Genomic DNA, 509938 nt, shown 5'->3' on the forward strand with positions numbered 1-509938 from the left:
GCGTGTTTTAGGTACTTTGTCCCGTGAGCACTTACCGTGTTTTTTGATGCAGTTTTCAGTTTTTTCATTATTTCATTACCAAGGTCTGAATTGATAAAAAAAAGAAATATAGGCCACCGGCAGGCCCGTTGCTGGGGGGGGGGGGCCCAAGGCCAAGAGTTTGGTTTGACTTTTCTTTAATCATTCATTGGAGGGCATTTTTCAGCCCAGGACAAACATATGACTTCCTCTGCTTATCAGAATAGGGACTTAACACAGAGTACAAAATTTAAGATTTAATAAGATTAAAGGATAACTTCAGTATTTTTCAACCTGGGCCCTATTTCCCCATGTGTATGTGTGCGCATGATTCATGGGTACAACTCATTTTAAAATTGGTTAAGAACTGAGGGATGCAGATGCAGCCGGCAGCCGCGAGGTAGATATGGGGGCAAATGCGTCCCGTATAAGTTTGCCCATTAAAAGTGCTTTTTTCGCCACTGACCGGTTCAGATCGCCAGTGCTATCTCTGTAAATAGCATACTAAGCATTTCCCTGACCCTTCACCTCCTCTGGGCTGTGTGTGACGTCATCTCGCGAGAGCTTTCCTTGTTGCCGGAGGAGAACAATAATTCTAGGTATCAGTATTACATGCATAAAGACATATTTGTTATACTTACTTGATGGATAGTTGACCATTTGGTCCCTGTGGTTTTGGCCGCCTCCTCCAATTTATTTTGGGCACAAAGGTATGCAGCACTGCCCTGTTGTTCAGAGGGGGGAAATCCTCTTACATAGTTAAACAGCGTTTGGTAGTTTCTGTATCATCCCAGGACACATCGAGACCATGAATATTGGGCAACAGGTCCCACTTGTTGCAACACAGACATTCTTCCTCTGTGGGCATGGAGACACAGCAACCACAGGAGCACCACCAGTCCTCAGAGATTCGCGTTCGTGCAGCCACTGCTTCAGCCTTGTCTGCTCGTTGGCCCTCTCTCTCTCTATCCTCATCTGCTCTTCACTTTGTAGGAGCTCCACGTCTGTATACTCGGGCTCAAATAAGTATGGGCGGCCATCATAATAAAAGGGCTCATCTTCATTCTCAAAATCGGGTAAATATGCAGCCATGATACCGATGCAGTAAAACTCTCAAATGTACTCTGGGACAACCAGCGCCACTCTGAGTGGCGCTCAGCATGGCTCCTCTGTTTTCTTCCGGCAACAAGCAAAGCTCTCGCGAGATGATGTCACACACAGCCCACAGGAAGTGAAGGGTAAGTTAAACGCTTAAAAAAGTATGCTATTTACAGAGATAGCACTGGCAATCTGAACCGGTCAGTGGCGAAAAAAAGCACTTTTAATGAGCAAACTTATACAGGACGCATTTGCCCCCATATCTACCTCACAGCTGCCGGCTGCATCCGCCTCCCTCAATACTGAACCAATTTTAGAACGAGTTGTACCTATGAATCATACGCACACATACACATGGGGAAATAGGGCCCAGGTTGAAAAATACTGAAGTTATCCTTTAATAATTAATGATTAACAATCTCACTGTAAAGATTTGGAACTCAGCTTACGTTTACTTGCTAGCAGACTTTTACCCCCCTGGCTTTATTGGTGTTAATTTTGAATTAACAAATTAAAATTGACAGCTGTTTTAGATTTAGTTGTAGTCTTGAGATGAAAAAGCATTTTAGTCATTTTTATCCTTCATAGTTGTAGTCTACTTTTAGGTTTTAGTGAACTTTCAGTCATTATGTTTTCTATATGCTTTTAAATATTTAAACAAATCCAGTTAGGTTAATTTGTGTATTAGAAATTAGAATCAAGGTGACAGGTTTTATAAAAATTTCATTCAGACATTTTATAGACAAATAATTTGTACACACATACAAACTGTTATTTCTCCAGCAGTTTTTGACAGGTTTAAGGGGCGATTTTATGAGCACACACTAACTGATCGTCATTTGAAAAGATCATCATCTCTCTGTTTATGATCTCAAAAACTTTGACACCACAAATAACTAATCTGAGACAACTAGGATTTGTATCCAGGTTCATTGTAAACTCTGACTTATCCATCCCACTGTTAGGAAGCGGAGAAATAACTTTACTAAAGCCTGAATTCAATCAATTTCTTAATCTGCAACATGTTATCCTGGAGGTTTAAACTTATGTTCTCTTACAGAGTCAGTGATTAAAACTAAACATTCACCTCTGTCAGAGAAAACTGATCTGAGTTCAGACTGTTTACCTACAGCACAGCTACATACAGCTGCCTCCTTCCTGCCTGTCAAACAGCTTCAACCCATAAATCTTCTCGAGTCCGAATTGAGTCCTGTGGGGATCAGCTGTGAAGTCCAGCAACCGCTGGCTTCTTGATCCGCTGCCATTCATTGGCTAACGAGTGGCACTAACTGCTAACAGCCACTGCTACAACTAACAAACTCCACAAATCCATTCAGCAGCTCCACCATCCACAGGCAGGCACACACAGATGATAATTTACTGCCAAATTACAGCTCACAACTCACACAAACAACACATTCTCACTCCGACCTCATCACATATTGACGTTTTGGTCATGGACATTCCACATCCACATACAACGTGCAAGGGGGTGCGTTGGTTTCTGACATTCTGGGACACCATGTCAAGTTCTCCCCTTTAAGATACACTTCTGTTTTCAAGGGAAATTTAATGTTTACACACAGTCTCTTTCAAAATAAATGCACTACGTTGGTACAAACAGGGTTAGCTTTTGGTAACAAAATGAAGTGGTCAGGTTTTGGAAAAAAGAACAGGGTTTGGCTTTAGAATCTTATGGGACGTGAACTATGCTCTCTCGGGTGAAAGTTGGTGTTTGTTGGATCCATCCACCTGCCGCCCCATTCAGACTTTTGCCGCCCTAACTTTTGTCCCTGTCCTGCCGTGTTTCCCCCCCAGGTGCCATCTGTAGCGGCAACCAGCTACGTATCATGCCGATGCTAAAGGGTACCTTTTTTCATTGGTTTCTGACGTTGCAAGTCACTACCAAAGCACCAGAGTTTGACGACTCTAGAGTGAGACCCTGCTCCCACCAACGAATGATGCTGCTCTGGTGTGAGTGTTTTTCCTGGCAAGTGAAACATCCTGGCTCAGACTATTTACTGGAGTTTACCAGCCTGTCACTCCTGTAGCATTAGAAAATAATTACAAGCACAGCCTTTCTCCGCTTTCGATGTCTGATAGTCCACCACTAACATCTTTGTCCCGTCTTGACAATGAAAATGAAATGTAGATTTCGTATTAGTTTTTAGTATCAAGATCTATTTTTAGCTTGTCATTGTCTCGTTTTCATCATGGAATAAAGGTCATTTACGGAACATTTTCTTCAGTTTTTAACATTGCTAGATACTCAGTCACAGAAGTGAAACCAAATGGTTGTTACATTGAGAACGGTTGCTTAAGCTGACCTTCCTGTCCACTCATATGTATCTACATAAATCTCAGTTGTTATATGTATGAAAATCATTGTTAAATTTATGTAAGATAGGCATATTGTCTGTTTTTTGAGTGGCTCTAACTGCTAACAGCCACCGCTACAACTAACAAACTCCACAAATCCATTCGGCAGCTCCACCATTCACAGTCAGACACACACAGCTGATAATTTACTGTCTCCTATGATCAGCAAGCTCTCAGAAAACCAGCACAAATGTGGACAAAAAAAATATTTAAACACACCATCTTCATGGAGACATATGGAGTGAATCACACAGCACATGGCTGAGTCAGGGTTTGTTTCAATGCTGGATCTTTTGCTACCATAATATATCATACCACTATCTCTACTTTGTAAAACAAGCTAGCTTTCTAGCAAGCTTTACTGAGCATCCCACACAACAATACTTACCAGAAACATTCAGCTCCCTGTGATCTCCCTCCAGCCAGATGCCAACTTATGTAGGTTTTTGTAGTGAAATGAGGAGGAATCATACAGAGAGCTCCTCGTTTTAACCTCCTGAATCAGCAGTTCCTCATTCAGCATGAGCGACAGGAGAAAAACGGAAATGGGATGTCCAGTAAAAGTTTTGCGTAAAACAGTGCTCCACATTGGGCTGTATTGCCCACAGGCAGTTAGGAAGGTCCAATAAAAAGCAATGCAATCAAACAGACTTAGTCACTGACGCTCATGTCGCATCCAATTAGGACACAGTGTGACACTGTGAGAGTGATTTCTGACAGGGAACTGAAGCTGTCATATTACTGTCTTTACAGCCAGACTCCATTGAGAAAAACAATAATTTAACATCGCTAAACACAGGAGTCGCAAGTCTATCTCTGTCTCAGTATGTTAGCTTGTGTTATTGTGTGACTGTGGAGTTTTGGAGGTTTAGTTCGGATTACTTTGATTACTGTTTTTGTCAATTACAAAGGTAAAGCAGTGACACTATTCTCAGTATAGAGTACACATAAACTGATATTGATTTTTTAGGAGATCAGAATACATCTTGTTGCTGCCCCCATCCACAGCAACACATTGCTTAGCTTCTGTGTTGCCACTCTGTGTCGCCACTCTTATCAAACTCACAACTATAGCTGGCTTGCAGTCTCTCCACCCGTGGAACAGGTGAACAGAAACAAGGGATGTGGATGGACAGCTCTTGGTTGACAGACGAAGCAGGAAAGTCAGAGACAAGCAATGTCGGCAATGAGAAAGCAGTTTGGGAAAGTCTTGCATGGGTATGACGTACAACAATCTGGCAACGTGACCCTATGAAACTTGAGTATTCATAGTGGCACGGAGTAATGGGCCACAGGTGAGTGGAGGTGGCTTGATAAGGGTAGTGCGGTGGACCGGCAGAAGCAGGAGATGTGTGGACAGGCGATAGGCTGGCAGGTAGGTGTGGTGTAGAGGCAGGGAAAATCCACTAGGCAAACTATTGGGTTAACTGAGAGAATGGCATGTGTGACAGGTCAGAAGTGCACACTGTGACAGTTATGAAGGGCAATTGTGACCAAAAGGTTGCCAGTTCAGTCCCTGGACCAGCAAGATAAATCTGGCCCCTCCCTCATTTCCACTATTGAGGTGCTCTTGAGCAAGGCACCTAACCCCCAGCTGCTCCAGTGGACATTAATATGTTGGCAGATGGTCTTCCAGATAATTTCCATATAAACATAAACGTTGATAAAACCTGTATTCTTGTTTTGCAGTTTTCTAACACATTTTTTTTTAATAATGTGATTTTAAGAGATTAAATTACCATGCACAAATGTACAATATGCTGTACTATGTGCAATGTACAAACCCTGCATTAAAGCAACCATCATTTAATACGCAGACATTGTATGTTCATGAAAAAGGCTTGTAATAATACATTTCCTAAAGTACTGCTTCTCCTAGATGACTTTTTCATGTGATGCCTCTGTTGCTGATGTAGACTCACTCACTCACTCACTCACTCAGGCCTCCCTGACTTTATTACTGAAGATAAAGAAGACATCAGAGTTTCTAAAGTGGTTTAAGCGAGGAGGAGGAGACAGATTTATCCCTCAAAAGAAAACAATAAAGGCCTATCTCTCAGCAGCAGTGGACAGCGTCTGGAAGATTTGGTCAATTACAGAAGAAGAAGTGGAGAGCGAGGCGGCTGCTGCTCCTTCTCAGCACAAAAACATAAACAACAAAGCATGTTCATCTGCACTCAGTCCATACAGTCCACACAGAGAGGGGGAAAGACAGGGGGGTCTAACATACAGACATGAACTCCCCTGAGTCTCTTCCATCTGTTTCTGGGTTTCCAGACTCTAGTCAAGTGGAAGAACATGGGTCAGGTTCACACTGCGTCTTTTCAGCCCTGATAAACAGATTGTTGCTCTGTGTTGAGCCACTAACGTTCCTTAAAATTCCTGAGAGGAGACAGACGGAGGTGATGGTGCCACGTTTTAGTGCCATGTTTCATTTATTCAGTTAGGTCTGTACAGTGCGTCACCTGGGACAAAAACTGTCAGCCGTCCAATCAGAGTGAATGTTTTTTACAGGCGGGTGTCATAAGAGGATTTAATATGAAGACAGGATGGCTGTAATCCCCACATTAACTGTCAAGAGAAACTGTTTATAGAAGACAATTTCACCCTTCATCTCTCTAAATCTTTTCATTCAGATTAAACTACAGAAGGATTTAGAAGTTATCTATGAGTCCATGTCTGTGCTCTGGTGTTTGCAGACAGACTGAAGCCTAAATGCTGCAATTAAGGACACAATTAAGGCAATTTAGTAACTGATTAACAATGGTTCAGTTTATTGTTGCACTGGAAATTACAGCAGATTATTTTACACCCTCACAGAAATGTCAGCATTTGCAGTGATAAAAAGGTAAACAAACCCTCCACCACTCTCAAAAACCTTTAAAGGCCCATTTATGCTCCCTTTACGTACGAAAATGTATACGTCCGTTTCAAAAGATGTTACCGTCACTGCCCACATACTTCCATGCGTCCCTTACGTTGGCATGGATGTTAACCAATATATCCACCAGGGGGCAGCCCAGAGTCAAAAGTTTATGACAACAACAAACTCAAAAACAAACATGGTGACTGTGGAGGAGATACTGATAATGTACCTCTTGCATAAAAGACAAAGTCTCTAGTGCTGCCGATGAGAGAAATTGACGACGAGCGTCATTTCCAGTACTTTAGGATGTCTGCTTGTACTTTTAGATTGTTTGAAACTGATGGATGTTGCAGCTTGTTTTTCTTCTTCCAGATATATTATAACATTTTCACAACAATTCAGGAAAAAGATACATAAAATAAATACATTAAACCAGTCAGTTAACATAATGAATGACTAAATCTGACATTTAACCACTCTTGACACCTGCATTAGTCTGGTTGTGATCTGCTGTCTGATGATGTCTATTTAAAGGTCCAGTATGTAGGATTTAGGGGGATATATTGGCAGAAATAGGACATAATATAATGGGTACGTTTTCTTTTGTGTATAATGACCTGGAAATAAGGATTGTTGTGTTCTCCTTACCTGTTAATGACCTGTTTATATCTCCATATGGAGCAGGTTTTTGCTAATTGAGATTGCCATGTTTCTACAGCAGCTCAGAACAGACATATCTAACATTCTTGTTTTTGTAGTTTCGTGTCAGCCATTTTTGTAAGAAGCCCAACTGCAATGAGCAGTGCTGGAGTTATACTGATTTGTAAAGTGAAACTGCTTTATTCAGTGTTTCTAGTGGTTTAAATCAATCACCTGGTCTGTTTGTATAGACCCTTTTAGGGCCGACGTCACAATGATGTCATTTTATTAGCTGAAGGCAAAACATGACTTACCACCACAGGGCTGTAGCTACACAGGAGTCTTAAAACGTCATCTTGTTGTGTTATTGGGAGCCAGAATAGAAGGAGTTATGGCTCCAAACCTAAATTCTATTGCATACCAGCTGCCACTGCCTGTCGAGAAAAACAAAGACAACTACTAGAGTTAAATGCGATAAGACGAAAGGACTGGACTGTGGCGATCATCAAAAATGCTCGCATGTTCAGCACACACTTCATATCAGGTGAGGTAAAAAGTATTTACTACTGTAGGGATGAATAAAGTTATATGCATTAAGAGGTACACTATAATGGGAGCCCTGCTATATTTCTATATGAATTAATGAGCGGTTAAGTTAATCACACTTTCAGTCCGCTTGGCACTCTGCTGCAGGGTTTCCCCAGACAGAGTGCCCAGAGAGCGCTCTGCCTCTCCGAGAGTGCGGTGTTCTGGATAACGGTACGGTACATTCAGTCAGTAATGTAACGTACTGACATTGGAGATTGACTGATTTGTAACGTGAAACTGTTTTTCTTTTCAGTGTTATGGGGGTTTTTAACTACCTGGTCCATTTGTTTTGGAGAGGAACAGGCCTCTATGGCTAATTCAGCTCCTGAAAAAAACCTCCTAAGCAATGAACACTGAAGGAATTCTATCTGCTTGCAGTTCACTGCTAGATGCCACCAAATCCCCCTAAATCTTACACATTTTACCTTTAAAGAAACTGGAAGGAAGACGACCAAATATTCACACTCTCATTTTGATTTCATATCATCTCTGTCAACTGTTGAAGTGTTATTGGATCTTACTATAACTGCCAGCAATGTTTGTTTTGCTGCCATATTGTCTGCAGTTTGACTCTCTGTAGTTCTTTTTAACAACCAGGAGGTCAGCCTTATAAACACAATAGTCTGTCACTGAGTTACCCCACTGGTCAGAGTGAGTGATAAAGTTACACCACCTCCCATATTTATTTGGTGTTGACATAATTTGATGCATATGTCATAAGAGTAGCATAGTGTGTAGGGTGTAGAGGGTGTGTGGTCAAGTGAGAGCAGTCCTATTTTGAACATTTCATGTGATATGCTACTTCAGTACACTTTAAGAATGAATTTTACTGTGACCGCTACACAAAATTGCAGATGAACATTTAAAGAGGAACTACACCCATTTTCAAAATTCATTCATATTTTTTCGATGGTCAAGACAGTCCAAAAATGTTGGTAAAAATGACCAAATCAAAAAACTAGAGTGCTAAAACCCAAACTTGTGATGTCATATGGTATGAAATCTCGAGCTGCTCCATTGACAATAAATGGTGAAAGATATTCTAGATGAAACTGAGAGCAGCCAGGGGAATGTTCTATGGCTACATTTTCAGTTTCAGAACTGAGAACACAGTGAATTCATTTGTGAACTGGCCTCTCTAGTCCTTAAGCTTAATTACTTTTCCTTTCCCTACCCTTTCTATTTACAGCTAAAAGGCACATCTATGGGCTCCACCTTCGCTCCAGATTTTGTCAACCTGTATATGGGTTTTTTTGTGAACAACTTTGTCTTTAATCCTGACAGGAATCCTTTTTGTCAAAAAATCCTTAAATGGTACAGATATCTTGATGATATATTTTGCTTTTTTCAAATAAAAATGGAAGAACTCCTGGAATTTGCATCATTTCTCAATGGTGTTTACACTGATTTAAAATTCTCTCTTGAATATGACCTGCAACGTGTGTCTTTTCTTGATATGTACATTGAGTTAAAGAATGGAGGCCTCATTACCACACTGTACAGGAAACCTACTGACTGTAACACTTTCCTTCTAGCTAGCAGTGCCCATCCTAAAACCCTAAAGAATGGCTTGCCTAAAAGTCAGTTTTACAGACTGAGACTTCTTTGCCATTCTGATGAGGATTACACAGAAATCAATGAAACGCTTTCTAGAAAGGGGTTACTCTGTTCAGTGTGTTGAAGAGGCCTTCCAGGTTGCTTTATCTAAACCTAGATCTGTCTTATTGAAAAAGAGTGTCCAAAAAGAAAAACCTTATTCAGTAACCTGTATCACCACTTACACTCCTCAGGCCCACATGTTTAAGTATACTATCCTCAAATATTGGCATATTCTGACCACAGATCCAGCGCTCACCCAGCATTTTAAAGATCCACCACTTTTTGTCTATAAAAGAGGACCTAACCTACGAAACAAATTGGTTAGAGCCAGTATACTACCAAGTCCCAGACAGTCCCTCCTGGCCCTTGCGGTAACTGTGCTCAGTGCCACAATACATGGAAAACTAATGCTTTTACACATCCCAGAACAGGGAAAACATTTCCAGTAAGAGGAGTTCTCACATGTAATACAAAAAATGTTGTATATATGCTAAAATGCACCTGTGATAAAATCTACATTGGTAAAACCATTCGTCCTCTCAAACAAAGGATTAGTGAACACAAAAGTTCAATAAGACGAAATGATGTTAATTACCCTGTAGCCTGTCATTTTAATAATCACTCTCATCCCATTTCCTCCCTTAGGTTCCAGGGAATAGAGCAAATTACTCTTCAGAGAGGGGGTGATGTTGACAGGCGACTATGCCAGAGAGAGCTTTATTGGATCCACACCTTAGAAACTTTACAACCACTAGGTCTCAGTGAGGAATTTGACATGAGCTTTGTACTTTAAACATATCACAATAGATTTTATGCTCTAATATGCTTTATGATGGCCACTACCTGATGTTTGCATAGATTTTGTTGCTTTTCTCTATTGTGTTTTTGTACTCTTACTTTATGTGTACATATTGTAAATAATTTCAATGTATTGGTGTTTCCTGTTTTCAGTAGACACTTGTGTCCAAGGCTATTAGAATAACTTTATCTAGGACTACAATTCCTTTTTATTGGGACTACAATTCCCATGATGCTTAGCCTTTGCCATATTTGACACAGGTGTCTGGCATTTTGCAATCAAGTGATGTTACTGCCTGAACCCTTATGTACAGCTGCATTCACTTGTCTTGTATGCCTGAAGAAGGTCACAATGACCGAAAGCTTGCGTGAAACTGATATATGCAGTGTTTGAGTGTGCGGCTGCTGTTTTGTTGTTTTCTAAGAACTGAGAACACTACAATAGAATAAAGCTGATTTGGGTATAAAAAACAAAACAAAAAACATTCCAAGGGTCCACAAAATCAGACTCCATAGACTTTGTCTATGGCTGCGATACTCAACTTATGCCCGTAGGTCAAATCTGTCCCCAGTGCTGGGTAGCCCCCCCAATCATTTTCTATTTGACAATGAAAATTAATTGATTCACACTGGGGTTTTTTTGCACTGTTAATGTGAATACAGTGCCAGAGTGCATAAAAACCCATCAAAATAGAGCTTGTTTATCAAAAGTGCCAGGAGAGGATCCCACAGACCCCCTGACAGAGGTCAGGTCTACGCTCCAAATGTCCTCCAAATCCTAGAGACACCACTGCGCACACCTGACCTGTGTCGGGCTGCTGCGTTTGACCCGTGGCCTCCAGTCATTTTGCAAAAGTGGCCTCCAGGCAAAGCAAGTTGAGTATCCCTGATCTATGGAGCAGCTCCAGACTTTATATCATGTGACATCACAAGCTTGAGACTTAGGTCTCTGGGGCTGTATTCACAAACATTCTGAGAATACTCCCAGAGAAATCCTAACTTCTTGCTTAGGAGTGATTTAGGAAAGGTCTCAGCAACTCAACTCTATGCAGCTCCAAGCAAGGAAGGGACAGAACTTTTATCTCAGTGAGAAGGTGCGGTTGACCCTGTTGCTAGGTGTGATGCATTCTTTTATCTGATGTTAGTGGTTGTCACAGACACACCCTTCTGTGAGCCTGTAAGGTGGAGACACCCAGTGGAAATGAAATGAACAGCTGACTGTGAAAGTGTTCTCATTTATACTGTGATCACTTTAATGATGGAAGGTGTGATAGACCCAAGTCATCACCGCTGCGCTGTTGCATTTTTCCAGTTTTTCAAATATGTTGTGTTGTGATCATTTTATTTCTGGCACTATAGCATTAGGCAGGAAATGTGTGTGTACCCCTGATGAGATTGATCACAAATATTATCCCTACATGACCTAACCTTTAGCATTTCATTTATTCACTGTCATCCAGCATTGGGAGAATATTTCTCCTACCTCTTTGTGTTTCTGCCATTCTCTCCCCGCTTAAGAAACACTTAAGCCTCTTTAAAGTCCTCCTCTCTGATCCTAACAGTTTTTCACCTCTGGACCTTTTAAGGTCTAGGATGCTCTGTGAATAACCTTTATCTTTACAAGGACCTAGTCCTAACTTTGAGGGGAAATTCTAAGGAAACATCACAATTCTAATCATTTTTTTTTTTTAAGAATTTTGTCACTGGGAGCAACTCTTAGCACTAGAAGGCTTTGTGCATACGGCCCCTGGTTTCTGGCTTTGAGAGAGAGTAGCTCATGTCAGTAGATATCAATTGAGTGAGGCCATGGGAATAACGTATTGGAATTCTTAATTTAGGTGGTGTTCCTGTTTAATATCCAGGAATTCACATTATACCACTGACTATACCTGTAACAGTTTGGCCACAGTTTAACACATTCACCACACACGGTCTGGTCCAGCTATGTACTAGGTTTAGACCATGTCTTGTTACCTGCTGATCAGAATCAGGCTGCGTCTTCAAAGTTATTTACATGATCTTCTAAATGCATTCTGTCCAGATGATTATATTTTGATGAAACCAATTTTATGCCATCGTGTCCACACTGTGTCACTCTGCTCTGCTCTTCTTCTCTGCTGTAAGTAGTATGTTAGGGCAGTCTATAAAAATAATGGATATCTGTGAGAACACAACAATTTAACTCCCTGCTCGATAGTATGTAACTGGTAATTTTTTTTCTTTTTCTTAAGGTTTGTGTTCTGAACTCTGAGTAAATCACAGATCACAAACGGGACTAACTCTGTGTAAGGCAGCAACTGAGAGTATTTCCAGAAATTTCAGACTGTTCCATTAACTCAGATTCTTAACTAATCTCCAAGAGCTATTCTATTATCCTATCATATTATTATTCTCTAATGGAATCCTAAAAATGCCCCCTTGGTTTGGAGAAACAGTAGAATTGAAAACTGAAACAGATCTGTGCAGTTTAGAGAAAAGATCAGTGGGCATTGGTGTGGTTTCTCTCAGCAGTCTGACTGTTGGATCTGAGTGTTTTCTGTGTGCTTGGCTGTGATTGTGATGCCTGTTTGGCTCCCTGCTGTCAGATATCTGCTCTGCTGTATTGTTGTGTGGATCAGTGCCCAGACTCCATAAACTCTTGTATCTATTTAGTGCATTTCTCACACTATTATACAGCGAAAATGGTTTGAGTCTGCTGTTGGAATGACTCATGTAGAATGTGTGCATGCATATCAATCAGCAGCTTTTAGCTAATTAAAAAGACAGGACGTGAATCCTAGATGTACAATGACGACAGAAGGTATTCTGCATAGTTTTTTTTAGAAAATTTAGATCTAGGGCTATTATCTGAAAAATTACTTTTATCTATGTTTGTTTTCTTTGTAATAAACATGAAATTGATTAATTACTATGATTCTGTAAAAGCTGAAAATACCTTTACATGTATATAACCAACTAGGGATGTACAGATTTGTCAGCTGAATATTAATATTGGCCTTGTTGCTTGCCATCGGCAAATAAGATTACATTCACGATGTCAGTAGCTGATATTTTTCTGTTGTGTCACATCAATTTTGTGCAGGCTAAGAAGCAGAGCTTGAAACGAATGGCAACAAATTTAAATGAGCAGGTACAAGAAGAATACAGTGACTGGGTCTGTGATCTTACTGTTGCATGACAAGATGGGTCATAGCAGCCTGTCCAGTCGTCCTGGGGATGACAAAAAATGTCCTTTCCCAGAAGAAAGGACGCAATAAAATCGCTATTGACACATCAGAGGGTGTGCCAAATTATTTCCCTGATAATGCTACATTGTGAACAATGAACTAACTACTAACTTATCTGTAATCACAGAGCTAACAAATGTTGGCAAACATTATGCTGAATGATTCAATGTAAATACTGTAGCACCAAACTAATGGAGAGACACTCTTGGTAAAGATGGTAAAAAGGCCGTTATCCTTTTCTCATATTCTGAGCCAAAAACCTTAACTTCAGTGGCACTTTATCTTGCTGTCTTTGATGGCGACGGCAGCGAGATGCGGTTCACAAGCTTACACTGTGACCTGTAAATTTTGGCTTGTAATTTAAGCTTTTCATCGACCTTCTCAACAATAAAATGATGAATATATCCCTCCAATGCGTAGTTTAGGCCCTTTTAGTTACTTCTCAATGACATCTGATCCGAGTGAGTGGAGGGGGGCGTGGCTTAGCCATAGGTCAATTGCCCGCTCCAAGACACTGGGATAGACTGTAAAAATAATGGACGTAGCTACCGTGATCCCACCCATTGGTCTGTGGACTCCTGTTTTGAGGCCTCGAGTTTGGCAGCACAGCCATTGCCATCTTGTTTTTTGGAGCCAGATGTGACTATATTTGGGTGAGAGTATGCAAACTGTCATATGTCAACGTGGAAAGTACTTGACCAAACATCTATGTTATGAGGCAAGTATGCCTTTCTGTGAATGTGTAGGTTTTTTTCGGTTTGTTATGTTCCATGTCATGGACAGGTCAAAAAACAGGTTAGTAAATAGCAGAAAGCAGAATAGAGGCCTGTGAAAATGTTACGATGGTTACTTCTGTTTTCATCTCTTACTTATTCAGTCTCTCTTTCAAAGTTGGTGCAGACTAATCTGGATCAATGTTTGAGTGCTGCTTGGATGGAGACAGATGGTATTTTGTGGTGGCTTGTCATAACAACTCACTGGTGAAGGAGCTAAAAAATAGCATCTTCACCAGGGTGTTGTGCTTCCATCAATGCTGATTAGAGCTGGAGCAGATAAATACCTGTGACTACAGCAGAGTCATTTGACCTGGGTGTCAATGCTGATCGTAACCTTTCCCATTACATTAAAAAGCCAGATGTTAGTGGATGTAAGCTTTTTTTTTGTGCAGTGGAAAAGGGGCCTGTGAAAAGAGTAGTGATCATAATTTTGGGTGCAGTTAGATAAGCTTGTATCTCCAAATGTCAACCTCAGGAACATCCTAAGTTTAAATTGAAGAACACCTGTACTGACTCCAGAAATTTGCTTTTGGAAAAACTGTAGGTGTCAAAACTGTACTGTGGTTGCATATTTTAACAAAAACTCAGTTCTTTTTTGTATTTTCCCACAGTCAGTCAGCTTGCCAATGACTCATGTGCAATGAATTGTTTTCCTACAAAAGAAATTTCAGCTGCAAAAAACACTTTGAGCTATGTCACAATGATCAGTGTGTGATGCTGAAAGCAGCAGATTAATTTATTAATAACAGCAGGCGTCAGAATATTAACTGATGTTTTTGTTCCAGTGACTGCAGGTTATGATTAAGTCAAGATGATAATAACCTGCAGTGTGCTGATAAAAGTCTTCCTGGACAAACAGCAGGGCGGTGCACTTTCTTCTTTTCCTCTATCCCCTCCAATTTCTGTTTTGCAGTCTCTTCCCTGTTTTTCCTGTTAAGTCTTCTATCACTTCATCTCACTCTGTGCCGTTCTCTTGCTCCCAGAGGGGTTGAGTGGGCACATTTTCTCATCTCCATCTTTGTCCTCCCTCTGGAGGAGGCAGAGGGGGTGGAGACTGAAGCAGACCAAATCTAAAATGTTGCAAATAGGTTTTTGATGTGCTAGTTTTGGGGACAGATGTAAGAGGAAATGATCCATCTCTATTTCACTGTTTGGAATTTACCTTATTGGTGCATCCACTTTCCTAGCCTGGCTCGCCGTCCACATCTCAGATTTTTATTCAGTGATTCATATGGTCTGGTGAGGAGCTCAATGACGGCTTTTTTCTCAATGGGAAAAATGACCAAGCCAATCTGAGCTTTGTAAAAGCCTCAAAAATACTTCCAGACAGTGAGAGGTTGCTGCTGCCACCTCTATTATTTTCAATGTAGCTTGCTGTGTGACCATAGCAACCAAGGAAAATGATGCAGGAGCTACTTTTGCTGATAACTGTGCACGGTGAATTATACACCTCCTCACCAGCAGTGAACAGACATATTTAACAAACACAGTTTTGGATCAGTTACAGCTCACAGCTTTGACTATCCGATCTGGGCCAATAGGCCATGTTTATAATCTTACTTAATATGTATTTTCTTATATCATCAGTGTTGGAGCTATAATGTACTTTTTGTTTATTTTTTATGTTTATATCACAGGTGACCATTTGCATTGTTGTATGTAGTTTTCTGTTTGAACACTGGGTGGAGCATTAGCTCAGAAAAGGCATATAGGTAAGCCGCAGGTGATGAGCAGCAGGTGTGGAAGGGGGAAGCATATAGTTTTTGACCGTGTCAGTATCAGGGTGACAGCGTCTCAACAAACAAACTGATGAATGAAACTTGCCCATCTTTAAAGTTAATTTAATGAGGGAAAACTTACCTGTGGATTTACCTGTGTTTTACCTGTGCTAAGGTGAGCATAAAAAGAGAGCAAATAAATGGGTCACCGCACTCAAAGACAACTCAGTATTGGACATTGGTTTATTGTTTTTGCCCAGAACACGTGTCCACAAAAGATCTCCCCGTTCGCCTCTCAGTGACTCATAAAGGTATTCGTTTTATTGGAAAGACTATACAGTCAGGGCTTCTCAGCTGTTTCAGCAGCATAGCTGAGTTGGACAAGTTTGTCACTGTGGTGATGTTCACTTGCTCAGGCCATCACTCATGTCTCTTGGCCAGAGGAGCATTTTACTGAGGAGACCCACCACAAGTGGATACATGCTTTTCACTCAAAGCCAGAAACAAAAGTCTGGAAATCCCATACACATACTGGGCCCAGCAGTGATTTTCACTATTATGAACATATTGAAGCTGCCTCAGTCATATTATCCAGAAGTTTGCCTTCAATCTTATGAACAGGCCTACTTATGGGGGTTTGCAGCTATCTGATGCAATGACTTGGGCTAACTGCAACCTCATGTACTGTATTACAAACTGTGTTGCCAACATGTATGTTGAGCTTTGTCTCTTTCACTTTGCTCTGATACACTTCAAAATGTGAGTGGGTAGATTCTGTATGTTTTACCAGTACCACCACTGAGTGATATGTGTTAGTTCACTGCAACTGTTTGTGTTTACTTTATTTTTCCTTTCTTTTCAGTTTATTAAATATTAGTTATCACATAGCAGCAGGATCAATTTGTGCATCTCCACATTGACAGAGGCACTGTGTGTCTTTTATGCACATGGTGCAGCACCAGTAACTTCATTAATTAGACCCATTCAAATCAACACCAGGATCAGTGAGGATCTAATGGTAAGTGGCCCTCAGAGCTTTCTACAGTCAGACAGTTTTACTGTTACACACAGAATCCAGGTTAAGTAAAAACATTTGGAACACATCAGCTGACCTCAGGATGAGTCCACCTCCCTCTGAGCTCTCAAGACATTAGTATCATAAATAGATAAGTAATTTAAAAATAAAAATTTAATTAAAAAAATAAAAATAAAAATATAAACTCAAATTTTTGCAAATGCTTTTGTTGTCTGTCCTGTTCAGGTTATTGTAATGGGGAGTTTTTACTGGTGTCTCTAAAATCCAAAGTCAATGTATGCTCTAACGCGCACCATCCACACTGTAACACACCTACTGTGGTACTTTGCAGTGGGCCTGCAGGTTCTTGATTTGACCGACCAGTGTTGTGTTACACATATATTTTGGTGTGGATGCTCTGCAGCTGTTTTTTTGTTTTGTTTTGTTTTTAACATAAAATATAATGTACAATCTGATGCTTACAAAGACCATCAATTTCAAGTGTCAACTGTTAGTTTTTGGATCTTTTATTAAAGAACCTTCCCCTATGGAAGGATCATTTCCGCCACTTGATGGAAAAAAATAAGATCTATTAACTCAAAATAATGAGATACTAAGTCAAAATTATGAGATACTAAGTCAAAATTATGACTTACTAAGTCAAAATAATGAGATACTAAGTCAAAAATAATGAGATACTAAGTCAAAATTATGACTTACTAAGTCAAAATAATGACTTACTAAGTCAAAATTATGACTTACTAAGTCAAAATAATGAGATACTAAGTCAAAAATAATGAGATACTAAGTCAAAATTATGACTTACTAAGTCAAAATAATGAGATACTAAGTCAAAATTATGACTTACTAAGTCAAAATAACGAGATACTAAGTCAAAATTATGACTTACTAAGTCAAAATAATGAGATATTAAGTCAAAAATAATGACTTACTAAGTCAAAATAATGAGATTCATTCATTCATTCATCGTCTAACCGCTTCATCCTCTTGAGGGTCGCGGGGGGGCTGGAGCCTATCCCAGCTGACATCGGGTGAGAGGCGGGGTACACCCTAGACAGGTCGCCAGACTATCGCAGGGCTGACACATAGAGACAGACAACCATTCACGCTCACATTCACACCTACGGACAATTTAGAGTTATCAGTTAACCTAGTCCCCAATCTGCATGTCTTTGGACTGTGGGAGGAAGCCGGAGTGCCCGGAGAGAACCCACGCTGACACGGGGAGAACATGCAAACTCCGCACAAACCGGCAACCCTCTTGCTGTGAGGCGACAGTGCTAACCACCACACCACCGTGCTGCCCAAATAATGAGATACTAAGTCAAAATAATGAGATACTTAGTCAAAATAATGACTTGCTACGTCAAAATAATGAGATACTAAGTCAAAATAATGAGATACTAAGTCAAAAATAATGAGATATCAAGTCCAGTAATGAGGTGAATGAGTACAGTTACAGCCTTCGACATACTCTTCATCTCTCAGTCACGATGGATAACATCATTGAGGGATACTAACTCAAAACAATGAGGTCATAACTCATGTATACATCAGATATGCCACACACTACACTTTGATGTGACGTATGGGGTATGTTTGGCTACTTAAGTAGTCTACAAATTACAAAATGTAGTAAAATAGTGTTGATTTTAAGTGTTCTGTTTGGCTAAGACATAAAGTTAATTATACAACAGTTAGTTTAAGTTGCACTTAAATAGGTCAATAACATGCTCATCAGTGAATACGAGTGTTATTGAATCAAATTGTTCGCCACTTCGCTCCTCCGCGAGTTATGAGTTATGTGAGTTACCGTATATTTCCAAATAGTCGCCCAGTGGCAAATAGCCGCCGGGCACCTAATAGCCGCCGGGCACCTAATAGCCGCCGGGGTTTGACACCATTTTGCGTATTAAACGCAGCTCCGATTAAACACCATGGCGATTATTTCCTCATTCACTGCCTCATGGCTGTCCCTACGCACGGGTCGGTGGTGAAGTGGTGCACATGACTCGTGCTACAGACGGACGGACAGACAGCCACATACTATCTAAAACAGGTAATACATCTGGTTACATCTTTCCCACATCAAATATCCATGATCGCCTACACCCGCGTGCGTAAAAGCGTACACAATTCCATGTCTTCTCACCGCGGATGCTGTGATTTGATGGCCCGGTACTCATTGTAGCTCACTCTTATAAGACCCAATAATAATAATAATAATGATAATAATAATAATAAGTTACTGCGGACCTATATGCCATGCCTTTTAACAAAATTACCAGAAGAGTTCGCTGAAAAACAGGTAATGTCAGCCTGAATTACTCACGTGCGTCCCCGGTGAAAATCACTGAAATGCATGGGGAATACAGCTTCTACAGGCTCGCCATAGTTTACTGTCGGGACTCAGGGACCAGAATTCGGGATGGCGGACTGTCGGGATGGCGATATTTCGGTGTGGCGGCCTCTAACTGTTGGTTAAATGGCCCGTTCGGTTGGTATTCGGGTAACTGGGGCTTTACTGGTATAATGCAATAGCACCACCCAGCGGTGAAACCCGTGTACATAAAAAAAATGACCCACTCTAAATGTTAAGAGATTTTTGTACACGAACTCACCCCTACATTATACAGTATTTTTGCACTAAAAAACATACTGGACAGGAACTGTAACCAAATAACGGCCTGGTGCAGGTCGGTGCAAAAAAAAAAAAAAAAAGCCTTGAGCAAATAGCCCCTGGTTCTTTTAAACGCCTGGGGTCAAAATCGATTTTGTGAAATAAACGCCCGGGCTGCTATTTGGAAAAATACGATATCTATGTATTGTAAAAGCATTTTGCTCTGCTGCTGTAGACAGCCTGTCTAAATGATGTCTTGAAGCCTGTCTGATTGTATGTGGGATTTTTTTCTTCATGTTGGCATGTTGAGCTTGTATTTTCGGTCTCTGGAGACACTCCAATAAATTCGCCTATACAGTCTTGTACCAAATTGGCCTTTGTTTTACTGTGTTTCATACACCGGGCCCCTTGGTTATCTTCTAGAAATGAGCTTGTAGTTAATTTATTTTCTTTATTTTCTGTGAAGTTAAACACATGACTAATGATAATTAAACGTCCGCTCGCTGTCCGTGGTGCTGAAATATGCTCCGAAATAGGTCCGATGTTTTCACTGTTCTCACCAAGTCGCGCATTACATGCAGACGTGAGGTATTATGAATGTGAGAAACAGCTTCATGTCCTTTGAAACAGTTTTCAATAGCATAGTATGTACTTCTGACAGGTCAAAGACCAAAGTGAAGTTTTATATAAGTTCATATTTTTGAAACTCCATCATCAGTAGCTCTGTGACGTCATGTCATATTGCCATACCTTAGCTTTTGCTGAAACGACGCCGCTGCCTGGAGGTCTGCACAGAAGACTCCTGGCTCTCCTGACGACCACTCATAATTTAATTCAAATGTAATTTTGGGGAAAATATCCATCTTCTTGGTTTAACGCTAGTGTCACTTTGCATCAATGTAGCGAGCGTGACAGTTGGTTAATTAACGGTTGTATTCATATTTATAACACCTATGAGCGGAGTGATTTTACTGTTACAAGTCCCAGTGATGTTATACTCTGTATCAGCGCTCATGGAATGCTTCTCGTCCAATCAAATTACTCGGTCGGAACTAACTATTGTATAATTAACTTTATGTCTTAGCCAAACAGAACACTTAAAATCAACACTGTTTTACTACATTTTGTAATTTGTAGACTACTTAAGTAGTCAAACATACGTCACATCAAAGTGTAGTGTGTGGCATATCTGATGTACATGAGTTATTACCTCATTACTAGCGTTACAGTTGGGAAAATATGATCAAATTTGCCGACATTTTACTTGTATATAAGAGTCTTCATGGCCTGGTACCCCCTCCACTCAATGAATTCATTAAACAAATTCAAAACTCATCTACCAGATCTACCTCCAGGGGGACTGTAAAATACCATACAGGAACAGTGCCTTTGGGTAGTCAGCCTTTTCCTATCAAGCAGCACACACCTGGAACACAGTACCCATAGAACTCAGGAACATCACATCTCTTAACTCATTCTCCAAATCAATAAAACAGTGGTTACTGGACAATCAAACCTGCTATTATGATCTGAATTAGTGGCTATGTCCTCATTTTCCATAATATATTTTAGGATTTAGGTGCTCTGTATAGTACGTTCTCTCACTGTCTTGCTAATCGTGCTCATGTGCTGTGGCTTTTGTTTATGTGATTTGCTTTGTGCATTTGTGTGTCTCTTTTTGGCTGTGTGTTTTGGTCTGTGTTATGTTTTACGTTCTACTTTTGTATAGTAAGTTTTTAATGTTTTTGTTATATGGTTAGGTTACTTTATTAATAGGCTTTAAATCTTGCTGTTTCTGCTATGTGCTTTGTTATGTGTATTTGTCTGTGGTTAATTAGCCTACTTGCTCTGAGCTTACAAGCTTTCTATGTGCCTTTCTATGGACATGCCATCAATTCACTTTTTTCCGTGCTTATGTGCTTTTGTACTTCTGAACGTTATTTTAATGCCTGTTCATATATATATGTATATACCATCAACCTGCCAGGGACTGCAGTTGAAAATTTGCCTGTATGGCTAAATCTGGCACATTTATGTGACTTAAGTGATCATGTTAATTAATGTGCACTGTCCCTTCTTAAATAAAATAAACGTAAACATTGTTTTGAGTTAGTATCCCTCAATGATGTTATCCATCGTGACTGAGCGATAAAGAGTATGGATTGTCAAAGGCTGTAACTGTACTCATTCACCTCATTATTGGACTTGGTATCTCATTATTTTGACTTAGCAAGTCATTATTTTGACTTAGTATCTCATTATTTTGACTTAGTAAGTCATTTTGACTTAGTATCTCATTATTTTGACTTAGTAAGTCATAATTTTGACTTAGTATCTCATTATTTTGACTTAGTACCTCATTATTTTGACTTAGTAAGTCACAATTTTGACTTAGTATCTCATTAGTTTTGACTTAGTAAGTCATAATTTTGACTGAGTATCTCATTATTTTGACTTAGTATCTCATAATTTTGACTTAGTAAGTCATAATTTTGACTTAGTATTTCATAATTTTGACTTAGTAAGTCATAATTTTGACTTAGTATCTCATTATTTTTGACTTAGTAAGTCATTATTTTGACTTAGTATCTCATTATTTTGACTTAGTATTTCATAATTTTGACTTAGTAAGTAATAATTTTGACTTAGTATCTCATAATTTTGACTTATTAGATCTTATTTTTTTTCCATCAAGTGGCGGAAATGGGCTTCCATACCTTCCCCTTTTTACTAATGTTTCTTTTTTTTATTAATAAAACATAGTAATTCATATAAGAAGTAGGCAAACTGTGAATGAACATCCCTCAATTATTGATGATTAAGTGTGAACTAATCACATGAAGTCATAGTGACTTAATCATTCATTAAGGATTAGCAATGGGAATTCACAACAGCCAGTATTGATTCATGCATTAAGTCATCATGAGTGTTATCGATTTTGATTTTTACACTCTGATATTGCTACTTGCTATGAGTACAAAAACAAAAAACAACAAAAAAAACTTGCTATGAGTACTTCCTCCAGCACTGAGGGAGAATGTAGCCTAACGGCCTCACTGCGCGGTGTACTGGCCCTTTAATTGTTAAAAAAACAGAAAGAAGGACAGAGGATATGGACATGCGCGCTCCGCTCAGTGGAGACATAAATGCGTCAACTTTAGTTATGAGGAGTTGATTCCTGCATGTATTGTGTGTTTACAGGACATGGTAAGTAAATGAAACTTTTGACTTGTTGTAAAGTTGTGTGAAGAGAGACAGTGTGCCTGAATAAAGACTGTCGAGAGTGAGAGGAAGTTCATGGCGAACAGAGGAAACAGCAGGAAAACTGGGTTTGTGCAGAAAACAAGAACATAGCCTAGTTTGACAACACTGACAGGGAGACTTTGGTTATTCTCTTCAACTATCTGGGCCATTTAGTTTGGTTCAGTATTCAAGTCAATAGCCTACGACAGACAGTTGCTGGGTCGTGTGACGCCGCGGGCCGTCACACGACCGAAGTTTATTTCATATCTTTTTAATATTTACTGTAAGATAACATAACGTTAGATTAACTTGCTGTGTGCAACAACTGAATTAATTTTCTCTGCTTAAAACTGAAGCACTTAAACGTTACTGTCCTGTGACTGTGCTCTTCTCATGTCTGCTTATTGTTCCACACGTTTCCTTTTTTATTTATGTGTTTATGCACGAGTGTGGGCGCGCGTGCGTGCGTGTCGCCAGAACCAAAGTTATAGCCCTCCTTTTTAACAGTACCTACAATATCACGTGATATTATCAATAGCCTACAATAAGCTTAAAAGTTTATCAGATGTTTCTGAATTACAAATGATATACTGAGATGTTTTTTAGTAAACTAAAACGATTGTTCCTCGTTACCGCCCAGCAGTGTTACACTACTTAGGTAGGGTATTCGTAATTAAATATTGATTTACTATTGAGTAACTGATGTCCAACCCTGTCTATTTAATATCAATTAATCATGGCCATATTAATTTGTCGATATTACTATAATCAAATGAAACTGTCAGTGTTTACATTGAGACCCACCAGCTTAGAAAGTCTGCTTTATGGTGAAATAATGTGTATTTATTTACTTATCTATGTATTTATTTATTTATACCTGTAATTATTTATGCGTTTATTTTTTCTGTATTTATTTACACATTTCTTTATGTAGCCTATTTTGTGTATTTATTTATTCAATCATACTATCATTTTTTATTTCAGTATTTAATTTTACATTTGTTATTACATTTTTGTTTATTTATTCATTTGTTTATTTGTGTATTTATTTATTCTTTGTTTTGTTGTTGTTTTTTGTACAGCGTCTAAGTATCCAGAGAAGCGCTATATAATCCAATGTATTGTTATTATTATTATTTTATTATTTTTTTTTTACACAGATGAGAAATACTGCCATAATGGGGACAAGTGATCCCCACCTTTGGGACATTAAAATTATTAATTATTATGGGTCAGACTGAAGGAAAGCTGTGAAAATGAAGACCAAAGAGCATTCTCAGGAACTTAGAGATAATTTAGAGAAATTTTTTTTAAAAAAAAATACCAAATAATATCCAAGTGTTTGGGTATCCCAGTGAGCACTATTGCCTAGACAAGGCAAAAACTTTCCTCAATACATTGCAACTGAGCAGGAATGAGGGAAGTCACCAGAAATCAAACAGTCACTTTAAAGGTAGGGTCTGGAGGATTTTCCAGTTGCTGTTTGTAAACACACATTCAAATTTGGCCCCTCCTATCAGGCTCAACTCTCCCGGGTGTACGGAGCCCGGAGGTACGGAAGAAGGCTTCACAGAAGAGATTCAGGCAAGGCTCGCGCTGGTGCACGCTCGGACATGCTCGGACACGCTTGGGCACGGCACCTGCGCTCTCTCATTGGCTGGGGAAATCTCCGCCCAGAAGTGGTCCGAGCTCACAAAAACATCAAAATACAGTTAAAGGGCAGGAGCTCTGCAAACAGAGTCACCACCACACATGAGTAGAAGCCCATAGGTGATGATTAAGCAGGATTTCATTTGTATATGTCTATATTTTGTTTTGTTTGAAAATCCTCCAGATCCTACCTTTAAAGGAGCAGCAGAGATCACTGAGAGTGAAGTGAAGCTGCAGAAAGAGGCCATTACTCAAGAAAAAAACATAAAACACAGAGGGTTTGCCAGAGTGCACGAGAATGACCCAGCTCAGATGTGGGACAAGGTTTGGCCAATATTCAAAATGCTATGTGTGGTGTAAACTAGTGCTGCACGACTTGATAAAAATGTGCGATTTTGGTGGACAATATGACGTTGTCACGTAAATGACAAATTCCAGCATGTGAATAGGCCATAGCACAACACAGCAGCATGTCATGTGGGCCAAGCAAAATTGCTCAATTTTTCATAGTTTGTTATGGAGTCCGTAATTTTCCCTGTGTCTCTTTGAGGTCTTGTCGTATGGCGTGACACTTACGAATGTATGCGTAATTGTGCTTTGTTGTTGTTTTATGAGGCTCTGGTGGCTTTCAGTTGTCTCTTTGTCTTTAACGTTACTCGGCTTAACTTTCTCTCGCATGCATTCTTCATACTTTTCTCTGTGCTGTCTCAAGTGTTGATATAGACTGGTCGTGTTGCCGTGGGACATGGTGACTTTAACTTTTAAAGTTTTACACAGCAAGTCTTTCTGGTCAACATCACGTACCTGAATCCAAAGCATCACCATATAGGCGTTGGGTTATTTTTTGCCACCAACTCAGCCTGTTTTTGGTCTTGTTCATGCTCTTCTTCAGCGTCTATGTTGGTCACTGCTGCAGGCCGGGTGGTCACCTGACCATACGTGCTGCACACACCAGGATAGCTTGTGGGCTTAATGTCAACAAACTCCAAACACTACAGGAAAGGTAGTCACGTCCACAGGCACATTCAACATTCATTTACATTAAATCGCAAATCGCAGCCTTTTATGCGGTTATGTAAGTGCACAGCCTGACATCGCAATTGCAACTGTGATTTCATTAATCGTGCAGCACTAGTGTAAACTGGCCATGCCCCAACAAAAACCATCCCCACAGTGAGTAATAGTGGCGGCAACATCAGTCTGTGGGGATGCTTTTCCTCATACAGGACTGTACATCTTGTTAAAATGTGGAGTGGACTGGAGTGTCTCTTTGACATGTCCTCACATTTGTGATGACAAGACAATTGATAGACTGGAGAAGGAAAGAGCTGGACAGAAATTGCTGCAGCCCCTGAAATCCCCAGCAGTACATATGCTATAGCTAGCTAGCTAACCACTGTAGGGGCTACTTGCAAGTTTATGTTAGCTAATGGAATATTTGCTAGCAGCCTATGAGCTAACTGTAGCTGGCTTCAAAAATTACATCATGTAAACATTTATATTATTGAAGTAAGAAATCCTCAGCTGAAATGTACGGGTAGCTTGTAGGCTATTGCAAACATTCCAGTAGCTAACGTTAGCCTACATGCAACCTTGTTTGAAGTGGGGAAAGCTAGCTAGCTAGCTATCTCATTTAGCATACTCACTGGGGATTTTGAGGGCTGCAACAATTTCTGTCCCCTTTTTTCTTTTTGAAGCTAACAATCTTGCAAATAGTGACTCTGCAAGATGCCTGGTTTTTGTAAAATCTTATTTTGTGACTAAAAACTCTGTGACTCATGACACATTGTCTTTAGATGTGAGAGGGTGTCAGACTTTATTTAAAAAGTTTTTCAAAGTACTCTAGTGCATGATAGACACTAATTACTTATGAAGCAGCATAGATTTTTTAAAAATACATGAAAATGCATCACACTTTACTTATCACCAACAATGAAACCTTATAATGAAGCATACATTATACATCAATGTTTGTCACTTTACTTAACACATACAATAATAAGTTATTATACTGCATGGACTATTATAACATATTATGAGTCATTACTGCAGTTGATTGTTGAGGTGTGTATTGGTGAGTTTAGGTATACATAATGCATTCTAAGCCCCATCAGTCAACCTCTGGTTTATAACTAGTCAAGAACATCCATAAGATACCTATTATTCAGAAGTCACAACTATAATGTTTTATGATTGTTGACATAGTGCATTAGGAAGCATTATGTGTGTTTATGAGTGCAGTCACACAGCATTATAAATGCATTATAATTTACCATGAATAGCTTTATAATGCATTATAGATATAGTCTTCATAGAAAGTGTTATGCAAATATCTGTAATAACAGAACAAAAATTGGCAGGTAATCACTAGCTATGTTTCCATCCAAAAGTGATTCGAATCACTGGGAAATGCGCATTAAAAGAAATACGAATCTTGTGTGTTTCCATTACATGTACGGACTTTGGTGAAAACTACGAACTCCCGCGGGTTTCCGCAGAACCGGAAACAAAACAAGTCTCGCATTCTTCTTCTTCTGCGTTTTCTGGCGGAACCTTGGCAACCAGCTTGTAAATGCATTACCACCTTCCCGACCCGGAGTGTGGATATCACCATGGAGAGAGGTGCGATACGTCAGACTTAATTCGAACAAAACTATTTCCATCCCCCGTTTTGCGAATCAACATTTTTTCAAATCAACCAAAACCCGGCTAAAGAGAGTGGATTTTAGTTTGTGCGAATCAGGGGATTTTAATTTGAATTTTGCCATTTCCATCATAATTTTCCGAGGCGATACTTCTAGATGCGCATCTAAACAGGCTGATGGAAACATGGCTAGTTTTATCTGTGGTTTTGCTATTGCTGTTTCCTTCTATTGTGCATTGTGTAACACCCTCTGTTGATGACACATCCCTGATTACAGTAGTTCGCCACAAAACTGGGCTGGTTCACTAGATTGCACCAAGGTTCGAAGAATCAGGTCTGAAACTGAAACCGGATCAAGAACCAGAGCTAAGTTGGTGGAAGAGTGATAAGAGAGATACAGCAAGAGAAGCAGGACAATGGCCATGAGCACAAGGCCAAAGCAACACAGGAGTGATAAACAATAAAAAGGTGAATGTTCTACAATGACCAAGTCCAAATCTCTATTCCAAACTCCAAACTCCATCCACAAGCAACAGCCAAATAACCCTAAACAACCTGGAGCAAATCTGCCAGTATGAATGAGGAAAAATGAACACTCACCCAAACAGTGTGCAGTGTGTACAGATACTTACCCCAAAAACAGTTAAAGCTGTCATTGCTGGTAAGGGTTGTTCTGCCAAGTACAAATGTATAAGGGTTAGATACTTGTCCAAGCAGCATTTTACAATTTTAGAGTTTCTTTTAAAGGTCTGCTGATGAATACTGTTAGAGAATATGGGTTTTCAATAGAAATACTAATTGAAAAACAAACATATGTCTAGGTATCATTTGTAATCCCAACATATCTGATAACATTTACAGCTGCATTTAAAAGTTTGGGCACCTCTAGTCTGTTAACTGTGAACAGCTAAACAAGTATAAGATGACCTGATTTCCAAAAGCAAGTTAAAGATGACACATTTCTTCAACATTTTAAGCAACATTACTCTTGTATTTCAGTCTTTTACAGCTTCAAAATAACAAAAAAGGAAAAGGGCCTAAAGCAAAGGTTTGGCCACCTTACGTGGTCAGATCATACGAGTACCCCCTTTGGCAAGTATCACAGCTTCTAAACACTTGTGGAACCAGCTAAGAGTCTTTCAATTCTTGTTTGGGGGATTTCACCTAATCTTCACTGCAAAAGTCTTCTAGTTTTGTGAGATTCTTGGTCCGTCTTCATGCACTGCTCTTTTGAGGTCTATCAATAGATTTTTAATGATGTTTAGGTCGGGGGACTGTGAGGGCCATGGCAACACCTACAGCTTGCTGCTCTTGAGGTAGTCCATTGTGGATTTCAAGGTGTGTTTATGCAATGCAATGCATTCTTCCCTCTACTTGTGAAATGTTCCTTGTGCCACTGGCTGCAACACATGCCCCAAAGCATGATTGATCCACCTCCGTGTTTAACAGTTAGACAGGTTTTTTCTTTTCATGAAATGCTGCACCCTTTTTTCTCCGAAAAATACCTTTGCTCATTGTGTCGAAAAATGTATATTTAACTTCATCATTCCACAGGACTTGTCTCCAAAAATCATCAGGCTTCTTTAGATGTTCCTTTGCAAACTTCCGACGTTGAATTTTGTGGTGAGGACAAAGGAAACGTTTTCTTCTGATGACTCTTCCATGAATGTCGTGTTTGTACAGGTGTTGCTGCACAGTATAACAGTGCATCACCACTAAAGTCTACTAAATCTTTCTGCAGGTCTTTTGCAGTCAAATAGGGGTTTTGATTTGCTTTTCGAGCAATCCCATGAACAGCTCTCTTGAAAAGTTTTCTCAGTCTTCCAGACCTCAACTTGACCTCCACAGTTCCTGTTAACTGCCATTTCTTAATTACATTACGAACGGAGGAGACAGCTACCTGAAAACACTTTGCCCTCTTCTTATAGCCTTCTCCTGCTTTGTGGACATCAGTTACTTTAGTTTCCAGAGTGCTAGGCAGCTGTTTAGAGGAGCCCATGGCTGCCGATTGTTGGGACAAGGTTTCAGGAGACAGAGTATTTATAAAGCTATGAAATTTGCATAGCCTGTCCTTTCCTAATGATGATTGTGAACAAGCCATAGCCCTAGTAAAACCTGGAGCCAATTTAAAAGTTGTCTGACTATTTGCATGGTTTCCTTTCCTTTTTTTCACTCTAAAATTGTACAAAACAGAAATAACACAGTATTCTTGCTTGAAACATTGAAAAGCCTGTTTAATCTTTAACTTCATGACATTTGGAGATCAGTTCATCTTCTACTCACTTAACTACTCACAGTTAAAGAAATTTTGACCAGGGGGCCAAAACTTTTGCATGCCACTGTAAGGTGGTTGATCATTTTACAAACCACTGCATATTATCATATTGAGTATCTCTAAATTACAATGACGGATGCTGCAATTCATCATTTTCTCTCCTGACACTGTTTGTATCTGCGAGTACCAATCTGACACCAGTGCCCCCCTTTCTTTCTCTAAATTTAACTATCGTAGACCTCACTGGGCAAAATTCATTGGATCATTTTTATGGAAGGTGCAAAACATCTGTAAACCTAAACAACACAACATTTAATTTTCATGTCACATTCTCCTTGCTTTTCAAATTTACATTTATGTATGTATTGTAATATACATATATTTATGGAACTTTGGGAATAACAAATTAAATTGAATGACTAATATGTTCGGACAATCAAGACTGTATTCACTGTTCTCTCTTGACCCTGCAGTCAAAGACTTCAACACTAATGACTAATAAGCACCAGCAGTTGACTCTAAACTCTGTCTGAAAGAAAAAATTGGTGGCGCATTGCCTGAAGTAGGTTATGAAGGAAACACACACACACACACACACACACACACACACACCTCTTTCCTTTTATACTGTTCAGGTCTGACAGCTTTTAAATACACTGGTTACACTGGGGACCATAAGGGTTCCTACGGTCAAGGAAAACCTGGAAAAGTCGTGGAATTTCACAATCTTGTTTTCCAGGCCTGGTAAAGTCATGGTATGAGTAAAACCCTTGAATGTTGTTGAAAAGTTGTTACATTTTGTTGTGGTTAATGGAATTAATTTTTAAAGAAATCTTCCATGAATAAACTTCCGCATGATGCAAAGTGATGGCAAAAAATTTTCTGTAGATGTTGACGTAACATAGCTCTAATACATTTGCGATGGATTGTTACTAGGCCTGGGACGATCAGCGATCAAATCGTATATTGGCGATTGGAGGGTTGCCAGGCTTTTGCTGGATATCAAGGCGACTTTGGGGGAAAAAAAAAAAAAACGGCACTCTACCGTGCATTAAGAGATGTTTTTTTGGGAAATACATGACTGTTAGAGAAGCCCCGTTTACAAACAGACCTACAATCCATCTCCTCTCCTCTCCTCTCCTCTCCTCTCCTCTCTGTCTTCTCAGCGGAGGGGCCCTGTCAGCCCTGCGCTGACAGTGACAGGGTGCATCTCTTTGATCTGAAGACACAGCCCGTTTGCTCATGCTTCGGGGTCATTCAATAGAGTAATTGCAAATAAATATTGTTTTAATGTGTAACTATTGAAATGTTCACAAGGGCTTTCAGAAATTCCTACAATGTTGCGGCACTGCCGCCTTTGCAGGTTAAAAGTTAATGACAGCGACTTGAAATGAGGAGGAGCAACACTTGACAACTCGGAGACGCTCACTTTTGCATGTGGTTCAAAATATTAAAATAAAGTGGTAGTGATCGACATAAGACATGTGCCAAGGCAGTAACCCCGCACGTGCCAAGGATGTAACTGCCATTCATCATTATATAGTAAGATGTAGGGTTGTGAATCCCAAACTTTCCATACATGCTATGCCCTACTGTAATGTTCATATTATACATTGTAAATTTTATTATGAGTCCTTAATATGTTATGAAGAAGTCTTCAGAAGAACTTTGTCCGTGACAATATGTGGGAACCTTGGGCCACTGTGAAACCAACAGCACCCAGCTGTACCTCAGCACAAAACCATCCACCCATCTCCCTCCACAGTCCCTTGTCAACTGCCTGCAAAACATAAAACCATAGATATTGTTGGGATCAACATATTAGGCCTCACCAAGGGGCACCAAATATGTAGGGATTTAAATTCGGGCTTCACATGGAGGCACCAAATATGTTGGGAACATAATTTTAGGTCTCACACGGTGGCACCAAATATGTTGTGATCAACATATTAGGGCATCACACGGAGGTACCAATTATGTTGGGGTCAATTGGCTATCGGAAATAATTAATAATTATTAATAATAATTAATAATTATGTTAAATAATGTGACTTAATTAACATTAAATCACCTTGTGGGGCACCATTACCGTAAAGGGAAAAATGACAGTTAAAGATATCAATCTCGTAAAATACGCTAAACTATTAATTTAGAGTTTTGATTAATAATTAAATTAATGACAACAACCAAAATTAACAGTAACGTCTGAAGGATTTCGGAGTTCTTGACACAGCAGAGGTTGACTATTCATTCACTCTTGTGCAACATTAAACAGACAGCAGGTATGATTCCAACGAATTATATTTATTCTCAACTAGCAAAGCAAACCAAAACACACAAATTCTAACTAACTATATACAAGCTTTGTGTGTGTGTGTGTGTGTGTGTGTGCGTGCAAGAGAGAAAAGGGAAAGACAAAGGCGGGTGTGGTGATCAAAGAGCCGTTTGGCCTACAAAACAAAATGGCTGACAACAGAGAACTACAAAATGGCAGAATCAAAGCTGGCTTCAGGTCGGGGGAGGTGTTTGTCTGACCATGTGGTCAGGACAAAGACAAAGGAAAAGAAGCGTGAACTTTGAGATGCCTGTTTGGGTGTAGCTCTGTTGAAAGCCTATTTGTTGATGAGTCTATGTCAATGTGACGTATGTTGCAAACAGTCCTGATTAGTGCAGAGATTATTTAGTTGTGTGCAAGAATCTGTTTGTGAACAGTATTAACAAACTAAACACTTAGCTTTGGCGAAGCCAACTAATCAATGACCTAACTGCAAACTATCACAACAATAACTCAATGACAGCATTAAATCACATACAACAAGTTAAACAGTCTTGCTTAGCCTGTAAAGCTGTGATAAAGCTATGCCCAGTTGTTACGTTACCGATCCTTGAGTGGATGGGAGAAAGAGTCACTTGGTGGTGTGCTGCTTTGTTAGCCAGCAGAAGAAGGCTGGGAAGAGCTGTGGTTCCAGCTGCAGTCTTTGCTGTGTCCTTGTTCCAACGGTTCTGATCCGAGGAAGCCAGTCGCTCGGGGTCCTTGCAGAGTTAGACGCTGGGTGCTAACTCACTTAGTTCCTTGTTGCTGGAAAGCTAGTTGCAAACCTTGTGCTTGCACCTCTAACTTTCTGGTTCAGGTTAGAGAGTCTGTGATCAATTGCCCCACCTTTGATGGTTCAGGGCAAGGAGCAAGGGTCTGAGCATCTGGACTGTTCCAGGCCCAGCAGGAAAAAGGTGTGGGCTGCTCCGCAGTTCCTGAGTAAGAGAGCAGAACTGTCTGAAGGGAGCAGACCTTCTACAGATGCCTGTGACATCACAGAGTCACATGTCACTGTAAAAGTCCTGCCCAATTAAGTTGTGAGACTTGTGTTTCACTGAGGTGTGAGGTGAGACCTCCTGTGGAGTTGGGTGTCACATAGCTCTCTTTGTTTGAAGACAAAGAGCATGCAGAGGAAAAAGCCTTCAAATGTCCCGTTTAGATTTTAAAACTGATCTCTGTGGTCCTTTGAATCCCAGCAATATCATCCTGCTCAAACTAAACAGCAATACAACTGAGCTGATGGCTGCGGCTTCTAAGCTGCTGCTCCAGAAGGTTGGTGATCCTCTCCTTGATGTGGACAGCTGCATCATCTGCCTTTCCCCAGAAGTGTGCAACCCTGGTGTCATACTGGACTCGACCTTCTCATTCCAGTCACACATCTAATCCATCACCAAATATGCTTTTAATCACTTGAGAAGCATCTCTAGACTCCGGCCATAATTCACAGACTGTGTGGCAGAGACCCTCATCCATGCAGTCATGGCCTCCCATATGGATTGTTTTAATGGAATCCTGTCTGGGATACTCACTAAAGCTCGGGACAGGCTCCATGAGGGGTCTGCCACATCACAATAATTTTTTATATGGTATGAAAAATTCATATTGTGATGCTTGCAATATTTTGACTTGTTCACATATTGACGTCATCCTGTTATACACAGCAACAAGCTTGGCTGAAAGCAAAATTATCACAGGTGCTGCGGTGGTTCCAAAAAGAGGAGCAGCTCCAGTAGTGTGGAACTAACTGTGGCGTTGTTAGGCCTAATCCTGTTATCCCCAACAAACACTGCTACCATTTTTTTTGTTTGCGTTATTTGTCCTGCTTTCATATATGTAAAGAGTTCTTGGGTCCATTGAAAGGTGCTATATGCTGTTAAATTAATTCAAATACTGCAGCAGCACAAGGTTTTATATACATAGATATTAAATGTAGGGATGTCATGATTATAGATTTTCTTGGTACGATTATTGTCAGAGAAATAATCACGGTTTTACGATTATCACAATTATTATACATTAATTAATTTCACACTATAAATGTGTAAAATCACATGAACACTCCTTATAGATCTTTAAGTTTCATTTATTTCCATGCCAACATAACAAAAATAATATAGCAACAAAGAAAAGTAACCAAGAAGTACAAGATTTAATGACAATAATCCCATTGGAATTAAACAAAAATCACCTCTTTTAAACATCCACAGCATTATTTCCCTTTTGGGAAAAAAGGTTTCAAATGCTACATGTATTTCTTTACAGACTTTCTGTAAACTATATTACAAAAATGTTTCTGAACATTTCTTTTGGACCTGAGAAGAGAATTTTTAAACAGGAAAAAAAATCTAGCTAGCTTTTGATTTATAGATGCCCTTTGAAACATAAATAATCCATACTTCATCACTTGGAGACGCCTATTCACCTGTACCACTTGTTTAACTTTGTTTTCGTTCCGTGAGAGTTGCGCTGATCTGCCTACTGTATGTGGTTCCGCATCCCGGCATAATCTTTGGAGAGTGACGGTGTTGAGGAATCTTTATGAATAATTAACCGTGGTGTTTAAAATCGCGGTTAATAGTGAAATCAAGTAATCGTGACATCCCTAATTAAATGCACGTTTACCTCAAGAGCACTATATTTATCATTTAATGTTCATCTGTTATGCAGAAAATAAAATCTTTTTAATATACTGATGTGATCTCAGGTGAACTGGACTTCGGTTTTCTTTGTTTTCTGTCTTAGAGTGAAGATGAATGAGGATGCATTTGAGGTCCCAGAGAGGACTGAGTACCGCTACCTGGTGCAGGAGGAGGACGAGGAGGAGGTGCAGTATGTCCGTCACAGACACTACATCAGCCCCCTCCTGGTGCTCTCCAGACGCTGTATCTTCCTCATCTGCCTTGGTGTGGTCGCTCTGCTCTCTCTCGCCACATACCTGGGATACGTCGCCCAGACGCTGCCACCGGGTATTGCCCAGGTGTCGACGGACTGTGGAGAGTACAGAGGAAGACACGTGAGTTTAGACATGGACTCAGTGTTTCTTTATACAGTCCATCAGATGGACATGTGTCCTTAAAATAGACATAATCATACAAGGTATACAAAATAATATTACAGTCAACATGAGGAGGGAATGTGCATTCAGCATGAAATCTCTAAATCTCTGCTATTATTAGTTTAAAGCAGATTCCTGCATCACTTTTACATGTTGTTATTTTTATAGATGTAACCATCCTTCGTCTCAGTAATGATAACAATTTATACACCATATTTATTACAAGTACACAGTTGATATAAACACCAACAGACAGCACAGAGCCAGCACGAGCCATCACACAGATTTTAGATTTAATCATTTTGCAGTAGTAGTTGATCCAAAATACAAAGAATCTTTTAAATGAACAGTCTTATTTAATAATTCTAATGTTCACAAGTGTAAGTAAGTTGGACTGTTGAGGAGTTGATACACCCCTCTCTTCCAAATCTCTACACAAGGACTTGAATGATTAATTAACAGGACAAATACAAATATCAAACATTATATGGTTCTTAAATGTTATGATTTTCCCTGCTTTATATCTTTGTAAAATGAGTTTTGGACTGTTGATTTGACAAAATGAGACATTTGAAGATGTCACACTGAGGTGATGAATTGTTATCTTTATGTACAGCAGGTTAAAACAGAATTAGCATATTCAATTTTCAATTTTATTCAATTTTATTTATAAAGCCCAATATCACAAATCACAATTTGCCTCACAGGGCTTTACAGCATACGACATCCCTCTGTCCTTAAGACCCTCACAGCGGATAAGGAAAAACTCCCCAAAAAACCCCTTTAACGGGGAAAAAAAAAAAACGGTAGAAACCTCAGGAAGAGCAACTGAGGAGGGATCCCTCTTCCAGGACGGACAGACGTGCAATAGATGTCGTACAGAACAGATCAGCATAATAAATTAACAGTAATCCATATGACACAATGAGACAGAGAGAGAGAGAGAGAGAGAGAGAGAGAGAGATGCAGGTAATGACAGTAGCTTACAACAACATTAATGAAAGTAATAATATTATAGTTATAGTTCTGGCTACTGTGGTACAATATGTTGAAAGTATGTATTAGTATCAGACAGTATACTTGTGTGACAATAGTCATATGTGTATAATAACAGTAGAAGTATGACTAATGACTAATGATGGCAGCAGCAGCAGGAGGCATCTGGCAGGACCACGGCAGCAGCACAACCACACACGTCACACTGTCCAGGCACCGCTGCGGTATGAGTTATTCTGAGAGACAGTGGAGCACAAAGGCTCCGGAGAAGAAGCCGAGTTAGTGACATCCAGAATGGCCGAGTTAGCAAGATGCAGTAATAGGATGAGAGTGAGAGAGAGAGAGAGAGAGAGAGAGAGAGAGAGAGAGAGAGAGAGAGAGAGAGGGAGCCCGGTGTATTATAGGGGGTCCTCCGGCAGACTAGGCCTAAGTCAGCCTAACTAGGGGCTGGTACAGGGCAAGCCTGAGCCAGCCCTAACTATAAGCTTTATCAAAGAGGAAAGTCTTAAGTCTAGTCTTAAATGTGGAGACGGTGTCTGCCTCCCGGACCGTAACAGGAAGATGATTCCACAGGAGAGGAGCCTGATAGCTGAAGGCTCTGGCTCCTGATCTGCTTTTGGAGACTTTAGGGACCACGAGTAACCCTGCGTTCTCAGAGCGCAGTGTTCTGGTGGGATAATATGGCACTATGAGCTCTCTAAGATATGACGGAGCTTGACCATTTAGAGCTTTATAAGTTAACAGTAGGATTTTAAATTCAATTCTGGATTTTACAGGGAGCCAGTGCAGAGAAGCTAAAACAGGAGAAATATGATCTCGTTTCTTAGTTCCTGTTAGTACACGTGCTGCTGCATTCTGAATTAGCTGGAGAGTTTTTAAGGACTTACTAGAGCTACCTGATAATAGAGAGTTACAGTAATCCAGCCTTGAGGTAACAAAAGCGTGGACCAATTTTTCTGCATCTTTTCGGGTCAGGATAGGCCTAATTTTCGCAATATTACGCAGATGAAAAAATGCAGTCCGTGAGGTTTGCTTTAAATGAGAATTAAAAGACAAATCTTGATCAAATATTACTCCGAGGTTTCTTACGGTAGTGCTAGAGGCCAGAGCAATGCCATCTAGAGAAACTATGTCATCAGATAAAGAGTCTCTGAGTTGTTTGGGGCCAAGAACAATAACTTCAGTTTTGTCTGAATTTAACATCAGGAAATTGGTGCTCATCCAATTTTTTATGTCTTTAAGGCAGTTATGGAGTTTATTTAATTGATTACTTTCTTCTGGCTTCATCGATAAATACAACTGTGTATCATCCGCATAACAATGGAAGTTTATAGAGTGATTTCTAATGATGTTACCTAAAGGAAGCATATATAGAGTAAATAGGATATGTGTGTTTACTTATTGTAGTGAAGCCTCATTCACACTGTTTCATCCAGTGGTGGTTCTGGTCAACTGTAAAATACCACCACCCCAACCATAGGTTGGTTTTTCAGAAGACTAAAGGCCCTGACACACTAAGCTGAAAGTCAGCCTTTGGTCAATGTTGCGCTGTTGGTGAGCATCTGCCGCCCTAGGCTTTGGTGTCCCATGTTTTTTGCCCTGGTCACACCTTGTCTGCTTTTTATTCAGCCAATTCAGCAGTGTTGAATAGGCCTTGGGAAATGATGTAGGTGTGGACATCTCCAGTCGCCTCTCTGTCAACTCTGCTAAATTTAGGCTCTGATGTCAATTTTGTAAGTCTCTCCTAATGCTGACTTCTAGCTGGCTAGCTTGGTCGAGGTTTTTAAATGTAAATGTCAGTAAACGTTGAGAACAGATGGAGAAGGCTCTGACTGGGCCTGCAGAGGTGACAACAGTCAGCCTTTGTCACCGCTAGTTTTATTTGTTGGTTTGGTGTGTCTGGGCCTTAAGGATACACAAATAACAAACATGCGAACACTCATTCAGTGTTAACATATGTTACATTTATCACTGCCCATTAATAATTACAATTTCCCCCTGTGTGGGGATAAATGTGAGGTGATAAATGTACAAAAATATTCACCATAATTAGCGGGGCCAGAGGGGGCTTCAGGCATAATATTATAGGGGCACTGGCCCCTCCATTGGGAACATCTGGTTTTGTATTTCTGCTCTGACTGTAGGGCTGCAACGATTAGTCGACTAATCGATGACTAATCAACTATTAAAATAAGCAGTGACTATTTTAGTAGTCGACTAATCAGTTTGAGTCATTTTTCCTTGAAAAGAACTATAAAAGTACCTCCAAATACTCTTATTGCAGCTTCCTACGTTCAAATATTGGCAGCTTTACACACTCTCCCATGACGGTCAATTAAAAACCCTTTGGCGTGAGTATGAAACAAGACATTAGATGACATAATTTTTGGGTTTGGTAGAGACAGACCGACATTTTTCAACATTTTAACACATTTTTCTATAAAATGATTAGTCGTCTAATTGAAACAATAATCGACAGATTAGTCGACAATGAAAATAATCATTAGTTGCAGCCCTATCTGACTGGTTTATTTAAAGTCAGTTCTGAATTTTATTGTTTTAATTTTTCTTTTTTTCTTTTTTTTCCTCAGAAAAATGGAGCCTACTCCTTTAAGGGCATACGCTATGCTGCTCCACCTGTTGGTAATCTGCGTTGGGCCCCTCCGGCTGAACCAGTGTGCAATGGTGGGGTAACCAACGCAGGTCGCTTCGGCAACATGTGCCCTCAGGTGCGGCTGATGACAAGCACAGGGAAGGTGATGGGCCAGGAGGACTGCCTCTTCATCAACGTGTGGACACCAACGCTGCAGCCCGAAGCCAAGCTGCCCGTCATGGTCTGGATCCATGGAGGATACTTGCACATGCTCAGTGGAGGAGAGCAGGGCTACTCACCCACAGAGAAGCTCGCCGCTGACACAGGAATGGTATACATCAGCTTCAACTACAGACTCAACGCCTTCGGCTTCATGGCACTGGAGATACTGAGAGAAGGTTCTCCAAAAAACACTTCAGGTCAGTCTGTAATACACACTGTGGGCCAATACATACAGTATAAGTCTATATAAGTACATATACATACAGTATATGTATTTCAGAAGACGAATCTGAGGTTATGAGTTTGATTTAACTGCTTTGCTGAAATCATTGTCAGTAATACTGGAGCCACATAATCTAAATCAGGGGTTAGCAACCCTGGGCATGTGTGCCACCATTTGCACGCCGTAGCTTAACTAATGGCACACCAGCAATATGTAGACTATGCAAGAAAGTTTTTTTTAAATGTTTACAGACAGAACTTTCACACATTCATTATCATTTGTGAAGCCTGTCAGAATAACTTGATATATATATATATATATATATATGTAAAGCCTACTGCTCGGTTATTCATTGTGTGTGTACTCTGGGCATAGACAGAGCAGCAGACTGCCAGGCTCAGTAAAGGGGAACTTAACTGGTCCTTGTGCTGGGTCTAAAAGTTTGATTTCACTTTCAAACAGCTGGTCTTCTTATCCATTGATCTGATCTGATCAGCTCTGATCAGATTGACTGATCAATTATCCGCCCCTCAACTCAGACTCAGCCCCCCCAGGAAGTGTGCTGCCCTTTGAAGCCAATTTCTGCAGTGGCCAAACGGTGGAATTACATCTCCCAAGTCCATTACATGATGCCACAGGGCCCGAAACACTTTTTTTTTTTTTTTACACATACTTAAAGGGATAGTGCACCCAAAAATGAAAATTCAGCCATTATCTACTCACCCATATGCCGAGGGAGGCCCTGGTGAAGTTTTACAGTCCTCACATCCCTTGCGGAGATCGGCGGGGTGAGCGGCCAGCACACCTAATGGCAGACGGCGCCCCAGACTAACGTCCAAGAACACAAAATTGAATCTTATTGAATTGAATTGTATCTCCATACTGCTCATCCGTAGTGATCCAAGTGTGCTGCAGCCGCGACATAAAAAGTTGTTTCGAAAAACGTCATATGAACTCTGTTTTTAGCCTCACTGTAGCCTGTAGCTCTGACTGCTTCTCTGTGCTTCGCGCTCACGTGTGCGCACTCAGGGTGATCGGTGATGCACGGTCTCTGAAGAGCAGCAGTCTCGTTAGTACTGATGTCCAGATTCTCAAGTGCAGACATCGCCAATTCCCAGTCTGAGCAGCAAAGACTTTCCTCATCTGTTGGCATTGCTTTGCATTTGAAACAACTACACCACCAGGTTTCCAGTGCTCGACTCCGGTATTCTGCGGCTGGCTGAGGCTCATGAGCTGCGGCGGCTGCTTCGTCCAGTAGCCTGAGTTCCGTCCGTATACTCGGGCTCAAACAAATACGGCTCAACAAAGAAATGCTGTTCTTCCTCAATTTCAAAGTCTTCAGACATGTTGGGCTGTACTTTGCTAAAAGACCGTAGTGCAAATTATCTTTTAGCGACTGTGGCTACCGTTGTCTCTCCCTGCGGTGCACGTGTCACGTGATGTAAACACGGGTGAGCATTGAGCAAAGCTCATGCTTTCGCTGGTCTCGCGCAGGCGTGCACACGTGAATGCGGAGCACAGAGAAGCAGTCAGAGCTAACAGAGTTGATATGACGTTTTTCCAAACAACTTTTTATGTCGCGGCTGCAGAACACTTGGATCACTATGGATGAGCATGTTGGAGATACTTTGTGGATTCAATTTTGTGTTCTTGGACGTTAGTCTGGGGCGCCGTATGCCATTAGGTGTGCTATCCGCTCCGCCTGCTGATCTCCGCAAGGGATGTGAGGACTCTAAAACTTCACCAGGGCCTCCCTCGGCATAGGGGTGAGTAGATAATGGCTGAATTTTAATTTTTGGGTGCACTATCCCTTTAAACTGTGAAAGAGACATCTGTCAATTAGTGGATACGTTTTTTTGAGTGTCACAACCCCCACAAAATGATTCGTTTCACTGTCAGGATTTGATTCATTTGGTACAATAACATTTGGAAAGTCCAGAAGAGCTACAAGATTAAATCCTTAAATCACAGAGTTAGGGGAGCACTAAACCAGAAGTAGCTGGCTTGGCTGGCAAAATCTCTACTGCACTTGCTCTATGGCCTCAATGATGTGGAAGCAGAGCTGATTATGCGGGTAACTTTATACAGTGGAACTCAAGCTTTTTTGGCTTTGTGTGCCACTGAGCAACTTTCATAGGAATGAATGGGCCCTTGCCTTCAATGCTGTAACCATGCTCAAACCACTGTCAAGAAAGAAAAGAAATCGTGAAGAGTTGCACACTGCATTCACAGACCCGCAAAAACCTCTGACTTTACAGAGGGGACTCTGGGAATTTTGCAAAGGGACACAAACACACTCATGGAAAGTTTGCAACTTTAGCATTGCAAATGATGAGAATGTGGATGTAAATGACATACCACATTCAGCGGCAAAAGCAAGAAACTGATAGTCGTGACTCTGCTGCTTATTAAAACCAATGCGTCAAACAACAAAAGGTCCTCAATTGAGCATTTTGATATGGCACACTGATTAACAAGACAGTTTGAAAAGTTGCACTTCATATCAAAAAGGTTGCCAACCCCTGATCTAAATAAAACTGTGGAATTAGACTGAAGTAGTATGAACAAACCTCAACAAGCGTCAGCAGCTGATGTGATTGCCTGGGACACCTGTCAGTCAAACTGACATGCTCCCAATCATACCCCTCTCTTTGCTGCAATACCTTGTTAATGCAACAATAATTTAACAAGATCAAGGGGGGTATTAATTTAGAATTTGTGACCCCTTTTAAATCTATAACTGTCAAATGATGGGGTTTTGCAGTGGAAGAAAAACTGTACAGTGGAAAATGCTCCACCTATCTACCTACCTGCCCACCTACACACATCAAAAGAGCCCACCATCAGACTGAGCTGTCACCGAACGCATCCAAAGAACAATGATGAAACACAACATAAACACACCGGTCAAACCACACACAAAACTACAGCAAATTCTGGTACACCCAAAAGACAAGATTGAACAAAACAATAAATGCAACACCATATACGAGATACCATGCCAATCATGCAATAAAACATACATCGGGGAGACAGGGAGGAGCTTCAGCACACCTAAAAAAGAACATAAAAAGGAATGCGAGAAGGATACGAAAATAAGACAAACAAGATCAATAAAAGAAAAGGCACAACAAGAAACCTACAAATCAGCCATAACAGATCACTGCAAAAGGGAAAATCATCTTATGGACTGGTACAAGGCCAGAGTCCTAGGCACTGAGGACAACAAATACTGGCGCTGGATCAGGGAGGCCATTGAAATAAGGAAGCGGGGCCCAGGGACAATGAACAGGGAAGAGGGGGCATACATGCTCTCCCACACCTGGAGCAGCATCCTGGAGAGGCGGCGGACGGACAGCAGGTGGCGTGACCGTCCTGTCAAAAACTGACAGGACGGTCACGCCTCCCTAATATCGGCTGATTTGAACAGCTGATAAAGACGCCTCACAATCACCACCAAGTGACACGTGACAAGTTTCTGCTGAAACATGTCAAGGCATGTAACATCCTAACATGTCTGAGATAAAAGAACAACTAAAGTCATTATCAGAAACTAAAGACATAATGAACACCATTGAACAGTCACCTGCTTGCCTGTGTGGAATTTAACCACAGCTTGAGACTCATTTTCAGGACTCATTGTTCTGTGCCACCAGAGGTCAAATGGGAGTGTTTTCACTATTAATCGTGTGCAGTAACAGTCCTTTAGACAGTCCTTAAATCAAGAAGTGAAATTGTAGTTGTTGTGCGGCTCCAGGAAGGTTGTAATAGCTGACAGTGGCATGCAAAAGTTTGGATGAAGTTAAAGATGACACATTTCTTCAATATTTTTTATTTTTATTACTTTTTTATTTCAATCTTTTACAGTTTCAAAATAACAAAAAAAGGAAAAGGTCCTGAAGCAAAAGTTTGGGCACCCTGCATGGTCAGTACTTAGTAGCACCCCTTTTGGCAAGTATCACAGCTTCTGAACACTTTTTGTATCCAGCCAGTCTTTTAGTTCTTGTTTCGTGAATTTTCACCCATTCTTCCTGCAAAAGTCTGGTAGTTGTGAGATTCTCGGGCTGTCTTGCATGCACTGCTCATTTGAGGTCTATCAACAGATTTTTAATGATGTTTAGGTCGGGGGTGATGGGGGCCAATGGCAAAATGTTCAGCTTGCTTCATTGTCCTGTTGTAGAAGCCATCTTCTCTTCTTCTCATCAAAGTAAAACAGTGCACCACCCCTCTGGAGTCTTTGAAATCTTCCTGCAGGTCTTTTGCAGTCAAGTGGGTTTTGTTTTGCCTTTCTAACAATCCTTCGAGCAGCTCTCCTGGTTTTCCAGACCTCAACTTGACCTCCACAGTTCCTGTTAACTGCCATTTCTTAATTACATTACGAACTGAGGAGACAGCTACCTGAAAACACTTTGCCATCTTCTTATAGCCTTCTCCTGCTTTGTGGGCATCAATTTTAGTTTCCAGAGTACTAGGCAGCTGTTTAGAGGAGCCAGTGGCTGCTGATTGTTGGGACAAGGTCTCAGGAAATTTATAAAGCTATGAAATTTGCATCCCCTGGCCTTTCCTAATGATGATGATTGTGAACAAGCCAGAGCCCTAACAAGCTAATTATGATCTGAGACCCTGGTAAAGGTTATCTGAGAGCTCAAATGTCTTGGGGTGCCTAAACTTTTGCATGGTGTTTCTTTTGACACTCTAAAATTGTAGAAAACAAAAATAATACATTATTCTTGCTCAAAATGTTGAAAAGCTCAGTTCATCTTATTTAACTGTTTACACTTAAAGAAATTTTGATCAGGGGGCCCAAACTTTTGCATGCCACTGTATATTAGATCATTACAGTTTGTTGTGTCAAATACGTTATAGCTTAATTGATATAGTGGCCAGTGTCTTATTAGCTTTTTACCACTTAACCAAACTATTCAAATATTTATGGTGTTTACATTTTGTTCCAGTCTGATTGAATGCTGAAAAGTCTTTACCTTTCCTTTAAGATGTCCATACTTAATGAATATTAATGTGAGTTGGATAAATGGAGCTAATTTCTGAGGTTCTCTCTTCAATGGTAATGTTTACATCTTTGCACACTGTGGGACACAAATTAGCATGTTGCAACCCAAGCTGTGTAACTGTTACATAATCCAAATACGCCCGCTGTGACCCTGATGTGATATGACCCATTAAATGAGTGAGCCTTGCATGACATGATGGCGTGATGGCAGGGCACACGAGTCCTTTTTCATCTTTCGGGAGCTGCTTCTCGCTCACACTCACATTTCTAGTTGTGAATACTCCTGATTCCACGACCCATTTCCTCGCTCCCTCAGCTTGAAAAGAGTTAAATTTAGTTCAAGCTGCCAGAGCGGCTACAGTGAGATGGTTTTGTTTCTGACGGAGAAAGTGGGACACTGGAAACAAGGCCACATCAAAGCAGGTTTTCGTCGCTAAACGACCCCCCCACTTTACTCCTCCACAGGGAACTATGGCTTCATGGACCAGATTGCAGCTCTGAAGTGGGTCCAGAGGAACATCCACGTGTTTGGAGGAGATCCTGGGAAAGTCACTATAATTGGACAAAGCTCAGGTATGAAAACAATGAAAAAAGCACATGGAATGTGTCAGTAGGTCCTGCTGTGATAAATACGGTTTGTCAAACCTGCTAGAAAAGTTTTGATATTTTCCAACAGCACCAGCAGTGATTAATTCTTAGCAAAGGTTTGCTGTAATCAAAGGGACAATTTCTCATTTTCAAACGCTTTACCTACACTCTGAAATTGGTAGAGCATGTTTCCTTCAGGTGTTGTGATTACAGGCAGTAAAGTTAAAGAGATAGTTTGGATATTTTAAGTGTTATATGAGGTACTTATACATAGTTAGTGTAATACCTACAGTAGATAGCAGTCGGCATTAGTGGTGAAAATCACCAGTTTCATCACAATACAATATTATATTGATTCTTTGGACAACAATACAATATTTGCCAATATTACAAAGTCTGCCAGGATACCATTTTGTTTCAGTGAGATTCAGGGGCCTGTGATTGACATGAGACGATATCATCTGCCTATTTAGCACAATCTTTCTTTACTGTTTTTGGCCATTGAAGATAAGTGGAGTAAGTTTAGTTTAACCTCAATCCACTAACACACATATAAAACAGCACCTGGGATCAGTTAACCCACAGGGCTCTCTGCCGGAAAGTCCTTTCTGGAACTGTTTTCATATTAACCCAAACCATCATCTTTTTCATAAAACTTGAGGTCTATCTGGGTTAAAACCCTGAAGGAATTTGAATTTCAGTCGCATGCATGTTTTTTAAAGCAGCTGTGTGGAACTTTACGTTTTCGTTGATTATAGTGCCCCTCTGAATTTCTTATAAACTGAGGACAACTGCCTGCTGTATATTTGTGTTTATGGTCACAGTCACAGATAATTTTGTGGCGTTTGTTGTAGACTAGACAAAAGCGGTTCACATCATTTAACATTACATTTAGCTTGCTTATAACTTCCATGTCGTTATATATTGAAGTGAAACAACGTCTGCTGTTCAACAGTGACATAGAATTTTAAAAATAGATGGCGTAACCTAAAGATGATGATATGGATTGATGTTTTCACTTTGCTTCAATGACATTGGATTGTTGATCATTGAATCTCAGTGATCACTTGGGAGTAGCAGGCTGGAGTACCACCACGGAAGTTAAGACATTTATACCGCCTATGCATAACCTAGGAATCTGTAAAAGAAGGAAGGGTCATAAGAAAACAAAGAGTGTCTGACGTTGATTGATGTTTTTTAACTAAATTTGTTTTCTGTGTTATTGGTCTCCAAACAGATCACGGCTCTGTCTAAAGACCCTGTTTGGTCCAGAATAGCTAACAATATATCATGATACATGACCAAACCATCCTGACCTGTCTGATGATTATAACCAGAACAATTTATTAATGGCTCTGATAAGTATTTGGCTGGCATCAAGATTCTGGTAAATATCCATCAGCCTTGACCATATGCTGTAATGCCTTGCAGTTTGCTGTAGTGAGTTACATTCGTACTGACGTTGGTCATCTTACATTAGTATGTATTATTAACTAGCTGCTAGCACACACAGAAATCATGACCACATCCATGGTCACTTAATCCAACGATTAAGCTTGAAACTGTCACTCACCAGCACCATAGCTCTCTGTCTGTTTGTTTTACACCTTCGCAAGCATTACTTCTTACTAACTAACTAACTAACTCTTACTAACGGTTTGCTGGGTAACAGTAGCTAAACAAAGTGCAAATGCTAGCTTAATTGACCAACAAAGAAATAAGCCCCACATTAGTCCCGTATTTGGTGGAAGCATTTTTATGTCAAATGTGAAACAACACAGATATGATGTCTTATAGTGTTACTTGTCTTTCCCGACCCAATAATAGAAGAAGCACCAAAGCATGGCACCAATGCAAAATTGAAATTCTGAAAGTCCCACTCTTGGCAGCAGTACCAGCTAGCTTGTGACCTTTCTGGGCCTCCAGCTTCCACACAAGATCAGTCTCTCTCTGTTTCAGCTTGTTCACTCTCCCTCCACAAAAGTTCTTTTTCTGTAAACTGTGGTTCATTAAAGGATCCTTTTGTCTCCACAGTGAACAGTATTTTTGTTGTTGCTGTCATAGTCACTCATTATTATTTTATACCTCCATGTCAGCGATAGCTGTAGGAGGCATTATGTTTTTGGGGTGTCCCTCTGTCCATCCATCTGACCGTATGTACATCCTTCTGTCTGTCCCATTCTGATGAACCCAGTATCTTAAAAACAACTTGAGGGAATTTCCTCAAATTTAGCACAAATGTCCATGTGGACTCAACAATCAGCTGATTAAAATTTGGTGGTTGAAGGTCAAAGGTCAAGATCACTGTTACCTTACAAAACTGAAATGGTGACTCTAATCTTGGGCGTCCACCTTGAAACTGCGCTGATTATATATAGATTATATTATATATCTTCTGTACTGTGTGGGTAGGATATGTGTAAAGTATCCCTGTTTTTGCAACTTGATGGGTTCATGGAGGCATATAACTTTGAGGCGGTAATTTTAATCTTGTATTTGTTGTTGCCTTTATAAACTAGTGAAAGTCTGACCCAAACAGCTTCTCTGCAGTGTAATTGCGCTTGTGTGTAGTATTAAGATGGAAGTTCTGCGGTTAAGAAAATACAGCGTCAAAGGAAAGGGCTGTCTGACATCAAGGTATAGAGGTGAAAACATTCTAAATACATAGTACACTCAAACTGATATTGATTTTTTTTAGGTGGCTAAAATACATTTTACTGCTGCCCCTATCCACATTAGTACATTTTTTAGCTTCTGTTCCAGTACTCGTGCCCACTTCTTCAAACTGGGGTGTGTCGACTGCTATCTACTCTCTACACTGAATACCTCAAACAACCCCATTTCAAAAAATCCAAAGTTAGAACCAGACCGTTGAGTTAAACCAACACTCCTGATCTGGTGCTGAAATATTTCACCTGCTCTTATTCTTTGAACTGTGGAAGGTGGGACATCAGTTTGGACCATGATGATGTCTCCGCTGGCAAAGGGTCTCTTCCATATGGCGGTGGACATGAGCGGCTCGTACATCTACAATGCGACACTTGAACAGGCTGAGTCTGACAACTTAGTTTTCCTACAGAAGACGGGCTGCAAAGACCTAACCTGCCTCAGACGTCTCCCTGTCAAACAGGTCCTACAGGTAGGAGACAGACCACATCTCCACTTTCTCCACAGCTGCTCTCAACGTAGCAGTTTTGGTGTAATTAAAGTCATTAAAATTCTAATAGCAGAAAAAATACAGCACAGTACTTATTCTCGTTTTAATATTCCCTTTAATATTTGAGGATTTCATAAAATGTCTGATTCATAGCTCATCATTTCAATATAATGAGACATTTTGATGGATTATAAAGTCACATCCAGGTATTAGAGCACCTGAATGAAAGTTTCTAATTTTACCGTGAGAGTTAATGAAGAAATTGGACACTAAACTTAATGGAAAGTTTTTAATTTTTAACTTTTTTACTGTTAAACTTCAGAAGGTAGAATCTGCAGCTATAACTTAACAAATGTATTCTACACCTTCACTCTGAAACCCCATTAAGATTTATTCAATAAAAGATGCTCTGCAGAGAAGCAAAACTAAAGTCATTTAAAAAAATGAGCTCCCATTCTGCATGTCCCACCATAACCTCGGGATGAATTATGAATAATGTATTTTATGAAATGAAATAACATACGAGCCCAGTCACTAAAAAGAATGACTACTGCACTTTAATAAGCACAGCAGTCATCATACTGTTATTACTGTTATTAGGTTTTTAAAATGTCACATTAAACTTTTCTAGCTGCCACTCAGGTTGATTCTCAGACCTTGAACAGCATGTTTAATTTTTTTGCTTCCTCTTCTTTTTATTTGAATGTTTTTTTATGCCTCTGTGCTGGTAATAGCCGTGGCTGTCTGTCCAGCGGTCCCATTATTGTGAATGGGATATCTTAAAAACACCTTGCTGGAATTTTTTTTCAAATATGACACAAATGTTCATTTGGACTTAACAACAATCTTATCATTTTTGGTGGTCATAGGTCAAAGGTCAAGGTGACTGCAACCTCATCTGTCTCATTTTCGTGAACACATTATCTCAAGGAATTTCTCCAAATTTGGCACAAACATCCACTTTGAGACAAAGATGAAATTATTAGAACCTAGTGGTCAAAGGTCAAGGTCACTGTGAGCTCATTCATCACATTCTCATGGTTGTGGTTTCTCAAGAACACCTTCAGTGTATTTTCTCAAAATTGGCAAAAACGTCCACCTGGACTCAAGAATGAACTGATTAGATTTTGGCGTCAAAGGTCACTGTGACCTCATTGTTTCTGGCCATAACTGGGGGATTCATACAGTATGCTTATAATGACAAAATTTCACACAAATGTCCAGTAGGATAAAATGATGAAGTGATGACATTCCCAAAAGGTCAAAGGTCAGCTTTAATTTGACATCATAATGTTCTGCAAAAACACATTTCTGGCTTTTATTCAACGTCATATCTCAGGAACAGAAGGGGAGATACAGTATTTGGTCAGATACTAAACTGGTGACTCTAATTTGGGTGTCCCCCTTGAAACTGTGCTGATTGTATAGCTCCTCTGTACAGCCAAGAAGATGTGTTTGAAGCATACACATGTTTTCACAGACATGGATATAAACTGTAAGTGCAACTTGAAGGGTTTGTGTAGGCATACAACTGTGAGGCTTTTGTTTGTTCGTTTGTTTTTTGCAAGATTTGTTTGATATACTGGCCTCTTTTTCTTTATTTGTCCCTAAAATAAGTGAAATTTATGTAATAATTTAGCGTTCTTGATCTTTAATTCTTGATTTAAAGGCAGTACAGTAAACCTACAGTGTCACAATTAATGTATCTACTAACAGGTATTGTGTTTATCAAAGTCTGTTATATTTTCTTCCTCTGTGCCATAGAGCTCCATAGTTGTCCATAAACTATGAAAAAACACATCAGTGAGCCATACTGTCACACTGGGTGACATATGCCTTCACTACCATGAACACACACACTGGTATTTATTTGAACTCAAACCCATATACACGGTCCTGCCGCCACAAATAATCACTAGTGCCCCAAACGTGGATTTAATTTGCCGCTGAGAATAGTCCCCAATATATGCACTATTTTCTCCTGTTGTTTGATAAAAACTACGATGAGCAGCTGTTTCAGTGATTTACGGAACCTTTAAAAAGCTATTATATTTGTGAGTTGTTTTTAAAGATTCACATCTTCATTAGGAACCAAGGGGCTAATTAAGGGTTCACAGACATGATGTTTCTATCTTCAGATCATTAACTTCATTCTGATGAACATTTATAGATCAGTGCAATAAAAAGCTGCAGTCATATGGCTAACTGAAAAGAAAAATAGAAAAACTGAGGCGTTAAAAGATAAAATGAACAAGAGAAAGGTATGTGAAATAAATGAAGTTTTACTAAGGGATGCATGAAAGTAGATTTTTCGCTGATATCCGGTATCCGATATGCCAATATGTAACAACTCATTTGACTGATGACCTATACCGATATCGATATAGCCATTTTTTTCCCCACCTAATTTTAGTGATCATCAAGTCTCTTCTGTAGGGGAATTAACATCATATTATGCATGCATACTCTTATTGTGACAGCCCACCAACAGATGGAAACATGAAATAGAATGCTATTCAGTGTATGTAATATTCATTCATTGTGCAAAATAAGAAAAGACATGTTGGCTGATTCCAATATTTCATTTTAAAACCAATATCAGCCAATACCGACGCTAATATTATCATTAGCATGCTGGTTTTCATTTATTTTATCAACTTATTGGTGGTAAAGGTAAAAAATGAAAAGACTTTGTCGCTTTTTATCAACTTATAGAAAAAGGAAAAGTGTAAAGCTTTTTATTTTTCTCATACTCCATTTTCATTATTTATCTAATAGTATTATTTGTTAATGTAGCCTGTGGCTAACCCCAAACAGCATGAGAAATGCTACATAGTCGTGATTTCAATTTTGACCAGAAATAATCGTGATTATGATTTTTTTCCATAATCAAGCAGTCCTACTCCGCAGTGTGCAACACAGAGAGCAGAGGAGGATTGTAAACGTGCACCGTGTAGAGACAGAAAGGACATGCCGCCCCCCCAATGTAATGGTAGGGGAAACACTGCCGTATGATAAGAAAGGGGCCCGGTGGAAAGTGATCACGGATGCAGTCACGATGTATATTGCAAAAGATATGGTGCCCATATATACCTAGGAAAAGTCAGGGTCTATTCACATGCTGAAAGTTTTGGACCCCAGGTATGTGCTACCAGGCCGCAAATATTTTTCTGAACATTGATTTTAAGCAGGGGGAAAAAAATTGATTTAAATCGTCAGTCGGATTTGTTGTGAAATTTTTTTTTTTTTCCCCCTACTATGTTTATACTGTAACACTAGTGTTGTTTAAGACATGTGGGACAACTCGTTTTTTTTTTTTTTGTTTTGTTTTTTACTGTTTTTTTGTTTGTTACGTTGTATGTTGACGATGCATCCCTAAAGCTCCAAGGTCAAAAAAGGAAAATATTGTAATTTAATAATCAGTCAAAAAAAACAGTCTGGACAAAATACTGTGTGTCTGAACTTCCATGGGTATAAACATCAAATCAGTCAAATTAGCAGCTTTACTTTCTTCTCCCAGCACTTTTTAATCCATAAAATATTCATAACTGCCTTCTAAAAATCAAAACTCTCTCCCCCTCCCAGGCTATCCCGTGGCAGGAGTACCCCTCCTGGGCAGCAGATGAGATGACAGACCTCCCTGTCAAAGGTCGCTTCATCGGCCCGGTTGCGGTGGTGGATGGATATGTTGTCGAAGCTCCACCTTTTGAGGTGTGGGAGAAGAAAGGATACTACAATGACGTTCCTTTTGTCATTGGGACGACAGAGCAGGAGCCTGACTTCAGGTGAGGGTTCATGTGTTTCAGGTTCATCGCTGTCAGCTGTCACTGTTTATTTATTTATTTTATTTATTTAAGTTAGAAGGGACAGTGCACATTAATGAACATTTGCATGTAAATATGCCGGATTATAGCCCCAGGCTAATTTTCATCCGTAGTCCCTTGGCAGGTTGATCTTACAGAGTAGTAAAAACGTTAGAAGAAAGGAAAGGAAGAAAAACATGTGATAGTGAATACATTAGATCACCGAGGACAAAAGGAGAAAAAAATACATACCTTATAAGAGAAAACATAACAACATGGTGTACAAACATCAAAAACCGGGGCCATTGAATTGAATGTCTATCCAGTCCAGTGTATGAAATTGAGTCCAAATAAAGTGCTATGTGCTGTGGTTATTGCATGATGCCCATAATTATGTATTTTATCTAAAGTGCAGATGCTGACATGAATATATAAATGCCAGCAGTCATGAAGTACAATTTGAGTCCATATAAAATACTGTACATTTAAATTATTGCACAATGCCCATGTGGATATTAAAAAAAAAAAAAAAAAAAAAAAAAGACAATAAACAGTAGCTAATTGAGTCCACATAGAATTCAGTGTCGGAGTTATTGCACAATGCCCATAAAGCACAATTTTCAAGTATTTCCGCTATAAGTGCTAGTGCTGATACATAATTATACAGTCGCGTTTCACAAAGTTCTAAGTGCAGGTGATATTGCACTATGCCCATGAAGTGCTACATGCTGGTATTTAAGTGAAGAATATACTACCTATGATTACATATCTGATTATTTCTGAGCCACATTTTTAAGTGACCCTTGAAAATAGCAAAGCTGGAGCTTTCTCTGATTGAGGGTGGTAAGGTGTTCCATAAAGTGCTTCCTCTGAAAGACAGAGCATTTTGACCAAAGGTGGTACGTCTCAGTGGCACCTCGCAATCACCTCTAACAGTGGTTCTAGTAGTTCGAATTGAGGAGTTATCGATTGTCATTTGTTTAATGTGTTCAGACAGTGGCGGTGATGCAACTGTCTTCTGTCCTCTGTGTTTCCTCTGCAGCCCTCCATTTGCAAACATCTCCATGTGGACCTGGGGGGACTACGAGTGGTTTGTAACAGGTAACAGCTGCTGTGGGTACACTGGTTACTGAATGTAAAATAGTGCTGATGTATGACTTATGTTAAGACACTTTCATTCACACTCACTCAGTCACATAAATGTCTCAATGGTCATATTGCAAATGATGCCAATTTTTGTTGGCTCTGCTCCACTCCTGAGGGTGGTGGTACTGTGGTAGCTCCTTAAGCTGGTAACTACCAAGAATGTCAGAAGAAGAATAACAACAGAAACAACACACTACAAATAGGCTAAAAGGCAAGCTAGCTCCGTTGTGTTTGATAACATTGTTGTTTTTGTTGCCATTTGCGGAGCCTGGGCTGCCTACAGAGACCAGACTTTTTCAGATCATATTCAGAGGACATGTAGCTAGCGGATCGTGAGGAGATGTTTGCTGTATGTGACAAAAAGTTTTCAAGCTTAGGAAGACTTAGAGAGCCTTTAAAGAGAACTGTATTCTTTCATGCACACATGCATGCACACACACATACACATTAAAAAGTATAAAATGTAAGTACATAAAACAGAGCAAAGTGCAGTGTGCTTGCTTTTGAAATAATTTAATACTTATGCAATACTTATGCAATACTTATTGCAGCTACAGGTGACTGAAGTTCAACTCTCCCCCAATATTGTAAATAGGACTTAAAGCATTCATGTTTTCTCGCAGGTGAGTTTTAATTTCTCCATAAATACGATACGATATTAGACCAATCATAGCCCGTCACAGCATTGTACATTGTCGGCTCGGATCATGAATGACAATGAGTGCCATGTGATAATCCATTGTTTCAACTCATGTAGATGACAGCTGTAATTTTAAACTCAGCACTTCCTGTATCCATTTAAAATTAAATGCTCTTAATAATTTCAGTTTAGAGAACTCCTTCATCTTCTAAAAAGGCTTTTATTGTGAAACATTTGCAGGAACTTGTTGTGGAGGATTAAGTGACTGGCATAATTTGCATGCAGTACTTCAAATGTAGCTCCTGCCATCTGGTGGCACTTTTTTGTACATTACTACAAAAACATTTTGGCTGGCACATGGACAGCCACAGTGACTAAAATAACAGTAATAACAATAAAAATTTGACAAAGAAAGATGACCGTGGATGACTGGTAACGGACAAATGTGTCATCCGTTTCATCTGTTGGCCAGGTCATGGCCAGACAAACATCTAATCTGACACAGTGACTGTCGGAACAGACAAAAATGTTGTGTAGTCTGAACCTGGCACTAGTATAAAAAAAATAACTTAAACTGTTTTTTTTCTTCCCGTTTAAATTTTTTTTAGGAACTTAGAAAGTTTATGCAGCTAAAACATGTTGTTTTCATCTGCACAATTAAGATCAGACCTAGAAAATGGATCATCGGGTTCATTTTTTCTCGCTTGCCTCTCAGGGCTTATGTACTGTTCTGTTGTTTGCAGCAGTGGTTGTTTTTGGATGCACAACTATAATTGAGGACATTGGTTGAACATTTCTGTTTATAAAACTAAAATGCTCTCACTAAATATCTTGGACGATGCTAGCTGCCTATGGTTATTAAACATGCTATGTACATTATTTCTGTATGTATCTCCAGTCCTGTCTGTCACTGTCCTGTCGCCTCTGTGCTCCACACAGATAAACTTCAGTCCTTCAATGAGAGTCTCCCCAGAGAGGCATTGGAACTGTATCCGAGCACTGCCCCCTGCCCCACCACAGGCCGCTGTCCAGAGAGGGCCTACACCACCATGGTGTCTGACCTCAGGGTCACCTGTCCATTGAATGACCTGGCCTGGCGGGCTGCAGGTAAACTCATAAAGCACGTAGCTGTCTACATGTAAAACAGATCACTAATTGCTGATGATCGAAGTCAACTCAATGTTTATTTATGTATATAAAAGGGCCCAGACCATGGATATCTTTGGAGGCAATCTCCATTTATTCCTGACAACAGGTGGTAAAAACAAAATCCTCCGTCACACTAGCCTGAGTGTCAGACTGAAGCTCCCAGAGCCTTCAGTCTGACATCACCTCCATTGAAGGCAATTTACAAATGGGAGGGAATTTGATTTTTCCCTAACCAATCAGTAGAGATCAACGACTCACCCAGAATCTGACGTCATTAGTATCCATGCCTCGGGGGTGCCGAAAACAAGCGAGCATTGCCCGTTTAAAATGTCTCCGTCGTCATGCGCGCCCAGCTGCATCGCCGTTAAATCCAGTTTAGCAGCTTCCTTAATTTGGTCCTCCATTAACGCGAGTAGTGGCAAAATACCTCGATAGCATCGTTAATGTGGTCTGTAGGATCTGTAGCGGTCGCCATTGTTGCTATCCCACCGGCGTATAGCTTGACATCAGCATGGCACTGATTGGCTAATCGCTAGACCCGCCCCCACCCCCGGCATTCATTGGTCCGTCGATCGTTTGGATGAGATAAATCGCAAATTCATTGCAGTATGCCAGACCAGAGATGTAAGCCTACTCAGTTGAGTGGGCGGGGTCTATGGTCTGGAACCAGGCTACCATCACACACAACCATATAAACTCCAGCCCCTCTCCCACAGAGCACAACAGCAAAAGGGGAGAGGCAGGGCAGGAGACAACCCTTTATAGACGGGGTACCCCCAAAGGTGAACGTAGGGGTACAGAAACTGGTTATCAAACATTCCCCATATTGTGTATGGAGGCGTAAGCATGTCAGGTAACATCTGAAACAAATTTTGTGGAATTATAATACTTAATATTACAAATGTACATTTAATTTATCACACATATCGCTGCAGTACAATTGACCCTGTTACATATATGTGTGTGTGTGTGTGTGTATGTGTGTGTGTGTGTGTGTGTGTGTGTGTGTGTATGGCCCAATGTCACAAATTTGTCTCAAGGGGACTTACAGTCTGTACAGAAAACCATACCCTCTGTCCTCAGAACCTCAATTCAGATAAGGAAAATAAAAAACAAACATATTAACGGGGAAAAATGGAGGAAACCTCAGGAAGAGCAACACTGGAGGGAGTTCTCACAGGAAAAAGATATTGTGTACCAACGTAATAAAAGTGCAATGTGGTATTTAGAATCTCAAGATGAAAAAAAAAAAAAACGAGATTATGAACATATATGAAGAAGATGGACCTAGAGGATGTCAAGCAGCTTCCAGGTGTCTCAAATAGAGCCTGAGCCACACGATCTCTCCTCCACCATGTAACCAGGAAAGGGAACAAACAACACCAACACCCAAGAGGCCAAACTAAGGCACAGCTCTAATATGAAAACCATCAGTGTTCTGGGTCCTATGGAATCGAGACTAGGATAAATAATTTATAATTAATAAATAAATTCAGTCAGATATGAGTCAGATGATTTGTTTCAAACATCAGGAGGTGCCCCACCTTTTCACTGAGTGTTTTTGACCAGAGTAAGGATTGTACAGCAGCTTTAAAGGCGCCCTGTGGAGGCCTCTGGTAAGCAGCCAAAAGTTGTTTTTAAATTCAGTCAGAGGATACGGCCGCTGCTATCTTGTTTTGGAACCAGTCAGTGCAGTTGCAATCTCCACTGTTATCAAGTTCCTTTGAGTTCCTTCCTTGGGACACACAGCTGTCAATCATGACTTCAGTACCACGCCCCCCCAGGGGGTGAACAAGATGTTTTGGCCTCACATTTGGGGTTCTGTCCTCTTGTCATCCAGTTTTGGGCAAGCTAAAATGTAGTGAGCTAAACTACCAGTTACATCACATCAAAATAAAGTTTCACTACATTGAAGCTATCCCCAGAGAAATGTAGCAAGCTAAGCTGTGAGAAAACGGCAAAAGTAGCTTACTACTTTTATTTTTTGACTATATATCAAATCAGCGTTTTCTCAGTGATAAGAAAAACTGTCATCTAACAAATAGACAGGCACAACAATGTTCAGTTGAACAGTTTACTATAAAATAACAGACTTAAATTAAAACTTTCCTCTATTTTTATTTTTATTTTGAAGACTTTGTGACATTTGAATATGTCCTCCAATAACATGACATCATCAGTCAGCCTATCACTCTCTCTCTCCTCCTCATCCACTTACTTAATTCATTTCTCTGTCTTGGCTTCTTTCAGTAGGCTCTCTGGCCCTGTCAGTAATTCAAATACAGAATTCACTCAATAAAACTATAATAAATAAAGTGTTGTTATATAATCAATAAAAAATAAAAAACAGACATAAATTAAAACTTTTTCTTTTTTGGGGGGACATTAGAACATGAACATGTCCTGCAAATAACACGTGACATCGGTGTGTCACTCTCTCCTCTCCTCCTTCTTAATACTGTTCTCTGTCTCTCGCTCTTTTCTCGGCCCTTGTTGTGTCTATTTCTCCAGTGTCCACTGTAGATCCACTAAATATATACAATCTATGGACAAGACACATGAGAAACATGTAAAGAAGTGCCAGTAGCCAATCAGAGGCAGAGAAGGGCAGGTCTTGCCAAGAAAAGCCAATAGAGAAAGCAGCGAGTAGAATAAATTGAAGGATTATTACATGATGTCATATGGAAGTGCTTCCTTTGTATGCTTATCCTCAGTTTGATTATCCTTACTTTTATCCAGACCTCCATTAAAAAAAAAAAAAAAGTCTGCTGCACTTCAGAGCTTTTCCATGGAAAAAGAGCTTGTAACTTTTGTGGACACTACTGCGCTACTCCAGCAACTAATCAGCTTCACTACTGAAAAGCTGTTGACTCACAAAGTAGTGACATTACCGCCACACAACTGAGAAATTTAGTTAAGTTAGTAATGTGGCTACTTGTAGTGATGCTACTGCCCAACACTGCGTGTTATGGACAGTCCATGACTAAAACACATTGTATGTATCCTTGAGCTCTTACGTGTTGAATGCATTTCTTTCCTCATAAACCATTTCCAAAGCTGTTTTTAGTAAGTATTTCTAAGTACAGCATTATTTACATCCATGTTTTCTTTTCTTTGCTGGCACATTGCAGCACATCTTAGTGTGTCACCGCCACCTGTACATCATAGGAATAGTGTGAATGCATGTCCTTGTGTTTATGCACGAGATTAACTAAACTGATAGAAACACAGTGCCACAGTTCTCACACTACAGTGACACTAACATCATGGAGTTATTTGATGCAATTAACAATTTGACAGTTTTTGCAAAATGCATCTTAATGTTTTGACAGCTTTTGATGATTACGATTTAATATTTGCAGTCATCGTGCAGACTTTTCTCTGACATTCTTTCAATTATAGCATATGTGTTCAATAACTGTTCATTAGAAAATACGACAGAGCATGTCCAAATACTGCATGTGTTATGAATAGTCATTTATATTGACTGTAGTTGTCCCTGCAGAGTTTATTAGTCTGACTTAAGCTGGTAGTGTTTTCTAAATTAAATGACCTGCCTCCACGCAGTACATTAGTATATTGGAGCATTAGTATACATTACAAGTTGTTTTATTTGGAATAACAAATCTAGGTCCACTTCTCTCTGATTAGCTGCTGCAGCTCCTGAATGAGTTGCACTGCAGCAGAATTGTGCTTCTTGCAGGTTTTGTGCCTGTGGGGCTTGTTAAGCTCATTCAGTGAAGCTCAGAGTAAACTGACATTTAGCTGTTGTGAGCAGCAACTGCAAGGCATCCTGGGTGATTTTTCTTCATGGTTCATTGGGGTTTTTTTATGTTCCACAGCCTGCTATTTCTGTTGCAGAATAATGGTCGATCTGGACTGATGATGAATAAAGAATAATAAGGCTCATAGCAATGTTATTTTCACCAAAAAGCCTCTCAAACAGCATGAACTTTTTGACTCAAACATTCAACAAAAGCCAAATTCAGCAAAGCCACGTATAAAGGCTGGAGATGTTCTATATATTTCTTAGAATATCTCCTGAAAAGACCAACAGTGAATGTATACACTGACAAGTATTGTGTGTGTATCACAGCCTGTTATATCCTCTTCCTCTCTGCCATAGAGCTCCATTGTTGTCAAAAAACTATTTAAACCACAGCAATGAGATGTTTTAAAAAATTTCCATCCTCAGTAGGGGCCAGTGGGCTTGGAACTTAGAGCCACAGATGACAGGTCAGGAAAAGTTGAGAGACAGACACGTTGTTGATTTATTTATTTATTCACCATTAGAAAGTTCAAGAATATCACAAGATGTATCCGAGCTGCAGGACTTTGCACACCATTTCATCTACTGCAGTATCTGTATGTCTAATTGCCGGCAACAGCCGTGGCAGAAGGCATTATGTTTTTGTGTTGTACATACGTCCATTTTCATGAACGCAGTTTCCCAAGAACACCCTTAGGGAATTTCCTCAAATTTGGCTCAAACGTCCACTTGGACTAAATGATTAATGAAGCAGATTTTGGTGGTCAAAAGTCAAAGTCACCGTGACCTTGTGTCAGTCTCATTCCTGAGAATGGGATATCTCAACATTACTTGAAGGAATTTCCTCAAATTTGGCACAGTCGTCAACATGGACTAAAGGATGAACTGATTTGATTTTGGTGGTCAAGGATCAAGGCAACTGAGACCTCACAAAAAATGTTTTTGGCCAAAACTCAGTAATTCATATGCTAGTTATGACAAAACTTCACACAAATGTCTATTAGAATAAAATGGTGAAGTGAGGACATCTTATATCTAAAAGGTCAAATGTCAGTTTCACTGTGATATAATAATGTTTTGCAAAAACATCATTCAATGCCATAACTCAGAAGAGGAGTCATTTAGTCAGACACTCAATTAGTGACACTAATCCTAATAGTGTTTGTTTTAATGTTCCAGAGTTATTTTGCATCACACTGCCTGTTAAACTAAATGTGATGAACCTCTCTCTGTGTGCAGCGGCCCTCCACAGTCCAGTGTATCGATATGTGGTGACATACACGCCATCAGGACCGGTCAATGTGTCCAACGACCTGCTGCCATTTCCTAGCCGCTTCTCCTTCCACTGTTTGGACAGCATAACTTTCTTTGGGGGGCTGGAGTCTATCCTGGGGAAATCTCTCTCTGATAAAGACAAGAGCTTCCAGGATCTCATCACACAGCACCTTGTCAACTTTGCCAGAACAGGTAACGATGCTTACTGGTGCTGTACATGTGTTAACTTCTGTTTTTCTAGACTAGATGTTGCAAAATAAAGCATATTGAGCATATTTGATGTATGGGAGAGGGTGTATCCACTTACTATAATTATCGCCTTAATCTATGCTAGCTACAATTTTTGTGGCAAGGTAGTTAACTTTTTTAAGTGGGAAGATGTTGCCCTCATTGTTTTTTTTCCAACCTGTGGATTCAGAGGTCTGAATCAAATATGGAAGTAACATTACCACAGACAATATTTTATTATTATGTGAAAAGGTTCTTTTGGATCACACCATGTGTGATATTTTGTGCAGGTCTTGAAAAAAAGCTCCTTCTCTGTCTTACAGGTAAGATGGGGAATGAGTGGCCAGAATACCCAGCAGCCACTGCTCTCCTGTCCGACAGCCTGTCTGCAGTCCAAAACTACTCAGCAGAGCGATGTCAGCTGTGGGAGAAGAACGGCCTATACGCCTACGCCTGGATGAATTGACCACAGACTGAAGGCAGCGTTCATCTGAGCACTCAGTTATACACCGCTACAGTAGGCTTTATTAAAATCACTGCTTTGTTACATTGAGGTGACTTCATTTAGCCAGACATGCCATCTGACTTTTTTTGTTTTTTGTTATGAATGATTAACAACAGCCATATATGCATATAAATATCCCCAGAACTCCATGGACTTCAAGATTTAGTTCACCAAAATGACAAAATAATGTCACTTAGCCTTTAGTGGAGCCAGGTTTTCAGATATCTGTCTTCACTAGAACCGCTTTCCATTGAAGAAAAATAAAACCTTAACTGTCCGTTTGGCTCCATACCACCAGAGCAAAGTGAGAAAATGTTTTAATGCCTCTACACCAGTGATAGCCATAGCCAGAGGCATTACGTTTTAGGGTTGTCTATCTGTCCCATTCTACGCCTTGAGGGGAATTTTTTCAAATTTGGCACCAACATTTCCTTGGACTCAACGATGAACTGATAAGATTTTGGTGGTATAAAGTGAAGATCACTGTGACCTTGTCTGTCTCATTCTTGTTAACTGGATATTTCAACAACACCTTGAGGGATTTTTTGTTTTTTTCAAATATGGCACAAAAGTTCACTTGGACTCAACAAGAACTAATAAGATTTTGATGGTCGAAGGGCGAAGGTCAAGGTCACTGTGACCTTGTCTGTCTCATTCTTGTGAGCACGATATCTCAAGAACACCTTAAGGGAATTTCTTCAAATTTGGCAGAAACATTCACTTGACCTGAAGAATAAACTGATTAGAATTTGGCGGTGGAAAGTTAAAGGTCAATGTCAGTGTGACCTCACAAAACATGTTTCTGGCCATAACGCAAGAATTCTCACACAAATTATGGTAAAACTTCACACAAATGTGAACATCTTTTATCCAAAAGGTCAAAGGTCAACTTCACTGTGACATCATAATGTTCTGCATAAAATACTTTGTTGGCCATTCCTAACATCATATCTCAGGAACAGAAGGGGAGACATTTGGTCAGATTTAGAATTAGTGACAACTTGGGTGTCCACTTTGAAACTGTGCTGATTGTATAGATCCTCTGTGCTGCCGGGGGGGAAGATGTGCGTGAAGCATTTGTGTTGTCACAGACATGGAGGTAAACTGTAGGAGAGACTTGACAGGTGCGCAGAGGCACACAAGCACAGAGTGGTAATTGTAGTTTGTTTTGTCATTTGGGTGAACTGAGCCTTTATTAAGCTGGAAGCCTGGTTGCACAGTGCTGAAGTAACATCAAACTGGGAGTCAGGTGAGAGTGAAGGAGCTTGAAGGAAGCATGTAGACCAAAGTGACTGACAGTGAACTGTACAGTCAAAGATAAAATGATTCTGTGATTGAAAGACTGATATATAGCTATGTTTATGTCAGGTCAGTGTGAAGTGTGAGGAAAGTAACAGCTTCCTGCCAAGGAAAGCTGAAGTTGATTTCTGAAGTCAGAGAAATGATTGAGGTAAGAAGGGAGTGTGAGATATGTATGACTGTTTTTTATTTTGTTTGATTGTTTGTTTAGGTGATTACCTTCGTGTTTTTATAACCTGTGAATATGTCGTTGAGTCATTTTGTTTTATGAACTTGTGAAGTCCTGCTGTTTGATTCATAACCTCAAAGCTCAGCCACTAAGTCTTGGCACTTTTCTGTGAACACGTTTTATTACATTAATATTTGATTGCAGTCACGACTGTGGTTGGTTGAACCAAGTATAACTTTGTATGGTTTGCAGACAGTAATTATACCAAACATGTACTGCAGTATCATGCTCTGTTGTGTTGATGCAGCAGTGACACTATCACTCTTTATATGCTGAATAAATTGATGCCACATGAACTATTTCATTTTCATTTTAAAAAAAGGTAAACATTTGTCTAGTATACTGACTGTAGTGTTCTGTCTCCAGGATTTTATTTTTAACTTTAAGCCAGTCAGATTGAATGTCATTTTGACGGTTGGTTTCATTTTGGATCCAGTTTCAAGTTGGTAAGGAAGTAATTACAAATTAAACAGAAAACAATAAGTTACCATACGCTAGACTTAGACCAAACGTATCTTAAAAACAAGTAAGCACAGTAACAAGAAAAATACATTCACAAAAGTTTAAAGGGACAGTTCACTCCCACATCAAAAATATATATTTTTCTTCTCGCCTGTAGTGCTGTTCATCAATCTAGTTTGTTTTGGTGTGAGTTGCAGTTTGTTGGAGGTATCAGCCAAAGAGATAAATGCCTTCTCTCCAGTACAATGGATCTAGGTGGTACTTGGCTTGTTGTGCTCAAAGCAGGGAAAAAAATTAAAAACTCAACATCAGTGTCTCTTTCCAGTAATCATGACCCGGTTACTCAAGATAATTCACGGACCTTGTCGTCAGCAGTTTCATGTAGGAACTATTTCCTTTCTAATGAGCTACAATCGCCAATGGTATCCCTGCACAGAAAAAAGTGCATCTACTGCTAGCTCACCGAGCTAGCTGAAGTTACAGCTCAGCAGAGGACCTCATTAATGTTAACATCTGTCATGAGCCTCTTGTTCATGATTAGATGCACATTGCCTTCAAAGATGAGAGAAACTTAAATCGTAATTCGTGTAACTTCACAATGTTTCAGTACATTTCTTAGCATGCCAGACTCCATCCTGCTTCTCCTGATCGAGGGCTTACCAACTGACATCTACTATATGTAATAAACTTACTATGGATAAGTAGGCCTACGACATACAGCACGACTTGAAAAAATCCGAACTATTACTTTAAGTAAAAGTTTAATTCACCTTCTGGCTCGGGTGTGAAAGCTGGTTTGTGGAGCGTCATTGCCAGTTCCTGCAGCAACGTATCTCTTCAGCAGATGGCGGCAGAGGAAAGCCTTGATTGTCCGCTGTGTTTCTTCATGAGTGTCGGGGGGGCAGCTGCTCCTCCTGGAGCTCGTGTTTCTTTAAGGCCGGATCTTACAGCTCACACACGGCTGACTGGTGCCACGCTGCGGCGCCTGCTCAGTGCGTCCCCGCCGCTGCTGCTCGGATCCTGGACGAGGGGCTTCTCTGTCTTTACGTCTTCTACACTCTGTATGTGTGTGTGAGACAGAGCGTGAGTGTGTATGTGCTGTCTGATGATATCCTATGGATTGACGGAGGGAGGCTATTGTTGTCAGCCCGGTGGTTTATTCTGCTGGAGCTGCACTTTCACCGGAGAATGCCCAGAGGAACCGGAGCTGTGTTACTGCACGGATAGCGCAGAAATCCACCCGAGAAACACGGTAATCACACTCTTATTTATTCCCATTCTTATGCTCATTTATCCTGCCTTTGTTTATTATTCTCATTAGAATGAAGGCTCTCGCGTGAGGCTGTAGCGCCGTCATCACGGCTAATCCCACCAGAGACTGTGGGTTTGTTTACCATCTGAAAACGATACTTTGAGGTGTCAATAAGCCCCGGATCTCACTTAAATGTCTCTGTACCATCAGCAGACTGATGAGCATCCTTCAGCCATCACCGCTCGGCTGTAGGCTACATGTCCCTGTGATGGGAGCAGCGGAGGCAGCGGCAGCAGTCGGGCCTGCTGCTACAGCTGCTACAGCTGCTGCTGCTGCACAACCATACTGAAGTTGTCTTAATATTTCTAACAACTAAAATCTGATTTACAGCCGCACTAGTGAGCTCAGAACACACACTGCTGCTGCAGCTGCAGGGAGCCCAAGGTCGGCTGTAAAAAATAATTCCTAAATTTGCTTTATATCATTGTTTAAAAGTCAGTAGGAAGCTGATAATTACACGTTTTCTGCAAACAGTAAAAGCATGTCCTATTGAATTAGAAAAAGGCTCCAGTCAATTTTTCCATAAATTTCAGGTATCTTTTATCATGACATTATTGGACATAAAGAAATGAAAAGCTATTTTGTTTTCCTGAATGAAGCATTAGTGAAAATACAGAACTGTTTTTACTTGACACATTTAACTTAAAGCGAACAAAGCTTTATTTGAAAATTCCCTATGCAACAAATGATTATCACATTCATCATCAATAATCAGCACAAAGAAGCCATCATGTTTTCAGGGCACTAGACCATGTCTTCCAACAGTTCATACCCCAAAGATTTTCAGTTTATTATTGTAGAAGACCAACTTAACTAGAACCAGAGAACTGTGTCTCTGCCAGCAACTAATTTAATAATCAACTAATTGTTTTAGGACTACAGAAAATATTAATTATCTTGTCACTGTGGTAAAATACTCCAGATTCCAACCCAGTGTTTTGGATTTTGGTGGTGTGGAGCAAAGAGTGTTCCCTGAAGTCTGTCCAAGTCAAGCTTTAATTCATTCCAGTCATTCAGACAAGTCTCAAGTCTTTCAAAGCCTTGTGAGTGTAAGTCTGTCAGGTCTCTGAATGCTTGCCATGTCAGTGAAACAGCAGAAGTTCTACTTAAAGCTGTCATTTTATTTAAAAGGTCAAATCTCATCAAGGACATGAGTCAAGTCTCTCATCAGTCCAAATCAAGTGGTAACTTAATGAAGTGTTTGATTATTATTTCAAATTTGAGATTTCTTATTTTAAATAGGAGAGAAAATAATCATTTTAAAGGGAAAATGTGTAATTTCTCAAGCTGGACCCTATTTCCATGTGTTCTTGTGTCATAGTGATTGACAGGAACAACAATTTATGCAATTGGTCCAGTATTGAGTGAGAGGGCTGAATCAGTCTGCAGTGTTATCCTGTGGGGCAATAGCACACCGTCGATGTACGTCCACTGAGGGTGCTTGTTTTTGCTGCTGGAACTAGCCTCACGTCACCAGGCTCTTCATGTACGGCGAAAAGCCTGGTTTCCATTCACTCTGAATTTTGTCTGGATTCTGGTTGCGGTCTAGAGAGCTATCTGGAATTCACCAAATTCACCAAAGTAAAAGTGCTCACCAAAGTAAAACTTTAAATTCTGGCACACCATTGATTTCCGTCTCCGGTTTAGTACCATATTGTTGTTGTTGTTGTGGTTGTTGTTGTTGCTGTGGTTGATAGAGCATGCTACATGGCCAGCATCACGCAGTTTTCCTCTCTCTTCCGTCCCCACTGCCCCAAACTTTATCGAAAAAATGCATTTACAAACTACAGGTATGATGTACAAAACTAGGATCAAGTGCCTATTAAATAAAACAGACAACTGAAAGTGACAATAACTTGTAATACAATTAAATACAATAAAAGAAAAAGGTTAACTTAATGGCTTGGGGCTTTTCTTGTAAATTATATTCTTTAAATTAAAAAGTTTCACCACATTTTTATTAGCTTGTTGCCTTTATTTTGACGGAAAGGCGCAGCCATCGAATTCCCTGTCTCTCTCGCCCTGGTTCCGGTTGCTTACCAAAACAGCCACTAAACGGCCCCAGACTAGCTGGAACAGGAATGTTATGTCAGTTAAACATAACTTTTTTGTTCTTTGAGCATTTACTTCTGTCATATGAACATAAAAATACTGAGTCACATTTTACAACAGTTTTTTTTTTCATGTGATTGAACTATTGAACATACTGTGGCTAATTAAAGTTTAAATTGTTAGAATAAGGTAAGGAGAAGAACTCCCGGAAGTGCATTTTATTTCACCTTTGCACAAATTTATGTTAGACACTAATATTCACACAGGAAGCAGGTCACTAACTGTGTACGACTTAACTCATGGTGCAAAATTCTTTAAGAGCAGACTGTACACTCCTTATGGCTGAACCACCTGGATGGTGAAATGTAACTGACATAAGTACGTGCATTGTGCTTATGCTCTAAGCTAGGCTGCTTCTTGGGTTTTGGTGATGACAGCTGAGCGTGTGCAACTGCAGATGGATACAGTCGGACCAGCACCCGCTGGCTTAAAAGCAAGTGTATAGAAGCATGCTGGCTTCTGTGAAGTCAAAGGGAAAAGGGACCTGTACAAGAACTACACGATATGCAAGCAAATTCATCTGTTTATTTGAATTATGGATTATTACAAATACACTATGCTTTAAAATAAGCAAATAGTTCAGTGAGAAAAATACATCCAAATACATTGATAATCATTAATTGCATCACAGCTGTTTGATTTGTATTCAAATTGTGAGGTGCCAAGAAATTCCAATCTCTGTCAATGGTCTTTTTTACCAAACGTTGTTCCCATCAGTCACTTAGACACAAAAACATGGGAAAATAGGGTCCAGGTTAAAAAGGCAGAAGTTTTCAGTTTCTGCTGATGATGTTACACAATGTTCAATGAACACAGCTGCTGGCACACTCAACGCTTAATATTCCTTTAACAAGACAGTAAGCTTTGATTTAACATGGCATGATTTTTATCAAAAGGTGTAATTTGTGAAAACTAAAGGTATCTGGTGTGCCTCAGCAGCCAAACACTTTACCGCTGTTTTTCCAACCTTAGCAGCTTGAATTCACAGAGGTAAAACAAAGTGACGCATTTCCCACTTTTATCATCCCACCTCTGGCCATAAACCACATGTCTGACTCAAGTCCAAATCCCAAGTCTTCACTTTAGGGACATTTAGTTTTTACATGTGTCCTACCTGTGTGCCGACCAGAGGAAACTCTATCTGTCAGGTACAATTCAGAGCCAGAGTCCGGTTTCTCTGCTCTCCCCCAGTTGGGCCTCCACCCTTCTTACTGGGACTTCTGCCAGAGCTGCTCTGTGATTTAGTGCGCTGACCACATGCAGCCGCTGCCATATGCTTCAGATGACAGCTCATATTTAAAGCTTTTGTAGGCTTCAACCTTTCTACATGAACCTCTGCAGCTGATCTGAGACACTGTTGGATTTGACTTTGTGCTTTTTAACAGATTTCCCAGATGTATGATGCATTAAAATCTTGGCTGACAGAATTTAAATGCAGTATATGAAGTACCTCAAGTATCTGTGTGAATATTTAAAATGTCAAAATCCAATTGTCTGAGGTCCTCAGTGACCCAAAGGCACTGACACTGATGTTTAAAATGATTACAACTTAAAGTGGAAAAGTCTCTGAAATACAGAAGCATGAAGACCGTCATGAGAGTCAAACTCTCTCCAAAAAATGAAATTCTTTCAGTCTTACCAGCTCCAAGATGTAAAGGGACACTCTGGGAATATGACTGCCTTTATAGAAAGAATTATGACAGTAAAACATCATGGATGGAAGGTACAATCTTAGGGAATCTATGTCCCTACCTCACTGGAGATGGACAGTACTGACTAGATTACTGCTGAAACAATCAGACATTTTAACTGTTAAGAACCCCCATCCATTCCAATGGGCATAACTTTTTTAGGATTTCTAGGTACAGTACAGGCCAAAAGTTTGGACACACCTTCTCATTCAATGCGTTTTCTTTATTTTCATGACTATTTACATTGTAGATTCTCACTGAAGGCATCAAAACTATGAATGAACACATGTGGAGTTATGTACTTAACAAAAAAAGGTGAAATAACTGAAAACATGTTTTATATTCTAGTTTCTTCAAAATAGCCACCCTTTGCTCTGATTACTGCTTTGCACACTCTTGGCATTCTCTCCATGAGCTTCAAGAGGTAGTCACCTGAAATGGTTTTCCAACAGTCTTGAAGGAGTTCCCAGAGGTGTTTAGCACTTGTTGGCCCCTTTGCCTTCACTCTGCGGTCCAGCTCACCCCAAACTATCTCGATTGGGTTCAGGTCCGGTGACTGTGGAGGCCAGGTCATCTGCCGCAGCACTCCATCACTCTCCTTCTTGGTCAAATAGCCCTTACACAGCCTGGAGGTGTGTTTGGGGTCATTGTCCTGTTGAAAAATAAATGATCGTCCAACTAAACACAAACCGGATGGGATGGCATGTCGCTGCAGGATGCTGTGGTAGCCATGCTGGTTCAGTGTGCCTTCAATTTTGAATAAATCCCCAACAGTGTCACCAGCAAAACACCCCCACACCATCACACCTCCTCCTCCATGCTTCACAGTGGGAACCAGGCATGTGGAATCCATCCGTTCACCTTTTCTGCGTCTCACAAAGACACGGCGGTTGGAACCAAAGATCTCAAATTTGGACTCATCAGACCAAAGCACAGATTTCCACTGGTCTAATGTCCATTCCTTGTGTTTCTTGGCCCAAACAAATCTCTTCTGCTTGTTGCCTCTCCTTAGCAGTGGTTTCCTAGCAGCTATTTGACCATGAAGGCCTGATTGGCGCAGTCTCCTCTTAACAGTTGTTCTAGAGATGGGTCTGCTGCTAGAACTCTGTGTGGCATTCATCTGGTCTCTGATCTGAGCTGCTGTTAACTTGCCATTTCTGAGGCTGGTGACTCGGATGAACTTATCCTCAGAAGCAGAGGTGACTCTTGGTCTTCCTTTCCTGGGCCGGTCCTCATGTGTGCCAGTTTCGTTGTAGTGCTTGATGGTTTTTGCGACTCCACTTGGGGACACATTGCACAAGTTTTTGCAATTTTCCGGACTGACTGACCTTCATTTCTTAAAGTAATGATGGCCACTGGTTTTTCTTTAGTTAGCTGATTGGTTCTTGCCATAATATGAATTTTAACAGTTGCCCAATAGGGCTGTCGGCTGTGTATTAACCTGACTTCTGCACAACACAACTGATGGTCCCAACCCCATTGATGAAGCAAGAAATTCCACTAATTAACCCTGATAAGGCACACCTGTGAAGTGGAAACCATTTCAGGTGACTACCTCTTGAAGCTCATGGAGAGAATGCCAAGAGTGTGCAAAGCAGTAATCAGAGCAAAGGGTGGCTATTTTGAAGAAACTAGAATATAAAACATGTTTTCAGTTATTTCACCTTTTTTTGTTAAGTACATAACTCCACATGTGTTCATTCATAGTTTTGATGCCTTCAGTGAGAATCTACAATGTAAATAGTCATGAAAATAAAGAAAACGCATTGAATGAGAAGGTGTGTCCAAACTTTTGGCCTGTACTGTATATGATTACTGTCATCTGACTCTACAGAAAAGTGTCTGTCTGGCATCACGTGACGGACCCCGGAAATTGCAATACCACTGTTTGGCTGCTGAAGAAATTGTGTTCAAAGCCTGGTGCATTGGGGCCATGGAGGCAAGGAGGAAGTGAAAGGCATGTTTCAGTCTATTGGCCATATTATAAAATACATCATTTGTGTTAAAACAGTTTTAAAGTAAACGTGAAATGCTATATTACTTATACATGTCAGAAAATCATATCAAGGATTTATAGCTTCAGCTCAGGATTTTTTCAAAAATATCCATCCATTGGAATAGACAGTGAATCTGAATGTCACTGAAGAATAAATACGGGGAGGTACTGTTTAAACGGGGAAATACTATTCTGATGTGATTTTCTAATGATACAATCAGCGTATAAAGGCTTCTATTGATTATGTTCACAGAATATTAATTTCAGGTGAATTTCAACGTGCTGTACTTCAGAATATTTTTTGTGTGTGTGTTTGTAACATAATTGGGTTCCAGGCAAGTTAACAAAAAATAAATCATACAGAGGTCAAATAATTTAAATAATAACTTATGACATCCACATTGTTTTGTTGTTTCAGAGTGTTTTTTTATGCCTTTTAATAAACAGAAAGCTCTCATGTTTGGGATGGTTGCGGCCAAAAGATATATCTTGAGAAATGGGGGATCTTGTTTGTTTGCCTACTTTGAAACTGCAGCAGACTCCAGTGTGATAGAATCGCTGATGGTTTGATCGTAAATCAACAACAGTTTTGACAGTTGAACACTTTAATCATTTATAACGCAAAAAAGAACAACAACATTTTCCTGTTCCAGCTGCTCAGATGTGATCATCTGCTGCTCTGCTCTGTTTTATATCTCAGTAAACTGAATATCTTTGGGTTTTGCCTGACATATGAAGCCATCATGGTTATTTGAAAAATAAACAGCTGAGTAATCAGTAATGTAAATAATCATCAGTTGCAGCCCTAGCCTCCTACGACCCAGTCATCCTAACAGGTGAACATTACATTGTTGGATTACTACACCTTATACTTCATTCTACTTACCTTAGACCTTTTGTCCTCATTCATTGACACTTGACCATCTATAGCAAACAGCACAATACACTAATCCATGTAAAAACAAGATGACAGCCATCTCTGCAAAGTCAATCTACAAATGATCCCAACAGAAAAGTGGACAACGTATAAGACAAATTTTATAGATGAAACTCGTTTATTTATGCTAGTAACATTTGTAGTTTGATATGGCGTACAAATTTAACCAATTTCAGCAACAGTAACATGCTAAGACACAAAGTACTCATTTGAGGACATTGAGACTTTATTACTATATTTTCACAGCATTTCATAAAGGCCAGTTGAGTGTGACAGACTGTTCCAAAAAGCATAATCCTAGCTTGGAGTATGGAGCAAGGAAGTCATACAGAGTTACAAATCGAACATATCACATTGCATTTAGATACGTTGCATTTTTTTGCATGTTCAGGCATTGAACAGATTTGAACAGTTTATACTTGAACAGTGACCTCTAACCCAAAGACATACAAAACATTGAACAAATGTTGCACGGTTTGCAATTTTGCTTTTGCCTGATTAAAATAATCAATTTTATAATTCATTACACATTTGTAACTATTAAAAACAGACCTATTGTTCCTGTTTAAGGACATCATTTCTTTCAAAAACCTCTTCCTGTTGAAAGGCAATTCTCAGTTTTTATACTTATCAGGTCCTTTTTTATCCCAAATAGATAGGAGATTTTAAAAATGCATACCAAACAAAAGCTTGGGTTTTAGGAGGCTAGAACAGATGATATCTGGCTCACTGATGTGTCAGTCAGCAGAACAACAGCCAACTAACCCCACCATCATCCTCAATATTAACTGTGTCACTGACCGTCTACCAGACAGGACCTCAATCTTCCACCTTACTGAATTATTCAACCTGGTTAACCCACATTCAGACTCACAGTCTGGGACAATTCTCTGATGAGAATGGAATAAAGTGAGGATGAAACTCATGACATGTCTCTGCTTGCTCCAGCTTCTGTCTTTCTTTTTTTTTTTTGTACCATCAGCATGCTATGACTCATTATACAATTTGACATGTTTCAAAACTGATATCATACAATAAGACAGATTGCGACTGATATTCTTGTTGTTAGCACAGTCTGTAGGCAGTTAAATTTTAAGCCAAATATCCCGCATCATCAGCTGCTCAAACGATCAGCAATATCTGATGTTACAGATGAAGCATCTCAGTGTTGATAAATAAAGTTTATTGGATAGGGGATGCATAGGATCAAATCAGCCAGAGGCTTTTTGTAGTTATAGACCATTGAACCAGCTATGTCTTTATGGGACCACACTGCTGTACTTTAATGCCTTTAGATAACATGCAAATTAGAAATTAACCCATCACTTGTCTTTGGTGCAGCTTTAGCACCCTGCTGTCTGCTGGTTCGCCTGCAGATCCTTTGTTCTTCTTTGTTCCTGCTTTGGGAACAACAGACTTTTGTTACATAATCCCGCTTTGGAGATATTCCTAATCCAGATGGTTTGCGCGTCATGTTGTATGTCCAGATTACCACTCCGGGTCCTGCCCTTGGTGTTGATCCGTACAGAGAATGTAGATGATAAGGATTAAAACCCTCACTGCTTTGTTTGGAGGTGATTTAGCACCAAACCCCGTGGCTCTGGCTGGGATTGTGTGCATTGCTGTAAAAAACACAAGAGTGGCCCAGATTGATGTTATAATATCATCACCCACCATGCCATGCCATGTCACGCCATACTGTTAGATGTACTGCACTGTACAGTCAGTGTTCATCAGCCTTTAGCAAGTGGAAAGCTGTGGGGTGCGTCTCTACAAAACAGCCTACCCTTTCTCTGTAAATTCTGGGATGTTTTAGTAATCAGTAACTGAAGTACAATCAGACGAGTCATCAGAGGTTTCTGGCAACTCAAAAGCTGGTTTCTTATCACAGCACCTTAGTGTAGGTGTGAGGCAGATGTCATGTACAAGGCTGGTGGGTGGTGGGTATAGTTTGTAGGTTGATTACTTCCAGGGGGCTTATATTACTGCAGCCTGCAACACACACACAGCTTTGTGGTAGAGTTCTAAGATTACCCATCTCCAGCTGTCTGATAGACAAACCTGCAGTACGCTGCTCAACTCGCTGCTTCCAGACCTCTGAATCAATGACCAAATGTTATTCGCCATTTCAAACAGGTCTGGTGTTAGTCCTGGTTGAAAACCAACTTAGCCAATAAGCTGTAGTGGGCGGAACTTAAGTTTTTGACTTAAGCAGCTTTATTTTTCAGTCCAAGTTTGGGACATCTTAAACACATCTATGGGTGCGAGGACCCTGAGCATCAACAAGTGCAAGGACCCCATTGTAATGCAAGGAATTATTTAGGAATTATTATTATTTATGCTAATGAATCACATATTTTGAGGGACTAAAGGTGCTTGAAAAGTTATGAAACTTTGTATATGGGTTATAAGTAGTGAAAATGTATCTATTTTATGGGTCTTGTCCATTGGTTTGGCAGAATGGCTCAACAGCACCCCTACAAAATTTCAGCAAAGTAGCCCTTGTGGTACATTTCCTAGATGTACTAAATTAGGTAGGCACATGTAACATTCCATGCCTTGAAAAACATCTCCTGGTGCCATGACCTAAACCAAACAGGAAGTTGGCCATTTTGAATTTACTGTGCAATTTTAATGCATTTTTCACCATTTAGCCTGCAGGTGCTGCACTTTAACAAACTCCTCCTAGAGATTTAAAGGGATAGTGCACCCAAAAATGAAAATTCAGCCATTATCTACTCACCCATATGCCAATGGAGGCCCTAGAGTCCTCACATCCCTTGCAGAGATCGGCGGGGGCAGCAGCTAGCACACCTAATGACATACGGCGCCCCAGACTAACGTCCAAGAACACAAAATTGAATCCACAAAGTATCTCCATACTGCTCATCCATAGTGATCCAAGTGTGCTGCAGCCCCAACATAAAAAGTTGTTTCGAAAAAAGTCATATGGACTCTGTTTTTAGCCTCACTGTAGCCTGTAGCTCTGACTGCTTCTCTGTGCTTCGCGCTCACGTGTGCGCGCTCAGGGTGATCGGTGATGCACAGTCTCTGAAGAGCAGCAGTCTCGTCAGTACTGATGTCCAGATTCTCAAGTGCAGGCATCGCCAATTCCCAGTCTGAGCAGCAAAGACTTTCCTCACCCGTTGGCATTGCTTTGCATTTGAAACAACTACACCACCAGGTTTCCAGTGCTCGACTCCGGTATTCTGTGGCTGGCTGAGGGTTAGGCTCATGAGCTGCAGCGGCTGCTTCGTCCAGTAGCCTGAGTTCCGCGTGTATACTCGGGCTCAAACAAATACAGCTCAACAAAGAAATGCTGTTCCTCCTCAATTTCAGAGTCTTCAGACATGTTGGGCTGTCCTTTGCTAAAAGACCGTAGTGCAAATTATCTTTTAGCTACTGTGGTTACTCTCCCCCTGCGGTGCACGTGTCACGTGATGTAAACACGGGTGAGCAAAGCTCATGCTATCGCTGGTCTCGCGCAGGCGTGCACACATGAACGCGGAGCACAGAGAAGCAGTCAGAGCTACAGGCTACAGTGAGGCTAAAAACAGAGTTCAAATGACGTTTTTCAAAACAACTTTTTATGTCGCGGCTGCAGCACACTTGGATCACTAAGGATGAGCATGTTGGAGATACTTTGTGGATTCAATTTTGTGTTCTTGGACGTTAGTCTGGGGTGCCATCTGCCATTAGGTGTGCTATCGGCTTCGCCCACCGATCTCCGCAAGGGATGTGAGGACTCTAAAACTTCACCAGGGCCTCAGTCGGCATAGGGGTGAGTAGATAATGGCTGAATTTTCATTTTTGGGTGCACTATCCCTTTAACTCAATCAACTTCAGATTTGGTCAGTGCAATCTCAAGACTTGGCAATAAGAATTTGAAACAATGGAACAGTGTTGCCGTTGCATGGCAGCCATTTTGCACGTTTCAAAATGAAACAGGAAGTTGACTTTCTGACAGACAACAGGTACTAAGGGTGGGTGGAAATACCTCTTACCCTCTCATGGTTTGAGATCCCTCATGTACATACACGACTGTGTGGCTACTTTCAACTCCAACACCATTATCAAGTTTGCTGATGACACAGCTGTGGTGGACCTGATCACAGACAACAATGAAAAGGCCTACTTAAAGGAAGTAGAGGACCTGACTCACTTGTGTCAGGACAACCACCTACTGCTGAACATCAGCAAAACTAAGGAGATGATTGTGAACATTGGGAAGGAACTATGCCCTCCTTAATATCAACGGGTCCTTGGTGGAGAGAGTGGACAGCTTCACAAACCTTGGTTTCCAAAATCACTGAGGGCTTGACCTGGGCACTGCATACCAACTCAGTTGTGGAAAAGGCAAGGCAGAGACTGTTTTACCTTAGGCATTTGAGGAAATTCCAGATATCCTCTCAAATACTGAGGAATTTCTACTCCTGCACCATCAAGAGCGTACTGACAGGGAACATCACTGCCTGCTACGGAAACAGCACTTTACCCTCAGGTCGCAAGAATCCTAAATGAAGACACTGCTTTAGAGCTGCAGCTATCGATTCTTTTAGTAATCAAGTATTCTATCGATTATACTTACAATTGATTGAGTAATCAGATAAGAATTACTGCTTGTTTTCATTAAATTGCTTTAGCTTTATGTAAGGGCAAGAGTAATATATACAAGAGAAAATAATAAAAAGTCTGAGAAAGAAATGAGAGAAATTAGCAACAGATTTGTTTCCTTTTTTTAAAAAAAAAATCAACATTATTATTGCTTTAATTGCAAAAACATTTGTCTGCATTGTGCACTTTAACAGTTGTGATGGATCAAATTATGCATCTGCTGTCTGTAAACTCAACTGCTTGCTCAGTTGAACATGGTGGAACCCTCTGTGCAAAGCTGTCCAAATTAAGACTCTGCGACTTAAGAGTAAAATGACTTTTTTTTTTTTTTTTTAAATTGATAATCATTACATGGCTTTCATAAAAATCATACTTTAAATGGTCAAGGGGTACCTTACACCTGCTGACCCTAGTTACTGAAATCCAAATGAATATATCTGCGGTACTTGATTTGCGCATTTAGGCTCCATTTCTACTCTGTGTGTGCGTGTGTGTCTGAGAATGATTGAGGGGGGGGTGCATGTGTGGTAATGTGTGAGTGACTAACATAATAACATGAATGGCTAAGGCTTTAACAAATTGACTACAGCATTTTATTTTCGGTGTGGCTATTTTCTCTAGCAAAACTTGGCTGATGCATCACCAGGTAACATTAGCCACCGCATTGATTTATGTTATTAATCAGCCATTATAAAGCCATAATACACGTACGGTCTTCACATGTGTTATGTATCTCAGCTAGCAATCACTGATTAAGGTTAAATGCAATTATAAGTGATGTTGACATTATCTTGTTGTGTCAGGTCTGTTTGGCGAACTTGATGCATATAGGGGATGTTTCTACTTAGATGTTGTAGCATTGAGGATGTGCTGTTGTGGTATGCTAACTCAGCTTTGCAATACACACTGCACTGTTTTGTTTTAACTTGTAATGATCCCGCAGTCCACACTTCCTGTCATTTTCTTTGGTGTGTCTCCCCTTTTTGTGTCTTGCTCTTTTATTGTCCCTCTTCCTCCATCATTTTGCAAACCGGGCTACATCCATGTTATAGCTCGGTAGACTATCAACAGCAAAAGTGACATAAGCGTATCATGCAACAGAAACAACCACCCATGCCAAACACAGTTCTTTGTATAGTGGCAAATAATTTGCCTCAAGGCTTTTTATTAATCAAAAATCCTTTCAGCCCTACACTGCTTAGGACTGCCCAGTCTAATACTCTTATCCTCACTATTTCATTTTTTTTAATGCACAGATTGAAGAAATAGCAGGGTTTCATTTCACTGTCCAGGCCTGAGGACATTTACATGCTAATTTTAAGTCAAAGTAATTGCACTACCTACTGGCATTAGAAGTAGGCATTGTATGACAAACATCAAATGATTTACATGAATTTTGCATTTTGGCCTATCTGTGCTTTAACTGCAGCAGTTACAAAGATACTAACAAAAAACAAGAACAAAAGAAAACAACAACCAATGAAAGCTTTAAACATAACCAGAAATGGTCTGGTAGTAGAGTTACCACATTTGATCTATAAAAAACCGCGACATTTGGTTTGTGACGCCGGGTGTTAAGCCATATTTGCAAATATACTATGTTAACAGTTGTAGGACTCCCTATTGCCTCTCTTATCTCTGTCTGTCCAGAGGGATATTGCACAAAACCAAAATAAGGGATTAAGCCGGGATATGTTGGTTATCCTGGCTGAACTTAGCCTCAAGTCAGTTGCATGAACGCAGGTCAAATTTAACCCAGTCAAGTTACTATGGCGATTTATTCTCTGCAGCTAGCCTGCTCCAGACCAGGCTAACAACCAGGCTAAGATTAATCCTTGGGATTCATCTGGTAGTTTTACTGTCAATCCTGTGACAAATTCATGTGTTTTACAGCATTTCCATGGTTTTTCTAAATATGTTGCATCATTTTTCCACTTAGGTTAAATCAACAAATTTAGCCTGTCTTCAATAAAAGATCTTGTATGTTAATTTTTGCTGTGTATGTGCATTTTATCTGGCATTGGTAGCACACAGTGTGTGGTTATCTTTTAAATTCCACTTCACCAAATCAGTGGTATACCGCACATTCACGAAAAAGGGAGGACACCACAATGTTTTGTCGTTCAGTTGTTTTATTTCCCAGTCCTCTGTTGTCTGCTTGGAACCTGAAATAGAAAGCAAAAGTAACAACTATTAATACAGTGTATTACAGATATGGTTACAGTGTGCACTGAAATACTCTCTTCACTTTCTGATTTCTGGATTTCTGGATTTTTTTTTTGACTGCTGCAAAATACAGACATTCAATATGTCAGCAAACAGCTAATCTCATCACCTCATTTGTCTACACTAAAGTCACTTACCAGCCTGCAAAATGTTCTTGTATTTTATTTTCACCTGCTGCCACGTCCTTTTTTGCCCAGACAAGTTTGCTCTTTATGAAGAGTGGATACATAAAATAGACAAAGTGCACAACTTTTAATTAGTGGACTTGAAAAGTAACTAACTCCGTTAGTCCTTTAATTGTAATTATAACAGTTCCAGTTGAGTAGGCTACTTATACATTAAGCCGGTCCGCGATTGTTTGCCAGGCTTTCTTCCTTCCCTTGATTAGAGTACTGGTGTTGCCTTTTTTTCTTATAATGTGTTTCACCTCCTCATATGACTCCATTATGAGCTGCTGCTCAGCGGCTGTAAAATAGGAAGCGTGACTCTTATCCATTTTCCACTCTGTGATTTTGTGATCAATCTTGTGGTCTATTTTAGGGATGCACCGAATATTCGGTAACCGAATTATTCGGCCGAATATTGCAAAAAAACACACTCGGTATTCGGTGGAATAAGTGACAAGCAAGGCCGAATAATAGCGGCGTGTTTTGATAACGCAATCAAACAGCGTGCGGTGACGGACGGAATAAAATGTGTGGCGATATTTTCCTCCGTCCATCACCGCACTCGCATTTGCAACTAAAAATAGTTTTGTGCGAGCAAAATAAATCATTCAGCATGCTGTGCGAGTACAGATTTCAACCAGCAGCAGAAACGAAAGGCGAATCCTGCTGGTTGTGGGTTGAACGGGGGTCACAGACACAGACAGGAATGTATTCCTGTCAAATACAGCAGCCACAGTGCTCCGCGGCACAAGATAACGGCTTACCGGCAACAGAGAAGTCCGGCTCCAATAATATCCTCTTCTTGGCGTCATGACTGCCCAAAAGTACCTGGACAGCTGAGCCATGGCAGCACACAGGTATGTGACGTGTCAGAGGAGAAATGAGCGTTCACATTTCTCTCTTTGTGGCAGGTAACGGCCCACAAACCTCACCGCCCTTTAGGGACTGTTCTTTGCTTGTCAGGGGAGGAGGGTGGCTGGTTGATTTTTATTTTATTTATGCGAAATGCATTTAAATTGCAGTTAATTATTTCTCATAGACAACACTGTAAAAATTATATTGACAAAAAAATAACAGTGATTAAACAAGGCTTATAGAAATGGATTTAAACTTGGGCCAATGAAAACTAGACAACAGTATTCAGTATTCGGTACTTGGTATTCGGCCAAGCGTTTAATTTTATTCAGCTTCGGCTTCAGCCACAAATTTTCATTTCGGTGCATCCCTAGTCTATTTAAGAGTGCCGTGAACGTGCACTTATCCCAACTATCTACACCTGGCTTGACATAGCTGCACCTTTTCATCCTGGCTCAGCAACCAATTAATCCAAGATGCGCCGATTAGAGTAGGTCAAGCCGCGCTTGGTCCGTTATCCTGGATTTCTTTATTCTACTTTTGTGTAGTACCCCTCTGATGTGCAGCCATGCTGTTAACAGAAACAGCGGTTGCTCTTCTCTTTGACCATTTATGGATATAAGCTTCACTAACTCCACCTTACCGTTTTCTGAAGTCATAAGAAAAGTTATTAATGTACGAGTAATGTGAGTGTGCTGGGTTTATACCATGTCCAAAAACAGGAGCACATAATCTTCATTCAGTCTTTAATGGGTTAAAGAGACTGGTTGCCATGGACACCGATGCACAGATTGAGTACATCAGTGGCTGAAAACTGACTGATCACTGATCATAAAGTCGAAATACTTACAGAAACCTATAAACCCTTTGGTCAAGTCGTTTCAGAGCGATCCAGACTTTTGATTTGTCAAAACTGACGTTAGACATCTTAATCATCCCAACAGCAGCACAAGACATGAGTAGCCTAGCTGTGACATGGGTCAGGGGCTTTCAGAATAAAATCATCTCTGCACTCCAATGTGTGAGGTGCAAAGCTCTGACAGGAGGGGAATACCCTCTGACATTCTAGATTAGAGGTGCATTTCCACAAAAAACTGTGACAATTTCTGTACCGGGAAAAAATAGTCATTTTTCAGGGAATTCGCTCAAAAAAGAGAACAATCGCAGGAAAAACAGAATGTGTGGCAACCCTATCCATCAGGGTTTTGATTAGAAATTAGGGAGAAATTAACATTTGCAAACAAGATTACATGTATACCTAAAGTCAACATGTAGCTACATGTAGCAGTGTATGTAATGTGAAGAATTGCAGTAGCGTGCCTTTGGGACAGATGATCATACAAAGAAATCCATCATGAGATGGTGTCAGCTTGTAACCAAAGCAGAAAAAACAGTGGAAACAGAATATTCAGATCGGTCTGAAGCCTGAGGTTTTTCTTCACAGGGATTACTTTTATATACATTTACCTCATTATATTGGTCATGTTAAATCTGACATTGTAACATTATATCAATGACAGAATTGAAGGAAAAGCATTGTAGGCCACCTTTAACTTAACCTAACAAAACTTATATGTCACTGTTGAGTTTTTAAAGTAATGTGATTTTATTTCCTTTTACAGTAGATAAAACCATATCCATTTATTTGGTTTTCTGCAACTCTGTTTCAAGCAAAATGATAAATTACACTATACACACCAAGTCCTGATAACTGTTTTTTTCCCTGTGTGATGAAGTCATTATAAACAAAGTGTGCTTCAGTTTCACAGTGTTGCCAGCTCATCCCGTTGGTTCGGAGGCCAACAGTCGCCCACATCTATCAGCTGTGTTCCTTTTTTTTTTTTTTTTTGAGTCAGCTTTGGTTATTGTTGTTGTTGTTGTTGTTGTTCAGCTCATGCAGCTCTTGCTTTCCTTTTCTCTCTCTGCAGATATTGACATGAAGAAAGACATTGAGACTCTAATAGCAGAGGAACGTGCTGATATCATCTTGAAATATGCTACGGTGAGTTTGTGCTTTTAGCACACAGAAACAGTGTCTTTTATTCAGTCCAGATGGATCATGTGGTTAAATATTTTCTACAGCATCGTTTTAGATTTATAATGGAGCACAGATGTATTTGATTATTTTGGATACATGAACTGTATTCAATTAAAGCAGCTGTAAAAATAGCTATTGAAATGTGTCTCTGATTTTATTGTGAAGTATTGTAACAAGAAGTCATATCATCCCAGCTTTAGTTAGCATCTATTGTTGATAATGTTATCTGCAGTCATCAGCGTTTTGTCGAATGAAAACATTTGTTGTCAGTGTTTTATAGTACTGCAGGCTGAGGAGGATTTGAGAAATGTGCCAGACATATGGCTACATTATCTCCTGTGATGTGTGTTGTTATTCTTTAGGAGCAAGAGTTCACACTTGGTTGATTTTGTGGTTAACAGGCACACTGAGATGTACGAAAGCGTAAATTCAAATGTGTGCAGTGTGGTTTGTGTGCAGTGCATTTCTGTATGTGTGGAGGACAATACTCTGTGAATGCGTGTGTGTACTGTAGTGTGGGTGGATGTGAGTAGTACACTGCCGGGGTACATTAATAACACATTGTGTAATAATATGTTTGTGCCTGTGGTTTAATGGGATTGGAGAATGATGACCAGAGATAGGAAATCTGACTGAAACTGAAACTAGCATTAAAACCAGGAATGAAAAACAAAAAAAATTGGTCAATAACTAAAACTAAATGGAGATGATGAAGTTTGCCTCCTTTCTTTTCAGTTTTAGTCTTGAGCCAGTCGCCCCAGTGAGTCTACTGTGTCCCATGTGTCCTACTTGTTAACGTGCCATCCTTCTCCATCCCCTGGGTCCGGACCTAGATGCTGCTCTATCCGGACCCAGACCTATAACCAATACATTTTGAGAATTATTAAATGTTGATAATGCGTTTCTTTTTTACCAAGTGCAGCATTGTAGCAATGCAGACCAGGAAACTCACAGACCACTGGCTTACTACTCAGCCAAATCAAACCAAATCTTTGCATTCCAGTAAGCACTGATGAGTGAGTGAGATACACACACAAGACAGAGCTAGAGATAACAGTAAGAGACAAGTGAGTCGGAGCAAAGTAATATCACATGGCCTGTGTTAAGTAGACGCTGAAAACAGAGCTTTTAATCAAGAATAAACAGACTCTAACATGTTCATTCTTTCTTTGGGCAGTTCAAATCTAGTATGTGTCATGATATGTTTCGAAACTGTGGCGATTATTAAAAGCAGTAATGTGAAGTGTCACCATGAGACAAAGCGCAGAGCATTTTTTCAGCAAACATACTCACTGAGGGCTCAGAAAATAAAATATGGCACTGAATCAGTGAATTATAACGCAAGTTAGCATTCAGAGGAGGGTGTGTTAGGGGGTTGTCCCCACCTGTTATAATTTAACATATTGCCTACTGAATATCTGATACTGATGTTGAGCCAATCACAACCAAAAACATCACCCTGTTTTTAGATTTTAAATAGCCTACACCTGCCCACACTGCACCCATCTTCATATCGATCTCACACTCTATGTAATCCTCAGTCCTGATCAAGATCCTGAGATGCTTAGACTCTTTCACTCATCAGTCCATCCAGGATGTTATGATGTTGCAATTGCAGTGAATAATGCAAATTCAGACAATCCCTGTGAATTCTGTGCAACCTTGCAATTTTGTCTAATCACCACAACTTACCCACAAATCTGACTTATGAAAAACGGGTAAAATCTCATTTCATTGGGGAGCTGCATGCAGCGAATTGATTTACTCACTGTGTTTATCATGAGACTACTGCTGCGAGACCAGAGCTCTGTGCCTGAGAGTCACACACACACTGTGACAAGGCTAACTGTTAGCATCACACGGGACACGGCTAATGTTACCCAATGGTTATAAGCAGGTTTAACAACAGAGTTAAGCAGTTTTGGTATCAGTGTGAGATTAGCGGCTCTTTGTCAGAATTTAGCTGCTGCTGCGGGACCTCTGCCCAGACGGCAAAATATGGGATGTGGTGCCCCACCTCCCCACCATCATAAATAGATTCTAATTCTGGGAGAAACACTGAAGGCAGGGAGCAGCAGCAAAGACCCCCTGGGAACAGAACAGAGCAGCATCAATGACAAACAGAAATGACATTGATAAGTCAGACACAACATGAGAAGGAGGAGCTGGGGTGGAGGCGGGTTGCAAAGCAGCTTGTAGAGAAAGCAGCAACAGTAGGCAGGCCAAAGCAGTTTAAACAGGGCGCCCCAAATGAGATTTACTAATTGGTTACATAGAGAGGAATCATGATATATCAGCTGACTCCCATCTATCAGTCAGCTGATCCATCAGTTGATTGGGCTGATTGAGATGAGCAATAGCTCGTAGCTGGGATGTGTGCGGTGGTTGACATCATGTCCTACCTGAACTAACACTATGTTCAATTAACCTTAATTTGGGGCAGAATCACAACTTTTTTTGCAATTTTACTTGCCCCCACAACAGTTCCAAAAACAGCCTGCACAATCCTGGAGGGACTGACTTTTGGTAGCTACCATAGACTGTATAAAGGTAGCAATCCAACCACAACCCAACAGTATCATGGCTTCAAATGTTGAGGAGCTGACTAGGGTTGCAACTGTATTTTCCTGATAGGAAAATTGATAGTTATCATACTGTGTACATTAGCTTATCTGTGATATTGAAAAAAATTGCAACTAAACAGATAATCTCAATTTTATTTTAGTTATTTGCAAAAGGGAGACTTTTTACACGTAATCCCTTAAAAAATCATTTCAAGTTTCAAAAATACTACTAAAATGTTTGTTCAACCAAAAATAACCCTTCCATTTTAAGTCCTTTAAGGGTCATTCAGACTGACAATAACTGCTATATTTTCTGAGACGGTTATTGTACTGTGAAAATCTCATACCATTGCAACCCTATAGAGCTGACTCTCATCCCAGCTACTTTACAACTCAGCTTACTGTCAGAAGCTCTTCATCTGCAAAAAGCAGTGATGCCATATTGAGATCACCATACTGGACACACTTTCCACAGGTCGACTGTGTCTACAGATTCATGAAAATCATGGAATTAGCATCAGTAGACACCCTCAGCACAGTCCAACACCTCCTCAGGATGCATTTGATTTGGACCAGAATACGCAAACACAACTCTCACTTTGGTTACTGTGAGCCATTCAGTAGTGTGCAACAGCCCCAGCATCCCACACTGTTACCTCACAAGATACAATGGAGGACATGTAGACTATATAGGCAAACTCTTGTGACCCCTCTGGTACCTGTAAACTGGAAAATCTTATAAAAAAAGTGGTTATTTTCTGCACATTAACAGCATGTAAGCAGCTACATTTTGGTTGGTTTGTGCGGGGGTCTGTCTTTTCTTCATTACATTTATGTTGGATCTCTCAGGTGTTTAGGCTGTTCTTTGTTTTTATACTTTGTACTGTAATACTCTGCACCTTTCTTCGACAGTTTTTGCACATTTCGGCATAAACTACCACTAATAAATGCATAGCTCTTTCATTTTAATTCAGAAATATAGCACATATTTTTTAAAATATTTTTCACGTTTTTATTATAACTTTATTAATCCTACATTTATGTCCCCTGATTTTTGCTATATATATATATATATATGTATATATATATATATATATATATATATATATTTCATGTTTTTTTAAAATATATATACTTTGTTTATGTTATGTCCTAATGCACCAAAGCAAATTTCTTTTATGTGAAAACCTACTTGACAATAAACAAGATCCTGATTCTGTTTTTATACATGTATTTAAGATGAGCATGAAAACAGATGGAAACATACTATATGTGAAAACAGTGACATGCATTATTTCTCTGTGTTTCTAGGTGTTTTGTCAAAATCTGCCAAGCAGCATCATGTTATCATGCATGACAGAAACAAACACTATCATATTCCATAATAAAAGCCATGATGCATCTTTGCTCGGAGCTCACCATGGTGAACATGCTGATGCAGAGTTGAACGGTGGAATGGAGACAGTGGCAGCCAGAGGTTAAATTGAGCTCAGCAGCTTGGGGCAGAGAGGTGGTATGGGGGGGTAGTGGTGGTGGGGGGTTTACTCTGTCTAGTCACAGCAACAACTGTGACACACTGTGTAGCGATTGACTTGACATTGACCTCTGGGGGCTGGCTGAAGGCCCGGTCATCGTGATTTCTGTGTCTGGATGCTGTTTTCCGGCCACATGCACAGCACAGTGCAGAGAGGAAGAGAGAGCAGGGCTGGAGAAAGATCAACCCCACACCACTGCTGTAAAAGCCTGCCACAGATACATGTAGGTTCAAGTCTTTTATGCAGGTTTCAGAAAGACCAAGCTAACCTTGCTTCACCTGTCTTGCTCTGACGCATCCTGCTCTCTGGCTCCCTCTTATTCTGCTGAAACGCATTCAAGGCCAGCAGATAATTTGAACTGTGAGTTTGTCATACACATATTAAACAAAAAAACAGAAAAGAAATACATTCTCTGAAAAAAAAGTTGATTCTTAGCCTTTTAAAATGGAGTGTTATGGCTTGAAAATGAATGCATTTCTTCAGTTATTAGCAACGCTGGACTGGATCTTTGCCCTATTTTCCCTTCTGAGCTTTTCTTACTGCATAATAGAATATCAACTGATCTGAAAACACTTAATCTGAAACTGCAGATGAAAGCTGAATGTCAGAAAACTAATGTAATATTAGATGATATGCATCATTTGCAAACATTTTGTCAAAGGTGTATATCGTTGGATTTATTTTTGCACTAGTCCTGATACACTACCTGAGTTTTAATGCCAATACATCAGCAATGTCTTTTGCAATGCCTTACCTTAAGATATAATTCAGTTTGTTTTTCTACAAAAACCTTTTCCTTTAAACAAAAGATGCCAAATTGATGCCAAATTTATGAAATGCTAAATGTTGTCTAGACATATGCAGCCTTACCTTTGACTATGTAAAATACAGTCTAAAACTGGCAAAATTTTGAGCTTGAAGGTTCATTGTAGTTGCAGGATAAGCAGTTTGAAAAAAGGGACCTTTTTTTCTGATGTTATAAGCAATGTCACATGACTACTAACCTCTGCTAAGAAGTTTTGGTAAAACCAGGCAACTGGACCATGACATTTTTGTCAAAGTTTGATTTAAATCCATAATTATTTGACACAGGTCAACACACATGAAGATGCTGCCTCTGTGCAGGCTTACATATACTCCTTTTCCACCCAAATTAGTGTGTGTACACACATTTTTTAAACACAGCAAAGCACGCTAAATATAGGCTACAGACGCCTTTCCTAATGCCAGCAGACTTAAGCCGGGTACACAGCTCTGCAGCAGACAAGCATACCTTTCTGGTTTTCTAGCTGGTGTGTCTTGTTTAACATCACGGATAGGCCGGTGTTGTGTCGAGGACTGTTTATCCCTCAAAATGTGTTTCCCCTCCGCCTAAACCTGACCCAAAACCTGAGGCCTATCATTAACCACCAAGGGGGGGCGCTACACATTAACAGGGGGGAAACACTATTTGATGGGGGACTGAATTTCAATTTCAACCCAAAAACAGGTTAGTAAACAGTAGAAAGCAGCACGGGGGCCAGTGAAAATGTGGTTACTTTGGTAAGTATATATATATAGGAGACTGATGGTATTTCGCGGTGGTGCGGCATTGCATCTTGCTGGCAAAGGGGCCACAAATAACTCACGTGGGTGTTGTATTTCCATCACTGCCGTTGGATCCGGAGCGGATAAATAATACCTGTAACTACCGCAGAGTCATTTCGCCCGGGTGTGAATGCTGATTGTAACCTTTCCTATTACATTAAAAAGACAGATGTTAGCAGGTGTTAGTCGGATTTTGTGCAGTAAGAAAGGGGCTATAGACGCCATGGGAATGTGATATCTTATCTGTCCTTCACCTGACCAGACATTTGATGCCAACCTTTGGTACTGGACAGTTTTTGATACCTATGTTTGTTACTGGAGAAGCATTTAGGTTTTATACCTACACCCAGCCCAAACAGCCATCCAGTTCTACAGAGCAGTGATACTCAACTTACAGCCGGAAGTTTCACAATGAAAATAACGTGAATTACACTGGGATTTTTTTTTTTTGTTCTATCAATGTAAAAAGGTTCCAGAGTGTAAAAAAAAACATAAAAATAGTATTTATTTATTTATTTATTTTAAACCACTGGAGGATCCTCTCGGTAAAGCAAGTTGAGTATCCATGCCACAGAGGCGTCTGAGTCCATAGCTAAAGGTTCAGTTCAAGAAAAATGACATTTAGTTTCTTCTTATATCTTAAACTGTGAATTGATTTATTTGTTGAATTCTATTTTTGAATTCAGTAGTACTAAATCATCATGACAGATTTATATTTATGTGGCATTGATCTCCTTCTGTAACACTCTGTGCCACTCCAAACACCCTCAGTGAGGAAGTATTTTTAGTCCTCTCACTTTCATGACGGTGACATCACTTGCAGTGCCTCCAGGGCTCAGAGTGCCAACTCAACCATGAAGAACCTGAACAGTTTGTGTATGCACACTCTGACCCTCTCTCCCCGTGCTGAGAGCAGGAGGCTGATTGGCTGCCTTCCAGACATGCAGCCAACCATGCAGCAGTGTTGTTATGCAGAGCGGTGTGAGAAGACCTCTGGTAGGCTGTCGAAGGATTAGTCCCCCCTCTGTTATGTCAACACTGGGACCACATTGAAGCCTAAATGGATTTTCCATGATACAGACATCACTCCTAAACTTTGTGCTGCTTAATGCAGATTCTGAATGCATGTTTGGGTTGGACGGTTCTACTGTAGAGAGCTACTTGCTGATACAGTTTGACTTATTACAGATGTTTATGTTTAAACCTTTTAGGGTTGTCAAAACTGTCACTGCTGCATTTAAGTATGCCTCCTGTTTTTGGGTGTGCATGTGCACTGTTATAGGTGTCTGACTGTGTGTAAATCTTAGTAAATGCAATGTAAATGGATGTGCATGCAAAAGCATATGTGCCAATGGTAATCAAAAAAATCGTATTCTTTTTAGCCATAGAGATGGCAGTGGTTTGGTGTGTCCACCTCTTTGATCATGATACATTTGACAACTATTGGATAGATTGCCATGAAATGTGGCCCAGACATTCATGGTCCCCAAAGGATGAATCCCAGAGACTTTGTGACCCTCCTACTTACCACTACCATTAGAGCAACATTTACACTTGCTCAACACTGCAGTTCATGACAAGATAGCTAAAACTAATGACCAAATGTCACAAGCTAACCATATTCATCACTGTTGTTACCATGAAACATAGCCTTGTAAAAGGATAGCATTAGCATGTGCTAACTGTTGATGCTTAACATGGTAACACTAACATTGTTATGTAGTGGTAAAATACACATCTACATTGCTGTTGTTAACATTAGCATGCAAACATGCTGAGCAGAATGGCTGAGCCTGAGTAAGAAGCTAAGGCTGATGACAGATGAGTTGAACCTGAGATGTCCTAAAATGGCTACCGTAGAGAGGATAAACCCTTCAGAGGAACAATAGCCTATGGCCTTTCTTTGAGCAACAGCATCAGGAAAACCCTCTCATTCTCTCCTCATTATTCATCAGAACAGCAAAATTGCCTTTTAATTATTTACCTACCCATCGAACAATAAACCTGCACAAATAAAACCAAAAAACAAACAAGTGAAAAAAAGGCATTTGCAGGTTGAGCCCGTTTTTTTCGGCCCAAACGGTATGTCTAAAAGTAATAACCACCTCACGTTGTTTCAGTCACATTTGCACACTGAATCCAAACTTTAGTCAGTCATTAAAGTTTTGGGAACAGGGTGGATTTTCTGTGTGTTTCGCATCCATCAGAAGCCTTTAGAGAGCAGTTTGACCAAGAATCAGGGAAGAAAATATGGCAGCGGGACACATCTGTGACAAGACAGAGGAGCAGGTCGCACAGTATCCTTTCATAACTCAAATAGCTCACTTTCAACAGGTCAGATAGTATTATTCAGGTGGATGATAATGAGGAGGAGGAGGAGGAGGAGGAGGATGTGGACCTGCACAGACACAGAGAGAGACAGTGTAGAAACAGAGACGGAGAACAGCTCAGCCCCTTCGTGTAGCTTTGGTGCCAAATGGAAGACACAGGGAGAAAGAGTGGCGACAGATAAATAACTCCAGTGGAGAGAAGCAAGAGAGGAAATGTGTCTTTCCATTTTGTCTTGCATTGTAAATTTTCACAAGGCATAGAGCAAAAAAAAAAAAAAACACATTGGACTCAGTGTGCAGGGTTTTTTGCATTTTTGGGATCTTTTCAGATGATGGATTAAAAAAACACATCGGAAAAAAAACACAGTGTGCAAAGGCCTTGATTCTTAAAGCACCTGCAAAGGGTCAACTGTGCTGCCAAGCAAATAGCATCTCGGTGCTCCTGTGCTATTTGAAATGTTTTTTAATTGGGTAATATGCACACATTAGGTCAACAGTCTTTATGCAAATGAACCTCACTACAAAAACAGTCCAATTCACAAAGATTACTGTGAATAGCCACACACAGTTACAGTGAAATTATTAGCTTCTTTGGATAGTTGGTGCTAACTGAAGCACGTTTACTGTGTAAGAGGTGTCACGCCCAGACTTAGGGACTAACAGAAGTTAGCTTTGGAAGTGGGTGTCACTGAGGCTACAAAATTCATTTTTTGACAGGAAAGTTCAGTTGAACACTTTCTACTTGTATTGTGTGCATGCATATTTTTCTGTGTGTAACGCTGTGTGTGTTTGTGTCTGCAGGGCAGGCAGGGTGGGGTGGAGATTGACCCGTGGGAAGATGCTGACTACAGTATCTACAAAGTCATCGACCGCTTCGGCTTCATGCAGTAAGACTGGGATTGTTTTCCTTTTCACATTGGGGACAGCAGTCCTTCCAGTTGGTGGATCCATGTGGTGATCACTGATGGTTTGTGTCTTTTACTTTTTTTCCAGCGAAGACGAGCTGCCAGCCCTGACTGCACATGAAGAAAAGGTAAAGAAAGAAACAACACAAAGCTCTAGAGCTAATGGTCATAAAAAAAACTCTGTTCAGTGAGCAGAGATGGAAGTCAACTGCATTTAAAGTAGAGCAGCAGCAGTAGGTTGCCAGCAATGTATGTGCTCACCTGTTCCTCTCTCCTTCCCAGAGGAAGCAGCTTGAGATAGAGAGGGCGGAGAAGTGGCTGAAGATGGTGAAGAAGTGGGACAAATACAAAAACAGCGACAGGGTGAGTAACAGGCCGCACGTACCAGACCAAATACGTCTGATAATTCTGATTTAAATTGGCTTCATTGCTGGAGAGTTGCTGACAAGTATGTAAAGTGGGGGCTGGTTTCCATGTGGTCAGTGAGACCTGTAACTATTAGGTCACACAATGAATCACAGCAGTACTGTTGGTGTTGAGTCCAATTACAGTTCACTGAATTCCTACATGCTCACTCATTCTAACGTAACCTCTAAAATATGAGGCAAACTAGAGGATATTTGGAGAAGGAAACCTCCAACCACACTCAATAGTTCTCTAAATCTCACTCAAAAACATGACTATTCTTACATTATAAATTATTATCACTGTCTAATACATTAAAGCTCCACTAATATTTCTCAAATTAGCTCCTTTCAAAGTATACATAAACCCTATGCAATGTGAATTAGTTGCTTGTGACAAGCCCACAGTGGAATACCAACTCTGCAGCTCTGTAGAGCTCTTTAGCCTGTTTAGGCTGCTAGATTTGGTTTTGTTTCAATCTCAGCAGCACTCTCACTTCCAACAGCAGCAGGCAGCTTATTTTCAACACAGCAGCCGCCCTCTTGGTTTCTCGGATAAACTGACTGAACACTACCTGAAAGTGGAGCATTTAGCAGCTAAAGAGCCCGATATCTTTCACAGGAAACAGAGCTATAAGGAGAATTAGATGTATATTTTTCTAATGATCATGTGTGTGTGTGTGTGTGTGTGTGTGTGTGTGTGTGTTGTAGATGAGTATATCAGCATTTTGATGAGCTGGACAGTCAGAGGACACAGATCAGGGATAAGTCATCCAGAAACTATAGATTGACGAGGACAAAATAGAAAAATAATATTTTTTTCAATGGTCTATTGAACCAGTTTCTCCTCCATTGTTTACCAACTGTAAACTTGTTGCAGTGACCATTACAGAAGACCTGCGTCTCAAATCATCTGATTGGACAATGGGAAAAGAGTGGAGATGATGTGGGGCACTTTTCTGCTCTACTTTTTTCAACTTGGGTTCAGAGCGCTCCGGCACATATGCTAGTTGCCTAGGGTGCAGAAACGCGAGGTGCAAGCAAAAAGTTTCAGTCTTTTTAAAAACAATTGCAAAAAGCCGCCTCCAGCTGCTAAAACACTTTCTGCATGACTGGGGCTTTATTCAGTGTTTTTAAGGGTTTAAAATACTGGGTCCATTTGTTTTGGAGAGGAGGGGAGCTCTGCTCATAATTTAGCCCCTGGTAAAAACCTCCTGAATGTCTGGATCTTAAGTTGTCAGAGAAAAAAGGTGAGCAGTGACTTGATCCAAGTTTGACATACACATACAAACCTGCTCATCTGTATGCTCATTGAATATGTTTCAAATGTGAAAAAGTTTTGCTTTGTTCCTGTGAATAGTGTCGTAGGCGAACCGTAGGCGGTTAAACTTTCCGGTGACTCACACTTCACAGCATCAGCTCTCTCAAAGACCTCTTGGCTTTTTTATTCACTCCGTTTTTATGTCTTCTCCTGCTCTCTGCTGTCAGATGGTGAAACGGGTGTACAAGGGCATCCCCCTGCAGCTCAGAGGCCGGGCCTGGGCTCTGATGCTGGATGTGGAGAGAGCAAAAACGGAGAACGAAGGCAAATATGAGGTGTGAACTCCATAATGTCAAACAGCCTGCGCAAAGTTTGTGAAATGAATCTCTGAGTCTCTTTGAAAATACAAATAATGTTCTCTGTGCATAAAAAAATGTCTGTTGTATTCATGCACACTCCAAACATTTTTTTAAACTATTAGCTTTAAACATTAAGCCTCCCTGTGGATAAATGTGGAATGAGCTACTAAAAAAGCTACATTTCCATCACTTCCGCCAGGACTATATGTCTCTGATTAGCTTGCCTGGCAGATGGGCACTTCTGAACACATCTGAACTGACATGTATTTAACCTTCCACCCATCACAACACTAGCCAGATTAACAATATATACAGACAGACCTGGCTTTTCACCAAAGTGGACTGGATTATGTTAGTGAGAGGAAAATAAACACAGGGAGATGTGATGGAGATTAGGAAATTATTAAATCAACATGTTTTGATATTTTATACACGTTTTAGCACATTTTTCAGTTTTTTTATCTAAGGTAAAATAAAAATACACTAATGCTCTAAATTTAGAGGTGCATCAATTTATTACCCAATATCACAAAATAAAGATTACTTTATGTTATATCAAATTATTTTGATACGTGTGAGACTTAAAGGAATACTTTACTTAATACGTGTATAGATCAGTTACTCACCCTGTCTTACACTGAATTTGTGAAGAAAACACAAATCTTGCATGCCGCCATGGTGACCGAAGAATCTGAAAACTGAGAAAATTCTTGATGAACTGCAGTAAAAGCAGTCCACTTGTAACAACAGCAAAACTATATCAAAACATCCGTTTACAGACTCTCACACAACTCACACAATGTAATCCAAGTCTCATTTATGCAGTTGTATGCTCTGTACTTCACAGACAGTGTATTTCAACGTGGAACTGAATTAAAAGTGAAAGTTATCTATACTCATTTCAAAACCAGACTCCACTGACAAAAACAGTAATTTAACCTGAACATGGAGGCTGCTGGTTTACTGCTGCCATGATCAGTTAGTTTTCTTTTTTGCCTTTAATCGATAGGAAAGCAAGGTGTGGGGTGGGTAGAGAGGGAGGGAGCGACATGCAGCAAGGGGCCACTGGCTGGAATTGAACCCGGGCCGCTGTGGCAACAGCCTTGTACATGGGGCGCCTGCTCTATCCACTAAGCCACTGATGCCCCGGCAATTTGGATCAAGTAAAGTCACAAAATAAAACAAACTAACATACTGATTTAGCCAGCGGAAGAACAGCAACTCCCATGTTCTGCAAGTTTAAATTATTGTTGTAGTCAATAGAGTCTGGCTTTGAAGAGAGCATAGGTAAGTTTCACTTTTAGTTCGGTTTCTCATCATAAAGCGCTGTTAGTGAGATACTGTGCATATGACTGCATGAGACTTGGATTATACTGCACTTGTTGTTTGATATTTATAACACATTTTTTTAAATACAGATTTGCTGTTATTAAATAAATATGTACCCCTTTTACTTAAATTCATATAAAAAAAATTCTTTATGACTTTAATGTAAAACATGGTGAATATTTCATATGCAAATGATCATTTTTAGGGTTAAGTGTTCCTTTTATGTGCAGACAGAAACTACTGAATATAATACATTTCTGGAAAGTGATATTTTTTTTCAAATATGAGATACATTCTTTTAAGTCTGTAATTAAAATTTAATGAGGTACATTATTTTTGAGTCACTAGCTCTTGTGACTGTGTGAGCCGTCCTTGTTGACTTAGCTCTTTGTTTCCACTCAGACAATGAAGGAGCAGGCCAGACTGTACTCATCTGAGATCAAACAGATCGACCTGGACATCAACAGGACCTTCCGAAACCATATCATGTTCATGGATCGCTTTGGAGTCAAGTAGGTTTCACAGTGTACAGATGCAAAGCACTTTTCAGTCTGATTTTCCATCTTTAATTGATTACCATTAAAGATCTCAATCACTTTACTGAAAACATGTTTGTTTCTTGACTGCTTTGCTTTGACATCAGTGAGGTTTAACTCATAAGGAATTAAAAGAGAGCAGATCAATTGTCATAGTTCTGGAATGTCTTGTTGTGTGTCCACGTACTTTTGGCTACATTTTGTATATCACAGTGCTCATTTCCAGGTCGCAGAGTTCACCAATTTGAATTTAAAAACACAAACTGTTCCACATCTGTGGTGGAGACTTTGATTCTGTGACCTCAATGTGAACTGAGTGTGAGAGAGGTGGGAAGGCTGTGTTCTGGATGGCGTTGGGTTTGTGTGGAATCTGATCCCGTCACAGAGTGATGTCACTGACAGTTTAACAGACCACAGGCCTGTTCGGGAGCGGCAGTGGAAAGTCTTGGGCAGCAAAATGTTTCAATATTTAACAGGAGTGGAGCGGCCCTGCAGAAATGAACCTTTTTATAGAGACAGAGAGTAGCGTCTGTGCTGTAGAGCTGTGTTCTCTGTTTCTGTTCTTTATGTTGTATGTGTTCAGTGCTCTCTGTGTCTGTTTCCTTTGGGTTCGCTGTGTTCCCTACACACTTTGAAGTCTGTGTTTTGTTGTCTTTTCTTTCCTGCTTTCTGTTTTTTCTGTAATCTTTGACTTCTACATGCTCTGTTCTATTTTCTGTTTTGAGTTCTCTATCTTCTGTTTTCTCCATGTTCTTTGTGTTCTCTCTGTCATTTTTTTACTCCCTACTTTGTGTTCTTTGTCTTCTGTTTATCCTGTTCTGTGTTCTCCTAATCATTCCATTGTCTTTATGTTCTTTGTCTTCTCTGTCTTCTTCTCTTTTTTCCTCTGTGTTTTTTGTTCTCTGGGTTCTGTTTTCTGCTATTTGTGTTTTATATGTTAAGTTTTTTTTTCTCTCTAATTTATATTATTTATGTTTTTTTATGCCTCTGCACCGGCAATAGCCACGGCCGGAGGCATTATGTTTTCGGGTTGTCCGTCCGTCCATACGTGCGTCTGTCCTTCATTTGCATATCCATCCTTCCCATTCTTGTGAACGTGATATTCCAAGAAAACTTTCAAGAAATTTATTTTAATATGGCACACATGTCCAATTGGACTCAATGATGAACAGATTTTGGTGATCACAGGGCAAATGTCAAGGTCATTATGATCTTGTTTGTCTCATTCTCGTGAATTGAATGTGATACCTGAAGAACACCTTGAGGGATTTTTTTTTTTTTTTTTAAATTTGGCACAAACGTCTACTTGGACTCAATGACAAACTGATTACATTTTGTTGACCAAAGGTCAAGGTCACTGTGATTTTGTATTTTGCCTCATTGACATATACACAGTATCTCAAGAGCACCTTAACAGATTTATTTTTTTTAATTTGGCACCAGCATCCGCTTTGATTCAAGGATGAAATGATTAGAATTTGGTGTCAGAGGTTTTCTGACACTTTTCTGGCTATTATTCAAATTCATATCTCAGGAACAGAAGGGAAGGAGAGACATTTGGTCAGATACTGAATTGGTGACTCTAATCTTGGGTGTGCACCTTGAAACTGTGCTGACTGTATAGATCTTCTGTGCATCCATCACAGACATGGATGTAAACTGTAACTACAACTTGATGAGTTCACGAAGGCATACACCTACAAGGCAGTTCTGGTTTCTCTGTGTTTTGCAGTGTCTGTGTTGTGTGTTCTTCATGTTTTCTGCATTTCATCTTCATTTTGTCTCACAGGGTCACTGTGTTTCAGATAGTTTGTCTGTTTGTAACACTGTCCTGTTTAAACAGTGCAGAGTGACACCTCCTGTGGACAGCACTACAATCTGAACTGCAGCAGTACATCTGAAGTCTCTGGCTGTGTCTGAATCTTTTCACATATTTACCATTTACCATTCAATACACAGGGAATCCTGTATACAGTAGAAGACTATATACTAAACCCAGTTTTTACTTTTACTTATACATGTTGTATTGTCGCAACACATTATGGTAGTTAGCTTTTAGTAACCATAGAACATTAGGCACTACTTTTTATTTTTCACTGTGGGATAATATCCCACTATAAAGTCCACTGTGTGTGTTTAATAATTCTCTCTAGACATGTGGACAACAATTAAATGGCAGACACATGGGCCAAACTGGACACAAATATGTGTCTCATCATTCCAGAATTTTGTGAATAAGTCACTCTAACTCACTCTCAAATCTTTCTTCTTCTCTCATCTTGTTTCCTTGTCATTCTCTCTTCTCTACAGGCAGCAGTCTCTTTTCCATGTTCTTTCTGCATACTCGGTCTACAACACAGTAAGTAGCTGTTATTCCTTCCTCACAGAAAACACTGAAATACCAGTTTAATTTGATTTAACTGATAAAAATCTGGATTCTATTCTGAGTTTTCTTTTCCTTAGCCGAGCAGAGACTTTATGTGCTTGTTTCCCGCGAGTAGCTCATTCTGTGACAGTGTTCAGCTCAGTGTAGAGAATCAAAGCCTGCTGATACAGTGCTCTTACTGTATGTATCCAATTACCAGCCTGCTTTCAGAGACTGCAGGCAGGACTTTATTATCATGGCACTTTGAAATCAACAGCTGGTGGGAAACAAATCGCATGGAAGTGGAGAGAACAGGGTTTCTACTGGAGGTGGCTTTAAAATCATGCTGGTTATAATTTTCAGCTATTGAACGGTTCTACATATGAGATTCTGAACATTATTATGTCACCAAACCAGTATTTGCTATATAGTGGAGTGATGGCATCCTGAGCAAAGAATGACATCACACTCCTTCTGTGTGTGTTGCAATCAGAGCTTTTCTGTTCTTTGCTTTGGTAGCCGAGCCAGCTGCCCACACACAGTAGTGCATTTGAGTCCCTGCTTTGAAACTATTGATCTTCCCCACACTTATAAAGAGAATTAGGGCTCATTTATGCTTAATGCTAGATATGGAGATGGATGGAGCCTTCTGTGTGTACTCTGCGTTCATTTTGTCAGTATTTGTGCACGTTTTCTGAAAGCTTAGGGATATGGATAAAATGGAGCAGCACTGCTGGAGATCATGTAGGCAGTGTAACAAAGGGAGATATGGTCGTAGGAGATGACGAAGAAATACAAATAATAGTGGAATGGAATGACTTGGTAACACAGTGAAAAAAATTATCTGTCCACATGTTGGGATGTGGACAGATGTGGACAGCCATGTAACAACCATGTATATTTGTTGTTCATGTTCTGTGTCAACTTAAGCCTGTTACATGCATTATCTGTTTTCAAAATACACTGCCGTTTTCACAGGAAATGCACAGTTTACATTTTAAGATAAAAGCACTAACACAGTGAATTGCCTTTTTTTTTACTTTCATCAGCACGTGCACATGGTTACTATTTGCCTACACGCGGTGTGTGGTTGAGTTTAGGCAACAAAAGCAGTTTGAGTTTTGGCAAAAATAACAGGGTTTGGCTTTACATTCATACAGGAAGTGAACACCGGCCTCCCAGGTGAAAGTTGATGATTGTTGGACCCATCTGCTACCCCCCCACCCGCCCTTCTCAGACTTTCACCGAGTTAGCATTCGTTGTTGTCCCAGCACGTTTCCCCCGACACTGCTGTTAAACAATAAGAGACTTGACTCTGCCCTCTAGTGCCATCTATTGGCTGTCTCTATGACATCATAAAAGACAAATGGATGTATGAGGGCCGTGATGTTTACAATGCTTGAAAATGACATATCTATTTTCATACATAAAGGTAGTAAATGAGCCTTAAGAGAGTGACCCTCTGCACAGCAAGATGGCAGAGCGCAGTTCAAAGCTCTCAGCTGAAGAGTGAAATATACTGCATTGCTAGTGGTCTAAACATTCAAATCATCAAACTTTAGCTACCTTGAGCTTATTTTACTTGGCATTAGCAGGACAGCCAGCCAGCTTAAAGGTACATAGATTTCATTCGGCAGGTCAAAGTAATATCCCCGTACTAAGCTGAAAATTGTACTAATGTTACTAAAATCTGTACTCTGAACCCTAAGTTAATATTCCAACCAACTAAACAATAGCCAAGATGTACATCCTCTTGTCTGCCTGTTTTAGAGTATTTGTCACTTCTTATTCTTTCACTCAGAGATTTTTTTTCACCTGTAATATTTTCAGCTAGATAACCTACATGTGTGTACAATCAGAAACCACTAAAAGTTTATCAATAGAGAAAACTTCTCCTTCCAACCTTTCAGGAAAACGACGATCATCCTAATACATGCGCCCCAACAAAACAAACAAACAAACAACAAAACCAGACTGAAAATGGAGAAAATCTGAAACAATTGCATAATAAGTCTGTGGAGCATAGGCGAGTAGTTGTTGGACCCTTATCAGAGCTGGCCATTGCTACGCTATGATTGGCCAGGCTGCATTTGAGGGGCAGGAATCAGCAACAACATCCATATTTTGAAACATTGTCAACTGTCATGGCTACACAGAAGTCTGGACAGACATGGATGTAAATGGTTAGTGCAACTTGACTGGTTTACGGAGGCATACAGCTGTGAGGTGGTAATTCCAGTTAATCTCGTTGTGTGTTCAGGGGTCGCTTTCTCTCTCTTTGTTTTGGTTATGCTGGTACTCTAGTGCAGCATGTAGTGAATCTAAATCTTTTATAAAGAGCCTTTAACTGAGAACCAAGAAAATTGTACCATCACGCAACATCAATAATATTGGTACAAACTGTGGTTCAGGCCTGGGGTGAGGTGGTTTATAAAAACATGATACTTTTAGTCTGTCCCCAACTTGAAAAGCTGCTACAAAGGATAATAACACAGACTCTCCACCAGGAATTTGTATACCAAAGGTGATGAGTCACCAAGATTCTAATACATCTCATCTTGTGATCAATGTACAATAGTCAGCACTCAACATTGGTTGTCAGGAAACGCTGTCAAACTCAGCTCACATCCCAGCTACATCAGTTGATCTCAAGCAGCCCAATCAACTGATGGATCAGCTGATTGATGAAAGAGAGTCAGCTGATAGATCACATGATTCCTTTCTGTGCAACCATTTGGCAGATTTCATTCAGAGCACCCTATTTAAACTGCTCTGGTCTGCCTACTGTGGCTGCTTCCTCTGCAAGCCACTTTGCAACCCGCCTCCACCCCAGCTCCTCCTTTTCATGTTATGCCTGACTTGTCAATGTCATTTCTGTTTGTCATTGATGCTGCTCTGTTCTGTTACTGCAGGGGCTTTGCTGCTGCTCTCCTTGCCTTAGGCTTTCCATGTAGGTGCATGGAAGGGCAGTGAGGTTTGCTCTCTCTGCCTCAGGCTGTCTTTGTATGCATGTGGAAAGGCAGAGAGGTGTGCTTTCTCCACCTTAGGTTTTCTGCACAGGCCTGAAGAGAGACACAGAGGCCCCAGAGCAGAGTTATTACTATATGTAATACTGCAAATGGAAATAAAGTTTTCTTTGACTAAAATGGTCATGACTGAACTTAGATTGTTCATCTTTGTTTAAACAACTTGAAATGTCAGTACATTTAAACCCAACTTCCCCTTTAAAAATACTTGTTTTTCATTACACAAAACAAAAACAATACTTCCTGTATGTAGCAAACATTAGCATCACCCTATGCTATGTAGATGGTGATATAGGAAGGTGCACAGCATGCAGAATAATTCACAGAGGTTTCCACAGCTACATTACCACAGTCCCTCTTTTGTGGACGACAGAGAAACACAGCTTTGCTGTGAATAGGGATGTCCACTCTGTACATTTTATTTCCATGAGATAACTAAAGGTTACTGATCCTGTGCCACACTGTGTCAACTCACAGCCAGTTCAGTCAGGAGTAAAACAGTTCTGCAGCAGTGGAAAAAGCCCAAGTGGGCTTGTCTTTCATTTTATCCTGTTGCCTGCAGGAGGTGAGCTACTGCCAAGGGATGAGTCAGATCGCTGCCCTGCTGCTGATGTACATGAACGAGGAAGACGCCTTCTGGGCGCTGTCACAGCTGCTGACCAATCAGAAACATGCTATGCATGGTAAGACGTCACAGTCAACTGATCTAACCATGAAAATAAAGGCATGTTTTCGGGACGAAGTGCTACTAAGAAAAATAAATAAATAAATGTTGAAGTCATTTTTTTCTCTCAGGGAAGTGTAACTGATTACAGGCAGCTTGTCGAGCATGAGTTGGACTCCTATTAAGTGGGATTAAGAAGTGCCTCTCTGCCCTCTCCTCTCTTTCCTCTGAAGGATTTTTTGTTCCCGGATTTCCCAAACTTCAGCGATTCCAGGCACATCATGATCAGATTATTTCCAAACTCATCCCCAAGCTAAAGAAACATCTGGTGAGGACACAGTCACACGAGAGTTTCATAACAGACCATGAGGGCAAAGAAACAACAATGCAGCAAGGATTCAAATTTGGGGTGACATTAAAGTGATTCACTGGCAGTTTGATGCCTTGTAGATATTTGCTGATTCTTTCTCATTTTATCAACACCTCTCTGTCTCTCTCTCTGCAGGACAGAGAGCAGATGTCTGCAGGGATTTACAGCACGAAATGGTTCCTGCAGTGTTTCATTGACAGGGTGAGGAACCTACTTGATTGATGCATTCTATCTTCATCCACTTCCCATCTGTCACTGTGTGTCTCACCTCCAGTTAATAACACAATTACATCACATTTAAAGTATACAATTGGACGGACGCTCAGAGCAGCTTGTCAGGCCGGTCATCTTACTTCATTATCTGAAGATAACAGTGCTAAACTTTAAAGTGTTTGATTAAAATAAATCTGATGTTTTGATGATATCAGCACCTGAGACAACTCTTGCCATATAATCCGAGTCTCATTTACTGAATAGCAGATTGCAACCAGCTAAAAGACCCAGCTAGAATTCCTTCAGTGTTTGTTGTTCAGGAGGTTTTTTCTGGGAGCTAATTTATCTGCAGAGGTCTCTTCCTCTCCAAAATAAACAGACCAGGTGATAAAAACTGGTAAAAAAAACACTAACTAAAGCAGTTTTAAGTTACAAATCAGCGTATCTCTGATGCTGTTTGGCATCTCGGTAGATGGGCAGCTCGCCCACCATATGCTATCGTATGCTCACCTTTTTCTGATTCATACATTCAGGAAGTTTTTTTACCGTAAGCCAAATTATTATCATTCCTCTCCAAAACAAACGCGACTGGTGATTTAAACTGGTAAAACCACTGAATAAAGCAGTTTTATGTTAAAAATCTGTGCATCTCTGACATTTTTTGGCACGCCGGTGCGGGCGGCTCGTCCACCATTTGCCAATGTGTGCTCACCTTTTTTTCTACAATAACTTCCAGAAGATCAGGAGGTTTTTACCAGGATCCAAATTATCCAGAGGTCTCTTCCTCACCAAAACATATAGACTTAATGATTTAAACAGGTAAAAATACTGACTGAAGTAGTGTCACATTACAAACTGGTGTAACTCCAATGCTACTTGTTGCTGATGGGCTTTTAACTACAGTGGCCAAAGGGAAAATGGCCCCATCTAGAGCCAATGCTTGATTTGTCCATTCTGGGCAACAATAGAAACATGGTGGTGCAATATAGCAGTCTCCATAACTAAGGACCCAATTCACAACAATTCATTCTAAGCTAACAAAAACACAATGATTCTTATTTTAGTGTGATAATACAATAAAGAAAACATACATATTATATTATATAACATTTCTGCCAATTTATCCCTCTAAATCCTATACACTGGACCTTTCAATGGTAAGGTTTTAGCGAAAATGCAGAGGTTTGTGAAGTGCTGCGCATACGACTGGTTAAATGAGACTTGGAACATACAGCACGAGTTGGGTGATAGCTTGTAAACAAATGTTTTTTTTTGGGCTTTTTAGCCTTTAATGGATAGGACAGATAAGTGTGAAGGGGGGAGAGAGAGAGAGAGAGAGAGAGAGGGAGAGGGAGTGACATGCAGCAAAGGGCCACAGGCTGGAGTCGAACCCGGGCCACTGCGGCAACAGCCTTGTACATGGGGCGCCTGCTCTACCACTAAGCCACCGACGCCCCGTAAACAAATGTTTTGATATAGTTTTGCTGCTGTTAAACACAGCCCCCTATGAGTCCAATTCATCAAGAATTTTCTAATGTTTTTGATTCTCCATTCACCGAAGAGGCATGTGTGTGGTTGTGCTGCTGCCGTGGTCCTGCCTGATGCCTCCTGCTGCTGTTATCATTAGTCATACTTCTGCTGTTATTATACACATATGATTATTGCCACATATGTACACTATCAGATATTAATATATACTTTGAACATATTGTACCACAATAGCCTGTAATGTTAATTATATTATTACTTTCATTATTGCTGTTGTAAGCTACTGTCATTATCGTCTGTCCTACATCTCTCTCTCTCTCGCTTTCTGTCTCATTGTGTCATACGGATTACTGTTAATTTATCATGTTGATCTGTTCTATACGACATCTATTGCACGTCTGTCCGTCCAGGAAGAGGGATCCCTCCTTAGTTGCTCTTCCTGAGGTTTCTACCGTTTTTTTTTCCCCCGCTAAAGGTTTTTTTTGGGGAGTTTTTCCTTATCCGCTGTGAGGGTCATAAGGACAGAGGGATGTCATATGCTGTAAAGGCCTGTGAGGCAAATTGTGACTTGTGATATTGGGCTTTATAAATAAAATTGATTGATTGATTGATGTGGAAAAAACAACAGAATTTTCACAAATTTAACACAACTCAGGGTGAATAATTGATATACAAATTATCATTTTGTGGGTGAAGTATTCCTTTATAATCCTTATTTCTGTTGACTATTGCTTGAAAACCAATCTGATATATACAGTAGCTGTGATTTAACCAAAATCCAGATCATGAAAACACATATACTGTTGCTGGAAAAAGGTTTCCTCAGAAAAACCAATTCTCTTTGTTATCATTGTACACTTTCAATTAGTGTGGATAACTGTTGAATGGATAGTTAACATTAGCAGTACCTTCCACCAAAAAGAAAAGATCCTGGCCTACACTGATGATTAATAGGTCATCTCTGGGATCCTAAAAACACAATAGCAAGTCATTACCAAGAATTACTACAATTAATATGTCAAATTGCCTTTTAAAAATACTTTTACATGATGTCTGCATTATTTGAGCTCAGGGATATTGCATTATAAGAGAGCATTAAGAACTGTTAAGTTAAACTGCTATTAGTCTCCTCCGTGCATGCCCACAATCCTGTGGTGGTGGTCTGGCAGGATTGAGCCGCTGTCAGCACTTCACTGTCCCGCTGAGTCACTCAGCTTAGAGGGGCCTGTGGGCCTCTGAGGTCTGGGAAGGAACCAGACAAACCTCCTGACTCCGGCCAGGAGGAGAACTGCAGATATGTGAAACCGCTAGCATAAACAAATTCAAATAAGCTGCAGCCATACAGTGACCGGTTGTGTTTGTGTTCCTGCAGACGCCGTTCACGCTGACTCTTCGACTGTGGGACATTTTCATTCTGGAGGGAGAGCGGCTGCTCACCGCTATGTCCTACACCATCCTGAAGATACACAAGAGTAAGGACATGACAAATAGTTCACCATGTGAAGATGAATCTTTATCCACTCAAGCTGTTTTTAGACCACAAACACATTGCTTAGCCCCTTTTATCTATTTCAACTTTTTAATATTTGAATGAAATAAAGAAATTTTGATGCTTTTCAGCTGTTGTTATGTTGCAGATCTGCAGTTGCATGAATGCTGTCTAAACATAAGCAGCTGTTCAAATGAACTTTTTTCAAAATAAAACAATCTTAATTTTCCATCAGGAATGGTATGATTAATGAAAACATAATTATTACAAAGCTAAGCAAAAAGCATTTGAACTTCACACTTGCCACATACACATTTCAGTTGGTATCAAAAAGTATGAGGTTTGATAACTGGTTGTTGTTCTACACACCACCTCACAAAAATTAAAACATTCCTTACAGGAGAAAGAAGAGAAATATATGAGTGTAATTACACTGAAAACATGAAAAACCCCTTTATGAGGCTTATCCTGGTTATTATCATTTTCAGGATATGTTGTTTACATGAGCACAGTGTTAGTTCTGGCAGAACTCAGTGCCAAGCTCAGCTCACATCCCAGCTACATCAGTTGATCTCAAGCAGCCCAATCAACTGATGGATCACCTGATTGATGAAAGGGAGTCAGCTGATAGATCACATGATTCCTTTCTGTGCAACCAAATGGCAAATGTCATTCAAGGCGCCCTATTTAAACTGCTTTGGCCTGCCTCATGTGGCTGCTTTCTCAGCAAGCCACTTTGCAACCCACCTCCAGCCCAGCTCCTCCTTTTTGTGCTGTGTCTGACTTATCAGTGTCATTTCTATTTGTCACTTATGCTTGCTTGCTCTGTTCTGTTCCCGGGGGTCTTTGCTGCTGATCTCCCTGCCTTAGGCTTTCCATGTAGGCACATGGAAGGGTATAGAGATTTGCTTTCCTGGCTCAGGCTTTTCTCGTTTGCGCATGGAAGGACAGAGAGGTGTGGTCTCTGTGCCTTAAGGCATTTCACATAGGCACACGGAAGGGTGGAGAGTGCACACCTCTCCACCTCAGGCTCTCTGCATAGGCCAAAGGAAAGGCAGAGAGGCCCCCACCAAATATAATACTTAATTGGAATTTTTTTTTTTTTTTTTTTTTGACGAAAGTGGTCAAGACTGAAATTGGGTTATTCATATTCCCTACATACATCCAGGTTTCTTTTGGAGTACTCCAGCTAGCATATATTCCGGTTTCTTATAAACAGAATATGGTGTTTACATGCTGAAAAACATAAATAGGATACTCCAAAATCCCAATCATAAATGGGTTATTCATGTCCATGTAAACACACTCACTGATGACACTTAAAAGTCCACACTAGAGATTGTTTGTATGACTTAAACATATAAAGTGTGTGTGTGTGTGTGTGTGTGTGTGTGTGTGTGTGTGTGTGTGCAGAGCGGCTATTGAAGATGTCTCTGGAGGAACTCAGAGAGTTCCTGCAGGAGCGAATTGCTCAGACTTTCTTCTACAGCGACGACGTGATCATCGAGCAGCTTCAGGCCTCCATGACTGAACTGCGAAAGATGAAGCTGGACCTTCCTCCTCCAGGTACACAGCTGCACCGAAAGTACCTAATTTCCTACTGTCCTGTTTAGAATGACTGGAAAGAAATGGCTAGCCATGGCCACACACCACTGGAAAAAATAACTGGGGTCTAATATTACTGTATTTGGGTGGCTGTGACTAGGGTTGGGCGATATGTTAAAAATTTCCAACCGGCCACCGTCAGCCCATCAACCGGCGGTTGCCGATATATTCGGCAGTTGTGTGTGTGGCGGAGAAAAAAAAAGAGGGGGGATGTTGCATTCATGTGATGTCGGAAAGAATCGAAAAATGACTTTCAGAATGGGATAACTCACATTAACGCCACCTCATGTCAGAAAAACAACTCGGCATCTCGGATCTCCCGACACCACATGAATGCAGCAAAAAAATGCAGCGTGCTTCTCATGTCCAACATGGCACGGAAATATCTGTGCATACCGGCAACAAGCACGCTGTCAGAGAGGGTGTTTAGCACGGCTGGTAACATTGTTAACCATGTGCGCATATGAATTAACGTTACGGCCGGGTTCCACTGGCTGCAAACGTAAGCATCACGTCAAGTGTCTTGTTTACCGTTTGCTGAGCCATGATAGTTAAAGCATTTTCCACCTAAGTTATTAGCTACATATATTTATATATGTAGCTATATATTATATATATATAATTATATTTTTTATCTACATGTTTACTACTGTTTCTCATCTACTCGCTTTCAAATGTCCGCCACGGACATTTACACAATGTCACGGATAAACATGGGTAAATGAATGAAAATGAAAATCATCACATATCACCTCTGATAATGGGTTATTCATTTAAAAACGCATTGTGCTCGTTTAGCACACTATTTCATGTAGTTTTTATCTGCTGGAGGGTCGCGTAGGGGAGCGTAGCGCGACAAAAATAGAAGAGCCTCCTAAAATAGAGAGTTGTCGCGCCGCTCCCGTTGCCGGTGCAGCAGCTGTAATTGATTAACGGGGCGAGCTGCTACGGGACTCGCGTTGCAGACGTGTCGCGCCGCTCCCATTGCCGGTGGACCCCGGCCGTGACTTTAAGCTCCGCCATCACTGACGTGTTTTGTGAAAGACTCGTCAGAAATCAGTGTGAAGCTGCCAGTTCCAATACGCACACACTTGAATTGTGCTCTACATAGTTATTATGGACTATGTGTACCGAGTTTAATTCTGTGGAGACAGACCATTCATTTAGGAAAATAAAATGACAAAAATCGCCCAAAAAATCGCCAAAAATGAAACCAACCGTGATGGACTCAGCCGATGGGCGATTGGCGATATATTCGTCCATTCGCCCAAGCCTAGTTGTGACACACTCATTCTTTAAGCTTTAAAGAAGGTAGTGGTATATTGTGAATCTAGACAACGTAAGGCATCTATTGGTACCAACTATTTCAGTATAGTGTGTCGGTGAAGGGGATAAATAATGCTACAGATTTAGGCTACATTATGGTAAGGGGACAGCTGGCATGGCCTTTATCAAAGGGTTCCCTTGAACGTTTACCTCAAGATATCTGAATGAAAATGGGCTCTGTGGGCACCCATGAGTCTAAGCTTGTTCCCAGTAAATGTTTTGTTCCTGACAATCAATGTACTCCTTCAAATAAAGCTGTATATTTGTCTTTTTAAGGAAAAGGACAACCAGTCTGTTTGAAGATTAATAAATCAACAAACATGTATGCATTACACATTACAACAGGATTGTCGTGGAACCCAAAATGTTAGCTGTATTAGTATTAGTATCAGTCTGTGCACAATGCCTTAGCTCTTCTATTGACATGGTTTTCAAGAAGTCTTTGTAGTTCAACAGCAAAAGCAAATTCTTAAAATTCAGTTATGGCTTTTGATTTTGGTGTGCCATCTCAAGATTTTCAGTGTCCCTGTCTGGCCACCCCTATGGGAATTTTCTGGTGGCACCACTGAAATTTTTGCAACTCATTCTACAAAATCTAAAAAGAACCACTAAGGCCAGTGCTTTATATTTTTATGCACCTGCTTTGTTCTCAGGGAAGCCTGATGAGTTGCCTCGTAAGCAGCTGGGTCAGGAGCTGCCGGTGCTGTTGAGTCCAGTCCAGCCCTCCAGAGGGAAGCAGTCCTCAGCCAGCGGGTTCCCCAGAGCAGGTCTCAGCCTCCACATCATCTCCCACCAACCTGACTCCATATCCCCAGACCAGAGCCCCTCCAAGGACCCCAAGGATCTCGATGTCGTGGACGAGGAGGAGGCCCCGCTGCCTTCCCCAGATCCCATCATCATCCACAGCCAGGCCCCGCTCACTCCCGACGGCTCTCCGCTGATGGGGCCTCCGCCTTACCAGCCCCCAGGGAGTGAGGCAGTGGTCATAGAGGCTCACCCCTCACCACCAGATCAGGGAAGGGATGAAATGCAACCGCAGATTGCAGATGCACTTTCCCTAGCCTCCACAGACGACTCCTCTGTGGTCACTCGCTCAGCTGGCAACACCGACCAATCCTCCTGCAAGGTCCCACGGACTCTTTCAGCTCCTGTAGCTCAGGCGGCTTTGCCAGCTTCTGGACTGTCTCAGTCAGAGAGTTTGTCTGCAGCAGAGAGAGCTGAGGACAGTTACCTGGCCCAGCTGCTGGAGCAGGCCTCAGCTCTGCCCACCAACAGGAACCTGAACCAGGACTTGAATGAAGCATCAGAGGAAACACAGCAGGCTCTGGACATTTAATGAAATGAGCACTAGTTTATTGATTATATGCCCTCTCCATTTCTTGGATTGTGTGTCAGTGGCATGGATTGGCTCTGCCTTTTTCAACTGTTTGGTACATTAAATGTTCTGTATGGGTCAAGCTCAGGCAGTTCAAACAGTTTGGTGGATGAGGATACTGTTAATGAAGTGAAGAACTACAGAAGTAGGATTTATCAGTCAGAGTATAAATGTCAAGCAATAAGTGCTTAAAATATATTAACAATTTAAGGAGTAGTATGAGTTTTAGTAATCTAATTTGTCGATTTTTAAGAGACAGAGATCTTTTGAGAAGACCATGAACTTCTTTCCTGAGTTTGTAAAATCAATTCAAACTCAGCAGAGCACTTTGTAATGACTGAAATGCAGTCTGAAGCTCTTGCACTGCTTGCACTATGGAAGGAGCATGCGGGTATATGACAGTGTCATCCACATATACGTGCATTTTTGCTTGAATGTCTTTACACAAATCATTTATAAAAACAGAAAACAAAATAGGCCCCAAGATGCAACCCTGGGGGACACCTGTAGTTATCTCAAGAAATATGCATATGTGCACTGGGCTCTAACTAAACACTGGCAGCCACTCACATATAAAAATGATTCAATTAACAAATTAAAAGAGTAGGAAATTTGACTTAGCTGCATAAAATTTGTGACGTGGGGTCTGTCCAATCACATTGGTTTATAATGCCTATAATAGTGCTGTATCTCATCTATATTGTGCAGTATTGTGCAGGTAGCAATAATGTTGCAACCCCACACTGAATCCTGGAGGGACAGCATGTGTTCTTTTCATCCAGCATAAGTTCAGTCACAAAAATGCAATCACTGCGCATTCACAAATAATTTCTCCTAACATAGGTTGTCTCTGCCTGAGTGCCATCTCCCACTGCTGCTGATAGGTTAAAAACCTCTGGAGCTCTCCCCAACATCAACAGAGATGGAAGTGATTTCCTCTTGAAGGGATAGTTTGGATTTTTGAGGTGGGGCTGTATGAGGTACTTAACCAGAGTCTGTGTATTACATACAGTAGATGTCAGTCAGCACACCCCCAGTTTGAAAAGCAGGCTGGAGTCAAACGTAGAAGCTAGGCAATTTACAGCTGTGAAGGGATCAGCAACAAATCTATTTTAGCCACCTAAAAAAAAAGTCCCACCTAAAAAATTATTATCAGTTTAAGCGTATGCTATATTGACAGTATTTTCACCACTTGACCTTTCCGTTAGACAGCCCATTTTCACAAGGAAGCTGCCAACAGCCACCAGGCTCATTTGAGAAAAACAGTAATTTTAGCTTGCTGGACACAGAAGCTGCCAGTCCACTGCTGCTTCGAACAATTAGTTAGTTTGTGTTATTGTGTGACTTTGTTAAATATAGACTAACTTTTTAACTAACCCCAAAGTCACACAATAACACATACAAACTAACTGATTGAGGCTACAGTAGATCGGCAGCTCCTGTGTTCAGCAATGTTTAGGTACTGTTTTTCTCAACAGAGTCTGGCTTTGAAGAGAGCAATACAAGGGCTCAATTTTCCCAGTGAAATCACTTGTCTGACATTAAAGTAAAACTATGAAAATACACTCAGTGTTCCATACACTTAAACTGAAATTAATTTTTGTGATGGGACTTTTTTAGATGGCTAAAATACATTTTGTTGCTGCCCCCCATCCACAGCAGTACATAGCCTAGCTTCGGTGTCAGACTCCAGCCTGCTTCTCCAAACTAGGGGCGTGGTGACTGACATCTGCTCAATGCAGTGTATTGTCTATGGATAAGTGTTCCATACAGTCCCTTCCAAAGATCTGAAATATCCCTTAAGATAATGTTTCTGCTTCTAGGCACAAAGGTAGGATCGCATGTGTCACTAGGAATTTGTGGCAAGTAAGGACTGATTTTCTACTGTGAGATGCTCAATACATATGGACCCAGTTTGTCTTCCGTTGCTCTGCAGGAGCTTTGTCAAGTCTAAAAAAAAACAAAAAACCCTGATGATGTAATGCTGATGTCATCATAGTTGTCTCGAATCGAGTTTAGAGACTACAAATCTCTAACAGAAGTCTTAGTCACAAACCGGGAATGTAGAGTTTAACAGATGTGTGTAGTTTCCAAGCAGGGAGGGGCTAATATAAGATGCTATTGAGTTGACTTGATGGGAAATGTCGGATCTAGAGGTTCTGGAGCTTGACCCAAACTAGGGATTAAAGTTTGGCCATTCTGTTTTTAACCTGTCTTTCACAAACCCGCAGCTTCATGAAGGTGGAATACTCTCTAGTGCAGACAAAATGAATGTGTTTTAAATCTCAAAAATATTGGTATTGGATGAAAGAAAATAGAAATGATCAAATTACTTTAACAAAATACTTTTAACACTAGCTAAAACTCTGACCTGTGCAGAGCAAATGTACCTCACATTGTTACCTTCCATGGCACAACAATCCCTTCAAGAACACTCCTCTCTTGCTTTTGATGCACACCACGTGTTATTTTTATTTTGAGAAATTGTGCTCATTTCCCAGATTTTGAGGGACCTGGTTCTCACAGGAGAAGTAGGATGATAAGGAGACACAGCTACACTGACTGTCAAGACACCTCTGAAGTATTCAAAATCACATGCACACTGTTTCCTGTTTGGCTGAAAAAGTCTGAATTACCTGGATAGTGACTTTGATGGAGTTTTACTGCTGCAGAGAGGAGTCTGAAAGCATACAGAAATCTCTGAGGCATCACCCTTTACAATAAAAGAAACATTTTTGTAGTTTTGTAACGTTTCATCAGAGAACATGTTGCTCAGTCAGCCTTTGTAAAATGTTTGCTAGCAGAGTTACAGTTTTATTTTTTGTACCAATGTCTTGATGCCTTATTTGGATCAGCTTCAGTTCTTCTGTGGACGTTGTTGATGTTGAACCGTGCACAACAACAGAGGAAGTGAGGTCATTTGACACAGCACGAGGACAAAAAACAACTTTCAGGTGTTAGACTGAACACGAAACCTCTGACATGGTGAGCTGGCTCACTGTTATGATTGTACACATTGAAACCTATTAAGCTCATTTGAAATAAGTGGTTTTCTAGCTCAGTAATTTATTGTTTTATCTTCTTAGAAAGACATCCAGGTCATTTCACTGCTCTTGTGCTCAATCTTCTCAAGAACTGGAATATTTGCTGCATTTCCACTGAGCTCCTTGAACAGTGAAAATACCCTTTTGTTTTTTAATCCTACAGAAGAGGATCTGGAATGGATTTAGACTTGTCAGATTTTAATAGCTTTGTGTTTGTACAGTATTGTAGAACCAGTGGGTAAGAAGAGTTAAAGGCAGTTTTCCCATCTGAGGGTAGAAAAAACATTTCTTCAGCTTTAGTGCTTAGAAATAGTGAAAGGTTGACATCTTGTGGTTGCTTTAGGTTAGGCATGACTCTATTTAGATCTAGCACAGAGGAGTAGAAGTGTTTTAGAAAGACTTTTGAACATTTAGAATTAATCCAAATGACAACAGATTCGACTGGAAATATTTTAAGTTTTGCAATTTAATGCCATTATTTTGAATTTTGTGAACATACTGTGGCTATTAATGACATTTGACTGTATTTCAATCTAAATGTGGTTTAAATAGGCTAATTGTGTATAAAAGTAGCCACAGTTGAACCAATGGACCAATGTGCAGGAAGTTTTCTTCAGCTTCTTTGGAGGTTGGGGTCTTTAAATTAGATGAAGTTACAGTATAGTACTATGTCATTGTTGTGCACTTCAGGTCAGATTGTGGAGATAAAACAAAGTGTTTGAGTCTTGGCTTGATATTTGTTGTCTACATTGAAACCTACAGCACCTTTTGTTATAAGAAATTGATGAAACCCTGGAGCTGAAAAAAACAAAAATACAACTTTTATCTTCCTTGATTGTCTGTGTGTTTACTGTCTGTCTGTCTGTTGGAGTGCAGATCAAGGTGAGTGTGTCCAGTGGTGGGTAGTGTGCTGAAAATCTATACTCAGGTAAAAGTCCAATTACTCCTATAAAAAATGACTCAAGTAAAAGTGAAAATTACCATTTGAGAAAACTAACTCAAATGGAGTGGAGAGGAGTTCTACAAACTGACAGATAACTTGTTGATTGGACAGTTTTGGCGTTTGCCATCCTGCATCATCGGGACTCCGGTGGGGAATCAAATTCTGGTGACGTTTCTGCAGCAGCTTTAATGCTTCTGAAGTGTTTATATTTCTGTTCTTTGGTTTCACAAAAAGCTCATAGAGAAATAACTGATTGTAAGCATTATTAGTAGGCTATCAAATCAATAACATGTTATGAATAATGACTAACAGACAGGATGAAGAGAAGGCGTCCTGTACAGTAATGATTTGGGGCTTAATACTATGGGATCACTGTCACACACCTTTTAATAAACAGACAAAGTACACAAAGTCGGATACCATCATACATTCATGGTAGTTTTAATCAGGTAGTTTTAATCAGGGAAAATACCTTCACTGACATGCATATGTGTTACCATGGTTACATGTATGCATTAGCATACATTGGTTGTGGGATATACATGGCCTTTATCAGGATCAATTATGAGATCATGGACACATTTCACAATCAGCAGATGGATTTATTATTGCTTTAGCTGTTGAAATAACGCTAAAATCACATATCTGTTATAAAATCCTGTGGTTGGTTCCTTTTCTTGCACACCACAGATGGACCTCACCAGAGTCTGTTTTGGAAGGAGACGGAGACTCACCTTTTTGAGAGGTCTCAGTTTGGTTGTTTGGTCTGCACCAGTGTTAGAACCAGTGTTAGACTGACAGCTGTCACACAAGTCCAAATGAACCATTCAAACCAAACGCACCTGAGTTCCTTTTAACCGATCCAAACAGGTTAGGTGTGAAAGCACCCTTACACTACTGAAAATCAAGAAGGCCCTGCAACTCCTAGTTAAACTTTGACGATCCCTAGTGGGGTGAGGCCCCCAGGTTGGAAACCAGTGGGTTAGTTGACTGTGATCATGACTCAGTCATGGAATTGCACTGGACTCACCTTGATGGTACGTGCTCCCAAACATATTTCAGCCCTAACTGTAAAATAAGAAGAATTACTCAACCAATTACTTATTAAAGAGATGGATAAGGAAAGGATGAAAAAAGAGAAAAGTAATAGTTAAACATTTCTAGGTTAGGAAAGCAATATCGGTTAACTATAGCCATTTCCAAACAGTTTAAGATTATACTAAAGAGGTCTAGGATCAGATAAGTATTTATGAAATATTTTAACTTTGAAAAGGGTCAGATTTGACCCAAACACGAGCGTTAATGTGTGTAAACAGAATTGGGAAAATAGGACCTTGGAAACAACAATTTATGCCAACATATGCTAAGCTAGCAGAATGGACATAACATGACAGTGAAAAGTTGCACATTTCCTCTGATTTGTTAAAAATATTCTACACTAAAACAAGCAATACATAAGTCTAATGTGGTTTTATTTTGAAAATCCTAACCAGAAGTCCCATTCGTCCCTCAGGTCAAACCCTAGCTGCCTCAAATACACGTGCAGTTTACTGGGACAATTGCTCAGCTGCAATTCTGCATTGTGGCCACAGAGGGGAAGTGTAGGGCAGCAGTACACTCATCTGTGTTATTACTTGAGTTGTGTATGATTGGTCCGTGTGCTTAAAACACTTTCCATCACTTCACGATTTGGTTAGTTGTGTCTCAGCAGGACAGTCTTGTGCAGCTGTCTCGTCTAGGCAGTTGGACTTTTTCCAAACTGGGACTGAAAGTTGGATTTAATGGAAAAGTTTTGGTCTGTTCTTTACTGTGCGTCAAGTGATTTAATCTAAAACATCTCAACAAAATGTCCAGCAGTCTTTTGGTGAAAACTCTGGAGGACATGACCCTGGATCCGGGCTATGTGACCGGGGATCCCTGCCCGTCCCTCAGCCTGTCGTCCTCCGGCAGGTCAAGGCAGTCTCAGCCTCACACAAGCACTCCTCACCGGGGTACCTGGTGGCAGCACGCCGGCTCTCTGCACAGCAGGAATGGCAGCTGGGACACGGTGATCACGCTGCCGGAGGACGCTGCGGACATCCTGGTCAAGTGTCCCTCCCTGCCCGATGTGGAGGAGTATCCCTGGACCGAGCAGGAGCTGAGAGAAATCGTGCGTCGAGTTGCCGATTCGGATGCCTCGTTCACCGGAGAAGCTGTCCACAGGCTGTCCAGTCTGCTCCGGAGGGCTTTGGTGCGGATCTCCCGGGAGGCACAGCGACTCAGTGAGCTCCACAGGCGGTGCACGCGCCTGGAGGTCCAGAGCGCGGTGAGGCTGGTGCTAAGCTGGGGTCTGGCCGAGAAGTGCATCTCCTCCGCAGTGAAAGCCGTGTCTCTCCACTGCATGAGCTCCGGGGACACAGCACGTCAGCGGGGCAAGTCCGCGCGCTGCGGTCTGACGCTCTCCGTGGGCCGCTTTTTCAGGTGGATGGTGGAAACACGCGTGTCGGTACGCGTGCATGAGTACGCCGCTGTCTGCCTGACGGCATGTGTGGAGAGTTTGACGGAGGAGGTGGTTGTACGAGCGCTGCAAGCTGCGAGGCTGACCGCGGAGAGGGAGGAGGAGAAGCGGGGCGGCGGGGTCACCTGCTGCCCGGTGACCGCGGAGCTGCTGGAGGGAGCTGTCAATAATGACGCGGAGCTGTGGGGACTGCTGCAGGTCTATGAGCATCTGATATGTGGCAAAAATGCCAATGGTGAGTTTATGTACCTCATGAAACAGTTTCTTTTTACCTCATGAAGTCAGTTCTTTTTATAATGACAATAGTGGTTGTGATGAGTAGGCTATATGGTCATAATAGGGTTGCAATGGTATGAAATTTTCACAGTAATCCTCTCAGAAAACTTACGGAGCTCACGGAATCACAGAATTCTAACTATTCTTCTCACCATTAAAGGGATGGAAATGGAAAAGCTTTTGAAATAACCAAAATAAAGGTGAGATTCTCCTTCCAGTTGCATTTTTTCAATAACGTAGATAAGCAAATGTATAGGCTACAGTATGATGAGCGTCAATTTTAATACCTTGCTTTACCCCATAGTTTATAATACAAAAACAACTTCCACCGCAGTAAACAGCCTGTCAAACTGATTGGACAGGTGATTTTATTAATCAGTTTTAAAGTAATTTATCAAGCAGAAACATTCAACATTTTTCTTTCCTGCTTGACCAAGTGAGGATTTTCTCACATCTCTGTTGTCATTTAAAATGGAATAGCTCTGGGTTTTTCAGCTATTGGTCACAAAGAAATGTAGAAAGAAGAAAAATGTATCAAAAAATAATTTCCAGGCTAAACAATAATCAAAGTTATGGACAGCACTATGTTTTGCCTATATTGTATTACATCCCACAAGACTGGAGAAGAAACATACATGTTTTATTGCAAAAGAATTCCCATATCAATCCAACATTTTGGACACCTGTTGGTTTTATTACATACACAATTTTATTTTGATTTTATAATGAGTGAGAATTTAAACTTACAGAAGACTTTTTTACACACTCATGTTTTTACTTTTTCCACCTACATGATATAATTTCTATGTCCAGGTAAAACATGACATCGGATGCAATAACACAGTGACATTGTGTGAGATGTCACATGTTAACCAATGAAAACAGTCACAGTCCAGTGCCCAAAAAGCATGTGTGTTTTGAATACACGTCTCTTTTCACATGTGACCTGATCAGGATTCATAGGAGAGGCTCCTTATTGTTCCTCTGTGAAGTTTTTCCTCACTATTATCTTGTCAGATAATAACTTAAATTGGTGAGAAAGATGATCCAGCCTGAATGTAAATTGATATGTTTCTGTCATCGTTTTTTATAAAAATCTGAAACATGAAACTAGTCCCTCACTTAAGAGAAATTACTCTCTGCTACTGTATTGTACTGAACCTGAACAGATTGCATTTAATAAAAATATGTAACTTGTCACAATCTAACAACTACAGTACGAATGCTGTACATGTCTTTATAGACTGAGCTGACACCACTCTTGAGGAAAACCCCTGCTTCTGACTCCTATGTTAAAACTGGGTGGTATTACAGAGCAGAAGTGTTAATGGTGGCATGAAATTGCTCAGAGGGTAGTCTAGATAAAAATAATAGATGTTTTCCTGCAGTTTAAGAAGTCTACCAACAGCATGAATAGCTTGATGGGTAAAGCCCTCAGACAGGAAGCAGGCATTTTGGGTAATTACAAATTGGGAAGTGGAAAATCCTTTCTGATAAACGTCTGCACTCAGATGATCACTGGGATATTTATTGGTTATTTGTGTGTGATACATGGTTCACATGAACACACAACCTATACTAAATAACTCAAAATTTGATGGGAGGTTGGTTTGTCTCTGACCAAAGCTAGCTAGAAAGTAGGACAGCAGACTCGACAGACAGTCTGGTTACACTGCATCATCTCCTTCATAACTCAGCAGTTTCGAGAGCTTTAAAGTGACTGACAAACTAACAAGATGGTAGAAAGATTAGGCTATTAGTTAAACCAATAACAGGGTTCTTGCACCATTTTAAAAGTAAAATTTAATGCTTTTTAAGACCTTTTTAAGACCTCAAATAACATAATTTAAGACCTAAAAATAATATATAAATATCAATTTATTGACTTTATGCAGATAGTAACAGTACTGCTTATGTGCTCTATTCAAGTCAGTCTATGGTCACTGTGGTCTTTCTGTGTGTGTGGCCTATAAATTTAATGGTAAATTTTGCAAATTAAACTAATGATTTTCTATAGGTTTACTAACTGGTAAAATCATATATTTTGTGCTAAAATACAACATATCTAATGTGTATTTACAACATAGCTTGATTCTGCATCTCTATTTACAGCTCATTAACCCTTACGTGAATGTTTACTGTTGCTGTGGCAGCAAGTGACATTAGCAGCTAGATTTGCCCAACCGTCAACAACCCATAAAATCACAATTCGGCATATTTACACATAATAAACCACATCTACCACCAGTTACACCCCTTAAACTCTGAGCTAATGTGTTGTTACCTGTTAGATTGTCAAAGTGAACACAGACCTGTGACCTAAATATAGCACATAACCAGTCCTCTGCCGACTCTGCCCGGATTGGGAGCACTGAGTAGCCTAGCAGGGGAGTGTTGGTGTTTAGGAGCTTTGGACCGCATTATTAACGTTGCTCAATTTTACACCATTCTCACTGCCGCGATACGGAAATGCGGGACGGATTTGCGGAATATTTGCGAAGCGCTTTTCTGCGCTCAAACCATACACACAGGTGCGGTACGGACGCGGTGCGAAATTTCGCGTTGTTGTGTTCCAAGTCCGCGCTGCGTGAACGGGTGTGGGTGAACATGGACGAGAGTAGCTGTAGCAGCAGCAGCAGCGAACTAGCAAGCTAACGTTTAACAAGCATCAACATCAGCTTTCTATAGACGTCGGAACTAGGGGTGCGGGGGGTGCGGCCGCACCCCCTCCCATCCGCACCCCGCACCCCAGCCTCCCTACCCACTACATTACGCTTTAAAAAATAAAGAAATTGAATTTAAACTCAATTTGTCTGACTTACATTTAGCCTATCTTTTTCATATCATTAATGCATAGATCTATGCTTTTGATGTGATATGCAACCTGCCTGACTACATACAGTAGCCTTGTCATCCAGGATGTTGTGTCCATCCTGCAAACCTTGCAGCCCCAAACCCGCTCCATGCTGTCGGAGGTGGAGAAGCTCATTAAGCTCTGTCTGGCCCTGCCCTGCATCTGAGCGCTCTTTCTCAGCCTTGCGCAGGCTGAAAACCTGGCTGTGCAACACCATGACGCAGGAGAGACTAACACATTTGGCCATTATGAACGCTCACAGTGACCTTATGGATGAAAGCGATGTCTCGACCCTGCTTAAAATCTTCATCAGTAGGTCAGCTGAGAGAAGGTCCACTTTTGGAAATGCATGAAAGCCCTGAGACAGAAGCGCAGACTTTTCTTTTTTACATTCAAGGTTACAAATAATGTTATATTCCCTAAATGGCTTGATTTAGTTATCAAAGTTTCATTTTCTTAACAATATAGATGCTGTGTTCATCCATTCTAGTTCTCTTATAACTGCACGTTATTATAAAATAACTTCAAATCAAATCCTTAATCACTGATAAGTGTGCGTGCTTCCCCCACCCCTCCCAACAAAAATCCCGCCCCCCTCTCAGAAAATAGTTCCGACGTCCATGAACACTTACCACTCTCACAGCAGCCACCAAGCTGGACAGTGGACTGCCAGACGTTGTCCTTTAATTCATTGTTCATAAAATCATCCCGTCTGGTATCAAAAAGGATGGGGTACTGTGAAACGAAATTTATCAACCTTTCTCCCATAAGTGTTACTGTCCTGCCTGACTGGATTTCCGACTCTCCCGGGTCTGCGCGACTATAAACAAACAATTTCATTGGCCCAGCTGTGTAGTTCCACCGGCGAATTCCACGGGGGGGTCAATGTCTGGGCAGAAACTTTTTTCACCGCATGAAAGTTCCGCCCCGGTGTGCAAACTTCCATAAGAACCCATGAAATCAACTTTTATATTTTTCCGGGAGAATAATCCGCACGGATATTCACCCTCAATGAGAATGGACTTTTAGTATGAATAATATATGTGATTTCAAACACAATCGTAACGTTACTTACACTGAAATGACCCAAGATGTCCTTGGCTCTGGAGTGACCCATGAACTCTGACCCATAGTAACGGAGATGATGTGTGCCAGTCTCATCAGTGGTCCAGAACCGCAAATGAAGGTCCATTAGTTTGCTCTTTGTCGTTTCATTCATGCTTTCGTCAACCATGACAACATATGGCTTCTAACTCACGCTGCGCGATAGCTCCTTTTTGATGAATGAAGCGATGCCATATTTGGGGACATATGCAGTTTTATTTTCATCACAGGTGAATGACAAGCTGGGAGTCGGGGAACATGGCGGCAAAGATGTCTCGTATGTCCTCGTTAGATCTTAACAAATTGTGCCTCGCCACAGTATGCAGAACCCACAGTACCTCTGCCTTTTGGGTCTCTGGCGGTGACATGAAACTCGTCACAGCCGACTGAGAGGTGGCGTCTGAACTTGTAACGTCTTTCAGTCGCGCTGCAAACAATGCAGGGATTAGCCTGGCCCCGCTATTGCTAACTGCTGCCATGTACCGCTGGTGGTTTACTCCTTTCATGTGAGACTCAACGGCTTTGAGCCCCATGGTCCCTAAAGAAAAAGTCTTCTTACAAAATGTGCACATTGCCTCGTTGTTGTTTGCCAGTGCCAACCACCTCCTAAATACGTCCTCCTCCATCCCCTTCTCGTTAAATTTACATTTCCCCATCTCTGCATCTTCAACCACTCACCTCGATATCCGCGAAATGCGGATGCCCGACGTCAGCGTCTGTAGCAGACGTACCGTAAAACAGCTATTAATCACCGAGACTCATTTACGTCATTGTACCATATAGGTACCATACTAAATTAATCACACAAATACACACTGTTATATGTTTTACGGTGGGCCCCTGTGCTTTCCCATTGACATTAAACGCACCGGCTGAAAATTTAATACCTACAGCAAATTTACGGTAAATTTAAGACAATTTAAGACCTTAATTACCCGAATTTTAATTTAAGACATTTTAAGACTTTTTAAGGACCCGTGGGAACCCTGAATAAACAACCAAAAAACACAAAAGCCTCATCCCAATTAAACACCCAATCCCTTTTACTAGCTTGGTGTGGCTACACTTTTTGACCAAAAATGACCTGTTTCAATTAGATGCCTAGTCTAGATGCCAAGCAGTTTATTTTTTATAGTTCTTTGGATGTATAAAACAGGGTTATTGGCTACTCACTTTAGTTAGTGTTGGTTAGCTGTTTTGACCACGCATACAAATATAAATGTTAGACTTTTATCGACATGGAGATGCTACAAATTGTTAGCTTCGTTAGATTTTCCACAGTTTCTTTCAGCTCATTTTACTGAAACCATGAGCAACAATAATTCAGCATCAGTAATTTATTCAGATTAACCAATATGGTAAACAAGAGAGATGACAAAAAGTGGTGACTCTCTAACTCTGAAGTGGTCATAAAGGCAGAGATTTTGTCCATAGGGGTGGGGAAAAAATTGATACCGCATAGTATCGCAATATTTTTGTGTGGCAATACTGTATCGTTACAAAGTGCCAAGTACTGATTTTTTTTAATGTTTAATATGACAAATACAGACTAACGTTTAGGTAGCCCACTAGAATAATCAATTGTTTCTTCAGTCTACATTTTGCTGCTACAAAAAAATGGCTGAAGTGAGATGAACAGACTGAAAACCTTATCTTATTAGATAAAACAGATGTTGACAGTTTTCCTTCTCAGCATATTGCAACATATTTAAAATAGCAATAACATTGAATCGTGATTTAAGTATGGTGATAATATCATATAGTGAATCTGTCCATTTCTTGATTGCCCCATAAATTATTCATATTCCTGTTGTCCATAAGGGTCCACTGATCAAAAGACTAGTTTTTTTTTTGTTAAACTTAATTCAAGTTGTGAGTATTGTTTTAACAGCATAAAGTGGTGTTGTGTTGGTATGCTGGGTGCTGTAGGTGAAAATGAGTGTCGTAACCCTCTCTCTCTCTCTGATGGAGCTATATGTTGGAGCTATATCAAAAGAATGATTCATAATTGATATGTTATTCCTAGCCTAATTTTTATAGAATACTCTTACTGGTTTAAATACACAATTTGATTGCATTTCATATCTTTGCTTAGCAACAGTTTTGTGTGAAAGAAATTAAAGGCCTGTCCTAAATTTACGCTGTTGAGTTCAGTGATTTAAGCAAATAATAGCCCAGGCTATTAAATGAAGTTTAACAGTAAACATAATTGTATGAGATTTAAAATTTAACATTTGGAAACACATAACACATTTTTCCTCTTACCTGTAGTACTGTTTATCAGTCTACATTGTTTTAGTGTGAGCTGCAGAGTGTTGGAGATATCAGCCGTAGAGATGTCTGCCTTCTCTACAGTACAAAGGAACTAGATGGCACTCAGCTTGTGGTGCTCAAAGCACCAAAAAAAAAACATCTGAAAAACTCAACAGCAATACCTCTTTTCAGAAATTCTGACCTGGTTACTCAGGATAATCAACAGACCTTGTTGTGAACAGTTTCATGTAAGAACTGTTTTCTTTCCACTAAATTACATTTGCCAACTGAATTGCCACGTAGGAAGAGGTGTGCATCTACTGCTAGCCACTGAGCTAGCTAATGTTACAGCACAGCTGAGAATGAAGTCATTGATGTTTCCATCTCGCACTGTCATGAGCAGCCTCTTGTCCATGAATAGCTGAACACTTCCCTGTGCACCTTGATACGATTGGTTGTGTAGTTTGGGTCTTCAAAGTTTTTCAGGCCAAGGACCCTTTAGTTCAAAAAGAGACAGAGCAGAAACCCCCTACTGTATAAAACTAAATTGTACTTGAGATAATTCTCTGAATATTTTCGGTTCTTCTCTCGAGCTTGCCAGTAGCTGCTTAGTCAGCAGCAGTTAGCATGGCTAGGTGCGTTAGCCTCCAACTCAGCATTTTCGTGATGGTTTCTGAGCTGGATGGTTACTGAGAGTCTCTAGCTCAAAAAGTTACAAAACAATTCTCTATGGCTCACAAGTCTATGTCCGTACACTTGGAATGATAATACAGCTAACTGGCCAATATGTTTCAGTTGTACGTAACTGTTAGCAAACTAGTTCACCTCACCACCACTGATTGAACAAGGATTCATGGGTAAGAGTTTGCTATCATTAATGTTGTGTATTGTAAATTATTTATTCATTTATGAATAGGCCAATTTGTCTTTGCTATGTTGTATTCATGTTCATGTGTATTTTCCAACCTATTTTAAGGAAACCCTTCAGTTAAAACTGAAATTAAATAATCAAACAATAATTTGGCGGCCCCTCCTGCAGTTACTCTGAGGACCTCCTAGCGGCCGTGGGCCCCATGATGAAGACATAAAATATAGATTGAAAAATAGCGCTACAGATAAGAGGGAAAATATATAGTTTTGATTTTGGGTTGAACTGTCCCTTTAACAATTTCTAATACTGCCTCCGGGATTTGAACCTATTAATTGCTGCCTGTTATCCAACATTAACCATATGGCAGTTAGCAGACAGCTGCTGTACAAAATAACACCTTATTGAGATCATACTTCTGACTCGTCCTGTTCATTAGCAGAGCGTTGAGAATAACATGGGTTAGATTGGAGTTTGCTCAGTTTGTAGGTGTCCTCAGAGCGCTGCTGGCTTCTAACTCTCCTTGCAAACGTCCCCTCCTGCTCTTTAACAAATCCCATTACTAACACAGTCTGAACAAGGTGTCATAATGTTAGGGGCACTGCAGTCTGCAAATTAGTTTGACTCACAATAGAATTAGTGGTTTAAAGTGACAGAGGCAGGGTTAGTAAAATTATAAGCAGATTTAAATGTAGGTAGCCTAGGGTTTTGTGTGTAGAGAGATTTTAAAGGAACATTCCAACATTTTTGGGAAATATGCTTGCACTTTGAGGGCTTTTTTTTATTTAGTCTGATTTTTAAAAAATAATTTTCAATTTTAACTTTTGAGCCAGCATGGAGAAAAAGTGCTCTGGAAAATTATACCTGGTCAAACTCTGCCAGGGATGATAGTATGACAAGATTGAAAGCTTTAGGGGGGATGAATGGTCCTTGATCTTTTTGTATTGTGTATTGTATTATGTTGAGAATTTTTCAAAAACAAATTACATCTATAGATCAATAACTCTGAACTATTTGGACATAAATAAATAGAGAAGAAAGAATAAATATAGTCAGCAACTGTGCAAATGAACTGTTACCCAGTGTTAATTTTGTTGACAAAAACTATGACGAAATTTTTTTGTAAAACAACCTTTTCCCATGACAAAAAGGAGATGATGACAAGCTAAAAATAGATCTTGATAATAAAAACTATGCCAATATCTATGTTTCATTTTTGTGGACGAGACAAGACGTGACAAAAATATTCATGGTGGACTATTGGACATTGGACAGCTCTGCTTGCAATTATTAAATGCCAAATGGGCGTCAGGCCGGTAAGCTCCAGTAAATAGTCTGTGCCAGGATGTTTCACTAACTTGCGAAAACACTCACACCGGAGCAGCGCCAGCCGTTGGTGTGAGTCGTGAGCTGTCAGTTGTGTATTTCTGACTGTGGATGGTGGAGCTACTGAATTTATATGTGGAGTTTGTTAGCTGCAGCCGTGGCTGTTAGCAGTTAGCTCCTCTCATTAGCCGCTGAACAGCAGCAGAACAAGCAAACACCGGACGCCGGACTTTTACAGCTGGTCCCCACAGGACTCCACTCAGTCCGGACTTGAGTTTATGGTTCAATGCTGTTTGACAGGCAGGTAGGATGCTCAGTTATCTGAGTGTAGCTGTGCTGTAAGTCAACAGTCTGAACTCAGATCAGTTTTATCTGACAGAGAGTTAAGTTGAGTTTAAATCTCCAGATGTTGCGTAAGATTTTTTTCTGCTTCTTAACAGTGAGATTGATAAGTCAGAGGTTGTACATGACCACTTTTGGTTATGTACACTGAACCTGGGTACAAATCCTAGTTGTCTCAGGTTATTTCTGGTTTCAAAGTTTTTGAGAGTATTAACAGAGAGATGTTAAGTTTTTCAAATTATGATTAGCGTGTGCATAAAAAAACTAAAATGTTTTGAATTTTTGACCACTAAAACCAGAGAAAAACTATGAAGGATAAAAATGGCTAAAATGTGACTGAAACTAATACGCATTTTCATCTCAAGACTAAGACTAAATCTAAAATAGCTGTCCAAATTAACACTACTATTAACTGTGAACATGGTAAACATGACGTCCCCCCCTTGAAGGCACCATGTTTTTCTGCCTCTTGTACACTGCTAGCTGGGATACAGGCTTCAAACCCCTCTCCCATGAGAACGAACAGGAAGAAGTGGGTAAAGTAAATGAGTGAGTGTTGTTAGCCTCTGACCCACACAGACGGCACAAAGGAGCTCTCATTCCCGCTCAGGCTGCAGGGCACAAGGTTCACCTCTCCAAGTCCTGTCTGCTCCGCTGAACAAACAGCCGCTGTAGCTGCTGTCCAGGCAGGAGAGGCAGTCTGCCACCCCTCTCCAACAAAACACACTTACAAACAACACACTCTGTTACCTCGTTCAGGCTTTAATAGGACATCGTTCAGGACCAAACGGCCAAATTGTTCTGCCTGGCTTGATGATCAAAAGTAAATCCCAGCAGTGAAATGTGAGAAAATGCAGAGATCCTGCTGAGAGTATCCAAAAACACAGCTTGTAATGTCATCATCTTCCTCAGATCACTGCAGCAAGCAGATTTACATTGTACCAAGTAAAGATCAGGTTACATCATTGAATACTTTACTGACCTTTTATTTTCCCTGCTTCAATGAGGTCTTTAGTCCCTGTCTACATGTATACAGATATTTCTGAATATGTATATTTTCCTTTATGTTTTGGCTTACCCAACGTCCACACACAGAGTTTTAGGGTCATTAAACTGGACATTTTTTTAATATGCCTAATAAGGAGCAGATTTTTCAGATCACTGGTAACTGTTAATCTGTGTGGACATGATGTCATCTCCTCAATTTGTGAATGTCAGCTGTTGCTTTGTGTAATGGACATGTGCCAGAAACAGAAACAGCAACAGTAGTGAACTACCGTTTCTTCATACATTTTGTCAACACTGCTTGGTCCAATGACTACTTTACACATCAACTTAGCATTGCTGCACCACCTCATGGACAAATGAAGCCATCAGCTGCAGCCAATGTTATTTAATCTGCCAGAAAAGACGGTTTTGGATCGAGTCTGGTCCAATCAGCAGACAGTGGGTCAATTTTGTGAGTGGAATTGTTGTTGATGAGGAGTGGACAAAAAGCTTTTGCATGTCCAGAGCATCACTTGTATCTTTGAGTGAGTTCTACTGTCCTTATATGGAAGGGGACTCAATGGTGATGAGATCTCCAGTCGTTTTGAAAAAGGTTTGCACTTAACTGTATAGTGCAACAGCAAATGTTGGTGATAATTTTGAGCGGTTTTTACATTGTGGTGTGTACTGAGCTTTGATATTTTGTAAAACGATGGTCGTGTAGAGAGAATTTTTTTATTAAAACGGAGGGGAAAAATTAATTTTTAAAAATATCTGTATGTGTAGACAGTACCTCAGATACTGTTTATTCTGTCACATTCAACATGTATACTGTGTTAAACAAATGATCATGCTATTATTTAAATTTAAATATTAAGAAATATTAAAAATGAATATATATAAACTTTAGCTAGTAGTAGTAACAGTAGGACTGTCCTGATTGTAAACTGAAAGTTTCAAAAGATGTTCAAAAATGCAGTCCAAACTGAAGAGTCTGAGGCACTCCGGGGTAATATTAAAAAACCTTTAATAAGTTTGTTTTGTCTATAAATTGTTACACTTATTTTATTTATATATTATCCTTTATTTAGCCAGGAGGGTCCTGTTGAGATACAAGATCTCTTCTTCCAGGGAGTCCTTGTCAGGACAGCAGCACAATCAACATAATCAGTTTCACTAAATAGTAAAACACAAACAATAAATGAGAGCAACACAAGAGAAAACAGTAAAAGAAGAGGGTTATGCAGGCCGTACAACTGACATACAGTTTTTAAGAGACTTTTAAAAGTATTCAATAGTGATGCATTTAAATAGTCATAACGCCCCAGACAATTTCCCAGAGCTCAAAATTGTTTGATTGGTCCGACGAAAAGTTTAAAACACAAAGATATTTCAGTTGCAGTGATAGAAAATAGAGGAAAAACTGCAACACTTCAACATAAACTTTGATAATTATATATATTATTGATTAATTAATAATTCATTAATCATTATGATTGATGTTGATTAACAGAGCAACCGTTTTATGAATTTGTTCTGCCCTGTTTGGAAATGTTTGAGGAGTAATATTAGTCTGGATTTTATAGTATCTTATCATGAATGCCCCCTCCTCCATGTTAGTGGATGGGACATGATCCAAACTAAAAAAAATCAAAGTACATGTCAAATAAATATTTTTTCCTGAGAGACGGTTTCTGTCATTTCAGGTAGTTCTTATCACCCTGATGTATGTTCAAGTTTTCATTTTTATTCTTTATTCAGGATCCCCATTACACTTCCTGGGGTCCACACAAAATGCAAAAACAAGACAGCACATGAAACTATCACATCATTTTTCAGACAAGTTTGGTTTTTACACATTATTTGACACTATAAAAAGAGGGTTTGACATCATGATTGACAGCTGTGTCTGCCAGTCAGTGTGCTCACGATCAACAGCGCTGCTTGCGATTGGTTAGACAGCAGGAACTTGATAGCATGGCGATCACCACTGCACAGACTCTGGCTCAAAATGATGTCACCAGGGCTCGATGGCAGCGACCATATTAGGGATGTCTTGGTCTGATTGTCTTATGATTGGAGGAAGATGCATCGTCCATCTTTTCATACAGTCATTGATTCTCTTCCGGAAAACGGTGGATTGCGCCTCCTGTTGGAGGTGTTCCACGCACATCCCATTGGTAGGAGGCCCCGGGGTGACCCAAAGCACTCTGAAGGGATTACATACCTTATCTGGCCTGGGAACGCCTTGGGGTCCCCCAGGAGGAGCTGGAAAGCTTTGTTGGGGAGAGGGACATCTGGGGTGTTTTGCTCTGCTTGCTGCCCCCATGACCCGGCTCCAGATAACCAGATGAAGATGGATGGATGCTTCTGACACATCGATACAAATATTTATTATCTGTATTATGTCACTGGTTTGTGGAATCCTTCAGTGGGATTGATCAAAACATCTTTCACAGTAATTTAAACGTGGAACACTGTGGTGGTTATCAACTTCCTGTGGATCCAGACTGGTGCAGCTCAGGTTAAAGAGGAAATGGAGAAAGACAGCTGGAGAAAATGTCTGATATTGAGTATAGATGGAGTAGAGAGTAATCCAACACTCTCTGTGCAACCAAACGTCATATAATGTTATCTCCATCTGGCCTTTATGCAAAACTATTAAACAGAAGGAAAAAGTGGTTTTCAGGGCCTGGCTTCAGTGAATGCAACCAGTCTTAATTTATTCCCTTGTTTCTTTTTTCTTTTTTTTAAGTACAGAATCAACAGGAGCATCTGATGATGAAGCAATCACCAATAAAGTATTAATCAAAGGTTAATGGCTTTACGCACCTCTGTGATAAACAGGTTTAATTAAACACCAGACATCTTTGTGACAGGAGGGACGTGAGTCTCTCCTACAAGGTCCGTTTGGATGTTTTAACCAGACGTAATCAGGCTCTGCTCTGTTGTCAACACCACGTCACCACTGCTGACTCCCAACTCTGTGTTCACGTCAGTAAAGCCTTGTGTCAACTGTGTGAGAGCCTGAGCCAACAGCATCCATCCACACTGGCTCCAGACATACCACCCGCAGGTTTTAACCAGATTACACTAGCAAAACAAAGTCTTCCCGCCAATTCTGCTTGCATGTTTGACATGACTCTACGAATTATGTCAAGAGGTTATTTACTCCAGCACGACTGAAAGTGAAGAACAACTAGTAGAAGTTCAAATCTCATGATATTTTAAATTTCTGTGTGAGATAAGAGAGTTTTGAATCCTGCTTCTTCTTGAGTGATTCAGTCATGTTTTTCATAGATTTCATGTGGTGTTGGGAATATGGTAGCCTGATAGAGTGAAAGCGGATTTATACTTGTGCGTGAGCTCTATGCAGAGCCTACGCCGTAGCCTTACCCATGTGGCCTACATCGTTGTGATCATTTATACTTGTGCTGTGGTCTGTCTGTGTCATTCTGCAGTTACACCTCCAGAACTAGTCAGCAGTGGAGTAAAGTGCTGTAAAGTTTAGTTGTTTAAAAACACACCCAAAACCCAAATTAAACATGGGTTAAGAGTGACAAATATAACACGAGTACACACATTGGCTTTATTATAACTGACAGGATTCACAAACAAAACACTTATCTTTTGCTGGACACATTTTCCCAAAAAATACAATATGTTAACATTATTAGCACAAGCATATGGCATTTTACATTGAATAAATTAGCCTAGCAACATTTAACTAAGGTAATGTTACAAAATTCGGCTCCTTTACAGCTCACAAGGTTTACTGACAAAACAACTTACGTTTTATACTAAACACGTTTTCCAAACAAATACAACATGCTAACATTACTAGCACAAGCCTATGGAATTTTGTATAAATCAATCTAGTGGCTAGCGGAGATTTACTCTACCCGTATTAGGCCAGCATAAATCACACACAAGACTTAAAATGCTATCGTGGGAGCTTTATAGTCTTCACAGTTTATTGTTTCTTATCTGTGAAATAAAGTACTGTAAATAAAAGCTTTGTTTACATTGAGGGAAATGGTGTTCAGCTTATAAAAACAGACACCACATGTAGTTACATTTCTGAGGAGGTGCACGTCTGGCTGTGTTAGGCAACTTGCCACTTCATGCAGTCAGCCTGCAATCATGTTCATGGTAACTATTTTCTTCCTTTTCTTTAAGGGAGGACTGTTTTTGTTTGTTCATTTTATTATTCAGTATCCCTTTTCATGCGTGAACTATAACTACCTCAGTCAAGATTTTTTGCAAGTGTTTTTATTCCTCTTCAGGCATGAAAAATTAAATAAAAGTTAATTTTTTAAACATGCAGTTTTGAGTTTTTCACATCTACTCGTGCGGTTTTTAACTGATTAAATATAAACCATTAAAAAATGGATATATTATGTGAAACTGTAAAAAATATATTTTGATGCTGTTAAATTAGTGTTCACATATTTAATCATACCTAAATACTGTTCAAAAGCGTTGAACTTTGCCCCTGACTCCTCAGCCTCTCCCCTGTCTCTGTCTGTTCCTTTGGAGGTACAGAAGGAGTCACTGCAGATGAAGCATTTTCAAGAACAAATTGTGGCTAAAATAAAGCCAGTGATGCATGATTTCCAGTTTGGTGCTTGAAAATTTAACAACTGTATTCCTCCTTAGATGTTACTTGATGTTACCAAATGTTATTAAACTGCAGGGTCTCCTATCATAGAGAAAAAATTCTGAGCTACAAAACATCTCTTGCATTCCATCATCTGTCTTGGTTCGGTGAGATCTGTGTTGCACTTACAACACCTGGCCAATGGGTGGCAGTGTATGTCACGATGCACTAGGGTCCACTGTAGTGGTTTACAGACAACTACAGCATCAAAACCCATGCATATACAAGAAAATGGCTTTGTAGTGACCACTATGTGTGAGAGGGTTACACTGTGTAACAGCCCATTAAGTGCCCCCTTTTAAAGACCATGCATTTTTAGCCATGCTTACACCTTAGTTCCAGTAATGGCATTGCCTAATGAAAATGCTCGTAAGTTCGTGCTCGTCACATTTTAGTCATTTTTACTCTTCATAGTGTTAGTCTAGTTTTCGTCAATGAGAATTAATGGCATTTAGGTCAACTCAGTCATTACTTTTAAATGTTTTTAATATGTTGTTTTTTTTATCTGTAAACTAATCCAGTTAGGCTAATTCATGTGTCAGAAATTAGAATCAAGGTGACAAGTAGTATAATTTTTTTTGTCCACAACTACAAATAATTTCTTCACACTTACAAACTGTCATTTCTCCAGTAGTGTTTGACAGGTTTAAGGGGTGATTTACGAGCACACGCTTACTGATCATTGTTTGAAAAGCTCATCATCTCTCTGTTTATGTTCTCAAAAACTTTGACACCACAAATAACTAATCTGAGACAACCAGGATTTGTACCCAGGTTCATTGTAAACTCTGACTCATCCATCTCACTGTTAAGAAGTAGAAAAATAACTTCATTAAAGGCTGAATTATTTCATAATCTGCCACATGTTAGTCTGGAGGTTTAAACTTGTGTCCTTTCACAGATTTGGTGATTAAAACCAAACTTTCATTTCTGTCAGAGAAAACTGATCAGTTCAGACTATTTACTTAAGCACAGCTACACTCACAGATAACTGAGCCTCCTACATGTCTGTCAAACAGCTTCAACCCATAAACCTCGTCCAGTCCAGACTGAGTGGAATCCTGCTGGGATCTGATGTGCAGCCCCGCGGCCGGTGGCTGCTTGCCCCACTGCTGTTCAGCGGTTAACAAGCACAGCTACATGCTAACAGTCACCACTGCAGCTGACAAACTCCACAAATCCATTCGGCAGCTCCACCATCCACAGTCAGATACACATGAGTCTGATTATTTACTGCTGAATCACAGCTCACAACTTGCACCAACAGCTGACGCTGCTCTGGTGTGAGTGTTTTTGCTAGTTAGTGAAACATCCTGGTGCAGACTATATATTGGAGTTTACCAGCCTGTCACTGATGTGGCATTTTAAGGTAATTGCAAGGACAGCCTTTTTCAGCTTTCAATGTCTGATAGTCAGCCACAAACATTTTTGTCACGTCTCGTCTACGAAACTGAAACCGATTTCATCTTAGTTTTTATTATCAAGATCTTTTGATGCTCGTTATCGTCTGGTTTTCATCATGGAAGAAAGGTGGTTGATTAATAATTTTTGTCATTGTTTTAACAAAATTAACACTGGTGATCCGTTTCCGTCTAGCGCCACCAGCAGATCAAAATCTTAATTATTCTAATAGGCTTACTTTAATCTATGACCAAATATCTGCAAAACTAATGACATTACCATAAACATGGTGAACATGGTAAACATTTTACCAGCTGAGCTTCAGCGTATTACATTTGCATCATGAGGCGTTAGCATTTAGCTCAAAGCAGTGTGCTGTGCTAAATTAAAGCCTTACTGAGATGCTAGTGTGTCAGTTGACTTGAGTCTTGTTTAGCTGCACTACTGTCTACTGATGATTATTTTCATTGGTGATTAATTTGTTGATTATTTCCCCAATTAATTGATCAGTTGTTTGGTCTATAAAATGTCAGAATAAGGTGAAAAATATTATTCAGTGCTTCCCAAAGCCCAAGACAATGTCCTCAAATGTCTTGTTTTGTCCACAAGCTAAATATACTTAGTTTATGGACACAGAGGAGTAAAGAAAAACCAGGAAATATATAAGAAGAAGAATTTTGACCTTTTTTTTCTAAAAAGTTACTCTAACTGATTAATTGATGATCAAATTAGTTTTTATTATTCATTGCATATGGTTTTGATCCAGTATTTTATGTCATTGTTCTTAAACACCAGATTTAAGATTTTAAGATTTAAGATTCTTCACTCCAAAATTTGAACAACACTTCGGTCAACTTGTCTTATTTTTTATTAAATGTGTTTTATAATCTAAGACCTTAAGTAGAAGATGTCAGTTTTGATCTTGGTTAGGACTCTGTTTGCTTTTTTGGACTCAGCTTAGACTCTGCTGAGGTGGTCAACACACGCACACGCACACGCACACGCACATGCACACATACACATACACATACACATACACACACACACACTTTCGCCCCTCTGTGGTTTTGTTGTTCCAACCAAACACTTGCAGCATTATACCACGCAGCAGAAAAGAGCTGTTGTTTTCAGGCACAGTGACTGTGCCTCTGTTTTCATCTGCAGAACACAAGCTCCCCTACATACACACATACAGTACACACACTCTTTCTCTGAGGATACTGTTGCAAACTTGCAGACTTCTGTTTTTATTCAACCACACGTACACTGAAGGAGAGAGTCGAAGGAAATGACTTAATCACTTATGATCCTGGACGTAAGCAGGGCAGTGTTGGACACAGGACCTGAGGTGTGTCTGTGTGTCGGGGGAGTCAGGACTACACAGGTAGGGATTAGAAAACAGTGATTTGTGCTTTGTGCCCTGCAGACTGGTCTCCTGTTGTGTACCCATGAATAGATGCTTGTGCCCTCTCTCTGTCTGTAAACACAGCAAGGTAATCAGCTCCAATTATCTGCCACACTCACTTCTTGCTTCCAGACAAGACCCTGCTTTCACAAAGCTGAGGTGTGTTTTCCAGGTCAGAGTGATGAATCTGTTCAATCAGTAATCACTGCTGTGTCAAACAATGTTTGCCTTCACCTCATCCCAAAGGTGTTGATGGGGTTGAGGTCAGGGCTCTGTGTAGGGCACTCAGGTTCCTCCACACTGAAGTGGGAAAACCGTTTCTTTATGGAGCTGGCTTTGTGCATGGGGGCAACTTTGGTCCATAATCCACAGTGTCTGAACCCTGTGCCCTGAATTTTAACAATAAGTCTCATATAGACCCTTTCTGTGTTTGTACAGATGACATTTGTTGTGGGCGGAGCCAAACTGGTGGCAGAAAGGGACATTAGTGGTGTTGATGTGAGCGCCACATAACACGTAAAAAGTGATATAATTTTTATATTTTTCAAGCAATTGCAATGAGTCATTTTTATATCCATGGGTTTATGATGTACATGTTGTAGAAAAACAGTTTTATGTCTTGTTAATTAGAATCTCGATATTTAGGCTAATCACTGCTGTTCAATTCTCAGGAGGGGAGTGTGTGTTAGGCTTATATGAGCTGAATTATTTAAATGGTGAAAGTTAAATTATCATAAGAATTATAAAAAGTCCCGTTTGTAAGGGATGGATTTGCCTTATTGTCCTTGATTAATAGTTTTGGAGATTTCCCCATAATATTACGTGAAAGTACTTTCAACTTGCTAGTGTGCTAGCTACCTAACACCGTCTGCTTATTAACACCTTGATCATAACAAAGTATATTAACTTTCACCGCTGCTCACTTTAGAATGGCCACCACAAGAAAACACGCTCTTTGTTTATGATAACATATGGTGTATAATGTGTGTTTATATCGGTTCCCATCTGCATCCAGGCAGGGAAAATGAAAGGCTCGCTAAAATTAGCGATGTAGCTAATGTGGCTAGCGCACTGCCTATGTCTGATCGCTGACAGCTAGAAACAAACCTCTGTGATCCATTGTCTGTTTGATAATCTAAACAAAGAACATGTTTTCTTTTGGTGTCCTTTTTTAAAACGATCAGTTGAAAAGTTGTCTAATGTTACTTCCACATTAAATATATTATATAGGGACATCTCCGCAAGTATTATTCAAAGGACAATAAGACAAATCCATGCTTGACAAATGTGAGTTTTTATAATTCCTTATGGTGGTGAATTACCATGTCAGTAATTCAGTTCATGTAAGCCAAACATACACTCCTCTACTTAGCGTCCAGCAGCCTGAACATTGAGATTCTAATTAACTGGAAACAGAACTTTATTTTCTACTACATGTAGATTATAATGTATGTATATATCTATGGTCTTGCACTAACAATCTAATCCTGAGCAATGCCAACGTTACAGTGGCCGGACCTCTTCATAAACCTTGTGGAAAAACCCAGCATCTATACAAAAGAATAACTCAAGACATAGAAATCTCTCAATGCATACAGTTTTGTACTTTGCGATCACGTCCAGGATATTTCATTCTGAGATTTGTCAGATGATTTTCATTTGTTACGGAGAGACGTGCTGCAGAGCTGGTGACAAGGACATAAAATTAAGCTTTACGAGACGTAAACAAATCAAACCACTCCGTTAGAAATAACTTCTAGTCATTGTTTAACAATGTAAATACTGCTGCCAGTAGGTGTATGTAAAAATAGGCCTAAATATTATCTCATGTTGTAACTGTAGGGCTCTATGAATTGCATATGTTGAATATTATGTAGATTTTTTGTTTACATCAAATTCTAGCAAACATAAAGGTTTTCATTTAGCTTCAAACAGCGTCCTCTGAGTGTGAGCTCTGTGCTGGGAATGATGGCAGACTGTTCGCATCACTGGGCTAATGTTACCTAACCGTTATGACAGGGGTTTAACAACAGAATTGAGCCATTTTGGTGTCACCGTGTGTTAGCTTGAAGCTTTTAATAGATTGTATCCGGATGTTAGAGGCTGCTGCTCTTTTTCTGTTCTTTCTCTGCAGTTTTTCCGTTTATCTCCTATCTTAGTATGGTTTTGGTGTGAGAAAGTTGTGTTCCCTCTTTCTCGCAGTGTTATCTACAGTAGGCTATGTACATTGACCTGACAAAAGGTCAGATAAATCTTCTGCTTGTCGTCTTCACTTATCTTGCCAGCAAGTTTTTCATCCTCCACAGTCGACTTCATGTTGAAAGCGTACGACTCCAGGCCGTTCTTAGCAGACACCTTGTCACGCTGGACATCGTCTTCAGCCTTGTACTTCTCAGCTTCCTGGACCGTGCGTTCAATGTCCTCCTTGCTGAGACGACCCTTGTCATTGGTGATGGTGAGGTATGTCATCTCCCAGCTGCTCTCTGATGATCAATCAATCAATCAATCAATCAATCAACCAACCAACCAACCAATCAATCAATCAATCAATCAATCAATCAATCAGTCAGTCAATTTTATTTATAAAGCCCAATATCACAAATCACTATTTGCCTCACAGGGCTTTACAGCATACGACATCCCTAAATAATAATAAATTAACAGTAATCTGTACACAATGAGACAGGAAGAGAGAGAGACAGAGAGAGAGAGAGAGACAGAGAGATGCAGGACAGACAGTAATGACAGTAGCTTACAACAACATTAATGGAAGTAATAATATTATAATAATAATTATGGCTATTGTGGTACAATATGTTACCAAGTATATATTAATATATGATATACATATGTGCCAATAATCATATGTATAATAATATAATATAAACAGTAGAAGTATGACTAATGATAACAGCAGCAGCAGGAGGCATCTGGCAGGACCACGGCAGCAGCACAACCACACACATCACACCATCCAGGCACCGCTGCGATGTAAGTTAACCTGCGAGACAGTGGAGCACAAAGGCTCCGGAGAAGAAGCCAAGTTAGTGACATGCAGTAACAGGACATGAGTGTTCGCAAAGGAGAGAGAGAGAGAGAAGGAGAGAAGGTGCCCGGTGTATTATAGGAGGTCCTCCGGCAGACTAGGCCTAAGTCAGCCTAACTAGGGGCTGGTACAGGGCAAGCCTGAGCCAGCCCTGACTATAAGCTTTATCAAAGAGGAAAGTCTTAAGTCTAGTCTTAAAAGTGGAGACGGTGTCTGCCTCCTGGACCGTAACAGGAAGATGATTCCACAGGAGAGGAGCCTGATAGCTGAAGGCTCTGGCTCCTGATCTACTTTTGGAGACTTTATTTTTTTTTCTTTTCAACTTTATTTATATGGCACTTTTCATACAACAGTAACACAAAGTGCCTCACAGAGGTTAAAAACAACAAAGATCCAAACAGAAAACAAAAAGAAAAGAGAAAACCCAACCCTCCCACCCAACAAAAAGCTATTTAGCTCATAAAATTGAGTTAGTAGCTAGGTAAGAATGATCTAAAACAGAGACATAAAATGCATCAAAACTAAAACCTATAACTAAAATAACAAAAGATAACGGTTAAATGAGATAAGAACGTAAAAAGAGGAAGGGTAAGAATATAAAAAATAAATAAAAAATAGATAATAGATGGATAAATCGGTTATAAGAGGAATTTAAAATAGATAAATAAAGAGATCAGTTAAAAGCCTGATTAAAAAGATGAGTCTTGAGCCTCTTTTTAAAAACATCAACAGTCTCTGCAGCTCTGAGGTTCTCCGGCAGACTGTTCCACAATCGGGGGCCATAATAATTAAATGCCGCCTCCCCGTGTGTTTTAGTGTTTTTTAACTTGTGGTATGGTTAAAAGGCCGGTGCCGGAGGACCTCAGGGTCCGCGAGGGTTGATATGGTGAAAGCAGGTCAGATAAATAAGAAGGCCCAAGACCGTTAAGACATTTAAAAACTAATAAAAAACCCTTAAAATCGATCCTGAAGCGCACGGGGAGCCAATGCAGCAATTTTAAAACCGGTATAATGTGCTCCTGCCCTCTGGTCCTCGTCAGCACTCGTGCAGCTGAATTCTGTAATAATTGTAGATTTGAGATATTCTTTTTGGGAAGACCAGAGAGCAGGGCATTACAATAATCTAACCTACAGGAGATGAAAGCGTGCATCAGCACCTCCGTGCTGGCCTGAGAGAGAAACGGGCGGACTCTGGCTATATTCTTAAGGTGGTAGAAACCTGCCTTTGTTATGTTTTTAATATGTGGAATAAAACAGAGCTCAGAGTCAAAAATCACACCCAGATTTTTTACAGATTGTGTTGGTTTAAAATCCTGTAGTTTTGGTAAAAGTTTCTCTCTCTGGCCTTCAGGACCAATGACTAAAACCTCTGTTTTGTCCTGGTTGAGCTGTAGGAAATTCGCTGCCATCCATGACTTTATATCTAAAATGCAGTTAAAAAGGGCATCAATTGGCCCTGTGTCATCAGGAGACACGGCGATGTACAGTTGCGTATCATCAGCATAACTATGAAAGCTGATGCCGTGCCTCCTGATGACGTCCTCCAGAGGAAGCATGTAGAGATTAAAAAGAGTTGGGCCTAAAATTGACCCCTGGGGGCCCCCACACTTTAACTCATGGATTCCTGAGGAACATGTATCCATACTTACAAAGAAGTGCCGATGAGTAAGGTAAGAGACGAACCAGTTAAAAACAGTACCAGAGAGGCCGACCAGGTGCCTCAGTCTGTTTAATAAAATGTGATGGTCTACTGTATCGAAGGCGGCGGTTAGATCCTGTAGTACCAAGACTGTGAGTTTATGGTTATCAAAATTGCACCTGATGTCATTTAAAATCTTTAAAAGGGCTGTCTCGGTACTGTGGTTCATCCTAACCACAGTACTTCTCTCTAAAGTGTTATTTGTATTTAAAAAATCATTTACTTGGTTAAAACCAGTTTTTCTAAAATTTTGCTTAAAAATGGTAAGTTGGATACAGGTCGATAATTATTAAGAATGTTGGGGTCTAAATTGTTCTTCTTCAGAAGGGGCCTCACCACCGCCGTTTTAAAGGAGGCCGGGAAGACACCTGTCTGAAGAGAGCAATTCATCATGTACAGTAGCTGTTCCTCAAAGAATCCATAAAATGTTTTAAAAAATGGTGTGGGAATTGGGTCTAAAAGGCAGGTTGTGGGCTTTACTTGGGAGAAAACTCGACCAAGTGTCCTCGCATCAACCAGGGCAAAACTCTCCAGTGTTTCCTCAGGTAAAAGCAATGATCCAGGTGTGTCGACAGTTAAAATCTGTTGCGATAAGAGACTGGATCTGATGTCATTGATTTTACTTCTGAAGTGGTCTGCAAAGTCCTCACAAAGGGCATTGGTTGTTGTCTTAGGTGATCTGTTAAAATTACTGTTTGTTAAAATATCAATTGTGGAGAAGAGGAATTTGGGATTGTTTTTATTGTCAGAGATTAGTTTTTTGAAGTGGGAAATTCTTGCCTGTTTGACTGCGTTATTGTAGGTTTTGAGATGTTGACGTAATAACTTTAGGGACCATGAGTAACCCTGCATTCTCAGAGCGCAGTGTTCTGGTGGGATAATATGGCACTATGAGCTCTCTAAGATATGACGGAGCCTGACCATTTAAAGCTTTGTAAGTTAACAGTAGGATTTTAAATTCAATTCTGGATGATGATGATGATGACGACGATTATGATGATGATAGTGTTTCTCCTCATATAATTATTCTGACTGATTGAGTGTGACTCAATACAGCTGGATGTGTATCAGCTGCAGGAAGCTTCAGTTTCTGGCAGGTTGTCCCCCCTGATGCTGTTTCCATTGTGTGGAGATCAGGAGTCAGCAAATACCCAACAGGACATAATGGACGGGGATCTTTTGTGTGTGTGTGTGTGTGTGTGTGTGTGTAGTTTTGAGGGTGTGCTATACATCACACACAGCGGACTCTGTGGTTTATAATGCTAAGAACATGGATAAAGTTTTGGTGTTGTGGTTTGTTGTGTAAGGAAGTATCCACTGTAGGTATTCAGTATGATAAAGCTTTGATTGTAAATTTTTTTGTTATGGTCCTATAATGGAATTCCCCTCTGAAAACCTTTGGATGTTTTATGTATCAAACACTGGAGTCCAGTTAGCTACTTACGCATATATTTATTATTACACTCTCTCAATGCGCAAATTGAAGGAACTCACAGGATTAAATTTAAATGGATTGTACCTCATAAGATTTCATGTGACAAATGGATTGATTGATTGATTGATTGATTGATTGATTGATTGATTGCCAAATGCGAACAGCGAGCTATCTGCACTAATGACAAAGAATAGCTGTGTATTTAGCCACGTTTTAGCAAATTTTGGTGTCAGGAATAAACATTTGAAACATTAGGGTGGCAAGTAGAGACACTGTTAACACTGCAGGAGTGGTTTAAAGGATTTCTTTGGATTTTATTTATTTATTTATTTTGCCAAGAAACTGGGTCTTGATTGGCTAACTACTAGGGACGGGCTTTATGGCCCTAAAATAATATCACGAAATTTCAGGCTATCTTTGTGATAATTATATTCTTGACCATATGACAAATTAGTGAAAAAAAAAAATTATTATTACTTTAAGAATATTAAATTGCAACAAAATAAATGGTTCAGATTCAGATTCTGTATACAATATCAACAGTTCAACAAAATAAAATCTACCACAAATTACACATTTAAACAGCTCACAAATGCAAATAGATATATACCCTGGGATCTATATGTATAAATCAACAGGTGATTTACTTAGTAAAATCCTAAATGACTGAGTTGGGGGTTTTTCCACCTGGACCTTTATGCTCTGCCATTTCTCCTCTAATCATCACGCTGTAACCTGTGACAGGCTGCTACCATAACTATCGCACATTCACATATATGTAGTTTTTTTTGTCAAGTTGTGAGTGTCACGTAGATTTACATTACCGAAGGTTTATGACAAAATCACTTGACAGCACCGACTCCAGTGTGCACAGTGAGAGAGGAGAGAGAGGGAGAGAAGCTGTGCTGCTGCCAGAGGAGCTGCTGAATGAGTTCCCTCTGAGCGGTAAGTTGTTAAAAGAGTCTGAGAAGTCCGGGGCTGTTCATAAAACATTCAGGACGTCACAGTTTATTCCACACTACTGAAGTCGGTAATAATTTCATTTTCAACCATGCACACAGTATGACGTCAATATGTCAACAAGTCAAAATATTGCAAGTATCACGATATGAATTTTTCATATCATATTTAAACTGATATTATGATATGGTACACCCCTACCGACTATAGTAGCTATACTCCATGAGGGAGCTACAAACCTTTCTCAGCCAACTGGTTTGATTTTACTTAAAATCACAAATGTCAACATCATGGTGGCGCGAGGGGAAAAGTCAGAGGATTGCCAAAGTCAGATGGCCTCATCCTCTGGGCAACATAAATGTCTGTACAAACTTTCATGTTGATGAATTTAAGATGAGACATTTCAGTTTGGACCGCAGTGGTGGAGTGACCGACTGACCCACATTTCCATCCAGACAGCGACGCCACCAACACAGCTAACAGCTAGATTAACTGAGATGGAGAGTCAATAAAGATTATTTGTAAATATTGACCATTAATATTAGTTTGTGTGTATATTTGTGTGTGTTAAGGTGAGCTGACGCTGCCAGCCCATGTCAGCCCGTACACAAAGGTTCCTGCAGATTCAGTGGAGAGCAGAGAGGACGCCTACTTCCAGCTGGAACTGCGAACGCTGGAGCAGGCTCTACTTGCCACCTGTGTGGGCAGCATCGCAGAGCTCAGTAAGTGTGTGTGTGTGTGTGTGTGTGTGTGTGTGTGTGTGTGTGTGTGCCGCCACAGTCAGCTTCTGTGTTTTCTGTGTTTGTTTAAACTGTGACCGGCGTCGGGCTCCTGGGACAGATCGTAAGACGGTGTCACCTCCCCCTCGGTTACATAACAACCTGTGGCTTGTATCCAGAAAACAAGGGCACCTTCACACCCTGCAGGCCACCGTACCTCATTATCTGAATGCTATAGGGAAAATAAAAGAGCTCTGTACTTTCACTGTTCACAGCAGTTTATGGACGTTCTGATGACATATTCATGTGACCATGCAGCACTTAAGCACACCATGTTGTGTGTTTTTCATTGTATATTTAAGTCATATTGTTCCTTTCGTTTTCACTTTTCTTCCTCATAGTTACATTTCAAATATTTTTGCTGTTTGGTGAAAAGAGATTTGTTTTTATGTCTTCAGTTGACCGATTACAGGGTCAAGTGTTGGTATAGGAGCAATGAATTAATAATCCGCTCTAAAACCAACAGAATCACTGGAAGGCTGGTGTATATTTTATTAAATCACAAATGTGAATGCAAACAGTGTTGGGTAGCTCTTTCAACACAGAGCTGTAAAACAAAAAGAAACCTTAACAGAAAAGGTCAGCAATACATTTTCACACTTTTTGTTTTCCTGGAAAATTTAAATTTTTTTGGACAACACTATAAATTGATCATATTTTTAAATAAGTTCCTGTGTTGGTAATTCTGGTCTGTATTCTACAACATACTGTTTTTACAGGCTTATTTATTGCACATAATCCTAATTTAGTAATCTTTATAAAAGTAGCTAGTTGTGTGTTTTTGTTACAACATTTTATTAATTCATGTGTTTTGTAGTCATACATTTCCAACCCATAGTCTCCATAATGTTTAATCCACACCCCCACAACTGTTTACATGACATTGTGTTGCGATTTTTTTTTTATCCTTTTTGCCACACTAGTGGTGGTGTGTAAAGATGACAATGCTATTTAATCCATTTTTTTCAAAGCTTGTAGGGTGACAATGAAATTTGCAGTGGATGCTCACAAACTCCAGAGGATGAATTTGGGGTTTTTTCAGTGACCCTCTGAGCTTTTGGTCTAATAGCCAAAAATTACTTCCTGTGTCTTTTCCTAACCTCTTTTCCTTGACCTCAGTGGGAAACGTCATGAGGTCAAAGAAAGATGTGAAGGAATTTTCATAAGGACTTAAAATCACTGCAGTGCCAAGAAAATCTGACTGTGCTTACACTAGGCTATTTAATTGTGATGTTATTGATGTGGGTCTGCATGGTGGTGAAACTGCATTGTTCCAAAGATGTACTACTAAAAGTGCATCTCAGGCACTTGGCCCCATCTGTTCTTACCATGTTGTTTCATGCTGTATAAACATGGACAACCTGTTGAAAAATATTACTTCCTTACTTATATAATGTACATCAGTAAAGATTTTCAACTTGAATAATTCGTTCATCAAGATCTGATGTATGATTTGTGTTTCCTTCATTTTGTTGAGCATTGCATATCGAATAGTTATTTTCTTTTTTTACCTTATTGCTGTAATCACAAAGTAAAGTAAAGTAAATAAAGTCTTAAATTGCTTCTTATATTACTATCTGAATATGATCTGATGAACATATGAACATAATGTCCGCTGTCTTCCTGCAGGTGATCTTGTGTCTCGAGCGATGCACCACATGCAGCGTCTGCGCAGCTCGAGCCCTTCCGTCAGCCCCACTCGCTTAGCCACTCAGCTCTCAGTATCCTGGGCTGCAGACGCCCTCCGTACACTCTACTACTTCCTGTCCAGCCCACAGATGGAGTCACTGGAAAATCCCAACCTAGAGCCGCCGACCATGACACTGAGCAGAGAGAGGTGTGTGTGTGTGTGTGTGTGTGTGTGTGTGTGTGTTCCACATTAATAAATCACTTCATCTTCATCATTCTGAGCTTGTACCTAAATTACTGTAACAACAGCAGACCGTAAGCTAGTTCCAGCCTTTGTTTGCTTTTTCCACCGAAATCTTATTTTTAGTATTTATTGAACAACTAATGTGAAAATGGCTAAAGCAGGCCGCCAGTCTTCTTCACTGTGATGTCATTTGTTTTGTCATTTGTTGCACAATTGTTGAAAATAGCCACATGTACACAGACAGCATCTTAATCCTCCTCCAGGCCATTCCTGCTCCTCCCTCCTCTCATGGAGTGGATCAGAGTCGCTGTGGTGCATGCTGAACATCGCCGCAGCCTATTGGTGGACAGCGATGATGTCAGACAGACAGCCAGGCAGCTCCTCCCAGGACTGGACTGTGAGCCCAGACAGCTAAAGTAAGAAGCCAGTGAGCACGCACCTGCATGTTTGAAGACACTAATTATTGCCTGTGTGGCGTGACCCTAGAGAGGCTGTGGTAAATGTTGAGGTAAATTATTTTATGAATTTGGCAAATCCTGTTACGCCGATTAGATTATTAATAGACTGATGGGTCTGATTCAAACAGGGAAGGAGCAGCCTCCTGAATCCGGAACCAGATGAATGTTTCTGTCTCTGTGTCTCTGCAGGTCGGAGTGCTGTTTCCAGTCATTTAAATGTTTGGATGCAGAAGCTGCTTCAGCCAAGTTCCAGCTGGATTTGGGCTTCAGGATGCTCTCATGTGGCCGAGCAGATTTGATCCATCAGGCCACACAGCTCCTGGGAGATGAGGGGCTTAACACCATGGACGACCAGGTAAGGGAGTGACTGCTCACAATGTAAATGTGTCACTCAGGTAAAATAGCAGCATGCAATACAAGTAGCAGGTTCTGCACAAGTGATAATGTTGTGATTCAGACTATTTAAGACAGTTATTGTGATTAGTTATAGTATGGATTATTCCTTGGTTCACATTTTATCAAACATTTGTACCCTCTTGTCACTCTAACTGTCTATTACATTTAAACTGATAAAACTAAAGTAACAAATTTATTACTTTAAAGCTGCCAATGAGGAGCTGTGAGGTGCAGGATCGTTGGTCAAATGTTTGTTGTAAGGGAGGCACCATGTTTTTTAAGGTCACAGTTATCTTCTGCTAATCCACCACCATCTAAGGTTGTGATTGGTAGGCAGAGTGCAACTGTTTAATACCCCACACCTGGACTCAACGCTGAGAGGAAACACTTTTGTATAATTTCACACGAATGTATTGATGAAACATAAATGTATGATATACAATTATCTGTGTAGCCTTATAAAAAACATCCCTCTGTGTGTCTGTGTGTGTGTGTGTGTGTGTGTTCTCATGCAGGGAATGACTCCTCTGATGTACGCCTCAGCAGCAGGAGATGAAGCTCTGGTGCAGATGCTCATAGAGGCTGGAGCCAACCTGGACCTGCAGGTAACAACACAGCTGTTGACTCAGCTATAGCTCTGTCCGCATCACAGCTGGTTAGTGTCTCTGTGACTGAGGTGACTGGGGTGTGTCTGTGTGTGTGTGTGTTTTGGTCAGGTCCCAGGCTCCTCTTCCAGACACCCATCGGTTCCTCCTGGCAGTCGGCGCTGGGTGGCTTTGACGTTCGCTGTGCTGCACAGTCACCTGTCTGTGGCCCAGGTGAGGACTCCTAACTGAATATGATAATGTATTCCAATTCTGCTGGCTGCAACGCAATTATAAAACAATTATTGATGCATCTTGATTTCTATACGTTGTTTTTCTTACTGTATGACCACTTGCTACTTTCCTTGGTGTGTTTGTAATGATCCATAATTGAAATAAACAGCTGAATTTACTTGCATACAGTGAGGATCTTGTCCCTTTAATTTCACAGAAGCCAAAATGCTTCCATACGCCAGCTTTGATGCTGGTCATATTGTATCCATCTATGGTTGCTCACGCTCAGCCATCCTTGCCAAAACCTAAGTAGAAATTCAGCTTAGAATGTAAACACTTTTAAGTCAGTTATGATTTACCATGCAGTTGTCTCAGCTGTAAAGAACGTACAGTCAGGTCTTACAGAATTGTTACAGGTGATCATTATGTCGAGAATTGGGTTGTAAATTTCCCATTATAGACTTTTTTTGATTCCAGACATGATAATCATGAGAGAATCGCAATGCATGTAAGAATCAATTTCCCCTCCCCATTAACAATCAAACATCCCAACCTCCTGTGGATCCCCCTAAGGTTTTACTTGATAATTATGATATTTAAACAACTGCTGTGTTTGCTGTATTAAAGTGGGTTTCTTACACAACCTATTGTTCGTAAGCTTTCCTATCAATTTAGGTTTCCAGGAAGCACCTGGACAAAACCTTAGAAAAACATGTGTAAAATGTTAATTTCTGTGAAATTGTTGTCTGCTATGCATTTGGACTATGTAAGGCTTCATGATACGGTCCCATTGTGCTTTCTAGCTAAAAGGCCCCAGTTCTAAATATCTGCAGCATCTTTTTCTGAAAAAAATATTCAGGCAAAATAAAGAGAAAAAAAACTTTTTCAGTGTGTTGAAACTTCTGTAACTCAGTGACAGAAGCACTTACAGTGATTCTGACTGTTTGAGAAAAAATTCAGTGAGTGTACATGTATAAGAAATGGAACAAGAACAGCTTTCAGTTTACGTGGGGTATGCCTTGGTTAGGTGCTTTAGGTAAAGTTAGGTGAGTTTTACAGGAATGATGAGAGTTATCTTTTCTGCTTGCTGCAGTGATGTAGAAGGTTACTCCAGGGTGTGTCTATATACTGTGACATCACTATAGTGTGGTCACAGCAGAGAAACAGTCTTGATTCTTTGCAGCAGAAAGGGTATGATGTTCCTCTTAAAAACATATTACCAGCTTGAAGGAAGCAGGTCAGTGTAAATGCTCTAACAGTGTGGTGTGATCCTGCTCACAGCTGCTGTTGGAGGCCGGAGCTGATGTGGAGGGAGGAGCCCTGCTGGATGGTCAGGAGAGCTCAGCTGAGACACCGCTACAGCTAGCTGCTGCTGCAGGTGTGTCATTAGTGAAGACCTCAGTGTGTGTGCCCAGATCAAGTCCTTGAAAATAAATTGAAAGACTTGCACAATACGTAGACAGAACAGTAGTGAACTGCACTGCAGTATAACCAAACTATAAAGAATATTAAATGCCTACATCTATGTCGGCATTCATTCTTGTTGTCTATGTAAAATAAACTCAATTATTGCTGTCTGATAGGCCAGTGCTGATATTTTAGAGCTTAGAAATGTTGATAACAATTATACAGCTTATTTTTTATGATAAACTTTTAGATAAGGAGCCCTTAGATTAGTTTTTTAAAGAACTGAAATGCTTTACAGTACAAGGTGGCTGCATGGTCTCCAGTTCGATTTTAATTTTATGTTGACAACCCACTTTTTTTTGGCAAAGCTTCATAAAGACTAGGGTGGTTACTGGTGATTACTGGCCTACATTTTGATTTGTTTTATCATTAAATATTATATGTACAGTACAGGCCAAAAGTTTGGACACACCTTCTCATTCAATGCGTTTTCTTTATTTTCATGACTATTTACATTGTAGATTCTCACTGAAGGCATCAAAACTATGAATGAACACATGTGGAGTTATGTACTTAACAAAAAAAGGTGAAATAACTGAAAACATGTTTTATATTCTAGTTTCTTCAAAATAGCCACCCTTTGCTCTGATTACTGCTTTGCACACTCTTGGCATTCTCTCCATGAGCTTCAAGAGGTAGTCACCTGAAATGGTTTCCAACAGTCTTGAAGGAGTTCCCAGAGGTGTTTAGCACTTGTTGGCCCCTTTGCCTTCACTCTGCGGTCCAGCTCACCCCAAACCATCTCGATTGGGTTCAGGTCCGGTGACTGTGGAGGCCAGGTCATCTACCGCAGCACTCCATCACTCTCCTTCTTGGTCAAATAGCCCTTACACAGCCTGGAGGTGTGTTTGGGGTCATTGTCCTGTTGAAAAATAAATGATCGTCCAACTAAACGCAAACCGGATGGGATGGCATGTCGCTGCAGGATGCTGTGGTAGCCATGATGGTTCAGTGTGCCTTCAATTTTGAATAAATCCCCAACAGTGTCACCAGCAAAACACCCCCACACCATCACACCTCCTCCTCCATGCTTCACAGTGGGAACCAGGCATGTGGAATCCATCCGTTCACCTTTTCTGCGTCTCACAAAGACACGGCGGTTGGAACCAAAGATCTCAAATTTGGACTCATCAGACCAAAGCACAGATTTCCACTGGTCTAATGTCCATTCCTCGTGTTTCTTGGCCCAAACAAATCTCTTCTGCTTGTTGCCTCTCCTTAGCAGTGGTTTCCTAGCAGCTATTTGACCATGAAGGCCTGATTGGCGCAGTCTCCTCTTAACAGTTGTTCTAGAGATGGGTCTGCTGCTAGAACTCTGTGTGGCATTCATCTGGTCTCTGATCTGAGCTGCTGTTAACTTGCGATTTCTGAGGCTGGTGACTCAGATGAACTTATCCTCAGAAGCAGAGGTGACTCTTGGTCTTCCTTTCCTGGGTCGGTCCTCATGTGTGCCAGTTTCGTTGTAGCGCTTGATGGTTTTTGCGACTCCACTTGGGGACACATTTAAAGTTTTTGCAATTTTCCGGACTGACTGACCTTCATTTCTTAAAGTAATGATGGCCACTGGTTTTTCTTTAGTTAGCTGATTGGTTCTTGCCATAATATGAATTTTAACAGTTGTCCAATAGGGCTGTCGGCTGTGTATTAACCTGACTTCTGCACAACACAACTGATGGTCCCAACCCCATTGATGAAGCAAGAAATTCCACTAATTAACCCTGATAAGGCACACCTGTGAAGTGGAAACCATTTCAGGTGACTACCTCTTGAAGCTCATGGAGAGAATGCCAAGAGTGTGCAAAGCAGTAATCAGAGCAAAGGGAGGCTATTTTGAAGAAACTAGAATATAAAACATGTTTTCAGTTATTTCACCTTTTTTTGTTAAGTACATAACTCCACATGTGTTCATTCATAGTTTTGATGCCTTCAGTGAGAATCTACAATGTAAATAGTCATGAAAATAAAGAAAACGCATTGAATGAGAAGGTGTGTCCAAACTTTTGGCCTGTACTGTACATTCAAGACAATATTTGCATCAGTAAACAAGCACAGGTCAGTGCAGGTGCATGTTCAGGTGCAGATGATGCTTTTCTGTCTTGAATAAATCAAAAACAAAATATTTCATCTTCCTAGGTTACTATGAGATGGTGAGCTTGCTCCTCACCCATGGAGCAGACCCTCTGCTCAGAGTGCATCATGGGAATTCCCTGACATCACCATTGTATGAGGACATGAACTGCTTCAGCTATGCTGCAGCACACGGACACAGGTGAGACATTTATCTAGCTGTTTATTTCTATAAATGGTTGGATAATAAATGTTCAAAATTATATGTTGCCACACAGCTGAACTGTCATAAACACACAGGTATCCACATGCTTAAAATCTAGGATTTTATTCCCTGGGAAATGGCAACACAATTAGGCGAGAGTTTTTGATTTAATATGCATGAAACAAAACACAAACAAAGCATCACTTCCATCTGCAGGAACATCCTAAGGAGGCTGCTGCAACAGCCCCAGCACAGGAAGGAAGACATCCTCTCTCTGGAGGAGATCCTGGCTGAGGGAGTGCAGGAAGAGCAGGAGGAGCAACAGGATGCAAAAGCTCCAGCTCCTGACTCTCTGAGCCCTATCCCCAGGCTGTGTAAGGCCAGGATGAAAGCCCTGCAGCAGGCAGCCTACTACAGTGCTGAGCACGGTTACCTGGATGTGACCATGGAGCTAAGAGAGATGGGTGAGCTCATGATGATGAGAAAACTTTGAAGTCTATCTCATGTCCCGACAACATTTTAGTTAGGACCACTTTTGTCAAAGAAAACTTTATTTCCATTACAGTATTATATGTGGCGGTATGGCTCACCTCTCTGCCCTTCCACACGCCTATGTGAAATGCCTAAGGTGGAGAGAATACACCTCACTGTCCTTCCGTGCACCTACGTGGAATGCCCAAGGCTGGGAGAGCACACCTCTCTGCCCCTCCATGCACCTATGTGAAATGCCTTAGGTGGAGAGAGCACACCTCTCTGCCCTTCCAAGAGCCTATGTGGAATGCTTAAGGTGGAGAGAGCACATCTCTCTGCCCTTCCACACACCTACGTGGAAAGTCTAAGGCAGAGAGAGCACACCTCTCTGCCCTTCCATGTGCATACAAGGAAAGCCTGCGGCAGAGAGAGCAAAACTCCCTGCCCTTCCATGCTTCTACATGGAAAGCCTAAGCCAAAGAGAGCAGCACCAAATCCCTTTGGGGTAACAGAACAGAGCAGCATCAATGACAAACAGGAATGAGAATGACAAGTCAGACATAACATGAAGAGGAGGAGCTGGGGTGGAGGCGGGATGCAAAGTGGCAGCAACTATAGGCAGGCCAGAGCAGGTTAAATAGGGTGCACTGAATGAGATTTGCCAATTGGTTGCGCGGAGAGGAATCATGTGACCTATTAGCTGACTCCCTTCCCTCAATCAGCTGCTCCATCAGTTGATTGGGTTCTTTCAGATCAGCTGATGTAGCTGGGATGTGAGCTGAGCTTGACATCGTGTCCTGCCTGAACTAACACTATGCTCAATTTCTGTATGGATTTAAGAGCAGCAGTTACCCTTAATTAAAACCTTGATACCAGAAAGGCCAGTGACTTTGAAGGTACCAGAAACTGACTTGTTGTCACATTTAATTATTTATTTATTTATTTTTTTACATTATCAAAATTGGAACACTGCTTCATACGGAAAATTGCTCTAAAAAAATTCACAAAGAAACAAGATGTGACATTTAAATTTTAAAACACAAAACATCAATCACCTGCTCACAGCTTGTTATATTCAGTGTATAAAGGTGTAAGAGCTGCTGCTGCTGTGTGCCTCTGAAGAGCAGTATTGTTCCGTATGTCACTGTTCACCAATGGATGTTAAATCAGCCAGTTTTCTTACACAGAAGAAAAAAACAGTCAGTTGTTTAGCTGCCCAGCTTGTTTCTGCCTCAGTTTTAAATTGCATTCATACTGTAAGACCTGGAACCTATTGTTTGTTCCACCTCCCTGCTGTGTCCAGGTGTTCCCTGGAGGCTCCACATCTGGCTTGAGTCTCTCCACAGAGCCCAGCAGCTGTGCAGGGACAAAGTCATTGTCTCCCTCCTCACAGAGTTCCCCTGCATCAGGACGGAGGACTACAGCCCTGAGCTCCCCTCCACAGGCATACCGCTCATGTTCAGCATGCTAGAAACCAACAAGGTACAGCTGAACGCCTCTCTGTGTCAGTTTATGCTGTGCTGCTGATGTATCTCATTTTTCTCAGCTTGTGACTGACATGGATAACTGTTTTCATCAGTAATTTTGAAAAGCTGCAGCAGGAGGTTTTCTGCCTAACTTACATGGGTATGTGTTAGTGTAATGAACAGTAAGAATCTGAACACCTCAATTTTTTAGACAACATAAAACCAGGATTTTTATCAGTGTTCAACAACCTCAGCTCGATTGAGGTTCTTATCGCATGCCCATGGCAAAGTCTTATCTGAGCTTCACTTAAGACTTCATGGAGGTAATGTAACTTTATTGTAACGGTAGTTTATTCAGTAGTTTAGTATATCAGTGGTCTACACTGGTTCAGGGGAGATTTCAAAATATTGAGATTTCATCAGGCACTTCAGGTAAACAGGCTATACGAAGCTTGATAAGGTTGCTTAGCAACCTCAGGCGCAACCTGCTGCTACGCTCTTGAAAGCTGGCACAAAAACGGCACAGAGGGAGCAACCAGCGCCCGACCTTGCGTTGTCCAGCAGTTGAAGACAGGGCATGTGTACGGCCCCTAATTTACAGGGCTGGTAGCTGTGGTCATTCCACAGGCTAGTTAATAACACATCGGACAGGAAATCCAAAGTGTGGGAACATTTTGAGAAGGTGAAGGATGAACCTAAGGTGATATGTAAACTCTGCGGGCATTTGCCTATTATTCGTTGACTACAAACATGACGTATCAGTTAGCTACATGCCCATTACCCACTGAGCACAATCATTACTGCTTTGCCAACAGTGTCATTAACAGGCTGCTCGCTCAGTGTGTGACGTGCACTTGTAGTTAAAATATAGGTCTATATTAATGAATGATCACTAGTACAGCTTTGTATTTCTCTGTAATGTAGCATAGTGTTAACAATGTTACTTATACTATTCTTTCTCACACCTTGAACTCAAACCACTGTGTTGCCCCGCCCAAAATATATAATTCCTAGATGACAGCTCAGCTATCTCCATGTTGAGAACCATGTGCAGACAATCTCGGCTCAGACTCTCAATCATATATGCTCTGAATGTTGTATACTTATCTTTTAGATACAAACAACATACTGTAATAGCTTTATTTCAGTTAAAATAATGAAGTGTGCAAATGTCCATGTCATGCATAGAGGATCCCCATTTAACTTTCAATACTGGCATAAACCTTCAGTGCCATGCTGCAGCAGAGGAGACTCAAATGACTCCTTTTAGTCATTTAAGGAAATGCATTTTGGGAAATTAGCTTATTTGCTATCTTACTGAGAGTTAAAAAATGGAGCGTTTAGCCTAACTTAACAAAGAGACTGAAAGCAGAAAAAAACAGCTAGCGGCACAAAAAATAGCAACAGGAAAATGGCCATAGATTGCAGATCACTTCAAATTGGTTCGAGCAAAATAATCTCCCCTCCAAACAGAAAACAGCTGACATGAACAGGACCTCGGACTGAATAATGACGTGAAAAAAAAAGACAATTCAGTCTGATTTTCGGGCTGCTGTTGGTCAAGTGTTTCAGTGCCTACGCTGGTATCTACGTAACATGACATTCTACCAGTCTGCATTTCATGTTGTTTTTCCTCTACAGGACTACGTGATAACCAAGCGGCTGGCATCTGTGTTCTCTCACTGCTACAGCTGCTCTCCCGTTCCTCCCATCCTACCCATGGATGTCACTCTGTCCACACAGCTAGGTGATGCATCACTGCTGTCAGTATGACAACATGTCCATTCTAAATTTAACCAACACTTGAAGGGTGACACGGTTGTCTCTGTCCTCAGATATTCATTTCCTGAACAATCAGGAGATGTCAGACGTGACGTTTATGGTGGAGGGGCGTCCATTCTTCGCACACCGGGTGCTGCTGATGTCGGCTTCTGAAAGGTCTGATCTGACTTATTAATTGATTAAAACCGACTACTGTTCATGTCCACTTACATTTCTAAGCTATCAACCCCTTACAGATGGCTGACAAATGGAGACAGACAACCAGTCACGCTCACATTCATACCTACGGGCAATTTAAGAGTCACCCGGTAGCATTAAGCATTGTGTGTTGGCTCACTGACTTTATAAAAAACTCAGAGGGTCCAGGTTAACAGGACACTGTCTGGTACCCGTTTTTCTTCCATTGGATCCCCTCAGGGATGTGTTCTTTCTCCGCTTTTGTTTATACACTAGAGGACTCTGTTATTGTAAGTCTTCTTCATGGATCATAATATGATCATGGCTCAGTACTGGATCAATTTGTAAATTAATGTAAACAGTCTTTCCTCCACATTAATGTGTCTGGACCAATGAGATGTTTATTGATTTACTAAGGAGGCCCTGCCTTCCTGTTCCTTGTGTAATCAAGGGGGAGCCGGTGGCAGTAGTGCAGCAGTATAAGTATTTGGGGACTGTCTTAGATTACAAGTTGAATTTTGATGTGAACACTGACAGCATCTGTAAAAAGGCAAACCAACATATTATTCTATTTAAGAAAGCTGAAGAGTTTCAATGTGAATAGGATAATCGTGGAATTGTTCTATTCTGCTTTTAATGAGTCTGTTCTTTCTTTTAACATGGTCTGTTGGTTTGGTAATCTGAGCCTTAAAAACAAAACAAGTTGGAAAAAGTGGTCAAGTTGTGCTGTAAGGTCACTGGTGTTTCTTTGAATAACCTACAGCATCTGTTTGAAGAGAGGGTCACCTCTAAAGCTCGGTCTATTGTCTCAGACTCTCAACATCCCCTCAATGTTGACTGTCACATGCTTCCATCAGATTGGAGGTTTTGACTCCCTAAATGTAGCACTAAGCATTACAGAGCGTCCTTTGTTCCGTCTGCTATCACTTATCTTAACCAGTGGTGACCACTAATTGTCCATGATTTACCCCTGACAGTGTGTGATTCTGGATTGTGTGTGCTATGTATTGTACTGTCTGTTTGTTATGATTACTGCCTGTATCTCATATTGCCCTTCTGGGATATTAAAGTTTTACCTTACCATACCTTACCTTAGTTAACCTAGGCTGCATGTCTTAGGACTGTGGGAGAAAGCTGGTGTACCCAGAGAAAACCTGACATAGGAAGAACATGTGAACACCACATAGAAGAGTGGCCTGATGATTCACTGATTAGCAATGTGGCCTCACAGCAAGAGGGTTCCTGGTTCAAACCTGCATTGGGGGTTTTGAACCCTGGGGTGGGAGAGCATTTTTGTGTGGAGTGGGAGACAAATACTTTCTACTAGTCAAACTTTATTTTTGCTTATATTGACTAATACAGGCAGATTACTGATTTTGGAAAAGTTTTATCCACGTGTAAAAAAAAAAAAAAAAAAAAAAGGTCTTGTGTTGAGTATTGACTTTGGGCAAAGAGAGTACAAAATGCATCTAAATTTCATAGTAATGGTGTGCAAGGTGCTGCATCACAGAAATGGATTGATCCCTCAAAAATATGTCACCTCTGTCCACTTTTATTTTTGACACCTTCACATAACAAATAAGTGCATTTGAACATCACATTATATACCATACACATTATAGACAATGGGGTCAATGTAGTGATCAATGAGTTGCTGCAGAAACAATGAAAATTGGTCATAATTCTAAACATCACCAGTTTTCTCATTCTTCTAATAAAACTCTGATGTTCTGATGTGTGTTTTGCCCCGTTAGGTTTCGACGGATGCTCTGCGACTCCCCCGACAATATCATCCATGTCAGTCACATGACCTACAGCACATTCCAGGTAGGACACAAACTGACCATCTGTCCTTTGCTGTTAATGTGACGGAGAACTGTTTAACACTGAAGATTGTGTTTTTCTCTGCAGATGACTATGAAGTCTCTGTACTGTGGAGGAACAGAGGGACTGACAGTCTCCCACTCTGAGGCCATGAAGGTAAAACCACTCAACTGTTACTTGCTGCAGTTCTATCTCCCTGGATATTTTTTTTTAATAATCAGTTAATCAATTTCACAGTGATGTGTCTTCATTCTACTACCTGAGACATTTCCTTGGACAGGACCGTGTAAGGCTGATATTTCACTCTGTGTGTAGTTTAATGAGTCAGACAGTTTGCCTGCTCCCTGTTTCTAACTAAAGCAGTGCTTCTGGACCAAATCACATGATTGAAAATCACCATCATCCATCATCAGACCAACAAGTACACAGTGGTGGTTAGTGACGTGTGGTAATTTTGGAGCCTCTCGTGGGTCACATGGTAGAGAAAAGATTTGATGTGTAAATCTGTGTGAACAGATTTGTAAACTGGTTTTATGTCAGAATGCAAGTTTGATGTTGCCCATGAAGTAACGATTCATTTTGTAAAATATCAGAGATATTATTAGAGTTAGTATTCTTTATCATCCTGTCTGCTGATGTATGATGTATACGGCTGTTACTTACCAAAGAAAAAGCTTCAAAGGGAAGAAAATTCTGTAAATGTTTTAAGGTTCATAACACCTTTCTAGCTTGTTACTGCCAGTTTCTGTGTTACCTAATGTGACATAGGCTATAAGGATGCTGGAAGTATATGCATTATTTGTCTGTTTTATTAATAGAGCTCACAGTAAACCCAGAAATCAAAGTTTAGAAGAAGGAATGGCCATGGTTCCAACAGATACAGTGGCATCTGTGTTTGTCCAATGATACATTTTGATTTGTTTTTTAGTGGGTAATTACAGTGAGGCTGTTTTTCTTGTCGTCTTAATCTATGAAGCAGTATTTCCTGTTTAAAGACTTATTCTTAGACTGTGTTGTGACTGTTTCCGTAGCTGCTGCCAGTGGCTACTTTCTTCCAACTCAGAGGTCTGCAGAGGTGCTGTGAGATGAAGCTGTCACAAAGTCTGACTCTGGACAATGCTGTCAGCATCTACCAGACTGCCAAGGTACAAAAACATATAAAGACATGATGAACACTGAGAAGAGAGAGCTTTTCTCTGCACTGCTCAGTTGTGCTGTATGTGTGTAGAATAGAGCTCTGAGCGTTTCAGCCTTCACTCAGATGCAGCTTTTTGATTTAGAAATGAAAGCAACACTGTCACACTGTCGTCAAAGAGTTTGGTTAAAGCCAGTGACCTCATTTAGAAAACTCTTCGGTGAATCCACATTAAATGTTTGCTCAAGTACAAATGAGGAAATGTACATATCCAAAAAAATATCCTGATTTATGAAACAGTGTGTAGCCTGCTTGTACGCAATTTACTTTTATGAAACCCAAATCAAATTGAAATTGTCCCCATATGGACCAGCATCATATCCTGCCCTCTACATGCTCACATTCGACCATAACTGGTCAATGCAAAGCACTTCATTAATGCTGATGCATAGACATGAGCCGGCTGATCAGTGGGACTTTACTGTAAATGGAGAGGAAAACCAAGAAAACTAATGCTCCTGACGCAGAAATCGAGGTGCTTGTGGGTGAGCTGGAGGTTAGACAGCACAAAGCCTGTTGTTTGGTGGGCAGTGGAGTCACAACATAAAGAAAAGGCAGTGAGTGAGAACATGTTGCTGCTGCTTTTAATGCGGTCAGTTCATCAAAATGCCCCCCAAAAAAAAGAACTACACCCTGACGTCTTTACTATTTACACAGTCACCTACCACAGCCTGAAAACATCCAGCTGTGCACAGTGCTCTCCACAGCTGACCACGAGGGTCAGCAGCATACAGTCCGACCCTGACTGTCCTTCTCTGCGCTCCAGTGGTAGGAATGTGATGATGTGACAGTGCTAATGAAATATTAAGTGAGATCTGATTTGAGATTTGAGGTGACGTATCTTTTGCAATCAAAGGTGCTTATGGAAAAGTTCTGGCTCACTGGCACAAACACAAATAACACTGCTGCATTTGAATGTTTATAAAGTGGATCTATTAGAAACCTGATATGAGGTGAATTTAAATCTGGCTTCAATTTACCACCTGACCATCCGTACTGTTGATTTCCCCTGTCTCCAAAATGTGCGTATGCATGGGTCAGAGTTCCTCATCAAGTTTTTCTTTATAAATCCTAATTTATGCTTAGAAAGTGGTGTACACACATTATAAGCCAGTTTTTTTGTGTATACACAGTGGTTATAAAAGAGGCTCCTGGAAATGATTGTGTAAATTGGTATTGATTACAGGGAAAATGCAGACAGTTAGTACACCTATATATAATACGGTTTTACTTTACTTAAACAAAGCATTGATTTCCAGCAGCTAATTTTCAGGATAATTTAAAGCCGCTACAAGGAACTTTTAACTGGATATGCAAAAGTCTCTCGTTTCTGCTGCTGTCTGTGCGTGACCTACACCAACAAATGAGACCATCGGTGTGAAGATAAGCTATTTCTGTATAGTGTATATCCATACCTTTAGGAAACTGTGTCCGGGTCCGCACCAGGTCGCTTCCAGGACAAAACGATTTACGGCACTCAGACGGCACATGTCATCTTACCTAGCTGCTTACATTTATAGTGACTCTTATAAATAGTCGCTATTCCTCCTCCTCGACCCGACATCCGCGAGGAGTTAAAATAGCAGCAATCATCGGGTAAAAGTTCTGTGAAAGCACTGGACTCACCAACAGTCAGCCACGTCTCAGTCACACAGAGAAAATCCAATCCTCGGGAAGTCAGGAAATCCTTCAGGATAAACGTTTTGTTCGCTAGCGATCTAACATTTACCAGCCCAATCCTGGCAGGAGCCGGCGGGTCCACGGCGTTAGCTGTCCGGGGAGCCACACACAGAGGCCACAGGTTGCGCAGATTCACCCCGCGCCAGCGGGGACAAGGAGAGCAGGGGCCACGGGGCTGGAACACCTCATCCGGGCCGATAGGAGTGGAGGCAAAGTTTTCCTGTCTTGTTGTTTCATTCATCCCCAAAACAAACACATGGAGGTAAGCGTCTTTACGACAATACGCGCTAGAGCTCATGGGAAATGTAGGCTTCATTCCAGCAAAACACTACCGCTTTTGTCCACAGGGTCGCCAAAATCAACTCAAAATGAAAGTTCCTTGTAGGGGCTTTAACATAATTAACAAGTGCTTTTAACTTAACACGGCCAACTAAAGTCAACAACTATAACATAGTTTTCTAATGGAAAAAAAAAAGGTAAATTACCCACAAGATAAAGATTTACAATAGCATGCAAAAATTTGGGCACCCCTGGTCAAAATTTTGTTTACTGTGAGTAATTGAATAAGTAGAAGATGACCTGATTTCCAAAAGGCATGAAGTTAAAGATGACACATTTCTTCAATATTTTAAGCAAGATTACTTTTTAATTTAAACCCTTTACAGTTTCAAAGTAACAAAAAAAGGAAAAGGGCCCGAAGCAAAAGTTTGGGTACCCTGCATGGTCAGTGCTTAGTATCGCCCTCTTTGGCAAGTATCACAGCCTCTAAATGCTTTTTGGATCCAGCTAAGTCTTTCAATTGTGGTTTGGGGGATTTTCACCCATTCTTCCTGCAAAAGGCTTCTAGATCTTGGTCCGTCTTCATGCACTGGTCTTTGAGGTCTATCAATAGATTTTTAATGATGTTTAGGTCGGGGGACTGTGAGGGCCATGGCAAAACCTTCAACCTGCGCCTCTTGAGGTAGTCCATTGTGGATTTTGAGGTGTGTTTAGGATCATTGTCCTGTTGTAGAAGCCGTCCTGTCTTCATCTTCAGCTTTTTTACAGATGGTGATGTTTGCTTTAGAATTTGCTGGAATTTAACTGAATCCATTCTTCCCTCTACCTGTGAAATGTTCCCTGTGCCACTGGCTGCAACACAAGTCCAAAGCATGATCGATCCACCTCCGTGTTTAACAGCTGGACAGATGTTCTTTTGATGAAATTCTTCACTCTTTTTTCTCCAAACAAACCTTTGCTCATTTTGTCCAAAAAGTTCTATTTAACTTCATCAGTCCATAGGACTTGTTTCTAAAAACATCAGGTTTGTTTAGATAGACTTCATGCCTTTTGGAGATCAGTTCAGCTTCTACTTACTTAACTACTCACAGTAGAAGACATTTTGACCAGGGGTGCCCAAACTTTTGCATGACACTGTATAAAAGTTTGTGATGTATGTTAGATAAAGACCTTTAACTTGTTGTGGTTTGATTTTGGTTTATTACATGTACACCTACAGTAAGACTTAAGACTCTGGTCTCAACACATCAAACTGATCTGGGAATGACAATGTGTGATTTGGATTTGAAGTTAGCTTCTAGAAATTGCAGAACTATTGTTCACCCCAAAGAAAACTGAATGCATGCAGAATGAGCACTCAGGTTTATGTGAATGACTCAGTTTTGTTATAAAGTTTACGAATTTCAAGGTCATGATAAACAAAACACCAGTCACATAATTTTGCTTGCTGTAAATAATCTCACCATGAGTCATTTAATTTAGTTGATTTTTATGTTCTCAAGACAGGCCCTGTACAGTAAAACCCTTATAACCCTTATATCAGTTAAATCTTAAGGCTGGTTCTAGTTAAGTTTTATTTTTACCCCTATAAATCAATGCCTGTCTGCTGCTCATCACAGAGATGTGCTCAATTTGACAAAACTGTATTGTGTGTTTGTATCTGCAGCAACATGGAGCGGCTGAACTCTGCAGGTTTTGTGAAGGATTCTTTCTAAAGTACATGGACCGGCTCCTGGACCGGGAGGACTTCCACCGCCTGCTGCTGGGCGCCATTGGTCAGGAGCAGATCTGCCCAGAGGTGGGCACCCAGGACCAGGATCTACCGATTCTCCTGGAGGTTTTGGAGGCCACTTTAATCCACAGACTTTACACCCTGCACTCTGCATGTCGAGAGTAGAAACAATGCAGCAGCCTCTAATACCCTGGGTTGTGTTCAGCCACACTGGTATGTGTGTTAAAGGAAAAGTAGCCATATACTGTGTTTTTAATTTCTGTAGTCTTCTTAGGGAGAACACCTTAGTGTAGAAGAAGAGTAGACTGTTTTAACAAGTTCTTCATTCTAGTTATTTATCTTGACACAAGTGAACATTTCTATAACTTGGAAGAGACAATCCAAATTGATTATGTAGAATGTTACTGATTAACTCATGTATCAGGTAAAATGAACAGACTTGTGCTTGCATTTTAAAATTTGAGAAATTTCTGTTCCCTGTTGCTGTAAATCAAATGTGTTTTTGGTTTCTTTGAGTGTTTGTTGGTCACATTAAGCAACTTGAACACATCACATAAGCTCTAGAAAAATGTGATAGTATAAATTATAAAATTATTATTTAATTTGTCGTTTATCAGTTTTTTATTAATCAGGTTTTTGAGGTTTCACTTGTGACAGGACCAGTCTAGAGACAAGTATATAAAAAGGCAGGCATTACCTCAAACCAGTTGTTTAGAGAATATTTACACATAATTCTTACTAAAGTTAAAATGTATGTTAATTGCATATCATATATGTATAACCTGTACAGATCAGAGTCCCACTAACTTAATATCTGGAGAACCACACCCCCTAATATCACAACAGCAAAAACTAACATATGAATAAAGGCATTCAGTGGTTGTCCAGCAGAAGTTCCAGGTATAGATCATCATGTAGGGAGATACAATTTATACAATCTATAATTTAACTGTAACTACTAAATCAGTCAATATAATGTGGGAAAACCTTTTTTTTTGTGTTTTATCAAACATGAAGGGGCTGGCAGAGCATGTATACCTTTTAAATTAACACAGGTTAGATTTTTACTTGCTTTTACGAAAGTTTCACTTTAACAAATGAAAAACTTTTTGAGTACAAGGACTTACCAGTTACTTTACTTAAGATCAGCCTAGTGAATACAATGTCTCTGGCTGGTAGGGTTGCAGGCATGTAAATTAAAATCCATAAAGAACAAGACGGAGCTGTTAAACTATGATGTAATTGAATCCGGAACCGTCTTCCATACAGTGATGGTCCAGTCCTCTATGGGACTTTTTTCTAATACAGCTCAAACAGAATGATGTAAAAACTAGTTAGCTCTTGGCCTTGGAACATTGCGTGTAACAATAATGGACGTAGCTACCGTGATGTCAAGCATTGGTTTGTGGACTCCTGTTTTGAAGCCTATAGTTTGGCATTGTGGCCATCGCCATTTTGGTATTTTGGAGCCAGAAGTGACCATATTTGGATGAGAGGGTGGAGCTGTAGGAGCAAGGGGTGGATCTGACTAAGAAGCCGAGGACACTATTGGCCTGTCACTGTTGACTACCCACCCTTAATTATGCAGAACTTTAAGCCTTAATAAAATATAAACAAGTGAGTTATATATATTTGTACCAGGCTGTGAACATGTTTATTTCTGCTTTTAAGCTTGGCATTATAACATGGAAGTCTATGGCAATATACCCTATTTTGGAGCCAGCCTCAAGTGGCCATTAGAGGAACTGCAGTTTTTGGCACTTGCACATTGGCTTCATTTTTCAGCCCCCGAGGTTACTGTTTGCCTTGATAGTAACATTAGGGGTGAGTTCCGAATCCTATACTTTTTTCTTTTTACTTTTATTATGTACTGCAGCTGCCCTTAAAAAGCACATACTGTTGCATGCAGTATGCACACAATCGGGACATTCTACTTTCTTGTTACATTATGCCCTGAAGATTGACCCTCTTGCCTTCATATCCATTACCTTGGAGATAAAACAAACTGCACTTACCAAGCTCGCAAGAGACAGAGATCATCCCGGAGAGCTCTACTGTTGTTACTTTGCAATGTAATGTGTGTAGTTTAACATTAAAGCTATAACTGCATAGATTGTCGGTTCTAACACATTTGCGACAGTGAAATTACACCTGCACTTATCTGTCATTGTTATTTTTGTATTTATGTCCTGTTGTTTATAATATTAATAATCATTTTGTTCACTCAAACAATTAATATTCTTTTTATTACTATTTGACTGGTCATCAGTTACTTGAATGTGCTGTCAGCCATCATTGCAGCTTCTGACAGCTATCAATGAGCTTATCACTAATTGACTGTTGTCTGTTTGCAGCTCAGTTTATGTGACGTATCGTCCACTGCACAGTGGATTGTGGGTCAGAATAGCACGAAAAGCATGCTGGCTTGCATACTGCAAAATTGGACCGAATGTAGTAGAACATCCTGGTATTTCTGCCATACTGCACCTGACATACTAGATATTGGGACACGAGATCTTCTTCTGGAATACTATATAGTATGGTAGTATGAGGATTGGAATGCACAGTAAATTACTCCTGTATGTAGTCAGCTATTTAGCTGATTTATGTTAGAGTAGATGAACAGTTCCTCAAAGTTTTGTCTATTTTTGCTTTTGAAAAGATTAAAAAAAAGGACACAACCTGCCAAACTTCTTAAACTTCAGTCCCACGCCTACTGCTTCAGTATGTGGAAAGATACAAAACTTAGTGTGCGTAGTTATGGTTACTAAGTTACGATGTGACTATCAGTGTTTGGGTGATGTGTTTAGCGAACAGTCAGAAACTGAAACTGAGCAAAGCTACCCTCAAATAACTTTTTTTTTTTTTAACTCAAATGTGCAGTTTTGCAGACAGCATGTCAGTGTAGCTCCACATAGACACTGCTGCTGCAGCAACTGAAGCAATGGTATGACGGGAAAACATTTGTAATGTAAATCCTCTGCAGCTGCATGCAGATGATCAACTCTGAATATGTAAAATATGTACATATTTTTTTGTAAATAAATGTCTTAAAACCCCCCAAAAATGAGCACACAGCTCCAAAGTCAACAGATTTATTTCCTTTAGCACTGAAGTTGTTCACAGTAACATCACAAGGGAATACATTGCCAGTGGTTATCCTGCTCAGTAGTAGCGCTCCGTGCTCCGAGTCCATTCTGTGTGCTCTGGATTCCCCCAGTAGAAAAAGAGGAAAGCGAACAATGAAAGGTATTGCTTTAATTTTTCTCTCCGATAACCCAACACCCACCCAGCTGGTGAGCGACCCAATCGCCAGAGAGGTCCCTCTTTGAGAGAATGAGTAAGGAGGATGCATTGCACGGTTACTGTTTGTACACAGTAATCAAAAAGGAGGAAGAGGGCAAGAGGACAGCGAAAGAAATAAGAAAATAAATAAAATAAAAAGGCAAATTAAAACAAATACACATAAAAAAACATAAATACATAAATAAGTGTGGAGAGAAAAAGGTAACAAGAACAATTCCAACGACGACATGCAAAGAAAAGACGAATGCTGAACATGCAAACAACCATACGAGGTCAAAGCTAAGAGTAGGAATCCCCTTGGTTTTTTAAATAAGCTTGTCAGTAAACTCGGCTTATTTACAGAATGAGTGTTTGGTGAGATCTGAGTCATCATACACACAGGGGAGGGGGAAAAAGAGCTGACAATTATGAACAAAGGGTTTGTTCCTCTCAGAGAGGCTAAGTCTACATTCTTAAATTACGGTAAATCATTTTCCAAACGTATATTACAGGTTTCTCTCATCAAAAAGCCGGGAAAAGGAACGCTCACAAACGTTTTTCGAGATTCTCAGTGATCAAATAACTTAAACATAACAAAAATATCCTTAAATAATTTGACGTTAAGAAACATTCTCTACATCTTTCATATAAATAACTGAGAATAAATTAATAACCCAAGTGACAAAATACAATAAAGTACAAAAATATACACAGCAGTTCAATATTGTAAAAATAATAATGAAAATTAAAAATGTGCTGACATTTTGTAACTGAACCCAGAATCTGACTCACTTGTCAAAAGTGCAAAAGGAAAAGGAGACATTTTATTGTTGAGGCCTGGTCACACCAGGAAGAGGCACAGCAATATGTGAAGTATATTGTTCTAGAAGCTGGTGAGATAACTGCTTACAAGCTAGCAGGCTGGAACATGTTGGTGTTATTCAGTCACAATTTCGCTGAGTGTCTATAGTCTCGTACTGGGCTGTTTACTCCACTGATGTATTTTTTTTTTTTTTATAGAGTTAGGGTTAGGCTAACTGTAACCTCCCCAAACCCTAACCTTTAAAATATGTATTCTTTCTATCCTGTCTCAACACTGTCTGCACAAACAAGTCCTCTGTTGTGGAGCAGTTTGTGCTCCAATAGAGGAGGTTAAATACTTGGGGTGTAATGATCCATTGATCTGGACTGATATACTGATTCAATGATCAACGATCCAATATCATCGATGCAAAGTAAAAACATCGTTACATATCACCAACTTTAGGTTACACCTTTATTTTGCAATTCTGTGTCACCGTCAAACAGCACCATGCAGATGGCAAGCAGCCCAGAGAAAGACGGTGAGGGTAATGTTATTTACTTATTTACTCGGGAATAAATCAGCAGTGTGGAAATATTTTCAATATCGGAGAAAATACACGTCAACAGACGAAGAACATGCCATATGTAAACAATGTCGTTATGAAACAAAACACGATGTACCTGCCTGGATGAGCATTTCACTTTGCTAACTTCTCGCAGCAACAAAGTGATATTAGCTGCTCTGTTTCAACAATGTTTGACTAAAAAACGTGCATGCAGGCTGAAATCCAACAATGCTGTTCTGTTGGGAGACGCACTAACTTCAACCAACGGTGAGTAAGAAAAGTGTAAATAATAAATGTAATTTATTAAGGAAAACTTCGTCAGCTGCCAGATTAATTTACGCAACTTAAAAGTGCTTATACTGTACTGATGAGAATCATATCTAATTATTTTTTAAAATTTTATGAAAAGGATGATGGTTTGCGTTAAAATGAAAACAGTACTTCCAGAAAGGTCTCTCTGGCAGAAAGCCCTGAAGGTTTACCTATCCCATGTGCTGTTTTATGTGTTAGTGTAGTCACTTTAAAGTAAACATTACTGCACTTCAGCGCTTACAAATATTTACAGTATTTATGTGTTATTATCTTTTATGGCTAAAAGCAAGAAAGAAAGGGTGGCTGCATCTTCTGTGACACATTGTGTTTAATGGGCATATGATCTCATCTCATATTGATCACAGGTCCCAAAATCTAATTGAATTGAAAATCGTATTGTGGCAGACTGTGTAATATTGGCAAATATCGTATTGTTGTCCAAAGAATCGATATATTGTATCATGATGAAACTAGTTTTTTACACCCCTTTTAAATACCAACAAGCTACAATAGCTCTTTGTTCCCTGAAAGGTCTATCAAAATAGCTTATCATCATTCAGTGACTTGAACTTTGCCCCTACAGGTTAATACACTTATCACAGCGATTCCATTGAAATCAATTGATTTCACTGTGAAAATAAGCCGTTTCAAATGCTGGTGTGACCAGGCCTACACAGGAATACAAAACAAAATATGGCAACACAACTCTAAAACATAAAGTCACAACTACACTTTTTGTACATACGGAACATTATTTAATCTGTACAACAGAATAGATCATTCATTTATGTAATATCAACCCCCATCATACTTTAATGGGTGACTATTTAATTGCAAGAACCCATTATACAGAAACGTCACAGAGCACGCTCAGAAATCCTGCTGTTCACAAAGAAAGACAACATTAAAAAGAACTACAATCCAGCCAGCGTTCGTCCATCCATCCATCTCCCCGCTTCTTCCACCGCTCCTTGCTTCCTGTTTGTCAGCGTGTGCAAGTCATTACATCCCGCAAAGAAGTCATGTTTGTGTTGAGGAGTACATACAGTGTGTGTGTGTGTTTTTTATGTACATGTGGGAGAATTGGAAGAAAGAGAAAAGAGAAGAAGGGGTGTGTGTAGATTGACAAACATCACTGTCTTAAGGCTTTTTTTCTTTTTACAACTCTTCTGAGATGTCTCTATGTTTGGTCTGGTGGGGGAAAGTGGACTCTATTGATGCGGCTGGAGAAAGGATTTGAAGGGGTTGGGGGGGTGAAGTGGGGGAGGGAAGGGGAGGGGTCCTCTGTCTTTTCTTCAGACTCTCTTGGTGGTGGTGGGCCGCTGTCGGCCGGTCTCGGAGAGCCGACGAGGTTAATAGTTATTATGGATGATCCCTGGTGGCAGAGACAAGTCAAGCCATCACACATGTGAGGAGGACACACACCCACCGAAAGACCCCCAAGGACAGAGAGGGACAGAAGGTAGGGACAACAAAGCTACATTTGCTACTTATTGTAAAATACTGATCAACTTTTAAACTGAAATAGCCATTCCCATTATACAGTACAAAATTTATAGGCAAAAAGTAGATTTGTTTTTTCTGTTTTTTTCTCCTAACTAAAGGGCAAAGTTAGCAGCTCTCCTCTGTCATTCTCCTGTTTTATGACCTGATAACTGCTCTTCTCTAGTCATGCACAGCTACCGCTCCTTAAGGTTGTTCTTGTGTCCTGTTGCTGGCGGCCATCTTTGTTTTGTCTTTGCCGGGGGGGCATTTAGAGTCATTGGGCGGGGGCTGGTTGGGCTTGCTGCTGGGGGCATGCTTGGCAGGGGAGCTAGGCGTGGCAGGGGCGCCAGGGGAGTGGGACGCTTGGATGTTCTTCTCGTCTGAAAAAAGCTGTTTAATTACGTCAAAGAAGTTACTCAACGGGCTGCCTACACAGATGGGAAGAAAAGAAAAAACAAAGAGAGAAAGAGAGAGAAAACAAACAACAGATGAGCAATGGGGTTAACATGAGGAGAGGAGGAGGAGGTGATGGAGGGATGAGAGGAGGAGTGGAGCTGGAGGAAAGGAGACTCTTTAGCCAGGGGAAAGGGGAAATAGGGTCAAATAGGCCAAGGAAAGGAGAAATGGCACCACTGAGCCGATACAGGTGAGATAATAAATAAATAAATAAATAAATTCTCTTTTTGAAAGGGCTGAGATATTAATATTATCTATTAATGTGAGATAAGTGTTGGCTTCAGAGTCTCAGTTTCCCCTGCTGGGCTGGAGAGCTAATGGGAGCACTGGAAGACAGTATAGGTATCATTCAGTAACACAGAGTCACAGTGATGAAGAGCAGGAGGCATGTTGACCATCTTAGAGCAAATCGGATTTAAAGGGACAGTTCACCCCAAAATCAAAAGCATATTTTTCCTCTTACCTCTGATGCTGTAGTGGTTTGGTATGAGTTGCAGAGTGTTGGTGACATCGGTCGTAGAGATGTCCGCCTTCTTATTTATGTAATAAAACTAGATGACACTCAGCTTGTGGTGCTCAAAGCCCCAAAAAATACATTTCAGATACTAAATAGCAATGTTTCTTTCCAGAAATCATGGCCTGGTTACTCAAGATAATCCACAGACCTTGTCGTTTGCAGTTTCGTGTAGGAAGTATTTTCTCTCCACATACCCCAACTGTATCAGTGCACAGAAGGAAATGTGCATCTCTTCATCGAGCTCAGATATTCAACCCAAGCCTGATCAGGCTTGACCTGACCCACCGGGTTCAGGCTGGGCTGGGCGGGGGGTGGGGGGGGGGGGCTACAAGGCGACTTGGTTGGTGGTGTTTGCATCTGCATCCCCAGCAGTGGGAGAGATGTGTGTAAAATGCAGCAGAGGGCACTGATCATCTGTGTGCCGCATCACCATGGACTGCCATGCGCACTAGACACAGTGAGGGGCGCAGCCCGCTCTTCCAAACCTATCGTGGATGAGATGACATACTATTGAAATAAGGAAGAGAGGAAAGAGAAGTGGTGCATGGAAACATGTCAGCCCTTAGCTTGTAATAAATGTATATAAAATATATATATTTTTTACCATTGAAATGCTTGTTTTTAATCAGGCTTGAGCCTACCACTGCTGGGTGGCTTGGTCAGAAATTGTGTGGGTTTATGTCAGGCCTGATATTTTGGGCCTGATCAGAGCTCCATCTCTTGGACAAGAGATTTGTGCTTGTGACAGTGTGAGATGTAAACATTAATGTCGTGCTGAGCTGTAACGTTAGCTAGCTCAGTGATGCAAGGTGAGCTAGCAGAAAATGCATGCATCTTTCTGCGCAGTGATGAGGTTGGCAGGTGTGGTTTGGTAGAAAGAAAATACTTCCTACATGAAACTGCTCGCAACAAGGGTTGTGGATTATGTTAATTTACCAGGTCAGAATTTCAGGAAAGAGATGTTGCAGTTGAGTTTATGAAATTTTGTTTTGTTTTATTTATTTATTTATTTATTTTTCGGTGCTTTGAGCACCACAAGCCGAATGCCATCTAGTTCCATTATACTGGAGAGAAGGGAGACATCTCTGCGAACGGTATCTCCAACACTCGGCAACTCACACCAACATTACAACTGCACTGATATAAACCTTCATCCATCTAACTGGGTTCAATTCTTAGTTTCAAACGAGAGGTCCAGTATTTTGCACTTTGAGCCTCATTTCTGGGTTGTTTATGGTGAAATGGAGTGGCTAAGACCAAAACAATCGAGATGCAAGCCACAGCTTGCTACGATTTTTATGTCAGAACATCAAGGAACACCACTGACCACTCAGTGAGTTTCATGGCTTTGAAAACAAATGTTCAGGGCAGAGTCCTGCACTGGGTACCCAACGGGTACCCGCAAAAACAGCTGATTTGCGGGTGTTTTTAAAAAAAAAAAAAAATTTCCCGGGTTCAGATCATAACATGCGGGTCGGATCGCGGGTTTTAGATAAACACATCAGTCATTGGTTCGGTAAACTACAGATAACTATCTTGGTCATTATTTACTCTCTGAGGATCGCCTCCGCTATTTCACAACGGTCATTGGTTCAGCTGTTTGCACGCGTTTCACCATCTAATAACACAATTTGTGATTGGACGACAGAATCAACATGGCTGCCACCGTCTAACAAGCGCCGCTTCCAAAACAGTAAATAATTATTTAGGCATTTGAGAAATAAGTGGATAAAACATTACAACTATCACTTTATAATGTTTCTGAAGTGTTTCCTGATGGATTACTTCTCTCCTCGATGGATTCTAAAAACATGTGACGGCTCGTAACTGCTGAACGTCGCTCTGGACAGAAAGTAAGTCTATTATTACACATGTAAAGTTCCTTTACATAGATTAAAAGTTTAAAAGCATTAAACGTAACAAACGAGTGCTTTTACACTCGTATGGGAGAAGAACACAGAGGGTTGATGATGGAGCTGAAGTCAGGTTTTTATTGTGAGAGCTGCTTCATTCAGGTCGTTGTTTACTCACTGGCACCTTAACTGTGGCGATATGCTGTTCAATATTCAGCCAATATGACCCAAAATGATTACTTTAAATCCAGGTTACGGGTCGGGCTGCGGATTTTGTTTCAACGGGTCGGACCGGGTTGCGGTACTAATTGGCCTGATGTGCGGGTTTGCAGTTCAGGTGCGGGTTTGTACGTCCCCGGGTCGGGTCGGGGCGGATCTTGAAAACTGGACCCATGCAGGACTCTGGTTCAGGGTGGTTTCAGGACAGGTTCACACATGGCCATAGGCAGCAGTGTTAAGCCGGGCAGGGGAAAGCCAAATTCTCCGAAAAATGAGCAATCGTCACTATTTTGGTCTTAGCCTTCTATTTCATCATAAACAACCCAGAAATGGGGCTTAAAGTCCAAAATGCCGGACTTCTCCTTTAAAGAAGTTTTAGTATTTTTTTAAATCCTTTTTTGGCACAGCAGCAAAAAAAAAAAAAAAAAAGCAAAAAATTCAGGCCTATCCTGAAGCTGTATGATAACACTTTAATGTACAGAGGTTAGGAAAAGGGGGAGAAAGGTTTTCAAATGAGTCGTAGTTGGCCGGTGCTTATGTTGCCAGATACAGCTAACACCTGCACAGAAGCGCATTGGCTATTTGGGGTGAATAATCAACTACAAACTCACTAAAGCAATCCCTTTTCAAAAGTTTTTGGTACATCTAGGCTCATGGAATTAACCTCCTGTGCTTCTATAGCTAATGATTGTTAGTGTTTGTCAGAGTTTGAGTTCTCTTATCCAGATTATTACAAGACTGTTTTGTCGGTATGGATGTCTTCCAAAGCTCCTGTTAACGCTCCATCATATCAACATCCATCACAACAACATCCAACATCCATCTGTTAAGACAAAGGCTCTTTGGTAAGTGCTTTAAAACAGTCATGAGTAAATCAAAACATGCAACAATACAGCACAGAACACACATTAATACACAGTCATTGCCTAGGTTAGTCTTCAAACAGTGTGTCCCTTCAGTGATAAAACAGCTCATCCCTGTTGTTTTGTTGCCGATTAATCGTAATAAATCTGACTTGTTGTGATAACTTACCATTACTCGTCTTCAACAACATAGTGACATGTGCTTTTCTGGTGTCTCGTGTTTTGTTCCAGTGATTTCAAATATGGAATGTTCATGATGAGGGTGGGAACAACCCAGAATCAAGCATTAAACCATGCAAGGGTTATTCAGGTCAGTTAAGAGCTACACACACACAAACACACACACACACACACACACACACAGACAATCAGCTTAAAAATACACATCTTATTGTGTCATTAAGGCCTTGTTTACACGGATACTGATACAAATAAAAACAGATTTTTATTTATCCCATATTAAAAAAGTTCCGGGTTTACACGATCAGTTGTGAAAATGATATCCCTGTTTACATGGAAACACAAAAATGGCAGCTTTTTGCTGCAATTAGCATGCCAGGCCAGTAGGTGGCGATACGCCATATGTCAAACACCACAGAAGAACATTCTGCGCATGCACAGTGATTTTTTTCCCTCTTGGCGCTAGTGATAAAAACAATGATAAACTACATTTTAACCTTATGTAGCATAGTTAACTGCTATACACTTACTAATATTGGGCACAGCAGACGTCTTTGTGCGCAGGTGTAGCGGTGATGCAGCAGTGCAAGTTCATTTGTAAGCTCATAAGTAGTCCCAGAAGTGCTAACAAAATGTAAACAACCTGGCATATATCCGCCATTGTTGTTGTGGTTAATGGGCGCCTAATGGGCATGTGCAAACTGGGTTGCAACGTTATCGTCGTTCGCCCCCCCCCCCCGCCCCAATTTTACAAGGCCTCTGCTTAAACTTTACATGTTGACCACAGTGTTGTTGAACTGAAAAGTTTCAGTGTATCTGCAACATGATATCATACAAATGCAACATATCTGTGGTTTGCATAAATGTACAGTGCCAACATTTATTCTGACAATTGGGTTGAGAGAACCCAGCCTCACTCTGAAGCCGTCGGAAAAAACAGTGCTTGGTCAGTGACTTCCAAGGTCAGACGCGGACGGAAAAAGCAGGGAAAAAAGCATCCTTTTCACTTTTGTTGCCTGAACCCAACCACATGCATGTGTTGGCAAAATGTAACCACGTGCTTTTGTTGAAGGAAATTTGCGGCGTTGTATCAATGTAATGCGTTTATTTTGAAAGAGACTGTATGCAAACTGTACATTTCCAGTGAAAACAGAAGTGTATTTTGAAAACACAAAATATGTGTAAGAAGCTGAAATTGACACGGCGTCCCAGAATGTCAACAACCAACGCACCCAGGGTACCTTGCATGTCATATCTCAACATGGAAAATCTACGCCTGAGCGTCAATATGTGACGAAGTCGAAGTGAGAAGGTGTTGGTTGAGAAGAAGGTATTTCTAAAGACAACGGTGAACTACATTTTCATATTTAATTGACTTGTTAAGGTGAACATTTACATTTTTGCAGCTCACTCTCTCTCTCTCTCACACACACACACACACACACACACACACAGGTGTTAGTGCAAACAGGGTGTGTTGGTGACAAGCCTCCAGGACGTTGCCAGTGTGTGTTAAAAGCCAGAGTTAAGGTGTTTTTGCCGGGAGCTCCCGGTCGCTCTGGGTCTTACCACGCTTGGAGGATTTACTTGGCATAGAAGCAGAGCGCTGAGAGCCATCTGAGAGCAAAGGACAGTGTCAGAAACACCAACCGACTCACTGAGGCCCAGCGCTTCATCATCGTTCAGCTGACAGAAAACATCAGCAGCACACTTGCTAATACATTACACTTCTTCTTAAGTTTAAAGGATAACTGCAGACACAGTCAATGTTCAGCTCAATTTCCCAAAATCCTGTTTTTTGGGATGAATAAGAGATGGTACATGTTCTATGTTTCGGTCACTGGTAGGTCTGACACATTTGTGTCTATAGGCCAACAACAGAAACATTACAACTTCACACTTCATTCTGATCCATGGATAGACAACTACAGTAAGTGTCACTCAACTACCATTATGTTGAAAAAAATCATCCACAGTAAGTTATGTCACTGGCCAGATACGCTGTCTGAGGTGAAAAATCTGAAGGAAATAAGTTAAAAGGATAGTTTGGGTCTTTTCAAGTGAGGTTGTTTGAATTTACTTATCTATAGTAGTATAAGCTGTATTTAAAATGTTTTCACTCTTTCACCTTGCTGTCAGACAGTGACTACCGACAAGGAACCAAAGCTGTTACATCTCTTCAAAGCCAGACTCCATTGATAAAAGTGGTGATTTAATACCGCTGAACATATTTGCTGATGGTCTACTGCTGCCTTGATCAATTAGTTAGTTTGTGTTATTGTGTGACTTCGGCAATCAAAAGTGTTTGTTCAGATTCACCGAAGTCACTCAATAGTACAAACTAACTAACCAATCAGAACAGATATAGACCAGCAGCTCTCTTGTTCAGCGAGCCAAAACTACTGTTTTTGTCAATGGAGTCTGGTGGCTTTGATGAGACCATAGATGGGGAACTGAAGTTGTTAAGCTTCCCTGTCGGATAGGGCTGTCTGACAGCGAAGTAAGTGGTGAAAATACTCTCCATATAGTGAACACTTACACTTTTACAGGTTCTTTTAGGTTACATTACTGAGCTTCTGTGTTTGCATGCCTGCCACTTCTCCAAACAGGGGACATGCCAACAGACATATGCTGTCTGTAATACACTAAGTATAGATAAGTACTTCATAAATCCCCATTTCAAAAATATTGAGCTATCCCTTTAAAGTAAGTTAAACTTTAAAATATTTGGGGATGGTGGTTGAGGTGGCTGTAAAGAGGCCTGTTTAAATTTCAGGAATCCTTGTGATACGATGTTCTTGTTGCATTTTTATACTTGAACACTGCAGTCTGTACTGTTAAGCTAAGACCAGCAGCTGTATAGCTTGCTCTGTCAGTCAGGTGGTAAGTTGGTTGGTCAGTCCACAGCAATTTTTCCACGCTTTGGCAGCCACAGATTTACCATAGGAAGCTGAAAATTGGCATGGAGGTGTGTGTGAAGGGATGTGTCTGTGTTCATGCAAATTGGCTTAAGGGGCTGTGGTGATGGGAGTGGCCTATCACAATAAAGCACATAACTTTCAAATGGATCCACAGACTTTGTGGAGAGATTGATCATGAGCTGAAACACAGCTGATTGACTGGTCACGCCAGTCAGCAAAAAAGAGGCATGCGTGGATGCATTGACCATAATTGGTCACAAGTTTAGTGAATTCACTCTTGTTTATTTACTAAATGATTCAGTTTTCTCTTAAGTCTAAAAAAAAGTCCTTCCTTGTTTTCTTACTAAATGAAGACCAAATGTGGGTTGGTTCTGACATACACTTGGCTCAGTTTTGGACTTTAGGGGTTTGGGTTGACAATCCAGACAGCAGCATTTGGGCTAACTGTGGGCCATGATCAGCTTACTGTATTAATGCATAACATTTACCACAATGTTGACATATGACCAGCAGGAGTCCTGGATAAGGATGGTTATTTTACTACTTGGCAACTGTTTTTGTGTCTATAGCAGGAAAAAATCCACAAGTTGTTTTAGACAGGAGACTCTGATAAACAGGCTGAACATTCACTGTGGCAGGTATTACCTTTAAAATCCATCTGCTACTGCATCCACACAAACAATACCTTACATGAGCTAACACACACACACACACACACACACACACACAGGCAGTCAGGTTCATATGTCTGTAGAACTGTTAGATGTTTAAGTTTCATCAAACACATGCAGGTTCTCTGGTTCTGGGGCCGCTGGCAAAGAGATTAGCAAACACACACACTGTGTTTGTTTGCTCGCTTATGAGTTTGTCACTGCAACATACAGTATAGAGCATGCTTTCATTTCCAGTAAAGTGGCAAACACACGTTAGTGTGTGAATGGCAGCTCACCCAGAACCATCAGCACACACAGAGTTTGGCATCAACGAACCCGACCCCGCTTATGTTCAGCCTGGCTCTGCTCGACTGGTTTTACGCTGCACTGAGGCTGGTGTGCCAAACAGTCTGTGTACATGGTTCTGGGTTGGCATTTCATTCAGCATGCGAGTCATTCAGTCCATCCAAGTGGCATTAGAAAAAAGCTGTGGATGACAAGAAGCAGTGTGGCATGGAGAGGCAGGCCAGAGGAGGAGAGAGAGAGCAAGATAAGATAGAATATGTAAGAGAGATAAGATAGATAGAGATGTGGGTTATTGGCACATCTACATGGTGAAGGTGGTTGAGGTTGTGCATACAGTGCCTGATAACAGTTCCCATCTGTGGCAGTAACTGGTCAGACTGGTGCTGCTGGTTCATCATGTATAAGTGATAGTTTGGATTTTTGGATCTTAGTTGAATGTGTGACTCTTGCTGTTTGAAGGGACTCCCTAAAAACTTGGTCTTTCACCTGGGGGCGGTGCCTTACATCCTGCATCACACAGAGTGTTGTGTGCCTGATGCGCATTCTCATCAGCTCACATTGGGTCATCTCATTACTTTTTGGATAAACTATCAAAACTGCAACTTAAGAAGTTGCTTCTAACCTAATCTTTACCATAACTCCAAGATTAACCCTACAGGAGACCTCACGCCTCACTGTAACTTCAAACAGGAAAGATTTCCTTTTTTTGTGATCATCGATTTATAAAGATAGATTTGTGCTCCTAGTACTACTGGCACAGCTGCAACTGCAATGAGACATCACTGCAGATTTTCAAATGACTTTTACCTAATGGCTAATAAATTCTCACACTGACCATCATAATGCTATACTGGAGAATATGTACAACTAAATAGTGCTAAAATATATTGACATTTACACTGAACAAAAATTAAATGCAACCGCTTTTGTTTTTGCCAAGCCGATCTCACTCCTAAGCGACTTCCCAGCCACGGGCGTGTGTTGGCAAAACTTGAGACTGTATATTTCCTGTGAAAACGGAAGTGTAATTTGAAAACAGACAATAAAACGTAAAATCTAACATCTAACGTAAAATCCACGTTAGTGAGCACTTTTGCTTTTCCAAGATAATCCATTCACCTGACAGGTGTGGCATGTCAAGATGCTGATAAAACAGCATCATTACTACACAGGTGTGTCTTGGGGATGGTCACAATAAAAGGCCAATCTGAAATGTACGTCTCATGGTGAAATTAACATTAAGTTCAGGGGCAACAACTCTAGCGGACACGCTCCCTCGAAACTTGCAACATCTGTGTGATTGTGTTGTGTGATTAAACTGTACATTTTAAGAGTGGCGTTTTATTGTGATCATCCCAAGACACACCTGTGTAGTAATGATGCTGTTTAATCAGTGTCCTGATATGCCACACCTGTCAGGTGCTCACTAATGCGTATTTTAACAAATTTGTGAATAAAAAAGTTTGTGAGAAATATATCTACTGAATGCATAAAAAAGTCCAAGATCTCTAACTTAAACCTGTGAAAAATGGGAACAAAAATAAAAGTGTTGCATTTAAATTTTATCAAGGACAGATAGATTACATTATTGAGTAACAGCAGGATCCTCGACATGGATCCAACTTTTCTTCTTTTTGTTCACAAGCTAAACACTGCAGCCCTGATGTAGATCTCTGTTTCCACTTCAAGTAGTGTTTCCCATTTACTGCTAACCCCTGTAGCTGTAGTTTGGGCTTAGGTTATGTTATAGTTAAGCACTGCAGAGAGAATTGGTTGGAGCTGGGGCTGAGGTTAGGTTGAGGTAAAGATGTTATGGGGTTAAGGTTAGGGCTGACCGTACACTGCCTCATGTGCATCAAGCAGAAGAGCAAACTGTTTTTTTTTTTTTTCTTGCAGTGAAACTGTTGTTTTTGAGGGGTTAAACACCACCTAATATGAACTGAAATAAAATATGTGGTTAGATAAAAATATGTTTTGTGTTTTGGAAATGATTACATATATCTGGTTTCAACAAATTTTGACTGGAAATGTTTGGATCAAACAATTTGCAATCAATTCTAATCTAAGCAACCACCACCTACAAATACAAATAGTATAATGCTAATAATATTAATGTAGTCTAATTTTTATCTGCAACCAGGCAGAAAAATACAGACTGGTAAAAAACAAACTTAGCTATAACTTAAACTCTAGTCAAGTAGTTGGTAAACCCTCTATTGAACGATCTCGAAAACGAAAAACAAACAAACAAACAAACAAAGACTTTAGGGTTCAAATAGACAAAATGGTGATGCAGAGCATTTGTTGCTATTATTGCTGTTTCGGAGCCACTGTCTGTCTGTCTGTCTGTCTGTCTGTCTGGGAGATCAGAGGTCGGGACCAGCAAATATTGTCACCCCCTAATCTGCGTCAAAAATCCAAACTATCAGTTCAAAGACTGCAGGCTTTAGATCTAGTATACTGTGGTGGGAGCTGAGCAGGTGACTGGTTCTCTCCCAGTAACATGTCAGTGGCAGCTGTGTGTGCAGCATCTTACTCTCCTTATTATGACAGCAGTGTGTGTAGAGAGGTTGTAGTTACTCTGCTTCACCACAAGAGGGGACCATTATCAAGTAAATAACCACAGATACAACAACAGCAATAGTACAGTGTCACACTAACAAACAAAACTAACAAGGACAACTGGAGAACACACAGTCACTCTTTCTTTTCTTCCATATTTTTTATAATCCATCCATGTATCTATAGGCAGCCCAAAATATCCAATCACATCAAAGAAGCTGTCAAAGAATTGTGGGATTGTTCCAATGCGTTTATGCACTATAAAGGTAAGAATGTATTCTGAAATCTTGATACTTTTCTCCCTCTTTCAGACAATAAACTGCACGCTTCCATGTAACAGCTAACCTACACATGTACAGTTGTGTAAACATCCATTTGCCTGTGAGTGTTTCTGCTGAGTCAGACACTGGGTGAGAGCAGAGCTGTTGTCTGCCGAGGGTAAATTACAGTTTGATGTACAGCTCTTGAGTAGCCATAATCAGCCCTGTAAATGCACATCTAGAACTCAGTGAATAACATTACCATGTTCTGTGTGTTTGTGTCTGTGTGCATGTGTGTGTGTGTGTGTGTGTGTGTGTGTGTGTGTGCACGCCATGGCATGTGGCAGGGGCATGCACATGGAGATGCCGTGTGCTAAAAGCAGTGTGCCGAGCTGAGCTGAGCCGAGCGGGTCCGAGCCGAGGTTGACCAGAGGTGTGACTGTGCTGTGAGGAGCGCTAGGATGCCGGGAGAGAGGGAGGCTGTGAGGACGAGGAGGAGGAGGAAGAGGAGAAGGAGGGGTTGGAGGGAAAGGCGTGGTCAGTTGGCGAGGGACTCCACTTACCAGATATCTGGGGCTGGATGCCGGGCTGGTCGGAGCTGAGCAGCTGGGCCTGGATGGTCTCCACCACACGCTTAAAACGTCGGCTGGGACCTGATGATAGAACAATAAAGCTTCATTAGGTTTCATTAGAATGCTGTACAGACACTTCCAAGGTGCTGAAGCTGTTTACAGGTATAGAATATGTAAAAATGCTGGCCTCCCCCAAGTGTGTGAGAGAGGGAGCGATGAGTTGGAATATAATGAAGAATGAGTTTTCTGTTCTCTAAACTGGCTGCATCACTGATGTCAGTTAAGACTTGTTTAACTCCTGTTTGTTGACATGATGTATGTAAAGTGTTTGGCTGGATACTGATGACTTAACACACAGCTGAAAGCAGAGAGGAAGTGAGTGCTGCTCTGATTCTTAGTGGTTATACAGTTTTTTTTCTTTCTTGTCTTAACCTTTTTTGTTTGGTGGCCAACAAGGGCAAACATGCTACTACAGCCCAGTTAGTATGAAATGTGCTACACCTTCAGTAACAATGGCATTATTAACTACATATAAATTTCTAAAACAAATACAACAGAAATGTGCTGCAGAAAGCAATAATTATAATAATACTTAATAGCAAACATGCTGCAAACACAGATATAAGTCAAAAACATACAACCCCCACAGGCTGTCAACACACCGACTTCTGACCAATCAGATCACTGAAGAAAAAAGTATCCATGAACAAAAGTCCAGAGTGACAGGTAGAAAAGAGGAGCCTACAAGCTGTTAACGTCAGTAGAATCATTTCATTGCTCCAGGGCTCTATTTCCACTGGTTTTAAAACAGAGCTTCTAACAAATGGAGAGATTGTTTACAAAACTAAACACATGATTTTAGCAATATTTAAAATCATTAAGTTTATTTTAGTCCGTAGTGACAGTGCTGCTACTTTTTACACTCTGATTTATCACTGCAACTCAAAATAACATTAGACACCTGAGTGATGAGAACTAGGATAACACAGATAATATGTTATTAATAAAATAATCCACACACTGTTAATTTGCTCCCGTTATTATAAATGTAACATTGCGGTTGGATCAACCTCATTGGTCATTAATTACTTTTCCACCCTTTACTTCAGCAGCAGAAACAGTCTGGTGTTACTTCAAAGTGTTTTATGTGACATGTTCAGAGTAGTATTATCATCATCCAACTAAACAGCAAAAATACTCTATACTAATGTCACATAGGCCCATAGATCCTGCATATAATTTAAGTCTGGGATGATGGAGAATTTTTGGATAGTGTTTCCACATTTTCCGTTTTAGGATGACAGATTGTTGTTTACATCCTACGCCACTGACATTTTACTTTCTTGTAGTCGCAGACATTTTTGCTATCGTTTCATCATATGTGATATGAAGCAGCCTACTTCATTCATGGTCCTGATGATGACGCTCGTAATTAACAACCCCGTCTCTTTTACATGAACACGCTCGTGGCTGGATAGGAAAACCCAGAGTTGACTGAACTGGTTGACAACCAACTTTGTAGTACTGGTTATCCAGACAGCCAATGTTAGGGTTAGTCAAACCAGATAATGAGAAGATATCCTGGGTAAGTTGATCTGGCTTCGTAGTACAGGCCTCTGGTCTCATGTCTACGTGTCTGTAGCTTGCATCTCTTCCTCGCACCTTAGCTCCACCCTCATAAGACACGGGAAAGTATTATAGAAGAGCAACAGATTTACATAACTCCCCCTAGAATCGTGGAGAACCTGTGTTGTGTTGACTGGATATCCAGCATTGTTCTGTTGTATTTGTATGTTGGGATTTGTGTCTTTTTGACTTTGCATTATTCTTATATTTACAGCATGCTTACTGTTAATGTATTTTTTTGGCTTTCTGCAGCAGATTTTCTTTTTAATTGCAGCATATTTCAGTTGCCTTGGTTTTGGATTTTCATATGTGTTTTTGGATTGGTGTTGGATTATAAACTGCAGCGTGTTCCATCTAATGGAAATGTTTTTGGCCACTGTACTTCTGCCCCAGACTATGGCATAAGAAAGATCTCATGTCAGTTATTATACTGATTTGTTTCAGTTTATTGTTGATAATAAAGTGATTAATTTTAGAGAGAAGAAGAAATGCATGTAATATTTTGTTTATTTAACCTTGCAGTCTTTACATTAATGTGACAGCATTCAGTTCAGATATGTGTCCTATCTGGTGACAGAGGATCTGTTATTGTTGTATTAATTATTATATATTTAACTTTAATGACTGGTAGCTAGTGTGTCTTTGTGCTTGTGTGTGAGTGAACACCCATACTGTTCCTAATGTTTTAATCTAATCAGTGAAGTGTGCACAGATCCCTTCGGGATGGTGCACTATAAATAAACATAATTGCATACTACTGTTGTTTCTACTTTTAAATGAGTATTTAAGTGTGGAGCAGTTGATTGCTTCATGTTGAAATATAACTACAACATTTAAATACTGTTGGAACCTCAGTAATACATAGGGCAGTAATCAACAGTTATTTACATTCCTATTTTCTCCTTTTTTTATCAATTAAATGATTAGTCAGTACATTTTCAGAAATAAAAGAAACAGTTACAAGACAAAAGCACTTTTAAGTTGATTTGTATTTTTCCCAAACCCCAAAAAGATATTTAATATACAATCGAATAAAACTGTGAAAAGCAGAAAAACCTCACACTGAAAAAGCTGGAAACAGGAAATGTGTGGCTTTTCTCCTTATCAAAAACACAAATTGATTTTCAAAATTATTGTCAATCTTCTGTCCATCAACTATAAGATGAACTGACCAATCTCACTAACTTCCCCGTTTTGGACCCGCAGATCAACAGATCAATACCTACTGGTCTGTGTAGGACTGTTAGTGCAGGGTATTTACCTGAGAGCAGGGTGAAGGTGACAGAGTAGATGCCGTTGTCCTTGGTGGCGCTGGTGCTCTCAGTGTAGGTGATGTCCACCTGAAACTTCACTGGCTTCTGGAAAACTGTTGGACCAGCTGTAGACTTGTACTCTGCCCGGAAACTGGTCTGAGAGATGACGCTGTGGCTCAAACTGGGGATCTGAGGGAGGGAGGGGGGTGTTCCCCAGTAAGCAGACTCTGAGTCAGCAGCAACAACACAAGCAAACAACTTCTGCATGAGTTAAGATGGCAGCATTGATGTAAGAGAAAGAGACAGGAGCAGAAGGAGACAGTGTTACATTGAAAGCATCACAGTGTTTTGAAGCCTCTGTGTCAGAGCTGAGGCTGACAAGGACATGTAAACAGACAGCAGTCTATCATGTCACATGATGCTGCTGTCCCCCCAATGCAATAGGGAAATACTGCACATTGACTTAAAGTCATACTCACATTACAAAACCTAAACACTTTTACACTGAAAAATTGTCCATCCATTCATCTTCTAACTGCTTCATCCTCTTAAGGGTCGCGGGGGGGCTGGAGCCTATCCCAGCTGACATCGGGTGAGAGGCGGGGTACACCCTGGACAGGTCGCCAGACTATCGCAGGGCTGACACATAGAGACAGACAACCATTCACACTCACATTCCCACCTATGGACAATTTAGAGTTATCAATTAACCTAGTCCCCAATCTGCATGTCTTTGGACTGTGGGAGGAAGCCGGAGTGCCCGGAGAGAACCCACGCTGACACGGGGAGAACATGCAAACTCCGCACAGAAGGGCTCCCACACCCGGGATCAAATCGGGAACCCTCTTGCTGTGAGGCGACAGTGCTAACCACCACACCACCGTGCCGCCCCTGAAAAATTTTGTAATATTTATTTTTAAAAGCCTTGTTTATATTCTTTTATAACTGGAAGAGAGGTGTACCACTCTTTTCCGAGTCAACTACCCTTCAAGACCCTGATACGTAGTCTCTTAAGCTTGTGTTCACCACAGACCTTATTTCAGGCATCTGACTAAAAACCCATTCAACAAACCCACCTGGAACCTGGAGTACTAAAATGCTAACTCATTTCCAGCACCACTCTATGGTATTAGCCTGTCACAATAACATATGCCATTTATATGATGGCTGTAGAAAAGCATGGACGCTAACGATTCGTTCACTCGATCAAAGAAGTGATTAAGATAAAAAAACAAAACAAAACACTGCTTTATTACCAAAACTCTCTCTGTGCTCTGCAGGCTAATGTTAGCAACCCAGGCTCCTACGCTGCCAGTCTACACTATAGACTGTGTGTGAAAATGGATGACATGAAAGCTCCTCGTAAGTGAAGTCAAAACATCTTGATTGCCCCCTGGTGGCTGACTGCAGTACAGGTCATAAAGTGAATGGGACATGAGCCAAATTAAAAACTCAAAGTACACATCATATAAATTACTCTCAAAGATGGCTTCTGTCATTTACGGAAGTTTTCATCATAATTTGAAAAAAAAAAACAAAACCTAAAAATCTGACGTTTATTAATCAGATTTTACAAAGTCAAACAAAAAATAAAAACATGCATCCAAAAGACTTCTAAATGTAGAACAATAAGAAAACATTTCTTAACACTACATAAGTTACTTGAACCATTGTACATCATTACGCTTTTGAGACATGCTCATTTTATGAGCAGAGTACAAAGGCATTTAGAAGACAGAAGACTTAGCTTTCTGCTGCAAAAAGAATTAATTATCTAGCTATTATGGTTCTTATTTTAGATTGATTTAAATATGATCATGCAAACAATGATTTCCTGCAGCCCTCTGCGGAGGACAGTTTTTAAAGGGTTAAGGAATAAAACATACTGGTGGGGTTCTTTTGTTGCTCGTGCAGCCATCTTGCTAATGATTTGTCATAACACAGTTTAAAATTTAAAGTGTTCCTCTGAATCCCCTCTTACTGGCCATGTAGCCCTGACACTTTGTTCTGTCCCTCTATCCAAACAAGAATCAGGACACCCTATTCCTAGAGGTGACCAAAAAAAAGGCAGAGAAAGGTAGGGCTAAATGACAGGGGTAAGGGGTGTACTGGGACTCAGCCTCAGAATAATGGGTCTTTAAAGGAGCATTTTGTTGTGTCTCCAGTCCTCAAGCCTCTGAGTGGACAGACCGCTGTTTGATAGACAGCTGTGCCATCAGGGGCAGTGAGACACAATGGGAACAAACTTGTGCTGGTAACTGGACAGACTGTTTTGTTAGCAGTGGTGTTGAAGAATAAGGATCACAGCATTTGGCAGCTAAACATATTCATTTTGACATTTGCAAGTTTAAAAGCTACTTTGACTATTAGAGTTTTTGAATTTAGTTACTTTGGTTAGCATCTTTCCAATCAGATTGTTGGTAGGCGGTACAGCTGCTTTGCAAATTCATGTGAGTCAACGCTTGAAAATAGGAAGTTAGAAAGCAAATGTTGTTTGCAGCATTTAAGTGTCACCATCACACAGATGACAAAACAGATTTCATTAGATAAATGCTACATGCAAAAAAGTTTTCCCTCTGTGTGGATAAAATGAACAATACACTCAGTAGTATATTCACCATTCTCGGAACCCATCGGCTGTATTTGGCATCTGACTTCCGGCAGACGGCAATACAGCCTCTGGGGGCAGACCCCCGTTTTTTTGGCATTCCGGTTTGAGGAGGCGAATTTCCGTTTCTGACTTCCGTTTATATATAAGTAAATATGCTATATAAGTAAAGTTTGCAGTGACGAAAATTAACAATTTAACCTGGCGACAACTGCAGCCGGCTCAAACGTGATTGATCAGTATCACGTGGACTACAAACACCCTAGCACTGGAAACCAGGGCTCTTCCGCTCTTTTCCAGAGGCAAGATCTCCGGAGTTTGCCTACAGACTCTACATTCACTGAATGTAGAGTCTGTGTATATAGAGACTATATATTCACAAACACAGGGTGCCATTAGACTAATAAATAAAAATGTAATAAAAATTATACCGAGCACCTTCTCTCTCTCTCTCTCTCTCTCTCTCTCTCTCTCTCTCTCTCCCTTTTGCTAACACTCATGTCCTGTTACTACATCTTGCTAACTCGGCCACACTGCATGTCACTAACTCTGCTTCTTCTCCGGAGCCTTTGTGCTCCACTGTCTCGCAAGTTAACTTATATCGCAGTGGTGCCTCGATAGTGTGACGTGTGTGGTTGTGCTGCTGCCGTGGTCCTGCCAGATGCCTCCTGCTGCTGCTGTTATCATTAGTCATACTTCTACTATTATTATACACATATGATTATTGTCACATACATATACTATCATATATTAATATATACCAACAACATATTGTACCACAATAGCCGTAATTATTATAATATTATTACTTAAATTAATGTTGTTGTAAGCTACTGTCACTGTCGTCTGTCCTGCATCTCTCTCTCTCTCTCTCTCTCTCTCTTCATGTCTCATTTTGTCATGTGGAACACTGTTAATTTATCATGCTGATCTGTTCTGTACGACATCTATTGCACATCTGTCTGTCCTGGAAGAGGGATCCCTCCTCAGTTGCTCTTCCTGAGGTTTCTACCATTTCTTTCCCCCGTTAAAGGTTGTTTTGGGGAGTTTTTCCTTATCTGCTGTGAGGGTCCTAAGGACAGAGGGATGTCGTATGCTGTAAAGCCCTGTGAGGCAAATTGTGATTTGTGATATTGGGCTTTATAAATGAAATTGATTGATTGATTGATTGATTGATTGATTGATTGAAATGTAGATTGCTGCTTTTTTTTCCCTCAAGAGGGCACCCTTGCAACAATATATCCAGTATATTCTACCCTGTAAAATATACTGTATATATTGTTGCAAGGGGAAAAAAAGGCATTTAACTGTAAAACCTATTAAGAATTGTTGCCTATGCCAGCTAGAGTGTAACATCTAAGGAAGATGTTACAAAACCTCCTCCTTCTTCTGTCATCTCCTGACACCAGAGAATAACTTTGGTTACCTGAACCTGAAGACGCTCTGTTGGATCTTCAGCCTGCTGTGTTGCAGCATTTCCACTTTTGTTTGACTAATTAAGAAAACTGATGAAACAAAGTAACCCTAACAGCCTCCACTGTTGTAGGGCCTAATGTTACAGTTTACACACACATATTTTCATACACAATATATATTATATGATAGAGTGTACTGCACTAGTACGGGACTTTACTGTTTATTTACACTGATAAATAGTTTTTTCTCCTAAATATTGTGATAGTAAAGCCAGTAAAGTATGGACAAGTGAGGACAAAAGGGTAAAACAGGAAATATGACAGCATTTATCAGTCAGTAACAGAGGACAAGAACAGATAATGGATGGATGGATGTATGGATGTTGGGATTTAAGGTTAAAAAGGAACAAGGAAGAGGAGACTTACAGAGAGGAAGGCATGGACGATGTCTGCCTTTATGGAGCTGAGAGGTTTGTCTCTGATCACAATGAAGATCTGCTCCTCCTTTTCTAGGTTGATGAAGTTACCGAACCATGATTTCTTAGCCAGTCTGCAAAGGGAGACAGGCTGAGATCACAACATGATTCAGAACAGACTAAATCAGCTGGAAGTGTTTACAACAATGTACAAAACTGACAGCATGATAGAAAAAGCTGAAACTTTCCCATAAAGTGGAAGAGTTGCAGAAGTTAGTGCCATTTTTTTTTGTTTTTTTTTACCTCAACAGCGACAGGTCATAGGAGTAGAGTAACTTTTTACTTCAAACCAAGACAAACTAGTAATAACCTGATTGTGGACGTTGGTTAAAATTTAGAGTTCTTGCCAAAGATACCAATTTAACACTGGGCTATTTCCACCTCTTTTTGTGCTTTTAAAGTTAATGAAAACTGTGTTCATCCATGATGTACCTCCCAAAAATACATCTCATATCCACATGATACATTAATGTATTATAATTTTTTAAAATGCCTCCTTGACCATACTGCCTGTTTACTGACTAGTGATGACACATGTCATGTTTTATAGCCTACATATACAAATATACAATTATGATTTGCAGGTAACTAAAAACATATAGATAGGAAGTCAAACTTTCTACAAGATCCTGTTACTGTGAGACAAAATAGAATGTTCATAGCAGCTTTTCGATAAATTAAGCCCAAATATCAGGAGGGATGATGCTGTATAACTGGCTCAACACTTGTCAAGGTGTACCCCAGGGTACTGTTTTAGGTCTGCTGTTATTTTTAGTTTATATTAATAGTCTTGGTCAAAATGTGGCTAGTGCCAATTATCATGTTTATGCTGATGACACAGTGATATATTGTGCCAGCTCATTCATCATGGAGGCTGTGGCCAAATTGCAAGCTGTCTTTAATATTATCAAGTCTCAGCTTTCACAACTACAGCTGGTTCTAAATAGGGACGCACCGAATATTCGGTAACCGAATATATTCGGCCGAATATTGCAAAAAAACCCCACACATTCGGTATTTGGTGGAATAAGTTAAAAGCAAGGCCGAATAATAGCGGCGTGTTTTGATAACACAATCAAACAGCGTGCCGTTACAGGCGGAGTGAAATGTCGGCAGTGTGGCGATCCGTCCGTCACCGCACTCGCATTTGCTACTAAAAATAGTTTTGAGCAAGCAAAATAGGCTTAAATCATTCAGCACGCTGTGCGAGCAGCCTACAGATTTCAACCAGCAGCAGAAACGAAAGGCAAATCCCACCGGTTGTGGGTTGAACGGGAGTCACAGACACAGACAGGAATGTATTCCTGTCAAATACGGCGGCCATCGGCTTACCAGCGACAGAGAAGTCGTCTCCAATAATGTCCTCTTCTTGGCGTCATGACTGCCCAGAAGTACCTGAACAGCGGAGCCAGCCGAACACAGGTATGTGACGTGTCAGAGGAGAAACGAGCCGTTCACATTTCTCTCTTTGTGGCAGGTAACGTCCACAAACCTCACCGCACTGAAGGGACTGTTCTTTACTTATGAAGGGACTGTTCTTTACTTGTCAGGGGAGAAGGGTGGCTGGTTGATTTTTATTTTATTTATTTTGATCCCCCCTATGTTAATCACTTATTGATGCTGTTTTTGAAGTATGAATAAGTCAATAAGTAATTTATTCCATTGAAATATCATTGATGTATTATAGAAAAGTGATTTATCTTTTTATAAATGACAAAAGGCACATCTGCCTCATTTTCATTGTGGTATCGTGATACTACTCAGAACCATGATATTTTCATTGGTATCGTACAGTGGGTCCCAATTTTGGTACCGTGACAACACTAATCTGGAGGGGGTTCATCTGCAAAAACTAATGAACACCTAAACAACAATATTCGGTACTCGGTATTCGGTATTCGGCCAAGCGTTTAATATTATTCGGCTTCGGCTTCTGCCACAAATTTTCATTTCAGTGCATCCCTAGTTCTAAATGCTGATAAAACTAAGATAATGCTTTTTTCAAATGCTAGGAAGAAGAAGACTCCTGATGATTACTGTTCAGGGAAAGACGTTAAAGATTGTCACTTGTAATGAATATCTCTGTATCTGGCTTGATGACTCTCTTTCTTGTAAACCTCAAGTTGATAATCTTAAAAAGCTCATGCTGAGGTTAGGCTTTTATTTCATAAACAAGTCTTGGTTCTCCTTTGAGGCCAGAAAAAGACTGGTTGCTGCTATGTTTTTACCAGTTCTGGATTATGATGATCTGAATGCAACTGCACATTGCTTGCACATGTTTTATACTGCATATCCCAATGCACTGAAATTTGTTGCTAATTGTAAAGCCCTCACTCATGACTGTGCACTTTATTCCAGGGCAGGTTGTACATCTCTGACTTTTCGTAGGCTCAGTCACTGGTATTTTGTATTATAAAGCCATTATGGGTAAATGTCCTTCATACATTTATACTTTTTTGCTCAGAGATCTGGCTGTAGCTACAGTCTGAAATCTCAAGATTCAGTTTTGTTGTCTGTTCCTAGTGCACGGAGTGAGCTGGGGAAAAAAGTTTGTAGGCTAGGCTAATTTAAGCTCGCTGAACATGGGAGCTGCTGGTCTACAGCAGTTATTTTGTTTGTGTTATTGTGTGACTTGGTAAATCTGAACTAAACCTTTGAAATCCCAAAATTACCAAATAATACAAACTACCCGTTTAAGGCAGTGATAGATCAGCAGCTCCTGTGTTGTTGTTAAATCACTGTTTCTCTCAATGAAGTCTGGCTTTGATGAGAGCAATGTAACAGCTAAAGCAGTAAAAAATATTGTCAATATAGCATACATTTAAAATTATGTTGATTTTTTTAGGTTGGACTTTTTTTAGGCTAAAATAAATTTTGTTGCTGACCCGCCACAGTAGTACATTGTTAAGCCTCCATGTTGGATTCCAGCCTGCTTCTCAAAACTGGAGGCGTGCTCTACTTTATGTAATATACTGTCTATGGATAAGTACCCCATACAAACCCACTTCAAAAAATGTGAACTTCTTTCAACCAAACTGAAAACATATATTGTGTAAGATTAACTCCAACCATCTTAATCCTGGAGCATTTTAAATAAGCCTTAGGTAAAACCGCTATTTCTAAAATTAAACTTTGTACCACATACTGTACCAGCAGGACCTTGGGATTGGTTCTAGGGATTTATGCAAACTGTGGCTAATCTATAGCAGCAGTAACAGTAAACAAGGTCCTACCTAAATGTGCACAACTCAGAAAACATTTTTGATATCAGAAAAGAAAAATGAGAGGAAAACAAACAAAAAAGCTTTTGATTTTGTGCCACAGTCTGCTGAAATTATTATAAATGAACTACAGTACATAAATAGTCAGCTGTCTTTGTGCTGCAAATAATGTTTTCACTTATATTTGTATTGTTGATTTTTTTAAACCATTTTTTCCCATTATTTCCACTTTAAAAATGAACACACAGGAATTCACAGAGCTATTTTGTATTCTACATATCAATGAGCTCAGTGAGTAACATCACCATTATCAATCTAAAATTCCTCAGCTGTTGACAGGAGCCTCATCCTGTTGACACGCTAACCTAACAATCAAAACACACCTGAAGAGCTACAACTATTTAGCTTGCTAGCATGCCACAGCAATGCATTATATAACCTTAAATCTATTTTCTTAATATGTGTGTATGGGTTATACATAAAATAAATATTTTAAGTATAAGAAATGTCTGATGAACACACAAAACTATAATTCATTCACAATTTACAAAAACAATATTTTATAGTCTGGCTCTGGAAAGATGTGCTGCTATGTTACTCACTCTGGAGAAGAGTCTGGGGTTAGACTGGACATGTCTTCTTGGGTGGGAACTGTGGAAACAGAGGTCAAAGGTCCCAGAGTTAGGTTGGTGGGATGTGATTGCTTACCTCCATTCAGTGAGCCCTCTCTGATCAACACTTGACTTCCTGTTGTCTTCATGTGTGAAATGTAGAAACTGTATTCATAAAGACACTTCTGTTTGTCTGATTTTTCCACTAAGGGCTATTTCCGATTGGATAAATATGTAATCTATCTGTGTAAATGAGATTATCTGGTCTTCTCATGGCTGTTCAGTATGTCTGGGGGGGGGGGTTTCATGGCACTATCAAAGCAGCTGTACCTAAACTATGGCAGAGAAATAGTAAATGTTCCACTGGCTGTAATGAGATAGTTATCTTGTATATGACATGGCCAGAGGCTGCTGCTTCTCATGGTAAGGCTGGCAGCAGGTCAGCTGTTAAATACAGCCATTAGGAGCAAAGAGATGATTTGGACTTATTCCCCCAAGCTATGAGAATGCAGGTTGGTGCATTAAAACTCTCTCTGCTGAATCCATTACCATACAGATGACAAAGAGATAGTATCATAAAGATCTGGATAATCATATAATCTGAAAATGGCCCACCCACTCTCCCCCCACCTTGCATTTTCCTGCGGTGGAAGCGCGGCGAGCCCAGGAAGCTGTTCTTGATAGAGTTGAGGCGTGTCCTCCAGGGCATGCCCCCAATGGAGGGGCTGGGTGGTGGCGTCGGGCTGGGCGTGCCAGCCGGGCTGTCCTTAGGCGTGTGCACCGGGGTGCCTTTGGGGGTGGGGAGAGGGCTCCCTCTGGGGGAGGGGTGGGGGGTCACCTGCGTGATGGGGACAGATTTGCCGTTGTGGTCAGGGTGGAGGTGGTGGCGGCGGCGGGGCGACATAGGAGGCACAGGGGAGAGAGGGATTGAGAGCTTGGGGGGGACAGTGAGGGGAGGGTGGCGTCTCACCCGGGGGCTGTTGGGGATACAGGGTGCCAGAGGCTGGCAGGGCGTGGAGGGCTCAGATTTGGGGGTGGTGGGGGTCTGGGCTGTGTTGGGGAGAGGGTTGGACCTGGTGGTCTGCAGGGGCTTCTCGGACACTTTGGGCTTGGCGGGGAGGGTTTGCGTGCGGGGGTGCATGAGGGGAGACCCCATCTTTGGCTGGAAGGAGTTGGGTGTGCGTGGCCCCACCCCATTAAGGCGGACCTCAGGGGAGTGGGTGGGGCTGCAGTTGGGGGACTGACACAGGTCTGGGGACTGGGGCGGGATGAAAAACCGCCGGTTGGGCTGCGATTGGTCATGCACCGTTTGACATGACAGAAGAGTCAGCCAATGAGAAAGCGAGGCCACAGCCAGAGGAACACCACAGCCCAATAAAGGTTCATTCCCACAAAAAAAACACACCAGGAAATAAAAAAGGAGCGTGGCAGATGGGTTGAGAGGTGGAGCAGGCAGGAAGTGGTGAGAGTGCAAGAAAGAAAGAAAAACAGAACATGCGATTAGCATAGTGATTAGCCAATCAGGAGGCAACAGTGAAGCATTCATGTCACATTAACAGTAGGGATGCACCGAGATCAAACCTGGTGGAAATCAATTTGGATACAGATTGGTTCTGCTTTACAGGTTCAGACTCACGTGCCCAAAATGTTTTTGTTTTTTTTTTTACCTATAAAACCACTACTTTAAAAAAAACAAAACATTAAAGTAATGTAACGATGACCAATAATATTCTCCACTCCCACCATGGAGGTTATGTTTACTGTATATGTTTGTCCTCCTGCCTGACAGCAAAATTTGGTGTAAAGTTTATTAATTTTTTTCTGTACAATGCAAGGGAGTGACTTACTTTTCATGAACTGTTGGACATACTTAAATAACACAAAAACAAATTGGCACATGTTCTGTATCACTATGTGAATATTGATCACTACAGATGCAAATAATAAATTGTCTATGTATATATATATATATATATATATATATATATATATATATATATATACAGTACAGGCCAAAAGTTTGGACACACCTTCTCATTCAATGTGTTTTCTTTATTTTCATGACTATTTACATTGTAGATTCTCACTGAAGGCATCAAAACTATGAATGAACACATGTGGAGTTATGTACTTAACAAAAAAAGGTGAAATAACTGAAAACATGTTTTATATTCTAGTTTCTTCAAAATAGCCACCCTTTGCTCTGATTACTGCTTTGCACACTCTTGGCATTCTCTCCATGAGCTTCAAGAGGTAGTCACCTGAAATGGTTTCCACTTCACAGGTGTGCCTTATCAGGGTTAATTAGTGGAATTCCTTGCTTTATCAATGGGGTTGGGACCATCAGTTGTGTTGTGCAGAAGTCAGGTTAATACACAGCCGACAGCCCTATTGGACAACTGTTAAAATTCATATTATGGCAAGAACCAATCAGCTAACTAAAGAAAAACGAGTGGCCATCATTACTTTAAGAAATGAAGGTCAGTCAGTCCGGAAAATTGCAAAAACTTTAAATGTGTCCCCAAGTGGAGTCGCAAAAACCATCAAGCGCTACAACGAAACTGGCACACATGAGGACCGACCCAGGAAAGGAAGACCAAGAGTCACCTCTGCTTCTGAGGATAAGTTCATCCGAGTCACCAGCCTCAGAAATGGCAAGTTAACAGCAGCTCAGATCAGAGACCAGATGAATGCCACACAGAGTTCTAGCAGCAGACCCATCTCTAGAACAACTGTTAAGAGGAGACTGCGCCAATCAGGCCTTCATGGTCAAATAGCTGCTAGGAAACCACTGCTAAGGAGAGGCAACAAGCAGAAGAGATTTGTTTGGGCCAAGAAACACAAGGAATGGACATTAGACCAGTGGAAATCTGTGCTTTGGTCTGATGAGTCCAAATTTGAGATCTTTGGTTCCAACCGCCGTGTCTTTGTGAGACGCAGAAAAGGTGAACGGATGGATTCCACATGCCTGGTTCCCACTGTGAAGCATGGAGGAGGAGGTGTGATGGTGTGGGGGTGTTTTGCTGGTGACACTGTTGGGGATTTATTCAAAATTGAAGGCACACTGAACCAGCATGGCTACCACAGCATCCTGCAGCGACATGCCATCCCATCCGGTTTGCGTTTAGTTGGACAATCATTTATTTGTCAACAGGACAATGACCCCAAACACACCTCCAGGCTGTGTAAGGGCTATTTGACCAAGAAGGAGAGTGATGGAGTGCTGCGGCAGATGACCTGGCCTCCACAGTCACCGGACCTGAACCCAATCGAGATGGTTTGGGGTGAGCTGGACCGCAGAGTGAAGGCAAAGGGGCCAACAAGTGCTAAACACCTCTGGGAACTCCTTCAAGATTGTTGGAAAACCATTTCAGGTGACTACCTCTTGAAGCTCATGGAGAGAATGCCAAGAGTGTGCAAAGCAGTAATCAGAGCAAAGGGTGGCTATTTTGAAGAAACTAGAATATAAAACATGTTTTCAGTTATTTCACCTTTTTTTGTTAAGTACATAACTTCACATGTGTTCATTCATAGTTTTGATGCCTTCAGTGAGAATCTACAATGTAAATAGTCATGAAAATAAAGAAAACGCATTGAATGAGAAGGTGTGTCCAAACTTTTGGCCTGTACTGTATATATATATATATATATATATATATATATATATATATACGTATTCATTGAGCGTAATAAAGTCAGTGACTTATACAGTGACATTTATCTAAAGTTTGATAACATTAGTCAAGAATAGAGTACACTGAATAGTAATTTCAAAAAGTCTAAAGTTAAAGTTGCTTTGAAGTTCATTCTTACAAATGAAATTATGTCACTGACATTTGACAGAGGCATTTTTATTCTCTCTGACAGGCAAAACTAAAAATAACTAATCAAATTAAGCTACACATTCATTACATTTCCCTTAAAATCAGTATTGGAGTTGACAGAACATATTTATGATTACTGTCTGATACATCGGTGCATCCCTGATTACCAGCAAGTGAACCAGCTCAAAAGCTAACGGATTTAGCTTCACCCTCCACCTGGGAAAACGGCCAGAGTGCATGCACAGTGCTGATGCACAATGCTGTGGAATGAATGAGCAGATCACTGATAAGACAGGTCAGAACAGTGTGAACCCACAGCTGAACAAACTGCAGCAGCAGAGCAGTGAAACAGACACTGGGGAGCCTGAGGTGTCGGTCTCTTCTCATAACAGCGTGTGCCAAGTCTGCTTCATATGAAGTGAAACTCTTATGTCATTTCAATGGACAGGGAATATGAGTGTGTGTGCGTGTGCGTGTAAGAGTGTTAAAACCTGAATCACAAACTTTCATTCTTCTTTACCACAATGGGCCTCATGCAATAACCACTTGTACAAAAACCTACCAGCTGGTAGCATTCATTTATTGACTCCTATTTAGAATTTTCTCTTTGGTAATAACTAAATTCAGAAGTAGCCCAGACCTCTGATAAAGTCATGTACAGATAGTTTTTGTATAGAAAAACTATCTGTATACAAACCAGACCAAACTCATTATACAAACAGAATATGTCCACAGTCAGGTTTTGCCAATCCAGGGGCACAACCTGCTCTTTGAGGGACTCGAGTGGCTAGGTAGTTAAAGTGTGCTCCCCCAAAAGAATATTATTTTAAATATGTTACCAAAATCAACAACAACAAAAAATACAAATACAACCAATACTATTGTTGGGCCAATATTTCGGGCTGATCTAGTGTGGCCATTAGACATCTGAGCCAAGAATTTCTCTTCTGCGCCCCCCTCATTTCAGCTAATCCCTACAAACAGATGTCTGCATATGCATGCAGATACAGTTTTTAAAAAGCTAATATAAAGTAGGGGTGGAACAATCCATCGATGTGGATCAATGGATTTGATTCAATGATCAATTCAATGATCAAGGAGCCAGTATCATCGATGCAAAATGAAATCATTGATCTATATTGTCATCTTTAGGATACGTTTTATTTTGAAAGTCTGTGTCACGGTCACACAGCAGCAGGCAAGACAGCAAGCAGCCAAGAAACAGATGATGAAGATGACATTATGTACTCAAGAATAAATTACCAGCGTGAAATTATTTTCAATTTCGGAGAAAATACTGGTTAACAAACAGAGCACATGTCGTATGTAAACAATACTGTAATGAGATAAAACATGACAGACCTGCCTGGACAGGCATCACACACCACTCACTTCTCAGTACAACAACATTAACTGCTGTGTTTCAATAATGTTTGCTGAAAAAACCTGCATGCAGGCTGAAATCCAACCATGCTATTCTGTCAAGAATTGCATTCTCAGGAACGTGATATCTCAAGAACACCTTGAGGTAACTTCACCAAATCTGGCACAGATTTCCACTTGGACTCAACAATGAACTGATAAGAATTTGGTGGTCTAAGTCAAGGCCACTTTGTCCTTGCATCTGGCTCATTCTCGTGGATGCTATATTTCAAGAAGACCTTGAGAGAATTCCCTCAAATTTGGCATAAACATCCACTTCAACTCAAGTACAAACTGATTAGAATTTGGTGGTCCAAGGTCAAGGTTGCTGTGACCTGTAATTCTAGTTCTGTCATATTTCCTCATTTTCTTTTGTTGTATTATCTTGGTACTCTAAAGCACTTTGCATCAACTGTGTTGTGCGTTAAGTGCAATATAAAAAAACGTTTAGTATCCCTTAGATTGTAATGTGCCATGTCTTCTGTCACACGGTTTGACTCTGCGATGACACAATGTTAAAAGCTGTTGTCATATTTTTTGGGTCTCCTAATGAAAATACTGAAACTTCTAAATTTGTTATGCTTTGGTCTGCTGATTTCCAACGGCAGGACTTTGAGGTCTGCGGCGTGAAATTATTCTTTTTACTTTTAAGTAACATTTCTGTAAATAAAATGTGACCCCCAGCAAATCAAAACTGGAGGTCTTGTATTGTAATTTGAGGGCACTGATTATGTTTATCACCTCACAAATGCCCATGTCCTCAATAACACATGAACAGGTGGCATTCATCAAGATGAAATGAGTGATTTATTACAGTGAAGTTAAGAGAATCTGCAACACACTTGACAGAGGAAGTTTATAAAAATGTTCTTGCATGAGGCCCGACAACTTTTACTCATTACTTTTACAAAGTCGACATAATTAAACAAATGAACAGATAAGAAGAATACAACCTGCCTTGTGGGATAAAACAATGACATTCATTAAAAGTTTAGGTTTCAGCGTGCTTTGCAAGAGAGTTCCTGTTTGATGATGGACAGCCTCTGTCCTTGCTGAGAGTTAGCTTAGGAAATGCACAGCTATACTGAAACAGATAAGCTGCACATAGAAACTGCAGCGGCTGCAGGTTGATTTGCACCGTTAACCTTTCTGCTTTGTCACTGCAGCTGCGGTTTTCAGACTTTTTTCTCTGAGAGTGATGGATCCATTCTTCAACTAATCTGCACTGCACGAAAATCTGTTCTTTATGGACATTCAATCACCGGATCTCATCTGGAGTTTGGTGTTTGGCCTCCAATGGATCTGATCCCACTTCATCTAAAGCTGTTTGACGTACAGTACAGCCTGACTTAAACACATTCACAGCGAGGGCAAATGACGAGCTTGATGAGAGGATGAACAGCAGCCAATGGGTCGCCTCCTGCTTCTCTCAGCAGTGTGAGAATCTGTGTTTTCATAGTGTATAATAATGTGGTGTAGAATGGCTTTGAGTCTAACATAGCAAGTCATGATAATGAAGCATGTCACCGTGGAAACCTATTATGTCATCAAGCAGAAATCAAAAAGGAAATTTGATAATTTTATATAATCACATATTAGTTTGTGGGCAGTGTCACTAGTTGCATAACATAGATTATAGACAAACCAGAGCCTATACTCCCGTTCCACAGACATGATACACTTAATAATTAATGATGCGAGTGGGAGGGACACAATTTAAGTCTTAACCTGTAGTTTACTCTCATTTGAACAGAGTCCGGACTTCAGAACTGTAACTACTTTATTAGACTTGTCTGTTTCAACACTGCAATTATCTTAAACGTTATTAAATCCATCCAATCCTGCCATCAATAAAAATGTATAACACAATACAGCAGAATTCTCTCTCAAACATTTTCAACTAAACTGAACATTATAATCTTGATGGAGGAGGGTTTATTGCAGGGTTGTTGTATTATACTGCATGAGTTTTAGCTCAGTAAATAATGACAACGTGCCAAACCATGGTGAGCCACGCCAGGGATGGATCATCTCTGGAGTAGGGCCAAAAGGACACCCGACTGTCTCCAAGCGGATCGCAGTGACAGCTCGGCATCTGCAGTCAACCCCCAACTACCCCCCTTTCCCTGACCTGAAACAAGCGTGTGTGTTGCGAGACAACTCACCTCTGTCTGTGAAAGGTGTTTTTCAAAGTCTCTGCGTGTTTAGCTGTCAGTATTTTTGTAGCTTCTAACTGAGTCTCTGTGGTTTGGAGTTAGTTTGTTTCCTGCATCGTCATTTGTATATATATCTGCTTTATTTCACTGTTTCATGTTTGCTTTCAGTCGTATAGAAGTCTGGTTAAGTTACTGTTGATGAAAAAAAAATGACATTTCTTTATTTTGTTGCTTCACAATAAAAGCTTTTACATAACAAAATAACGGGCGACATTTATTATGAAGAATCTACAGGAAATTAAATGCATTTATTGCAGGACTAGCCGAACTTTGTTAGCAGCTTTTCTTCAATTAAAATAAGGGTGTGTTTAGAAATACTCACTCTGAGTGTTGGAGTGCACTCTGGCACAAACTGGACCATTCTTAAACTCAGAGTGTATTGGAATTGATTATCCAGATCACAGCACTCTTGGAGTGGCAGAGCGCATTCTGGGTAATCTATCTGGGGAGATGGAGTAGCAGAGTGCCAATCAGAGTGAATGTGTGATTAACTTAAATGTTCTTTAATTCATGTCATGTAATTCATGTTGTTTCTTCGAACAACAGGGCTCGTAGAGTGTCAGACTGGATTTACAAACACACCCACAGTCTACTAGTAATACCACAGGGAGGAAGAGTAACAGCAGAAATAGCCACAGTGAGATGTTGATGAAGAGCTGCAGACAACAGGCTCTTACTGTGCCTCTGCAAACAGCTCACCTCCAACAGGTAAACTTCTTTGACCTGCCCTGCTGTGTGATGGGAAAACACCTGCGGCAAAATAATGAGGGACTTGGGCCGTGGATCTGCCTGCTGCTTTTAAATGTCATCACTCAAGACAAGCTATCTTCAGCTAAAGCACCTTCAACTGGGTAACCCTGTTGTCATGGAGATGCAAATTCATGTCACTGGGCTGATGGGCCAAGCCAAACCAAGCCAAGTCAGCACGTGAGTGCAAAAAGGGTAAGAGTGTTGTCTTGCATTGATTTGTCTTGTCGCGTTTTGGATGAGCTAGCAAAACTATAACCTAATACGTTTTTATTAACCTAAACTTAAACTTAACCCCAAGATTAAACCTACAGGACCCCCCTGCCTAAGTGTAAGTTCAAACAGAGATAATTTTTAATTTTTTTTTTTTTTTTGTGATCATCGATTTACAAAGATGTTTGCTCTTTGTATTGCTGGCACGGCTGCAACTGTTACTAAGGTTAGACTTCCCGTCCCCTTCCATAAGACTGCTAAGAAATTCTCAGCTTGACCATCTTTACTTTATACTGGAAAATATGTACAGCTAAACAGTTTTAAAATATATTGACATTTAGATGAACTGAATAATGTCCAACAACAATAATCAACTTAGATGGAGGGGTCTCTGTATTTATCATCAACGTAGTATCAGGCATCATGTCCAGTCCAAACAAGCTTACAAGGCAGACTATCAGTTTCCATGTTTATAGGTGTAAGACCAAATATACAAATCATAGAAACACATGAGCAGTGAATATTCTGTATTCACTGTATGCCTTCATGCTTGTGTATTATTCAGTCTTCTTTGCTTCATTTTCCAAGCTTTAAAAATAGAATTAGCCCATACTTTGCCACTCAGTCCAACTTCTTATTTTCATTAAACTGAAAGACGTCAGGATTTTTGTTATGCATTCTGACAAAGGGGCACACCTTTATATAAACCTCATACAATGTGGAAGACTCAAGAACATGCACTTAGAGCACAGGCCGAGACAGTCACGGAGCTGGCCACAGCATGCACTGCTCTGTCCTGCAAAACTGTCCATCCAGGTGAAATACAAGTTTTTAGGAAGTCCCATAGCCTACCATGCTTACCTTAGTTTTTCATTCAGCTTTTCAATGCAAGTAATAATTGCTATGAATATTTGAGATGTTTTTTCTTTCTCCTTTCCTGCCAAATATTCCAATTTTGATAGCATGGTTTAAATGGGGGTTTGTCTAGAACCTACAGTACATGTACAGTATGTACTGCTTATGGAAGAATAATACCAGATTCATCCTTTAAGTTCCTTGTTGTTCCTTTTATCTGTAGATTGATCTTTTTTGATTGTGTCTAGTTTAAGGTTGTAAATTACACCCTTTTTGTATGAATGTTGTTGTTGTTGTTGTTGTTGTCTCTGTTTTGCTATCTAGGTCTTTGTTTGTTCCTTTGTTGTTCGTTTTGTAAAGGTAACAGCAAATCTGTTCCACATTATTGTACATTTTATTGTTCATTTTCCCACTTGTAAGTGTTTGGGACCCCCTCGAAAACGACATGATACATCTCAAGGGGTTTATCCTAAGAAATAAAAAATTTTAACATCACCCACAAAACTAAAATGTGTGCTCAGTCCTATATTTCCTAAAACTACCATGACTTGCTATTAAACCCAGAGTTTTAGCTCTTTAAAAATCTCATTCGGGCTTGACTGTACATCAAACAGGCTCATAATGAAGTTCACAGTGGTGTGTATGAGCTGGTGATGAGAGGCTGAAGTGAATGCACATCTTCTGTGAGAGAAGAACAACAGTGAAGTGCATCATGGGAAACCAACCAATGCAGACACTCACCCTGGGACTGCTGAGAGGACTGGTGGACAGACCGGAGGACGCTCCGCTGATTGACCGCGATCTACACAAACACACAAAGTCAGATCAATACACATGAAAAAGCTGCAAAACATACCGGCTCACACACTGTACGACACACTGCTCTACACAATGACACAGAACATGTACACACATGATCCCAAAACTTCTTTGTGCAGTTGTTTAAAGTGAACTCAGAGCAGATTGGAGGTGATTTGATTTCAGGCAGAGAAAAGTGACTCAAACGAGGACAGATGACTGAGAGAAAACTCTTACATTCTGTCGCCTGCAGTTTCCACAAACTCTTTCATTACTTTGTCCTTCAGCAAAATATCTCTTACTCTCTTCTCACTATACTTACTTTTAACCTGTACCTCAGACTTTATGTTTTCATTGTAGAATAGAAAATAACACTTGGTGCTTAATATTGTCAGTGGTCATCTATGGTGTTACCAGTGGTAGTTGTCTGAGCGGTATCTCTAGCTGGCTAGCTCCTACCAGACCTGGGTACAAATTTTTGAATCCTAGGACAGCGAGGGAATGACCTGCCCTACGCTCCCTGTGATTGGCTGGTGCCCATTGCCCTTGTTGGTCGGAGTGGTCAGGCTCAGGCAAGAGGAGTGATTGGTTAGGGTAAGAATATCAGGGTAAGCCGATAAGAGGCAGAGTAAGGCTGAGTAAGTTTGCCATTCCTACATTATCCTATGATTCGCAAATTTGCAACCGGGGTGGTTTGCAGAGGAGTAAACTGAAGAGTAGCAAAATTAACCTCTTGACCGACATGTGTAACTGGTCAAAAATATCCTCAGCGGTTAACCAATTAACAGTTGACCATTGACATCTCTTCTGGTGGTGCTAGATAAAAATTCAGGGGGTCACCAAATGTATTAGGATTCATCCACTGGGGAACATCCATCTAACAGGTTTTCAGAAATTTTAGTCTCGAACAAAATGTTGAACCAACACCAACATTACTCGAGCAACTTGCTAATATAAAGGCGCCTGTAGTGGCTGTCTGTTTTCACAATTGGTATCTACAGAATGCTAACTTGTGTCACTAACACCACTGGTTAACAGAGTCAGATCTTATTGCAAAAAACTGCCTGTCTGGCCAGACACTATCACACAAGGAGTGACTCCTGATAGCAGGTCACTTAAACATTAACAACATCCTGGGTTTAAGTCAATATCTATAAATAGTTCAGACATATCAGCATTATACCACACACACACACACACACACACACACACACAGCCACAGCAAAATTCATTAGCATAGTTTCTCTTTTCTTCTCTTCATGAGCTTTTCCATTTTTCATTTACGTATCATTAACTTTTCATATCTCCCTCCTTCTCGCTGTCTCGTCTCTTTCTGGATCACCCCTCACACACACACACACACACACACACACACACACACACACACACACACACACACACAGTTTTACCAAAAACCATACAGGCCCTCTGATGTCTTTGAAGACTTTGGGATTTAATTGCCCATAGACAATTTGGCTTTGTTGGAAGTGAATAATGAAAACAGTAAATCATAATTAAATATGCTTGAAGACCCCCCCACACACAAACACACCACACAGGAGGGATGACATCACTGGCATTAAATTAGCTTTTGCAGCTGCGTCGTCGTCATAAAAAAAAATGAAATGAAAGTGCTCAGTGATAATGGTGGTAATTTTGTTCCTTCTAATATATATATTATTGTCGTCATCACTCTTATTGTTTTTTTACTTCTTATCCTTCTTGTTTCTCACAAAAAGCCATCATGTTGTAAAAGTGTAATTTGTGTTTCTCTGAGCGTCTTCACTGTAAAAAGCCCAGAATGTAACTGAAAAATGAAAATGATCATGTCTCTGCTGCATAACCCAAGTAACAACTGTCCATGTTAAATACAGTTTGACAATTTTCATCTTATAGGGACAGTGGCCATTTGAGGCTTGTTCTGGCTGTTTTGATTTTTATTCTTTCTACTCATAATTCAGATTTTTTGAGGTGAATGGGGTACTTATTCATAGTCAGTGTATTACATACAGTACAGTAGGTGTCAGTTGGCATACTCCCAGTTTGGTGAAGAAGGCTGGAATATGATACAGAGGCTAGCAAAACAAGCAATACACTGCCATGGAGGGGAAACAACAAAAGGTATTTCAGCCACCTAAAAAATTCCCAACTAAAAAAATCACAACAGTTTAAGTGCATGCTATATTGAGGGTATTTTCATTGTGATTTGATAGCGACTGAGGCAGGGATAGACCAGCAGCTCTTGTGTTTAACCATATTAAATCTCTCTCTATTTTTCTCAGTGGAGTCTGGCTTTGAAGAGTAAGATACACTTAAACTGATATTGATTTTTTGGGGGGGAATTTTTTAGGTGGCTAAAATACATTTTGTTTCTGACCTCTCAACAGCAGTACATTGCTTAGCTTCCATGTTAGACTCCAGCCTGCTTCTCCAAACTGGGGGCGTGCCGACTGACATGTACTGTATGTTATATACTGTCTACGGATAAGTACCCCATGCAACCCCCCTTCAGAAAAACTGAACTATTCCTTTAAGTAAAAAACTTGTGCTAGACATGTTAAATCAGTCATATCACTTACTGACTGAATCACCTGAATGACAAAATAATCCAGATTTCTTCCTCGTTTAGTCTGTTTAAACTTAATGTACTGTGTGTGTATTTATACCTGTACCTGAAGTAATTCTGCCGTCCTTCGTTTAGTTCGTTTAATTTTATTTTTTTTTACATTTTATATAGTCTATTAATCCCCAAGGGGGAAATTCAATGTTTTCACTCTGTTGTCATATACATATACACACAGAGTGAGGGGGCTGCCCATGGACAGGTGCCCCTAGCAGTTGGGGGTGTTCGGTGCCTTGCTCAAGGGCACAGGGAACAGGCACCTCTCCAGCTACCAGTCCATGCAACATATTTTGGTCCAGGCGGGGACTTGAACCGGTGACCCTCTGGTTCCAAAGCCAAGTCCCTATGGCCTGGGCTACTGCTACTGCCGCCCCTAAAAGCTGGTATATAACAGCAGCCCTACTTCTGGCGACTGCATTCAGGCTTCATGTATCATAAAAGTTGTGTTAATTTGTGGAGAGTATCTTGCAGAATAAAACATTTAAGTATCATGAACTTTTGGTTGCCACAGAGCTTATTTTCTGCAATAATTCAAAATCCAATGGAAAAATCCCATTGGGGGTTTTTGACACTGGAACCGGGGCGATACTACCTTCCAGGTTCCAGCCTTTTACTGTGCGTGTGCACAAAGATTGATGTTAACATGTAAACATTACTCAAACAGGGGGAAATAGTGCATCTGTAGGGGACTATTTTCAGCTGCAGATTAATCCACATTTGGTACTTTAGTGAGTATTTGTGGCCGCAGAAGGTGTGTGTGAAGTTGAAATAACCACCAGTGTGTGTTCATGCGAATGAAGGAAGATGTCCCCCAGTGTAACAGTGTGGCTCACTGATGTGTTTTTGACAGTGTTTGGACAATGGAGCACTATGGCTCAGAGGAAGAAGCTATATGGGGCTTTGATACACACAATACTTGGAAGTAGATAATTTACTGTTGTTTTGGGTCTTTTCATGGTATTTGTTGACAACAAGAAAAGTGTCAAATAATACCATGCAAAACGCTTAACATTTTAAAATCACCTTTTTCTCCAATAACAAACCAGCTGATCAGAGCCTCGTCAGATCTGTGTACTGATCTGCCTGTTTGTTACAGGTCTTGTGTTAGTGCTAATCACAACCACACATTCTGCATCTACTGTGTGAACTAATATCGAGGCAGTGCTGAGGAAGTGTCAAATGGCTGCCAGCACACAACGATGCTCCATTAATGACGAAGAGGAGACTCTCCACACTGTCAGACACTTGAGAGAAGAGCTTCTATTAACAAGCAACTCATTAACTGTGACACCCATCCAGTCCACAATCAGAGAGCCGGTGCCGGCTAGTCTTTGAAATCTGAAAATGAATTCACGGTTCATCGCTGGTGATGTGCGTTAAAGTGGGAGCGTCAGCAACAAGCTTCATTTTATGGATCTCCCCAATTAGATGATGAGTGAGATAAAGGACTATTCAGCGGGAGTGAAAGCCTTTTGCCATCTCCTGTTTGTGCTCCATCTGCATTCCCGGCAATTAATTTATGCTAATCTGCATCCAGGCCGCGAATCCATCGACACAAGGTCAGCCACACAGGGAGGCTGCTGGAGATGGCACCAGTGGTGGAAATTACCCCTCCCCATGCTTCACTGAAATAAAAGACTGGCACAAACAAATATAAAACCCACACACACATACACACACTGACAATGAGGAGTGAAGATGGGTGGAAGGGAGGAGGGGGAGTGAGAGAAGAAAACAGAAAAGTTGACCTAAAAATTCTCTTCACCCCCGAGGGCTGAGGGAGGAACGTCAGAGGAAAGTGTGCTATTTTTCTGATTTCACAGAGAGGAAAATATTCTGCTCTTCTCTTACAGCAAGTACACTGTTACAGTCATAGTTTGGGTTTCAATATTAAATTCACCTTCACTGTGTTTGGATCCAATCTAATGCTGATACTCAACTCATTCATGGGCAACAAAGGCTTTGTTTTCATCGCCTGGTAAAAGTGACCACACTACTAAATTTTCTTCCTTAGAAGTGGCAAAAATCAGATATTTGTTTAAGGTCCAGTGTGTGGGATTTAGGAGTGTCTATCGGCAGAAATGGTGTACATGGTTAATAGCTGCATATTCATTAGTGTACCTGAAAATAAGAATTATTCAGTATATTTTCATGACATTAGAGAAAATCAGTTTCTTGTGTTTGTCTGACTAAAACTAAATTGAATATAAGATCTCTTTTTTGTCTGGCCAATTTCTGCTAGACATAACTTAACTCAATGCAACATCAATATGGGGTGTTACGAGAAACAAATCAGAATTTAGTAATCTCCAAATATCTGATAAGACACAAAGACAAGGCTATTGTGAGCAGCAAAATGTTCCTCTGGGTCTGACATACAGCATAGTTTAAGCTTGTTGTGGCTAATGTCTTGGCAATCAATTGACTATTTGCACATCAAGCAGACACAGTAACATCATTACCCCATAGGCGTTTGTGTCCACCTGATGAATGCAAGTTCAAATATTGACTCTCCTTTTAGCTCTGGTTTGGTCTCCACTAGCTCTCTAACTGCATCTGTGTGCTGTTTGCTGCTGAGCAGGGAGTGGGTCATCTGCCTGCTACTGGAGACTGAACCAGGCAGCAAATGTGCAATAAAAAGAGGCTCAAAAACCAACCGTTGGTTGAAAACACAAAAGATGTGTCCGTTTATAACACCGCCAGACGGCATCAGTTTGAAATGCCACCACAAACAACGTGATATAAGGAGCTGGAAAGTCCCATGGGGCAGGCAGGAAGAGAGGTGGATGGGTCCAACATATCCCAGACTTGCACCGCTGTTTGCTTCTTGTGTGAATGCTGAGCCAAACCATGATGGGTTTTTTTCTAAACCTAACCAAATGTTTTTGTTGCACAAAGAAATAAATGTAAATACAAGGTGAAAATTATTTCAAGATGTTCTTGAAACTTTTTTTGTATAACATTAAGATAATTTTACAACACTGCCAAATTTTCCATGCTTTTCTGGAGATTTCTGAGATACTTTGCAGTGACTGAATGCATTCGTATTTGTAACATGATGTTATCTGTGATGTTAATATTTTTTAAGAGAATTTTGTTACTTCTATTTTTCTCATTTAGGTTTCATTTTTGTTAGAAAGCTAAAAATGTTGGAGACAGATTTCTACAATAATGTTACAATATGTTAACAGGTTACTTCTATAAGAAAATGTTCAGCAAAAATAACATGCTACATTTAAAAGTGAAAGACACTGACATGTAAAGGACTGGAGCCACTGAATGCTAAAAAAAAGAAAACTTATCTTATGGGTGGTAAAAAGGAAGGAATAAAATGGATCTCACACGACATACGAATACAAACACAAACGGAGCCGACCAATACCTTTCTTCCTTGCTGCAGTTAGCGTTTGTGATATCCAAGCTTTTACTGAAAACAGATTTGCTAAAAAGGGGCAGACAGAAAACCAAGAGACAGACAGAAAGGTAGTCACATAAGGGGAATTCTAATGTTGAGCATGCATTAAAAAAACAAAACAAAACAGAACTTGTAACAAATTTAGCACTATAAAATGAAGAAAAAAATATGAAACAAAGAGCAAAACAAAAACTCATCACATGCACTAATTCAGAAATCAGAAGAGAAAATCAGGAGGAGTAGCACATTCGTGGGTCATGCTCGAGTCGGTGGGACATTCAACACGCCTCCTCATTGTAAATTTCCTGGAACTTGTTCACACAGCTGTGTGTTCAAATTTATTATCTATATCTATACTGAATCATTTATTAGAGAGGAGAGATCCTTACAGACATAATAACTGCCAGGAGCTAAATAAGCTTTAATCTGCCGTTACATCTGCTGATATACAGGCGCCTTGTCAGAAACATTAAACTAAATGTGATGGTCTAATAACCAGGTGGCTGAGAAAGTTCAGATGAAGTCTTCGCTCTTGGTCCAATGTGTGTTCTAGCAACGGCTATGTTGCTGTATAACATATTAAAACACAATGTCATAATGTCAACGAGTAAAACTGATCCAAGGCAACAGTAAAAGAGACCCTTCTCCCCTCTTTAGCTGTACCAAAGTTCCAGTAGATGTGAGGAGCCACAGTTTCAAGTACAGGCCTGGTCACACCAGCCTCTAAAATAGCAACATTTTAGCAACAGAATCACCACAATTAGTGAATTTACTCTCAGGAAGTAAGGTAATTTCAGGACATTGTCACTCTCAACTCAAATCCCGATGCTTGGTCAGTGGCCCTCAGCATCAGATACCGGCATGCAGACGCACCCTTTAGCATCTGTATATGATTGCCCATATTGTTATAATATACCCTGAGCAACTGATGTAATATTAAGAGGGAGAAAGTCTGTAAGGCAGGAGGGAGTGAAGGATGAATGGGTCAAACAAACACAAGACTTTCACTCAGGAGACCGCTGTTAGTGTCCTGTGTGAGACCAAGTCAGTGTTGAGTTGTTTTAATTCACTTTTGTAATGTCATGTCACACACATTACATTAATTTAGTTAAGCCTCATTTCCACCAAGCAGTGTGGTTTGGTTCAGTAAACATTATAACGTTTTTTTGTTCTTTTTCTTTTTTTCTTTTTCAATTGTGAAAAGTTGTGAATGGTACTCATTGAACGGTCCCTATTTTTGGTCTCCCGTCTGTTGGAGTACCGAGCACACAGATCTGGTGCTAAAAGATGGGGCTAGAAACACTGCAGTCTGTTGATAAATGAAAAGAGAACCGTCACTCTTGCTCAGGGCTGAGTTGTGGCTGGTTTTGAAGCTTATGTAACCACTGTTCATACCGTGGGATGTGCTTCATACATTGGTAAACTATAACTATAAAATGAAAATATGTTTGGCTGCCTCCAGCAGCAGCTTCACCCTGCTGTTCAAAGGCTACTGCCAGCAGCTACCAGCAACTTTTAAGGTGGAATGTTTACTTGGAATGTAACTAACTGCATGAGTTGACAACGTTAATCTATGAACATATCTTAAATGTCCATATGGCAAATCTGACCATTCCATTTGCTTTATTGTGTCTCTTAAATGACCTGCACCAGTGACGATTGGATCTTCAAGTGATTCAAAAATGTTTATGAATTTCACCCACGTAATCTAATCCACACTTCAAAAAAATGTTTTGAAGCGTCGTTCTGGTGTGCTCTGGCAGCACTGCACACCTGCTCTTGCCTGACAAGGTCTCAATGCACAATCCCACTATTTTTAAATATCCAATAAGGAGAGACTGTCATGCCAGCATGTTCTTTTTGTTCTGAAAACGTTGTCATGCAATCTCATTCTGTGGATGGCAAATGGGATGCAAATGTTCTTCTGTATCACCAGTGAAGAGGAAATACAGCGAAAGTTGGACAGAGCAATAAGTGACAATAACCCTACCTACATTTAAGAGTACTTTTTGGGTTGAAAAACTAAATGGATCTATGGTCTAGGCACATATTTTTGGTTCTAAAGGTAATATACCAAGAGCTTTTGGTGGAAATGGGACATAACAAGCATACTTGTTTTGACCCAAACCATCTTTTTTTTTTTTAAACCTAACCAAGTACTTTTGTTGCCCAAACCTAAAAACAAAGCAAACCTATGTTAGTTTATTCAGAAAAGAGAATGCACATTTCTGGTAAAAACTGATGTTTTTTTAAGACAGTATGCATGTAATGTGGAAACACAGCACAGCATCCCTCAGCATCCAAAACTGACACTAGAGGGGTACCTAGAGCGTCACAGTTTGATGGGCAGGGGCACTAACCAAGCTTCAGTATTTCACAAGTTGGGAGAGAGAATGTGTTGGAAATTCACTAATATTTTTTAGTCAAGTTAAGAATTGTTGGATTTTGACACACAAATTGTGCTGTTGATGGGGAGCAAGTCATCTTGACTGTGCTGACTTTTGAGAACCAGAGGCTTATTAGCCATGTTGCACCATCCAGTTTGAGTGCAGTGCCTCTGTCAGAGTATAAAGTGTTTCACAACAGAGACATGCTCAACAACATGCAGCTAGATGAAAAGAGTCAGAGGTACAAATACTGTGAGAACATATTGCCTTGTAGGCCAGTGACAATGCCAACTGATAATTGGCAACCTTGTAAGTCTTTTGCCCATTCAATAACTATTCATTAAATGAAATTTCATTTAATCCTGAGAACAACATTTCAGGGGGAGCTAACAGTCCAGTACATAGAAAATAGAAAGACATTCGGAGAGTTATTGTAACTGACTTACACTAGAATGTTTCCAGCTGGCTAGCGTGTTAGCCATTTGTTCTCCAGCCACAGCTGTTCACAAACTAGCCCTGCAAGTAGTCCCCAAACTTAAATTTCTCTGTGCCACTTTTTGATGTGGCAGATGAGTCCTAAAACCCAGAAATTGTTTAGCATTTCAGCACTCATGGTTCCCTTGTCTCAAAGTCAATGTAATGGGTTTTTTGAATGGGGTATTGGTTAGATGCCTGAAAAAGGTCTGTGGTTAACATAGATAAACACCATCCGTGGTGCACTCTATGCTGTGTTCACATGGAATCAAGCAGATGGTGACAGCAGACAGACAACACCTTCTGGATGGCACGCGAAAAACAGTCTGGCATAATTGCAGAACAGTAAAACTAAACATGCATGACAAGTGTTGCAATAGTGATGTTGTATTGTTTACAAAGAATGAAATTAAGTATATTAATTGAAATCATTTTTGCATCTATTATTTTATGTTATTATTCTAGACATCTCCAAACTTTCCAGATTCCCCATGTTTTCTCCTTGTGTGAGTGAGCGTTCTGGAATGTAGTTGTAAATTCAGTTGCAGAAGATGGCAAAAAGTTAAAATATTCTAACTTTGAATAGTAATGCCATTTACCATTACCAATATTCTCCATAAGCCTCACCTAATTTTACTGTCCTGCTCTCGCCCACTAAAATATTATCAGGTTTGCCGTCTATGCTGGATTCCATGTGAATGCAGCATAATTCCTTTTTTAAGGTTTTCTCATATTAACATCCTCAGTGTTCTACAACAAATTGTGCTTCTACTGTTACTCTAGGGTTGTGCTGGATGGCTCTAAATACTACAATACCCAATACCCTAAGCCACCATTAACTGAAAAGAAGCCAGTCACAAGATGAATCAGAGCTGAAACTAATTAACAATGTTTGTTGTTGCAATTTGGGACAAAAGTCTTGGCCATAGCTGTCAAATTCATCCATCAAACTTAGTAAAGATTTGAAAGTGAACCGTTTAATGTTTTTCCACAGTCTATGGTGCAGTTTCTTATTCAGTTTTAGCTTTGTCCAACTTTAACCTGACCAGTCTAATTAGCCAGAACAAGTAATAACACCCGTGTGGGTGCTCAGGGCCATTACAGGATGTTTGTCTCCTACACATCTGGTGTGTCTGCTTCCCCAGTATGAAATCAGCCAACATTTTAACTTAATGTTGCTTTAGTTAAAAAGAAAACACTTCCAACAGCAATACAGCTGAAAATTTGACATAGTGAGGTTCCATTGTATTAGTGTTAATCAGCATAACTTCAGGGTTTTAGTCAGCAGCCTTTATCTTAATTCTAACTCTTGAGTGGGATGTTCAGTCTGCATGTGGTGATTATTATCTCTAGAACTGGATATCTCTATTAAAACTGGTGGAAATGATGGAAATCTATAATCACACAAACTGTTCCTGCTGTCTGAGCCTCAGGTCCAGATTTAATTCTAACTTTCAAGTGGATTTGAATTCCACTCACTCTGCTTGTAAGTGACCCTCAAATGAATTTATGTGAAATGACTTGGTCTCACTTTGAAGGGTTTAAATGATGAAGATTATGAAGGATGTCAGAGCAGATTTATTGCTCTGCTTTTAGACGGCTGACCTTTAAATGACATTTAAGTAAATAAAAATCAAAAACAAATTGTTCAATGCTTTAGTGGTGAGGTCTTAATGGGTCAATTAGTTTAAATTTCAGGATAAATGTGGACATTAAATGGAAAAAACAAAGATAAAAAAACCTCTGAAAAAAAAAAAAAAATCTCCTCATCGGTAAGTTCTATTTCAAACTGAGTTTCTTCTGTCAGAATTTTGCAGAACGTGGGATCAAAGCAGCTCCTGGAGAAGGTGGAAGGTAAAAATCTTTGTTTTTTTTTTCTTTTTGGAAAGATTTGTGGATGGTTTTCATAAATACTGCAGTGCTCTGCCCCTCTCAGAGAGACTAATGATGGTCAAGTGAATGCAGACTGAAGGCAAAGTACTCTGTGTTGAAGCTGTTACCACTGACCTTGACTAAACTTTTATTCATTTTGATGTAACATGATGTCATCCTTTTATCATTTATCGTGTACTGTATTACCTTACATCAGTCCTCTTTACTTTATCATTTAATTCTCTTTTTCCCCCCATTGTATTGTTCCCTTACATTCCTTCTGTTGCTTTTGTGTTTTTTACTGTCAGTAAAAGTACTTTCTGAAAGTTTAAATGTTGATTTTGAGGTCCAGAAAGGGATGAATGACTGAACAAATACCTCATGCTGTTAATCAGAAAAAAATGGATAAAAAAAAAAAATAAGGCTTCAAGGTTTTGAAAATGGTTTTATACTTCCCACACACTAATATTTATAGTTAGGGCTGGGTACCAATACCAGTACCCTTAAAGTGATACCTTTACCAATAAAGTACTTCATACAATACCGATAATGTGAATGAAGTGGCGTGTAGTATAGCCATACATTTAAATGTTTTGGCGGCATTGCAGCACACTGAACTGCTAACTCTGTCAAATACACTACGCTCAACTTCACCGCACCAGAGACTGTAGCTGCTGCTGCAGCAGTGTGAAGTCCATGACAGACACAGATGTGAGAGTCTGCCCGGCCACACACAGTGGATGCATCCCAGGCATCAATTCTTCTCTCATTTGCACCTTTTCTTTGCGTCTTAGTCCCTCCCACCGGGTATGCATGGAGAGACGCAAGGGAACCATGCAAGGAAAAATATGTTTTTTAGAGAAATGAGACATCATTTCCTCAGAAGCGCCTGATAACAGCTGGATCAGCTGTCAGTCGGCTTTAACAGCTGTAGAGACTCTTTATGGAGTTTGTGTCTGCATGCTTGTACCCTGTGCTAATACTAATAAATGCACAAAGCTCTCACTGCCAGGGCAACAGAAGGCTATCCTCTCTGTTTAACAAACACCTGCACATGAATAACCTGCGTTCTTACACTCCACTGTGGCCTGCTCAGAGGTGCAGAATGCAGTTATCTTATTCAGTAATTATTTGCATCTGTATTTATTGATATTCTGATGTGAATTCATTACTTAATATCCCAGAATATGATTATGGTGTCTTTTGAACCCTGGAAATTACTTATTAGGCTAAATCTTTCAGGGTAAATTGAAATTATGCAACTCATCAACCTGGCGCTCAAGAATGATCAGCCTCACGTGTGACTCAATGGAAATGATGATAACTGAATAAAAAGTGCTTTCCTGCAAACAGATGCTCTCTATCCGACTTTAATTGTATTCATAATAAAATGGGGTAAATAACAGGTCATGAAAAGAAAAATCTTTCTAACAAAGAAAGTTGCCTGTGGTCTTTTTGTTGTCCAGACCTACAATTACACAACTGATTTTTAATAGAGTTTACCCTGCCATTTCTTTTTCTCCAGTATGATGAGTTGTATCAGATCAGTCCAATCAGCTTCAGATTCCAACTGACTGAATGCAGGGGCATATCAGCCGACAAAAGACTTCTGTGGAGGTTGCTCTCATGTATCCTCGCTCAGAGAGAGAGATCCCTCCTATGAGCTTTGGGAAGGTGTTCAAAATGGTGCGCCAGAACCATTTCCAGTTCAAGGGAGGATCGAGGAGCGAGAAAATGACGAATAAGAGACTTGAAAGGTACCCAGTGTGACAGGGGTGACTGTTAGCATCACACAACTAAGGTTACCTAACAGTTAGCAGCAGGATTAATGACAGAATCCAGCTGTTTTGGTGTCCGTGAGAATTTGGTTGGACCCTTTAATGGCTCACCGTTCAATGTCAGTGCTGCTGATTTGTTAGCTTGTGCTAAATGGGCAGTCTTGCTGGGAGGGGAATGGCTCTAGTGATGGCAGCAACAGAAAGTTTATTGATCTGGTGAGGAGTTGGGAAGGTCTTTGATCAGACCCCCGGTGCAAATCAAATGCAGGTATCGTGTAACAGGAGAAGTTTCAATACTACCTTGGTTATTTGGGTTATTTCCTTTGAGAGTACAGATACAAAAAAACTCAAACACTGGTGAACACAGGAGCCCTTAAAGAGGTTATGCTTATTAGTCATGTATACTTTACATCACAGCTAACCATTTTCAAAAGAATAAAGCATATATAATGTTTTCTAACCTCTAATGCTGCCATTATTGTCCTTTAATTTCAAATTGCTATCAATTCACTATTTTTGAAGGTTTTCAACTGGTGTTGATGAAGTATGTACTGTATATGTTTTGTTTGTGCTACAATTTGATTTGCATAAATTACTCCATAAAAGAAAAATCAAGGTTTGGCATATGGGATGAACAAAATGTACAAAATGTACAAATGACTTAAATTTCATTGCCAGTCTAATGGTATTTGTTTTGCCTTAATGACTCTCTAGTAACCATTTGATATTGATTACTGTAAGATGTATCCAGGCTCAGTTCTTGGGTTCATGTCACACCTGGAATAAGTGTGCTTTCACAAAATTTAGTGTTAACACACATTTTTGGGGCCTTTTCAAACATAAGGACTCTTCAATATACTCTGACTGTTACAATCTGCTACATTCTGCTGGTCTGTCCCAACAATACAAACATCAACAGCCACTTAATGCAGCGACTTGCCAAATACTTTTTAGGTTTACATCTTCTTAAACCGGGATGCTTCTTATCCACTTTGACTGCATGCTCCATGCATACTAAACACACACGACACACAAACCTGAGAGTCCTGTTCATGCATTTTAACAGTTGATAGGATTTTCCAGCTGAGCTAACAGTGCACTGAACAGGATTTTGTTTTCAGGTCTTGTATGACATGTACAGTACATCTTGAAACGACAGGGTGAGAATAATGCGTCATGTATTTAACTGCAGTTCGGTGGAGGAGGAAAGGATTTACAACTGTGGACAGAGCTCACAGTGAACTTGACAGAGCTCAGTGGAGTGAAGAAGTGAACTAAGGACATACTGAGGGCAAACAGACGGTCTATATGACATCAATTTGAAAAAGGACCAGTCATATTTTTGATGAAGTGCTGCTGAGCTGAACCTCCTTCCTTCAACTCACTGAACTGAAATTAAATACATTATTTATCAACGGATAACAACCATCATCAGTAACACTTTGTACAACAGCAAATCTTCTTGACTGACCTGTGTGTGTGTGTGTCAAACATGTTTGTCCATGCTCATGAACACACGTGCAGATCTACATCTCTTACCTCTGACCATGGGTTGCCATGTCGATGGCTCGTCGTACAGGTACGGGAGATCCTCCTTCTGTGACACTCAGCACCTCCATAGACTTTCTCTCTGGTCTCCGCTTACCGTGACGACTCAGCATAGGCGAGTCCACGCGCTTCCTGGGCGGGTCTGCTGAGCAGGGTTCAGGGGTCAAATGTCAATGAAGAGATAACACAAGGACAGAAAGTAGTCAGAAAAATACCTCACTAAAAGGCAACCTACAGTATCAGTAAGTTTTTTTCAATCTTGACTACCATTTATTCATTTTTTTTCTGGAGGGCTGCAAGTTGGAAAAAAAATTGTAACCCAAAAAGGGCAATTTAATATATCAGTCCAAAGGTGTAGTATGAGATTTACTGATAAATATAATATTTCAGTTTAGAGCTAAGCTCTCCTTTGTTGGCTCAGTACCTTTAGCCAATTGTATATTTGCTGGGGAATGCTCTGCAATCCCAGGCCCCCTGAACTACCCACTGTACACTTTGCAATTTTTTCTCCATCGTCTATGTGAAATCTGGTGCAGCATTTGAAAGATGGAGGGTGGAAAAAGGAGGGGAACTACAATGCTAATTTTCATGTTTATACTTGTATCTAAGGTCTCTAAGACAACATGCTTACATGCTGTAATGGTCATCATCCTGTCTGTGCTGGAACACCTGCATTCACCCTCTGTGTGAAACACTCCGTTTAGCGCTTCTCTTTAAGTCCCATTTCCGAAAAGCCTAATCTGCTCTGAATGGTTTCTGAAGTTTCTCATCATCTCTACACTGTCGTTCTACCATTGTCATTCTACCAGCATCTCTACCATTAGTAACTGGGGAGAAATTAACAACATAAGTGACCACGTTTCCAAGTTTCCCTAACGTTAACATGTAGCTACATGTGCACTTGCAGCCAGGGTATGACTGTGTGTAGTAGCACTTTCTCCAGTCAAAAATGATCAATAAAAGCTTCTAAATACAACCTGACATGTTCCAGTAGGGTTATGATCCGAAAATGGGGATAAATTTACAACAATAATAACCATGTTTACATGTTTCCCTGACGTTAGAACGTAGCTACATGCAACAGTGTATTGCAGGGCGGGAATGACCTAGGCTAATTTATACAATGTAAAATGCCATAGACTTGTGTATGAAATTGTCTCCATTAAGCCATGTTTAGTGTGTGTTTTGAATCAACTAAACTTTACAGCTCTTAACAGAGTCCACCACCGCTGACTAGCACTTTGGAGGTGTAACTGCAGAGTGACACACACACCACCGCAGAGGTAAAAATAACGTGCAGATTTTTTTTGTTCCATGACTAATCGATTAGTTGAAGATTATGTACGACTTCGGTAGACCAAGATTTTCTTTGGTTGACTACAGCCCTACAAATAACAATGTCTTATTTGTGGCTATATTTTGTTCAGCTGGACTGGCCTACCGATCTCATTGCGTGGCGGCAGGTTCTGATCTTCGTGGCTCGGATACCTCTCCTTGCGGTCCAGCAGCAGGAAGTAGATCATCTTTTCTTGGTTTTCTCTGGAGAGAGAATAAAGTCCAAGAGCTCACCATCAGCTGAGTGCCCACTGGTTAAGAGCGGGACAGTAAGATGTTCCATCATCACAAGACATATTAAATAGAAGAATTCATCAAACTGACATTTCTCTGCTGTCTCATATATTTCTCTGCCCCTCCTGTCAGCTCCCTCACCACCATCCCTCTCCCTTTAATCTGCTTCCTCTATGGTTTTATCGCCTCTTTGCTTCCTCCACCCCTCCTCCCCCTGCTCCTCCTCCTCACTCACTCCTCAGACAGCAGGTCTTTGGTCAGTTTGTCCTTGTCTCTGAAGCAGCCCAGAGAGTGCATGCTCTCCAGGACATCGGGGTCGATCTCCTCAGCTGCAGCCAGAGTCCTGATGGCCACCTTCCTGGGAACAGGCTGCTCGGGCTCCGGCTCATTCTTTCCAGCTCTGCAACACAACACATGCAGCTAACTGACAAGCAAAACTGGCCCTGAGCTTTGACATTAAGTCATATTATTTGAAGTCACAAAGAAATAAATTTAGACTTACTGTGCAGATAGTTGGCAGCTTTTACTTTTGAAGCTGAACTTTATTTAATTCCCTTCAAAGTGTAAATCATGTCAGGGTGGAAAAAGCCTTTAATAGAGCACATTGGGCAGCTTAAACCTGAAAGAAGGCATGCTCTACTGCACAAGACCTCCTGATAAGCAAGCAAACAAGTATAATAACTTGAAAGGGAAGCAAGAGCACTTAAACATGACGGGTACGGAGTGTAAATTTCATTTCATAAGCTGATGTTTTGGCAACAATGTGCCCTCTCCAGAGCTTAAAAGATAAATGTGGACAAGTACAAAACAGCCCATATGAAATATAAATATAAATACCAATAAAATACAAATAGGTGATATATCTTTATAAAATATTTTTACACAATACAATTTTAGATGTTCTACTCTACGCCAGTGATGTCAGAGTGCACTCAGGGTTTAATTTGGGCATGAGACTGACAGAACAATAAAGTGCATTGTGGGATACATTTCAACGCCAATATAATAAGCTTAAACGTAAAAATTAGAATGACCTGACCTTTGATTTTCAACTACCAAATTCTAAGCAGTTCATTCTTGAGTCCAAGGGGGAGTTTATACCAAATTTGAGGAAATGAAATTCCTTCAAAGTGACCTTTGACCTTTGCCTGCCAAAATCTAATCGTTCATCCTTGAGTATAGGTGGACATTTGTGCCAAATTTGAAACAATCTCCTCAAGGCGTTCTTGTATTATTGCAGTCAACTGAATGAGACAGAGAAGGTCACAGTGACCTTGATCTTTGACCTAAACAGTTCATCATTGAGTCCAAGTAGACGTTTGTGCCAAATTTGAAGAAATTCCTTCAAGGTATTCTTAAATTATTGCGTTTATGAGAATGGGTCCGACTGACTGACGGACGGACAGACGCACATAGGTATGTACGTGTATGTACAGATAGACGGACAATTTGAAAACATAATGCCTCCGGCTACGGCTAATCCCGGCACGGAGGCATTAAAACACTGACCAGCAGCACCACCACCAGTGAGTTGGAGGTGAAGCAGAGGATGACAGATAGTGATCTGAGGAAATTAAGGCTTTAACTCATGTCACAACAACAAAATAAATGACAATAGAGTAAAATAAAATAAAAACAGACATCTGAAACATTATTAAATATTACAGTAAGATAGGTGAGAACAGTTTGTTATATCTGACAGTTTGTTATGTCTGTTTGTTATATCTCTCAGGTCAGTTAGGGTCCAGGTCCATCATTATGGACCCATGAAGAACTTCAATCTGAGTCCTTTATTAATAATGAATTGTTTTTTGTTTTTTTGTAAATTGACTTGATATTTTTGCACATACAAACTCTAAACATCAATCAAATAAAACAAGAGAAAAAAAATCATCCTTTGATTGAAATGGTCACAACTGGTGTCGGGTGGTTTATAAGAAGACACTGCTTGGTTTGGTTACTGTTCATTAAAGACTTGGTCTTATTTTGGGGGTTTTGTTCATCATTTCTATCCGAAATAACAACATACATTTTTGTGTTTTAGCATCACACAAACCAACTGACAGAAATCTTAGATTGTCAGTGGAGAGATCCATTAGAAGTGATGGAGTGTCCTGATGTTTGAGCTGCGCTTCTTCTCTCAGAGGCTTCCATCAGAGATTTCAAAAACTGGGTCTGATGAGTATATTATTATCAGAAATATTCTGCATGACCTGCAGCTGCATTTTCCTTTTTACCAACTGTTAATGTGGACTTGCATAAAGACACTCAACACAGACAGAAACATGGAAACTTTCAAACAGGTGGATATACTTACAAGTACCACGTATGCTTCTGGATCTGCTCTAACTGTAACAAAAATTAGAGGAGGAAATAAACATTAATGATTTTTATATATAAATTAAAAAAAACATAGTGGTTTTGTTTAAATGCCTTTTCCATAGTGTTTGATGTGTTTTTGTATTAAACAGGATGATGAGCAGGATGTGATGTTTGTGACAGCTTTATTTGACTATACTCCATGTGCATATTTTCTTTTTCTTCAGCAAAATTACAACTGAAATACACACATGCAATACAAAGGGGACTTTTACTCCTTATGATGAGCTTCTAAGGCAGCACTTGCATACAGTTACACAACCCCCCTCTCTAAAATAAAAACATGAAAGTAGCAGAGTGCTTTTTTTGACAAACTCCTGCAAACAGGACTCATAGATGCAAAAATGCCTCCAGTAAAGTAGATGGTGTCAGTATGCAACCTCCAAAGCAGCAACTGCAATCTGCCATAAAAAGGAAAGAAGAGGAAGCAACTATGCACAGTTGAAGCAGGAAGTACCATGGCATTTCTGCTATACATTTATGCAGTTAAGGAGCAAATTGGTGCATAAAAAATCATCAAAACATAGAAAAGGTAAGAGCTATCAAAATGTTTTCATAATTTATGATAAATAACCAATGATTATACAGTTGCATGCAAAATTTCAGGCACCGTGGTCATTTTGTTTTCTGTGAATAGCTAATCAATTAAAAGATGACCTGATTTCCAAAAAACAAATTGTTGATGATCATTATTACTTCAAGCAAGATTACTTTTTCATTTCAGTCTTTTACAGCTTCAAAATAACAAAAAAGGAAAAAGGCCTGAAGCAAACATTTGGGCACCCTGTATGGTCAGTGCTTAGTAGTACCCCCTTTGGCAGGTATCACAGCTTCTAAACTCTATTTGTAACCAGCTAAGAGCCTTTCAGTTCTTGTTTTGGGGATTTTCACCTCTTGAGGTAGTCCATTGTGGATTTGGAGGTGTGTTTAGGATCATTGTGCTGTTGTAGAAGCTGTCCTCTCTTCATCTTCATCTAAAAATCATCAGGCTTGTTTAGATGTTCCTTTGCAAACTTCTGATGCTGAATTTTGTGGTGAGGACACAGGAAAGGTTTTCTTCTGGTGACTCTTCCATGAAGGTCATATTTGTACAGGTGTCACAGCTATAAAGTAGAACAGTGCACGACCACTGATAAATCTTCCTGCTGGTCTTTTGCAGTCAAACAGGAATTTTGATTTACCTTTCTAACAATCCTATGAGCAGCTTTCTCAGAAAGTTTTCTTGGTCTTCCAGACCTCAACTTGACCTCCACAGTTCCTGTTAACTTCCATTTGTTAATTACATTATGAATTGAGGAAACAGCTACCTGAAAACAATTTGTTATCTTCTTATAGCCTTATCCTGCTTTGTGGACATCAGTTATTTTAGTTTTCACAGTGCTAGGCAGCTGTTTAGAGGCTGCTGATTGTTGGAAAAGGTTTCAGGAGTCAGAGTATTCATAAAGCTTTGAAATTTGCATTACCCATCCTTTCCTAACGAAGAATGTGAACAAGCCAGAGATCTAACGAGCTAATTAAGGTCTGACACCCTGGTAAGTTTCCTGAGAAGCTCAAATGTCTTTGGGTGCCAAACTTTTGCATGGTGCTCATTTCCTTTTTTTCGCTCTAAATTTGTAGTGATTTGTTGTGATATATATACTGATCTTGGTGGAAAAGTTGAAAAGCATGTTCCATCTTTAACTACATGCCTTTTGGAGATCAGTTCATCTTCTACTCACTTGATGATTCACAGTTAAATGAATTTTGACCAGGGGTGCCCAAACTTTTGCATGCCACTGTATACCTCAACTTTAGTTACCCTCTTGACAAGCTGTATTTTTGAGCTAAAATCATGAATTAATATGTATGATCTCACTGATTTCTAAGATGTGCAGATGTTGCAGCTGTTATTTCAAACCAGCTGTTCAAAGTTCACATAACTGCAGACAAAACATGAGTAAGAAGCACAATATCTAAATACATCCTTTGTTATTTTTGTAATGCTTCTATCCTAAGCCAAAACAAATCCATGGCCTGAGATGAAAAGATCTGATGCAGAGTGCAGAAGCTGCAGGACCAGTCATGTTGCAGTTCTGCTAAATTTAGTCTGAGCAGTCCCTGAGGCAACAGCCCAGACTGTACATATGCAAAGCAAGCGGGAGTCTACTGATGGAAGATTTAAGCCCTCTCCTTTTGCAGCCAGACCAACCAATGAGGTGAGGTGAGGTGAGGTGAGGTGAGGTGAGGTGAGGTGAGGTGAGGTGAGGTGAGGAGAAGAGCATAGCTTACCGTGAGCCTCTTGCCCGCATCCACTTCAATCATACCGCGCAGAAGGTTCTGACAGTCTGGAGGGATGAAGTGAGGCATGTGGAAAACCCCCAGCTTCACTTTCTCCAAAAGATTCCTCAGGTTGTCATCGTCAAAAGGCAGAGCGCCCTGGAGGGACAGGAAAGGAGGGAACATGTAAACATACGGTCTGTGTGTTCTGACTATTTAAAGGGTACACATTGCTTAGTTTGTAGAAGTGCAACAAACTGACAACTGACACATTTTCAGTTCTTCTGTATATTATGTTGATTCCTCCGAATGCCTTGTTGAGGTCATTTAGTGTCTCTTTAAGGTCATTTGTGTCTCTTTGGGTAATATTTGTCTCTTTTTGGTCACTTTGGGTCTCTGTACTTCCTTTGTGGTCATTTGAGTCAGTTCCTGGTCAGTACCAAAGCTACTCAAAGGAGACTGGGACTCTTATTAGCCTCCATGGGTGCACTCAGTCGGATAGAACTTTTGGGTACACTCAAATTGTTCATTTTGACAAAAATGTCAGACAGAACCTTATAATGCCAAGATGATGAAACAAATAAACAACAAATAGTCGTCATTTAGGGCCATTAAGTCGCCTAGTTGCCCACATGTTAATGACATTAATTTAATTATTAAATTATATATTTTGGGCGGGGCAACACAGTGGTTTAAGTTCAAGGTCTGAGAAAAAATAGTATAAGTAACATTGTTAACACTGTGCTACATTAGAGAAATACAGAACTGTACTAATAAACCTTCATTAATATAGGCCTATATTTTATCTACAAGTGCACGTCACACACTGAGCAAGCGGCCTGTTAATTACACTGTCGGCAAAACAGTAATGATTATGCTCAGTGGGTAATGGGCATGTAGCTACATACATGTTTCAGATGATACGTCATGTTTGTAGTCGACAAATAATAGGCAATTGTTTGCATGCAGAGTTTACATATCACCTTGAGTTTGTCCTTCACCTTCTCAAACTGATCCCACACTTGCTAAGCAACCTTAACAAGCATCATATAGCCTATCTATCCCTATTAATCTTGAGTGCAGAGCTGATCTTCTTCTAGGCGATGTTTATAAGTGTGTAGGCCTATTATCCGTGGATAGATGTAAAGCTCTGGGTAGCCCTGCACTAAAATGATCAACTTTTCCGTATTTCTCACAGATAAATATTTATGGAAGAAGAGAAAGGTATCTGTAGGCTGTGATTGGTTTGTATTGTGACTTTTGTCTAACTACTGAGCGGGGCCTCTTCCTGTGTCTGTCCTTTCAAATTAAACTCCCACATCGTCCATTCATATAGGTTTTGATAGAGTTTCACATTTTTTATGTTTTTTTTCTGCGACTAAGGGACCAATGAAATCTTGCAGACTAATGACCTTTCTGATTGACTAAGGATTGGTTGACTATTTGGGGACAGCCCTAGTATATTTTATCATATTTAATACCAGATATTAGTCTGTACTTTAATTTAGCTAAGTCTTAAATTGAATACTGCATTACACGGGGTCTGCCCATTGGTCCAACAGCCCATTGGTCCAACATCCCATTGTTCCGACCATATTAAACCCGTTGTTCCGAAATCATCATGATGCCCTGTGGTTAAGGTCTGGTTAGGTTTAGGCACAAAAACCACTTGGTTAGGGTCAGGAAAAGATCATGGTGTGGGTTAAAATGAAAAAGAAAGTGACAAACACATAAGCCGTGAGCCTGCTTCGCCTCAGGCCTTTCCCAGCTGACCCAGAGCCGGTCGCGGCGCACCATCAAGGTAGAAATACGCTCGCCGGGAGCCGTTCAGCACTGCGGAAAGCACCCCACACAACCCCGACCCCAGAGTTAACAATAGGAGGTTATGGTGTTTCTCTCCTCTCTATGACACTTGTATCTCGACCTGTAGCCTACTTTTGTTATGTTGCTGATCCTCTATGGTACGTAAATACAGTATAGCCTAGTATAATCACATATTGGAACAACGGGACGTCGGACTAATGAGAGGTCGGAACAATGAGAGGTCGGAACAATGCTACGGCACCGCATTACATTACTTTGATTTGAAGACCAAATGCAAATTGTGTTATTTATTTTTTCTACCATTTAAGACCCCCCTGAGCTCTGTAGGAGTATGTGGAGCGGATTGTAATTCATAAAAAACTAAAATGATTACATAATGTGCTCAACAAAGGTGTATGGGAAACCTGCCCGGTAGATTTTATTATTTCTGTGTAAAGATGAAACATTTAGACTGATGCTGGTGCTACAGGAGGAGTCACAGAATCTCAAACACAGATTGGAAGCATGAATATCCACAGCTAAATCAAGAAAAGATGGCCAGCAGTTTCAGAAGCCTTATCATGGGCCAAAGTGTTCCTGCCTGATGGTGTCGCTAGAGGAAAGGTCAGGGGGTCACAGATATCATTGGGAATAATCCACTGGGGACTGTGAATATCTCCAACACTTGCAAGCCAAAAATGAAAACAACTGGGAGATTTGAAAACACAATACCGGCATCAAACTGCTCCTTCAGCAGACTTTCTATTGTCATGTAAATGTCTCGTCAGGTGTTGAGGTGTTCACTGAGAGATAATGTGGATTTTAACAAAGAGGAGGAGTGGAGGCAGTTTGTGAGAGATATCAGTCATAAGAGTCAGTGATGAAGCTGTTTGTGTGGCAGCCAGCCTCTGCTCCAGCTGGGGAGCGCACTTAGTGACGTGATGACTGATCCAGTTTCCTCCTCATTGAAAAGGAGCAGGACGGAGCCATATGGCCACTGACACTGCGTGGGTAATCAAAACAACACGAGTGGAGAGATTTATCTTCACATGATGACTGTGTTATATATGCTCCATCTTAATCAAGAGAAGAACATGCAAGTGTGCACATTTACAAACATATTCATTTAGTTGCTTCTCTGACAACTCACTTGTCACTGTCGCATTATAAAGCTGCTGAAAAGCCTTTGTTATGTGCTGTGCGTTTACCACGCTGCAGAGTGTGTGTGCTACACAGCAAAATGAATTACACCAGTCTCATGGCTCTGATTTACATACTATGCAGAACTAAGTCAGTCAAATATTTTAAAAGGGGAAATGTGTTTAAACAAGAAAAGAACAACTAACCAATTTAGAGGGCCCAAACAAAATAATGGAGTTGACCCACACCACCCAGAGCAAACACCAGCTTCCCAGGTGAAAATCGGTGGTTGTTTTACCCATCCACCACACCTCCCATCTGCCCTACTCTGTCTTGTTGCTGCCCTAACTTTCCTTGCTGTCCCACCGCATCTCCCCCTGACGCTGCCGGGTGTCATTAACCAATAACGGCAAACAGCTGCGTATCATGCCAACGTGAAACGGCGACTTTTTTATTGGTGTCTAACGCCAGGAGTCACTGACCAAGCACTGGTTTTCAATTACTCTAGAGTGAGACTGGGTTGCAGTTTTGGGTGGGTTGTGTGTGCCAAGTGGCATTCACCTGAACTCCAGGACTCAAGCTTACCCAGCAGAACACTGTATTGCACTGTGACAAGATGACAAATGTTATCAATGTTTCACCTCTCAGCGATTTTATGTTGTGGCTGATTAGCGTATTTTGAAATGTATTAAAGGGGAACTACACCCATTTTCAAAATTCATACATATTGTTCAGATGGTCTAAGACAGTCCAAAAATAGTAAGAAAAATGAACAATTCTCTACCAAATCCAAGAGCTAGAGCGCTCAAACTCAAACTCTGTGGCTGTGGGTCAGCGGTAGAGCGGGTTGTCCACCAATTGGAAGATCAGTGGTTCAATCCCCGACTCCTCCTGTCTGCATGCCGATGTGTCCTTGACCAAGATACTGAACCCCAAATTGGATGATGCTTCCATTGGTGTGTGAGTGACTTAAAGAAAAAACTGAGTAGCAGGTGGCAGGGAGCCTGAGAACAAAGACTTTCTTTGCCAGCATCTGCCTCACTGGAATTGTTGTGCATATAACAAATAAAGAACTTTGAACTGTACATGTCCAGAGTTTGAATTCCGTTACCTGATAAGTGTCATCATGTGTCCATTATTTGTTTTGTTAGAATTTTAAATGATAGATGAATGTTGGTCAGATTGGGTATGTGGATGGTTGAGGAGTCATGCTGTGTTGGCACCTCAGTCTTAATTTCATCCTTTTTTTAAAAGGTTATGCCTTCTGATGAAGATTTCCTCATCTTTGTGTTAAATTATACAGTTATGTTGTTTTGTTAACACTTTCTTTGTGGCTGATCTTTCTCATATTATAGAACAGAGAGAGATGAACAGTTAAGTGATGAAGTTGCATTAGTTAGGCCAGCTCTGTTTCATTTCTGTACTTATTTAATTTATGAAGCAGTTTAAATTTTTTATTGGTATGCAGTGTGTTTCCAGCATCCCATCTTTAATTCAGTCCCACCTGATGTAAACCGCAGACTGGGTGTACAAGAACAGGCACACCAGCCTCCAGCAAGACTTTTCATAACATTACGGCATCCACTCTTTTCTCAACACAAGTGAAGCTTCCATATAAAGCACATGTGCACATGTCTTCATGGAGTGACCTTCAGTATTAATGTCAAAAAGTGTATATGGATGTTAACATTCACTCGCAGCACAAGTTCTGCTGTAAGGTAGTTTATTTTGTGTTGAAACATTAGTGACCTTCTGCTTCACCTTGGAACAACTGCTTCACAAATATAGCACTCATTCAGCATAAATATTTGCCTCAAGAACAAACTAAATCAACCTCTCCTTCTCTTTTTCCTGCAATACTTCATCGCACTGACTAATGCAGTGGCAGGGGAAAAGTCTAAAGTGCAATCAGTGCAGTTTTATATGCCCTACAGCCGTGTAATTTCAGAGATTCCCTAATGAAATGGTTCACAGATTCAAATTAATCTCAGGAATCAAGAATATACACTGTAGGTTGAGATTTTAAAGAAACTGTGTAAGATCTAGGAGGATTTAGTGGTGTCATAGCAGGGAGGATTGCAGATAACAACCAGCTGAAACTGCTCCTGGTTAGAATTCTTTCAGTGTTCATTGTCAAGAAAGTTTTTACCGTGGGCTCAATTATCCACTCAGGTCTCTTCCTCTCTAAAACAAAAAGACCAGGTGACCAGTAAGACACTGTATGAAGCAGTTTCATGTTACAAATCAGTGCTTCTCTGATGCTGTTTGGCATGTTGGAGATGGGCCACTGGCCTTGCACCTGTTAACTGATTTGATTTTTTACATTTATACCTGTAAAAACACTGAATAAAGCAATTTCACATTAAAAAAATATGTTTTTTTCCAATGCTCTCATCACACAAATAGCCCTATCTGGAGCCAGTATTTGGTTTTTCCATTCTAGGCTAGCAGAGAAACACAGCAGTGCAACATGGTGATCTGCACAGACGAGGACCTGCTTGCCATCTAGATATAAATGGATCATTCTAGGGTATCGAAAACACAGCAGTTCATATTTTCAGGTAATTATACACTAGAAAAACCCAAACATACTTATTATATCATATTCCCTTTCTGCTAATATATCCCCCTAAATCCTACACACTGGACCTGTAATTGCAACATAGGTATCCAACTTTGAACTAATCAGTTAGCTATTCTTTTTAGAAACCTTTAGCAAAGGTTCATCTGGATTATGGTAGTAAAGACTGGGGTACAGAGAAGTAAGATGTGATAAAGGTGCTGACCAGAGTGTTTACTTGGCACACCACCAGGATGTCCCAGTAAGGCAGGTAAACTCCTTGCTGAATGAATAGTTGTACATATACTAAGATTTATGAGAAATAACTACATAAATGAACACATGTATTACATATCCTTACATTTATGCTGTTTTTCACCAGCTAAGCTAGCTGCTTTTGGTCAGCCCCCCCGAAAGTCAAGTAAATTCTATTTTATTTTATTTTCTATATAGCACCAGATCACAACAGAGGTCATTTAAGGTTACCTTCTCTACAGAACAGGTCTTTACCTTGTCCTTTTATTAAACAAAGTAAACAGCCTTATGTTATTTATCTTATTTACACAGGCATGTCATTTCTGTCTCTACATCTCTTTCTAAACTTCATTTAGATTATGATTTATTTTATTGAAATTTTTATTTTGTTGTCAGTGAGATATCCAGTTTATATTGTGACTTTGCTGTTTTAATGTTACTGTTGCTGCTCTACAAACAACATTTAGTTTAAAAAAAAACACACAGAGACAAGTGCGCGTGAGCACGAGCACACACACACACACACACACACACACACACAGATGCATGCGCACACACACTGGTCAGCACACTACCACCAGCCGACAGAGAGTGCGCATCAGAAAATATGTCGTGTCAACCACCTGAAAAATCACTTTAAATGGATAGTTTGAATTTTTTGAATTGGGGTTGTATGGGGTTCTTATAGTCAGTGTATAAGATACAGTTGATGCGCACTGCCAGTTTGAAGAAGCGGGCTGGAGTCCAACAGGGAAGCTACGCAATGTACTGCTGTTGATGGGGGCCAGCAACAAAATGTATTTTGGCTACCTAAAAAAATCTATATCAGTTTAAGTGTATGTCATGATGAGAGTATGTTTAGTGCTCTATCTGTCTGTAAGACAGCCTGTTCCAACAGGGAAGCCATTATGGGCTTCACTTCCCAGTCTATGTGCTAGTTAAGGCCACCAGACTCCATTGACAAAAACAGTCATTTTGGCTCACTGAACACAGGAGCTGCTGGTCTACCACTGCCTTGATCACTTTGTTAGTTTGTGTTATTTTGTGACTTTGGTAAATCCAAACTAAGCCTTTTAAATGCTGGAGTCACACAATAAAACAAACAAAACTAGGCAGTGGTAGACCAGCAGCTCCTTGTGTTCAACAATGTTAAATTACAATTTTTTTTCGATGGAATCTGGCCTTGAAGAGATTAATATAACAGCTTCAGTTTTCTGTTGGAAATCGCTGTCTGACAGCATGGTAAAGCCGTGAACATATTCTTAATATAGCATACACTTAAACTGACAGATTTTTTTAGGTGGCTAAAATACCTTTTATAGCTGACTCCCATCCACAGCGGTACATTGCTTAGCTTCCATGTTAGACTCTAGCCTGCTTCTCGAAACAGGGGGCGTGCCGACAGACATCTACTGTATGTAATACACTGTCTATGGATAAGTACCTCATGCAGCCCCTCTTCAAAAATCTTAACTATCCCTTTACCTAACAAGGTTAGCCGTCACTCACCACTAAAAGTGCAAACAGGATGACTCCACAGCTCCATGCATCTGCTTTCCTCCCATCATACTTCTCCCCCTGGTAAAGACAGACAGACAGACAGACAGACAGAGATGAAACTCACATCATTAATTCTTCATTCAGCTCCTTCATTCTGAGACTGTTTCCCAAACTGTAAATCACCCTGACTACTCTGAGCCTCAGCATCTCGCTGTGCTTAATGGAAAAATCCACCCATATATGGATATTCCTACAATGGGACATCAGCAATTTGTGATGCTGACTGCATAGCAGGAGTTATTTTGAGATGAAGTGTTTGAATTTCCTTTTTCTGGTGTACCAACCCGACCTCGTCTGCTGGGTGTCAGTTAGTTATTTCCTGTGTTACCCAAAATGACTTGAGAACAAACAGCAGGCAGAGATATGGATATGGACGGTAGGAAGATGTACCATACCTTACCTTTACTTCTTGCAAAATTTATTTAGAAAATCTCTGATACCTACATTTTAAATATCAATTTTGCTCATATATTAATTAGGGATGCACAATAATATCGGCACATCATCGGTATCGGCCAATATTGGCTTTAAAATGAGAATAAGCAAATATGCTTTTTCTTATTTTGCACAATGAACGAATATTACATACATTAAAAAGTATTGTATTTCATGTCTCCATCTGCTGGTGGGTCATCACAATAAGAGTATGCATGTATAATATGATGTTAATTCCACTACAGAAGAGACTGAAGGATCACTAAAATTAGGTGGGGAAAAAAGGTGGACATAGATATCGGTTATCAGCCAAATGAGTTGTTATGTATCGGCATATCAAATATCAGCAAAAAAATCCAATATTGTGCATTCCTAATATTTATATCAACAATGCATAGTAAAATATCTGTTTGAAATCTGAGAAAATAACACAGGATACACAGGATAATCAAATACATATTGAATAAGTGTACAGAGTCAAGCTCTGTGTATGTGTATGTATGTGTGTGTGTGTGTGTGTGTGTTTGTCATCGGACAAACGAATGTTTAAACCAAATGTAGGTTTGTTAAAACAGAAAATGAATTCTTACAGTCTTACAGGGGGAAAAACAGTTTCCACAGGCAAAACAGGAAATACGTAAACAAAATGGTCAAAGTAATGCAAGACTGCATCACAAATAACAGATTTTTTTATAGTGTGTAGAGAGTGTATTTCTATCCAATGGAGGGGGAAGGGGGGTGAGACCTGAGGAGAGAGCGCAGTGAATGCAGAGAGGATGGAGCAGTGATGTAAGAGCCATTCTGGAGAGTGCGGTCAGAGCTGCTATTACTGTATGAAAGAAACACGGAAAGACCAAGAGAGAGCACTTACCCTGATAACCTCTGGGCAGGCGTAGTGTGGAGATCTGTAAAAGAGGCAAAGAGGCGGTTATGCTGGAAAGGACTCGCTGTAGTTGACACACAACATTACACAACACTACACACTCAGCCAGCAGCCACAACCACTATAGTGAAGAATAAGTGAGCAGGTGAATCTCAGCACAATCGTCTGACATAATGCCCTCTGAAGAAATATGAAGCACTTTACCCAAAAATCCATGAAAATATGAAGCTGGTATTGCCTTATGTGGATTATTTGTTTGTTAGCTAAGTGACTTTTACATAACATGAAATGGCCTCAATCCAAATTCCAGTGATGATGGCTCATCCTGTTGGATAACATATGAAAGCATCCAACAGTGTTTCCACAATGTGACGAGCAACAACAGTGGGGGAAGTTTTTAAATCATTTACATTAAGGACCATAATAATGGTTTTATAAGCCCTGGCTCCTTAAATCACATATTCTTTACTTAGTTTTTGCATTATCATACATATGTTGAAATATTTTAGATTTTTAAAGGTATTTTCCTAACTGTTCAAGGTGGCCCATTATTTCCATGTATTTCCGTAGGATTTCAAAATTAGTTTAATGTAACACAGTTGTTGGTTCAAAGTACTTTTACCTCGGTACTCCACTTAAGACCAGTTCAGGTACATCTGTTGCTTCTTTATACATCCAATTTATCACCCAGCTGGCAATGGACATCAGTATGACAGAAAGATGTTGGACTCTTACTTCTGAGAGACTTTAAATTTTGGCTGGAATAATAAAAATCATGTCGACGATATAAGTGGCTTACTCCGTTAAAATTTCACAGTGTGGACGTTGTCACATCGTCTTGCAGATGTACCTTACAACTAACTTACAAATAACTACGTTATTCTATTTAAGATGATGTTGGCATGGGATGTTTCGAAAAAGCTGGATTTTGGTTACTTAACAACACAACTTAAAACTTATACAAAATATTAACACAACTATTATATTATACATAACTATTATTGCAAAATATTAACATCATCTATTGTCAGTATTCTATGTCAAATTGCTGTTAGCATCAAGGCTCTGACACACAAAGCTGATGGTTGGCCGTTGGTCAATTTTCAGCCAGTGGTGAGTGTCTTTTACACAAGGCGGTGTGGTGTGTCCTGCACTGTTGCCTGTCGTCAGCCCCAGTCAGTGAACGAAATCACTCTGATTGGCAGTTCAGCTCAGCAAACAAGAAGAGAAACAGAAGTGAGGAAAGTGAACAAAGAGCTAAAGTCAAAAGAGAGTGAGACCAAAACAAACTTGTTACATAAGATAGGATTACCTTTCTTTAGCCATTGAGCTCTTTAGCAGAAACGTCTCCTGATGGTTTGTGTTATTGTTCACTGGTGCACTGTAAATATGCTCTGTTCTTACAACATTAGATTGTCTTATTAATGTGCTAACTGGCTAACAAACATTAAGACGGTCTTCCAGTTTCCCTTTTTGAATGATGAACACAGACTACGGCCGTCTGCTGGTGTGGACAGTTAATTCCTCTCATGCAGGTGCCGAGCATACGCTGGTTGGCCGATGGCTGTAGTCTTTGCTGTATGTTTGTGTGCAACTTTTTGGCTGAGACACATGAGATGTGAGGCGACACAGCAGTTGTCTTTCGTTGCCACTCGTTCTCTGAAGTCAGGTTTGGTGTGTCAGGGCCTCTAGATGTTGTCCTGCCATTAATTTTGGTCACCTGACATCACAACCTGAATTAAACCAAATATCAACGCCTAACAACATTGGTGGCCAGTTGGTTACATTTAAGTGGCAACTTACATTTACTTAAAAGGGGCCTATTATGCTTTCCCTTGTTTTCTGTCATATATAATGTTACAATGTCAGGGGCCGTATTCACAAAGCTTCCTAGTGCTAAGAGTTACTCCTAGTGATGAAATTCTGATAAAATTCTTAGAATTGTGACATTTTCTTAGAATTTCCTCTTAAAGTTAAGACTAGGTCCTTGTAAAGGTAAAAGTTATTCACAAACCATCTTAGCCCTTAGAAGAACTCCTAAGGTGAAAAACTGTTAGGAGCAGGGAGGAGGACTTTTAAAGGATAACTTCGGTATTTTTCAACCTGGGCTCTATTTCCCCATGTGTATGTGTGCGTATGATTCATAGGTACAACTCGTTCTAAAATTTGTTCAGTATTGAGGGAGGCGGATGCAGCTGGGAGCCGCGAAACGAGCTAAAACGGTAACAGGGGCAAATGCGTCCCGTATAAGTTTGCGCACTGACCATTTTTTCGCCACTGACCAGTTCAGATCGGCAGTGCTATCTCTGTAAATAGCCTATTGTAGCGGCCCTGGGGCAGTGGTGAGTGAGGTATGAATGGAGTCAGCTGTCAGTTAGTGTTGGAGCAGAGAGGGGGGAGGGCTGCTCCGCTGGGTACTGTAAGTGAGTATGTGTGCATGAAGTGTGTGTGTTACGCTAGAAGAGTCAGAGTTTGGGACGGAGTCTTTTACGTGCTACCCCCTGGAGGGTTACCGGAGTTTTTGGAGTGCTCAAATAAACGGGCCTTTTTCCCGAACGCAAGAACAGGATGTCACGCAACACCCCGTACAGCTTTCACAGGCTGCCTTTGTCGGACGGCGAGATGCTGAAGTTGTGGCTAGTTGTGCTACAAATGGATGCTAACACTCCTCTCCAGACACTGCGCTTTGCAGACCATCGGGTCTGCAGTGCTCACTTCTCCCACGATGACTACTGCCAGCCGAAGAAGAGAAGACATCCAATCCCGAAACACCTCTTCCTCAAGAAAATGGCTGTCCAATGAGTAGAGAGAGCTACAGACACAGTGGAGCAAAGCTCATGACATCACACAGCCCAGAGGTAAGGAAAAGGCTAGTATGCTATTTACAGAGATAGCACTGGCGATCTGAACCGGTCAGTGGCGACAAAAAAGCACTTTTAATGCGCAAACTTATACGGGATGCATTTGACCCCATTACCGTTTTTGCTCGTTTTGCGGCTCCCGGCTGCATCTGCCTCCCTCAATACTGAACCAATTTTAGAACGAGTTGTACCCATGAATCATATGCACACATACACATGGGGAAATAGGGCCCAGGTTGAAAAATAATAATAAGTTATCCTTTAAGAGGCTTAAGAGTTTCTTAATCAGAGGAGAAAATGGTGGAAACAGAGGTCAGAATAGAGGTCAGAGAAATATTCTCCAAACACTGAATGACAGTGAGTAAATGAAAGGCCATAGATTAGATTGTGCAGGGATAATATTTGTGGTCGATCTAATTAGGGGTATGCACACCTTTCCCACCTAACAATATCATTAATACTAAGATACTTGAAAAACTGAGAAAAGGCAACAGTGCAGCAGTGATGACTTGTGGCTGTTTCAACCTTCCATCAGCAAAGTGATCACACTATCAATGACAACACTTTCACAGTCAGCAGTTCATCTCATTTCCTCTGGGTGTCCACACCTTGCAGGCTCACAGAAGGGCATGTCTGTGGCAACCAACAGGGTCAACCACACCTCCTCACTAAGATAAAAGCTTCTGTCCCTTCCTCGCTCAGAGCTGCTCTGAGAACTTTCCTAAACTAGGACTCCTTACTGAAAGTTTTTAGGCTAAGTTAGGAGCTCTCTGAGAGTGTTCTCAGAATGTTTGTATATTCAGCCCCAGATGTCAGTATCAAACATGGCCAAAGTTTCAACTAATGATGAAAACTAATCCCTTTGAGCAAAAACCTCAAGCAGATCATGTGACCTAAACTAGTAAAAACACAGAATAAAGCAGTCTCACATTACAAATCAGTGTGTTTCCATTGCTCTTGTTGCATAAGGGCTGCTAACTACAGTGGCTGACATGAAAACGTGAGTTAGTGTTAGGTTTGTCCATCCTGAGCTACTGTAGAAACATAGCGATGCAACATGGTCATCTCCATAGACGGACCTGCTCCCTCTGTGCCTCATTCTACGGTAACAAAAACACAACGATTCTTATTTTTATTAAACACTGAAGAAAATATACTTAATATATTATTTTCCAGTTCTAGCAGAAGGCTATATCCCCCTAAATCCTACACACTGGACCTTTAAGTACAGAGGGGCCATTTAATGCCTTATATGTCGAGTAAAATCTTCAAATCAATCTAGAGGTGACCAATCATGGAGAAAAGCTACAACTGGAATAATATGTGATGGCCTAAAACAACTAGAATGCTTCTTAAAACATAGAAGTAGCAATACTACAGTGAAAAGAAGCATTTTTGTTGTTTTGTTAGATATAAATCTGCAGTTTTGGGGATTCCTGTGCTGCAGATCAGTTGAGAAACAATGAAGTAAGGGACAGAAGTAATGCAAAAAGCAAAAGGAGAACTGTAGTTAAAGTGAAATCAGTAATGGGTCATGGCTGGAGGTACAGTCATAAAGTTAACAAATGCATCTGAGTTCTCCAATGTGGTCCAGAGATCTTTGGTCTGTGTGTCTTCTGAATAATTAAATAATCACACGCACAGCAATGAGAACACTCGTTTGCTCTTCCTCTGTGTGGATTCATCACAACAAATGAAGCAGAGAGAAGGACTCTTTTAATAGCGTTTCATCGCAACTCTGCACCATGTGAGCACGGCTCCCTGAGTAAACACACACTCCATCATTGCCAGCATCATGCTTAATTATGCTAATGTATGTAAAACCAGTCGATCTGAACTACTCAAACAGTCGTGTCAAAATGCACTAACTGCAATCTAATTATACCAGAGCAAATGTTCATCCTTCCTGCTTGAGGCGACTTGTCCGTAGTCGTCTCTGACTGACATTTAATAAATTCCATTAACGTCATACGAAGTGTCATCTGACTTGTTACTCACGTGAGATATTTACAGGATCCATCAGAGGTTCTTTATAAAAACTGTCTGCATCACTTAAGTGTGGAAGAGTAATCTGACAGAAGAACACAGCTCTGTTCTTTGCATTAATCACTGATCTTATGTTGCGTCAGCATGTACTGTGAAACTAACAGCATGGTTCTGCACAAATGGAAACCCCTCAGCATTGTTACACCCAGTGAGCATTTTGGTTTTGGCTATTTGCAGGTCAGAAGATGTCTGGCATTTAGGTAAAGCTGGGCTTAATATGAGCTTAACCAAGGCCAGATGAACCCACCCACTAGCGAGCCCCGGGGAAAAACCACAAAACTACAACAATAAAGGCCTTAAAATCAAGCCTCAAAATTACACAGAAGCTAAGGAATGTACTGCTGTGGACAGGAGCAGCAGCAAAATGTATTTTAGCCACCTAAAAAAGTCAGTGTCAGTTTATGAGTACACTATTTTTAGAACATTCTTAGTGCTTAATCCTGCTGTCAGACAGTGATTTCCAATAGATAACTGAAGCTGTCATATCACTCCCTTCAAGGCCAGACTCCATTGAAAAAAAATTGTTATTTAACATCGCTGAACACATTTGCTCCTGGTCTACCACTGCCTCGATCAGTTAGTTAGTTTGTGTTATTATGTGATTTTGGCATTCAAAAGAGTTCGTTTGGATTCACCAAAGTCACACCCTAACACAAACACACTATCTGACTAAGGCAGGGTAGATCGACAGCTCCTGTGTTTAGCAAGCTAAAATTACTGTTTTTGTCAATGGAGTCTGGTGGCTTTGACGAGAACATAGATGGGGAACTGAAGCTGTTAGCCATTTGATGGTGAGGTTAAGTTGTGAAAATTTTCTAAATATAGCATACACTCAAACTTGATTTGATGATTTTCTAAGGAGTCTAAAATACATTTTGCTGCTTCCTCAATCCACAGCAGAACATTGTTAACCTTCTGTGTTGGTACTGAGACTGTGCTGAGACTGCTTCTCCAAGCTGGGGAAGACACTTACTATGGATAACTACCTCATACAACCCCATTTAAAAAGATCCAAACTGTACTATTTAAAGCCTCTGTCGTTTTATGTTATATTGGAACTTATTTGTGCATGCAATATTAACAAACAAATTTGCAGTAAACTAAAATATTACAGCCTTTGGGTCTCTGAGGGGTTGCCTGGTTGGTATTCCATAGTAATCCATAGTTCATTCTTCATTTTGCAAACAACAGTTAACAAAGCAGTCTTAACTCAAGGTCCACTTATTCACTTCTGGATCTTTTACAATGTTTGCTTCCATTATAATGTGTAGGTTTTTTTTTTTTGTTTTTTGTTTTTTTAATTTTTTATTGTTGAAGCACTTTGCAATTCCTTCCTTGCTTTTGTGCAAATTTACCCAAATTATGGCTAATAACAAAATGTCAACTATTTTTTTTTAAGTCCTATAGTTGCTTGTTTAAACTAGAATTACCGCTCCACGGTTGTATGCCTGCGTGCACCAGTTAAGTTTTAGTGTACATCCATGTCTGTGAAAACATGGATGCTTCACACCCACTGTCCCCCTGACAGCACAGAGGATCTATACAATCAGAACAGTTTCAAGGTGGACACCTAAGATAAGTGTCACCAATTCAGTATCTGACCAAATGTCTCCCCTTCTGTTCCTGAGATATGACATTGAAAAATGGCCAGAAAAGTGTTTTATGCAGAATGTTATAATGTCACAGTGAAGCTGACCATTGACCTTTTGGATATGAAATATCCAGCTTATAATTAGCATTTGGATTCTTGAGTTACGGCCAAAAACATCTTTTGTGAGGTCACACTGACCTTGACCTTTGTTCTTTGACCACAACATTATAATCACTTTATTCTTCAGTCCAAGTGGACATTTGTGCCAAATTTTGAGAAATTCCCTCAAGGTATTCTTGAGATATCATGTTCACAAGAATGAGACAGATGAGATCACACAGACTTGACCTTTGACCAGAGTTGGGTAAGGGTTACTTTAAAAGTAATCAAAGTACTTTACTGCATTACTTTTTTTTAAAGTAACCAGTTACTTTACTGCGTTACTCCCTGAGTAAAGTAACTCAAGTACTTTTAAAGTACTTCCAACGTTACTCCCTGAGAAAAGTAACTCAAGCACTTTTAAAGTACCTTTGAGTATTCTACATTTCCTAATGGGCAATGGACCACAGGACGCTAAGCCTACATTTTTTGTCTCCAAAATTAAAGTTATGGACCACTTGCCCTTCACTGAGATCCAATTCTCCCATCACAGCCGTCACTTTGACCAGTAGAAACACACAACGATCTGCTGCCGTAGACAACTGTATGACAACAACACCCCAGCATTTTTAATATTTCCTCTAGGGATGTTACCACACAGAGTAAAAGGGGGAAATGATGGTGTGAAACAGCAGAGGCACTTTATCAACCCGCTGAGTTAACGTTACTGTCATTAGCATCAAGCTAGCAAACAATGGTACATCCTCACGGTCGGACATAAAGTAATAACATTAACAAATAGTGGCGGGGCTTTTACTCACCACAACTGCAGAGGCTCCCAGCTTCATTTGAAACAAACTACATTAAAGATGGTCTGTTTTTTATTAATCCCTCTGTATCTTTGTATTTTTACTTTTTATCTGCTCTCGTTGTCTTTATAAAGTTAACATATCGCGCCGTCATTTCAAACTCAACACTTCCTGATTTTCCTTCAAATTAAAAGCCCCTTATAACCTTGGCTGAGAGAATTCCTCCATTTTCTAAATAGGCTTTTATTGTGAAACATTTGTAGGAACTTGGTTGTGGAGGATACAGTAGCTTGAATGTTTGCGTATGGTGCTTCAAATGTAGCTCCTGCCATCTGCTGACGCTTTTAGGTGACTACAACAACATTTGGGCTGGCACATGAACAGACACAGTGACTCAAATAATAGTAAAAGTAATAAAAATAGGACAAGAATAACCCGATGACATCACACACGCCGTGAAAGACGACTGGGGATAATTGGTGAGTACCATCGTGTAGTGTGTCATGTCTGTCGGCCAGGTCACGGCACGATTTTATGACTCCACAATCATGTAATGTGACCCAGTGACTTCCAGAACTGGCAGAAAAGTCATGTAGTGTGTACCAGGCATAATGCAAGTCCTGAGTCTGACCTGTCTGTCAGTGAGTCCTACTCCACCTTTTTTTAGACTCCACCGTAGACAACGGCAGCATTTCTCCGACCACCTAGCGAGCCACAAGCTTCATGGCTTCTTTCGGACTGATAGGTTTAACGTTATCTCCGTTATTAGAACCAAAACACTATTGTTGCTTTTCGGAGCTGAAGGACCAGCGTTCTAAAAGTAACAGAAGTAACTGATGGCTTGTTTGAAAATGTATTCAAGTATTTGACAGCAAACAGCAAACTAACACGTTAGGTTACTCGTTACTGCAAAAAGTAATCAAAGTACTCTTGTAACACGTTATACCCAACTCTGCCTTTGATCTATGACCACCAAAATGTTGTCAGTTTACTGTTCAGTCCACAATAATGTTTATGCCAAATCTGAAGAAATTCCCTTGAGATATCATGTTCACAAGACAGACATGGTCACAGTACCGTTGACCTTTGACCTATGACTACGAAAACCTTATTAGTTCATTGTTGAATCCAAGTAGACATTTGTGTCAAATTCCAAAATGATATTCCCTCAAGGCGTTCTTGAGATATTGTGTTAACAAGGATGGGATGGACTCACGGACAACCCAAAAACTTAATGCCTCTGGCCACAGCTATTGCCGGTGCGGAGGCATAAAAAAATCCACATATTAGCTGAGTAAACTCTGTCTGCTGATGATGACTGAGTGATCAGTCAAAAGCTTAGGAATAAGGGAGTAAATGGATCTTGACTTAAGACTGGACTAAATTTATCTTTTTAAACACCTAAAGTACATACAGATATTTCAACAGCATTTTAATTATAATTTAACACATAATTAGGATATACCTTAATTATAATTAAGTCACTTTAAAGCTGTTGAAATAGCTTTTAAGCCTTTAAATGTTCACTTTTTAACCAACACTGGTATAGTTTTAACATAGATGTATGTAATCTTTTGACCTTTAAATCCCCAAATTAATTCTAACAGGGAACTTATTATGTGTGAATGCAATTATAAGCCAAGAACTTGCCTCTAAGGCAACAACCTCACTTTCATTGTGTCGCAGAGTTTTGACTGCTTCTAGACAATAGAAACATTAAATGGCACATGAGGAATCACAGACAAAACTGAAGTTTTAGGCACGCTTCCCCCTGAGCCATTAAAATATCAAAATGTATATATAAATTTGTATATTTATAAAACAAAGAATTAACAAAAGTACCAGTTCCTGTACAATGTAGAAAAAACTGTAAAAAACACAACAAAACAAAACAAAACAAAACAAAAAAACAGCATTTATCTGCAAAACCTTTAATAAAATATCTGTGAATTATTTTTTTTTTTTGCACTTTATTTGAAGTAGGAGCAGCCACTGCTGTCAGTCATTTGAGCGTTTTGCACAGTAATAAAGGTATTTGATCTTAATAATTCAGGAAAAAATCTGTAAAACAGTGTTTGTCCACAAAACCTTTAATGAATACATCTGTAAATTTATTGTTTATTTTACTTAATTTTTTTTGTTTGGCAGCCATTTTTCTTTTGACTTTTTTTTTTTTTTTTTTTTTTTTTTTTACTTTTTCAACAGTGTATTGTTGGAATTATAATGAAGTCTAATGAGTAACTGTAGGCAGAGCATTTTGCCCACTGAGTCCAAGTTCTTTCTCTCTTTCTTTGTGCAGCGTGTCTGAGCCGGAGGAGTCGAGCTTCAGCTGTTCCACACGACTGACTCTGTGAAACACTGGTTGGCCTGCGGTTAACTGTGGTGAGTGGGAGACATCAGACCAGCCGGGATTCTACAGTGATTTCAAAAGCCTGTGGACCAAACAACTAGGACCTCACAGATTGAAAGGTTTCCACTGTTTCCACAGCTACAGCATCTTGAATGGGAGCAGGTGTGTTGTTTTCAGGCTGCTCTCATCAGTGCTTTTTTATATTAACAAATGATTACTTGTTTTGTGAAAGGGGGCTGGCTTGCACTGACAAACCCATACAGATAGCCAACTCTGCAGCTCTGCATTTGGTTGGTTTGTTATCTCTTACTTTATCTCCTTGTGCAACACTTGCATGGTGCACAGAACTAGTGACTTCTCATAACATCCCGACTTTTTCATCAGGATCGAACAAGAACAGGAAAGAAAACTCATTCTTGTAATGAGTCAACTCCACAAACCTTGTACTACGTACACTGAGCAAATCCTGCTCAGGACATTTAATACTGGCGTGGATTTACTCAAAAAGACATAATTTATTCACAGTAACAAGTGCAGCACTTTTACACCTTAAGTACAGTGATGGAATGAATACAGGATTAAAAAAAGATGCAAGGGAAAACATTCAAACCAAGATAAAGGACGACAGGATGGACATAGAGCACAGGTTTGCAGAAATAATTAAAAAACCTTTATGATGTGTTTGCTTCAATTACATTTAGAAAAGTAATAAAGGGTCTCATTCATGAAACGTGAGCAGAAGGAATTTGTGTGTAAACTGTTCGCAGACGGAAATTTACGTGCGTGTCCGCATTCATCAATATTTTAGTAGCTCCGATCTTTTCGTAGCTACTAACAAAATCTACTCCTGCTCCTGACCACTCGTAGTGCTTGTGTAAATTTAGTAAAGCACATAAATATTGCTTGTCACTATTGGAAATTACAATTTTAATTCATATTGCGCTCTGTTATGTACACAATACACAGATGCCTTTGAAACACGTAATCTAAACATGACAAAAATATTAAAAATATAACACATTTAGTTAAATTAGTTGGCAATTAGCAGGTTTAAGATCCAGATTAGGTTCATGATTGTGAATTATCTATGTAAATCGACTCAATAGATTACACGTTCTTTCTACATGTTGAATGATGATAATAAAAATATCCGTAAGGACAGCCAGATCACAGCCTCTTCGGCCTTCGGCCGTTCCCACTTCATTCAAAACCCCACAAATTAATCTTCTGTTTGTTTGGTGACCGCTGTATTTTTTGTGTGTGCTTATAGGCCATAAGGTGAACACAGTTATCATTTCATCTCGTTCCGACATCTGGGGACTACACGATCTTTACTTCATAAAAAAGATCGATACATGTTCAGCTAATCAGCGGGAGTTCGTAGCTCATAACCCCGCAAGAGTCCTGTGATCGGGGTCGTAATTCGGCACTTGTTCCGTCTGAGCGTAATGATCTGTTCCGCCTGAGCGTCATTTGCTGGGTCGGTGGTGAAGTGGTGCACATGACTCGTGCTACGGATGGACAGACCGCCACGTATCTTAAACAGGTAATACATCTGGCTACATCTTTCCCACATCAAATATCCATGATCACCTACACCTGCGTGCGTAAAAGCGCACACAATTCCGTGTCCTCTCACCGCGGATGCTGTGATTTGATGGCCCGGTACTCATTGTAGCCCACTCTTAGATGTCGGAGCAGAAATCAGTTTCTGTGAGACTTTTTCTGATTCACCTTACGGCCTATTATGCGTTTCTTTGCCTCCAGTTTCATATCAAACCATTTACGCTTCACCTCTGACATGGTTCTTTGTACCACGGAGACAACATTAACAGCATCTGTTACCTCCCTCCAGGCCTTCGCGTTGCCTGTCCCTGTCACACCACTACTAACTGAAGAAAATAAAATGTTTTTTCCTAAGTCCACTTCACCCAAAATTATTTCGATCTCCGCTTTGGAAAAATTCTTTTTTCTTTCTCTCTCTTTCTTTGTTTGCGCCATGACTCCTTTTATGGTGGTAATTGGATATTCATGGGCGGGGATTTATGTTAATTGCTGATTACTGGGAGCGCGCTGTCACTTTACGATGGATTGGCATTCATGATCATACACAAGTGTTTACGATCAAATCTGAGTTTCCCGCGGCGTTCCTGAATCCGGAGTAGGTTTTTAGTAGAGTAGGCTTTTATGTGCAAATCTACACACAGATTTACTCACTTTTCATGAATGAGACCCAAAGAGTGCACTGGTTAGGATTTAAAACCAGAGTACTACTTGGGAATCAAGTGTTAAGACCTGAGAATTTCTTGTTGTGCCTTGTTTTACTCACCCGCAGCTGGTCTCCAGCAGACTGTCCCCGACCTGCAGAGACGCCATGCCAAAGTCTGCTATCCTGATGTTGTTCTTCTCGTCTAACAACAAGTTCTCAGGCTTCAAATCTCTGTGGCTGGAGGACAACAAGAAGGAAAGCATGAGACAAAGAGTGAAAAATTAAATTTTTTTGAAGCTTACAGCGTAATTTTAATATTCTTCAACCTGGACCCTATTTCCCCATGTTTTTGTGTCTAATTGATTAATGGGAACAACAATTTTTGAAATTATACCAGTATTGAGTGAGAGGGTTGCAAAGCAGGTTGCAATGTAACCACTCAGGGCATTTGAGCACCATCACTGTACGCCCACTAACAGTCCTTGTTTTGTCACTGACAGGCTCAGACTGTCACTCTAATTGACTAATTACAGCATGGAAAGGATCCCTCCAGAGATAAATCATCATTGTGTTAAAGATTTTTTTAAACCAGAAGCAGCCCCCGAAATCTCCATTGCCAAACACACCAGACTCCATTTGAATTAATAGTAATTTTAGCATGTTTAGAGCCAGCAAACTTTCACATCTATCTGTGTGGATTAAGGGTTCAACCAAATCAGAGTTGGGTGTTGTTGAAACAGTGGAAAGAAAAACAAAGACATTTTTTTGTTAGTTTTATTTTGTTTCTGTCGACTTTCAATGAATTGATTTTATGATTATAAAATTACTGGGATTGGTGATGGGTGGGTGGGTTTGGCGATAGCAATTTCAGGGCTGTTTCTGGTTAAACAAAAAGGATTTTACTCTTTCATAAAAGATCTATCCATGTTGGGATCCTTTCTAAATTGTTGTCAGACACTTAAAATTATAATTTTCCATGAACGTTACATAGTCTGTTTCGCTGCTCCCAGCTGCAGCACTCTCACTTAATACTAGACCAATATCAAAAATTGTCCCCATTAATCAGTTAGACACAAAAACATGGGAAAATAGGGTCCAGCTTGAAAAGTACTGTAATTATTTTTTAACTTCAAAAACTAAATTCTTACTCTTGGAGTGTGACTCCCTTTTTTGTCACATACAGTGCATGCCCACTATAGCCTACCAATTCGCATAAACTTGCATCCGCCCTGCACTGCTGTGCTTGTGGCTGCAGCTTGATTGGCTGTCTTGATGTAAGAACCACTTAAATGTTTCAAATTGTCAGCTTGGTCTGCATCACAGGTATCCAAGCATGGTTTGTGCAGCAAATCATTTCATTATTGGAAAATACATTTATACATGTCAAGTTCAGGAGAGTTTCCCACAGGGCTGTTTGGGGTCAGACCAAACTTTTGGACCCTTGAAAATCTCTACAAAAAAATGCCAAGTCTTACTTGTCTGTGACATCCAGGTCATACTGTAGGATATCTAGAGTCAAAGACAACTGGACTTCCTGTAGATTTTTAAAAGGTATTTCAACCTCTTATCTAAAACAGCTTGTTCTCCTCTGGAACAATTCTGGGACAGAAGAAGTTTTGCAAGGTAAAGACATCATTGACTCTGCACTTCTAGATAACGTCTCACTTGTTTCCCTTCACTTACATCCTGGTAATCCATTTGTGTGGTAGAAAAATAAATGGACTGTGGTAGAGAAATTGATTAAGTATAAGAATTTGTGACATCCTGTGAGGACAATGGATGGTTTCTCTGGGCCATGATTAGGTTAACACTCGTGGCCAACTTTGTGTGGGAGCCGCAAGCCATCTGGTAGTCATGACTCGACAAATCTTGATGATGTGCTGTGTTTGCTAATCACATGTGTGCAAACTGGTTCAATCCTGTCAATTGAGACACTGTGAGGGCCTATTTAGATATCTCATATGATGGCTGACACACAGAACAGCGGAAGGATGTAAGTAAAGACAAAGTGAGGTTTCTTGGTGTGAGGTCATACTCATGTATGCACTCTGTACTAAAGGCTTCTTTGATATCAGATTTGTGTTGTAATAAAATTATTTGCACAAGTCAGGACAACTTGGGCTCATGGGTTTTATTGCTTTCTTGCTCAGAGTGTGAATTGGCCAGGCTTTCTTTTTGCAAACCTGATGACCATTTTGCTTTTGCCTCTTCATTGGAGTTTCATGTAAAATAACATTTTAATACAGCAGCTCCTGACATGTGTAGGCACTTTGCTTTTTATGCTTCAACCTGTGGAGGTGGTGTGGGTGAAATGAGAAACAATTAGACCTGAAAGCATTTACACCTACACTGCGTTTTCTGTGGTAAAGGTTACTTTATTACAGTTCAATCATCAAGAACTGATGCACTCCCAGTGTAAAGGAGATCCAAATCAGTATCAGATGTACCCTTTTACTCAAAATAACTAAGGGATATGAATCCAGTAGATAAGTGTTTGACTCTAGTTGTGTATCTCCTTGGTTCCTCTATAAAACACAAAGTTCAGAATAAATCTCATCCTTCAAAGCTAAACACTTGACAACTAAAGCTGAGAGTCAGTGGCATGACTTCTTTGATGTGCAATTGCTCTTAGATACACAGTGCTGCAGCCATGTGTTGAAGAACTAAAGGTGCTCTCAGAGATGAAAAGAGATCAAGAGGAGCTGGAGCCTCTAAAGTCGCCCCCGGCTACGGCTGATGAGGAAAGAGGCTGAAGAGGAGGCACGCAGGGGGAAACCTGTTGTTCAGCCATCAAAACTGATCAAACACTCCAGTGCTTCTAGGAATAACTCTTTATATACAATTCTTAGAAAGCAAACTATTGTAGGTGCTGCCTGAGTTTATATCTTTCTATTTCTATAGTGGATTTATTTTATACTATGGAGGATAAGCACTAACTATGTACTAAGCTAAGCAAATTGATGTCGCAAGTTGCACATATCTGGTAGGGGTGTAACAATAAATAGATCCAATGATCAATGATCGAATATCACACATCGATCCATATCATCATCTTTAGGTAACGCCTTTTTTTTTTTTAAATTCTGTGTCACCGTCAAAAAGCACCAGGCAGATGATGGGAAGCAGCCAAGAGAAAGGTGATGAGGAAAATGTTATTTACTCTGGAATTAATCAGCAGTGTGGAAATATTTTCAATTCCAGAGAAAATACAGGTCAACAGACAAAATGCATGCCACCTGTAGACCATGCTGCTACGAGATGGACGTACCTGCTGAGCCAGGCATATCACTCTACTAACATCTTGCAGCAACATTAGCTGCTCTGTTCCGTTAATACTGGTCTGAAAAACTGTGCATGCAGGCTGAAATTCAACTGTGCTGTTCTGTTGGGAGATGCAGCGACTAGAAATAAGCAGAAATAATGCATGTAATTTGTTAAGCTATGAGTAGAGGAAAACTTCCTGCAATGTAGAAGTGCCTAAGCTAATGAGTGAGTAGCAAAAAAAAAAAAAAAAAAAAGATTGTTTTTTTTTTATGACTCTTGACAGTTATCACTGAGCTGAATTTGATTCTTTTATTATATAATGTTGCCGTTAATCCATGTTTTATGGCTGTTGGCAAGGCTGTTTCAAGACACTTGCAACAGCTGGGGGCCCCAGGCAAGAGGCACCTTGGAGGCATCATATCGTCATTGATATGGACCAATGTCAGCCGTCTCTGGGGGCCCCCTTCCAGCTCAGGGCCCTAGGCAATTGCCTAGTTTGCCTGTCCGGTTGCGACGGCCCTGGCTGTTGGAAGAAGTTTGCCTTCAAGTTTTATGAAAAAGATGATGGTTTGGATTAAAATGGAAGATTTCTGGCACAAAGCCCTGAAAGGTAACTTATCCCATGTGCTATTTTTAGACTTCATTACAATTTGAGGTGCTGGCTCATGGATTATTAGATATCAGATGTAGTTTGCTCTCACGCAATAGACTCTCAGCAGTGACAAATCAGTTCCAGCAGCTATTTGTGTAAATTTCTATTCCTCCCACCCAGGGTCCGAAATTAACACCTGTCAAACCCTGAATATGAGTAGATTTTCTGTTTGGGGTCTAAATCTCAGAAGTCTATCTGCCACACTGGCAGGTAAATGTCATGTAATAAAAAACTATGCCAAGAGTCTCTACCGCATTTTGGTGTTATTTATGGGTACACTTCTCTGCAGCTCTTGAGCGCTCCCAGTTTTGTAGCAGTGTTTACTGTACAGGACATCAGCCGATCTTGCTAAACTATCACTTGCCGCCGGTCTGCTGCTAGCTAGCATTGTGCCCATACTTAAGAAAGTAATTATGTAAGAACACAGAGGCCCCACAGTTTGAACCAAAACAGCAAACTCTTTATTGCCTCCCACATTTGTATTAGCACCCCTTTTTCCCTTCTTACCTTTCACAATAAATGCCCTAGACATACACACTGCAACACTGCTTACAGGAGGGAACTTACTCACATGCTGAGGCTGTGGTGATGAGTTGTTCAATATGGCCTCTTCTTTAAGTTTGTATTCAACATAATACCTTATTATCTCAATGAAATGTACTGACACAAATGCATATGTGACACAAAAAGGCAATATATATTATTTTGGCCTGTAAAAAAATGCTTGGTTGGTGGATTTTTTCATCTACCAGCCAACTTGGCTGATGAGTTAAAAAGTTGATTTCACTGCCAGAGCCCTACAGAATTACCTCCAGCAGGCTACTGGTGTGCATGTTTCTGACCAAACTGTCAGAACAGATTTCTTAAGGGTGGCATGAGGGCCCAACGTCCTCTAGTTGATTTCAGACACTGCTCCCACCCATATTTTGCCCCTCTGAGCAGAAATGCTTTAAAATACACGTGTATGCACTGATATTGTTTGAGCCTGCAATTATCAGCTATGATGCTTTTTTCCATTTAACCTATAAAAAAATCTTTACTGTTAAGTGCCTAAAAACGGCAACTGACAGAGCATTGTTGGGATGCATATGATTTTAAGGGAACCAAACCCTACTTGGAATACAAAGCTGTATGCAACTGAACTTCCCAAACACAGCCTACTCATTGTAAATGATAAAAACTGAAAAATGATGTATGATCTCTGTTCCCTAATTTGAGCGAAAAAGGTAACAAACCATATGGAGTGGCTGTGGCAGAAGTCCAAGGCTGAGATGATCTGTCTGAAGAATTTTCTGGCCTCTTTAGGTGTTAGCCGGCCCTTTTTCACCAGGTAGTCAAACAGCTCCCCACCGGACACGTGCTCTAGCACCAGATACCTGCACAGGGAGACAGTGGAAACAGTTCAGGATGGTCAGTAATAAAAGAAGAACTTAAGTCTTTTGGTCGACTAATACGAGTATTAGCAGTAACATGTACTGAGGTACAAAATATTTCCTTCTACCATATATGTTGAAGGTTTGCATGCTGCTCTACAAGTTGAGAAAATCCTCCAAACTACTTTAATTTTATAGATGTCTAAATCTGATTGGCCCACGACTGCAGCAACTACAAACCCATTCAGTCTGTGGTGTGGTGAAGTGCAGCACGGTGTATTTGATAGAGTTTGCAGTGTGGTGCTGAGATGCCACAAAAACGTTTAAAGTATAGTTATATTACACTCCTGTGGAATTTTACACAATTGAAGACTTCCATTTACATGACAGATGTCGAATGAAGTAGAAAAAAAAAGGTAGCAGATGAGGTATACCCTATACCGTATACCCTTTCAAGTTATGGAGTAATGGAGATGGACAGAGCCCTCCATCAGTACTCAGCGTTTGAAAAACGAAGCAATACCCCGGAGATCATGGAGGCAGTGTAGAGCAGTTCAATTGAGATACAACTGTAGGAGATGACAAAGATTGAAATAATGGCAGAAAAAAAAATGGTAATGTAGCAAAAAGATTTCTCTGTCCACATGTTGCAATGTACACTGCTCCAAAAAAGGCAACACTTAATGGTCCCAGTATAACACCAAGTCAGTTAAACTTCAGGGATATAAATCTGTCCATTTAGGAAGCACAAGTGATTGTGAATCAGTTTCACCTGCTTTGGTGCAAATAAAAGGTGATAACAGGTGCTACAGTATGGTGGCAAAAGGCAAAAGCAAGACCACCCCCAAAAAGACAATGGCTTTTTTGCACATGGTGGCCACAGACAGTTGCTCTCTCTCTGTCCTTCCCGACTGATTCTTCTCTAGGTTTGTGTTTTCCTTTTGTCACTACTGGTAGCATGAGGCAGTACTTGCAGCTCTATCAGGTTGGACAGGTAGTCCAGCTCCTCCAGGATGGCACATCTATATGTACAATTGCAAGAAGGTTTGCTGTGTCTCCCAGCACAGTCTCAGTATGGAGCAGATACCAGGAGACTGGCTGTTACACCAGGAGAGCTGGAGAGGGCCGTAGAAGGGCATCAACCCAGCAGCAGGACCAGTATCTGCCCCTCTGTGTGAGGAGGAACAGGAGGAGCACTGCCAGAGCCCTACAAAATGACCTCCAGCAGGCTACTGGTGTGCATGTTTCTGACCAAACTGTCAGAAACAGATTTCATAAAGGTGGCATGAGGGCCCGACGTCCTCTAGTGGGACCTGTGCTCACAGCCCAGCACTGTGCAGCTCAATTAGCATCACAGGTGTGAAAGAGTTCCTCCCCTGACCTAAATCCAGTTGGGCATCTATGGGATGTTATGTATCGGTGCATTTGACGCTGCCAAGTTCTGCCATAGACTGTCCAGGAGCTCACTGATGCCCTGGTCCAGGTCTGTTTCTTGGTCTGTAATTTGCTTAATTTAACTTACTTTTTTGTTGTTAATAAAATATGAACATGTGATCAAATGTGCAGGATTTGTTACCCCCCAGGTTTCTGAGATTTTACAGTTTAAGAGATTTTTTATGTGACAATAGGAAAAGTTAATGATTTTATCTCAAGTTGAATGCATAGTCAGAATCAGCAAAGTGATCAAAGTCATCAGATAACTATAGTAGAATAAAAAGAAATGTGAAATATTTCCCCCTAAAATGTAGAAAATCCTCTAAAATACAAAGACTCAAATAAGGAACAGAACCCAAAATGTGTACTTCAGTAGTATCCCACTTGTGAGTCCACACAGAGAGTAAACATCCAATCCTCAGAATGAGTGAGGCATTAATGAAATGATTGAGTCATAAACCACAGAGTGTTTATGACATTTTGAAGTTACCACAGTATGTGGATGCTTAATGTAAATCCTTGAGAAAATCTCTGCACCGTGTTGGTCTGTGCGCCTGTGGTTTAAAATGTTTTATCTCTGTCCTCTGTTCATTTGTCTCCGAGACATCGCTGATCCTCACCGGCTCCTCCTGCAGCCCATCTTCCCCACAGACTGATTTATTAGCAGATTAAGGGATCTGCTCGAGCGTTTACCCGTCAGAGCTATTTAAATTAGAAACGTGTTCGCTTGTGATTTGTGAGTGTAAAATTTTCTACTGCAAACTGTTTGCATCCATGATGACCATCCGTCCCTGTCCTCGCAACATTAAGAAAACAAATTCCTGCTCCATTTGATGACGCCGGTGCCTTTATCAATTATTGAACAGCGCATTAAGCCGTGCCACTGAAGCACAGCAGCCACATGCAGCAGATTAATGTATACAATAAAACACGGATATACATTTAAGCTACACAGTCGCAGGAGGCAGGTTACTGTGAGGAGGACCAATAAAACATCTCATGCCTTAATAAAAAACCCCAGAGCTCACACATGCTGTATGGAGAAGAGGTGCAGTAACAGTTAAAGTGTTCTGCAGTGCTGTCGACAGCCCTGGGCATAATTTAGACATCATTTTCATATCTTAGCGATGTTTGTCAGCTGAAGTTGTGCTGAAATTGGAACTCTCCTCACTTTTTGTGTGAAAGAATATCAACTGTGATCATACAGTTTTCAATTTTTCAAAGCACGGTGAAAACAGATTTTTGACCTGCTTGTGGAAACAGCATCTCAGCCTCAAGCCTCAGTGGTTCATTGGCATTTGTATGACAAGACTTATTTCTCCCACGTTACCAATTATTCATTTGCTATTAGCTTTAACATTTCAGAGGATCAAACACGCTGTTAAGTTTGTATTCCATTGAAAAGTGGCACACTTTTAAATAACCTACTTTTAAATCTTTGGGCTTGGGGAAAGTACAAGTCTAAAGACTCATGTCCAAGTAAAGTCACAAGTCACGGTTGTTAAAATTCAAGACAAGTTGCAAGTCATTTTTTATTTTGTCCAGGCAAGTCATTAAATCCATGAATTGAGTCTGACTTGATTCGAAGTCATGTGAGTCCCCATCTCTATTTTACAGTAATGATATGACTGGGAAGTACCAAAAATTCACAGCTATTGGAAATCACCAATACAGGGAGGATATATCACTGCAAAAACAATCAAACAAATAAAAAAATCTGTACATTTAAGATGATTAAAGACTTTCATCTTAAAACAATGTATGTTTGTGTTCAATCACAAAGCCAAAAATTATGGAGCATTTTCGTCTTTCACAGTAAGGTCTTTGGCACCTGCTTGTTAATGTCAGGACATGTTGATGTCACTACATATTCATTTTTTTATTTATTTTATCTTCATTTAACCAGAGAAGTAACAGAGAACCAGTTCTCATTTACAATGATGACCTGGCCAAAAAAAAAAAAAATAGAAAATCAAAAAACAGTATTACATTTTGTATTATCTTTTAGCATTTTTGTGAAAAATGGAAACACAGTGTGATGTGGGGCTAAAAGTACTATCCTTTAATCTTGGCAATTTACCAGATCAGTAATAAAATTTCAAACAGGCAGAATTTTACAAAAGCCTTAATCACTTAATATTTCAAATATCCATCGACAGCTATTACTCAAATATCTCTTTACATAGTATCTTTTCTGCTTAAACCTGTTCATTTTCAAAAACTGAAGTTGTATCTTTAATTAATCTTAAATCAAAACATTCATGATGTGGCTGCTCACAGTGTGAATGCAGCATGTACTTACAGGTATTTCTTATTTTCATAGACGTCATGCAGCTTTAAAACGTGGGGATGCTCTATGAGTTTTAGGATGGCTATCTCCCGCTCCACCTGAAGAGAAACACAGGAGAAACACAATGAGTTACAAAAGACATTAAAGAGATCCTCCTCATTCACAGCAAATATGGAGATACACAGTCTAATGTTAGTGTCATCTTCACTCTGAGAGTGATGAGACTGCCATCACAGGCCTGTTTTACTGGGCTCAAGCCAGAACTTGCAGCATGGATGACAAACAAAAATAGACATCACGAGCGCACACACACACACACACACACACACACACACACACACACACACACACACACACACACACACACACAAACTATATTACATTAATCACACTAAACAGCCCTGGGGAGTTTTCACACCCATGGTGTTAGATGCTTGCTGAAACAAAAACTCAAACATTTAACCTCTGGATTGGTTCACTTGTGGAGCTTGATGGTCTGTTTTTAAAAGGTTGTAGCCTATTTGATACCTTTCATTTCTCAACACACTCATGCCTTGGTAATCATTAAATGAGTATAAAAAAAAAAAAAAAAACTACTCACTGCTGGAAAGATGTACTTTTCATAAAACCAGGCTGCCTTTGCAGTCAAAGACACAAATACTTTTGAAATCTGTGGTACATGCCAGAGAAAATTGAGAAAAAGGACTATGGCATTTGCTTTTTCTCAAGACCTACAACCCACCACGATACACTGTGCTGTACCAAACTAATCAATGTTGCCACTGGTGGGTGACATGCATGGATGTATAAAGATAAAGATACCGGAATACAGCACTGAAGGTGGGACTCTGTTTATTCCCATGGGAATTGCTCAGTGGTGCTTAAAGCCAAAAAGCTTTATTTCCGTGAAATGAAATTACCTGGAACTCTGCATCTGCTTCTGCATCACTGGGCCCATAGAGCAGGCACACTACAGACCTCTGCCAGCCAGCGTGGCTAAGTCACGCGTTTCACCATCTAATAACACAATTTGTGATTGGACAACAGAATCAACATGGCTGCCACCGTCTAACAAGCGCCGCTTCCAAAACAGTAAATAATTATTTAGGCATTTGAGAAATAAGTGGATAAAACGTACAACTATCACTTTATAATGTTTCTGAAGTGTTTCCTGATGGATTACTTCTCTCCTCGATGGATTCTAAAAACACGTGACGGCTCGTAACTGCTGAACGTCGCTCTGGACAGAAAGTAAGTCTATTATTACACATGTAAAGTTCCTTTACATAGATTAAAAGTTTAAAAGCATTAAACGTAACAAATGAGTGCTTTTACACTCGTATGGGAGAAGAACACAGAGGGTTGATGATGGAGCTGAAGACAGGTTTTTATTGTGAGAGCTGCTTCATTCAGGTCGTTGTTTACTTACAGGCACCTTAACTGTGGCGATATGCTGTTCAATATTCAGCCAATATGACCCAAAATGATTACTTTAAATCCGGGTTACGGGTCGGGCTGCGGGTCGTGTTTCAATGGGTCGGACCGGGTTGCGGTACTAATTGGCCTGATGCGCGGGTTTGCGGTTCGGGTGCGGTTTTGTACGTCCCCGGGTTGGGGCGGGGTGGATCTTGAAAATTGGACCCGTGCAGGACTCTGTTGGAATTACACTTATGAGTTCATTTGGTAGTCACCATACTAAAATGATGTAAAACAAGGCAAATTAGAAACATGATTCATGACAAATGCAAGAGACAAATTTATATTAATATCGACACAGAATTTATTTTTTAATATAAATTTATGTCCGTGTAATAGGCCACATTATGTTAAATGAAGGTTTTGTGGTTACCTGTTGTATTTGGTAAAGAAAAATGAAGTATTAAGACATAATTGTCTATGATATTAATAGGTAATAATTAATAAATGTTTAGGCCTAAACGACAAAATTGTGGTCGGCCCCGCTGAATCTCACTCAAAGGTTTTTTGAAAAGTTGGCAGCCCTGTGAGTGGGGATGAAATGATTTAATCTTGCAGCTCCTCTACACTTTCCAAATGTTATTGACCCAAATGGACTAAATCCTGATAGTAAAAAGAATCACTTTACAGGGGGTGTGACGCTCAAAAAATGTATCCACTGATTTACGGACGCCTGGAAGAACTCAAATAGCCAAAGTATAATACATATATAACTGTATGTCACGTGCACTGTAAAATATTTGACTGTACATTTACAGTAAATCACTGGCTACTAGTTGCATTACTTTCACAGTAAATTACGGTATCATTTTTTACAGTAAATTGTTGTGAAATGACAGCTGTATATTGTGATCTCACAGTAGTTATGCCACTATACTGCTGTAATTTAGCAGTATGCTTCTATCAAATTACTATATTCAACTGTAACCCAATGATAGCCCATTATGTTACTGATATAACAGTACGCCCCTGTGAATTACTGAATTTCACTGTGCTGTTCACAGTTTATGTACATTACATTACTGTGATTTTGCAGTATGCTCCTGTAAAATTACTATATTTAATTATAACCTCACAGTTAAAGCCCATTTCATTACTGTGATATAACAGTATGTCCCTGTAAAGTTACTGTATTTATCTATAACATCAGTTTATGTACATTGAATTACTGTGATTTAGCAGTATGCTCCTGTAAAATTACTATATTTAATTATAACCTCACAGTTAAAGCCCATTACATTACTGTGATATAACAATATGTCCCTCTAATGTTACTGTATTTATCTATAACATCAGTTTATGTACATTGAATTACTGTGATTTAGCACTATCCTCCCATAGAATTACTATATTTGACTGTAATCAGTTTAACTCCATATAACTGTGAGTTAGCAGTATGCTTATGTAAAATTAAAATATTTACCTGCACGAATTTCACAATAAAATGAATTTGAATTTGGTTAAAAATCACAGTAAAAGCCTGTGAGGTGATAATAATGTAATTTATTGTGAAATTTTACAGTTACATAGTGTAACTTCCTGAAAATAATTTGCAGTGTAGCTACACATGTACTGTAGACAACAAGCAGGTTATATTCACGTCTTGATTATGACAGAGATCCACAATGAGCTATGTGGTAATAAAAAATCAACAGGATTAAGCTGCTTCTACAGACCACCTAACAGTGATTAAATAGTGTAGCGGATTCATATTAAATCCAAAATGTTACATTAGTACCCTCAGAAACAAACTTTTAAGCTTCTGTTCCACTTATATTCTCATTGAGCTTTTTTGACATTGTAGTGTTTATCTTCTAAAATAACAACAGTAATTATTTTGTTATCCTTCAACAGCACCGAGGGAGTCAGGGCCACAGAAGCCCTCTCAAAGCATCACAGGGTGTAGCTGTTTAATGCTAACAAAATATTAAAAGTCTTTCATTTTTGTAGCAATTATGGATTTTAATTGTCCAGTGTGTTAGTATACTGTATATTAATTTATCTGAGAATATGAACAGAACAGAAAACATGTTACAGTTTTTTTTAGGAAGATCAGAAAAATTACATTGAAAACTTGAATGATGATTGGTTGAATCTCTACACAGATCTGGTATTCTGCCCTGCACACTGATGCTGCAGTGCTGCTCTGGCAATTAATTACACAATAATTAACATGTGATGAGAGATCTGACAAACATCAGTCTCCTTCTGCAGGCTGAGTGCGGCAGTCAACCAGCTGACTGAGCTTTCCACAGCACTCACATACTGTTAGGACTCCACTGTGTCAATATTTGATGCTGCACAGCAGGCTGAGCATCATTCAATAACCATCATCTTCATCATTCAGACATCTGGCTGTTCCTCATCCTCCTTTCCTCATGATGCATTTTACAATACAACCATGGTTTCTAGCTGAACTAGAATTACCGCCCCACTGTTGTATGCCTCCGCGCACCAGTCAAGGTTTACATCCATGTCTGTGAAATCATGGACACTTCACACACATCTCCCCCCTGAGAGCACAGAGGATCTATACAATCAGCACAGTCTCAAGGTGGACACCGAGGTTTAGTGTCACAAATTCAGTTTCTGACCAAATATTTCCCCTTCTATTCCTGAGATATGACATTGAGAAATGGCCAGAAAAGTGTTTTATGTAGAACATTATGATGTCATAGTAAAGTTAACCTTTGACCTTCGACTTCAAAATTCTAATCAGTTTATTCTTCAGTCCAAGTGGACGTTTGAGTCAAATTTACAGAAATTCCCTTAAGGTATTCTTGAGATATTGCACTCACAAAAATAAGATGGACAAGGTCACAGTGACCTTGGCTTCAACCATGAGTCCAGGTGAATATTTGTGCAAATTTTGAAGAAATTCCTTCAAGCTGTTCTTGAGTTATCACGCTTACAAGAATGAGACAAATGAGGTCACATAGACTTGACCTTTGACCCATGACCACCAAAATCTAATCAGTTTAGCATAAAAATGTTGTTTTCTCCTTAACTAATCATTATATTTTAGGATGTTACTGTACAAGAAACATATTAAAAACATTCCTACTGTTAGTTGTTAAAAAACACACCATATTGTTTCAAATGATTCAAAAGCAGACACGTTTTCATAATATTGACTTTTTTTGTGTGTAAGCGTTGTGTGTTCTGATGTTCTACATTTTTGTTATTGTCATTAAAGACCTAAACCAACAGTGAATGTATCTCATACCACATACTATGTGTGTATCAAAGCCTAATATGTCTTCTTCCTCTGTGTCACAGATTGTTGTCCAGAAACCATTAAAACAAATCAATGAGCCACACTGGGTATATTTACATGCACACAAATATTATATTATTCTGAATGTGACAATATGAATTTGACACAGATCATGAAAACAGCATATTCAGTTTGGATTTTCCAATAAGGAAGAATGTAGATTTTTGTCATTAAGTCATGGAATATGCCGGTATTATTCAGGCTTTAATAGTATTATTTGGGTATGTATACAGCACATTCAGCATATGCCTCTCGATTGGGGTTTACACCACAATTTGCGAAACACAGCCTCTTGCCTGTTTACTGTTTGCTCTGTGTGTTGTCATATATGTCATACAGAAATAAAAGAATACAAGTTATAGAAGGGGAAACACACCTAGTTACAAAACTTTATGAAAGACCTGGATATCAAGAAGGTGGCTGAAGGAATGAAAGAGGGAGACTGTGTTCACATGGTAAAACAAGTCACCACTGGTAGAAAACTTTGAAATAATCCAAAGCAAAGTGACAAGCGGCTCCAGCTGTTCCACTCTTTCATATTTAACTTGATAAATGACGTTAGAGCATGTTAACTGGAGTGTGCATGGCTGCATGTTAACAGGGATATTAGCAGCATGTTCTTTTTCATTAGCTATGTGAACAGCTCAGTAGGAATATTGTCTTTTTTGGAATAAGGGCAAAAACTGGAATATTTTGTGCATGTAAATATAGACTGTTGCACTGGGTGACATTTTATTATTATCATGTATATATGTTACCATGAATATTTATTTTGACTTAATCCCACACAATCCTGCTAACACAAATACTCACTGGAGCACTAAATGTGGACTAATCCGCCACTGAAAATAGTCCTCAACAAATGCACTATTTCCTCCTGTTTGAATAATGTTCCCTAAAATCAATAAAACACAGCTATTTTGGAAAAATACCGAGTCTTTAAAAGAATAGAAATATTTAATAATGTTTTTAAAGACTACGTCTCTAGTAGGAACAATAAGCTTGGAGCTGAGAGCCACAGACAGAGTAGGGCAGTCAAAAGCTATTGAACTGGATTGACAAATTGTTGGTTTTTATTCTTTTATCAGATGCATTGACAAAAAAACTATGAAATAACAGCAGACTTAAAGGTCAAAGGTCAAAGAAAACTTTATTATCCCCGAGGGGCAATTTGTTGTGCAGCCAGCAGTCTCACACATAAAAAAAACAGACACATATAATGACGGCAGAAGTACAACAACAACATTCAAAGTTAAAGTGCCTTATTTAGGAGGCCAATGGCAGTCGGAACAAAAGAGTTCCTTAGCCTATTGGTCCTGCAGGTAACTTGGCTGTGCCTGCGGCCAGACGGAAGCAACCTGAACTCTCCGTGCAGAGGGTGGCTGGGATCAGCCAGGACTGACAGGGCCCTCTTTAAGATCCCAGCCTGGTACAAGGACGTCAAGTCATTTAATGTTAGGCCGGCAATTTTGCTGCACACTTTAACTATGTTATGAAGCCGGCTTTTGTTTATAAGGGTGATTGACCCATACCAGCTGATAAATGAAAATGTTAAAACAGTTTCTAAAAAACAAGAATAAAACATTTTCATAAAGGTGTTGTCCACATTAAAAGCACGAAGTTTCCGATAAAAGTGCATTCTCTGGTGGGCTTTCTTACAGACAGCATCCACCTGGAGATCAAAGGTCAGCTTGTTGTCAAGAATGGTGCCAAGATACTTGTAATGCTGAACACATTCAATCACGTGATCACGTATCACCGCAGGTGAGACAACTGTAGGGTTCTTCCTAAAATCAACAATCATCTCCTTGGTTTTGGATACGTTAATGTTTAAAAAGGATGACCTGCACCAATTGGAGAATTCTGCCACTACAGGGCCATGATCAGGATCGTCACTATTTAGCAGACTAATGATCACCGAATCATCAGCAAATTTTAAAATGTGCCGCCTCGAATACTGGCTTCGGCACTCATTTGTGTACAACACAAATAAAAGAGGTGAGAGAACGCAGCCTTGGGGGGACCCGGTGGAAGAGATAAGAACATCAGATAAAACACTGTTCACCCTGACACGTTGCGGCCTTTCAGTTAAGAAGTCCACCAGCCAACATATTAGAGATCAATATTGTGGATGTTCATTAACTTTTCTGCTAAAATGTGAGGTTGTATGCAATTAAAAGCTGAGGAGAAGTTGATAAAAACAAGACGTGCAAACGTCTTAGCACCCTCAAGATGAGATAAAATCATGTTGAGGAGGGTGCTAGTTACGTCAACAACACCTCTACCAGACCTATAAGCGAACTGCAGCAGGTCCAAGTTTTCCTGCACTGAACTTAGAAGCTCATCCTTCACAATCTTCTCAAATGTTTTCATAATGAGAGATGTCAGTGCCACAGGTCTGTATTCACTTAGTGATTTAGGAGAGTTATTCTTTGGTACAGGCACAATTGTGGAGTCTTTCCAAATGCGAGGAACTTTGTGGAGTTGAAGTGACAAGTTAAAAATAGAACAAAAAATATCTGCCAGCTGTTTGGCACAGTTTTTTAGTAAGCAACCTCCTATACCATCTGGGCCAGGACATTTCCTTTCCTTAATCCCCTGGAAAAGTTTGTGAACCCTCCCGCTGTCAAGGTGGATACCAGTCTCCTCGGGCACGACATTTTTAAAAACTGACAGTTCCTCACTAAAATCATAAGTATTAAAACGATTGTAAAAAGCGTTCAGTTCATTAGAAAAGTCAAAGTCAGATATTCCATTTAGGTTGATGAGACCCTTCTTGGACTGCATCCCCATCATGGATTTCACTCCCTCCCAAGCAGAGCGTGAATTTCCCGTACTGAGCAGCTTTTCCACCTTATTTTTGTAGTTGTATTTAGCAACCTTGAGTTCCTTTTTGACTTGTTTCTGGAGTTCCCTGTATTGGGTGTCATTACCCTGGTTAAAACTGATATTGCGCTGGTTAATTAAGTCTTTGACGGATTTGGAGATCCATGGTTTATTATTTTTATAAATGGAAATAGATTTCCGTGGGATGACCAGCTCCTCACAAAAAGTAATATACGCTGACACAGTTTCGGTCAATTCATCTAAGTCAACACAAGCTTCTTTGAATAAGTCCCAGTTAGTGCAGCTGTAACAGTCCTGGAGGCATTGCACTGACTCCTCAGACCAGACCGGAACTAAACGTCGTTCCGGCTTGTGTTTCTTCAGGACCGGTTTGTAGGTCGGAACTAAATAAACAACATTGTGATCTGACGCACCAAGTGGAGCTCTACGAAAGGACCTGTATGCTCCTTTTACAGAACCATAACAGAGATCCAGGCATTTCGTGAGACGAGTTGGACAAGTAACATACTGGTAAAAGTTTCCCAGGGACTTCCCCGGTTTACAGTTATTAAAATCGCCCATAACAAGATTTGGTGCGTCCGGCGCGATCCTTTGAAGCCGCTGCACTGTGTCAATCATAACTCGAGTTGCATTATCAGTATCAGCCTTAGGGTGGATATAAACAAGCGTGACAAATACCTGAGGAAATTCCCTCGGCAAGTAAAAGGGGCGTAGGTACAAGGACAAGAGTTCAATATCAAGAGTGCACGCTGTCTCCCTAACAACCACAGTGTTACACCAGTTTTTATTTACATATAGACATAAGCCTCCGCCGAGTGATTTGCCGGTCACTGTGGAGTCTCTGTCAAGACGAAATGGTTCTCCAAATCCCTCAATATCCAGATCAGACTGCAGATCGTGTTCTTTGAGCCACGTTTCAGTCAGGGCAAGGAGACAGGCGCTGTTATACTCCGTCAGGAACTTGACATTTTCCCGTAGCTCATCAACTTTGCTGTGGAGTGACTGAACATTGGCGAGGATCACGGTGGGAAGAGGTATCCTGCGATGACCAAGTCTCCTTAGCCTCTGGCGCAAGCCTCCACGTCTGCCCCTTTTCCTCACGCCCATCGGTTTGGACGCCCAGCTCCGGCCCCCCACCGAAGGATCCAGCCGGATGATCTCAGCGGGAAGGGCTGCCGAGGAATCCACGGTGCCCGCACCGGAGTTGTGGAGAAGCAGGAGGAACTCGCGGCTATACTGGAGAGGCTCCCGGTATTCACAGAGTCCACACAAAAAGTTACATAAAAGCATTAAAAGGACGTGGAGTCCTCTCAGATTAAGGTGAGCCATAGTTGCTTCTGTCATACGCAGGTCAGTTAAAAAAAAAAGTGCGAGATAAGATAAGAAATAAGATAGAAACCCAGCACACACTCAGCACTCCACCACACAGTTGCTGCTGCCTGTCGCCATTACCAGCGCCACGCCAATGTTGATAGTGAGATTCAGCATTGTGACTATGTGACGACAAATCATGATTCCCTGTCATATAACTGAGTTATTTCGTTTTTGCCAGCAGGCTCAGTCCAGCAGCAGGTGAGTGTCATGAAATGATACAGAGTCTGGTGAAGAGTAACATGTCTGGACATACAGATGCTGCCTGTAGCTGTTTGCGCTCAGACCTGCCTGCTGTGCTCTGGATTTACTGCCAGTTGGCACCTCAGCAGGTCTCTGGGGTAAACTGTGTTTAGACCTCTGCGCTGCAGAGAAAAACCGTAGCAGCAGTTTGTGCACGGACTCCATCAGTCAGACATGTTATCAAACTGCATCTCTGAGCTCAAGTTGTATGATTTATTTTTCTAATTACTGTGGATAAATGGCCAAATGGGCACGCAGATGACGTCACATCAGTGTATTTCAAGCACAAACAACTCAGAAGAAAACGTTCCAGGCTTTACAGAGCGGAAATTATGCACCAGTGCTCACAATCACACAGGAAGAAATCCACCAGAAGAAGGTATTTCTGAATGCAATTTTTTATAGAAGAGGTACAAAAGGTAATAGATCAATGCAAATTGAAAAAAGCTACTGGAAAGAAGTGTTGTCAACGAGGTTTTTCAATGTGTTATATGAGATGTTTCAGTCTTGTTTTGATGGTGGTATCACTCCTACACACTGGCACAAGTCCATTATTAAACATATTCCTAAATCCCAAAAAAAACGAACCCAAGCTGCCTCTCAGGTATGGGGCTATAAATCTCATTAGCTATGTATTAACTGTACTCCTCACTTTTAAATTGCACTTGTAGAACACTGAGAGAACAGGTTTGCTAGTGGATGAGCAAAACTGATCTAGAACAGCAAGAGCATGTATTGGGCACCACTATAATCTAATGGATTTATTTTCAAGTCCAAAAAAGCAATGGTACCAAATGTGAAGATATTCCCTTGAGGCATTCTTGGGATATCACGTACTTATGTATATCCAATCCTTTACCAGACAGACGGACGGACAACCCGAAAACATGATGCCTTTGGCCACAGCTGCCTTAGGGGAGGCATAATAAAATCAAATCAATCATATACACAGCCATGAAAATCTGAGAGGGGTTCTTCTTGGGCTAACTGGTTAGTGCAATTAAAGTGAAACAAACAGGCAGCTCAGTCTGACTGTCAGGCTCTTAGTAGGACATAAAGTGTTATGTAGGAGGAGACTGAGATATTGCTGGCACCTGTAAATCTAATCTTACCCTTGAGACTGTACAGAGGGATGTTTCCACCACCGCAGCCACTTTGTCGATATTAGTCTGTTGAAAATGTCAGATCAGTTTTACGCGTTTCTGTTGAATCAATGAGGGAAACACTGTGTAGGAGTCAGTGAGGATCTATACTACAGGTAATCAAACTAATCCTTTACTGATGAATCCTATTGATTTCAGATTCTCATCACCCTGGGCTTTAAGCTGTGGAACAGACACCCCATCATTCATCTATCAGTCATTGCTCTCTGATTGCTCATTTTGTCCTCATGACTCTTTTTCTGCCCGAGAGTGGTGAGTAGCCTGAGAGTCTGAGTCATGGTGTCTCTGCTCAGGGCCGATGTGACACGTCTCAGAGGCCAGACACAGGACAGAAGACACCAGAAAATTAAATTTTTATTTCCATCAAAGCCGCCAGTCTTCAAAGGTCTGTCATGGCGAGCGATGGTAGCTGGCAGAAAATAAATAATTAAAGAATTCTCTTTAATCTTTGGCCCAGTAGTTTCCCAGGCCTGACTGTCTCACCAACCTCTGTCTCCATCTCTGTCATCCTGCAACACTCCTTCCAAAGCTGAAGAGGAAGGAGAGCCAGGAGAGAAATTCTCATATCAGCTTACAAAAGAACTTTCAAGGGCGGCTGGATTAATTAAAAAAGTGAATGACAAGAATTTCATGAAACAGCACTAAAACAACAGCTTCAATATGATGGCATTAAGCTAGAAAATTAGGTGATATTATTTTCATGCTCAATACTGACTTGGTACATTTGTTAATATTGTTAATAGGGTGTCTCTCTGAAAGTTGGAGATTCAATCAGTCGGAGACCCCTCAGTCAACTAAGATTGCTTCAAGTAAAGCAGGTTTTTGTTTGTTTGTTTGTTTTGATTTTGGTTTCTTTTTGCCAGTCAAAGGGCAGTATATTTCTGGGGATGTTTTGGTCACTACATTTTGCTGCAGAGTGAGCACTCTTCACTTCCATGCTGCTCTTTGGTACAGGCAGCTGTGGACACAGAGGCAGCTGCCCTATCTACAGCTCACGGGAACTTAATGTGATAGTATCTCTGGCTTTTGTTTGATATCTAGTGTTGAAAATGTTGCACATTTTCGATCTGTCATTAGCGCTTTTAGCTTGTTTACTATATTAATTGAATGTCACTGTGACACTGAATGTCCCACTGAGCCCTGCTTAAATTTTCAAACCCTACAAGGAAAAAAAGGAATGAATAGTAAAATACTTGCATTGAACAGTCCAATCTGATTCAACTGACATAGTTCTGAGTTGGGTACAGCCCTAATAATTAAAGAGTAACTTAACACCCCCTGGAAATCTTGTCTTTGCTGACCTCCTGTACTGTAAGTTCTCACCTTGCTGCCGCATTGATGTACACTGCACAACATCACAACAGCAGTGACACTGGGTGTGAGAGGACAGAAAAACATTCCTTTTCAGCCTGGTGTTTAGAGGTGCCCCCAAGGGGAGGGCATGGCCCCTCTGATACAATAGCTGGCCCCTCCTGGCGAAATAATTGGAGGAAGTCATTACTGTCTTTAAGAGGCCATGTTGTTTTATTCTCTTTTTTTTAACACTAGCGAAGGAAGTGGAATCTTGTGAAACTAAACAATGCAAGGTATCCATTGGTACCAACAATGTCTGCATAGCTTGTTGGAAAGAGGACTAAATAACACTCCAAAGTTAGGCTACATTTTGACAAGGTAATAATTGGCATAGCCATTTTCAAAGGGGTCCCCTGAACTCTCACCTCAAGATAGCTGAATGAAAATGGGTTCTACAGGTACTCAAGAGTCTCCCCTGAGCTTGAGAAGGCTTGTTGCCAGTAAATAATTTGCTCCTCACTGTCTACTTTCAAATTAAAGCTGTATTACTGTCTTTTTGAAGAAAGGACAACCAGCATATTTGAACAACAATGAATCTTCTAACATGTATATATACATACATTAAAACAGGATTGTTGTGGAACTCAATGTGTTAACTGTACCAGTCTTAGTTCATGCACATTGGATAATTTGTAATATGAACTGTAAAATCAGAAATCATAGTACATCAGTATGGGATTTCTTAACTCTCCCTATTCACATAGTGCTCAATGGGTGCTCACACCCAAGATTTTCAGTGGCCCCATCTGGCCACCCTTATGAAAAATTTCTGGGGGCACCACTACTGTTAAATTACCTTTTAATATTCTATTCTGCAAATATGCACAGTGAATTAATGTAGCTCTATACATATACCTTGTAGTAAATTCTGAACTAGAAAGCACTCAGAACACACACTGTTGTCAAAGCAGCACAATCCCCTCCAAATTTACTAAAATCCTAGAAAACACTAAGGAGGTGCTTCAGATGATGAAGCAATCATCTGCATCAGATGGTGACACACATAGGACACATTATCCTATATTGAAGAAAGTGCGGTATTTATGACAAAGTACATCAATGTTCAAAAATGCCCTTTCTTACAATGTTAAAAAGTCCTTGGAAAACTCTGTAGAACTACATACAGCTAATCAGTTCTTTGTTGGCCCATGGCCTAATTGTCCACAGGATTTCACCAAAATCTGTCAACAGCCTCTTGAGATATCCTAATGACAAGCAACAAAAATAAAACTGCTGTGACAGATGTCAGTACTTGAGGTTCAGTGAGATAGTTTGTAAAGTAATAGCTGACTTTTTAAATTTATTTTACTTTTTTAAGCAACACTCCAAATCCTCAAATCCCCAAATCATTTAGAGATGTCAAAGTGTCTATACAGCTGCTTTTCTCAAAGACAACCCCTAACCCCGTTGTTTTTTTTTAACCCGTAACCATTTATTAATTTTTTATCCTAATTCAATCATTCTAACCAGTGAAGCTGTATCCCCAGCAAGAAGCAGCCACATCCACATCAAAACTTTAATAATGTCCATATTAGCTAACTGTTTGTCCTCTGGCTTTAGAGTTTCCAGGTGTTACTCTTTGCCACAGGCAGGTGAGCACACAGTGACTGTCTGGGATAGATGCAGGTGCAGAGCATCAGCCTATCCTCCTGCTATCAGATCTAATTAGGCTTGTTTTCATCTCCTCACATCATTGAGACACAATCATGCACACACAGTGTAGCATGGCAAACTCTAATTAAACACATGTACAAGGTAAACAGACATTCAGCTCCCTGCCCTTCATGTGTGAGCGGTGACGCTGACATTTATTAGGCTGATTATGACGCATATATTTTTTTATGTGTTGTAATAAAGTGCGTGCGTGCGTGTGTGCGTGCGTGTGTGCGTGCGTGTGGAGAAGGCTGGGAGGAGGGAGAAACATGAACGGCTGTCATTAAAAATACATTATTATATAAGCTTTTATCAAGTCATGCATAACAGAGAAAGAAATGAGCGCTTTAAATCAGGGTACTTGATATATTAATACAATATAAATTATTGCTTAAAGGTCCAGTGTGTAGGATTTAGGGGGATATATTGGCAGAAATGGAATATAATATAATAAATATGATTTCTTTAGTGTATAAACACCTGAAAATAACCTTAAAATAACCATGTCAATAACAAGCCATTAATATGTACATGGGGGGAAGGTCTTCGTCTATAGAGAACATCATGTTGCACCGCCATGTTTCTACAGTAACCCAAAACAGACAAACCAAACACTGGCTCCAAAGGGCCATTTGTGTTTTTGTGTTGGCCACTGTAAGGAGCCCAACTGCAATGGTGCGGCTGTGGCTCAGAAGTAGAGCGGGTCGTCCACCAATCAGAAGATCAGTTGTTCGATCCCCGGCTCCTCCAGTCTGCATGTCAAAGTATCCTTGAGCAAGATACTGAACCCCAAATTGCTCCCGATGGCTGTTCCATTGATGTGTGAGTAGGCCCATTTACCATTACCAACGTGCTACACTGATGTAAAACTGCTTTATTCAGTGTTTAACCGTTTAAATCAGCTGGTCTGTTTATTTAGGAGAGGAAGAGACCTCTGTGGATAATTTGGCTCCCAATAAAAACCTCCTGAACACTGAAGGAATTTTGTCCAGTAGTAGTTTTTAGCTGGTTGCAATCTGCAATTCACTGCTTGATACCACCATATTCCCCTAAATCTTACACACTTCACCTTTAAGAATATGTTAATGTATTGACCCTATATCTGTGTGACATATCCCAGCCAACTATATCGGTGTCTATACGACATGATTCTGCACCTTACTTTTAGTGTGCAGACAGACAGCAGAAAGTAGTGCGTCCTTTATGAAGCAGGACATGGAGGTCAGAACTAATGCCCTGTCCCAGACCGCAATTAATGGTTATCTTTTCATAGCTGCAGTCTTTTCCTAACCTTAACCAAGTGTTTCACTGAGGTAAATCTCACCAACACAACAATAGTTCATATGAGCTTTTTTCTGACTATAACCATGCCATAGTTACAATGCGCAGATACTGTAGAAAGAGAATTTTAAAAATGGTTGTGTCAATCATATCTGGCCATAGGGGTTGAATATATATCAGCCATGATTTCAGTGATTTGCTAAAGCTGTATGGATAGTATAAAGGGGCATCCCAACAGTTTTTAACATCAAGATCAGTGTACCGTGTATCATAACAGTTATAATAGTTACTGTATATGTTTTATGTGGCTCTAAAGGGAGGTTTTTAAAGTCTGAGAATATAACCCTAGTGGGATCTTTAGGTATTTCATGTACACCCTCTATCAAAATGTGTTTTGGGGGATCAAATAGTGCTTGACAACATGAAAGGATAGGCGTAAATGCACCCAAAATGCACTGAGGTCAGATTGTGATCAGATCCACCAAACCACCTCCAGAAGAGGTCAGGGACAGGTGATCCCATCCAGCACAGGTGTAAATGCAAATACATTTTTCAATCTACATACAACAACTACATAGATGGAAATATGTAATTGTGCTGGACTGTTCCAAACCAGCAAGGCAGCAGCCATGAGCCAGTTAGCAACTAGCAAGAAAGCAGCAAAAATGCTTATGGATATACTATATTTAGATTTGACACCCAGTTTTCATTCGTAAATGTCACCATCACTACCCTCTCCCACCAGTCTTGTCTGCGTTCCTGCATCCAGATCGTCCTCTGGACAATGGTGGCACTGACCAATGGTGAAATAAAAGCAACTGCAGAATAAAACAGCATTCTCCTCTGCTTTGCTCTTCAGAATTCAGGTGCTGAAGACTAAGCGGCTACCATGTTTTTGTTGTTTAATCTTTTGGGTTTTTTTGTACCTGTGCAAACAACAGCAATGATGTTTAGAGCTGGGTATCGCCACTGATTTCCTGAACTGATTTGATTTCAGTTCAAAAGGTCCCAATTTAACCCGTTCTCCGATTTGATGCAATACCAATTTGATTAGGGGTATTTCAGTTACAATACCAATTCTGTTTAAATATTTAAGAGATTCTCAGATAGATAATGATGTAAATTGTTCAAGGAATTATTTAAAAAAAGAATAAATTCAGAACATGAATAAAATTGAGTTTTTTCAATACGCCTAAATGTTGTTTCTCGAGCATCAGCAGTAATATTACAACAGCAAAATCACTATATTAACTCAATAATATCTCACTGGAAAAAAATCTGCAGTGTCAATAAAAATCATATTCTTGACGTCACAACACTGAGTGAAGTTTAGAGAGAACACAGACATCAGTCAGTATCAGTCCTCCTGTCCTCTGTCCTTGTCCCTCTGCTGCTGATGGAATCAATGCCTGCAGGTAAAGTTATCACTGGTAAATTTTAAGATAGGTTACAAATAAAAGAACAGGTAATGTCAGAGCAGATTGTCAATACAATGGTCTTTAATAATTTGGCACTGGGCCTGTGTAATACCAGCAAAAAAAGGGCTTTCTTACATCCCCAGGAAAGGTAAATATTAAAATCAATCTTGGATTTTATGAATTAATATCAATCATTCAAATGAAGATTGATTTGAATCAGATTAATTCATTATTTTAACCCAGCCCTAGTGACATTTGGTTGTTTGAGTTGGACAGAGCAAGCAGATCTTAATTGGATTTCAATGTGGTCACTGAAGACATATTAAAGCCAGGTGTAAATGTATTAATGTTAAACAATCTGGATACAAAACTCATTTTAGTGCAAGATGGAAAGGGGTTATTTGGGTTTGATCACCAAGTACCCATTCAACATCTTATTTTCAGTCATATTTTCCTGACTGACAGTCTTTTGCGCCAACTTTATGAATGTGACAGTTTTCAAGAATCGGTTCTACAGACACAGTTCAGTTGATTCTGAAGAGTACTGAGGTTCAACACTAAGCTGTAACCCAGAGTCATATGTTGTAGAGTTAGAGGTCAAGCCCCTGTGGTGAGTTAATCAGGGTCTCAGAGGTGTAAATCAGCTGATTAAACCTGTGTTCACCTTGTCCTCTCTGTCTCTCTCCACCTGAGCTCCAACAGGAAGTCTTTTATTCACTACACCACCACATCCCTGCTCCATCCACGAGGTCAATACAACACACACACGCACACGGTACATCTTCATCAGTTGGTTCCTTCCTTCCGTCACCTTCTCTCAGACTAGACGGGAAATATAACTACTAACTACTAACTTTTTATTGACTGAAACCTTTTGAATTTCCATCCACTAAAAAAACTACTAAGGATAAAAATAACTAAAATGTAAACTAAAATGTGACTAAAACTAATAAGCATATTCGTCTCAAGACCAAGACTAAGACATAAAAAGCTGTCAGAATTTAACATTGCCTTAAAGTTCACCCAAGATCAATTTTACCCCAAAGTACAATATAAACTATAGGGTTGATTTTTCTGATTGCTTTAATGTCACTGAAATAAACAATTTTTTTAGGCTAAAACTTTGTTTTTATAAATGATGGTGTGACAAGGTCTGGTCCCAGTCCCACAAAAGACACTCATTCCAGCTTGTATCTCATTTTCCAGCCATTATCCAAGGCTCTCGAGGGTTGGAACGTAGTTAGACTGGTTAATTGAGGCCTTCATCTTTAGGCTGAGTTTCATCTTGACTGTGACAGTCTGGTGCAACAATTACATCACTGCAGACGTCACACTAATCTGCGTCTCTATGGATTACCACATGCTTGATTCAAATAGTAATTTTGGGGGTTGAAGTTGCACAAGAGGTAATAGTTGAATATTTACTGAAAGCATAACAGGGAACTGACTGAACAAGAAAAAGATCTCATGTCCTTGAATACAGTTAGGTAAATTTCATGCTCTACATATTACATCAGTTGCTCTCAGCATCAAGTATTGCCATGTATGTCTCATAAGGACTTGAAAGAATGCCTTTGGCATTAAAATCAGACGCTGAGGGGCATGATAATGTGGCAGTATTTGGCCCCATGGGAATGAGAACAGGCTGTTAAATTATCTTTCCTTACTTTGTGCACTCTAAGATGACATCTGTAACTTTCCCAACTTTCCCATCAGATATTTAAAATGATGCTGGAACTACAACATAGATGCCAGAGTAAGCCAAATTCTTTTGATATATCACTCAGTGAAGAAAAAAAGCTCATCCTTACATTTTTAGCATTGGCCAACCATGTCAAGGCAGTTCGTAATCAATCACGTGGCAGTCAGATGACGTGGTGAGCCAAGTAAGGTGTGACTTTTCTCCAGATTTTGTTTCCCTTCACTTAAGATTTTCTGACACGTAAGCAGTGATGATTGGAAGCCAAGTGTGAAGTCAGACAGCTGGGGAAGAATGATGGTGACCTATCTGAGAAGAGCTGCCATATGGATGGTGACTCAGGCCTTGCAGCACTAAATGGCTTCATTCAGAGTGAGTCAATTTTGCGACACACCTTCTAAAGACACCGACTTGACTGTCGCATTCACTGAAGAGCAAAGGATACAGTGCTAATCAAAAACACACTCAGACTACAGAGTCCACAGCCAGCAAACAGACACACTGCTGTAAAGGCACAGACACACACGCACTGTCCGAAACACAGTCAGATCACACATATAGCATCTAGCCACTACAGTACATGTAAAAGACACTGACCAACACTGGTGTGTATTAGACAAACATTAAAGGAATATTCCACGATCAACTACTCAATGCCTGTGAGGGCTCTGAAATGTTTATAGCCGTCTCCTTAAAGGTGCTGACACACCAAACCGCCATCAAAGAACTAGCGGCGACGAAAGCCAACTGTTATGTCGTCTCACGTCGCCTCACGTCGCCCTGTGTCAGTTGCATTTGAACACACTACAAAGACTACATCCATTGGCCAAATAGCACATACGTTCTGTGCCTGCATAAGAGGAAATAACTCAAAAAGGGAAACCGAAAGTCCGAGGAATGCATGAGATGAACAAAGGAGCGGTTGCCTACCGCTGTTATACACCAAAAAGAAGAAGAAGAAAAAGTTTTTTCAAAGAGAGTGGTACATCCTGTCAGCCGAGGGGTTTCCTATCTGTGCAGCCGAGCACCGCAGCACCTCCACGGACTATTACATTCAGACGGTCCCGGTGTTTCCTCCACAGGCTCCACTTCACTCAGCTTCACTCAGCTGCCCGACAAACATGCTGCTTCTTCCCACTTTAACCTGAATAACAAACCAGGGTTTGGTGCTCCGGTTGGATCCAAACGGAGAGCCGGGGCTAGCTGGGAGTCTAGCGGAGACTAACTGGCTGTGCTTCCCTCCGGTCATGCTGCGGCTAACGCTCTGCTAGCCTCCCCTCAACATTGGCTGACGGCCGACCATCGGCCTGGTGTGTCAACACCTTTAGAGAGGACAGCAGCTGTCAGCTAGGATCTACAACAGTTAAAATGGAGACCCACAGTTACAGCCAAACCAAGCCAGTCAAAATACTACTATATAATAATACTGCTAAACATATACCCTTTCTCTAGCTTGGTTGGGTGCGTTGGCTTGCCACTCCAATCAACACATTCTCAATCTGACCTCGCTGGTTGTTGATGTTCTGGGATGCAGTGTGTAAAGTTCTGCCTGTCACATGCATTTGCTGTTTTCAAAATACACTTCCATTTTTAAAGGAAATTTACAGTTTGCACACTGTCTCTTTCAAAATAAACGCACTACGTCAGTACAATACTGTGAATTGAGTTTTTTTTTTTTACTTCAACAAGAAATTCACCTGGTTACATTTTGCCAACAAAAAGAACAGGGTTCTTCTTCTTTACACCAATGAAAAAAGGGTGCTTTTTTCATCGGTGTCTGACGCTGGAAGTCACCAATCAAGCACTGGATTTCGACGACTTTGGGGTGAGACTGGGCTGCTCCAATAGAAAAAGCTAACTGTGCTCTGGACAAACACTGTGTATTTAGTAATATTTTGGTGTTAGATAATGTGAACATATAAACGGACAACAGAAAAGTGGGGTCTGCTGCAGGAGTAGTTTCACAATCATATTTATGACAAAAATACACCTAATGGAGTCTAACACAGTTTCTATTAGCCTTTAAGTCAGTTGTTAATGTCTGTCACTCACAATACATGGAAGCACAGTTGTGTTGTGCTGGAGTGCTGGATTTAAATAGTCAACTGTGATACAAACAGTAGCTGCATTGAGCCAAATTTAAGTAAAGCCACTTGTGTTTGGAACATACTTAACATATAAATAAACAGCAAAGAAGTGGATTACACTGCATTTGTTCCATTGTCATATTTATCACAAAATATGCAAAATCGTGTCTTATTACAGCTTCTATTTGTTGCTAGTGTAGTTATCCATTTATGTCTTTGGTTAGGCAATTTAGACATGACAAACAGAGGCTGTGTATTCAGCCATATGTTGGCTATAATAGGAGTTGGGTTTTTGTAACAAAGTGAGCATAATGACGGACAGAGGACATGTGGATTATGCTGCAGGAGAGATGTGAGACAGTCAAATGTTATACTGATGATTCCAGATAAGATGGGCTTTTATTGATTGTCAAAGGGGTAGTAATTCTGCAACCTGTAAAGTTTCATGTCCATCCTTTTAATGTTCCAGCTGTCAGTCACCTAACACAGTCTATAAAAATATAGATTACAGAGACTTTTACTTCTGTAACCATGAACATCCAAATACAGTAAAGTTCTGTGATTGACTCACAGCAAAAAACAGACATTTTCTACAACAATTTTTAATCTTTTATATGATTCAACCAGGAGAACTTGTAGCAGTGCTCCAACTATGAGTTATTTAAACATGACATTGTCTAAAGGGAAAATTTATGTGAATTTCGAGCCCGGAACCAGGGACACCCGTCCCTCCCACTTGTCAACTCCACTGGCCCAGAGTCAGATGGTGTACAATGATTAGCGGGGACAACATTTGAAAACAGGTCGAGTAAGTAAAGATTAAATATTCAGTGGTGCTTGGAGCATCTGATCAGGATCGTCCTTGGTTACCTCCTTTGTAAGTTTTCAGGGCATGTCCAGCTGCTTGGAGACCTTGGGGTAGACCCAGAACACGCCGGAGAGATTATATCTCTCATCTGGTTTGCAAATGCCTCAGGATCCCCCAGGAGGAGCTGGAAAATGTTGCTGGGAGGAGAGATATCTGACTTCCTTGCTTAGCTTGCTGCCACAACGACCTGGCCCCAGATAAGCAGTATAAAATGGATGAATGGACTCAAACAATTCAAAACTTAAGCAGCAAGAGTGTTGGGTTGATTGATTTTTCCAGTGGAGCCTAATCTTACCAGCATTTGGCTCCTGGCGGGCAGGTGGTGGTATCACATTCACACCCTGCTGATGCCACTTTTCCCCCAGCCCACTGACAGGCTCAGAGCTCCTGACTCACGGCAGCAACCTCCTCCAGTCAAAGCCTCCATGCGTGATAGCTCCTCTTAATGAATTATGAGGATTGACTCGAGTTAGAGCGCGCTGCTTCCAAATCCCCATTTAATTGAAACACGATACAGAGCTGAGGGGCACGAGGGGTGATAAATTGGAACATCCACTCGATAATCAAAACGCCATCTGTTGCTATGACGTCCGGGCGATCCTGGAGGAGAAGCAGGAGAGCTGATGAGGAGAGCCTGCTCCGGTATCCAATCATGGTCAGACCGCAGCCGTGCAATCAAACAGCCACTGTCGGCCGCTTCATGTGATTTGGCAGATGAGACAGAACGTCCAGACGTTTTATGAAGCAACACAAATCCATTCAGAGGATCAACAGGAGGACCAGGTCTGTTCAGTGACAGAGGTATCAAACAGGAGAGGAGAAGAAGAAAGAAAGGAAACGGGGATGGAAGAGGAAAGAGGTTATAGAAAGAAAAGGAAGTGAGAAGGAGAAGGAGAAAAAGGAGAAATGACAGAGGATGAGAGAAAGTTGGACAGAAAGGGAAAGGAGATAAGAAGTGAGGGGATGAGAGGAGAAGTAGAAAACAAATGAGCAACAAAAGAGAAGGAAAGAAAATGAAAGAAAGGGGAAATAAACGAGTGGAAAAGAGAGAAATAAACTAGAAAAGGGAAAACGAAATGGTAAAAAAAAAAAGGTTAAGAGGAAAGGAGAGGGAAAGAGGAGAGGTATAAAGACAGGAAACAAGATGGCAGGACTGAAGAGGAAATAAATATGAGAAAAAGAATCAAATCCGGTTTGCAGGACAGGACAGGCTCAGCCTATCAGCAAGGAGCGTCTCCTCGGCTCATCTTGCTGCCAGGGCTGCTGGGTAACTACCAGGCAGCGTGCCCAGTTTTTTCCATTCAGACGTCTGGTGACAAGTGAGACGGAGGCAGCAGCCCTCACGGCCTCCTCACTGTGCGACTGCATCAAACAGAATACATTGACAACAATCATGCAGAGGAACGGCTGATGTGACGATGAGCAGATTAAGGTCAGTGGTGAATCATGGGAAAAGGGCAGATGCTCTCTTCTGCGGTGGATTGCAATCAGTATCCTTTCACTCATCTGTTATCTGCTCCATCACTACTCTGTCACTCCAAAGGACAGTGCAGTTGAAGACATCCAAAACGACAACAAGCTAAAGGTCCAGCAGGTGCAAAAACACATGAGAGACTATGGCCATAATTTCCACTGGGGAAGGGGGAACATTACCCCTTGTCTTTTAACTATTTCAGTTTTTCCCTCACTTTAACTTCCCAAACTGGGTGCGCACGGATGCCGCATGGGTTATTACTTCTCCAACTGTGACGCACAACATAGGATCACACAAGTTTTGTGGGCACTATATAATGCTGTGTGTTTGTGTGTGTTTGCTAGCTGCTAGATTGCTCACTTGCCAGCTGCAAATCTGCCGCTATGTCTTTCCATGCTCCGTCCTTCTTTACTCGATCATGGTCAAAGCTGGAGGACACATCATACAGGCAAGGCTTCTGCTGCCACAACTCCACAAGGTTTCCTTTTTTCTGGAATCTCACACATTTCTTTTAGCTTTCTCTTTTTGGTTTTAGTGCCTGTGCGTCATTTCATGCTGCAATTCTATTGGTTGGTTTGTAGACGTAGGTTGTAACAGCAATCACACACTGAGATGATCATCCCAAATTTATGACACTGTCAGAATTTACATTTTAGGTGTGCTCAGTTTTCATTTGATCTTCAAATAAAGTGGTTTAGGTAAAGATAAACTGTTGGTTTGTTTACAACCTGTCTAGAACACAGTTCCACCTCAGATCTCTGCAATAAACAGCATACGATAACTGACAGAACTGACGGCCTGAGCTATAGAAACAAAATTGTGTCATAATAGTTTTCCTTCAATTATTATGCACACACCTAATTAGGTGCCATGAGCAACAACAAGTGCTTTATGGACTATATTACTATATATCTTAGATAACATTAAACCCAAGGAGAGGCAATAGCAGCTCTGATTTGCCAGCTTTTACTGCTGGTGACAGTCTGATCAATCAGAGTTCCAGTTGCCTCTCATACTCCTTTTCCACTACGTTAGCTCTGGTTGTTGATCTGGTTCCATTCGGCATTCTTGGCCACTCCGCTATCCATCAGTTTTGCTCACAAACTGTGTAATCAAGGATGTGTCATCAACAGAGGGCTTTGCACAATGCACAACAGAAGTTAACAGTATAGCAAAATCGCAGATTACACTGATTACCTGCACGCTTTTTCTGTTATTACAGATATTTGTTTTTACATCAAAAAACAAGCATGAACCAGCTATTAATGAGACCATTGCAGGATCTTTTTTTTCTGGCGTTTTCTCACTTACCCTCTCCATTGTTGCCTTCTCTATCCTTTACTTTTTAACCTGTAGAATATGACTCGGCCTCTGATGTCCTCTGAGTTCGCACCTCAGGTCATAGAGAACCTGCTATGTTTTGGTTCCAGCTGAGAGCTGACTTTTCTGATTCTGAACCAATTTATTTTTGGTCGAAATACTCTGAACTGTTCAATATTAGGTGCAGGACCCGCAGCAGAATGGGTTCAACACATTCTCACTATGACCTCGTCACATATCGACATTTGGTCATGGAATTTCCACATCAAGATATGACGTGCAAGGTACCCTGGATACATTGGTTTTTGACGTTCTGGGACGCCAAGTCAACTTCAGCCTGTAACATGCATTGTGTGTTTTCCAAATATATTTCAGTTTTCACAGGAAATGATCAATACAGTCTCTTTCAAAATAAATGCACTACGTCGGTACAACACCACAAATTGAAGTTTGTTTTTTTTCCTTCAGCAACATTAGTACGTGGTTACATTTTACCAACACACACGCGGTTAGGTTTAGGAAAAAAGAACAGGGTCTGGCTTTACAATCTTACAGGAAGCGAACACTGGCCTCCCAGGTGAAATTCGGTGGTTGTTCGATCCATCCACCACCACCCCACTCCCTTGCTGGGCGCCGTTAAATAATAACAGTGACTGGCTGCGTATCATGCCGATACGAAAGGATGCTTTTTTTGTCTGTGTCTGATGCCGGAAGTCACTGACCAAGCGCTGGTTTCGACAACTTCAGAGTGAGACCAGGCTGACCGGTTCAATGTTGGTAGAAAAGGGGTATTAGAGAGTAAATAGTGGAAAACAAAAATTGTGAGATGCAATATGGGAACAAACATAAAATAAAATTTTAAATCCTTTTCAAAGGATTCTTTATTGCAGTTCAAAATATAATCATCAATTATAATGTTAACCCAAGATAAGGAAAAAGAATTACATATTATTTGGTAAAGTTCATGATTTTTCTAGTTAAGTTTTTGATGCATCATTCAAATGCAAATGTAAAGAAAATATAGCAACATTTTAAAAATGGATCAGTTATTTCTGTAACTTAGATATATAATTGTATGACAATAATTATAATATTCTAATAATTACAATATTCTCTTAAAAAGCTGCTAAATATAAACATGGATCAGAATAAGACTGAAGGACGGCTGCTCCTGATATCAGAAATGATTCTTCTACTATCAAGTATCAGGTGTGAAACCAAACATGCTGTTATCATAAATCAGCAGACACACTGAGGTCCTGTTCCTCCAGCATTAAACACAAACAAACTCACACACTGTGCAGCAGAAGCATTGGGTAAAGTCAACATAGTTAAGTCAGTATTGACAACATTAACATAACCAGCCAGTCGTCGAGGAGATGAAATGAGTCCAGTCAGGCGAGGGGGGACGTTCTCATGCCTGTTTATGCAGCCATGAGATAATGCAGCTCTGCAATGAAATGATCAACTTCTTCTCCATATTTTCACAGACTGATATTTACAGATGAAAGAAAAGATATCTGTTGGCTGTGATTGGTAGGTCCTTGTCACAACATGCTATGCACGCTGCTGTGCTCCAAAAGTCGAATTCTGTTTATCTCAGGGTGCAGCCGTTGTGCCCTGAAAAATAGGCACTTGGGAGCTCATCGCTCTAATGGTTGAGCAAGCCTGCTGCACATCTACATTAAAAACAATAAATCTAAGGGTGCAAAATACACGGCATGTGTATGGCCCTTAAACCACTCTTTTTAGTGGTACACAGGTAAGTGGTCAGTTGAACTTGTTGCTCTTGTTTAACAGTCATCTGTTTATCATTTTTATTTATTTTTGCTGAATGTTACTTAAAGGGCCAGTGTGTAAAATTGGTTGAAAACAGTGACATCAGTGGTCAAATTCTAGATTGCAGGGCTCACTCGCTCACCCCTCCCATCGGGTAAATGACAGTGGCCTCGTAGGAACAAATAGTCTTGCGCAGACACGAGTTTTTCAGGAGCAGGTCTATCTAGCGATGAGGTAAATGTTTATTTAGAAATCTAAACCATGTTACGATATTGTAATGAATCCCTCACGAGCAGGAGACCAGAGGAGCGTTCGGGAAAAAGGCCCGTTTATGTGAGTACTCCAAAAACTCTGGTAACACTCCAGGGTGTAAAAGACTCCGTCCCAAACTCTGACTCTTCTAGCGTAACACACACACAGTTCATACACACATACTCGTTTACAGTACCTAGCGGGGACCCCCTCCCCTCTCTGCTCCACCAATCTCCAGCCCGCCCACACTGACTGATAGCGTAGCCTGTAAACAGAGCTCAGCTGTTTATTTAGCCTAGCAATATCTTCAGACTATAGTAGCTGCAATGGACGACTTTGAACGCGATTTTGAAGAGTTTCTTGTAGCGGACACAGACCCAGAGCCATACCTGTTTGAGCCGGAGCATACAGATGAGGAACTTGGATGCTGAGCGGGCGAGAAGAGAGGCTGAATCCTCTGCTCCCATTTTGCTGCACAGAATGGGATTCGGTGCTACTGCTGCCATTGTTGGGGAGATATATCATCAGGAGAAAAAGCGCCGCAGAGAGTGCATCACAAGGAGTGAAGTTGCGTCTTCTTTTCCTCGCAGATGACGGTTCAGGTTCATTCTCTCCTGTTGCGTGGTAAGTGTGGTCCATTCACAAACTTTATAACTAAAAAAACTTTTCACTACTCTCTATTGACGAACTACTATCACTCTCTGCTGTTTCCTCCTCCTTCTTCCTTCCTTCCACTGTCTTCGTTGGTTCATTTATACACGCGAAACGTGTTCTCTGGCTGGATGGATTGTCCGCTCGGGCTGCCTTACATACATGGCGGCGCAAGATGGCGACCTCTCTAAAGCAAGGCCCTTGCTATATATATATATATATATATATATATATATATATATATATACAGTACAGACCAAAAGTTTGGACACACCTTCTCATTCAATGCGTTTTCTTTATTTCTTTATTTATTACATTGTAGATTCTCACTGAAGGCATCAAAACTATGAATGAACACATGTGGAGTTATGTACTTAACAAAAAAGGTGAAATAACTGAAAACATGTTTTATATTCTAGTTTCTTCAAAATAGCCACCCTTTGCTCTGATTACTGCTTTGCACACTCTTGGCATTCTCTCCATGAGCTTCAAGAGGTAGTCACCTGAAATGGTTTCCACTTCACAGGTGTGCCTTATCAGGGTTAATTAGTGGAATTTCTTGCTTTATCAATGGGGTTGGGACCATCAGTTGTGTTGTGCAGAAGTCAGGTTAATACACAGCCGACAGCCCTATTGGACAACTGTTAAAATTCATATTATGGCAAGAACCAATCAGCTAACTAAAGAAAAACCAGTGGCCATCATTACTTTAAGAAATGAAGGTCAGTCAGTCCGGAAAATTGCAAAAACTTTAAATGTGTCCCCAAGTGGAGTCGCAAAAACCATCAAGTGCTACAACAAAACTGGCACACATGAGGACCGACCCAGGAAAGGAAGACCAAGAGTCACCTCTGCTTCTGAGGATAAGTTCATCCGAGTCACCAGCCTCAGAAATCACAAGTTAACAGCAGCTCAGATCAGAGACCAGATGAATGCCACACAGAGTTCTAGCAGCAGACCCATCTCTAGAACAACTGTTAAGAGGAGACTGCGCGAATCAGGCCTTCATGGTCAAATAGCTGCTAGGAAACCACTGCTAAGGAGAGGCAACAAGCAGAAGAGATTTGTTTGGGCCAAGAAACACAAGGAATGGACATTAGACCAGTGGAAATCTGTGCTTTGGTCTGATGAGTCCAAATTTGAGATCTTTGGTTCCAACCGCCGTGTCTTTGTGAGACGCAGAAAAGGTGAACGGATGGATTCCACATGCCTGGTTCCCACTGTGAAGCATGGAGGAGGAGGTGTGATGGTGTGGGGGTGTTTTGCTGGTGACACTGTTGGGGATTTATTCAAAATTGAAGGCACACTGAACCAGCATGGCTACCACAGCATCCTGCAGCGACATGCCATCCCATCCAGTTTGCGTTTAGTTGGACGATCATTTATTTTTCAACAGGACAATGACCCCAAACACACCTCCAGGCTGTGTAAGGGCTATTTGACCAAGAAGGAGAGTGATGGAGTGCTGCGGCAGATGACCTGGCCTCCACAGTCACCGGACCTGAACCCAATCGAGATGGTTTGGGGTGAGCTGGACCGCAGAGTGAAGGCAAAGGGGCCAACAAGTGCTAAACACCTCTGGGAACTCCTTCAAGACTGTTGGAAAACCATTTCAGGTGACTACCTCTTGAAGCTCATGGAGAGAATGCCAAGAGTGTGCAAAGCAGTAATCAGAGCAAAGGGTGGCTATTTTGAAGAAACTAGAATATAAAACATGTTTTCAGTTATTTCACCTTTTTTTGTTAAGTACATAACTCCACATGTGTTCATTCATAGTTTTGATGCCTTCAGTGAGAATCTACAATGTAAATAGTCATGAAAATAAAGAAAACGCATTGAATGAGAAGGTGTGTCCAAACTTTTGGCCTGTACTGTATATATATATAAAAGCATAATTATAAGGCTACGAAAACCAAACGAATTTTATTTTATAGTGATTATACATTTATATAAACATATTAATGGGTAGAATATTCAGATTCAGATTCGACAATAATCCATGCCAAATATTTCACACTGGCCCTTTAAGAATTTCTATTTAAATCTGTTTTCAATTCATGTTTTTCTCTTGCAGTTTTCCATAAAGCTCTCTGAATGTGCATTTGTATAAAAGTCAATATAAGAATGTTTATAATAACGCCATGTAATAAAACATTGCCGACACTGAAAGATAGCAGCAGATAGGCCTACATACCAAAGTTAGAGTGAAACTATATTTTCATTCGCAAACACTGCTTCATACACCACTATTTAAGCCAAATAGCATGTATGTGAGTTAGCCAGCAGGATATGAAGCGAACTTCCTCCACTCAGGATAACGAGTCCTTGACTGAGCTTTGCTCTGTCTGTTAGCTGCTAATGCTAGCAGCTCGGGATCCTCCACCTGTGGTTCCTCTAATGAGACTCTCTATTAGCAGCAGTGAGACTCTGGTGTAAATGCCAGGTTTGACATCTGTGTGCCAGGCAGGGTGATGCTGCGGCCTGTGTAAGGTGCTGATCTCGGAAGTAGTGCTGTAAATGTCAAGCTGCTCATCTCAACAGCAATCACACACACACACACACACACACACACAAACCAAAGGTAGACCAGCCACCAGTCACCGGGCATGAAGTTGCCAGCTACCATACAATGTGCTGGTCTGACCATCAGGAGCAATATGGGGTTAAGTGTCCAGCCCAAGGACACGTTGAACATGTACAGCCAATACTCAGTTGCTACCTCTTTCAATGAGAAAACAGGTTGGAAATCAATGCCTAAAATAAGTCCTTTATTAACCCTTTGAACTCCGGCAGTGCCTACATTGGTGTTTTATATAAAATATTTTCATATCCTTTAAATCTACAGCCTAAGCTAAATGATTATATAAGTCAATAAAGCAAAATAATTGTTAAAAGTATTGAATTGTTTCTTTAAAAAAAGTTACAAAAATCAGACATGTTATTTTAATGTGATTTAACAGAATAAAAACACAAAACACATTAATCTAAACTATTTTCAAATGTAGAAACGTGAACAAAATAGTTATCAACTATGATTATTTGAACTATGTATGTTTTTTAGTTTTTGAAATAGGCTCATTTTTATGGGCAGAATGCAAAGGCGTTCTGATAGATTCATTCCTCTGGTATCAAAGTGTTTACCCGGGGTTTTGCACCACATGTAACCTCAGATTTCTGCTGCAAAAAGAATAAATGTTCTTGCTATTATGATTTTTATTTAAGATTGATATAAACAGCATTTTGCAAACAACAATCTCCCACTGACATTACAGGAAAATTCTGGCTTAATTATGGTGAAATACCATGTTTTAACCACATGTTACTTAAAATAACTAAAGTAATGACTTGATGACGGGAAGGAAGGAAGCCTTAGCTTGAATGCTCCAACTATTATGTTTCAGATTAATATGTATACAGGATTATGAAAAAACAAAAACAAAAAAACAACAGCGTAATTACAGTGATATACTATTTTTGCACAGCATGTAAGGTAACGTAAGGTTGTGACATGATAACAGGGAAGACAGAAGCCTTAGCTTTCAGCTGCAAAAAAGAATGAATGCTCTAGCTATTATGGTTCTTATTTTGGATCTATTTGAACAGGATCATGCAAATAACTATTGCCACTGACAGGCTCAGGTTATTTTTCTTAGTGTCTGACAACAATGCCACCAGACTCCATTTAAATAAATCGTCATTTAAAAATAAAAGAATAAAAGAAAATAAAACCAACCAAAATTTTCTTGGTTAGTAACTTGTTCACCAATCACCATCTCTGGTTTGGTTCAAATAAACCCTTCATTCACCCACTTAATGCCCAGACACACCAAACGACTTCAGAGAACTAGGCAGCCTACTGCGTCACCTCATGTCACCCGTTTCTCGGCCAAGAGGTTGCACATGAACACAATGCAAGACAGCATCTGTTCTGTGTCGGCATGAGAAGAAATAACTCACCACACCAGCAGAAAGTGGTAGTCTTGGTATTTAATCTCCACCAGACCATCCTGATGCTACTTAGCCAGTTAGCACATGAACAACACAATCCAATGTTGTAAGAACAGATCATATTTGTCATACACAAGTGAACAATGACACAAACCATCAGGAAACATTTGTGCTCAAAAGCTTAAGAAAAATAATCTCACTTTATAGAACTTTATTGTTTTGGTCTCACTCCCTTTTGACTTCAATTCATTGTTTACTTTCCTCACTTCTGTTTCCTATCTCGTGCACTGAGCTGAACTGCCAATCACAGTGATGTCATTCACTGACAGGCTCTGCCATTGCTAAGTCAACATGCTGAACTGGCCAAAAAAAATAAAAAATAAATAACTGACAGGGGCCGATGAGGGGCACACCATCTAGGGCAACAGACACTCACTTACAGCCCAAAATTGACTGACTGCTGACCGTCAGGTTGGTGTTGTCAGAGCCTTTAGATATGAAAATATGCTGGCTCTATACAGGGTTAAATTGTTGTTTATTGAAATGGAGTCTGGTGGGTTTTGCAATGGTGATTTCAGGGCAGTCTCTGGATAAACAAAAAGGATCTTACTTTTAACAAAAAGGTCCATCTGTAGGGATCCTTTCCATAATGTTGTCGGACATTGGGAAAAACATACACTTTTAGTGGACATACATGCTAATGCCCCAAGCTGCCCAATTACTGGACTGATTTCAAAAAATGTTGTTCCCTTAAGTCACTTGGACACAAAAACATTGGAAAACAGGGTCCAGACTGAAAATTATTGAAGTTACCCTTCAAGCCAAAACAAAAAAAAAAGTTTTTGTTTTGGCCACCCCCACCCCACCCCACCCCCAAAAAGTTAGTTTTTCACTCTCTTTCTTCTGTTTCCTCTCCTGCTGTCCCACAGCCACAGAAATTTAAAGCCTGACAACATGTTAGGCAAGAAGAACATCAGGACAGCAGACTTGCGCATTGCCTCTCTGCAGGTCTGGGACAGGTTTTACGGTTAGGGGACCTGCTTTGTCACGGTAATAGAAATACACTGAAAGTTAAAGTTCAGGAACAATCATGGTCATGGTGATGAAAAGTAAGTAACATTCACTGTCGGTTGAAAATGAAGTGCGATTTCCTGTATCTTAAGTTTTGTTGCAATTTTGGTGCTCTGTAACAGCTTGACACCTTGTTTGCTCCTGACAGAATGAAATCATAATTCCTATGGCCACTAGGGGGCTTTGTCCCCTGAAGTTAAATAAAATGTACGTTGTTTGAGGCATTTGAACCAAAAACAAATGCTGTCATCTCCCTGGTGAGGACAGGCTCCTTTTCCTTTGAAGCAAACCAGAAATACAAAACACATCACATCTACTGCTCCTAGACAACAGGAGTTTTGTGCAGCCACTGGAAAAGCTTCTAGTATTTGATATAAAGTCAGGGATAAAGAAATGTATTTATATGGAAATTATTTGGGTTATTTCTTTAAAGGGTTTCATGTGTAACAATGGACAAGGGAAATGTAAATGTGTCTTGTATTGTGAACAGTGGATGCATTTATATGCAAAACCTCAAAAGAATACATCCAACGCGACACAAAGTTTGGGATGAAAGCAGCAAAAAAAAAAAAGATAGCAACAGAGAAAACTAAACCTGCATCATTCTGAAAATGTCAAACAAAATGGGGTCTCTTCAAAATGCCAACTGAAGCAGGGAGAGCAGAGCAGGGGTGAACTTTATGTTTTAAACATGCAACTCCACCAAATCCTGTCCTTTTTCTAAGATTTTGTTTTTTATTTATTTATATTTTTAAGAGGCTGGTTAGACTTCATTGTGTGAGAACAACGGGCATAACTTGAGCCAATCGTTGCCTGTTGCCATGACAACAGGGCCTTAGCATCTTCTAAAATAAGACCAAGGCGGGAAAGATTAGAGGAAGCTGCTGGGGCAACCCCCCAGACAGACAGAGGAGGGATCGGCTAGCATCGCACACAAGAAACATCAGCAAACGGAGGAAAATAGAGATCCCATATGAGAGAGCAGAGCAGGGAAAAAATCATTTCAGCTGAGAGGCAAACAGAAGCATCTGCTACCTTCATCTCCTTCATTCACATCTAATTAGAAACACAACAGGCTGTTGGGTGATTATCTGATGGAAATGAAAGTGAGAAAATAACAATACACCAGTGTGCTGTGTTGTCATGACACTACAATTTTACTGATAGAAAGTTGATACTATTGCAATCACTGTGAGAAAGAAATGTAACGTGCAGGCTTAATCCAGACTTTCCTCCCAAAAATTGTCACAGTGGGTCATTTATAAATTAATTGTAAATATTACTCTACCAAAGCAAGAATTCTTAGGGTGAAGGTTAGGGTGGATTGTAAGGTGTACAAAGTGAATGACAAATGCAAATGCAAATCTTCCGGGGTTCTGGGATAAAGACGTTAATAGTATTGAATATATGCGTAAGCACCATTGATGGTTGCTGAGTGAATGTGTGCCTAAACCACAGGTGACTTATCTATAATAGCTTACATTAGTGATGATTGATTGATTAGCCCTTGCAAATCAGCTCATATTCAACAAAAATATTTCAACTCCACGCAATTATTTTAAAACATTACTTATTTTCGCAATTAAAGTCCCACTGCAAAATGAGGTATAAGTTTTCATGCATGTCCTAACTGAACTGAAGTTTTATGAGTGGAATGGTATTACAGTACAGTGCAACTGACAGGAATATTAACAGACCCGAACTTAATGCCAAGGTAGTGAGTAGAATATGCCCAGAATGTATTGGCTGTTTGCTAGCTAATGCAAGGTATGTATGCTAGCTAACATTTTGACTGGAATTTAGCATTGCAAGAAGAATAGTATGAATAGCTATTCATAAAATTATCCTTTTCGTAACACTTTACAAATCTGTAACAATTGACAGTGATATAGCCTTGTACACTGCTTAATCAAACCACATGCAGAAGTAATACTAGAACCGGGAGTTCCCTGTAACATCAATAGAATTTAAATAAACTATGTGGGTCACCCTGCAGCATCTGGTAACTAAAATGATACATAAACAACTCCAGAAGTATGCCTTAAATGTTGCCTAAGCAAAGACCTGGAGTCATAGACATTAGTCAGAGGCTAAAAAAAAACAGTGCATCTATGTCTATGTTTTTTTGATTACTAATTGGCGCTGCCCTTGTATTACCACTCTGGTTGTCAGAAAAGATTAAGCTCCTGCTGCTTAACTGAGGTGGCCAAGTTTATCCAGATCATCTTCACCTCTATTTGGAGGTAAAACAGACAGTGAGAACACCGCAATGTTGTAATAATCCCTCCTTGTACAGGAAAACTGTGTGTCCACCTACGGTAAGATCTGAAGCAGGAAGTGTGTCTGTAAACTCTGAGCTCTGAGGTTAAGCCTCCTTGGTAATAATGAGGCAGGGAAGAGCAGCTCCTCAACTTTCCCCCGTTATATTTCTCTATTTCTCCTGCTGGCATGAAGCCTGCGACCAATCAGTGACAAGCTCGCCTCTCTGACATTTAGGTGCCACTGATATCTTTCACAGCCTTGAAACTGACTTTTACATTATCATGACAACATTCATGAGATGAAAGTGCACTAGACAATTGAACACTCTCCTATGCCCACAGTAACATGGGTGTTAACAACCAATTAGCTGCCAGCATTAATTGAGAAGAGGAAGGAGGTGGTTTAAGTTCTCCTCACTCATTGTGCTCATTAGTATGAAAGGACAGCTATCAGCAGAAAGCAAAGACTACAGCAGTAAACGACCTGGTCACATGACCGTCACCAACACACGCACACACACACACACACACAAACACACACACACACACACACACTCACACACACACACAATTGCCAACTACTCAAGATATGGACAGAGAAGCAAAAAGGTGTGACACACAGACTTTTTCCACTGGAAAATTAGCTGGTGCTGATTGCAGCAGGTCCAATCTAGTTGAAACCCTTATATACATACACACAGTGTGTCCTTGGTGTATGTATTTGTGTGTTTTATGCAGTTTAATAAATCAGTTATGCCTGTCTTGTCAAAAATGTCTCTACGTGACAGTAATCCAGTGGAAAACACTGCTAATTAGGCTATACACAGAAATGTTTGGAAGTGGGATGAGTGTGTGTGTGTGTGTGTGTGTGTGTGTGTGTGTGTGTGAGACAGAGAAAGTATAATAAACAAGAACACTGTAATGGAGGCTGTCAAATCAGCACTTGGAGACTCAGGAGGCCTTTTTACATGTTGTGAAAGAGCACAATTCAGTAGAGGAAATTAGATTTCTATCACTTAGATCAGACAGTTCCACCAAGTGTTGCTTTGCTGTACAGTCATACTTATCCGAAAATGACTTTGTAAGGTTATAAGCTTCCTATTGCACTTAATAGCGCCTGATGCATTAAGAGGTGCAGAATATGATAAAAACAAAAACAAAAAAAACGTGTTACTGCTGTTACTCTGCTCCTCTGCAAACTCCATCCATTACATCCATCCATTTTTATCCGCTTATGTCGCGGGGGCGGCAGGTCAAGCAAAGCACCTCGGATGTCCGTCTCCCCAGCGACACTTTCCAGCTCCTCCTGGGGGACCTCAAGGTGTTCCCAGGCCAGATGAGATATGCAATCCCTCCAGCAAGTTCTGGGTCTGCCCCGGGGCCTATTAACAGTGGGATGTGCCCGGGACACTTGGGAGGCACACAGGAGGCATCCTGATCAGACACCCGAACCACCTCAACTGACCCTTTTCAACATGAAGGAGCCGCAGCTCTACTCCAAGCTCCCTCCAGATGTCTGTGCTTCTCACTCTATCTCAAAGGCTGAGTCCAGCACCCCACGGAGGAAACTCATTTCGGCTGCTTGTATCCATGATCTCATTCTTTCAGTCACAAAGTTCATGATAGGTGAGGGTTGGGACCAGGAGTCGCGTTAACCGGATATTCTCGGTCATTGACCGTTTTTTTACAACAATGACCGGAAAATCTGAAGGCCGTCGGTCATTTTGACTGGTTGCAATTACCACCCCTGCCCACTTGGCAGCGGAGTGCACAGTCAGTGGTTTAAGTGGCTGCCGTTTTCACACTGCAGAGAAAAAGTCATTCATCCGCTTTATAAGCTGTCTATCATAGCGTTGTTAACATAACGGCCTGGACACACCAGATGCAGCAGTGCCACAGAAGTGGCACTTGACTGTCCACACAGGCAGCGCATTTCTCCTGCGCTCTCCGCGCTGGTTAAACATTGACTCCACTCGTCTGTTCCCGTCAGTACTCGTTTTTTCACATCAACAGGCCATTTTAAACATGGGTAAGTCCATATTTTAAACGTTTTTTATAACGTAATAAGTTAATGACAATTTGTCATTGCATGGGCATGTAGCCTATTGAGCGTGCTGGATTAACACTGAATGAATAGGGCATATTGTTCTGACCATTTTATTTATGTAGTTATGTCTGTAGGCTCGATGACACAAAATTAAAATTGTAATGAAGTGATTAGGGTATTGAAAAATGTGTTCGTTATGCACTGTTGTGTTATTTTAAATTATAAACATGGTATTCCCTCACGTTCCTCAGTGCATGCTGTTGTTATTTTATTTTGAAAATTGGCCGGATTCTCTTGTCTTTTCTGTGTCCGACTTCCTGTTTGGTACGATCCGCTCTATCCAGCTTGACAGAAGCGATCGCGGCTCGCGTGAAAAATAGACCAGAGGCCGAACTGAAGCGCTGCGGTGTGTGGATGTCTGTTCATCTTTTCGTTCATGTCCTTATTAATGCACACTTTATAAATTGCTTGTTGAATTTATTAAAAACAAACAAATGAAAACTAAATGTCTTTGAATATCTCTATTATCATTTAAAAGCGAAAATTTAAATGACCGCATGCTGACCGTAAATGCATCACTGCAGATGCCGCACCCAACCGCCAATCCATCTCGTGCTCAATTTTACCCACACTTGTGAACAAGACCCCGAGATACTTGACCTCCTTTGCTTGAGGCAGTTACTCTCTCCCAACCCAGAGGGGGCAATCCACCATTTTCCAGCAGAGAACCATGGCCTCAGATTTGGAGGTGCTGACTCTCATCCCAACCACTTTACACCCAGCTGCAAACCACCCCAGTGCATGCTGGAGGTCACGGTGCACGCTCTGCAAACGGTTGAGCCTTTTAATGTGGATATTTAAAAGCTGCATAAATCGTGTGTGTGTCTGCAACTTGCAACAAAGAACCTTAACTGAGTGTCATCTCAATTTTGAATTTGGTCATAAAATATCTGTGCTTTTGATCGATATCTGAGCCCCATTTTAAAGTCATATTTTGATGCCCAATGCATCCCTGTATACAGAAAGCCAGCATACAGTCAACTAACTTAGCTAAATAACAAAGCGCCACAGCTAGAAACAAAGACATGCAATGATTGACGCTTCATTGCGTCATTCAAGTACAAATGACAGGCGTGAGTTTTTAGCTTCATGTCTCTGTCCTCCTGAAAATGACTTGTAGCCTGTTGCCCTGTCACTTGTAGTGTGAGCACAGCGTTTGCATAGGTAATATTTCTCCAGTAAAGAGTAGTTCCGATGCTGTTGAGTGAGGCCTGGATATTTTTCACTGCTTAAGTAAAATAGCAATATGTGGTACATGAAATTTCAAAGACTCATATCTTAAAACCTGACAAATAAAACCGAAACTATCAGCTTGAGTAGAGACCACTAGAGTGTAATTTGGCTCAAAGTTAATAAACAACTTCTACCAACTGAAAGGAAGAAAAAGTATTCAACACAAATTCCATTTCACACTTCCAGCATGATATATATATTGACTAATGAACCTGACTCAATCTCACTGGAGGCTGACACATTGCACATGTGTGACTCATCCGGCCTGATTTAGCTGCATCCAGCTGTTTGTTCAAGGTGTACGTGGGCAGAGAAGTGGTGACAGTAATAATAACAGAGAGCAGAAGCCAAACACCTGCTCTGTACTGAGCTGTACTCTGCAGCTGAAACAGTGGCAGCCAGATTGAAACTTAAAACTGTAGCTGCAGTGCATTCAGGTTTCCTGCTCTTATAGGCAGTGTTAGGCAAATACATTCTGTGATTCTGAAGGTCAGAGCCCAAATCACTGAATCATCTTCTTTGAAACAAATTACATTTAAAAGATAATGTTGCCGTTGTGCCATATTACTTTTTTCTTTTTATAGTAAATAAATCTCATGAAAAGACCCAGTGAGTGTATGTACTTACAAGTATTGTGTGTGTGTGTATATCAAAGCCTCATATAGCATGTTCCTTTGTGCCACCGGGCTCCATTGTTTTCTACAAACTACATATACAATTGAACGTCTAGTCTCTTTTACTAGCCCTGTGTGGCTACCCATTTTGACAGATGAAGGCCTGTATCAATTAGACGCCTGGTGTGGTTGCCAAGCAGTTTTTTTTTATAGAAGTTCTTTGGATGAATAAATATATAATATATTGTGTGGTTAGATTCTCCATAATTCAATCGTTCAGTTCATTTTACTGAAACTAGTATGAGCAGCAGTGGAGACAGTAATTCTTTGAGATTCACCAGCCTGGTAAACAAGAGAGATGAAAAAAGTGGTGAGTCCCTACCTCTGAAATGGTCATATAGTCAGGATTTGTATCCATTCCTCAATTACCTGGTAAGTTTTTCATATTCCATCACAAGAACCCAACAGGTTTTTCATTAAAATTTATCCAAGTTGTGAGTATTGTTTTAACAGGATAGGCATCGTCCGTCGGAGCGAGAGCAAATGAATGCTTTATAATTGATATGATACTCGAAGCCTAATTTTTATATACAAGTAATATTTATACTGATGTAAATAAACAACTTGATCGTATTTCCCATCTTTGCTGAGGAAGAGTTTTGTGTGAAAGTAATTGAAAGCCTGTCTCAGAGAGACGACTGTTGAGCTCAGTGATTTAAGCAAATAATAGCCCGGGCTATTAGGTGAAGTTTTACAGCATGTAATACATATATTTGTAAGCTGTTTTTAAAGATTACATCTTCAGTAGGAACCAATGGGCTTGAAGCTGTGTTGTGTTGAGCGATGGAGTAACACAACATTTTTTAGTTGTATGCTCAGTACTTCCCAAACACATGGATTTTTGCTAATTATTGAGTGTAGGTGAGTGACAGCAGAACTCCTTTCTGTAGTTGTGTAAGAGTTTGTAAACAGATGTTTTGATATAGTTTTGCTGTTGTTAAACACAGTCCCCTTTTTTGGATTCTTCGTTCACCATCGAGGCATGCGAGAAAAATATTTTCTTCATGAATTTAAGGTGATGTGGTGAATAACAAATGCAAATCCCCATTTTGGGGCTTAAGTATTTCTTTAAAGACTCCCATAGAAATTAGTTAATTCATCTAAAGGGCTTTTTTCATTAACATAAAACACCCAAAACAAAGCTGCTGAGGATCAGTCCTGCCAATGAATGCTTCTTAGACAACAAAAGCACCTGCGGGTTAAAAAGCCTTCTGTATGTATTTAGAGCGACAAACACACACACAGACACAGACAGACAGACAGACAGACACACACACACACACACAAATGTCTTACCTTCATAAGAACCGACTCGCTGAGCTTTTCTCTGTTGACAATCTTTATGGCAACTTTCTGACATGTGACACAGTGGATGCCCAGCTTCACCAGACCTGAAACACAGATATCAAATAAAATTCATATCAAGTCATTTCTTCAAAGTTTGTCTGAGTCACACTGAGAGAACAAGGGACACTCAAAATGTTCTGAAAACCACTTGATTTGACAGAGGTTATCATGGCAGGAGGGAGGAATGAAAAGAAGAGCTGTGGATCTGAATTAATGACATCACATTCAAGGCTACCTGTCGTCCTCTGGGACAGCAGCCACTGCTGCAACCCAAAAATGATTCAGCAACTTTAAATCAACCCTGAAGTGTGTACATAAAAAAATTTGACATTTTTAAAGATAAAACAGACAACATAGATGAAGATAGAGTCCTCTATGGCCATGGAGGTTCAGTCTTGACTCTTGGAAAGAGTTGGTGTGAAAAAACAATCTCAGCTCAAGTTCTTAGCTTTTTCTGAGCTTTATCAGTGAACAGAGCTAACTCAGGTGTCATCACGTGACCTAGGTTTGGACCTTAAAAGGGAACACCTAAATTAAGAATTCTAACATGCTGGGTGCGTTGGTAAATCCAGTTTGACACTCCACCCTACAATAAGAGCGTTGTTTATCAAAGAAAATAAAGCATTCTATTTCTACATAAATGAACGAACGATTAAGATAATCACACATTCACTCCACTTGATGCTCTACTGCGCCGTCTCCCCAGACAGAGTGCCCAGAGTACGCTCTGCCATTCTGAGTGTGGTGTTCTGAATTTACGAACGGTCCAGTTTGTGCCAGAGTGTGTTCAGGCACTTGGAATGAGTGTTTCTGAACACACCCATTTGTTCTGTTGCCTTGGAAAGTTCAGTCAATATCTGTAATCATGAGCTACCCTCTCTCGGAGCCAGAACCCAGAGCAGTAGGTCTCAAACTTGTGATGTCATAGGGTATAAAATCTGGAGCTCCATAGGCAATGAATGAGAGACTGCTTTTGTGGAGCCACAGACTGTTTGTTTTCTTTTTTATACTCAAATGAGCTTTATTCTATTGTTGAGTTCTCAGGTCCAGAGTTGTTCATGTTCATTCATATTTTTGGACTGTCTTATGGGCCTTTTCCACTGTTACTCTTCGCCACGCCGTCATGCAAAGCTACAAGACCCACCTCTGTCTGCAGGAGACCAGAGAGAAAAGTTTTTTAAAAGTACTTTTGTAGCTTCGAACTGAATCTCTGTCATTTGGAGTTTCTCTCCTGCGTGACTTTAAATATCTGCTTTATTTTACTGATTCATGTTTGCTATCAGCCATATCAGAAGTTGTGTAAAGTTGTGGCACATTTCCTTATTTTGATGCTTTGTAATAAAAGTTTTTACATAACATAATAACAGGGGACTTTTATTGTGAAGAATCTGAAGGAAATGACATGTTCATCACTGAATAAGTGGAGCATTGTTAGCAGCTTTTCATCAATAGAGGCAAGTCTAATGATACTGCAGGGAGGAAGAGTAAAAGCAGAAACAGCCACAGTGAGATGCTGATGAAGAACTGCAGACAACAGGCTCTTACTGTATCTCTGCAAACAGCTGAACTCAAACAGGTTAACTTCTTCTTCTTTACCTGCCCTGCTGTGTGATGGAAAAACACATGCAGCAAAAATAACAGGGACTTAAGCTGTGGATCAGCCCACTGCTTTTAAACATCATCAAAAAAACTACACAAGTGACGAAGCTTTGTGTGTGTAGGGCTTTTTGAAGTTTAATGATTTAGACCATAATGGAACCGCTATGGAGAAATGTTATAAAGGAAAAGCACCTCTAAAACTCACTAATTAAAACATTACATCTTATTTGTTTAGGTGCATAGTTACAGCACATAACTCCTCACTGCAATGATGTCCTCATCAACGCTCAACAAGAAAATGAACAAATGTATTTGTCTAAATATCTGATTATTCCTTTAACAAACAGGTCCTTATTTTGTACTAGCAGGCACATGAACATACATAGGCTACCTTTAACTACTGTGCCCCTCCAATAGCCAGGTCAATTATAATTAAAAACTTTAAGTCTTTAATGTAACTATTACTACTGCCAATATTATATCTGAGTTTCAGGACTGATACCAAAACTATACTTGTTAAATTGGGATACTGTTGGAACACTGTGTGTGCCAGACCTGTATACCAGTATTTAAAACAATATACTGTATATAAATATATATATAGACACCAAAATTTACAAAAATCATAAATGAAAATACTTTAAAGCATTAAGAAACCAGACATTTCTCTGTCGTTCTAATCTCGTTAAAGATAGCTGAAGGACAGGGTGTGATTAGTGATGCTTGTTTGCACGCATGTTGTTTGCATTCACTGTATGTGTCTGGTTTAAATCCCTGGAACTCTCCCAGCTATATGTTGCTTGTCAGTTCACTGAGCATAAACCAGGTGGATAAAAAATGCCATCCACTTGCATTCTGCAACTCCTGAGTCTCTTTTTATTATGTACTTCTAAGAACTCGCCTGATGTGACTCTTTCGCCATAACAGAAATGTCAACACATGGTATTTTTATCTTATTACAGCCACAATGGCTCCATCCATCTCAATCAAAGCTCTGACACCAGGGAGTATGTTTTACTTTGTACTGAGGGTCTGCAGACCGTAGTGGAAATGCCACTGCGCATATGCACCTCTTCATTACCTCACGCTGCATATATATTTCACAGGAGATGAGTGTCTCACTATTTGAAAGGTGATTTCCCTACGGGGTCTCACAAGGAAACAAGTAGATCCATAAGCAGCAGGGGTATTTGGGCCAATATGGCAGCCTGGGGGCTCTTTTAAGTCTCCAGTCAGAACAGAAATGGCATCCTGGGCGACATTCACTGGGTCTCATTGATCTTGATGTCAGAGCAGCTCGAAGACGGCTATAACTGCTTACCACAACACAGGACTAAGAAAGCCCTGTAAGATTGCTCTGTATGGAGGTGTGTGAACCGGTGTGTTTGAGGCACACACATACATTCACCCCTACAAGTTATGAGAGGAGGTGTAGAGGTGTACTGAAGGATGGATTGAGTGAAGCAGGGTCAGGGAGAAAAATCGCAAAGCCAGAGCGAGCAAGAAGGTGGAAAGCAGGAAATAAAAGAAAATTAGGAAACATAGACAAAGGTGGCTGAAATTTAAAGGCATGGTTCAGATTTTTTTTAAGTGGGGCTGTATGGGGTACTAATCCATAGCCAGTATATTACCTACGGTAGACGTCAGTAAGAACACCCCCAGTTTGGAGAAGCAGGCTGGAGTCCAACACTGAAACTAAGCAATGTACTGCTGTGGAGGGGTCAGCAACAAAATGTATTTTAGCCACCTAAAAAAAGTTCCACGTAAAAAAAATCTATTAAAAAAATCTAAAACAGTTTAATTGTACACTATAGATGGTGTTTTCATTGTAAACTGACAGCCTGCTCCCACTAGTCAGCAATTAGCATACATACATAGCATCCCCATCTATGAATAGCCAGTGACCACCATATACAGAGGTGATAATTACTATGAATAGGCACATCCTGTCAACCTCCAAACATGGTGCAAACAAAGAGAGAGAGAGAGAGAGAAAAAAAAACTTTTCTGAGGTTGAGACTGAAGTTATTTTGGGTGAAGTGGAATTGAGTAATGGATGCCGTTAACTCTGTGTCCTCTGTTGTAACAACCATCCAATGAGTTAAACAAAATGGTGCTATGTGCAAAAATGCAAAAAAACACACAAGTACTCCCACACACAAAAAAACAATTGCTACAGGAGAAGGCTCCTCCCATTTACAGCTGCAGACGAGCGTATTGCTTGCATCATCGGAAAGAGCTCTCTGTCAGGGGAGACAGCAACATATCTCCACAGGAGCAGTCAACAGCAAGCTCAGAAGGTAAGGTGATGTACATGCTATATTAAGTGTTAAATCACTGTAGATTCTGACAGCCATCACTGACAGTGTCAGTAATGTGGTTCTCACAGTCTCACCACTCAAACAGAAGATAAATTCGTGGAGTTCTCTCTCCTGATTGAATCAAGTGGGAATGGGATGCCAGAAATGTAGAAAACACATGTATTAAGTCAATTTAGATAACTCAGTTACATTTCTGAGAAACCTTATCTGAAGCTTAAATCTGCTATATGCCAACTAATTTAGCTAAATGTGTTACATTTCTAAACCTCTGCCATGTTTAACTTGCCTGTTTCAAAGGCATCTGTGTATTGTGAACATAACAGAGCACAATACAAATTAAAATTGTAATTTCTAATAATGACAAGCAATATTTATGTATATTTCTTATTTACACAAGCACTACGAGCAGTCAGAGGCAGGTGTAGATTTTGTCAGTACCATAGACTGTATAAAAATAGTACCTAGGTCAGTAACTAGGGAAAGATTGGAGCTACAAATATTTTGATGAATGCCGAAATACACAGACATTTCCTTCTGCAAACAGTTTACAAACAAATTTGTCCTGCTCGCATTTTATGAAAGACACCCAGTGAGTCTGGAGGCAGAGCGGTGAAGTGGTAGTGCTGAAATGCAGGGCTTTATCTGTGTTTTCTAAAAAGCATGTTTATAAATAAATTTGTCATAGCAAAATTAAAATGACTACCAGGTCAGGAATCAATTCCTGAATGTGACTGTAGATACTCTAAGCATGTTATTTAAGTGATGTTATGTTCCACTCCTGTTTGCACACACTGTACCTCTGAGAAAGAAAAGGTATTTAAGGTGTATGTTACAGCTTCATGGGCCCAATGAGAGCTATAAGGATGACTTATGTACACTAAAAAACATTTGTGCTGCAATAATCTTCTGTGTAGCTTTTCTGTTCTCATGATGACTCCTCTGAAGACTGAATGTGAGAGTTCTGTCTAAATGCACTGCTATATGTTTTTGATTCAAAACAAAAGTAGAAAAGTCATAACAGCGGTTTATACCTGACATTTGTCATAGTGCTTCCCAGTTTTTAGAATCATTAAGTAGCTCAAAACGAGGCCCTCCAGTAATAATCTGTGACTATTTCACATCAAGAACAGCTACTTTTTTCTCCCTGCTTCATTACTACAACTCTGAAGGATGACTTCATCAAAGCTCTTATAACTGCTGTCTAAAACAACAGTGTCCATTCTTGACTGTTGGTTGGTGTTTTACACATCTGACAGGCAAAGAACGATAAAATATAGAAATTAAACAAAAGCAGATACAGATCCTGAAAATTCACCTGCCACCTAAAGGGTGTATTCTGCATGTGTATGAATACCAATAATAATGTTTTCATGAAATTGTTCAATTAGTTTCAAGGTCATTTCTGATATTCTGGTAAAATATAAATTGTGAATCAGTGAGTGTTTTCAACAACTATCTTTATATAAATATATTCAAGAGCATGTGACAATAATGGAATGTCAGTAATTCTGATACATCATACATGTTATTACTGCTTTGTAAAACTAAGGTGGCAGTTGAGCGCTCTGTCATTTGTTAATGAATACATTTATATGCTCTGATTCACATGTACACTGTGGTCCTCTGCAGTTTCCTAATGAAGTACTCTTTCTATCTTACTAGTCACTATGTTGATAATGAGGGGAGGTGACATGCAATAGACCCGTGTTCTGGACACAAACAGGGGAGGTTCCATGTACGGATGCCCTCAACACCTCTTGTTCTTTTACTCTTCATTTTGTTGTCTTTCTTTGGGAGTAAAAGTTAGCCGCGGCAGGACACCAATGTTTTGTCCTCAGACAAACATGAAGAAGAAGAAGGAGAGGGATGAGGAGAGCAAAAAGAAGAGGTGGAAGAAGAAGAAGAAGAGAAGGAGAAGGTGAAGACTGAGGAGAAGAAAAAGAAGGAGATGAAGATGGAGGAGGGCAAAGAGAAGATGAAGGAGGAAAAGAAAAAGGACAAGAAAAGGGAGAAGTAGAGGGAGACAGAGACGGAACAGAAGAAGAAGAAGAAGAAAAAGAAGGTTGTTTTCATTATCAGTTGTCATAAAATATAATATATATAAAATGTCAGAAAATAGTTAAAAAATTGGCAACAATCCAGAATCCAAAGATACTCCATTTACAACAACAATAACATTACAAGAGTGAAGCTGCCAAACTCATCTCATTAATCAGTGTTTCCAGAAAAATGACTAATTAATAACCAGTTATATAAAAATGGTAAACACATTAACTGACTTTCAGCAGTGGACATAACATCATCACTTTCACATAACAGAGGTATTGTTTTAGTTTTAAATTCACTATGAGGAAGTGTCAGGGTCTAAATGCTTGAGAACAAAGGAGTGCTGTATTTTCAGTGTCAGACTGATGTGGAGCCGGGCAGGGACTGGGTGGTTAGCATGAGCAGTGAACCCACTCCTGCGGAGCAAAGAAATAAATGCCACCTGCAAAACAACAACCACCAGCACTGTTTGACTGAAAGGTAAACCTAGGAGCTCTGAGCACCACAGAAGGGTAAAAAATCTGCAGCAAGTCTTTCAGAAGGCAAATTAAACCTATGTGCTGCCACTGGAAGCCACAACAGACTCAACAACTCAGTTTCATTGATTTCTCTCCCCTCAATATATGTGCTCCTCTCTGCTGAATCAGATCAATAATCTCCAGGACTTCTGAACTCCACAGACTGGCAGCAGGGACTCAGCCTCTGGTCCTCTGCAACTCCCTCTTCTTCAAACCTCCCATGTTCCCTCTCTGTGCCTTTGGGCTTCATGGAAGAATTACTTTCAAAGTCCCAATTAAGCTGCTTTAATGAATAAATTCTACATTTACCTCCTACTGTGAGCACAAAAAAAAAATTAAAGATAGGAGGCTAATAAGCCAAAAACTGTGTACACTGCAACTCTGGTGCAGTGTTTGGTTTCTGATTAAGATGTTGACGACACCCAATGAGGCACATGGCTCTTGTCATGTTAATAAACCTTCTACTTACCAAACTGAAAATTGTAGACTTCTTAAAAACAAGGTGCAAACATTTATAAATATGGCTGTGTAATAAACCTCCTGTGTCACTGTATCCAGGAAACTCCCATGGCTCTGTGTTGAATATTCCGAACATTAAAGCAAGTAAAAACACAAGGTCTAATAAAGGCCTTAAAGTGATTTTTCCCACCTCATTTGAGCCTTTTGGAAATGAAGCAGAGGCTTTTTGTTCTCTTGTAGTATCAGCTAATTGGAACCAACACACCAGCTGATAATTATGTTGAAGGACTGACCACAGGCACAACCGCTCCCTGAGCAGGTTGAACGAATTATCAAAGCCAGCTGGAAGGCATTAATAAGATGGCATTAATGGCAAAATAAACACGGTGAATGAATGCAACCACTCTCTTTTTCAAATTAAATAAAGGCTGTAGACAACACTGATATGGCTGAGATCTGTCTTTAATAAGCGTTTCAGTCATTTTGCAACTAAAAGGCAGAACTATTGCTTTCATCCATCCATCCATCCATCCATTTTTTAAATTTCTTATCCAGAGTTCACCCTGTGTCTGTTATTGCACATGTATCTGCCTTCAAAAACCTTTACATTTTGCTTAAGCATAGTACTTATTCAGAAAAAAGGATGTGTACCATCTTTGTTTTAAGTATTTGCAATTTGAGAGACAAGACTTGTTCTTGACAAGTCCCCCTCATATGACCACATATATCGTTTGTTCCTACCCTTCATTAGGAGCCACAGGAGTCATATCTAAAAGACAGGATAGCTCGAATATGATCGTTAACAGCTGCAGTTTTAAACATGTGAATCGGTCGCAGTTGCACCAAAACTACTTGATTAGGTTTATAAACTAGAATTGTCGCCTTGCAGTTGTATGCCTCCACAAACCAGTCAATGTGCAGTTACAATTTACATTCATGTCTGTGAAAACATGGATGCTTCACACACATCAGTTTCAAGGTGGACATCCCAGATAAGTGTCACCAATTCAGTATCTGACCAAATGTCTCCCCTTCTGTTCTATTATCACATTAAATAATGGCCAGAAAAAGGTTGTTACAGAACATTATGACGTCACAGTGAAGTTGACCATTGCCCTTTTGGATACAATGTCATCATGCATCATTTCATTCTGTTATTTGTGTAAATTCTCCTCCTCCTCTGCATAATTAGCAGAGTTATAGCCAAAAACATGGTTTGTGAGGTCACAGTGACCTTTGACCTTCGGCCACTAAATTTTAACCAGTTCATTGTTGAGTCCAAGTGGACACTTGTGTCAAATTTGAGGAAACTGCCTGGAGGCAATCTTGAGATCACAAGCATGGGACAGATGTTACATCAGCATGTTTGTTACTAACCTAACGTGACGTGACACATGTCATTTGACATATGACACATGCGTCTCGTGACATACTATGTTATGTATAGGGCTGTAGTCAACCAAAGAAAATCTTGGTCGACTAAAGTCGCACATAATCTTCAACTAATTGATTACTCGTGGGAAAAAAAAAATCTGCACGTTATTTTTACTTCTGCAGTCGTGTGTCTGTGTAGTCACACCTCCAAAACTCTAGTCGGCGGTGGAGGACTGTGTTAAGTGCTATAAAGTTTAGTTAAAATCAAACTTTATTTATAAAGTTGATTCCAAACACACATTAAACATGGCTTAATAGAGGGAATTTCAAACACAAGTATGCAAATTGGCTTCACTATAAATTGCAGAACTGACAGATAAACACTTCTTCATCTGGACATATTTACCCCACCAATACAACATGCTAATGTTATTAGTGCAAGACTATGGCATTTTACATGGTATACATTAGCCTAGCATCGAGCGGAGATTTCCTCTGCTCATATGAAGCCAGGATAAATCCCGAAGTATAAATCACTGAAGGATAAATCACACACATGACTTAAAATGATATTTTAGTGGAGGCTTTACTGTCTTCACAATTTATAGTTTCTTATCTGTGAAATAAAAGTAAATACAACCTTCGTTTCCACTGAGGGAAATGGTTTCAGCTTACAGAAACAACAGACAGGAGGTCGGCGTCACCGTGACCCTGAGCGTGAGGGTGGGCGAGTTCAACTTTGTCAACAACGGGGGTGTTTTGAAAACGCCCATTTTCACAGGTAACTTAGCCTGTCCCCCGCCGCAGGAAATAATGGATTAATCCTGGAAAGCTGTTGATGGAGCACTTTTCTCCTTATGAAAGGAACACAGCAATTATTTGACTAATGAGAATTTGGTCGGACGAGAGCATAGCGACCAAATAATCGACTAGTCGACGAGGAGACTACAGCCCTAGTTATGTAGTTAAAGTAACTCAATTTTGACTTTTGGTTTCACGCTGGGCATGAACAAATATCTCTCTGGGTCAAAGTCCTGTGTTTTTTGACCCACCTGTTCACCCGACCTCCCTACGCTGACTTTCCTGCTCTTTACATCTTGTCACGTCTTTCTCCTTTGTACCCATCATAATTACTACAGCCACCAAAGGTCGCTGTCTAACAGTAAATATGGGTCATAATAAGCTGCTTGTAAAAAGGACCTATGTGGTCTTATTTAGAGGGAGGACAGTCTTGTTTTTGTGGCGAGGCAGAAGAACCTTCTAGATTTTTAAAGATCCATCTTTCAGAGAAACAGAGTTGAATGTAACAAACCGGTGCTGGGTTCATTCAGGACTGCTGTAGCTCTTTCCCACAGCAGGAACTTACTGTAAAAGACTACTCAGCTGACTGGCATTGCATTATACAATAACAATAATAGTTTTAAACTCCATGCTATAGGTTGTTAAGCTTCTAAAACAGAAAAGGACCCTTGTTTCTTTATTACATACACATCAAACATACAGAGACAAACACTTTCACACCTAAGTGTAATTTAAAGTTCCCACTTTACCTAAGATGTTTTCTGTGGAAGGAACCTGGAGCATTTACAAGAAATCCAAACAGGCAAAGAGAGGAACATGCAAACTCTACACAAGAGTGGAACATAAAAGGAAACACCCAAATCTGATTGGCTGCCAAAGGCTGATTTCCATAAAAAAAAAAGATTTAACAGAGGTAAACCTTTCTCGATTGAGAGGCTTGTTGGGTCCACACAGACAGGTTGAGTTCCTGCAGTCACTCAGCTCTGCTGATGTGACTTCCTGTGTCTGTTGAACGTTTTGTTCACTTTATATACACATTTACAGCTAGTGGATGAGAATGTTTCTGGTCCAGCAGGAGTAAAAACTGTACCTGGACATTTGGGAATGTGTAATTTTGGAAGAGACAGCTGCAACAACGTTTTGTCCTTCAGACTCCAACAAATGACATGTGATACTGTGACATGGATTCTGAAGGGAACAGCAGTGTTGAACTTTCCAGGAAAATTCTAAAAATGTAGAAACTTTCTGCTATAATGTGACAAGTGTCTGGAGACAGACGATAAATGTGCTTAACATACTGAATGCTCTGAATGTTTTGAAGTGTTTTCTTCCCAGTGCAGAGAGCTGGCTGCCCACTGCGATCACGATACAACTTACAGATCCTGTTGAATTATGCACAATACATAAGCAGTCAATAGTAATTAATGTAGACAAGTCAGGTGCTGTTCGGTGACCTTTAGCAGTCACACACTTTCTCACACTTTCACCCCCACATGTGACAAACAGTGATTTCAAAGTCAGGTTTGCTTCTAATCACTTGTCATGCTTTAGTCTTTTTCTAACTCATACATTAACTCGTATATTAATTCAATGATCAGCGATCCAATATTATCAATGCAAAGTGAAAACATTGATCCATATCATCTTTAGGTTATGCCTTTATTTTGAATTTCTATGTCACTGTCAAACAGCAGCAGGCCGATAATAGCAAGCAGCCAAGAGAAAGAGGATGAGGATAACGCAATGTACCTGGGAACAAATCAGCAGGGTGGAAATATTTTGGAAAATATTTTATTTGAATAGTTTAAGAAAGGAGAGCATGAATGTTTACTGCTCACTTTGGGAACACTATTTAACAAAGGATAAATCTTATAGGGACATTTAAGATGTTTTGAAGTGGGGTTGTACGAGGTACAAGTTTGTGCTTCTCAAAGTCAAAGAAAGATCCAAAACAGCTGAATTTCAAGGAGGCTACGTTATTGAATTCCACCAAAGGACTGTTCCAATGTCAAGGATTCCTGACACCAAAGAACCACGTCTATCCTTCAGTGAATGTTAAAGGATGCATGTGTGTATTCTCAGCTGGAATTAAGTATCCACAATTCTCTGAGCAAAATTTGCTGGAATTAAAAGCAGGGCCTCTTCAGTGATGCTCACATGGGCACTCACTAGCCTGTTCCAATGTGTGTTCACCAAACGCTAGGAAGGAGTCTTGCCTAGCCTCTGTAGGACCTGACTTGGAAGGACCCATCCTACCAAGAAAGGATCCTTGACTTTGAGATGCACTCACAGTTTTACCTACAGCAGATGGCAGTCAGCATGCTCCCAGTTTGGGGAAGCAGACAGGGGTACCAACACTGAAGCTGAGTACTGTACTGCTGTGGACTTCGGTTAGCAACAAAACATATTTTAGCCACTTCAAAAAGGCCCATCTTAAAATCATATCAGTCAAAGTGGACGCTACACTGAGAATATTTTCCCCGCTTTACTTTGCCGTTTAGACAGCCCTTTATTGTGGCACTACATTTTCTCCACCTTGGAACTTATGTATCCCTACACCTAAGCCCAACTGTGTCACACATTGTACTATCCACTGCTCAGCTGTTTGGATCAGAAAGTGCTGTTGTGCAGCCCAACTAAAAAGAAATTTAATTTTTCTAAAGATTTCTAAGATGGCACATGCTTGTGTTTTCCAGGCTGTTCAACGAAAAAAACAAAAACAGTCGTGTATAGTTATACTGAATACAGATGTCAACACTCCACCTGCAAGACTGAAGAAACTAGGTGATTACAGTGGACACTTCATTCAAGAGGATTGTGTAAAACCTGTCAAATAAGACAGAAAGACTGAAGAGGCATGCTGTACCTAACCATCAGGTAAAATTATGCTTAATACCTGCAAATAGATTTAACGATGTGTCAAAAAAAAAGTTCACAGTTTGCCTCTAGGGGTGTAAATCACCAGTTTCATCACGAAACAATACTATATCGATTCTTTGGACAACGGTACAATATTTGCCGATATTACAAAGTCTGCCACGACACAATTTCAGTTTGATGCGATTCAGGGGCCTACGATCAATACGAGATGATGTCATCTGCCCATTTAACACACTCTGTTACAGAAGAAGCTGCCACCCTTTTCTTTTTTCTTTTGGCCATAAAAGATGAAAACAACATAAATAGTAAGTGCAGTAAAGTTTACTTTAAACTGACTCCACTAACACACATAAAACAGCACATGGAATAAGTTAAACCTTCAGGGCTTTTTGCCCGAAAGTCCTTTCTGGAAAAAATCTTTTCATTTTAATCCAAACCATGATCTTTTTCTGAAAACTTCAGGGTTATCTGGATTAAAACCCCGAAGGCAAACTTCTCCCAACAGCCATAAAACATGGACTGACAACAAAGTAAAGTCAAGAAAAGTATCAAGTTCAGCTCAGTAGTTCCTGTCAAGGTTCATGGACAAAACAACTGCTTTTTGCTAGTGACCCATTATTACCTCAAGCATGTTTACATTGAATAAATTGGCCTAGTGACTGGCAAACTTTTTTTATTCAGTTTCTAATTTAAAATTACATTACACATTACAATATTATTATTTTTCTTACTCACCCTTGGTTTAAGTCACTGCATCTCCCAACAGAACAGCACATTTGAATTTCAGTCTGCATGCCATTTTCCCACCAAACATTATTGAAACAGGGCAGCTAATCTTGCCATAAGGCCCGTTTTCACTGCAGGAGCTTTGGGGTAATTTTACGGGGCTGGGGCCGTTGGTGCGTGTCTCCACCGCAGGAACCACCCCCGAAGGACAGAGTTCCGGAACTTTTACGGGGGCTAACCAAGTCCCTGCCTCGGGGTAGGTACTCAGAACGGCCCCTAAAGACTCCTGGCTGGGGCTCCTACTCAAGGAGGGATGTGACGTCAACAGAAAGCAACAAAATAGCCGGCATTTTTAAAGCTCAGCAGACGAGGACTAGCTCGTTCACATAGCTTCCTCCGCCATGTAAAAAAAACTCAATAAATGGCCCGTGAAAAAAATATTCTTTCCAGCAGATATCTTAGTTACAACATGATTGAGCTAGCAAAGCAGTTTTGTGTTGATATGTGTGGTATTTATTCAGTTTTGGGAAATCACGATGTCTAGGAAGCATCAGTGGCTGCAGCTGATAGGGACAGCTAACAGCAGCAGCAAAGCTAACATCAGGACATCATCTGTTAAAAGCCTCCCGTTGTTGGATACAACATGAAACTACTCCAGATAGCTCAATCATGTTGTAACTAAGACATCCACTGGAATTTTTTTTTTTTTCACGGGCCATTTAGTGAGTTATTACAGACACCGCTAAGGGCTATCAGCTAACGGCGTCCCTACGTCGCCCCGGTAAATGGTCGCGCAACGATTACGTCATATCCAGAGCCCGTAACTTTACAGGAAACTTCCTCCTGCTCCGCTCTCTCAGTGGAGACACGGCGGTTGAGAGGGCCGAGCGAGAGGACGTTCCTGTAGTAGTTCCTGCCCCCCAAACAGTACCAGGAACTTCTTCAGTGGGAACGGGCCTATAGTTAGAAGTTAGTGGAGTGAGATGCCTGACCAGGCAGGTGCGTCATGCGTTATCTCATAACAGTATTGTTTACATACAGCATGTGCTTTGTGATTGACCCCTTTTTTCTCCAAAATAGATTATAGTTCCACGCTGTTCATTCATCCTAAGTAAATAACATTATCCTCTTTCTCTTGGCTGCTTGCTATTATTGTCCTGCTGCTGTTTGACGGTGACACAGAATTTCTAAATAAAGGCATAACCTAAAGACGATGATATGGATCAATGCTTTCACTTTGCATTGATGATCCTGGATCATTGATCATTGAATAGATATATCGATCCAGATCGATGGATCGTTAGACCCCTATTGGCTTCTGTTCTTCTGCCCCCGCAAAAGTTCTTCCTTTGTATATTCTGGTTCATTAAGATAACCTTTTGCCGCCATAGTCAATGGAGTTTCGTTGTCACGGTCATATTAACTGTTTTTCTTGTCTTGTATTTGTTGTCTCTTCCATAAACTGCTGAAAGTCTGACCCTAACAGCTGATCCACAGCCTAACACAGTGAGCGGCCCAGCTGCGCTTATGTGTAGGAATATGAACATTCTAAGGTTGAGAAAAATGTAGTGCCAAAGCAAAGTATTATGTAATGGTAAAAATATTTTCAACATAGTACACATGTAAATTGATAGATTGTGTGATTGATCATTATTTTTTAAGCAGGCCTTTTTTAAGTTGATAAAGTATGTTTCACTGCTGCCCCTATCCACAGCAGTACAGTGCTTAGCCTCCATGGTGATACTCCCATCTGCTTCTCCAAACTGGGAGCATGCCATCTACTGTAGGTAATACACTGACTATGGATAAGTTTCAATTCATAAAATCCAAACTATCTTGTTAAGTCAAGGTCAACATAGCATTATGTGGCATTCAGCTGCATACAGTGTTGCAGTATATTTGGTGTCCTTTAAGAGCACATAGATTGGTCACAATACGGAGCAGTAATCTCCTAATACAAACAAAGGATATGCCAATATTTACACTGAAAGGAGCTGTTACAAGATTAAAGACGGGCCCTCACACAAAAGGAAATCAAGGCCCAAAAATCCAAACTAATTGCTGGAAGCCTAACAGAACACAATAGAGTAAATCTACTTCTGAGTGAAGTCAAATCACCATCAGCTCAGGCAGCAGCACAGAGATGCTGGGAGATGTCTTCTTTTCTTTGTGGGTTCAGAATTTTGGCACAGAGAAATCTTTCTAATCATTTGGTGCTCGGGGCTCCTGAAACTACAGGCCACAGTCAGCCACCCACACACACTGTGGTGAAAACTATGGCCACTAAAGCCAGGAGTCAAGAGCGGCACCTCTACACCACTTCAGGCAGAGATGTCTGATGGCTGGAGGAGTTAAAGCAATGGAAGGGGCATCCCTCCTCTATTCTTTTTTTTTTTACAGTAATTTAAATATGGCTGATAATAAGCATGTTGCAGCTGCTTTTGTTTGAATGACTTGAGGGTAAAGGAAAGCAGAGTAAAGAGCAGACAGAAAACTGAATAGGGAATGGGAGCTAGTCAAAAAGCAGAATGGTAAACTTCGGCAAAGTTTTTTTTCATTTCGCATCAATGGGGACTGAATGGAGTTTAAATAGGCGACTGTAACTATGAACAATGACGATGAAGTGATGCCCAAGCAATGAAGGTAATCAGAGGATTTCAAAGTCGTCTGATCCATGACAGCAGCTCAGGAATCCTCCAACAAGCTAAACAGGCCTCTTAATCTCATATTTTGAGGAGTTAACCAGCAGACATTAATACAGATAAGGACAAAGGGAATGATACAGAAAAGGAAACTCCAACAAGGCAACACAAACAAGTGTGATGTTTTGAACCACTCAAAGTTGGTGTGTCATTCACAACATTTGCCCTCAGTCTGAACCTGATGCTGCTTATTTTTTCTAGAAACAACCTACATGCAGAAGCAATACAGCCATGCATTAATAAACGCTTCGGGGTTGCATTTTTGATGTATGAAAGGCGCTATATAAATAAAGTTTGATTGACTGATTGAAACAAGCGCTTCCCTGGTATTTGCGGATCAGCAAATTGCTAGCACTTGATTTACTTTTACAAATGGATGTGTCTGGATGAGAATTTTTTGAATTTCTTTGCATATATTTCTTTTTAAGCATTTGTTTTTTGGGCATGGTTAATGATTGTTGCCTGGACCTGAGCATTCGCAATACCTTAATAAATTATGGTTGATTGCTGTCATTTCCCTTCAGGCTACCCTCATCCAAGTGGATCAATGAAACACAGTGGCCTGATATTACTTATCTGGTAGGGGTGGGAATTACCAGAAGACCCATGATACAATATTATCACGATGCTTAGGTCACAATACAATATTACTGTGATATTGGGATATGCTGTGTATTACGATAAAATATGTTGCTATTTATTCCCCTTTTTTCTTTTCAGTCTGTTGACTTCAATCATTTTTTATTACAGCAAAATGTGATGCAAAGCAAACAGACTGACCACACCGTCATAAAACCTGTCAGAAATGCTGCATATACCTGACAAACTGAACTGCTGGCAGATTTAACACCCTCTGTGAGACCAGATTAAATGCATAAGCGAAACTTCACATGCACACATCCTGCTAACTGAATGGCAACACCCATGTTAACAGGCATTGTCTGTTACATCCACAATCTCCCATTCTTGTACTGCATTTTGCAGGAGGTCTGCAGTGTTTGCTCTGGTGTGACTTTTGTGTACTGCTCTAGTTTGGAGAGCGTGAGACAGCAGTCGCCATTTCTGTGTGATATAATGTGCCATTACAGTCACATATGAATCCACTGACCTTAAAGTCCAGGCATCACAGGTTGACATTACATTACATTACATCCATTATGAAAGTTAGAAATAGCCTCAGTGCACACACACATTCTTACTCCAGGCTCTTTACATATCGACGTTTGGTCATGGACTTTCCACGTCAAGATATAATGTGCAAGGTACCCTAGATGCGTTGGTTGTTGATGTTCTGGGATGCCGTATCAACTTCCACCTGTTACATACATTGTCTGTTTTTAAAATACACTTCTGTTTTCACAGGAAATGTACAGCATACAGTCTCTTTCAAAATAAATGCACTATGGTTGTACAACACCATGAATTGATGTGTTTTGTTTCTTAAACAACTAATACATGTGGTTTCGTTCTGCCAACACACCCATGTGGTTTAGACAACAAAAGCACATGGTTAGGTTTAGGAAAAAAGAACAGGGTTTGGCTTTACATTCATACGGGGAGCGAACACCAGCCACCCAGATGAAAGTCTGTGGTTGTTGGACCCATCCAACACCACTCCTGCCTACCCTACTTGGACTTCCGTGCGTCTTAACTTTCGTTGTTTTTCTGACGTGTTTCCCCCTACACCACCAGGTGCTGTTACACAATAACTGCGCCCGACTGTGTAAAATGCCAGCATGAAAGGATGCCTTTTTTTTTTTTTGACAGTGTCTAATGCAGGAAGTCACTGACCAACCTCAACATTTGCTTGTTGCATTTATCATTAAATGATCCAGGGAACTCCTGTGTTTCTATGTTGGAAAAACATAGAGGAGATTATCAAAGAAAAACTTTAAAATGGGCATTTACAGCAGGGGGAAAACACTCAGAAATATCCCCAACAAAGAGAGATGGGGCAAAGAGAAATTGTGGAGAGGAGCTCATCACCCAGCAGCAGACGTGTGCGGAACTCAGTGGGACTCTGATGGAGTTTCCTGGCTGTCAGGGAGCCATCTGCAGCTGTCCCACAAGATTGATGAGCCTGCTGCCTCTCACATTTGAATCAGACCTGCCTGCCACCAAAACTGAGCTCTGGCCTATTTACATCCTATTACCGAGAAAGGGGACACCCTTCTCATTCACACCATGGACCCAAACACAAAGGGATGATGATGTTGATGCTTTCATACACAGTCAGTATCTATTCATTTTCCTAACATCATAATAACCAAAAAGATATCGACTGATCCTCACTTCGGCCCTGTAATTGCACACCTTGCTGTCAGTCATTTGATGCCATCTGTCTTTGTTCAAACCAATCATCTGAGTCCAGAGCACACTGCTGCTCTGTAACATTGATCAGCTGCTGCTGCAGGTTTACCAGTGAGGCTGAGAGGTGTGCCGCCGTCCCAACAGAGAGACGCTCTCACTGTCATCTGAGGCTAATGAGATCACATAGATAGAAATGGGCCTCAACATTGATTTCATACCATGAATTAAGCATTGCAGACTGTTTAGCTGTCCTACTCATGGTTCCACATCAGTGAAGAAATATTGGATTTGAAAGGATCAAGGTTTGGTTTGACAGCTGTGGTTTTTTAATCAACATTTTATATCTACAGTAAATGAGCAGGCAGGTATAAAGAATGCAACTAGACATCAGGTATGTAATGTTAAATAAAAATGAGACTAAATGCATGAAATATGTCACAAGTGGCCTCTGCAGTGTTATCACATGCAACTTTCTAACCAAAACACAGTGATGTGAGGTGACACAACAGTCGGCTTTTGTTGCCATTAGTTCTCTGAAGTCGGTTTGGTGTGTCTGGACCTTTACCCTTGTCAACTTATATTTGATGACTGTAGTGTTGTAGCCTACATTTTATGTAGTCTTGATTTGGGTGTTTTCAGTGGTCATTTACATTTGTAAGGGTTGTAAATCTATTTTTTTAAGTCATTTGTAGCACATCTTAGTAAACTTTCATCAAATAAAATGTAATTTACCAACAACAAAACATTGACTAGTGAAATTACAGAGTGGCTAGTTACTTTGGAACACTACTAGCCACATTGGCTGGTGAGCCAAAAAGTCAATGCAAGCCCTGACATTGTATATTACTTCACAAATGTGTAGCCAGGATCATGACCTTAATCAAAAGGGTTCCACAACAGTCACCCCTTCACTTTGTGTATGTCATTTTCAGCCTTGTGCATAAATGCAGGGTTATTGCTTACTGTATTGGATAAAAAACAAAAACAAATACAGATGACATGAGATGCGCTTACCTGTTTTCAAATCAGCATGTGGAGAGCAGTTAGCAGTCATCCAATCAGCAGAGAGCATGAGGAGAGAGCAGAGAAGAATAGACCAATGGTTAGCTCTAGGCACAGAAATCTACCAGGCAACAGATGATGCAGACACTCAGCTCTGGCATCCAATCGCTTCCTGACTGTTTGTGGGTTTACTGTAAATTCAGTCAATTTTTGCTTTGAACATTTGATTTACTTTCATTCTGCTCCATATAAACACACACTGTACATCAAGTGAAACAGAGGATGTGTGTCAAGGTTAGCCTCCCCTCCTCCATCATTCAATTCCCCTCTCCTCAACCCCCTTCTGCTCCCCTGACAATATCAATCCCACTGAATATATTGAATATGATTTTCCTCCCTCCATCCTTCCCCACATTCTAACAAAACCAGCTCTCTTTTCTCCATTAATGAGGTAATCAGCTCCTTCTTTTTTCTCTCTTTTTCCCCTCCGTCAGCCTGGAGAGAGGGGGAGGAGAGGAAGATGAGGAAGGGCAAGGAAGCAGGTCAGGCCTCGAGAGGAAGAGGAAGAGAAAGTAAAAGGCTTCATGCTGCATTCAGGTCGGATCAGAACAGGCAGTAATGACGGATGCCATCACTAATTAACCGAACACAAACTACAACAAAAAGACATCAACACATAAATCTAGAACTAGAATTACCGCCTTGTGGTTCCATGCCTCTGCGAACCAGTCAAGTTGCAGTTACAGTTTGCATCCATGTCTGTCCAAACTCATATGTAGCCATGACAGTAGACAATGCTTTTAACATGGATGTTGCTGCAAAGCAGCTTCAAATTCTAAAACATGGATTCTTCACACACATATTCCCCCAGGCAGTACAGAAGATCTATAGCCTACAATCAGCACATTTTCAGACGGACACCCAAGATTAGTGTCACCAATTCAGTATCTGACCAAATGTCTCCTCCTCTGTTTCTCAATTATAACATTATGATGTCACAGCAAAGTTGACCTTTGACCTTTAGGATTTAAGACGTTATCACTTCATCATTGTATTCTATTGGACATTTGTGTAAAATTAGCATATGAATTCTTGAGTTGCGGCCAAAAACATGTTTTGTGAGGTCGCAGTGACCTTGACCTTTAATCTTAACCACCAAATTCTAATCAGTTCATCCTGAAGTCCAAGGAGATGTTTGTGCCAAATTTGAAGAAATTCCCTGAAGCTGTCCCAGAGATATCACGTTCATGACAATTAGACGAACAGCCCAGAAACATTATGCCTCCGGCCACAGCTGTCGTCGGTGCGGAGGAATGAATACGTACTGACAATAACAGTTTTATTTACATTTTTTTCCGCTGATTTGCTGCCTGAGTTGACACACTTCATCTGTTTGAAAGAAACATCTTACCACATCCTACTATTCTTTGCTATTCTACAACAGTCAGTAAGCTGTGCTGGAATGACTCATTTTCAAAGTATCTGCATGAGAAAATATTCAAATAAAAGTCCCATTGTCATACACATGGAGATCAGTTTGCCAACCCTGGCTAGTGCTACTCAGTCTGTGGAAACAGTTGCATAATTTCATCTGTGGCTCGGGAGGAGCTTTGTGAGGTCAGAGGACATAACCCTGATGATGTCATAGTGAGGTCACCAGGGTTATGTTCTCAAGCTGCAATCCATTGCACTCCGAACTCAGAAAAAAAAAAACTACCTCTGACAGGGAAAAGTATAATGGAACAGTCACTCAAGTTGGAATTTGAAACTTGGCCAAGATCCATCTCGCCCAAGTTCGCCGACATAGACACACCTGATGTCACAGCCAACTTGACGATGCATCCAGTGAACCGAGCAGAATTACCTTTTCATCAATTTTTACTTAGTGTAGTGTTTTTTGTAGTTTTATTAAACATGCTGTAGCAACATTGTAGCTGTCACTTCAGTTTCTATAGAAATGATTTGTGCTTAATAGAAGTCTTTGCAAGCATGTGTATCTCTGTTTCTGTCTCTGTCTACAGCAAAACAAATGCACACTTTCTACAACTTTATACGACGGAAGTATGCCCAATGGCCATTTACGCAATTGAATGAGTAAAGATGAGCAAGACACAAGTTATTTTAAATGCTATTTCTTTGCTAATGGTGCTGTGGTAATTGATGTAGGTCCTATGTAGATGCCTGTGTAGCTCAGAGACTTGCGATACAAATATCAGTTCGCTGATGGCATTCATGTTTTCCTGAGCAGATGCACTGACATGTATTTAAATCTGAAGTCAGGAATACCACCTCAGAATTATCAACTTCCGACTTGCAATGGATAGCAGCATCAGACTAATAGTGGCAAACAGTGGTGTCTAATAGTCACCTGTTAGTGTAGGCATTCTCTTCCTAATATAAATAGATGCCTGCGCACCCTGCTAAGTAGCCCTTGTGTGTCTGTTGCAGGGTGTTACCTGTCACCTTTTCATTGAACCCCCTAAAAAACTTCCCCTGTCTGTTCTGGCCCAACAGCCAGCATTATGAAACCATGACAGGGGTATGCCACAGGGGGAGGTTATGTTCATGTAACACACTGTGTGTCAAATCTACAAAACTACAGAACACCACTGGATAACAAAGCCTTTAAATAGCATACACACCAACATGATGTCCTACAAAGGCACAGTGGAGCTGCAGGTGAGCTGTTTCATGTTGCGTAGGACACTGTGCAGAAACAAGCTGTCAGTGAATGAAGGCTGTTACCACTGAGAGCAGAGCTCTTACTCCACTGTTGACTGATTTTGATTTTGATCTTGAAATAAAAATGTCAGCTTGTGAGCCCTTATCACAGCATGCACATATTTTCAGATTACTTAATTTGAATAATCTATAAGGGTCACAAAAAGTAAAACTCACCACTTCCAGTTTAGGGGGCAAAGGATTGCAGATTGCTACACCTGAAACTTCTCCTGACTGTACTTACTTCGGTTTTCATTGTACAGGAGGTTTTTAGTGGGAGCAAAATTATCCAGAGGTCTCTTCCTCTCCAAAATAAACAGACACTGTGATTAAAAGCGATAAAAACACAAAATTAAGGCTCATGAGGCAGAAACATGAAGGCGCTTATTTTGTAATATAAACTGTCAAAAAACGTTCATCAGCCATGCAATAACCCTACACATCTGGCTGATAGCCTATGTATTCATCCTACTGCTCACCACACTGCACACTGTAGAAGACTTTGGGAGAGGATGCCGCAGCGACGTCGAGCTCTGTAAAGTCTTCTCGACAGCTCTCAGGCCAGTTTAATGGCCACGATTCTGACTTGCTGCCAATGTGCCATCAGAAGGAAATCTTGTCATGACGAGAGAATGGCAAAACTTCCAGCTCTTCACTTTAATGAGTTCAGTTTTATGTAACTCACAGGATTGAGGGGGAAGCGGCAATGCACAGTAATTAACCCACTGGAGAGAGAGACAGAGAGAGAGAGAGACAGAGACAGAGAGAGCAGGGGAAAGATCCAAATCTGAGTGGGATGAGAAGATGGAAAAAAAAGAGGAAAAAGGAGCTTCAAGTCTTCGTTCAGCCACATGATGAAAGGAGAAGAAAGGAGAGGAGGAGGAGGAGGAGGAGAGACACTTCTGACAATACCGAAAATTGGTGTTGATGCCAAGAGGTACAGCCAAACTCCCAATCCTATGACGCAACCCCCCTCCAAACTTATTACAGTAAAACCTACTCATCTTTTGTGCTTTTACTCTGAGGATGAGTCGACTTGTATCTTACACAGACACACTGTGAAACACTTTCATCTGCCGAATGTTAAAATGGAAGACGCAAAAGAATCAAAGGGGTTGAGTGCCTTGCTCAAAGTCCAGCCGACAAAGAGTGCTGTGATCAATACTACAAGAAACTCCCAAGTGGTCAGGGAATTTGCACCAGCTGCCTTTCATTTACAAGACAGTGTTTTGCTAATGACCATCATCTCGACAGTAGATTAATGCTAAGCAGTGAGCTAACAACATCTGGCAGCCAAATTCAAATACAACTTCAGAGGAAGAATAAGATGACGCTGTAACAGTTAATAGGCCTGTTCCAAGTCTCTCAGGATGCTGCTGGTTTCCATTCATTCTACTGAAACAAATGTAAAACACTATGAAAATCCCTACTGAATGTTCAGTCATGCTAACTATACCTACAAGTACTTTGCAATGAGCTATAAACACATAATTTTTGGGGCATCAATGTTTGTTTTTTGCAGTGATGGGAAAGGATAAAATGTGAGTCAAATTCCTGTATTTAGATTGGTCAAGGTTGGTGTTATTCTATTTTTTAAAAATCAAAAAATCACATGAAAATGCCAACGTCAAGTCTTTCTCATAGCACTTTCTGACATCCCAACCCTTTCTGTGGCTTTGAGAAAAATCATCATCACTTTACTTTTAAAAAAGGCACAATGAAAGCACTGCAGTCTGAAGTAAACAATCAGGAGGAAATAGCACATTTGTTGGGGACTATTTCAGCTGTTAATTAATCCACAGTTGGTGCTTTAGTGAGTATTTGGAGCAGCAAGGTGGTGTTTGAGTCAAAATAAACTACAGTGTGTGTGTTCATGGTAATGACAGAACTTTACACCCAGTGACAGTATGGCTTATTGATGTGCTTTTGATAGTTTTTGAACAACAATGGATAGCAGGTTGTGATGCACACAGTAGTTGTTGGTAGATACATTCACTGATGGTTTGACTCTGGACATGAGATTAGTTGACTGTAATACAAAAAACATTGCTGCACCACTACTGTATCACTGTTTACATCACCTAGCCTTCATGAAAGTGATTGCATTATTTGATAATGGATACTCTGATACTTTTTTGAAAGCTTTTGCTTGCAATATCAGTCTCTGTTGTGCATTATTACCACATACCATAGACTGATTCCTACAGTGAAGCAGAATCACACAGATTTTGGACATTTTAAGATATCCATCATTTTGTTTGTTTGTTTACCTCTTCTCTAATCTGCCATCCTCTGATCCCTCAGACCCAGGAACTGCCAAACCAGTCCCAGCCAGAGCATGTGAGCGGAGCGGAGCAAGTAAAAATTTCCGCTCCTCGCTCGCAGACCTGTCACTTTGCGCCGCTTGTCCGCTCCGCTTGGTTCTGCGCATTCTTCGCTCCGCTCCATCATAAATTTTATCCCGCTCCACTCGCTCACCACTCCGCTCAAAAAAACTGCATCGTACTACCCTAACCTGTAATCTTCTATTCACAAATAAAACGGGGTCTGCCCATTTTTCCGACAGCCCATTGGTCTGACATCCCATTGTTCCGATCATATTAAACTCATTGTTCCGAAGTCCTGTTGTTCCGAAATCATCATGATGCCCTGTGGTTAAGGTCTGGTTAGGTTTAGGCACAAAAACCACTTGGTTAGTGTTAGGAAAAGATCATGGTGTGGGTTAAAATGAAAAAGAAAGTGGCAAACACATAAGCCGTGAGCCTGCTTCGCCTCAAGCCTTTCCCAGTTGACCCAGAGCCGGTCGCGGTGCACCATCAAGGCAGAAATACGCCCACCGGGAGCCGTTCAGCACCGCGGAGAGCTCCCCAGACAACCCGGACCCCAGAGTTAATAACAGGAGGTTATGGTGTTTCATTCTCTCCTCTCTATGACACTTGTATCTCGACCTGTAGCCTACTTTTGTTGCGTTGCTGATCCTCTATGGTACACAAATACAGTAATAATCACATATCGGAACAACGGGACGTCGGACTAATGAGAGGTCGGAACAATGCTACGGCACCAATAAAACATGAGCTTGGTAGATTCTCCGGGGAAGCCCTCTCCCCGCAGTTAGGGACCGTTCTACACGGTACCGCTGGCAGGGTGGAAATAAGTCAAAGTGTAGAGGAGACGGACCAGGTTAAGCGGCCGACCTCCGAAGCCCTCTCGCCTCTCCCCGCATTTAGGGACCGTTCTCCAAGGTACCTCCGCTTCTCTTCTCAGTTTCTTTTGTGAAGTACACAGTAAACTCCATAGTTTTGAAAGAAAATAGTGTGGGTGTGCGCAGGTGCAAAGATGCATTCTGGGTGGGGTATGAGCGACCGGAGCGAAATTGGAGCGAGAGATAAGGCTCCGCTCCACCTTTTAAAAAAATAGCCGCTCCTCGCTCAACACAAAATCCTCCCGCTCCCCGCTCCGCTCCGCTCCCACTCCGCTCACATGCTCTGGTCCCAGCCCATTTGCATTCCTTTTATGGAGGTCATCCAAGAGGAATGCACCAATGTGGTATAGGAGGAGGGGGTTTCAAGAGTTTTTTGAAAAAAATTCGGATTCTTTTTGTTTGTTTTTATACAATTTTGCTATGGTTAATCTTTTACACACATTTACTCATTGTAATCTTTGGATTTTTTGCTATTTTCAACCAAATTTCCTGGAGAGGGATCTACTGTTTTTCAACCCAGTCTCACTCCGAAGTTGTCGAAAACGGGTGTTTGGTCAGTGACTTCTGGCATCAGACACTAACAAAAAAAAGCCGTCCTTTCACATCTGCATGATACATGGCTAGAAGCTGTTATTGTTTAATGGTGGCAACAACGAAAGGTAAGGGGGCAGAAGTCCGGGTAGGGCGGGCTGGAGAGGTGGTGGATGGGTCCAACAACCACTGACTTTCACCTGGGAGGTCAGTGTTCACTTCCTGTATGATTGTAAAGCCAAACCCTGTTCTTTTTTTCCAAAATCAACCACGTGCGAGTGTTGGCAAAACGTAACCATTTGCGTTTGTTGTTGAAGGAAAAAAACATTAATTTGCTGTATTGTCTCGGCATACTGCATTTATTTTGAAACGCACTGTATGCAAACTGTACATTTCCTAGGGGTGTATTTTGAAAACAGACAATGTATGTATCAGGCTAAAGTTGACACGGCGTGCCAGAACATTAACAACCAATGTACCTAGGGTACCTTGCATGTCATATGTTGATGTCCATGACCAAACACTGATACGTGACGAGGTCAGAGTGTGAATGTGTTGACAATCCCAGCTCAGACCGACTCACTGATACTCTTAATGTCGCACACAGATCTCATGAGTTCATTAACAGACTCAACAATGGTCAAAATGGACAAACTAACTCTTTCACCTGGAGCTCCAGTGTATCCAGGTAGGGAGCATCTCCCAGTTAGCAGCCTGATTGAAAAGTAGCAGCAGCTGGCTGTGAGCCACATTGTGGTGAAGTATACAGTGTAAGCCTGCAGCTAACACAACAGATTTTTTAATGAGAAACAAGGAGTCACACTGGGGAGAACCTGGCATGGTTGCCTGTTTTAATCCCGAGTGGCAGCCACAATCAGGTAGACACGTCTCCTTCTTCTGCTCAGCATGATGCCACTTTGAATTCAACAACACTAATGAGTTGGTGATTTTCAATTTAAAATTTTCAAACCTCCCTTGGCAGCATTCACTTGCTGACACGGAACTGACTGTTTTTCCATACATTTGAATTCTCATTTTCATTAAAGCTTCCATGTGAATCTTTTGAATAATTCTCCAGCCAGTTGTGGCCCACTGGTAATTATTTCCAGCATGGACTCTTCTGACTCCATCACACTGACAGTCAATTACATTTCAATTACCCTTGATGCTAATTCTGTACTGCAATACCCACAACAATGATCCCATTTTGGGCTTTTTTTCTGTCCCAATGCTTTAACACTGCTTCTATCATGTGTGAAAGAACAACCACGAGCCTCAGGCGAGTAAATGTAAAGAGTGAAGAAAGGTGAGGGAGGAATAAATATACTACAGTAGTTTAATAGGACTAGAGTCATTCTTAAGAAGCATCCTACACTTACTTTCAGCAAGATGAGGGACAGTCCTTGGAGAATGTGACCACTGTTTAACAATACTATCAGACACAAGAAAGAAATTATGATCATGTATAGTATAATATTTGATGAAATGTAGAAACACATTGACCTTTGGTCACCAAATTCTTATCAGTTCATCCTTGATTCAAAGTGGATGTTTGTGCCAAAGTGTAAGAAATTCCCTCAGGGCTTTCTTGAGATATTGTGTTCACAAGAATGGGATGGATGGATGGATGGATGGAAAGATGGACATGAATGTCTGGCCACAGCTATCGCTTGCGCAGTGGCATAAAAGTTATACAGAACCAACAGAACCATAATCCATAGTCTGAATCAATATAACCAATCTTAGTGATAGAAACAGAGCTGTTATTTGCTGATACTGAAAGTATTTTTCAGAAACTACAAATCTTTGCAGCTTGCTGTTCCATCCCTAAATGTTTCCTATCATTTCAATTTCGACTTAAATTGAGTTATTGACCCCAAAATCATTGCCCTGGGATTCAGCAGTATCTGTTTCTATCAGTGTCATAGTTGTGGCTGAAAAAAAGTTTCAGATCTGTATCACCACCAATAGTATCAGTTGTTCTTTAACACACTGACAATCTCCAGCACATATCCTTGAGATTCACTGAGCTAATCTACTGACACATAGACAGAGAAGCGACAGCAGGTAATAAATCTGAACCAGAATGTCTCTGAAATCATCTGAAGGAGCAGGGGAGTTCATTTCATGACAGTGCTAAACAGGAAAAGTCAGAACTGTACACTTGAACTTATTAGACATAAATCCATAAACTCAGTTGACATGTAACCCCAGTTTTTGGTGAAATATTCAGCCCTGCAGCAAAACTTGCAGCGCCTCAAGTTGGAGATTCATAATGAATCTCTGACTGCTTTGTCACCTTCTCTAGAGAGCCTTGCTCACACCTCAGCTCTGGGTCTCCTCTCTCTCTCTCTCTCTCTCTCTCTCTCTCTCTCTCTCTCTCTCTCTCTCTCTCTCTCTCTCACTCACTCTCTCCCCTCTCTCTCTCAGGCTCTCTCTATCTCACACACCGATAACTCAGTGTTTCCTGTGCAAATTAATTTCCAACATGACTCCGACCTGACTCGACTCGCCTGCCAGACCGCGGCTGTTAATGAGCCCTGATGTCTCTCTCACAAAAGCACAGCAATTACTAATATAGCTAGAACTCCTGAGCGACCTACACCTTCCTGAAGAACACACACACACACACACATATATATACATACACACACACACACACACACACACACACACACACACAGATGATGATGCTGAACACTGTAGCTCTGAAGGGTCTGCAGAAGTTAATGGGAGCTTCAGGCCTTGCTGGAGGCTACAGCCTCATCAGTTGTTCTGCTTGTGCGACATATAATAAGAAGGAAATCACTTTCATCATCACTTTCATCACAGCCCGTGTAGTTAAAAATAAAGAAATCAAATGAGGCTCTCTATTTTATTAGCAAAATTAACTTCAATGATCCTGAATAGTTCAAGCACTTTATGAGAAAATCATTTTGTACAGGTCATGTCTCTGCTCCACTGAACAAGTGTATTTTTTAAGTAATATCGGCTGCACAGAGATATCGCCCGATATTGGCCTTGTTGACTGTCATCGGCCAGAAGATAAGACGAAATTCATTGATGGCAGTGGGCGATGTTTTCTATTGTGTCATATCAATTTTGCAAAAAAGCAAGGCTCCAGACAAACAGCCACAAACTAAAATGAATGACCATGTATATGAAGTATACAGTAACTGTTTAGGTTCTTACACTGTGGACCTCACACTGTTGACATCACATCATCATAGACATTTGGCCAGTTATGCATTAAACTAAATTATACTTAACAACTGCTCTAAGTAGACCTAAATATATGCTATATCAAATAACAACTCCCTGAAGTATAACAGCACACTGTTTCTTTAAGGTCAAACTATCAGCCATTCAGTACATTATCACCACACATGTGCAGTGAACTTCACAGTTTCCTCCCAGTATCTGGACATGTTTGACTCACTCTGCAGTTTTGTGCCAGCACCTCCACAAGCAGCTTTGTGGCTCAGTTAGCTGACTTGGCATCCTGCTGTTGTGACCCAAATACAAACCTACTGCCTGTCTGCCAGCCGCTGCTCTCTGATAGGCTGAGAGGCGACATGAGAGAGAAGAAGGATGAGGGGGTGGAAGAAGGGATATGTATTTCCATCCTGAAAAATCTAGAAATGCTTTTGATATATCTGACACTATCTGCTGAATGACTTCAATGTTTAACATATCTGAGAGAAAATTCCTCATATATATTTACTTATAGATATGTACACATGCACTGCTGTAACGGCAAATGTTTACTCCCCATAATCCCTCAGTCAACTGGCGCAGAAAGCTTCCTGTCATGTTCCAGAAGTGGAGCAGCAGAGTAAAAAGGAAGAGATTCTCATTTGGTGTCACGGCTCGGACTTCTTTTGAATTCTGCTGGACTGCATTAATAAAATATAATTAAAAAGAGATGAGAAATTCAACCTGGAAAAAAACAGCTCCATCCAGCTACATGTCTGCTCTTCAGCTTGAGAATTTCAAACAATAAGCTTCGGAAATTTGTCTGCAACAGTCCTGAAGCAATTGCAGTTTGCTGTTTTTCCCAAAAGTAGCAGCTCCTGGCAGGCTGCCTCAAACTCCTTCTGAAATTCTGAGATGATTTTACAGAAGGCATTGAAATCTGTACTGAAATATTACGGGCAGAATCAATTACTTTGTACCAGAGTGAATAACTGAATAACACCAAAAACTTCTACTAAAACATAGCAATTATTTTAGCAAGTAAACTTCTTCTTTACTGGTAATATTGGCCTTAAAATACTTTTAGGACAAGTCTAAAGCCTTTCACATCTCAATTTAGACACCTCCTGTACATAAAGAAATGTATGTATCTTACTGGTGAGAGGACAGTGTATGTATTTATTTTATATATATATATATATATACGTATATATAGACATTTGAGTGGAAATCACACACAAAACTAGGATTACCGCCCTGTGCACCAGTCAAGTTTCTCTTACAGTTTACATCCATGTTTTCATAAACATGACACCTCAAACACATCTTCCCCGGCACCACAGGAGATCTATTCAATCAGCACAGTTTCAAGATAAGTGTCAGCAATTCAGTATATGACGAAATATTTCCCCTTCCATTTCTGAGGTTTGACGCTGAGTAATGGCCATAATAGTGCTTTTGCAGAATATTATGATGTCACAGTCGACCTTTGACCTTTTGGATATAAAATATCCTTTCATTGTTGTATACTATTAGACATTTGTGTGAAATGGTGTCATATTTTGCCTATGAATTTTTAAGTTATGGCCAAAATCATGTTTTGTAAAGTGACTTTTTCCTTTGTCCTTCAACCACAAAAATCTGTTAAGTTTATTCTTCAATCCAAGTGGACATTTGTGTCACATTTAACAAAATTCCATTAAGGCATTCTTGAGATATCACATTCACAAGAATGAGACAGACAAGGTCACAGTGACCTTGACCTTTGACCACCAAAATCTAATTACTTCATTGTTGAGTCCAAGTGAAGTTTGTACCCCAAGAGAATGAGACAAACAAGGTCACAGTGACCTTGACCTTTGACCTATGACCATCAAAAACTAATCAGTTCATCACTGAGTCCAAGTGGACTCTCAAATTGTGCCAAATTTGAAGAAGTTCCCTTAAGGCGTTCTTGAGATATCGTGCTCACAAGCATGGGATGGACGGACGGATAAGCTAAAAACATAACCCCTCAGCCCCTGGCTATCACCAGTGCATAAAAGGCATAAAAATATCTCTGGATTTTAAGTGTGATTGTACCACAGTAATGTGAAGAAAAGCTTTCTGATTAAATGGCAGGTGTCAGTCAGTCACATAGGAGGACACACAAAAAGTTCTTGCCAGAGTCTGTAACTACAGGGAGGACTGTCAGCAAGCTGACTGCTGAGGACAACAACACACATACACACGCGCGCACACGCACACACACACACACACACACACACACACACACACACACACTTCAGAAGCTGATGATACATGTAGATTGTGTGTTGTCACTGCAGCTCCCCAAGGCCACAGACCTGCTTAGTCCAACAGCTGCTCTGACTCCTGTATTCAGATACTGAGTGTGTGTGTTAGTGTGTGTGTGTCACTGCACCAACATGGTGTCAATGACAATTAACTGACTATCAACACCACCAATGCTCTCTCTCTCTCTCTCTCTCTCTCTCTCTCACTCTATCAAACACACACACAGCATGACAGCATGCTCAGGCGAAACCCAGAAATCCCAGCCACAGAGCTTACAAAGGAGTGTCAATCGATATGACAACTCACTTAAGCATGCATGTACACACACACACACACACACACACACACACAAGCCAGGATCAGTTACGGAGCTCAGAGACTCTGGCCCAGCACCGACAGAGAGGATCAGTCCTGCTCTGAGGGAGGATGAAGTGGAGATGAGAGACAGAGCATCCCCTGAGAAAATATTCAAACCCTAACTGACCCAAAGTCAACTTAATGCTTTGTGTATTCATTGTATTAACACAGAATCAAAGGACTCTGTGTAATGTGAAGCAGTCCCTGTTCTCCTTTTGTTCTGGCCTCCACCAACTCCCAAGAACAATGTCTCATTCTTTAGCTGCTAGATGTTCCACGATCTTCAAAAGCTCGTCTCAAACTGTGTCTGTCTGCTGTTTGCTGCTGAGCAGGTAGAGAACAGTGGGTTTGTTGATTTTTTTTTTTTGATGGAAACAGCTGTTGCTGGAAACACTGACACTGAATCATGCAGTGGCATACTGTATATACTGCAAAACCAAAAGTATTGGGCTGTCACATTCTGGTTGGTTGGTCAGTTTGTGGGTTGATATGCTTTTGTCAAAGTTCTCATTCATTAGACATTCACTCATGTTACTTTAGTAATGCCATGTGTCTACCAAAGCGTTTCTTTTTCCAGTTGAAAACTGCAGTTGTTGTTCAGCTCTTGTATTCATCCTCTGTGACGGTTGGTCTTTGTGGTACTTGTCTTTGTCAAAATTTTCTTTAGTTAATTACAGCCCTATAAAACTAGGAGCTAGAAGAGACAAAAAAGCCCCGTAGAGCTGAAGAGAGTTGGAGAGAATTTGATCATTTGATCCTTTGTTATAATACTGACCATTTTATTTTATCATTTGTTACCAGTCAGCATCCACTGTGTGAATGCAAGGGTTCACATATGTCACCAACCAGAAAGAGCATTTTCTGGTCTGATGTGGCGCAATGTATTCTGGTAGTTGCAGGTTTTCTATCTTTTGAGCAAAGGCAAATGCCATGACCCTTTTTCTCTGTTGTTTCTGGTCATACAGCACTGATGTCAAAAGTATTTGCATCATTCTATTCCACAGACAACCCTGTGTTGTAAAAAGACCATCACTCCAGCAGTGAAATACTTCTTTGAGTAGTCACTAGCACTTGCTCTCAATTGATTGTAGTCCACTTCAGTTTCAATACGGCTGCTGTAAATATTCTCCCTCTGATACGCACCTCTTTTCCTAATAGTTCCCATTTGGAGCCATGGTTGCAGTCTTTTTAAATCCTTGCTATGCTATGTGCCGTGCTATGTTCATGAACATGACTATGTGTCAGTCACAGTGCAGTACTGCTCTCCTTAAAGACAGATGGGTTTCACATTGGTAAAAAGACCTGCACTTGTATAGGGCCTTTGTAGTCTTCCGACCACTTAAAGCGCCACATTCAAAACAAGTCACAATCACCCATTTACACATACATTCATACACTGGTGGCCGAGGCAACCATACAAGGTGCCACCTGCTACAGTACACACCTACTGGGGTTCAGTATCTTGCCCAAGAATACTTCGACATGCCGACTGGAGGAACAGGGGATCGAACCGCCGATCTTCTGGGTGGACTACCTTCTGAGCCACAGTCACCACATTGCAGCAGGCAAGTGGAAGTTTAACAGCTTTCTGTTCTGGAGAGAGCTGTGCTTTTTGCTCGATATGCAAATGAGAGTGAATGTGTGAATGTCAAAACATTATTTGGTTGCAGCCGTGATTAACTTTATTCTGACACCTGTATTGTCAAAATGTACAGATTCACTGCCCTCTAAAAGTAACAGAGTGATTATTGCTCTCATCTTATTAGCAAAGAGCTGCACACACAGCACTCAGTTAGCAGCTTCTCTTTAAAAAAGGGAAAAGAAATCTCTAGCTTTCTGTTAAATCAAAGTGTTTACCTCGCAGCCCCTCCACCACTCACCCTCCTTTCCTATTTTAATGTATTTTACATTTCTGAGTGCATTAAGGCATTAACAAAGCAGCATGCACACATTCACAGACACATCAAGCTGCACGTAAATGTACACAATATGATGTTTTGGAGGCAGAGCACTTTCCATTCAGCTGTGCACACACATGCTCAGTGGCTTCCTATGTCTCTGTCAGTCTTTCTGCCGGAGGCTGCAGAGGTGATTCCTCTGTTCCCTCCATGATGTCTTCAGAGACACTCAAACTATTTTTAGCTCCCTCTTTCATACACACTCGCCCTTCTCTTGACGGATCAGCCTTTCAAACGCACAGCCAATGTTCAGGCTGAGTCTTTTATACATATCCTCTCCATCATCACATTTTCCTCTGTACCTCTTTTGTTTTCTTTCCTTTTGTGAGACAGAGTCTAAATCTTCCCTTTTTCCCCCTTCACAGCCTTGATAATTTCTTTCATCGTTTCCTGAACAAAACAGTGACATTTAGTGGAAAATTTAACAGAGCAAATTTGTCAAGGTCGACAACAACGATTCACCTAACAGTGTAACTTGTGTAATAGAGCACGGGTGCACTGTGAGGTAACTCCAGTACTCCCTTGTGAAAAAAACATCAGTTAACCACAATGTTTCCATGTTTTGTAGTAGGGATGCACTGAATATTCGGTAACCGAATATATTCGGCCGAATATTGCAAAAAAACATACATTCGGTATTCGGTGGAATAAGTTAAAAGCAAGGCCGAATAATAGTGGTGTGTTTTGATAACGCGATCAAACGGCGTGCCGTGACGGGCGGAAAAAAATGTCGGCAGTGTGGCGATCCGTCCCTCACTGCACTCGCATTTGCGACTAAAAATAGTTTTGAGCGAGCAAAATAGGCTTAAATCATTCAGCACGCTGTGCGAGCAGCCTACAGATTTCAACCAGCAGCAGAAACGAAAGGGGAATCCCACCGATTGTGGGTTGAACGGGAGTCACAGACACAGACAGTAATGCATTCCTGTCAATTACGGCGTCCATCGGTTTACCGGGCGACGGAGAAGTCGGCTCCAATAATATCCTCTTCTTGGTGTCATGGCTGCCCAGAAGTACCTGAACAGCTGAGCCAGCCGAACACAGGTATGTGATGTGTCAGAGGAGAAACGAGCCTTTCACACTTCTGTCTTTGTGTCAGTAACGGCCCACAAACCTCACCGCACTTTAGGGACTGTTCATTACTTATGAAGGAACTTGTCATGGGAGGAGGGTAGCTGGTTGATTTTTATTTTATTTATTTATTTTATTTTGATCCCCCCTATGTTAATCACTCATTGATGCTGTTTTTGAAGTATGAATAAGTCAATAAGTACTTTATTCCATTGAAATATCATTGATGTACTATAGAAAAGTGATTTATCTTTTCATAAATGACAAAAGGCACATCTGCCTCATTTTCGCTGTGGTATCGTGATACTACTCAGAACCATGATATTTTCATTGGTATCGCACAGTGGGTCCCAATTTTAATTTAAAATTAAATTTTAATTTCGAGGGGGTTCATCTGCAAAAACTAATGAAAAACTAAACAATGATATTCGGTATTCAGTACTCGGCCAAGCGTTTAATAATATTCGGCTTCAGCTTCGGCCACAAATTTTCATTTCGGTGCATCCCTATTTTGTAGCAGCCTCTCTACAGTGTTTTCATGTTGGGTTGTTATAGTAGTTGCCTTTGTCAGCCGTAGAGTTAAAATCACTCCACATTTACATACTGACATTCGTTAATCAGACAATTAGGCCTCATTTCCACTGCATGGTATGGCACAGCTCAATTCAACTTGCTTGGAACCATTCCCTTTCGGTTTTCCATTAGCAAAAGCTGTGGATAGCATCTGTTAGCTAGTACTGTCTTTGGTATTATCTCAGTCGAGGTTCCAAGTGGGCTGAGTGGATACTAGATGATACTTGATCTCCTAGAATATTGGTTGATTAATTGGCTATTGGCTTTTTTCTGTTCCAAACTGTCATTATTATATTGGCTTTTAAAAAATCACTATTGGTCGACACCTACTGGGTACTATCTGCAGTGGAAAATGAAATTTATAAAAGAACTTGGTGCAAAAAGTGAGGTGAGTCGTGCTGAAGCATGCAGTGGAAATGAAACATTTGAGTGGACTGGGACCAATCTGGTGCTGTTAAGTGTGTTTAAGCTCATAAATCTTTTGGCTGAAGTCCATGGCTCTCAGGACCAAGGATCCTGCATCTGTGTGTTGCAAGACATATCAGAAAACAAATGATGCCAAACTTAGGCATTATTCAATTTTGAGAGATATTTCATACCCGAACTCTTGATTTATGACTAAGCTGCAATTGTTAAATGTGTCAACAGTTTTAAAAGTCATTTGAACACAAAACCCCTAATCGTAACTAAAAGCTGATTTCAACCAAATCATTATCTTTCACCAAACCTAACCAAACCTTAACCACAATGTTGTCACATTATAAAACTTTTTTTTCTGTCTTGTTTGTTTGCAGCAATGATGTGAGTTGACAAAGCATTAGATCAGAAAATGCAGCTACAGACAAAACATTTTGTTGTTTTATCTAGAGAACTTGTTGAGCACTTCCCATCTGAAGTGTGTGGGGCTAGAGAAATAATGTTAACTGTTACCACACTGATCACAACTGAGATTTCAATATTGTTGTGAAGCACAAGAAAATGCCACCTGCTCTATACAATATTGGAAATGTGTTAGTTGAAGAAAAGACTGTGTGATGATGCTAAAACACTTCCTGTGGACATCTGGTGAATGGACTTGCACTTGCATGGTGCCTTTCTAGTCTTCTGACCATTCAAAGCACTTTTACAATACAGAGTCACATTCACCCATTCATTCACATAATGGTGGCCAAGGCTACCATTCAAGATGTCACCTGTTACTCAGTTTAGACATTCACATGTACTTGTCTTGCACACAGCTCAGTCATCGAGAGCAATTTGGGTTATAGTATCTTGCCCAAGGATAGTTTGACATGAGGACTGGAGGAGAATTAGTGGACAGCTCACTCTACCTCTGGAGCTACAGCCGCCCATTTAAATGACACTAGACAGCAACAGTTTATGGTTCGCTTTTCATATTGGACTTCCCAAAACACATCCTGAACGCCAAGGTGTTCAGCAAGTGCAACAACAATGGAAGTATTTCTTGTAAAAGGACTAAGCTGTAGACAAAGAAAGTGTTTGAGGTGTTGTGTCTGAGTTAGTGGTCAGTTTACAGGACAGCAACCCCTACAGTTTGTAGACATTTCATATCTTTCCCAAAGAAACTTCAGCAGGACCCATTCTATCAAGAGGAGCTTAGAGCAGAGTGACTGGTATGATGGAAGATCCACTTTGCCACCAAGGTCAGCAGATTTCACTTTGTGAAAGAAAAAAAGATAGTAAGAGAGGAGAGTGTTGTTTGTGACTAGCTGTTGTCACCATGGTTTCTGTCTGGTGTTGTGAGGAATGTGCACTTTGAGTCTGTATGTAGGCGTCACCACAACCACCACCAACCCCCGACACACTACAGATTACAATGACACCACTGTCAGCAGGATATAAACAACACAGTAGAGCAGAAACACCATCATTTCTGATCATGACCCTAAATGGTGGTGTGTAGCATGTTTTTAGGCAGATCAGCACATTACATAATATGAGAGAAAAAAGTAACAAAACAAAAAGCAGGTTCACACATCCAAAATCTTTTAGATTGCTCAAGTGTGGCAAGTGTGCCGTTGAAAGAGAGAGAGAGAGGGAGTTGTGTGTGACAGTGACAATAAAGCTGCAGTGGCAGAGAATAATAACTTAAGAGTAGCAGTGCAGTGTGTGCACAGTTTAGGCTATTTTTCAGTGAATAAATGTTACAACTCCTCAAGACCCCAGACATATTCTTGCTTGCCACCTGCTGGTTAAAGTTAAGGAGATTAGCAGTAAAGTTAGCAAACTAAGTTAGAAAGCAAAGTTAGCAAGTTAGCAAATGAAGTTTGCAAGTGTTGTTAGGAGTGCGGTTAGCAAGTGAATTTAACAAGCACAGTTAGCAAGTCAAGTTAGCAAGCTAAGTTGGCAAGTGAGTTTTGCAAGTGAAGTTAGCAAGTGAAGTTTGCAAGTGTTGTTAGCAAGTGAGCAAGTTGGCAGGGGGCAAGGCAGTGGCAAAACTCCTGACACAGATAGGCTACAGGAACTGAATCTAAAGTGGGCCATCTGGGTTTATCAACAGTTAGCAAGCAAAGTTAGCAAAAGAAGTTAGCCTCACATTGGAAACTGACTAACCTCCTTGAAGGTGGTTTGTTAAGATGGACCAGTTATTCTTATAGGCCTAGCAGTGACGATCTTTTAGCTGCTGCCAAACATATAATAGAGAAATGTCTGGCTGATGATCTCTCCTGAATTAGGGAGACAATTATTTATCCCAACTCAAAATTCATTTTGCAATTTTTTGCAATAAAAAATCTTTCTTTCACATTGTTGATTGTCACTTTGTGCTTTAATTTGATTTATTGTTTTGTTTTTTTTTAAGTATCAGTTCACGCATCATTTAGGCACTGGTACTGTTTTGTATTGGTATTGGAAAAAACACAAATTATAAGGACGTCCAACCTTCCACCAGCCTCAGTGGTAACCTCACAGGGCGTATTCCTAATTCAAATTAAATGCTGTTCTATCAACCAGAGGCAAAACTAGGTGCAGATTATACAAGCATACAGACAGTAGGCTAATGCAGCAAATGGATTCCCACACGTTTGGAAGCACATGATCAACTATTACACACTGTATGGATGCAATGGTTACCCGTCCACATACTTTTGCTGTATTATAAGAAGCGAGAGGAAGAAAAAGTGTTTTCATGGAGAAATTCCCTCAACCCACTCATCCCATCCAGAAGAAACCTGCCAGTAATACAAGAAACCTGCGATGAATACAGAACTTCTAAAAATACACCCACACCATCTCTCAGGGATGATGAAAGCACCAGCAGATTTATGCGTGCACCATGTGACCCTGTCTACAGACCAGGGCGGTCATCACATGCACGAACTGGAATGCTGAGTGGAATGGATGTCTGATCTGCTAATTATGACTCTGTGGTCTCAGCAGCTCCGTGACCAGAGGCCAGGAAGCCGTTTTCTTAATTGGTTAGCTTTACGTAACACAGCAGGCAGAGCTGAGACGACTCGGGCAGACCAATGACAAACCAGGAAATTACTGGTATGATATAACTTCCACTTGGTGAGCATCAGAAGGTTTGGGAGGAAAGAGAGAAGAAGAAATCAAAGAGAATAAATGAGTGGGACAGAGGAAGAGGACAGCCAAGATGAGGCCCACTCTTCACTCGCTCATCTCTGGGAATGTCCAGTCAATGTTAATCTGATTGGTGGAGCACTTCCCACAGCAGAGAATGAGGAGAGGAGAGAAGCACTGTCACTTTAACTGAATAAACTGACATAACAGAGACAGATAGGCAACCAAAGAGAAAGAGAGGGAGAAGGGTGAATCAAGTGAAAGAGGCTATGATGATTTGTTAAATTCAGAAGATGAAGTTCTGTTTTAAAATGTGTTTATTTTTGTACCTGATTGGAGAAGTCCTAAAAAAAAATAAAAAATAAAAAAGGAGGTGCTGCAGAGCTATGACTCATACTGAGCTGCTTTTTTTACTGCTAGACTGATAGAATGAGACCAAGGAACAGAGGAGAGGAGAGGAGAGGAGAGGAGAGGAGAGGAGATAGGATGCAAGTAGAGGAGAGCAGAACATAAAAGAGAAAAAAGGAAAGGAAAGGAAGAGAAAAGGGTTGCAAGGGGATGGTGAGCAAAAAGACGAGAGAAAAGGGTATAACATACAGAAAGCCGGAGAGGAGAGGAGAGGAGAGGAGAGGAAATTGGATAATAGGAGAGGGGAGCATATGAAAGGGAGGAAAGGAAAGGAAAGGAAAGGAAAGGAAAGGAAAGGAAAGGAAAGGGATGCAAGATGATGACAAGAGAAAAGAGGAGAGGAAAGGGTATAAAAGAGAGAAAAGGAGAAGGGATGTGAGGAGAAGGGAGGAGAGGAAGAAAGAATAATGTTTATAGTACAATTATTTTGTTCCCACATAAAGACATTTTTCACTATTAAAACTCACTTAAGCAAAAACAGATAATGCATTTTTTTTTTCACAAACATACTGTACCACATTACAGAGGCATTAGAAGCATTATTGGATTCGACCATGTTCATATCTATGGATAGATTACCAAGTTAGACAACTGCTCCAAGGCATTACATGAATGTCTTAAATAATCACACAGAAAATGGGCAAAAAGGGAGTATTATAGGACAGAGAAATGGACAGCTATTTTAGCCCCAGAGCTCCCAATCAGGTTCATACAGTCAGAACCACTGCACAAGGCCACCATAATTTAATGTACAAGTAGATAACAGACCAGGTTCAGGGGTGTCGATTACTGTTTGTTAACACTATGGACTATAAAAATAATGAGCATAGCTAGGAATATTAGCTATAAAACACCTTGGTGTTCTTTGTTATTCATTAAGCCACAAGCTCAGGGCTGAAAAATGACACCAATGCATAAATGCCAATAACTGTAGTTACTCAAAAAGACCACTTGAGGCTGGCTCCAAAACAGAGTAAATTCCCATAGACCCCCATGTTAAAATGCCCAACTTTACAGCAAAAATACATGTTTACAGCCTGGTGCAAAAACATTTTTGATCTCTACAGCTAATTTCAACATTGATGACAACTGAACGGGGGTGAATTTTTATATAACTCACTCATTTACATTTTATTAAGGCCCAAAGTTATGCATATTTAAGGGTCGGACTGCCTGACTTACAGTCCGTCTGTGAGGCAACGCCACAGTTCTATGAATCAGATCCACCCCTTGCTCCTCCACAGCTCAACCCTCTTGTCTAAATATAGTCACTTCTGGCTCCAAAAAACAAGATGGCAATGGCCGACATGCCAAACTCAAGGATTTTAAAAAAGCAGTCCATAAACCAATGGGTGACATCACAGTAGCTAGGTTAAATATTTACACAGTTTTGGTGAACATGCTCGCCAGCGAAAGTGAAAGTCAAATCCAATCCCAGATTCACTCTCGTTTGGCGTTTCACCTGGCTATATTTGCATTTTTCTGCACTGTGTCTCTTGGACGCTTGCTGCTTATGGTCTGGCACCTGGTCGCTGCCTTTTAATAAAGAGCCAACCTCACCTGAGCACTGTGGGGGTGCATGCCCATAAAGATAAATACAGACAGAAGAAAAATACACCACAGCACACTTAGATGGGTTATAAGTGATGATTGAGAGGGATTACTTCTCTGTGAGTCTATATTAGGAATGGGATTCACCAGAGGCCCCACAATATTATCACAATACAACATATCACAATAACACAATGGTGTAACAGCAATGTGTTGCAATATGCTGTTGCTATTTATTACTTTTTTCTAGTACAAATTATGTCCCTGAAGGGATACATTTTTAACATCTGTTTTATCAAATAAGATAAAGTTTTCAGTCTGTTCAGCTCACAGCAAATCATTTTTATTGCAGCAGATTATTTCTAGAGGATGGAAAAAGTTATTGATTCTATTACTCTTTTAGGATACAAAAAGTTTAATTTGTATTCGTAATTATCAATTTATATAATATAAAATCAATACCGGTATCGATACGATGTTGCCATGCAAAAATATCGTGATACTATGCTGTATGGATTTTTTCCCCACCCCTAGTCTATACAGTTATTATCTTAAAAGTATACTTTTAGCCATAATATTCTGTTTGGTACAAAAACTTAAAAATAATCATTTCTCATTTCTCAATGAATTTAAATTAGTAGCAGTGGCAACCGGTAGAAACTGAAAAGCTGCTAACATATGTCATAATTCAGCATGTTATATGTGATACCATATGTGTTCTAGAACAGTTTTTAGGAAGAAGTTTAAAAAAAAAAAAGGTTTAATGTGATTTATAATTGTTTATGTTTTTTGCTGAAATGTTAGCCTGTTTTCATCTCACAATGAACAGTAGTAGTGGCTGTTGTGTAAACCGAAGTCCTGTTTTTGAAGCCTCAATTTGTTTCCATTTTTATGAATCACCGTACACACCATTGTTGTTGCAGACGGAATGAAAGGCAATTTAGTTTCATGATTCAGTGCCAGAATATGAGAAGATCAGTTTACAAGATCTATTCAAACATGTGATCTGACAGAAAGTGAGAGGAGACAATGTGTGTCTGTGAGTCCAACGTGTGCCTCTTCTCAACATAAAATATGGAGCAAAAGAATAAAACACTGTGAAAGAAAAGGATCTTCCCTGGTATCATCAACCTCCTACATGTACACACAGATACACCTCCCTCTCTCTCTCACCACTGAATGCAATTTAATTACCTCACCCCCTCTCATTTCCTCTCTGCTCCCAGAGGAGGAGAAGAGAATAAGATGAGACTGATAGAAAGAAAAGGATAAAGAGTAGAGAGGAAGGGAAGACACAATGAGTGTGTATGATACTAAGAGGAGGAGGATAGTCCTCTTTTTTATTTAATCCCATACAAGTGTTCATAATAATAAAAGCCTGATGAGTCACAGGGATCATCCTGTCTGAACTGAACAGATACAAGGACACAAAAAAGACTGCAACAAAAAGGAAAAAAAGGAGTGAGGAAGAGGGATTCCTTTCTCCTTTAGGATGGAAAACAAGACCATGACCAAAAAGGTAAATACAGAGAGAATGTAGGGTTTGATGACGAGGAGGTCAATTGGGGGAAATCAGGTGTCTTCTTGTCACATCAGTTAGAGTTAATTACAGATATATTTTCATTCTAGTTTACAGACAGAGGAAAACTGCTGAAAATGCATGATGCAAAACAGTAACATTTGCATTAAAAATCAGAAGGTTTAATAATTCGAGGCTATTGTAAACAAATGCCAAACCTCATTACCAGCAGACAAAGATTCCTTTAAAAACTCAAACATTTCCTAATCATCCTAAAATCTAAACTAGGGGTCTTAATGGTTGAATAGTGCCGGGAATGTTTTTACCAGTTACGCATGTTGGTCTATAGGTTAATTTTGCTGCCCTTTCAGTTTACTGCAACACCCGGGTCAACGCTAAATGGATAACATTTGACATGCAGCACTAAAGCTCACTGAGTAACTGAAGCACCAGACTAAAAGGCCTCTTGTATATCACGTAACTTTGTGTTTTGTTTTTTTCTTAGAAATTAACTGGTTAGTTATTGTTTAGTGGGTGCTGAGCTACCGAAAGCAAAATTAACCAAAACTGACATCCCTAATCTTAACACATACCCCTAAATGTACATATTCAAGTCACCTAAAACATGTGCATTTAAAAACTGAAATTACTATTTATAAGCAATAACTCCAAGTAGATTGCCTAAATTAAGTTTTTAAAACCCTTAATGTTTAATATAATTATAGGTTAATATTTCCTTGTCAACAAATCCCACGTGCAAACCAAAACCAACAATAAAATAAATAATCTTCTTCCTCTGTGCCATAGAGCTTCATTGTGTTCCATAAATTATAAAGAAACACATCAGAGTGGCATGTTCCATATTACCATAAACACACACTCAGTCCAACATACACTGTTCCTGCCATGAATACTTATTCCCCAACACATGCACTGCTTCCTCCTGATAATTTGATAAAATTTCAATTGAATATATATATATATATATTTGTAAGATGTTTTAAAAAAAAATGTACAGAGCCAGTGAGCCTCAAACAGGAAGTCAGACAGTATTCAAAGATACAGAGAACATATTGTTGGTTTTGGTCTTTTCAGGAGATTTGCTGTAAATACCAAAGATATAGAATATCAACAGATCTATCTTTAAATGCTCAAGCATGCTAAACATGTCAACTTTTAAGCCAAACATTACAGTTTTTGCCACGCTAGCAGTAAGGATATATAAGTTGTGAAGTTTTATCTTAATTTGTCATTATCCATTCCCTGCCATGTGATGAATATTACAGCCTCATTGGCTCACTACCATACCTGGAGGCTTTCAGTCTAGTTTCATTTATGTTTGGTCTTAAAAGCAGAAACATCAGATTATTTCCACCTAGGTTTGAGTTCTGCTTAAAGTTCTGCTGACATAAAATGTTAAAAACTGGGTAAACACACAGAAAGGTGTAACAGAAATATAAACTACAGACAGAAGTATTTAGCAGCTGTAAATAACATCAGTATGTTTCTTTAAAGTGACAATTCTGCCACCAGCAGAGGAACAAAGCATCCTGCCTGACGTCTGCAGCAGCTATGAGATCATCCCCCCTCTCCTCCCCCCTCCACTTATATTATCTAGTCCTAAAAAAAGAAATCCCCCTCCTCCTCCTCCCCCTCCTCCCGACAAATATGCCCATTAACAGTACTCAGGACACTGCACGCTGCCATTCAGCCTGACAGGAGGCTCACCGCTTTGAAGAGGAACAAATGATCACATTTTGGTCTGGCTGCTGGATTTTATTGTCTGCTGCTGCAACCGTGTCAGACCTAGTTTGTGACAGAACATTAGAGGAGACACATCTACAGCATGATAATTAGTCACGTTACAACAACAGAAAATCAGGTTTACGCTTTACTCTGTAAAGCATGAAATCATCTCAGTTAAAAATGAAAAGTCTACCCTGTTGATACACATGTTGTCATATAGCTATATAGCTATATAAGTTCATTTCAATGTAACTTCTCAGAGCATGGACGCTTCACATAATATTAGCTTCCTGCAGGTGGAACAGTGGGTGGTAAAAGGTTAAACATTTCTGCAGTTTTGCTTTATTATCCCTTTAGAGACTCATGCTGTTTATAATGAAAATTAACAAGATAATGTCAGAACCTATTTAGAAAGCCATTTCCTGGCATTCGTGGTCCACATCAGTTACAGAAAACATGATTTTCTGCAGGAGTGAGTGTGGAGAATGGACACATGCTGATGTTTAGTTAGAAGATGTGGTGACACTAACGATAGCTGGTGTCTTATCTCAGACTCCAATCAAACGCAGAAGGAGGGAGATATGGACAAGCTAACTTCCAGTTCACCAATAAAATGACATTTAGAGAAACGATATTAAGAGATAGACATCGCTACATATTAGATTATGTGTTCGTGTGTGTTTCAATGTGTGTGTGTGTTTGTCTACTAAAAACACTTCTATTCTGTGGCGGGAAAGCTTTCAAAAGGTCAGAGAGCTATTTTTCCTTGCTGCTAAATGTCTTAATCAAATTTAATCTCAAGATGGTGCAGAGAGCCTGACATTTAAGGCCCATGTAAAACCAGAAACAGTTTAAACAATGTGGGTCTCCTCTGTGTGTTTAGGGCATGTTGTATTGGACACCGTGGAAGCTTAAAAACAAAGACAATGAGACAGGCAGTAATATGAGGAAAAAACATTCAGATTTCAATGTGCCTGTGAGTGTGAATATTGGCTTAAAAAACTCTAAAAACAAGGGTTGTAGATGGGGATTCTGGAGTTTTAGGTTGTTTTGCTTACTCCACAAGGAAACAGCAGCTCACACCAAATCCTGGCCCAATTACAGCTTACACTGTATGAAGGCCAGATGGGATGCTGGCAGTGTGACACCCCACCCCCCCCAAAAAACACCAGTAAAGTCACAAAACCCCACCCATCTCCATATGTATGCACACAGTTTTCACTACCCCTGTGCTGATTGGCTTTAAGAAAGTCTTCATTCAACTCAGAAGCAGCTAATGGTGCTTGTATTGGGTACAGCTCCACAACATTCATCTTAACCTACTTTCCAGCAATAATCTACATAAATACTCCCCAGTCTCCAAGGAGAGGGATGGCAGAAGACAAATTACAGCCCCAAGGCTAAAGTCTGAGTGTATGCTGCAAGTTTGTGTGTGTTTGTGTGTTGTTTTGAGACAGGCTGATTCGGAGTGTATGCTCCTGAGGCTCGCGGTAGATCAAAGAAATCCTGGCGGCGTGGCTTGCTACATGGGGATGTTAAATGTAGATGATTCTCCGGGTCGTCATTTAGACTCACAGCGCACTGACACAAATCACTCTGGCCATTTCAAATGAGCACTTGCTCCCTGAGGCCCCTTTGTCTTCTAAAAGCTGAAGGTTAGATAAGGAGTGAATGTGCTCCCAATGCAGCAGAGCCTCACTGCAGTCTGTGCTGGATCAGCACCACAGACAGCTCCTCCTCCACTGCAGCCCGACCTGCGGGTACACAGCTCCCAGTACTGCTGCTGCTGTGTATCTACTGTTACTGATGATACCTGACACTACTGCTACAACTATTACTATGATACCACTGTAGTGTTACTGTTACTGATGATACCTGACACTACTGCTAATGCTATTACTATGATACCACTATAGTGTTACTGTTACTGATGATACCTGATACTACTACAACTGCTTTAAAAGACACTAAAACTATACAGCGTTACTGATACATGACACAAGTTACTTCTACCACTACCACTACTACTATTACTATATAATGATATCGTTATGTGATACTTTTAACTTACTGCTACTGTTAACACTACCACTGTTACTGCTAACAACAGTAATATTACATACAGTAGTGTTTTTACTGATGATACATATTACTACTACTACTTATAATAACAATAATAATTATCATTAGAGTAAATACAGCATTACTGTAAATAATGAAACCCATACTAATAATGTATCACTACTGCCAATACTACACGTAATACTAGTACTATTAATGGTGTATGATAATAATAATAACAATAATAATAATAATAATAATAATAAACTACTGCTAATACTGCACATAATATATTCAGCACCACTGTCAATAATGAAATATCCCAAATGCATAAAATCTCTGTCAATATATGTAGCGTGTTAGAATGAAAAGATGGAATGTTGGCAGAAAAAGAATTAGAATAAGGTAAGAAGACAAAGAGTCTGCAGCCATGTTAGTGGCTCTGTGATACTGTACCTAGGCAGCATGGTGCTCTGAGCTAAATGCCGACATCAGCATGCTAACATGCTTGTAATAACAATGTTATCATGCTAAGGTTTAGTGTCTAGCATTTGTCATTGTTACCAACTCAGTTTAGTGTGTTAGGTAATAATTTCCAATCACTTAACATTAGTATTAGTATTACACACATTAACATTCTGACCTGATGATGACAGGACTACATGAAAAGTCAGAGGATCATCAGAGTTATTATAATTCACCCCGAGGGGAGCATGAATGTATGGACCACTATTCATGGCAATATATCCAATAGTTGTCAAGACATTTTTGGCAAAACCACAAATATTAACCTCACAGTGGCACTAGAGGAAAGTTATGCAGTAGGATTTATCCTCTGGGGACCATGAATGTCTCCACTAAATGTTGTGCCAACCCATCTAATAGATAAGGAGATATTTCAGTCTGGATCAAAGCTGAGGTTCAAACAAACTGGCATGCCATACCTAGAGCTGTGTCACCTGTGTGGCAAAAAAAAAAACAAACCCAAAAACAACAAAAACAACCTACAATATTAATAATAAACAACATAAACCTCCTGCACCCTCCTTTTCTTACCTGTCTAAGGCTACATAAAGCAAGGTTTATCCAGCTAACTTCTGTGTGTGTCTCAGTGTGTAATATGTGATACTGCTGGGTGAGCTGAAGAGCTGAGCTGTGAGTCTCTGTGGGCTGAGGCCAGACCTCCGCATGGCTCCGAGCTGCAATCAAAGGCCTCCGCACGCCACCGCTCACAGGCTGTCTGACTGACGGCGAGGAGCCCGCTGACTGCAGCTCCCTGCCAGACAGACTGCAGCCATCCAGTCACACAACACACACACCTACAACACACACTACTCACCAGACACCGGCATGACTACAGCTGAGCATCATTTAAGGTATTTCATCAGTCAGCAGCACCGATCATCAGTGAAAACTGGGACATGGCCCCATCATCTGCTAATCCTCGTTATGTTTGTATGCTAAAAGTGCTTTCATTTTTATCAATGTAGTTTATAAAAAGCCTAAAGCCAGAGCCTTTCCCTTTGTCTTTGGGGAATGAAATTGCACACGAGCCTCCAAAATACATGACACGTTTATGTCTTTGTCTCTTCATCAAATTTGTCATGTTCTAGAAGATAAATCCCTCTCTTTTTCTCTCCACGTTTCAATATACTGCACTTTCACAACAGACACAAAGGGATTCCCTAAAGTCTGTGTGAATTGATAGAAAACTGGAGCACAAGTTCATCCACAGAGTAATGAGGGGGTTTATGAGAATGGGGGTTAGGGGCTTTTGGAGCTGCTACAGACATGCGGCATCTTTGTGTGGTGGTGGTGGGGGTTTAAGCTGTCGTTGCTCTACATCCCTCCACAACTGGAACAACGGGTGGAAAGAAAAAGCATGTGAGGGGAGAGGAGTTGAGAGGGGGCTCGATCCCACTCCATCCTTTGAGCACATGTGTGGAAACCAAAGCAAATCCCCAAACAAACAAAAGATCCCCACACTCTGGCCTCCATATTTTATCCCCCAGCCGCCCAACACACACTGTACACAGCTGCAGTTACCAAATATGGCCCCCCAAGGTGGGATCGTACACTCGGTAATCCCTGGAAAACCAGCTCTGGGGCAGAATGGCAGGAGAAATGACTGTGATTGAGGTGTCTGTCTGAGACTGCTTCTTCCTTGGGGTTCAGCAAGAGACATCTTTGATTTAAACACATCATCTAAGGCTCATTCATTCACTCAAAAAATGCACTGCTGTTACTATGAACAGTTCCATGAACATGTAACATATGTATCAACAGACTAAGCCTCCATCCTCCCTGTCACTGCTGTTTTTGTTATTGTTTTGTTTTTTTTACTATTTTTGTTATTTCTCCCCCTTCTTGTGCTGGAGAAACAAAGAAATTGTTTGAATGAGCAGAATTTCAAACACATTTATTAAACAACCTTGAAATAATCCTCTTTCACATTGAAAGTTTTAAAAAAATCTTTCACTGCTGCATTTTTACTGCATATATCTTGCATAATTCCCTCTCTAATATCTATTTTATATGGTTGTGAAAACATCAACCGATTTCTCCTTCTGTATCTATTCAAGTTTCTCACCAAAAGCTACATTTTACATGATTACATTTGAACACCTCATGAGAACATGTTAATTATCCCTCGCCCAATGTTCATTTCACTGAACAAAGTTGGAACGAATCATAATGTAACTATCTGTGAATTCTGCGAATTACTGTGAAACTGATTTGTGTTGAAACTGTCTCTATTAAGCCATATTTAATGTGTGTTTTGGAGGTGTAACTGCAGAGTGACACAGACACCCCACCACACAAGTATAAATGCTCACAACGGCATAGGCGACGTGCTTAGGCTACGTGCGTAGGGTCTATGCACAACCGTAAATCCCCTACTCCCACCTGCGCGCACTTTAATGACGTCATAACAGCCCTCGTGGGGAGGCACTCATGTGATTGGCTGTAAAGAAGTGAGACATCTGATTGGCTGCAGACAATCCCCTCTTAGAAAAAATGCATTTGTGAACGTGTGTCACGTCAGGGGAGTCTCAAAACTCGCCACACAAATGCAGGGAAGTTTACAAATTAAAAGCACTTTGTAAATGCAGGTTCGACAGTTCATATATCAGTCTAACAACCTCCCAATATGTATTTGATGAAAACTGCAAATACCTTTACATGCGTATATTTGTGAATTTCAATTGCACATATCTAAAATAAGAAATATTTGTGTGTGCATCACAAATGTGTTTATACATCTTATTTTTTATATGCGGATTTTCTTTTACTTGTATATGGAATGAAACATATTTTTGTGTGCAGTGAAAATGTATTTGTGTTTTGAGTGATATATACATATATATATATACATATACACACATTCTATACATATATATATATATATATATATATACACACACATATATATATATATACATATATAAATCCCCAAATACATTTGTGAATCCTTTTTGGTGCATTTACTCATTTCTGTGTGCATATATTCATTTTGAGACTGTTCTAGCTCCATACACAAAGGCATAAAAAGAATGAGAGTGAGGATGTAATAAAAAACAGCTGATTCACTCTGACTCCTGTGACTGCAGCGACAGTCATAGAGACCCCAGACTCCACAGACTCGTATTAATGAGTCTGTATGCTGTTTGTTTGTCTGACGTGAACTGACAGCTCCAGAGCTTCCACCCACTCATCTTTCCACATCTCAAAACGCACCAAACTCATTACTGACGTCAACACATTACATCAGTGACCCATCTCTGTCCCCAAAGGAACCTAAGTGGAAAAAAAATAAATAAAAAAAAACATTATGAAGTGCAGTATGAGGCTGTAAAATACAGCAGTGCTGGTGTTCCTGTTTTGCTCTCTTTTAACTCTCTGAGGGGGATGATCAAGGGGTGAGTGCTAGCTGGGAGCTACACTGCCTCCTCAACACACCCAGCAGCAAACTGCTGCAGTCCCCCACCTGCTGCGAGAGCCAACAGCCACAAACAGACGCCAACCAGCACACACACAGCTAAAAAACACAGGGAGGTACACAGCTGAGGTTGTACGAGTCAAACCTTTTTACTCACATAACTAACAATCTACTAAAACCCCTTGTCATTTCCACATTGTGTCAGTTTGTATTAGGAAAAAACATTTGCAAGAACTGTGGAAATTCACGAGTCATTTACTTTTCAATGATTCTTTTTTCTGGGGTCTTCACGGCTGCAGTTCTTAGGCCTCATTTACACCGCAAGCGATGTGTTTGCATAGCGCTCGCAAACGGTTGCTGTTTACTCGCGTTTTCATTTCGGCGAGCATGTTAACAGGTTAGAGCATTCACACCGCATCTGTGTGGAGATGTGACAAATATTGTATCATTGTTCGAAGAATCCATATTGTATCAACTAGTGATTTACACCCCTACTTAATATGTATTAATAGAACCCAAAATACAAGTAGGAACCTAAAAATGAGCATAAAATGCCCCCTTTAATGAAATCTAATAAAACAATAGTTATTTCTATTCTTAATATAAATCAGTCTCATTAGATTCACATTTTAGGTAAATGTTTTGATGAAAATAAAATTAATAATAAATAAATGTATTTTGTGGGGGGTAGCTGAGGCGAAGCTTATCCCATTCTTAGCTCATGAACCTCCCTGCCTCTCTCAACTGAGAATGGAAGACATCCGCATGAAAGAAAGGCTCATTCATCCATATATTTTCATATTATTAAAATAACATTCAAATTCATCTTTGGTAACCACACTTGCAGTCCAATCTAGCCATAATGAAAGGGTCATTTATTGTTCTCATCTAAAACAGAGCTATGATATCATTTTATTGAATATCTCAGGCGGAAAATCTCTTTTATTGCTGCCTAAAGCACTCGTGTCTTGCAGAGCCCCAATATCAGCAAGCAAATCCACAGGCAATGAGGGCCTGATAAATATCGTTCTGCTAATATCTGGGCCATTTTGAAAACTACATCTGTGTAGTTTGGAGATTAAAGATTAAAACAACAATATACAGGACAGTGATATAAACCTGCTTTATGTCAGCATCTGGGATTTAAATCAGGAGCACATTCAGGAAGCAGCAGCAGCTCCAGGGAAGGTACACTCTCAGAAAATATGTTATCATTTATTCATTACAGATGTGTGACTGCAGGATGGCTGCTTGGCCCAGAGGGCGGCTATGATAATGACAGGGGCTGGAACACTACAAGATAACAATGGGATATAAAATGAGAAAAAGGATTTTCAATGAAACACTTAAAAAGGGTGCTCAAACATTTTGGTAAACATGTTTGTTTGTTGTCTCAAAAGAATTAGATGACAAAATCAGTAATAACCTAATTTCTGTGCTTTCAGCTCAGACATACAGTATAATACATTGATGGCCAAAAGTATGTGGACACCCAAATATTACTCCCAAAAATGATATTTGAACATGTCATTTAACAGCCTCCGCTCCTCTGGTTTCAGGCTTTCCACCAGACATTCTTTCCCCCTTTCAAATACAAGAGCATCAGTGAGGTCCAGCACTGATTGCAGGGGATCAGGTCTGGCTCACAACTGGTTTTCCAGTTCAGGTGGAGGTGAAGCCAGGGCTTAGTGCAGGCCAGTCAAGTTCTTCCACACCAAACTTGAAAAATAATTTCTTTATGGAGTTGGCTTTGTGCACAGGTACACTGTCATATTCAAATCAGGAAGGAACAAACACTGTCATATTCTGTCATACGGGTATTCTGTCACACGGATTACTGTAAAAATATTATGTTGATCTGTTCTGTACGAGATCTATTGCACGTCTGTCCGTCCTGGAAGAGGGATCCCTCCTCAGTTGCTCTGTTTTTGGGGAGTTGTTCCTTATCCGCTGTGAGGGTCCTAAGGACAGAGGGATGTCGTATGCTGTAAAGCCCTCTGAGGCAAATTGTGATTTGTGATATTGGGCTTTATAAATAAAATTGATTGAAATTGACTGGAACACTATTACTTAAATATCAGAAAAGCTAGCTCTGGGTATCCAGCCCATTCTCACTCCCAACTCATCAAATACCGCCACTTTGTCAGTGATCTGTGCAGATACCGCTGCACCAAGGCACCTTTTGCAGCAGTATGATATGCACTGGGTGGCAGCTATGTCTAATGCTGCAGGCAACAACTGAACTTGTCAAACACCACCGCTTTGTCAGTAGAAGTCCGCGTCAGACACATACAAACAGAGACAATCTTTGCAGCAGCATGATAGGCATCAGGTGGTGGCTATTTCTGATGCTGCTGTCAATCTCAGTATAGAGAGCTGAGGTGTAACAGTATGAAAATTTCATATCACGGTTATTGTGACCAAAATTATCACGGTTATTATTATTACGGTATTGGTTAAATGTGCTCAAAATGTTCAAAAAGTACTTAGACACACACTGAAATCATTTTATTTCGAAAAACAAATAACATTATAGCTGCTGCACAGCGATGGGTCGGGTCCAGGCATTTTTAGGCAACTCTGAGTAACAAGCAGAAGAATTGGAAGACATTTAGGAATTTAGCAACACAATCTGCCTTTTGCATCAACTGAGGCTTGAACTCACAACCTCTGAGACGAAGAATCAATTTCTATCTCGTCGTCGTCGTCGTCGTCGTCGTCGTCGTCCTCCGCTTATCCGGGTCCGGGTCGCGGGGGCAGCAGCCTCAGCAAAGAAGCCCAGACAGTCCTCTCCCCTGCCACTTCTGTCAGCTCTTCCGCGGGAACCCCGAGGCGTTCCCAGGCCAGCCGGGTGATGTAGTCCCTCCAGCGTGTTCTGGGGCGACCCCGAGGTCTCCTCCCGGTTGGATATGCCCGAAACACCTCCCAAGGGAGGCGTCCAGAAGGCATCCTTACCAGATGCCCGAACCACCTCAACTGGCTCCTCTCGATGTGGAGGAGCAGCGGCTCTACTCCGAGTCCTTCCCGGATGTCTGAGCTCCTCACCCTATCCCTAAGGCTGAGCCCAGCCACCCTGCGGAGGAAACTCATTTCGGCCGCTTGTACTCGCAATCTCATTCTTTCGGTCACTACCCAGAGCTCGTGACCATAGGTGAGGGTTGGAACGTAGATTGACCGGTAAATTGAGAGCTTCGCTTTCTGGCTAAGTTCCCTCTTCACCACAACAGACCGGTTAAGCGCCTGCATCACTGCTGACGCCGCCCCAATCCGCCTATCAATCTCCCACTCCATCCTACCCTCACTCGTGAACAAGATCCCGAGATACTTAAACTCCTCCACCTGAGGAAGGACCTCCCCCCTGACCTGGAGTGGGCAATCCACCCTTTTCCAGCTGAGGACCATGGCCTCAGACTTGGAGGTGCTGATTCTCATCCTAGCCGCTTCACACTCGGCTGCGAACCGCCCCAGCGAGAGCTGGAGGTCACTGTTCGATGGAGCTAGGAGGACCACGTCATCCGCAAAAAGCAGGGACGAGATCCTCCCGTCACCGAACCTGACACTCTCCACCACTCGGGTGCGCCTAGAAATTCTGTCCATAAAAGTTATGAACAGAACCGGTGACAAAGGGCAGCCCTGGCGGAGTCCAACCCTCACCGGGAACAGGTCCGACTTACTGCCAGCCACGCAAACCAGACTCATGCTCCTTTGGTACAGGGACTGGATGGCCCTTAGCAGAGGGCCACCAACCCCATACTCCCGGAGCACCCCCCACAGGATGCCCCTGGGGACACGGTCGTAAGCCTTCTCCAAATCCACAAAACACATGTGGACTGGTTGGGCAAACTCCCATGCCCCCTCCAGCACCCTGGCGAGGGTAAAGAGCTGGTCCACAGTTCCACGTCCGGGACGAAAACCACATTGCTCCTCCTCAATCTGAGGTTCAACTATCGACCGGACCCTCTTCTCCAGCACCCTGGAGTAGACCTTACCAGGTAGGCTGAGGAGTGTGATCCCCCTGTAGTTGGAACACACCCTCTGGTCCCCTTTCTTGAAAATGGGGACCACCACCCCGGTCTGCCACTCCAGAGGCACTGCCCCCGATGTCCACACAATGTTGCAGAGGTGTGTCAGCCAGGACAGCCCTACAACATCCAGAGCCTTGAGATATCCAGGACAAATCTCATCCATCCCCGGGGCTCCGCCGCCTCGGAGTTGTTTCACTACCTCAGCAACTTCTGCCCCAGAAATTGGACGACCCGCCCCCGAGACCTCCGTCTCTGCTTCCTCACTGGAATACGTGTTGGTGGGATTGAGGAGCTCCTCAAAGTATTCCTTCCACCGCCCGACAATGTCCCCAGTTGACGTCAGCAGCTCCCCGCCCCCACTGTAAACAGTGTGAGCAAGTTGCCGCCTTCCCCCCCTGAGGCGCCGGACGGTTTGCCAGAACCTCTTTGGAGCCGATCGATAATCTTCCTCCATGGCCTCACCGAACTCCTCCCATGCCCGAGTTTTTGCCTCAACGACTGCCGCCGCTGCGCTCCGCTTGGCCCGCCGGTACCCGTCAGCTGCTTCCAGAGACCCACAGACCAACCGTGCCCTGTAGGCCTCCTTCTTCAGCCTGACGGCTCCCCTCACCTCTGGTGTCCACCAGCGGGTTCGGGGATTACCGCCGCGACTGGCCCCAGCGGCCTTGCGGCCACAGCTCGCAACTGCCGCTTCGACAATGGCAGAGCGGAACAAGGCCCATTCGGACTCAATGTCCCCCTCTGCCCTCGGGACGCGGTCGAAGCTCTCCCGGAGGTGGGAGTTGAAGATCATCTGGACAGGTTCTTCTGCCAGGCATCTGATCCAACTCACCACCAGGTGGTGATCAGTTGACAGCTCTGCTCCTCTCTTCACCCGAGTGTCCAGAACATATGGCCGCAGGTCAAATGATACGACTACAAAGTCGATCATTGACCTGCGACCTAGGCTGTCCTGGTGCCACGTGCACCGATGGACATCCTTATGTTTGAACATGGTGTTAGTTATGGCCAAACTGCGACCCGCACAGAAGTCCAATAACTGAACACCACTCAGGTTCAGATCGGGCAGGCCGTTCCTCCCAATCACGCCCCTCCAGGTCCCGCTGTCATTGCCCACGTGAGCGTTGAAGTCCCCCAGCAGAACAATGGAGTCCCCGGTCGGGGCACTGTCCAGCACCCGTCCCAGGGACTCCAAAAAGGGTGGGTACTCTGAACTGTTGTTCGGTGCATAAGCACAGACAACAGTCAGGACCCGTTCCCCGACCCGAAGGCGCAGGGAAGCAACCCTTTCGTCTACCGGGGTAAACCCCAACGTACAGGCAGAGAGTCTGGGGGCTATCAGAAAGCCCACCCCGGCCCTCCGCCTCTCACCCGGAGCAACTCCAGCGAAGGAGAGAGTCCAACCCCTCTCAAGGACTAGGGTTCCAGAGCCAGAACTATGTGTCGAGGTGAGGCCGACTATATCTAGCCGGTAGCGCTCAACCTCTTCCACAAGCTCCGGCTCCTTCCCCGCCAGAGAGGTGACATTCCATGTCCCAAGAGCCAACTTCTGTAACCGAGGATCGGACCGCCAAGGCCCCCGCCTTGGTCTGCTGCCCAATCCACATTGCACCGAACCCTTCTGGATCCCTCTGCGGGTGGTGGGCCTGCACTGAGCTAATTAGTCAGTGACAATTCATGTGTAGCTTCACAAATTGACTAAGCCAGACGTGCAGGTTTAGCAGCCGTCCATGCATGGAAAAGCTGATTTCAAACCACTGTAAAAAAATTCAGTTATCGAAACAAAAATCTGAAAATACACATATGGCATCTAGGCAGCATGGAGATGTTGGTAATTTGTTTGTAACAATGATTGATTTGCTCCATAAGTGAAAAACTGATGTTCAAACTTGCCATTTTTACATTGACTCCAATTGTTCACATTAGAGCAAAATTCAAAATGCTGTTAAAAATTCAGTTTTTGAGATAAAATTCTGAAATTTGCAACACATCATCTACCATGACTTTAGAATTTTGTCATTTTTTCATGAACATTGAAGATTTATTTAGCAAGAATTTGCATGTATATGTTTACAGTACTGTTTACAGTCAAACATTTTGATGTACTGTAGGCTCAATTTTTGATAAATTAAAAATCTGAGAAACATAGTTTTTGTCAGACAGTCTGAAGATGCTCTGTAGCAAGTTTGGTGTCAATTGAGCAAAAATTGTGGGAGGAGATTTAAGATTAAGATTAAGATTAAGGTTTAAGAAGTTCTACAGTTTTTGAAAAAAACAGAGTGACGAACTTCATAATTTTTAATAGGTTTAAATGTACAAAAGTTTCTTCAGTATTGGGGCTACAGTTTGATAAAAGTTGTGAAGTTGTAGCACGTATGGTTGACTTGTTATGAATGTTCAAAGTTTTGAACTTTAGACGCTTACTGTAGCGCCACCATCAGGACTATTGACTTGAGTTTACAGCTGAGGATATCTGGCATGAGACTGGACCTTTGTGCAAAGTTTGGTGAGTTTTCACCCATGGGAAGTATGATTTCCTCAGAAGAAGAAAGAAGAAAGAAGAAGAAGAATACCTAGGATTACAATAGTATCCTGGCAGCTTAGCTGCCCGGACCCTAATAAAGGGCACAATGTACTTTCTGTCTAACAGAAAGTCTAGCATGTTTGATTTTCTTTTTGTCGTTCATGATTACTCCCATCACAGCTTTGACCAGTAGAAACACAGAACGATCTGGTGCCATAGACAACTGTACGACAACAACACCCCAACCTTTTTAATATTTCCTCTAGGGATGTTACCACACAGAGTAAAAGGGGGAAATGATGGTGTGAAACAGCAGAGGGACTTTGTCAACCCGCTGAGTTAACGTTACTGTCATTAGCATAGAGCTAGCAAACAATGTTATTTCTTCATAATGGAGACGGACATAAAGTAATAACATTAACAAATAGCGGCGGGGCTTTTACTCAGCACAACTGCAGAGGCTCCCAGCTTCATTTGAAACAAACTACATTATAGATGATCCGTTATTCATTATTCCCTCTGTATCTTTATATTTTCACTTTTTATCCGCTCCCGTTGGCTTCATAAAAACACATCGCGCCGTCATTTCAAACTCAACACTTCCTGAATTTGTTTCAAATTAAAAGCCTCTTATAACCTCGGCTGAGAGAATCCCTCCATTTTCTAAGTAGGCTTTTATTGTGAAACATTTGTAGGAACATGTTGTGGAGGATGCGGTGACTTGTATGTTTGCGTACGGTGCTTCAAATGTAGCTCCTGTTAAATCTTCAAATTTTACATTTTGCATAATTCATACAGTATAATCGGTACAATTTTCTCAGCTCTACATCTCCTCCAATCAGCTGATCCCTGTATAGAGGCAGATGAACCACATCATCATCATATATGTGACCAACTGATGAAGTGTGTGTAAAAACACTGTCAGCTTTAGAGTTTGTATTGACATATTTGTTATGAGAGTATCCAGCTGTGAGAAGATGAAGAATCTCACCAGGGAGCTAAATTCATCTCACCAGAAGCCTGCAGGTGTCTAACTGTCCATTAGGGTGTTTCTACTTCCTCTCCCTCTGTGAGCAGTCTCATGTTGGCTGTACCATCTTCAAAATGGCTCATTTACTGTTATTAATCCATCAACTGGATACACTTTTAGGGCACTCCTCGTGCAATCCAGTGATATAAAAACAAAAAGATCTTCCTGTCTGTGTTTTGTGATGACGACACTGTGAATGTTTACATGCACCAGGGTGTCAGATCAGATTACACTGCTCTGGGTTGTTCATTTAATTTGGAGGACTTGATGATTGGCAAGATGGCAGCGCGCACAGACACAGCGGTCCAGTGCTCTGTCTTTCAGTGCTTCGCATGGCTGTTGTTGTGTGTGTTGCGCGTGTTTCTGACGACATGCTGCTGGCGAACAACATCTACAGCCGGCACAATCTCCAAAAGAGAGGATTACAGACCAAGAAGTGTGTTATAACTGAGTTCCTCCACTCTCACGAGATATGGGCTGACATAGCCAGGACCCCGGACTCTCCGTAGATTACCATCCATGTGGGCAAGAGGCAGAGGCTGCACAGGGACAGGAAGCAGAAGCGAGGCTGCAGAGCTGGTGCACTAATGAGGCTACGCAAGCAGCCACACAAACAGCCACTTCCTAGCATATTTCTCACCAATACCAGGTCCCTCACCAATGAGTTGGATGAGCTAAAGCTGCAGACTGCAATGAACAAAGATTGTCAGGGACAGTTGCATTCCATTATTCACAGAAACCGGGCTTAACTCACTCATTCCAGACATGGCTATTGAGCTAGCAGGCTGCACAGCACACCTGCATGACAGGACTAAAAACTCTGCATTAATGCAGACAGCTGGGCACATACTCATAGTGGAGGTGAGGCCCACTTTGAGGCCAGTGAATCCGAGGAAAGCTGCAGGACCTGATGGCGTTTCTGGACAGGTGTTCAAAGACTGTGCGGACCAGCTGGCTGGAGTCTTCATCAGTATCTCCAACCAGTTCTTATACCAGTCCACTGTCCTGCTCTGCCTGAAGTCCTCTTTTATTGTCCCACCACCAAAAAGACCATCATCAGCAGTCTGAGTGACTACTGTCCAATGGCACTGACACCAATAGCTATAAAGTGCTTTGAGAAACTGGTTCAGAGTCACATCATTTCAAGCCTGTCACCCACATTGGACACACACCAATTTGCCTACAGAGGTAATAGATCCACAGAGGACGCCATTGCTACAGCTCTCCACACCACCCTGACCCACCTAGAGCAGCGGGGCAGCTATGCAAGGCTGCTCTTTGTGGATTTTAGCTCAGGATTTAACACCATCCTCCTCCACAGTTTGGTGTCAAAACTGGCAGATCTGAGACTTTCCTCATCCATCTGCCGCTGGATCTTGGACTTCCTGTCGGATCGCTATACACATGGGCTCCACATGGGTTAAGCTAGGGCTATCTGGGTACCAGGTGGGTATGGGCCAAAAATGGGCATCTTAAGTGGGGCCCACTTGGATAAACCTACCCATGGAACCTATGGACATTCCCATTTTTCAGCACATTTACTAACCACACCATTTGTTGGCTGGGACCTCCACAGCTCCACCCTCTTGTCCAAACATGGTCACCTCTGCCTCCTGCCAAAAAACCAAGCTGGTCATTGTCGAAATACTGAATTTGACCCAAAAACCAATGGGTGACATCACAGTAGCTACATCCATTAATTTATAGTTTGTGATATTTCCTAAAGACAGGGGTGGGAGAGAGTCAGCACACTTGCATTCTCATCAAGGCTCAATAACCCTAGTTTAAATTGATTTACATCCAGTAATTGGTATACTCACAACTCACCGCTGTACAATAACGTAATCATTGTGTATAAAACATTCAGTTTAGTGAGGTGTGACCTGCATAACGTGAAGAACTATTATTAATCACCATTAACATACTGAGATGAACATACGCACATGGATTCACCATCTCAATGTCCAAGATCTGAAATGTGGGACTTGCTCTTGAAATTAGCTTTCAACCCATCGAGCATTTTATTTGTTTATTTGTTTCTCAGACATCTTACTGTTCTCTCTCATGCCCCCTGCTACAATAAAAAGGTTAATAACTTGATATTCGGACTTTCACAGGTGTTTTCCAGTGTGTCAACATGCTGAAGTACCCTCTCAGCCCGGTGACGTCCCAGAGGCATCTGATCGATGCTTTAATGAAACTTTTATCACTCTACTCTGTGGGATGGATTAACGTCACTTTGCCTCTAATGGCTGCTCCTAAATCACTGCCATCAGAGAGGACTGAGGCCCAGGACACACACACACACATACACACACACACACACTCACATGCACATGCTAACAACACACTGACTGCCACATTGAAATAAGAAGGTTTCAGAGTCTCTACTGTAAAAATTGTCCTAAGTCTCCCTTCAGTTTCATGGTTTAAAGCTGTCTAATGTCAGCATTATTCTTTCACCTACTGAAACTAATTTGTAACTTTGGTACATTACGTGAAAGATGTTATTACTTTTTGCAGACAGGTTTTCCAGTTGGCTTCAAGAACAACCACAGAATAAAATAATTTCTTAATCACAAATTCCAGCGCAGGATGGCAGATATTGTACACAATTTCATAGATTCCTGCAAATCTAGCACTCTGAATACAGGAAATTTCTACACGCATTCTAAGCAATGTCTAATAAACTTTCATCCCCTGGACATCACACGTGGCGTGCTCTCTCTCCCACTCTCTACAGGCTATAACCGCCCTCTGCTGTTGCAGCATCTCTCACTGGCATATGACAGGTTTCAATGATGTCAAGCTGAAGCTGTAGCTGTTATGCTAACATAACTATTACACAATCACATATATATAGTTTTTTCTCAAGCTGTGAGCATCACATAGGTTTACATTACAGAAGGTTTATCAATCAATCGATCGATTTTATTTATAAAGCCCAATATCACAAATCACAATTTGCCTCACAGGGCTTTACAGCATACGACATCCCTCTGTCCTTATGACCCTCACAGCGGATAAGAAAAAACTCCCCAAAAAAACCCTTTAACGGGGAAAAAAATGGTAGAAACCTCAGGAAGAGCAACTGAGGAGGGATCCCTCTTCCAGGACGGACAGACGTGCAGTAGATGTCGTACAGACCAGATCAACATGATATATTAACAGTAACAGTTATTCACTTAACGACATCGACTCACTGTGTCACTGTGTCACAGTGAGAGAGGAGAGGGAGAGCTGCTGCCAGAGGAGCTGCTGAATGAGTTCCCTCTGAGCGGTAAGTCGCTAAAAGAGTCTGAGAAGTCCGGGGCTGTTCATAAAACATTCAGGACTCCACAGTTTATTCCACACTACTGAAGCTGCTCCTCTTTTCAGAACCACCACAGAGTCGGTAATAATTTTGCTCTCAGCCATCCTTGTTGTTGTCGTGTGTAACAGTATGACGTCAATATGTCAACAAGTCGAAATATAGTATCACGGTTTGAATGTTTCATATCATATCAAAAATTATAACAGTATTTTGGTGACGGAGATGACATGGCGCATGCCTATTGGAGACCAGAGAGAAGTGGGAGCCACCAAAGAAGACTTAGGAAAACTAATGCAGCTCAAAGAGATGACCACTAGGGAAGAGAAGAAAGAGACTAATTACATGCATGCATATAGCTCAGAAAATCCCAAGGAGAGCAACAAAATGCAATCTGAGCTAAGAATGGGACAACGTAATAGTAGTAGTTAGGGTTGGGAATCTCTCTGTGATAGACGATTCGATACGTATCTAGATACACGGGTTACGATACGATTCAAAAACGATATATTTTTAATACAGAACGATTCGATATGATTCGATACAGTGTAGGAACGATACGATTCTATGCGATTCGATACAGTGTAGGAACGATACGATTCTATACGATTCGATACAGTGTAGGAACGATGCGATTCTATACGATTCGATACAGTGTAGGAACGATACGATTCTATACGATTTGATACAGTGTAGGAACGATGCGATTCGATACGATTCTATGGTTAACATTTGTTGATGTAGACATTAATCATACATTATAAAATAAAGAAGCCAATTCTATAAAAGTGACATTCTTACAGTATTTTCAAATTTGTAAAAGACCACATCCCCAAGCACTGTAGCTGTATGGCACTGGCAAAAATAAAATAAAAAGACAAACAACAAAATCACATGTCAAATGTATTTATTTTTAGACATGGACCAAAAAAAAGTCTTGCTGAATGAACATCATTTTGTTGGATGGGATCAATATAAAAATGAGAAGTTTTAAACTTTAAGTGAAGTTAACTTTAAGTAAAATTTAAGTGTTTTAAACCTACTTGTTGTGTTGTTTTTATGGTATTGTCTGTGTTTTTGTATGTATCTTATATGGACTTGAATCTGGAATAAAGTTTATCATAACGCTGTACAATATAAACATAAAGCAGAATAAAATAATAACATGCAATGTAGGGGCAGAATCTGACATCTCCTGTTATTAGTTGATATCATGGACTGTGATGACTAGCAGCTTATCACTGACAGCATGTCAGACTATTTCTCTGTGTTTGCTACACTCTGTGTCATTTATAAAAAGATAAATCACTTTTCTATAATACATCAATGATATTTCAATGGAATAAATTACTTATTGACTTATTCATACTTCAAAAACAGCATCAATAAGTGATTAACATAAGGGGAGATCAAAATAAAACAAATAAATAAAATAAAAATCAACCAGCCACCCTCCTCCCCTGACAAGTAAAGAACAGTCCCTAAAGTGCGGTGAGGTTTGTGGAAATGTGAACTGCTCATTTCTCCTCTGACACGTCACATACCTGTATGCTGCCAGGGCTCACCTGGTATTTCTAGGCAGTCATGACACCGACGAAGACTTCTTGGACCTGGAGCCGGGCTTGTCGGTCGCCAGTAAGCCGTTATCATGCGCCGCCGTATTTGACAGGAATACGTATTTCTGTCTGTGTCTGTGACCCCGCATTCAACCCACAACCGGCAGGATTCGCCTTTAGTTTCTGCTGCGGCTTGGCTGCTCCCTGGTTTATCCAACCAGCATTAGCTTCTGTTCCTCAGCTCCACCGGTCAAGCTGACACTGATGTTTACATCCATTATTGTTGTCAGTAATGCCTGCTACGAGCATGCTGCCGGCTCTTGCGTTGTTTTCGAGATGCAAACTGTTAAAGTCAGTCAACCGATTGCTAGTCTCACGATACCCGAATCCATGACTCTACAATCGATTCATCTAAGGATTCATGGCTGATTTGTATCAATTGAGGAGGCTGCTACCGACGTAGCCGTATCTCTCACTTGTCAAACCGGATATCCGGTCTTATCGGTTAATCGTTCCCAACCCTAGTAGTAGTAAGTGTATAAATCCCCTCTTTGTGAAGCATTTAAGGGGGAAATTCCTCACATTTTGTAAAAATTAATTTTGGAAACTGATCAGCATTAATGGAAGTCAAGCTGCTTGTTATTTCAAGAGAGCACCAACACTGTGTGTCTGCATTCCAAATAGGGTAAAACCTTTCTATATATAAAATTACTTCATACCAATCTAAGTAATTCAAGGATAAGAATGACTAAATTGGTACAACCACATACATGCATTTACATCTTGCTGCTGACACTCAAATCCAGTAGTGTATGTTCTTGGCCAGAAAAATGTCTTCCAAGTTCCACTGAAATCCATAAATACATTTTTTAAAAGCAATTCTGCAACCAGACAATGTAGTCTAGCTAAAATATATTACTAACAAAATTTATCACAAGTTTAAATACGCAATGACGAGTTTACCAGCCTGTTGTTCATGCAGCATTTGAAGATAATTGCAAGCACGACCACAAACATTTTTGCCACATCTTTTCTTATGAATGAAAGTGAAACATAGTTTTTATCATCAAAATCTATTTTTAGCTTGTCATTGTCTTGTTTTCCTCATGGATAAAAAGGTCAGTGAAATTAACACTGTAGAAGGTCTGTGGGTTGATGGTGTTTGACAGGCAGGTAGGAGGCTCAGTTATCTGTGAGTGTAGCTGAGCTGTAAGTAAACAGTCTGAACTCAGATCAGTTTTATCTGACAGAGATGAAAGTTTAGTTTTAATCACCAACTCTGTGAGAGGACACAGGCTGAACCTCCAGACCAACATGTTGGCGATTTAGAAATAATTCAGGCTTTAGTGAAGTTATTTCTCTGCTTCTTACAATGAGATGGATGAGTCAGAGTTTACAATGAACCTTGGTACAAATCCCAGTTGTCTGAGATCGGTTACTTGTGGTGTCAAAGTGTTACAGACAATAAATAGAGAGATGTTGAGCTTTTCAAACGATGATCAGTAAGTGTGTGCATGTAAATCACCACTTAAACCTGTCAAACACTACTGGAGAAATGACAGTTTGTAAGTGTGTGGAAATAATTTGTAGTTGTAGGGGAAAACATGGTCTAAGTGAAATATTTATACAACTTGTCACCTTGATTCTCATTTCTAATACATGAATCAACCTAACTGGATTTGTTTTAAGATTAAAAAAACATATAGAAAATACAATGACTGAAAGTCGACTAAAATGTCGTGAATTTTTGTCGACTAAAACTAGACTTAAACTATGAAGGATAAAAATGACTAAAATGTGACTAAAACTATTAAGCATTTTCATCTCAAAACTACGACTAAATCTGAAATAGCTGTCAAAATTAACACTATTTTTTTAGCTGCATGAGCTGTTGTATTCATCAAATAACAACCTGGAGTACGTTCTCGATCAGCAGCAAAGTAGCATGTATTGCTGCCTTGAAATGTCTTGGGGTAGATGGGTGAGCTTAAAAGCATCTGTATCCAACCCAACAGCCCATGTTTAATCTTTTACTAAACCTGTTTCAACCATGACCACAATATTTCCCAAAAGCTTATTCAGGTAGTTTAAGTTGTATCAATTGAACTAGACCTTAGTCTAGAAGTAGTAGAAAAGAAAATGATTTATTAATTTGTGGAAGGCAGTTGTTGATACAAACTGTTGCTCTATATGAAGCCACTGTGGACAAGAAGTCATTACACTTTTACCCATCAATTCTAAATACAGCTTACATCAGCTGAAGACCCATAAATATCCCTGTATCCACATGATGTGACAGCTGGGAACTGCTCCGTCTACAGTGAGGGATTATGAATGTGTTACACTAAAAAGAAATGGCTCCAAAATGTGTAACTGTAAACAACGAGACAAATTTTCATCTACTCAGCCTTGTGTGTCAGCTAGGCTGCTAAACGCATATCCTCTTACTCTGACAGAGAGTGAATGGCAGACGGCGGGAAGCCTGAGCACTGCTAAATGAGACACAGAAATCCTATTACAGTACGTGTGTGTGTGTGTGTGTGTGTGTGTGTGTGTGTGTGCGTACGTGTGTGTTGCTGTAAGATGACCCACTGCCACTCGCCTCTGTTAGCAGGGAGAATGTTGTAAAGCCATGCACAATCACATACATGCATTTACTTTAGTCTGTATTGACAACCATAGACTGAAGTAAAACAATACTACAGTGAAAGGAAAGGTAAGAAAGAGATACAGACCATGAAATAAATCAATAAAAGTTTCTCTTCCTCTCTTCTTTGGATGTGCCTGACACTTACAATAGGCATGGACACCCGTGGGACCCCCACCCCTCCTGCACAGGAGCAAGACTCGCAGACATAAAACAATAACATCTTTGTTCTAACCCTTGCTGCAACAAATAATCTAAAAAGAAGTCAAATCACAAACACCTGAGACAATGACTGCATCAATAATTGATAATAAGCATCCCTAAATCCCTGCAATGTCATATTATTCTTTCAATCCAATAAAGGTAAAAATGATAAAAACAAGAATTACCTCCGTAAACCAGTCAAGGTGTAGTTACAGTTTACATCCATGTCTGTAAAAATATGGATGCTTCACACACATCTTCAATCCAGCAGCACAGAAGATCTATACAATCAGCACAGTTTCACAGTGGACACCCGAGGTGAGTGTCACCAATTCAGTATCTGACCAAATGTCTCCCCTTCTGTTCCTGAGATATGATGTTGAGTTAAGTTGCAAAAAAGGGTTTTATGCAGAACATTATGATGTCACAGTGAAGTTAAACTTTGACCTTTTGGATATATAACGACATTTGTGTTAAATTTTGCCATAATTTGCATTTGAATTCTTGAGTTATGACCAAAAACATGTTTTATTAGGTCACAGTAACCTTTGACCACCAAATCCTAAACAGTTCATTCCTGAGTCCGAGTGGATGTTTGTACCAAATTTGAGGAAATTCCCTCAAGGCCTTCTTGAGATATCGCATTTATGAAAATTAGAAAGCCACAAAGTCACAATTGCCTTTACCTCTGACCACCAAATTCTAATGAGTTCATCATTAAGTCCAAATGGACGTTCCTGTTAAATACCGTGTTGACTTTAAGATCTTATTCCCCACCTTTACAGCCATCCACAACCTAGCTCCTCTGTACCTCTATGGACTCTTCCATCCATCTCACTGTCCCGTCAGCCCATCTGACCACCATGGGGTCAAGATCCTTCAGCCGCTCTGCCCCCCATCTCTGGATCTCCCTTCCACAGGACATTCGTAACATCAACTCTTCACCTCCAAATCCTACCTTAAAACTAATCTCTTTCAAACATTTTATTCAGTTTGACTCCCGTCGATCTAGCCACACATATCCGCTATTTAAACTGGATTTAGTTTATTTTGAACTTGTTCTGCTGATTATTTATTTGCTGTTATGTTATTAATATTTTTATTATTTATCTTTTATGTTACTTGATCTCGTTCACTTCATGTATCTGTTATTTTCTTTATCTTTGCCTGTAAGGTGACCTTGAGTGTCTTGAAAGGCACCTATAATTAAAAAATGTATTTTTACATTTGTGCCAATTTTTTGAGATATCTATTGAGACTGAGACAGACTCTCATTTGTGTCACTCTTCTGAACAGTGATCTTAACCTTTGACCACCAAAATCTAATCAGTTCATTGTTGAGTCCAAGTGGACGTTTGTGCCAAATTCGAAAGGTGTTTTTGAGATATTATGTTCCAGAGAATGCTGACAGACAACCAAAACACTTAAATGCCTCCAGCCATGGCTATCGCTTGCATGGAGGCATAAAAATAAAAATCTTAGAATATAAGCAATAGAAAAAAACGGAATGGGCAATGCAAAATTTTGATTTTATCAACAAGTAGTTCTCTAGTTTATAATCGGGTGTTAATAAACACCATAAGACCCTGGTGTCCACATAATTTTGTGTACTTTTAATATGCCTTTTATAGCTATGCCACTTAGCTCTGGTTAGGTGAAACCTTAGTGCCTCAGCATATAATGATAATTCAGACATTTTAGTGTGCATTCAGCTTCGTTTGAGCATTTCCTGTTTCTGCATGACACTGTCCCTGTGCAAAAAAGCCAGCTCCATAAATAAATGGTTTTCCCAGTATATGGACATAATTTTGGTAATGTACTGTAACTTATGAAGTCTCTCTTTTCAGTTGGAAAATGACAAGGCGAAGATATCCATTTTGTATTAGCAGGTCCTTATTGCAATTGACAGGTTCATTTGTTTCTCTGTGTGATGTTGTAGTTCATTTTTACACTGAACACTGCTGTGACTCCAACTCAGAGAGTCAACAGACATCATTTATCATGGAGGTATCAAATTACACTGCTGAAACACAGCAAAATCTTTGCTAAATTTGTTGTGCAACAGCGATGCCTGCAAGCCTCTAATTTTTTGAAATATCTCACAAGAAGAAGAAGAAGAAGAAGATGATGATGCTGGCTTGAGAGCCACAACAAATGATCCTACCCGTGCAAGCAAGTCAGACAAGCAGCCATCCCAGTCTAATCCTATTTTAAAGGGCTTTAGGGCACTCTGAGCTGAGGAAGTTCAGGTTAGTTACAGTACTTCCAAATGGCCCTCTGTACTTAATATTTCCAACATGGTGACACATCTATAGGTTGTGACAGTCTCTCTGTCTGTGGGAAGGCCCTTCTCAGTCTGTTGGAGGCTGAGCTGAACTAAGTCTTTCATCAGGTCTGACAGTGAGGGCTGAGGCAGACCGATGATGAAGCCAGCAGTTCACATCCCTCAGAGGCGCTCACTGTTTCATCCTCGAATCCATCGCCCTCCTGTCCCCGACCCTGCCCTAACAAATATATGAGTACCGAGAAATTCCTCCATCTTTAACCCACCATCTCTCTTTATCAATCTGCAATCCTCACCATCTGCAGTTCCCTCACTCCTCAATCTCTTTCATGACTATCCTTCTCTCTCTTGCTGCATCTTCCTTCAGCTCCAAGCCATGTAGTGTTGGTAATACAAAGAAGACAGGGTGGAGCGTGATTGTCCACATCAAAAACACACTACTAAGAGGTAAATATATGACAAGCCTCAAACATAACTACCAGTTCCACCGACAATCATCCCCGCAAATTCCCCATTACAGGAAACCATAATGCAGTAGAGAGTACAGACCCCATAGTCACCGGTCTCCTGGTCTGCTGGACTGTGTAGCATTTTTGATGTATAGAAGAATACAAAACATTAATTAACATTCAATCATGACCAAAGCTGTTAGCGTGTCTGAAGATCTAGGGGCCAAACATATGCCATGTTTTTTGTGTTCTGAAATTATTTTTTTTCAATGTAGACATGCGGCAGGCACGCTCAAACACTAGAGTGACCCAAGAGCAGAGCACGCAGAGCTATTTTTCAGGGCGCGACAGCTGCACCCTGAGATAAACAGAGCATGCACTGCATGTCATGTGACAACGACTAGCCAGGTTGAAGGACAAATTAGGCTATCTGGACATTTATATTTCTGAACAACCTGAAAGATACGATTAATGATACTGATGTCAATAAAAAGTTCAGTATAACTAGTCGTAATAAGTGTGTGTTTTCTCAGCAGATGAGAGAAATGTTTTCCTGTAGTTTCCCTCTCTTCCTGCTTGCTGTTGACTGAGCTCGCAGAGATCCTCAGAGTAAACAAAAGGGCTCTGATGTAGGGCTACTTGAGGCCATTGAGTACTTCAGAGAGTCTCTCATTGTGTAACCTAAAACCAAACAGCCAACTTAATCACAGCTCAGCTTTCACGTTCAAAGGCCCATATTGTGGGACAGATAGGACGCCGGCCAATTAGGCCTGACCTCCCATCGAGGAGCATCAATGGGCCACAAGGAGCCGTCTCTTCTGGCCACGAGTAATTGTGGCCGGACTGAATAAAGACAGCAGCTGGCAGAGAGACACCGAGACTGAAGACAGATGGGCAGCACATACACAAATAAACAGTTGTTCAAGATCAACACCACTGCAGGGTACTTCACTAATATTGTGATCAGTTATTAAGCATCATTACTTTAACTCAGTAGCAGTGGTATCACACTGTGGGTCATAGAGGTGAATCTCTTTCTTAACAGTGAGATTTTCCACAAAAATTATAACGGCTGAAAGGTAACAAAAGAGGAAGACCTCTCGGTGACAGCAGAAAGGTCCAGATACTGTAGCTGGGATGTGCAAAGAAAGGAACAGATTGTGCATTTCAGAGGTGTAAAAGCTGGCAAATAGGACGGTAGTGTTGTGTAGCATATGGTTCTGCAGCTTTTTGGCTCCATAGCCATTGAAACTGTCCACCAGTACCTACACTGGTATTTGCATTTAATGTGATATTATTTCTTAGAGTATCTTCAAATGCTTCATACCCCTAAAATCTGCACAACCTAAGATAGAAGATTATGTAAGTAATTAAACCAGAATAATTGAAGTATTTAAACTGTGTCATAAAAAATACAAAAATTACGTTTTTTCATCAAATTTAAAAAACACAACACACTTTAATCCTAAAGATTTTACATGTAGAAACATAAAAATATTTCGAAACACTCCATAAGTTATTTGAACTATGTGAATTATTTAGTTTTTGAAATACGCTCATTTTTATGTGCAGAGAGAAAAGTCTCACATTCATTCCTGTGGCGCCGTCGTGCGTTTTGCACAGTTTTGCACCACACATAACGTAGCACATTGAGGTCATTATGACCGTACAACATGATGACACGGCAGACAGAGACCATAGCCTCCTGCTGCAAAAAGAATGAATGTTCTAGCTATTTAGATTTTTATTTTGGATTGACGTATGCAAGAGTATGCAAACAATTCCAAACAAATTCCAAGGGCAATTCCAGTGTAATTATGGTGAAATATCTCATTTGAACCTCAGTAAGGTAAGGGAACAAAAGGTAATGACGGGGAGGACAGAAGTCCTAGCTTTCTGTTGCAAAATCAATGAATCCGCCAGCTATAATGGTTTTTATTTCAAATCAATCAGGCTGTTCTCACATTTTTTTTGGTATGTCTTCCTATGAAAAACAGTGCACCCAAATTCATACATATCCCACATATTTTGAAAGGCTGCTATCATGTGACCAATGTGCTGACAGCAGTAAACAAGTAGGTAGTCACGAGCGCTTGGGAGGAGGCAGGTTGGGATGGTGGAGGGGTCAAAAAACAAAACTGAACTTCTGCCAGGACTTGAACATGTGACTTTCCCCTGGAGTCCATGCCAACTTTGAGTCATTTTAAGGTACGTCCTCAGTATTTCCTTTTCTAAACCTAACAACATTAACTTAACTTTAATTTTGTTACTGTAAATGTAACATCATTTGTTGGGTGCAAATTCGTAGGATATCATATGAACAATTAAAGAGAAATACAGCAATTGCATGGCACGTTAGGTAAGATAATGTAAGGCACTGACATGATGATGGGGAAGACAGAAGCCTTCTGCTGCGAAAAGAATGAATGCTCTTGCTATTATGGTTCTTATTTTAGATCTATTTAAACAGAATCGGCCATCCACTGGATGTCTGCTTTTAAAGGGTTAAAATGAAGCAGTGTGTTCTTTATTACTTACTACATTTCCAGCTGTGGTGTCCACTGCTTTTAAAAGCAGGTCCCACTGACACAGACGCTCACACACCATGTAAGACTTACAGTAAGACGCCACTGTCACATCCTGGCATCTGATTGGCTGTGCCATTGTGCCAATCAAGCCTTAATGAATAATTACGACCAATTACAAATGATTACATCATCGGCTGGATCGGCTTTCAGACTTGGATGTCAGCCAAGGCATCATTACAGCTCATCACAAAGCTGTTGTCTCCTATTCTTTTCTTCCTCTTCTTTCTTTTTATGTTTATTGTCTTGTTTTTTTGTTTTTTTTTAAATCAACCGCTGATCCACATCTGTTTTTTTTCTTCTCTTTTTCTTCATGACTCTGGTTTTTTCTGCAAGCTTTCTGTTTTCATACTCCCTCCCTGTCTACCCCATCCCCTCCCCCCTTGGCTTTTATTCATCCTACACCATGCGTGCCCCTCCCCCTCTCACTCTCTCTCTCACTTCATCCTCCTCTCTGCCCCGCCCACCTGCCTCTCTAGTTCCAGTTTTGCTTGAAGCGTTGTCTTTGTCTCCCTGGCCTGTGTGTGTGCGTGTGTGTGTGTGTGTGTGTGTGTGTGTGTGTGTGTGTGTGTGTGCGATAATCACTGTTAGCCGGCATCCAGAGCTGAGGAAGACTGTATGACTCTCTGAGATGCTGGCTTGTGTTTTGAGCTCAGGCTCAAACCCACCTTTCCAGCTTTCTCCTCAGAGAGTCCAGAGGAGCTGACCTGCCCCCTGGAATTTCTAACTTCAATACAAACACACACCTTGAAAAATATCATACCATTTTGATACCAAGGAGAAAAATTAAAATAGAGTGCATTCAAGTATAAACATTTTTTAATAAATATAGCAAGGCTATAACATGACAACAATGACTTCTTGTTTAGTAGCAAAGAACAGCAGATTGACTGTAGTAAACATTAACAATAGGAGAGAACAAGAGAGTGCAGTTGGTACTGGTGTATCAATACTGCAGAAAAACAGTCATGAAACTGATTTGAAAAGTCAGAATCGATATCTATTGATAAATTGATATTTTTGACAACACTAGTGGCTACAACAGCACTGAATGGCATGTAGGGCCAAAATATAATTCAATATGATCATTTACCAGCTTCAACTATAATCATCATGATGATATATCATATAATGTAGAGTTGCAACATTATGTGACTTTCACGGTATGATAACCATCTCAGAAAATATTGCAGTTTCACAGTATGCCAGGAATGAAAATGGAAGGGTTATTTTTGGTTGAATAAATGTTTTATTACTTTAATACAAACTTGAAACTATTTTGTTATTGGCAGTATATGTAAAAATCCCCCTTTGAAAATGACTAAAATAAAGGGGAGATTCACCATCCAGTTGCATTTTTTTCACTATAATAAGTTATTGATATTTTTGTTTGTGTGGTGAGCCCATTTTACACGGTGGGCCCAGCGTCAGTGTCTCATTCAACACCAGCAGCACTGTGGGAGCCTGTGGGGGGGGGGGGTTTAAGCCTGAAGGACGAAGGCTACAACAACAGGGTCACGCAAGGGAACTTGACTTGGTTTGTCCCCTCCACCCACCCTGCTGCCTGCGCTACTGTGCATGTATGCGCAGTGGGAGGAATGAAAGAGAGAGGACGAGGGAAAGAGGATAGGCAGCAGGACAGAAGGGGACTGATGAGTACAGGAGTTCAATGCTATAAGAGGGATGTGTGTGTGTGTGTGTGCATATAAGTATTGGACTTGTGGCTCTTGAATTTTTGACTAAAAAGAGTTAAGAAAAATGCCAACCAAGCTGATCATGACTGAAGAAGAAGTTTTTTTTTAAGTGAATCAAGACATCATAATGAAAATAGTTACTAACTGTAATTAAGGCTGAAACTAACACTTGTCTTTCATTTTTTGTTAATTTGTTGATATTTCAAAAAAAATTATCAAATGCAGAAAATAGTTAAAACTTAAATAAATAAAAAGAAAATAGAATCACTGCCTCACAGTCATATGCCTCCGTGAACCAGTTGAGTTGCAGTTACATTTTTCTGTAAAAACATGGGTGCTTCACACACGTTACCCCCGGCAGCACAGATAATCTATACAATCAGCAGTTTCAAGGTGGACACCCAAGATTAGTGTCACCAATTCAGTATCTAACCAAATGTTTCCCCTTCTCTTCCTGAGATATGACGTTGCGTAATGGCAAAAAAAAAGTGTTTTTTTCAGAACATTATGATGTCACAGTGAGTTTTGGCCAAAAACATGTTTTGTGAGGTCACAGTGACCTTTGACCTTCAAACACCAAATTCTAACCAGTTTATCATCGAGTCCAAGTGGATTTTTGTGCCAAATTAAAAAAAAAAAAAAAAAAATCTCTCAAGGTGTTTTTGAGATATCACGTTCAAGAGAGTAAGGTCCCGTTTATACGACAACGATTTCAACTGAAACCGGTAAACTTTAGTTGCATTTTGGCCGATCGTTTACATGACAGCTGCGTTTTGGGTGCCTGAAAACACAACGATTTGAAAACGGGTTCCAGAGTGCAACTTTTTGGAAATGGCAGCGTCTCCGTTGTCATGTAAACTTGCAATATGCAGTTCCTTTGAGACTTTTCACACATGCGCATTACAGTTCCAGTCACTAGGCATGTCGACCATCACAACAACAATGCCGAGCTCTGTTTGTGCTGCTCACCCTGCTGATTTGAAGTGAAGTGTAGATCTGTTACTGTAGCAACTCCACCTCGTCGTCCATCCAGACAAGGTTATCTGTGCATGCTTTCGCCAGTGTGTCTTCTTTGTTTTGGTTTGTAATCACCGCATTGTAGAGGAAGGCGCTTCAGCGCAGGCGCATGGCATCATGCCGTGGTGTTGCTTTGTAGATTTACACTGCCACCCATTGGCCTGGTGTGCATACTACAGTGTTTACAGTAGATTTAGCGGCTCCATGTGAACGGGGATCGTTTCAATAACGTCGTCATATAAACACAGAAGTTTTTTAAAACACCAAGGACAGACTTTTCAGTTTTTAGAGAAACTGTTGTTGTCTAAACAGGGCCTAAAACAGACACATTGTCACAGTAACCTTGACCTTTGACCTTTGATCACCAAAATATAATCAGTTCATAGTAATGTGGACAGCAGACAGACGAGCAACCCAAAAACACAGCTCCGGCCACAGCTGTCACTGGCCCAGAGGCATAAAATGCCCAGCATGTGTTCCCAAAGTCAAATGTGACATCTTTAAATTTCTTTGTTTTGTCTGACCAACACGGCAAAATAATTTATGTATAAGAAGAAAAAAATTCTGCAAAACCAGGAAATATTTCAAATGTGTGCATGATAAATATTCAAAACTTATCAAAATAAACCTAGCTAACTTAAGTTTTATGCTTAATTTGAAATGACAGATGTCAAAATATGTTTATTGACCAATCAAAATGTAGTATTGAAAAAATATGAAAAACAGTTCAACTCCACCTGGAACTCTTTGTGTGCTTTCCCTTTCTCTGTCTCTACTATGTGAATCTGTCTCTACTATGTTTGTACTAAAGTAAATGTCTGCATTCATACGCAATAACACACACACACACACACACACAAACAAACACACAGCATCATATTGGGCCATCTGGCTGGTGGTGTAATGAGGGTCATGACCTCCTGTCACACCCCTCCTCCTCCATTTCCAAGCTAAAATTTTCACAACGGGGATTTGGGCTGTTACTGACAAAAAACAAAACAAAAAAAACAACTAGTCTCCAAATTTTGAATTAACACACAGTTATGGATTTTGACAGAAGAAGGTGAAATTTTATCTGTGTTCACTAAATAATATACAAAATATACAAGCAAACAGCCAGTCTCATTCTGGGTTTCAGAATTCGTAAGTGTTCAGTTGTTCTCCTTCACAGTAAACAGCTTCTCATTTGGTTTTGTTAAAACCAGCAGAATCCCTTTCACAGTGGATGGTCGGATTAGCGGCAGATTAAGGCCAGTCCAACATGGGTGGTGGTTCTGGGGCCTGACCATCACCCACCACCCACACTCCCATTGTCTCTTCATACAGGACAGAAACAGAAAGAGAGAGAGGATCTGCCAGGGTGTTTCGTAGCTGCAGTGTCAGAGCTCACACAGATCCTTGTTCATCCTCTCAGCCTTTACCATTTTAAATGTGTAATCACTGCACAAGCACTCCAATGAAGCTAGATATGGACAAATTCTATCTGCTTACATATAACTGTTGCCATGTGAATTCGTTATCACTCCATATTTATCTTCATTTTCACTAAAAGTTAAAATCCACAAATTTCTGTACATTACCACCGTCTATTGTGGCAAGATGTGATGTGAAAACTATGTTTAAACAACATTATCATGGTAGACAATAATAATTGAGGCTTCTCAACCAACATTCATCTTTGAGCAATTTGTCTTTAACTTCGTTGCTGCCTCAGAAACAGCGGATGCTTTTTTTTTCACAAAAGGCCTTTGTCAATGCCCTCCATTTATTTAGAATTAGCCACAACTAAAGTTGAAAAGTTTATCTACTACTTCTGCTGTGCTGCTGTGTTTCCACTTACATATGTGTACGGAGTCGAGGCATTCCGCAAGTCCATTCATTCCTATGGTCCGTGATATCCGATGTGCCTGCGAAACTCCTCCCCTCCGTAATATTTCAGTCCAGAATTTGCCTCAAAAAAATTCAGAGACCGTATGACGGTGTGGAAGCTTAGGCTGCTAACTGGCTAACAGGCTATTTTCTTCAATTCCATTGCCTTTGTTGATTGTCAAGTAAGTTTTCATAATTAACAAGAACATATTTAGTTTTAAGACACTGTGAATCTGAGTAATGTTATTCTGCAAAAATATGGTTATACATTATGTGCTGTCAGAATGTCATTATGACTCGTTCAGCTGTTCATACTGTATGTCTTTTTTAATGAATATTTCAGAAAACATGTCGCAAACCCAGCAGGCCCTCGTATTAATTTATTTGTTGCCATGTGATATTGGTCCTGTTTTTGTCCTGGCAATCTCATTAAATCCTGTTACTTCCACCTAACAAATATTATCAAAGTCAAATCAGCTTTGTCTTTTTCTGACCTAGAAAATCTTATTCATGCTTTTGTATTCTTGCGCCTTTACTACTGCAATGTACTGGCTACATGCCTCATTAAACTTCAGTAGCTCAGCTTCAACTAGTGCAGAATGCTGCCGCTCATATTTTAACTGGGACAAATCATAGGTCACATATCACCCCAATTCTTGCCTCCCTCCAGTGGTTGCTAGTTAACTTCAGAATTAATTTTAAGACTCTTTTAATAACTTTTAAAGCTATGCTCCAAGTCGTGATCTGAGATCCTCAAGCCTACTCTCACTAGTCTCCCTAGCTTCTCTTCTTCCTTTAGCATTGCCACATTCTTCAGCATTGTTGAAGCGGGCACTCTGAATCATCAACCAACGTCTTAGTCCTGATGGAGACGAACACAACGGCACTACAGCAGCTTAATGAAGCATCAATATTAAGAAGCTTCATCTGAGTATGTGCACATCAGAACTGATGGAGAGTCATTCTCAAACTGTAGAGACAATGCATCTGTAGCATACATGCTAATGACATGCAATATTAGTGTGTTGACATGCTAACATTTAAAATGTAATGTTAGCATATAAAACTGCATCGTATCCTCATACAATGGTTCATTTAATATCCTATTAAAATTCACTTGGATCAATTTGTATGATATTCCACAAATTAGCTAGCCTGGTGAAACCATCACCAGCTCATATTCGATTTCGCTCCGCAGATCAGTCTGGCCATGCAATCATCAAGGCGCATTCTGGCATCGGTTAAAGCTTACCGGCCAATCACAACCATTTATTACTTTGGACCGGGCACGTCATCAGAATAGGATGGACAAGGAGCGGAGTGAATGCATTTTGTAAACAACCAACATGGCTACTGATTTTGAAACTGTGATGGTAAATGTGTTGAACGAACTGGAATGTACATTTTCTTTAAAAGCAGAACAAACAGCTGAACTGAAAGCTTTTATTGAAAAAAAGGATGTGTTTGTCGTCCTTCCTACGGGGTTTGGTAAAAGTTTAATTTACCAACTGGCTCCGTTGATCGGGAAAAAGATGGGACTCAGTGAAAACCCAGTGGCTATTGTTGTTTCTCCACTAGTTGCTCACTAGTTGAGTCCACAGTGAGGAGGAAATCCGCAGCGGACATTGCTTAAGGACGGCAACACTCTTTCCCAGACATCATCACAGCTCATCTTCGCTGCAGCTTGTTGGTCTGTTTACACTGGCATTGTGGTAGCCTATGTCACACGCTTTGTTTACTCTGATTGGTTTTCCGTCTTTCCAATTGCATGAAGGGGCACTTTGAGTGACAGCCGTTGATACCACCCATCGGGAATAGAGGAAATGTACACTCCGTGTCCATGCCATTCGCGTTTTGAGAATTGGGTCTGACAACGCCAGGTGACAAATTAGCACCCCATGAATGACATTCCTTACTTTATGTAAAGTTACTTAATCAATGTGAAGACACGGAGGTTGGGTTTAGGCAAGAGAAGTTACTGTGGTTAAGTTTAGGAAAAGATATATGGTGAGGAAGTACCTTACAATGACTCAAAGTTCAAATAGTTCTGAACACCAGTCTCCTGGGGAGAGTATGGGGACTCAGGACTGCTTCAGTCTTTACACCCATCAGCACATTGGTCACATGATAGCAGCCTTCCAAAATATGTGAGTTATGCATGAATTACTGGCTCATGATGATGTGGAATATGTACAAATTTGGGTGCATTACTTTTTGTTGGAAAACATGCAAGCAGTGCATGAGAACAGCTTGAGAGTAGAGAATTTGAAAGTCCTGGCTTTGATGCCTCTCCTGGTCCCATCATACACATACTTTAATTTATATTATTTCAGTTTTTCCACAAACAAAATCATGTCATCAGAATTTATCAAAATCACAAAAATGGCAGAACAGTGGTATAGTGGCGAGCATTGTCACTTCACATCAAGAAGGTTCCTGGTTCAAACCCAGGGTGCGGGATTGGAACCCCAGGGTGGGGGAACCCTTCTGTGTGGGATTCGCATGTTCTCCCTGTCAGTAAGGGTTGTCTCCGGGTACTTCCTCCCACAGTCCAAAGACATGATGGGTGGTTACAGAAAATGAATGAATGAATGATCACAAAAATTCAATCATTTGATTGTGAGATTTCTGGAGGAAAGGTCAGAGAGATCATCAAAAACATTAGCATTCATTCTCTGGTGACCAATAACATCCACAACATATGTCACAGAAGCCTGCCAGTCTCTGCTGACTAGCAGCTAAAAGTAATGTTTATTATCAAATAATATAGCATTGTATCATTAACATCATTTATTTACTCATCTATAACCTCTAGGTATGCCACTGTAAGTCATTTACACCTGGGTATCTGTCTCTCTCTCTCTCTCACACATACATGCACACACATGCATACTGGTAACCAAAATTATGCAGTGTAATGTTGAAGTTTCACAAATAATGTATTGCAGCCAAGGCACATTTTCTACCTCCAGCAACACTTGCAACATCACTAAGACATTATTGTGTGTGTGTCTGTGTGTGTGTGTGTGTGTGCGATTACTGCAGAGAGGCTGCAGCCAGTCTCTGCTGTAATGCTGCACTGCAGCCTAACAGGACTCACACCACACTGCAGGTCACAGAGACAGAGCGCTCCCTGAAAATACTGCAACATAGTATGCAGGCACACACACACACACACACACACACTTGTCTTCCTAGACATGTATAGAGCCTCACTAACATAATGTATTTAGTTGCATTTATCATCACAATTAAATACCTAACCCCAACCCTAATATTAACCTAACCCAAGCTGAATTCCAACCTTGACCTTAAAGCTAGGTCTTACCCCTTAAAAGAGTCCTTTAAATTAGGCTTGGCTGATATCACAGTATTACAGTGTACCAGGGTATTTAAAAATTCCAGTGGTATGATTTTCAACACCATGATTTTCAAAAATACAGACACCCATGTTTTTATAAACCTTACACTGGAGAGGACATAATGAGGATGTTTTACATGTAGTGCACATCATGCGTCACACCAACTCTCTCGTTTCTCACGCCCTGTCCCCCTCCTTCACCCCATGATCTCATTATGCCACATGACTGGATATTTCACTGAGGTGTGGGCTCCAGGCAATGCAGCTCATCTGCACGTGCTGCCACTGAGGGGCCATCTGTGTGGACGGGATGCCCATTCTGAGGCAAAACAGGGTTCCTCCAGAGCCCAGACCATCTGTGTGGCCCACAGTGTGATCCACACCAGTGTGGCCTGTCCCTGGTGCTCATGGGTAATACTAATGAGCAAATTGCTGAAACCTCATCAAGGTTTCATATTTAACTGGACTTTCTATCCATGGCCGCGTCCTCTCCATCGTGAAATTTCAAAGTCAAATCACTTGTTACCAAAAGCACTGGGCCATCCCATCATGCACTAGTCAGAGGTTTTAATGGATGGAGGGAGGGGAGTTTATTTATCTAATATGAGATACCAGAAACTCCATATTGCTACGAAATGAAATGAGGGTCTAGCGCGGGCACAGGGCCGGATCGGGGAGAGGAAAGTAAAGCAGCTCTTCAAATGGTAATTTCCCCTGCTTCACTCCTGGACGCTGTAAGTGCTGACTCAGGGGGAAAGTCCAGATTGCTTTTGGAAAGGGATGAAAGAGAGTTTCTGAGAGAGAGAGAGAGAGAGAGAGAGAGAGAGAGAGAGAGAGAAGGGGGATTTATGCTCAATTTCATTAAGTTTTTGGCTGGGGGAAGAGGGCTGCAGGACCATAAGGGGCTTATCTGGAGCCATAACCCATCCCCATTTGATTACCGGCTATTGATTGAGGCATTAAATTGGTCTCTGTTGAATATGGCAGCATGTGAAGACGTGTTAGTCGGGCTATCAGACCTGACAGGAAGTGGGACTGGATTAAAGAAGAGATGGCAGATAAGCAGCAGAGCAGATCCAGGTGGCCACCCTCAGCCACAGTGACTGAGGAGCTCTATGTAAGCTAACCATAAAAGCACAAGAAACTAGGGGTGCAATGGTACAGGTAGCCCACGGTACGGTCCGTACCTTGGTTTTTGGGCCACGGCTTCGGTTCGGTTTCGGTACGTGTTTTGTGCGGAAAGAGAACAATCCCCCCCCCCCCAAAAAATGATTTATTTATTTTGCTTGACTTTGCAATTGACATGCTGCTGTGTTGTGCTACAGCCTATTCAAGTGCTGGAATTTGTTATTTACCGAACTTACTGAACGCAACACAGACGCACTGGCCGGGCTCGGTTATAATTGTCAGTCAGGAAAATGCAGCCCAGGCCGCGCTCTTGTGTGCTCACCTGTGTGTGTGTGTGTGTGTGTGTGTGTGTGTATGAGGGGTCAAACGTATCAGTGAACACACACACACAGCATTCACTGCGTACTTGATACGTGTAAATTGCATGTGCAACCATCACTGTGTACTTGCTTTGCGTGCACTGCGCGTGCATTCACCGTGTACTTGTTACACATGCAATGGGCATGCAATGCCTGCACACGCCTAGACGTGCGGTTATTAGACGTGCGTGCGTAGACACGTCATGTAATCACAGGGGTCAAAAGCGTCGGCTGTTGAAGCAACAACGCGTCGTGTTATGGACGTGTGACACGTAGCATCACTATACTAACTCTGCTAATCAGACGTGCGTGCGTAGACACGTCATGTATCACAGGGATCAAAAGTGTCAACTCTTGAAGCAACAACGCGTCGTGTTACGGACGTGTGACACGTAGCATCGCTATACTAACTCTGCTAATCAGACTACACGCAGGTGTAGTGTATGTGTAGTGTTTGTAATGTGCTGTGCACGCGTACTGATAAGACGTATGAGCGCGTCGTGTGAGTGGAGCGCACAACGCATGCGCGTCATGTAGCGGCGTGTGTGTAACACTCATGTCTCCATAGTAACCCTATGTAAAATGTAGGCGTGCGCTCACGCGGTTTGATTAGATCTGATGTGTGCTAAGTAGGTGCAAGTGACGCGTTGTAGTGTGGTTGGGTGAAACGTTTGACCCCTCATAGTGTGTGTGTGCGCGCGCACGTGTCTAGGTGTGTGTGTGTGTGTGTGTGTGTGTGCGCGCACACGTGTCTAGGTGTGTGTGTGTGTGTGTGTGTGTGTGTGTGTGTGTGTGGGCGTGCACACGTGCGCGCACAACTAATGCAAAACAGCATACAGTATATGTGTGCCACCACACAACTCATCTTGTCATGAATCTTTGGTCTGATCTGGGCTTTATGATTCCCAGATCCAGGATTCAATTTTACTTAAAAGGTCACGTTTTGATTCGATTGAGAAATTTTTTTCAGCACTGACAGCAATGTCATGGTTAGAGTATCAAGTCTTGATTCGTAAAGATCAGCAGATCATAGACTTTATGCTATTAAAACTGTCATTGACATTTTCAAATTCTTCTTTATTAAGATAGGCTACATGGTATCAGGTGTAATATAAGCACCATATTAGGGAAGGCAAAATGTGACTTCAGGGAAGCAGGAGTAATTCCCAATTTTTTTGTTTCTCCATCATCTCTGACTCCGACAGTGGGCGTGCAGTAAACTACACTGTGTCATCTCTGAAGAGTTGTTTCCTTTTTCCTTTAGACATGCAAAGGTAGGCAGGGGTAAAGAAAAAAATACTGGAAGAATTGTTGATCCTTCATCTGATTTTGATGCTCAAAATCAAAAGCTCATTTTGATTGAATTCACCAATTAATTCCAATGTAATTTTCATGAATAATAAAGGTAACCTGTTACCCAAATGCTTTAAGGCTAAAACACCTTCTCTCCTCTTTATGTATCAGATGTGCAGCAGTAAGTCAGTAATAAATAGCTGTTTGTCTGCAGTAACAATGTCTTTGGAGAGCTGACAGCGACACCTCTGCTACACCACTGTTCTTGCTGCAGGGTCAGTGCCTTCAGCATCTCCATCCTAACAGGTATTACAATCAGGCTGATAAGTGTTGATGAATGGGACTGATAGAGGCTGGTAGCACCGCTGCTGCCCAGCAGGTTCTCCAAACCTCATTTCCCTTCATCTGATTCATACAGACGACATCAACACTGCATCACACACACTCCACTAGGCCCGTTTCCACTGAAGAAGTTCCTGGCACTATTTGGGGGGCAGGAACTACTACAGGAACGTCCTCTCGCTCAGCGCCTCTCAACCGCTGTGTCTCCACTGAGAGAGCGGAGTAGGAGGAAGGTTCCTGTAAAGTTACCGGACTCTGGATGTGATATAATCATTACACGACCATTTTGACCGGGGCGACGTAGTGGCGTAGGGACGCTGTTAGCCGATAGCGGTGTCTGTAATAACTCACTAAACTCACAAAGTGGCCCGTGAAAAAAATATTTTTTCCAGCGGATGTCTTAGTTACAACATGATTGAGCTAACTGGAGTAGTTTCATGTCGTTTCCGACAACGGGAGGCTTTTAACAGATGACGTTCTGATGTTAGCTTTGCTGCTGCTGTTAGCTGTCCCTGTCAGCTGCAGCCACTACTGATGCTTTCTAGACATCGTGATTTCCCAAAACTGAATAAATACCACACATAGCAACACAAAGCTGCTTTGCTAGCTCAATCATGTTGTAACTAAGATATCCGCTGGAAAAACTACGGTCACGGACCGGTTATTGAGTTTGTTTACATGGCGATGGAAGCTATGAACGAGCTAACCCTCGTCTGCTGAGTTTTAAAAATGCCAGCTATTTTGTTGCTTTCTGTTGACGTCACATTCCGCCTTGAGTATATCCAATCAGCACCAAGTAACCCCCAAGCCCCAGCCAGGAGTTTTTCGGGGCCGTTCTGAGTACCTACCCCGAGTCAGGGACTTGTTTAGCCCCTGTAAAAGTTCTGGAACTCTGTCCTTCGGGGGTGGTTCCTGCGGTGGAGACACGCACCAACGGCCCCGGCCCCGTAAATTTACCCCGAAGTTCCTGCGGTGGAAACGGGCCTAATGAAAGCAGGCGGAGCCAACACACCAGGTGGCAACACAGTACACATGAACAAATCGACTTCATTGGTACAAACATGTGCTACGTATTGACTGTTTCTAACGAAACAATCACCAGCCCTCTCATGACAATTATCAAGCTGATTAAAGCTCTACCTACCACATAATAAACATAATTGACTGAGGATAAATTCGTGACACAAGCCTGTATGTACAGCAGAGGTAATGGAGCAGAGAGAGCAGGGCAGAGGAGTCCCCAGAGATGAGAGAAATCACTCCTCTACCAACAGACATAAAGAGAAGGAGACCCTGCCTACAGCAGGCAGAATGGACAGAGGGGAAAAGAGGAGAGAAAAAAGTAAAGAGCTGACAGAAAATGAGGGAACAGAGAGATAGGGAGTGACATGCATAAAATGTCCGCTGGACTCAAACCAGGGGACGTTGGTATTACACGGTCATCACCTTAGACTCGTGATGCACCAATTCCAATTTTCTTTCCATTTTCAAATTTTTTTAAGTCAAACCTGCCAATTTTCTTTCTTTCTAAGAACTATAATTAACAGGATATTCAGCAAATTCAATTATATGTTCATAACAAAACACAGTTCTAAAAGTGACCCAGGTTACAGAACCTTCTTTTACTCAAACAAAACTCAAAATAAATTGTGCTCCATGTTATTGGACACAGCTTTTTTGTGCAAAACCAGAAATCAGGTGCAACAGATCTATCTATATATGCCCCAACTAATTATTTATATATCGGAAAAGAATCTGAGAAAATATAATTCTATCCTGTGTATATAGGCCTGTCAGACACTGCTTAAAGCACATTCGCTTGGGGCACTGCATGTGACAGGAAAAGCAAGAGGCAGAGCAACACTGTGAACATAATAACATTCTGCCTATACATGACATGGTCCTGCTACAGACAGTCGAGAAAGAGGTGCTCAGAGAAATGGCTAAAACATCTGGATTCCAGGTATGTCTTAACAGGGTTAAAGGTGTTCATAACCTAATGTGAATTAATGTTTGGCTTGTTTCTTACTTTTATAATAGAATATTTGTGAATTCTCTCTATGGATACTAAAATACATTGAGTATATACATTTATTGTGTCTTATTCTTCTGCCAGGAGTACAACAAATATAAAAACATTTTAATATCATCATGTATACGCTGAAAGCTTTGATTACAGTGCTCCACAAAAATCTCAAAAATATTATGTTTTGAAAAAGAAGCTGTGTTGAAGTTTTTGGCAGATCAATTTTTTTAGTTCTGTTTTTACTACGTCGCAGTTTTCACAATAAAAACTGTTTCCATCTTGCAACTGTTTCATGCATTCAGATTCCATTATTATTGTATGATTTTGCAGGGCCAAGCAAAACCTACATATATATATATACATATATATATATGATAGCATCCAAATGTTTTACAGGTATTCTATGTTGTCCTGACAGTAGAATAAAGGCCTTTACATACTCCACAGAACAGAGAAATTTGTTCTCTCTCAAAGGGCTGCAAGAAAAGAATGACGTCATTCTTTTCTCGCAGCCCTGGTTTGGGAGTTCTTGCAGCTTGTTCTCGACACATCATCTGGGCAGAACTTATTTCTTGTGTGGTGCCTGAGAACTATTGTGTGATTGGTCAGAAATTTGAAGTGGGCGCGGTCAATGCGGAAAAGCATGTGTGATGCATGCTGCAGTGAGAGGGGCCTATGAGAACTTCCCAAGACTTCTGCACTCGAGTTTCTCGTGAAGTATGAAATGTTCTTGCCACCTCGAGAAAAAGAACATATTTCTTCTCTGTTCTTGCGGAGTATGTACAGGGTCTAAGCCTCTCTGAACCCTGTACACACTCCGCAAGAACAGAGAAATTTGTGGCCCAGAAATGCAAAAAATTGAAAAATTGAAAAATACTGCGATATATCGTGAAACTGCCAGAATCTTCAAAAATAACGTGATACCAATTTGTAGTCATACTGCCCAGCACTAGAATAAACTATTTATTATTGATCTAAAACAATGTACTTATCTGTTTATTAGCACAAAAATAGCTGTGAATGAGTATCTGTTCACAAGAATGTAAAGGTGTTTGTACAGTAGGTTATATACTAACTCCCACTGCTGCAGCCAGCAGCAGCTCCTCTCCTCCTGCCTGTGTCACAAGTCACACTCCAGACATAAAGTTGTTGAGAGGGTCTGAAAAGTTGCTACCAAGGTGACTTGACAAAAAATGGATTGAGAACTAAACAGGTTTAGTCGGTTACTGTCTGTGCCGCTGTGAGCAAGTTGTGAACCATCGTGCATGCAGGTAAATTTGATCGGCACAGGATATCTGAGACTGACTGGCTGGTCACCTGTAGTGGCTGATCAAGCCGAAAATCATCCGATTCCGTTCATCAGCCAGTAAATCTGTGCTTCTCTACCTTAAGCTCCTCGGCCACCAAGGTGCCCCATTTGTTAAAAAATTCTAATCTAGGTCCACTTTGGGCTAATTGTAAACTAAGCAGCTCTTTTACCTAGGAAACTATTGGTACCAGTTAGGGATGCAAGATAACATCGGCACATCATTGGTATAGGCCAACATAAGCTTTAAAATGAACGTTTAGAATGGGCCAACAGACTTGTTCTTATTTTGCACAATGAATGAATACTACATACATTGAAAAGTATTGTTTTTTATGTTTCCATCTGCTTGAGTATGCATGCATAATACAATGTTAATTTCATTACAGAGAAGACTTGGGGCAGCAGTAGCTCAGTCCATAGGGACTTGAGTTGGGAACCAGAGGGTCATTGGTCCCCATTCTCACCAAAAAGTGTGGACTGGTAGCTAGAGAGGTGCCAGTTCACCTCCTGGACACTGCCAAAGTGCCCTTGGGCAAGACACCAAAACCTCAACTGCTCGGGGTATCTGCAAGGCATCCCCCTCGCTCTGACATCTCTCCATTTAATTCATGTAGAAGTCCTATTTGTGCATGTGTGTGTATTTCAGGCCTGTCTGTAGCCTATATGACAACAGAGTGAAAGATTTGAATTTAGCCTCAGGGATTAATAAAGCGTATCTTCTTCCTCTTGATGATCACTAAAATCAGGTAGGGAAAAAAGTGGATATATCGATATCGGTTATCGGCCAAATGTGTTGTTATATATATCAGCACACTGGATACCAGCAAGAAATCCAATATTGTGCATCCCTAATACCAGTAGATATTTATATTACAAACTCAGTATCATGAAACAAAAAAAAAGAATCATAGCATTGGGATAGACTATAAGTCATTTGAAGAAGTCACACACACACACACACAGATGAATCCCTGCACACTTCAGCTACCTGAATATTTCAGCAGCAGCCTGCTGATTTGCACTGGAAAACTTGTTAGTGACTGACAGCCACAGGCAAGATGACAACAATCTAAACTAACTCAACTACGAGCCCAAAGCAACCCAGGAACAAACGAGGACTGTATCCTGCATGTGTGTGCGTACGTGAGTGTGTGCCAGAGACAAGCATGGCTTCAGCTAATTGAATCACACTAACAGCATCTCTCCGTTGAGCCACACACGATAAACAGACTTTGTTCTTCTCATTCCCACGCTATCAAAGATTTTTTTTATCTGATCTGAAAATTGTTTTTCCTTTCTTTTCTTGCATCATTAATTCACTTAGCACTTCTAACAGCAATGTCTATTAGAGTTTGCTTTTATTCTCACAATGGCTACTCTGAATACATCTCTCCCTGTGCTGCACTGTGGAAACAAACATGGATTTTTAATAGAAATAAAAGTAGCTCAAAGGACATCACAGATTAAATTCATTGAAAAAGACTACATGATTCCTTCCACAATGACAATACCACACATTGACACTATTGTCAGAGCTTTGTTTACAGTTTCTCTGTTTTTGTCTCTTTCCATCTCTGCACTTTTTCCTGCTAAATGTGGAAGCATCTGTTTAAACAGGGGGTGTATTAGGCTGAATGTGTCCTGTGAAAAGAAGCTGTGGATAATCTGGCAGACAGACAGGCATTAGCCGAGCTCCGAAGATGAAAATTGTGCCTCCTCCCAATAATGACTCATTCAAGCTGCAGGGATTCAGAGATAGTCTTGAGCTTTGGCCTGACAACCTCAGAGAGAAGGGGGTGCAGTAAGTGAGCGACGTAAAGAAAACATACAAGCTATATAGATACAGAGATGTAAAGAGAAACGGGGGAGGAGTTTCAGTCATTGTTTAATGGCTCAGGCGAAACAACCCCCTTAGGCTGAGCAGAGGGGCTGTGGAGAGCGAGCATACCTTCAACCAGCTACAGAAGAGAGCATTCCTCTGGTTGCCATGGTAACCGAGCCCTCAGCTGGTAAGCGAGTAGGGGAGGGGAGAGAAGCCAAAGGGATGTACTGTATAGAAAAAGGGGGGAGTGAGAAAAAAGGAGGCGGAGGAAGAAGGGGTGTTTGACACTAGCCATAATTTTGAGTATCCACCTCCTGTGTGCAGAGAAACCCTCCCAGCAGACTTTTGTCTCCCAGCAGTATAAACCCCCCCCCCCCCCCCCTTCACTTTTGGAGCGTGCTCATTGCAACTACTCAGTTTCTAAATGTTGCTTGAGAAGATGCACTGCCAGTTAGGTGGAAAGGCAACTCAGAAAGAAAGGAGAAAAGTGAAAAAGTAATTGGAAAGTTCCAAAGAAATGCTACCATCAGCTCTTTCCTGATGCAAGCCCTTTTTGCAACTGCAATATAGGTCAGAAAAAACAAAATTAGACACAGTTGTTCAGCCCTGTTCAGCAGTCTATATATCAGCGGTACTAAACCTGCTTTGACCAGAGCCACTGGTAAAGCAAAATGAGTTCACAGGCCAGTTAATAAACAAACATTGATAATATTTATTACAATATATAATCAATGAATTGCCTGTTTTTTTTAACCTTTCAACATTTGCTGCCCTCACTCATCTTTGCCAAGAGGCAAATCCAGCTGCAACAACCCCACGCAGGTCATGTGTATGATGGAGCGTTTCTAGGATTTGTGAACATTTGGAGCCTAGCTCGGAACTCTGTCTGGTGGTGTGGGGGATTCTCTCCTAGCACTTTTTTGATATTGACAAGCTCTGTTTTGATGCCTTTTTATGCACTCTGGCATATTTTTTACATTTAAAGTACAAAAGCAAATACCAGTGTGAATAACTTTATTTTCATTGTGAATTAGAAAATGTTCTGCAAGCCACCTGCACCCTATAGTGGGCCACTTACTTACACATGCACTTACACGCCAACAGCATGACGAGCTAATGAGCATCTATTTTGCATTGAGCACTGCATGTTTGCTGTTTTTTTTCTGGTTATTGAGAGTTAAAAAATGTTCAACTTTGGGAAAATTGCTGCAATCATCACTGCCACTTTTTACCCAGCCATCACAGTGGAGGAGAGGCAGGACAAATAGCTGACCACCAGGACTAACCATCACATCTTACATGTACAAAGGCTGAATAACAACAACAATGGAAAAGAAATGTGTTTATACTACAGCCTATATAATAATATATGTTTCCTTACCCATAAAATCTCATGAACCCACATAGACTAGTAATTTGGGTTCAAGGTATAGTAATATTTAAATTGAGTTACATTTACATTTTTTAAATAAAGAAGTATATGTTAAAGTGCATGGGATTTTTTATTATTATTCAATGAAACTATTAAATTTCTGGTATTGTGACATGTCTAATGTGTTCATATCACACCAAAATACCTTATATTTCAATATGGTTATTTGGGTGTGAGAAGGACACACATTGAAGAGGAACTTAAATGAATCAAAATGTTTTTAATAAACTACCTAGCAACAAATTCTGAACAATTTTTGCTCAATTTCAAGTACATTTTTTCTATATATTTAAAATGGTATGTTGTATTTATATTGATTGACCACAACAATAGAAACCGCTGTACGCTGAAATGCAATTCTATATTTCTTTCTCTGCATGCAAATAAGGTAACATAAATATTTTGTGTTATGTTACATTGAATGCAGCATAATGAAGCAAAGCAAGTTCAATAAAACACACTGAAGGCTCTGAAAAAAAACCATTCACTGTTAATCTGCATAAAACATCTATGCATGTAAAGGCACAATGTAGACACATGGCATCACACACGCACACACACGCACACACACACACACACACATCGGTAAAAAATATATGCATACATACGCAGTGAGACTTATGGGAGTGTTACCACCTGCAACCTGCTGATAATGAAGCTGTATTTCAGCCACCTAAAGGCAGCCATCTGTGCTGGGGCTCTCCCTGCTGCCCACACTACCCCCACTACACACACAAACACACACACACACACACACACACACACACCGCAGCGCTCCTCCACTGGAGCCAAGGGACTAGAGTATTTAGGATGTTCCACGTCAATAACATGACACTTTCATTACAACACAACAGGGACACACACACACACACACACACACACACTCCCATTACAGGTTACAGACAAATAAAAATGAATGATGTCATTGTCTTCCAGGCGTTGTTACCCTCAGAGTCAGAGGATACTGAGGGATTTTTTGGATATTGACCTGTTTGTTTGATCCATAGTCCTTTTTACTCAGAGATGGTGCTACAGAGCCACTACCAAGTCCCCTCTTTATGCCACCTTTACATTTTTACACAGAACCATTTAACAGCAGCATCATGTCGCACCAGTGTGTGATTTTAGACAGCATGTCAGCATCCCAAAAGCAAAAGAGGCGTGACATGTAACACAAAAGCGTTGGCCTCTAGTGTAACATGCAACTTTTGTGTTTGCAGCGCTTTGTAAACAAAAACAAAGGCATTAACATGGCAATAACAATCATTTACTGTCCCTGTTATATGGCTGCCGATCTCATCCTCTGCTCAGAGGGTAAGGAGCTTCCAGACTTCATTGTTTTCCCAATGTTCAGAGATTTTCCACTGCTGGTCTCCTTCTTTGAGTTTGCTGCTAACTGCTATCAGCTATTTTTAAAATCTCCTGCGGTCAGTCGCATGCATAACATGTCAAAACATCACAGCCATTCTGCCCATGATCCCATCCTGCAGACTGTCCCTTTCATAAGGATGTTTCAGCACTGTTACTACCTCTGATGCCGGCTTAAGGGCGAGACAATCCTGTCCCCCTATTCTGTGCACGTGCTTTTTAAACAGAACGGTGAGGCAGCATATAGGCATGAAATTCCTGCCTTGAAGAGGCAGTGTAAAAGGGGCTCTTGTGTCTCTGGTATATCAGTGCATCCAGCGCATCAAAAGTTCTTACTTTATTAGGGATACACGATAATATTGGTACGTCATCAGTATTGGCAAATACCAGCTTTACAATGAAGAATGGGCCAACATGCTTTTCTTAATTTGCACAATGAAGGAATATTACTTACATTGAAAGGCATTCTATTTTATGTCTCCATCTGCTGGTGGGCTATCATGATAAGAATGTGCATGCATAATTTGATGTTAATTCTACTAACGGTGAGTCCTGATGATCACTAAACTTATGTGGAGAAAAAAGTGGATAGATCACTGTCGGTATTGGTTATCAGCCAAATTAGTTGTCATATAATGGCATATCAGATATCGGCAAAAAATCCAATACTGTGCATCCCTATACTTTATACTTTACTTTATGTGGCTGATGCAGCCAGGTTTTTTTTAAGCCACTGAAAAGACAACAACTACATGCTTATCTGTTTCCACCCACCATATTCACTTTGGTAAATGGACTGCATTGATACAGTGTTTTAATACAAAGCACTATGCAAATTTGCCCCTCATTTAACCATTCACACACTGATAGAAGCGAGCTACCATGCAAGGTGCTGGTCTGACCATCGGGGCAATTTGGGGTTCAGTTTTGCCCGAGGACATTTCAACATGTGGACATGGATAGGGATCAAACTGCCAACCCTGTGACTAACAGAGTTTTACCTGCAGAGCCACAGCCACCCCAGGCTACATAACCACCTCCTTACTCTCTGTCTGTTTGTTATCCATCTCAGCTTGGAAAAATCCAGGCTCAGAGCGAATGACAAGTTGATGGTTGTTTTATCTACACACTCATGACCAGCAATCTAAAACCGTCTGCATTCTTTTAACTTCCTGGTTACCCTCAAAGAGTAAAACACTGATTAGAGATCTAGAGTAGTTCTGATTGAGATGTGAAAACAGAGTGATGACGAGAGGAGTTAAAGATTGGCCAGTGCAGACTTGCAGTGATCACCAAGTGGCCATTGTCACAGGAGAAGAGATGAAACCATGACAACCGTTCCCACTGTTGGCCAACACTTGGAAAATAAGCGCTGTATGGAGCCTGGGAAACCAGTGAAAAAAAAAAAGAGTACTTCAAACCTACCCCCACCCACACACACACACACACACACACACACATGAAGACACACTGACTAATTGTTCAGAGTCAGCACAGCCTCCCGCCATTCAGCTTCGACCACCAGACACACACCATGAAGCCATTGTTCCAACTGTAGCTTCATAACTGGGAACAGAGAAGAAAACCATTTTTCAGAGTCGGAATCTTAAAGAACAGGTGATCCTCTGTGCTTAAAGCTAAAACTAAGGTGCAATCACTTCACTTCGTATTTTAGTAGTTGGAATTATGCTTGATGCAACTGGATCTTATGGTGCAACTGCTGTGCTCCTTTGCCTGTTAACTGTATTAAAATCAGTAAATCTGGTTTATGTTTAACATCTGACGAACAAGAACTATTAGTCCACTCCCTCAGAGATTCTCTGTGTTTCCCACACTCACACTCACACACACACACACACACACACACACACACACACACACACACACAGTAACAAAGAGCGTGGGCTTGCCCTGCACTGGTGGAGGAGGTTTAATGATATACGGGCTTCCCTGTCTGCCAGCTCAGCTCTGGAGCCTTCGATTCATACCCACAGCCTTCAGCAAGCAGAGTATCATTCTTCTTCAACACACAGACACATACATGTATACGCTAAAACACAAGTATGCGCATTATTTCTACATCTATACATGCATATGCACTTAACCAAATTCACCAGCTCCACAAACACTCACAGATTCAGTTAGTGAGAGCATCAGAGGACATTTGCATCAATGGTTGCAGGACATTTCTGTGGTTGTGGAGTCACAGTCAGAGAAGATTCAGCAGGCACAGACGATATGAGCTCCAAACATGAGTCCAACTACAACATTCTAACATATCTGGAACAGCAGGAAAGCAAGGACTGATGTGATGGGATAACACAGTCGTAGCTGTGACTTACAATTTGGATCACTGTTTATACTGTACTGCAAATGCAGCTTAGGAAAGCAATGAAAAAAGAACGCACCGTGTGTAGGGCAGACCCTTGAAAGTCAGAAATTTGATTCGTCAGTTGGAGACCCTTCAGTTGACTGAGATTGCTTCAAGTCAAGCAGTCATTTTTTTGTTGTCCTTTTTTTTGCGAGTCATTGTGCTGTGCAGTGTACTCTTGACTTGCACACTACTCTTTGGAACAGACAGCTGCAGACATAATGCAGCGGTACAGAGCAGGAGAAACTTTCCACCGTAAAGGCCTTTGTACACAGAGTCCATTTTTTCAGATGCACTTTTTTTACTCCGTCATCTGAAAAAAATCATTACGCACAAAAACCTTGCACACTGATTCCAATGCATTTTATTGTTCTATTTGCCGTGAAAACTTGCAATACGTGACAAAATGAAAAGACACATTTCCACCTTTGCCTCTCTGGAGTTAACTGTCTGGCTGTCACCACTCTCTCCCTGTCTTTCATTTGTATGAAGGGGCTGAGCTGTCCTCCCTGTCTGTCTCCACATTCTGCGTGTGGTCCACATTCTCCTCCTCTTCATCATTATCCATCTGAATATTACTATTTGACCTGTTGAAAGTGAGCTGTCTGACTCATAAGAATGATTCTGTGCGCCCCTTTCCTCTGTCTCGTCATGGCTGTGCCCCACTACCACATTTCCTTCACTGATTCTTGGTCAGCCAGCTCTCTAAAGGCTTCTGATGGACGCGAAAAATGCAAAAAATCGCACTTGTTCCAAAAATTTTAATGACAGACTAAAGTTTCGGACTCAGTGTGCAAACATGATTGGAACATCGCGAGGTATTTATTTTTAGACATGCAACAATTGCGGATAAAAGAAAACAGACTCAGTGAGTAAGGGCCTTAATGCTCCAAGATAACATCATCTCTTCTGCTTATAAGAGGTTAATTTGCAGCTCACAGCAACTTAATACGACACAGTGTCTGGCTTTTGTTTGATATCTTGTGTAGTAATCTAGTGTTGTTGCTTATTTCGATCCGTCATCAGTGCAGTTAGCTTGTTTACTATATCAAGTGAATGCCGCTGTCACACCTGAACGTCCTGCTGAGCCCTTTCAAACTTTGTAACTGTATGGAAAAAAAATTATTTGTTGAATATTCACACTGAACAGCTAAATCTGATTTGAATACTATAATTCTAAGTTGGGTAGAGCCCAGAGTAGTGGATGTGTGGAAATGGACCTTTACTCCACCTCTGATTCAGTTAATATAATTAATCCTGTTGAAGAACAAAGCAAATGATCTGTGTGTCTCTGTCTGAGTTCAATGCACTGCTGCAGTTTCATTCCATCTGCTAAATGGAAGTATTGTGTAATTAATACAGCAGAAGTATAGGCTGTTACAATCCAACTCTACCATCCAGATAATTGGTTGGTTATGAATTATTCACCCAGCAAGGGAACAGAGCAGCATATAGCTTCTACCTACTGGTGCTGGAGGGAGACACCTTGATCATCTCTGGCTGTATGTGACCACAGATGGCGGGGTATCCAAAACAGGCAACTCATACAGTATACCACATGGCTGAACTGCCTATGGTGACAAATCACTTTGACATTCATATAGAGATTCACAGAGAGTCCTTACAGCTCAACAGTGACTGGAGCGATATCAACACTGCTTATTGTCTTAGGGAACCATACTGCTTTCCATGTAAGACAGCTCTCAAAAGTACCACTGGGCTGCACATTGTGTTTACTGCAATGAAACACTTAACAGAGCTTTTCGACTGTGGAAACTTTTAACAGAAACCACTAATACCCCTTTTACACTAACGTGGAGCAGTTTCCATTCCAGTTCTTGCAACTAATTTTGAACTATTCAGAGCATTTCAACCAAAAATAAACTGATTCAGAACCTGAAATGTTGGTTCACAGATGGAACCAAAAAAATAGCAGGTTTTCCTTGACCTGAGGTGCAAACCATGACAACATCAGTGTGGGTGTCATATTCTGCAAGTAGGAAAGAGAGGATGGAGAATACAACAATAGAGACAATAAAATCATCGGAAAAAAGAGTGTGCAGTGATATTATTAATATTTGCACCATGCCTGTTTTTTGAAAATAAAAATGTATATGTATAAACTACCCATGTGCTTTTGTTACCTAAACCTAAGCACATGCATATATCAATGAAATAAACATAAATACAAGGTATTTTCCCAATGTTGTGAGTTTATTTTGAAAAAGATTGTATTCATCTAAGGAGCAGAAACTGTACGCTTCCTGTGAAAACCAAAGTTTATTTTAAAAAGACACAATGCACGTAACAGGCATAAATAGACATGGCGTCCCAGAACCTCAACAACAGACACACCCAGGATACCTATTGCGTCATATGTAGACGTGAAAGTCTACTGACCAAGCAGCTGTATGTGACAAGTCGGGAGTGAGAATGTATTGTTTACTACTGTTGTGCATTGTACAATGACCTCCACTGATGATGCATCCTTAATCACAATGGACCTGATGAGAACTGGTATGCGGGCTGGTTCACTAGATAGCACCAATGTTCCGAGAGTCCTGAACATAACCAGTTTAAGAACCAGTGCTAATTTGTTGGAAAAGGGGGTGTAATAGCCCTTTTCTAGTGCAGTGATGTAAAACAGCTAATAATCAGTTTTTTAATGTTGAAAATATATTTATATGACAGGGTGAAAACATGTGGGAATATGATAAGTCATATAATAAATCTATGGAAAAAATTGCTTTGTGGAGTATTATAGTGAGTTTCAGCTCCTTGTTAAACTGTCCAATGAACAACCTCATTGTTCTGGTTCACTCTCAGTGCTCTAAAGGTGTCATTTTGGGCAACAGCAGGTCTGATTTCAGAAAAAAAACTCTAAAACCCCACTGTTCACTACCTGATCAGCACCAAACAGCAGACAAAGCTGAAAACAGTGAGGCATTTAGCAGCTAACGAGTCAGATGTTGGTGGGGACCAAACTGGAGCTAAAAAAAAAGAGCAAACACTGGATCTACACAGCAGGCAAAAAATGTTAAAAGATGAAAGATGAAAGATTATCATGCACACAGTCGAGCAAATTAAAAAACTACAAAGTGGTTTGACATGCTGACACCAGTATGGGCCATCGATCACCTGCAGACTTAAAGCAGTACCCTGACTCCTCCATCAGTGCCGTGTTACACCTCATGTTCAAGTAAAGGAAAATATATAACAGTGTCAGAACCACTTCTATTATCTGTCCTACAACCGTTTATTACACTCACCTACCAAACAGTGAATAAAAACTCCTGGTGTCACTTTTTTAATGAAGTAGGTGAATCCCAAATGTTCAGCTTGTAAAATACAATGGAAGTACAAGTAACAATATTGGTACCAAAGCTTCACATTGTTCTAAAAAGTTCAGGTAATGGAAGGCTCGGGTTACATCTAAAATACTACAGCATGCTTTGGAAATGGTTAGCAGTCATTGCTAAGACATGTATCCTGATTGAAGTTGTCTCATCTTTTGACAATATTCTTAAATCTCCACTTTTGTGATATTTGAAGTCCTAATTTATCCTTTATGCTGGTTCTATATTTGGTCCTGTGGGGTTTTTTTTAAATACACATCATGATGCAATGTTTTCTTGACTACTTAAATTGGACACCTTGACATAGTATTTCATACTTTAATGGGTGCAGCACAGTGATATACAGTGCTGAGAGGTGTTTCTAGCATTTTGTCTATCCACTAAGTCAACAGTAGGCTGAATATGCACATCTCAGTGTAACACAATGCGGTTCATCAGCAACAGAATCTACAGCCCTCAAAATGACCATAAAGTTGATTAACATCGATTACAGTCCCAACAAAAACCCCAAACCCAAAATGAATGAATGGATGTACTCCAAAATGAAGAGACACTTTGGGTTGGTTCCTTTTCACATGCAGCCAGTGCTAACAATCAACTTAATATTTCAACACATAAGTTACTGTGACATACAGTACAGTAGGGCCTATAACAAAATATCAGCTAGCCTGCCATATTCATGGAGAAGGGGTCCATACAGAAACTCAGCACACTGCACCATTAAAACAAATATGCAGAAATGTGTGATGTTGCAGCTGCAGTGTGTGTGTGTGTGTGTGTGTGTGTGTGCGTGCGTGCGCGCGCGCGCGCAGGGACCGGACAGTGCAGCATCACTGCTCTGCCTCTTCTGCAGAGAGCAGCCTTAGCAGATGGGTGCTATAAAGGAATTAGAGACAAGAAAAATCACAAGGGCCCATTATCACCGAGCTCTCTCTGCCTGACAACAAGGATTAAAGGCACACTACCACCACCACCACCATCATCATCAGCATCACCATCATCAGCATCATCACTGTCATCATGACCATGAAAGCAATCTTTCCCTGCATTCAGCAAAGCCGCATCCACCAGAAACATCCGCACTTATGCATTTCTCCGCTTTCCATTTCCCGCATAGACACATTCAGAACACGCAGATGCAAAAAAATGCAACCCAACATGATGTCAGCGAGTCAGGAGCGGTGATGCTGAGAGTCCTGACAGCATCATCCGCATCTGGAAGCTTTCAGAGGAGGCTTTCACTAACCTGTCTGTCCTTTGCCCAGCGTCTTCTCCAAGCGGTACGGTCCCACATAGTTGGCGTAATGCCCGCTGTCCTTTCCCGACGACATTTTTTGGCGTGAAATGACTCACAGGGAGTATTTTTTCTTGCGGGTGTCCGTTTGGGACGCGTTTCTGGAGAGAAAAGCGCAAATCCGCGGCGCAGTAGAGTTCGCCTCGGTCGGCGTTCCTGTCTTTTTGGCTGCTGGTCGCTGCAATATTCGTGTGTGCGTGTGTGTGTCTGTACGTGTGTGCGTATGTCTCCAGGTCCGTTGCTCACAGTCCTCCGCTGGTTGCGTCCTCAGTGCGGCTCAGATTGCGGCTTTAAATCTAGGTGTCATGGTGTTGGTGCCGGAGGAGCGGTGCGCTGCAGCCCCGTTGGGTGTGATCTGATGATGGGACAGCATCTATTGCTGCTGCTTGCCGCTCCAGCAGCCTGCGTCAGTACAGAGTCGGTGTGAGCGGACACTTCCGGTTGCACCTTTCAAAATATAGGCTATTCCCCAGGACTGCTGCAATGCTTGTATGTTGACTGCATTAAGTGAAATGTTCAAATTTTTCATGCCTCTTTTTCTTTTCTGTTTTTCCAGATTCTGTGGTGACAGTAAATATTGCACATGACAATCAAAAGTCTTTAGGTAGTCTATTCTACCGTGGCATTCATATCAATAATGTTGTTTTTAAGGCTGTAACAAACAGACTATTTTCAGTGCAGATTAATCTGCCAATTTTTCCTCGATTTTTTTAAGTGTTTGGTCAAATTAAGAAAAATGATCAAGAAAAACTCAAACATCACAATTTCCAACCTTTAATTTGCATTTGTTTAACCATTAGTCGCGGACAAAAAAAAATACAAAATTACAAAAATGAAAAAAAAAGTGAGAAGCTGTAAACGGTTGATACATCTGAATAGTTTTTACCTATTCAGAGCTCAATTATGTTCCAAACACACACAAAAATACTGAGATTAATAATTTGTGTACATAATCAATAGGAGGCTTTATAAGTTGATTATATCATCTGAAAATCAAGTCAGAGCAGCATTTCCCTGTTTAATATTTTTTTAGTAAGAAGACTGAAATGTGCCTTGTGATTCCTCCTTGCCTCATGGTAAGCCGTGTTTGTTAAAAAAGGGGGCGTGGCCCTACTGCAGTCCACTTTAGATGATGTGAAACACTGTGATTGGCCTTATGACATCCCATTTACCAAGTCTGTGCATTTGGTCTGAGTCAGATGACAGTAACCATAGAGATCATAGTGATGCATTGAACACCCTGTTGTGTTACCTATGGCACACTGCCTTTTAATATGGAGGTTCAGTTCATTTCCATTCAAAGTGACTTTACTGGCATGAGAAACATACGTTTACAATGCCAAATGTGAAATGAAAATAAAAATCATATGTACAACAAGTAAAGATCCACCAGAATTTGGGTGGGTAACACCTCTGACACACATTATAGTTCATTTGAAAAAGTTTCGGTCCACAATTAGCAAAACTGCAGGTAAGTGCAGAATTTTGCACCTAGAATTTAACTTCTATTGCAAGTATTGACCCTAACTGATTATTAAAAAATAAATAAATAAAATAGGAAAACACAACCATGCCATATTGTTATTATTATTATTATTATTATTATTATCAGTATTATTATTATTATTATTATTATTATCACTACTACTACTGCTACACAACGCTGCCTGTTATTTTCAAATTTGAATTACTTTTAGTGATAGTTGATGTCGATTTGCATTTTTTGTTGTCCAATATTTGTGCTTTTATTTTTTAGGTCAATTCGCCTAACTTCCGCTGATATTACGGCTTGACGCAGCTGCTTTAATTAGGGAACACGCATGCGCACATGGCTTCCATCGCAGGGGTTGGTGATTGAATTTAGGTCGAGGTGACAGTGGGAGAAGAGAGGCTACCTCTGTTCAAAACTGCTCTTTTTAAATTTATAAATAGCTCAAATAGAGTGCAAAATAACACACATTAAAGGCCACAGAGACCCAGAATTTTCCCAGGATGCACTGAGGATACACTGTGTTTTCATATTAGCAGAACAAAATGGAAAATTGTCCAAATGTAAGGCATATTTCTTTTTTTTATTGATTTTTAAATTACTGCTAATTTAATCCATTTAACCAGACTCTTAATTCTTAAGCTAATTGAAAATGAAAAATCATTATTTGTCACTGTGTGTGTGTGTGTGTGTATGTGTGTGTGTGTCTGTTGAAATGGTGGTGGTGGTGGTGGGGGGGGGGGGTAAACATGTTACACACTGGGACACTTTCATTTGATTAAACCAGCGGTTGGTGACAACGACCATCTATCTGTCTCATCACTCCTTCACAACAAAAGCCTTTTGACCCAGCAAGCTCAGTGGCAGATGGCCCCCCCACACACCTCCTCCCCTCCCTCCTCCCCCTCCTCCTTCTGCCTCCCTCTTTCTTATCTACCCCCTCCTCAAACCCCCTCCCCAACCACCCTCCTTTAAAATCCATGTCCCTAACAAAGACGGGGGGGTACTCCATTTTACCACGTCAGACCACATCGCCATGGGACAGCTTTCTCCCAAATCACTTCCTGTTAATTAATGTAACCTACCCCCACCACCACCACCCCACCTTCATCAGCAATGCAGGAGGAGGTTGTGACCCCATCCACAGATCAATGATTAGTTCTCTCTTAGATTTATGCCACCGTGTGCACTCTCCAGTCTGATCTCTGCTGTCTGCTCCCCTGGTGGCTGTAATGCTGTTTGACAGCTGCAGACGGCACCGTGGCTGTAAAATTGTATCGTCCTAATCTCCTCAATGTAGAATAATCTGCCATAATCAGCCGGGTGTCTGAGGGGAGGGTGCAAACCTGATTTCTGTGTCAAAACACCCCCACAAGATGGACTGGTTCATCAGTCAGGATAAAAGTGACAGTGCTTTTAAAGTATTACCAGGGGGCCCCTCTAACATGATCTTCCTGTCAAATGTTTTCCTTTGGTATTCCCGGAATCTATTCTGAATTTGAAAGACTGCCTCTTCATAATATGCATCTCAGACTTGGAATCATTTGGAAATGTTGCTATAGTATCAGACATGAGGAATTTAAAGGCGCTGTATGTAAGAATGTGGCCAAAACGGTTACTGCACTCAAATTCAAAATACTGCCGCGAGTCGTGTCCGCCCCCCCCCTCCCCTACAGATTCAAGGTTGCTGGACAGCGGCATGCTGGAGACTGATTTGTTTGCACACGGGCGGCTGCCGTGGCAGGGCTGCGTCACCGCGTCCTTGATCTTCAGTTTTCCAGTGGACCTTTCGAGCAAGTCCGGCTTCTCTGCTGCTAACGCTGCTGCCGGGATACAGCTGAGGAGGAGCCGGCTGCTAATGCTATGTACTTGGACACTGCTAATGCTGCTTGCCGTGCTGCTGTAGCTCAGTCATAACTGTAACTGATGCTGAGACTCTCCTGACTGCGTGACTGGTAGACGGCGGTGGGTGGCACAACAGGCCAAAACACAAATTCAAAACATTAACATGATTTGTGGACCGCAAAAAATTTTTTTAGATGCAAATATTCTGGCCGTACTATTGTTGTCGGTGAGATCAGTATGTTATATGAACATTATTCCTTAGTCGCTGTGACATATTAGGAGGATTTTACGACTGTTTGCTTTAGATTTCTTATATAGCCTATAGCTCCTTTAATTGTTTTAAACAGGCAAGGACATGGTCTAGGTCAGGGATAGTCAGCTTGCTTTGTCTGGGTGTCACTTTTGCAAAATGGCAGTATACTGGGGGCCAGTTAATAAACAAATAATAATAATGCTAATGACATTTATTTGTATGTATAAGCAGCAAATCCAGTCTCAGCAGCCCCACAGGTCAGGTGTACGCAGTGCCATTTCTAGGATTTTTAGTTTAGTTTTAGTGTTAAAGCTGCAGTAGGTAGAAAGCCTGAAAACGGTTGATTTTTGAGTCTCATCTGAGTTAGGTTTTGTTCGTCTCCGCCCCGAGCCCCTCCTACCAGATGAGCACGTGAGTATTTTATCCTACTTGGTTCTATTTCTCCCTCTCTGGGAGCCTCAGCTCTCCCTCACCGCGCAGCAGCCCTCCCCATCCCTCCCTTGTGGCCCTGCACATACTCCCGAGCCTCGCCTCTCCCTCTCCGCGCAGCAGCCTTCCCCATCCCTTCCTCGTGCCCCGCACATATACCCCCGAGGCTCAGCTCTCCCTCTCCGGCCGACCCTCGCGCCCTTCGGCTGGGCCCGGCCCCACCTCACCCTTCCCCTCCCTCCGGGGCTCCGGGGAACCGAGTTCTGCCTTCCTTTTTTTGGGTTGTTTAGCCGTGTAGGCAGTTGTAGCCAATGCTGGAATAGCTATTTTACCTGGTGCACTGTTCGCCATTGCCGCTTGCTCTCCCCTTCTGCCGGCGACACGGGAACGCGCATATGCAGTAGAACAGCCAATAGGAACGCAGTGGTCTGAGCTGACCTTTGATTGGTTGATGCACATTGGCACGATACTGATTCTTTAGAGGCTGAACACAGAGTCATGGTGAGGTGCAGAAACCTATTGTTTGTCTCAGACCACTTGATTTACATTATGCTTCGAGGATATTATAAAATTTTTACTCAATTATACCAAAACAATGTTGCCTACTGGAGCTTTAAGATACATATTTTGCAGTAGATTTTAGAATTTCCTACACTTCAAGTGTCCTTGAACATATCAATTATGGTGTCATTTGTTTATTGGGTCGCCAGATATCAATCAATGATTATCAAAGATGAGTCTCTTAATCTAAGGGGGTTTTAAGCAGGGTGGACATGTAAACGTGTTGTCTTACCTTACCGGTGTGCTGCCATGTTTATTTACTAGGGCTGACCCAAAAAATTCGAAGCTTCGAAGCTTCGTTCGATGGCAAGGGATTTGGTTGTGAAAAAAAAAAAATTGAAGCTTCGGTGCTTTTTTTCCCGTTTTTTTGGGGGAGGCCTTAAACACAATACTAACTCCCACCAGTCCGATACTGACAACGAGCACTCAGAGCAGGCAGAAGAGGTCATCAGATGTGTGGTATATTATTGCCACTGGTTATTTGAAATGGATAAAGGTATTTTTTACTGGTGGGTTAAGGGAGAATAGCCTATATATCATGTAATTAAAAAAGAAAAAATCTCCGACAAGGAAATAGAAAGCCCGACGCACAATGGAGACCTGCTATTATCCTGCTTGAACACAGACGACTAAATTATTTCAACAATGTGACCCAAAATAATGATCAAATAGATTTTATTGATGTAAAATATGCATTTTCCAATTCCACCGGTCCGATCTGAGTCTGGTGTCAGAGACACTTCTGATGCTCTGAGTTGCGCATCTGTTTGATTGTGCTGCAGTGTGCGCCGAGGGTTTTAATTTAGTGTTCAATAAAAAGTTAAACACTACTTATCACCGACCATTAGTGTTTTTTCATTTGTGAATATTTTTATCTTAATTCTAGTGTTGGAAGAAACTACGTTTTCACCATAATTTTTTTTTTTGGCGTCGTCAAATGCTTCAAATTAAATTCGTTCTGAGCTCCGAAGCTTCGAATGTCCATAAATGGATTCGAAGGTCAGCCCTATATCTAGCTCTGCTTTCCAAAGCGCAGCTGAAATATATCTCGCCAGCTCTAGATAAAGCCCAGCTGGATACTAACGTTACTCCAGGTGGAGGTGTCTCATCCTCAGTCACATCCAGACCTTGAAAATAAGGCTGCAACCGGTCCCCTTCCTTGCAACAGAGGCATTCCTCTTCTGTGGGCACTGGGGCACAGCATTCACAGGTACACCACCAATCTCCAGAGCTACGCAGCCTTGCAGCAGCCATTCCTCCTCTCTCGTTCTCTACCTGTTGCGCCTCTCTCTCTCTCCTCCTCCGTTCTTCAATTTCACAAAGCTCTTCGTCAGTGTATTCTGGCTCAAATAAATAAGGGCAGCCATAAACTCATAAACTCTGAGCAGTTAAGTTGTGGCTAGTTAGCAAGAAACCGCGTGCTATATGGAAGAGAAGTAAATGCGTGCCTGTGAAAAAAGACACTTTGCACCGAGTTTCTGAGTGAGTATGGACACTGAGAACTGTGATAAACTAAACATTTGTAGTTTAAAGACAGAAGTTGTATTTGTGAATTCTGTGGATAGTATGCTTTGGAGGCTGTGACCAGGCCTGACGCAGGAGGAGTGCTCCAGGACTTGCCACTGCATGCTGTAGGACCCAGATTCACATCTGCCAATGGAGAATGTTGCCCCTTTCACATCGCTCGCTTGGACAGAGTTGAACACGGTTGTCTACGGTTTACTCATATTTCCAAGGAACAGTGAGTAAAAACACAATATCTCTAAATGTTATCACATGAGGGGCGGCTGTGGCTCAGAGGTAGAGCGGAAAGATCAGCGGTTCGACCCCGGGCTCCTCCAGTCTACATGTCGAAGTATCCTTGAGAAAGATACTGAACCCCAAATTGCTCCCGATGGCTGTTCCATTGAGGTGTGTGTTAAAACTGAGTAGCAGGTGGCACCTTGAATGGTAGCCTTGGCCACCAGTGTATGAATGTGTGTGTGTGAATGTGACTCATAGTGTAAAAATCGGATGACTAGAAAGGCGTAATACAAATGCAGGTCCATTTACCATGAGCTCCAACATGTGCACCATCCATATGGTATAAAAGATAAAGTCCGCACACCAGAAGCTGCTCCTTGAAAATTTATTCACTTGTTTCGGGCTCCTGCCCTTCATCAGATATGTCTGTCGTATGCTGTAACGCCCTCACAGGGCTTTACAGCATACGACATCCCTCTGTCCTTACGACCCTCACAGCAGATAAGGAAAAACTCCCCAAAAAACCCTTTAACGGGGGGAAAAAAACAGTAGAAACCTCAGGAAGAGCAACTGAGGAGGGATCCCTCTTCCAGGACGGACAGACGTGCAATAGATGTCGTACAGAACAGATCAGCATAATAAATTAGCAGTAATCCCTATGACACAATGAGACAGAAAGAGAGACAGAGAGAGAGACAGAGACAGAGACAGAGAGAGATGCAGGACAGACGGTAATGACAGTAGCTTACAACAACATTAATGAAAGTAATAATATTACAATTATAGTTCTGGCTACTGTGGTGCAATATGTTGAAAGTATATATTAATATCTAATAGTATACATACGTGACAATAATCATATGTGTATAATAACAGTAGAAGTATGACTATGTGAAGTATGACTAGTATGACTAGTATGACTATGTGTTCCATATGTTAAGAGATGTGTATAACAAGCTTAAACAAAACTGAACTGAGTAGGTGGGCACATTCAGAGGACAAAAAAACATCCCAGAGTAAATCATTTTATTTCCGTTGTGAATTAGAAAATGGTGGGTGGGCCACCCAGCACCCTATAATGGGCCAAATTTGCCCCACGGGCAGTTGAGTATCACTGGTCTAGGTGTTGCATCAGCATTTAGATCACTCGTAATCAACCATGATACCATTCCTAATTCTATAATAAACTAGAAGGTCAATCAGAGAGTGCTGACTTCTACCAAGGCCAAATGTCCTGTCTGTCAGTGTTAACAAAAGTGAAAAAATAATTTGTGTAGCTGCCCTGTGATTCGGTTTTACTCAAAAATTTAACTGGATCTTCCTTGGCCCATGCTACATCCTTCTACCAAGTGTAATGAAAATCGAGCCAGTAATTTCTTAACAATTGTTCTGACGATAAAGAAAGCCAACCGAAAACATAACCTCCTTGACAGAAGTAGCAATGAATGCATGGTTTGGACTGTAGTCACGTGACTTGTAGTCAAACTCAGGCTCCCAGGACATGCACCAGTCTTTTATGCCAACTTTTGTGGTGACCAAACAGTGAAATTACATCATCAAGTAATGCCCTGCAGCCCCAGAAGATTTTTTCCCCATAGACTCACGAGGCATAAATCTGTGGATATATATATATATATATATTTAGCATCACAGCCCCCAACGAAATAACTCGCTTCACTTTTGGGATTTAATTGCTCTCATGCGAACAATTGGAGTCAATGCAAAAATGGCATTTTTAAACATCAGTTTTTCACTTATGGAGCCAATAAATCGTTGTTAAAAACAAATTACCAACATCTCCATGCTGTCTAGATGCGATTTGTGTATTTTTGGATTTTTGTCTTAATAACTGAATTTTTGACAGCTGTTTGAAATCTGCCTTTACAGACTAACAGCTGCTGTCTTGCACACAGGTGACTGGCTTAGTCAATTTGTGAAGCTACATGTGACATTTCTATTTGCCAATTAGCTCAGTGAGATAGAGGATGGTTCTTGGTGTTGAAGATTGTGAGTTTAAGCCTCAGCTTGTGCAACATTTCCATATGAGAAATCTACCCAAACTTTTCATAAAGGTCCAGTCCCATGCCAGATGTCCTCAGCTGGAAACACAAGACAATAGTCCTGATGGTGGCGCTACAGCAACCCTCTAAATTTCAAAACTTTGAAAATTCATAAATTCATAAACTCGTAACAAATTTCACTTTGAAATTTGCTTTTCCATGGCATGGATGGCTACTGTCTGGCACCCTGATGCTTGGCTTAGTCAATTTGTGAAGCCACACATGAACTGTCACTTGCCAATTAGCTCAGTGAGATAGAAGACAGACCTCAGTCTCAGAAGTTGTGAGTTCAAGCCTCAGCTAAGGCAGAATGGACATTCTCATGTGAAAGTCCTATGTTCAGGTGTCATGCTATGTGGATTAGAGACTACTAAGGTTAAAATAATTATGATGCAGGCAGTTTCGTGGAGAGACAAATACTCTTTATCAACACTTTTCCCTGTTATCCCCTGAGTCTATCCAATAGCTACTTTTACATTTTAAAAAATGTTTTCATCTTTGTCACCATGGATAATGTTTAGCTTTAAGCTAGATCAGGCCAGTTTGTTCATAATTGCTAGCAGTTAAATTTATTCTTACTTTCTTGTTCTTGAGTTTTTTCTTTCCTTTGTATATTATGAGTCTGATCACTTCAGCCACTCATCCACAATTTGAAGGGCATGCTATTATTATATGATGTAACTTCTATGTTGTGACATGCTTTGTTTTAGTGTGTGTGTATTAGGGCATTAACAGAAAAGTCGACTTGTGTCACTGACGTCGGCTGACGACGTTGGCTTACACTAATACTTTATCCTTGAGACACACATCACATGTGTGGAGATACTTGTGGAGATAATTTCAGTGGAAACATGCCAAGGCTTTTCAAAACCCTGGGTAAATGAGAAAAGTTCCTGTGTACAAGATGGCTTTCTGATGTCGAACAACCTCAGTACAAATGCACTGTAGAAAAGCTGAAGATGGAATGATATCTAGTGGTTTAAGATGCGTTCTGTACAGATACAAAAAGGTGTAAACACATATGTTTGTCCAAGACACCTATCAGTTGTGTTAGCTTTACTCCTCCCAAATGTAATTAAATTAAGTCAGTAAGACCTGAACTTCTGTGTACCCTCTACAGGATCTTTCTGCCCCCTGTGATCATGGCAGATAAAGTTACAAATCAGATCCCTGAACAGTTCAACCACTGAATGATCTGTGTTGGTGAGGGAGAAGCATCAGTGAGAGCTGGTGACTCCAGGGATGATGTTTTTCTGTAGGCCGATGTTGAAGTTAGCCTCGCCCCAGTTCCCCTGACCAAAAACTAATGGGATTTTTCCATAGAATTTTGGATTATTGCAGAAAATAAACTCTGTGGCAAGGAAACATTTTGCGTTTTGCAAGATAATCTTTACAAATTAACACCACTGTCATGATATTTGAACCTTTAATGCATTCACCAGAATTAAGAGGTTAACATTAGCCTATAAACCAACTACAGCACGGTCGCATGAGTCAACAATGCCACCACAACAAGGCTGCAAAGCTGCCCTTGCCATGATTACGACTATTATTTACTGACATATTTTATGTCATGTGCATGTGCATGCATGGTCTCATGTAACAGTTTTTTCCCCAACAGTCAGAATCACTGTAAGTGCTTCTGTCATTGAGTTATGCAAGTTTTGACACACTGAAATACATTTTTTTTCATCTTTGCCTGAATATTTTATTGAAAAAAGATGCTGCAAATAACTAGAACTGGGGCCTATTAGTTGGTAAACACAATGGGACCATATCAGGAAGCCTCACCTAGTCCAAATTCAAAATAGATAACAATATTACAGAAAATTAACATTGTTTTTCTAAGGTTTTGTCCAAGCGCTTTTCAAAAAAAGGATTGTAAAACAATAAACAGAATGTGTGATTATGAGTGAAAAACTAATCAACAAAGACAGAAATGTCTATTTAGGAGCTTACTGTATATAAATACACCTAACCAGTTCATAACTGCAGTCGAGGTCAGGAGTGTCATTGACTCCAAGACCGATAAGCCATTGGGCCAGTCACTGGCTATTGACTGGTTCTGTGACCCCAGGAAGTGACAAGGAACTTTCTTTCAATGTAGGCCTTCATTGGCTATTGCAATCACAGAGGGAGAGCATGAAAGCTCCTGTTGGCTCAAGTGAGGTTTAAATCAAGAGCTCAGAGTTCAACCATGGAGTCTGCATATTTACATGTAAACGAGAGTTATTGCATACAATAAGTGATGATATGTGATAATGTGTTTGAACTAAATATTTCGCTTGATTTAGATCATCTGGACCTTTGAGAGTGTATAAGGATTGTATGAGGACTGGATTTCTGGATTAAAAATAGATAAAGAAATATATATAAAAAAGTTATCCACTAAAGTGAATTAACTGTACACACAAGATTATTTACAATATACACAATATAGATGTGGAATATTACACAGAGTAGGGCAGTGACATTACAATGTTTGAAACGGACAAATATATTTTGGTATGTAAAGGGAGTATAATAATAATAATAATAATAATAATACATTTTATTTGTAACACACTTTATATTTAACGAAAAATCTCAAAGCCTTTAGGGACATCAGATCATAAAACACTCGTATGGTCATATTGAAAGGAAATGATGAAAGCGGTGCATTTACCTCACCTTTGCAAGTGAATCCCTGATCACTGCAATGCCATTAAAATTAATGATTTCAGTCCGAACTTTCTCTGGTATAAATGCAGGTCTGCCGGGGCCTGTTAACACTCCCTCTCTTTCCCTCTTTGTCACTTTTTCTTTCAGTCTAGATTCCTCCACCTTCCTCCCCGCCGACATAATGAGCTGTGTCTGAGGAGGCCATTAGCACCAAAGACAAACAGACTACATCTTTGTTTTGCCCATTAAACAAGATGTACACACACATGCAAACACACACACGTATTAAGTCTTCAACAGAAATGTTGTTTTGACAAGTGTTATCAGAATGAGTTTTTTATTATGCGACACAGTGGAACTGCCACATTATTTGCCCTTCTTACTATGTTTATGTGAACATTTGTGTGTGTGATTAGGTGTGTGTACTTAGCCTGGTGACGCACATTTCTATATCACAGGATAAAGAGGGAGATACAAATATTGTAGGAACGGGTCGCAGAATGCACCCTTCACATTTCAAGACATTTCTGGAAAAAGAGGCTTCGCCTGCAGTCTATTTCTGCATTAGTCAGCTCTATTGTGGCTGTCTTGCCAACGGAGCAGGATAATGCAGAGATGCACACATGCTCACACACGCTGACGCACATACACACAGTTCACTCACATATTTCAAGCTAGAGAAGCCAAATGAGAGAACATCTCTTCTGACAGCAGACTGATAAAGAGTGAATCACTGAGATGAAACAAGGACAGAACATTTGTCCCCAACTTCATATGAGGAAATGTTCAGCTGCAGGTTTTAAAGAAATGTCCTTTAAATGTTCATCAGAAACATCACAGTGGTGCTCATCATGTATAGTAACACATCAGTCAGGGAAATGCATAGAGACCGCTCAGTTGATTTGAATATATTTTCCATCAACAGAAAAGTGATGGGGCTCCATATTTCAGCTCAAACACTCATCAGTGGAAAAATGGAGTCTGGCTCTGTCACTCGTTTTGTGTTGGCCTAAGCTGTTCATGTGCAGAAATGTTGTGAATTAACACTCAATGGCTCATTTCCAACAAATGACACCTTTTTTTGAAGATTGTTTTGCACAGATGTTTTTTTGTTCAGAGTGTTTTTATTAGTTTTTTAAGTTATACAAAATACAGTTTGAGATGCAGTTCAATAAAGTTCAACACAATCCCACCCCACAAACAAACATTCCCACCCCACTGCACCGCCACACATCCACATCACAAGTTCAATGGTAAATGTGATATACAATTTATAAATACACAGAAAACACAAATTAGGTAAAAGTAGGGAAAAAAAGGAAGAAAGAAAAAAAAGGTGGGGATATATCTATACATTTGAAATATCTGAGGCATCTATCTTTTCTACCTGATCTAGAACTGGTTGCCATATAGTGTAGGGCACAGCCTCTTGTGGCATAACAGATTTTTTCTTAAGTCAGATGGTGCAGAAGATCTCTGACCCATTGATTGAAAGTTGGAGGAGATCTGTCTTTCCATTTAAACAATATAAGTCTCCTAGCCAGGAGCGTAGCATAGGCTATCATGTTTTTGCTGTGTTGGTTGAGAAAGAGATCCTGCAGTACTGTACCAAATATTGCAATTATGGCAAGAGGTTCTATGGGTCTTTCTAGCAAGTCAGAAAAAAATTTGAATGTAGATTGCCAGAAATCCATTAATTTTTGACAGAGCCAGAACATATGTGATGAAGTACCTCTTGTTGTTGTAGCGGTCACAGTTAGGATCCATATTTGGTGTAATATTTGCCATTTTCGCTTTAGACCAATGGACTCTATGTACAATCTTGAACTGTATTACCTTATGTCTTAAACAAATTGAAGATGAGTGTATCTTATCTAGTGCAGAATGCAGTGTATCCTCACAAAGTTCTGCGCCCAATTCTTCCTCCCATTGTCTTTTTAGATGTGTCAGAGGTTCTAAATTGTGAGAGTTGAGTGACGTGTAAATTTTGCCGATAAACCCTTTATGGTAGGAACTGAACTCCAAAACAGAGTCAAGGAGAGAGCTGGCTGGTAATAATGGAAAGTGAGCTGAGTTTGAGTATACAAAGCTGCGAAGTTGCAGATATTTAAAGAGGTGCGAGTTAGGAATTTCGAATTTCAATTTCAACTGCTCATGCAAAATTATCATTGATATATAAATCTTTTAATGTAACTAATCCATTCTTGGTCCAAGTATGGAAGGAACTGTCTATAATAGAGAGTTTAAACATATTGTTTCTTGATATAGGGGTATTGATTGATATGTTATTAAGTGAAAATGCTCATCTGAACTGTGCCCAGACCTTCAAGTAGTGCTTAACCACTGGGTTCATAGAATATCTGGATATAGGTTCAGGTAGTGGAAGCTTGGAGCAAAGAAAAGTATGTAAAGAGGCACGTCCACATGACAAGCTTTCTAACTGTAATCATTTTGGCTTGTGATGGGTTAGACCAATATAGCATAGAGCGTACATTAGCTGACCAGTAATAAAATTGAAAAAATCTAGGTAGCACATTCATTTTAATGGTGTTAATTCTACCTCCTAATGATAATGATAAGTTCCAGGGCTCAACATCATTTTTCAGGGTTTCTATAAGTGGGCAGAAATTAGCTTTGTAAAGGTGTTTAAAATTATGTGTAATCCAGATTCCCGAATACTTAAATTTGCTTTTACTTCTTTTAAAGGGCAGTGAGCTGAACCCAAGCTGTTTAGCAGCAGGATTAATAGGTATAAGTTTGCTTTTTTGTGTATTTATTTTATAACCAGATATTTTTCCAAGGGTCCATGTCATTGGTCCGACAGCCCATTGGTCCGACATCCCATTAGTCCGACTGTCCGCGGTGCTGAACGGCTCCCGGCGGGCATATTTCTACCTTGATGGTGTGCCGCGACCGGCTCTGGGTCAGCTGGGAAAGGCTTGAGGCGAAACAGGCTCACGGCTTATGTGTTTGCCACTTTCTTTTTCATTTTAACCCACACCATGATCTTTTCCTAACCCTAACCAAGTGGTTTTTGTGCCTAAACCTAAACAGACCTTAACCACAGGGCATCATGAAGATTCGGAACAACGGGACTTCGGAACAATGGGTTTAATATGGTCGGAACAATGAGATGTCGGACCAATGGGCTGTCGGACCTATGGGCAGTTCCCTTTTTCCAAATGTATCTGATAAGGCAAGTGTTTGTGGTAGGCTGCTTAATGGTTCAGATAAGCACAAGAGCATATCATTCACGTAAAGGGATACTTTATGTTCAGTGTTATTCCTCTGTGTTCCTTTAATCGAGATATTATCACGTATCACAATCGCTAGTGGTTCAATTGCCAAGGCAAATAGGAGGGGACATAAAGGGCAGCCTTGTCTGGTCCCACAACACAATGGAAAGAAGGAGGATAGGTTATTATTTGTATGAATTGCTGCTAGAGGGAGGAAGTAGAGAACACAAATCCAAGCTGTGAACTTTGCCCCAAATCCAAATCTTTTTTGGGTATAGAAGAGGTAATCCCACTCCACCAGATCAAATGCTTTCTCAGCATCGAGTGATAGAAGCACCTTGGGAGTGTCGGGTGGAGTGGGATTATAAAGGATGTTCATTAATCTACGTGAATTAAAAAATGAATAACGATTTTTGATAAATCCGGTCTGGTTGTCGGAAGTTATAGAGGGTAAAACTGTTTCTAAATGGTGGGCTAATATTTTGGCAAGCAATTTACTGTCAACATTTAGTAGGGAGATGGGTCGAAATGAGCTGCATTCTAGGGCGTTTTTACATTTTAATGATATGATTGCTTGTCTAATGTATCAGATAGTGAGCTGGAGATAAATGCTTCTTCATAGACCGAGAGTAGGATAGGAGCAAGTTCACTGGCAAATTTTTAAAGAATTCACTCGGATATCCATCCGGCCCTGGGGATTTCCCATTTTGCATGGACCTGGCTGCAATGATAAATTCTACTTTTAAAAACAGAATTTCTAAATTGGTGGCAGTTTCCTCATCAATTATGGGAGTGTTGAGACTGCTAAAAAAAGAGTGAAACAGAGATTCATCATTACTAGATTATGAGGTATAAAGTTTTGAATAATACCTGTAGAAACACTGATTCATCTCATCAAGATGGGTGCTAAACTTACAGACTGGGTCTGTAAGTTTAGCACCCATCTCAATGTTAATTGCATTTAAAGCTCCATCTACATTTTCTTGACGTAGCTGGTGAGCCAAAAACTTCCCAATCTTTTCACCATATTCATATATCTTACGTGTTGATTTATTTATACGATTTTCAGCATGCTTTGTGGGCAAGAGATTAAATCAGTTTGAAGAGTTAATCGTTGCTTAAACAGATCAGGTGATGAAGACTGAGCCAAAACTGCATCAAGTTGTAGGATATCTTCGGTTAGTTTTTGCAGCATTCATTTTGGGCTTTTTTGATATGGGCATTGTATGATATAATTTGTCCCCTAAGATATACTTTCACTGATTCCCAAATTACTGAGGATGACATTCCTGGGGTTTGATTGCGTGCTAGATACTCAGTTATCTCAGTTGATATAAACTTGACAAATCCTGCATCAGAGAGGAGTAATGTATTGAAACGCCATAGGCGATAGCTAGAGTGTGTAATTGGTATGCATAAAGTCATCAGTAGTGGAGCATGATTCGATATTACTATTGCCTGATATTCACATTCCCTGACTAGTGAAAGTAATTTGCTGTCTAGAAAAAAATAATCTATGTGCGAATATGTTTTGTGGACAGTGAATAGAAAGAGTAACTTCTACTTGAAGGGTTTCGGAAGCGCCAAGTGTCAATCATCCCATATGTATTCAGAAATAGTTTAATTGCCTGCGCTGTGTTAGATGGGATCATAGTTCTGGATGAACTGCGATCCAGAGTGGGTGACAGTACACAATTCATATCCCTTCCAAGTATGAGGTGATGTGTGTCTATGTTGGGTAAACGTGAAAAAAGACTAGTAAAGAAAGCACTGTCATCTCAGTTTGTTGCATACACATTTGCCAGAATGACAGGAGTGTTGTTTATTCTGCCTACCACTATTATGTAGCAACCAGCAGAGTCTGCCTCAACTCCGGACATGACAAATGAGACATACTTATTAGGATTGCAGTTCCTCTAGATTTGGAATGGAAGTTGGAGTAGTAAAATTCACCCACCCATCCTCCTTTTAGTCTAGAATGATCAAATGTATTCAATGGGTTTCTTGGAGAAAAGCAATCCCCACATTGAGTTGATTCAAATGTGAAAGTACTTTTTTACGTTTTACTGGATAATTTAAAGATTTCACATTCCAACTAACAAAAGTGACCTGACAACCCCCTGATTTATTCACATTCTCGCTTAGGTGTGGCCTAGCCATGATCTATTATAAAGAACATATATTCTGAGATATAGTAGTATCTGATGGTCTTGATCAGTTCAGCATATATAAAGAGAAACCCCTCCACTAACACATTATCAGACATAACAAAACAAAAAGCAGAAAAAAAACATAACATAAAGGTCTGGTGCAATGGTTTCCCATCCCTCGTGACCTAGAGGAAAATGGTGACTACTAAACCCCTTGTAAGAATAACAACAGATTAAGTGCTTGTGTGAGGAAACACTAGTCTAACACAGATTGCTCCGCTCTTGTTTAAATCCAACAAATCCTTTTAGAATATTAAGAATAAGAATAAATAATAAAAGGTGGCGCCAATTAAACAATAACCCAGCACCCCATGTCATTTCTTGGTCATTCTATGTTCCTGAGTACACCTATAAGAAAATAAAAAGATAACTGATGTTTTGAACAGTCAATATGACAAATTAAATTCTTGGTTGTAATTATCAGCAGCAACAAGTGGTTCTGATTACACTTATCTCCCCTAGATAGTCCTTTTCTTCTGTTATTCCAATTTCCACATAGTGTTCACATATAGTGGTCACCTACTCAACAAATGAGGGTCATGGAGAAAGTAAAAATAAAGAAAATAAATTAAAAAAGAGGGGAGGAACAATTCTCAAGATATATAAGGCCAATTCTAGGCCCTTCCATACCACACTGAAAGCAGAGCCATCCTTAGAAGATAAAGAAATATAGTTAAATCAGACTCAGCACCCCTTGGTATTTCTTGGTTGTTCTATATTCCTGACTACAGTTATTAAACAGGGATGGCCAATGATTTAAACAATTAGTATAACAAATTAAATTCTTACTATGATTATCAGCGTTATGTGATTCTGGTTATCTCCCCTGGATAATCTACACCTTCTGGTGTTCCAACTTCAACACAGACAGTGTTCATATATGATGATGATGTACTCACCAAATGAAGGTTATGGAGAAAAACAAGTAAACCAAAAATGGAGAGAGGAACAGTAGGTCCAGTAGGTCCCTTCCGTAGCTCATTGAGTGCAGAGCTGTCTTTAGAGGATATTTGCTTTCACATACGCCATGGCCTCAGCGGCGTCTTGAAACAGTTTTTCAGTCCCGTTGTGTGTGATACGGAGCCAGGCTGGATGAAGGATGCCGTAGCGGATGCTATCCTGTCCTTGCAGCAGTTTTCTGACATTGTTAAACGCTGATCTTGCTCGAGCGACGCTCAGTGGGAAGTCAGGGAATATGAAGATGGTAGCTCCATTGTACTGCAGAGGGCCGGCTTCTCTGGCCCGGCGGAGTATTTAAACGCAGCCTTGATAGTAGTGCAGCTTTGCAATCATGGCTCGAGGTTTGCCATCTGATCTCTTTGGTTGGAGAGTCCGATGGGATCTGTCGGTCAGAACTTCTTTATCCATTTTCAGAGTCTCTTTGATCAACTTCGAGACAGAAGATGGGGAGCTTGAGCCAGTTTATTCAGCCACGTTCAGTATACCGATATTTGACCTCCTCATTCCGTCTTCCATGTCAAAGCATTTTTCCTGTAGGCTCTCCATATTTCTCTCAAGCTTGTGCATGGTGCCCTGCAGAGATGTTATATCGTCTGAGCAGGCGGAGAGGCCTCGCTCCATGTCCAACACTGTCGTTTTGATTGTTTCCAAATCGGAAAGTAGGACAGTGGTATTGTTTGTGATTTCCGTCTTGACCGCTTGTAGTTCTGACTTAATCACACCAAATTCCGCAGCCAGCGCGTTCTTCAGCTCTATTTGGAAAAGACCAACTATTTCCATTTTGAGTGAGGAAAGTATCTCGGCTTTCATGTCCATCATCTCGGTTTGCTCAGCTGTCTTGGACATATTGCTAGGTGCGTCAGCGTCTGTCTTGCTAGCAGTGGCCTTCCTCATGCACTTGTACTTATGTAGGTTACTCGCCATTTATGAAGGGTATGAATGGAGAAATGAAAACTTGCTGAAAACTTTTAAGTGGTGCTTTAGGTGATTTTCTTGTATCTTATTATCGATGTAGGGCGCCAAAAAAAAGGAGTTTAATCAAATTTTCTGCAGAGCTCACACAACTCACGTCTTACTCCATTAGCTGCTCAATAGCGCTCCCGTTTTGCACTAATTTAATTTCAGTGCAGATTCATTTTGGGATATAAACTTATACAATGCATTCAGAGTATCTTCATGATCAACAGCAGCACCAAAACAATACAAGCACGGATATACGTTTACACGAGGGCTGTTATGCTATTAGCACAATCCTGTGGCATTTTACATTGCATAAATTAGCCTAGCCGCCAGCGGAAATTTTCTCTCCTACATTAAGGCAGGATAAATTGCATACACTTCAGTTCAATTTTATATATAAAACTCAATATCACAAATCACAGCTTGCCTCAGTATACGGCATCCCTCTGTCCTTGGACCCTCACAGCGGATAAGGAAAAACTCCCCCAAAAAATCCTTTGAAAAGGGAAATAATTGTAGAAACCTGAGGAAGGGCAACTGAGGCAAGATCCCTCTTCCAAGACAGACAGACGTGCAATAGATGTTGTGTGGACAGAACACATCAACATAATAATATTACAGTAATCCATACAATAAAATGTTACATGCATCTCAGGAAGCACAAGTTACCCTGCATTCTCAGTGCGCAGTGATCTGGTGGGATAAAAAGGTATTATAAGCTCCTTAAGATATGACCGAGCCTGACCATTTGGAGCTTTGTAAGTGAGGTGAAGGATTTTATACTCAATTCTGGATTTACAGGGAGCCAGTGCAGAAAAGCTTAAACATGAGTGTGGCAGTCAGGGTGGTGCATAGGCAGGATGTGATGTTGTTGTAGGAGCAATACCTTTAGAAAATGTTTACACTTGTAATTAATTTAGGGGCACCACCCTCCCATGGAGGGAGGCGACTAATCAAATTAATAACTCTGGAAACCAATTACTAATTTGTCATTACACTTATCAATAAGGAATCAATCTCAATACATGGGTTATGAATTCTCTATACAGTGATCTTAGTGAGACCATGCTGCAAGGTGAGTGTGTTTGCTGATCCTGTGAGTTAATCTATCTCCTTTAACTTTAGTTTATATTGGAGTTATGCTATGTAGCGTGTGAAACAGAGTATGGTGAATGTGCTAGGAAAGGTAGTATCAACATTGCTTCTACCTGGAGCTCGCATGTACGAAGCCTGGGTTTGTTGAAGGTGGCAGTGCTGTTTGGGCTGAGAAAGCCATGCGTAAGTAAGGTAAAGGAGGTTGTTGGGTCGGTGCGGGGAGCAGTGAGAGCTGGCATTAGGGGAGTGTCTCTGGGACGCCAGAGATCACTGTCTAGCCTCCTGGAGGTGTTGTGGGACCAACTAGACGAAACACTGGTGAAAGGAAGTTCCCACCCGATGACCCCAAAGACATGTTAGTTATCACTGCTCACTGGTCTGTATAGTTAAGCCTTGCCATAATAGCTTATTATAGGGCTTAGGAGGTTATTCACTGAGTGCTGATCCTCTCTCTAGAGCACAAACTTCTTGTGTTTATTTGAATTCCTGCTCAAAAGAAATATCCAGACAACGACTTGACGATAAATGAAGATTTATTTAGGGTTAAATGTCTGATAACTGAGTAAATGAACAGTAAATAAGGATGATATGAAATAACACAAAATCAGCAGTATGTGACAGTGGTAACAGTTTTTGTCGGTTATTTAGTTTGCAGAAAGTGAGAGAGTATGTGACTATAGAGAAATTGGGGACGCAGGGATGCACAAAACCATTTATTTAGCGAAACCTAAATTAAGATCAAAATGACTAACATCAACTCTTATCACAACACAGTGGCTGCATCAGGTGAGGGGGTTCTGCCTACTTTGAGTAGAGTTGGCTCCGGCTGACGTTTCTCCAAGGATCCTGGACTGTCACTTTGTGGCTCCCGGGCTTCCCAGCAGAATGAAACCGGCTGAAATGCCGTGGTGGAGGAGCGGTTGAGCCTGACTGCGACATCCTTCAGGTGGCCCTCTTTGGCTGCAGAAAGTCTCTTGGTTTGGCAAAAGAACCCCTGCTTTGCAGACACTTTGGCACGTGTGCTGCAGCCGCTGGATCCAATGACTCTTTGATGGAGCTGCAGGTCGAATAGTCGCTCAAGGCCAGATTGTAAAGACCCTCTATGGATTTAGCTACAGACTGGTTGGCCTGAGACCAGACAGTTAAGCCATAGGGCAGATGTGACAGTATCATTGAGTTTAGAAATAACAAGGCACAGTCAAATGTAAAGCAGTTTCTTATCATTTTAAAACAGCTAAGGTTAGCCTTGACCATTTTACAGATCTTTCTCACATGGCTTTTGAAATTTAACTGAGAATCTAAAATTATCCCTAAATACTTCACCTCTGTTTCATCTCAATTCATAGTGATTTGCAGATGACTGACAAACTGATAAGAAGGCAGTACAACTGTAAAATAATTTGAGACTGATACATACCAGAAATATGATGGCATACAATAATTTATTTTTAAATAGTTACAATATAGCAGTTAGTGTTGACTTCAGGGTCAAACTTACCATCCATGATCAGCTGGTGCAACTATAGACTGTAAATGGGTCTAACACACTGACCCAAACTGCTGCCATGTAGCTCAATGGAATGTTGTGTGTGTTTGTGCGACTGTGTGTCATAGTCTGTATGGTGTGTGTCTATGATGATTATTTAATTAATTACAATAAGATCTTATTCTATTTTGTTTTTCAAAACTGACCCATGACATGCACTGTTGTTGTTACTGTGAAATATGAAAATATAAATCTGGGGTGAGCAAAACTCCCTACAGTCTGTTCCTTAATACCTGCAATCATATGACCATATTTCCATAATGCAGAGCTCTTAGCCTACCAGCCTCATTCTGTTCTGCTTCAGCTTACTGCTGTTTTGGTGTAGATTGGATGTATGGTAGAATTCCCAGGAAGAACAACTGAAATTAAATGTAAAACAAAGACTGTTGTTGTAATCACTTCATGCGACTGCAGCTTAACAATAGCTCTTCCAGAGACAAATTGTTAGTAATTAAGTGGGGGATGCAGTGAGATGCATTCAGTTCAGTGCTAATTATAAAACTGCTAATTTAGAGTGTTGCTCTGTAAACCCATTTAGATTACAGTGCTGCAATTAAATTGGCAAAACACTATAATTACTTGCACAACTCACAATATGCAACCTCACATTTAATTTAGTTTTTCTATTTATCTCTCAAAGCCAGTTTGGACTGCTTCCTATTAAGCTCAGATCTCATAGATAACTTCATTTTAAATGAAGAGATGGACCTTGTTACAACAAATTTTTGGAAAGATTGCCACAGGTATTTTTCGGCATTATTAAATGGAGAGCCCTGAAAATACAATGAAATACACTCGTAGAAGTTGTATCTTACATCACAGTTGGCTTCAAGACTAGTTGTGATGTCACCAAATCCTGCTGGTGCATCCAGGTGTTAGATTTAGGAGATTTAGTGTGAGCACACAGAAACTGTCCTCCTTCAGCAGATAGATGTGAAAACAGCCTTCTGTTGTCAAACTCTGCATACATCGCTCTGCACAGTAATCCAATGGGAAAATTAGAAAAAATAATTTCTAAATGAAAGTGACAATGCTGCAACTTGCATATTGTGCAGTATTGCACATGCTGCCATGTTGTGAACCCTCTGCAGGGCTGTGGGCACATCTCCATTAAATACATGGACTCTTCTCTTCCATTGTCCAATCTCCCATGTAACTACACCTCCTGATAAATTTGTAGGCCTATTCTTATAGATGGGAAAATACTTTTTTCCCCTGCTGTCTATACTTTACACTCAGTTGCCAGTTAATTCGGTCACTAAAAGCTACAGTGGCATGCAAAGGTTTGGTCACCCCTGGTCAAAAATTATTTTACGGTGAATTGCTAAGTGAGTAGGAGATAAACTGATCTCAAAAAGGTCATAAGTTAAAGGTGAAACATGCTTTTCAACATTTTAAGCAAGATTAGTGTATTGTTTTTGTTTTGTACAATTTTAGATTGAAAAAAGGAAGGGAGCACCATGGAAAAGTTTGAGCACCCCAAGACATTTGACCTCTCAGACAACTTTTACCATGGTCTTAGACTATAATTGTTAGGGCTCTGCCTTGTTCACAATCATCATTAGGAAAGGCCAGGTGATGCAAATTTCAAAGCTTTATAAATATTCTGACTCCTGAAACCTTGCCCCAGCAACCAGCAGCCATGGGCTCCTCTAAACAGCTGCCTAGCACTCTGACAATTAAAATAATTGATGCCCACAAAGCAGGAGAAGGCTATAAGAAGTAGCAAAGTGTTTTCAGGTAGCTGTCTCCTCAGTTCATAATGTAATTAAGAAATTACAGTTAACAGGAACTGTGGAGGTCAAATTGAGGTCTGGAAGACCAAGAAAATTTTCAGAGAGAGCTGCTAGGATTGTAAGAAAGCCACAATTTTGCCACGGCCCTCACAGTCATCCAACCTTAACATCATTAAAAATCTGTTGATAGACCTCAAAGAGCAGTGCATGCATGATGGGCCAAGAATCTCACAGACCTGGAAGCGTTTTGCAAGAAAAATAGGCAAAAATCCCCAAGTATCTTAGCTCGTTACAAAGAGGGCGCTATTAAGTACTGACCATGCAGGGTACCCAAACTTTTGATTCAGGCCCTTTTCCTTTTTTGTTATTTTGAAACTGCAAAAGATTGAAATAAAAAAAAAGTAATGTAAATGTAAATGTAAAGTAAAATGTGTCATCTTCAACATTTTGCCTTTTGGAAATCAGGTCATCTTTTTCATGTTTAGCTAATCACAGTAAACAGAATTCTGACTAGGGATGCCCAAACTTTTGCATGCCACTGTAATAGCAGCCGTGCCTTAAAGGTCCAGTGTGTAGGATTTAGAGGCATCTATTGGCAGAAATGGTAGATTGTTTTAGATAGGGTCATTTGTGTTTCGTTGCTTGCCACCGCAGTTCTCCTACACACAATCTACAACCTTATCACTAGATGCCACCAAATCCCACACACTGGACCTTCAGTGAAAGTTATAATGTTGAGTTTTAAACTGTTTCAGTGTATCATGTCCTCCCTATTTAGTCAGTGTGGGTAGACGACATTTTAGAATCCCCTCTAAGGACAACAGCACCACAAACTACAACCTTCCAAATGCCTGTTTGAACAACAAAAACAGTTACATAACCTTCACGAAGGTCTGATTTGGATTAAACTGCAAATAGTTTTTAGCTAGGTGTACTTAATAAAATGGCGGCTGATATTTTTAGTACTAACACCGCATTAGTCCATGCACTTGGATAACATGCGATACATCAGTACACTGTTCAGACATAAAAATAAATGCCTCTTAGGGCACCAATTCTGTCAAATGAGCAGATATCATATTTCATCCTTATGTTGTAAAACTAAAAACAATTCTGTTTCCTTTGACTGAGAGCAGTCTGGCCATATTTTTTTCCACACATGTAACTGAAGTAGTAATGTACTGCTTTTTTTCCTTTGGGGTTTACTGAGTTAAATCTAAATGGTCAGCTGTTTGTATTTATCAATATAAGGTATTAAAAAAGTATTGTTTTAGAATCATATCTGTCCTGGTGCTGAAAATGTTTATACAATACCAAGTGCACATTTCATACATTCTATGGCACAAACTAAGGAGGACTTTTTGGAGGAAAACATATTACAGTAACTGACAAATCTGAAGAGGAAGCTCTGTTGTCATTTCAGACATGCTCATATTGTATGTGAGATGCTGCCATCCAGTGGTTCCATTGCAGAACAGCATTCATGCAAAACAGTTACTTTTGCTGCTGTGGAGCTACAAAGGAAGTCATCTCTCCTCAGTGTAGTGTGTGTGTGTGTGTGTGTGTGTGTGTGTGTGTGGTCATCAGTACAAATAGACATGCCTTCTCTCTCTCTCCCTCTCTTTCTCTCTCTCACACATACACACACACACACACACACACACACACACACAAACAACTTGTGTAGTGAGATTTGGAGATTTGACCAGTGAATACCTTGTATCTCCAGCCTGGGGATTATTGTTTTTTCAGATTAAGAAAATAAGAAAGGAAAAGAGGAAAAATGAAAGGGAAACAAATTAAGAATGAAAAGACATTTGCAATTTTTTTCCCCTCACACTGAATGTAAAATCAATCCAGCTCTTCAGTAAATGTAGTGAAGTGAAGTTGAGCAAGTTAGGGCTTGCTCAGTAAAGCCAGGCTTGCTGATTATAACCTGATCAGGCCTCTCAGGTCATCAGGGCAAAATATTCTAGCTGTGACCAGAATTAGCCTAGATCCAGTCATCATGAGGGTGGCTTCAGTTACTGTGGTACTGCTCTCTGGGACAAGCTGCCTGCTTACTTGAGGTCCGGCACACATTTAAAAGCAAACTTGAAACTTTCCTATTCTCCCAGACTTATAGTGAATTACTGTGTGTGTGTGTGTGTGTACTCATATTATTGCACTTTTTATACAGCTGGTTGTGATAGGGCAGGGATAATGACTGATGATGTATATATATACATATATATATATATTAAACCCACAAAGTCCCTGTGTCCAAGCAAGTTCAACATACACAGGATATTGTTTTAATCTGGACTCTCTCACCCTAACATTGGCTGTCTGGATCACTGGTATCTAAACTGGGGGTCACAACCTCTACTAGTAGTCGCTAAAGCTTCACTGGGAGTTGCAAATTCATTCATTCATTCATCTTCTAACCGCTTCATCCTCTTGAGGGTCATGGGGGGGCTGGAGCCTATCCCAGCTGACATCGGGTGAGAGGCAGGGTACACCCTGGACAGGTCGCCAGACTATCGCAGGGCTAGTTGCAAATTAATTTCTAAGAAAATAAAACTAGATTCAGATGTCATTCTTAAATTTTCATTTATTTTTTTTTATGATATAATCTTAAAATAAATATCTCACTCTCAATGTCTCAGGAAAAGGGCACAGTAAAGACCTGAATATAAGTTGTATTCACAGAGCTCACTCTCTGCTAAACAGAGTCCTGCATTAGAAAAGTATGTTGTAAGACAGGCAAAAATGAGGCAGATGTGCCTTTTGTCATTAATAAAAAGATAAATCACTTTTCTATAATACATCAATGATATTCCAATGCAATAAACTACTTATTGACTTATTCATATTTCAAAAACAGCATCAATAAGTGATTAACATAGGGGGGATCAAAACAAAATAAATAAATGAAATAAAAATCAATCAGCCACCCTCCTCCTCTGACAAGTAAAGAACAGTCCCTTCAGTGCGGTGAGGTTTGTGGACCGTTACCTGCCACAAAGAGAGGAATGTGAACAGCTCGTTTCCCCTCTGACACATCACATACCTGTGTGCTGCCATGGCTCGGCTGTTCAGGTACTTCTGGGCAGTCATGACGGCAAGGAAGAGGAAATTATTGGACCTGGAGATGGGCTTCTCTGTCACTGGTAAGCCGCTATGTTGTGGCGGCCATAGTGCTCTGTAACGCCCGCCAATGTAATAATGTCCACAAATGTAATAAACCACAAACGTAACAAAAATCTGCAGCATTTAATGTAATAAACCCACAAATGTAATGCATTTTCCACAAACGTAATAGCCGCTGCCTACTACAAACATAACACGCGATTTCCCACAAATGTAATAACTATTACATTTGCAGGGATTTATTACGTTTGTGGGGAAGTTAAAATCTTTATTGTAATAACTTCCCACAAATGTAATAATACAATGAATAGGCTAATGGTCGTTGTGGTTGTTTGTTTGTTTGCCTATACACCTACTAATACTACTGACTGTGGGTGCAAAATCCAGCTGCTGACTCTCTGCTCCGCTATCATACAACGGATCCCCCGCCCGCAAATGGCGCCACCAGGGGGTGGCCACGGCCCCCCCACCCCATAGATTTGCTGGCCACCCCACTCGCCAGTCCGGACCAGGCACTAGTGCGACCTCCCATAGGCCCGACTACCCATAACTCTGACTACCTGCTAGTCCGACCATGCAGGTCTATGGCGAGTTTTATCGTTTTAGTCCCATAATGTCGACTGCCCATTAATCTGACTATTTTAATGCCATTTTCCGACCATCGGATTTCATACCCAGTAGTCCGACCGCCAGTTAGTCTGACCACAGCACTTCCAACATGAAGCAGTCTGTGCATTTCTCCCCCACTGCGCTGGCATGGACTCTGAGGACAGTTGCATTTATCTCATCGATGAGAAATCACATCCATCTGCTATATGTGACGTAAATGCCCTTATTTGGATAACACATTCTGGTTTTCCCCACACATAAAGCCTATTGACAGCTTAATGCACTCTGGCTGCAGATGTATATTAAGCATTAATCCGTTTTTGCAGCACTTCTACAGAAAGTATTTTGTTAGAGACAAACCATCCATCTGTCTGTCATCTCACCTGTACTAACATTTTGCCTAGCCTTGACCAGCGAATTCATCAGCTTGTAACAATTCGCCAACAACAGAAACTGAGGCTTATGTCACAACGCTGCTTTTACAGGTCACGGGAGGCACAGGTTCACGGTGCCAAGCTAAAACCCCTGATATAACATGAAACCCCAAAAAAACTTAACTCTTTTTGCTTTCAAAATGCAGCAATAAATTGTATAAAAACGAAAAGGACTCACATGGTTAGTTTAACTCAACAACTTTAGTGTAATTCAATTAAATCAAACTGTAATTAACACGTGTCCGGCTCGGATGATTCACTCCATTAACACAGCGCGTCACGCCGATACAGAAAACAAATAACCCCCACTGTGCATTTACCGCTTGTTTATTAATTCCAGTCACGTTTTATGTGTGTGAGATCCTGCTTGTGTGTGCGTGCACCTTGGATATCATATGTGAGGCTATTTCATAACTAAAATGGTGGTGAAAATATTTAACTTTGCTAGACGGCATTTCTCTGAGCCATTTGTTAAAAGGAAATAATGTATTTGCTTTGGAAAAAGGCAACATAATGTGGAATTATAGGTTAAACAATCTTTGCTTCCTTTAATTTAGTTTGGATAACAGTAGTAGCAGCTGTCTTGTTTTTATTTCTTTATTACCTCAACCAAGGAGGTTATGTTTTCGCTCACCTGCGTTGGTCTGCGTTTGTTTGTTTGTCTGCAAAATAACTCAAAAGTTCTGAACAGATTTTGAGGAAATTTTCAGGAAAGGTTGATAATGGGACAAGGAACAGATGATAAAATTTTGGTGGTCATCAGTTGAAGCGAAGTGGATAAAATAATAAAATGGCAGGAAATCCAAGCTGCTTGGCGGAGGTCTGCGCTCTCCGAGTGCTTTTCTAGTTACAGATATGCGACATTATTTGGCCATGGTGATCGCCGCTTGCTGTTGGTTTGCAGGACTTCTGTTTTTCTGCTGATGTTTTTTTTATCTATGTACACTGTCTTGGTTCGTCATGTCAGAGGTAGTGAGTTTTGGAGTATAGACATTTGTTTGTTTTTGCCTCTTCAGCACCAAGGACAGCGCTCAAACTACGTAGTTCTTGTCTGCTTTTGTCATGTGGTGAATTGTTGGCCTCCTTATGGAAAAAATTTAATAAAATTTGCATTTGTTAGAACTTCTTAATGTTATATTTGTGTGCAGCTTATGGCAGCCAGTCAGCAGCCCAGTGAGTGGCAATGTGTGATGAGCTATACAGCAGGGGGAAAAAATACCATGATGTCACTCATTCATTCATTCATTCAGTTGGCAGCCCCCGCTACTTAAAACATCTTCCTGTGTGTGGGGAATACCAGGATGTGTTATCCAAATAAGGGCATGTTCGTCACATATAGCAGATGATGTGACTTCCCATTGATGAGATAAACGCAACTGTCCTCACAATCCGCGCATAGAGACATTGCAGCTGTTTAGTGGTACCGCTGCTCTGTGTTTACTGAAAGGGGGAAGTCGCCTGGTCCCCCCTGAAATGTAACTTTACTGCAGTCGGATTTTTGGGAGGTCGGACTAATGGGATTCAAATACTAGGTCGGACCTTTGGGATTTTTTTCTTGTAAATCTAATTCTTTTTGTATTACATTACGCAAAGTGTTTGTTACACATACTGTATAGCCTGGTAATCAGAATCAGAGACTACTGATCCCTGGTGGGAATTTTTTTTGTAACTGTAATAATTTTTTTATATTACATTAAGCAATGATATGAGTGTTTGTTAAACATACTGTATAGCCTGGTAATCAGAATAAGAAAAACTATTGATCCCTGGTGGGAAATTCTTGTGACATAAAGCAAAGATATGAGTATTTCTGTACTTGCTTCTATTTATATCTGCCAGTACCTGCTTTTTGCCAGTAATTGTTTTGATTACAATAAATGTACACCTTTGATCCGTTGTGTAATATCAATACATGTGGTCAGCAAGTATGAACATGTAAACATGCAGACAGCAGTATTCAATATGCTCCGTCCACAGTCTCTCAACCACCGACACTAACGTTATGTCTTACACAAGCACAACATGCTAGTTTGGCTGATAGTGAATTGTTACTAATAAGCTCAAATGACAGCTGTCTGTATGTAGACTAACTTAGTTTGACACTTATCTTAAAATACTTTTAAACTTAGCTGCTGGCTGAGACAAACAACCGCTCCTCTCTCTACACCAGCATGTAACCAGCCAAACTGGCGGAGCCAAATACAGGGCACACACCGAATCATCTACATCATCACGCTAATTTAAATACATTTTCCGGAACTTGAGGTGAGGTGGAAACGCAAACCACACAGATTACCAGGAATTCTTTTACCCAGGTGAATAAATTCCTGGTAATAAAAGTTCCTGGAAATGTTGGTGGAAAAGGGGCTAATGTGCCAATTTTCTGTCCCACTGGTGTTGCCCCATGGCAATTACATGGTTGCAGAAAAACATTACATTATGGAGAAACAAAGCAAACAAAAAATGTTGAAAGGAATGAAGAGTTTTATTGAAACCTTAGCCACAAGTGACAAAGAGAAGAGAGATTTTTTCCTTAAGTGGATGAAATTTAAAACACATTCATAAACACATTTATAAATTTATATTATTTGCATCTTTTGCTTTTTTAAAGTGACACCTTTCTGGAAATTTTACGCTTTTCTTTGTTTAGGTTAAAATGCTATTAATAAGCTGATGGCACACTAAAATGTAAGTGAATTCCACCAGAGATAAAAACTCAATTATACCATTCTCATATGGTTCTAAGAAAACTCTGACCAATCATTGCATTGGCCGAGTGTCCTGTCTGTCTTCCGTATCTGGAGGCCTTCGACTGACGTAATCGCTTGCGTAACACGGATGTCCGAGCTCCTCACCCTATAAGGCTGAGCCCAGCCACCCCATGGAGGAAACTCATTTCCACCGCTTGTATCCGCGATCTCATTCTTTCTGGTCACTACCCAGAGTTCATGACCATGCGTGAGGGCTGGGATGTAGATGGACCACTAAATCAAAAGCTTTGCTTTCCGGCTCAGCTCCCTCTTCACCACGACGGACCGGTGCAGCGTCCACATCACTGCAGAAGCCACACCGACCCGCCAATCCATCTCACGCTTCATTCTACCCTCACTCGTGAACAAGACCCCAGATACTTGAACCCCCTCGCTTGAAGGCAGTAACTCTCCCCCAACCCGGAGAGGGCAATCCACCGGTTTCCGACAGAGAACCATGGCCTCAGACTTGGAGGTGCTGACTCTCATCCCAACTGCTTCACACTCGGCTGCAAAACGCCCCAGTGCATGCTGGAGGTCACAATGTGATGGAGCCAACAGAACCACATCATCTGCGAAAAGCAGAGATGCAATTCTTAGGTCCTCAAACCGGACCCCTTCCTCCCCCCGACTGCACCTCAGATCCTGTCCATTTTATTATTATTTTACAATGTTATGTATTATTTTATTGTTTCTTCCTCTGAACAACATAATTTTTAACTTTTTTTTTTTTTGTTAGCAGAAAATTAATTGGCAGCTGATTTTTTTTCAGCACATCCACTGACTTGTGAGAAAAGTTTGCTATACCGCAACCTATAGTCAAATCATAAGTCTGTCACTCTGTAATATTAAAAGAATGCTAAATTAATTCATATCTGTATCTATAACAAGTCCTCACTCAAATGCAACCAAAATTAACACAAACATTCTCTGGATGCTATATATCACATGTTTCAAATGGTGTTCACATCAGTTTAATGGTGAGTCCACAGTGATATTCAAAACCTTGTTGTAATTTGTACTGTATACACAACATTTTGAATTGATTTTGAATGATGTGAAAAACATTTTTTTTCAGAACTTTATTTCATTTATCACCAACACTTTGACTGTTAGAAGTCAAGTCAAGTGACTAAAAAGACACTAAAAAGACAAAAAAGACATTTCTTTGCTCTGTGCTTTCAGAAAATAGTCCCACTGTGTTTGCAGGGCATATCAGGCTGTGTGATTATGCACAAAGATTGGTTAACGCATTGGAGCAATTTCATACAATTACGGACATTTAACTAATTTCAATTCAACATGGTCATTTGCTTAGAGGATTCAGCTGAAGCATAATGAGTGTTATATGTCATTAAGATGAAGTATTTGCTTGTTTTGTGGTTAATTATGCACATGATCCGTTTGACCCCATCATGCGGTCCGTTCGTCCCTGCAGACAGGGTTATATTGTTCCTTAAATGGCTTGATTGAGTTATCAAAGTTTCATTTTCTTAACAAAACATTCTAGTTCTCTTATAACTGCATGTTATTATAAAATAACTTCAAATCAAATCCTTAATCATTGATAAGTGTGCGTGCTTCCCCCACCCCTCCCGACAAAAAGTAAAAAGAATTTCATTCTGGTCACCTACTATAGAACCTACTATAAACCTACCATGACCCAAAGCAATCAGCTGTTTCCCCAGGAGTTTAGTGGTAAGGTGGTTGGCTTATAATGGAAAAGTTAAGAGTTCAAATCCTGCTTTCTGCCATCTTGTGAGTGGTCAGAATCTTTGCATTTTCCAGGATAACTTTTGACACTTTTTGCATAGTAGCACTATTTGTGAGTAAATTAATAGACACAGGATGCATTCCAGAATTTGAATGAAAAAAAAAAAAAAAATTTCAAATGTAATAAAGCAAAACACATTTTCACCGAACACTACATCATATGTTTTACTGAACGAAACAAGCATTCAAATGCTTGGAATGTGCTTGAGCCCTGATAAATGACGCTTGCGGCTTTAATTAAATTTATGCATGTGTTGTAGCTGATGCTATCCGGTCTAACAACATTCAGAGTTGTTCACAGTCCTCTGTGTGTGTATGTGTGTGTGTGTGTGTGTGTGTGTGTGTGTGTGTGTGTGTCTGTGTCTGTGTCTGTGTCTGTGTGTGGGTGTGGGTGTGGGTGTGCTTGTCTTTACTGCTGTAATTAAATGGGGCTGAGAAAAAACAGCTGAGCAGAGTTATTAATCTTCAGCACACACAGATGGAAACGCGTGCGCTGACTTGCAGAGTGGAATGCTGGAGATCCGGAAACAGAACAGGGCAGCGGAAGGAAACATTCCTCTGAGTTTTTATCTCTTACTCGCATTAGGAGGAGCCCAGGTTCACTGTCACAGTGACTGAGAGAGTGGTGGAAGAAGAATTTCAAAATTTCTCAGTTCAATTAAGCAAGTGAAATGTATAGAACCTAACAAAAAAATGACAGTAAGGACAAGTATAGTTAAATCTTGTATTTGTTATAGGAATGGAAGGGGAAAAAGATTTACAAATTAGAGAAAGATGACGTTTGCAATATTTTATGATTTTACCCAGGGATAGATGCCATTACAGATTTCACACATCATTTTGTGACAATGAGCCATGGTCATGCTGAATGTTATTTATTTATTTATTTATTTATTTAATTAATTTATTTATTTATTTTGGCAGGTAACTTTATATTTTTTGTCTGGCACTCAGAAATATATCTGCCACTTATGAAATCTGTGGGCTACGTGCATTAGTATTCATTTTAATGTAAAGAATGATGTCATTCAGGGCATCCTCTAGCTCACCTGGCAGTGTGTGACCCATATAGGCTCAGTCCATTGCAGCAACCCAGGGTTTAGTTTCAACTTGTGGCCCTTTGCTGTGTGTCATCCCCCCTTTTCTCTGTCCTCTTTCCTGTCATTATCAAGCTGTCCTATACAGTAACAAATGTGGCACCATTTAAAAAGGCAATGAACAGGCTTTCTAATGGTATAACATTTATTGCCAAGAAGCATTGTTACAACAAAGAAATAATCTACCAAACACAAATTTCCTTACTTTTTGTGTTTAATTTAGTGTCAGTGAGTAAATGTTTACTGTTTGAACTTCATAGAAGTCTGTATTTTAACCCCTGAGCATCTTTTAAAAGTGAAGAGTTTTTTGCTGTTTGTTTGTTTATTCCAAAATAAAAAAAAAATTAAAAAAACAAATGCAATAGCCTTCATAAACCTAAAGCTTGAAAGACAGCCAAATTCCATATATCACTATTTTATTAAAATGAAATTAATGTCATAATGTTCAAATTAAGACTACATTTTTTTCCAGTTTAGATTATAGTTTTAGCCCAGGACAAGGTGTTCCAGCTGACCCTACTAACTCTAGAACAAAAGATAAGGCATTATTACCTGCTCCATTGGTATGAAATTATATAAACTTGCGGGCTTCTAAGTGGGCGTGGTCTCCTCTACCCCACATACCCCCACCTCATTTGGAAGTGTAGTAAAAGTCATGTTGAACTGTTGCATTCAACCGTCATTTATTGTTGTGAATGATGATGAATGCTGACAGATGCTTGTCATGATGTTTGGCATGGTTCTAAATAAAGAGAGAAGTAAGTCATAGTATTTGCAAATAAATCATCGAATCATACATGTAGTCTTTGAATTGTTTCACTTCAAAGTACAATAAATGTAGAATAATAATTAGCTGGACATGTACCAAAATATAATATTGAATAAATTTAATCTATCAAACTTGATCAAATTAATCAAATGTTATCCTTAACTTCAATCCAATTGTGTACACGTCATAATATAAAAGGAAGTTTTACTTACATTAATAACTTCTCAAAGACACATGACAAACACCACCAAACACTCAAGCAACATAATGTTTGAAGACAATGAAGAGGAAATTGCATGCAAAGCAATACAACACTATACAAAATGATTTCATATTGTGGTTGGGCTCTAAAAATGTTTGATAAATTGTTAGCAAATGCCTGTATCTGCTCAGGGATCAAATTACTTTAATACTATTGAAGCAGTCTGTACAGGTTATTTAATGTCAGTACAAAAAAGTGTCCCCACCCTCCCCTTGTGTATACATGAACGTGCACATGAATGTGCCATTTATGTACAAAAATATACAGTAGAATCAATACTTTTAAATTAATACAAAGAATATTTACCCTGAACAGCAAAGAAAGAGAATAAATATTTGCTGTTACAGTGTTGTTGTTTTTGTTTTTTGTTTGTTTTTATCCCTTTCTGAGGTAGGGAAACATCTGCAGGAGTGCTGCTATTTTGGGCCCCATGAAAATTTATCACAATTTATCACATTCATCACACCCCCAAAGAAACCTGCAGAGAGTTTGAACTGTTGAAGAGACGCTGCTTTTTTTAACTGTGACCAAAAATTGCCCTTGTTTGGACTGCCAAAGGATGTAGGAACAAAGAAGAAGTGGTTGGAATCTATTTTCGATAAATTCCTCAGCAATACAACCCAGACATTTTATTGTGTTCCCATCATTTTCCTGAGGACTGCTTCACAAACTGCCAACAGTTTACAGGTGGATTTTCACAGCAGTCACTGCTGAAAGATAAATTCCTCAGCAATACAACCCAGACATTTTATTGTGTTCCCATCATTTTCCTGAGGACTGCTTCACAAACTGCCAACAGTTTACAGGTGGATTTTCACAGCAGTCACTGCTGAAAGATTGGGCAAATCTGGAGATTCAGGATCACAACTTGTAAGTATGCTTTACCAGTTGTGAATTTGTTGTGTAAAAACAAACTAGGAAGCTGCTACTGAGTGTTGAAGTGTGGAGTAGATGGCTGCAGGAGCTAACGTTAGGCTGTTCATCCAGTGCTTAGCTGTAGGCCTCGGCTAACTGGCTAACCAAAGCTATTGTTTTAACGTGCTTTAGCTAGAATCTAACAGAGCTAAGATGTGCAGCATGTCTATATTGACAAAAGTTTCAACATTTGTATGTGTCATGCCCGATCTAAGCAGCTAACTGCCCCTAGCTTGAGCAATTAGCTGATAGCAGGACAGCAGTCAGACCTGGGGTCGAATTAAGACCTGCATTTATTATATATACATATTTTCTTTCATTTGGACTTTCAGCTGTCATCAACACCTATAAAGGGCATAGGTTTCAAACCAAGTACGAGACCTCATGTTGAGTTGGATGAGAGAGGGACAAACTTAAACAGATCTAGTAGACCCTCATGACTCAACATGTAACCCTGGCGACTCTGTTATTACAGAGGAATCCAAGATTTCATAAGTTTCATATTTTTTGTATATGTTACTTTGAGCTATTAGTTAAGTTTTTTTTTTAAAACAATGTTGGAAAAATAAAGTAAAAATGTATTCTTTTAGTTTTGTTTTACCCTCAGCAAAGGCTGTAAAAACAGACCCTGCTGCAGTAATTTGTAAATAATTTTATTTTTATTATCAACATAAAAACATCAGATAAAAGATATGAAAAAGTTGTGGCAACACTTGAAATATACACAAGAAGCACTTGATTTAAAAACACAAGGAAATGAATAGATATTTTACATTTTCGTCTTTGTGGAGGTGTTTGAGAACCCAGTGCCATTTGCTGAGGAGATGGAGAAAATCCCCATCCCAAAGGACCTGGCATCCCAGTATGAGAGACCCTCAAAGGAGGAAGTGGTTACCTTACATGTCTCTCACGTCAGCCAAGGGGCAGCTAAAGGCCAACGCAGAAACCAGCTGGATCAGGAAACTCCTGGCGTATCTGGAGTGCAACACAGGACGGGATGGATGCCTGAATGGAAAGAATTGGACACAATTAGTGTTGCAGATAAAACTCTGCTGTGTTTATATTTATGTATCTATCTATTGTATATTATTTACTAAGTTTTTTTTGTAGTTTTCATTTTTTACATTTGCTAAAAATAAACTTCTTTTGACAAAATAATTATTTGTCATTTCGTTATAAGTGGGTTTTTTGGTATAATGAAACCTTAGCATTCAGAATTGGGTTTACACAGTTGTATCTCATTATATGTCATAACAACTCACTCTTTTTCAGCTCTGTGCCCTTAAAGAGCCCATAGTCATATCTGTAAATGCTGTGGATATTCTGCAGGGTGTATGGCCTCAAACAGTCAGGCTCCAGGCCTGGATTGTGTTACATGTAGGATGAACTGGAACCTGGTCCATTACCCCAAAACTAATGGGAACTACCCGTTGGTTTGACAACCCATTGGTTCGACATCCCATTGTTCCGACCATATTAAACTCATTGTTCCGAAGTCCGTTCCGAAATCATCATGATGCCCTGTGGTTAAGGTCTGGTTAGGTTTAGGCACAAAAACCACTTGGTTAGGGTCAGGAAAAGATCATGGTGTGGGTTAAAATGAAAAAGAAAGTGGCAAACACATAAGCCGTGAGCCTGCTCCGCCTCAAGCCGGTCGCGGCGCACCATACGCCCGCCGCAAGCCGTTCAGCACCGCGGACAGTCGGACTAATGGGATGTCGAACCAATGGGCTGTCGAACCAATGACATGGACCCAAACTAATAGGTAAAAAAGAGACAAGACATACTGTTTTATAATTAAGCAGAGGAAGACTCAGGAGACAACATCACTGCATAGAAGAAATACTGATCCAGGAAGCAACATGTGTTTTACTATGAAACTTTGATTTCATATAAATGATGTAGAGAAACTGTGATACATTGGTAAATTGTACATATTGTAGATTACAAACACAAGGTGAAGATTATAAAATGCAGTTGCAGTTAAAATGCATTTTAGTAGATTGGTTACAGTAAACATGACAGCTAAGACATCTAAATGTACCAGGATGTTTTTATTCATTTGTTTTTGTATAATACAGAAATCTGTCATCTCAATCTGCTGTGGTAAAATTGATGAATTCACGGGTTAAAACTTTTGTGGTGTTAATGGGGAATGTGTTACTAGAGGTATTAATATTAACTTTGGTATTATTACCCAACACAAGCTGAGTGCTGCTGTTGGTGTTTCCCAGTCATGTAGTAGTTGATTATATTGTTAGAAACCTCTTGTACTCTGTAGCAGATGTTTTCAACTTCATTCAGTCAGAGGACAGACATACAGTTGTTACCATAACGTTAGATAAGTTACAGTTATCATGTGACAGCTGAAATAAAAGACAGCTTCAAATTAAAAACTTAACCCTGTGAAACGTCCTGCTCCAGTCGTTGCTAAAGAGGGCGAATGGCTGCCGTTGTAAGCTGAGCCAAAGCGATGCTGTTAGCAGCTCATGCAGCTTCCGGAGGTGAAATCAGTTAAAGGGCCAGTGTGTAATAATTGGCATGGTTTATTGTCAAATCTGAATCTGAATCTGAATATTCTACCCATTAATATGTTTATATAAGTGTATAATCGCTATAAAATAAAATTCGTTTGGTTTTCATAGCCTTATAATTATGCTTTTATATATATATACATATACATATGTATATATATATATATATATATATATATATATATATAGCAAGGGCCTTGCTTTAGAGAGGTCGCCATCTTGCGCCGCCATGTATGTAAGGCAGCCCTAGCGGACAATCCAGCCAGCCAGAGAACGCGTTTCGCGTGTATAAATAAACCAACGAAGACAGCGGAAGGAAGGAAGAAGGAGGAGGAAACAGCAGAGAGTGTTAGTAGTTCGTTGATGGAGAGTATTTGGAGTGCTCAAATAAACTGGCCTTTTTCCCGAACGCTACTCTGGTCTCCTGCTCGTGAGTGATTCATTACAATATTGTAACATGGCTTAGATTTCTAAATAAACATTCACCTCGTTGCTAGATAGACCTACTCCTGAAAAACTCGTGTCTGCGCAAGGCTTTTTGTCCCTACGAGGCCACCGTCATTTACCCGACAGGAGGGGTGAACGAGTGAGCCCTGCAATCTAGAATTTGACCACTGATGTCACTGTTTTCAACGGTTTTCAACCCATTTTACACAGTGGCCCTTTAATGTTCAAAAAACACATTATTTGTCTTATACTGCCCCTTAGCTGCAGCACCTCTGTCTGTGTTTGGGCTTATGTCCCACCTCCCCACCAGCCCAGTATTGGAAATGTCACGCCCCTTACCTTAAAACATGTCATTGTAAGCCACATTCTTAATTCTCTGCTTCCCTGTGCTAAACATATACACATAAAAAGAGTAAAAACATACACATAAAAGAAAACACTCAGCTGGCAACCGAACAAAATGGTTTGCCATACCCTTAATCCCTAAACAACACAATGAAGTAATACGTCCGTGAAACTCGAAGTCCCATCCCCGCTGGACGCTCCTCCTGAACCCCTTCTTTCTTTTAACATTAATTTTTCTCAGTTTTTTATTTTTTATTTTCTTCCTCCTCTCCCCCTTCCTATTTTAGCTCCATCCCTGTATATATGTTTTTAGTGGAGAACTATAGTAGTCCTTCCCCATGCCTTACTTTGACATAGCCTACTGATATAAGGTTCATAGTCCATCCAAAAACCCTGCGAGTTATAGCCAGCTATACCTGGCAAATAAATTCCAAACCTAGGATCCATTCTCATAAAATGTTAGAATCTTCCCTTCTTTTACATAGCAGCTCCCAACATTGAGTCCTGTATGCAATTTATGCAAATATTTCAGTCTTTCACAGCCCTCACTATCAAGTTATTCATAAAAAATAAAAATAAAAAAAATTAAAATAAAATAAAGTCAGATGCTGCAGGAAATCACTTATAATCCCCATAGTCCTGTAAATTAACTTAAGATATAACTCAGTTTGCCACCCGGCATCCTCCAGGTAGATAACTCACTCCTGCAGCTGTGTGACGGTTCTCATTGCTGTGTTCACCGCTGTTTCTCTGACCTCATCTTTATCCTCCAGCGCCGAAATCCGTGTTTTGGCTTCAGTCACCCGGTGTCCAAGTGTCTCCACTGTAGTTTGGACTGCATTCAGCCCGCTCATGTCTGACGCGATGGTTTGGAGCAAAGTTTTAATGCTAGCTAGCTCAGCTGCGGTGTCTATCTGTGGAGGCGCCATGTTGTCGTCTGTGTCTTCTGCGGCCGGTCGGCTAATTTGGCTTCTCAGACCGTACTGTGTGATGGATTTTGGACTCCCTGCATATTTCTTCCCCTCCTGTTCTAATATGTAGTTATTTTATCTATCTTAGATATCTCCAAAATCGTTATAGGAGGGTTAACTGGGTAAAGCCCCACGGAGTGTCGCACTACGCGAAGTCCCTGCATCTGTATTTTGGCCTGGTACCAGGCAGGGGCAGGGACAACTGATTGAATATGCATAATTTTCTAAAACTTTGCTTGTAATGATTAAATTACAGCTTAAAGAAGAGAAAAATGTAAACGCTCAGAATTTTCTGTAAAGATAATATCTGTTATGCGAGCAAACGTAATCTATTTCACTGTGAATTAAACAGGTTAATTTCTATGAGGGGCCGTACAAGACATAATTCATTCTCACCCTCTCACACACATACATTCTCCTTACACATACATATATTTTCACTTTCATATTTATATATTTGAACACACACATTGATACATTTTTCTCTCATATTTATATATTTTATGCACACATTCATACACTTTGCTCTCATGCACATGCAGTCATGTATACATTTAATACTATAAGTAATATATGTATGTAAAAGGAAAATGTATGTATGTTGAAAGAGAATATATGTATGTAAGAGAAGAATGTATGCATGTGTGAGTGAGAGTATAGTGGAAACGGAAGGCAATCCATTTATCGTCTACATACTCTGGTACAGTAGGTGACGGTATACGCCTAATGAGCAATGGTTGCAACGCGCCATTAAACCAAACGAAGAAGAAGAATTTATCACGCTGTGATTGGCTGAGAAGGATGTTATTGACGTGGGTCTGCTGTGGTGAAACTACAATGTTCTGAAGATGGACTACAAAATGCACACGATGAGAACGTATGGGGCGTACGTTCTCATCGTGTTGTTTCATGCAGGATATATAAACGTGGACAACACGGTGAAAGATATTGTTTAATTACTAAGGTCGGAATTGAATTAAAAAAAGGAATATAGGCCACAAACTGAAACGAAATTGTCACATTGAGAATGTTTGCTCACACTCACCCATCTGAATCCCAAGTAGTAAAATGTAAAATGCCTCATGGCTGTCCCTCCTTGAGGGACTGTTTGCGCTTTTATGCACGGGTCGGTGGTGAAGTGGTGCACATGACTCGTGCTAAGGACGGACGGACAGACAGCCACGTATCTAAAACAGGTAATACATCTGGCTACATCTTTTCCACATCAAATATCTGTGATCACCTTGACCCGCGTGCGTAAAAGCGCACACAATTCCGTGTCCTCTCACCATAGATGCTGTGATTTGGTGGCCCGGTACTCATTGTAGCCCACTCTTATAAGACCCAATAATAATAATAATAATAATAATAGGCCTAATAATAATAATAATAAGTTACTGTGGACCTATATGCCATGCCTTTTAACAAAATTACCAGAAGAGTTCGCTGAAAAACAGGTAATGTCAGTCTGAATTACTCAAGTGCGTCCCCGGTGAAAATCGCTGACATGTATGGGGAATACAGCTTCTACAGGCTCACCATAGCTTACTGTCAGACTCAGGGACCAGAATTCGGGATGGCGGACCGTCGGGATGGCGATATTTCGGTGTGGCGGCCTGTAACTGTTGGTTAAATGGCCCGTTCGGTTGGTTTTCGGATAACTGGCGCTTTACTGGTATAATGCAATAGCACCACCCAGCAGTGAAACCCGTGTACATAAAAAAAATGACCCACTCTAAATGTTTAGAGATTTTTGTACACGAACTCACCCCTACATTATACAGTATTTTTGCACTAAAAACATACTGGACAGGAACTGTAACCAAATAACGGCCTGGTGCAGGTCGGTGCAAAAAAAAAAAAAAAAAGCCTTGAGCAAATAGCCCCTGGTTCTTTTAAACGCCTGGGGTCAAAATCGATTTTGTGAAATAAACGCCTGGGCTACTATTTGGAAAAATACGGTATCTATGTGTTGTAAAAGCATTTTGCTCTGCTGCTGTAGACAGCCTGTCTAAATGATGTCTTGAAGCCTGTCTGATTGTATGTGGGTTTTTTTCTTCATGTCGGCATGATAAGCTTGTATTTTCGGTCTCTGGAGACATATTTTCTTTATTTTCTGTGAAGTTAAACACATGACTAATGATAATTAAACGAAAAGTTCATATTTTTGAAACTCCATCATCAGTAGCTCCGTGACGTCATGTCATATTGCCATACCTTAGCTTTTGCTGAAACGACGCCCCTGTATGTGCCCCTACTGCATAGATAGACAGATAAATAATAAATAATGATAATATTATAATAAAAGGGACGCTGCTGTGCCTCGTGCGTAAATGCGCACAGCGTCTCTTTTTATGGGGAAACGCACTTATTGTTTCTGCTGCGGGGTGGGGGGTGGGGTGGGGTGCTCACTGCAGGTATTTAATAACCTCAGGCAGATATCTTTTAACGTTACAGTCTTTTGTATTTTTTGTTATGATCCTTCCACTATAGCTCTGCAGGGAAACACTGTACAGGGGAATAAAAAGTGGGAAGCAGTAACTTCATTGATTATTTAAATCTCCAGAAAAGCCAAGTATATGCGCATTTACGCACGAGGCACAGCAACATTACTTCATTGATTATCTATCTATTTTTTTAGATTCAATTTTATTTATATAGTGCCAATCATCTCAGGGCACTTTACACATAGAGCAGGTCTAGATAATACTCTTGAATCTATCTATCTATCTATCTATCTATCTATCTATCTAGGCCACAAGCATAGCCGATGCCAATGTTTTGAGATGCAGTAGGGGCAGATAATATAGATATAACAATAAAGGCAAAAAACAAGTAGGTTTCTGGTTTTGGTTTAATTTCTATATCAATTAGCCATTTGAAGACGAAAATGGGAAAAGCACGTGGATCTCCGTTTTTTCTCATTCACACGGAAATCGGAAAATTAAAATGATGCATTGTTGTTTATCCTGTTATAAAACAAGTTAAACAAAGCTGTGGACGGAGGGTACACCAATAGTAGCGAAACGTTCATAGTTCGCATCTAAGTTTAACATAATGTTGAAAGTTGAAAAAATATATATGAACAAGTTATGGCATGAGATGTATAATGCTTCATAAACAGCGGTAACTTAGATGGTGATCTCCTTCCTTTCTCGGTCATGTTGATCTTTTTCTTTCCTAATCATTTGAGTTTGTGAATGGTGTGTAAATATTGTCACCACAATGACTTGTGGGATGGAATTATCTTCTTTCCTATCGCTTAGGAAGGTCCGATGTATCCTATGCTAAAGGAGATCTGAAAGGAAGCATTGAACCTCCTTTCCTTAGTGTTTAGAGAATTCGAACAGCTCTTATCATGGCGGCCACTAAACTACTTCCGGGTCATTTCACTCAGCTAGGAACCTTCCCAAGCAAAAAAGACTTTCCGACCGCAGCCTATGTGTATGTGTTGAAAAGTAAAGTGTATATATATGTGAGAGTGAAAATATATGTATGTAAAAGAAGAGTGAAAATATATGTATGTGAAAGAAGAATGTATGTGTGTCAGAGAGAAAATATATGTATGTGAAAGGAGAATGTATGTGTGTGAGAGAGAAAATATATATGTGTGAAAGGAGAATGTATGTGTGTGAGAGAGAAAATATATGTATGTGTAAGGAGAATGTATGTGTGTGAGAGGGTGAGAATGAATTATGGCTTGTACGGCCCCTCATACCTGTCTGTGCTGAGCTCATCCACCATTAATCTCTTTCTCCCTCGCTCGACCACACACTGGCTATAGTTATTCAGACAAAACTGATATGTGTTGTGAAGTTTATACAGCAACAAGTGGGCATGTATGTATTTTTATGGGTTTTTTATTGATGGCCATTGGTTAGAAGTCAGTGAACTTGCACTCAGTTGAAATGAATAGTGGTTCTACAGTCAATAGTGTTGCTTTTATATGGCACCTATGAGCATCTTTCATATGTGTAGCTTTATCCAATCATAAAACTAGATGTGTCTTGATGTGTGTTTTCCCTGTCTGCTAAAGCAGCAGAAGGCCTCATAATTTTACTCACCACTGCCAACAGTTTACCAGCATTTGACAGGTGGCAGGTGCTAATGTCAGACCCTGCCTGTTAGCCTACCTCCTAACAAAGAAGTTCAGCACTAACTAGAAATATGGAAAAGTAAAATGAACAATATTGTCCTCTGAGATGAAAGTGGAAGGAAGCCAAATATTATATTTGGTTAAATGTGTTTAATTACCTCCCATCACTCTCAGAGTGACATCACTTTTCACGCAGCACATCCAGAAAGGCTGCATTCCACAGCTTCACTCCTCCTCCTCTCCGGCTGATGTGTCTCTATTTGGGTCACAGCCGCCCACCAGCCTGAACTCACAACACTGAGAAAGGCCAAGGACCATTAATGAAACTGAGAGAAGCTTGAACAAACAGGTGAGTGTGTTAAAATTCCCTGCTGAGCTCTAATGACCATGTAATCTGGTTGGATTGATGCTAATTTATCTCTCGTAAAAAGTCAGTTAGTTCTTCAAGAGAAAAATAATGTTTTATTTGTGATTTATTTTCGTCTGTCTTTAAACTCTATTTAAAACTAGCATGAAACAGCACTTAGTTTTACCTTTGTCTTGATCTATCATCAGTAATATATTGTATGATGGCATTTTTTAAAAAACTTATCTGTCAGAATACTTTAATTAGTCTATAAACATTTTGTGATCAGCTCAAGACATACCAGATACAAAAACAAGAAGAGGTGCAGATAAAATCAAGAAACAAAACAAGTAAGAAAGAAACATTCCTCTCATAGTGAGTTTCAGTTAAGAAGTCACAGATAGAGGAAATCAAAGTTATGACAGTGATTTGGTCATGTTGATCTGCATTGTAGAATACAAGCAATACATTAAAAACACAATACTTAAAAAGAATCTAGTATTGAGAAAGTTATTCAGATAAAACTGAGTAGGTTGATGGTTTAGGAAAAATATACTTCTTAAGGCAACATGTGCCTTTTTTATCAGGCAAATAAGGAGCACTGTGACCAGTTTTAGTTCTTTAATGTTTCCAAACTTGTAAAATTCATGATTATTCATATAAAAAGTATATACTTTATTGGTAGTGATAGTTTCCAAGGTTTTCAGAGTTTGTAGTTTTTATTGATTATTTTTGAATGATGGTGAGACTGGCAAGGATTTTGAATAGTGAAGGTTAGTAAACAGAGAGTGGAGGTATGTGTGGGTGGAGTCTGGGCGCTCCAGGAATGTCAGGGTGTTCTGCCACATTCCTGCCCTCAGCAAACCTGTTCTCTCCTGCAAACACAAGGAAACCACACAGATGCAAACACCTGTTTACTTGTGCAAAATTTAAACTTGCCTGGTGTGTGTTACACTGGTCACTGAGGGGCCTTAGAATGTTTGATACAAATAAGTTCAGATTCCGAGCATATTACTTTCAGAACTTGTAATGGATCTCTGCTATATTTCTATGTAGAAAATATGTTGCTAAGTGAAATACCTTGGAAACTTTGGATATTCAAACACATCAACGACCCCTATCTCATTCTGATGACATGTTCAGCTAAAATGTGACAGTCATAATTGTTTGATTTTTAAATGGTGAAATCTATTCATCAGTTCGGTCATTAATTCATTAAGTAATTCACTTAACATAAGTATTCATTTTAAAAGATAGTCCAGCATTTTTGCTATGTTCTTCTTGTTCTTTTCACATCTGTTTCCTTGGTGCAATATTGTCTACAATGGACGTGTGTGTGTAACAATTATGGCTAATTCTGGACAATTTTGGCTGACATGGACTCACTGCGTCATCTTCAATATTTTTTAAGTGACAAAAATACTAGCAATGTCTGTAAATCACAGGGTAGCGCACAATAACGTAAGTCCTGATTTTATGGCAGCTGGTAGCCTAAAAACCTGCTGGTTTTACTTCAGAAAAATGTCCCATTTAACCTTAAGTTTTTGTCCCATTTTATCTGACTGCATTAAGTACTCATTCAAAACTCTCTCCCATTAAGGGTAAAGTGTATCTTGAAAGTATTTTGACTTTAAGTCATGCAGTTGATAAAATCAGCATACCACATGGCTTACCTTTCAAGTTCAGTGATTTTTTGTAATCTTTAGTGTGCCAGTCCTAGTTATTTTAGACCAATGAAAATAATTGTTTCATGTAAAGCGCATTTATAATAACAATGCAGTAACAAGCTTTAATATTGACTGTGAATATTTAAAGAGCCCAAGATCGGATTCCATCGCTTGAAGCTACAGCAAGGTGAGGTTAAACACAGTGAGATATATAAAATACACCTTGTATTATTAAATTATTATCTTCACTGCATGAAAAATAAATAAGTACATAAAATAATTTTAAATAAATCACAAAAAATTTTGATCGGACCAATTTTAAGTTGCTGAGGAGGAGACCGCTTTTGTCCAAGCAGTGGTTCAAAAGATTAAAGCCTGGAACAACCACAATAATTCTCAGACCAACACTCCCTTCCAATATTTTCTAATTATACCAGTGCCAGCAGAGGTCTGGAACCAGACTTTATTTCAAAACAGCATTGATTATTTTATTATTAGTCATTTATTTTATTTCCCCTATCCACAGTAGCTCTATGAGGCTGTAGTTCACAAGTTAAAAGAAGAAGAAGGTCTGGCTGTCTAGAGCACAAAGATTTTAATAAGAATTTGGCATCTCACAAAGAAATTTGGGATTTTGCATCTTTTGCGTGTTTAACAAAATCTGAGAGTGTAAAGTATCTTTAGAGTCTGTGGATTCCAGGTAAAACAAAATGAACCTGCAAAGCTTCATTATCATTTTCTTATTCAGAATTGAGAAAAAAAAGCAAGATGCAAGATGCTGGGAAGTCAACTAATGAGCTACTTACAACTCACATAGTTAAGTCTGTGCATGGTGAGAAACTTAATTATGTTAGGCTAAGTAATTTTAACAGTCAGTTTCAGCTAACTGAAACTGAAAAACAAATGTACTTGGTTAATTATTAGACTTTGGTTCACTGAAACTGCACAGTGAGTTTTATCAGTGTATCTACCGTGTGCTGTTTTTGTTTGAATAGTGCATGGATCTATCTTTCTCCAGTTAATGAAATCAGAAATCAGTAACTCTTGCCATCAGATAAATGTAATGGACTCTCTACTGCAAAAGCATAATTCTTTCCATAATCAGTTACCTCCCACCTTTGTCTTCAAGCATAAAAAAAGGAATGGCTTGAGACTGTTTAAAGTCAGAACTGGTCTCTCGAGATCATGTCCCTGGCTTCTTAGTGTCAATGGGAGGAGATGGAACACATGAATGAAATACATCTGCTCATGTGTCAGAAGGGTTCAAACAGTCTGTTGTTTGTCATACAGTTTCATACTGGATGTTCACGTTTTTGTTGTTTTTTTCTGCAAAACGTCTGTCTATGCGCCAAGGTTATTATAGTTAATTGTAAAACGAAAATAAAAAGCGAAGCTAGTTGTGAAAAAAAAAAAACCTAACCCTAACCCTTTTGCAATTGACATATAAATATTAGACTTTAGAAAAAACAAAACCAACTTTAATGATATTTTGTACTTATGAAGCTTACCAAAATAAAATCAAAATATACAGGAAATGTCTTCTAGTTGTTGTCTTTGTCAGTTTGGCCAAAATTGTCAAGACAGCAGGCATGAGAATATTGTGTCTGTACACTGACACCATGAGAGAGTGATATCTTTTACTTGTCTTCACTTTCAGGCTGGCTCAACTTTCATACAAGGAAGGTTAGAGTATTGCATGGGAACAGCAGGGGGACAAAGTCGCTGTGTTCTCATGACAGAAACATGTAAACTGTAATCTAAGATTCCATTTTATTTGCTACAGTCAATAATCTCAGACAACTGTAATATAACCCTCAACAAAACTTTTTCTTGTCTCTATCAACAATCATATCTCTTAGGAATAAAGGTGATTTTACTATTTGGTTAGAAAAATGTGTTTTCTGGGGGAATTTTATATATTTCTCTCTACAATGTTTACTGCCAGCATGTTTTATTTGGTTGTTCAGCCAGTAGCTGCAGAGGGTACACTTGCTCATGTACCCTCTTTTATCTTTTGATTGAGTATTAAGGTCACTGTGAGGGTCAAATAGTCAGAGATTTCAGGACAGTTAAATTGTTTTGAAAAAGTTGTAAAGTCATAGAAATAAATTCAAAATGTTACCCCAAAAAAATTAACATTTAAAGAGCAAAGTCACTGTTTCTCCCTCAAGCACACTACAGCCTCTCCTCCTGGGCTCAACTTCACCAAGGATAGCCTACCACTAAAAATACTATTTTCTGAAAGGTCTTGGGTGGTATCCATTCATCCAAATAGTTTTTTTTGGTCCAGGTTTTGTAGATTTGAAGGTGAGCAGAGTTTTAATGGTAGCACTCACAGCATTTAAATAATCCATTTAAAAGTGTAGGAATATTTTCAACTATAGAAACAGTCACTATGAAAACAAAGTGTGTAGGAATTTCCACCTCTGCTGGAGGAGGCAAACATCTCAGAGACGGATCATTTTGCATGACAAAGGCTCACACCTCTTCCGAACATACAGCAAGCAAACAAACTCAGGTGGATGGTGGGCGAAAACAACATACAGATTTACTATAAGAGACAACATTTAGGGAGCTTACTGAGCCAATAACTTGCTGTTGCTCTAAAATAGGTTGGAGGTGGAACAAGCGCCCAGAACTTTGCAAGCATTTCTTCAAACAAGACAACACAAAACTTGCTAACGCTGCCTTAGTTTAGTTTTTGACAAATTTGTCTACACATTTAGATTGGAAAACAAGACAGACAAAATTGGCTACAAAAAAACTACTCACATTACTACTTATTAGCTTAGGTAAGCACTAAGCTAATAAGTAGTAAGACATGAACACTAAGGTAAAAACCTACCAAGTCCTCTTTTAAAATTTGACCAAAATACAGCATTTAGCAACAAGGACAGAACAGGAACTCAAACCTACTCCTAAAGTTATTTAAAAAAAACAAAAAAAAAACAAACAAACAAAAAAAAAAAAACAGGTGGAAGTACAGCTTACTGATGTGTCCGTGTGTCTCCTTGCAGGCTGAGAGGTGAATGATGGAGCTGAAGGTGTGGGTGGAAGGTGTGGTCAGAGTGGTGTGTGGCCTATCACTGAACACTTCCTGTCAGGATGTCGTCATAGCTCTGGCACAAGCAATTGGTAAGTCTCTCAATTTCCATTCAACGTAGGGTCATTCATATGTCCTAATAAATAACCTTTTTAGTTATATATGCTTTGTTTTCCTGTAAATCTTTTATCACTGTTATTACTTGAACTGTTTTGGATACAGGCATATTTTGCTCTCACAATTTACAACACAAAATGAAGTATTAATGCTGCCCAGATGAGGAACACTGACAATTTGGACACTACATTGTTTTTACCATAACATATCTAAATGACCAAATGACTCAATAGACCCACAATGTTCAAATTGTAATACATTACATATTTCCAGTTACCTCCACTTGAAAGTAATTCGTTACTTTACAATATTACTCTCTGTGTAGAATAATTAGGTACTTATTACAATACTTTTGCATTACTTTGACCAAAGTGACCTCAGAGGAACTAATGTTGATTTTAAATGGATGAGGGTCATGTTGTTTCACAGCAGGTAATCAAAGCACAGAAACTCCAGTTTATTACAGTTCACTTCAAGTCCAGTGCTGCACAGGTCTGACGCATTCATGCATTCACATACAGTGGTTACCACTTTGTATTAAAGTCCCCTGCTTTTATTAATAATAGTGTGATGATATAGAACAATTCAATAGCCTAGACCTTTTAACATAAATTAATAGCCTTGGACACAGGGAGGGTCAGGCAGAGGATCAAAGTCTGATAATTATGAGATATGGGTAAACATTTGTGGATCTATGATATAAAACAAAATAAATACATGTTGAGAATAGCAAATCAAACAGAATGGTGTGTGAGTCAGTCACTCTGAAGAGTGCAAATAACACACCAGAACTGGAAGATCCACTTGCCGGTTCCCAGTGTGCTGCTGCAGTACCGGAGAGTTATGCATAAGAACGGGACAGTGTGCCAGCATTGCTTCGCCACTGTAGGGGATGTGAATGACAAAACATCAAACGTAATGCACTTTTGACGGTATCACTCAGATATGCCGATCATCGGGACGAGACACAAACAAACCGACAGCCAGCTCCTTATCTTAGCTGCTTTCAAGCAGCCTTTAGATGTGAAAGCAAAATGGGATAAGTTGTAGACATTGTAGGTATATGAATGGAATCACCCAGATGTACTGATCATGGGCTCCCCTCTTTAATGTAGTCTGTAATGACATGACAAGACAAAGCAACCTTGAGGGGGTGTTTTTTTCTGGTGGCCCACTGGGGGAAGTAGTGCTGTGTGGATCAGTGTGGATGAATAAAAAATGAAAACAATTAACAGTTTATTTTTGATGGTAATGCCTTACGTTACATTATTAGGATTAATTACAAATCCTGTTGGTAATGTGTTATATTACTTTGATTCTACTAAAATATAATATATTACTGGAACGCATTACTTTTGCAACATGTAACCTTGGTCTCACTTCATCAAAATCCAGCACTTGGTCTCCTGGCATCAGATACTGACGAAAAATGCCATCCTTTCATATCGGCATAATACGCGGCAGCTCACTGATATGTTCAACCGCACCAGGCGGTGTCAGGGTGAAACGCAGCAGGATAACGACGAAAGTTAAGGCGGCAAAAGTCTGAGTAGGGTGGATGGATCCAACAACCACCAACTTTCACCCGGTGTTCACTTCCCGTAAGATTGTAAAGCCATACCCTGGACTTTCTTCCTAAATCCAACCACGTGCACATGTTGCAAACCATGTGCGTTTGTTGTTAAAGGAAAAAAAAAACTTCAATTTGCACAGTTGTACCAACATAGTGCATTTATTTTGAAAGAGACTGTATGGAAACGGTACATTTCCTGTGAAAACAGTAGTGTATTTGAAAACAGACAATGTATGTAACAGGCTGTTGTCACGGCATCCCAGAACATTAACAACCAACGCACCAAGTGTACCTTGCACATTGTATCTTGACGTGGAAAGTCCCTGACCAAATGTCAATATGTGACGAGGTCGGAATGAGAATGTGTTGGTTACCCAAAGCACTGTAGACCAATTAAGATTTTTTGGCATTTTGCTAGTTACTTTGCAACACAACAGTACACAAACATAAAGTGTTCCTGCAGCAACTTTCAACATGATCCCACTGGCATTGCTATAAACTGTATTTTTGCTTTTTTTTCTACAGCAACATATGTGTGATTTTTAAATAAAATCTGATCTGTCACATTTATTTTGAGTTCTGATCAAACCTGCTCATTGTTAAACAATTCATTCCTCATCCAATACTCTCTTTAAAACAAAAGTACACTAACTTAGATAAGCAAGACAACTTCAAAATGAGGCCCCTGAACGCTGCATTCAGCTGTTTAATGACACAGTTTAAACACTGCTAAATATTAATCCTTTCATGTATCTGTTTTTTTCACAGGTCAGACAGGTCGTTATATTCTTATCTTTAAGTTCAGAGGAACGGAGAGGCATCTAGTTGCTGATGACTGTCCTCTTCAGCTTCTGGCTCAGCTGGGACAGCTGGCTGCAGAGGTCCAGTTCATTCTGCGGAGGACCGGTCCCAGCCTCAGTGACGGTCAAGACACACCCAAAATAGGTAGACGTTTTCCCCCTCCACCAGAACCAGAGCCCGTTAAACGCAGTGAGCCACACAAGGCTCTCACATTTAGTCTGGGTCCCTCAACACATCCTAAGAGGACTAAACCAAACAGTGCCTGGTCTCCGTCCCCCCAAGCCTCCCCAGAACTCAGAGCCTCCCCTGTCTCTTTCCTGGACCCCATCAACCCTGTAAAGACAATTCCCTCTTCCTCCTCCAAAGAGGAGGTGTTTAGGCAGATTCTGCAGCAACAGAGGAGGCTACAAGATCTGGAGATTCAGCTTCAAGCTCTGGAGAGAGAGACAGAGGTGTGGGAGCTGGAAAGGTCATCTGCTACAGTGCCTAGTCTGACTCTGGTACCCAAAGAGGAACTGGAGGAACTGGAACAGCGACTGAGGCAGAATGAGGCAGATCTGATGCACAGAGAGCAGTGGGAAGAACAGTTACAGGCAGAGATGGACAGAGAACAAGGTACGTGTTCAAATCTGTTTACATTTCCTACATTTCCTCTGACATTCCTAAAACTTGAAATGGTAACCCTATTATCAACAGATATGCACAAACGTCTACACCAGATACACTCATCAATGGAGGATCACAGGTATCAGATCAAGGAGCTCCAGGCTCGTTCTGCACATCTAGAACAGGACGTACAGCTCATAGCCCACAGACAAAACTCTCAGACAGGCAATCTGAAGCCAGAGAAAACCCTGAGGCCTCTGAAGGAGGAGCTCCTCTACCGCCTGCAGCAGGGAGAAGAACTGGAAGCAACACTGACAGAAACACAGAGAGAACTACAAATAGCAGAGGAAAGGATTCAGGTATAACTCCATGATCATCTAAGAACTTTTCTAAGGGCTCACACACCAGAATTTAAAACAGCCATTCCAGACTAAAGTTTATCTGTTTCAATACAAATGCCACAGATGGTGGATTCACCTCATGGAGGCGAAGTGAGTGTGCACACTGCTGTCATGTAGAGTTCGACTTTGGTAAAATATGACATCCAAATTTGTTCCATATAATAGCAAACAGTCTAGATGGTGCTGACATTTGAGGGGACAAGAGAACACTGCAGCTCTCATATTATTGAGCTTTATCACATGACCACCTCCCACATTTTTATTAGCATTGTCTAACGCATATTAGTTATATACAGGGTTCCCACACATTCCCATGGCTAAAATTTCAAAACTCCCCATGACTTTTCAAGGACCCATAAAAAAACTTGTGACACCATTCACAACACATAAACATGTGTATTCACTTCAAATACTTCAAACTACAGGCACAGTCTTACAAATGCTTACTGTAAATCAGTCTGGCACTAAATTTTAAGCATGAGGGGAAAAAAAACTAAACTGATGATACTATCACTGTATTCTTAATGCATTTGATTCTAAACTCATTTCTGGATGCAAGTGTGAAAAACAATGCAGCAGCATAAAAATGTAGGCATAAGCCTTGGAAGTGGACATGGCAGGTTATCTGCAGAATATTACCATGACAATTAATTTCATTACGCACAAAGAAATTCCACGACTTTCCCAAACATTCCAGTGATTTTTACTATCTCCATGACTTCACCAGGCCTGGAAAATGAGTTTGTGAAATTCCACATGTCTATATTTTTCCAGGTTTTCCATGACTGTGGGAACCCTGTATATAATAATGTAATTTCTAAATTGTTAAATTATTGTTTACTCTGAAATGAACTAACTATCAATGTCAATTAAAGTCACATTGTATCTCTGTGTGACTTTCACTTTCCATGTCACCTTTAAGTACAAGTCTGGCAATATTCTATGTTAATGTTATTATCAACAAATCCAATAAAAAGACCAAACCAACAATATCTTACTCTGTTTCTTCATACTGTCTGACCTTTCCAGCCTGCCTATGAAGCTGAGCTCCAAGCCCTTTGGTCCCTACTGAAGATGTAAATCTTTAAAAAAATAGGTCACAAATATGCTCAGTGATTTCCTAAAATATCTGCTCAGTGTAATTGTTATCAAACAAACAGGAGGAAAAAGTGAATTTGTTGGGGTCAGTTTTCAGAAGCAGATTATTCCACATTTGGTGCTCTGAGTGTTTGTGGCAGCAAGATGGTGAATGTGGGATTGAGTCAAAATAAACTACAGTGTGTGTGTTCATAGTAATGAAATAACTGTGTCACCTAGTAACAATTTGTGGCTCACTGATCTTTTTTAACAGTTTTTTTTACAACTGTGAAGCTCTGTGGCACAGAGGGAGAAGACATATAAGGTTTTGATACATTCTTATTAGGATAAATTTATTGTTGGCTTTGGATCTTTCATTTGATTTGTTGACCATAAAAAATAAGGAATATTGCTGACTCTTGGTTTCCAATACTGAGGACATGACTAGAGTATGGGAGGGTTAATATGTTTGCATTTCTTTCGACTCTAAGTTATTGCTGTTTGTAATATAATGTGCCCTTCATCCTCCAGAGAAGGTGGGAGATGATTGAGGAGCTGAATAAGGAGCTGAGACAGTGCAAGCTCCAGCAGTTTATCCAGCAGACCGGCAGTTCACATGCAGACCAGACAAACTCTCTGCCTGTCCCTACGGTTTACCTAAGCAACGCTGGTATCATGGAGGTATAATGTACATCATCAGATTATTTAAAGTGATTATTACCAGCTGTAGAAGAAGTTTACTTTAGTAAAAGTAGTACATTTATGGTAATACTCTGTTTATGGTAATACTCTGTGTACACATGTACACAGTTATCAAAAGAAAAAGTACTGAAAAGTACTAAAAGAGAGTCCAGTTTAGTTTCACTGTAAGGTAAAAAAAAAAACTTGAACATCCAGTTTTGGGGATTTTCATCCTTTCAGATTAGATGAAGAAAGAAAGAAAGAAAGAAAGAAAGAAAGAAAGAAAGAAAGAAAGAATGAATAAATAAATGAATACTCAGCAGAAACAGCAATGAATAATTAAAACTAACATGGATGTCTGACACTGATATTTTCTTCTGCAGCAGGACATCATAAAGTGAAAGAAGAAGAAGAAGAGGAAGAAGTAAAAGATATTCTCCGAAACCTCTACGGCTGTCCAAACTGTGTGTGTGTGTGTGTGAGAGAGAGAGAGAGAGAGAAAGAGAGAGAGAGAGGGAGAGAGAGAGAGAGAGAGAGAGAGAGAGAGAGAGAGAGAGAGAGAGAGAAGCCAATCACTGCCAGTTTCTTTGTGAAAATTAAAAACAAAATAAAATTAATGTCAGTGCCACTGGTAAAAATGAAGGTTGTTTTTTTCCGTATTAATATTTCACATTTGAACTTGTTACATTAAGTCTGTATTGTCACGCATTGCTCTCTGTTTTTGCTTCAGTGAATGTTGACCATAGACTGTAAAAAATAATGAACATAGCTGTGACCTTACCAATTGGTTTGTGGACTGTGGAGGCCTCGAGTTTAGCATTCTGGCTGTCACCATCTTGGGTTTTTGAAGTCAGAAGTGACCATATATTTGCGCAAGAAGGTTGAGCTGTGGAGGAGCAAGGGGTGGATCTAACTCACAGACTGTGGTGACGATTTGCCGACAGCCTGTCACTCAGGCGACCCTGCCCTTAAATATGCATAATTGTATCTCAATAAAATGTAACCAGTTGGGATCTCTGCTGTGTATTTTTGTAGTTGGCCATTTTAACATGAGGGTCTGTGGGGACTGACTAACTTCTGCACCCTCAAGTGACCATTCAAGGAACTGGGGTCTGTTTCACAAAGCAGGTTTAGTGAAAACTCAGAGTCTGTTAACCCTGAAATGAGGGAAACTCAGAGTTTCCTATCTCAGAGTAGATCAACTCAGAGTTCAGAATTAGACTCAGAGTTTGTTGAACCTGCTTTGTGAAACGGACCCCTGCAGTTTTGGGCACTAACACAAGCTTGAAGGTTAAATGGTATTTAGAGGGATTTAGTGCTGTCTAGCAGTAAATTGCAGATTGCAACCAACTAAAACTTCTCCCGGCTAGAATTCCTTCAGTGTTCATTGTTCAGGAGGTGTTTATAGGGAGCCAAATTATCCATGGATGTCTCTTCCTTTTCAAAACAAACAGACCAGTGATTGAAACTGGTAAAAACATTGAATGAAACAGTTTTTATGTTACAGATTTAGTACATCTGTTCAGCATCTTGGAGAGGGGAAGCTCACCCACAACATGCTCTTGTGTGCGCACCCCTTTTCTCTCAAGTAAATGTGTGCTCACCTTTTTTTGATCTAGACATTAAGGAGTTTGGCACGTTGCTGCAAGCGGCTAGTTCACACATGATAATTTTGCTTACCTTTGTTTCTCCAACAATGTAAGATCCAGACATTCAGGAAGTTTTCTTTTTTTTTTCATTTTTTATTAGTAGTTTTTTCACATTATGGGCATCAACACAAGCTTTTTTTATTGTTATTATTTCCTCTAAACAAACTACTTCAATTCATCTTGGAGCAAATTCATATTGTACCAAGTTACAGCTAATCCGGTATGGAGTTCAAATTTGAGCTTATTATGTCCTATAGTCCCTCTAACCCTAGATCTAGGTGCCATAAAGTTGCGGAAGCTTGTTCCATCCCTATTTACTCTAAAATTCTTCTAACCAACTGTTTAAGCTAAAACAGTTTGGAGTTTTACTCTTCCAATTCAAAACAATCTTCCGTTTAGCAGCAAGACAACCCATTGTTACACATCTCATTCTCATCACAGATAACCGTTCTATTTTGTCTCCTAGTATACAGAATAAGACATTTAGGAACAACAACCTGAAAGATCTCTATGAGGGCATCTGTTAAACATTCTTTAAACTGAGTGAATGTCAGTTTAAAGAATGTTTGCCCACAAACGGTGTGTCAGGGTACCTCATTGACTGCAGACATGCCAACGTTTGACTGAAATCTCATCCATTTTACTCGGGTACTATACACCCTGTGTAAAATTTTCATCTGAATGATTCTATATTGGACATATTTTGATATTGCTGATGTATTCCAAATTGTTTGCCACTTGGCTGTAGAAACAGGGCCCTGTATGTCTTTCTCTCAGCAAATCTGTGTAGGTGAGTTACTCAGAGCTGTGCCGAGGCTCACTAGTTTACAAATACTGGAGACCAGTCCTTATTTAGCATCAGTGTCCAGTAGCATGTTGTCTATAATAATAATAATAATACCTTTTATTTCTGGGCGCCTTTCATGACACTCAAGGTCGCCTTACAGAGTAAAATACAAAGTAAAATACAATAAAATACAAAGTAGCCTAAAAGATAATTCAACATTTAACAACAAACAAACAAACAAATAAATATCAGTTTAAAAAGCAAACAAAACAAACATAAACAAAACATCTGTTCAGGCTTACCCACTCAAAGAGAGTAGGAAAGCCTGAACAGGTGAGTTTTCAGCCTGGATTTAAAGTGTGGGAGTGAATCAATATTTCGGAGGTCAGGGGGGAGTGAATTCCAGAGTTGGGGAGCAGAGCGGCTGAATGCTCTGCCCCCCATGGTAGTGAGGCGAACAGAGGAGACATTAGCTATGTTTCCATCCAAAAGTGATTTGAAACACTGGGAAATGTGCATTGAAAGAAATACGAATCCTGTGTGTTTCCATTACATGTACGGACTTTGGTGAAAACTACGAACTTGCGCGAGTTTTCCGCAGAACCGGAAACAAAACAAGTCTCGCATTCTTCTTCTTCTACGTTTTCTGGTGGTTGGCAACACGTTTGTAAATGCATTACCGCCTTCCCGACCCGGAGTGTGGATATCACCATGGAGAGAGGTGTGCTACATCAGACTTAATTCGAACATAACTGTTTCCATCCCCCGCTGTGCGAATCAACATTTTTTCGAATCAACCAAAACCCGGCTAATGCGAGCATATTTTAGTTTGTGCGAATCAGGGGATTTTAATTCGAATTTTGGCGTTTCCATCATAATTTTACGATGCGATACTTCTAGATGCGCATCTAAACAGGCTGATGGAAACATGGCTAGTGAGGTGAATAGAAGAAGAGGATCGAGGGTGCGAGCAGGTATGGTGATAGGAAGGAGGGCAGAGAGGTACGGCGGGGCGAGGTTGTGGATGGCCTTGTAGTTTAGAAGTATAATCTTATAGTGGATGCGGTAGGTGATGGGGAGCCAATGGAGCTGCTGTAAGATGGGTGTGATATGACAGGTGGATGGGGTCCTAGTGATAATACGGGCAGCGGAATTCTGAACCATCTGCAGATTATGGAGGATATATCCCTCTGTGTCACCACTGACTTTCATTTATGGATTTTAGATTTTACTATGGGATATATTTGTTGGTAAGGCAGGAACGAGGTTGTAGTTTTTCTTTAAATGATTATATGAAAATATTTTATTTCTTATTGTGACGTGAGGTGCAGAAAGGGAACCCAGGAGCGGAAACGGAGCCGGTTATAACAATGATTTATTTAACAAAGGGGCGGGTGAATCCACAAAAAATCAAAATTGCAAGAGTCCTTCAAAAAACACAAAAGACGTCCAGAGAGTGCTGGGCTGTGAGGGCACGGGAGGCACTGGAAAAGACGGAGGAGAGACACGGTTACAAAAACTCATCAAAATGCACGAGAGAAAGTTCACAATGTTACCAAACGGAAGCCAAGCTGATACCACGGAGGTTCTCTGTATACTCTGGCGTCGAGGAGTGTCTCAGCAGGCTTAAAGTAGGCGGCTTGATTGGCAAAGCAGAAACAGGTGAGTCCAATCACTCCTCGACGTAGAAGGGTGCCTCCGGAGGAACAAAAGTAAAGTTACCCAAACAACACACACACACAACCGGAACATACTATCAAAATAAAAGCAGCAAATACAAACCACAACACTTATTTTTCTTTCTGATTAAATAGCATGGCTGTTCCCTGATTATATCTCAGTTACGTTGAAATTCTGCCACCTGGTGTTGACTAATGGTATGTCTCCTGCTAGAAAAAGAGGATTATGCCAGAGAGGACAAGATGGGAGAGATAGTCCTGTAATTTTAGTCATTTTATGGACTAACTTAGCAATTCTGCAAGAGACATTAATAACTGAATTAGAAGCTAGGCTATATCTATTATTTTCAAGATTGTTAGCTTCAAAAAGGAAAAAAAGTGGACGGAAATTGAAAATCCCCAGCTAGCTAATCACCGTCCCCATCCCAAACAAAGTTAGCCCACTTATAAGCTTATAAGCTAATGTTAGCTACTTAAATGCTATTAACCTACAAGAACAACAACTGTACATTTCAGCTGAAGATTTCTAGTTTCACTCATTTAAGTGGTTACTTGATGTGATTTTTGCAGCTAGAAATGGATATAAAGGAATAAAATTCACAGATAGTGGCAGAGCTATAACTTACCACAACTGCAGAGGATACCAGCTTCACATGAAACAGACTACATTAAAAACATGCCTTTATTTCCAGACACAGGACTTTATTTCTCATTTCCTCTGTATTTTTCTTATTTTATTTTTAATCTGCTCCCGTTTGCCTTATTAAAGTTAATGTATCGCGCCACGAGTTCAAACTCAACACTTCCTGTATCCAACTAAAAGCCCCTTATAATTTGGGTTTCAAAAATCTCTTCATTTTCTAAAATGGCTTTTATTGTAAAACATTAGTAGGAAGTTGTTGTAGAGGACTCAATGACTTGCATGGTTGGTATGCAGTACTTCAAATGTAGCTCCTGCCAACTCAAGTTAATACAAAAAAAAAAAAACTTCAGCCTGGACATGAACAGTGACAGTAACTGAAATAACAGTAATAATTACAAAAAAAAAAAAAAAAAGGACGAAAATAATCCAATGACATCAGGCACTTCATGAAAGAGGAGCAGGTATGACTGGTTGTGGACCAACGTGTAGTCTGTCATGTCTGTCAGCCAAGTCACAGCAAGATTTTATGACTTCACAATCACCTAATCTGACATAGTGACATAGTGAACAGTAATCTGAACCTGGCATAATGGACAATCCTGCATAACAATCCTTTAAGTACAACTTTTGCTTGTAGAACTTTTACTTGAAGTAATGATGTATTTCTAACTTAATGTTTGCTGTTAACCCAGCAAACATTGGTCAGATGGGGACGTCACTGCTTGGACAAAAATGGTCATAGCTGAACACCAAAAACTGCAAGACTTTACAAGGTAGACAGCCACGTCTAATAATGGTCCAGTCAAAGACCCTCTCATATAAACCAGGAAATACTGAGCATATTATTCTAATATAATTGCTATAACAAAAAGCAAATTTATGTATCTTTTTTTGGCACTAGGCATTTTTGCTTTGCACACAAAAGCAAGCAAGCAGTTCAGTGAGAATGACTCATAGCATATAACTGGCCTGGATACGTAATAGGAGAAACGGCAAAGGAAATACATATATGATATGGACCGAATGCTTTTTCAGTGAATGGCAGATAAAAATATAACTTTTTCTGTTTAGTCAAAATCTTTACTGCTAATAATCTAGAGATAAGGCATGAATATTTTTTAATGATCTACTTAACAACTTTTATACATTTCTTTAAAAAGAAAAATATTTGGAAAAAAGATAGAGTTACAGTTTCTGACATAGGTAGATTCTGTCTTTCTTGTTTGATGACTTTAACATACCAAACTGTACTTTATCCTCAAAGTTATTACTTTTAGATGTATGAGCCATGAACAATTTAGCTTCACAAAAGCCAGGCCAGAAATGCAGTTAATATGGAGATTACTGACTGAAGTAATGGTGTGAAGAAATTACTGTTTACTGCTTTGACTTTGGGAGACATGATGTGGCAGTGGTTAACACTGTCACTTAACAGCAAGCGAGTGGTTAAAACCCCCCAGCCAGCTGAGACCCTTCTTTGTAGAGTTGGCATGTTCTCACTGTGTCAGGTTTTTTTTCTGGGTTTTCTGGCTTCCTAGCTGACTTCCTAACCATAGCACTGTCCTTTAGATGAGAGGTGTCCCAATGAAGCATTTTGTCATGGTGTCCCATCTAATCAGGGTTCCCACACATTTTCATGAGAAAAATTTCAAAACTTTTCCATGAATTTTCAAGGACCCATAATATATTTTATAACACCTCTTCCCTGATGTTTCTCAGACATATCAGTTTCAAACTAAAATGAAAATGATGAAATGTACTTGATGGTAAATTTCACACAATGACGCATATTACAAGTACATTATGTCATCAGACTACAGAAAATAAGTATCCATTATGTGGAAGGTTTCTCATGGGAGATTGCTGTAAAAGATAACAAAATTCTATGGCCTTTCCAGGCCTCGAAAATGTGATTATGCAATTCGATGACTTTTCCAGGTTTCCCATGATCGTGGAAACCCTGTCTAATGTTTGTAACCCAACAAAATTTTGAAACTTGTTAGATAAATCTTCTGTTGCAAATCTTTATCCTTGTATGTCCAATGTACAATTGGTGGGACGACCTCATCCTGAAACCATGGTTGTTTGTTCCTTTTTAAGAAAAAAAAAAGTAGTTAGGTTAAGTGAATTGGTGACTCTTAATTGCCCATAGGTGTGGATGTGAGTGTGAATAGTGGTCTGTCTCTGCAGCTCTGTGATAGTCTGGTGTACCCTGCCTCTTGTCCAGTGTCAGCTGGGATAGGCTCCAGCTCCTCTGCGACCCTGAATAGGATAAGTGGTTACAGATGATAGATGGATGGATGCTTTGACTTTGAGTTGCAGCAGGTGAAACCTAAACACAAATTACAAATACTTTTTTAAAGAAATTCGCCACCATCAGATTTATGATTATGTACGTAGATACACCATCAACTGCCAATAAAGAATCAATAATTAGAAATGGAATTAAGATTTGGGACTGAGGGTTTAATCTTCAAAGCTCAATAAACACTGCCTGTTTCTGGGAAGTCTAGTGGAAGTAGGATTGTAGGGTACCACGGCGACGGATATCAGTTGTCCAGCAGTGGAAGCCACCACCAAGGGAGTTGGCGTGGCGAATATTCACCTTTATGGTCTTGATACCTGCAACATACACACATTCATACTTCAAGTACAGAGTATTTTCCCCACAGATCACTTGGAAGATCAAAATATCAGCTGAAATTAATCTTAGATGATGCAAAAATAAGATGATTTGAATATACAGTACAGACTCACCAAGGCTCTCAAACATTTTGTGAATGGGGCTTTCATTGGCTTCAACCATAACTCGCTTCTCATCCAGCATCAGGATGTTCATGGACAACCAGTTGGTAGCCATCCACATTGAGTCGTCTATATAGAAAGGAAGAGGGAGGGTCTTTTTTCCCAGTAAAAATGCAAAATGTTTTGCTTACAGTTGTGCTCATAAGTTTACATACCCTGGCAAAATTTGTTATATGTGGACCATTCTTTAAAGAAAACATGAGTGACCAGGCAAAACACATTTCCTTTATACTTGATGAGTTTTAAATTCAACTATAAGGCATCACAGAGAAGCACAATCATTAAACAAAACAGCAATAAAGAAAATAATCAGATAGTCCCCATTCAAAAGTTTGCATACCCTTAGCTCTTGGATGAGGCCCTTTATTTTCTCAGGTGTAAAGCTCCCCATTCTTCTCAGCAAAAAGCCTTCAGGTCCCGTTAATTCTTAAGTTGTCTTGCATGAAATTTAGGTCAGGGGACTGTGATGGCCACTCTAGAACCTTCAGCTTTTTCTGTTGTAGCCACTGAATGGTCAGCTTGGCCTTGTGTTTTGATCACTGACATGCTGGAAAGTCCAAGTGTGCGTCTCAAGCACACAGCTTCCAGACTTATGAATGCAAATTGTTCTCCATTATTTTCTGATAACATGTTGCATTTACTCTAACATTAACTTTGACATACTCTCTGTGCCCCTGTAGGTAAAAATCCCCCAAAACATCAGCGATCCACCTCCATGCTTCACAGTAGGGATGGTCTACTTTTTGTCATAGGCCTTGTTGACTCCTCACCAAACATAGCATATAATTGTGAACAAAAAGTTCAGTTTTGGTCTCATCACTCCAAATTACTTTGTTTTGGTGTGGTTTAGGTGCTGTTTGGCATGTTGTTAGTGGGCTGCATGATCAGCCATATTATCAAAAAAATATACACTTTCACAAATTCTGCCAGGAGTATGTAAATTTATGAGCACAACTGTTTGTAAGACAAGATAAGTTTTGGAACCCACCATCAGGCATCAGAGGTGGTGGAGGTTTCACAATAGTCCAGCCAGCCTTCTTGAACATGTCAATCTGAGGTTGAAGGAAAAAGATCAGTCATGATCATGAGGCCCTTTGATATTTATCAAGTCAAAGTATCAGTCCACAAGAGTGCAACACAGGATATTGTGAGATATGAAAAGTAGCTTTTTGGTGCCCCAGAGTGAGGGGTGGGAAACTCCAGGCACCTCACGATTCAATTTGATTACAATTCAGAGGGTAATGATTTGATAACAAAATTATCAGTGCATCACAATGTTTGATTTCAACACATGATTTATTTTTCTCTTTCTTTTAAAATGTAGCAGACTGTATTTTTGGTGATCCCTAATTAAATAAACAAATAATTTTTTCCTTTCCCCTTCAACCAACCTCCATACCCTCACTTTTGAATCAGGGGGTGCCAGTCAGATTGTATCCATCTGCCAATGCTCACGCTCATCCATTATGGGATACGCATATATATGGGATATACACACGGCCACTGCGTAGGTTCCAGTGCAGGGGCAGACTGGGACACAAAGTCAGCCTGGGACATTCAGGCGTACTGGGCCATGCATTTCTAACTATGATCCTCTACAGCTATGCTTGTACACACTACACAAACACACTGACTAATTATTATACAAAGACATCAGTAACTGTCTGCCCTGCCCTGCCCTGCCCTGCTCTTGTATTACATAAGCCCAATTTATATCTCCATGGCTCACAGCCATGAACTAAGGAGGTATAAATTGGGCAGTAGGCCCTATAGTCAATTTTTAGTCAACTTATTACTACAACAAAAAAGTCCCACTTAGTACTACTAAAAATGTTTTCCTCTGGCTAAAATGTAATGCATAGTAGGCTATGCCTTCACATTGCAACTGTCATATTTCTGGTTGCATCCTCCTCATCATCACGACTGGAGTTAGTCTGTCCCTCAGCTTCATTGTACTTGGGACTGGGAGCACCACCTAATGTTAATTGCATGCATCCAAGTGTCAAGTGTCCTGTGTCAAGTTCAAATAGCTAGACATACACTCCCTGTAGTGCTGCTTACCACTTCACCTCCATCACCTGGCGTGCCTCCCTCTCCTACACTGTGAGCCTCCTCCTGTTCCCTGCCGTCCTGTGCCTCTGCCTCGGTGCACCGCCACTGCTAGCCCCGGTCCCCGCAAACAAATGTGTTTTTTCAATTGCGGAATAATAATAGTAATTCTAGTAATTTTTTTTCAATTTACAATTTTCATACACTTGGCAGCCTCCGCCTGTCAAAAATCTTTTTATCTCTCATCTTCTCTGCCCCCCGCTTTGCGCTTTTTATTAGTCGGCTCCATTTGTGCATGTAGCTTCCTTCTCACTTTTCTTCGTCGCTCGTTATCTCCTCTCTCACGCAAGACATTGTTTCGGGGGTTGTGGGGCTAGTAGGATGGGGTGGGCCGTACTTGGCCAGCGTTCAGATGAGAGACAAACCAGTATACAAGCTGAGCGCTGCTCCTCTTGTTAATGTTAGTCTCTGGGTGATGGCGTAGTCTAAGTAAGTATTCACAGTATACTTCATGTTCACCTTGCAAATGTAATTATTTAGACATTAAATTAAAACAAGCTTGCAACTGCTGTCTTTTGTGAAGATGAATCAGAACAAGTTAACTTTAGCTTGTCTGCGCTGTAGACTGTCCAGGTGCTACACTGACTTCACAGTTGAGTTCCGCGTCTTTGGTTCCACCAACATCATGTGAATCAATGCCGAATTGTCCACATCCACATCGCGATGCATCTAATAATCGATTTTTCCCCCCACCCCTACCCACAGTACCTGGTGACATGGGCGATCAGGGTTTGACAGCACCAGTCCTGGTCCGATAATGTTAAAACTGACATCAATATGCATGGGGTTAGGGTCGTCAAATGAAAGGATGTGGATCTTGTAGTCTGGAGCCAGATGGCGGCGCATCCACTCAATACCCATGTAATTTGTAACCTGAAAAAAACGAACAAACAAAGTAGGTTTAAGGAAGTTACCCATGGTGTAAAACTAGATGCATAGTCTTGAGCGTTTATCTACCTGTATTAATTTCTAAGAGAATAAATGGTAAATTGGTGTTCACAAGCACTCAAGAGACCTCTGTATGTCATGTCACCGGATGTAGACCGTAACTATGAGCCTGCCATTGGCCGGCAATTTTGGCGGGCATTCTACTGCCCTTTCACTGTCGGTGAACACACCTCGGAGGAGCGCAGCCTCCATCTCACTGGATTCTCATGACAGATTTTGCTCTGTTTTCAGAGTTGATTTGCCACCTCTTTTGAAACGTCTCCAGTCAAACGGTACCGGAGTTCGTTCCTCTCTGCTCTGGGGGTCTGTTTCCAGACTATCCTGACTCACTGCCACATCAGCAAACTTTCTGTTTTTGCTGTCAACGGAGCTATTATCTTCCTGCTGTGTTTGTCTGTTTAGCACAAGCTAACACAGCAGCAGTGCTAACACTTAAAGCCATTAAATGGTCCCAACAAACTCACACCAATACCAAAATGGTTCGACTGTCATTGAACCCCTAATAACTATTTGGTAACATTAGCTGTGTAATGCTAACAGTTAGCATTGTCTCTGTGTGTGTTGACCGCAACACTATTTTGCACGGCACGGTGGCTGCATTCTGGGCCTAGTGCCGTCCAGGATGACTGTGACTGGTTTAGAGAAATGAACAATCCAGGGCATTTTTTCCTCTATAGCAGAATGATAATGTAAGAGCAAATGTGATCTAAACATAATAGTGCAAACTCAGGTTTATACTGTTGAATTTATTTTACCCACTTTGTTGACACATATTTAGTAATGTTAAGATGCACTTGTATCAGTCATTTAAACTAGTCGGTGCTGTTCAGGTAGCTGGTCGTTTTGAGGGGTGAAAATAAAGAGGGAGGACATCACTAAAGTTATAAGGAAATCCCAGAACATGTTGGATAGTTTAATTTCTCTCACACCCACGTCGCTTACAATAGTGCTACCAGACCTTTCTCTAGTGCTGACACATACAGTACTGTGGTGATTGGTCTTGTTACGTGAGATGAGTCATCTAAACTTTAGCAGTAGTAAAATTGTTATCTAATCTTCCATTCTGCATATTGCAATAGATGTTTAACTTCAGACTACAGACCTCAGAATTTGTACTTTGGGTGCCTTACAAAAGTCACCCTTCATACAGCAGACAGACTCACAAGTTTAACAGCCCTCATACCTGACTCCTCTGGACAAAAATATCCCTCCCAGCTCGCATGAAGTCGGCAGCATCAAAGCAGGGCTCGTGCTCTGTAGTCACAAACTTCCCCTCCGCAGCTAGCTTCTGTTTCTCCTTCACTGAGCAGATGGGGTAGTCCTGACAGACACCACGCAATAATAATTTACACTCTATTGATCAATTAACAATACAGTCTATTGCCACATCCAGGGCAATAAACAGCGCATAGCAAAGAGTTCAGTGGTGATATGATGAAGGTTCAACTTTGTGTTGAAGTTACGTTCTTAAATGCGAAACAAGAAGGTGAATTATTAGGAATATATGGAAATGTGGACATTATCCCAACCCTTTAAAAAACATTAGTCTTACAAAGTTCACACATTTAACATGTGCTGTCCTAATCTCACAAGATAGGGCCTCACCTGATCATACAGCTCATCAGCCATAGTGGGTTTAGGAGCAGTGGTCCATTTAGCTCCATTTCTGAAGTACTCCTTGATCAAAGGTCTGTAAGCTCGGTACTCAAAGAAGCGAGCCCTCCAGGCCATAGGAGCCTCGATAATCTCATTTCCCACAACCAAAAGGATGTCTCTGGGCATGGCACCATACATTCCTACAACAGACAGCATTATTACTCCAAATTTACTGTTTAGTCTTTTGTGCTAACAGTGTACCAGTACAGTACATAGAAAACTATGTAGGTACTGTGGAACAAGATGTGATGTTGTGGGATAAGGAGGTAACAATTCTGATCTTACAAAGAACCTAAACTGTAATTATTTTAAAACTAATGAGTACCTATTTTATTACGACTCTCTGAGCTGCCGTTTACCTCACCGGCAAACTTCAATCCTGGATACTGGTTTATGACCTCATGGCAGCATTGGCAAACAGAATTCACCCACTCACTCACTTAGGTTTCAGCTTAATTAATGTGTCTTATCCCAAGTCATCACATATCGCTGCTTTGCCTGTGGCCTTTCATGTCTACATATTACGCACTAGGTATCCCCCTGCTTCTGTTGTTGACGTTCCAGGATGCCGCAACCAACAAAAGCATGTGGTTAGGTTTGGAAAACCTAACTCCACATTCATACAGGAAGCAAACACCGGCATTGCAAGTGAAAATCCAAGGTCTGTTTGACCCATCCACCACCCCTCCCAGCCGCTCTATTGGGACTTTCCAGCTCCTTATATTGCATCATTAAGATAAGATAAGATTATAGCTGCTGCGCAGCAATGGTCGGGGCTGGGCAATTTTAGGCAAAATTAGGCAATTCTGAGCAACACACACACACTAAAACAAAGCATATCACAACATAGAAGTTACATCATATAATTATGGCATGCCCTTCAAATTGTGGATGAGTGGCTGAAGTGATCAGACTCATAATATACAAAGGAAAGAAAAAACTCAAGAACAAGAAAGTAAGAAAAACATTAACTGCTAGCAATTATGAACAAACTGGCCTGATCTAGCTTAAAGCTAAACATTATCCATGGTGACAAAGATGAAAACATTTTTTATAATGTAAAAGTAGCTATTGGGTGGACTCTGCATATTTGACTGATAGCTAAGCCAAATAAACAGGGAAAAGAGACAAGGGATAATAGGGAAAAGTGTTGATAAAGAGTATTTGTTTCTCCGCAAAACTACCTGGATCATAATTATTTTAACCTTAGTAGTTTCTAATCCATATAGCATGATGCCTGAACATAGGACTTTCACATTAGAACGTCCGTTCTGCCTTAGCTGAAGCTTGAACTCATAACTTCTGAGCCTGAGGTCTGTCTTCTATCGTACTGAGCCAATCGGCAAGTGACAGTTCATGTGTGGCTTCACAAATTGACTAAGCCAAGCATCAGGGTGCCAGACAGTAGCCATCCATGCCATGGAAAAGCAAATTTCAAAGTGAAAGTTCCAAAGCTGTAGCACATATGGTTGATTTGTTATGAATTTTCAAAGTTTTGAAATTCAGAGGCTTGCTGTAGTGCCACCATCAGGACTATTGTCTTGTGTTTCCAGTTGAGGACATCTGGCATGGGACTGGACCTTTATGAAAAGTTTGGGTAGATTTCTCATTTGGAAATGTTGCACAAGCTGAGGCTTGAGCTCACAATCTTCAACACCAAGAACCATCCTCTATCTCACTGAGCTAATTGGCAAACAGAAATGTCACATGTAGCTTCACAAATTGACTAAGCCAGTCACCTGTGTGCAAGACAGCAGCTGTTAGTGTGTAAAAGCAGATTTCAAACGGCTGTCAAAAATTCAGTTATTAAGACAAAAATAAAAATGATTTATTGGCTCCATAAGTGAAAAACTGATGTTTAAAAATACCATTTTTGCATTGACTCCAATCGTTCGCATGAGAGCGAAATTCAAAATGCTGTAAAAAAAAATCAGTTTTTGAGATAAAATTCTGATATTTTTCAGACATCATCTACCATGACTCCAAAATTTTGTCATTTTTTTTAATGAACATTGAAAATGTATTTAGCAAGAATTTGCAAGTATATGTTTACAATATCGTTTACAGTCAAACATTTTGATGCACTGTAGGCTCAATTTTTGATAAATCAAAAATCTGTGTGGATCGTTTGTGTAGGACAGTCTGAAGATGCTCTGTAGCAAGTTTGGTGTCAATTGAGCAAAAATTGTGGGAGGAGATAGGTTTAATAGGTTTTACAGTTTTTGAAAAAAACAGAGTGATGGACTTTATAATTTGCAATAGGTTTAAATGTACAAAAGTTTCTTCAGTATTGGGGCTACATTTTGGTGAAAGTTGCAAATCTGTAGCACATATGGTTGATTTGTTGTGAATTTTCAAAATTTTGAACTTTAGAGGCTTGCTGTAGGGCCACCATCAGGACTATTGGCCTCTTTTTGCAGCTGAGGCAATCTGGCATGGGACTAGACCTTTGTGCAAAGTTTGGTGATTTTTCGTGCATGGGAAGTATGATTTCCTCAGAAAAAGAAGAAGAAGAAGAAGAAGAAGAAGAACATGCAGGATAACAATAGGGTCCTGGCAGCTTAGGCTGCCCGGCCCCTAATAAGATACACCTTTATTGATTCCACAATTGAGAAATTCCAGTGTTACAGCAGTCAAGGGTAAAGAGTCAAATTAAAGATTTCAGTATTTAAAAACTTAAAAAAACTAGGCATGCAGAAAAAAGTACAAAAAATACAAGAAACAGCAATAAATAATAATAATAATAATAATAATAATAATGAGCAGTGGATAAAAAGTAAGTAATGGATTAAAGTGAACATATTTAGTGCAAAGTGAATATTGAATGTGCAAATAAACAAGAACATGGGGGACAACAATGCTTATAGTGGTGTCTATAAAGTGTCCATAGTGTCCCAAAAGTGTCCAGGGTGCAGTTTACTGTGAGCAGTGCTGGTTATGTAGCCTGACAGCAGCAGGCAGCATTACCGGCCATGTTTCAAACCAACACCGTCCAACAGCGGCTCATACCAGTACAACTGGTGCCGTCTGGCTGCCTTATGAACTTATGGTGTTGTCTGCAAATGTCACTGCTGCGGCAGGCACTGTTCGGTGTATCATGACACTGAGAAAGGCTCAGCCACTTTACATAGTGATAAGCCAGCAGCGTATCATACCGCTGTGATCGTATCGGTGGCTTTTGGTGTCAGATGTCTACTGCCAATATCATTGACAAAACAGCTGAATTTGACAATTTCCAAATCAGAACAGTTTGGTTTAACCACACAAGCCGAAATGTAAGTGCCAAAAATCTGTAGAGCAGTTCCTCTACTGGCCACTAGAGGCTCCAAAAGCTACACCCACACAGGCACATGCACAGAACCCAGGTGGTGCACAAACCCCTGTCTCTTTAGCCTCTGACTGGATAAGTGGCATTTTTGATCCCCCCCGCCCCCCATTTCTTTTAATAATTTTACATTTAATTTTCAAAAATGTGTCCCATGGCACCAATTCTCAATTGAAAGTGTGTGGTTTTGGTTTACTTGACAGTTGTTTGAGTTAAGCCCTGCCCCTCTGTCTTCAACTTCCATCACAGTTAATACACCCAACTTTATCACTTATTTCAAGGTTAATTATAATAATTACTGCATGACTATTTAAAAAAAAGAGGAGGGGAAGAAAATGGGGAGAGCAAAGGGAAGGAGTGAAAAATAACATTAGAAGAGCAGAGACAAAATGAGGAGAAGATAGCAGAATGCTGTTAGCCTGATTGATGTAATTGAACATAGGCCTACATTGTAGTTTCAAAGATAGATGATTGGTTTATGATTTAATGTATTCAGAGAACAGCATTATTATTTTAAAAGGTTATTTATTGTGAAGACCACTAAAGGGTGCACAATGGGGCATTGTTTTCTTTGTTGTTTCCTCTTCCTCTGCCACGCCCCCTCTAAAGTTCATTGGTCATTATTTTCAAAATGCAGTGAGATATCAATTACAGTTGAAGCGCTGGTGATAAAATTCTGGGGAAAAAACTCACATCATTCTGCTGATTTCAGGTATATTGTCAAATATCTTGGTGACATTTGGTTAAAATTGAGATGAAATAGAATATGCTGTGCGTATAGAATGAATATCACTGCAGACTAACTGTTAAACCGATCTGAACACCAGTTGAAACATGATATCTAGTATCCAAAGAATGTCTGAGTAAATTTTGGTTGCATTTGAATAAAAACATTTGGAGATAAAGATGATAATTAATACAGCATATTCTTAAAAACAGTGACGCACTTCTGAATTTACTATAGATTGCAATGTGGCAAGCTTTTGAAACAATCCAGTGGATGCGCCGTGTTTATCCATGATCCTCCACTAATACATGACTTTACCTCAACTATTTCCATGTCTTGCTCATTACTACTACTACTACTACAACAACTTATTTCTCATAGCATTTAATTCTTTTGCCTCTCCTGATTGAAATAATCTTGAGCTTAACAGAGAGAACCCTAGTGATAAGCAGACAAGGCTGTATTTTTAACATGTAGCCATTTTTTCAAACTTTAAATAGCTGAATTTAGATTAAAGTGAATTAGGTAAAAATAAAGAGAAAAAATTCAAATCTATATCATATCTATATCTATATATAGATATAGATATAGATATATACTTTAACTCATTTAATCAGTAAAAATGCATCATATGTTATTATGTAATGGATCATTTTGTAGCCTATGCACAATACAAATCTGAAAGTACATGGTAACTACTGTAAAGCTGGGAGATTATTGTAAGCCTAATGGAGAAAAAAGTAGCCTACAATACTTTACTCTGAAATGTGCTGGATTAGAAGTATATGTAAAGGTCAATGTAAAGGTCTTATTGGTTAGTGATACTTCTGCTTTGTCTATTTCTTTACCTGATGATTTGAAGTCTGGAGTTGTGTATTCCACGGACCAGTCAATGGGCTCTGGCCGTCTTACAGTGATGCCCTCGTGACGCAGAATATTGCACATTTCCTCAATCTCAGAAACAGCTTTTTTCAAGTGGTCCGCAGGAAAAGGCTTGCCTCCATACTTCTGGAAGAAGGGCCAGTTCTTTTCATATGCGGTAGCCTGTTGAGAGGTTTACAATATGACAACATGGGGTTATCTCAATGTCTCACAAGTCAATTTAGGCATAATTTTACAGTTATGATGCTGCTTTTTGGTAGAAAACCTACACAGTAGTGGCCCATCTGGTTTACATAAGTCATTTTGACATGATAACTTACTTTCACTTCAACAGTGAAGGGAGGCACATGGGCGTTTTCAGCGCAACCCACGAGCACCTCCTCAAGAGGATCCCAGTCATTGTAGCTGCAGACTGGACATTCTTGCTGCGCAGGCTCAGTACCATCAGTTGCACGGTGCGGCTGTGGAGCTACTGCACTGGAAGTGCTCTGGAATGCCCTCTGCAGCCATTCATTCACTGCCTGGCTGAGCTGCGGAGGGAAGAAAATAGATCACGGCCTTTTTTTTAAAGGTTCTGCAGCACAGAAATGGCATTTATGACATGACAAGAAAACCTACTGAGAAGGGCATTTGTACAAAACATAGCAATTCTTTAGATTCAATAGACCATTTTAAATTAAACTGGAATTACTGCCTTGTGGTTGTATACCTCCGCAATCCAGTCAAGTTACAGTTACAGTTTACATCTATGTCTGTCCAGACTCATATGTAGACAGGAAAGCTGACAATTCTTTAAATATGGATGTTGCTGCTAAGAAGCCTCTAAAACAGAGTGGTTCACACACATTTTTAACCCAGCAGCACAGAAGATCTATACAATCAGCACAGTTTCAAGGTGGACACCCAAGATTTGTGTCACCTATTCAGTATCTGACCAAATGTCTCCCCTTCTGTTCCTGAGATATGAGTTTCAGCAGTGAAGAATGGCCACACAGGTATTTTTGGAGAACATTAGGATGTCATACTGAAGTTGACCTTTGACCTTTTGTCAAAATGTCATCATTTCATCAGTTTATTCCATTAGACATTTGTGTGGGATTATGTAATAATTAGCATATGATTTTTTAAATTAAAGCCAAAAACATGTTTTGTGAGGTCACATTGACCTTTGACCACCAAAATCTATCATTTAACCTATGTGAACATCCTTGTGTCCAAGTGGGCATTTGTGCCAAATTTAAAGAAATACCCACAAGGCCTTTTTGTGATATTACATTCATGAGAATAAGACCGATAGCAGGGTCAGGGTGACCCTGACCTTTGATCTTTTACCACCAAATTCTAATCAGTTCATTTGTTGAGCCTAAGTGGACATGTGTCCCAAATTTGAAGAAAACCTGCTGTTCTTGAGATATTGCCAGTGGCATAGGTCTTATTTCAGCATTGGTAGGGACACATATTAAACAGGGGATCTGGGGGTTCTCCCCCAGGACACAGACATCAATGTTTCCTAAATGTAAAAATAGGCTATAATAGAATATAATGCAGTAAGGCTCTCAGTCAGTCTGTATTACTTTGAAATATTTTTGTCTCCTTTTCACCTTTTCTAATTTCATGTTGTCCCTGTTAACACACACATAGGCACAGTTTACTTCACTCACTTTGTGTCTTTTACTGGAGGAATAAACTCTTTAAATGTGCAAGTGGCACCTATACATATCAATAATAGATCAGTTCATTTTACATATATTTATAAACCCCTGAACTTAATTAGCTTGCATGTTTCAGTAAGATCTCTGCTAATGTACAAAACTGTATGCACATTCAAAACAGATCCCACATATCCCCACAACTGTATACTTGTACTTAAGAGGAAAACACCATACCATTGCAGTCACCTGACCAATTAATGTTACTGGTTATGCTGAAGATTCAGATTTTTACTCACAAAATGTAACATTTAAAATATGATGCATTCTTATTTAATAAACTATCCAGCATTATAGAGGAATTAAAAGCTCAGTCTTGAACAGACTTAAAGTAGCTACATTTAAATACACTGTGTAAATAATTCCTCTGCTGACTGCAGTACTTTAAGTTTTGCTGTGCTATTAATAATTTTACTTAAGAAAAAGGTTTTGAGTACTTTCTCTGCAGCTGCCAAAAATCTATCAACATCCCCAGAAAGAGAATGAGTGAAAATAAAGCATGGTAACTTGCCTGGGCTCCCAGGCCCCCAAATCCGCCTCTGGAGCTCAGCGCCGAGGAGAGACACGGAGCGATGCGTCCTCGTATTTATACGGAATTCCATAAAAAGCTTGATTTAAACTGAGACTAAAGTCTGTAGAAGGATAAATGAGTCACTTTCCATCGCTGGACATTTGACTATTTTGTTAATTCAGGCAATTTGGTGCTGTGAGGAAAGACCCCGCTGTTTGTTCCAACTACTGCGCTCACAGCTTCCAATTGGAATTTCTCGGTCCACCTTAAATGTCGCATAACGCCTGTAGATGGCAGTATTCAGTCATATTCAAGCTAATTCATGAACTGAAAATGGAACAAATATGGGGAAGATGAAATGAGAATGATCAGTAGAGTGTACTGTTTGTAGCATATTTTTCTTATTGTCCTTACTCATGATAAACTGCTTTTCAGTCTTGCTATTTCTGTCTATTTGCTGTGGTCTTGATCCTATTATAAAGTCTAGAAACTAATACTCCAGTATTAATATTCTTAATGATCTCAATGTTAATGCTCCTGATTGTGGTTTGACCAGTCTATCTATAGTGGTTTGTGATATGGACCTGGTCTATTGTGGTCTGGATTGGGAAAAAAGCAGTGAAATCACCCTTTTTTGCATTTTCACAACTAGAATAAAGGTTTCACAAATGAATGAGTCTCTGGAGTCTCCATGTTAATTTAGTCCAGATTTGACTAGTCTACGTATAGTGGTTTGTGATCTGGACCATTTTTTAATTGAGATAATTTCTTTAATGATCTCAATTAACATAAAATACCACAATAAAATGAATAAAACTCAGGATTATGATACCCTTTGACATCTCCTGTCATACTGGAGTGTTAGTTTCTTAAGACTTTTTAATACAGAGCAATCAAGACCACAGCAAATAGGCAGAAATAGCAAGACTGAAAAGCAGTTTACCATGAGTAAGGACAATAAGAAAAATATGCTACAGTTAAAATGCTCAAAATTTAGGACATTTGCACTCTACTGATCATTCTCATTTCATCTTCCCTGTATTTGTTCAATTTTTCAGTTCATGAATTAGCTTGAAAATGACTGAATACCACCATCTACAGGCATTATGCGACATTTAAGGTGGTGAATCTAATCGATCGATCAGCTGTGTGATCAGCGATCAGGTGATCCTCTGATCCAGCATAATAAATAATCATACCCCATTGAAAAATTAAATGCACTGCCCCCCTAACGAATCAGTGCAAGAGGCGATTTGTCCCATCAGCTATGCACAGAACTGTCAGAATGAGGATTATGCAAACAAGTTTGCTTAAATATTGGTAGGAACAGTTCTGTCCTCCCAAAATATTGGTGGTGATATGACCCTACCGTCCATATGCAAACCGACGTCCTTGGATGTGACGTTCAAAGAAAAGGACGGATGGATGGACAACCCAGTGCCTGTATTTTTTTCTATGCCTCAGCGAAAAAATACAGTGTAGCCTAATAAAATATTTGTATTAGGCCTAATTGTAAAAAAAAAAAAAAAAGTTTTGTGTAATTATCATTGCTGCATGATTGCTTGTTCATTGTTTTATTTTATTGTCTGATATTAAGTGTAATTAGTGTTAAATACATGTTCCGGCTGGTAACTCACATGAATCAAACGGTATAGTCTTCATGAAGTCTCTTTCACATTAGATTTTTTTTCCAAATTATATTATGTAATAAAACGCTTAAGACAAAAAGAGAAGAATCTATAAACACTGAACTAATCTTAAGTGAAAGCAGCTCAGCTAAAGAAGAAAACGTCGCAGGCTACATTTTCTTTTCTATTATTCGCTAATGTGCCTTTTTACCCCATTTTTTCCTTTCCTTTTTCTAAAAGCAGAAGGCATTAAACCCCTAAAACACCAACCATGGCTCCGAATAGACGGCCAGCGTCGGCCCCCCTGTTTCCTCCTTTCAGACGGCCGATCCGCAGCATTGTCCAGTGTGATAATGAGCGTGTCAGTGAAATCAAACGGATCCACCTTTTAGTTTGCTACTGAGTAAAGACGACTCAGCTCACAGCCAACTTAATATCAGCGGATCTACGTGCCTCTGAGGCAGCTGTTATTCAGAACCGCCTCTTGACAGTTCTGGCTGTTTTATCTTAAACTGTGTAACGTCTAGTGATGTCATCTGCCTAAACCTGCCTCTGTACACACAGCTGGATTCATTATGTTTTGTCGGCTCCATTGGGACACGTAGACGTTTGTAATGTAAAACTATAATCAGGGTAGACCAGGGCTGGTTGTAACATTTTTGACATTTCTGTCTGTATCCTGACACCCTTTTAAGCCAGTACATTAAAAAATGTGATACAAACAGTTTGGTGTGTCTACTATTTAATAGTGTAGCTATAATCTCTGTTACACAGGCGTAAAATGTATGGTCTGGTCTCCAACACAAGGAGTGAAATGTTACAATTCATCCCATAGTCTGGGTTGGTTGTAATACAGCCTGGGGTGAAATATTACATTATGAGATAAGGAGGATTATGACAAAAACAGGGGACCTGCTCAATTAAAATATTTGAAACCATGTAATGCCTTTCTACAAACTCTTCCAGTAACAACTGATTAATTAGTTAGTTTTTCTCTCTTAACTCTGTCACCTGTAGCTGCAGTTTTGACTTTCTGAATATAATAACCAGATGACACTTTAACAGATGTACATGCTGTACACTTTCTTCATATGACAAAGAGCATTACACTTACCTTAGCACATAAATGTTGCCTCAAGATTAGGCAGTTACTGTTTTAAATTGCATGAACAAGAATCATTCCAGTACCTATGCATCAGAGGTCCATTGTCAAAGAAAAGACTATCACCTTTTGCACCTTTTAAATGACACATTTTATTAGCTTCTGTTTCCTTTAATTTTAGATTTTTGAAGGGGTTGTAAATTCTGACTGTACTGCTGTAACATAGGTCAGTTTACTGTATGCAGTTGTGACATATTACCTGTTTCTGGGTGTGATCTATGCACGCAGCAGATACATTGCATTTCCCACACGTATTGTTGACTTTGCAATCTTTGTTTCTTGGGCAGATCCAGCACCTGTTTCTCTTTGCCTGGCCCCGTCTGATGATTTCCTGTGGCTGGGTTGTGGCTTTTGTCACCCTACATCTTCCCACTGCCTCAATGATTGGGGTTTGCAGTTGGGGCAGCCTTCTAGACAACTCCTCATATGTGGTGTGACAAGCTCCTTTGAGACTTCATTGAGGAAGGGACGTCGTGCACTGGTAAAACCACTCTTGAATTTAGGGTGCTGAGCCATGAAAAAGGTGTAGGGTGGTGATGTCAAGCATGTTTTACCACAACACCATGGGCCAGCTTTGTGTTTGGTGCTTGCAGGTGTAGGTGCCAACCATGTGACCCACTGGTGTCTACACCTCCTTTGGTCTTGTTGTAGAATATAATCACTTCCATTCTTGTCTTTCCGGTATTTTCATCCACCACTCTATGATGGTGCATTGAAGAGAACAGCCATTCCTTTCTTTCTCACATAGCTGATCATGGTAAGGCTGCCACTAAATCCAAATTCTGTGCTGTGAACCTCCCTGGACTTGGAAACCTTTATCAGAGGAGGAATGTCTGACTTGTTCTGTTGTAGAGTCCCCACAATAGTGAGATCAGCAAAAGAGAAAGAGGTGTCAGATCTGATTAATTAACAAATAGCACAAAGTCAACAATAAGTGTGGGAAATGCAATGTACGTGTGTGCAATGATAACAGCCAGAAACAGGTATTTCACTCACACGCATGAAACGAAAGCTGTTTGATTTTCGTTTCATGTGCTTTTTTTGGCTCAGCACCTGCCCAGTTTTGGTCTGGATGTGCGTGTGAACTCTCTTTTACGTGACTCACACACACCCACAGACACACAAGCGCACACACACACACACACACACACACACACACACACACACACACACACACACACATAAATGAATGGTGACATTTTTCTATGGCTGTGTAATTTTGTTGTTTTTCGATCATCTCAGAAAGATGTTCCAAATGTTACAAAGTAAAAAATAAAATAAAATGAATGCATTCTTGTGTGAACCAAAGTGTAATACAAAATATAATACAAATCATTATTTCCAATCAAAATGACAAAAAATAGCATATAAACACACTGATTCTAAAACGGGTCTTTTTTGAGCCACTTACGGAAGCTTAGGGTAGTAATATATAAACTACAATTACTTTAAATTTATAAAAGATATGTTTTTTGAAGAACACCTGGAATATGAAATAGTAACAACTTGTCATTACGACAATACAGCAAAAAAACAAAACAAACAAAAACAACATTGCCAGGTCATTTTTGACCCACTGATGCATCTAAGGGTTAAATAAGTTTTACCCTTAGTTAACACTTCTTTATTAGACATGTCCTTTAAGGTAGCTGTAATTAAACCTCCTCTAAAAAGTCTACCCTCAATCCAAAGATGTTAGCCAACTATAGACCTATATCTAATCTTTCCTTTCTTTCAAAGATCCGTGAGAATGTATTTGCAAATCAGCCGCGTGACTTTCTCCATGACAATAATTTATTTGAGAATTTTCAGAGAGACAGCACTGGTAAGAATTACCAGGACTTGTCTCAGTACTAGTCTTAATAGATCTTACACCGGATTTCCACTGGATGCATGTCTGTTGCAGAATGGCAGCGCTGGTTATCTGCTGCATGCTCCGCCATCCGTCAATACCCACCGGCTGCGTTTGCTGTGCGGAGCGGTGCAGCTCCGCCGGAAGACATCTCGGTGCACCGCCAAGATTAATTTCTCCTCGTCCATGGTGTCAAGGGGGTGAAATGACGTCTGAAAACCTCTGACCTGTTGACTTCAGGCCTGCCTCTGCCCATTATGTAGATTTCAAGGTGTAGTGCAGGGAAATATGAGCCGCTGTGAACACTGTGTATTTTATTTAAAAAAAAAAAAAACGGATGTTTTATTTTGTTTCTGTGCACGACTTCCTGCCCCGCATGATCTGCTCTGTGCTGAATTGCTGCGTTGTGCTCCGGCGTTCGGCAAAAATAGAAGTCCTGCGTATCTGTTCCGGAGGGCTCCGGAGCGCCGCTGCTGTGCCGGAGCGGAGTCACAACCAACACGCATCTGGTGGAAATAGGCTGTTAGTGTTGCATTTGACATGACTGACCATGACAGTCTATTACAGAAACTGGAACATTTAATTGGCCTTAAAGGTTCTGCACTAAGCTGGTTTAAATCCTATTTATCAGACAGATCTCAGTTTGTTCATGTTAATAATGAATCACCCATGCATGTTAAAGTTTATTTTGGAGTTCCACAAGGCTCTGTGCTTGGACCACTTCTATTCACTTTATATATGCTTCCCTTAAGTAACATCATTAGAAATCACTCTGTAAATTTTTATTGCTATGCAGATGATACACAATTGTATCTATCGATCAAGCCAAAGAAATGTATCGTTTAACTAAACTTCAAGCATATCTTAAGGACATAAAACCCTGGATGAGCTGCAATTACCTGATATTAAATTCAGACAAAACTTGAGGTTATAGTACTTGGACCCCAAACACCTCAAAAACTCTCTATCTATAAATGCAGTTTCTCTAGATGACTTTGCATTGGCCTCAAGCATCGCTGTGAGGAACCTCGGAAAAATATTTGATGAAGATTTGTCCTTTAATTCCCATATTAAATGAACTTTAAGGACTGCATTCTTTTACCTGCGTAATATTACAAAAATTAGGCCTATCCTGCCTCAAAAAGAAAAAGAAAAATTGGTCCACACATTTGTTACCTCTAGCCAAGATTATTACAATTCCTTATTATCAGGTTACTCCATTGAGTCTTTAAAAACTCTCTAGCTGATCAAGAATGTGGTGGCATTTGTACTAACTGGAACTAAGAAAAGAGATCATATTTCTCCTGTTTTAGCTTCTCTGCACTGGCTCCCTGTAAAATCCTTCTTTCACCTACAAAGCTCTAAATGGTCAGGTGCCGTCACATCTTAGAGAACTCATAGTAGTGTATTATTCCATCAGATCACTGCCCTCTGAGAATGGTTTACTTGTTGTTCTTACACTCTCCAAAAGTAGAAAGGGAGCCAGAGACTTCAGCTATCAGGCTCCTCTTCTGTGGAACCAGAAGTGTCGGTCTGGGAGGCAGACACCGTCTCTACATTTAAAAGTAGACTTAAGACTTTCCTCTTTGATAAAGCTTACAGTTAGGGCTGGCTCAGGCTTGCCTTGGACCAGCCCTTAGTGAGGCTGACATAGGCTCAGTCTGCCAGGGGACCTCCTATGATACACTGAGCTCCTTCTCCTTTTCTCTCTCTCTTTTCATTTGTTAACATTCACAAACTATTTGAATAATAGACATAGCTACCATGACATCACCCATTGGTTTATGGACACTTGTTTTGAAGTCTCGAGCTCTGCATTTCGGCTGTTGCCATCTTGTGTTTTTAGAGACAGAAGTGATCATATCTGGGCGAGAAGCTGGCACTGTGAACTCTATGTGCAGACAGCCTGTCACTCAAAGTGGCCTGCCCCTAATTATGAATAACTTTAATAATGACTTTAGTTGTTCTTTAATCTCAGACATGTTAGGATATTACATACCTTGACATGTTTCGGCGGAAACTTACGCCTTCCTCAGAAGTGTCACTTGGTGGTGGTTGTGACGCATCTTTATCAGCTGATCTGTCAATCAGATACACAATATGTCCAAACACGAGTTAACACAGGCAGAACACAGTGTACTAACAAGAGGACTTAATTTCGCCATCACACCAAAAAGCATCCCACATGAGGATTTCATTTTAGCCACAGAATTAGCATGTGAAAAAATGCAGGATCAAGGACAAAAGGCAGCACTACGCAATTAAGTAGCAGGCATTTTGAAAACGGCCAGCAGTATCACCAAAAAGGAAGACAAAGCCATAAAAACACTAGCAAAAAATAAGGACATTACAATTCTCCCGGCAGATAAAGGCAGAACCACAGTCATAATGGACACTGAAAAATATGAACAAAAAATGAAGGAAATGCTGGAAGACACAAACACATATGAAATACTAAGGAAAGACCCAGCAGAAGAAAAGAAAAATAAACTCAAGGCACTACTAAAACCACTACTAAACGAAAACAAAATAGACAAGCAGACGTACAACCATTTAATACCTACAGCCAACGTCACCCCCAGGATTTACGGCACACCAAAAATACACAAAACAGGAACACCCTTACGCCCGATTGTAGACAGCATTGGCTCTGTCACATACAACTTATCAAAAGCACTGGCAGAAATAATAAAACCACTTTTAGGACAAATGGATCAACACTGCAAGACCTCAAAACAGCTAGCAGAGGAATTAAAAAACATCAAAGTAGGGCCAGAGGAAATATTCATATGGCATGACATCATATCACTCTTCACCAAAACACCAGTACAAGCAACAATACAGATCATTCAGAACTGGCTACAAACAGACAGAACACTCAAGAGACGCACCAACTTAACTGTTCAGGACATCATTCAACTTCTTCAGTTCATTGCCACATCAACTTATTTCCAGTTCAGAAACACAACATACAGACAGAAAGAAGGATTTGCCATGGGGGACCCGCTTTCTGCCATCATGTGCAGTTTTGTCATGGAGGATCTGGAGGAAAAGGCCATAACATTGGCACTAGAGAAATACAGACCCACACTGTGGAAATGCTATGTGGACGACATTTTGGAAAAAATAAAACCAGGACACACTCAAAAACTCACGGGCCATTTAAATACCACAGACACCACCGGGAACATCAAATTCACACATGAGGAGGAAACAGAACAATCTATACCCTTTCTGGACATCAAAATTCACCACACAGACAACGGAGACATCAAAATAAAAATATACAGAAAACCCACACATACAGACCAATATTTACTATGGACATCAGAACACCCCACAACACACAAATTGTCAGTGTTCAGAACACTATATGAACGTGCAGCAATGATAACAGACCTGGAAGACAGAGCACAGGAGGAGAAACACATACAGGACTCGCTAAAAACATGCAGTATCCACACTGGGCAATAGAGAAAGGCGCAGGGCAGGTGAAGAAGAAAGAAAAAGAAGCACACAAACAAAACAGAATACAGAGGAGTGGTGACACTACATCCCAAGAACAATGAGGAAACACAACATAAACACACCGGTCAAACCACACACAAAACTACGGCAAATTCTGGTACACCCAAAAGACAAGATCAAGTAAAACAATAAATGCAACACCATATACGAGATACCATGCCAATCATGCAATAAAACATACATTGGGGAGACAGGGAGGAGCTTCAGCACACGTAAAAAAGAACATAAAAAGGAATGCGAGAAGGATACGAAAATAAGACAAACAAGATCAATAAAAGAAAAGGCACAACAAGAAACCTACAAATCAGCCATAACAGATCACTGCAAAAGGGAAAATCATCTTATGGACTGGTACAAGGCCAGAGTCCTAGGCACTGAGGACAACAAATACTGGCGCTGGATCAGGGAGGCCATTGAAATAAGGAAGCGGGGCCCAGGGACAATGAACAGGGAAGAGGGGGCATATATGCTCTCCCACACCTGGAGCAGCATCCTGGAGAGGCGGCGGACGGACAGCTGGTGGCGTGACTGTCCTGTCAAAAACTGACAGGACGGTCACGCCACCCTAATATCGGCTGATTGACAGATCGGCTGAAAAAGACATGACACAACCACCACCAAGTGACACTTCTGAGGAAGGCGGAAGTTTCCGCTAAAACATGTCAAGGTATGTAACATCCTAACATGTATGAGATCAAAGAACAACTAAAGTCATTACCATAAACTAAAGACATAATGAACACCATTGAACTATGAATAACTTTAAGCTTTAATAAAATGTAAATGAGTGAGTTGTCATGACTGTTGAAATTAGCTATATAGACCAAAACCACTTTTGTAACCAAGCTATAAACATTTTATTTATATATGTTATTTTGGGCATTTTAACATGGAGGTCCAGGGCCATGCACAGACATTTTGTGAGGCAGGAGCTTGAGCAAAAAAAGCCACTAGCACAACGAATAGGTGTTGCACACATAGTGAAAAACTTTTTTGTATGCTTACAAACCGTGCCCTGCCATGAGGTTTAAGTGTCTGCTGGCACCAGAAGGGCTCCTGAGGCCTAGGTACATACAGTATACAATACATTTGTACTGTATGTACTTAAGCTTCAGGAAATTCCAGGTCCTGAGGCCTAAGTATATACAGTACATGTGTACCGTATGTACTTACACCACAGGACGCGTGCAGAATTTCTTCTTTTTTCTGTGTGTGTATGTGTGTATGCACACAAAGTGTCCCCAGCTGGGAGGTTCCTATGTGTCTGCCGGCACCAGAAGAGCTCCCGAGGCCTAAGTAAATACAGTATATATGTGCACAGTAATGACCAGGGAAAATGTCTGTCTTGACAGAATGGAATAGAATAGACAAGACAAACGCTAACTGTTAGCATCACACGGCCAACATTACCAAATGGTTATTATGGGGCTCAGTGACAGAGTCGAGCCGTTTTGATATTGGGTGTGAGTTTGTTGCTCAGCGTTGGATGTTAGCACTGCTGCTGTGTTAGCTCATGCTTATGCTATGCAAACATACCAGGAAGATAGTGGCTCAGTTGAAAGAGACAACAGAAAGCTTGCTGATGTGGCAGTGAGTCAGGATGGTCCGGGACAGAGTCCCAGATCAAAAAGGATCAGACCCAGGTATTGTCTGACTGGAGACATTTCATAAGAGGTGACAAATCAACTCTCACTGGCCGTGTCAGAAAACAGAGCAACATCGGGCATTAGAGTTCTGTGAGATGGAGTCTGGGCTCCTCCGAGGTGTGTTCACAGGTTGTTTTATTTGTTGTAGATCTTTACAACAATTTACTGAAAGAGCAAAGCAGGCATGCCTTGTTGAACAATTCAAATCTTCATCAAAATTTACCATTTTTAACAGGTAAGCTGTTAGCTTAGAGGTTGTTATTGTTTCCTGTAGCAAAGGAGACTTTGAAAAGTTCCTTAAACCTCCTCCTCTGTTTTTGTGGTTTATGTGTTTGTTTGTTTGTTTGTTTGTTTTTGGGGTTTTCAGGTTACAAATTACATAGGTATTGACTGGATGCACCACAATCTGGCTCCAGACTACAAGATCTACATCTTTTCACTCGATGACCCTAACGCCATGCACATTGGTGTTAGCTTTAACATCATCTGACCAGGACTGATGCTGTCAAACCTTGACAGTCTGTGTCACCAGGTACTGTGGGACACCACAAGGCTACTTTTCATTTCTCACAATACCCTGTGCTGCCCTCTTGTGGACTGATACTTTGACTTGATAAACATCATTAAGTGCCCCATGTTCACAACTGATGTTTGTCCTTTAATCTCAGACTGACATGTTTAAGAAGGCTGGCTTGACTATTGTGAAACCCCTGCCACCTCTGGGAGGTATTCCAGGTAGGAGGTTCAACAAACTCTGAGTCTAATCCTGATCTCTGAGTTGACTTATCCTGAGATGGGAAACTCTGAGTATCCAGTTCCAGAACAGCTGATTTGAATTAGTTCAATCAACTCTGAGTAGGTACACCTTGGGTAAAGCGCGTGTACAACCACAATAAAAAGCCATCATCAATGGAGCCCCAATATCTCGAGTCACCATGGCAACCGGAGAGAAAAAAAGATCAACTTATTTTACACCTGTGGAATTGGAGATGCTCAACGCGTAAGTTTGAATGCACTAGTCCATTAATTTAACATTAAGCACACTTAATTAAAATCATAGCATACAGGTGAAAAAGTGGTGGAGTGGTTTTGAATAAAAATTGATTTTCATATGTGCAATCTCACAGGGGAAAAACGCATTTGGAAGCAGCTTAAAATTAAATATAAGCCCCTTTTACACTGCCAGATTTTCTGTGAATGTTGGGCCGTTTTGGCGGCAAGCTGCAAGCGTTTAGACAAACAGAGCCGGTTTGGCGAGTTGATCCGAGGTGCCCAATTTTCCGCCTCGTAGGGTAGCCATATTGGTGGAACCCTTTTAGTTTAAACAGACCGAGGCGGCCTTCCACAATGGGAGAGGCTGTTGAAGACTTGTGGGAGGAGCTGTTGATGACGCTGCACGTGCGACCCACTGGCGGTGGATAAACAGGAAGCAGCTGATAGCAGCTAGTTGCAAGAGGGAAATGCAAGCCTGACAGACACTGTAAAGATGAGCAACTGGGGAGACATGGAATTGCGCAGCCTCCTTGCCCTCGCAAACGAAGAGGCCATTAACCATCAGATGACGGGGACGGTGAAGGACGGGCTGACTTACGAGAGAATCGCCGAAGGACTGACCAGCCACGGCTTCTCTCCCACGTCATTGGTTACGTCACACGCTGAGCTACACGTTTTGTTACTTGCTCACGCCCCCCATTGCCCCGAAAAGGGCACATTCTGTATAAACAAAAGTTGGTAGGCAGCATTTTGCTGCACTCCCCAGTTTTGTTTTACTGCCAATGCTGAAAAAAGACTGATTGGGCTTTCCTGCAAATTTGCACAGTTAGGTAAATCATTGAGTCTAATGAAAAACGGTACAGTTCAAACAGATATTCATTGGGGAATGACAGCACATCTAAACGGGTTCTGAAAATCCTCTCCCGGCGGAAGGCATTGCGAATTAATTCTGCCTCAATATCGATGGGATTTCCTACATACGAACATCCCATGTCTGTCTGCCAGCTTGCTTCAGGCTCTGTAGTAGGGAGGAGACAGGGTGACCTCAGGGTTTCTTATAGAAAACCTGCCAGCGAGCAGGTTAGGTTCACAGAGTCAGTTGCCATGGTGATTGACTCAGAGTTTGACTTACCTCTCTTTCTGGAACTGAAAACCCAGAGTTTCCCTCATTTCAGGGTTACTCAGAGTTTTCACTAAACCCGCTTTCTGGAATACCCCCCTGATACCTGATGGTGGGTGCTTAACTTATCTCCTCCTACATAAGCAAACTATTTTTAATTTTTACTGGAAAAAAGATCCTCCCTCTCCCTTTCTATGTAGATGATGCAATGTGGATGGCTATCAAGATAGTGGCGCATTCAGATGCAGTGGTTTTACTGCCACTATAGTCCCTGTCCCCAAGAAAATATCCATCAACAGCCTCAATGACTTCAGACGAGTACCTCTCACCCCCATTCTGATGAAGTGCTTCGAGAGGCTGATTCTGATGCACATCAAGGCTGCACTGCCACCCACCCTGGACCAGCACCAGTTCACCTATAGGGAAAATAGGTCAACAGAGGACGCCATAAAGAAAGCCCTTCATGCTGCACTGTCTCATCTGGAACATCCTGGAACATCTGTGAGGCTGCTGTTTTTGGACTTAAGCTCCGCATTTAATATAATCATCCCCAGCAGAATGGAGACCAAGCTTAGATGCTTACCTTAGCGGCTGGAAATATTCCCATTATTTTGATTTTGTCAGGAGGAAAGATGACAAGAACACTGTTGCACCAGGTGGTTAGATTAAAACTCTTTCCACTGCAAACAACACGTCCCCAAACCCCCGGTCTGAAACACCACGGCTACTACAGCCGACAACACAACAACGTGACGCTCCAGGAAATACACCCTACAAAAGGTGAGCCCTCCGCGGCCATGGAAGTTAGCTGTAGCCCTACACTGGCTGAACTGTATTTTAATCGTGGATAGCTGCAGGCTACAAAGTAGCAATGAAGCTTGTGGCTGGATATGTAGTGGATGAAATGTTGATTCACGAGTGTCTGTCCATCTATCGTTCAGAGTCTTGGGGAAAATACCAGTCACAGGCAACAGAAAACCCCCAGGTAAATAGAAGCTATCTAGCCTTAGCTACACTTACCGGTGATTACCCTGACATTCACATGGAGGCACACATCTCAGTTTTGGGGAGATACGCAATTACCAAGTTTATAGGATGTAACAGAAAAGTAATAGAACAAGTAGTTCAACAAACTACTGTTGGCAGGGAGTAAAAAGAATAACGAGTAATGAGCAATCTATTACATTTCAAGAGTAACGAGCCCAACACTGGCGAGCAGTACGTCACCTGCAGCATTCTGGTGTACAGCCACAGCTCGCTGACTGCAGTTAATGCTTGAGATACAAATGTTACGACCAAAACCTTCTTCACTTCCCTGGAGTCAATGAGCAGGAGAAGTGCTACTCTGCCATTGCAACTTGAAGTGTGTAAGTTTGCAATCAGAACTTACAATGCTGGTTACGGTACCACCGATGAAATACTTCCCATTATTATAACCATGTTGATTAAAGCAAGTGACCTGCTTGGAAATGAATGCATCCACTTTGTGTATATCACTGTGTTTTTCTCAATGTACTTCGCAGTGTTTCTGACTACGAGTAGACGTGTTTTTTTCAGGGGTGGATTTAGTGATTTTGGGGCCCAAGCCAAATGCAATCTTGCTTTACTTTTCACTCTTTCTCTAACCGGAAATGTTGGTAGGCTATAAGCAGTGGTAGAAGAGGTGCTCAAAACTTTTTTCTTAAGTAAAGTGAAGGCTGAAAGGGAGTAGCCTAATTATCAGCAAATTTTGCTTAAAATTACATCATGCTTAAATTATGTAATTTGCTTAAAATTGCATCATTTTTTTGCTTAAAAAACATCATTTCAAGGTGGAGATTCAATTCTATTATAATCCTTGACAGTTAAAGAGGCAACAGATAGCATCTTTTCCTAAATATATATCATTATGAAAATAATGTGATTTGCACAGGGTAGTATACACAGTAAAATCAGACTATCAGCGTTTACATAGGTTACTTAGTGGCTTTGCATCTTTGTAATAAGGTTCTGCCACTGGGGGCGAAATTTCGCAGAACATGGCTAACATGGCTAAATGTTAGCTAGACGAGAGGGGACTGTACTGGGTAGCAAGTGTTGGTTGGCTGACATCCTCGTTGCCATTCTACGGCAGCCCTTGGACAGTGATACGCCCCTCCCTTCCTTCTGTTCTCTTCTCACGGAGGCAGCTATCGACGGACATCGCCCAGCTAAGTTACGCCCAGCTAAGTCAACACTGGACATCAAAATCAGTTAACGTTAGTCCACACAGCTCTCCCAAGCTGGCCTGGAGAGCAGGGAGATCATGTCGGTCACTGGCCATAAATGTGAGGGCAGCCTTCGCAGCTACTGGGCACCCAGCATCTCCGACCGGGAGAAGTGGAGTAAAATCCTCTCCTCCGCTCCCGTTTGTCTGGTGAGCTCCTCTCCTCTGTCAATACACTCTGCCAGTAATTTAATAATATTGATGCCAGTTGTAACATTTGAATGTTTTAGTAGCAAGCCATGTTCTAAGCGGGATAATGTATAGTGAGCTGGTGACCATTGAAAAATAACTCAGCTGCGCGTCGGGGTTCCATTCCCCTGTCGGGAGTTATTTTTCAACACTCACCGGCTCACTATACATTATCCCTTACGTGTCTACTGTTGTTTGTACTGACACTGTACATATTGGTATAATTTACTGCGAGTAGTTTGTACTGGTACTGTGCATTCTGGTATAATTATTCGCATTACTATTTGTTTTTTCTTCAGTTAAATCTGGTAATTGTTGCTCGGTCTCTTTACTCATTTATTTAGTATAGTGTCTACACACCTTCTCATTCTACATATACATAGATGTATACTGGTGGTTTTACAGCTTACATTTGATTGATTATCTCTGATCCCCACGGTCAATTTGGTTGTTGGGACAGTGCGATGCAACACCACTGACGCTAGGTGGCGCCAGGCTAAAAAAACCCGAATCCTATCTGTTGCCTCTTTAAATGAATAAAAACATGTCAAATTTTAAATGTTATATTTTGTGAATAAAATTTGTACCTGCAATATAACCAGTAACATGCATATGTAAGATATTTGTAGAACAATATTTTACACAGTAAGTTGTATACTGTCAAACTGCGTATCTTTTATGGGCCATTTGTTTGTTAGCTCACTATACAATGTGTTAGAATAGCAGCAATTTAATATTTTTCATATCTAAACATCATCACAAATCTACAGCTGTTTGGGACCCAGGTGTACTACAGGACCCAAAGAAGTTTAGTGTCGAGAGTGAAATTGTTTGAGTGGTTCTGGGGAAAGCTGCAAGCAGCAATACCACAGGCCCAGCATTCAGCTTGTTCCAAACAGGCATGTTTTAAATAGACACTGCACTAGTTAATTTTAACTAGCTTACTGCCAGGGGTGGGTAAATACATGGTACAAGTAGCACACGAGTAAAAAGGTCATTTTTTAAGGAATGAGTACTCACCATGTCCTGTAGCCTACTTCTTCTTTACTCGAGTATATTTTTTGAGTCAACAATCTGCTTTTTACTTCACCGTAATTGCTAAATACCTTAGTTACAGCTAGTCTGCTCCAAAAAATCTTAACAAAGCATGATGAAGTGCTTGAGAAAAGAGTCGGTGTGCTGTGCTAATTATTGTCTCATTTGTGCTCGGATGAACTGTAAATACATTCAGTGAAGTGCCATATTGCCGTTATCCAAACTACTGTCGCTACAATCTTTTTACTAAGGTTATGGATTAACTTTAAGTCCAACTATTAAATGCAATGAAAAAATTGAGAGGGGTGGAGGAAAGGTGGAGGAAAGGATTGGAGAATAAAGTGAGGAGAGGAGAGGAGAGGAGAGGAGAGGAGAGGAGGGTGCACTTAGCCTGATACTTGCAAATGAATATAGGCCTACTTTGCCTTACTTTAAGGACTGTGTTATTTCATCTGTTTAGTATTGCAAAAATTAGGCATATCCTGTCTCCTGTCAAATCCTGCAGTAAAATTGGTCCACGCATGTTACCTCTAGGGTGGATTATTGCAATGCCTTACTAACAGGTGGCTCTAACAAGTCTTTAAAAATTCTCCTGCTGATTCAGAATGTGGTGTACTGTGCATGTGTACTGCTGGTAACTAAGAAAATAGATCATATTTCTTCTCATATTTTTCTGTTTTAGCTTCTCTGCATTGGCTCCCTGTAAAATCCTTCTCCTCACTTACAAAGCTCTAAATGGTCAGGCTCCGTCATATCTTAGAGAGCTCATAGTGCTTTATTATCCCATCAGATTACTGTGCTCTAAGAATGCAGGGTTACGCGTGGTTCCTAAAGTCTTCAAAAGTAGATCAGGAGCCAGAGCCCTCACTTGTGAGGATCCTCTTCCCTTGAGCCATCTTCCTGTTGCGGTCCGGGAGGCAGACACCATCTCCACATTTAAGAGTCGACTTAAGACCTTCCTCTTAGACAAAGCTTACAGTTAGGGCTGGCTCAGGCTTGTTTTGGACCAGCCCCTAGTTAGGCTGACTTAGGCCTAGTCTGCCGGGGACCTCCTATAATACACTGAGCTCCTCTGTCCTTCTCTCCCTCTCTCTCTCTCAGATTCTGAAAAGATGTTTTTTTTTCATTTATTAACATTCATGCCCTATTACTGCATGGCACTAACTTGGCTTCTTCTCTGGAGCCTTTGTGCTCCACTGCATTCGCAGGTTCCCTTAAATTGTGGCTATGCATGGATCGTGGGTCGTGTTTTCGCTGCTGCCGTGGTCCTGCCTGATGCCTACTACCACAGCTTATTATTAGTCATACTTCTACTATTATTATACACATGTGATTTTTATTGTCTCATACATATACTATCATTTATTAATATATACATGTAATGTACTACCAAAATACTATGATTATTATCATATTATTGCTAAAATTAATGTTATTGTAGCTTTTGTCATTACGGTTTGCCGTGCATCTCTCTCTGTCTTTCTCTCTCTCTCTCAGTGTATCATTTTGTCATATGGATCACTGTAAATATATTATGATATAGAAACCCTCTGGTACTGGCAGATGGAAACCTCCCAGCTGTTTGCACTTTGTATTTGCACCAGCCCTTTGCATTTGTCTTTGATTGCAGGGATTTGCAATTTTAGATGGAAGGTTTCAGGTAACTTTGCAAAACAGGCTCAACCAGTCTAATGTTTACCAAGCTAAATCTACTAAGTGTCCTTTAGCATGCAATGAAAGCTAAACACCTGCGGTTATCTGAAAATATGTTGGTTGAGGCAACATAATGATCAACTTCACCTGTCTATGTAAGACTAAAGTTCACATACTGAAAGGGAAACAAAGAGCTCATTCTAATAATCAGCATCTTCTTATCTTTACTGATGTGCTGAAAAATCAAAACAAAGACAGTAGATTTAAAGATACTTACACATGGGTTTCTTTGGTGCAAATGGCTGGAATATGCCTCAGTTACTGATAATAATTACTCTAAATTACTCACTCTAAATAAAAATAAACTGAAACTATCAAGTCTCACTCTTTTAATCTGCTCTGGGTCTTTCAAACCATGATGCCACACATGATTATGATTACAGTCACCTGCTAGCAGTCATCTGAGATCATCACAGTACCATGAATAAAAATGAGAACTGATGCTGGACAAACTAAAAACGGTCAAGCTGAAACTGTATGCATGTGATAAAGACTGAGCTGCAAAAAAGCAGCTTTTGCATATGAAGCTGTAGCACACATGACATGAATAAGTAATCAAAGTTTGGGCGATGCCAGTCAGACGAGTTTGTGTGGGGCAGGAATGCTGAGAGAGAGAGAGAAAGAGAGAGACACACACACACACACACACACACACACACACACATTGGACCAGTTTGTTCTGCTATATCTGAATATAGTTGTTGTTCAAGGAGCCATATTTGTAATTGATTCATCAGTTTTTCTTGTTTTGTTGTTTTGTTTTTGTTTGTTTATTAAAAGAAAAACCATAGCTGACACCAGAATTAAATTTGTGCAAACTAGTCAAATTTATGGCATGTAATTAAAGTGGACATAATACATATAATCTTATGGGTTCACAGTCAACCCGAGGCTTGCACTACGAAGCAGGATTCGAAGTTAGTGAGGTAACTTCAGGGTTAACTCTGGGTATTCAGTACTACAAAGCTGGTTCTCTTTTTATTGGGATAAATCACTGTGGCAACTTATGCTGAACAGCAGTCGGTCCCCATTGTTGACGCTGGTGGCATCACGGGGAAACGTAAGTTAGGGTGACGGAAGTCCAAGTTGCGAGTGTGGGAGTGGTGTTGGATGGGTCCAACAACCACCGACTTTCACCCTGGAGGCCTCCCTTAAGATTATAAAGCCAAACCTTGTTATTTTTCCTGTTTGTTGTTGAAGAAAGAAAAAACGTCAATTTGTGGAACCAGTGACGAAATGCCATACATCAATCAGTCTAATGCATGTGACTGTATTCACTGTTTAAATAGATACAGCGTCGCTGAATGTAACTGTACTATAATTTACAGAGATACTTAATTGTATCATTTCATCATAAAAATATAAAAATAACTGAAGTTGCATCATTGAGGCACTAAAGAACAAAGGAGAAAAGGTAAAATAAATGAGGAATGTGTACTTGCTCATTGCTGACAATTTGCAAACATTTGTAATAGTTGAATTACTTAAACTACTAAAGAAGTTACTGAAAGAGGTAAAATGAAAGTGCTGAAGAAATGCTTCTGTTCACTGTAAGTGTAGGCATTGAATGAAGCTGAAATGTCAATTAAAGTGGAAGTGCTAAATCTCCAACCTTCAAGAATAGCCACCTTAACGTGGTGGAGGGGTTTGCGTGTCCCATGATCCTGGGAGCTGTGTTGTCTGGGGCTAATAGCCCCTGGTAGGGTCTCCCAAGGCAAAGTGGTCCCAGGGGAGGGGCCAGACTAAGAGCGGTTCAAAAAGACCTCGATGACATGGCACATTCGGGGAACAAGTACCTTGCCTAATATGAGGACACAGGGGCCCCCCTCTGGAGCCAGACCTAGTGGTGTAGCTCGCTGGCGAGCGCCTGGTGGCAGGGCCTTGGGCCCTGGGGCACAGTCGTGCTCAGCCCGAATGAGTAACATGGGGCTGCCACCCTGTGGGCCCGCCACCTGCAGGGACTGGAATCTGGGTCAGGTGCATTGTGTGCTGGGTGGCAGGCAGGGGTGGGGCCCTGGGCGTGCTGATTACCAGCATTGCCGAGTTGCTCTGGGGATATGGAATGTCACCTCTCTGGTAGGGCAGGAGCTGGAGCTGGTGCGGGAGGTGGAGCAGTACCAACCAGATATAGATGGCTCACCACCACACGCAGCACTCCTGGAGAGGGGCTGGGCAGGTGTGGGGATACTCACAAGTCCCCGGCTGAGTGCTGTGGTATTTAATGACCAGTCAGCCTGTACTAATGCATTATATCATCAGTCATAGTGTGTGCACACAATGTTTAAATGGCCATAGTTAGTAGCAGTACACTTGCCTCTGTAACAGATGTTGCTGAGAATTAAGTGCTTTTTTAACTCTGTTACACCTCCATCTATTCACATGTTGGTCGGTAATGAAGAGTGTCCCGGTGGTGGTCCGTAGCCTCTGTTCAGTTCGTTGATCTTGTTGATAGCCTAGCTGGCGCTGTCCTCATTGTCCCACACTGTCCAAACGATCCGACTCAAACACAGAAATCCTGCGATGACATCCAATCGATCAGCTGTTATCGTGAACAGCTATCCCAGTGAGTTCCATCATGCAAGTTTTTTCACTTAGAGCCTTTCAATAAAAAAGCTTACATTTTATAGCCTGTCTGGCTATGAGTAATGCAAATGGCCCAACTCGAGGGGTGGCACCAGAGTGCTACCAGCGGAGCTAAATGGTAGATTAGACTCTTGCCGTATCCGGTCGGCAAAAACGTCCTTCTTGCAAAGGAAAGACTCGAGCGCCGTCTTCTGTTCCTCTTTTAGAGAAAAAGGAATGTCTAACTCGTTCATTGTAGCTGCTAAAGCCATTTCAAACAACTGGTGTTCATCCGTAGCTGTTTTGCAATGTTTACTGACTGATTCCGGACTTCGTCGTCGCAGCGCCGTCGTCATCTGTTTAGCTCGCCTCTGGCCCGCCTATATCACATACACCGATGTGATTGGTGCAGCTTGGCTCCAACGGCATGGGTAATGAGCATCATTACTGATTGCCAGAGTGACTTGCTGAGCAAATTCAAATTGTGCTCTCGCGAGAACTCTGGATTTCCAGGGTATACATTTTAGGCCTCTGAGGGGCAAACAGGGAGAACTTGAGCAAAAACAATAAACCAATGTCCAATTCATCAGGTTTCTTTGAGTGTAGTGACCTATTTATTTTAACATGCACTCACCTTCACACAGGTAAAACATTGTATGTCCATACTTCATCTCAAGTAAATTTCCACTTAACAGTTTCAGATTCCATCACTGGTAAGTGTCCATTCAACAGTTCAGTGTCGGTCAAAGGTAACCCAGTGAGCACAAACCAGGATTTCTAGTTGAAAAGTGGTTAATATTCAGTCTGTGACCGTGCCGTCTAAAACCTCTTTCCACCCTCTTTTCAACCAGCTAAAATGTGGTTACATCATCAACATGTCAAAATTACAAGTCTGTTTAATTATTTTGATAATTTGTTAAGTTGTAGAGACAGAGAAAAGAGAAAAGAGAGAGAGAGAGACATATATATATATACAGTACAGGCCAAAAGTTTGGACACACCTTCTCATTCAATGCATTTTCTTTATTTTCATGACTATTTACATTGTAGATTCTCACTGAAGCCTCAAAACTATGAATGAACACGTGGAGTTATGTACTTAACAAAAAAAGGTGAAATAACTGAAAACATGTTTTATATTCTAGTTTCTTCAAAATAGCCACCCTTTGCTCTGATTACTGCTTTGCACACTCTTGGCATTCTCTCCATGAGCTTCAAGAGGTAGTCACCTGAAATGGTTTTCCAACAGTCTTGAAGGAGTTCCCAGAGGTGTTTAGCACTTGTTGGCCCCTTTGCCTTCACTCTGCGGTCCAGCTCACTCCAAACCATCTCGATTGGGTTCAGGTCCGGTGACTGTGGAGGCCAGGTCATCTGCCGCAGCACTCCATCACTCTCCTTCTTGGTCAAATAGCCCTTACACAGCCTGGAGGTGTGTTTGGGGTCATTGTCCTGTTGAAAAATAAATGATCGTCCAACTAAACGCAAACCGGATGGGATGGCATGTCGCTGCAGGATGCTGTGGTAGCCATGCTGGTTCAGTGTGCCTTCAATTTTGAATAAATCCCCAACAGTGTCACCAGCAAAACACCCCCACACCATCACACCTCCTCCTCCATGCTTCACAGTGGGAACCAGGCATGTGGAATCCATCCGTTCACCTTTTCTGCGTCTCACAAAGACACGGCGGTTGGAACCAAAGATCTCAAATTTGGACTCATCAGACCAAAGCACAGATTTCCACTGGTCTAATGTCCATTCCTTGTGTTTCTTGGCCCAAACAAATCTCTTCTGCTTGTTGCCTCTCCTTAGCAGTGGTTTCCTAGCAGCTATTTGACCATGAAGGCCTGATTGGCGCAGTCTCCTCTTAACAGTTGTTCTAGAGATGGGTCTGCTGCTAGAACTCTGTGTGGCATTCATCTGGTCTCTGATCTGAGCTGCTGTTAACTTGCGATTTCTGAGGCTGGTGACTCGGATGAACTTATCCTCAGAAGCAGAGGTGACTCTTGGTCTTCCTTTCCTGGGTCGGTCCTCATGTGTGCCAGTTTCGTTGTAGAGCTTGGTGGTTTTTGCGACTCCACTTGGGGACACATTTAAAGTTTTTGCAATTTGCCGGACTGACTGACCTTCATTTCTTAAAGTAATGATGGCCACTCGTTTTTCTTTAGTTAGCTGATTGGTTCTTGCCATAATATGAATTTTAACAGTTGTCCAATAGGGCTGTCGGCTGTGTATTAACCTGACTTCTGCACAACACAACTGATGGTCCCAACCCCATTGATAAAGCAAGAAATTCCACTAATTAACCCTGATAAGGCACACCTGTGAAGTGGAAACCATTTTAGGTGACTACCTCTTGAAGCTCATCGAGAGAATGCCAAGAGTGTGCAAAGCAGTAATCAGAGCAAAGGGTGGCTATTTTGAAGAAACTAGAATATAAAACATGTTTTCAGTTATTTCACCTTTTTTTGTTAAGTACATAACTCCACATGTGTTCATTCATAGTTTTGATGCCTTCAGTGAGAATCTACAATGTAAATAGTCATGAACATAAAGAAAACGCATTGAATGAGAAGGTGTGTCCAAACTTTTGACCTGTATTGTATATATATATATATATATATATATATATATGTATATATATATATATATATATATATATATATATATACATATATATATATATATACATTTATATATATATATATATATGTCTTACTATATAATGACTAAACTCTGTCTGTGGGTGTGTGTGTATTGACTTGGTCAATCCATGTGAAATTTGGCACTGTGGTAGAGGGTCATGGGAGGATGCGAATGAAGCAATATTACATCAGTTGGCCAAAGGGGGCGCTATAGCAACTGATTGAAATTGCAAACTTTGAATGGGCCTATCTCATGCCCCGTATGTCGTAGAGACATGAAACTTTGCACAGAGATGCCTCTCCTCATGAGGAACAAATATGCCTCACAAACTCATAACTGCCGGTATATAGATTTTCCCACCATTTTGAATTTTTTGAAAAACACTTCTAATCGGTCTCTTCCTAGGAAATTTGACCGATCTGCATGAAACTTGGTGAACATAATCTAGGGACCAATATCTAAAGATCCCTCGGGCAAAAGTTAGAAAACTTACTAAAACTGAGCTTCTATAAGGCAATGCATATTGCAGAGGGCGTGGCTCATCACATAAAGGTGTATAACATCTCAAGGGTTTCACCGATCACCATGCAACTTTGTAGGCATATGACCACACATAATCTGAGGGGACCCCTCCATTATTGACCCCATCAAACAAAATGGGGGCGCTAGAGAGCTAATTTCTTATCTAGGCCTAACCGCCATATCAATTTTTACTAAACTTGGTAGATATGTAGAACAGGACGCCTCAAGGTGACTGGAGAAATTTAACACTAATTGGCAACTGGGTGGCGCTATAACAACAGAAAAATGCTTAAAAATGCCTAAAATGCGACTGATCGCTGTGGCTCCTCCTGTGGCCAAATTTTTTTTTTCTAATTTTTGGTATGACTAAGTCATGGTATGGTATGCTGTACATAATCACAGAAACTGTCAGTGTGTCATTCTGTCAGTCAGTCATTCTACCAGTGCGCCCCACTTTTAAGTCAATACAACATATAAACACTTTAACTATGTGCCTTTCAACGTGCTACCTCAACTACTAATGTACAGTTTAAGTCCACTAACTATCCCACTATTGGCAATGGTACTACTGTACTTTCAATAAAGCAATCGTACTATCAAATCCACAAAAACTGTGTCTGAATACATTGCTCTTCTTTATGGGTTCAGTTGACTATTTGTCTGTATACATATATATATACAGTACAGGCCAAAAGTTTGGACACACCTTCTCATTCAATGTGTTTTCTTTATTTTCATGACTATTTACATTGTAGATTCTCACTGAAAGCATCAAAACTATGAATGAACACATGTGGAGTTATGTACTTAACAAAAAAAGGTGAAATAACTGAAAACATGTTTTATATTCTAGTTTCTTCAAAATAGCCACCCTTTGCTCTGATTACTGCTTTGCACACTCTTGGCATTCTCTCCATGAGTTTCAAGAGGTAGTCACCTGAAATGGTTTCCACTTCACAGGTGTGCCTTATCAGGGTTAATTAGTGGAATTTCTTGCTTTATCAATGGGGTTGGGACCATCAGTTGTGTTGTGCAGAAGTCAGGTTAATACACAGCCGACAGCCCTATTGGACAACTGTTAAAATTCATATTATGGCAAGAACCAATCAGCTAACTAAAGAAAAACAAGTGGCCATCATTACTTTAAGAAATGAAGGTCAGTCAGTCCGGAAAATTGCAAAAACTTTAAATGTGTCCTCAAGTGGAGTCGCAAAAACCATCAAGCGCTACAACGAAACTGGCACACATGAGGACCGACCCAGGAAAGGAAGACCAAGAGTCACCTCTGCTTCTGAGGATAAGTTCATCCGAGTCACCAGCCTCAGAAATCGCAAGTTAACAGCAGCTCAGATCAGAGACCAGATGAATGCCACACAGAGTTCTAGCAGCAGACCCATCTCTAGAACAACTGTTAAGAGGAGACTGCGCCAATCAGGCCTTCATGGTCAAATAGCTGCTAGGAAACCACTGCTAAGGAGAGGCAACAAGCAGAAGAGATTTGTTTGGGCCAAGAAACACAAGGAATGGACATTAGACCAGTGGAAATCTGTGCTTTGGTCTGATGAGTCCAAATTTGAGATCTTTGGTTCCAACCGCCGTGTCTTTGTGAGACGCAGAAAAGGTGAACGGATGGATTCCACATGCCTGGTTCCCACTGTGAAGCATGGAGGAGGAGGTGTGATGGTGTGGGGGTGTTTTGCTGGTGACACTGTTGGGGATTTATTCAAAATTGAAGGCACACTGAACCAGCATGGCTACCACAGCATCCTGCAGCGACATGCCATCCCATCCGGTTTGCGTTTAGTTGGACAATCATTTATTTTTCAACAGGACAATGACCCCAAACACACCTCCAGGCTGTGTAAGGGCTATTTGACCAAGAAGGAGAGTGATGGAGTGCTGTGGCAGATGACCTGGCCTCCACAGTCACCGGACCTGAACCCAATCGAGATGGTTTGGGGTGAGCTGGACCACAGAGTGAAGGCAAAGGGGCCACCAAGTGCTAAACACCTCTGGGAACTCCTTCAAGACTGTTGGAAAACCATTTCAGGTGACTACCTCTTGAAGCTCATGGAGAGAATGCCAAGAGTGTGCAAAGCAGTAATCAGAGCAAAGGGTGGCTATTTTGAAGAAACTAGAATATAAAACATGTTTTCAGTTATTTCACCTTTTTTTGTTAAGTACATAACTCCACATGTGTTCATTCATAGTTTTGATGCCTTTAGTGAGAATCTACAATGTAAATAGTCATGAAAATAAAGAAAACGCATTGAATGAGAAGGTGTGTCCAAACTTTTGGCCTGTACTGTATATATATATATATATATATATATATATATATATATATATACAGAGGTGGATAAAGTACCTTTACTTTGATGAAATTCTACTCAAGTACAAGTAAAGCTACCCATCTGAAAATCTACTCAAGTAAAAGTAAAAAGTAGTTCGTTTAAAACGTACTTAAAGTAGAAGTTACTTAATTACTTCCAACAACTTGATGGGGGTCACTCCTATGCAGTGCAAAAATGGTCCAGGGGTCATAAATCTAATCCAAAAACTGGTTATTTTTCAATTCAGTTTAGGGCTGTACAATATCATTAGAGCATCACCATCGCAATGTGTTCTTGTGCAATAGTCATATTATGAAACTTGCAATATAAGGTCATCATATCAATATAATATTAGTCAAAAGCAATATGCCATACTTATTTTGCTGGTTAATACTTTAGATTGTGAAGTTCTCAATTTCCATGACAGTTTGATTGTTGTGTATTTCATGCAAATACAGCCTTTCCAAATCCCAAATGATGACTTCTTTCCAAATAGAGCTATTCAAGTCATTGCAATACACTGTATATTGGAATACATATCGCAGTATAGCTACAAAATCGTGGCATGGTCAGTTTTGTCTAATATTGCACAGCCTTCATTCATTTTGACTCACCAACACAACTGTTAGACTGATGATACACAGAGCAACTCTTTGAGCAATGTTGCTGGGCATTATTCTCAGGGATGCAAACAGGTGTATGGTCAAAAAAGAGAGAGCTTGTGGAAGCGAAATTCTCAATATTAATATTCTCAGTATATATAATTTGGAAGAATATTGGTGGTGCTCCGCTGCTGAAATATGACCGCTGCTGCTGATTTATTTAAAGTTTTTTTTTTTTTTTTTTGCTCTTTAGAAACTACAGTTCATTAGTAGGCTATTTGGCGCTACAGAAACTTCATATCCAGGTCAATTCACACACTTGTGAGTAAAGCATATAAGAGGAGAGGAGAGGGCTCGTGTTATACGGTGAAATGTTTCACCTTATAACGTGATGACTAATAGGCTATTGTTTAGGGTACACGACGGCATGTCATTTCTGTCTCTACATGGTCGCACCTTTACAGTCCTCCTCTGCTCTCTGTATCGTGCGCAGCGGAGTTCGGTCCCGATGCGCACACACACACAGACACGTACGCACACACACAGACACGTACACACACACACACACACACACACACACAGGTGAGCACACGAGAGCGCGGTTCGGGACGCATTTTTCTGACCGACAATTATAGACGGCAATGTGCACACGGGGTTTTCTTTCGCTTTGTTCGTTTCTTCGTTCAACTGCTGTGCCTGCTTGTGCTTCTACCGAAGCACTTCCTCCTCCATCTCCCTCTCCAGTAACTCGCTGGCTTGTTCTGGGTCCGTTCCACGCGAGATTTCCGAGATTCACCCTTTGGGTTTCCATTTAGCCGAAAACTTTATTTATTTATTTATTTATTTATTTTACTCTGTTACGGATGTGATTTCAAATGTAGCAAAGTACAGTACTAAAGTCAAAATTTACTTAAGTAAAAGTAAAATTACAGATTTCTAAAAACAATGAAAAAATTACAAATTACACAACAAACTACTCAATTAGGCTACAGTAACGTGAGTAAATGTAATTAGTTACTTCCCACCTCTGCTCACCACACACCCACAACCTAGGAATCATCTTCGACAGCCAGCTAAGGTTTGACTACCACATCAATCACATCACCAGGACTGCCTTCTTCCACCTCAAGAACATCGCCCGTCTCCGCCCCTCCCTCACCTTCTCTGCTGCAGAAACCCTCATCCTTGCATTTATCACATCCAGACTGGACTACTGCAATAGCATCCTCTATGGCTCATCATTCAAACTACTCAATAAGCTTCAATACATCCAGAACTCCGCTGCCCGCCTGCTCACCCACACCCGCTCCCGAGACCACATCACCCCCGTCCTCCAAAACCTACACTGGCTCCCCACCACACATCGTATACAGTTCAAAATCCTCCTCCTCACACACAAAGCACTCAACAACCAGGCCCCCTCCTACCTCACACACCTACTCCACCACCACACCCCCTCCCGCGACCTCCGCTCATCCGATGGAAATCTCCTGTCACTACCTGCACGGACCAAGCACCGAACCTGGGGGGACGGGGCCTTCTCCATCACTGCCCCCTCCCTCTGGAGCTCACTCCCCAAACCCATCCGTATCTGCACATACCTCCCAACATTCAAGACCATGCTCAAAACTCACCTTTTTATATTAGCTTTTAATGTATTAGTTTGTGTGTTTTATACTGTTTTATTGCTGTTTTTGAGTTTTATTCTGACTTAGCTCTATTTCATGATTTTCAAAAAAAAACTGTAAAGTGTCTTTTAGCATTTGTTAAAAGCACTTACAAACAAAATTTATTATTATTATTATTATTATTATTATTTTCACCTGCAGGTTTATGTATCTAGAAATTGACTAACTCTCCCCTTTGTGATAGAGGACTATGAGGTAAGGAACCTGCTGTGATGACAAAAAGGCATGCTCATAATCATTACAGGAGACCGGGGCTGACGTTCCCACAGTGTACAAATGAGGAAAGGTTGATCTTCTCAGAAACTGTCATCCACTGATACAGGCTCAAGCTGATGTGTTTGATTATATTACTGTAAGTTGGGTGGAGGCCGCATGCATTCTACCATGGATTGTGGCGTCACATAGCACAAAAGAAACAAAAGATAGATGAGATGAGACAAAACAGGCAGGTGATAGTAGCCTACTGAACTGTGTCGCTGTAATGTTGTTAGTCAAAACTCACTCACACTCACAATGGACACTGTCTGTGGTGTCCGCCATACTGCGGTGATATGTCACTCTGTCACCGCTGTGAGAAAAAATACATACCGTCACAGCCCTAGTTGGCGTTTAGTCAAACTTCAAGATTACACCTTAGTCTGGATATTCTTAGCTACGTTGATGGAATACCCCCCCGGGGACACTCCTTTCTAAAGTGTGTTTAACACACCGGAGAAAACGGCCTGCAACAAAGCAACGCCTCTTGCATTTTTGAAAAGGACACGCCCTCCAGGAAATGTGCACTCCCCCTTTTCTCGTCCGCAAGGGTCAGGGTACCTTCAGGCAGTTCGTTTTTTCGTTTTAAACCAAAAACGAAAAAACGGAAATACCATGGTTTTCCCGTTTTTCCGTTTCTGGTTTAAAACAAAAAAACAAACTGCCTGAAGGTACCCTGACCTTTCTGGTTTCTGATTGTGTCAGTTATTCCCAGAAAACAAACGGTTAAAAGGTACCTTGGTCAAGGACTTACAGCGACTTTGTTTAAAACTTTTAACGCAGTCGGACTATGTTTACGAGCACAAGAGTTCAGCGAGCCACCGAAGAACCGCCCTGTGGATTTACTATTGTTTCTGCAACGTAGTAGAGTTTTTTTAAACTCTGAAATTGTATCGGCCCATCTAAACACATAATCAGGGAGAAAGTCATCAGTCTTTAGTTAAAGGCGCTGTATGTAAGAATGTGGCCAAAACGGTTACTGCACTCAAATTCAAAATACTGCCGCGAGTCGTGTCCGCCCCCCCTCCCCTACAGATTCGAGGTTGCTGGACAGCGGCACGCTGGAGACTGATTTGTTTGCCCATGGGCGGCTGCCGTGGCAGGGCTGCGTCGCCGCGTCCTTGATCTTCGGTTTTCCAGTGGACCGTTCGAGCAAGTCCGGCTTCTCTGCTGCTAACACTGCTGCCGGGATACAGCTGAGGAGACTGCTAATGCTATGTATTGGGACACTGCTAATGCTGCTTGCCGTGCTGCTGTAGCTCAGTCGTAACTGTAACTGATGCTGAGACTCTACGGACTGCGTGACTGGTAGACGGCGGTGGGTGGCGCAACAGGCCAAGACACAAATTCAAAACATAAACATGATTTGCGGACTGTAAAAATGTTTTTTAAATGCAAATATTCTGGCCGTACTATTGTTGTCCATGAGATCAGTGTTATATGAAGATTATTCCTTAGTCTCTGTGACATATTAGGGGGATTTTATGACTATTTGCTTTAGATTTCTTACATATAGCTCCTTTAAGCAAAGCGTCTAAAGACTGACTTGTGAATCTAGTGGTGTTCAGTCCTTACCACTCTGTATCCTGTGTTTTACTGAACATCCAACATACAGCTACTGGTTAACAAGGTAACACCAAAAATGCAGAAAAATACTTCAGCCTATTGGTTTTGTTTTTACAAAACATGCTTTTGTAAAGACTGTGTGCCAGGTGTGTGTGCATTTGGGTATTAGCCTGTGTCTCGGCCTGAGTTTTTTTTTTTTGTCCAAACAGACTGTAAGCTATTGGTCCGAATCTGACCCAAGTTCAGCACAGTTAATATACTGAAGCACTGAGTCTTCACCTGTCAGACTATTGTTGTTACCATGGTTGCAGGTTTGAATGGTTTGAATTTAATGTAAATAAACCAAACATCCCCCCAAAATAATTTTTCTCTTTAGAACTTTGTGGATTTAATATCTAATTGGAGAACTTTGACATAACAATCCTCCTCAGAGTGTGTCTGTGTGTCAGAGCAGTGTCAAGACATTTCCACCATAAACTGATACAGAAATTTTCACCAGAATGCAGGAAATTAAGTATTTGATGCTCAAAATTTCCTGGGGGAGGACACCCAGACCCCCGGGGTCATATGTGTCCCCACCAATGTTCGGACAAATTGATACCCTTGTCTGTGTGGCTGTTAGGGTATTGGAATAAATAGACTAAATAAATATAACTGAAAAATGTTTTTCTGCATGGAACTTACATTAGTTGTTTTTTTTATGAATAATTATGAGAGGGATGCCCTTTTTTTGGCTTGAGCACCAGCACCAAAAAATGCTGAATGAATAAATTAAAGAACTGACTTTGTTGAAAGCTTAAAAGACAGACAGTAGCTATTTAAACCAATGTGGGGATTTAACAGATTAATTTATAAACACTGTCAACCAATCACCTGGAAGAATGTGCGCATTGTACATTGCTGCAAACCGTGGAGAGTTACCTTTTACATCATTATATAGCAGTTACAATGAAACTTTCAACATTTCTTTACAATGTTGCGGTGAAGGTGCTGTTAGGTTTAGGCACAAAAGCCACCTAGTTATGATTAGGAAAAGATCATGTCTTGGCTTAAAACATCCAGGTGTAATAACTCAAACGCTGCTGAGAAATGCTGTGATGTGTTGGTGAAAAACACCCAGGTTTGTTGGCTAAAACACCGCTCAGAAAAACTGCAATGTGTGGAAACACCCAAGTGTGGTAGCTGTTGGTGAGAAACACTCAGGTTTGGTGACTCAAATGCCACTGAGAATAACCTCAAAAAACAACCACTGTTGCTGGTTGTTGGACTGCCGTGATCTGCAGTGGTCTGCAGCTTGGTAGCCATCTGGCCTAAGTGTCACATTAACCACCATCCCCTCAGTGAGGGACTTTGTCATTCCTTCCAGGTCATAGCATATGAGCATTTCACCTCAGCTGGTGCTCCATTTTGGTGAAAGTTGGAAAGTCGTAACCAAAATGACTTTGTTATAAATTTTCAAATTGTAAACTTTAGACCGTTGCTGTAGTGCCACTGTCAGGAATATAAGCCCACCATTTTATTCAAGGATCTTTGGCATGATACTGGACCTATGTTAAAGATTTGGTTTGTTTTCATGCAAGGGAAGGTAAATGTCATGGTAGGAGACCATTTGAACATCACTCCCATAGACCACCATTATAAATTTAACACTTACAATTTGTAAAAAATCACTGAATCATGTTAGAATAAAGAAGGTAGACATCTCCTGAAGAAGGTGAAACGAAGATTCTCCAACAAACTTTACAGAAGCAGTTGTGTTGCTGAAGATGAAAGGTGCGGTGATATTTAACTTGTAATTACACAGGAAGCCTGCAGCAGTGCCAGGCAAATTACTGGTGTTTTGTTTAAAGAGCTGGAAACGCATCAGCTGCATCACTAATCTTAAATTAGCCATGTGTTTAGCCTTAACCAGGTGTGTCTATAGTCCAAAAGCACTTGATACTTATTCATACTTTGACCTAGGAACACAATTGAAACTTAAGACCAGTCTCCACCTTCTCTTTGTACTTTGTTCTGATTATTTGGAAACGTAAATCTCACCCAGCACTTATGCTTTAATTGACCCTTCAGGTTCAGTGGATGCCTGCACTAACAGTAAACTGAAACTTGTTTCAGCAATTCAATGAATTCAATTTAAACTCTTTCAGTAAATGTATTTTAACTGCCACTGTAACTTCCTTCAGTTTTTCAGCTCTTTCAGATGTTTGCAAATTTTCAGTTCCTCATTCAATTTTACCTTTTCTACTTAGTGCCTCAATTATGCAACTTAAGCTTTTATATTTTTATGATAAAATGATAGGATAAGAAAGTAAATGATATTACAGTTACATCTAGTGTGACTGTATTTAAACTGTGAATACAGTCACATGCAGACCAGTCTCAATGACGTATGGCATTTGGTCGCTGGCTGCAAGACAGTGAAAACTTGATATTCCTCTTAAGATGAACTGAGCACCACAACTAAACAACAACAAAGATTGTATGTATCATAAACCCCTTAAATTAGGTGCTGTAAATGTGACCAGTTTGCATTAATACAGTCAATGACGAAAATGTCTCTTGACCAACCACTATGCTGGGATATAGCAGGACAAATTGGTCCGATGAGTGACAGTGACAGTGAGTATGTGGATGTGTTAAGCCAATTACAATTTCAGCATTCCTGTCGCACACAAACTTGTCTGACTGACTGCGCCCGAACTTTAATTAATTAACATGCCACTTGACAGTTCGAAACCGTCAGTAATTGTCAGTAATTACTTCAGAGAAACCTGTGTGAGAATCTTTAATCTACCATCTTCTTTTTGAAGAAGTAATGATAAGAAGAGACTGATTATTAGATTAGAATAAACTTTTTGTTTCCCTTTCAGTATGTGAACTTAGTCTCACATAGACAAGTAAAGTGGACCATTACCTAGCCTCACCCAACGTATTTCCAGTAACCACAGGTGTTCAGGTCTCTCAGCTTTCATTGCATGCCAAAGAATGCTTGATTACTGACACAGTGTGCATTTACTTCCTTGTAGATTTAGCTGGTACAGTAGACTGACATTGTATGTTGAGCACAGATTTGTTTTCTGCTAACCATTAAATTTGCTGGGTTTTTTACATTGCAATGGTTGTATTAAATTTTTAACTCCCAACTTACACTTGCATTCACAGAGACATTACACACACACCCAAAAAAATTCAGATGTCTCCCCCCCATCTATCTCTCCCTCCTATTCAACTGATTTATTCCATGCAACAGCCTTTCCCACTCATTTATTCCTTTTATACCTAGTTAAATACATTGTTATTGAAACTATGGCAATTATTATTGATAATATTTTAATTGTCATTATTGTGGTGTTATGGCAGTGATGATGATAATAACAGTGCTTTTGTTTAAGTGTGTGTATTGAATATGCTTACATATTCTTGTAGGTTTTTTTCTCTCTTCCTCTCTGTCTTTCTTTACTCTGTTCTCACATGTCCTCTAAACTGCTCACAGGCCATCATTACTGTTATTATGTGTACTACTTACTTATTTATTCTCTTTGTTTGTAATAACAAGTCCTTACCCATTGGCAGCTTTGTCACCTTCTACCTATGCCAATCCTCAATGCCTATGTGCAGTTTCACATCGATTGACCACGTCATTGAGTAGAAAAACATGGGACAGACAGAATGACTGACTGACAGAATGACACATTGACAGTTTCTGTGATTATATACAGCATACCATACCATGACTTAGTCATACCAAAAATTAGAAAAAAAACCCAAACATTTGGCCACAGGGGGAGCCACAGCGATCAGTCGCATTTTAGCCATGTTTAAGCATTCTTCTGTTGTTATAGCGCCACCCAGTTGCCAATTAGAGTTACATTTCTCCAGTCACCTTGAGGCGTCCTGTTCTACAAATCTACCAAGTTTAGTAAAAATCGATATGGCAGTTAGGCCTAGATAAGAAATTAGCTCTCTAGTGCCCCCATTTTGTTTGATGGGGTCAATAATGGAGGGGTTATACACCTTTATGTGATGAGCCACGCACTCTGCAATATTAATTGCCTTATAGAAGCTCAGTTTTAGTAAGTTTTCCAACTTTTGCCAAGAGGGAACTTTAGATATTGGTCCCTAGATTATGTTCACCGAGTTTCATGCAGACCGGTCAAACTTCCTAGGAAGAGATCGATTTTAAGTGATTTTCAAAAAAATTCAAAATGGCAGAAAATCTATATAACCGGAAGTTATGGGTTCTTGAGGCAAATTTGTTCCTCATGAGGAGAGGCATCTCTGTGAAAAGTTTCATGTCTCTACGACATACAGGGCATGAGATAGGCCCATTCAAAGTTTGCAATTTCAGTTGGTTGCTATAGCACCCCCCTTTGGCCAATTGATGTAATATCACTTCATTTGCATCCTCCCATGACCCTCTACCACTGTGCCAAATTTCACATGGATTGACCAAGTCAGTGAGGAGAAAAACGTGGAACAGACACACACACAGACAGAGTTTTCGTCATTATATAGTAAGATATGTTATTATTTTCAGAATCATTGTTATTGTTATTGCTGTGATTATTATTATCACTATTATGAGTGCTTGTTATATTATCATTTTTATTATTATTGTCACTATTACTACTAGATTATAACTGATATGAATTGGATGACTAATTTGACTTTTATTGTTGTTATTACTACTGCCATTATTTGATTATTTATTTCAATCATTAATTTTTCACCTTTACTCACCTCACAAACACATACACAGACACACACATACAACACTACTGTCTAGGCAGTTCCTGGATGACGATGGCATTGATGCCATTGACTGGCCCTCTCGTTCCCTTTACCTAAATCCAATTGAGCACCTATGAGACGTTATGTATCGGTGCATTTGACGCTGCCAAGTACCACCACAGACTGTCCAGGAGCTCACTCGTGCCCTGATCCAGATCTGGGAGGAGATCCCCCAGGACACCATCTGCTGACTCATCAGGACATTGTCGGGAGTGTATACAGGCATACAGGGACCATACCCACTACTGAGTCACATTATGCTCCAAGATGTTGACTGAAACTTAAAGGACTGAATGAGTGAAGGGATTTTGAAAACATGAACTTTTCATTTTTATGTCTTAAAGCTTGTGTGTGTCTAGATAAGATAAGCTAACACTTTATTGATCCCCAGGAAGAAGTTAGATGTTACAACAGCACATGGAAAAGGTACAGAAAGGATAATATCAGAGCAGTGAAAATATAAAACTTAGGAGAGCTACTGTACATACCATAAATCCAAATAAGAATGTTAGAAACAACAAAATGCCTTTGGCTGGTGTACATAAATGTGCTTTTTGATGCAGTGCAGTGGTATATTGCAGTATTATGTACATGTGCAAAGGAAGATGAAGAGCAGGAGGAAGAGGAAGATGAAGAAGCTAATAGTGCAATATCCTCATGATCCAGAGCAACAGCACAGCCTACACCACATAAAACAAACATTTATGTTCAGTGAAAATGAAAGTACTGACTTTGTTGAAAGCTTAAAAATCAGACCTGAGTTATCTAAATCAATATCTGGCTGTCAACACAATCACAAGAAAAATGTTGGCATTGTATGTTCCTGCAAACCATGTATATTTTGCATTTGTAAAAAAATTTTTGTAGGGGTTACATTGAAACCTTACCTTTCTCAACAATGATGTATTGAAAGTGTGGCTACTAGGTTTAGGCACAAAAATCACTTTATTATAGTTAAAAAACAATCGTGTTTTGGCTTAAAACACCCACATTTGGTGGCACAGGGACCACAAAACATAAGATGGGTCAGTGAAAAATAGTCAGAGTCAATGCTTCTGGGAAACGTTCCCTAACACCCAGTTTCATTGGCTCAAATGCAACTGGAAAACAAGGGGTTGCCAAAAAAAACAAATGGTATTATTGTTTCTTGGTCACAAACAATTGTCTGCAGTGATCTGCAGCTTGGCAGCCATCTTGCCTGGTTTTCACATCATCCATCATCCCTACCACTTCCCAATGACAAAATCAGCTCATATCCTATGTCAGAAACGCTGAAATGCGGCTTATTAAGCTGCTTATGAATCTAACATATTCATGATTTGCAGAAATGCACAATGTGAACATTTTCATCTGGTGACTGTAGCCTTTAATAATGGTTACAGAGTTACGTAATGAAAGTACTTCTGGGAAATTTTGCAGGGTGCACAATAAAGCCGTCACAATGTTACACAGAAACAGACACCAGGTATTCAATGAGATATAAGATCAACATAAAAACAAGATAAGGGATACCATCATAAGAAGCCAAAAAATGTTACAGTGACTGGAGAGATAAACATGAGAGCTAACAGCTGCGAGTTGGAGGTATGAATGCGCAACACAAGCAGTTATTGCAAGTAGTTGCTACGTCATCACAGGCCTGACTTTCTGTCCTTAACAAAATCAAAAGTGAAATGAAGGTGTACAAGTCATCACATTGCCTGTCGACCAGGAGTAAAAGTCTGTTGCAGCAGATGCTTTCCCTGAGTGCTTCATGTGCCTCCACTTAACACAAAGGTACTGAGCATTACCTGTATATATATACATGATGCTGAGAGAGAAACAAGCAAACTGAACACCAGTACTCACAGATAAAAATGACTGCTTTGATGTCTGCAAAATAAAAAGAAATGGATGTGTTTCAGCTACAAAGCCATCATCGCCATGATGAAACATGCGGGAATGGCAAGTTATGTAGACAGGTGAGATTCAAACAACAATCAGGACAGATAATACATAATTACATGACAGGAGCCGATTTACAGGATCTGTTAATAAATGAAAAAAATGCCCTGGGCCTGAAACTCACAGTAAGAGATTTTTAATAAGGAGTGATAGAATTCAGATTAATCAGTGAATAAGGATGCACATAAACAACAAATCTTGCATAACCCAATACAAAGACATTTCTTAACATAATGTTTATGACCCCTGTTTGGGAATATTAGTGATAACAAAACTTAAAACTTTTTCAAATGCAGAACCAGACGGCTCGTCTGTCGTAATCCAAGTGCCCTGAAGCCGTGGCATGCAAAATTGGACCTGAAAAGACATAATTTACTCCACTTTTATAGCATCATTTCTCACCATGATCAGTTAGCCTGCTGTTTACATGGCAACTCTCACGGGACTCGAGAACGAGAACTCATGGTATCTGCAGGCCAGTGTTTACATGCTGCGGTGTTTAGCTAGCTACATTCTACAGATAGCGACACACACATGATCTCTGTTTGAGCTAACTTTGAAAGTCAGGATAATGTCAGACTCTGAGGACTTCGAGCTACTGGAGTTGTGCTGACTTGCTGCCTGACATTTTTTAGCTCTTTTCTCAAAAGATGGTTCTAGTGTGTGCATTTCCTGGGTGCTCTAATCAGTCAAAAAACTACACTGGGCTTCTTGTCGGCATGAGGGTGAGTAAGTACTGTCTGTATTTTCATTCTAAAGTGGTCATTTCCTTTAAATCAACACAATGGAGGATTGTGCTTTTACCTCACCCTACAGACATAAAACGGTATTGTCTGTTACAACTGTCGCAAAAATCCTTCTGCATGTGCATTTGTTGACAAGCCAATGATACAGATGAACTTCCTGAAGCTGGCTGTGTCATGCTCGATCATCACGTCTTCAGAACAGGTAAAGTAGCCTTATGGCATTTTGCACATACATGATGAGGCCGATTGCTTTATTTATTTATTCATTTTTGAAACTCAGAAATGAGTTGCTCTCTGCATGTCAGGGCTGACCTCCTCCTCACAGCGTGCGCGCACACACACACACACACACACACACACACACACACAAACTCAACAGAGTAAAGTCAGACAACAGCAGAGAGGCCACGGTGCAGATGAAGGGAATATAACTTCAAGATCACTCTAGTTGACGACAGCTACACTTGTTACTGTAAGTGCTATAAAACCTCTGCCAGCCAAGCCAATACTTTATCAATACATGTGATCAGCATGTAGAAAGCCATATTTCAATCCGCTCTGTCCGCAGTCTCTCATTCACTGCTATTATGATTTACGATCGAGGTCGACACAAGCGCATCACGCTTGCGGTGCTGACAGCAAACTGTTAGAGACAAACTACAATGAAAGCTGTCTGTATGTAGGCTAACACTTTATCTAAAGATGCACCTTAGGCAGCCGACCTGCAGACAGTGAGTCTCCTAAGTAGAGGGTAGCAGCAGTAACAGCGCCAGGTCACCATTGGTGGGGCATCCCTCCTCTTTCAGCTCTTGCCAGCGTGTGAAAGCCGGGCCAATATTAATCCTTGTTCGAGCTCTTGTTTTATCGCTCTCCCGTTTTCTTATCTTCGTCTCCTTGGACAACACCTTCACCTTCTTCCTTTTCTTTGTCGCTTCAGCCATGACCACCACATCTAACTTCGTTCAACTCAGTTCGGCTACGCTACTCTAAAGAGAGGAGGGGGATATGACGTATGCCGTAAATAAGCCAAATTTTGTCTTTTTTTGTTTCCGGGTTCCTACCCAAACCCTGAAACTGCATAGTGCTAGTGCAAGTGAAACAGATGCTCTCATCTGTCATGTCTCATGTTTGTCATCCAACCTATTATGAGTTGATGTACCATCACAAGGATCTTGGATATATATTCTGAGGGCTTCATTAGTTGCTTTAAGACACATGGTGATCGAGCTCTTGCAGCGGTAGCGCTTAAATTTTGGAATGCTGTGCCTGCTCCCTTACAGCCTGCTGACTCTGTGGTTTCTTTTGAAAGCCAACTGAAAACACACCTATTTTGACAGGCTTTTGGTTTTTTTGTGCAAATAGTTTTGCTAGTTGTGCACCTTTAAAAATATGTGGCTCACATAGTCACTTTGTCTTTATATTTTCTTTCTTGTTGTATAATGCTCTTGTGAAGCACTTTGTGACCTATGTCAGCAAAAAGTCCTATCTAAATAAATAATACTTGCTTTACTTGCCCTTGTCTCCACCCATTTTAAAAACATGTTCAGTGTTTATACCATGAACTTTAAGGGAACATATATCATGGCAAGGTGAATGAAAGCTTCTGGCCACAGGGAATTTTTCACCTTTATTCCTAATGCTACTTTTATGTTCAGAAATCCTTGTTTCCAACCCTTTTTTTTTTTTTTTACCTTTATGCTAACCCAAAGTGACATTTCAAGAGATAGACCACATATTTGAATCTACTAGAGATCATGTACTTGATGCTGAACTTTTTACTAATATGAGGATGTAAAAAAAAAAAACAAAAAAAAAAAAACATCACCTTTGATCATAGCACTACACTGAGCACAGCTCAAATTACCACATAGTGATTTAGACAAAAGACATGTATAGAAGGTTCATAACAGTCAGCTCTAACCAAGGTATCTCTAGGGCTCCAGATGTGTTTATTGGCAAAGATAGGCAAATCTTTGAAAGACTGGCCTACTAATAACACACCGGGATAACTGGGAATACTTAGTAGCCAACACAATCTTTGAGTCCCTTTTAGACAGAGGTTTAGGTGCTAATAAAAGGTTTCTGTCTGTGTTTCTGTCTCTTGTTTTTGGATTAATGCCACAACCAGCTAAATATTGTTTAAGATTTTGGAGTTGTGCGCACCTCTATTTTTCACCAGCTAAACGGAAGCAAAATACCTTGATTGCACAGTATCATTGGACTGTGATAAGAGATGTAGAAAAGCTGGTTTTTACAGGAAGAGGAGTTCTGAATACCATTTGATTGATATAGTTGTTACAGTTGCTAACAACAACCACAACTGCAACTCACACTACCTTCACCTTGGATGAGGTCCGGATGGAGCTGAAGAGGCTCCGACCAGGCAAGGCGTCCGGCCCTGATGGCAGTACACCAGGAAACATCAAGTTGTGTGCTGATGAGCTATGTGGAGTCCTCTTGTACATTTACAACTTAAGTATGTCCCTTGAAAGACCACCAGTGTTGTGGAAGACGTCATGTTTGATCCCTGTGCCTAAGAAAGGCTGTCCCAGGGAATTAAATGACTATAGACCTGTGGTGTTAACTTCCTACCCCATGAAGGTCCTGGAGAGGCTCGTACTGGCCCATTTGTGACCCCTGTTGAAGGACTACCAAGACCCCCTGCAGTTTGGCTTCCAGGCAAATATGGGAGTGGAAGATACCATCATCCACCTGCTCCATTGGGCCCACTCCCATCTAGAGACGGCAGGCAGCGCTCTGAGACTCATGTTCTGTGATTTTCCGAGCACTTTTAACACCATCCAGCCCCTGCAACTGCCACCATGGCCACCAGGGGGCCCCCTGGTGGCCTGAACTACTGACTACTTGACCGGCAGACTGCAGTATGTGCGGCAGCAAGACTGTGTGTCTCGTTCACTGGTCAGTAGCACAGGGGCCCTCCAAGGGACTATCCTAGCTCCCTTCCTGTTTAACCTCTACACATCTGACTTCAGTTACAGCTCAGAGTTATGCCACCTCCAGAAGTACGCAGATGACTCTGTGATTGTTGGATGTGTTAGAGAGGGACAGGAGGGGGAGTACAGAGGTCTAGTCAATGACTTCGCAGAGTGGTGCAGGCAGAACCATCTGCACCTCAACATAAAGAAAACCAAAGAGATGGTAATTGACTTTAAGAAGAAAAAAATACCAATCTCCCCAGTCTCTATTGGAGGGGAGGATGTGGAGATTGTACCGTCTTATAAATACCTGGGAGTCCACATTAATAACAAGCTGGACTGGAGGGAGAACACGCTGGCAGTATACAAAAAGGGCCAGAGCCGCCTCCACTTCCTGGGAAGGCTCAGGTCATTTGATGTCTCTGCTCCAATGCTGAATGCCTTCTACCATTCAGTGGTGGGGAGCGCACTGTTCTTTGCACTATCATCATGCTGAAGGCTGCAGAGGAAAACAAGATCAATAAGCTGCTGAAGAAGGCTGGGTCTGTCCTTGGGACCAGATTAGATCTAGTGAGTGTGGTGACTGAAAGGAGGATGTTACAGATGCTTTTGACCATCATGGACAACCACTCCCACCCACTACGTGACACCCTGACCAGGCAGAGAAGCTCTTTGACCAACCGGTTTATCCTGCCTTGGTGTTCCACAGAGAGACATAGATGCTCATTTTTGCCCACTGCCTTAAAGGCGCTGTATGTAAGAATGTGGCCAAAACGGTTACTGCACTCAAATTCAAAATACTGCCGCGAGTCGTGTCCGCCTCCCCTACAGATTCGAGGTTGCTGGACAGCGGCATGCTGGAGACTGATTTGTTTGCCCACGGGCAGCTGCCGTGGCAGGGCTGCGTCGCCGCGTCCTTGATCTTCGGTTTTCCAGCTGACCGTTCGAGCAAGTCCGGCTTCTCTGCTGCTAACGCTGCTGCCAGGATACAGCTGAGGAGAAGCCGGCTGCTAATGCTATGTATTGGGACACTGCTAATGCTGCTTGCCGTGCTGCTGTAGCTCAGTCGTAACTGTAAATGATGCTGAGACTCTACTGACTGCGTGACTGGTAGACGGCGGTGGGTGGCACAACAGGCCAAAACACAAATTCAAAACATAAACATAAACATGAAAGGATCTCCAAAAGCAGATCAGGAGCCAGAGCCTTCAGCTATCAGGCTCCTCTCCTGTGGAATCATCTTCCTGTTACGGTCCGGGAGGCGGACACCGTCTCCACATTTAAGACTAGACTTAAGACTTTCCTCTTTGATAAAGCTTATAGTTAGGGCTGGCTCAGGCTTGCCCTGTACCAGCCCCTAGTTAGGCTGACTTAGGCCTAGTCTGCCGGAGGACCCCCTATAATACACCGGGCTCCCTCTCTCTCCCTCTCTCTCTCTCTCTCTCTCTCTCTCTCTCTCACTCTCATCCTATTACTGCATCTTGCTAACTCGGCCATTCTGGATGTCACTAACTCTGCTTCTTCTCCAGAGCCTTTGTGCTCCACTGTCTCTCAGATTAACTCATACCGCAGCGGTGCCTGGACAGTGTGACGTGTGTGGTTGTGCTGCTGCCGTGGTCCTGCCAGATGCCTCCTGCTGCTGCTGCCATCATTAGTCATTAGTCATACTTCTACTGTTATTATACACATATGACTATTGTCACACAAGTATACTGTCAGATATTAATACATACTTTCAACATATTGTACCACAGTAGCCAGAACTATAACTATAATATTATTACTTTCATTAATGTTGTTGTAAGCTACTGTCATTACCTGCATCTCTCTCTCTCTCTCTCTCTCTCTCTCTCTCTCTCTGTCTCATTGTGTCATATGGATTACTGTTAATTTATTATGCTGATCTGTTCTGTACGACATCTATTGCACGTCTGTCCGTCCTGGAAGAGGGATCCCTCCTCAGTTGCTCTTCCTGAGGTTTCTACCGTTTTTTCCCCGTTAAAGGGTTTTTTTGGGGAGTTTTTCCTTATCCGCTGTGAGGGTCTTAAGGACAGAGGGATGTCGTATGCTGTAAAGCCCTGTGAGGCAAATTGTGATTTGTGATATTGGGCTTTATAAATAAAATTGAATTGAATTTGCAGACTGTAAAAAAATTTTTTTAGATGCAAATATTCTGGCTGTACTATTGTTGTTGGTGAGATCCGTATGTTATATGAAGATTATTCCTTAGTCTCTGTGACATATTAGGAGGATTTTACGACTATTTGCTTTAGATTTCTTACATATAGCTCCTTTAAGACTGTACAACTCATCCATGTGCTGACCTCCCCCCCTCCCTTTTCTATTTCCTATGGACATTCTGCACTTTGGTTTTTACTCCTCGCACCTTGTGTCACTGTGTTTTTATTAGTATTTTTATAATATGACTTGTGTTTTTATTGTCTATTGTTTTGTATTGTTCCTACTGGCTGCTGTGGCACTGAAATTTCTCCTCAAGGGGATTAATAAAGTACCTACCTACCTTGGAAAATAAGGCATCAGAAAGGTTTTATTCACTTAAATTTTTAATTTGATGGAAAAAACTCTTCCAAACATGTTTTTCAACATTTTTATGACAATATACCAAATTAAGTTCTGTCAGCTGTAAAGTAAATGATTGTGCTTAGGTTTCGGTTCCGTAACATGTGCAACGAGAACAACATGTCTGCATGCTGCCAGGAAACACTCCTTGTCCTACATTAGTTGTGTTTCAATAGCATGGTATTTTAACATGGTATTGTTGTACGTGTTTACAGAGTAAAATGTTTTTGATCTTGTATGCTTTCTGAAACCAGTTTTTCAGCTGACCTGTTGTTGTGAAACACAGTGCACATTCCATTAAACTTGGCAGGACTGCCACCAGCCTCTCTGGCGAGCGTATATAAAGATGCTGCAGGTGGATGTGAGCTGCAGAGAACCTTGAGACAGAGGTGAGTTTGAGGCAGCATGGCCTTCACGCTGGTGCTTCTGCTTCAGCTGCTCCTGGTCTCACTGGCATCTGCATCACATCAGCAAGGGGGGCACAAAGGCTTCAGCTTCAAAGGAAGAAATCCTGATGGAACCTTTAGGGTGAGAGCTCATTTCTGTGATTATTCTGGTAGAATATAGAACATTTTACATTAATTTCAGTTGCAGTAATGCAATTTATTAAATGTCTTTTACCTTGATTCTTTTTTAAAAAAAAAATCTAATGTACCTTGATTTTTTAAAATCTTTTCATGTTGTAAAGCATCTTTGAATGCATAAACAGAGCTAGATAAAATGCAGTGTTATTTATTATGATTATCTTCCTTTCTGAAAGGGTCAAACTATATCTGATACTGATGCTGCTTACATGCTGCATGCCTTAAGATCTTGTTAAAAGGGGGCAACCTTTGTAACTTTTGAATTTGAATTTTTTACTCCTTACGGGGTAGAGAGCAACATATAAAAACATATTTTTTAATTAGTGCCTTAAGTTTATTTTACAAACACGTGTACCACACCACAGCAGATGCCTATCACACCTCAATAAGGGTTTTTGGTGCGACATGTACCAACTGTATACCCACATTTCTTTATGTTTGGGAGTAACAATTGCACACGGGATGAATGTAAAACAAATTTGTTTAATTTATTATCTTAGTCTTGTTGTTTGTCTTAGTTGTATTCTACATTCTCACTTATATCAGGTTAACTTGAGTACACCATGAATTTTTTTATGTTGTAATACCTTGTAACCTTCTTTGATTGATATATGCATGCAAAATTATATATAGTTGTTAATGGTTTTAAATATAACTGTATTTTGTAACTAATATATGGACTTCAGCTACATTTGCTGTTGTTAACACCTCCTCAAAATGGATAGGAGTGATATCACAGGTGTGTTAAAATATACAGATATGTAATTTACAAAAATGTCCTCAGCTGTGGTAGAAGAACCATATCTAACTGTATGATCTTTTTCCACAGGTGAAATTTCGTAGCAGGGAAACCTATGATCACTGTAGTTACACCACCTGGAACTGTTACGCTGGCAACTGTGGCTCTAGAACCATAAATCAACAAGGTGTAATTGACAGGAGAAACTATGCATCAGCACAAGACTGGTGTGAAACTGAAAGAGTCATTACCAGAAATGTCCCAAGTGACAAACCCTTTCAATTGCGGTGAGCTTTTAGTTTGACTTCAAATGTACATATATATATGTATATATATATATATATATATATATATATATATATATATATATATATATATATATATATATTCTTGCTGCTGTTCTTAGCATGTATACATTGAATACAGTTTGTGCAGCATCATTTTATTCATCAACCCTACATAAAGTCATCCAGTTGCACATAATTGTAGTTGTTGTGGCTCTGGTTATAAAAAAAAAAGTAGCAGCTGTTAGATGCAGTATTTCAAGACTTTTGTTTCCACATATACCAGGCAAATCGGCTGTTGTTGGGTCAGAACGCGGAACGGGGTCAGTGATACAAGACAACTAACCTCAGTGGATTTGGGATCAAGATCTGACACTGGAAAACCAAACAATTCACCAGACATTGGAATTCTACCTTTCCTACGGTAAGTCCCCTGCATCCATCCATCCATTTTCTAATCGCTTATTCTCTTGAGGGTCGCGGGGGGGGCTGGAGCCTATCACAGCTTACACTGGGCGAGAGGCGGGCAGTTTGCACCAAATGATTTGGCTCACCACAATTCATTTGTTTCAGAAGAGTCTGTAGAAAACATGCTACTTTGTCGCCCCCCAGTGGTAGTACAAAAAAAAGACACTGTGGCAGCAGTAGCGGTCCCAGTCAACATTTTTTTCACTACAGCATGTCAAACAAAAACATATGCCATCAGAATAATTTGGAAATACACAATCACACACAAATTAGTGGCTTTAAATTCATGTTTTCATCTTATAAAAAGAGTGTTCACTTACTCTGACTTACTATAGTACTTGGGGAAATACATAGATGTCTGAAAAAATAAAGTTGGAGTTTTTTTTCCACCAAACAATAAAATAATTTCCTTCTTTTTTCAATATGAATTACACTAAAAGTATTTGTTCTTCTGAACTCCATCACACCATTACCAGCATGTCAGTGGCTTTGTATTACTTCCTGCTTTTTCTGTTATCATTTATTACTATCCAGACACCCATGTTTGTAACTCTGCAGATTTGATGCTTTTGTGTAAAGGATCCTTGGAGACTGCCACTAACTCTTGTTTATGTGTCTATGAAGGGTTCCACAGAACTGCCCACGGACATACAAGCTGATGTCCTCTGATCCTGATGGTGACAATGTTCGATGCAGATATGGAAATATAAGACATATAGAGTGTGGCACGTGTGACCAGCCTTCAGGCTTTGATTTAGATCAGGTTAGTTGAAAAATTAATTTCCTAAACCACTGTACAATACAGAACTAGGTTTGCCCTACTTAACTACCTCATGTTCACCTTCTTAGGGCTCTTGTTCATTACACTACCGCTCTGCCAGTGCCAACAGCAATATTTATGGATTTGAGATGGTGGTGGAGGACTTCCCACAAAACCCCATCACTCTGGCCTACAGTGATGGATCCCGAGCCGCCAAGATTCCACTGGCTGTGAGCAGGAAGAAACGATCCTACTATCATGCAACTACCCCATGGGGGTGGCATTATACCTCACCTCCTACCACAGCCTCGCCAAGATACCCAACCGCAAGGTGGTGGCATTATACAACTCCTCCCACCACAACCACATCAAGACCCACAACCCCATGGTGGTCTTGGCATACTACAACCACACAAAGACCCACAACCTCATGGCGGTGGTGGCATTCTACAACCCCATGGTGGTATTGGCATACTACAACCACAACCACACCAAGACCCACAACCCCATGGCGATGGTGGCATTCTACAACCCCATGGTGGTGGCATCCTACAACTACACCAAGACCCACAACCCCATGGCACTGGCATCCTACAACTACACCGAGACCCACAACCCCATGGCACTGGCATCCTACAACTACACCAAGACCCACAACCCCATGGCACTGGCATCCTACAACTACACCGAGACCCCCAACCCCATGGTGGTGGTATCCCACAACTACACCAAGACCCACAACCCCATGGTGGTGGCATCCTACAACTACACCAGGACCCACAACCCCATGGTGGTGGCATCCTACAACTACACCAAGACCCACAACCCCATGGTGGTGGCATCCTACAACTACACCAAGACCCACAACCCCATGGTGGTGGCATCCTACAACTACACCAACACACACACACCCATGGTGGTGGTGGTGGCATTCTACAACCCCATGGTGGACTACAACCCCAAGAACACCTGCAACCAGCCCTGAACACCCACTCAGCCAACAAACGCTGCAGTTCTCCTTTCTTGGTGAGTCTGATTTTATCTGTCCTCATTACTGTCAGACCACAGTTTCTATGAATCAATGTACTTATCACATCACAGCAAAAAAGTGATGCTGCACTAGCTAAATTGGGTTGAAAATGTCATGGTAAGATATATAGATGGTTAGATAGATAGATAGATAGATAGATAGATAGATAGATAGATAGACTTCTAATGTTTTATTTATTTAGTCAATAGCAGTCAAGCCACCCAAATTCTAGGAAAAAGAACTTGGCCTTTGTGTGATGTTAGGTACAGCCTAATGTTACAGCAGAAATCTTACTTTTGACAGATAATCCAAAACACTTGCTAAAGCATCACTGGGTGGCTCAGTGTGGCCAGAATACAACAGTTTTTGCACTTAAGAATTTCAATAAATCTGTTTTGTTGTTTTTTTTAACTCCAGTGGACCCACCTGCTCCCTCATGTCAGGAGGGACTTTACTTGCCAAAGCTTGTGCATCCAACGCCTAATAATGGAGCACGCTTTCAAGTAGAGGCCAACAAAGAAGTGGAGCTCAGGGTCAAGGCACTAGCTACATATGGAATGTAAGTGAGAATCTATGTGATCAGTGTTTACTTGTGGCAGCAAAACATTGTCATCATTTCAGCGAGTAGGATAACATCAGTAATAAGGAGGAAATATCTGGTTTCTTCATTTTGTTTTCATACAGAATAAATAATGTCATCATCAGTGGACCACTGAATATCAGCAAGCACAGGAACACACATGGCGAGTTTGTCATTAGGTGGACGCCTACACCAGATGACGTGGGAGAACATTTCCCCATCTGCTTTGCTGTTGAATCAGTGACTGGGTGAGCCGAGGGTTCCTTTCCATTGTGATAGAATTAATATGTGTGTATGTGTCTGTGTCACAACACCATTTCACCTTTTGCACATTTTACAGCTCCACTGTAACCACTGATCATGCCACACACCATCACAGCTACCATCACCATAACCACTCCAAATCCATATTCAGAGTAAGGGTGCTTTCACACATGAGTTGGGTTCATTTGGTCGCACCAGAGGGAAAAAAGGATGCATCGTTGCATTTTAGCTTTGGTTCAGTTCCTGTTCACACTGACTTTTAGCAAACACACCAAGAGGAGTAAATGAACCACACTAACCGTGCAAACAGACCTGAGTTTGTTTTAACCGAACCAAACAGGTTTGGTGTGAAAGCACCTAAAGAAACATTTCTGTGTGTTTGGTGTTTTGTGAACTACATGTCTAAGTAACAAGTTAGAGCAGCACACTGCTCATATTATAACTGATCCTGAGAGATTAAAATCAAGAAAGCTATGAACAAATAGGAAAGTTATTAAACTGCCAATTTAAAATCATTCACTTTATTCATTAAAAATGTGATGTCAGAGGAAAATGTGCATCAAAAGTAAAAAAAAAAATATTCAAAAGCTGATACCTTCTGCATTTTCAAACTCAGCCGTAATCCAGGAGACATTGTGACAAACAGCAGTAATAATTTTAGGACTTGCAGGTCCTCATTTAAAGTGTTAAATCAATGTTGACTTATGCCTTTCAGGTCTCGGGTCTATCAGTCCGAGATGAGGTGTGTTCTGGTGGAGGTCCATAGGGAGCTGGGTGAGTCACAAGGCTACTTTAATGTTAACATTTTGTAGTGTAAGTACAGCTATGATGGTGTATACTTTAACCAACTGTAGTGGCGGTGTCCTCGATATTCTGCTAGTAAACACCTGCTTACTTCCTAGTTACAACAGACAAATAGTAAGCATGCAACATGTATCAGAGAAAAGTAAATATTATCTAAATCACATTCCCAATATTTTCAAGTCAAAAGTTTTGTTTAAACGTCATTGTGCTTAAAACTGTGTATATCTTCTAAAATATAAAGGAACAGTTCACCTCAAAATCAATTGTTTTTTCTTACCTGTAGTGCTGTTTATCCAACTAGATATTTTTGGTGTGAGTTGCTGAGTGTCGAAGATATCAGCCATAGAGATGTCTGCCTTCTCTCCAGTAAAATGGAACTAGATTGTGCATGGCTTGTGGTGCTTAAAACATAAGGATAAATCCATTTAAAAAACTCAACAGCAATGTCTCTTTCCAGAAATCCTGACCCAGTTACTCAAGATAATACACAGACCTTGTTGTCAGCAGTTTCGTGTAGGACCTATTTTCTTTCCCCAGACAGACAACAAGAGATGTAAACATTAATGGTGTCCTCCACTGCTGAGCTGTAATGTTAGCTAGCTCAGGTGAGCTAGCAGTAGCCTTTAATCCTGGCATAGCGGCACACTTCCTTCTGCTAGGTGAAAGAAAATAGTGCCAACATAAAACTACTCACAGGTCATGATTTTAGGAAAGAGACATTGCTGTTGAGTTTTTCAAATGGATTTATCCTTATGTTTTAAGCACCACAAGCCGAGTGCAATCTAGTTCCATTCTGCAGCCGATATCTCCAACACTTGGCAACTCACACCAAAACAATCTCAACTGATAAATAGCACTACTGGTAAGAGGAAAAATATGCTTTTTTGATTTTGATTTTGTAAAAGATATACACATTTTTTAAGCAGGGAGCATTTTTCAAAATTGTTTCAATATATATGTATACATATCTTGCTCTAGTTAAAGCCAATGTGATCTGCGATGAGTCCACAATGACAGTCGAGGTTGAGAAAGCTTCCTTTCCTCGACTCCATGAAGATCATTTGCGACTTAATGATCCTGTCAACACAGCCTGCAGCCTCCAGACAAACTCCAACAGCACTCATATCATCGCTGTGGTCCCCCTCAATGCTTGTGGCACTCAGATAGAGGTAACGCAGGGTCATTTGTTCTGTCACCCCTTATTAGTGTTGTTTTCATTAGTAGTATGACTGATAACCTTTAACTCTGCAGGAAGATGATGACGACCTAACTTTCAAGAATGAAATCACCACACTTGACAACATAGGAGATCTGATCACCAGGAGACACATGGTGGAGGTGCAGTTCTCCTGCAAGTACCCCAAACGTGGAAATGTGACACAGAGCTTCTCAGTGCACAGGAAGAATGTCACAGTGTGTGAGACAGGCTTTGGCACTTTCACCTACCAATTTGAATTCTATCCCACCAACCAATACCGAACCATGGCTGATCCAAATTCATACCCTCTGGAGTATGATGTAGGGAGCGAGATTCACATGCAGATAGAGGCCACCTCCACAGTCAACAACACTGAGCTGTTTGTGGAGTCCTGCAGAGCTGCACCATATGATAACCCAAACTACCAGCCAACCTACTCCATCATTGAAAACGGGTAGGTATGAGTACACCACCAAGTGGCAACACAGAACAGAACAATGTATTTGTAATTTGTTGTCTTTTATATGAGAGGTAAGTGAGACTGATGAAAATGATATGTCCTTCTGTCTTCCATCCGAGTGTTTCACACTGCAGATGATTATCTCCTCTTATCATGGGGCTCATCTCTGCAGTATGACAATGTCAGGATGCAAAACTCAGTGCTTCACTTACTTCATCTTTATCATCCTGATCATGTAAATACCTTTAATAGGACAATACCTCAGCCCCTATACAGCCCCCACCAGCATAGAGTTACAGAAGCAATATTTCTTACCTTTTTGTTTGTTTGTTTTGCTCTGACTAGGTGTAATGTGGACCCGACTGTTGTTGTCCATCCATCCTCCCATGATAGAGAATTCCGGTTCAGCATGGAGGCCTTCAAGTTCATCGGCATGTATGACCAGGTAAAGACTGTGGTTAGACTGAAGCAAGGGACTAAAATTGTCTCTGTAATATTCCTAAATGTTTCAATGAATAGGTCCAAATTATAATTTGCTCTTTTTATGTGTACACAATGTAATACAACATATCTTTATACTGAAGCCACAGGACGTAACACCCAATCAAAAAAAGAGAAATAAATCTCTAAACACCTGACATGCTTATCATGTCAATAACTGGTGTAAACTAAACATTCTCCAAAGTATTATTGCAAAAAAAAAATTGTACAATAAGAAAGAAAATAGATCAAAAGATATAAAAATAATTCTATGAGAAGCTGGTGGACCAATCCGAAATAAGCAATTTATCAACATTAAAAGGTTGTTCAAAAAGATGAAGCAGATCAAATATAACCAGTGCGAGTGTAACAAAACATGTAGACTTTTACATGTCTCTGTTTTCCATTTAATCGTTTATAGAAACATAATCAATTTCCCCTTTTTATATTTTCATTGACACACTCCAGTTCCTGGCATGTATTATTTGTCTTGTTTTTAAATCAGTTTTCAAAAATGTTTATTGCCTCTCTGAGATTTGGTTCCACATTTTGTTTTAGAGTTAAGATGTGTGGCTTTCGTAAAAAGATGTTTTAAATGAACATGTAGCACTTGATATAATGACAGTGTGTTCTGCTGCATTCAGGTGTACATCAGCTGTTCGGTCATGATGTGTGAAGCAGGGGTCCCCAACACCAGGTGCTCGCAAGGATGCATCAATTCAGTATCAGTGCCAGGCAATCTAATCACAAACCGCCGCAAGAGACAGGCTGTCACTCAGAGTTTAAGGCACTTGGTTTCCCAGGGTCCCCTGCGCTTTAGGAGGTCAGCAGAGAGCACCGGAAACCCAGGTATGAAAAGAGGAAATGTTTTCTCTTTGATAGACAACTATGTTTATAAGTGAAAATGGGACAGGTATAACATTTACGTATATTTACATATCACCATATTTTCAGGAAATGCTGTCTTAACCGCACACCTGCCTAATTTGAGTCCCAGTTCAGACAAGATGAAAATAAAATTGTGCTTCTCTTTTCTCCAGGGATCAACTTGAACCTGAACTTGGTATTCATTGCTGGATGTCTTCTTGCAGCTGTTGGCATGATCAGTGCAGTGGTCATGTACAAAGCCAAAATGTCCAGGGTCAGATACCAACCACTGCCCAGATATGACAGTTAAGACAGCTGTGTGTGCAAAACACCTATTCTGTCTTAGATACTGCCATGTGTAACATCACATATTAAGGTATTGACAGAGCTGCAACATGCATTAAGATCTTTAACCCAATGAAGGCAGTGCAGCATTACTTTTTGCTTTGACTACATAAAGCTTTTTGGTTAGTTTTACTATCAGATTGAGTTATCAAGTATCTGGTTATGTGTGCAGTTAAAAGAATTAATTTTATATCTACACCTTTAGAAATACAGCTATATGACAGAAAATATTTAGTGAGGAACAATTAACCAGAAAGGAAGTTTTATATTAATCAGCACTGAAAGGATGATCAACCAGTACTGCAACTGCTAGCTGACTTTTCACTTGTAGTGTAACCTTGTAACCCTATCTTTTCAAACGCATCTACTATTATGTATCCCAGTATGATTTAAAACAAGTATCTTGATCTATACATGTAGTCCTACCTAGTCATAATCACCATAATCAGTCCTGTGCCAAATGTTATCATTACATGTCAAAGCCCTTTACAGCTTAACCAAAGTCAATTATGATTCACTTGCTAAATGTATCAATAAAAACATTTATTCTCTTACATATATTTTTGCTTTTATTCACAATAATTCTCTTTCTCTCTTCCACACCAACACATTCTTTTGTTCCAATGTTGTTTCAAGTCTGTAGAGAAGACATTACTTTGAATAATTTCCTGTTCTGAAGTTCATCATGTTTCATAATTTGTACAGCAATCAAATGATGACATCTGCATTGATGCAGAAGTTATGGAAGATTATAAACTTTAAAAGTATACAACAAAGTTGTCACACTTGTAAGTATTGCTGTCTTATGTACTGTGGAGGCATCTCAAATTAAAGGTATGCAGGATTGTCGGTTACCATTTCTAAACAAGCTCGCCAATGAAATTGAAAGTAAAAGCCAACCCCAATTTCTCTCTTGTTTGGCATTTCATCTCGCTATATTTGCATTTTTTCTGCACTGTGCTTCTTGGATGCCTGCTACTCAGTATGGCACCTGATCACTACGTTTTTATTAAGCCCCAGCCTTACCTGAGGCGCTGTGGGGGTACACGCCCATAAAAGTCCCGAACACAGAAAATAAAAAAAATAATAATATAATATAATAATAATAAAAATAAGAAAATACTGGCAGGGTAAAGTCTCATTAGATTAATCAACCACCACACACTGAGGGGGTCCTAAGAGGTGATTGAGAGGGATTACTTCTGTATAAGTCTACACAATGTTATTTAGGAAAATCCTGCATAGTATGTCTTTAAGACTAAACCTATCAAAAGTGGTACAATAATTCTCAAACTTCAAGCATGTAGCATACTGATTAAAATCATCTTCAAAACTCCATTCACAAGCAGCAATCTAGAAGAAAAAGGCAACTTTGAGTGCCATGAAAAAATAAACCAACGGCACATGATGCTTTCACAGTAGAAGTATAGGCTTAGTAAATCCAGGCAGTTCAATAGAGTTAATCTATACCCAATACCAGTATAGGGTATTATATAACTTTTTATTACTAGCTGAATTAAAGTAAATTTAAGAAAATATTTCCTAAGATGCTTCTGTGGTTTCGTTAATAGATTTAACCAGGGGTTTACTGCTCTTTTGGGCTGTCTTGTATGAGGGGACTGGGTGAACACTGTTATGGTCAGAATGAGACGGGCAGGTCTGTGGCTGTGTATGCATGTTTTACAACACCATAGCACTTGTCTAAAGCCTGAGTCTACCTGGTATCACATTTACTATTCTGTTCAAAACCTGGCAATGCGGTATTAAGGTTAATGATTAAGATCTCCGATAATGAAAGTCTGGGCGTTTGTGGTGCACTGTAGTTGTTTGTGAACACATTTTACCTCTCTATATTGGCATTTTTTATTTAAATTTAAGAAATACAGGAAGAGAGCAGGGTCATACCACACATTTCTAGTGAGTCAAAAGTGATGACTGAGAGGAATTACTTTTGTATGAGTATTAGTAATTGATGAAATTGGGGGTCTGCAACCTTTGCCATTAAAAGCCATTGCCATTTTTGACCAAGAATAATTTGAAAAAACCTGCGTGGAGCCGCAAAACATGTTTGAGCCTTATAATCAAGGTAAATAGCCTATTAAGTCTAAATTAGCGTATACTTATTGTCTAAATAAGCATTTGTTAATATGTTTTACCACAAGGTGGATACTGTGCAGGGCACTATTTATGATTATTTGGTACTTAAATTTTGCAGAGCTGGCAGTGAGAGCAAACAAATCTGTCCACGCACTACTACATTCTCTATTTTATTCAATTTACTTTTTTGGATTTGGCATCCATAGCTAACCAGCCACTGCTATCAAGGTTCATCAACATTTGGATTCATAGAATGAATTTCCATAGAATTCTTTTCTCAAAGGCTCAAGGAGCCACTGGACAGGGGCTAAAGAGCCACATGTGGCTCCGGAGCCACAGGTTGCCTACCCCTGGACTAAATGTTCATATGACTTACACCAATCTGACAGTAACAGAAGGACTTCAGTTAGAAATATATTTCTTTTGAAATTAAAACCCAGGCGTGTCGAAGAGCTAAAGTAGGGGTAAAAGTACATAAAGTACAAATACATTTGGGCAATACAAACCTTACAATTCCTGTTACTGATCACAAACAATTTAGAAAACAGCATTTGAGCTTAAATCAATTCATCAAACAACTCTTATAATAACGAAACTTAATAACAACAACGAGACTTAATCACAGAATCTTAATGGTCCAGAATCTCAATCATTAATAATGTAGAGCTAGCCTGGAAATTCTTTCATGATGCTTTCACTGTTATCATAAATAAACATGCCCCCATCCGCAAATATAGAGTAAAGGGTAGAAACAATCGTTGGTTCTCTCCCGAGCTGTCCAGACTACTCAAAGTAAGGGATGCTGCCTGGGCTAAGGCTAGAAAATCTAAATCTCAGGATGACTGGCAGAAATTCAGGCAGCTTAGAAACCGTTTCACTTCCCTTGTTAAAAAGACTAAATCCCAGTTTTATCTTGACCAGACAACTCGTAATTTAAATAATCCCAAGAAGTTCTGGAAAGTAGTTAAATCCTCATTTGGGGAAGAAATCACAAATGAGTTACCTTCTTTTATTGTAAAAGATTCACTAACCATAAATAACAAATCAGACATTCTTAACTGTTTTAATGAACATTTTATTTCCTCAGGGTCTTTATTTGAGTCCTTACATCCACATCATTTGAGCAAACAGCAGTTTGGCCCTCAGACGCCACCTCATAACAATATGGCTCCAGAATTTGACATCGCTCCTTTTCATGTAGCTGAGGTCCTCAGAGCTCTTCAACAATTGGACCTCAGTAAATCTGCTGGACCTGACAACCTCGAGCCTTTCTTTCGAGTCTGCTGCAAACTTCATAGCAGTACCTCTGTGCCATATTTTTAATCTTACCATTTCTGAATACAAGATTCCAGACATATGGAAGTCTGCTCATGTCCTTCCCCTGTTGAAAGATGATGCCCCCTCTAATGTTAATAACTACAGGCCCATCTCTAAGTTATGTGTTCTCTCCAAGGTTCTCGAAAAGTTGGTCAGTGAACAGCTTAAATACTTTTTAGATGAATATGGTCTCCTTGCACCGCATCAATCAGGTTTTCACAAAAAGCACAGCACGACAACTGCTGCTATTAAAGTGGTAAATGATATAACTGAAGCACTTGATTCTTGCAAGTATTGCGCAGCCCTTTTTATTGACCTGTCAAAAGCATTTGACACAGTCGACCACGTCATCCTTGCACATAGACTCCGTAAGATTGGTTTATCCAGCCAGGCTGTAATGTGGTTCAACAACTACCTATCGGGCAGAACACAGCGTGTCCAGGCCTCTAGGTCCTCTTCTTCCCTTCTTCCTGTTTCAAAGGGTGTGCCACAAGGCTCGATATTAGGGCCACTGCTCTTCACAATATACGTGAACAACCTTTGTGATAATTTGTCAAATACTGTGTCCCATTTTTATGCTGATGACACAGTTATTTATTGTTCATCTCCATCAGTATTACAATGCTTTGAATACTTGCAATCTGCTTTTGATGTTGTACAGTAGTCCCGCCTGAATGAACTCAAATTAGCGCTAAATGCGAATAAGTCAAAGGCTATGCTCTTTTCAAATGGCAAGCAGCTCCTATCAAACATTCCCAGGTTGTCAACTGTCCAAGGAGCTGAAATTGAATTGGTCGCCTCTTACAAACACTTAGGCATATTGATTGATGACAACCTGACTTTTAAGCCCCATATTGATTATCTTGTTTCTAAACTGAAACTTAAATTAGGTTTCTTCTTTAGAAATAAATATTATCTTTCAATTCAGGTAAGGGAACGATTAATTTTAATGACCTTTTTACCTTTACTGGATTATGGAGATCTGCTTTTTATGAATGCACCTGACCAGTCTCTAAAGAAATTGGACATAGTTTATCACTCTGCTTTGCGGTTCATGACTGGTAGTGATCACCGTGTTCATCATTGTTCTTTGTATGCTGCCGCAAGGTGCCCCTCTTTATCTGTTCACAGGTTCTCCCACTGGTTGACGTTTATATATAAATCTATACTTGGGCTTCTCCCCCCATGCTTCTCCCCCCATACTACTACATGTGCAGAACCTCCAGCCATTACAGTCTGCGATCCCAGAACATCATACAGATGCAGGTCCCAAGAGTCAGGACTGAGTTGGGGAAAAAGGTGTTTAAATTTTCTGCCCCCTCAAGCTGGAACACCTTGCAAAAGGATTTAGGGCTGACTGAACTTATTGGCCTGGGGGATTTCAGATCAGTTTTGAAGGATCGAGAAAGGAGATCTTTCGGCTCTTGTGTTTGCCTTATGTAATCTGTAAATTTTTATGCTGTTTGTATAATTCTATGTGGTGTTGTTTGTGCACTGCTTTCTTAGCCAGGTCATCTTATAAAAGAGGTTTTTACATCTCAGTGAGTTTTACCTGGTTAAATAAAGGATAAATAAAAATAATAATAACAACAGATTTTTTTAGATTTGATTTTGGTGTTACTATGCACAGGGTTGCCTCACTGTCCAAACTTGACCCTCTGTATCACTCAGCACTGACGTATATTACTAAACCTAGCTTCAGGTCCCATCAGGGCTGGCCCAATCACATTTTCAAAAACCCTCTCCCTTTGGGCTCAGAGCCTTTATTACAAAGCAACACAAAGGAGGCACAACAGATTGCAGGTCAAGAAAACACTTTTAATCCAAACTTTTCCCACCCTTTTAGCTACTGGCTGGCTGCTCAGAATAACTCAGTCTCATCTCTCCCACTCCTCTCTCTGAGTGACACAAGTTACAGCAGGAAGAGTAAGAGTACAGTAATATACATAAAAAATATAAACAAAATCCCACTCCTTATGTGCTGAACTGTCTCGGGCATCTTTGCACAGCCTGCACCTGGGGTCCTGTCTGGTGTGGTAGACCCCTGCTTCTAATGATCTTGTAGTAAGTGCCTGTTCTTGTGCTGCCATGATTAGTGCTTCTATGCTGTCTTTCAGTTCAGCCTTTTCCAGCCACTACTAGGATTTCTTGATGTCAGCCACTTCTTCAATCTGTAGGTGGTACATGCTGTACAGGGGCTTGTCCTTCCATGATGGTTCATCCTCCTCTTCTGCATTCTCGGGTTTCTGCTGCCTGAGGTATTCACTTAGCAGCTCATCTTTGGGGTGCTGGACTTGGGATGAAACCCTTCATGCATTGTGAGAAGTTTCCTTGGCTTGATATCAGTGGCCTCCTCATGGCTCCCATTTGCTTGTGGGTCTCCAGGGTATTTGTAGTTGTCCTGAAGATCTGCATTGCTGCCTTCTGGTAGTTCAACCTACTCGGTTCTGATCCTCTTCCCTCTCTTGGACACCATCCGACCACACTTATCTAGTCTGCATG

The 509938-nt window shown here is 40.4% G+C and overlaps 7 protein-coding genes and 1 pseudogene across 19 annotated transcripts; 5 read left to right on the forward strand and 3 right to left on the reverse strand.

Moving 5' to 3' along the window:
- Positions 1–22436: 22436 nt before the first annotated feature.
- On the forward strand, positions 22437–61672 carry LOC117258238 (para-nitrobenzyl esterase). The gene is made up of 10 exons (XM_033628923.2): positions 22437–22569; positions 34231–34501; positions 38131–38551; positions 44054–44161; positions 47119–47315; positions 50919–51118; positions 52179–52237; positions 53862–54029; positions 59080–59307; positions 59667–61672. Exons 2-10 carry the CDS (start codon positions 34238–34240, stop codon positions 59807–59809), a joined length of 1788 nt encoding a protein of 595 aa, XP_033484814.1. The 5' UTR covers positions 22437–22569; positions 34231–34237; the 3' UTR covers positions 59810–61672.
- Positions 61673–62877: 1205 nt separating this feature from the next.
- On the forward strand, positions 62878–107112 carry LOC117258481 (USP6 N-terminal-like protein). Of its 2 annotated transcripts, XM_033629446.2 has the most exons (14): positions 62878–63090; positions 79677–79750; positions 88604–88689; positions 88796–88835; positions 88990–89070; positions 90600–90707; positions 92463–92572; positions 94907–94955; positions 98550–98670; positions 98885–98979; positions 99157–99222; positions 102095–102194; positions 103625–103777; positions 105796–107112. In XM_033629446.2, exons 2-14 carry the CDS (start codon positions 79685–79687, stop codon positions 106476–106478), a joined length of 1758 nt encoding a protein of 585 aa, XP_033485337.1. In that variant the 5' UTR covers positions 62878–63090; positions 79677–79684; the 3' UTR covers positions 106479–107112. The 2 variants fall into 2 exon arrangements, with proteins under 2 accessions (XP_033485337.1, XP_078018167.1); XM_078162041.1 differs by lacking the exon at positions 62878–63090 and having other exon boundaries at positions 79587–79750.
- Positions 107113–112190: 5078 nt separating this feature from the next.
- Positions 112191–156888, forward strand: LOC117258497 (ankyrin repeat and BTB/POZ domain-containing protein 2-like). Its single transcript, XM_033629471.2, has 17 exons — positions 112191–113236; positions 138190–138339; positions 140026–140233; positions 140533–140685; positions 140917–141082; positions 141639–141728; positions 141840–141941; positions 143223–143319; positions 145542–145677; positions 145897–146144; positions 147455–147633; positions 149259–149364; positions 149453–149555; positions 151331–151403; positions 151488–151556; positions 152432–152545; positions 156221–156888. The coding sequence occupies exons 1-17, from the start codon at positions 112351–112353 to the stop codon at positions 156449–156451; spliced, it is 3111 nt and encodes a 1036-aa protein (XP_033485362.1). The 5' UTR covers positions 112191–112350; the 3' UTR covers positions 156452–156888.
- A 5376-nt stretch (positions 156889–162264) lies between these two features.
- LOC117258502 (serine/threonine-protein kinase BRSK2-like) lies at positions 162265–380629 on the reverse strand. 10 transcript variants are annotated; one of them, XM_078162080.1, is made up of 20 exons: positions 380173–380629; positions 284103–284197; positions 245313–245398; positions 241439–241579; positions 236408–236524; positions 224311–224344; positions 222954–223022; positions 215699–215845; positions 213369–213400; positions 211287–211451; positions 210924–211021; positions 209474–209624; positions 201391–201450; positions 195329–195389; positions 185941–186148; positions 185302–185350; positions 181429–181552; positions 176988–177168; positions 174092–174181; positions 162265–162628 (listed from the first exon to the last, which is right to left on the reverse strand). In XM_078162080.1, exons 1-20 carry the CDS (start codon positions 380255–380257, stop codon positions 162606–162608), a joined length of 2016 nt encoding a protein of 671 aa, XP_078018206.1. In that variant the 5' UTR covers positions 380258–380629; the 3' UTR covers positions 162265–162605. The 10 variants fall into 10 exon arrangements, with proteins under 10 accessions (XP_078018206.1, XP_033485400.1, XP_078018209.1 ...); XM_033629509.2 differs by having other exon boundaries at positions 185941–186598; positions 209474–209627; XM_078162074.1 differs by lacking the exon at positions 162265–162628 and adding an exon at positions 162811–163166.
- Positions 380630–423383: 42754 nt separating this feature from the next.
- Positions 423384–434463, forward strand: LOC117267281 (ras association domain-containing protein 7-like). 3 transcript variants are annotated; one of them, XM_078162052.1, is made up of 6 exons: positions 423384–423487; positions 428169–428286; positions 430653–431300; positions 431382–431650; positions 433301–433457; positions 433834–434463. In XM_078162052.1, the coding sequence occupies exons 2-5, from the start codon at positions 428181–428183 to the stop codon at positions 433454–433456; spliced, it is 1179 nt and encodes a 392-aa protein (XP_078018178.1). In that variant the 5' UTR covers positions 423384–423487; positions 428169–428180; the 3' UTR covers position 433457; positions 433834–434463. The 3 variants fall into 3 exon arrangements, with proteins under 3 accessions (XP_078018178.1, XP_078018171.1, XP_078018175.1); XM_078162045.1 differs by having other exon boundaries at positions 433301–433450; XM_078162049.1 differs by having other exon boundaries at positions 433301–433450; positions 433837–434463.
- Positions 434464–438679: 4216 nt separating this feature from the next.
- Positions 438680–454986, reverse strand: LOC117258442 (glycine amidinotransferase, mitochondrial-like). The gene is made up of 9 exons (XM_033629368.2): positions 454779–454986; positions 450981–451190; positions 450627–450822; positions 445676–445866; positions 445254–445391; positions 443831–443995; positions 442002–442065; positions 440966–441082; positions 438680–440830 (listed from the first exon to the last, which is right to left on the reverse strand). The coding sequence occupies exons 1-9, from the start codon at positions 454845–454847 to the stop codon at positions 440718–440720; spliced, it is 1263 nt and encodes a 420-aa protein (XP_033485259.1). The 5' UTR covers positions 454848–454986; the 3' UTR covers positions 438680–440717.
- An 856-nt stretch (positions 454987–455842) lies between these two features.
- Positions 455843–469174, reverse strand: LOC144465057 (uncharacterized; annotated as a pseudogene).
- A 26349-nt stretch (positions 469175–495523) lies between these two features.
- Positions 495524–504578, forward strand: LOC117252673 (uncharacterized). The gene is made up of 13 exons (XM_033619741.2): positions 495524–495687; positions 496573–496769; positions 497053–497190; positions 497859–497997; positions 498084–499020; positions 499442–499583; positions 499709–499852; positions 500584–500642; positions 501651–501841; positions 501924–502324; positions 502676–502775; positions 503455–503659; positions 503851–504578. Exons 1-13 carry the CDS (start codon positions 495565–495567, stop codon positions 503985–503987), a joined length of 2913 nt encoding a protein of 970 aa, XP_033475632.2. The 5' UTR covers positions 495524–495564; the 3' UTR covers positions 503988–504578.
- The last annotated feature ends 5360 nt before the right edge of the window (positions 504579–509938 follow it).

Source organism: Epinephelus lanceolatus, chromosome 2, assembly GCF_041903045.1.
Source record: "Epinephelus lanceolatus isolate andai-2023 chromosome 2, ASM4190304v1, whole genome shotgun sequence".
Lineage (NCBI taxonomy): Eukaryota > Metazoa > Chordata > Actinopteri > Perciformes > Serranidae > Epinephelus > Epinephelus lanceolatus.

What these genes read in the sequence shown, in the direction of transcription:
- LOC117267281 (XM_078162045.1), top strand. Translation starts at nt 428,181, where the DNA reads ATGATGGAGCTGAAGGTGTGGGTGGAAGGTGTGGTCAGAGTGGTGTGT. An exon ending in AGCTCTGGCACAAGCAATTG is followed by an intron (nt 428,287 to 430,652) that starts GTAAGTCTCTCA and finishes TTTTTTTCACAG; the next exon opens with GTCAGACAGGTCGTTATATT. An exon ending in TAGCAGAGGAAAGGATTCAG is followed by an intron (nt 431,651 to 433,300) that starts GTATAACTCCAT and finishes TTCATCCTCCAG; the next exon opens with AGAAGGTGGGAGATGATTGA.
- LOC117258238 (XM_033628923.2), top strand. Translation starts at nt 34,238, where the DNA reads ATGAATGAGGATGCATTTGAGGTCCCAGAGAGGACTGAGTACCGCTAC. An exon ending in GAGCAGGAGCCTGACTTCAG is followed by an intron (nt 51,119 to 52,178) that starts GTGAGGGTTCAT and finishes TTTCCTCTGCAG; the next exon opens with CCCTCCATTTGCAAACATCT. An exon ending in CTACGAGTGGTTTGTAACAG is followed by an intron (nt 52,238 to 53,861) that starts GTAACAGCTGCT and finishes TGCTCCACACAG; the next exon opens with ATAAACTTCAGTCCTTCAAT.
- LOC117258497 (XM_033629471.2), top strand. Translation starts at nt 112,351, where the DNA reads ATGTCCAGCAGTCTTTTGGTGAAAACTCTGGAGGACATGACCCTGGAT. An exon ending in CATGGAGCTAAGAGAGATGG is followed by an intron (nt 146,145 to 147,454) that starts GTGAGCTCATGA and finishes TGCTGTGTCCAG; the next exon opens with GTGTTCCCTGGAGGCTCCAC. An exon ending in GCATGCTAGAAACCAACAAG is followed by an intron (nt 147,634 to 149,258) that starts GTACAGCTGAAC and finishes TTTCCTCTACAG; the next exon opens with GACTACGTGATAACCAAGCG.
- LOC117258502 (XM_033629493.2), bottom strand. Translation starts at nt 380,257, where the DNA reads ATGTCGTCGGGAAAGGACAGCGGGCATTACGCCAACTATGTGGGACCG. An exon ending in CAGAAGCATACGTGGTACTT is followed by an intron (nt 211,452 to 213,368) that starts GTAAGTATATCC and finishes GTTGTGTTGCAG; the next exon opens with AGCTGGAAAGAATGAGCCGG. An exon ending in GTCCTCTCAGCAGTCCCAGG is followed by an intron (nt 186,599 to 195,328) that starts GTGAGTGTCTGC and finishes GACCAATCGCAG; the next exon opens with CCCAACCGGCGGTTTTTCAT.
- LOC117252673 (XM_033619741.2), top strand. Translation starts at nt 495,565, where the DNA reads ATGGCCTTCACGCTGGTGCTTCTGCTTCAGCTGCTCCTGGTCTCACTG. An exon ending in GCACTAGCTACATATGGAAT is followed by an intron (nt 499,584 to 499,708) that starts GTAAGTGAGAAT and finishes GTTTTCATACAG; the next exon opens with AATAAATAATGTCATCATCA. An exon ending in CTTGTGGCACTCAGATAGAG is followed by an intron (nt 501,842 to 501,923) that starts GTAACGCAGGGT and finishes TTAACTCTGCAG; the next exon opens with GAAGATGATGACGACCTAAC.
- LOC117258481 (XM_078162041.1), top strand. Translation starts at nt 79,643, where the DNA reads ATGCAGCTCTTGCTTTCCTTTTCTCTCTCTGCAGATATTGACATGAAG. An exon ending in AATACAAAAACAGCGACAGG is followed by an intron (nt 89,071 to 90,599) that starts GTGAGTAACAGG and finishes CTCTGCTGTCAG; the next exon opens with ATGGTGAAACGGGTGTACAA. An exon ending in AGAACGAAGGCAAATATGAG is followed by an intron (nt 90,708 to 92,462) that starts GTGTGAACTCCA and finishes GTTTCCACTCAG; the next exon opens with ACAATGAAGGAGCAGGCCAG.
- LOC117258442 (XM_033629368.2), bottom strand. Translation starts at nt 454,847, where the DNA reads ATGCTGCGGATCGGCCGTCTGAAAGGAGGAAACAGGGGGGCCGACGCT. An exon ending in TCCAGACTTCAAATCATCAG is followed by an intron (nt 445,867 to 450,626) that starts GTAAAGAAATAG and finishes TGTCTGTTGTAG; the next exon opens with GAATGTATGGTGCCATGCCC. An exon ending in ACCACCTCTGATGCCTGATG is followed by an intron (nt 441,083 to 442,001) that starts GTGGGTTCCAAA and finishes CTTTCTATATAG; the next exon opens with ACGACTCAATGTGGATGGCT.